Below are 576,716 nucleotides of genomic sequence, written 5' to 3'. Positions count from 1 at the left end.
AAAACACACTCATCGTCAAACATGCATAAAGGCAAGAGAATTAGCAGTTTAAGTTAGCAAAAAATATATCATATTGGACAAAGAACATAAAGCTACTTGCATTTTTGTTTGCTTGCATGAGATAGCATTGTAATTTAATATGTGACCCACCAACAAAAGTAAAAACATTGTATATTTTATAATAGATGATGAAATTACAATTATTTAATTGATATATATTTCTGAAAATGTTGAGTTGTTGCTATCAAGTCTATTTTCCTCATTGGAGAAGTCAATGATGCTAGGAATGGTTTGTTAGAACAGGAAGAAGGGGCAAGCAAAGAACACACTGGCTTGATAACATCAAACCTGATACAAAGATGAACATCCAACAACTGAAAGAAGCTGTTCTTGACAGGGTGGAATGGAGAGATCTTGCCTATAAAGTTGCCAAGAGTCAGGGCACAACTAAATGGTTAAACAACAACATTGCTGAAAATATTAGTGTGGTAGATAGACCTCCAAAATAATTCTATTGTTCAGAGTAACTTACATTGTCCTTTTTGACCACTCTGATATATTCCAGATGGATACTAGAAGATAGTTTGAAAGAGTAGGAACAATAATATTTCTTTCCTTTTTTTTCTAAACGAAATAGCTAAAAAGGGAATGCTTTGAGAAAATTAAGTTATCACTGTTACACTAATTCCTGTATTGAAAAGAAATTTCTGTACTGGTTATGTGATTATAACAGCCTTATTTCATACTTTTAAGCCAGCATCTCAGTCTGCTATCAGAGCCTTCCTGTGTACTACCTACCGGTATATACTTTCCTCAGTATATTAAGAGAGGGGATGAAAAGTAGTGTCCATTTCTGCCCATCCAATAAGATCTGTCAGGATTGGTGTGCTCTGGATCCTTTCTTCTTAAGCAAGATAATCTTATGGAATCCAAAAGACATGCTTTCTATTTTGCTACACCTGCCTCTGGAATCCCATTCCCCCCAAGAGTCCTGACTTTGCAGGTCTTTTGTAAGATCTCAAAGATTTAGCTTTTTCTTTGGCATTGGGCTAGGACATGTAGTGCTCCTATAAAATTGATTGTTTGGATTTTTAAACTGACTTGGTGGAATTTGTTGTGTATGTTTTATTATATTTTATGATGGCTTGCTATTTTGTTTATTTAATTGTGCTGAGTTGTTTTTGAGCTCAAAACAAAATACTAATAACGATCTTGAGGTACAAGATACAATATTCCTTTTGTCTGTAATCCTATAATGAGGGAAGGATGCTGCATAAATGTAAGAACAAAAAGCAAAACCACAAGATCATTCAGTTACATGAACCCAAATAAATGGACCCATTAAGATTTATTATGATCTGGGAAACTGAGAGATGAAAGCAGAAATAGTGAGTAGGCAGCCTTCCCATACATTTTTGATCTCAAGATTTGGTAAGACTGCAATTTACAGAGTTTTCAACCAGCGTGGCTAATTTATATGCACTTCTCAAGAACATCCGTTTGGGAAAAGCTGAATTACAATATGGAATAACAAGAAGACAGACGGATAATGTAGCAAATACTTTGGTGTGATTAGGAATAGTCTCTAGAAACGGATACTCCCTCCTATTTAATAAAATCCAGGAAAAAGAAAATATCTCTCATGATTGAGGCCAATTTCACTTTGCACAATAATCTACTTGTCTCCCTTTTTGTATGTGGCTGTTTTTGAAGATCACCAAAAGAGCAAAAATAGATAATTGATGACACCTAGACTTCTGCCAGATTAGGAAACTTCTATTTTCTTTCAGATAACTTTCACCAAGAACCCAAGTGTTCATTCTGAGACAGAATGAACTTTCGTCATGGCCCATTACCAGTATGGGCCACTCACTGCTTCACAAGTACAGGAATGGATGATGCCATCTTCTTTGCATCCCAAGTTCTCTGCAAATGCATTTGTCCCTTTGTCTCCCAGGTTTTAATTTACAACTGCTGTTTTTCTGATCTGAGTTGTTTGAAGCCCTTCAAAATAGTCTCCAGGACTTTGCTCCATTCTGTGAACAACCCTAATCCCATTTGGCTGCAATGCTGGCATGCCCCTTTCTCTCCTGCAATTGGGGGCAGCCATCTTATCTTGGGCTGCTTGTCTTCGGTAGTTGTTGTTTTGGTTTTTTCTTTGTGGGTTCGTTTTGAATAATCTTGCAATTGACCAGGGATGATCTATTCATTCAAATAATTACTTCAATCCTGTTGTAGTTGATGTTTTAGTAAACCTATTTCTAATTCAACAAGTAATTTTGTTGCCTTATTCTTTTGTTTCCTTTTATAAATCTTTTAAATAAAGCAAGTGCATTGTGCAACTTATCAGGAGCTTACTCTAACAAATAACTCCTTCCTCTCAACACAGCTTACAAGGAAAAGGTTTTTAAATATTTAGTATCTTTTCCTAGCCTGCGTGAATAAGGTAAATAAGGCAGCAGCAGGATTACTGAAACAGAATGAATATTCTATTTTGAATCAACAGGGAGGTCTTCCTATTAAATAAGGTTTAGTAGGTTTCAATATAAAAGAAATCAGAAAAAGAGTTGTCATTTAAATGATGTCCCACTGTCCTGTCCCACTTACACTTATACACATCACATGGATTAAGATCTTCACTGAATAATATTCCATAGGATTCACCCCGCACAGGAACCAGTGTAAAACCCAAAGAATCAGATTCTCAAGTCCGGGAACACAGAACCAAAACAAAGTCCATAAAGTCACCCCCAGCTTAAAAATCAAAAGACAAGTCCATGATCCGAACACAAAGATCAAAACCAAAATCCAAGTCCAAGGTTCAAGAGGCAAAATCCAAAGTCTGAAGAACAAAGTCCAAGTCCAGGAGCAGAGGATTCAGTCTACAGCAAGAATCATGATGGCATGGCAAGAATCATGATGCCTGAGCAAGAAACAGATGAGTTGTTTCCAGCATCATTTTGTTCCATGTGTTGAGCAAAATAGCCACCAACCGGAGCAACTCATTAGGAGGGGCAAGGCTGCCTCCTTGCAAGTAGCCTTGGCAACCTCCATTGCACTTCCCTCCTCTTGACATTGCATGACCTGGGATCCGATAAAGGAGGCAATTCCTCCTCTTTCTGGCTGGCTTTCCAAGCCTCCTGGCTGCAGCTGTGTTTCATCCCTCCCTTTCTCACCCAGTCGCTCCTCCAGCTGTTCTGAGGTTCCTGGCCATTCTTTCTCCTCTTGCCTGTCCCAGGTTCAGAGTCCCCCACATCTTCCAAGTGTGCCTCTGTTCCACCCTCCATGTTTCTGAAGGCGGCTCTTCCTCATCATCCAAGCCAACTTCTGGGGCATCCATTTAGATACCCATTTTATATGTAAGGATGTAAGGATAAATTTAAGGATAAATATAAAATTGGATGTAAGGATAAATTTGTATTAGTAATCTGAGGTTGTGGGATTTATTAACATCTAATTAAATATATGTTTAAATCTATTTAAACACACTACTTATAAATCAAAGCAGAAGGAACTGAAGACCTTTTACACAAAGAGGAAATCAGATAATTGGTTGGCTAGCCATATATTTTTTTGAGTTAAGAAGCAACACATTAATATTCATTTCTTAAAGAATTTTATTTATTTATTTAGAAAACTTATATTGCCCCCTACTCTCATATGGCAACTCAAGGCTGCTTACAGGACATGAAAACACAATATAAAAGAAATAAAAATAATTAACCATTAAAATAATAAAACAACAACCCACACCCACCTTGGCAACAACATATATTAATACCAGCCTATAATAAATGAATCATAGATTGGTTTAACTCTGTGTGTGTGTGTGTGTGTGTGTGTGTGTGTGTGTGTGCGTGCATGCGTGTGTGTGTGTGTGTGTGTGATTTAATGCTGAAAGTCTTGTTAAAAGCCTGTAGGATCCTGTTTTGATTCTGTATCTATTGCAATTTAATATAATGCCTGTACATCATGATTTTTAGATATTTCATGCTTTCTTAAAGCTAAGCTTCTGATTCTAAGAGAGGCTGACTTGAAAATATTTGTCCCTGGTTGGTCCAGCAATCATGACATCTTCCCTTCCTCCCATTTTTTTCTCTTTCTTTTTGTTTTGCTCATGAATTGGCAGTCAGTCCTGCCTAGTTATCCTTGGTAAGGAAACTCTTGGCATATTTCTAACTATCACATGAATACTGAAATATACATCTCTGTCCCACACTGTTCATTTATGTTACTGAGAAGTTAGCTGTGCTACCAGTGTTGGTTGCACAGCCAAAGAATACCATGTGGCTTCTGCAAAGGAGGCCATTGTGGGTTCTACTCTTCAACTGAATTTCTCAGAGATAAGTTATCGTGGTAATTCAACAAAATGATTGCTGTTATCAAGTGCTCGGTCCAGACTCAAGCTAGCAGGTCGATAGAAGGGATGGTGAGTAGGTCCATGGTAAGGAGCTTCAGTCTCAAAGCATCTTGAAAGCTAAATATTGCTGTATCATGATAAGTATATCATAATAGCATGTATAGATTATCCTATAGTGGAAGACAAGTGAACCAACTGCAAACCAAGTTTCATTTCTGGGACCAAACTGTCAGTAAAAAGTAATCAACAAACTGTTCAGTTCATGAACAGAATATTAATGAAAAGAAAATGATATCCACCAGTAAAGTGTTATAGTTTTGCACCCTGTCATTCTTTTCTGAACTAGCCAGAAAGCCTAAATTCTAACTTCAAAATTTTAAAAGCTATAATTGCTCCACTATATGCAGTAGATTATCTACAATGTTAATAAAAAGTCAATATTTGCTTTCAGCGCTATCAATACATTTATGTTTCAAAAGGTATATTTTCAAAACAAAGGAATCAATGATCTTTTTCTCTGAATTGAGTTCAGATTTCTGCCAGTGCTAAGGCTATAGTTTTACAGGAAAATAATGGAAGAATTCTAAAATTTGGCTCAGCTGAACAATCTTAGTAGGACCACAATTGTACCTACTACCTTTAATGTTAATTGTTGAATAAAAATGTTTTGCTTTTTAAATTATATTTAAATTTGAAACATTTAACCTACTCTAAATGAGTTGTATTTAAAACAAACAATACAATAGCAAAGTAAACATGTTCATATACTGTTCACATGAAGCCACAGTTTATTCAGCTGTTTCTTGAATAGATCCCAATTTTCTGATTTCACATATGTAACTAATGGATAAACATGCTTTAGAGACTATAGTGGTTGAGTACACAAACCAGATAGTCAGAAATAAAAAGTGGCTTAATGTATTGCATGAGCCAGTCCTTCTCTCCTCCATCACTATTACCATCTCCAAATAGAGGAGGTTAATGTCAGTACAACTATAAGCATATACTATTCAGAATATTTATTATCTCATTGTTTTTGCCAAGACCTTTGATCACGTCTGATAAAAGCTATTTCACTAAAACTAGCAGTAAGTATGTCACTCACGGATGCAGTATCTTTAGCTGATTCATGTATTACCACAATTGTATAGGCATCATTTCCTTGGTTCTTCCCATATTGCTTTTGGGAAAGTCTGAATCTAGGACCACACTTACAGTACAGAGCAAGGGCTTGGTTTCTCTCCACAGTCTCCTAAAAACACTGCATTTTCAGTAGTGAGAACAAGACCCAAAAGGAAAGGAATCATGATGTTGTTACATATGGATCCTGCATCAAGAATCACTTCAACAGCTTGAAAAGAATCAACGTAAAGTAATTTACAGACTATGGTGCCAAAATGGGATTGATTCTCTATGATCCTGAGACATAAAATAAAAAATAATTCTTTTATAGGAGCATAGTAAATAGTTGAATGATCTTTATCCTTTATAGTTATACAATGAAACATTTGGTAATATGGAATCTTCGACTGTAGTTCTGGAATGTATCAACAAACATATTGCAGTTTAAGCAAAGCAATGCTTAATATGCATGGAAACTGTAACTCCATCTAAATATAATTCCCAGACTTTCAATATGTAAATAAATGCACATCAAATAATACATGTCCATTTAGTGCAACAATGGCAAAAGAATCTTGAATAACACAAAAAGATTCATAAAAGAAGAAATCTGCACTGGTCACTGTATGTCTACCAGAAATTCCTTTCTGTATTTTTAAAACTGACATATTCAGTATTGGCTTTTGGAAAAATAAAGTTTTGTGTCCATTATCCAGATACCTATCATAAAGGTGAACCCAACAGTCCTTGAGTTAGTATAACATTTGCTGACCTGATATCTTTTTCTGTCACAGTAATACAGCAGCTGGTGCTGTTTTAACTGTTTTAACGCATGGCAAATTAAGGAAAGCAATCAGTAGATTCCCTTGACTTCATTTCCCCTCCCACCAATTTCCTCCAGATCTCTTTTATCCTTTTCCCAGGCTCTCTTGTATTTGCTTGAGGGCATGGCCTTTTCTAGTTCTACTACTTCCTTAGCCTTGATGCTCAGTGAACTGTCTTTGGAACTTAGCTGCTGCAATTTATATTAAAGTTTGGGGTTCAGTGACTGGTTCCTCAGTTCAGCTTGGAATTTTCTTCATGGTTATAATAGTATATTGCTGTGCAACATAATCACCAATAAGGTATTTTGGTAGCCAATTACTCTGGAATACTGCGAAGTGTCTAGTAGTCACTGAGGGCATCTAACTGGAGGTACTTTGTTTTTCTCCTAATGGTAGCAAAGGCTTTGAAATTACTGAGATGATTTAAGCTAGCATTTTTGAACAGTAAGCCATCCAGAGTCACTGACTGAGATGGGCGGCTATAGAAATTGAAAATCAAACAATCAATCTTCAGATTCCTATCCAAAAATTTGAGACTTGCTACCTTCAGGGCATACATTTCTATGAGACAGAAAGGGAACCATTTGTGGGATTCGCATTTGTGAAGATATGACTAGTTAGACAAGGATTTACCTTGGGAGAACATTGTGGTTTCAGGGTTGTTGCTTAACTGTGATTCAGACAAGCATTCTCAAGATTCTTCACAGTCATACAATATGTTTAAATGAGAATACCATGGTCTTGATGGCACATATATTTATCTCTGTAATGTCTGTGCATAATATTTGATCTAGCTCTGTCACAGTCTTTCTCCAAATTAATGCCTCTTTATTTTGAAACTACAGTCACCATCCCTATGAATTCTTGAGCCACGTCTGTTGCTTTCAGATCATCATACAAATTCTTCATAGTAAGATGAGATGGGCCAGTACATCCACATTTTTAAGAATTATTTACGATTTCTTATGGTATGCAAAAGCCTCTGCATAGTTAATAAAACATCTCCTTGGAATTCCATTGGTTCTTGTATTATCTGTCAGGTGTAAGCAATGTAATTTGGGAATGAAAGGGAACTGCCTGTTCTAAATCCAGTTTGTCCATTTGAATATCCTCATTCCATGTAAAGTTGGGTTGCACAATCTTGAATATTATCTTACTAACACAGGAGAGAAGTTCAATTTTTTGATAATTTGAGTATTCGTTAGCACTGTTCTTTTTTATATTGAAATATAATATTTTCCCAGCCTTTGACTACTGCTGGCTTTTTTGGCAACTGCTTAAAAACTACAAGTAGCAGGTTATTGGAATTAACTTGTAAGACTTCAGACCGCTGGTATTTCATAAACTCCTGAACTTTTGTTGTTAGTGGTATTTTCTACAACCCATTTACCTGTACTTCACTTTCCAGTATAACTTGCTCTCAAACAACAGAATTTTGTGTAATTAATCTGAGGATCTTTGTTCTTCCATATAGTTATGTCATCTCTAATCTTTCTCTAATAGATTTTAATTGACATCCTTCAATTACATGGGAGGTAGTATATGAACATTATTTTGGCAATTTTATTAATGAGAGTGCTTCATTTTAAGTAATTTTCTTGTCTATAGTAGAAGATTTGATGTTCTTCTGATGTGAAATGTTCCATTCCAGTTCATTCCAAACATATCAATATCAAACATATCTTGAACTTCTATTCTGATGTCAAGTTTGCCTCCATGTACCAATGATAACCATATATTAGAAGCACCAAACTATCCTTTTCATTCTGTCAACAACAGCAAAACTTTCCTATGTTCTTCCTGAGTATGTTTTTGAATTTCTTCTGAGTGGATTGAGATTAACATCTTCCAGTTTCATGCCAACATTATCCTGACTGTGGATGCCATTTGATTTTCTTTCTGGTTTCTATGGTGTTTGGCTGACCCTGTTTTTAAGATCTGCCTGTCTTAATGATCCTTTGGGGAGTGTGGAGTCCCTAAGATATAGTTCATACCAACATTAGGATGTGGAATCTCATTTACCATTACAAAGTGAATCCCTGTATGGACAGATTATTACAGATAGGTTAAAAAAAAGGAATAGAGGAAGATCCTAACAATGGATCTAACATTTACAGAATCAACTTTCTTTTTTCATTGTTGCAATATAGACTATAAACTGATTAACACATAATCTTATTCTAATTTTATACCTGTCTTAATGACTTTTTAAAAATCCACTTAATTATCCTCTTTATATAACACAAAATAGATTGATCTTCAGAAATCTTTAACATTTTCTGTTTAGCGCTACCCCTTTTTTGGTTGCTTCAATCCATATCTTTTTAAAAAGCTGCTCAAAATTATCTGTATTAGAATTAATATAAAATGTTAATTCAATACTTCATCTGTGATTGTGTATCTTGTGACAGAGATTCTTGTAGACAAAGAGGTGAGAACAGACTTATGAGTAACAAAACCATTGGGCTCTTCAAAGATATCGAGAACCTGCTGAAGTTCCCTGAGGATTCAGGCAGGGACAGGATTTCAAACCAAAAACAGGCTTTTTGGAGCCTCAAAAGGCAACACCAAGAATTCAAAGTAAGAGTCAAAATAAAATGCCAAACAAAAGAGGCAAACTATTTGGAGAGTAGTAGTCTGAGGCTTGTTCTCCTGCTCTTTCACTAACAGCTTCAGCAAGCCTTCAAGCTCAACTATGGACATATAAGCCGTTCCTAACTAGTATAGTCTCTGACCTCTTTTATCCCTCCAAAGAAGGCATTCTAGCTTGAGAAAGCAGCTGTCTTCTCTGTCTGGGAAATGAATTTAGTCAAACTCAGAGTAGAACAGTCGGAGAGTTTGTACAGGTCTGAGAAGAATAATCCAGGAAGTGCTTTCTAGGTAAGTTTTTATTTGTTGTTGTCTGGTAACTGGTGTCTTTCTCAATGTTCTCCAACCCATACATCTCCTCCATCAGGACAGCCTTTATGTTCAGTAATCACTGAGTCTTCAGACACTCAAAATCAGCTGTAGCAGTTTACTCACAAAAAAAAAATGGTGTTTTCCCTTCACTGTAAATTTTAATTCTGGATTGTCTTGATTTTTTAAAAAGGTAACCATTTATTCATCTGCTATTCCTATTTAACTCTGTCACGGAGTGAAAGTGAAGAACAAATTGAAGGATACACTTTGTTGAAGCAAAGACTGTTGAGTTTCAATATGGAAAACAAAAAGAGAGCACCATGGAAAGGTAGGAGCTTTTATAAGAATTTTAAACTGTGCAATGGGTAACTCTAGGGCTCTGATCAGTTGTAGAGATTTGGGAACTCAAGGGAGCCAAATTATTCTGTAGAAGGCTTAGAAAATGGCCAAAAAAAGGGAAGGAAGAGAGGCAACGAAGACTTTCTAAAAAACTAATTTGAAAAAACTTCTCAGATAAGCCCCTCCCTAATTCAGACAAAGATAAAGTGAGGAAGAAAGGAAGTATATTCAAGTGTTCAAGATTCTGTCACTACAGCTATTCCAATAAAAATAGTTGTGTGGGATTTATTTTGGCATGTTCTTCCAGATAGGGCTGGCACATTCTTTATCTGAGAGCCAGTTAGGTCTACCGTTAAGGCCTTAGGCTACAAAACAGGAGACTGTGAGTTCTAGTCTCATCTTAGGCACAAAATCCACTCAGTTACCTTGGGCTAGTCATTTTCTCTCAGCCCTAGAAACCACTTCTGAAAAAACTATTTATATAAAAGGAATCACTGTATAGGTTGGGAGAAACCGTGGTTTACCAAAACAGAAGTGGCACATGTCTCTTTGTTAATGAGTAGCAGAACATTGATGGAAGTAGACACACGTCCTTAATTGGTATGGAATGTCCGTGGTTTCTTGCTTCTTCCCTGATTAGGTCTGCCTCTGGCTATTTCATGGGATGAGTCAGATTCATTCCCTTGTAACCAATTGTTTAATGTTCCTTTCTTTTCAGCCAACAAGGATTAAACGGGCTTTGTTAGGGTCAAGAGAAGTTCTTTTAGGCCTGATAAGATTGTTTAAAGTGGGAAATGGTCTTCATTGTTGTCACATTTACGGGGTCAAGGGGAAATGTCCTAGAATTAGACTTTCATTTTATTTTAACACCACAAATCATTTCCTTGGTAAATGTATCTAAATTATCTAAGTAATATATTATTTGGGCAATTAAATGTGGTTTAAGTAATGTAGTTAATAGGCCTTGTATTTTGAAAGTCAGGAAAGTCTAGCAGTTGCTAGTTCGTTCACACTGTCATTTAGTTCACGCTACCCAGGGTGCACCATGAGGAGTTAATAGGCAGTTTGATGTCATTTAGAGAATATGCTTTTACTTTTTAAAAGAAATTACCAAGCATCTTCTTCCTTTGATTTATTTATATGAGTGAAAAACATTAAGGTTTCTTACAGAGCCAACATTCCTTAGTTATATCTATCGTGAAATGTTTTTAAATGGTGCATAGCAGGAATTTCTATAGAACAAAGCACCAATGGTTTCAAAAAGAAATATTTGTGGAACAGTTGGTTGTTTTGCCACACTTCCACATGCAAGGAAGTTACCCATCCATATATTTAGATAAAATCCTTGGCCACTGTCAGCAGCCAAGTGTTCTGTTCTACTAGTGCAACTGCTGGCCTAATGTACATGAATCCTTTCCTTTGCAGAATCCAACTCAGGTGAATAAACAGAACAAATTACCGATTTGTCAAAGTAGAACAACAAAATATGATTAGAAACCCGGAAAGCCTTTTAACTCGCAGAATAAGGCAGAATCAGTTCCTCTCTCATCTTTATACACAATTATTATCACTGTATGCATCTAGTTGGTTTTAGGATAGGATCTAGAGACAGGGATTCTGCCATTTTCTGAAATCTATTTTTATATTTTCTCAGTTAAAGACGCTGAGCTTGTTTACTGGAAAGCTGACAGCCCAGGTTCAAGACCCAAGCATCATGCAACAGGATGCACTGGCTCCTGCCCACCTAGCAGTTCAAAAGCATGCAAATGTGAGTAGATAAATAGGTATCATTTCATTGGGAAGGTAGCAGCATTCCATGCACTTCGGCGTATAGTCATGCTGGCCACATGACCATGGAAATGTCTTTGGGCAACACTGGCTCCCTCTGCTCAGAAACGTAGATGACAACCTCCCCCTAAAGTCGGGTACGAATGGATAGGGGACAGCGTTACCTTTACTTAGTGTTTTCTTCACATTTCCTAGGGCCTAGGCCATGGAGTCCTGGTGTAATGCATATCCCAATTTGATATTTTTGTTTGTCATTTCCAAGTGAAATGTCATGGCCAAACATATTGATTGCAATTACCTAAAGCTGTGTTCCATTTGGAGAATGCTTTTATGAATGCATACAGTGTGTTCTATCTCTGTGTGAACATTTCAGCTATCAGAATTGGCAGGATGAATCCATAATGTCTAATGATTTAAAACTGGAACTAAAGAACAAGAACCTAAAACGGAGGTCTCTAAACAATAGATTTTTTTTAAACAAGATGGTTATGTATTTTACTTGACAGTATAATCTTTAAGATCACTTACGGAACCAGATCTATGCACTTCAAGGCTACATTTATAAAGGGTTCACCTCGCAGCTTCTTTGTTTACCACAGACAAATTCTTTTGTTGACTTGGAAATACATGATCACATTACAGTACTTTCTGAATAAAATATCATGTACAAATAATGATGTTCACGTAGGCCTCCTCTTCTAACTAAGGGAATTATAGTCATTCCTGTAATGAATCCACCAGAGATATAATAAATTATTAAGAAATTTGAATCAGTGCATCAATTTCCACTTTCAGTTCTCCTGCTCAGTTATAATTATACTATTTGTTACAGACAGAGAGGGATTTTTCTCTTTAGCCAACTATAGACTGAGTTTTATTTACATTTAAACACGTTTTCATGTTTTTTTATTAGGTTTCCTTTATTGCTTCAGAGGGTTTGTTTCATAAAAGAGATTTGTGGAACCTGTGGCCTTCCAGGCATCCTTCACTATTGGCCACACCGTCTAAAGCAGTGCTCTCAAACTCAGCAACTTTAAGCTATGTGGACTTCAATTCTCAGAATTCCCCAGCCAGATTAAAGTTGCTGGGATTGAGAAATACTGTGGTCTAAGGGATTCCATTCATCAACATCTGCAGCACTGCAAGTTCTCTATTCTTACCTTAAAAATGGATTCATCGATGAAAAAAAGCTCACTATTAAGGTAAGAGAAAATGGATGTTTAATGAGGTTGTTGTAAATAGAATCCATCGAAGAATGACTATTTTATAGGTCAATATTTCACATGAATCATGGAAATCTAACTTAACTTTTCACATTCAGATACCATAAGAATCAAAATTCCAATTCTTGAGAAAAACTCTGCTCAAGGCATACTATAAATCCCCTAAATTGCTCTTATCAGTATTTCATATTTTCCACATTATCCCATACAAATATTATTTTTGAAATATTTCTCTAAAGAAAACAATGAACTCTAGCTTATCCTGCTCCATTTAGATCATATTGCTTCCTGCATTCATGTATGCCCAGAATTCCATTGGTAGAGTGGCTATATACGTTTAATAAATAAGTATTGTTAAATGTATGTATCTCAAATTGTACTTGTTTTAAATTGGAAGTTTTATAAAATAACATTTGACACCATGTCCCTGGATTCTTTTCTATGAAATGACCTTTTTTAACTTCTTATTTAACAGTTAAATAATATTCTTCATTCTGAAATCTATTCTGTCTAATCATCAAAATCATAAATCACAAATGCATTTTTATGCAAAAAGTCCATAAGAGGCTTCCACTCAACAATATAAAGAATGTCTTTCATCTAATGAAAGAAATTGAAATATTCAATTTTCTTCATTTATTAGGGAGGTGGAAAATTAAAAAGAAAAAGACCATGAAAGGTTGGATTTACATCATACTCTGAGCAATAAAACATTGATTTACAAATTGAAATGACTGTAATCACACAAGTTATGCCAAAAATTAAACTAACTATATGGCACAGCTGGCATAATGTGGGGAAGCAATTCACATAGAAAAGAAGAAATTAGAAATACTCTATCAGATAATTGTGAATAAACGCAAAAGATATCTGAGTGGGGGAGGAAGATGACAAGGTGAAAATCACATATCATTGATGCATATGATGTGATCTGTTTCAATTGAAGGAAATGATATAATAATTCATGTTATTTGCATTATGATATCATACGTTTGATATCATTTTCTCTTTTATTCTGTGCTTGTGTAGAAATATTGGGGATGTGGGATAATATTCTAGAAAATTGCCTGCCTCGAAACTTGTTTTCCATTTCTGTGGCACTGTACTTATCCAAATAATAGGAAATAATGCCAAATACTAGAAATAATTACTACCAAAAATAATGCCACCAGAATTCCAATAGCAGATCACCCTATACATTTGCTCATGTTTGTCCTTTCTTTTATCTCATTAAAAAGAAACAAATCATGTTATTTTATTTATTTCTTTATCAAATTTCTACACTGCCCTTATCACCTGACTCTTCCAATTTTACAGAATATGGAATTTGAAATTGTTGACCTGTTAATTAAAGCTACCATTTCAATTCTATCTGAACCAAACCCAGACAGACATATGTGTTGCTGATGTTGGTTAGGTTTTAAAAATGCAGAAACAAACAAATCCTAGAGAGATGCCCATTGTTCATCCTCAGAATATGGATAGATAGATAGATTGATAGATAGATGATAGATAGATAGATGATAGATAGATAGATAGATAGATAGATAGATAGATAGATAGATAGATAGATAGATAGATAGATAGATAGAATTATTTATTGGCCAAACAGGATTGAACACACAAGGAATTTGTCTTGGTGCATATGCTCTCAGTGTACATAAAAGAAAAGATACATTCATCAAGAGTCAAGAATCATAAGGTACAACACTTAATAATAGTCATAGGGTACCAATAAGCGATATGAAATGACCATACCAACTGATGGACTGTTCCCAATTAATGTTGTAATTCCCCTTTCTCATTTTTTTCAAGTCTGAAGACAACATAACCTTTGGTGAATCTTTTACATGGAAAGTCTCTCCCGCCCTGCTATTTATTTTCAAAACACCAAGTTCCTTGTACAACACAGTTAGGTTAATAGTACTAGTACAACGATGAGTGCCAGTACTTCAAAGCTGACTGCAATAAGCAAAAACTACCAAGTCAAATTCAATCAACCCGACTCTGCTAAGTGAAAACCATTCCTGTGTGCTAACCAATTTGCTCTTGCTTATGAGTGAAATGTTTGTTTTGCCCTTGACTCATTTCTCTAGACTACAGCCTGAGTCACTCATTCTCTGTTATGATTCCAAAATGGGCGAGAGGAGCAGCAACTTCTCACAGGACATTTGAGCTTTCTACTTCATGTCCTGTTGCTGTCTGAGAAAGACCAGAGCATTCAGACAGCATACCCCGTGGGAATGCCTGTAGAACTTGTGAGACATTTTAATCTTGTCTGCCTGATAAAAGGAGAAACAAAGAAAGATTTGATCACATGTAGTGATATTTCATAAATTAGGATAGATAAGGAGAAAGAGATCATTGCTTTCTGGGGTTGCAAAGAATTTTTTTAATGGTTCACTGATTTTGCACCCTACGAATATTTCAGCAGTTATAACTGCATCTACTTTCTTAGTTTCATGCAATGTACAGTATGCTTTCAATTAAAAAAAATCAAAATGCAGTAGAATAAAAAACCTTCAGGTGAATCTAGTGGTTTAGTACGATTAAACAACCAAAAGTATATAGATGTCTTATATCTATTTCTAGTATCTATTTCTCATTTTATATTACAAAGTAACCAGTTCACTGAAATGTTGAAGAAGACCAAGCAACATTAAAAGCAATTATTTGGAATTAACAGTCAGGAAAAGCAAAGCTTTTGAAAGTCATGATTCATACATGAGTATGCCAAACTCACACATACATACCAGCAAAATATGTCAGTCTGCTATAGATAGGGAATGTCAATTTCTTTTCTCCTTCAACTCCTCAGAATGGTACCTGAAAAAAATAATTAATCAATGGGTGAGGGGTAATCGTGGTTGTCTATTGTATACAAGTAGTTTTCAATTTACAACCATTTATTTAGCAATCAAGGTTACAATGGCATTGAAAAAGGTGACTTATAACCAACCAGTCCTCACACTTACAACTAATGCAACATCCCCCCAGTCACATGATCAGAATTTGGGCGCTTGGCTTACTGATATGTATTTATGATGGTTGCAGTATCCTGGAGTCACATGACCACCATTTGCAACCTTCTCAGCCAGCTTCCGAAAAGTGAAGTCAATGAGAGAAAGCGATTCACTTAACAACTATGACAAAAAGGGTAAATAAAATCAGGCGTGACTCGCTTAACAACCACCTTGCTTAGCAATGGCAATTCTGTTTCCAATTGTAGCTGAAAGTGGAGAACTTCCTGTATTAGGAAGTTGGAAAGAAAGCAAAACAAGAGCAGATGCACCAGCGCACTCAGCACATGAACACCAGGGGTGGGATTCTACAGGTTCGCACCTATTCACTAGAACCGGTTGTTAACATTCTAAGCAGTTAGGAGAACCAGTTGTTAGAAGAAATTACTGGCCTATTCCTGTAAGGAAGGCAGGAAGGAAACATTCTGGTGTTGCTTACAGAAACTGCCTCTCCATTAACCCTTATTACATTCTTGGCAGGACTAGATTTCCTGTCTCCGGAGCTTCTCTGGAGTTTTTTTTTTTTCCTCCTTTGCTGGTACTTTGCTTGTGTGGAGTGACCATTCAAAGTTACAATGGCACTGAAAAAAGTGACTTATGACCATTTTTCACACTTACGACTTGCAGCATCCCCACAGTCATGAGAGGCCAGGCAAGGAGATGTGTGCCTTGATGTGAGTGATATTGAGTTGGCCACACCCAGCCAATAACATGACCACCAAGCCAATAACATGACCACCAAGCCATGTCCACCCAGTCACATGACCAACAAGCCACGGCCACCACCTAAGCCACGCCCACAGAACTGGTTGTTAAAAATTTGAATCCCACCCCTGATGAACACCCCCATTCCAACTGAAGATTAGAGCTAGAGATATATTTCCAGCTCTTCCCATTTGTTTGGGAAATTGAAATATTAGCAGAGAAGACTGGGAACAATCTTTGTGGCTGATGTTCTCAGGAAAAAAAAGGCTTGGAAATACTCACATTGTTTTATTTGTTTTCTCTCTGATAAGTGTCCAAGAAAGTTGGGAGGGGGGAGAATATAAATTATGAGTGAGTTGGAAGCAACTTGTTTAGTGCTAACTCAAATTCAAGCTATGCTTTTGAAGAAATTATAAACATAGCGCTGCTATTTTCAAGGCAAATGCCCCAAGCATGGAATTTGCTCCCTACTCAGTCCAGCAGTATGAATTTTTGGGCATAGCTGAGATCCATCTGTTCATCCAGGGTTTTGCCTGAATTTGTTCTGGAGTGTACGAAAGTATTGCAATTACTACTACTATTATTACTAATCTGTGAAAAGATCTGTTTACCTTGTGACGTAATTTTAATGATACGTTCCTGATTTCTTCTGCGAGGTATATGTATATACTATATACGTGAATGTGTGGAAACACTTGGCTGACTCTACCTCAGCTGGGAAAATAAGCAGGGTTGGGTCAACTTAGTACTTGCATGACAGGCTCCCTAAGAATTTCAGCATTGTAGATTAAAAAAAAAAAGAATCCTAGAAGAAGATAGTGGTAAATCACTTTTACACTGGAGTCAAAAAACCTGAATGGCTGCGTCTATGGTGTCCACAGGAGTCAAGCTTGACTCAGAGGAGAGTTTACTTTTTAATCCCTACTCTGGATTTGTTTAATAATTATGAAAAAAAGAGTTGTTAACATTAACAACCTATTCTACATTTATAGGCTGGAGCAATTAAAAAAGAAGTACTCTATGCCGAGAAGCAACATACTCATCCAGGAAGGCACAAATCTAGAATGAAGTATTATTTATCAAGCATCTTGTATATCAGAGACACTTAATGGCCTTTACAGATTTGTAATGTAGGGATTACTTCCTTCACAAAGAAAAAGTAAAGTAAGTAAAGAAAAAAAAGGGTTATAATACGATATGTGAATATAGTCTACTCAATTTGTCTTTGAGGTTCAAGATGCTTTTACAATCCGTAAACTTACATCTGTTCTCTCAGTAGTAATTAGATCCTTTAGATATTTTCTAAAGTAATGTATTCAGTTGTATCTGCAAACTTGAGTGTGACTTTCCACTTGCACGTCACAATGAGTTACTATTTCACAAGTATTTTCATACTCTTAAAAGTAAAACTTCAGCTCTAAAATAAATCATCCTGTGTACTTTGAATTATATTAAATATTTGGAAAATACAGTTTCCTAGTGGCTATGCCATTTTTGGTGCAATTATGTCTGAATCTGTGTCAACTGATTTGTTGAATAAAATGCTACAAAGTACACACACTGCACGTTTCCATTTAATGCATCATAATTTTAGGAAAAGAAAAGATAAAAAAAAGAATGTTCATTCTGACTAGAATTCAGATTCTTATATTCTATTATTCAAATGAGCAGGTCCAATCATATGCCAACAGACAGTATCTTCACCAGAATGTGCTAAAAGTTTTAAATGTTTTAAACTTATTTGATTAGTTTCTTGACTGCTCTAAATTAATTAATATAAAAGCTCTATTTGAAGTAGGCTTTTTCCAGAGAAAAATCATAGTGTAGTTCTGGTTTATCATCAACACCATTTGACCTCTCAGTTAAGAAACAAGACTATTTATAGGCATAAACCAGCACAGTTAATGAAGTATGGAGGAAATATCTTGGAGCTTTTATTTCATAGGATGAAATGTTACAGCAGTTACGGTATTAGGGGCAACTTCATAGTTAACTTCTTTTCATGTAAGAAAATAATTTATTTCTAAAAAGAGTCAAATCTGCTTTTTTTTAAATAATGTGCAGCATGCCAACAAAGCATAAATAAAAATTAAGCAGAGTTTGCTTTTTTCCTCTCCACAGTTGTTTCATTTTTTAATGTTGTCAATAGGAGAGAATTAATCTTCACCAAATCCATCATTTGGAAGTATAGCAGCATTAAAGTTTCAATAGCAGAAAAATCAGAAATTAGTATTGTCTTTTCTATGACTGAGAATGTTGAATATTGTATTCAATATGGTTCTAATCTTCTGTGTCTTACTTGACTGGCTTTCTTTCCATACACTGTAGAGACTTCTATTAGATAGGTGAGTCTGCAATGTTACAATTGCTCTCCTTTTTAAAACAATTTCTGAATGGATACTGGTTAATGTTCCCAATTTGTCTCCTTTCAAATATATAGTAGAACATAGATTTTTAGAATCACAGGATTGGAGGGCACTTTAGGGATCTTCTAGTTCAACCCTCTGCCCAAGGAAGGAATCCTCATAACATCTCAGCGAAATGATTGTTTTCTTGAAAATCTCCAGCAATGGAAAAATCAAATTTCCAGGAGGCCAGTTGTTCCACTGTTTAATAGTTCTCACCATCAGGGAATATCTCCTTATTTCTAGGCTGGGTCTTCCTTTGATGAGTTTCCCACCCATTGCTTTTTGTCCTGTCCTTGGGCGCTTTGGAAAATAAATCAATGCCTAGTTCCTTGTGACAGTCTTCCAAGTATTGGAGGACTGCTATCGTATCTTTCCTCAGGCTGCTCTTCATTAAGCTACTTGGTAGGGCAAGTATCTTGAGCTTACTGGAGCCCAAGTCTAAATGGCCTTGGGGTGGGGGGGTGGGCAAGATGATGTAACAGCCAAAAGTAGCCAACAGGGCCTCGACAGATCCTGTTTGCATTAGCAACCAAATGGTCAGTGAAAAATGAAGTGTATCCATACGAAGTATATCAGCATAAGGAAGAAACTACTACTTTTAAACTGAAACAATTAAGTATTACTTTTCAATGTCTCAGGGGTGGCCTGGGGATGAAATGAGAACTTTACAAGGAAATGGTAGCAAAAACAATTTGTTGGGACATGTTCATGCCTTGGTTAGAGGCACATGAGGAAGGCTCTCAACACATGAAAAAATGAGGGACAGTCTTCCCTGAAAAGTACAATTCTGCAAAGTTGATGGCCTGAGATGTTTTGTAATGTGTTTCTGCAACTGTTAGGGTATGTGAACTGGAATGCCATGAATGAATTTATTTTGAATGTATACATTGTTTATGAACAAGAAAGGAAAATTATCAGATATTTGCAAAAGATGTTTTACATTGTTAAACATTAAAATGGACATTGAACAATGCATTCACAATATAATTCTGGTTTAATCCATCAAAGGACAGCTGTCAAAGATTAATAATGAAAAACAAATGCTAACGCTAAAGTAAAGATATTTGTGAAAATGTTTCACAATGATAGCTTAGAGAAAAGCAGAAAGTAGTTCTGTTTTAAAATGCTGTCAATTTAAAAGAAAAAAAATTCTCATGGAGTAGTTCCTGCACACAGAAATCTTAATTGCTTCACTGCCTAAAGTAAACACCACTAAATAGGCCTTCTGTTACACACTCTTCATCTAAGAAGCCTTTATATGCCATAGCAATTAAAATTCTTGTGGTCTGGGAACCTTGAATTCATACATCCAGCAATCTTCCTACCTTTTTCCCCCCATAAGTTAGGTTTTTCTTTCTTTTGTCACTAACTAAAAGTTTCATTTTACTAGAACAAGCACTTCCGCAAATGTTAAATACAAACCAGATGTTAACATTTTATTCTCTTGAGAAGTTTAAGGCCAAGTAGCAATGTGGCTTCCAATTCATTCACTTTATTGTGGAGGCATAAGTACATAATGATAGTAAAAGAGATTTATGAATAAATATTTTCAAAAGAATGCTTTATTATGGAAACCAGTTTCATGAAAACTTATTCTGTATTGTTTGATCTATGTTGAGAATATACAGTAAGAAAATTGGGGCATCTGGGCCTCTTGATGCCTACCATAAGAAATGAAAGAAAGAGAGGGTAATCTGAATTTGGACTTTATGGACTTGGTTTGGGGGCCCTCCTGTAAGGATAGGCAGTGGTCTTTCCTCAGCATCTACATAATAGCCCCTCTGTATGGATATTTCAAAAGGATGGAAAGAATCATTTAAGTGCTAGATTGATTTATTTTTTCTATTTCTCCTGAAGAAAACCCATTTACAGTGAAATTTTGCAGAGGGGGAAGAGACATAACTCCACACTGCTGTTCCATCTATGCTAGTTGCTGTCAGAACAAGCAACTAGTTCTGAGCTGTCTTTGCTCTTTTCTTACTCTCCATGTTGTCTTTCTCCTCCATTTAGCCTCTGACCAATACTATTCCCCATCTTTGCTTTGATTGAAAGAACTTTTGCCCTTGCATTTCTGACCTACAAAGCAGGGGTGGGCTGCTGGGGGTTTGCAGGGGTCCAGGAGAGCCTCTAGCTAAGATTCTGTGCAGTTCTGAGAACCCCCAAATCCCACCCCTGGCTGGCCCTGCTCACCCCTCCCCTCCCAGCCTGTTTTGGATGCAGGTAAATGCAGGGTGTGCGTGGAGGCTCAGGGAGGGTGGAAAATGGGCCTCCCGGAAGTTTGGGAGGGCCAGAAATGGCCCCTTTTCCAGCTTCCAGAGAGCCTCCGGAGCCCAGGGAGGCCATTTTTGCCTTCCCAGAAGCTTGAAAAAAGCCTCCAGAGCCCAGGGACAGCAAAAACGCTCACTCCCCACCGTGGTGCAGGAGGCTGACTAGGCATGCCCACTATGGCCATGCCCATCCAGCAACTGGGCAGATAACTCTTTGCTAAAAATTTTGAGGCCCATCCCTGCTACAAAGCAACTGCTTTGATGTAGTGCAGGAAGCCTGACAGGACCTAGAAACAGAAGAACACTTCAGTTTGCAGAACACATTAAAGAGATGTTTCATGAAAGTCCTGATCAAAATGGAGCACTCCTTCAAGGCTTTGTACAGTCTTAGTAGCCATATCAGAAATTCCTATGACAAATCCTAACAGGCAGTGTTATTTATATAGATGGAATGTGACAAGTTCAGGGCCTTGATAAGAAAGAAATTCTGTGAAATGTGTTCAGTTTCACAATGATTTATTGAATTAGTCACAGTTGGCTTGGTTCTGAGAGCATATCTTGCCATAAATTTAGTAAATGCCTCATTACAATGTGTGAAATCATCTTTTTCAAAGTGGATTGCATTCTGCCATGTCTTGGTGAATTAGCGGTTCCTATATCAGCAATGATACATTCTGGCAAGAGAAACATGCAAACACCCCAACAGTGGAGATCTGGACAAATTGGCCCAGAAATTCTTGACTTGAATTCAGAACCACTGCAAGTAACCCCTGTATCTAAAGTAACATCTCTGCACTATCTTCTAAATCTAAGTGCTAGATCTAAGTGCTAGAGCCCACTGCAACTACATAGCCAAAAAGGCATTAAGAGTTGTTAACCTAATCCTACGTAGTTTTTTCTCTGGTAATATCACACTACTAACCAGAGCATACAAAACATTTGCTAGACCAATACTCGAATACAGTTCATCAGTCTGGAACCCACATTACGTATCTGATATTAGCACAATTGAGAAAGTCCAGAAATATTTCACAAGAAGAGTTCTCCACTCCTCTACTCGTTGTAGAATACCTTATGCCACCAGACTTGAAATTCTAGAACTAGAAAACCTTGAATTACGCCGTCTTCGATCTGATTTAAGCATGGTATATAAAATCATACATTGCAATGTCCTACCTGTCAATGAATACTTCAGCTTCAACCATAACAACACAAGAGCACACAATAGATACAAACTCAAAGTTAACCGCACCAAACTTGATTGCAGGAAATACGACTTCAGCAATAGAGTGGTCAATGTCTGGAATACTCTACCCGACTCTGTAGTTTCTTCCCCAAACCCCAAAAACTTTAACCTTAGACTGTCTACTATTGACCTCACCCCTTTCCTAAGAGGTCTGTAGGGGGCGTGCATAAGCGCACCAACGTGCCTACCGTCCCTGTCCTATTGTTTCTCTTATTCTTCTTTTATTTTTCTTATATGTACCCATTTCATGTATTCACAACTATGTATACACTTATACTTATTATCTTGTAAACAATTGGCAAATCAAATAAATAAAAATTCTGAATCTTTAGCTCTATTAAAAGGGCAGAGTCTTTTTCAGTAGAAGTTGGCTTTTCCTGTAAGGTGAATCCCCAAAATAATGAGGAGCTACCTGGGGGGATACCATAGAGCAGTGATCCCCAACCTTTTTTACGCTGCAGCCCGGTATCCCCAACCTTTTTTATGGTGCGGCCCAGTACCGACATCAGCTGGGCGCCGCCATCTTGTTTTGATGAAAAAGTGCTTCCGGTGAGCTCACCGGAAGCACTTTTTCATCAAACAAGATGGCGGCGCCAAGTTTCAGTGAGCTTTCCGGGTAGAAATGGCTTTCTACCCGGAAAAGCTCACGAAGCATGGCGCCGCCATCTTGTTTTGATGAAAAGTGCTTCCGGTGAGCTTTCCACCCGGAAAAGCTCACTGGAAGCACTTTTCATCAAAACAAGATGGCGGCGCCCAGCAAGCCAGCGGTCCGGTAGGACTTGTTCCACGGACCGGTACCAGTCCGCGGACCGGTGGTTGGGGACCCCTGCCATAGAGCATGGGTGTCAAACTTGCTGTGTCATGTTGCTGTCACATGACATTTTGCAACTTTTTCCCATTTGCAGAGCTGGGGTGGGCATGGCCTGTGCATGACACATACAGGCCACGGACCACCAGTTTGACACCCCTGCTTTAGAGTATGCTCAGAAATTAAATACGGCTGCCTCTTGTTCATAATTAATTCAGGAGAATCCTTCACATCCAAATTTTCTTAAGTTCATAACCCCCACATTTATTTTTTCCCCAAAATCCTGGTAGATTGTTTCATCATGCTAGAACATTTCACAAAGATATGAGGGGGAAACAGCATACAGTACAAATATCCTTTCATAGCTTGAATTATATTTATTCCAGGCTTTCTGGAGAAATGTGTGTAATGAGTTTTGATACCTGCCTACAAATATAAAAACAGAAAGGGTGTTTGGCCTTCCTGTTTTACTCTGAATCCCAAATACCCCAACGGACAATTCTATGTTCTAGATGGTACTTATAATGATGAAAGGAACAAAACCAATTTCATTCACACACACACACACACACTTCAGTCATGTGTAGTACATGTGTATAAAATTACATATAGTGTGTGTGTGTGTGTGTGTGTGTATACACAAAACCACAGCATGACCATAAGGATGAGTAATGAACTGAATAACTACAGAGCAGCAGATGAAGGACTGAATAATAGGAACCAATATGCAAGCAGAATCTTTTGGCTAAAGAGTATTTTAGAGGATAGGAACCTAAAAACTGACCACAGAAACCTCAAAGACAGCATAGTAAAAACATGGAAAAAAGAAAGCCACAAATGAGAAAGTAGCAATCATTGTAGAAATAGCCTTAAAGCAATAACTGATGTTAGGGGAATAGCAAAACAAACATCAGAAATATTCATGAAACTCTCAATGAGGAAGAAACAGTCAGTGGGAAAGAACAGTATATAGCAGTATCTGGGGAATTAATATTCAATAGAAGAACAGCATTTAAGCAGTACTAAGGGAAAAGCAACGGACAATCCAGCAAGCTTACTGTTTTTCTAGGGAAAAGAGCATAGGCCGTTTTCTTTGAGTTCCAGAGAGAAAACTTGGAATAAGCAGGATGACAGATACTATCACACATCTTAGTCTGGGAAGGTAAAGCTAACAGGTAGTTCCAGAAGAAAGAAGAAAAAAGGGGGAGGGGAGAACAAGATGGGAAAAGCCAGACTGTGTGTAGAGGCAGATAACTGACAGATTGGAGAAGGAAATGGGAAAGGCATGGAGATCGCCATAGCTTTCTGTTGCAAGAAATTGGTCTTCCAGACATTTGCATACTGAAGAAAAGGGAAGAACCGGTCCAGATCAACAGCTGTTCACCAGTGCTTTTCGGCTACGTCAGTTAAGCATTCTCCTTGTTGCCAGAATCCACCATTCACCTGGAGACCAATTAAGGAGGGTGGCTGCTCCAGTCTGGAAGAGACGGATCTGATCTGTGCTTCTGAGGTCTATAGAAGTAATGTACTGGAGGGACCAAGTTTAACTCCTGGAAGGCCCAGCAGCCTCTGTGGAGCTATAAAAGTAACTCCATCTCAGTGGAGGTCTCTGACAAGCCTCTGCCTGTTTCATGGTCATACTGAATGGGCTCAATTCCAGTCTGCTAAGGAGGGTGGGCCTCAAATCTCTGTGGGATAAACAAAGGCTTGCAAGTAGAGAATGAGCTCAGAGCTAGAAACAGACAATTTTTTTTTTAAATGAGGGTTTTTTCCCCCTTTCCTTTCTCCTGGCTGGCCAAAAAGTCAATATTTTTATGCTACGTCTGCCCAATGTCAGTTATGAGGAGGGGGCTGTTAATTCAGCTTCTCTGATTACCTCACAAATGTGCTATCCTATTTGCTTTACATTCAAGATCAGTACTGAGGAGATTTGCATCCAATCAACTCTGCAACAGGATGCTGTGTGCTGGTTTATATGCCAGTGAACTTACTCCACAATGGAAGTTTTATCCCTGTGTAGGCAGCGTAGGCATTAAATCTCAGCCAAATGTTTCACATGCACACAGGAGGAAAAAGAACAGGAGGAAGATTCCTAATAAGCACTGAAGTAAATCACCCCCCACCACCCCACACTTGCCATGAGATAAAGGCATCTATTCTTGCATAAGCCTAAAACAGTGTAGTTTTGGGATTTCAAAGCTGAGAGACTCCCAAAACAAGCTGAAAGTTCATTTTCAAGTGCATCAATTTCAGTAATACATCTGGATGCAAATCTGTAAATTTCCACCTTTTCAATCTAGCCTGCTGCTATTTCTTAAATTTCATTTTTGGGATGGAATAATAAATATTCCATTTATTATGACATCAAATGTTATGCATTGTAATTATATTTTAAAGGGTTAGCAGCATAACTTCCAAAGATAAAAATAAGAACATTAGCAAGAGGGGAAAATCATTTAGCCAAATGGCTGGAATTGTTTTTCCTATTACTTTTGAAATCTAGACAGAAGTTTTGGAATAAGCTATGCCAAGGCATGATGTAACTGACTCATATCAACCTCTTTATCTTCATCTCCATGGCACTTGATTCGGTTTTTTTTTTTTTAATCCAAAAAAAGAACCAGTTGCTGATCATAACTCAAAACATAGATACAAGCAGGCCAAATCTTTACTTAGGAAACTGTTACAAAAGATATACTTCCAAACTTGCCTTTTAATCAATTTGGAAATTGTACTTATGGTTTGAGAAGTTGAGATTCATGATTTGATAAAATAAAGAACCCAGACAATTTAGTAACACATATCCAACTTTTTTTTTAATTGAATCTTATTTTTTCTCTTAAAACGTGGCTAAATCTTTTCTCATCTTATGAGAATATAAAAATATATGGTGATGAAGGCTATATAACATGCCAACAAGAATTTAAGGCTGTGGCGTGTGAAGATATGCAGTCATGACTGTACAAGTTTGTCAAAACATTTTAGGTTTCAATTTTAAGGTAGTAAATAATTTTATATTCCATGTCCTTTAGAGTATACATTTTATCTTCTCAGAAAGGATATATAAATAAAAAAGAAATATTTCTTCTGTGTTGTCTCTGTTCATTTCAAATGATTTATAAAACTAGAACAGAGTGTTACGTTTGTACCATATCACTACAGAAGTGCTGCTAGTGATTTAGTATTAGTAGCTCAGTTCTACGGTGAGACACATTCCATTTTCTCCATATTTTTCTCCCTTTATTCTAAATCTTATTGTCATACCCAAGAGAAAGATAATTTATCGATTATTATGAAATAGATCACAGTGTGTTCTTCTAAATATACATCTTCAGATTCTAAAATGGAAAGTGATTATACTGTCATGGGATTGTAACTTAATGCAAGATGTACAATTGTTTGTATATTTTTAATAAAAACTACTTGCTGTTTCAGTTTATACAGGTAATCCTTGACTTACGACCACAATTGAGCCCAAAATTTATGTTGCTAAATGAAACATTTGTTAAATGAATTTTGCCCTATTTTACCTTTCTTGCCACAGTTGTTTAAGCTAATTATTGTGGAGGTTAAGTTAATAACACGCCTGTTAAGAGAAGCTGGCTTCATCATTGACTTTGCTTATAAGAAGGTCGCAAAAGGTGATCTTATGACCCCGGGATACTGCAACTGTCATAAATATGAGTCAGTTGCCAAACGTCTGAATTTTGATCATGGGATCATGGGATGCTTCAACAGTTACGTGAAAAACAGTCATAAGTCACTTTTTTCAGTGTCCTTGCAACTTTGAATGGTAACTAAATGAACTGTTGTAAGTTAAAGACTACCTGTACTTCTGTATCTTTCACTTCAGAAGGCCACAGACCCATTGTTTTTTTGATGAAATACTTGGGATTGTCAATCATCCAATTGATTCATTTTAAATTATTTTTAACAGGCATTGCTAAGTGCATCAGAATATAATTCAAAGTCATTTACAACTCTCTAATTTTTGCCTAAATTATTGGATGAGGTAATGTTTCAGTTGAAGAAGACAGCTGGGAAACTGGAAATCTACTGAGATTCCTCCAGGTGGAAAAATGCTGTCTTTGCCACAGCACTGGCTGCTGATCTGGAGAAACCAAACTCTTTCAAACATGCTGGTTTTCGTTGTGGAACTGCAAGGCAAGGACTATAGGGAACCTAATCTAGATTATGCTGTAACTGCTGCATACCACTAGAACTCATTTACCCTAAAGATGGACTGTCATTCTTAATGCTTTACAAAACAAAACTAACAACTAAAATCTGCAGCCTCAAGATCAAGGAAAAATAATGCTTTTTTTAAATAAAACTTTCTCATATCTTAGGATATTTAGATATCCAAAAAATAGTAATACATTATTACCTTTAATAGCAGTGTACTTTATTGTCCTTTGTTTTTTATTTCTTTTTAAAAGGTTTCATAGCTGCTCATGTTGTAACAACAATAATTCTGGATGGTGTACACAAAGCAGTAAAAACAACAAAACTACCAAGCCATAAAATAAAAAATAAATAAAAATGATTCATTAAGATAAATTAAACCCATTCCAGTTACAGCATCTACAAATATGTCTCAAAAGTCTGTATTTTTCTGAATATCTTGTTATGTCCAACTCAAAATATGCACAAAAATTGACATATTGTGGTGAAGCACACGCAAAATGCATTACTCAAGACATTCAGCATATTTTACGGAAAGCCATTATAGGTTTGCCTTCAAAGTAATAATATGGAATCAATAATTCTTTTAGTACACTTCAACAAATTTATATTTAACCAGAAAAGAAAAACATTGGGAAAGCTTTAACCAAATTGAAATAGTTTTACTGAACTGTTACAGAGCTACTCTACCCTTAAGGATTGCTTGTTTCACATTTATTACCGTTGACAATATAAAAGCTATAAATAGAAAGCCTTGAATGTAGTCACCAAAACATTCTAAAGTTTGTAGCCATTTTGATTTTTTATTTCATTTGATTTTTAATTCACTTTAAATGAAAATTCAAAACACAGTGTGTTGAGCATTTTCTGTTGATTAAACAAAATACATTAAAGTACTGTAGTATTTTTTTGCTGTTCGCTATACTGAATCTTCTAAAAAAATCAACTACCGTGACTATGTCAGTATTACACAATGCTTTGCCATTGCTAGAATGATTTCAGCTATTTGCCCTGAACACTTTTTTTTATATTACATTTTATCTCAGAACAATATTGTTGGCATTTGATGTGTTGTTGCATACACCGAATTGCAATATGCAAATAGAAAAATTACATCCTTTTTATGCAAAGTCATTTTTTCTCTGAACATTGATCTTGATTCTTCAACCCTTGAACAACTATTTTACCCAATCCATTGTAGCTGGGTGACATGGTGTTGGTATTATATATCTGATTTCACTTTTTTCTAGGAAAAATCTAAAAATTCTCAGCTGCAAATCATGGTCACTGCTCTTTACTAACTATTCCAGAGTACCTGTACTCAAACACAGATGTCTCAACAGATCTATGGTATGCATAGTTATTATTACACTTCTTGGGAAAACTTCTGGCCATTTTGAATATGTATCTAGCACAGCTAAAAGATTATCCCTAAAAAGGAGGATTTGGCAATCCGAGCAACTCACTGAAAATTGTTTTGTTGGTCTATATCAGCCAACAAACAAACCATCTCTATCACAGTCACCAAGCAAAACAATGAGCTATGGCCTTCATCTCTACTATTGCTAGGTGTCCAATGTGTAGCTCTTCCAATGCTCTTGATTAGACAATGTAAAACAAAGTATGTCAGATAAATCCCAATCCAATGTGGATTTTTCAGCCTGTTTACACTATGGTGCATGACTGTGTAAAATTATGAATTCTATTTTGCATACATGTCCTTCAAGATATAAATCTCAGAGGTGTATTTGAAGGATTCGCAATAGTGACTGATCATTAGGAATAAGGATAATATTCCTTCTTATAAATAGTTCTTTAAATTTTATGCTCTCAAACCAAGCTCAGCACTTGTGCATTATTCTATTCTGAAGCTTTGAGTGATAATGAAGCAAAAGATATTGGACATTCTACCATTTTTGTGACATGATTAACTACATAGTTATTGTTGTGCCTGAAAATAAGCTCACTTAAATAAAGCAAATCAGTTGAAAATACAACATAATTTTTTTACACATGCAAGCAAGTACAATGTAAAACAAGCTTCCTGAGCAGCCCCAACAAAAGCAGAACCACAACTTGGAGACTTTAATACACTACATTACAAATACGAGACAAAGGCAGGTGCAATGCAAATTGTAGAATGGAAATAGAATGTCTTTGATAAACTCACCCTGGGTGATTTTTATTTATCAAGTGCACAAAATAATAGTTTCAGGTGGAATGAAGCTGCTGAGCTTAGTGTTGGGCCAGGAGGACAAGTGAGCTTTTGGCTCCAGTTCTGTATCTGAAGTATCTCCTTTATTAAAGTGCATGGCAATTGGCTCTTTTTAATAGTATTTTAAAAATAGTATTTTTTAAAATTAACAACTACAGTATTTCAAATAGTATTTTGTAAAATGTAATCAAGCAATAATTTGATTAAATTATTAGACTTCTTACAAGACAAAGAGAAAAACTTTGACTTCGAGTTTTGAGGATTAGATTTGATTTGACTGAAGAAATATTGTAGATTTATAACATGGTTATTTATACGTGACAATATACTACATGTTAGATTAAAATTAAGAGACAAATACAGGGGTGGGATTCAAATTTTTTAACAACTGGTTCTGTGGGCGTGGCTTGGTTGGTGGGTGTGGCTTGGTTGGGCGTGGCCAACTCAATATCATTCACATCGAGGCGCGCATTTCCTCGCCTGGCCTCTCATGACTGTGGGGATACTGCAACAGTCGTAAGTGTGAAAAATGGTCATAAGTCACTTTTTTCAGTGCCAAGCAAAGTACCAGCAAAGGAGGGGGAAAAAACTCCAGAGAAGTTCCTGAGACAGGAAGTCTAGTCCTGCCAAGAATGTAATAAGGGTTAACAGAGAGGCAGTTTCTGTAAGCAACACCAAAATGTTTCCTTCCTGCCTTCCTTACAGGATTAGGCCAGTAATTTATTCTAATAACCGATTCTCTGAACTGCTTAGAATGTTAACAACCAGTTCTAGTGAATAGGTGCGAACTGGTAGAATCCCACCCCTGGACAAATATATTATGAATGTATGTTGCGAATGCTGAATATTTGTATAATGGTATTTTAAGTGTTTTAAGTATTAAATAGGCTATGTGTTTAACCTGAGAGAGAGACTGCTGTTTCCTATTCCTATCTTTGTATTGAAAAGATGGAGATTATCATTGCTATATTTGTTTATTTATTTATTTATTCAATTTTATAGCCACCCATCTCAATCAAGTGACTCTGAGCAGCTTACAATTCTAATACTACGTACAGTTAAAACAACCACAATAATAAAATGGTAAAAACACCCCAAATATAAATACAACAGCCAAGATAGTTAACCAGCTAACAATAAAACCAAGAAACAAAATCCTTAAGACAAGGGTCCTCAAACCCCAGGACACAGATTGGCTTGATAGGAATCATGCCTCACAGTTCAAAGTTTGTGGTGGGCAAGTGAGTGAAACCAAAACCATCTCCCTCATTTCATTTCCCTGAAACTGATTCCTGATGCCCAAAAGGTTGAGGGCTGTTTCACAAAAATATCTAATTAAAAACAAGAAGCCAAAATATATCTGGTTCCCATGCTAACTTGTTAAACTATTAATGTTTGCTTGGAGGAAACAAAAACACCCAATTGTTATTTTAGCTTAATATTATTACGGATTTAGTTTCCCCAGTTTCTCAGGCTATTATCCAGAGAATTCAAAGTTGAGTCAATCTGATCTAACCATCTCCCTATATGAAACATTCTCAAAAATGTCCATTATTAGAATATATTCAGCTACTTTTTGAACAATGCAGAGCTTTGATTTCACTGTTGAGTAGTCACAAGACAACCCAGATGATCCATAACTCTTATAAATAGATCATTTGATCATTTCCTGGATCAGTTTAACTAAGAAATGGATTTCTGAAATGCTTTGTTTTTGTTACGTCACCTTTCCCTCCATAAAGAGATCCATTTCTCTTCTAGCATCCATATTAATTTTAAAGATTGTAGATGCAAATATGCTTGGCCTTGTGTTGCAGAAGCTGAGGCTGGAAGCCAACTATGACTTCTAAAAACATGGAGGTCATAGGCTAAATAAGGATTTAGTCTTTCACAAGAATCATATGACAGGAAAAGAAAAACTTAGATATCTTATTTGCTGTACACATTTTCTAATATCTTTCAACATTTTTCCAGAACTTTTATCATTGTTATGGAATACTTAAATACTGGCAGAAAACTGTACTGAAGACTTATTAGAAACTGTATTTTTCTTATTAAAGTAATCCTTGATAACGACCATATTTTTAGCATTGAACATACAGAAACAGATTTCTACTTAGATAATGCTTGTCCCTTCCTTTACCAACAATTTATTATCCTGAAGATCTTTGCTGAAAAAAATCCCAATCTTTTGGTATATATTACCAGTTATAAAGCTGCAAAATAATTATTTGTGATACCAGTCAACCAGCACATGGTCTCAAGTGCAAATTACCTTCTTCATTAAAACTGACAAATTTCACTATTCACAAAAGCAGTGAAAAAGGAAAGGTTGGAATCATACTAATGATCAATTTAATCAATGGCAGTACAAAGCCTTAAAATCCAGTGTTTTGGTGATTATTACTGATTTGTAATATTTGATTATATTCTCCTTTTTAATAAAAAGGCTAAGACCAAAATCTTATGTCAAATTACTTGATAAAAAGGCTGTTGGATCTGAGCTATAAAATATAGATAACTATTAAAAAGTAGCAAAGAGTTAAAAGTATTATTAAAACTCTTTATAATAATTTGTTTTTTAATTTATGAGGAGGGAGGGAGGAAAGGAAGAAAGTTATAGAAAATGTTTAAATAAAAAAAATTAAAGGAAATAAAAATATATGAACAAACTCTAAAAAAAGAAAAGACAAAAATGAAAGGAGAATATTTTAAAAACATTTAATACGATCGTACACAGTAATATTAATCAGGTCTTCCTCATCAACATTGATAAAAGACATAAGAAAATAGAGCTTTAAAATAGAGCTTTAAAAAGAACTTTTAAAGTTCTTTCTAGCAAAGTGAAACAATTTTATAAGCTGCAGCCCATGCATGATAAATCCAAAAAGTTTCAAATTTTCATAACATAATGTAATATCATTTGCAACTCTTTAATCATTTATTTTTCCAACACTTTCCTAATAATACATGTCACTATAGAACAGGTAATCTTTCCCTCCCAAATATCTCTGATTCCACCTGCAGAGATTGGAACCCAACTATTACATATCACCTAGGGTATTTAATAAATGCATAAAATAATCTTTTGTTGAATTAATGGCTTCTTGAGATATTATAACATTCTCTAAAACTCTAACCCTTTAGCTTGTTGAAACATGATATCCCGATTCTTTCTCCCAAATTGCTTGCATGTTTAGTGTGTCTATCCTGATACATTTTTTCCATCGCAGATTAAAAAATAATTGTAGAATTGGAAACATCCAAACTTTTCAAACTAATTTAATAGCTTAGAAGTTTCAGGTGCTACTAATGCATTACTCCAAATTGTAAATGCAAGTTGTTTTAATTGATTAAATTAATATATTTAATTCTAATATATTGATACTCAGCTGCTTCAGGAAATCTAAATTCTTTTTCTAAAAATTAACTGTTTGATGACTGGTTAACAATAAGCTGATCCAAAGCACTGATGCCATATTTGCCCATTAATTCCAGAATTAAAATGTATTAGAAGTCTCAAGCTAGATTCAGCCCCATAATATCAGTTTCTCAAGAGAGTTAGGATCAAATTTAAGTGCTCTTGTCATCATTATCCATTATCCAAGTATGTCTTACAGACCTGAATAAAAATATTTATAACTAAACCAGGAAACAAATTCCTACTAGGATATTAAGGTGGTAAGATAATGACTTCCTAGCTGTGCCCTTTTTATTTTTTATATAAATAGATTGCTAGAAATCAGGAAAATCCTGATTTCAATCAAATGTTGACAAATGTAGAAGAAATAAACCTAACTTAACCTAACAGAACAAAAGATTGGAAAAGCACCAGGCCCAGTATGGAGTAACTGCAGTAACTCCTTCCTTGAAAGTCTGTGCTGATCATGTGGCCCCCATCTTCACCCGCATCTTTAATAAATCACTGGAGATGTGTTATGTTCCTTCTTGCTTCAAACACCCAAAAAGTCTACAAAAAGAACCCTTGCATAAATTCTTGGGGGTTCAAGATGTTGCAAAATGTAGTGCAGTGCCATATGAATAGCATCATCAGCCAATCTATTTTATTTATTTTTATTTATTTGTCAATTGCTTACAAAATAATAGGTATAAGTATAAACATAGCTTTGAATACATGAAATGGATACATATAAGAAAAATAAAAAGAAACAAGAGGATAGGGACAGTAGGCACATTGGCGCACTTATGCACTACCCCTACAGACCTCTTAGGAAAGGGTGAGGTCAATAGTAGACAGTCTAAGGTTAAAGTTTTTGGGGTTTGGGGAAAAAACCACAGAGCCACTTAGAGTATTCCAGACATTGACCACTCTGTTGCTGAACTCTGTTGCTGAAGTCGTATTTCCTGCAATCAAGTTTGGTGCGGTTAACCTTGAGTTTGTATCTATTGTGTGCTCTTATATTGTTATGGTTGAAGCTGAAGTATTCATTGACAGGTAGGACATTACAATGTATGATTTTATATACTATACTTAGATTGGACCGAAGGCGATGTAGTTCTAGGTTTTCTAGGTCTAGAATTTCAAGTCTGGTGGCATAAGGTATTCTGCAATGTGTCAAGCAGTGGATTTGTGATGATTTTTGGGCGGGCCAGCACTAACTTGTCAAAGGTTTTCATAACTACAGATATCAGAGCAAATGGTCTGTAGTCAATCTGCTTCTTGATGGAAGGTTTCTTGGGCATTCTGCAATGTGTCAAGCAGTGGATTTGTGATGATTTTTGGGCGGGCCAGCACTAACTTGTCAAAGGTTTTCATAACTACAGATATCAGAGCAAATGGTCTGTAGTCAATCTGCTTCTTGATGGAAGGTTTCTTGGGCACTGGGATGATAGCAATCATTGCAAACAATTGCAACCAATCTGCCTTATTGAAGACCTGTATACTGCATGGGCCAGAAAGAGAGCTGAGAAAATATCTACAGATCCCTCATCCTGGACATAAACTGTTTCAACTCCTCAACTCGGGATGCTATTACAGGGCATTGCGTGCCAAAACAACTAGACAGAGAGATAGTTTTTTCCTTTCACTCTGCTGAACAAATAATTCCCATAGCACTGTCTTATGTCTAAGGATACTTACCCATGTAGTATTGCTGTATTACTATTATTCTTCTCTCATCTTTTCTTCTATCTTCTCTTATTGCTATCATTATTATATTACTTTGTATGTACTTTAAGGGTTTATGCACGTGACAAATTCCTTATGTGTCCAATCATACTTGGCCAATAAAGTGTTGTATGCCATGCTATGCTATGCCATGTCATGCCATGCCATGCCATGCCATGCCACGCCACACCACACCACACCACACAACACCATACCATTCTTTCTCAATATCAAACTGATCTGTTTATACATATAAAAGCAGGGGTCCTTTTTATTAGAAAATTTTAACATAAGAAAATATACAATACAAAAAGAGCAAACATAGAAAATCAGAGATAAACAAGAAATTTTAAAAAACAACTATTCCTTTTACCCTTTTACCTATCAAGTAATTGTTATCTTAAACTTTACCCCAATCTCTTCATCTAATATTTAATCCCAATTTACATAAAAGGTAAAGGTTCCCCTTGCTCATATGTGCTAGTTATTTTCGGCTCTAGGGGGCAGTGCTCATCTTCATTACAAAGCCAAAGAGCCAGCACTGTCCGAAGACATCTCCATGGTCATGTGGCCAGCATGACTAAATGCCAAAGATGCATGGAACGCTGTTACTTTCCCACCATTTTTACATGCTTTCGAACTGCTAGATTGGCAGAAGCTGGGACAAGTAACAAGAGCTCACTCCGTTATGTGGTGCTAGGGATTCAAACCACCGAACTGCCAACCTTTCTGATCAACAAGCTCAGCGTCTTAGACACTGATCCACTGCATCCCCATTTATATAGCGATCCTTGAAAGAATAAGAGTTACTGTTCCCCAAAGATTCATGAAGATTTCTAACCATCTATTTACAATGCTATTAATTGAGACAGAATTAGAGATACGAATCACAAACAACAGCCTTTCTGGTAATAATTAATTATTCTAAGATGTTCTAAGTTGCTTAAATGTCCAGTAAAACATCAGATCTCATTTCTTACAAACATTCAATTAATGGTTGTTGTTAGTTGCGAAGTCGTGTCCAACCCATCGTGACCCCATGGACAACGTTCCTCCAGACCTTCCTGTACTCTACCATTCTCCAGAGTCCATTTAAGTTGAATTAATGGAATAACCTGAAAAAATGACCAAAGTTTAGAAAAATCAGCTATAAAGGAAGAACACAACTAAAGTATGAAAATACAAGAAAAAATAATCATTTATGAAATAATTATAACTTTACATCACAATATAAATTAAGCTATTTTTCTTAATTATGTTATGGCAATATGAATTATTTTGTTTCCTGTGCAAAACTGGTGGAATAGAACAGCAGTTGCCAACCGGTGAGCCACGGTCCACTGGTGGGCCATGAGAAAATTTTGGTGGGCCACAGAGAAATCTCATGCCCAGAGCACCCCCCCAAAACAATTAATCCAGGCTGCGCAAAAACACAAGGCTGCTCAGCCCACATGGCCCGCAAGAACCCTCCCCACCCACTCACTCCTTACCCGGCAAACTTGTCTGCTAAGTTGCTATTTTTCCTTTTTCAGACCATCATCTGCTCTGCTGTGTTGGGAGATTTAGATTAACTAGGAATCAGGAAATGGTTGGATTTCTTGCTTTCTAGCTAAGCACAGCTGAACCTCCCTTAGGACTGAAAGTTTGCTTGCAAGCAAATTCAGTGCAGACTCATGGCAAGCAAATTTGGGAGACTGAGCTAGCCGATGGCAGATAGATAGATCACTGAATGATTCTGTGAGCAATTCAATCTGCCTGCTTTGCCTGATTTTGGATAAAAGTTACTTTTTTTATATAAACAAATCAATATTTACATACATGGTATGTTGTGAGTTAACTTTGTGAGTTTGCTTGCTAGCAAATTTTATGAGTTTGCTTGCAAGCAAGTTTTATGTGACAGACTGAGCTACCCAATGGCAGATAGATAGATTTCTGAATGAACCTGTGATTCTGTGAGCATCTCAATCTGCCTGCCTGCTTTGCCTGATTTTGGATAAAAGTTGCTCTTTTTTATAAAAAAATTCAATATTTATATAAATATTTATTTACAAACAAACCATGCCCAGCCAGTCACATGACCACCAAGCCACACCCACAAATTAGGCCACACCCACAGAACCAGTTATTGGTCCCTGGGATCTAAAATTATGAGTTTGGTGGTCCCTGAGGTCCAAAAGGTTGGCGACTCCTGGAATAGAATATACAAGAATATAATCAAACTTTGATTTCATGGATCTTTAGATCATTTTTCCTATTATGTGTGTAAATAAATAAAGCTGTTTTTCTCCCCTCAGAGTCCAATTTCAGCTCTTAGTTCAATCAGAGCAATCAGCAGCCTGATTAAGCAAAAAATACAATTCTATTGGATATTTTATTACTTATTCCTTGTTAAGCATTGCAAATAGCCTCTTAGGATACTTGTTGATTCGGCTGTTGCTCCAAGCTGAAGTGCTTTGGTACAGAACTCATAAAGTGAAATTACACAGTTTTAAATCTCACAAGAGATTCCATTTCATATTTAATTTAAAATATAGCTCTGCAAAGCACTAAATTCTGTCTTGTGGGAAGTTTTCAAACTGTTACATAATAGTGAAGCATATCTGAGTAAATACAAACAGAAAAATGGTTTAAACTAGAAGAAAAAATAGGTTTAAAAAGCACATTTTTGAAGCCTGATTTTGTATGCACCTTTTAACCACACAAATATCAAATATGGATTCATTTTGTTCAACATTAATGTGGTAGGCTCAATTTTCTCCCCCTGAGGTTTATAGTTAATGCAGTCAATGTAGAAGATGTCATTGGAAATAATGGAAAATATAGACAAATTTCTCATCCATTCCACTACTAAATTCTTTGTCAACATTTTTTTTTCCTTTCTGAAAAGGATTTTTTTAATAACATCCAAATATTTATTGCACAGATAACATAAATACAGTATATCTGGGTTATATTATATGGTACAAATCTAAAAACTGAAAATACAAATAGCAAATTCAGATGCCCCCCATCTGTCTTGGACTTTAATAATTTTCAATCAACATGAATATACATCTATAATTGTTCAATTTAACTATTCAATACACCAAGAACATAAAAGTATATCTTGCAGTACATACTTCTGAGGAATTCATTACTAAAAGGATTAGATTTAGGAATGGTGATTATCAATTAGTCCAAGAAGTGAATGGATTTTTGTGAATATGGAAGAAAGGTTATTTGGTGAAACTGAATTTTAAAGAAACAGCTAATATGTCAGATATGTTGTCCTTTTGTAGAAATTTGATAAGTAAAGGGGATCTATTGGAGCAATATTGCTATAAACTTATATAGCCCATATAAATAGAAGTTTAATAAACCACTGCATCATAGCAGTGCTGTGTTATCTTGTAACATCCTTCTAATGATTCTGGATACTGGCTAAAGAAATTTCTTGCCACCCAGGGATGTAGTACTTGCATATAGTTTCTTCTGAGTGTGAGAAACTGTAGAAATCCTGGGGTTCAGGTTTCTTAGGAGAGTACTGGACATTGGACTTTTCTCATATTTTTAGATAAACTGGTCTCAAGTCTGTCTGTCTGAATCCAACCCATTTAAATGGACTCCATTTCAGAAAGAAGTATGTGCTCCAGATGCACCCTCCCTTGACTCTGCAATTAGGACCAAAATAGACAAGACCTGAAAAATCTATCACCAGATTAACAGTGACTCACAATATCTCTCAGCATTCATTTTCCTAGTAAGCTTATAGTGAATTATAACTAAGAAAGTCGCCCCACAGTATTTGAAAGTGGCATAACTCAAATCACACCATCATAGGTTACAAGGGAGTTTGTGCCAATTCACAGATGTTTTCAAAACATGCACTTCACTAAGATGCCCATTAACTCTACTTAAAATTGGCATTGATCCAACAGAAAATTACTTGAGCAGATAAGCTTCAATCATTAAAAACAGCTGTTAAAGATTTCAAAGCTGCAGCTATCTGGAGTAAGCATTTTAAGACATTCGCAGCAATAGTAACACTGCCATAACCAACCAACCCATTTTGACAAGAAGATATTTTACCAAGCTTTTTTTTCTTTAGAAGGTTTGAGAGCCAGTTTGGAATAGTGGTTAAGGGATCAGGCTAAACCATGGGTGTCAAACTTGATTTCATCAGGGTTCTGTTTCACCTTGCGGGGTGGGGAGGCGTGCCTAGTGGGGGCATGGCCAGCTTGACATAACTCGTCGAGGCTCTATTTTTGGCTGCAACGGCTTCCTGCAGCCCTCTGGTAGCGAAAACAAGCTCAGAGGACGGGAAGGGTTGTTGTAAAAGGGGCCCCCAAGCTCCATTTTGGCAGAAGACTGAAGGCTTGGCAAAATGGAGGCCTCCCAAATTACATTTTCACTGGTAAAGGCACGCGAGCCAATCCTTCGCTGTTAGGGTGGCCCCATGGGCCAGATCTAAGCGCCCTGGGGGCCGCATCTGGCCCCTAGGCCTTGATTTTGACACCCCTAGGCTACACATTGGGAGATCATGAGTCTGAATCCCACCTTAGGTACCAAGCTAGCTGTGTTACCTTGGGCCAGTCACTTTCTCTAAGCCCTATGAAGAAGGCAATGGCAAACCACTTCTGAAAAACCTTGCCAAGAAAGCTGCAGGGATTTGTCTAGGCAATCGCCAAAAATTGGACAAGACTCAATAAAAAAGCAAAAAGCAAGAATAACAATGCCATAATTAACCACACCATTTTGATAAGATATTTTACCAAGTTTGTTTTGTTTAGAAGGTTTGGCAATTTATGGACACTTAAGAGTTAAACCAAATAATCAGTTATTTAGTTGTTAAACTGATATGAATAAGGCCTTCTTTTGTGTCAATATTGTAACAGCTAATTTTAGTAAATATGTTAATTATTTTTGGAGCTCTAAAACTACACATTTGTTCAGCTTTTGTAATTTTAGAAAATTACAAAAAAAAAAAATCAGATGTTCTGGGTCTGACCACATTTAGAGTAGTTTCCTTGGTATTATCCTAGAGAAATATAAAAAAACTATCTTTGTCCCTCAGGCAACATCCCTAATCAGTTTGGCAAATAGGCATGATGGAAAATACAATTCTAAAACAGTGAGCACTTCACTACATACTGCCAGGTCTTGAAGAAAAGGCATTACTTTCATGTGAAGAGATGCAGTTTGGCTTCTGGAGAAATTAAATTCCCCTTTAAATGAATGAAACTAAATTAATTAAATAAAGGATTGGGAAAAGAGTACAAGAGTAAAGGATAGGAAATCAGAGAAGACTACATTTACATTTAGGATTTTAAATACTGTATAATCATCCTAACTAAACTAATTATTTCCTACCTACTGCCTAAAACTTGGTTTAGTATGTGCTCAAAATTCAAAGTTGAGAGTATAATTGGAGATAGGGAGGAGAATACCTGGGATTCCCACTTGGGCATTGTTATAAAAGTTTTAGCTGCTGCTTTTTAGCAGTATTTTCAGTAGAAATCCAGCCTCTTCGGGGAGTCTGTCCGATCAAGTCAAATGCTCTGTCTTTGACATCATGTATCTGATTAGCAATATTTTTTTAAAAAAAATTGAAGCCACTTTTCTAAGAACCTTTGGTTAAATAGAGCTGAAGAAGCTTCTTGGACAAGAAGAGAAACATCTTCAAAGAAAAAACAGAAAGTCCAGTTGCCTCTTGAAAAAAGTGCCTTTGGGACAACCATGACCTGGATGACTGAGAATCTCTATAAAACTTCAGTTAAATAATAAACAGTCTGGGCCAGGGGTGGGATTCAAAAATTTTAACAACCGGTTCTGTGGGCATGGCTTAGGTAGTGGGCGTGGCTTGGTGGTCATGTGACTGGGTGGACATGGCTTGGTGGTCATGTTATTGGCTGGGTGTGGCCAACTCAATATCACTCACATCAAGGCAAGACATCTCCTCACCTGGCCTCTCATGACTCTGGGGATGCTGCAACAGTCGTAAGTGTGAAAAATGGTCATAAGTCACTTTTTTCAGTGCCATTGTAACTTTAAATGGTCACTCCACACAAGCAAAGTAGTTGCAAAGGAGAGGGAAAAAAAACTCCAGAATGTTTCCTTCCTGCCTTCCTGACAGGATTAAGCCAGTAATTTCTTCTAACAACCGGTTCTCTGAACTGCTTAGAATGTTAACAACCGGTTTTAGAGAATAGGTGCGAACTGGTAGAATCCCACCTCTGAGTCTGGCTAGTTTTCACTAGATATGTAGTATATATTTTTAAAAAGAAAAGTGGGGAGGGGGTTGGTGTCTTGTTTTCTTTTGGAAAACAGCAGGTGAATGACATCTATTTGCACCTTTTCTTATGGGACTAACTTATTAGACGCCATACCAAAAGCTAGTAGTCTGTCACAGAACCCGGGACCCCTGGTAAAACGATATGGATGCTTAAAAGACCTCCAAAGAGTCTTATAGCAGCAGTGCTGAGTCTTCCCATGGCTATGGCAGTTTCACAGCTTCAAATAATGGATCCAAAAATAGAGTAACACTTTATGAAGTATATAGCCTAGAAACGTATTTCTTGGAGAATTTCTTTCTAATATAAATAACAGATGAAATTCAGTAGGTATCTCTTCTAAACTCATTAGCAGAGGATGCAAAAAATAATTACAATAACATTCACTTCTTCTTCCTAGCAGTTCCTCAAGGTTTTTAGCATGGCTAAAATGAATCAAAATAGAGATTCTGAGCCAGGACATCTTGATACTATCCAAGAGAAATGTAAGAAACAGACTATATAAGTTACAGAAAGCTAGTGCATTGCTCCTCCTCCATGAAGTGGTGAAAGGCTAAGTTCAAAAGCAAATGGTATAAATTATTGATCATCATTTCAAACTACTCTGCAGCCAAGTTTCTGTTGATTTTGAATTTTCAAGTATAGAGCTGCAAATAACTTTTCAAAGTTCAAAATCAAGATTGGTTTCTGGTTTTAGACAGTGGCCTCCAACGACGATTGATGGGTGCTTTCATTTGTTTACTGGCCTATCATCTCTACTAATGTATATCTTCAAAGATGAGATATAAAATTGGAGGGGGGAAGGTTAAGGAGTTTAGGACAAAAAAAAAATCAACTGCAGTAATAAATCACTGATGAATCATGCTTTCAGAAGAGCAAGAGTTAATTGTGCTTGTATGATATTCCATGTGACAGTTCATACACTAAGGATTCTATCAACAATATATTTCACTTAATATCCTTGAATAAACTGCTAAAGCAAATCTATCAGCAACATTGTTCAGAACTATACACTTGAAAACATGTTGATTCTTGTGCAATTTTTCAAAGAATGTGATCTCAGCATAAAAGGCGGGTTGAGGCATCCTGAAAAGCATAAGCGCACCAACGTGCCTACCGTCCCTGTCCTATTGTTTCTCTTATTCTTTTATTTTTCTTATATGTACCCATTTCATGTATTCACAACTATGTATACACTTATACTTATTATCTTGTAAACAATTGGCAAATCAAATAAATAAATAAATAAAAATAAATAAATAAAACAGTTACACAAGAACTGAGGATAAATTTATATTGATGGGAAAAAAAGACCCCCAAAAATCAAAACTACAACAAACTGTCAATTTTGGACTTTCTACTATTCAATTACTTTTAGCAAAAAAAAAAATAGTTTAGTCTCCATGTTGTCTGTATATCTAATCCATAGTCTTCTTTAGACCAGGCCAAAGCTCCAGGTTTCTTTCTTTTCTTCTTCCAGCCAAATATGCTCCCATGGTGAGTGGTAGATCAAGGCTCTGGTCTTGGGAGCGTAATGCCAAATAAGTCTGCTGGGAGAACTAAAAAAGAAAACTTGAAGGCACTACCTACAAGATTCAGACACAGTGGCCTCTCACTAACGCAACTACTTCCAACCAGACTATTTGGGGCCTGTTGGCTGGAGAGTGGTCTCTTCCCTCCTGCCTCCCTCCTTGCTCCTAGAATAGATCTTGGAGTAAGAAGCATAGCTACCTGCTGACTTTCAAAAACTGTTGTTTTAGTCAATGCAATAATCTTTGCTGTTTCTTCTTCTTCTTTTTATATGAATTGTTCAACTGTTATGGGGGCAGGTGTGTTCTGTAGCAAAAAGGCTCTGTGGGAGACTGCTCTGTTTTTGGCAATCTGATTCCAGACAGCAGATCTAACTTAAGCCTCCTCACTGCTCTAGAGGCAAAACAGAAGGGAACAAAGATGAACAGATTAAAAGGGGAATTTTGGGAACAAATACTAAGTGAAAAGAGGAATGTGGAAAAGAACAGTCTAGGCACAAGAATGTTTGAAAAAGTGAATAGAACGTTGGGGGGTTGTTAAAATGGAGGAAGGCAGGATGAAAAAAAAACCTTTAAGCACTGGCTTGTGAGCTCCATTTGAACTTTATGATTGCAAGAAATAACAGCTTTCAAATGAAAATATGCTGGTGCCTCTATTTTAAAGTTGAAATAAAATATGGTGTCTGAGACAAAGACAGAACACAATCTCCTCTTATGCATCTTTTTCAGGTGCAGCTTTTAAAACTTTCTATTTGCCATGCAAGCATGAATATATTATCAGTGTCTGAAACAAGAAGCACCTTTTAAATTCTAACAGACAGATGACTCTTTGCTTTATATTGGTTAGGCTTCTAATAAGCAGCCAATATTTTGGAGGAAATGATAAATGGATCTTGGATCCATAAAAGAGTACAAGTTAGATCAGATCAGATGTAGGCTTCTGTTCAGATATTTGCAATTTAAAAAGTCTTTGCCAGATGGTTTTTCAGGTGTATTTTAATCTTTACCAGATGTCTTGCATCTTCCTCCATCAACAGAGCAGGAGTACAAAAAGTGGATAGATTTAGAGTTTAGAGACATATGGAAAATAGCAATTTTTATTTTTATTCTATCTTTGTCCTGTTGAATGGCAGCTTGTTTGCTTTTGCACTGCATTCACCTTCTTTCAGCAAAGCTCATCAATGTGGAATGGGCCAATAGTTTTGTTTTTCAGCTATCTTGTTAGAGTAGGGTTGTTGGGGTGGGGTGACAAAAAAAGTCAAGATGGCACTCAAGAAGCCTCACACCTTTTTACCTGCATTATGACTTATGCAAAAAAAGTAATAAGACTTTCATTTAAATCAGAGGTGTCAAACCCATGGCCCACAGGCTGGATGTGCCATGTGCTGGCCACGCCTACCCCCTGTTTAGCGAAGGGGGGAAAGTCATGATACATCACGTGATGACGTAATGCCACGAGTTTGATACCCCTGATTTACATGATTGTGGTTACCACATTAACTTTTTTTGATACACTCCTATTGCAGTATATAATGCTGATTAAGGCTGAAGGCCTGGCTTCACTGCCTGAGCAATGAACATAAGTGCAATATCCCTGCTTCTAGATTAGAAACTTGTCCATGACACCACACTGGCTCTCATGGTCACAGCAACTGCAGTAGAACAAATAAAATTTGCTTTATTGTTGGATTTACTTACAGATTTCTAGTATATGGTCACCACTTCACAAGCCTAAACTTATTCTGCTGTATTCCTTTAAATTCCACATTCCAAATTATGATCTTTCAATAACAAATTTGCCTTGATTTTCAACCACTTGACTCGTTTGAGAGGTAGCCAGTGGTGGGATTAAAAATTCTTTTACTACCGGTTCTGTGAGCGTGGCTTGGTGGCCGTGGCAGGGGAAGAATACTGTAAAATCTCCAGGCAGAAGTGGTATTTGTCAGTTCTCCAAACTACTCAAAATTTCCACTACCGGTTCTCCAGAACTGGTCAGAACCTGCTGAATACCACCTCTGGAGATAGCTGTAACCCAGATATTTCCATGTTTAATATAGCTTAGGTATATTAAAGGTGAGTAAAGCAGCAATTAAAAACAAAAAGAGAGAGAAAGAGCAAACATGAGCAACTGTAATATAATTTCTATATTTGTAATATCAAAAATATGAGGTCTAGAATTAAGTTTCGGGGTTTATTTTGATTAAATATCATATCTCTTTTTCTTAAGAATGCAAAACATTATAGCTATATTGTTGCAGAAAATGAGAGGAAGGGAAATAGGATAGATTTATCATAACTGGGGAAATGAGATACGGCCATGTTCATATTAATATCCATAGCCTGAACCAAAAATATTTGCTTTTCAGAACCTCAGCATTATAAATCTAAGAAAAATGGTAGCTGAATCAGCAACAAACCCATACAGGCCTTCAATGATATCTACAGAATAGCATTCATTACAATTATTTGCAGCCTTTTTACAACCACCGGACATTCAGTCTTTGCATTGAAGTAACAATAATGAAATTTAATTGACTTTTTACAGGGCAATAATGCTTTTCTCTTACAGAACCACATCCTTTTGAAGATTTAGCAATCTATGCATAGGACTGATGATGCAGTGATATTCCATTTATCATTAAGTTTTGTTAACTATAGTACAACATGCCATATTGTTGCTCCTTAGGATGATGCCAGAGCTAAGTTAGAAATCTTTCCAAAAGTTTTTTATTGCTTAACAATTATAGAAAATGGAGATGATTAAATATTTCATATTTCATATGACCATTTGTTCAACATTAAAAGTCATAATACAAAACATAGGAAACTGCTTTATGCTTAAATATTTCGGTCATTGTAGAGTAACTTGGAGTTGTACATATAAATTTAATAAATTATTATGGTTTGATGTTCAGTCATTCAGATGTTTAGAGTGGATTTTGCATTTTTATCCACCTATCAAGTCCTTCCCAGGGACATGGGGTAGGCAGATAGTGCTTAGATAATATTAAACCTACTATTGCAGGATGTAAACAATTCGAAATAAAGCTGACTTTTATAATTGACTGGTGGTGATTTTTGTCAATGCCAATGGTATTCATGTAATGCTCCAGATATTTGGGATTGCACCCAAGGTGCCTATTACTATTGGTACTATCTTTGCTTTCTATTGCCACAGTTGTTCTAGTTCTATTTGCATGTCTTTGTATCTTGTGATTTTCTCCAGTTCTATTCAGCCATCATATAGTGCCATATGCACTATCAGATTTTTTACTTTTTATTATTTGTAGCAACAAGTAACACAGTGTTTTAGACAAGAAGCTTTCCCAGACCTATTTGAATGCAGAGATTGAATCTGGCTATTAAAAATGATTTTAAAAAAAACATTTGCTTTTCAGTAATCTGTATGTCATTCAAACAAGTTAAGTATGTTTTAGATGAGAAACACAATTAAAGGAGAATATTTGTAGCTCAGGCTTGAAATGAAGGGTCTAGGAGCTTGGCTGTTTTCTTGCTGACGTTTCATTACTCAAACTAGGTAATAAAATCAGCACACTGATGATGTTACCTGGTTTAGGTAATGAAACATCTGCAAGAAAACAATCCAATTCAGACAGCACCAAAGAACCCTCAGAAATACAATTATTCAATGTTAAGTAAGAATTCATTTCCAAATAAATTTAATAATGTATCTGCTTTTAATTTGTTGAGAGTCCGGATTTCCTCATTAAGTTAAGCTTTGGAGTTCTTTTTTTTAAAGACTATTTCAATATTATATCAGACATGACATGAAAAAAATCACTTTTGCTCAAATCTATTGTTAGCCATGAAGCTGCAGCTAACTATAGAGTACCTACTTAGCAACTAAACCAGGATTACTACTGTGGAATCAATGAAGTAGTTCTGAAAGTTTTTGCACTATTTATTCTTTACATGAACCTTGCACACCAACTTATACCAACAGACAGGGATGGGATTCAAATTTTTTAACAACTGGGTCTGTGGACGTGGCTTAGTTGATGGGTGTGGACAACTCGACATCACTCACATCAAGGGGCACTTCTCCTGGCCTGGTTTCTCATGACAGTGGGGATGCTGCAAAGTGTGAAAAATGGTCATAAGTCACTTTTTTCAGTGCCACTGTAACTTTGAATGGTCATTAAATGAACTGTTGTAAGCCAAGGATTACCTCTACAAAAATACAAAAAGCTTTTTTGCTTGCAAAAAGCTGCCCTAAATACCAATCATTAGATTAAAAATACCTGCAAGCCAAAGTTACAAATCAGACAGGATGCCAGAGAACCTTGAGGAATTAAAATTGTTAAAATGCAATGATAACTATCAGCAGCCAACTCTTGCTCATAAAGTGAAACCCTTTAGCAGAGAGGTCATTTAAGCTCTCCAGAAAGAGCACACCCAGGAGAAGCAATCCTTAGATCCATTTGCACCACTTAAAGATACCAGCTGGTCTCACTCACCTCACAAGATATCCTAAGAAAATGATCCCGATTTAAGGAAAGGTCACATGCCCCACAGAAAGGCAGTCAAAAATTAGTGCCAAGCTTGCATCCTGCCTCTTGGAAGTACACCCCCAAAAGGACAGTACCAGATAACACTAAAGCAGTGAAGGAAGACCCCAGTTAGAAAAAGAAACCATGAGGCAGGAAAAAATTCAAACACAATACAAATAATTAAATCACAACAGTAGTTGTTGCTTGTTAAACCAATTACCAGAACAAATAGACACAGGAACTAGCAGATTTCTCAAACTAGTTTCTTTTCAGGAACAGAGATTAATCTTTTTCCTTCCAAACAAAGCTGAATAGGGAAAATTATCCCATCAATAAACACAGGATTAAACGTCACCAAGCACAGAATTAAACTTCACCAAAAACCACTTTTAGACCAAAACTCAGAAAGGGTATGTAAACTCATGTTTGAATGTCAATCTTTCTAGCTAGCCAAGAAGTATTTGCAGGGGAGTATTTCCTCCCAACAGCAGTGTAAAAAGCTTAAAACAACCCTTCCCCTTTAAGAAAAAAAAACCCTCCTTCGGAGACAGTAAGTCTAGGCTGTCTGCCAAGAATGTGTAATAAGGGTGGAAAAAAACAAAAGGAGATTTCTTCTAACTGCCGGTTCTCCGAACTGCTTAGAAAGTTAACAAGGGATTCTATAGAACCAGTCAGAACCAGTAGAATCTCATCCCTGCCAACAGAGATGGCACAGTCCTAATTCTTCCAACTAAGAAAAACAGTTCAGAAAACTGTGCTTTGCACAAACTACTCTGTACAAACTTACAAAGCTGAATTAAAGCAAATTTCTCAATGTGATTTGTGTAACCATTTTTTAATTACAAAGGTCACCTCCAATTTGTTTTTTAATTATTTATTTATATATTGCATTTCTAAACCACCCATCTCCCACAAGCTTCCTCACACCTGTGATAGATCATTTAAATCCATTGTAGAGAGCTATAATAGAGAGAGAATATCAGTTCATTAATAATGTGTTCTGGAATTATGTCAGTGGGAAGTGTGAAGAGATGCGAAATATAGCATGTTTGTCATTGCTTTCCTGAAGATATAGACTCTTTGGAGCCTGTACTCTTTTGCACTCAGAGAACAACGTTTACATTTATGAACATTAATAAAATTGGCATTATTCTCATAAGAGTATTCTCATGAGAGTATTGGGAGAACAGTAATTTCCCTGATGTATTCTGCTCTCAAATGATTGTACAGATATGAAATGAAGTAATACATAAGCAGTTTGTTCACCCTTTTCTCAAAACACATCTAGTCGTTTCCGATTTTAACCACTGATTATTTCATACTCTTCAGATTTCTATAGACTAGACAAAAATATTCTATGTTATAGAGGAGCCAAATAGGTGTAAAATTAAATAATAATTAGGAAGCCTACAGAGATTTCTGTCAGGAGTTCAAGTCATCATGATTTCCCCATTATGAGTCCTATGAAAAATATCCTGCATTCACAAGAAATGCCAAAGATTTATTAAGCTTTAGGTCTTATATGGAATAAAGCAGTCTTCCATAACCCAACCCTTTCTCATAAATTCTGGGAGTTGCAGTCCTACTTTAAGGAGTAGGGAAGAGTGCCCAGATTGGGGAAGCCATGAAAAAAATATAGCCAAGTAGCTAGAATTATCTATTGTTGTTTATGTAATCTTCTGAGTGCTTTTTATTCATCTCAGGCCAGCCAACAATTGCCTCTGGCAGAAAAAGTCAGTTTCATCCCCAACAATTGATAGCTCAGCCTATCAAACATGATTAAATTACATTATTTTCTGTTTATTGTAGATCAGAAATAGTACAGCTGAAATACATTGGTCAAGTTCTGCTTAAACATTGATGAAATAGAGTCCTCTAATATATGGGACTTGAATGTAGCCAAACATTCTGGTCATTACTCTGTGGCTGGCAGAGAAAACCATTTTTCTTTCCTCATCTATTCCTATTTCCTCAGATTTGGGAGGACCCACATTATTTGGAGATCAGCTTTCTGGTATGCATTGGCTTCGGTTTTTATACCTGATTGTCATACGAACAAATGAGATGCATTCCTGTTGGGAAACACTAATTTAAAAACCTCTTAGGCGCATTCCTTGAAAAGATTGTAATGACAGGAATAGTCTGCAGTGTGTTTCTTGACAGATGAAACAATATGGCAGAGATTTTGTGGAGGGAAGAATATACGTATGTCTGTGATAGTCGGGGCGGGGGGGAAACAATTAAAAGGATGACAAGGTGAACATTGGGAATTGATTTTTCAATTCATTCTAAAAATGGCTGTCAGTGGAAATAGAGCAGGGATCTGTTCACTTTGCAATTTGTAATTTAAAAATATGTACAAAAATACACATATGAAGTTATGGAATGAATTGGGAGGGATGACTGGATTAAGAGATTGGAAAAGACCCGTGGAAAAAAACAAAAGCAAAAAAGTACAATATTGACAAATTACATGAAAAAGGTATGTTTATATATATGTTCTTCTTTTCCCCTTTGAACTCAAAGGTGTTAGATAGTGGAGGAGTTTACCAATAGATTTTAATTAGGGAGCTGAAGAACTTTATAGATTTCCCTATCTGATTTCCAAGAACAAATTGATGAGAAAACAGAACTGGTTATGAACAATGTTTTCTCACTGTCTCCAACACTGTACTTTGTGCAAATTTATTTGATCAGTTATTCCTCTTTATTAGCAAAATAGCAAATGTACATAACAAAGAAAGCACTAGACTTGTCTTTTTTTAAAGACGAACTTATTATTTTCTCAAATGAACAGTAAATATGGTTCTATAAGGAACCTATAAGACACCCAACAAGTGCTTCAAAAGTGCCTCCTTTTGTGAAGGCTCTATGTGGGCAGATGCCTCCAAAACATACAGGAATACAGACACTCTGGGAATCTCAGTCAAAATGGCCACAGAAGGCAATGCCCAGGAACTAGAGGGTAGGAGATGCTCACAATGTCCAAAAGAAGTTGAGCAGATCCCAGCCGATAAATGTATCATCACGAGCACTTTGGGGAAGCAACATAGATCATGTTCACAGCAAGAAAAGATGGCAAGAGAAAAGACAAATATCACTGTAAAATGTGTGTTGCATTTTTGGTACGCTGAGGATTAGATAAAAACATGTTCTGTAAAATGGTTTGTGAGGCATCTTCATACCACAGTTAGAGGGAACATGAGGATTAGCCCCAAGAGACTAGAATACAGTTGATGAGCTAGGAAAGTATACATAAAAAGCAATGATGCTATGGGAAATTCTAGAACAGATACTTCTGGATTATCTAGGATTACTGTAAACATAAATCAATATAAGAATAGCCATCTTGGATTCTGATTGAACCTTTAATGCATTCTCAGTTAATGACACCACCATATTATATTGTACTTTTAAAAACTAATATTTATTTATCCATGCAAGGAGATTTACAGCTCTTAAGTATGGTACATTGTACTTTGGCACTGTACCTGAGTCAAAATAATATTTAAAGGGTGCATTAACATTGGTTTTTCGAAGACAGTTTTTCATAATCTGGCGACCTTCAGAAAAATATAACTTCAGCAACCGTACTGTAATTTCCAGCTAATATGAGAGAAGTTTTTCAACTACCGTGTTTCTCCAACAATACGGCCTCCACCAATAGGAAGCCCCACCATGTTTTATTGGCATAAAATCAAATTAAGCCCCTCCCCCAAATTAAGCCCCATATTAAACATGCGAAATGGGGGAAGCGGGGGGCTTGCCGTTAGGAAGTACTTTTGTTGCATGCCCGGATATGGTGCTACCTGCGTTGGTGGGGCACTTCATATCGGGAGATCTCCCACCGTTGCTTCTCCCTTTCTCCCTTGCTTTCTTCTCTCCTTGCTGCAGCTGGGTTTCGCACACGTGCGGCCAGTCAGGCTCCTCCTGCAACCGGAGCCCTGAGGAGACACTTGCTCAGGCGCCCCGTCTTCCCTTTGCTGAAGGTAAAGCGAATTATTTTACAAAGCCTCCCCTGCCCGAGAGGGCAGCCCAACCCCACGTGGGAGGCTAATTTCGGGCCTCTTCCGTTCCTCCCGACCTCCCTACACTGCGCGCTCTGACGCGCCGTCCCTTCAGCCCAGCGAGCTCTTCCACCTCAAAGAAAGGCCAGGCGGGCGGCTGCAGAGACAGCAGCAGCGGGTCTGAGCTCCGCAGCGGAAACAGCCACCACCCTTAGCCCGACGCCGGGAGAACGAGCGAGGTTAGCGCCCGCCAGCCCGTCCTTCCTGCCTTTGGAGGCACCTGCACCGAAGCGCCTCCGCGGCTCGGGTTTCCCCTACTGGCGGGTCCTCCTTTCGTGCGGAGGGCTGCGGGAATGCACTCGCCCGAGAGGATCTCTCCTCTCTCTCCCGCAAGGTCAACGTCTGCGCTGCGGAGGAGAGGGCTGCAGCCGGTTCCTCCTGCTTGCTGAGAAGTGAGGAAGCCGCGGCTCGCCCGGTGAGATTTGGGAACGAGGGGCAGGAAGAGGCACACACACACACCCGTGGCTCGCTTCCCAGCTCTGCCCAGCATTTACGGCTCTGGCGCAGCTGTGGCGGGCAGCAAGCGCCTCCCGCCGGACCCTCCGCTCATCCTGCCAGGGCCGCGCCAGAGCCGTAAATGCTGGGCAGAGCTGGGAAAGCGAGATGCGGGTGTGTGTGTGCCTCTTCCTGCCCCTCGCTCCCAAATCTCACCCGGGCGAGCCGCGGCTTCCTCACTTCTCAGCAAGCAGGAGGAACTGCTGCAGCCCTCTCCTCCGCAGCGCAGACGTTGACCTTGCGGGGGAGAGAGAGGGAGAGATCCTCTCGGGCGAGTGCATTCCCGCGCAGCCCTCCGCACGAAAGGAGGACCCGCCAGTAGGGAAACCGAGCCGCGGAGGCGCTCGGTGCAGGTGCCTCCAAAGGCAGGAAGGACGGGCTGGCGGGTGCTAACCTCGCTCGTTCTCCCGCCGGGCTAAGGGTGGTGGCTGTTTCCGCTGCGAGCGGCTCAGACCCGCTGCTGCTGCCTGCAGCCGCCCGCCTGGCCTTTCTTTGAGGTGGAAGAGCTCGCTGGGCTGAGGGACCGGCGCGTCAGAGGCGCGCAGTGTAGGAGGTCGGGAGGAACGGAAGAGGCCCCGGAAATTAACCTCCCCACGTGGCTGGGCTGCCCTCCGGGCAGGGGAGGCTTTGTAAAATAATTCGCTTACCTTCAAAGCAAAGGGAAGACGGGAGCGCCTGAAGCCAAGTGTCTCCTCAGGGCTCCGGTTGCAGGGAGGAGCCCTGACTGGCCGCACGTGGCTGCGCCAAACGCCGCGGCAGCAAGGGAGAAGGGAAAGCAACGTGGCCCGAACCCGAAGGTCTCCCGAATATCCAAGCTGTCGCCGCCCGCCACCCACCCGAGGATGCAAGGGGGGAAATTAAGTCACCCCGAAAAGACGTCCTAGCCATTTTTTCGGGGGTCAAAAAAAAATAAGGCCCGGCCTTATTATGTGAGAAACACGGTATTTTATCTCTTTCTTTTTGCTTCTTTTTTTCCTTTTATGTTTTGCTTTATTAAAGCAAAAAAAGACTAAAAGTTGACAAAGGAGTTACAGAAATGGAAGTCTTGAAAGGTCTGGATTGATCAGGATAAATTGTACCAAGACCATAAAACTGCAATATGATCAATACAAATCTCCATCTTTTTCTCTTACGTACCTGCCAGATGTGAGCTGCAAAAATCTGACATTTTGATTGCAACAAAGACAACAGAGAAATTCAGAGTCATGTTTAATATTTAAAATAAATTGGTGAAGTAAATTTAACTTGATTTTCTGAAAGCAACTGGGTTGGAACTTCACCTCTAATTACAGGCCTTTTGTGCAGTCTGCTTCAGTTGAAATGCTGGTTGAAGATAATGGGAGTTGTAGTCCAACATTTCTAGGTACCAGGCTGGAGAAGACTATTCCAAAAAAATGAACTTACAATGAATTGTGATCTGGTACAAAAGTGGAAATGTTTGGACTACTGAATTTCCTTTTGTTTTTATCACCATTTTCAGAAACATCTATTGATTCAAATATGAATTGAATAGAAATTTAATAATGTTGCTTGGAATTTCCAATTAAAACCAGCCAGTCTTCGCATAATTATATTTTGCTCTGGTGAAGGTAGTGAAAAGAATCCATAAAAGTGAATGTTTAAAAGAAGAATGATGCATCACATGGGAATGCATAATCTTTCTGCGTTTGCGGGCACATCTATTATATTTTAAAAAGCATCACCTGCAAAAAAAACGTTAAGCATGAAGCATTTCTAGCAGTAAAATAATCTTATGATATAGAGACATGTTAGTTACAAAAAGTTGGTAACAAGACTTCCCTTTTCTATTGCTAGTTTTATTCATTTATCTACTTATCCATTTGTCTATTTATCTATCTGTATCCTGTCTTTATTATTTTTTTACAAATAACTCAAACATATCTAACACACTTTCCTCCTCCTATCTTTCCCACCTTTGAGGTGAGCTGAGCTGAGAGAGAAGGCCCAAGGTCACCCAGCCAGCTTTCATGGCTAAGGTAGGACTAGAACTCACAAACCTCCTGCTTTCTAGCCTGGTGCCTTTAATCACTAGGCAAACTGGCTCTGTCTCTTATACATGGATCCATAACGGAGGTGGCATTCAACCAGTTCTGACAAGTTCTGGAGAACTGGTAGTACAATTTTTGAGTAGTTCGGAGAACCAGTAAATGCCACCACTGGTTGGTCCCGCCCCCATCTATTCTCTGCCTCCCATCCCAACTGATCGGCTGGGTCTTCTTTTGTTGGCTTGCACAGGAGAATGGAGCTGGAAAGCAGGTTAGTAGGGTGGGAAGGGAATGGGGATTTTACAGTATCCTTTCCCTAGAGTGGGGAGGAAATGGAGATTTTACAGTATCCTTCCCCTGCCACACCACCAAGCCACACCACGCCCACCAAGCCACACCCACAGAACCAGTAGTAAAAAAAACTTGAATACAACCACTGATCCATAACACATGAAGAAAGAGGAAGAGAAGAAAAAAGTGGATGAGAGATAAAAAGAGATATAAAAATACAGTAAATGGAACTGAAGAAGAATGAGATAGCCATTTGTAATTGTAAGCCTATACATGTAAGCATTCACCAGTAAACATGCCACATTTGTTACTAATATAAGTACTTTTCTATCCCTTTGAAAAACATATGCTAATCTTTCTCTGTGAGGTTTTAATATTACAATTTTGTTCCCTTATGAGGGAGATGGAAATATGAAATATAAATAAACAAAAATAAATATTATAAATGGTTCCATGAAGCCAGGAACATTTTAATCTGCTAGAACTACTACATGTAAAATCTCATTTTGTGTACTTAAGATTTAAATATTAATCAATTCTGCAGTTTACGTGTAAAATAATCCTCAGACATTCAGCGCAATGTGATACTTTAACAGCAGAGCAAGAAAAGTCAAACGCATTAAACTAATAATTTGTGGAATACCCGGGGGGGGGATTCAAATTTTTTAACAACCAGTTCTGTGGGCATGGCTTAGGTGGTGGGCCTGGCTTGGTGGTCATGTAACTGGGTGGACATGGCTTGGTGGTCATGTTATTGGCTGGGTGTGGCCAACTCAATATCACTCACATCGAGGCACGCATCTCCTCGCCTGGCCTCTCATGACTTTGGGGATGCTGCAACAGTCGTAAGTGTGAAAAATGGTCATAAGTCACTTTTTTCAGTGCCATTGTAACTTTAAATGGTCACTCCACACAAGCAAAGTACCAGCAGGGGAAAGGAGGGGAAAAAACTCCAGAGAAGTTCCTGAGACAGGAAGTCTAGTCCTACCAAGAATGTAATAAGGGTTAATGGAGAGGCAATTTCTGTAAGCAGCACCAGAATGTTTCCTTCCTGCCTTCCTTACAGGATTAGGCCAGTAATTTCTTCTAACAACCGGTTCTCCAAACTGCTTAGAATGTTAACAATCGGTTCTAGCGAATAGGTGTGAACTGGTAGAATCCCACCCCTGGGAATACCCCACAATCCTGGGGTCTTCGCTTATCCAACTTTGATTTCTATTGCACTTCACACAACCAATAATAAGACAAATCTATTCAGGACTTGATGGCATTTTGTTTTGCGATTTTCTTAAAGGCAGTAAATGCTCGTTTATATTATTTATTAAAGTCTAATATTTTCAGGAAGATAAAAGTATCACATATAGGCAGTCCTCTAGTTACAATCATAGCTTAGCCCAGAATTTTGGCACTAAATTGTTGTATTCGTTTAGTGAGGCTTCCACGTTTCTGCCTTGCTCAACTACCACAATCCCAGTTCTTCCCATTGTAGTCATTGGTGCCTCAAGAGGTGGGAGGCCTTGGAAGGCTGGTACCCACTGGCATATGGAAACCTGCCACAGGTTAGAAAGCTTTGGCCAACTAGGCCCAGTAGTGCTCTGGTCTCCTCCCTCCTGTCTCACTACTCCTGAGACACCTGTTACACTACAATTGGAAAGCCTCAACTGGCTAGGTCCAACAGCATGTGGGCCTCCTCCTTCCCTTCTACTCCTGAGAGCCCTCACCTTCTCTACATCTCGTAGATAAACCTATTCCACGATCTTGACCATCTACGTTCTGTCAATGTAGCTTTGTAAAGAACTGTAGAATTAGCTCATCTGCTTATGATTCTTATCTCGTTTATCCCACAAGGCTAACATCAATCTTGCAAATCTAAAGTACAATTCTTCCTCCATTCCTGTCTCATTTACAGCCTGAGAAACTAGGGAAGGTCACTTCTGAGCTTCTGACCCCACCTACTATCCAGCTGCTAGCTAGGCTGTCTCTTATCTGACCATTCCCTTAGTGGTGTCTCTCCCAAGGTCTTTCCCATATATCATTACAGAAACTAAACGATTGCATTTCAACTTTAGAGAGGCTGGTGGGAGGAGCTGCTGGCTGCTTGTGAGGGAGGCAGAGAGTGAGTACAAAGGAGAAAGGTAGCGGCCTGAATCATATAACTATAAACCAAAAATACCACTAATATATTCAGAGTTAGTGCACTTGAGATTGTGATTTTATTTTATTTCAAAATGACCAGTTTAGTTCAGTGTAATACTTGTTTTGCAGCTGTCTTCTCAGTATTCTTTTCAAATTTGAATACCGTCCTCTTTGTAAACAAATTACTAGTCTACATGAACAGATTACCTATCTAGAATCTCTAATCTGTGCTCTCCGAGCAGAAATTAGGTCCCCAATCCAGCCATCTATTGAGTTGCCATGCTACCAGCTTCTACTACCACAAAGATCCTACAGGAAAAGGGCAGTATGGACAACCGTGGAATCTGGCAGGGTAAGAGCTATGGACACAAAGCTTTTGCTGTGTCCCAGCATAACAGATACAGTGCCCTTGCTGACCTTAATAGGGATACTAAAGTGACAGGACTAGGTAGTTGTGATAGTGATAACTCAAAAAAGCTGGGGATCATGGTCCTAGAAGAAGAACTTACTTTGGAAAGGAGAAAGTGTGAATCAGGTATTACACATCAGTCACACAAGAAGAGCAAGGTATCCAAAAAGAGAAGCCACCTTCTGGTTGGGGACTCAATTGTAAGGGATGAAAATTTAGGAAATGATATGGAGGTTTTGAAAGAGGTCAGGTGTCTGCCAGGTGCTATTGCCAGCAGAGACAAGAGGCGTATTCTTAAGATAGTCAAGAATGCCAGTAAGGACTGTGATGTTGATGCTATTATACATCTTGGAACAAATGATCTGTCCCAGAAGGATGCGGAATGACTTCCAGAGCTTGGGGTATGAACTTAGTAGTATGGGCTGTAGGCTTATCTTTTCAGAGCTTCTACCAGTATACAAGGAACAGAAAGAGAAGGGCCAGCGTGTAGCGGAGTTTAATGTGTGGCTAAAAGAGTGGTGTAAAAGGGAAGGCTTTGGTTTTATTAGGCATAATGTCTGCAGCTGGTCCAATAAAAAACTGTACAAAAGAGATGGTTTGCATCCATCAAAGAAAGGGACTGAGTTACTTGGCATTAAATTCACAGATTTTCTGGATGAACATTTATACTTAGCAGTGGGAACAGAGAATTAATGGATACAGAACATTTCTGTCCCCAGCAACCTAAAATTAATAAGGATACCAGTGCATGAAACATAGATGGTTGTGCAGGTAAGATTATCAACCCTGCTGTCAAGCAAAACCAAGCATTTAATAGTGAGTGCCATACCATATGCATTAATCAAACAGGTGGCAAGAAAGTAGGGGCAGGCAGGCACCACACAGGTTATGTAGACAGTAAACACAATGTCAGACATAAAGATCTCAAGTGCCTATATACAAATGCACAAAGTCTGGGGAACAACAGGGTAAACTTGAACTACGAATACATGAAGGTAGATATGATATAGTTAGAATAACAGAAACTTGGTGGGATAAAACCCATGATTGGAACATACTGGTAGAAGGATACAAACTGTTCAAAAAAAAACAGACTCCATAAAAGAGGAGGTGGAGTTGCACTGTATATAAAGGATCACTATATTGCTACAGAAATGCATGAAACCAAAGATGAAAACTTCCTAGAGTGCATATGGGTCAATATAAAAGAAAAAAGGAATGACATGGCCATAGGTATATATTATAGGCCACCCAATCAAGCAGAAAAAATAGATGTTCTTTTTGCCAACCAACTAACAAACATATGCAGAAAACACACAACAATAGTAATGGGGGACTTCAAATATCCTGATATCAATTGGAAAACGAACTCTGCATCAAGTGAGAAATCAAATAAGTTCCTAACCAACCTAGCTGACAACTTTGTTGTCCAAAAGGTAGAGGATGGAACTAGAGGGACAGCCATACTGGACCTAATTCTTACAAACAGAGAAGAAGTGATAGAGGGAATTGAAACTGCAGGAACCTTGGGTGAGAGTGACCATGTCATACTAGAATTCAACATAAGACAAACACAAGCAATAGAACATAATGACACCAGAGTCTTGGATTTTAAAAGAGCTGATTTTAATAAACTCAGAGAGAACTTGGGAAAGATTCCATGGATGAAAATCCTAAAGGGGAAAACAACTCAAGAATCTTGGGAAACTCTGAAAAGTACGATCATAGAAGCCCAGACAAGCACAATACCACTGAGAAAGAAAAACAAGAAATCCAAGAAGAAACCAGCATGGTTGCACAAAGATCTCTCTGGCAAATTGAAAGAAAAAAAGGACAAATACAAAAAATGAAAAGAAGGACATACAACTAAGGCAGAATATCAGCAAATAGCCAGAATCTGCAAAGACGAAGTCAGGAAAGGAAAGGCTCAGAACGAAGAAAAATTTACAACAAAAGTCAAACATAATAAAAAAAGTTTCTTCAAACATATAAATAACAAGAAAAAAATCAAGGAAACAGTCGGTCCACTAAAGAGAAAAGACGGCAAAGAAGTAACAGGAAACAGAGAGAAAGCAGAACTGCTTAACTCATTCTTTGCATCGGTCTTCACACAAAAAGAAACTATAGCTCAACCCACCAAAAACATAACTGTAAAATACAGACCAGAAATAAAAGTTAAAATAAGCAAAAAATTAGTAAGAGAACACCTGTCTGATCTTGATGAACACAAATCACCAGGGCCTGATGGATTACATCCCAGACTTTTAAAGGAGCTGGCAGAGGTCATCTCAGAACCACTGCACCATATCTTTCAAAAATCATGGAGCACCGGGGAACTACCAGAGGACTGGAAAAGAGCTGATGCGGTTCCCATCTTCAAAAAGGAAAAAAAACAGACCCAGGAAACTATAGACTAATCAGCCTAACATCAATACCCGGGAAGATACTGGAAAAGATAATAATAAAAAAAAACAGATCTGCCAACATCTAGAAACAAGTAAAGTAATAACTAGCAGTCAGCACAGGTTTGTTAAAAACAGATCATTCCAAACCAATCTTATTTCATTCTTCAACATAGTGACTACATTAGTAGACCAGCGAAATACTGTGGACATAATATATTTAGATTTCAGCAAGGCATTTGACAAACTATACCACAACCTACTTCTTAGTAAGCTAGAAAAAAGTGGAATAGATAGCGCCACCACTAGATGGACTCACAACTGGCTGACAACTAACTTAACTACTCAACTACTAAACGAGTAGTCCTTAATGGGTCTAAGTCTACATGGAGAGAAGCAAGCAGTGGGGTGCCATAAGGTTCTGTCTTAGGCCCAGTACTCTTCAATATCTTCATTAACTACTTAGATGAGGGAATAGCAGGGGAACTTACCAAATTTGCAGATGATACTAAGCTGGCAGAAATAGCTAACTCCCAAGAAGATAGGCTCAAGATCCAGATGGATCTTGACAGACTAGAACACTGGGCCGTATCTAACAAAATGAAATTCAGTGTAGAGAAAACTAAAGTCCTACACTTAGGCAAGAAAAAACAAAAGTACACATATAGACTGGGTGAGACCAGGCTCAATAGCAGTAACTGTGAGAGGGATCTTGGAGTCTTAGTGGACAACCAGCTAAATATGAGCCAGCAGTGTGCAGCAGCAGCCAAAAAAGCTAATGCTAATAAGTTACATTAACAGAGGGATACAATCGAGATCAAATGAGGTACTAATACCACTCTATAAAGCCTTAGTAAGACCACACCTAGAGTACTGCATCCAGTTTTGGTCACCACACTATAAAAAAGATGTTGAGACTCTAGAAAAAGAACAGAGAAGAGCAACCAGGATGATTAGGGGACAGGAGACTAAAACATATGAAGAACGGTTACAGGAACTGGGCATGGCTAGTCTAGTGAAGAGAAGGACCAGGGGAGACATAATAGCAGTCTTCCAATATTTGAGGGGCTGCCACAGGGAGGAAGGGGTCAAGCTATTTTCTAAAGCGCCTGTAGGCCAGACAAGGAATAATGGATGGAAACTGAACAAGGAGAGATTTAACCTGGAAATAAGGAGAAACTTTCTGACAATTAGAACAATCAACCAATGGAACAGCTTGCCCTCAGAAGTTGTGGGAGTGCCATCGCTTGAAACTTTCAAGAAGAGATTGGAGTGCCATTTGTCAGAAATGGTGTAGTGTCTCCCACTTGGGTGAGGGGTTGGACTAGATGGTCTATAAGGTCCCTTCCAACTCTGATTATTTGTTAATCTGATTGTAATGTGCTCTACATGGAGCTATCTCTAAAATCCACTAAGCAACTAATCCAGAATGCGGGAGACAAGCTGTTGTTTAGAGTCTGTTGCCATGAGCATGTTAATCCTAAAGTAAAAGTTTTTACAACTGGATTTATGAAGATGCAATTCAACAATTGCTTGTATGTATGTTTAAATCTCTGGCTCAAATTCTCAGATAAACACAGCTGTGTTTATTCCAGTATTTTGGTTTCCAGATGTGTGTGATCACATGTTCAAAAAGAGCTCTCTACCTTATAATGTTATAAATTTCCCTTTATATTCTTAAACAAAATTATAATGTCACAGAAATCTGCTCATAAACCTCAAATGCAACATTGCGTACCTGAATTAAGAGAAGGGCAGTTATTTCTGCATCTCTAATATATTGGATACTTTGTACTCCATTTAACATTAGCATGAGATATAGGATACTATACAGCAGGGGTCCCCAACCGCCGGTCCGCGACCGGCACCGGGCGCTGAACAAGCCTTACCGGGCCGCTGGTTGCTGGGCGCCGCCATCTTTTTGGTAAAAAAGCAATTTTTCGTCAAAAAGATGGCGGCGCCAGCGCTTGGTGAGCTTTTCCGGTAGAAAGCCATTTCTACCCGAAAAGCTCACCAGAAGCGCTGGCGCCGCCATTTTTGATTGAAAAATCACTTCCGTGACGCCACCGGAAGTGATTTTTCGTCAAAAAGATGGCGCGCGCCAGCTGACGCCGAACCGGGCCGCGGCGCCAGCTGACGCCGGAACCGGGCAGCGGCGTCGAAAAGGTTGGGGATCCCTGCTATACAGTACTGATACTGAAGAAATTTGAAGAAATTCATTCATTGCTTTCCAAATCTGAAATGTGTATATAGTATAAATCTTAACCAAACTTTGCACTAAATGACTGTACTGCAGATACAGTATATTTGGTATACTTTTAATTCTAACACCCAAGTCAGTACTTTTTACCTGTCACATTGACACAGGTAAAAAGAGGTGGGGCTTGGACCTTAAAACTACAGTCTCCATCTTGCTGATTTTTAACCCTTCCTCCATCCCTCAACAGATACTGCTGAGACTATGATATTTATGTAATTATGCTGAGTGAATTTATGAAAAAGAATTTTTAAAATTCATTTTAGTTAAATCTAATCAGGATTATGCTAAAGGAACTATTTTGACTTCAAGCATGCATTTTCATTCACCTTCAGTGTGAAGTAGTTCCTGATTCAAGACATTGTTTTGCTAATAAAACTTCATGTTCAGAGATCGTGTGACTTTTTCCTAAGTAAAACCCTTATCTCCCCAAAATATCCTATAGTGTAGCAAAACTTCCCCAATCTTGCTGCAATCTAGATATGTGGAATTCCAATGCAAGTATTTTCAGCAATATACATGGGTTTTAGGGAATTAGGCAGGGAAGGTTGGTATCGTAGTTTGATTTATTGACTGCAGTGACTTATACAGGAACTACAAATTAGATCAAACATATATATCAGGGCAGACTATTCATTGTAGCTCTCTCCTATTTTTGGGTTGATATTTTAGTAATTCAATAACAATTTTATTAGAATAAATGACAATGCCATGGGTTGAAAGTATTAACTACTGGAAGATATTTGTAAATAAATCAGTTTTTATAATAAAATATTCCACTATATCATGCAAATGAACATTTTAGTAGAATCCTGAAGCTTATATTTTGGAATAAATTAAATGTTAAAAAGTACTTTTATAAAAGTCAATTATAATAACTAAAAAAAGACACCTTGGAAAAATATTTAGAGTATATGTTTTTGCATTTTGTTTCCTTTTCCAGGTCGTTGCAAGCTTTAGAAAAGTTTTTACCTTATAGCTTGTTACAGCAAATTTACATTAACTACTTTTGCTGGAACTATTGAGCCCATATCATATGGAATTGTACTTAAAGAAAAACAAATCATGCTCCTAAGATGTATTATATTTTTTGGAATGCATATTTGACACAAATATACTTTTCTTTTCTCCATTTAAAAGATTTTAGATACAGTATATACTTTTCCAGCGAAAACCTGCATTTGAGAAATAATAACTTATGTCATTTCTCTCCCAAAGAAACGATTGTGGAGATGAATCATTGCAAATGTCAACGACTCTGCCCTGGTATCCTGAAACTAAAATATTTTTATATCTTGGTTCCTTTAATTGTACACTGTTTCTGACATTTTAAACTACATTAAAGGCATCATCTACAAATGTATCAGATCACTCCTACTAACAGTCTTCGATTTGATAGTCCACTGAGAGAAAACTTGAGAGCATTCAATAGTGCCTCAAAATTTAAGTGCATAATGGACCCTTAGAAGAACTTGATTTTTATCATATCGATATGGAATCTAGCATGCTCATTAATCAAGCAAATCAAATAATAAATTATATGAAAGCCTCTTAGTCTAATTCAATATGATGCAAGATTCTTTAATGACTTTGTTTTAAAGATGGACCAGTTAAGAAACTACCAACTTTCAAGACTACTGTCTAAATGGCAAACTACTTGTTGAAATACTATATACTATTGATTTTAACACTAAAGTATCAATAAAATTAAAAATTCTAATAACATTATGGTGTCATATCATTTATAGGGTAATGTTGATACTTTATAATGGATCCAATGCTTTTGGAAAGCGCTGGTTTCAGTCATCCAAAGGGAATGCGAATAGTCGCTTCGTAACTTTTTTATAGTATCTCCAAGCCATAAAGAAAGCTGGGACTGAAAAGCCATTTTAGCCTTTTCAGCTTCTGTAGATGTCTAAGAGATTACAACCCTACTGTGACATTTTCATTTTCCAGCTGGCAGCCAAAAGTTTAACAAGAATCATTGTTGAACTTGTGAACCTCAATTCTTATGTATCTAGGAAACCCATGCTAATGCTTGACCAGTGACCAAAAAAATTCTGGGACAGATTTTAAATTAAGCTCTACATGCAACTCAATTCTCAATTAGCAGAAAATCAGTAGTGCAAAAACCTAATAGGATGGGAAAAATTTTCCCACTGGAGCTGTTCTGTCACATAAGTTTATTTATTTATTTTTATTTATTTATTTATTTGATTTGCCAATTGTTTACAAGATAATAAGTATAAGTGTATACATAGTTGTGAATACATGAAATGGGTACATATAAGAAAAATAAAAGAATAAGAGAAACAATAGGACAGGGACGGTAGGCACGTTGGTGCGCTTATGCACGCCCCCTACAGACCTCTTAGGAAAGGGGTGAGGTCAATAGTAGACAGTCTAAGGTTAAAGTTTTTGGGGTTTGGGGAAGAGACTACAGAGTCGGGTAGAGTATTCCAGACATTGACCACTCTATTACTGAAGTCGTATTTCCTGCAATCAAGTTTGGTGCGGTTTACTTTGACTTAGTATCTATTGTGTGCTCTTGTGTTGTTATGGTTGAAGTTGAAGTATTCATTGACAGGTAGGACATTGCAATGTATGATTTTATATACCATGCTTAAGTCAGACCGAAGGCGGTGTAATTCAAGGTTTTCTAGTTCTAGAATTTCAAGTCTGGTGGCATAAGGTATTCTAAACGAGTAGAAGAGTGGAGAACTCTTCTTGTGAAATATTTCTGGACTTTCTCAATTGTGCTAATATCAGATACATAATGAGGGTTCCAGACTGATGAACTGTATTCGAGTATTGGTCTAGCAAATGTTTTGTATGCTCTGGTTAGTAGTGTGATATTACCAGAGAAAAAGCTACGTAGGATTAGGTTAACAACTCTTAATGCCTTTTTGGCTATGTAGTTGCAGTGGGCTCTAGCACTTAGATCATTAGAGGTGAGTATTCCAAGGTCCTTTACAGAGCTTGGGTCATCAACAAGATCTTGACTATTCAGCTTGTATTTTATTTTCTGATTTTTTTTGCCAGTATGTAAGACAGAGCATTTATTTGTTGAGATTTGAAGTTGCCATTTGTTTGACCATTCAGATACATAGTCAAGATCTTTTTGTAGGGTAGCAGTATTGTCTGTGGTATTGAACAGCTTTACATCATCAGCGAAGAGAACGCAATTGCTCTTAATATGATCACAGAGGTCATTTATGTAGAGTATGAAGAGAGTTGGTCCTAGAACACTGCCCTGGGGGACACCACTATTGACAGGTACTGGATTTGTTAGGACGCTCCCGATTTTGACCATTTGTTGTCTGTTTGCCAGGAATGCTTCTATCCAGTTATTCAGTTGTCCAGAGATACCATAGGATTTTATTTTTAACAATGAATCATAGCCAGTTTCTTGCTCCCTCTGCATTGGGAACTGCTGGGCAAACAATGTAGTGGAAAACCGTATGAGTGAGTTGGTTCCACAAAGTAGGAATTCCCTGCTCCTGTTTTATCATTATTCAAACAAACCTGTTCAGACATTAAAGATCTTTTCCTCCTCTCTCAAGTGTATTTCTAGCACATAGCAGGTGATAACCATCATCTGCTCCCATGTATAAGCTTACCATTAATTTTTGTTATGTCTGATAAGGATCCTGGCTTATTTCAGTGTTAATCATAATTCTTGGTTTAGACAAAACAAACTGCAAAAACTAAGAAGCAAATGTTTTCAGAAGGGGTTTGCCACTGCTTCCTTAAGGCTGAAAGAGAATGACTGGTCCAAAGTTACCCAACTGGCTTTGTGCCCAAGATGGGACTCCATGATAATCTTCCTTTTCTCACCGGTATTAGGACTGGAGTGCTGGCTGTATTTTTAGAAATAAGGGTAGTTTGTGAGATATCTCAGCACTTGTATTTATTATGTTTGTTTTGCTTTACTATTTAAAGTAAATAAAACATTTTACTGTTAGAATAATGAAATAATATAAAAACCAAAATTCTGCATTGGATATTAATAGCTGAACAACATGAAAAGAAGCAACTGATAACCATAAGTTAAAATATGATAGGAAAACTTTCTAGTGACACATTCTTCTCTTCCATTTATTTCTCCAACTGCTAGGTAATATTTAGATATATATGCTTTATATTAAAAATGAAATATTATTGCCAGTATCTATTTAAATCCTTTCATGATTTATTTTTGATCAGGGTCATAATTTTCTTCAGATAATCTATATTATCTTCAGATATTCTACAGATAATCAGAGTTGGAAGGGACCTTGTAGGTCATCTAGTTCAACCCCTCACCCAAGCGGGAGACCCTACACCATTTCTGACAAATGGCAGTCCAAACCCTTCTTGAAAGTCTCAAGTGATGGCGCTCCCACAACTTCTGAGGGCAAGCTGTTCCATTGGTTGATTGTTCTCACTGTCAGAAAGTTTCTCCTTATTTCCAGGTTGAATCTCTCCTTGTTCAGTTTCCATCCATTATTCCTTGTCTGGCCTACAGGCGCTTTAGAAAGTAGCTTGACCCCTTCCTCCCTGTGGCAGCCCCTCAAATATTGGAAGACTGCTATTATGTCTCTCCTGGTCCTTCTCTTCACTAGACTAGCCATGCCCAGTTCCTGTAACCGTTCTTCATATGTTTTAGTCTCCAGCCCCCTAATCATCCTGGTTGCTCTTCTCTGTTCTTTTTCTAGAGTCTCAACATCTTTTTTATAGTGTGGTGACCAAAACTCGATGCAGTACTCTAGGTGTGGTCTTACTAAGGCTTTATAGAGTGGTATTAGTACCTCACTTGATCTCGATTGTATCCCTCTGTTAATGTAACTTATTAGCATTAGCTTTTTTGGCGGCTGCTGCACACTGCTGGCTCATATTTAGCTGGTTGTCCACTAAGACTCCAAGATCCCTCTCACAGTTACTGCTATTGAGCCTGGTTTCACCCAGTCTATATGTGTCCTTTTGGTTTTTCTTGCCTAAGTGTAGGATTTTAGTTTCTCTACATTGAATTTCATTTTATTAGATACGGCCCAGTGTTCTAGTCTGTCAAGATCCATACTTCAAAGGTCTTGCTCTGTACATGCCATTTAACAGGAGATATTTTGCTTAAATAGATTAGACTTCTATTATTAATATATACTGACAATTTTGTCAATATTCTCCAATTTTGGTTTCCTAGTTGTATGTCCTACAATGTGTTCTTGATTTGACCAAGTGATTTAAATTCTGTCATCATTTATTCTTCCAGCAATTTATAAATACATCAACTGTGATAAATTCGTACTTTTATTTATTTTATTTGCTTTTCACTATATTTTTCATTTGGTTTTATATTTTTATTCATGCAGAGTTGTTTAAGATGAGCTTCTTATACATTTCTAAATAAGTAAATAAAACAAAAGAGTATATTTTACTATGTAGCTGTTATTGTTGTCCTTTAATGTTAAGAACAACAGATAAATTATCCTGAATGCTTTTGCCCTATCAAGATCCATCAATTCCTACACACATTATGTAGTACTATTCAACGGACAGAAGGGAATTAGTTAATGAGACCAGTCATTCAATGTTTCATTATGTTGCAATATATGGATTAATGGATGGACTGAGATTCAACTGTCTAGTAAGCCTGACAAGTAGCTTCAGTCCGTAAAAAAAGAAGTTGCCTCAGAGAAAAGCATTGGGGTTGGGAGCAAGGGAGCAGGCCAAGTCTTCATTTTTTTCATGTATTCTGTGCACCCAGATTCGAGGGAGGGAGGGAAGATTCGAGGGACGGACGGAAGGAAGGAAGGAAAGAAGGAAGGAAGAAAGGAAGGAAGGGAATGCATCACTGTGGAGCAGAAATATCTTAAAAGTTTAGTCTCCAAGATAATGACTCTTATAATTGCCTCTTTTGCTACCCAGCAGATAGGCCAAATGATCCATTACTGAAGTTGAAACAAACACAGGTACTCAAATCTGTTACATTCAAAAACTGAAGTGTTCATAATGTAATTCAAAAGGGCGTGTTTATAAATGAAACTACTTTGAGGTTGTCCGTTTTTTCCAGGGATGACACATCTATTCTATGCCAAAAGTTTCTTTGAAAATTTTTGTTGAAAAAACATGTTAATGTTTTTATATATGTCAATGAAAGAAGATCTAATGGTCTGTTTTGAGATTAATAGTGTTTTATTCTGGATTTTCTATCATTTCTCATTTTTTGAGAGAGACTGAGAGTTTCAAACCAGAAAGAGTTTCAAATTTGAATTTCAAGAGAGTTTAGTGCAATTTCAATGAAAAGGAAACTATTCTGTACATCCTAATCAGATTATCATAATATTCAGATTCTGTAATATTAGAAACATTCAAAATGTGAAATGCCCTCCATTTCAATAATAATTTACAATTTCCAAATACTTCTTTTCAAATTTTTGAAATGAGTATTGAAATATGACTCTAAATATAGCATAAATCCTTGGCATTTAAAGTATTCCTTAAAGCATTATTTCATTTGTGATTTGCCCTACCAGAAAATGGGCTGAGCAAATTTATACAGAGGTAGCCATATCATTAAAAACAAGCAAAACCTGACCCTTTTTGTCTGCAGAACTTTCCCATCATGTCACACAAATGGCCTTTAAAGTTGCTTCTCATATTATTTTGGAAAGGCATGGACCAACTCTGTAAAATTATACATACAAAAGAAAAGTCCATTGTGTGTCTCAATTGCTACAACAGAGAGCAGCCACGTAAAATTCCTGTCAAGTGCTTCTTGCAGTTAGGGACACTTGGAGATGCAGTCTTACCCCCTCTGAATTGCTCAACTCTGAAAATAATTTAGGTTGGAATTACCAGAATGTAATAAGGGTTAACAGAGAGGCAGTTTCTGTAAGCAACACCAGAATGTTTCCTTCCTGCCTTCCTTACAGGGTTAGGCCAATAATTTCTTCTAACAACCGGATCTCTGAACTACTTAGAATGTTAACAACCGGTTCTAGCAAATAGGTGCGAACTGGTAGAAACCCACCCCTGGTTCTTCCTAACAATAAATTCCAGGCCAAGCATACATATTTCTCAAAACCTGTTAATAAGCACCTTACAATAAGATATTACCTGGAGATAATAACAGAAAGTTTTCCAGACTGACTTTACTGAAAATTATGAAAGACCATTGTAAGAATATTTTTATATAAAACAAGACTATATTGGAAACAAAAACCACAAACACATGATTGATAAAATCCTAAGAACAATGAATAAGCACAATAAAGATTTATTTTTGACTATTAAATGGATTGCATTGTGAATCTCCTTACATTTCATTGAACTCAATAGGACTTAAATGAAAATGGTAACAATGCAATGGCTAAGGATCTGAACTACAATTATTTTGTCAGTCCTATTGACATTAATGAAACATGCATTGATTTTAAAGTTTTTAATATTTAGTTGCACTGACTCAAATATAAGTTTGTATAAGGGAAGGTGATGTGTACATATATTAAATTTAATTATTATCAAATTTAGTTTCAATAGAATATTAAATCATCCCTATCAGAATATATATAAAAGGTATGAGAACTTATATATGCAAACAGAAAATAGAAAACTTTATTTCTGCATTTAATCTGCATATTTTTTTATCTTAAATTAAATGCAGGAAGTTTAAAAAGCTAAGATTTTACCACTGTTTTTTTTTCATGAGTATGCTTTGAACGTGCTGGTAAAAATAAATTGCATTTAATGTAATGCAGTGTTTAACTTGATTAATATTAAACCCAGGTGTATAAAAAGCCAAGTATAAGAGAAAATAATTCATTGATTTATTCAAATAATGTGGGAATTTCAAAGAAAACTTAATGGAAGAGCTTTTGTGTTTGTTTTGTATTCAAAGCAGGAAAATCTACTACTAATGCTGTTGCCATGAGCCTAAGCATTAAAGCTTCATCTTCCATCAACACACTACGTAATTAACTTATGGAATTCATGGCCATGAAATGTGGCAATCAGCCCTAAGTTGAATGCCTCTATAAATTATTCATCAAAATTATGTATTATTAATCATAATGTAATGGCTTTAAAAACGCATGACAAATTTGTGGAGAATAGACATATCAGTGGCTGTTAGCAATCAAACCAAACACAAAGGATAACCCCCTGGCCACTAAATTACCAGCTGCTAAGAACAAAGAGAGGGGCAAGATTCCCCAATAGAGGCTGCATGTATTGAAAATTTCTAGTGTACGTAACTCTGGATGAAATATCTGAGAGCCTGACTTCCATGTACTGTTTCAGTTACCAGCATTTCTCAGCATTCAACAGCCTGGCCAATACTCCAATACTTCTGGAATTTACAATTTGGCAATATATATGATGATAGCCTGCTGCGTGGTTTTGTCCAATTTCTCTTACTCAACCCACCTCACAGGGTTGTTGTTGTGGGGAAAATGGAAGGAAGGGAGTGTTTTGGATATGTTTGCCACCTTGAGTTATCTCTACGAATAATAAAGGTGGGGTACAAATAAATAAATAAATGATTAGAGAAAAGAAATATAACAAAAATATAAGCAATGCTATAACCATAAAGTTCAAGAGGTTTGTAGTTCTTATAAAAGAAAATGTTTTATACATTTTTTTTCTTTCTTTTCTGCATTTTTAGCTTTGTTCTTTTCTTTGTTCTTTTTTCCTCTCTAAATGCTAAATTGTTCTTGTTTTATCTTTATTTTTAAATTTTTGATAGAGTTATATTCATCAATTTGCTTATAAGATAGTGGATGGGTTTGGGGAAATAGAGATATCTATTTGAAATAGGAGAGTGAACTGCTATTGAGCTTGGTTATACTTGTGAGAAAGTTTGCAAGTCACTTCTTTATATATTTCTTTTGCTTTCTTTTTATTTGTTGTTTCCTTTTTCCTTTTCTTTTTTCTTTTTTCTTTTTTCCTTCTTTGCACTTTTTAATACTTTTTTAAAAAAAATTCTCTGACTTTACTTTGTATTAGTTTTTATTACTGTGATTAAAAATTACTAATAAAAATTATATATTAAAAATGACTTACAAAATTATTTCAGTTCCCACAAAAAATTTAAAGTTCATTCCGAAATCCTTTAATAAACCTTACAATGTTTCAAATTTATCTGAACCCTTAAATCATTTCATATTTTCTTACTCAAAATCCTATTTTAAAACCTATAGGGTTTTAAACTTACAGTTAATATTTCTTTTGATCAGAAATGAAGCACCAGGTGACTTTTCAAACTTGTCATTCAGAAGATTCCTAATAGCTTTTAGATGTTTAGATTAACAGTTTCCAAAAATCATTAGGAGTGAAGTTAGTATCCTTTAAAAGACTGTGCCTTGGTTTTGAGCTTGATGACTGATCCTTTTGTGCTCCGATCCATGGGAAACCACTGTCCGCAGTCTCCTTGTGAGGAGCAGCCACCCAGAGCACATATGGGCAAGCTCCCACTTTCTCCTTGTCCAGAATGGTCCTGATGAAGCAGGCTGCTAAATGTCACAGTCACTGTTTTCTGTTCCCTTGGAGACATGTTTAGCTCACAATGCCTCCATCAGAAATCCAAGAACTGTATTACTTTCATGCTCAGAAGCCATTTTATTTCCCAGCCTATTGAGGCAGGAAGTTTCTCAATTTTTGGGAAGCTGTCCTTTTAACTGATATGAGAGAACCGCTCAGGTATCTAAAATGGGACTGTTTCTTAGGCTCTGAACACATCATTTCTGATCATTTTATGGCATGTTCAAATTACTGAAGAATCTATGATGGCCATATTGGTTGGCAGTTGGCATCACAATGGCCATTTGTGTTACTCCCAAGTCCCAATCCTGTTCCGTCTGTTATGCAAAAAGTACTGATTGTTCATAAAAAGTGAGGATAAATGGTAATAATATGTAGAATAACAACTTTGTGAGACAATTTTAAACAATGATGACCTTAATTTGCCCAGAGAAAATTATTTTTAAAAACTGGTTACATATTCTAAAACTCTACTAGTTTGCATAATAAAGATGCAATTGTATAAAAAGAATTACCTTCAGATTTCTACAGAGAAGATTGATGTTATGTTTTCAAACCACTTGGGATTCTTTTTATGAGATATGAACAATTGGCAAGCTAAAAGTTGAGTTTTATCATTAACTCTTAGCCAATAATAAGTTATCCCTTAGAGCTTCCCAAGCATTGTGGGATTGTACATTTAAATCCTATTAAAACAGATTTCTTACAGCTACTTGTTTTAGATGAGCATCTGAAAAATTATCATTTTTCTAGCAAAAAAGTTTTTTACAGCAAGGTCATCTTCCTTATGGTTTTTTCGTGGTCAACCTCAGCAATGGAAAATTATAAAATGATATAAAATGATATGGTATATATTATGGAAATTGCTGAGGATACAAAGTTACTTTCAGATAACATTATTAGCTGAAGCCCAACCCTGAAATATAAACATCAAAATTCTCTAAATTTTGCTCTAGCACTAGTAAATTCATACTGGAGACCTATGATACAGGTCTATATGATCGGTCATCACTCTTTTATTTCCAACTGTTATGCCTGATACAGTCAAAAAATATGCCCAATTCTCCCTAAGTAAAAAAGAAATGCTCTGTTTATATTTGGCTGCTAACTCTTAAATTAAATCTTTTTTGTGTACAAGGAAATACCTTAGAAAGTGATATATTTTCTTCAAAATCATTCTAAGTTGGATCATTACATTAGGGGGCATTTTTAAAATTCTCAAATATATTATTGTAATTTGTTTTTTTTAATCTATAATTTTATTTTCAATATATGTTATTTGTGGAAAACATTTTAAATAGGAGAAGTAAGAGAATTATATGTATAGTTGAATTTTATAAAGGTAATTTAAAAAACCTTCAAATAAATAAAACAAAAACCTACCACTTACTCTTCACTACTAGAAAGCACTTTTTAAGTGGCATAGTTCCTTCTAGTAATGAAAAAAAGCTGCAGAATTTGTTGTCTTTTCCTCAGGAAAGCTGCAGCAACTGAACTCCTGACCAGGTAGGCCTGGCAGTGTCTTCTGTACCTCTATGATTAGTCATTTGACTAAAGTGTTGTCATCCCAGTCATTGTAGTGTGTCAAGCATGGTTTATGTCTTATGCAGGGGTGGGATTCTACCAGTTCTCACCTATTCGCTAGAAGCAGTTGTTAACATTCTAAGCAGTTCGGAGAACTGGTTGTTAGAAGAAATTACTGGCCTAATCCTGTAAAGAAGGCAGAAAGGAAACATTCTGGTGTTGCTTACAGAAACTGCCTCTTCGTTAACCCTTATTACATTCTTGGCAGGACTAGACTTCTTGTCTCAGGAACGATTCTGGAGTTTTTTCCCCTCCTTTGCTGGTATTTTGCTTGTGTAGAGTGACCATTATAATGTTACAATGGCACTGAAAAAAGTGACTTATGACCATTTTTCACACTTATGACTGTTGCAGCATCCCCACAGTCATGAGAAGCCAGGCGAGGAGATACGTGCCTCGATGTGAGTGATATTGAGTTGGCCACACCCAGCCAATAACATGACCAGCAAGGCATGTACACTCAGTCACATGACCACCAAGCCATGCCCACCACCTAAGCCACGCCCACAGAACCGGTTGTTAAAAAATTTGAATCCCACCCCTGGTCTTATGTAATGCATAAACCAAGACAGTATTGATTTGTTCAAAAAATAGTTGTAAAACAAATATGGATTAGTGTGGTGTGTGATATCTTGAAGTACAGATTGCTTCTGGTCCATATCCCAGCAAGCCACGTATGTCCTATTCCAATCAAACTCCCTCCATTCCCCTTCAGGATTTTCAATCCTTCTAACTGCAGCAGACAGCCAGACTTTAAAATGGAGAGAAAAGAGTAACACATTAAATTTCCCAAGAGTGATGCCATTTTTCTCTATTGCCTGCACCCCACTTCTAAGTGGCTATTAGCCATCATGATATTTACTGTTCATCCTCAGAAAACTACATTAAACAAGATGTCCATAGCAAACATGTTAAATAAATGTCTTTGTGGCTATCAAAAAATGGTACTTACTAGAATACCGAAACATATTTTTGTTGCTCTCCATTTCCATCAGGCTCTGTTTGCATGTCACTTCGCAGTGCAATGGGATTGTTACAGCTGCCTCTTCTTATTTATATCTGTAGTAGTGGTGTTTTCCACAAGTATTTTTGGATCCAGCTGTAGACAAGGTGATAAGTGGAGAGTAGGAGTTATATTGTTCCTGTATGGTAAGGACTGGTTGTTGCTACAGGCCAAAATTTAAAGGTATCCACTTTTATTCATCAAGATTAATTTGCCAAAAAGTAAAAATAAATAGATTTAATTAAGACTATATGATCCAAAGCCAAATCACTTATATATTAACTCTTATTATTTTATTCAAAGGAAGTTTTCCTCAATGAATGCTTTTTATACAGACAATTATTTGCCAAGAGAAAATAAGACATTTTTACACAAGATTATAGTTCCCACCAGAAACATTCTGAAGTGTCATTAACTAATTTGATTTGAAGGGCTTTTGATGATTGATTTTCAATAGTATTATTAGAGTTGTTTTATTGGGGAGATGGATGGTATGTAAATGTAATAAATAAATACATTATTACATTGGTACTATATATCTTTTTGGTATATGGCCAGATGATAAATAGATGATAGATAGATGATAGACATAATAAATAAATATCCATTCACTAATACATATTTTCCATACAAGTACAAATCAGTATCTATCCAAATGAGAACATATGTGCAATGATATCATGACATAATGACATCAACACACAAATGCTACTACTGTATGTATTTAAAATATATAGTACATTTGCATAAAAATATCACATATATGTCATTTCCTCCCTGTATTGCCATCCCTTGCCTTCCTTTGCAAATGTTGTTAATACTCAGGATTGAGAGATTAGTTGGTGCATTTTTCAAACTGAGCTCCATACACATTTTTAAAATAAATAAAAAAGAAGGAATGCAAAAAATATAGTTAACGTAATACAACTTAATAAGCATTTCAAATTCTGAGAAAATACATTTATAAACATATATAGCTAGCAACCACCTATTGGTGTATGTGTAAGTGCGTGTGCGTGTGTTTATGTGTTTATGTGTGTAGATTGTTTTTATGCACCTTAAAAGTCTTAATGACTGAAGTAGCATATAATCATTCATTTTATATAGGTATATAACTCATACGCACAAAAATACGCAAGCTATTACAAGCTATTACATATCTTGCTCCTGTTAAAGGATGTCAACTTCCCCATGTATTTCCTTTACATAATCTCTATTCAAGATGGTTAAATAAGTCAAGATGCCAGTCACAATTATGCATGTAAAAAGGGCAAGCATCATATGGTTGTGACCCTCTTCTTCACTTTTTTGGCACCTCTGCTAGGATACGACACACGTAAAAGTGCTGCTTGAATCACACGGGCTAATCTTAAAGGCCTATGTATGCATCAGTCTGAAAGGAGCTGTCTCTAATGAGTTAACCAAAGTTTCCTGTCTACATAGAAGGAGCTAGATGCACATATACAGGAATAGTTGACTGTTTTGATGGCAATGTTCTGGTTCGCCGGCAGCCGCAGGGGTGGGATTCTATAGGTTCGCACCTATTTGCTAGAACCGGTTGTTAACATTCTAAGTAGTTCGGAGAACCGGTTGTTAGAAGAAATTACTGGCCTAATCCTGTAAGGAAGGCAGGAAGGAAACATTCTGGTGTTCCTTACAGAAGCTGCCTCTCTGTTGACCCTTATTACATTCTTCGCAGGACTCGACTTCCTATCTCAGGAACTTTATTTATTTATTTATTTATTTTATTTATTTGATTTGCCAATTGTTTACAAGATAATAAGTATAAATGTATACATAGTTGTGAATACATGAAATGGGTACATATAAGAAAAATAAAAGAATAAGAGAAACAATAGGACAGGGACGGTAGGCACGTTGGTGCGCTTATGCACACCCCTACAGGCCTCTTAGGAAAGGGGTGAGGTCAATAGTAGACAGTCTAAGGTTAAAGTTTTTGGAGTTTGGGGAAGAAACTACAGAGTCGGGTAGAGTATTCCAGACATTGACCACTCTATTGCTGAAGTCGTATTTCCTGCAATCAAGTTTGGTGCGGTTTACTTTGAGTTTGTATCTATTGTGTGCTCTTGTGTTGTTATGGTTGAAGCTGAAGTATTCATTGACAGGTAGGACATTGCAATGTATGATTTTATATACCATGCTTAAGTCAGACCGAAGACGGCGTAATTCAAGGTTTTCTAGTTCTAGAAAACTACTTCTACTTCTACTTCTACTAGTTCTAGTTCTACTTCTCTGGAGTTTTTTTCCCTCCTTTGCTGGTACTTTGCTTGTGTGGAATGACCATTCAAAGTTACAATGGCACTGAAAAAAGTGATGTATGACCATTTTTCACACTTACAACTGTTGCAGCATCCCCACAGTCATGAGAGGCCTTGATGTGAGTGATGTTGAGGAGATATGTGCCTCGATGTGAGAGATGTTGCGTTGGCCACACCCAGCCAGTCACATGACCACCAAGCCACACCCACCAACTAAGCCACGCCCACAGAACCGGTTGTTAAAAATTTTGAATCCAACCCCTGGGCAGCCGGTACAGACGGCAGCAGAATCGGACAGTGGGGAAGAATGGGGATCAATCAGGGAGTCTGCAGAGGACTTGGACGAGGGTCCTGGATCCGGTGCAGAGATGGGGCCTGGACCATCTGGGAGTGGGGTGCTGCCTTCGGAGCCTTCAGAGTCTAGCAGCAGTGAGGCAGAGGACCCAAGGGAGCCTGTTCCCAGTGCGTGTGTGTGCAGAGCTGCTAGAAGATGAGAGCAGCTGAAACAAAAGGGGCAACTCAGGAGTAAGGCTGGGAGGTGATTGCCCCTCCCATAAGGGATAAAAGTCAGACCAAGATGATGAAACCTTTTCAGGAAGCAAAGTACTTCAATCGGTTCCAAGTCATCCTGGAAGCTTTTTATACTTGGTTTTTCTTGTATTTCGGATGGGTTCTTTTCCAATTAATTTGATACTTCTGTTTTGGCAGCACTTCACAGAACTGAAAGGTGTATGCTTATCTTGGGGGACTGTTTGAGCTTAATTCCGGATGGGAATGAAAACAATTCCCAGCATTGTAATAAAATAGGTTTTGCTTTTAAAACAAGTTTGTGAATAATTATGCTTTACGAAGCCTGGGTCAGAAGAGGCAACATAAGGCTTTTCTGCTTCGCATATTCAATCTCCAAAGTGATTAAATATCTGAGCAGCGATTAAGACTTGTCGTTGTTTAACTAAGAGACTTGAACAAAGCTATTGATCTGTTTTACTATCTCACTCTTGTGATACTTTGCATCACATGGACAATTCTTAAGACGAAAGAGCCTACATATCTGAAAGTTAAGCTCAAGATTTACCCACATGTAAGCAGAGCTTTTAAAGGTTGCCACTGAAATTGCTCACCATTGCTTTTTACTTATCCTCCTGTTAATTTATCAATGCTATTTTGTACCAGGCTAACAACTTCACTACCCAAGATATCTACCCAAGAGCAGTTTCCTTTCTATGTGAAATTTATACAAGCCATATACATGCCGACTGAAACAGGAACCCATTCTGCAGATGTGTCTTTTGAATGTCTTACTGGCAGTGTAACTTTTTTTTAACTTCTGGTAATTGCTTTAGAAGAACAAAGCTCTTTGTTTAAGGAGAGCTCAGGGAGATCATAATTGCCATAAGGTACAATTCTGTTTCCAAGTATTTCTGAATTGCTTTTCTTTCTACATTAAATATTTAACATCTAATCTTGGGCCAAACTGTAGAAACCCACTAAGGTCCATGGGTGATGACATCAGGAAAAGAATGGAGACATGCCAGTGAAATGCTCTCTGAGATTTTTCACAATATAATCATGACTGAAAAGTATCTGTCTTAGTTCAAAATAATATCCAACATCAAGAATATGCAAGGTTGCTGAAATTGAAAAGTATGCCATTTTCTATTTGTTCCATATGTCTGCGAATAATTGAGTGTTCAGAAATGGATATTAAAATATATCCAATCCCGTTTTTTCTTGCTGAATACTGTACAACAAATATTTATTGTTCCCTCCCTCTATACTGTTTTCACTTCTTGTGGGCTTTCATGTGAAAGACATCATTCTTAGCATTTTCTTGCCAAGACTGGCTCTATCTAGAAATATCCAGCAGTGAAACTATAATTGGTATTGTATTTTTTTTTTAAAGCAAACATTGACCAAAAAATTTGCTAGGTCAGCTAAAGGGCACCTGTTTTCTCAACTGAAATCTTAGTGATTCCAGATGCTCTGCTTAATCCAGACAGAATAAACTATTGTGTTTTCCAAATGATAGCACAGTGTGAATTTAAATGGTACAATGTAAATCCTCATGGATTGCCCTATTTAACACAGTTAAAACTGTGAGGTTGGATAATTTAAAACTTTGCCGGCAAACCCTTTCTTCAAGGATCCCAAACAAAAGATACCTATGGTAGATTGCCACTTTTTGGTGTTACTTGTCTAGATGGGGAATTTTACTACTTTAAATGAAGGAATTGTCCATTCAGCCAGTTCTAGAAAAAACAGGAAATAAGTTCTGGATTTTCTGGTCCAAATATTGAAATCCAAAAGATGCCTGTACTACCATGCAATCTTTGAATTGGGAAGATTTAATGAAAAATATCTCATTTAGATCAATGTAATCATGATAATAAAAGCATTATGTTGGGAAAAGTGGAATATAGAAAAAACAATGGATGGCAACAATCGTCCAATCAGAATTCTAAAAAGCATGTAGTGAAACTACTTAGTTACAACTGCTTTCCTCATACCTTAGGTTTCAGGCCATGTTCAGAGTTCATTGCAGAGAGGATGGCTGAAGTTACATTATTTATTTATTTCTACATTATGTATACATTATATATACATTATACATTATATATTCACTTTTATACACCACCTATCTCACCTAAATGACCTGGGTGGTTTACAAAAAAAAACATATTGTTCTGATCTTCACAAGCAATGAGAAACTACTTACTCATGAGTAAAACAACCCCCTTTTTTTGTAAAACCGGGCATGAACAGTCTTTATTCACGTTGGATAAACAAAATCAAAAATAATTAGTCACAAATGGAAGTCTTTTCTCCCTATGAAAGGGCACGAACAGTCTCTGTTCACATAAGAACTCAGGATCAAAAAGTCCTTCTATGATTAAGCCAACAGAAACAGTCCCTGTTTACACTGGCTGAGGCAAATGTACTACCTATTGTTTCCCGAGAGGGAGACTCAGTTGGCACCTCAAATACATAGCAATTACTCCCGACAAAGCTTGTTCTGGCAAAAGAATCTGACTTGAGTGATGTACACTGGAAAACAAATGATTGTCTGTGACAACAGGCCGCTCCCAAACCCCTACTATTTATTTCCCAGCCAGGGAGGGGCTGCCTAGCATCTATGACTTCTTTTCCCCGAGAGCCAGCTTATTGCTTTCTGTTGCTCTCCTCTCCTCTCTAAGCATACATGTATTGGGGATCTGTTCCTTCCCCTCACACAGCTCAGGTCCCAAAGATAGCTGCCTCTCAACCTGGGGGCGGACAGAAGGCCCTGGTTCTGTATCTGCCTTTGCTTCTTCATCAGAGCCTGGCCCAGGCTCCCACTCCTCCTCACCTGACTCTGCTGCTAGCTTCTGTTGGCAGCTGACAGGCCCTAACAACCATAGTATAAAAAGCATAAATAAAAACAGAGTTAAAATAGAATTAACAACAAAACTAAAAATTGGATTATTAAAAAGTTAAAGCACAGGGAGCACACTTACATCATCAACCCTCCTGGAGTTGCATATTCCTCTTAGACCACCATGTCAATTGACAGAGTCTGGTTTTAACACTCTTTTGAATAGCCAAAAGAGTTGGGGGGTCTGCCCCACCTCTGGGGGGGGGGGGGTAAGATATTCCAAAGGGCAGAAGCAATGGCAGAAAAAGCTCTTTTCCTAGATCATATCACTCAAAATTCTTTAGCCAATCCACAATACCTCTTTACCTGATCAGCTAGGATGGCTGGATGTGATTGGGATGAGATGGTTCCACAGGTAACTTGATCTTATGCCATGAATGGTTTTAAAGGTGATAATCATTATCTTGAATTGGACCCAGAATGCAACTCATGAAACAGACCTCATGAAACAAACCTAGGGCTGCCTAAGACTGCTCACGGTGCTGCATTCTGCATCATCTGCACTCTCCAAATACTCTTCAAGGATAGCCATATATAGAGTACATTCAGTACTCAATACAGGGGATGACCAAGGCATGGTGACTTTGGAAAGGGCCTCTTGATTCAGGAAAGGGTCCAACTGCTGCACAATACAAAATAGAGTGAATGCCCTCCTAGCCAAGATTGCCACTTATTCCTCAAGCAGGAGTCATAAGTCCAGGAGGACCTCCAGATTATACACCCCCATATGGGGCAATACAATTCCATACAGGACTCAAGATACAGAGGAACCTCCTACCCAGAGCCACCCCATCTTACCAAGATTCAGTTGAAGCCTCTTGTTCCCCATCCAGATCCCCAAAACCTCCAAACATCCATAGCATCACTTCTTCATCTGGAACAGAGGCATAAACCTAGATGTCATCAGCTTACTGATGATTCCTTATCCCATGGCAATGGATAATATCATCCAGTGGCTTTAAATAGATATTAAAAAGAAGCAGAACCAAACCTTACAGCACCCTACAAAGCAGAAGCTTCAGGCTGAACCTCTTATTCCCTATCAAGAACAATTGAAACTGGTCCTGGAGGAAGGAGGGGAAACAGCAGAAAATAGTATTCCTACCTCTAATTCTCAATTCCAAAGGATACCATGGTTGATAGTGTCAAAGGATACTGAGAGGTCAAGAAGAGCCAAATGGGTGCAATACTCCCACCCCACTCCTGCCAGAAGTTATCCAAAACTGCAACCAATGCTGTTTCTGTCCCATATCCAAGTCCGAAACCTGACTGGAAGGGGTCCAGATAATCCATCTCATCTAGAATTCTCTGGAGCTGTAGCACTCCACCTTCTCAACCAGCTTCCCTAAAAGAGGGAGATGAGAAATGAGAAGAAAATTATCCAGAAAAATTGAGAAGGTGTACAGGAAGTTTTTAAATGGTGTCAGGGACTACCCCTGCCTTATGGATGAATTAACCATTGCTAGAGGCAACCAACGTCTCACTTCTAGGTGACCTTGACCAACCAGAAGGAGCATAGATTTAAACCACAGGTAGCTGCACTTACAGTCCCAAAGACCATGTCTATTTCCTCAGGCTCAAGAGGATCAAAGATAACTGAGTAAGAACATTCCCCAGATATCTGCAACAGATCTGCATTACACTTAATCTCCAACTGAGAACAGACCTGAGCGATTTTATTTGCCAGGAAGATGAAAATTCCTCAATGCATCTCTGAAGATGAACCTCAGAGTCCCCTCTATCCAAAAGGGATTGGGCTAAACAGGGCCATTGTCGTGTCCGTCGCAGGGAAGGAGACTCGGAAGCCAGTGACTTAGTTCAGCTCTTTATTAAGTCCCGAGATCGGCTCCGACTACAGCAGAAAAGCGGCGGCTTTTTATTCTCTGGCTGCGGCGGCCGCGGCCAATGGCACCGCTTTGAATCTCCCGCGATTAGTTTCCACCAATCGCGGGGGATTCGTGGCGGGCCAATCAGTGCGGCTCGCTCAGCCAATCAGGTTGCCGTGCGTTCTGACCAATCACAACGCGGCGCTTGCAAGTATGTTAATGGATCGTACAGAACACCCCTCCCCTCTTGGTATGGTCCTACATAACGTAGTCCCGTAAGTAGGCGGGGCTCCGTACTTGCCTACTTGACCTGCGCAGGTTAGTTGCTGGTTGGCCTTCGGCCGGTTCGGTCGGGTTCTGTGTCGCTCTCTGCCTCGTCGATGGAACCGCCTGGAAGTGTGAGCCGGGCCTTTTGTTGCAGCTCCCTCCCGGTCTACCTGGGTTGGTCGAGCTGCTGTTGTCGCTGCTCCCGCTCGGTCTTTCCGGGCTGGTTGAGCTGGCCTGGCTGCTTCTCCCTGGTGAGGCTTCGAGCTGGGTGTCTGTTTCTGTCTCGGTTGGTAAGTATTCCTGGTTTCTTTCTGGTTGGGGTTGGTTCCCGGGGCCTCCCCTCCCTTCTTGGTTTGTGCTGGGGAGGTTCCCTTCTCTTTCTGTGTGTCTGTTTGTGCTTGTTTGCGTGTCGGTTGTGTTTCCCGTGGTTGTTCTTGATCTTATTTGATCAATGTGTCATTTCCATTCTTGTCCGTCGGTTGTTTGTAGCCGGTACGAGCGGGGACCTGTTGCCTGGGTTATCATCGCCGGTATCCAGAGGGGGTCCCCTCTCAGGTTTTTTGCGTATACTGCGTCGCCTGGTGTAAATGTTCGGTACCTGCTTGATGAATCGGTGGGTTTTTTGGGGTTGTATGTGGGGTGCAACCTATCCAGGGGGGACCTTAGTTTCCTCCCCATTAGGAGTTCTGCGGGGCTTTTGTTGGTCGTTGTGTTTGGGGTTATGTGCTGGATAAAAAGAAGTTTATTTATTTTTTCCTGCATGTTTCCAGTCTCGATTTTTTGAATTGTTTTTTTCGTGAATTGGACCATTCGTTCCGCCCTACCATTCGCTGCCGGATGAGCCGGCGCTGTCAGGGCGTGCCGTATTCCCCGTTCCGCTAGGAATTTCTCGAATTCCAGAGCGGTGAACTGTGGTCCGTTATCTGACACGATCACGTCTGGGAGGCCGTGGGTTGAGAATAGTCTGTTGAGTTCTCAGATGACGGCCTCGGTGGTGGTAGTTTTCATGTCGCTTACCTCCAGCCAATTGGAGTAAGCGTCTCACCGTTATGAGGAATGTGTGTCCTTTTGTGGGTCCGGCGAAATCTATGTGTATCCTGGACCATGGTCCCCTGGGGGTTTCCCACTCCCGGATTGGGGCGGCGGGTGGGCATGGTCTGGATTCCTGGCATTGCTTGCAGCTAGCCACCCAGGCTTCAATTTGCTTGCCCATCCCTGGCCACCAAGCGTAGCTTCTGGCCAGGGCTTTTGACCTGACGATTCCCGGGTCCCCCTCATGTAACAAGTCCAAGAACCTTTTTTGTAATTTTTCTGGGATTACCACCCTGTCCCCCCATAATATACAACCCTTCTGCATGGAAAGTTCCAATTGTTTGTTTTTAAAAGTCCTGAATGTCTCGTCGACGTCCTTTTCGGGCCAGCCCTTCTCCGCCCATTGTAATACCCGCGCCAGACGTTTGTCTTTATTGGTTTCGTGGGCAATGTCTGACGTGGTTAGGGGGAGGTTGGGTATGGCCTCGATGCTCAAGGTAGATGTTGTGGGTGCTGGGTCGGTGTCCAGGTCGGGTAGCGCTGTGCGGCTCAAGGCGTCTGCGTGTGTGATCGTTTTGCCGGGTCGGTGGATCAGCCGGTAGCTGTAGGCGGCGAGGAACTCAGACCACCTTGTCATTCTTGGGGATAGAATGTTCGGGGTGGCCTTGTTCCCTGCCAGGATGCCCAACAACAGCTTGTGGTCCGTGATGATGGTGAATGTCCTGCCGTAGAGGTACTCGTGGAATCTTTTGATGGCGGTGATGATTGCCAGGGCTTCCTTGTCGAGTTGGCTATAGTTCCTTTCCGGCTTCGACAAGGTTCTTGAGTAAAAGGCGATGGGTGCTTCGTTTCCGTTTGGGAGTGTGTGGCTGAGGATCGCCCCGATCCCGAACGGTGATGCGTCGCACGTGACTGTCAGCGGGAGGGTCTCGTTGTATTGGATGAGGACGGCATCCGATGTGAGTAGGTCCTTGGTGTGGTTGAAAGCAGTTTCCTCTCATTTCCCCCAGGTCCAGGTGGCTGTTTTATCGAGCAGCCTATGCAACGGTTCCGCCGTGGTTGCCTTTTGGGGTAGGAAAACATTGTAGAAATTAATCAGCCCAAGAAATGCCTGCAATTTTGTTTTGTTCCTTGGTCTGGGGGCTTCTTTGATGGCTCTGATTTTTTTCTCAGTTGGGTGGATGCCGTGCCGGTCTAGGAGATATCCTAGGAACTCGACCCTCTCTGTATGCAGCTGGCATTTTTCTTTTTGGACTTTAAGCCCGGCCTCTTTGAATTTTGTTAGTACCTCCCTCAGGCGACCCTCCAGTTCTCTTTGGTTGGCTGCTGACACCAGTACGTCGTCGAAGTAGGGCACCACCCCCTTGATTCCTTGTAGGAGTCTTTCCATGAGGCTCTGGAAAATTCCTGGGGCTACGCTGACTCCAAACTGGAGTCTCTTACAGCGAAAACCCCCCGGTGGGTTACTATGGTCTGCGCCTCGGCGGTTTCTGCGTCGACCGGTAACTGTTGGTAAGCTTGTGCCAGGTCGAGCTTCGCAAAAACCTTGCCTCCCCCCAGTGAGTGTAGGAGGTGCTGCACTACTGGGACGGGGTAGGCGCTTTGTTGTAAGGCGCAATTTAGGGTGGCCTTATAGTCCCCACAGATTCTCACCGACCCATCGGGCTTGACTGGGGTGACTATGGGGGTCTCCCACCGGGTGTGATCAGTTGGCTCTAGGACCCCCTGTTTGATGAGCTTGTCTATCTGCTCATTGATCTTAGGCTGGAGTGCGAAAGGTACCCGCCATGGTTTTAAGCGTATCGGGGGAACGCTGGGGTCTAGACTGAAGGAAATAGGGGCCCTCGGTGCCTAGGGTGCCGTCGAACACTTCCTGGAAGTCCCTTGCAGTTGCTCTTCCCAGTCTGCCTCTGCGATGTGGTCGATGCCGGTTACTTCGATCCCGAGCGGCGCGAACCACTGTAGTCCCAAAAGGCTGGGTCTGTCTCTATCCACGACCGTCAAGGGAAGCCTTGCTGTGCCCTTTGAAGGTTACTTCGAAGAGTCCTGTTCCGACTACGGGGATGCGGTTCCCTTGGTAGTCTTTAAGGATTAACTTCTGGCTTTCCAGCCCCCTCTTGTGGATTTCGGGCACCAGGCGCTTGATTTCCCGCCATGCAACCATGGAGAGGTAGGACCCGGAGTCCACCTCCATTTTGCATGGCTTGCCCTCGATGCCCACTTCCACGTATACCTTTCGGGTGTCTCTGCTTGATGAGTGGCCGATGACGACCGTCTGGTGGGTCTCCTCTCTCCGCCGGTTTTCACCGTCCCGTCGGGCCCGTCCGTCCCGGTTCCAACGACCCTCGGCTTGTCGGTCCCTGGGCCTGGGGGGGGTGCCGTCTGGTCTCCGGCCACTGTTGTCTCGTCGTCGGGGGCTGTAGGCTTTCTTGAGGCGGCAGACTCGGGCGATGTGGCCTCTCTTATCGCAGTGTCGGCAGATCGCGTCGAAAAACCGGCACTCCGATCGAGGGTGGTCGCCTCCGCACCTGACACATTGGGACCCTGACTTACGACTCCGTCGATCGCGCCGGTCCCGTTCTGTTTGGAGTCGATGGATGTCCTCCTCCTCATCCGTGGTGTCGGAGGCGGAGTCGAGGTCGCCATGGTGGGTGGTGGTTTCCCGGTGGCTTGCTTCTGGACACGTCTCGGTTGTCGTGCTCGCCTCGGAGGTCGTGGCTCGGTCCCGGTGTCCTGTCTCCGCATTCGAGCCGCTGATTTCCGGGTTGCCTCGGCAGCGTGGCTTCCGGCAAGGGCGTCGACGAGGAGATGTCTCCTCTTGCCATCAGCCTGCTTTGTAGGGCCGGGTCTTTGAGCCTGAGGACGACGCGGTCTCGTAGAGCCTCGTCCATGTCCGTGAAACCGCACAGGCCTCCTAGATTCCGTAGGTCTGCCACGAAGTCACTGATGCTCTCACCCGACTTCTGGTCCCTCCGGTAGAAGTCGTGCCGCCTGATGAGGGTGGGCACGGCGGGGAGCATAGTGGCCTCGAGCAACAGTTCGAGGTCAGCCCAGTCCATCGCCTTCACGTCCTCGGGTCTCGCAAGGGCTTTCGCCATTTTAAACACTGCGGGCCCGCAGTGTGTCAGGAAAACAGCCCTTTTTTTCTGCCCGCTTTGCGTCCTTGAGGTTGCTACTCTCGAGGAACATCAGGAACCGATCAATGTACGATTCCCAGTCGTCAGTAGCTTGGTTAAAGGGTGCGGGCGGTGCGAGGCTGGCCATCTCGTCGGTCTCGTTCCTCAGGACCACGTGCTCGGTGGGGGGATCAGTTGCGGAATCCCATCCTGCGTCGCCAGTGTCATGTCCGTCGAGGAAGGAGACTCGGAAGCCAGTGACTTAGTTCAGCTCTTTATTAAGTCCCGAGATCGGCTCCGGCTACAGCAGAAAAGCGGCGGCTTTTTATTCTCTGGCTGCGGCGCAAGCGTAATGGCACCGCTTTGAATCTCCGCGATTAGTTTCCACCAATCGCGGGGATTTCGCGGGCCAATCAGTGCGGCTCACTCAGCCAATCAGGTTGCCGTGCGTTCTGACCAATCACAACGCGGCGCTTGCAAGTATGTTAATGGATCGTACAGAACAGCCATCAAGAGACACTCTGCAAATGTTTTATACAGACACCTCCATATTATCATTTGTGTAAATTTTGTTACCATTTATTAAAATTGCTTGGAAGTAAAAAATAATAATTCAATAGGAAAGTTGCTCTTACATTGGCACAGTTAAGAGGCAGTTAGATGAAAATTTAAGATACTTTGACTAAGAAAATGAAGTATTCTAGGTGGAATTGCTTGGAATGCTACTGTGATGACCCGAGGCATGACATAAAGGCAATAGTCACATAAGTAAGAAGAGCTCCTTTAGTACCTCCAATTTTGCTCCCAATGTCCAGGTTACCTTTGGCTGGAGAAAAAACTCTCCCAAGAACAGTCTTTAAGTGGAGGAAATTCAGACCGAAAACAAAGTTCATACAAACTGTAAATAAAAATCCACACAAACCACGCTGTAGTAATTAACTTGACAGGTCAGGAGAAGGAATTGCAGACTTGAAAGGCCAGCAAAACACACACAGTTGGGAAGACGCCAGGAACCCAGATAAGCCTCGACAATACCAGATAATTCATGATTTGCTTCCAACAGTTGGCTGTGTGCAAGTCCCCTTTTTAAACACTGTGTTTCCAGCTGCAGCTAATGAAGGGAATCAGAGCCCTTTCCTTCCCCATAAGCCACGCAACTCATTTTGCTCCCTTCTCCATTCCTCCCTGCGTGCCCTAGGATGAAGAGGGGGTGGGCCTGGGTCTTCCTCCGAATTCCCTCTGCCTTCTTCTACCTCTCCCTTGCTCTTCCCAGCCGGACTTTGCCCTTCTCCAGTTTCTTCCATAGCCAACAGAGCCACACTCCCACTCCCTGTCAGCTGCTCAGTCTTCCCCTGGGAATCAGATTCTGACAGGAGCATGACAGCTACATATCCTAAGCATCATATGCAGGCCATTGTTTATTGATCTCTGAAATAATCGAAAAGAAAATGTTGGGCAGGACGATCAGCAATAGATGAAAGCTAGAATAGTTATGTAAGCTAGAGTGATAAGCCTCTTCCCTTTCTACTTGAATGTCGAGTGGAAAGTGAAGTGGCTTTCACTTTTCTACTCAACATTCATCACAAATCAAGATCAGATAAGCTTTAGGGTAGATTAATATTATAGGCATCTTGTTCCTTTTAGCTATTCATTTCAGTATATGACTATTCTACAATCCCCAGAATATATTTTGTTAGCACATCTCAGTTATTGCTAGCATATATATGGGTGGCTTTTTTTCCTAAAGAAAACTGAATCCAGAATAGACTACAATTGTTCAAATTAACCTACAAGGAAGAGAATTTGGATGCTAAGAGTAAAAATGGTGTAGAAGGTTTTGTTTTGTTTTTCTAACTGCTGAATTCAAGATAATGCATTGACAAGCATAGGGCATATTTATAATTAGTTTTTAATGCTCTGTATTTTAAACTGATCTTTCATTTTGTCGGAAAGTTTAAAATGTGTGCTGTGTTTCACTGAATTAATTGTCTGGCCTTGGGAAAGGCATGTCAGAAACATAAGTAAAATTTGAAAATGCTTTTAAAATATTCTATATAATGCTGGTAAAGTCTTAATGTAATGAAAACTGCTATTTCTTAAAAAGATCATTATATCTTTAAATTTCTTAGCCAACAGACAGTGTTTCTTATGAATTTAATTTTATTCTCAATTTTGGTGTCCAGTTTTAACAATTTTTTACAGTTTCAAATTTGAAAGCTAATGTTATCTTTGCTATCATCTTTAAGTAAAGAGTCAAGAAAACTAGTATAATAATGTATGTTCTTAAAATAACTAATATAATATAATAATGTAAGTTCTTAAAATAAAAAAGGACTAATTTTGCTACAGTCAAAAATAAGTTATTTTTTATTTTAAGTTCTGCCAAAAGTTCAGTCAAGACTATCAAAATCAAATTGAGCTGCCAAGCAAATGTAGTTCTATATGGACAAAAGTTTGCCTTAAGCCCCAGAGCAAATATATGTGTCAAGGAGAGAGGAGATATTGGATTGTGGCTCAAATAGTTTGTAGGTTTTAGTGAAATAAAATGAGAGAAGTGGCTGCCAGAAACAGTAACCAGGAATCTACAGTATGCTCTGTGGGTTCTTGCCTAGACCTTGACTTTCATCCAGGACTATCACATTTGCTCCTGCCAGATGTTCAGGCTGGAGCCAAAAATCCCATATAGACTCACAGGAAAAACAAACCTGTATCCTGATGCGTAACTATGAGATTCTGGCTCAGTTTACTATATAGCTTAAAGTTATCCTATGACTGCAGCTGGATCTGCAGTTTTGTTTGGCTTTTAAATCCTTTCTTAAATTTTAGCCTCATATCCCTTTATGATAAAGAAGGAAATTTCTGTTTTTCAAGTTGAGGTTCTAAATGGCACTGTAAAATTCTGCTTCAATAGAAGAGACAGGACTCTGCCAATAGCTTAAAAGGGAATAAATTTGTGTTTTATATCAACCCAACCCCCAAGTTCTTAGGTAGACAGGAAATTCTGCTGAACCCCTGAAGTTTCTTCTTTTTCTGGTTTCAGTAATTGCACACTAAAATAGCTGCTTTGTCTATAAGGCATAGGGGCAGAGGACAATGCAACAATATATATTTTATTTAAAAGATTATTCAGTACCACTGTTAAGGCATCACAATTACAATTCAGCATTAATTAATACCAGGAGTGGGATCTGAAAGGGTTAACTTCCGGTTCGGTGATTTACGAGGTTCGGTGATTTACGATGTGCTTCCCTGCATGCTGTGCGCGTGCCTGTAAATCATCATCACCCTGGTGCCTGGACAGCTGAGCAGCGCTGCGTGCTGAGAAGCAGCCTTTGAAAAAGTACTTTTTTCCTGCTTTTTTAACTGCAGCTGTGCCTCGCAAGACAGCTGAAGTTGAAAAAGCAGGAAATAAAGGTCAGGTAAAATCCCAGGCAGGCGGGTGGGCAAAAACATCAGCAGACATAGATCCGGTTCTATGTCGGCTGCTCTTCAGAGCTACCAGTTCTACAGAGGTGGACAGAACCGGTAGAAACGCACCCCTGATTAATACATCAAAACCACTAAAAAATATTTCATAGGAGAAAAATAAGTAGAGTTGAAATGTCAGCAACTTACATTAAGTGATGGAAGTATTGGGGCAAATAAACTTGCTTTCTCTCAGAATATGAGTAACTTCACAGTTGGCTCCTGGAGAAGATGGTAAACTCTTGACAACATGGGTGGCATACAAATCAATCAACCATCAATCAATCAGTCAACTAAATAAATAAATAATGCCATTGCTGAGGACTAACTCTTTGGTCAATAACAACCTAGAAAGATGGCATATTCCACTGGAGGATCTAAGGCAATTGCCAGCCCCACCAGGTACAGCAGACCAGAAAATCAGCTTCACAAGAAGACCACAATTACACTGTACTGAAATTGACCATAATGAATCTTGCATTCCAATAATGAGCTTCCCAGAACTTAAATAATGTTTCAGCCCTCTTTGCCGAGGACACAATTCTTGCATATTTCTCTCAAGCTCACCTCCATTACTCTCTTCCGTAATGGACAATGTTCAGACAGGTTTATGTGTCAGTAATCAACCAAGATTGTTTAGAACTTCAACAGCAGCACATTTCCCAGAAATGGCCAAATGGTTTGCCTTTTATATGACTGATTGGTTATATTATGAAAAAGATATTATTTTCATATTTTACACAAATCAAGTGACTAGGCAGACATGATCCCCATATTCACATTCTTGCCTGCAGCTTTCTTGGCAAGATTTTGGAGTGGTTAGCCATTGCCTCCTTCCAAAGGCTGAAATAGAGTGATTAGCCCAAAGTAGCCCAGCTGACCATTTCCCAATTTCTAGCCTGGTTCATTGACCATTAAACCGAATTGCCTCTCTTCAAACCTATACACCTACTCAAAAAAGAATGACTGACTTCAGTAGAACATGGTCAATATGCACATGCGATTGTAAATATTTTGAACTTTTTAAAAAGATAATTCATAATTTACTAAATTTATTTTCTGTCCAATTTCTAACAATGTGAATAATTTCATCTTTCAAGTTTGTTTTTTTAAACAAAAGATTACCATTTCTACTATGAACAATGGAATTCTAAAAAGACATGTAAGATTCAGTGAGATGTCACTGGAGGCAAGGAAGAGCAAGTTATGAGAAGAAAGAAATTGTTTCATTAAGACTGAGAAAACACAAGACTAACATTCAAATCATGCCAGGAATTTGGTTTCAGTATACCATGGTACCTCCATGAAGCAAGAAAGTTTAAGGAATTTCACAGAAACTTCTTTAGGCATTTCTTTTAAACATATGTGATAATTTTCTCCATACTATTCATTCCTAAATATGTCTCTGTATCTTCAAGGTTTTTTTTTTCTTCATCCTTCATTCATACATATGCAAACGTATTCATATATGTTAACGATAGCATCAGCAATATTTCAAAATGGTGGTATAATTTAGCATTTTTGGATGCTGCTGTTAGTATTATCATAGTTATTTATTATTATTATTATTATTATTATTATTATTATTATTATTATTGTTGTTGTTGTTGTTGTTGTTGTTGTTGTTGTTGTTGTGATGGTGAGGGTGGGTTTTCAAGAATGGTGCATTTAAATTTCATTTTAATGTATGCCATTATGTTTACAGGAAAATGACAATAAAGGCTATCTTATTTTATCAATGAAATTTTTGCCAAGTAACTCAGGGTTCATTACTGCATCTATTCAGGATCCATTGCTTCCCAAAGCACATTGTCAGAAGAACTTATGAAATATAGGCTCCTCCATTGCATATGTCTCCTTGGCTACAAATGGCTGCAATTTCAAGTCACTCATTTGAGACTAGGATTGATCTCTACTGAACTGAGAGGAACTATTTGGTAAACATACTGTAGTTAAAAGTATGTGGTATTTCAGTCTTTTTGGATGAATGATTTTTTCTCCCTTGAAAAACCGAGGGAAATTATCAATCCCTTAATGGAATCAGGAAACAGAATTAAACAAAGTAAAGACTTAAAGTGAGTCTATTAATAATATAGAAATGACGTGTGTGTAGAGCCATTTATCAACTTGCAATCTCATTCTGAAAGATTGCTCACATTTGTGTGATTGGCTGAAAGATTGTTCACATATGTGTGATATATTTTAGGGCTAAAGTACATAATATATGGTATAATTGACATGTAGTTGTAAGTGTGCTTTTTCTTAAATCTCAGGAGCAGTAGTTCACTTGATATGGATCAAGGTCACCATAGTTAGGTGAGGAAAGAAACTTAATCCTTCTTTCAGGCTGCTTGTTTTGCAAAATGCAGTAGCCATCACACAAACCTAGGTTTCTTTTCTTTTTTAACTTAACAGAATAACAAAGTTATTCTGTTAAGGGTTAGGGTTAACCCTAACCCTTTGCTGGTACTTTGCTTGTGTGGAGTGACCATTCAAAGTTACAATGGCACTGAAAAAAGTGACTTATGACCATTTTTTCACACTTACGACTGTTGCAGCATCCCCACAGTCATGAGGCCAGGCGAGGAGATGCGTGCCTCGATGTGAGTGATATTGAGTTGGCCACACCCAGCCAATAACATGACCACCAAGCCATGTCCACCCAGTCACATGACCACCAAGCCACACCCACCACCTAAGCCACACCCACAGAACCGGTTGTTAAAAATTTGAATCCCACCCCTGGGGAGGAATACTGTATCTTCAAGGTAAGTTTTCCAGTATCGTAATGGTTAAGGTTATGGTTATGGTTAAGGTGCTGGCCTAGGAGCCAGAAGCTTGTGAGTTCTAGGCCCATTTTAGGCATAGAAGCTGGTTGGATAAACTTGAATCAATCCCTCTTTCTCAGCCCAACTCACCTCTCAGGGTGAGTGTGCAAAAATAAAAGGTATGTTTGCTTTCTTGAGTTATATATTAAAGAAGGTGGAATAAAAATACAATAATGATAATGGTGAAAAAAAGTCAAGAAGCAGGCAGAACTCTAATTGAACTGTCACAACTACCATCCACCACTATAGGTTTTTTTTTTTTAACACACTGTGTGTATACTCCATTTTGATGCAAAGAAAATTTTTTAAGAGAAGCTACATGCTATATATTGAATCTAATGACTAAATTCACCCAGCTTGCTATGACTTTGTTTGCTTAATTATAGTTCAAAGAATAAACAATATTTGGATAAATGCACCCAGCATGCTAAAACAAAATGGTTTGCTTGATTGTGATTCCTACTTTATGTATAAACCCAGTTAGTTTGACTTAGCAGCTGCCTGTTATTCCATGTTTCAGCCTTACTAGATCCTTCCCTTTCAGTATACGAAGAGTTATATAAATATGAATAGTATCATGAAACTGAAGTTAATTGTATGTCAAATTCTAGGTTCATAGTTGAAAAGAAGGTTAAGCTCATTTATAATCCCTTGTTTTCTGGTTGTTCTGACCCAAGCCTTGTTCAAATCAAACAAACACAAAGTATTTATAAAAGCAAACCTTTTTAATGCCACGCTGTGAATTCTGTTCATTCACAGTCAAGAGTCATTCAAAACTAATTGTCCCAGATAAGAGCAAATCCTTTGAAAGTTGCAAAAGGCTGCCAAGAACAAAAGACTAATTGCAGATAAATATCTAAAACCAGAAGTTTCAAAAAACAAACCCGGAGCAAGCGGACTTCAACGAGGACTCTGAGTAGAAAGAAAGGTAGAAAGTAGAAAGAAGGCTGGCTTTTATCCCTTATGGAAGGGGCCATCACCTTCCAGGCTTACTCCCGAGTCGCCCGTGCTGCTTCAGCTGCTCTTTCCTTTGAGCAGCCCTGTGCGCATGCAGACTGAGTGCAGGCTCTCCGGGTCCCTCTTCGTCACTGCTGCCAGACTCCACAACTTCTGAAGTACCCCACTCTCCGATAGTCCTCTGCATCACACGCAGGCCCCTCGTCGAAGTCCTCATTGTCAGAGACCTCAGCCGTCCATACCTGCTGCCGGCGCACCACAACACTCGTTCATTTAACCTCAAAACAAAAGGCTGGTCCTCACATATCATCTATATCAGGAGTTTCAAACTCGCGGAATCACGGCGGCGTCATATGATGTATCGCAATTTTTTTCCCTTTTGCTAAACTGGGCGTGGGCATGGCCAGCACGTGATGCATCCAGCCTGCAGGCCACAAGTTTGACAACCCTGATCTATATCATATCTTTTATTATATCTTTTATTTTTCAGGATACAATAAGCCTATTAGATTCAAATTGCATAAAGTTGAACTTTCTTATGTTTCTTGGCTATTTTCTAGTCATCTGATAGCCCTCTAAAATGCTGAAAATGAACTGTAGCTTCACATGTCAAAATAATCCTGAGTCAGGCGTTCTTATTCTGCTAGACTGGGCATGGTTTTAGCAGAATCTACTACAGTGAGTATAGCAGCATACATACTGTCTGACCTTGTGTCTTCAGAAGCAAAGTTGAATCAGGCCTGCTTAATACTTGGTTGAGAGACTACAAGGGCTATAAACTACTATGAGAAGATTAAAAATATCCTGGAAGATGCCAAAGAGGAATCATCTCCATATGTTGCCAATAAAATTGTGTGCCTGTTTTTTAATTCTCATGAGGAGTTGAGTGCAATTCAAGGACATATTTAGCTTTATAAATGTCAGTAGGTTCTGACATTTATTGTATTATGAAAGTTAACTTTAAATCTATGATTTTGCAAGATAGTACTTGCATAGTACTTTATATTTTAAACAACACGTTTTTTTAAATAAAAAATCTGCATCATTCAGGCAATTGTTCATTTTAAATCAGTATTACTGCTCCCTCACCATAGATGAAGGGATAGATACAGCTAGCTTTCATCAGCATGTTAACACTCAATTTCAAATTCCAAGGGAACATGCCGTAGTAGCTAAATGCAGAAGTTTAAAAGCTTTAGGGACAATACAGAATTCTGCCAGTTTTTATACCACACCAGCAGTCCTGGAGCACCATCTTCTGGAACAGATTCTTCCAGAAGGAGTATCAAAGTTTATAACAAGAACTGATAAATGAATCAAAATAAGAATCACAGAAAAATTCTAAATGTCTGTAAATAGTTTATATTAATCAAACAAAGGGGAAGTTAGAAGCTAATATTGATCTGTTCTGCTTCTGCTTCTTCAAGAAATAATGGAGATGTTGGCACTTATCTCAGAGATTCAAATCCTTACTCACCTGTTTAATATAATTTAATGTATCTTTAATATCTCATCAACAATATACTGAGTAATAATTGTACATGTAATTGTAACTCCTTTGTCCCCCTATAGATACTATATTTCTTTTCTCTTCCTTACTCGTTCAGTCTTCTTTTTAAAACTATGATTAATACATACTTTAAAAAAAATACTATAAGTACAATGTTTTTCATGCACCATTTGTACCATGTTATTAATGGAATTAAGTAACTATATAAATAATTGCTGATATTAGCAAAGTGATAATAAGTGCCAAAAAGGTCTGATTCAAAGTCTAGAAATTGCTGTTTTCTAGCCAACCAAGAAAACATTTGTAATGTGATAGCAATGTTTGGGGGAAACCAGTGGTGGGATTCAAATATTTTTACTACCGGTTCTGTGGACGTGGTTTGGTGGGAGTAGCAGGGGAAGGATACTGTAAAAGCTCCAGTCAGAGGTGGTATTTGCTGGTTCTCCGAACTACTCAAAATTACTGCTACTGGTTCTCCAGAACTGGTCAGAACCTGCTGAACCTGCGGAAACCCAGACTCAAACTCTTTTTACAAATCAAAGGTCAGATTCCCAGATGAACTGTGGAGAAAGTGGAGGCATAATATAAAGCTAGAATCTAGGACAGGCAGCAAAATTGAATGAAGACAGAAAAGAAAGAACTGTTTTATAAATCATTGTTAAACTGCAACTCAATATCACAAGAAGTAATCAAGCCCTTTTTCCTGGCAATTCTTAAAAAATGTTAGAGAAAATTCATAGAGTTCACGGCTAAGATATTTCTTGTGCTTTTTCAATTAGCAACCACAAGGAAACACATGTGCAGTTGCTTTGTCCTGCTTGTGGACTTCCTAAAAACATCTGGTTGTCTAGGAAAAGAATGCTGATAGTCTTCTTATCTGACCAGCAAGGAACTTCTCTTATTTTTAACATCTCAATATAACATTTTTAGCACATCTGAATGTCCAACTATTGAATTTTTGGTCTAATGTGCTCCTTAGTAAATTCCTTGGAATTTTGAAAGGAAAGAAAGTTTGACTTTAATGCTGTGGGGAATGCTTTTAATCCTGGGTTTATTTTCATATTCATGATTTGGCATAGCATGGCAGCACCCTCCAGTGATGCTTTGGAATAATACACATTGAGGCCCAGAAGTGCACAGTTCTAAGTAGGTTCTGTCATGTACAAATCAGCCAACTCAGATGACATGCGATGGGGAGGAGTGGTTATGTTTTGTTCTTTACATATCACCATGTAAAGAAAAAGAAGAAGTTTCTCTTAAACATTTTAGAGGGGTGGGGAAAAGTAACTTCAAAGAGATAAATTGTTTTAAAAATTGACCAATCATAATTTAGAATGTCTTTATCAGATATTTCTTCAGATGATTCCTACTTGCATGGCATAAAGCTGAATTTTATCAGCTTGAGATAAGAGCTTAGGTAGCCCTCAAACCAACAGGTTCTTCGTTGACTGACGTGACTTAGCATAAGAAAGGGGAAGACTAGGTATGACAAAGCATGCTTTGAATGCCCAATCCCTGTTTCAATCCCTTGTATCTCAGAATTATACAATATCTTAGAGAGGTAGTCCTCAGCTTACAACAGCAATCCTTGTTAGGGATATACACCCTAGCAGAATATGCACGGCAGTCAGGCAGGCAGGCAAATATGTGAGACAAACGTTTTTGTAGCTTACACTCAGTAAAACAGATACACTGTGCTAGTTAAATAGTTTATTCCAGTAAGAGATTTTTAGCATAGTCAAAACAGTCCATATATCATACACTAGTTCAGTCCGTCCGGGGATTATTCAGTTGCAAAGTCCAGTGTCGAAAAAGAGGTCAGTAAACTTACAAATATCAGTCCAGTAATATATCTCCTCGCAGTAGAGATATGAAGAAGTCAAACCTCCTTTCTTCCTTCAGCAACAGCAGAGAACACGCAGTTATCAAACCATCAATCCATCATCGTCAGCAAGCAATCCAGTAAGCCAGCAATCAATCCAGTTCTCTTGCTCCCTCTTATGGCGATTTTACAACCGCACCCAAAATTACATGCTTTGCAGTTTAAAGTGACACACACTTAAATTCACTATCATAGTTTGTATATATTATTTTACCCAAACTACGTTAGGTAACTATGTTATTCCTAACAATCCTGATTCCTGTTGTTCAGCAAGAACTGCACAGGTCATAAGTGAGATTCATTATGACCATGCTTTTGATTTTCTCCAGGCTTTTTTATTTTGTTGTTGTTGTGGGAAGCCAGCAGGGAACATTGGAAATTATAATTTTATGACTGTGGGGGCACAGCAACAGTTGAAACTCTGAGAACCAGCTTGTAAGTCCCCTATTGTAATTTTGATTGGTGGCTGAACAAAGGGACATAACTAGAGGAGAACCTGTAAAAGTGTAATGAAAGTCTGTAGAAATATACACTACCAGTCAGAGGACTCCACACTATATACATGTAGTCCTCAACTTACAACAGTTCATTTAGTGACCATTTGAACTTACAACAACATTGAAAAAATGGACTTATTACCATTTGCAACACAACATAACCTTGCAGCATCCCCATGGTCACATTTTAATCACATTTTGGTCATGTGATCAAAATTCCGATGCTTGGCAACTGATTCATATTTATGATAGTTGCAGTGTCCTGCATGATATGAACCCCTTTTGCGGCCTTCTGACAAGCAAAGTCAATGAAGAAATCAGATTCACTTAACAACTGCATTCCTAACTGAACTGCAATGATTCACTTAGCAACTGTGGCAAGAAAAATCTTAAAATGGGGCAAAACCCACTTAACTTTTTAACTACCGTGTTTCTCCAACAATACGGCTTCCACCAATAGGAAGGCCCAGCATGATTTCTAGGCATGAGGTGAAATTAAGCCCCACCCCCAAAATTTAGGCCTATTTAAACCATGCATTTCCCCGCCATTTCTCACATCGTTCGTTAGAACTTCACGAGGTGAAGAGAAATGGGGGGGAAGGGTGGGGGTGGGAAGAAAACTTGCCTTTAGGAGTGCCCTGCAGGAAGCCTAGGCTAGAATACCGCGATCTATCGATAGAACATCAGCTGATAGAAGCTCCCCGAAGGCAGAGTCCCCAGCCGCTTCAGGGCATGGCGTGGCTGCTCGTGTCCCCTCGCTTTTAGGCAGTCTCTTTCAGGCGATGGAAGCTCCCCAAGTGCAGCCACCAGCCACTTCGATCGGCCGGTAGAAGCAGTCTTGGGGCGAGCGCACACACACACACTCCCCTCGCCCTGAGGCCGCTTCTACTAGCTGATCGAAGTGGCTGCTGACTGCACTTGGGGAGCTTCCATCGCCCGAAAGAGACTGCCTAAAGGCGAGGGGACACAGGCAGCCACGCCACGCCCTGAAGCAGCTGGGGACTCTGCCTTTGGGGAGCTTTGTTGGCCGATAGAAGCGGCCTCGCGGCGAGTACGTGAATATGGGCCGCTCTAGGTGGGGAGGAAATTAAGTCACCCCCGAAAAGATGGCCTAGCCATTTTTGGGGTCAAAAAAAGGCCCAGCCTTATTTTGTGAGAAACACGATATTAACCAAATCTTGGAACAATGTCATCTTAGCAGATCTCAAAATGCTCTCCATCCTGGAATAGCTGCCTTGATTTACCCTATTATTGTACTGTGATCACAAAAGCAGGAACTCTTTTACATGTTGCCTGAAACATGAATACTACAATTGAGACAAATCCTTCCTTCTAGTCTCCAATAGTAGACACTCCAACCAAGTGTATAAATTTGTCTTGTTTTCCCTAGAACAGTACTCTATCAGCTCACGAATACCTTATGAAATGTTTTCTGATGCTTTTATAGATGAATCACTTATAGAATATCTATAGTACTTTGGGGGTGGGGGCGGAGCTTAAGTTAACTTTTAACTGAAAGCACAGATTCAGTGATTATCTGGACAAGTGCCTGAAGAAAATATTTTACCATATTCTATATACAGTACTTACAACACAGACTACATGTTTCAAATTTTCAAGTAATTTACCTTTCCAATATTTATGATGTTCTTTTTGTCTAATGACAGAACACACCAGTAAAGTATCTGCTGTTGTTTTAGAATTGCTGTGACCTTGAGTTTTGGTGATTGAAAGCAACATTTAAGATCAATAAAAGAGTGGATAGCCAGTTATTATAACTTAGAGAAGGTAATCAATATATCTTAAGTGAGGTCTCCATTTATCTGCTTTATTTAAAATACTAGTAAGAATACAAGCCTATAAAAAAACTCGAATAGAAATATGCCTTGATGCATTGCATTAAACAAGATGTTACGCAGAAAAAGAAGAAGGGTTTGTAACAAAACACAGTTTCTAATTAATGCAACAAAATACTGTACTATAATGACAGAATCATCCAGTCAATAAAAGGAAATTCCTTGCTGGCTACATACGATCCTCTCATCCTAGACTTTTCCCCTTTGTTTTCTAAATTAATAAGCGATACTTTTATAAAGAGAAAAGATACACCTTGTATTTTACACTATGTCCTCTTTTTGTAGCTACTACAGGTAACTGTAGCATTCATTTAACAACCATTCAAAGTTACAATAGCACTGAAAAATGCAATCTACAACCAGTCCTCATACTTACAATTGTTACAGCATCCCTATGATCAAGTGACCAACATTTGGGCACTTGGCTACCAGTATGTATTTATAATTATTGCAGCATCCTGGGGTCATGTGATCTTCCTAGATGGCCTCCAATTAGCAAAGTCAGTGGGGAAGCTGGATTTGCATAATGACTGCATGATTCGCTTAACAACTGATGTGAGACACTTAACAACCATGGCAAAAAGTTGTAAATTCAGGTGCAACTCACTTAACACTGCCTTACTTGGTAACCGACATTCTGGTACCAATGTTGGCCATAAGTTGAGGACCACCTATATGGAAGAGATTGTTTCATTTATTGAAGTTCTTATTTGCCACCTTCTGGCATGAGAGAGAGTGAGAAAGAGAGCAGGGAGGTTCTATGCAAGCTGTGAGGGCTATAATTCTTCACTTTGGTTATTATCTTTAATAATGCTGAAATAAGGGTAAGAATAGTAATACATAACCACCAGTATAAAATAATGTGGTTAAGCCTGGATTCACAACTTCTGTTGCTGACGTCAATCTTTCTCTGCTCAGATTTCAATGAGGACTGGAGGTTAAGTATCAATTTTATTCAAAAATATCTTTGGAGCCAGACTTTTTCAGAACTAATCATACACATTATGTAAATGGGAGGATTTGTCATTTAATTGTTGCTTGGTCAGCCTTTTTCAAAAACTCAGGTCCTAATTGTTACATTCAACATTTCAAGACTCACCACACTAATATTAAACAAGTATCTCAGCTTGTGAAAATTATTTCTTTGTACCACACGTACAGCCAGTTTTCATGAAAGTTTACCATATTTGAACTGCAGCATGTTTATAAATTTCTAATATGTACACTACATCTTACTATATAGGAAAATGTAAAAGAATGAGTTTACAACCTTCATATAGTAGCTCAAATAAATAATGCATTATAGGCTGTCTCAAATACCTGGAAAGCAATTTGTCTTACTTGAATGTTGAATGTCTATAGAAGCTTTTAGATCCGTTAATGCATTAATCTTTAATTAGCTGAAAAATGTTATGTTGAGAGAGTTACAGATGTATAATTCACATGCAACAGCATGATGGCATAACCATGATATATTGATTTGGGTCCTGGATTGAACTTGCAGAGAAGTAGAATATAAAAGTTAACCACAATAAGGACAATTCAGCAAATATAGGCCTGAACACTCAAGTGATCTAACTCAAAGTACGACCCTAATGGAGCTTGCCCATTAGGGTCAAAGGTCGAAACAAAGTTAAATGGATTGCCTCAAGTAACAACCAACCCTCCCTGTTCTCCCTAGTGCATTCATTAAATGTGCATTGGTCATTATGAGGGGATGGGGGGACATTCTGGGAGGCTTAATGCAAACACTAACCCACCTGCCTCAGGCCTCCCTCACCCCTAGATAGGTGGCCGTGGCACAGCTTGCCAGCAAGAAACAATGGGGAAGGAAAACACTGGGCACACCTGCCTTTCCCAATTTTGCCTCTGTCCTTCCTCCTGCCAAAGTGCCCTGCCTTTCTGGGAGAAAAAAAAAAGAACCAGTTTTTTTAGGAGCCTTTTGAAGCTTTCTCTGCTAATCAGCTGTCCACCCATCAGTTGTCTATGGGGAGGCTGCAAAGCTCTCCTGCCTCTCTAGGCTTTGCATAAAAGGCAGCTTCAGGATGAAGTTCCCAAACCTTTCCCTTCCTTAACGCCCCGCTCCTTCCCTTAGAAAGTCAAATTTCTTCAGTTGAAAAAACAAACACAAAAAAAGCTAGGAGGGATGGGCTTCTTGATTTTCCCATCCCACCACAATTAGATGCTAAAACTAAATTCTCCCTCTCCCCTCCAAATTATATCCCTTTTAAAAACCTTTCATTGACTGCAGGCTGAAGAGCAGAGGAACCAAACAAGCAAGGAAAGAACATCTTTCTGCAACTGTTTTACCCTGAAATACAAAAAAAAGTCATCTCTAAAAGTTGTGCCACAAAACGGAGGATGCTAAGTCTTTGCAAGCTTTAGCTGTCCATTTGACTGCCTGTAAAGTGCAGCTAGGATTTAAAGGCTAAACTGTATATTTTCCTCTACAGACCATTCATTTAAATGGATGAAAGTTTAAAACTATGAGCTTTACCTATTGGATTTCAAAATGGAATAGAATGGAATTTTACTGTAGTGAAGTATGCATTCTAATTCATTCTAACTATTTAGAATAAGTTATTATGGCAAAGAATATATCTTTTTCATTTCTCTTTTATATTTCCACTACTTGTTTGTACAATGCAATACATAATGTCACAATGTCAGAATCCATTACCTATATTTATAGAAAGTAATAGTGGGTGGGTTGTAAAATTGATATCCCCACCCTAAACATTTACTATAATCCTTAGAATTTGGGAAAAGTTCTTCAATTAATAGAGTTGAATAAGGTATAAATTAATCTCTATTAAGTTATTATGGAGCTAAATGTATTGATTTTTTTCTCAGGGCACATTGCTCCCCATCTAATATTAAATTATAATCCCTTAACAACAGGGGTGGGATACGACAGGGTTAACTACCGGTTCGGGATTTACGAGGTTCCCTGCCTGCTGTGAGCCGCGCACTTGTAAATCGTCATTAGCACGCTGAGTGCTGAGAAGCAGCCTTTGAAACAGCCCTCTTTTCTTGGTTTTTTTTTACTGCAGCTGTGCCTCTTTCGGCAGCTGAAGTTGAAAAATCAGGAAATAAAGATCAGGTAAGAGCCCGGGTGGCGGGGGGGCAAAAACATCTGGTTCTATGTCTGCTGCTCTTCAGAGCTACCGGTTCTACAGAGGTGGACAGAACCGGTAGAAACCCACTCCTGCTTAACAAACTGGATACATGAATGTCAAAGTTCTCAGCATATATGAGATTGAACATTTTTACAGATAAAATGTTATGAGTGTTCAGATTACAGCCTTAAGGTTTTTTATCCTACCTTTATTATTGTTCATAAATAACTTAAGGTAGTGAACATACTTCATTCCTTCTCTTCTTTTCCTTACAGACTCACTGTGAAGTGAGTTTGACTGAGAGAAAGTGACCGGCCCAAAATCACCCAGGGGTTTCATGTATAAAAGGGATTTAAAACTCAAGTTTACTTCTCTCTAGCCTGGTGCCTTATGCATTAGAACAGACTTCACTAGAAAATTTGTAGTTTCTATGTTTTTAGAGCATAAATAAACAGTGTATGCATCAACTGTAATCTTGAACAAAATTTATTGAGTATACGATTATATAAATCATTTGCATGAATAATACAAACTTGGAGCTATTAACATATCTGCATTTTGGTATAATCTGTTTGGAAGTGAATGTTAACCAGTACTAATTAAATTCTTAATATTGAACCCAGTGTGCTTTCTTTTATGTCAACCCATTTGAAAAATATGTTTTTCTTGTGCACAAACTTTGGTGCAGAATGTTTTACAAGGTCTTTCTCAAGACCTTTGAATGACCTACTGAAGTTAATATGCTACAGCCGGTTTCTATGCTCTCATATTTTAACATGAGACACTGCTATCACATGCATTGAAATTAGCAGAACAATACTGCTCCCAAACGGAGAAGAATATTTTAAGCTCTATTTTATTACTTAAAATTTGGATACAAAACAACCCTGTGTTTTATCTTCTATTAGGCTCACTAGCCCTTGGTTCTGCTACAAATGGGACAGGGCCTTTTTGTTCAATCTAGTAAGCAAATAAGACTGTTTTAGTCACTATGGAGCCAGTTTTTTGAAAAAAACTACACACTAGAGAAACTTTTTCCTACCTCCAAAGAGATTGACTAGAACATTTTTTGATATTTCCTTTTAGCTGACCAAGATTCTTTGCACTGAGAAGAATATTTTTAATAAGCTGAGTACAGTAAAAGTATCTCACTTTTGATAGGATTTTCTTAAGCCAATTAGATTAAAGTTGCCATAAAACCATGACCAGCTTAAATATGAGCAGTAAATGCAGTTGTAGCCTTAAACATGATAAGTTGTTTAAGGAAAAATCTTAACCTAAATACTTAAAAATAAAACCAACTGTAAAGCATTATTTCTTTTAATGATTGTATCAGTGGTGGGTTTCAATTTTTTTTACTACCAGTTCTGTGGGCATGGCTTCGTGGGCGTGGCAGGGGAAGGATACTGTAAAATCTCCATTCCCTTCCCATTCCTGAGGGAAGGTTACTGCAAAATCCCATTCTCTCCCCACCCCACTAACCTGCTTTCTAGCTCCGTTCTCCTGTGCAGGGCAACAAAAGAAGACCCAGCTGATCAGCTGGGACTTGGGAAGCAGATAATAGATGCGAGTGGGGCCAGTCAGAGGTGGTATTTGCCGGTTCTCCAAACTACACAAAATTTCTGCTACTGGTTCTCCAGAACTGGTCAGAACCTGCTGAATACCACCTCTGGATTGTATGGGCTTGAACATTACAGAGCAATGTATAATACTTTAAATTGTGCATATGTATTTGCAATCAAAAAGTTTTCTACAAATACTACTTTTAATATTTCAAATATTTAGACAGCTAAATAGGTAAATCTGTAGATTTCGGTTCATTTCAGTGCATAGTTTTGTCTCATTTGGAATAAAAGATTTTGCAAATGTCTGAAACCTGGAAGTCTCTATATATTGTACTGTAGAAAGATGCAGTTCTGGATTTATTGGGAATAACTTTTTTTCTCTGGAGCTCTATTGGCATTGGGACAAGATAAGCCAGTATAATATTAAAAAGAAAAAGATCCTTTATGTAAAAACAGGGAATAGCAAAGTGCCCCCAACAACAACAGTATATCTAACAAGATTTCTAGATGAGCTAACAATTGCCAAATATTGAAGAGCTTCTCATTTCTCCAATTTAATATTTTTTTCATCAGCAATTCTCAAAGTATGTATAGAAAGATCTATTACTGAGAAATATTCTGCCCATGGGGCTCTGGAGCCATTAAATCTTTTGAACTACTCCCGGTAATATTGCAATTTCACTAGAGATCTTTATTGGAATCTGTTATATTCCAATATTCTGTCCACATAGGATTAATCCTATGTTTCTCCTATTAGATAAAATCCCAAAATAACATAAACAGATTAATAAATTTGCATTAGTAACATTCAAAACATGGCTCTACTGTAGTTAGTAAAAGCACAGATAAAGAAAGAAAAACACATTACAATTTCTTTTTGTTCTACTTCTCACTCTCAATTACATAAAATCTGACCTATTAAGTCAAACTAGATAAAGACTATACCCATGTATCTATATATCTTTTTAACAACCTTTTCTCATTGAAGTTAGACTATATAAAACTTATATAAAACTTATATAAAACTTATATAAGTTATATAAAACTTATAAAACTTATATAAAACTATATAAAACTATATTAGACTATATAAAACTTAATCAAATGCTTGTGTTAGAAGTGGATTTACACAACACTATTATGTATGATCCCAAAATTTGTAGAATTTATAGAATTAGTAATTAATTTTAATCTTATAGTTTTTTAACTTGGATTTCAGTACGATATTACTGATTTTTATATTTCTGTTGAAACCTCGAATTCGTCAAAGATCATAATAAATATTTGAGATTGAAGCAGTCTAACTCAGTTGAAAAACTTCCCTGGGGGGAAAAAAGAGGAGGTTTTTACAGTTTTACAGAAGTTGGAATCATAACTTATTGGATTATAAAAGCTCAGGTTTGAGTGACAAATGAAGTGCTGTAATAATATTTTTATGGAAGGTCAAACATTTACATAAACAACTGTAACTAAAGTCCCAGAAATTTTCAGAGGCAGAAATACAGAAGAAATGAAAAAAAGAGAAGCTGTTTATTTGATAAAGAATCAATCCTTTATGCCACTAGCCACAGCAGATGGAAATTCAAGAAGTTGCAATCCACTACATCTGGAGGTCAGCAAGTTTCCCTCAATTTATTTTAATACAGGATTTATTTTATGTTACGTTATTATTTAAGGCTGCCCAAATCCAAATGCTTGGGATTCATGAAACACAGTTGAAATAAAAGGAGTTCATTCATTGTAAACCATTTGTGCAGATAATGAAAAACAGCTATTGCAAACCTGAAACAATGCTTCAAATGCAGTGATAGGAATGCTTCTGGGGCATTGTGTTTCTGCTATATAATCCTGTTGCTTCAGGTACTTCATTGGTTGCTATTTTATTTTCAAGGACAATTCAAGGTGCTGGCTATCAGCTGTAAAGCCCATAAAGTTTGCAGATAGGATATCTGCAAGACTGCCTTTCTGAGATAGGCCAAATGAACAGAAAACCATCCTAAGGGAGGGAGAAGTGGACATCCTATCTGGGTGCTCTTCTCCTTTGGGACAGCTCCTTTCTTCCCACTCAGCAAAACTAATCCTCATTTCTCTGCCTTCCTATCATCTTCTGAAGACCTATTTCAGAAGGTTTCTGGAGACAATTTGATGTCAGTGCCACACATTACCGTTAGTGAATTGTTCCTAATTTTGTTGATTGACTGCATGTTGTTGCTATATAACAAAATTGTATTCTTATAAAAATACAGGTTAATTATTGACTCCTGTAAATAAACAGAAATCGGAATTAGAGTCAGCAGAATTAGCCTGCAATATTGCATTCTAACCACTGCTCCCTCATGGCTCTAAGTAGCAGCCCGAATGAGAAGAGGAAATGCCAGCCAGTGCTAAAACTCAAATCTAAGCTGGACAGCCATTTATCTGAAATGGTATAGGGTCTCTTGCTCAAGGAGTGGTTTGGACTAGAAGATCTCCAAGGTCCCTTCCAATTCTATTATCCTATGTTCTATGGTCTAAACTGCTAAATAGCAGACTGAAACCTAAACTGCCAGTGTTTTCAGAAATGCTACTTCTTCAACACAGAGGGACAATTAGCTCAGCAGTTTCAAGGCATCACTGACATGATTATGCCAAAAAGAGGAATATAGACTTGTTAGGTGCTGAGGGACAAGAGTTGACCTGCCACATAGTCTTGACCCATCCCACAGACAGGGGCACCACTTGAATTGAAATGGAAGCACACTGCTGAGGGAAGAACAGTTAGCCAAGACTGCACTGAAATCTGAGCATTGTGAAGCCAATCAGGGCAAAAATCCTGGGGTCACAGTAAATGTTGACTTTCTGGTAGCTATGAAAAAGGCAAATTCTACACGCATATCTTTAGGAACAGGGCTTAAAAAATAAAATTGCAAACACTGTAATGCCCTTATAAAAATATCCAGTATGTCTTTGTTCTTTGTACAATTTTAGACACACATATTTGCAGAACAGATAAAACAGAGCTGGAAAAATTGCAAAAAAGAGATGATGGACTTAACAAACCATTCAAATATCTGTTATAAGAAAGACCTCAAATATTTGGGAATCTTTAACTTAGAAAAACCATAACCAAGAGGAAACATAACTGAGATAAAGGCATGGATAGAATGTATACATATTTCTTAAAACACCAGGTTCTTGATTGAGGGATTGAGGGGACTTTGCAGTATTTTAAGATACTGGAGCACCAAGGCTACAGTACAAAATTTGTTTTTCCAAAGGAATTATATAGTCAGTAAATCTCAATAAGCAAGTATTGTTATTATTCCCATTTAACAATTTTTCTAATAACTGTTTCCAACATGAATAAACTGCAAAAGAAAGGTATATGCGCATTTGAGGGAGAGACACTCTGCAGTGGTTTACAGTATGCAGCAAGAATTAATTCTGGTGATTGAAAGGCCAACAGCTCCACCTTAAGGTCCAAATAATTATAGTTTGCTTTTAATAATGTTCAGGGATGTTTATGGAGATTCTCAGTCATCCAGATCATGGTTGTCCCAAAGGTGCTTTTTCAAGAAGCAACTGGACTTTCTTGTTTTTCTTTGAAGATGCTTCTCTTCCCATCCAGAAGCTTCTTTAGCTCTGACTGGATAGTAAGGAATTCAAGGATCTATATTTCTTCAGACAGCTGGTCATTTGCATTCTTTTAGAGGGTCGCTGAGGCCCTTTGAAGGTTTATCTGTGTCTTCGGGATTACTGAGTAGTGCAAATGGGTGTGGAGTCTTTTTGGAATTGCTGAAAGGACTGTGTTATAGATGGAGATAGATTATGTCATATCTCTCCCACTCTGTTGAGAGAGGGCTGTTCAGTTTTGACATAGATGGGCTCTTTGACCCCTCTTTCAAACCAGCAGTCCTTTCTGTCCAAAATGGGGACGTTGCGGTCTTCAAAAGAATGGCCTTTGTCTTTTAAATGCAGGTGGACTGCTGAATCTTGTCCTGATGAGTTTGTTCTCCTATGTTGTGTCATGCATTTATGAAATAGCTATATATGTCTCACTGCATTGTATTGCACATAGAGTGCTCAGTTTGTGTCTGGGTGTTTTATCCTTCGGTTGGACAAGCTTCTGCCTTGGTGTATTCTTGGGTTTAAAGTGTGCACATAAGTTGTGTGGCTGAAGGTCCTCCTGAGCTTTTCATGTTCAGAGATCTTAAAACTGTTTTAATCTTTGCCTGATGTTACTTACCTCCTTTTCTCTCAAATTACTGGTAAAAACAAACAAATAAATAGCAGACCCATGATGTGAATAATGCTTTGATAGCTGATAATTTGATGGATACAGATATTACAGTTATATAGAGATTCAGATATAAAGGCAATGCATAATCCATGTGAAATATCAGTCAGAGATGCCTCAAAGTAGATAATGTCTTTTCCTGTACTACTGCAGCTGCCCTTTTGGACCCCAAGAAAATAGATTTTGGTTTAGGTGTTCCTGATAGGTGCTACATGTACACTCACATATACTGTACTATGAATCATATTCTGTCCTATGAATCTAAATTGTGCAACCAGAAAAGATATCACTTTGCTTTTCAGTCAGCACAAACCAGTCAAAACCATTAAGACAGCCCTTCTTCAACCAAAGATAGTATAACCTATCTTTCTGGCTGCCGTTGCAAGCCTTTTCACTCTAGCCAACATCAGAAATTGTTAAATATCTTCAACTGGGTTCTGGAAAAGGCAATGAATCCATGTCAGATCCTATAACACATGTCTTACTGATGTTCCAGTGAACATTAGGCCATAATTATCAGAGATTATGGCTTGAATGATAATAGTGGAAAGGTCTAATCAAATATAGAAGCTGATAGATTTGCTCATCAAACATTTTTATGCTTTTATTACTTCCACAAAATCTTTTACTGATGGTTGTTTTCCAAGCAGTTTTAGACATTTTTATCCAGGTCAAAAGATAAACTTCAGTTAAGTCTTGGTAGTACAGAATTACACTTCTCAAGGCACTTGTAGATAAAAATGACCACTAACTCATAAACCACTTTCATTTATTAAAAGCGTCAGGGCCATTATTGTTCCATTCACTTAGAAAAACTTCAGTTGTGATGATAGTTCAATCTCTCCCCAAAGTTGGTACTCTGTAATTGTGGAACTTGTAAAATTTGCAGCCTCTTTTGATTCAAGAAATTGTATGGGTAGGTCCCATTTACTGACTATTCATTCAGCTATCGTTTGAATTTATGATGTGTGATGACCCATAGTCTCTCAAAATAACCCAAAACCCAAAACATATATTAAAGTCCAATAAAGCCTTCAACTTAAGTTCACTGTTTTATTAGGCACAGTTTAAAGTCACAAAAGTAAATAATGAGACAAACAGAAAACCAAAACAAACCGCATTGATGAGAGTTCTGAAGCAAGCCGAGATAACTAATCATAAACTCCAGAAAAATAACTGAGAAAAGTCCATGGGAAGAACGCCAGCAAAGACAAACCTCTTTCAAGGTAAACACTAATTGACTCCAGCAATTCTAACTACGTAGTTGAAAACGTATATACATAGCTCCCACCTGCAAGCCATGAGGAGGATCATGGTAATCTCCTCTTGAGTAGACCTCGCTTTTCCCTGATCCTCTTCTCCCTGTGTGACCTAGGATGGATAGGGGATGGGCCTGGATCCTCCTCTGACTGCTCAGTTGGCCTCTGCCCTTCCCCAGCCTCTTCCACCACCTCTGGAGCCACACTCCCACTCCCTGTTGGCTGTTCCTCCTCTTCCTCAGAGTCAGTCTCCACCAGGGGCATGACACTATGATGCTGAAAATAGAGACTTATAGCCAGTCCTCAAAACTTCAGCCATTATAGTACATGTTCACATGATCACAATTTGGTGCTTGGCAAACTGGCATGCCTTTTACAAAGCTTACCTGATTGCCATTTGCAACTTTCACAGCTGACTTCCAACAAGCAAAATCAGTAGGGAAGCTGGCAGGAAGTCACAAGTCACATGACATCATGCTTCACCACCATGGAACTTAGCAACAGAGTTGCTGGTCCTTAATACAGTCATTAAGAGAGGACTACCTGCACCTAAGAAATATTTCTTATAATCAAGCACAAATGATTTACTTTCAGAAGGGAGCAAGACTTAGATCAGCGGTCGCCAACTGGTGGGCCGCAAGAAAATTTTGGTGGGCCGCAGAGAAATCTTACCCCCAGCACACCCCCACAAAGCAATTAATCCAGGCTGCCAGAAACACAAGGTTGCTCAACCCACATGGCCCGCGGGAACCCTCCCTGCCCACTCACTCCTTACCCGGCAAACTTGTCTGTTAAGTTGCTATTTTTCCTTTTTCCAACCATCATCTGTTCTGCTGTGCCAGGACATTTAGATTAGGTAGGAAGCAAGAAAAGGTTGGATTTCTTGCTTTCTACCTAAGCACAGCTGAACCTCCCTTAGGACTGAAGGTTTGCTTACAAGCAAATTCAGTGCAGACTCACGGCAAGCAAATTTGAGAGACTGAGCTAGCCGATGGCAGATAGATAGATTACTGAATGATTCTGTGAGCAACTCAATCTGCCTGCTTTGCCTGATTTGGGGTAAAAGTTGCTCTTTTTTATAAAAAAAAATCAATATTTACATGCATGGTGTGTTGTGAGTTAATTTTATGAGTTTGCTTGCAAGCAAATTTTATGTGACAGACTGAGCTAGCCAATGGCAGATAGATAGATCTCTGAATGAATCTGTGATTCTGTGAGCAACTCAATCTGCCTGCCTGCTTTGCCTGATTTTGGGTAAAAGTTGCTCTTTTTTTAATAAAAAAATTCAAAATTCAGAACTGGTTAGTGGTCCCTGGGATCTAAAATTATGAGTTTGGTGGTCCCTGAGGTCCAAAAGGTTGGCAATCCCTGGCTTAGAACATGCTGCTACAACTTCCATTTGGACTTTTTGCTGTCCCTGCAGATTCCCTTGTTTAGGATTTTCATTTCCAAAACAGCCAAAACATTTGTATGTCATCATTCTTTTTGTTTTTGATGTTAAAAGATGAGTATTGATTGAGGCTTGTACATGAACAGAAAAACAAACATATCCCAAACATCTCAGTTGCCCTAGAATGCTCATTAAATATAACTGGGAATGAAAGCAGAATGTATTATATTGAAAGGTATCATGACTTATTGAAACATTACTTAAGTGTATACTGCCTAGCAGTACCACGTGGCAGATCCAATTTCTTCTCCCTTGTTCTATAGCTGAAAACTGGGTCCAGTCATTCCATAACAATAAAATGTGAGGAAAGCAGTGGCTGAAACCAAACCCACCTCCCCGACAAAGTAAATCTCAACATGCTCCACAAATACATAGTACCAACTTGGGGGGGAAATAAGTAGAAAAGTAGCGGCTTCCTCACTCTAGCAGCAGGAGACCTCTCTGGTGCAATATTTTGTTGCAAGCCTCACTGTAATGATATATCTATTATGCAAGCTTGATAGTTGTATAGCAAAGGCCATTATATACCTGCCACTAAATATCTGAATGGAAAATATGAGATGATGCAGACAAACTATAAATATTAAAAGCACTATTGTCAAGTTCATCTGTTATTAGGCAAAATATGGTGCCTGTCTCTAGTAACTAGATATGACTATCCTGGAAAAGTAGCAGAATTAATCATGTCATGTTAATTATTGCATTTTCATTGTCAGGAGGAGTTCTTGTAAGATTTTCTGACTCAAGTGCCAGAATAACTGTACTAGCTTTTGGTTGTGCCTTCATCTGGTGGCAAGTCAGTAAAAATATCAACCCAGTGTGCAGCTACTAGAGAAGGGAAGGCAAATTCTGTGCTAAGACTTAATGGATAATAATACAACCAAGACAGTAATATTCCACAATAAATTTATGATGTGTCTTTAAATATTATATAGACTTCTAGTCATATTTCAGAAGGCTGTTGTTTATCTGGAATTATACAGAAAGGGGCAAGCAAATGGGGGTGGGGAACGGTAGGGAGAAATCTGAATCACTAGTACCCACTTTTAATTTTAAAGCAACACTCATCTTTTTTTCAATGAGGTTTCAATTTTATATATCTATCTCTATATCTATACACATACACACACACACATATTCAGCATTCAGGTTAAATAAATATGAGGGGAGAATTAACAGCATTATCTCATCGCTTTGCCAACTTGGAAAGTCTGTTTCACCATTTTCTGTCTATAGTGGGGATACCTGCCCTGCATATATAGGTTTTGCATGAGGACAGTGAGATTTTCTGGGATTCGTGTTTTTCTAAGCACATCCCATGCTTGACCTAATCCACATCACTGAAGGTCTTTCTATTATCAATGAAGCATATATGGACTTCAGTTTCTATATTCTTTTGGCCAATACCTAGTGTGCTGCAACAATAATATCTCGTGCACCTTGGCCCTTTTCAAAAGCCAGTTTGAACATTTGCCATCTCTTTTGCCATACATGGCTCCAATTTGCATCGGAGGATCCTAAATATTATTTTGCTAGCATGTGAAATTAAGGATGTTGTACAATACTTGGCACACTGTCTTAAGTATCCTTGTTTGTTAATATAGATTGACCTCTTCCAATTGATTGGGCATTGGTTGTGATCCAGATTGGGAGAATGTGATTGTATTGTAGCTTAGTACTGTTGATGCTATATCCTTATATGGTACTTATTATAAAAGCAATGCCATTCTTTGTTTTTCGTGTCCTGAGTAAGAATCAGTGTGACCTTATGACTGAAAGCTATTACCATATAATAAATCAAAAGATTACATTGAGGCAGCTTCACATATAACTTTCAGTAGAAGTATCTATAAACAATAGCTGTAGAAACCTAAATCAATGCAGTGACACTGACATAATCAATATATAAAAGACTTAGAGGAAGACAAATGAAATGTTCAACTCTTTTATAGGACAAATAAACATACTAATATCAAATGATATAACCAATCAAATAGAATGGTGCAAGGACTAACATTTGGTCAGATAATTGTTTTGACTAATCATATTAAGGGTTTATTTAATATGGCTTATTATGTCCAGTAGCTTTCCATCCATCTAATCATACTTTCCATACATTTTCAAGAATTCCCCAATTAAACCTAAGTATCAATCTTTCATCCCTTGAAAACCAACCCCCAAATTCTTCATTATGCTTGCTTGTGCTTCCCAACAGCAAGGCTTTGTAGATCGGATGGAGTACTTTAATGGAAAGATACTCCTTCAGTCCAAATACCAGAGCCACATAGCAGTTTGATGTTGGCTATGTCAAGCGTGACCTAGCTTAAATAGCAAAAATGTCCATTATTGAAGATCAAGCAATTCTCCCAGACAAAATAAGTTTAGCAATCTTTTTGTATCTGAGACATCTAAACGGCAAAGCATGAAGATAATGGACACACATTTCTTTTTCATTACAATACTCTGCTACAGTCTTCTTGAACTGTGGTGATACAGAGACACTGGGGGCCTAATCCCTGTTGTAACTGCTGATGTTTTATAAAGCACAATGCTAAGGAATAGATTGGTCTCTGTATGTTGGAGAATTGCCACATTGTTTGTAGAAAAAAATAAAAGTAATGGCAAGTGTAATAAGTACAGAACTAAAATCAACTCCCACATCTATATTTGGAACTCATTAAGGAGAGTTGTAATAGAATAATGTTCACTAATCCATAAACGGAATTCCCATGAAATGTTTCCTGTTTTTGTTGGCTCTATTCCCTGGGCCCTGGTTCTGATCTCAAAAAGAATGAGCCATGTGACAAATGTAACTAAACTTTTACCAGTAAATACCGGAAGCCAGCCTTCATTTGAGAAAGATGGCCTTTCTGAAACCCAAATAATTTACTTCCACATCCTATAAAGTAACAGATACAATAAATCCTCTAAATTGCATTCCCCAATTACAGAAATAGGAACAGAAAAGATGCTAACTGCTAAACAAAGTTATGGGGATATCATTCCTTCCTTGGCTTTGCACAGTACCTTGGTTTTGTGGGCAGTGAGGCCGACATTCGCATACAACTGGTTTCCTGAGACAATTACACAGATGGTAGCAGTTTTATTCCAACTATTAATATGAACGGGGATTTTGCATAAGTGCCCTTTTCCCAATTACCCATCATCAAATTCTTATTGGTTTGCTCTAAATGCTACAGAGAATTCTCACATTTTGGGGTTGATGGCCACTCATTGTAAGCACTGTCGCAAAAAGTCTTTATATGTAAACATATCCATAAGAGTTGGAACCACAGTGCTTAGAGAGCTCAAACTCACATTAAGGCCTTGATGTGTATGCAAAGGCTCCCTACCACGTTTATATTGTATCCATGGAAACTAGCTCTTCGGTGATATGCATGATTTGGAGAAGAGGATGTCTGCTCATTGTTCTTTCCATGTTGAATACTTCTCCACCATAACATTATACTGTGAGAAGACACGAAGAAGACCTGACTGTGCATAGATATTTTCTACTTTCTGTCACTGTGTCACACTTCACCACTGCTGGGAAACAAATTTCACTTTTCCTAAAATTCTAATTTTCTATGTACATGTGCATAGAAAATCAGTTTTCCGATGAATGGAACCATTTAAGACAAAACAAAAATATGGCCTTGCAGTGTCTAGCTGACATAGCAGAAGGGAAGGAAGTAACCTCAGATTTACTGTATTACAGTATGTGATTACCTAATGAATATGTATGCATGCATCATTTCCCCCTCCTTTCTGAAATGTATAAATGACCACAATTCAGCCCATAATTTCTGCTGCTAAGCAAGGCAGTTGTTAAGAGAGTTGTGCTTCATTTTACAACCTATTTGCCACAGTTGTTAAGTGAATCACTGCAGTTGTTAAATGAATAATGCAGTTGTTAAGCAAATCTGGCTTCCCCATTGACTTTGCTTGTTGGGGGCCAGGTGAGGTGGTTACAAGAAATGATCACATGACCCCAGGACAGTATGTTTGTTATGAATGCATGTCACTTGCCAAGCACCCTAATTTGGATCATGTGACCATGGGGAAGCTGCAGCACTTGTAAATGTGAGAACTGGTCATAGTCTCCTCCAAATCAAACCTGATTCCAGATGAGTTCATTAACACTTCCAAACAGTTCCTATGGCCGCAATGTCCTGTGATTACTGCTGCCTTCTTCCAGATGGTTTTCCAATATTTCAGCCTAGCCTAGAACCCGTTATTAGCCAGACCCAACTCTGGTTAACTTTTCAAACTCTTGTTACAATGGGTTAAGTACTGACATGGCTGCAAATAGGCTTCATATGTTTTGCCTCAAAACTCATTTTTAATATCTGACCTAAGATATAAACTTTATAAGAATAAGCCTACAGAGGTGTTTTTTTTAAATATTATTTCTGGTCAAGGATAATTTGAAGAAAATGAAGAACCTGTAAAAGGCATGAGACTTTAACCAGAAAATGATTTTTATTTTACTGATTTACCAAGATAGATTTCTAATTTTCAGAGCCCACTAGGTGACAAAGGGCTCATCATACTCCCTTTATCAATCCAACCTACTTAATATATAGTGATAAATTGAAAAGATATATATACAGTATATATACTATGTAACTTCCAGTTCAGTGAAGGAAGATATAAATCAAATGAATAAATTAAATATATGATGTTCAATCTGCTAATTTCCTCTGAATTATATTTCTGATTTGTTTGAACAGATCATGTGTTTCATAATTTTAAAAAGATCTGTCCAAAATACCTTTATTTGGAGTGAAACCTCATACATTTATGTACATTTTATAGGGAGTGTGTTTAAAATGGCAGTCTAAAAAATTAGGAATGTTAGTGTACATTGTTAACATTAATCAATAGTAACTTATTTTTTAAAAAATGGGATTATTTTGTAAAAATATATTCTGATTTTAAGAAGAATGGGCAAAAATTTCCAGGAAGTCAAACAAAGATATGGTTAGTGCAGAACAGGCATTTTTTTAGCTATAAAATAAGTTGGGCAGTAAAGGGAATCATGAAAAAACACATCACCAAACATTCAAGTAACTGCAAAAATATATAGGTTTTGCAGGTAGTCCTTGACTTACAACCATTCTTTTAGTGACCAAAGTTACAATGGCACTGAAAAAAATGACTTGTGACCTGTTTTCACACTTACGACCATTGCAGCATCCCCAATGGTCACATGATCAAAATTCGCTTGGCAATTGACATATATTTATAACAATTGCACTCTTCTGGGATTGTGTGATCACTGTCTGTAACCTTCCCAGTCGTCCTTTGATAACCAATGTCAATGAGGGAAACTATTGTAAGATTCACTTAACAACAGCAGTGATTCACTTAACAACTGTAGCTAAAAATCATAAAATGGGCAAAATACACTTAACAATTGCCTTGCTTAGCAATGGGAAAAAATTGAAAAAATAATAAAAAATAAAGTTGACAGAAGCAGTATTTTTACTAACCTGCTTTAACAAATGAACAAGCTCAAGTTTTAATTAAACCTTTTATAGTTGGACTGTAAAGAATTTATAGGAAACATGTAGTTATAAAATAGCAATTAAAACAAGTCAACTGAGTAAAATCACTGTTATGTACTGTTAGTCTTTGAGGATTGCAGAATTTTTCTTTCAATCAAGCGTGCATGATATAAATTTCCACTTTAGCACAAATTCAATATTAGTGTACAGTTTATCCTCTTTTAATTTAAGTAATTCATCTGAAAAAACAATCTAGACCTGAAACTTTTGAGGGAAGTTTTGCACTAGTCTTTATTTTTACTGGAGCACACAGCAATAATTCACAATTAAGTAAAAAAATTGTGCATTGAAATATATTGCTTTACTGGGTCAGAGTAAATAAATCTGATTCTTCCGAGAAAAATATGGGAGGAAATATGTCTTCTCCAGAAAAAATAATCAAATATAAAATCTGGGTGGGCTTAATGGTAGGTTGATACATTCATACGTTATGCATGCATACCTACAATTCACACAACAAATGAGTGTATTTCATGTATATGATAAAAACTTCCATAAATATCCCTTAAATCTGAGATGCCCAAACATGCCAGGAGATATATGCCTGGATCCCTGCCTCACCTCTTTAAGGCGCCGTGGGGAAGGGGGGTGTTTGGCGGGGGGAAACGGTAGTCCTGCCTCACCTCTTTAAGAAAAGTAGTTGGTCTGCTACATAGCAAAGTAATAGTGCCAACATGGTTTCTTTATTTCCGAGACCATCCAAATAGCCCAGGTGAATTCTGTTAGAAATTATAAATATTGATGGATTTGGAAGTATGTGCATTTGTACAAAGGGCAAAAACAAACAAAAAAAATTTATAGAGTGAGCTGGCCTGCTGGGTGACTTTTAGTGCAGTGTTTCTCAGCTTTGACAATTTTAAGATGGGAGGACTCCAATTACAGAACACCCACCCACACACCCACACACCACCAGCCAATTTAAAATGGCTAAAGTTGAGTAACAATGTTCTAGTATATCAGTGCTTCATAACTGGTTGTGTCTCAAGAGAAACATTTGCTGAGAAATGTCCCATGGGTTGAAGGAGATATTATGGATGAAAAGGAAACTAAATGCTGGATCTGAACCACTGAAAATCTTTCCGGAGAAAAACAGATCTTGAGATCACCCATACATACACCTGACAGCTGTTTTTTGTCTGAGTATATGGCAGAAACTGATGTTTTTGCCGTCTCTTGCAAATAGCTGGGAATCACAAGTTTCACCAAGCTCGTAGTCAGTAATGGAGCCTTTAATGGACTTAAAGGTTTGACCAAATCTCATATTTTAATCAATATGGAGTTTACCTGTTTGTTTGTTTTTTTGAGTGGGGGAGGTGTTACTGCTTGTTTAAAACCTTCAGTCTGTTCTGGTCCTATTTGCTGGGTTAGTTTTTCTTCAATTTTCTAAGAAAGATGGTTTTAAATTTTAATATTTTCTTTAATATATGCAAAAGAAAGATTACAATGTTGATTTTAGACAGTTTTTAAACAGTTAAAGGGTTTAGATGGACTTTTCTATAGTTAAATAAGGACTTTGGAGTTGTTTAAAAGAATTTAATTTTTAATTTAAATTAAGAATCTAATTAAAGAATACGTTCCTGTGGAAAATGTCTATGAAAACAACTGATAAGACGACTTTGAAGGTTAGATACTAGAGGGCAATAGAAGACAAGAATATCAATGGCTACCTTAAGGGAGATCTAAGATGAAAGGGGCAAAGATATAATCATAAAGTTACCTGTTATTATAGAATTGGAAGTCATTGTTATATAAAATTTCAACTGAAAAAATTAAAATTGATTTGAATGTGGATTTTTAAATGATTGTCAATAAGAAAGAGATGGAAGTAATATGAAACTGGATCATGATTTAAATATTACAAAATACATGCAAATATTAAACGAGAAGAACGATGTAATTTCTCTACATGAGGTTTAGCAAAAGACTTGCTTATGTTTCAAATATTTCATAAGAACGAGCAAGAATATGAACTGATGTGGATGACTTTCTTTTATTGGAATTACAAACAGTGCTTGTCAAAAATATCAATGATTCTGAGAAGAGACAAAGGCAATAGAAGAAAGCAGATGTTAGGTTTTTTTGGGAACGAAATATTATTGGGAGGAAAAAATACAAAACCCTATTTTTGGCAACATTTCATGGATTTTTGTTGATTAGGATTGCATGAGGAAGTGTTCAAGATTTTGCTTATTTGAAGAGAGGAAACAGAAAAGATAGGAAATGGAGAAGTTTGAATAGAAAGGCAGATATAAATTAATAGGAGGGATTCAAATTGGGTTAGTAGATATAATTTGTAAAAGTTACATTGTTATTTCTGACAACCCTTAATGAATATTTGCTAATTAAGATGGAGAGATGAGGCTTTACAGGTTGGTTTATAGAGAATGGAGTGAGGATATGGGTTGAAGATATGCTTGGCTTTAGTTTTAGAGATAGCAATAATTTTTTTTTTCACTTTGATCCATGTTGAGATGGAAGGGGAGGTTTCTTTTCTTTTTTCTCCTTTTTCTGGATGTTTTTATTTCTAAGCTTTTTATTTTTATTTTTTTTAATATATTTTTATTTTATGTAGATATTATTTGTATAATGTACTCTTCAATAACATTAATAAAAAATATTGGTTACATCTCCTTTATTAATTGGTGAATCAGTGAGTCCTATCTGAATTTCCTAAGTGACCAATCAAACCCAAACTATCAGTCCATGGTCTTAAAATCTGTCAGTGTTCGCATCTGACTTTGATTGACACTTGATTATTTAACATTACTTGAATAAGCACTATTAGAAGAGAAAACATAAACTGAGAATGACTTATTTGTTTATACACAGTACTGTTGATCAAAGCTAGAACAGTACCTGGGGTTCATCAGTATTTCTACCACTAAAAGATCTTTACTGAAAATATTTAAAAGCTGGCAGCACTTGCAAAAATTCCCACCAAATATCATTTTTTACGTTCCTGGAATCTATGAAAGAAGTATAATATTAGCAGTTCTAAATCAGTATTAGAATATCTATAAAATGATTGAGAATTCTGGGCGTGCTAATTGTATATACATGAAAGACAACGGGTGAGAAAATCATGGGGGGGGAACCTTAGGAAATACTTTGTTGGGGGGGGGGGGATAAGATTAAGCAATTCACAGGTCTCATTTGATAATAGGAAGTAAAGGGAGAACATTGTAAATCTGTTTATTCTTCCTATGATTTGTTGGCTGGGAAGGGCCACAGAGTGGAATAATTGCCTATGAAAGGGGCAGCCCTTAAGCGTGGAAGAAAGGCAAGGTTGTCCGCCTCTGCGACTATCTCAAGGAGCCAACTGCTTTCTATATAGATAACAGCTCCGTCTCTGCGGGATAACACCATTTGGCCTACTAGTTTCGCGTGCCCGCGCGTTTTGTGTGTGTGTGCGTGTGTGCGTACACGCGTGAAGGACCACCCCTCCTTGAACGAGAGCTCTGCGCGCGAGTTAACTACGCACATGTGTACACATCAGGTCTCCCCTCCAATTCTACCGTAGCTTTTAGCTACGCGGTGGATACGCACCGGCGTATTTACGGTAAGGTGGAGTGGACCCGACGGTGGCTTCGTGTCAGGTGATCTGAGGCGAGGAACTACCACTGCCGCCGCCCAACGAAGACCGCCGCAGCTGCTCCTGCTCTTGTCCGGAGGAGAGGAGAGGAAAATGCAAAATGGCCCAGCAGAAGCTGCAGCGGGCTTATGAGGAGGGGCTGCCAGGCGCACCCCCACCCCCCCGGCCCTGACGCGCGGGGACAACGCTAACCGTTGAGTCCCTCCTTTCCCGCCGCCAGCCCAGACGTGCGCCCACTTCCTTCGCTCCCCGAAGGGCCATCCAGACATGGGGCTCTGCTACAGCCTGCGTCCGCGGCTCTTTGGCGAACCCGGCACAGCAGCAGCAGCAGGCGGCGGCTCCATCTCCAGCGCTGCCGCCACGACCACCTCGGAGACAGAACAACAGCCATCGCCCACGGCAGAACCCTCGGCCCGGCCGCCGCCGCCGCTCCTGCCCGGAGCCCAGGCCGGGAGAGCCAAAGGCAGAAGCGCAGCGAAAGGAAGCGGCAGCAACAGCATCAGCGGCGAGAGTGAAGGAGCCGCTGGAAAGCCGCGCGCCGGGGAGGCGGACGGGCCGCTCCTGCTCCTGCAGAACGGAGAAGGGAACGGGGCGGCTCCCCGGGAGAAAGAACGGGAATCGCCGCAGGGGCCGCCGGCATTTCAGGCCAAGCCCGCCGCTGGCAAACAGCCTCTGGCGCTGCAGAAGCCCTGGGAGAAGGGGCGCTTGGAGGAGCGGGAGGCGGAGAAGGAAGCGAGGCGAGTTAGCAAGAGCATTGACCGGGCGCTCAAGGAACAGAAGCGGGAATACAAGCAAACGCACCGCCTGCTGCTGTTGGGTACGTACTACCCCCGCCTTGCCTCGCTTAGCGCACAGGTGGCGCTGGCTGCTTCCAAAGATGACACATGACAGTGTAAAAAATAAAAAATAAAATCAGCGGGTGGCTGAATTTGGGGGGGGGGTGATTTGCTTTGTGATAGGATGGTATTTAAACCCAAATTGCCTGCTCTGGCGCGGTCCACGCTTTGAACAAAGCACGTTGCTTGCCATGCCTCGCCGAGTCGAAACTGCAATCTCGGGATTCATGCAGTTCTTCAATCATGTAATCTTCCAGCCTTGTCCCCCCACTTATTGTGTATTATTTCCGGGTCTCCAGTTTCTTTCCCCTCCAAATGACCTGATGCTTTTATTTCTGTCCGGCTAGAAAAATGGTATTATAGGATGAAACTGTAGGTGTCCTAACCCAGTAGCACAAGAGAAAAGATGTTCCAGTATAAAGGTCACCATAGCTCATATACTTTTATGTTAACAATCCAAGATTGTAAGCATAAAGGTATATGAGCTATGACGACCTTTTTCATCAGAAATGTAAAGAATCCCTGTGTTGTCATTTTGAGAATATGAACAGATCTGATTGTTAATAAGAACAGGGTTGTTTTTAAGCGTAATATCTTAAATATATTTTTCATCACAATTGGTGATGCCCTTTTGAGAAAAGGTGTTATGCGTTTATCAGGATAAGTGAACCATGGAAATTTTAAGATATTAATGGAATAAATAAGAAAAATAATACTCATATTTATTGTGGAAATGTGAGGAATTGATGAGCCTAAAAGAACTCAAACTAAGATTTAAACCAAATCTGTCCAGTGTTTTGGACCTCATCCCCAAAAAGGACTTTGTACTACAGGGGGATGAAAATGTAGCCCTTGTCTACAACTAATTAAGGCAGCCATATTTTTCCTTCAGGTTCACTTAACAGCTGTCACAACCTAAAAAGAGAGATACTGGTAAAGGCAATTCAGTATTCTTTGTTAATTGGTTCTGGGAGGCACAATGAAATACCAAAAACTGAGTACTAAACAAAATTTTCCCATAAAGAATAATGAGTCACAAGGAAGCCGACACTTACAAGTTCTAACTTGTGCATCAAGTACCAAACAAACAATGAGTGCTGGGACGGAGCATTTTTGCATCAAAATGCTCTGAGTACTAAATTTGATGAGTTTCAAAGTAGTTGACTACCAAGATACCACTGTGGTTGCTTAAAGAGCACCCTACTAAAGGTACAATGCTTGCAGTGCTGTGCATTCCAAAGCATTTTTTCCAAATTAAGTCCAAAGAACTAAGCAGCCCTTATTATAGCAGATTTTTTACATAATATATTTAAAGTGTTTTATATAAAGCATTTAAAAGCATTATAGAGGACTGGAGAATCCATGTATGTCCAATTGTTTTAATAATCCTCAGGTTAAAACAGGGGTGTCAAATTCACGACCCTCAGGCTGGATGCATCATCTGCTGGCCCTGCCCCCGCCTGTTTTAGCGAAGAGGAAAAAAAGTACTGATACGTCACGTGACGATGCCATGATGCTGTGAGTTTGACACCCCTGGGTTAAACTATGTAATCAATCAGTTCAAATTATTTGGATACTTAGCAGTTGAAAATAGTTTTCTAGTACTGTTTTTGAGAGGAATCGTTCCTTTCAGGGCATCAAATAGCTATCATTGGTTTGCTTCCTACAAGCAATTTGCAACTCCCACAAAATTGACAAGAAACCTGACCTACTTGGAGATGCCTCCTCCTTCTCCTCCTAGTCCTCCTTTTATGTAATTACATAATAGGCAAAGACTTTTTTTTAATGAGGACTTTCATCAAAGTAGTAAGGGTAAAAGAGACTTAATTTTCTGAGTATAGAAATCATCCAGTATTTTAAAGTTATAAAAGTAAGCTATTTTTCTATAATTAGCTTGCTGATACATTTTAATTAATAATTAAACTCTCTAGGAAGCTCATTATGCATGCTGCTTTTACAGCATGAATGCTACAGGGACAGTTAAATGAAGCATCTGATTTCCCTGAAGAAATAATCTGCAATCACATGTGTTTGATTTGTTCATTTTAAGTATAGTGAATCAATGGCTGTGCATTCCAAAATAAGATCAGATCAGACATCTTTCACACTCATTACTCTAATGAAAAAAATTACATATCATTTTTTGTTCTCCAAAATTCCATCATATGTCTAAAAGAAAGAAACGAATTAAAATACTTTTAATTTATTATGGTGCAGAACCATAATTGTTTCTAAATAACAGTCTCTGTGACTGGCTGGCCATAATCCTGCATTATTGGGGGCAGTAAGGGAGCAAATAGAATCGTTACAGCAGATTTTGGAGTGAGTGACAATTTCAAATGCAATTTTCAATGCAAGTGAAAGATATTAAAAATGGAGACAGTAGCTGCTTTGGATAAATAGTGAAGTATGTGACAGAGCCAGGAGTGTCAAACACGTGGCATCACAGTGGCATCATGTGACTTATCGGGACTTTCTTCCTCTTTGCTAAACTGGGCAGGGGCGGAGCCAACATGTGATGCATAAGTCCCATGGGCCGCAAGTTTGACACCCCTGTGATAGAGCTAGCAAGGAGAAATTGAACTGAAGTAAATAGTTGGAGAAGTAAAGAGCTGTTTGCTTGTGTAATTAAGAGTTGCCCCAAGTTAACTAACCAAATCTAATTCTAAAAGCTAATGACTCCTTAAGATTGTGGGGGGAGAACACTTCCTAAGTGAGTATTGAAACAAGACTGCAGTCGGTCATCAGTAATATACATCTCATAAGCTGGAGCAAAAGTATGTGTTAAATTGTCTCTTCAGAACTCATGTGTTTATCTGAAGTGTGGGTCCTCTTCCACACAGGGATTCTGCTATGAAGGCCATCTAAGACAATTAATAAATGCTATTGTACTATGCTGTCATCTGCTGCTCTTTATTCCTTGTACTCTGTCATGAGATTTGTGTGGCTATGGTCAGAAGGACCAGTCATTTTAAAAATGGAAGATTTAGAGGCAAGAATTGGGAAATAGTGGGGAGGTTCACTGAGGAATGGATTCAGTTCAGAGGTGGTATTCAGCAGGTTCTGACCAGTTCTGGAGTAGAGGAAATTTTGGGTAGTTCAGAGAGCCAGCAAATACTGACTCTGACTGGAGTTTTTACAGTATCCTTCCCCTGCCACACCCACAGAACTGGTAGTAAAAAAATTTGAATCCCACCACTGATTCAGTTGAATATGGTAATCCTTAGGTGTGAAATGCAATACTGTAAAATAGATGTTGACATCTACTCATGCTCCAAGACTCCTACTAACTCTCCATTCTGGATTCAAATCCTCCAAATCTGTGTCAAAGGATTGAGGGGGACCTCTGGAGGAGGCTTTGAGGGTATGGAAACTTACATGGAGAAAGGTAGATTGTTTTTCTTCTTTTCTGGGTACATAGTTGGCTTCCATTCTCATAAGTATGCCATTGGATTCTACCCTAGTTGATGTTACTTTAAGATTGCTCTGGAATGTGATTGTGCTCATTGCTTTATTGCTCTGGATTGTGTGTCTGGGTGGAGCCATTTTAATTTCTTAAGGTAGATATTTGGGGAACGGAATTCACTATTAGCTTAGTTGATGATCTGAAAGAATAGCAGTACATATAGTGTGAAGAATGTTTTACATTTTTAAATGTCTATGGTCATGGTTGTCCCAAAGATGTTTTTTCAACTGGACTTTCTGGTATTTCTTCTTTTCTTTGAAGACGTTTCTCTTCTCTACCAAGAATCTTGTTCAGCTCTGACTAGATAGTGGGGAATGATTTTTAGATAGCAGAATAAGGATTATTTTATACTTTGTCTGATAAATTATCCAATGAAGAAAAATTGAGGGAGAACAGTATGAGGTATTTAAATCCTCACAGCATAAAGTGCATTGCCTTTGGATCATATCTATAGTTAGCCATTCATTTACTCTGGGAATAATCCTCTCCCTCCACTGGGTGCCTCTGTAAACACTCCTGCCAAAGTTGAATCTTGTAAATTTTAATTAAACTTTTCCAGGAAAGGAGCTACCTTCTAAAGCCTACCTACAGTTTGCTTACATTATTTCATGAATTTTATTTCCATGGATAGATACATATTTTAACTAACAATTTAAATAAATATAAAACAAACATATTTATCTGTTCACTTGTTGCCTTAAACACATTATTTTGCACAAAATATGTACAGATTCAACTAATTTCTAAAAAAAATCAGTTCTGAGAAAATAATTAAACTACATGCTAATCCTGCATTGTTTTTCTGTTGTTTACAAAGAAATGTATTTTGCTTAGAGTATGACATAGATTATTCTTAAAAACTGTTGTGAATTAAAGTATGCAAACTATTCTTACAGGTGTTAACGATATCGTGGGATAGTACATATCTCATTGACTTCCTCATGTTCACATAGTAAAAAAGGAAAATGCTCAGTGAACATAATTAACTTGAAAAAAATGTAATCTCTCAAGTACATTTTATTCTAAAAAGAAACCAAACTGTACATTTTTGCAAGCAATTTTTGCATGTGTGTTTTATGATAGTTTGCTGGAATTCCAATTTCATATGCTAGGACTTATTATTTAGGCCAGATCTAATTTCTGCTCTCAGTGTACTCGTTTCTTCTACCTGGTAATACAATATTTGAAATTTTCTTGATTCCCAACTGGCAGACCTTATTTCTGCCATGCTCCTTGGCTGGAGGATGCTTAGCTACAATAAAGCCTCAAACTTAGCAAATCCTGACATAAGTTTCGTTGTAGGAACAGGATGAATTCAAAAACACACAACCCACACTACAGTTTAGTGCAACGATCACCAACCGGTGGGCTGCAGCCCACTGGTGGGCCATGAGCAAATTTTGGTGGGCCATAGAGAAATCTCACACCCAGAGCACCCCCCCAAAACAATTAATCCAGGCTGTGCAGAAACACAAGGCTGCACCACCCATATGGCCCACGGGAACCCTCCCCACTGGCTCACTCCTTACCCGGTAAACTTGCCTGCTAAATTGCTATTTTTCCTTTTTCTGACCATCTTCTGTTCTGCTGTGCCGGGAGATTTACATTAGCTAGGAAGCAGGAAATGGTTGGATTTCTTGCTTTCTAGTTAGTTTTTAGATCTTCGGCTCAGTACCTCCCTTAGGACTGAAGGTTTTTCTTGCAAGCAAATTCAGTGCAGACTCACGGCAAGCAAATTTGAGAGACTGAGCTAGCCGATGGCAGATAGATAGATTACTGAATGATTCTGTGAGCAACTCAATCTGCTTGCTTTGCCTGATTTTGGGTAAAAGTTGCTCTTTTTTAAAAATAAAAAATTCAGTATTTACATGCATGGTGTATTGTGAGTTAATTTTGTGAGTTTGCTTGCAAGCAAATTTTATGTGACAGACTGAGCTAGCCAATGGCAGATAGATAGATCTCTGAATGAATCTGTGATTCTGTGAGGAACTCAATCTGCCTGCTTGATTTGCCTGATTTTGGGTAAAAGTTGCTCTTTTTTTAAATAAAAAAACTCAGTATTTACATGCATGGTGTGTTGTGAGTTAATTTTATGAATTTGCTTTCAAGCAAATTTTATGTGACAGACTGAGCTAGCCAGTGGCAGATAGATCTCTGAATGAATCTGTGATTCTGTGAGCAACTCAATCTGCCTGCCTGCTTTGCCTGATTTTGAGTAAAAGTTGCTCTTTTTTAATAAAAAATTCAATATTTATATACATATTTATAATATTTACATACAAGCCATGCCCAGCCAGTCACATGACCACTAAGCCACACCCACAAATTAGGCCACACCCACAGAACCGGTTAGTGGTCCCTGAGATCTAAAAATGAGTTTGGTGGTCCTTGAGGTCCAAAAGGTTGGCGACCCCTGGTTTAGTGTGACATGACTAAACCAATCAAAATTGCCTTATTTTTGAGGACATAATCTAAACTTCATCTTATAATTGTTTGTTATATTCTGAGAAATCTGGGAGTCATGGGGCTTTGGCAGAAGTAAATTGCATTACACATAAAATAATAGAGTGGGATCTTCAATTTTCTGCCCTGAGATGTATTTATAACTTTAGAAATATATTGCAGAAAGGCTACTCGTAGCCATTTCATCTATAAAATACATACAGGACACATAACTAATAAAATAGTATCATTTAGCTGAATCTTATCTGCCATCACTTATAGTACCCATCCTGAAAGGTTATTTCAGTTACTCCTTTTTATCATTTCATTCTCCTTTTTTCTAGGCAAGTGTGTAGACATTAAAAGTAAGTTATATTAGCCTTTTTTAAAAAAAAATAATTAAGAATTCTTATGTGGCCATTTGGGAGTAAAGATGATGCTGAAGGTTGGCCAATTTTGTTCTAATGTAGAAGGTTATGTGGTGTCAAAAACCTGACAAACATGAGGGGAAATGGGCACTTATAAATCCATTCTTCATATTGTACTGGTAGCACAATAATATTTTGACAATAATATTTTAAAAGGAACTTAGCAGTCATGTGACAACTTTATCCATAAGTATGCAATAAATACTAGTCAAAATGCCAGATAACACTTATTTAAAGTACCTGAAGATATCACGTAATTTTACATAGCCTTCTTGCTCTAGAACATGGGTGTCCAATTCACCACATCACGTTGCTGTCACATTTTTCCATTAGCAGAGCTGGGATGGGCATGGCCTGCGCATGACACATCAAGCCTGCGGGCCACCAGTTTGACACCCCTGCTCTAGAATGAAGATGGCCTTCTAAGCTTTTTCAGAGGACATGTCAAGGTGCCGCTGCCTGTATTCTCCCTCGAGCCGCTCGGAGCATCCAGAGACTGGGATGTGCTTCTGAGTCCTCTTCTTGCAGGCTGAGCTTTAGATGAGGAAACGCTCCGCCCTCACGTGGTATTGCGCAGCGCTCCCCAGTCTTTTGCTCAGCCTCAAGAGTCAGGCTGTGTTTTCAGAGAGCTCCTTGGCTGATCGTACATATTATCCTCTTGATTTGTAGCAGCTTGTTTAGTGACTGTTCAAAGTTACAATGACATTGAAAAAAAAAAAAAAAAATGATATTTTTAAAACCAGGGGCTGTATAGCTCCTGAAGCTAATGTATTGCATATTGTCACCTAATGTGAAATACAAATACAAAAAAAAAAAAAAAATTCTTTTGTACATCAATATTTCTCATAGATATATAGAGGTATACTGGAGAACCTGTATATTCACCTGGTATAAAACATAAAAATAAATAAAGGGAGAAGAAAAATTACAAATTAGAGTATATATATTTCTGTTATCTCTGTACATAACAAATTCCAAAAGGGGAGCGGGCCAGCTTCATCGTCACCCGGCCTCATCCAGGCCTGATCTGGGCGAGCCAACCGCCTCTTGCTAGTATTTATTATCTAACATGGCAGACGACAATCCTCTAAACGTCCTTCCTTGAAGGCTAAGGCAAAGTCCCACTACTTGCGCAGGCAGGACAAGGAACCTAAGGGCTCTAGACAGGACAAGGAACCTTCCAAGGCCTTCCCAACGTGACGCCTCAAGGCGCCACAAAGCGTTGGAAAAAGAGTCTGACAGGCGTTCAGGGAGTCCCGCCCGGAGCCGTCAATACTTCCTCCTCCAACCACTTTTATACCCACTGCTGCTGGTCTGCGCCAGGACGAACCCTCTACCTCCGAGGTTCCGCCTCACATCAGGGCTTGGATGGAATCAGCCATCCGCCAGAGCATTGCAGAGGGACTACAACACATGACCAGATCAGGCTTCTCTCCATGAGCCTCCGAGCCCGACTCTTTATCCATCAGATCCCTTCCACAACCGGTCCCCCGGTTGATCAGGTACTCTCTCAGAGGGACAGCCCTCCTCCGGTTGGGGCCCAGGTGGAGGAGGAAGGGGACTTTGGGGATTTCAGGAAGAGGAAGAGGACTCCCAGATGGGATCCTCCCGCTACAGTGAAACCCTCTTAGAGGCTGACATCATGGAGGGGAGATGTCGGAGGACGAGGGCACTTCCCCGACCAACCCACTTTTGGGGGCTGTTCAAGCCGCACATGTTCAAGTCCCTCCTCCTTAAGGCCAAGTATGTCTCTGGCCTTCTTCCCCAGTCCCCTGCAAACCTTCCCCGTCCCAGAGGGCCCGGAGGACTCCATTTTCACCCAACCAGTGGTGGAAGCTGAGGTCATCCTTCCCCTTCCATCTTCGTGGATTTGGTAGCGAAGCAACTCACCTCCACAGGGACCCCTCCTACACCCTCTAGCCAAGACAAGACATTCTTTAATCTCGAATCGGCACTATCTAGCCTTCTGAACATTCCGGAAGTTGATGACCCCATTGTGGGTCTGGTTTCTCCTCTACCCCTTGTGAGGCCCTAGAGGCCTTGAAACCTGATGACATGCGGGCGGAGTTGGCGCTGCGCAGGGCCCACCTATATGACGCCTGGGCCATTAAATCAGCTATGGCCGCTTCCTTTTCACAAGGTCCTCTATCCGCTGGCTACGTCAGCTCAAGGAACACGTCCCCGCTTCCAATCTCAGAGCACACCAGGACATAGCGAAGTTAGTGGCTCCAGCCGAGTTCTCGGCTGACGCTACTTACCAGTCGGTAAAATTCTCTTCCAGGGCCATCACATCGCACGTCACGGCTCGCCGCATGCTGGCTCAATCACTGGCAGACGGACGTAAAGAATAAGGTCAAGCTGGCCACTGCTCCCATTAAGGGAGATAAACTGTTTGGCCCAGCTTGGAACCACTGTTGGTCGAGGCCGCAGTAAGAGAAGTATCTACCCCCTTCCCGCCCAGATACCCTAGACCCCCTTCCTTCCGATCCCAGAACCGCACGGTCCCGGGCGACAGGACCAGACGCGGTGGCAGCTACAAGAGACCCTTTCGGGATCGGGAGGAAGGCCCTACCGCAGAAGGTGGAGCCTCTTCCTCCCTCCCCATTGGCGGCCGCCTCAGCCACTTCGCTGCCCAATGGGACATATCCACATCCGATGCATGGGTTAGGGACACAATCAGGTTTGGTCTCGCCCTGGAGTTCAGGTCCGCCCCCTGATTATTTCATCCCATCCCTCCTCCTCAAGGGATCCCTCCAACGTGCACCAATGGATGCAGCCATCCATCATCTTCTTGACATCCAGGCCATTCAACCTGTCCCTCCGAATCAGAGAGAAAAGGGCTTTTACTCCCATCTCTTTGGGGTGCCCAAACACTCTGGGGTTGGAGAGTCATCCTGGACTTGAAACGGCTCTACCGTCACCTTATCCAGCGTAGGTTCAACATGCACTCCTTGCAATCAATTCTGTTAGGCACCAGGCGGGAGACTGGTTATCTTCCATAGATCTTTCGGAGTCATTCCTCCATATTCCAATCAGGCCCTCCCATTACAAATTCCCCAGGTTCTGTCATAATAGCCTTCACTATCAATACGTGGCCCTACCCTTTGACTGGCCTCGCCCCCGGACCTTCACCAAGGTCCCGGCGGTCCTGGCGGCTCATCTCAGGAGCGTTCCCGTCCGCCTCCACTGCTACTTGGACGTTATCCTTATTCTATCCCCGTCCAAATCCCAGGCAGTCAGGGATACCAGGGTCACCCTCTCCGCCTTACGGGCACACGGTTTTCTAGTCAATTGGCAAAGAGCCAACTTACCCCTCCACCCGATTCAACCTCTTGGGTGCCATAATTTATTCTGTTTCTCAAAGAGTTTTCCTCTCTCCGGAGAGGTTCCTTAGCATTCAAGCCCTGGTCAAACAGAGCAGGCGTTCAAGGAGGGTGGCCTTGCTGGACCTCTCTGAATTGTTGGGAAAAATGGTGTCACCCATCTCTATTATTCCTGGGCCCGTCTACACAGTAGATCCCTCCAGTGGTTCCTGCTCCCGTCCAACGATCCGGAAGAAGCAACTTGAAGGCCAGAATCAGGGTCCCTCCAAGGGTCCTCACGTTTCTTCTCTGGTGGACCAATCCCACCATCAACAGAGACCACCTCTTCGCGGAACCTCAATAACTCTCCGTCACTACGGACGCAAGCCTGTCCGGTTGGGCGCTCATCTCGACTCGCTCTCGGCACAGGGCAAATGGTCGCCGACCGAGCAGAGGTGCAGCATCAATTGGCTAGAGCTTCACGCTGTCCATCTGGCCCTGTGCAGTTTTTCCTCAGATCCGCAAACATCACGTTCTCGCTCACGGACAACGTCACGGCCAAGGCCCATATCAACAGGCAAGGGGGCACCCAGTCCATCCAGCTAATGAGGGAAGCCGAGCGCCTTAGCCGCTGGGCAGAATCCAACCTCCTATCTCTAAAAGCCGAACACATCTCCGGAGTAGACAATACTCAGGCGGACTGGCTGAGCAGGGCCACGGTGGACCAGGCAGAATGGCGTCTCCATCCATCCCTATTCGAGGAAGCGTCCAGAATATTCGGCCTTCCGGTGGTGGACCCTTTCGCCTCCCCGTCCAACTCTCAGCTTCCACGGTTCTTCTCCGGTATCCGTCTCACCGGTCGGAGAATCACAACGCCATGCGTTGCCCATGGCCTCCAGGGCTCCTATATGCCTCCCCTCCGCTCCCGTTAGTTCCCAGAGTAATTCAGAAACTCATTCAGGAGAGGGCAGACCTTCTCCTGGTGGCTCCCTATTGGCCCAGGCGACCGTGGTTTGCGGACCTCCGCTTTTATCGGTAACGCCCCATGGAGGATCCCCTGGACTGGGTCTCCCTCTCTCAGGGGCCCCTTCTGCATCCGGAGCCTCAATGGCTCCAGTTAGCCGTCTGGAGGTTGAGCGGATCCGCCTGACTAGTGAGAAGCCCTCAGTCAAGTCATCGACACTATTTTACGCCAGGCGACCTTCCACTACACGAATTTATGATGCCACTTGGAAGGGGTTCTGCAAGTGGTGTAGCGGGTCTCAGATTGATCCCCTCTCTCCTCTGTGGCTCAGATCCTAGAATTCTTCAGGAAGGCCTTCGCAAGGGGCTCGCACCTAACACCCTGAGACTACAATTTTCTGCCCTCTCAACCGTGGTCTCCTGTGATAACTACGGTTCCCTTTCTCATCACCCCGAATTAGATCTTTCCTTGGGCGCCACCAACCTGTGCCCTCCCACTGTTCACAGGTTCCCACATGGGACCTCAACAAGGTCCTCGTTTCTCTTATTCGTTCCCCGTTCGAGTCTTTGAGGGATTCATCCCTTCAGTTTCTCACCTTTAAGGTAGTTTTTCTAGTAGCTATTACTTCTGCTCGTCGAGTTTCGGAATTAGCAGCTCTGTCAGTCAGGAGCGATCTATGCGTGTTCCATGCAGACCGAGTGGTCCTTCGTCCCGACCCCACCTTCCTCCCAAAGTCAACTCTCCCTTCCATAGGTCACAGGAACTGGTTCTACAAAATTTTTGCCCTAGGCCCTCCAGGGCAGGGGGTCCTCTGGCACTCCCTAGATGTTAGAAGGGCCTTGCGTATATATATTAAGCGCACTCAATCCATGAGAAAGTCGGAATCCCTCTTCCTATCCTTTCAACCCAGGTCACTGGGGCTTAAGGTTTCTCCTTCCACCATCAGTTGCTGGATCAGGGCCACCATTGCGAGGTGCTACCTTTCCCATTCCCTGCCCGCTCCGGTGGAAGAACCGCCCATTCCACCAGAAGTGCAGCCACCTCGGCGGCCTGGGCCACGCAAGCCCCCATCACTGACATTTGTCGGGCAGCCACCTGGACCTCTCCGTCCCCGTTTATCAGACATTATAAAATAGATACGTACGCCTCAGCGGAGGCCTCTTTTGGCCGACGGGTCTTACAGGGGGTCATCAGTGATCCGGAGGGCCTTCGGGCCAGACGGAGTCCCACCCGTAGGACAGCCCAGCTTTGGTATGTCCCAGTCTCTGGATGCTCCGAGCGGCTCGAGGAGAATGGGCGTTGGTTCTTACCTGATACGCCCCTTCTCGGCGAGCCGCGAGGAGCATCCAGCCCCACCCTAATTTCTCCGTCTGGTGGGGACTCTTGCTTCAGCCAAGGAGCCAATAGTAGATTAGAAAGAATTACTAACCTCTCTTCTCGTTATCGCAAAAAACTGGGGAGACGCTGCGCAATACCACGTGAGGGGCGGAGCGTTTCCTCATCTAAAGCTCAGCCTGCAAGAAGAGGACTCAGAAGCACATCCCAGTCTCTGGATGCTCCTCGCGGCTCGCCGAGAAGGGGCGTATCAGGTAAGAACCAACGCCCATTTCATCATTTCCTGGCAGCGGAGAAAGTCTGAGGCTGGCTTTAGGCGCCTGTTCTAGATGTTGTGGTTTTGGTCTTATCCTTTCTACAGATGTTAAATGTAGACATTGCAAGGTCCACTGGTGCAAAAAATATGATTTGAAACAATACATATGTCAATTCATAAAATATTTCTATGGTCTTTTAGAGTTGCCAACAGAAAGGGAGAGGGGAGCAATGTGGCAGCTTGCAAACCAAAACTATATTCTATAAATGTTTTCAAAGATAGTAACTAGGTGACCGAAGTTTCTGCCATGCAAAATTCTAACTGGAGACATGATTGATGATTCTTGGCTATGGATGTGTCCCATTGGAGAATATGAATTACGATATACCCAAGGGGTGGGGGAAAACCAGGGTTAAGGGGACTGGAGGCTAAAACGTATGATGAACAGTTATAGGAATTGGGCATGGCCTAATTTGTGGGTGTGGCTTGGTAGTCATGTGACTGGCTGGGCATGGCTTGTATGTAAATATTATAAATATTTATATAAATATTGAATTTTTTATTTAAAAAAGAGCAACTTTTACCCAAAATCAGGCAAAGCAGGCAGGCAGATTGAGTTGCTCACAGAATCACAGATTCATTCAGAAATCTATCTATCTGCCATTGGCTAGCTCAGTCTGTCACATAAAATTTGCTTGCAAGAAAACTCACAAAATTAACTCACAACACACCATGTATGTAAATGTTGAACTTTTTATTAAAAAAAAATCAACTTTTACCCAAAATCAGGCAAAGCAGACAGGCAGATTGAGTTGCTCACAGAATCATTCAATGATCTATCTATCTGCCATTGGCTAGCTCAGTCTCTCAAATTTGCTTGCTGTGAGTCGGCACTAAATAACAGAACCTTCAGTCCTAAGGGAGGTTCGGCTGTGCTTAAAAGCAGAGCTGAAGATCTAAAGACTGGTTAGAAAGCAAGAAATCCAACCATTTCCTGCTTCTTAGCTAATCTAAATCTCCCGGCACAACAGAACAGATGATGGTTGAAAAAGGAAAAATAGCAATTTAGCAGGCAAGTTTGCTGGGTAAGGAGTGAGTGGGCGGAGAGGATTCCCACGGGCCATGTGGGCTGCGCAGCCTTGTGTTTTTGCGCACTTGGATTAATTGCTTTGGGGGGTGCTCTGGGTGTGAGATTTCTCTGCGGCCCACCAAAATTTTCTCATGGCCCACCAGTGCGCCATGGCCCACCGGTTGGCGACCGCTGTTCTAGTCCAATCCTCTACTCCAGTGGTTCTCAATCTGTGGGTCGCGATCCCTTTGGGGGTTGAACAACCCTTTCACAGGGGTCGCCTAAGACCATCGGAAAACACATATTTTCAATGGTCTTAGGAACCGAGCCATAATTTTATTGTTGGGGGTCACCACAACATGAGGAACTGTATTAAAGGGTCATGGCATTAGGAAGGTTGAGAACCACTGGTCTACTCAAGCATGAGACCCTATATCATCTGGTCAAATGGTTATCTAGTCTATTTTTTTAAATTTCCAGGGATGGAGTAGCCATAATTCCAGGAGGCTAGCTATTCTATTAGTTAATTGTTCTCACTGTCAGAAAATTTCTCCTTAGTTCTGGGTTGAATCTCTGTTTAACAAGCTATTACTACTTGTCCTACCTTCTGGTGCTTTGAAGAGTAAGTCAATCCCCTCTTCTCTGTGACAGCCCCTCAAATACTAGAAGACAGTTATCATGTTCTTCCTAATCCTTCTCTTCGATAGGCCAGACATACCTTTCTCCCTCAGCTGTTCATTGTATGATATAGCCTTCAGACCCTTTATCATCTTTGCTGCTCTGTTCAGCACACTTTCTGCAGTCTCAGCATCTTTTTTGTATCACGGTGACCCGAACAATACATAGTATTGCAAGTGTGCCCTCACTAGTGTATTATAAAGCAGCATTAATCACTTCTTCTGATCTTGATGCTATCTCACTGTTGATGTAGCAGAGGACTGCATTGGCTTTTTTTGGGGTGGGGGGGCAGCTGCAGCACACTGTTGGCTAATACTTAAATGGTAAACCATTAGGACACCTGGATCCCTCTTGTAGTTACTACTGTTGAGCCAACTACCACCAATTCTCGTTTTTCCTGCCTAAGTGCAAGACCTTATTTTTCTTACCATTGAGCTATATATCTTGTTGGATAAGACCCATGGTCAAGTCTGTCAAGATCCTTCTGAAGCTTGAGTCTATCTTCCATGATAGCAATCCCCCCCAGCTTGGTGTCATCTGCAGAGTTCCCCTTCTAGATCATTTTTGAATGTGTTGAAGAGTACTAGGACTAAAACAGAATCTGGAGAACCTAATTGCATGCTTCCCCTCCCCCATGTAGGTATAGTTCCATTAAGGAATAAACCCTGGATATGGGTTGGTCAGACAGATATATTAGCATCCAAGATAAATTTCATGTAAGGAAATGATATAGATTGTGACAATGTTAAAAAATAGTCATTATCAATGTATTCATTTTATGCTGCAAAACAACATGTCTAATATTAATTACATTAATATCCTGCCTTTCCCACAGGAAATCAAGGCAAATTACATTGGGCTCTCCTTCCATTTTATCCCCGCCAAAACACCAAGGTGGAAGACTGGTTTAAGATAGAGTGATTAGCTCAAAATCATATCAGTAACCTAGTCTAACAGCTTAACTTTAAGCTTTAAAGTAGCCTTGAAAAACCTCCTAAGTTTTTTCATATTGGTTAGGGGGTAGATTGTAATAATTTGTTATATCTACTCAAAGTCCTGCATGAAATTTATTAGTTGTCTAGAGCTATAAGCCACATTTTAATTAACATTCCTTTAAATGTTTTTGTGCCTTTAAACTGTTAACATTTTAAAATTTATTAGGAAGCAATAAAATGGGCTGAACACACTTTTTGAAATGACTAAAATCAGTTTCTGTACCCATGGTGATAAAGCTTGAATAGTTATCCCCAGTTACTTCTTTTCATTTTTAACAACAACCCCCAGCCATTTCATTATAAAAATGGAAAGAACAAAATTAGAGTGCAGTGCAATCATCTACATGCCAACGCAGAAATAAGCCACACCAAACTCAGTGTTTTTTACTCCCACAAAAATAAAAATAGGGTTAAAAGAAAATAAATTAATTTAAGTCTCCCCTTGCTGGAACAGAATATTATTTTTAGGATTATTCAAAAGAGGTAATCATCTGAAATTAATTTTTACTTTCATTGTGTTGCTTCACACTTTGTTTTTCAGAAACAATAAAATGATGTAAGGACCCTGCCATTAACATTTCTGACAGCTTTTGCTAAACATGATATACTTATAATGAAACCTATCCAAAGATAGGGATGGGGGGTGGAATTATTTATTTACAGATTAACAATGTTGGAAGGGACCTTGTAGGTCATCTAACCCAACCTCCCGCCCAAGCAGGAGACCCTACACCATTTCTGACAGATTGCAGTCCAGTCTCTTCTTGAAAGTCTCAAGTAATGGTGCTCCCACAACTTCTGAGCTGTTCCATTGGTTGATTGTTCTCACTGTCAAAAAAATTATCCTTATTTCCAGGTTGAATCTCTCCTTGTTCAGTTTCCATCCATTATTCTTTGTCTGGCCTTCAGTTGCTTTGGAGATTGACCCCCTCCTCTCTGTGGCAGCCCCTCAAATATTGGGACACTGCTATTATTTCTCCCCTGGTCCTTCTCTTCATTAAATTAGCCATGCCCAATTCCTATAACTGTTCATCATACGTTTTAGCCTCCAGTCCTCTAATCCAGTGGTCCCCAACCTTTTTTGTGCCAGGGACCAGTTTCAAGCACAAACACTTTTTCAAGGACCGGGGGAAGAATCCGAGTTTGGTGGTTTGCTTGCAGACGTTTCATTACCTGACTAGGTAACATCTGATGTTGTTACCTAGTCGGGTAATAAAACGTCTGCCAGCAAACCACCAAGTTCAGGGAGCGCCTCGGCCCTGCCTCCCTCAGCCCCATCCCTCAGGTGTCTCCCTCCCTCCCTCAGGTGTCTGCCTCGTTCCTCTCTCAGTCACTCTCTCGCTGCTCCACCAGCCCAGGAAGAAACTGCTTCAAAGAAGCGGGGGGCTTTTCCTGTAGTCGCAGCGCCTCCGAAGCGCCCATTTACGCCCACCCCGCCCGCCCGCGCGCGGTTCAATCCACAGTGCTCCGTTCTGCCTGCCTGCCTGCCTTCTTCGTTTCGGAGCAGCTTCGGCTGATAAAAAGAGGCGAATAGTTATTATTCTCAGCCGAAGCTGCTCCCAAACAACCAAACAGGCAGGCAGGCAGAACAGAGCACTGAATTGAAGCGCACGCGGGCGGGCGGGGTGGGGGTAAACGGGCGCTTCGGAGGTGCTGCGGCGACAGGAAAAGCCACCCCCCGGCTCCTTTGAAGCAGTTTCTTCCTGGGCTGGTGGAGCAGCGAGAGAGCGACTCAGAGAGGAACGAGGCGGGAGGAAACCGAAGCCGCTGAGCCAGAGAGCAGGACAGGCTTCGGTTGCTTCCTCCCTCCCCTTCTTTCATTTGTGTCCTTGATCCCCGATCCCAGCAGCATTCACCAAAGGCAAAGAAAGCCGCCATTTTTTTAAAAAAAAATTTCTTTGCGGCCCGGTACAGAGTGCTCCACGGACCGGGACCGGTCCGCGGCCCGGTGGTTGAGGACCCCTGCTCTAATCATCCTGGGTGCTCTTTTCTGCACTCTTTCTAGAGTCTTGACTCTCAATATCTTTTTTATAGTGTAGTGACCAAAACTGGATGCAGTACTCTAGGTGTGGTCTTATTAAGGTTTTATAGAGTGGTATTAGTACCTCACTTGATCTTGACTGTATCCATCTGTTAATACAACTTAGGATTGCGTTGGCTTTTTTGGCTGACACCGCACATTTATTTAATGTTTTCCTGTCCTCCTGCAATCAACGCCACCTCAGTGGTTTATATAGAATACAAAATCAATTAAACTATCCAGGGTGCAAACTTCCATCAAAACAATAAAATAACAACACTAAAAATAAGAATACAAACAAAAGAAATGACATGATCAGGGGAAGTCTCTCTGAAACAGTTCCATCTTTATTATTTTCCAAAATATTAACAAAGAGGATTATCGTAGTTTGATCTCTGCTCAGCACTCCTATTTGAAGGGAGTACTTTCTCACTTCAATCCCCAGAATCTGCTGAAAATGTGGAAAATTATGTTCACATGTTCAGGTTCCACTTTATTTCTGCTTGTAGCTAATTATGAATTCCAGCACCACTGAAAGTCATCTCTTTCGTGTGCATACGCAGAAACGTGTGGCACGCAGGGGAATGGTGTGCGCATGCACAGAGACCCATGGCACATGGGGATCGCACGTGCATGTGAAGAGACATGCAGCACGGGGTCACGCGCGCATGTGCAGGGGGCATGGGGGGCTGCCGCACGCATTGCCTTCTGGGTGCTCGCATGCGAGCACAATTTTTGGCACGGGATCCCAAAAGGGTTAGCCACCACTGGTATATAGGGAGATGAGAAGTGGAGAAAGCACAAAGCCTTGGGGGGGGGGGCTGTGCTAATTGTACAGGTATCAGATGTGATTCTGCCTAGCTTCATCTGCTGCTTCCTGTCTGTTAGAAAGCTTATGATCCACTTATAAGTGTGTTCAGGTACTGCTAGCTAGTTTGGTTAAGTTAGAAGAATGTCTGGAATGATGGTATTGAATGCTGAACTGAAGTCTACAAAGAGGACCCTTCTGTAGGTATTTGGAGTTTCAAGGTGTTGTACGATGTAGTGCAGAGCTATATTAACAGCAGCATCTATCGATCAACTTGCTCAGTATGCAAACTGCATGGGATCTAACAGAGGATCGGTGATGGTTTTCATGTGGGATAGCACTAGCCTTTCAAAGGTTTTCATAACTACAGATGTTAGAGCAACTGGTCTGTAGTCATTCAGTTCCCTGATGGAGGGCTTCTTTGGCACTGGGATGATAGTATAGCATTTGAAGCAAGAAGGAACATAGCACATCACTAGTGATTTATTGAAGATTTGGGTGAAGATGGTGGGCCAATTGGTCAGCACAGACTTTTAAGCAAGAAGGAATTATCTTGTCTGGCCCTGGTGTTTTTCCTGGCTTTTGTCTGTAAAATAGATCTTGCACTTCTTTTTCTGTGATCACCAGCAAAATAATTTTATTATATCTAATTAGATATACTCCGAAGAATTCTCCCCTCCCACTTTCCCAGGCTCACTTGTGGCAGCGTGGGAGCATCGGATCTCAATATGGCTTCCAAACCTTACACAGAGGTTGTGAACCCAATGGATTGGGGCCAGTTGTAGGAGGCTTGGCTGTTGTTGGTGTGTTTGAGATGGGGGTTGTGGAGATAGGTGGCTGTAGTTTCCTTTCAAACCTGCAGTAAAACACATTCAGGTCATGTTTTCAGTACCATAGTATGCATTAATATATCTGTAAGATGCATAGGCAGTTTACCATTTATATGTATTGCATGAAGCATGAAAAGCATTTTTGAAAGCTACCAAATAAAACAGTTTAATCTATGATATTAAGCTAGTTTGCTTATATTGTATGCATTTAGTTTGCTTCATTAATTAGATCCTGATGGTGGCAGCATTTGTTAAGATACTTATATTCCCACTTGGATAAATGCTAATGTAATGTTCTATTACTCAGAAATGTAGATAAACTAAAAATCCTCCAAGTGTGAATAAGGGCACTTTTCTTTTCTTTTTTGAACCATTACTGTCACCCTGAAGATTTAATTAGAATTTCTAGCTAAGGAGGTATAATGTGAGCACTAAAATATGTTATGCAATATTACCATAACCTTGGAGTTTTGATCCATAAAACCACATTCATTTTTGTGGTTGTTTTTTTTAAGAATTGTAGTTGCGAAGTTAAGAAACAATATTTTTGAATGCAGACTATTTGATGAACTAAATAAACATAAGATTAGCTATGAAAACCGCCATGAGCCCTATTTTTTACCAAACGTTTGTCCAGGAAAGCTTAAGATACCTTGATAGAGAAAGTGCAGGACAGATACATATGTCCTGCATGCTGGACAAGTAAGCCAGTTGGGCATCTTCAAAATGGTATTTCCTTTAATACTCTTTCAGTTTAAGAAGAAGAAAAAGAGGCAGTCCGTCATGGAATTAGATCCCAACCTGTTAGGAATTTTAAAATTTAATTAAATTGTATTCATATAATATAATTTATTGCCAAGTAATACAGATCATTTATTATAGGTATCAAATGTCATCCTTTGTACTACTTAGTAACTTATCTGCAATTTTGTGTTAACTACACTTGCTGGACACTTTTCAAAGGGAACCTCCATATAAAACATGTCACAGCAGTGAAGACAAGATGTGACCAAAACACAGGTACCGTATTTGCCAGCGTATAAGACGACCCGGCGTATAAGACGACCCCCCACCACCACCGGAAACGCCCTCCAGAAATCCCCGGGGCTGCAGCGGCAGGGCAGAGTGCCAGGGGCCGTGGGAAGAGCAGGAAGGCTGCAGCCTCGGGCAGAGCGAGGCGAGCGGGATGAAGCGGAAGCGACGCAGGGGATCCAGGAAGCCAGAGGCGCCTTCGCTGCGTCCAACAAGCATCCGAAAGCCGGCAGTGGATATACCGGCGTATAAGACGACCCCCCCACTTGGAGGCATGTTTTTCGGGGCAAAAAAGTCGTCTTATACGCCGGCAAATACGGTAATTATTGCCAAATCCATGCAGCTGAGGAACAGTCACTGCCTGCCCATTAATTGCATTTGTGAAAATACACCCTTTGCCACAGCCACCACCTATAAATCAAATAAAGAATAAACAGACAGCACTCCCAAACTGTTTCTTTGCTCTTTTATGAGGAGTGCAACCATTCCAGAACAGAATCTCAGTTCCCAAGTCTAGTTTCTTATTGTTGAAGAGCATTTCCATTTTACTTGGATTTGATTTCAGGCTGTTCTCCGTCATCCAAGAAGGATCAAACCTAGGTAAATTTTACAGGTGCTGATTGCTTCCTTAGAAATGAATATACGGAGCAGAAGAACTTGGTGTCATATTAATAGGATCCTATTCTAAGGTTCTAATTAACCTTTATGTTTCTGTAAATTTTGATCAATCTTGAGTGGCAAGATAGAACTATCAAAGGTTGCTTTGCTGTGCGTTCATCAATAGATTGGGATTACTGCAAAATAGAACTGTGCTGTGCTATTCTATTTTAAATTTGGTTTGTATTCAAAACAATAAGCACACCAGTAGGGAAAAGTTAAGAGGGATTTTATTAAACAAAATTAAAAATAATAGGCACAGCAAAACTCATCTTGCACCCAATCTGCCTGCCACAAATCTGCAATGATGCTAGTGGATAGAGCCTTGAAGCTGGCATGTTATTCCCAGCATTCCTGGGAATTCCCAGGATTCATGTCTTCACTGAGGTTTATCCTTGGAGAGATACTGAGAACTTGTAGAGTTGCATCAAATCTATGTCTAAGTGCTTTTTGCTACTCTTATTTGTATTATAATCATATTAAAATAGCAATAAAATACAGGTTATAACTAATTAACTAACACATTATATTAGCATAATATGAGGCAAACAGCATTTCTGTATTTTGTCATCATAACTTTTCTAAGTAACCATAACCTTTTGAGAAAGAATTTACTATGAATGATAAATCAATCTTAAAACTAAGGAACATATTAGAAACCAATGATATACCTACTTAATATACTGTGATGTACTGCATAAGCTTGAGGAAAGGGGATGTGCCAGACTAATCAGCAGTTATTGAAATATTTACTTGCAATTATTGTTGCCCAGGGCGAAACACCAAATATTGAAAGCATCTTACCCCCAACAATCTCGGTCATTCTTTTACTGACCTCTGAAGGATGGAAGGCTGAGTCAACCTTGAGCCTGTCAAGACTGAATTCCTGGCAGTGGGCAGAGTCAACCTGCAGTACTGCAATCTAACCACTGTGCCACCACAGCTCTTATAGGTTTATCCTTCTTCAGTTCTCTAATTTAATGTTTTACATTTTAATATAATTTTTGTTTTACTCCATAATGTAGTCCTATTTTCCTGAAGGTACATGTAGCAAAGCACTTTTCCCCTTATATCATGTAATACTGTTGCTGTAAAAGTCGAGGTAATTCAGGTAGTATTTAACATATTTAACAGATAATCAGAGTTGGAAGGGACCTTGTAGGTCATCTAGTCCAACCCCCTGCCCAAGCGGGAGACCCTACACCATTTTTACCAGTTGCTCCAGTGGTTGCAGTCTCAGGTTCAGTTCATCTCGTCTGGAGCTAGAGATGATTGATTTGGAAATAATTTGGAGCTTCACCTCTTTTTCATGAGCTATAAATAAGGTTAACTACCTTTGTTTTAATAATTTCCCTTTGGATACATTATTAAAATTGTTTCTTTATTCAACAATACTGTGCAAACACCAGTGTAGTGCTTAACAGTCTGTTACAATACACATTCATTTGGTTTTTCAAGAATGCAGCCGATATTTAAACAGAGATGTTGCATGATAGTTGCATTTATTTTATTAAAATAATATTTGTACTGATGTGATTTTGTATAGTCTTCAATATAAATAGATTATTTTTACTATCAAGGTTTCTTATAGATAGATATTATTAATAAAAAGTGGCAAGAATTGGGCTGTATAAAAAGAGCACCTAGAGTTTTTCAGTATATTTTAAGTCCTTGTAAACAAATTTCTGGCAGTTGATTTCTAAAAAAGATTAATAGTTTAATACGGCTTTTTGATCTGACTTCCCTTATCAACACCATTTTCTCTCATCTAAGTTTGTCTATCCACATGTAAAATTTCAGAATCCAGTCCAAAGTTCTACATTTGGAATCTACTCAGCTGTAGATAAACATCTCTTCATAGCATCACAATATTGTCATAAGACCAAAATTGTACAAACACCAATAATATAGGAGTTATTTTGAGAAAACTTATCAATTCTTTCAGAATTGGTACAGTGTTGTGATTCACATTCACAATTTATTTATTTGAAATTCTCCTTTTTCTTTCTAGAGGAGCTGAAAACCATTTAAAATTGGATAATGAAAACAATTCTGAATAAAAATTTAAAAAACATAAAAATATCAAAATTTAAAGAAAATTCACTTTAAAAAAAGCAGAAATGCAAAATAAAACCAATCTAAAACATAGCTACAAATGACTGTGTGGACAAGCCGATATTCAGTTGTTCTCTGAGGAAAGACAGTATTGAGCCAAGTTTCCCTAGAAAGAGAAAGATTCATGTTTGATGTGCTGCCAAAAAAAAAAAAAATCTACTCGCCACTGCACTGCGATCTAAATCCAACAATGGAAACATAAGCTGGGCTTCCCTAGATGATCTGAGTGCGTGAGTTGTATGACGTCGGGCAAAAACATTTTTTAGATATAGTAATTGAGACATACAATATTAAACAGATGGATGTGAATCTTAAATTGGGTTATAAGCAACCAGTACAATACTTTCAGGATTCATTGTTAAAATATACCACTTCCAATCAGAACTGTACCCTTCTAGCACCTTGTACAAAGTTTGGCAATATTTTTAAGAGCTGCACACCTTCCTATAAATAAATAATTCATCCAAAAGGTAAGATCATCAGCACATGCTGAAATCTTTTAAAATTGCTATATATTATTCTAATGAAAAGCCTATGAGAGAATGCCCAGGTACCTGTGAATCTCATTTATTGAAAGGTATCTCAACTTTTTAAAAACGTCTTCCTTAGTTTTGGAAATTCCAAAGCTATTGTACATGTCCTGATTCTCTCCTTAACCCTAGACTAAAGGCATGCTAAATGATAACACTATTTAACACAATGTTTTATTTAAAAACAGATATATGTATTGTGCACTGTATTGACTTTTCATGATCTGTATCATGTTAATTTCCAGCACACTCTGTTGATATTCCTATCAATTACAGTAGTTTTAGGTTCTTTTTCTCTTTTGTGTATTTGTTTCCAGAGTTATTTTTCCCAATACTGAATCAGGTATTTTGTAGTCAGCGCAGTATAATGCCATCTTTTCTTTAGAGGACTTTCTAATTTCAGATTAAACAGTGTACTCCATTGTAAAGCAAAGATCTCAAAGTAATGGAAGTGCATTGTTGTGCAAGACAGATGCTGCTGATATTCCGTTGCTGGGTAACAGGTGCTTGGTTACATAGTTGATGATAGTCATACATTCTCTCTCTCTTTCTCTCTCTCTCTCCCTGTCTCTTTCACCATTTCATTTCTAGTATGTAAGATTTATGAATATAATTGACATGATCTCAGTGGCAATTTGCAGGCCTATAATCATTTTAAAACTCAGACTTTGCTCAGGTTAAATGTAGCTAGCTGTAAGTGATAATGGTCTGGGAGCTTTTGCTATTGCACTGTTGACACTATGTTGGTATAAATTTAAAGCAAGTAAAAGCAAGAAAGAGAACAATCCTTTTTTCTCCTATCCCCTATGTTTCAAATTGCAGTAAGGAGAAAAATAAGATAGTTCAAATAAAATTTCATTCATTTTTATTATAGAATATAGACAAGATATATTTTATTATAGAATATAGACAACATATTTATTATAGAATATGTTCAAGCAAAAATATGCATGCATTCATTAATTTAACTTTTACTTTCACTCAATTGTATTTTAAGACTTTTCAGAGTATAGCTTAAGATGTAGTCAGAATTAGAGATGATAGTATGTTTGATAATTAGGAAGCACATGCCAAGTAGAGTTCCCAAAATAGAACAAGTGTGATTGTTTTCATTTACTTCGGTTACATTAGTACATACTCTAAATATTGATATATTAAATATTTACTGTTACAACAATACTTCCACGTTTCACTGCTTGATCAGCTGGCCAAGAATGTTGGCACATTCCTTTGCTTGGGTGTTCATTTTTTGTTATATGAAATCAGAATAAACATGTATTTGTTTATAATTTTGATGATTAGTTTGACTACTTTTAATGACTTTTATAGCTACATCTAGTGTATGTGCAGTTTTATGCTTGTGCAGTGACATTTTCCTGTCAATCCTCACCTCCTTGGTACTCTTCAGTTAATAGATAGTTACAATTTGGAGTCAGCACACACACACACACACACATATTTTTGTGTTCTTAACCACTCTTTTTTATTCTTTCCTTATTGTATTAATTGATAAACTGATATTCATTGATAAATGTATTTCCATTAATTACACGTAGAATATTTTTTTCCAATTATGCATTGATTTGTTAGAGATTCATAAAAAAGGATCATAGTTCAGACCACAGTGTACAGTAAGTAGGAATAAAGCTAAGTAATTGTAGCATCATACACATGGGATAAATATTGAAGATAAAATAACATCTAATTAAGAAAATAAAATGGTTTTTCTGATGTACAAAAATATAGCCTATGAGTCTGCCTCTCTATATGTTGCTTTAGCTTTAACTAACCAATAGACAAACTTTAGGGTCATTTTTTCCCCTACACATAATATAGGCTTGTGCCATTTAGTGTCTCCTCACAACTCTTGGAGGACCCCAATGAAGTTGTCACCTCTTCTCCATCCACACTGCGACGAGAGTCCAGGAATGGGTATGACTCCTCCCTCTGATGTCGTTGAGCTCAGTCTGCCACTATATAAAAAGCCAGCCCCTAGCTGGCTCCCCAGCTTTTGGATTAGCTTCTTGTCACAAGATCTAGTGTCTCTGGATAGGAAAAAGAAAAAAAAAGCTAAAATAACAGCTAAATCAGCAGAAAGAAGAGATAAAAGCTTCGACACAGCTCCCGGGGCTCTGGTTGAGCTGTGGAGAGCGGGGATCTGTTCCACGAAGAGAGTGGGGATCTGTTTTCCTGCAGCGTCGAGACTTCAGTGCTGCCCTTCTTTGAAGCTGCAAGCTCAGGGAGTGCTCTGCGAGCTTCCCACGCAATTTCCCCAGCGCTTTTCAAACAACCGCTCCACAGCTGATTTTTAGAGCTCAGTTTCACTGCCTCAGCTGACAGCAAGATAAGTGGTTTTTGATCGCTCAGGGCCTGTAGAGAGCCTAAGGAGCAAGTGAAGCAGCAAAGCCTTTTTGGGGCCAGCGCATGTGGTGGTCGGCCATTTTGAGTGGCAATTGGCCATTTTGTTTGCAGGAGTGACCATTACTGGGGCCTCACAGCTGCACCTGCTCACCTGGCCCTCGCAACAGGCGACACTCTCACAGGGGAAGCTCCCAGCACCTCTTGTGTTAGTCCTGTTGGTGACTATGGAGAGCGAAAGGGCCCAGTCAGACCTCACTGGCCTGGAAGAAACACAGGGTTCTCAGGCTCCAATGAGGAAAAGGAAAAGACGAAGAGGCCAGTCAGCTAACAGAGAGGCTTCAGCAAAGATCAGGGCCAAAGCCTTGGCCCCCCAAAAGATATCCAAATCCAAATTCAGGGCTGAGAAACGAAGGCATGCTGCTTTGGAAAAACAGTTTGCCAAGACCCTGGAGCAGATGAGAAGCCGGATTCAACAACCTTCCCTGGCAGGGGAATTGCAGGTTTGCCCAGAGGTCATGGCCAGGGCGGGGGAGCCTGAAACTGGCTCCACCAGCCACTTTCTGGCTTGGTCCCAGAGAGGGTAGAGGAAAAGTTTTTGTCCCAGGATTTAAGCAGATCTGGGCCCAACTTCAGACAGGCTGCCTGGGGTCCAGGTTCTTCTCATCCCCTAGGTCAGATGATCCAAGGGGGTCATAGGCCTAGGCCCGAGGCAACCTTCACTCCCACTGCTGCAGGCCTGTGGCCAATGGACCCGCCCACAGGTGGCAGACCTGATGACATTAGGGACATGGTCTCAGTGGCCATCAGGCAGGGCCTAGCTGAGGGGTTCCAACAACTTGTTCCCTGCTTACTATCAAGGGGTCACATCCTGGCCCAGACACCAACAGTTCAAGTTGCCCATCCACCCAATCGGATTGAGGGGAGTATGAAGAAGGAGATTATACAAATCCTTCAGAACACAGTCACTTCTCCATGTCGGAGGAGGAGGAAGGTGAAATTAGGGATCTTAATTTATCGGAGGAGGAGGGGCTTAGGTCTGATCAAACCTCCCTTAGCAGCGGTTTTTAAACCATCTTTGTTTAAACTGCTCCTGCTCCAAGTAGCCTCTTCTAGCCATGGTGGCTCCCTTTTCTCGAAACCAGTGGTCCACACAGAAGTCCTTCCCCTCTGTTATTTCTGGATTTAGTAAAAGAGCAGTGTGCCTCCCCTGGGGCGGGGCCTCGGCCTCGGCCTTGATCCCATGAAAGGTGTTTTTACAACATGGGCCCTTCCTTGGCCAACACCCTCCTAGTGCCTTCTGTGGGTGCTCTGGTGGTAGCCTCATTCTCCACATCAGGCACCTCCACTGAGCCAAAAGATGTCCTCAAGGTGGAGGAAAAGTGGTCGGAACAAACTCTCAAATGCACCCACCAGGCAGCAGCATGGACTGTCCGAGCCTCGACAGCGGCCTCGTTCTTTACAAGGTCCTCACTGTGCTGGCTCCACCAGCTACAAGGCAAACTACTTACCACCGATTTCAGATCTCATCAGGAGATACAAGATCATTGCAGCAGCAGAATTTATGGCAGATGCCACACTAAATTCAGCCAAGTTTGCCTCAAGAGCCATGGCCTCTTCGGTGGCAGTGTGGAGGCTCCTCTGGCTGTGAACTTGGAAGTCTGACTCCTGCCATAAATGGAAGTTGGCATTGGCTCCATGCGCTGGAGAAAAGCTGTTCAGCGACACCCTGGAGCCATACTTGGTGAAAACCAAGGATAAGAAAAAGGTTCTCTCTTCTACGGGGAAGAGGTCAGAGTATCTTCCTTCACCATACTACCAACCCTCCTCTTTCCGAGCCAAGTCTAGCACTCGTTTCTTGTGGGGCCAGAGAGCGTTCCCTCCTTGTCAGGAGCAACGGCCAGAGGCTGCAAACAGACAACAGCAAACTTCCAGTAAACGGCTCTTTCGAGGCGGAGTAGGTCGTTCATTCCAACGCTCTAAGTGAATGCCCTTTCTCCCCCCCATCGGAGGTTGTTTGGCCTTCTTCGCCTTCAGATGGGAGGAGTTGACATCAGATGCCTGGGTGCTCAGAATGGTGAGGTCAGGTCTCTGACTTGAGTTCCTCTCCCCAACCCCACAATTTTTTGTTTGCTGCCCATTATCTCAGGACAATTCCAAGCGGGCTCTTATGGAATCGACCATCCAACACCTTGTGGATATAAGGGCCATACAGCCAGTTCCAGAAGATCAACGAGGGGTAGGCTTCTACTCTTGGCTCTTTGTGATCCCAAAAGCCTCGGGGGTGGTGAGCCATTCTCGACTTCAAGTTTTTGAACAGATTTATCCCATACAGGTGTTTTAAGATGCAGACCTGGCATTCAATTCTAGAGAGTGTTCGGGAGGGCAACCTCCTCTCTTCCACTGACCTCACGGAGGCATACCTCCATGTTCCTATCTGGCCTCATCACTGCCAGTTTCTTTGTTTCTGTTACCAGACTATGCATTTCCAGTACAGGGCACTGCCATTTGGGCTTTCATCGGTCCCCAGGGTCTTTACCAAGATCTTGGCAGCTTTGAGCAATTCTGTGAGGGTCCAGTGTTACCTGGCTGACATCCTGATTTAGTCGACATTGATTCGCTCCGCCCATCGTGACCTCCACACGTTGCAGTTCCTGCAGGACCATGGTTTTTCTATCAACTTCAAGAAGAGCCATCTCTTTCCAATGACAAGGCTTCATCTCGGTGCAATCATCGATACATCTCTTTGAGGTTTTTCTCTCCCCGGATCGCGGAGAGAGCCTCAATGATTTAATCCTCCAGATTCAATTGCAGCCTGGCAGGGAGGGGAGGGAGAGGGGAACCAGGCTGCACGAGTGGCAGGCCAGCGCACACACACACACATGCAGCTCAACTTGTGCAAGCTTTGGGCTGGTTTACATGCACATGCGGCCGCAGCTCAAATTGCACAAATTGACCTGCATGTGCACTGGCCTGCAACTTGCATGGCCAAATGTGAATAGGCCACGGCCCGATTGTGGGCTACAGTCTGGGGGTTGGGGACCTCTGAGCTAAAAGGCCAGGTCATAGGATGTAAAGTACATTTCCTTGAGAGTTCTGTTTGGTCTGCACTCTGTCCTTAGATCTGACAGACAAGATGCTAGGCATTATTAAGTTTCTCCCATCAGAGCATCCAGAAGTGGGAAGGTGCTTCAGTCTCTTCTGGAAAGGCTGGGCTTAAAACTCCGGGACGCTCCTCCTCCTCCACGGGACACCTCCTCAGCGTCCCCCAGTTTTAGCTCAGCCTTCGTGGTAAGAGGTTGTGCACTCCCTGACTGGAACGGTTTCTGATTCAGCTAGTCAAGATTCAGGTTTGCTCTTGGGTTAATTCAGCTTGCAAATTTTTCCCCCTATTAATCTGGCGATTTCAAGGCTTGTGACTCTATTAGGTTATCCCCCCGATCAGTTGAGAGCAGCTCTTTGTGACTGACGGAGCCTGCCACTTCGCAGGCAGTCTGAGACGGCCACTTCAGGCAATTAGCCTATCTAATTCCCAATCGTCTTATCTTTGCGAACTTGCTGGAACGCTCACAGCCACGGCTCACTTCTCCTTAGAGGATCATTTGTCTGACATTTTAGAGAGTCAGCAGCAACGGCTCGTTAAACTGCTCAGGCATTTAACATTGGAGATTCTCCCTTCCCGCCATTTTAAACGGCTGGCTTCAAGTTCGCGCTTAAATATTACAGGCGCCATTCCCCGCTGGTTTCCCTTCTTGGGGACCGGGGCAAGTACTTTCCCACTCCACTTTCCTGGGATTATTTCTCTCTTAGCCTGCTGGCGTTGGATAAGCAGGCTAGTCCTTAAACAGGAATTTTTTTTTCCCCTCTCGCAATTGCTTTTGGATTGTTACATTGGAGCGAAGCCTCAAGTGCCATTTCAAACAGCGGGACGTTTTTGACAGGAAAGGATCCATCCAGGACCTGTATAGCTGGTTTCCCTTGTTGGGGACCAGGGATCCTGAATATTTCTTGCTTGGAGCGCTTGGGGGGGTTTCCCTTGCTGGGGACCCTTAGTTACTGTTTCCCATATATACGGGCTTACATATAGATATAGGCATAGATAGATAGATAGATAGATAGATAGATAGATAGATAGATAGATAGATAGATAGATAGACTTACACTCCTGGAGAACCGCTCTACTTTCAACCACATGGGTAGGCATCACTCCTAAGTACAAATAATAATAATTATAATAATCATAATAATCATAATCATAATAATTTTTTTTAAAAAAATTAAGTTAGAGACACGAGATTCAGTCCTCCACAATGGAAGGTGACAACGTCTTCCACTCCAAGCCAAATAAGTCCCGATATAAGTCAGTGGGCCCCAAAAAGGCCTCTAAGGCGGTGGATAAGGATGCCCATAGATGGCACCAAGCCTTGGAAAGGCAGTTGCAGAAACGGGCCAGGGAGGCGGACAAGATGGCTATGACACAACAATCGGATCAGGGCCCAAGTACATTGTTGGGGCCCTAGGACTTATCCACCCAGCCCAGACAGGCTATTTCTGGACAGCCTCCCATAGGCATATCTCCTCCAATGAGCACTGCCCGGCGAATCCCAGAGGCAACCTTCACCCCTACGGCCGCCGGTTTAAGACAGGAGGAGGGATTACCTGAGACTATTCCCATCGAAATGAGGCAATGATGGAGATGGCCATACAAAGGGGCATTGCGGCTGGAGTTCAGCAATCCATCCAGACCAGACACTTTTTGGCTACTTCGGAAGCGGGATCCCTGTCTGCTCGATCCTTTGCGCATATGGGACATCATCAAACTCAGGTATTCCCCAATATCCCTGACATACCAGTCCAGGGTCTTCGGGAGGAGGTGGAATTAGATGACCAGGATGTTCCCATGGAGGTGGGGTCGATCCATCAGATGGACTTGGGGTTGTCAGAGGCTGACCCACTAGAACGAGGAATGTCAGATGATGAAGGCCTCATTCCGGACCAACCTACCTTTTCTGGCCTTTTTCGTCCGCACCGCTTTAAATCTTTACTGTTCAAAGCAAAGAACACCGCTAAACTAGGCACATCAAGCCCTCATCCATTGTCAACAGGGTCTCAGGACGAATCCGAGGATCTAATATTCTCACAACCGGCTAATGAGGCAGAAACTATTCCTGTCCCTCGTATGTTTGCTGAATTAGTACAAAATCAATGGGCATCAGCAGCATCCTACCCGGCCCCAGCAGGGTACGATAAACGATATTATAATTTGGCACCAGAGTTTTCAAATTTTCTCAAAACGCCAGAGGTGGATGAGCCCATTGTGGCACTGCCCTCTTCAACCTTTCCCAACGAGGCCAAGGAAGCCCTGAGACCGGAGGAAAAGAGGGCAGAGTTGGCACTCCATAGGGCGCATGTTTCTGACGCCTGGGCCATTAGGGCAGCTACAGCTGCATCCTTTTTTTTTTACACGGTCCTCCCTACAATGGCTCTTCCACTTGAGGGTTATATTGCCAGCGTCAAATGTCAGAGCCCACCAGGACATTGCTAAGATTATTGCAGCGGCAGAATTCTCCGCCGATGCCACATTTAATGCAGTCAAATTCTCGTCTAGAGCCATAGCATCTCACGTATCAGCACGGACACTGCTATGGCTCAGACATTGGCAGGCGGATACCAAGCATAAATGCAAGCTGGCATCAGCCCCAATATCGGGGGATAAATTATTTGGCAGTGTCTTGAAGCCCCTGCTTATTGAGAATAGAAACAAGAAAAAAGTGCTTCCCCCTCTTTTTCGGAGGTCTGAAAACAGAACGCCCCAGTTGTTTCGAAGGGGTCCCTTTCGGCCCTACTATCAAGGCCCATACGTTCCCAGATCGCACAGAACATCAGGCTACAGACCCAGTTTTAGACAGGATAGGTCGGAATCTTCTGACAGAGGTCAGCGGGGAGGCCAAAACAGAAGAAACCCCAGAGGTACTGGAGGCCGATTTTTTCGTTGCCTCAAGTGAGTCCTTGACAGCAGTTCCGATTGGAGGGCGGCTAAAATTGTTTGCTGATCAATGGGACAGATCCACCTCTGATGCGTGGGTCAGGGACTCTGTTAGGTTTGGTTTGGCGCTAGAGTTTCAATCCTCCCCTCTGAACTTTTTCATTAGGAGCCCTAGGTCCACGGACCCCATTAAGAGAGCGTTGATGCAGGAGGCTATCAATCATCTTCTGCATATTCGGACCATTAGAGAAGTCCCATCTGAACAATGGGGTCAAGGCTGTTACTCTCTATTGTTTGTGGTCCCAAAGAGTTCGGGAGGCTGGAGGGCAATTCTGGACCTCAAACGTCTGAACAGATAATTGGTTTATCGAAAATTCAAAATGACTCCTCTCCAGTCCATTCTGCTCAGCATCAGATCATCCAGCCCCACCCATTTATTTCCGTCTGGTGGGGTTCCGTTCCAGTCAGGGATCTAGATTAGGTGATGAGTTCCGGACTTTGGCACTCAGTCTTCGCAAAACTGGGGGACACTGAGGAGGTGTCCCATGGAGGAGGAGGAGCGTCCCGGAGTTTTAAACCCAGCCTCTCCAGAAGAGACTGAAGCACCTTCCCACTTCTGGATGCTCTTCACAGCTCACAGAGAACGGGCGTATCAGGTAAGTACCAACGCCCTTTTTAATTTCATTGAAATCATTTTCCAATTTTCATTTTGCAGTGTATATTTTAATTATTAGCTATTTTGAATACTTGATTGAATAGAAAAACAATGAAAATAAAATCTAGTAATGTGAAGAATAGACTATTATGTGCTCCATGTGAACAGATGTTACATCTTCTCTGTGTTTAGTATTACCTAAATACTTGTTTTTCTAGCTTATGACAGCTGTGACAGGGTTTTTTATTTTTCAATCAGGTGGGCACATTTGGAATTTTGAGACAGCTACGATGGATATAGTCAGTCACAAGACGTTCATTTCTCAGAAAAGCAAATCTAATGAGGCTAAGTGTCAAGCAGCTTATCTAATTAGTTGAATATAAAGCACCATTTGAATCTAAATTCTCTCCATTTATCCCAATACCCTCCCAAACACATGCTGTAACAAACAATATTTCCACTAAACAATGTCCACTTCTCTTATTTCTTCATCTTTTCTAGGTTGTTTTTTTCCCTCATTTTCACTGTCATTTCTCTTTTCCTAACCATTTCTGTCTTTAACTTTGTCCATGTCATCTTGCTCTCCTCATCCTAGTCTTGGTCTCCCTACTTCCTGTTCCCATTTCTTCAAGCCTGTCCAAACCCTCAAAATTGGCAGCAATAATCAACTCCAGGTATCCCATTTGTTCCTATTGTTGATTGAGCCATCTCTTTGTCAAGCAATTGGGAACAGTTCAAAGCAAAATATTGTCAGCAATTATTTTGCATTATCTGAATGCCTGTTGATCCATCTGGGGACCAAGACAATCCCAAGAACAGAAAGAATGTTTGAGACATGGACTTTACTTCTAAAGCTCATTTTAGAATACTTTTTTTAAAAAATAAAACCCACAGAGATTAGCAGGGTGCTTCTCAGAAGCAAGGGGGAAATGTTTTTGCAGCTGCAGCACCATATAGCTCTTAATTATTTAAAGTTGTTATCATTACATTCTTCTATATTTGTTCCTCATGCTGGAATCACAAGATGAACAAATAATTATATATTTTTTAAATTTTTTTATTTATTGTATTACTGTTAACAGCAGTGGTATACAAGGAACATTTATATGGTGCAAGTTTATTAATCACTGGATTAGTGGTTGTTTTTTCTGCCACCAATTTTGTAGTACTAATTAATAAGAAAGTTGCTAAATAGTTCATAAAGAGGTGATTGTGCATCCAATTCTTAATCTCAGAAATCTTTCAATTAGAGAAAGAAAAGCAGCACCTTTTAATAAAATCATAACATCTGGGAGGGAGGAAGAACTGTATGTGCAATGCTGAGCTGTGTTGTAAGAAAAGTGAAGTCCTGGTACTAAAAGCCAAAAAAACAACAAAAAACCCCCCACTACCCATGCTTTCACTACTTACAGTTTGCGGAGCATGTTGACTCAGAGAAAGTCTTCAGACAATTTGTTTGTTGTGCTTCCATCATCACGGGTCTATTAGATCATTTTAATTGAAAAAAACCTACTTTGTTATGCTGGCATCTTTCCAGTAATTGTTAATGCTAGTGCCAAAAACCCCTCTTTTCCTGTAACAGAAATGTCTACTGGATTCTATTGTTGGAATGGATCAGATATAACAGGTTATATCTGTTAACCTTAGACCTGTATACTTCCAGGGTTTGATTCTGGAATCAGATCCTTTGCAAGTCAGGAGTAAAGCATACTTTTATATTAAATGAAATCACTTTATCAGGTTTTTTTTAGAACTTATACAGGAAATTTAAATAGTTTCTTCAGAATTGAGGGTAGTTGTTAAAAGTCTTGCAGTTCAGTTCCTTTCCATTTACTGTAGTCAGAGAATTAGGAAATTCTGTTTTGTTAGGAAGTTTTTTAAAACAAATTCAGGCAGTATTTTTTTTCTTGTATTCATATTGTTTAGTTTGCATTTATCCTTTGTTAAAGACTTCTCTAACAGAAAATGATCTTTACGGGGGGGTGTGTGTGTGGAACCCAGGAAGTTTAATTGCCCTAGCAAGAAGAAACAAATCCCTTAAATGATCAGATTTCTCTCAAGTTCAGTTTTGCCATTTTGACTACTGTTAGCACTCTATGTTTTTATGTCGTTCTGAAAAATTACCCCTTTGTTAGTGATTATTTTTTAATTCAAGTTTTATTTAATCCCAAAAGATTAAATAAAGTTTTGATTTTAATGGGTAAAAATATTTCAGAAATATTATTTTTGTATAAATTTTATTTAGTCCCATCCTGACATGAGGGGAAATGATTTTAAGTTAACATTTGCAAATGTATCAGAAACATAACCATGTAATACAATCTGGAAATCAAATAATTGAATTACTACCTAAGATAGGATTTATTGTATGAATTTCAGTTTGTTCTCTTTCTTTCCCTTCTCTTTCTTCCCTATACAATTAAAAAGTTCTGTGGACAACTACTTGCTCTGTGCAGGAGTCCAAATTATAACATTCCCAACATATGCTTATGTGCCCAACATCTCTGTGGGTAATTGGCCTGCCAAAATTCTCCCCCACAAGATTTTGTCAATTAGATTTACCGTATATGCCGGCGTATAAGACGACCCAGCGTATAAGACGACCCCCCAACATTTCCACTCAAAATATAGTTTGTTATATACTCGCCCCTCTTCCCCGCCTTCCACTTTTGCACTTTTTTTTGAGGCACTTTTGTGCACCGTGGAAATGCGTGAGCGAAGCAGCCAGCCTCTCCCAGCTCCCAAGGAAGCGAGGCTCGCCGCGGCTCCGCTGAGGTATCCGGCTGGGGCTGTCAGGAGTGTTACCTGCGCTCCGCGCGCTCCAGTTCCGCGTTGCCTCGGAAGGGAAAGGCAAAAGGAAGAGCCGCGCGGCGCTTTGCAATGGCAGCAGCGGCTCCTGGTTTGGAGGCAACGCGGACTGAGCGCGGAGCCGCGCCAGCGGTAACAACTCCTGACAGCCCCAGCCGGATACCTCAGCGGAGCTCGGGCGGTGCGAGCCTCGTTTCCTTGGGAGCTGGGAGAAGGCTGGCTGCTCCTTTCGGCTTCACGGGATTCGTTTCCACGGTGCGCAAAAGTGCCTCAGCCGCGGGCAGCCGCAGTGCTTCCCAATTACTATTTGCCGGCGTATAAGACGACCCGGCATATAAGACGACCCCCCCAATTGGAGGCATGTTTTTCAGGGCAAAAAAGTCGTCTTATACACCGGCAAATACGGTACCCGTTGCTTTCATTTGAGAGTCTCTTCGACAGAAAGTGCTATGTAAAGGCTTATAGCCAGCCTCGACTTAACAACCATTAGTTTAGTGACTAAAGTTGCAATGGCACTGAAGGAAGTAACTTATGATTGGTTTTCACCCTTACGACCTTTGCAGCATCCCTGTTGAGGTAATTCCCCATTAGGAGAATGAGCGCATACAGGGAGACGTATTGAGAGTAGTGTTTGAATAACACACACACAGCACGCAGATACACTGTACAGTAAATGTAGGTTCTTACTTTCAATAGCAAAGTTCAAACACAGTCCAAAGTCATTCACAGGTAAGGCAGTCAGTGTTCAATTCAGGAATAATCCAATAACAAAGTCCAGTATCAAAAAACAGTTCAGTAACAGACTTACATCAAATCCAGGAATAACAGTTAATTAGAAGGAACATCAATGCTCTCCAACAGAAGGAAAAAGAGACTCAGACTAAGACAACCCAGGTTTCTGGCTCCATCTTATGGCTGTTTGAGAAACCACACCCAATTACACTTTTAACATTCCCTTAAAGAGTCGGTATTAAAATGTCTATCCTGGTTTATATATTTCCAACCCAAATAACTGTTCGGTGACTTATATTCCTAACAATGCCCATGGTTCATGATCAAAATTTGGGTGCTTAGCAACCTGACTGTATATATGATAGTTGCAGTGTTCTAAAGTCATGTGATCACTATTTGTAATCTTCTCAGTTGGCTTCCAACAAGAAAAAATCAATGGGGCAAAACCAGATTCACGTAACAACCACAGTAATTTGCTTAACAACTGGCAAAAAAGGTCATAAATATGGATGACAGGACTCCGACATGCACCCCATTCAAGTCATAAGTCTCTAGCCACATCTAAAAAATATTGATTTATTGGGAGTTAACATGTCGGTGTTTCCTGTTTGCAGCAGACTCTGACACATCATTCACTTCACCCTTGACCCTGGTCTTCCCCCATGTATATTTTCCAATGAGACATATCCATATCCAAGAATCATGCTCTCCAGTAATAATTTTGCATGCCAGAAGCTTCAGTTGCCAAAGCGATTATCTCAAGCATTTAAGGAATGCACTGCTTTCCCCCCTCCCTTTCTGCTGACAACTAAAAAGACCAAAGAAGTATTTTTTTAGTTGACACTGGGCACAACTCACTTAACTGACTTGCTTAGCAACGGAAATTTTGGGCCAATTGTGGTTGTAAGTCAAGGACTACCTGTGCCATAACAATCACCTGCCTAGGAGGGATTCCACACAAAATTGTTATTTTCTATGATGGAAGACGTATTGGATGAAGGCTATTGGGCAAGTATGGTGCCCTGTTTCCTGACATTATTGGTATGCCACATGAATAGTGCTGATCTCCTCTGATCAATTGCACATATGATAGAAGAGCTTATCTAACAATTCCTGAATTAAGCGTAGTAAATAGCAGATATGCCTCTAAAATGGCAAAAACTTGTACAAAATGAGGAAGTGGTGACTAATCATTCTTCCGTGAGAACATGGAAAATGGAAATGAATCGGGAGCAAAGTTAATAATTGTTCCTACTTCCTTGCTTTTTAAAGAAAAGCCTGCATTTCTATAAACAGAGACCTCTGTCTCAAGTTGTATGAATTAAAGAATAAAGTTAAGTAGATAAAACGTTAAAAAAATTCTGCTGGATTAAAAAAAATAGTTACAAAAGTTAAAATGCTGTAATTTGTCATAATGTATACACAAAGCTGTATGCAAGTATAGAATGTTTGCATATTTACACAGTTTACAACCAGCTGCAATACAGTGTAATATAGTCCTTTATACAACTCTATTGTTTGGTATTCAAATAGGAAAATAAGCATATTGTATTTAAGCTATTTGTAATGTACTTTTTTCATTGTATATAATTCCTAGGGCCTAGAATATAGAAATACACATGAAGTAGTGGTAGGGAATCATTGGAGCATAATGAAAATGCATATAGATAATGAATCACTTGAACACTATCATCAAACGTGTCTTTAAAAAATTAAAAATATAAAAAAAAGTGTAGGCACTTGTTTAAGAAAAAAATAATGCTTTAAAATTAGCTACTCTGTAGAGGGATGATATCCTTTTTTGTTTTGAATTCTAGAGATTAGAATATAAAATAGTTGCATTGCTTTTAAAGATGAATATTTTATACATAAGTTTAGCAATGTATTCCAGAAAAAAAGAATATGTATTGGAGAAGTTTTAAAACATGTATCATAGTTTTCTTATAATGAGAACAATACTATACAAATACTTGCTTTTGGGCATTTGAAACAAAACATTATGAAAGGAATGGGAAATATTAGAAGAGGAGGTTTGGGACTCAAAAAACAGTAAGAATGATAAATTATAGATTTGATTTCCATATTCCAGAAAAATGATTGGAAAAATTCTTAAGAAGTAACCTAGGATAAAGTTATATTTAAGTGTATTAACTATATTACATCTGAACAATTGTTATGGTTTCCTTTTTTTTTTTTTTACAAATTAAATAGTTTTCTCCATGGCCACATAAAATGTTGACATTTGAGAATACATTTTTGAGGTGGTCTAATGGTTAACCTGAAACTTTGGATGGTTTCTTTCTATCTGGGGGCCTTAGTTCATGCTTCCCTGGTATTTGGTGAGCTAAATCTATATAGTAATAGGATTGTCACAAGAATGTATAGATTTTTCTCCCCTTTACATTACTGTATATTCAGATTGGTTATTATAAATGGGAAAAGTCAAAAGTGCCTCAATAAAAATTATAACAGTTACACATACATGCACTTACAGTTAAATTTAAGACTAAATTAAAATCTTTCCCAGCTTGAATTTTTTTTTAATTCATAAATTTTTTTAAATGTAATACGTTGAAATTTAAGACTGGGAAAAATACCTGTTATCCATGAAATTGTCTGGATGCCTTTGGGGCAATATTTTCATCAAAGGCCAAAGAGTTATTTTAATTTGAACACTAAATATAAAATCAATTTAGCCAAATTTTGTAGGATTATTCAGGTACATTACATTCTTTGGTTTTTGCCACAAAGCAAAAGTTAAACTATAGATTTTGATTGTCATATTTTTACAGCTAGGGAGAGCAGTCATTTTCAGCATCCCTGGCACAACAAACACTTAAAATGTCCCTCTGTTCAATCCATAGGTGTATCTTGGGATTGATTTCAAGCTGTTCCAGATATCATAATCTCATAGTTAGAGTAATGTATACTGCCCTGAGTTGCTCTGTGAGCGAGATGGGCAGTCTCCAGATTTGATAAATAAATAAATGAAAGAAAGAAAGAATGAGAAGAACTATGCTGGTGTTTCATTTTTGTAGCGTTTAATTGCAATTGGCCAAAAGCATGTTCTCAGGTAATGATACCAACGCCCATTTCTTTGGAGGGCTGAAAGGGACCCCTCTTGTGGAGTACTGTGAAGTCGTTACCATGGCAAGTTCACTGTACTGTACAGTAGAAGCCATTTTAAGGCACACACATATCCCGAGGGGTGTTAGGGATGTCTTATCCCCACAGTATTTTTTTCCAGAAGGTAAGTCATCTGTTTGCCACATTTGGTTGAAATTGCTCGAGGCGTTCCAGAGTTATGTTGGAACATACATACACACACACACACACACACATCCATTTTTATATATAGATTGTTTATAATGATGACATTTGAATTAGTGGAAGGGCTTGAAAAAGAATATTTTAGAGTTAAGTCAATAGGTCACAGAATAGCAAATGCAATAGCATTGAGGCATGTTGATTCGAATCATGCATACTCTACATTACCAGGCTCAAAGCTCATGTAGTAAATATCTCAGCAAGAATATCATACACAGATTTGTCACCTATTCATAAGGAATGACACAGTTGGAAAAGAGGAAGAAAGGGATAACTAAAAAGTGAACAATGGACTTCTTTCCCTGTAATTGCAGGTAAAAAAGTACCATTATTACAAGTCGGGACAGTTTACTGAAAGGGTAAAGAAAATTTTCTCCTGGTAAAAGAACAATTCAAGAAGCTAATAAGAAAATAGAAATCAGTAACTGTACATGTGATTTTAGAAGAAGTGAGGTTTTTTTAAATTCCTTTTAGTTAGGATTCAAGGTGGGATATGGGTCAAAAAAGCAATGATTATTCTGGTGGATGATTATAATCAGAATTTTAATCGAGATGTCACGCCTGTGTTCTAGATCATACCTGTGTTCTAGATGTCTGCCATCTGCCATGGCATCTTTCTGGATCTCCTGCAGAGGTTGGAGGTATCATTTTGTGGAGGTTTTACTCGTCTGACAGGCAGCTCCATTCAGTAATTGTGGGGGGAAGCGATTCAGTCTGCGTTTACTCCAATGTGCTTACATCATGTTACTCAGCATCTATATGAAATCATTAGGAGACGTCCTCTTACAGGTTGGGGTAAGGTATCATCACTATTTGGATGCTACTCCATTATATATTGCCAGTCTGCATCAGGCTGGAGATGTACATGAAGACTTAAGTCAATGCCTGAAGACCATGAGAGACCAGTATAACCACTCCAAAGAAAGAATTACAAAAAATTTTATGTTCGTTTTCTTAATAATTAGGGTCAGATTGTTTTTGTATTTTTATCCTTATGACAATAAATATTTTATACCAAAGCAAGGAGAATAAATCTGGATTAACTTTTCTTCTGTGTTTATCCCATACTTACGATGAATTCACCTCTTATAGGTTGTGCATAGCAGTTTTTTTTTTATTAAACCAAAGTTATTTATGCAAACCATCTGCAAGTCTTCCTCCTCCTTCTATAGAAATAAACTAGCCATTGAAATGGTATCATCCAGCCAATAATTCAAGTTAGATATCTGTCTTGATAATATACTTTGAAATTTGGTATTGCCGGTCTACTTTGTTCTTGCAGGTCTTGTGAAATTTTAAACTTAATCCTCTGGTTTTTATTTGATAATATAAAGTTAGATATTTGTCTCTGCTGCTCAGTTAATATCTTATTTTCTGTTCTTACTTGAATTTTTGAAAGAGGAAGTTAAAATTGGTAAAAATAGTCATTTTTACCACTACTGTTTTGTGGATAGTTTTAGTTATTTCCCTTTTGAAATCTGCCATTATTTTTTCCAGTCTATATTTTTAGTTAAATAAATGCCCTAAACCAGGGGTGTCAAACTCAAATTCATCGGGGGCCGCATCAGCAGTTTGGTCCCCATCAAAGGGCCGTTGTATCTGTAGGTCTATGTGTCCACTCTTTATTATCATAAATTAATGTCACTGCATTCAATTATTACTGTTTTTGTAATAATGTAAGTAATAACTAGCTCTGAAAGCAGAAACATAGTCAGAATAATGACAAGTAGATATTCAAATGTACAATTATTGTACAATGTATTGAAAAAATGTTTTTGGTAACAAACATTAATTTTTTTTTAAACATACAAATATTGCCAAACACTGTTTATTAAACATATGGAAAACACAAGGCATTACCTTTTATTAACTTTACTGACCAGATGGCTGACATCGTTTTCTAAGGTCAGTCCATCGATGTTTGGCGTTAGGTCTTGTGCTGTAGCAATCCGCAAAACAGCATGGAGGTTATCATCAGTGATGCGTGATCTGAGCTTGGTCTTGTTCAGATTCATGACTGAAAACATCTGTTCACATAGATAAGTGCTCCCAAACATGGACAGAACACGTGCAGCTTGAAGTCAGAGCTATGGCATCAAAGCAGGGGGAGGAGACGGTAAAAGTCGTCGACTGTCGCATCCTGGAACTTCGCTTTCAGGCTGCTGTTGGACTGCCCCCTTTTATAGTGCCCAGCCATCTGCCCCCTCCATTTACTTTACTTACCTTTTACTTCTTTCTTTCTTTTACTTCTTTCTTCTTGCTCCTCTCCGCGGCGTCCGCTGCCTCCTCTGATCCCTGGAGATGTCGGGCGGACGTCATGTGATGACGTCACGTCCGACACCCAGGGAGCAGTGCGGGGCAGGAAGAAGTCGGGCCAGGTCCCGGAAGGTAAGTAAATTTTTTTTTTTTTAACTTGAGCCATTTTAAAATGAATTTACTCCGTGCAGGCACGGAGTAAATTCATTGAAAAAAAAAGGGGAGGCTGCAAGGCTGGCGGCGGCACCGCGGGCCATCAGACGAGGTCTGGCGGGCGGATTTGCGGGCCTTGTGTTTACACCCCTGCCCTAAACTTTTTAATAGTAGAGTTAAACCCTCTCATTTGTTTTTCTTCTTCAGATCCATTCCATGTAACTATTTGTGTCTTTTCTTATTAATACAGTATACATACTTGTTTTATTACTACAGTGTCCTGATTTTTTGGTTGTTGAAATAAAATATGAAACATTGAAAAAAGAAACTTCTTCACATAATATATAAACTTGATAAATGTTTTGTGGAAAATGTGGAATGTTTTGTATATCCTTATGATTCATGCATTCCAATAGGGAATCTATTTTGAAAATTATATGATTCTTTTTGTGTGTATGTGTGTGTTTGTGTGTGTATGTAGCAACGTTTCGGCAGAATTTCATCTGCCATCAGGCTTTTGTATAGTGTTACATTTACTCGGAGCCAAGCCGCACTAAAAGCATCCAATACAGGAAACACAATGCTGCCAGCCAATCAAGACAAAAAAGCTACAAAACAGACAGAAGATATTAGAAATACCAATCAAGCAGAACACAGCAAACTCCAAGACCAATAAACACAGACCAAGACCCCCAACCAATCAGGATGGAAAAAAAAAACCATTCTGGCACAGCAGTAGGCTAGCCCCAAATTTAAAACAGAAATGGCTGTGAAAGTCTGACTCACAGACGAACACTATACAGAAGCCTGATGATGGCAGGTGAGATTCTGCCAAAACGTTGCTACAACTTTAAAAGCACAACTATAATGAACAAAGCTGAATACCACACACACACACACACACACACACACACACACACATATGTATGTTATTCAGCTTTGTTCGGGTATTTTCCCACGTCATTATAGTTGTAACATACATGTAAGTACCTGCGAAAACTTAAGAAAACACACACACACACACACACACACACACACATATATATATATATATACATACATACATACATATACATATACATACATACATACATACATACTTACATATGGATCTTTGGTTATTCAGGTTTTCTCCCACGTAAAATTGGAAGTATCTAGGCAACGTTTCGATGAAGTCTCATTCATTATCTTCAGGCTTGTGTCTTGGCTCTGTGCTTCTCAGAGTAATGTGAGCTTGCAGCTGCTTCTTCCTTTTACCTGCTAGTGGGGTGTGACTTGATCGGGTGGGGCTTGGCTGTGTTCTGATTGGGTGGAGGTGTGTTCTCATTGGTTGGGGTTGGCTGTGTTCTGATTGGGGGTTGGCTGTGTTCTGATTGGCTGGGGGTGTGTTCTGTTCAGGTGGGGGCTTGGTTGTGCTCAGGTTAGTCTTAGTTGCTGGGGGATTTGAGCTGGTGAGCTGTGATCCTGCTGTTTGGCTTGCGTTCGTGGTCGTGCCGCATCTTCATGGTGGGCGTCAGTTTGCTTCATGTATGGGTCGGAGGGGTTTGAAGTGGGTAGTGATGCAGCTGCGGTGTGGCTTCTGGTCCGTGGTCGTGTCTCATCTTCTGTGTGGGTGTGAGTCTGCTTTCTACATGGAAGTGTGGTGGTAGCATCTTGTGTGGCCCTCGTGGGTGTGGGTCTGGTGTCATTCTTCATGTTAGGTACTGCCCCACCACATACATCGGACAAACTAACAGAAGAATAAGTGCACGCATTGAAGAACACAAGAACTCAATCAAAAAAGAAGAACCGACCTCTTCCCTGGTCCAACACCTCAAAGCCACAGGACATGAGATTGACTTTAAAAATACCAGAACTATCGCCAAAACTGAACACTTCAACAACAGAATAATCAGAGAAGCCATAGAGATAGAAAAACGCCCACACAGCATGAATAAACGAGATGACACCTCCCGCCTACCAGCCATTTGGAAACCTGCCCTCATGAACAGACGAGTACCTAACATGAAGAATGACACTAGACCCACACATACAAATACCCACGAGAACCTCAGAATACATACATACATACATACATACATACATACATACATACATACATACATATATATTCGTAGATTTTCATGGGTACAGGTATGCAGGTCTTGGCGTGTTCAGATCTTTTCCCGTGTAAGATTAGCATCTTGGCAACGTTTTGATGAGGTCCCACTCGCCATCTTCATGCTGGTGCTTTGGGCCGAAAGCACCAGCCTGAAGATGGCAAGTGGGACCTCGTAGAAACGTTGCCAAAATGCTCTCAATCTTGCATGGGAAAAGACCCAAACACGCCAAGACCTGTGTGTGTGTGTGTGTTTCAGTTGATTCTAACATTCTGTGACCTAATAGAAATAATTTTGCTGGGATTATATTTCAATACAGGTAGTCCTCGATTTATGACCACAATTGACCCCAACATTTTTGTGTTAAGTGAGACTTTTGTTTGCCCCATTTTATAACATTTCTTGGCACAGTTGATAAGTGAATCACTGCAGTTGATGTTAGTAACCAAGTTAAGTGAATCTGGCTTCTTCATTGTCAGAAAGTCTCAAAAGGTGATCACATGACCTTGGGACACAGAAGCAGTCATAAATATGAACCAGTTGCTAAGCATCTGAATTTGATCACATGATGATGGGGATGATGCAAAGGTCATAACTCTGAAAAAGGGTCAGAAGTCACATTTTTCAATGACTTTGAATAGTCACTAAATAAACTGATATAAGTCGAGGACTACCTGTACTGCTTTGAATTTGTGCTTATGTTATCTAGCTACCTTATATTTTATAAGATTCTTTTTCACTTTTCTAAGTATTGAGGACTTCTCCAGTAACTTTTTTCTTTGTTTTATATGTCCAGAATATTTAAGCTTTAGTCTAATTATTAGTGTTTCCAGTAGTATTAATTTTTTTGTTCTTCTTACAATCCAGATGAGTTTCTACTATATTCTTTACCCCAACTCAGATACATTTTTCCTTCATCCAGCCTTGCAGACGACACCAAGCTAGGGGGGAATAGCCAACATTTAGAAAATAGGCTCAGGATCCAGAGACTGCAACTTCATCCAAAGCAGGTTGAAGTTCAAGATCCATGTCCAGTTGTTTTGTGCCTTTTGTTTATATATAAACTTGATAAATGTTTTGTAGAAAACTGTGGAATGTTTTGTGGATATCCTTAAGGGATTCACATTCCAATAGGGAATCTATTTTGAAAATTATATGATTCTTTTGTGTGTATGTGTGTGTTTGTGTGTGTGTGTGTGTGTGTGTGTGTGTGTGTGTGTGTGTGTGTGTAAAATGTCTGCTGGAAGGCATTCTGAAGCTGCTGACAAACATCTACATGTCAGAAATATGTTTTTAGCAAGATACTACTGTTCTGCACTTTGAGGTAAGTAGCAGTTATTCAGATAAGAAAATTGAATATTCCTATTACCAATCACAAAAGTATTTCCTTGCATTTTTCACATTTAGAGTCGTCATATAAAAACAATGGCAGATGGAAGCCAAAAAAGTAAAGATGGTGTGTCTGTGTGATCAAAGGTCCACTTCTTTTAAAAATACATATGATACGTGTATTTGGGTAATTGCTGGACTTTGAATGGAGAAACTTACTCTTCAGAACTCTCCCCTCCCAAACACCACCACCACCACCCCTGCCTTTATGTTTTAGAAGGATTGAAGTGATATGAGCATGTTATTATGTACTATGAATGCCCAATAGCTAATAGGAAGGGAAATGTTATCCTTTCCAAGGCAGGTGGATTCTAGCACCCTGTAATTTATGAGGTGTTCCTGTGTGCTAATTCCAAAATGGTCCTTGAGGACAGTAAATAAGGTTTGCCGCTCATTAACAGGACAAATAGATTTGCCTTATGATGCAAACATAAATCACTGGACTTCATAATAATAGCTGCCTGTGGGTGGGGGAACCTTTAGCTCTGACACACTCCTCTTACCAAGGTTAAGCATTGGTTTTGTTCTAGACAGTAATGAGTGTAAATCTAGTGCTTTGCTTACTCATTAGGTCAACCTGAATGCTAGCTTGTTTGGTCTTGCTTTTGCTTTGCCTCTTTATTTGTCCTTTGACATCGGTTCTTCTTTTGTTTTGATCTCTGGTCCACCTATCTTCCAATTTGTCTTGTGAAACTATTTTTCACCCAATTCCTATCAGGGTGAATTCCCACATCTAGTTTTGACGCCATCTTAAGTCATATTTGATGCTGTGAATGCCAAATCTATGAGAGTAATATTTTGAAAAACATTTGAAAAAAATTTATCAGTGGCAAGGAGAATGACTACTTCTCCCAGTTGTCCTGGGTCAGGAAACAATTGGTTGTTAGTTTGCTTATCTTAGATGGAGTTTGTTCACCTATTTTAATTTCCTTGTGAGACTGATTGCACTTTCATTGTGATGACTGGTTGACAGGAAACAAATCCAGAATCATCAATATTACAATTTTGATTCTACCTTCCTGGCTCTGTTTTAAGATCTCCCAGAGAGTGTATCAAGCAAAAGCCAAATGTATAAATGAACTGAATCCAGTTAAATCCAGGATAATCAGGTTCAGTGAGGAAGACTTGGAGTTGTTTGGCAACCACCTGTTCAAGTCTCTTGCCCACAAAGGGAATATTAACAATCTGATAGTCGTTTAGTCTTCTGGGTCCATAAAATGATTCTTCAAAATCATAGATGAAAAGAAAGAATAGTTATGCATTCATATTATGCAGGGAACTAATATGCATTTTGTATTACATGTATTAGTTACTTAATTTAATAAATTTTAAATTAATTACATATCCTCATCATTTCTTGATTAGATTCCTAGAGTGTGTTCTACATTGGGTTGATTTTTGAACATCTGGAAATTTTGAATGTGCAAATACAGCAGCCTTATTACTGGTGGGCATTATCAGAAAAGAGCACCCATTTGTGCCTCAGACCTTACATTGGTTACCAGTAGATTAATAAGCATAATTCAGAGTCTGGGTTTTGACATATAAAGTTGAATATAACTTGGTATTTAAGAACCTTCATGATTGCCTTCTACTTGAATCAGCCCATTCAATAAATTGGCAGAAGCGTTTGATCTAAACCTACACTTGTGAAGTAATAAATTGGAAGCCAGGAGGTAATATTTTTAGTTGCTGCTTCAGTCCTGTGGAAAATACTCCTTTTAGAATTATGATTTCCTCCATCATTTCTAATGTTCAGGATTTTCTTACTGAAAATTGGAACATTTCTGAAGAGGGTTGGATTGAATGGTTTGGTCTCATCTTTATTTTACCTCAAAAGGTTTTTTTAATTGATTTGTTTGTTTGATATTAGTTTATTTGGTTGTACTGTAATGTTTTAATTATTTTTCGTTATCATGAAAAATGACAATGTCCAATTTCAGGGTGAGCAAACATACCAGCTTAATTTATAAGTGGTTTACTGATGAATAATACTGCAGTCAATTACAAAGGGAGTAGAGAGCCTGCTGTGCAAATGCATACATATGAACTTCAGAAAATACAGGGAAGTGGAGTCTTGTCTGATAAAAGGGCACAACATTGGTAATGTAGACATTCAGTCCAGAAGCATGCAATACGCAGGGGTCGGTAAACTTTTGGACCTCAGGGACCACCTAACTCATAATTTTAAATCCCGTGGACCACTAATATGAATTTTGACTGATGGTGGCTTGCTGACATTGGTGGGGGAGGGAGGGAGGGAGGGGGGGAGAGAGAGAGATCTGATCTAACCTTGGATGACTGGTGGTGATGTTCTCTGTCTGTCTCTGTCAGTCGGTCTGTCTCTCTGTCTGTCTCTCTGTCTGTCTGTCTCTCTCTCTCTCTCACACACACACACACACACACACTCCAAGGCAACCTCATTCCTAATCTGCTTTTCAGCTCTGTTCTCAGGGGGAGAGAGAGAGAGAGAGAGAGATGGTATTTTGTGATCGGTAGGAAAACGGGGTGGGGGATTTTCCTGCAGACTTTTTGGTGATTTTCCCAGGGTCTGTGTCTGCAGAGACCCTGGGAAAATCCCCAAAAAAGTCTGCAGGAAAATTCCCTATCCTGTTTTCCTACCAATCAATCGTTCTTCATTTGGGTTTGCAGGATACCATTTCCAGCTCCATTTTCAGAGGGAGAGAAAGAGATTTTTGGCTTCATGCAAGGGAAGCAGCGGAAGTCTTTCTTTCTCTCCCCCCAAACTCCACCAGAAATGAGTCTTTGCTGGCACAGCCTCTTGGAGCAGGATGCCTTACAGGGTCCCAAAGACTCATTTCTGGCGGAGTTTGGGAGAGAGAAAGATTTTTGCTGCTTTCTTTGTGTGCAGCCAAAAGAAGAAGAAAAAAGAAGCAGCCTGGTGGCCAGGCAAGTTCCCCCCCCCGCCCTTTCCCCCTCCCCTCATTATTGCATTGTTCCGACGCAAGTCTTGTGTTCCTGCGGGCCATGTGGGTGGCACAGCTTTGTGTTCCCGTGCAGCCTGGATTAATTGCTTTGGGGGTGCTCTAGGGGTGACATTTCTCTGCGGATCACCAAAAATTTTCCGCAGATCACCACTGGGGCACCACTGGGCCCACTGGTTGGAGACCACTGTGCTATAAGGACAGGGGTCCCCAACCTTGACACGTTTTAAGACTTGTGGACTTCAACTCCCAGAATTCCTCAGCCAGATTTGCTGGCTGAGGAATTCTGAGAATTGAAGTCCACTAGTCTTAAAGTTGCCAAGGTTGGAGACCCCTGCCGTAGGAGGCAAATGGGGTATAAGTTCAGAGAAACAGGCATTGCAGCAGCAGAGAGGTATAGCTCACAAAAATACAGTAGTCAAACACCAAAGAAGTTAATCAGCCTGTTGAAGTTGAAAGGATGAGAATTAAGGAACAGTGCATTGCATACTTTCACTCCATGTAGACATAATTCCATCGAGGACTACCCAGTGAGTGCAGTTGATCAGCCAATAGAGAATCCATCAAGTGGTACTACTGAATATCTCATATTGCTCTGTCTAACCAAGAAGGAGGTTTCAGTCAACTTTGTCAAGTGTCTTGCTGAAGTCCAATGTATTATGTCCACAGCAATTCACTGGTTCACTAATTTAGTTACTTTATCAAAAAAGGCAATAAGGTTTGTCTGGCATGACCTATTTATAACAAAGCCATGATTGTGTCTATTAATCACCGTATTTGTTTCTAGGTGCTCACAAATGCTCGTTTTTCCCATGATTTCCCCAGATATTGATATCAAGCTGATTGGCTTATAATTTCCTCAAGGTTCTGTCTTGGTCCCAGTAATCTTCAACATCTTCATAAATGATCTAGACAAGAGAATAGAAGGGGAACTCCTCAAATTTGCAGTCACCAAGCTGCGGGGAATAGCTAATACTTTGGAAGCATAAGTGCACCATCGCGCCTCCTGTCCCTGTCCTATTGTCCCCATTTATTCATACCTATTTCCTGTATTCTTACTCATGTTTATACTTATACCTATTATCTTGTAAGCGATTGACAAATCAAATAAATGAATATAAAATAAAAATAAATAAATAAAGTTAGGCTCAAGATCCAGAAGGCTCTATCCAATAAGATGCAAATCCTGTAGTGAGAAGAATAAGGTCCTGCACTTAAGCAAGAAAAACCAAATGCATAGGTATAGAATAGGTGATACTTGGCTCATCAGTAGTAACTGTGACAGGGATCTAGGTATCCTAGTGGACCACCATTTAAGTATGGGCCAGCAGTGTGCTGCAATAGCCAAAAAAGCCAGTGCAGTCCTAAACTGCATCAACAGAGGGATAGCATCAAGACAACCACAAGTAGTAGCATCACTTTACATTGCCCTGGTAAGACCACACTTGGAATACTGCATCCAGTTCTAGTCGTCATGATACAAAAAATATGTTGAGATCCATAAAATGTGCACAGAAGAGCAAAAAAATTAATGATAAGGGGCCTGGGAGCTACGGTAAATCATGACAAATGGTTGACCTAAGTATGTCTAGCCTATCGAAAAGAAGGATCAGGGGAGACCCAATAACTCTCTTCTAGTTGTTGAGGGGCTGTTGCAAAGAAGAGGGGATTGATTTATTATCTAGGGCACCAGAAGTGAGGACAAAAGGTAACAAGTGGAAGCTTGTCAAAGAGAGATCCAACCTAGAAGTAAGGAGACATTTTCTGACAGAGCAATTAATCCAGGAAATAGCTTTCCTCCTGGAGTTGTGGGTACTCCATCATTGGAGGTTTTCAAAAAACAGACGGACAACCATTTGGTATAAGACTCCTGCCTTGAGCAGCGTCTTGGACTAGAAGATCTTCAAGGTCCCTTCCAGCCATATGCTTCTATGATTTCTATGAACATGTGCACAAGAATCCAAGGTTGTCAAGACATTTCCAGTGGAGAGGCAATTACTGGCAGATGTTCTTATTCAGTTATGGGCATTGCATGTTTGCTTCTTGAGGAGCCAAGTAGTTTGTCTTTGTATGATTCTCCAAAGTTGCCAATGTATCCTGTACCGTGCACCCTCTTCACTTGACTGCTGCTCCTGATCTGCTGAGTCAACTTCCATTGGTGCATTGACAACCAGTTCCTAAGAGTGGCAACTCCTCTGAGATTCAGAGGCTGAGGAGCCTGATCGAGCGAGGTGCCAGTCTTAGAATCCTTATGGGTGAGAGGAATTTGTAATTTATTAATACAAATTATAATAATGGTGGTTGTTATGGAGTCCATAAAAGTCAACTTTGTTATAGGTTATATTTATAATATAACCTAAGGTTGTAAAGAGCAGTTAAGATCTATAGTATATCTTTGTCTTTATGTGAATTTGTTGTCATATTCTGGAAGATCTTACTATTTGATATTATCACAATCAACACCCATATTCTCATTCCCTCCCTCCCTCCCAATAGTAAAGATACAATTACAGTTTTCATTCTGACATTACTACAGTAGTAATGAGCATAAAAATGAAATTATTTTACGTTTTTTAATCTGAGAATTTACATCCACTGCAGCACATTAACATTTGTCAGTAATCTCTTTGACTTGGGTGCTTAGAAATCTCATGCAGTCACATATCAGCTTTTAACATCATATATCATCTCCTGAAACATGAGAAGACAGAGGAAGCAACTATAAAAGTGTTGCTGTTTCTAGAAAGACCAACATCTAAAGATTGTAAATGTATAATCTGTAGTTATAGCTGGGTTCACCTTTTGCACGATGGACTTTAATATTTGGAGAGCATGAATCTTAACTAGAACCACATGCCAGCAGAAGCACATTTTAAAATAACCACAATATGTATGATTCAGTATGGATTTTTAAAACAGTAATTCAGCTACCCTCAGTTGTTTTTCCAATTCCCACTATCCCTTTTAAGGATTTGTTGTAAAGTCCAACCAACAGATCATGCAACCCAGCTCATGCAATCAAAACAGATCATGCAACCCAGCTCTCTTCCCTCCTCCTTTCCTTTCTGTCTTCATTTTGCAGTATTGTATTTCCACTATTTCCTGGTCTCACAGAAAGAGGCAGTGCTGAGTTAGAAAGACAAAAATAGACCTTTACAGAGAAATATAGGGATCGTAAGAGAGAGAGAGAGAGAGAGAGAGAGAGTGTATGCGCGTATCCGAGTCTTTATATGTGTGTGTGTGTGTGTGTGTGTGTGTGTGTGTGTGTCTGCGTGTACGCGCATGCTGGTGAGAGGAAGACAGCATTAGGCTGATTTCCAGGAGGAGCCTTCTCTCTTTTCACTGTGTGTTAGGCATTTTGTACAGATTTTCGTTCTGTTAAAAAACACTTACCTCTTCCGGAAGTTTTTTATATCTCTTTGGGGGAGGAAAAAGAAACCAACTGTGATCAGAAAACGGCCAGAAACCATTTTATTTGAACAACTGGTGGGAAGAAAAAGGAGAGATACCATCACAGGGATATAAATATCTTCTGATAAAAAATATATTTGTTTGAATAGAATTATATATCGGTAGTGCAGTCTGACTTTCCACCCTGAGGGAGAGCGATGGGGTGTTTGGGCAACAGCAAAACAGAAGATCAGCGTATTGATGAGAAAGCGCAGCGAGAAGCCAACAAAAAAATAGAGAAGCAGTTGCAGAAAGAGCGACTAGCTTATAAAGCCACACACCGTTTGCTTCTGCTGGGTAAGAAGAATGGTTTTTGCAGGCGGTGGGCGGGTGGGGGGGGGGAGAAGAGGGTGCAATAGTGCAGTTAGTTTTACCGGGGAGACAGATATAGAAAAACTGCTATTTATGTATAAGAGAAGGTGAGATGGAAATAATGCAGTCCTGTTTTATTAACCAGAGTGGGTGTAAAATGGAGAGATTGACTAAAGTATATGTAACAATATTTTGGGAGGAGAGAGAGATGCTTTCAACCTGTGTTTTCCCATTTTCTCCTCTCCCCAATGTTATTTACATCATGCATTTTTCTCATCTTTTTCAGGGGCTGGTGAATCAGGAAAAAGCACTATTGTCAAGCAGATGAGGATCTTGCATGTAAATGGATTTAATTCAGAGTAAGAATTATTAATATGTATTGGAAGGGAAATTTTAAAAAAATCCAAATAGGCCATTTGGAACTCATTAGCCCAAAGAGAAGAACTGGTATTTGTACACATTTTGTCGGTGTTTCCATTAGATGATAAGCATGGACTTTACAATGACGCATATATATTCCAAGAATCATGAATTTGTATTCCTCCTCTCCCCCCACACACACTCAAAATCTGGTCTTTCTACCGTATTTTACATTGTTGTTACTGCAGTGCTTAATAGGCCCTTGTGTAACAACAACATGGTGACTACTTACAACAAATACTAATTATTGACTATATGCATAATTAAAGATATATCATTTGTTCATCTGAAATAACTATTACAGAAAAAATGTAAATGTTTATCTTAAAATAAACATGGTTTATTGTCAGTAATATTTATCTCAGAATTTTTTAGAATTTAATAATAATTTAGATATGATTTAACTTCTAGAACTGAAGTCATAGAACAAGATGAAGTATTTGTGTCTTACAAAAATTCTTTCATATTTGATTATTTGACTTGCAAACATATCATGTGCCATTAATCATTTATTTTAGCTAACTCATATGCCAAATTGTCTGCCAGGATATGAGTATAGTGATTAGGGAAAATAGTTTTTTGCATGGCAAATTATTACTTGGTGAACATTTCAGAAATAACTGGAGTAACCAATTGATTTTTGCTATTATACACAGAGAAAAGAAACAAAAAATTCTGGATATTCGGAAAAATGTAAAAGATGCAATTGTGGTAAGAATATTTATTTTTATTTTTATATACATATTTAGCAATTGGATAAAACAAATTGCCAGTTAAGGCTAAATGAACTTCTATCAGTATTTAATATGTCCTGTTATTTTTTTCCTAGACTATAGTTTCAGCAATGAGCACTTTAATACCTCCAGTTCCATTAGCTAATCAAGAAAACCAATTTCGAGCGGATTACATCAAAAGCATAGCTCCACTTTCTGACTTTGACTACACCCAGGTAACATTTATTTTTCTTTCTCCTTCTCAGTTCTCAAAAAGAATAGGGGTGCCTTATTTTCCATTTGTGAGGCTTGGACTTTGTGATAAAATTATAATTAAATTATTTGGCATTGCAATAAGGAAAAAGAAGCTATTCTGATATAATGCTGCATTTTACTTTCCCAAAATATTTAAAATGAGTATAATGTAAATAACAGGTATACAAAACTGTATCAGTTTTCAGTTTTGTGGTTTGTAAAATTTGAGACTGGTTTTAACTTAGTGTACAGTGTAGGTGAAAATTGGTAATGCTTTTTTATCAGAAAGATTATACTGCTTGTAGAAACTCCATTTCATCCTTATGAAAACTTTGATCCAATATTTTGATTTAGTTTGTTCTAGCCATTCATATAAACCATTGTACAGCTTGTAATAATTTATTTAGACCAGAGGTTACTTGCATATATTATTCTGATATACACAAATGTTAAGGTTAAAAATTTTCATCTCACTCCTTTCTTTTAGTCACCTCCATCTATCGGTCTCCATGGGGAAGTCTGCTATATAATTATAGATAATGCATAAGGCAAGAGGAATTGATGATAAAAAGAATACCATATGGAATTCAGAGTATACCAGATTTTACCCTTAGAAATCAGAGGGAGATCATAGACTCTTAGTAGGAATATGTCTTCAAATATTTTTTAGAGTATAGGAAAAGGCATTATACAGAAGGTGAAACAGGGCATAAGAATGAAGATTTGCTGGTTCCTATGCCCTGTTCCCACTTCTGTTGTGTACTGTAATACCATGTACATGATTGTTTCCTTTTTATTTTGCATAATGAAAGGGAATAGAAAGGAACAGCTACTTCCTATTTCTTCATTGATGTCCTGCAGCCAATAAAATTATTGAATGATTGACAGAAATTTAAGATTGTTTGATTGTGCTCACAGCTGACAAATAGCAGTAAAATGTTCTTTTCTTTGTTGCGCTCATTATGTTCCAAATATAATCTGGAAAAAAAATACATCCAGGATTACTACTAGTATTGATCAAAATTAATTATGAGGATTCATTTATAATAATGGATAATTTTATGTGTTTCCTTTCTTCTAATATAAATAACTATGTCATTATGTTGTCACTAACTATGAAACCTGAATTTTTTAAGTCTATTTCTTCTGTTTTTTGGGGGGGATATTATTGGGTTTATTACTAGTTTTATTAAGAATCACAATATGTTTGTATGATTTCTGTGAGACAAATTTGGTAAAGGACTATTCTGGTTTAGGTTTGTGATGTGGCAGAGCTAGTCTGTTTTTAAATAAATATAGTTTAGAGTTTAAATAAATATAGTTTTATGTATTTGCATTAAATGCAACTATTCAGAAAACACTCATATAGCTTGATTGTTACTTTAAATAATTTATTAAGAATAATAAACTTTTGTTTTAAGATAGCTAATATTTAACTACATAACTTTTAAAGCTTCAGTGTTGTACCAACTTGGGAAAAGCTATCACTGAATTCAGTGTGATTTTTTTTTTAGTACTAGTAATATAGAATTGTCTTTCGTGGTATGCACAGCTCCCTTACAAATGTAAATCTGTTAGTTGTATCTATTTGATTGAACAATGTTTTTCTCCTGTCCTTTTATTTATTAAAGTTGGTAAATGATATGTGGACTTCACCATGTCATTCTTGTAAAAAGGCAGATTGGGAATGTCCCTGTCAAATATATTGAGCATTCAAATACTGCTACATCAGAAAACGATAGATTTGGTTTAGATCTAATAATAGGAAAGTTGCTATAAAGTGAACTTGTTGGTTTTCTAACTTGGAAAAATCAACTATACAGATTTAGTGGACCTCTTTTGGATTGAAGAAACATGGAAGTCCTTCTCAAAGTGTAATATGGCAAAGCATTTCTAAAAATACTCAAGCATAATAATATAGTAGCCTGCTATTAAAAGCAGAGGCATCCACAGGTGGTGGCTCAAAAAAATCAAGATATGACTACATCATTAAAGCCCCACCTTTTTTTCTTGTGTGTTATACTCATTGCATACATATGAAAAGAGAGAGAGCTTTGATTGCACAGTTATATCTGCCATCTTGACTTTTTTGACCCATACTGAGGGTGCCCTGAGCCCCCTTGACTCAACTAACAATCTTAGATTCTTAGCCAATATACATTACATATAAACATGGGCTAATATGTTTGGGAAGGAATTCCAGAATATCTTAACTGCTTCTAATGCAGAATAACTTTTGTTTGATGCTAACCTAGAATGTAGACAGTTGCAATTTAAATGGGATAAATACATCCATTCTGTTGAACAACATCCTCAGCTTAGGTTTGAAGCAGTGGTATCATTGATACAATGAACTTCCATTTTGAATCCTTCATTTTAGATTTGTAGATCTAAAAGATTGTTTCAGATTAGTAGTGGAGGTGTGGAGGTAGTAAATTACATTAATAAACTGGTTCTCCTTAGGGACCAAACATCTTTCATGATGGAGTCCCTTCATTTTATTCTTACAACAGGTTTATAAGGTAGACTACCTCAAAGCCAATCTGGCTACACCAAAGTCAAATGCACGTTGAAACCTGTCCCATTACTGAACCTTAATCATGATTCAACATTAGTATTGTGCATAGGTACAACCTTTTTGTATTTTAAGTGAAATGTGTTTGTATAGGCACAAATATATATACACTATGAGGAATCAGATTTGAATTTCTATACCAGGAAGGAATATATATATTTCCTTTGGTTATATAATTGTGCTGTCTGAATGCATGTCCAATGGGAGAAGAGAAAAATCTGTATCTTTGTTTACGGAACCTCTGAATGCAATTAGATTTTTCCCCTACTAACTTTTTATATAAGTCTGCCATTACATAAATACAGATAATATTTCAATCATAATTGAAATTATATCTCATTTAAATCAGTTAAATTTAATTTAGAGTAAAATATGGTAAGCATCAGGCTGTAGGAATAATTATTTGAAAATGAAGCTCTCCTAAATCATCAAAATGTATTGGATATAGATTCAGATTGTGTTACTAAGAAAACATTCATATTAACATAGAGAATTTCTATTCTAATATAAACAGTAGTTTATAATAGTAAACTGCAGTAATTCTGACATCAGCAATGGAGTTAGCATTTCTTTATTGCTGCTGTGCGTTCACTTTATCAGATTATTATTCTGTACTTTGATGCTCATTGCTTCTTATTTTGAAATTGTTAGTGAAGATGTCTGAATGTATTGAAAGGATGTTCTAATATGTTTTGATACAGTAATTATAATTTCAAATTTCATTATGTATGCATGTGTACGTGTGTGTTTTCTGTGGTATAAATCTTTAATTTTGCAAGTAAGTAGTTTTTATGCTATACACAGATCAGAGTCACATTGCTTAACTTGGGTGCCTTATCAATTTTATCAATAATTCAGTGTGTTATGATATACAAAAATTAACAAAGAAAATTGTATGAGCTATAGATTACAATACATGAGTCATGGTAGACTTGGATGGAGGCTGCCATTATTGAAGTCTTAGATTTTTTTTTTTTGGAAGCTTTCGATATTGTTGGCAGCATACCTTCTGGCCTGCTTGCAGAAATCAGGAATTGAAGACATAGTATTGTAGTGGTTCCACTTCTACCTAAGTGGGTAGGTCCAGGTGGTGGTATGGTTTAGGAAGGTTAAACCAAAGGTACTTTATTATAGGATGCCTATTTTATTCAGTATCTACATGAGAGCACTGAGTCATCTGTTGGTTACAGGTGAGGTATGATAATTATACAATATGCAACACCTCATTTGCATATCTCCATGCTTAGCCTATTGGGAGATATGATGGAAGTCATGACCCAATGTTTGAAGGCTATCAAGCTCTGAATGGAGAAAAACAGACTCCAAACTAGCAAAGTGTTATTGATTCCAAGGCTGACTGATTCCAATATTAATCAACCTTGGATCTTCATAAGATTGTGCTTCCTCAGAAAGAGCAGGCTCACAAACTGAGAGTCTACCTGGACTCGGCTCCCACTCAGAGAGTTTGTAGAGGCTGTGACTAGGAAGACCTTTAGACAGGTTTTGCTGGTGTGGCTGTTTTAGTCTTACAATAGGAACAGATTGATTTGAGATAGTCATTCATACCCTTGTCATTTAGATATTAAATTACTGTAACTTATTCTATGTAGGCTGTCCTTGAAGACCACTTGGAAACTAGTCTAGAACAGGGGTGTCAAACTCACGGCGGCACAATGTTGTCACGTGATGTATCGGGACTTTTCTCCCCTACGCTAAACTGGGTGTGGGCAGCAAGTGACATATCCGGCCCATGGGCTGTGGGTTTGACAGCCCTGGTCTAGAACATGGCAGCATGTACACCTCATCTGCAAGACCTACAGTGATTACCAGTAACTTTCCAAGTGCAATTCAGGGTTCAGGTCACTCAGGGCTGGTTATCTTAGAGATTACCTTTCTCCAAGTGTTTCTGTCTACCATAAAACACCATACAACATACTGAAAAACTAGGATAGCATGTTAAGGGTCCAAACCTATCAGGAGATATGGCATAAGGAGTGTGTGTGATTATGAGCATTCCTTTCTAGCTATTCCCCTGATTTGGAATAGCTTCTCCTCTTGGATGAGTATGGCTCCCACCCTCATGGCTTCCAGAAGTAGATGAAAACGTGGCTTTTCTGGAATGGTTAATTAAAATTAATACTTACATGTTAAGCATATATATTTAAAATAATGGTAATCATTTTAATGTAGCAATCATTTGAAAATAATTAGAAAGGGTTTACAGTTTCAGTTAATTATATTGATTTGTACGGTGTTTTATATGTAAGTTCTGTTAAGTCAACTAGAGTCCAATTGGTTATACTCTGATCTCAAACACAGATTGGAGAAGAGTGCCTCAGCCATAATTAAGCACCTAATTAAAACTATGAATATAGTGCTTGATTTCAAATATAAAAAATCACTATAGGAAATTCAAATTACAAGTCTTCTAGTGTCTACATTACAGAAAGGAAATAGAGGAAGTATATATAAGCCCAACGTTTCAACAATATAATGTTGAACATTGGGTAGTATATCTGCTAATAGACCTGCAACTCTCCTGTGTGAATATTCCATCAAGCAAATTCAATTGGGATAAGTTTGTATTACATCATATTGAGTCACACTTTTAGTAGTATTAAATTTCTATCCCTATGACTCTACATAGCTTTGATTTGCAGATTTACCCACCACATTTTTCATTTCTTTCATCTTCCTTTTCCCCTCCAAATTTTTCTATTCTTACATTCTAAAATCTCTGTTTCTGCAAAGAGAGCTGAAGCTGTCAACATGTGGAGCACATCTATAATCTTTTGATTTTTGGATAGCCTGAAAGCAGTAAAAGTGCACTGGTTTGTTGCCTAGCAGCAACTATGCATATCCATACTCAGGTGCTTCTGAAAGTGGGAGAGGAGTGGGAAGAAGAGGAGGAAAAAGAACTGCAAGATCAGGAGGGGCTTCCTCTGTTTCTTGTTTCATAATACCAGTCTCTTTCCTAAGTGTGCTGCCTTGAATATTTACTTTTGAAAAGTGGGAAAAGTAGAAACATGAACCTTTCTCTGAGGAATCTCTTAGCAATGACATTTATGGATCAGGTTTACTTTCTTAATCTCCGCTCTCCATCTCTGGAGTCTAATTCGTCCAGGAGGATGACAGTGCCCCAATCTATTATTTGAAACTAGCTAGGGATAATGTTAATTTTTTTTTCCAGATGGTAACATTTGGCTCATAAAAATGGATTCTGGGTCAGTTCCTGGTGGGGCCTAGATCTGATTCCTATTCATAAGGTTACCATATCTAGACTTCAGAAATTCAGACAACCAGTAGATGATACCTTACAGAAAAATCAAAGTTTTGCTGCCATATAGTAGTGGAAATTTTTGTAGCCTTAATTTGATAGTCCTTTCTAAAAAATTAATGACTTGTTGTGTTATGCATATAGAGGTACCTTTCAACTTCTTATGTCTGTAAACCACATTTCCAATTTCTTTGGGCTGAGTTGTTGCCTCAAGAACAAAGAACACTGCTCAAAAAGCACTGAGAGTCACCTAAAAATTATGCCCATCCTCAATGGTTGTTTCCCTAAAAATTTCCTTTTTTATAGCAATAGTAAGTAGATCAAAGTTAATGAATATGTTAGTGCAGGCAAAGAGTATTTAAAGATAATTCTTCTGAAGAGAGTCAAATGCTCTGGAAGATTGAATCCAGTACACCTGTATTATCTGGTTTACCTCCTTCGAAAGCATTCTTCAGCTTCAGATAACAAATTAAATCATTTGCTCTCTAGAGCAATTAACTCATCCCACCATTTTCTAAGTCTTACAGGCTGTCACAAAGAAAGCATTCATATCTGGCTCTTGGAGATAGAGAGCAGGGCAATGAAAAAATGAAGAACAAAGCTGGGGTGTGTGTGTGTGTGTATGTGTAAATCTAATGCCAACTATGGTAATATAAAATAAGAAAAAGAAATTGAACAAAGCTAAAAATGCAAGAAAGAAAAAAGGAAAGAAAAAAGACACAAATAGCTCTCAATCTCCTTTACGGTAGTACAATTATAAATTCTTAGTCTATGGTTACAACGTAATTGTCTTCTGTATAATCATCAAAACCATATTTTTTAAAAGTTCTTTTTTGTTTGCTTGCTTGTTTGTCTTACACAAAAAATACATGTGGTTTCCAGTCAGTAACAAATGTAAATTATCTTTGATCAAAGAAGTTCATTTAGCCATCTCAGCAATTTCCATCATATTCACCAACCATTCCTCCATTGTGGGTAGCGCCAAATTTTCCCATCTTTGTGCATATAGTAATCACAATAACAAGAGCCAGTTTGCTCTAGTGATTAAGACACCAGGCTAGAAACAGGCTGTGAGCCCTAGTCCTGTGTTAGGCATAGAAACCAATTGGTTGACTGTGGGTCAGTCACTCTCTTTCGGCCCAACTCACACCACAAAGTTGTGGTTGTGGGAAAATAGGAGGAGCAAGTAGTACTAGGTATGTTTGCCACTTTGAATTATTATAAAAAAATAAAAGTGGGATAAAATTATAATTAATAAATTGTATATTCATTTTTAAAAGCCTCTGAATCTGTAAATGTTTGTGCATCCAGAATTTTCTACTTTTTTACACTTTCATCAAACTTGTTATACACATTAGCAACAAAAATGTGAAGCTTCTTTATACTGTATATTCTAGGCAATTTATCTGTGACATATACCAGTGATGGCTAACCTTTTCAGCACCAAGTTCCCAAAGCACGCACATGCGCATCTCCAAAATGCAATACGCATGCGTCCCCTGCACATGCACCCCACCCCCGCCTATGCAGGCACATCCCCTGCATGTGCCCTGCTACTGCACATGCGCGGCAGAGACCCGAAGACCATCTGGCCGGCGGGAGGCACGGCACATAAGCAGTGGAGCTGAGGTGCGGTGATGGCTCAGGTGCCCACAGAGTTCTGTGTGCCACCTCTGGCACACGTGCCATAGGTTCGCCATCACAGACATATACCAATAGTACATTATTTTATACAAGTTCTCTTTTATAAGAAATGGATGGTCTAGTGCAGGGGTCCCCAACCACCGGGCCGCGGACCGGTACCGGGCCGTGGAGCACTCTCTACCGGGCCGCAAAGAATTTTTTTTTAAAAAAATGGCGGCTTTCTTCACCTTCGGTGAATGCTGCTGGGATCGGGGATCAAGGACACAAATGAAAGAAGGGGAGGGAGGAAGCAACTGAAGCCTGTCCTTCTCTCTGGGTCAGCTCTCTCAGTCACTCTCTCGCTCCTCCACCAGCCCAGGAAGAAACTGCTTCAAAGAAGCGGGGGGGCTTTTCCTGTCGCCGCAGCGCCTCCGGCGCCCGTTTCTCCCCACCCCACCCGCCCGCCCGCGCGCATGTGCGCGCTGGGTTCAACCCAGTGCTCCGTTCTGCCTGCCTGCCTGCCTGCCTTCGTTAATGGTTGAATCGGAACAGCTTCGGCTGAGTAAAAGAGGCGAATAGTTATTATTCTCAGCGAAGCTGCTCCCCAACAACCAGAAACTAAGGCAGGCAGGCAGGCAGGCAGAACGGGACACTGTGGATTGAAGCGCGCGCGGGCGGGCGGGGTGGGGGTGAAACGGGCGCTTCGGAATAGCTGCGGCGACAGGAAAAGCTCCCCCGCTTCTTTGAAGCAGTTTCTTCCTGGGCTGGCTTCTCTTCTCCTCCTCCCCCGGTCCTTGCAAAAATTTTCTGCTTGAAACCGGTCCCTGGTACAAAAAAGGTTGGGGACCACTGGTCTAGTGGACAATAGATTTTTTAAAAATGGACAATAATTATTTCAAATATGAAGTTAATTTTATAAGCAGGAAGAAAGATACTGAAGATTTAAGAGGTGACAGAGTTATGGCACAGTGAAACATTGGTGGCCCTAAAAGCAGTTGAGGGAAGAGAAGAAAAGGAAGGTGATGGGGAGCAGAAGTGACATATATATTGTACAGATTTTGTTTTATCAAAAGCCAGGAATAGCCATATGTTCCCAGTTTCTGTTCTGTGGTTTTAAAGATTTTTATGTATATGGAATGCTTAATGTCTAAAAGTGCTGTATAAAGTTAGTTTAGAATACTGGTTCCTGACTTCCAAACTCAAAGGACAATATATGGGGTCTACATCAAGAGGGGAATAGTGTCTAAATCATAGGAAGTACAAGTAGTGTTCAACATGCAACCACAATTGAGCCTAAAAATTTCTATTGCGAAGTGAGACTGTTGTTAAGCAAACCCTGCCCCATTTTATGACTTTTCTTGCCACAGTTGTTAAGTGAATCTGGCTTCCCCATTGATTTCACTTGTCAAAAGGTTGCAAAAGGTGATTGCATGACCCCAGTACACTGCAACCATCATAATTATGAGTCAGTTGCCAAGCGTCTGAATTTTGATTACATGACAATGAGAATGCTGCAACGGTCATAAGTGTGGAAAAAAGTTGTAAGTCACTTTTTTCAGTGCCGTTGAAACTTCTAACGGTCACTAAATTAACTGTTGTAAATCAAGGGCTACCTGTAATTGTTCCATTTTATTTTGCACAGGTTAGACCTATGCTCCAGTATGGTATTCAGTTGTGGGTACCATTCAGATAAATTAGAACAAGAGGAGTGTGCCAAGGGTGATCTGGGTAGAAGTTAATTTCTAGGGAGTCATAAGCAAAGAAAATTAGAAATGTCTGCCTTCCACAAGAGAAAATGCAAGATAGCTGAACTATATTACCCAAAAGAAAATCAGAAACGGGTCTTTTCCATACTGATGTGCTGAACATGAAGCAGTGAATAGGAAGCCTGGTCGCAGCTGACTGACAGAGGGAAAAATAACAGTAAGAGCAGTTCAGTGGTTAAAAAAAATATTCAGAGTAGTTATAGGTGTGTTAATTGCTTATATTCAGGCAGAATAGCTATATCTCAGGACTGCTTTAATTTGGATTCATGCACTTAGCAGTTGATTGAACTCGATGGTATCCCTGATCTCTTCTACTTTATATCATATCTCATCACTTCTCCATTGGCCAGGAAGGCAAATATTGCTATATCCAATCGGTGTTTGAGATGTACTGTATGTTGACAGTTTCTCTGCAGCTTCTTGGAAGACTAGGTAGGCAATAAAGATCTAGTTGGCTGGACTTAGTGTTCCAAAAACATGATTGTGTGTAATGAATGTAATCTGTATGATTATGAATCTATTTGGGTTAAATTTAACTATTGAACATTTAGTTGACTGAGTCAATTAATCCCTTTTTTGGGTGTTTCCATAACCCTTTCCCTAATGAAACATACTCCAGAAATAAACTTAACCTGGAATTTCTTTGGCTGGTTATTTTAACTTTTGGTCCATTGTTAGAGCTGTTAGAAAAATAATCACAACTGATGCACAATATTGAAAAACATACAACTTTCAAATTCTTTTTTTAAAGGATAAACATTCACTGTAAAGTAAACAATTCAAAACTAGCAATATTTTGCTGATTCAGTATTGACCATGAACAATATAAAGAAAAAAATCAGGAGGAATATATCAAAATAAAACTATGACATATACTCCCTCTAGTTTTTAATGTTTTTTTAATGTCGGATTTTTATATGAAAACTTCTTCGTTCAGCTAGAAGATAACTGCATAGCAAAATGCTAGCTTTTGTTGCTAACTGTGGCATAGTGGAGGAAAAATAGTTAGAAATCAGTAAGACTTTTTTATTGCTCAAATTTTTTTTACAAAAGCGCAGTATGTTACTGGATACACAATTAATATTGCTTTGTTAAAATTTCTGTAATGTAAAATTATCTTCCCAATGTTGCTATGAACCACCTTTTCCTTTTTTGCAGTAAGTACTTTTCTGTGATTTTGTGTGTTGCTGGGTAAAGCCTGTTTCTCCATTGGTAGTTGTTGCAAAGCAACTGTTCATGTCAACAACTTGTTCTGGATTTCTTCCTCATGTGCCCTCGGTTCTCTACCATGGTAACATTGTTAGGGCTCTTCCACTTGAATCCTAGTGTAGCAGCTGGGGAGCACTATTGTTTAATAAATGGTGTTCACTAGAGAAACAGTGACGATATCAGCTGCTAATACATTTACATGGGAATTTTCAAGTACACAGTGCTCTTTTATTTTAAGGCTAAACAGGTCTCATTATTCCCCAGGCAGAAGATTGCCTGTCATCAACATGTAGAGTTTCCAGAAGGGTAAGAAGGGTAAGATAGAAGTGAAATATATATCACAGGTTGTTGTTTTTTTCTACTTAAGCTCAAACTGGATTTATTTATTTATACCATTTATAGCATATTATAACTATTCTAAGCAGCTTCCAATCTTTTTAGAACATAAACATAAGAACATAAAAACCATATAGAATAGAATTCTTTATTGGCCAAGTGTGGTTGGACAAACAAGGAATTTGTATACTCTCAGTATACATAAAAGAAAAGATACATTCATCAAGAATCATAAGGTACAATACTTAATGATAGTCATAGGGTACAATAAGCAATCAAATCATACTAGGAAACAGTCAATATAAATTGTAAGGATACAAGCGACAAAGTTACAGTCATACAGTCACAAGTGGGAGGGGATGGGTGATAAGGATGAGAAGATGAACAGTAATAGTAGTGCAGACTTTGTAATAGTTGAACAGTGTTGAGGGAATTATTTGTTTATTAAACTATATTAAAACTATAAAACTAAGTGCATCAAAAACATCAAAGGGACAATCATCTACAGAGATTCTCAATCATCCAGGACATGGTTGGCCCAAAGGTTCTTTTAAAAAGGCAACTAGACTTCCTTGGTTTTTTTCTTTGAAAATGTTTTGTTTCTCATCCAAGAAGCTTCTTCAATTCAAAAAGCACATTTGGGACAAAGGGATGATCAGGAACTGAAAGCAAGAAATCTTGATACAATTAAACCTTGATTTGATTCAAATGTTGTATGATACTGGCTAATTCAAAAGTTTTGGAGGTCATAAAAAAGGTTTCTAGGTTGTCTTTGAAACCCTAACAGTTGGAATATATAAAACCATTTCTATACAAGTAGACTTCAACTTATGACCATTCGTTTAACAACCAAACAAAGTTAACAACCGTGCTGAAGAAAGTGACTTGTGACCTGTCTTCAAACTTATGACTATCACAGTGCCCTCCAGTCACTTGATACAAATCAGATGCTTGGCAACCGGCATGTATTTATGATGGTTTCAACATCTTGGTTTCGCGTGATCACCAGAGGCTTCTGACAAAGTCAACAGGGGAAGCTAATTTTGCTTAACAGTTGTGTGATTCGCCTGACAGCTATAGTGATTCCTTTAATGACCTTGGCAAAAGAGGTCATAAAGTTGGGTGTGATTCACTTAATGACCACATCCCTTAGTGAAGTTCAAGTCCCAAATGTGGTTGTAAGTTGAGGACTACCTGTATTTGCCAGTAATCTTCCTAGCAAAGGTTCTCTTTAAAATCCAACAAGTTTCCAAAGAGATTAATTAAAGGGCATCCTACAGCAAGATAGCGCTTTAGACTTCTGTGAATTATAACTGTCAACAATTCCAATCAGCCAGAAAACGGCTTAGTAGGGGTCAGCAAACGGATCCAGCCTGCTGCCTGTTTTTGTATAGCCCACAAGCTAGAAATGGAAGGGCATGCAAGCAAAAGGCAGAACACTAGGCCTCATCTGAGTTCCTGAATGAAGAGTGGGACCAGGATGTCCTGGATGGTAGCCTATCAGCAGACTTCATCTTGGCAGCCCAATATAGTCCAATGGCTGCCATGTCCCTTGGCAATGCTTGCAAGCTCTCCCCATGGAAGTAAAGGAACAGTAGGATCTGGCCCATTATAGAAATAGTTTGCTTATGAAACCACAGGCAATTCTCACCTGGTAGTCATTGAGAATTGAACGTGGAAAACGGGATTTTCTTGATCATGCTTGCCTTGCTGTGGATTTATTTCTATAAGAGAGTCACTCTTCTTCTTGGTGTATGAATGTGCCTTAGTGACCTGGTTGACCAAAGCTATCCAAATAAAAGTAACAATTGAGGAGCTCCAAACTTCAAATTTAGTGCCATGCTAGTAGTTTAAGATGGATTACAGACAGTGAAGCCACTCTCTGTGGAAGGAACAGGATTTCCAGATGATGTGCACAGATATCTTGAATTGATGCAAATAAAAACAAGTAATATATAAAAGATCACACAGTAACAAACTGTACATGTAGTCCTTGACAACTGAGCCCAAAATTTATGTTGCCAAGTAAGGCAGTTGTTAAGTGAATTGCTCCCCACTTTATGACCTTTTTTGCCACATTTATTAAGTGAATCACTACAGTTGTTAAGTGAATCATGCCAAAACTGGCTTTCCCCATTAGCTTTACTTGTTGGAAGTTGGCTGGGGAGATTGTAAATGGTACTCACGTGATATCACAAATAGACCCCAGTTGCGAAGCACCCAAATTTTGGTCAAGTCACCATGGGGATGCTGCAACGGTCGTAAATGTGAAAACTAGCCATTGTTTTCAGTATCATTGTAACTTCGTCACTAAACAAATGGTTGTAAGTCGACTTCTTGTATTGCTTAGTGAGAGATAGGTCATATAGTTTGTGAGATTTAATATATTAATGAAACAAAAAATATTTTGAGACTTTTACTTCACAATGACTCAGTCCATTTGATTGGTTTGAGCATCTTCACATAGTCTATATTAAAAGAACGGCAGAAACAAGGATATTTCAAGATTTAGTTGAATTTGAAAAATCTTACAACATTCAGAAGGTTTTCTGGAGCTTATTTGTGATTAGAGATGAAACAAGACTCAGAAACTGTACAAGTTAGATTGTATGATTAAATGGTTGCAGAATTTATATCCTGTAGTGCAGTGATCCCCAACCTTTTTTACGCCGCGGCCCGGTATCCCCAACCTTTTTTATGGCGCGGCCCGGTACCGACATCAGCTGGGCGCCGCCATCTTGTTTTGATGAAAAAGTGCTTCCGGTGAGCTTTCTACCCGGAAAAGCTCACCAGAAGCACTTTTTCATCAAAACAAGATGGCGGCACCCAGCAAGCCAGCGGCCCGGTAGGACTTGTTCCACGGACTGGTACCGGTCCGCGGACCGGTGGTTGGGGACCCCTGCTGTAGTGGATTTGCAACTATGAGAATTTCAATGGAAGAAAAATATTAAATTCACACTGTATGTTTTACTAAGAAAAAATGACATAAAATGTTCTGTCATTAGTATATTATCCCAATCCTAATCACTAAAATGGATAAGTCATTTTCTAAAAATGACTAGAAGTGTAAGGATAAGGTCAGATCACTTTTTTCAAGTATGGTGGCTATGCTGTGAAGCTTAACAAATTTGGAAAGTGATTCATCTCAGAATGAAACAAATCTTGAAAGTAGAATTTACTTTTCAACCTTTAATATTCCTGCTAAATTTTACTGAACAGTATATTCCCACAGTACCACCGAATTAGCTCTGTGTATCATAAATGCTGTGATGATATTTTCTGCCTCCTAATTGCAAATGAAGTTTGATCTCTTCAATGGAAGAATGACTATTGTTGGAATGTGATTCTATGACCAGAATAGTTTCATATTTTAATATAAATCTGATTTAATTTAATTGAAATAGGAAATGATTTCTAAATTACAATTTAATACAGATTCATTTTATAATTAACATTTTGACATTTATATTGGGTCTAGTTTACAATAATTATGAATTTTCAGATTTTTAGAATGATGTAATCAGTTATTTACAATTAATGATATATAGAAAAATTATAGTTTCTATAATACGTGTAAACCCCTTGATTTCTAACTTTGTTCTTTTTCTTTGTTTATATTTTTCCCTTAAAATTGTCAATAAAAATATGTTTGAAACAAATATTTTCTAAGGATATGCATAATAGATAGTATTTGGTTCATAACTTTGTTTTATCCAAAACCAGCCGACTACCATAAGTAATCAACTTATAATCATAATTGGGACCAGAACTGCTGTTATTAAGCAAGGTGAATGTTGAGTCACCTGATTTTATGACCTTGTTTCTTTGCTATAGTGGTTAAGCAAATTATTGAAGTTGTTAAGTGAAGCATGAAGCCATTAAATGAATCTGGCTTTTCCCATCAACTTTGTCAGAAGCCAGCTGGTAAGGGTGGAAATAGCAATCACATGACCCTGGGACACTGCAACCATCATAAACATACACTGGTTGCTAAGTGCTTAAATCTTGATCATGTGACCAGTGGGATATTGCAACAACTGTAAATGTGAGGACAACTGTATTTCTTTTCTATTTGAATCATTGGATAATTTCAATAGAGTATACAAAATTTACAAAAATAATAATAATGGGAATCTAATATTTTTGTGAAAATTGAAAACAAGTATCACTTGTGTCATCATGGCACACCCTAGACCCTTTGTTATAGTGTAGTGTCACAGTGCACAAGAAGGGTGGAGTTTGTACTGTGATGGTACAATGCTCATTTTTTCATATGGCATAGTCCTCCAATGTCTCCAATATAACAGAAAAAAAAACCTCCACAAAAATCCCTTCTTATAATTAGAACTAGTTTGATAAATTGGGGGGGGGGAATGTACATTTCCACTGCTTCCTCGTTCATTTTTGTTTACAAAAGATTTATCATACACTTGTAGCTAAATTTAGTTTTTGCTATTTATATTTTTATAAAGTAATGAATGGATTTTTGTTCCTTATTAAAAAAGAAGGGATACAATATTATCAATCTTACACGAAACTGAAATGGGATTTTATGAATAGTAATTCCCACAAACAGAAACCTTTGTCCAATGTGATATCATCAGCTCCCAGTCAAGGAGTGATCAGGTGATGGCAAAACTTTCCATCCATGAGGTTATTGGATGCAGTTATTGCAACTTTGATGAAAGAAATGTAAAAAGGACAACTCTATTGACTTAGGATATAAAATTGACTCCGTATAATTTACCTGTTTTCAATATTTAGAGTATTGTTACCCACTGATGGAATAATATGAACATGTTATCGATAATATGCACAGAGAAGAACAAATGTCAGAGTTATAATTGTAAGCCCCCTTCCTTATTTAGTTAAAAACTGTCTGTCGTCAAGAATTATAATAAACTTTGTGAATTTGCATGCATGCAGTTTCGGTTTGCACATTTGTTTTTATGGTTTAGAAAAGGTCAGTGTCACATATCTGCATTAGGTTGCAAGATCCTGAAAAATAATAAGCTTCATTTTAACATTTCATTAGATGTGACAATAATTTTCCCCATAGAATAGTTTGTTTTTCAAAACAAGCTCTTCAGGGAAGGAAGTTTAAAGCAGTTGGTAATTGTTCCTGTGGATACTAATGAACTTTGCCCAACACATAATATATTGTACTACTACTTGTTTAGAAACTTTTATTGTACCAGGCTTTCATGAAGCTTGAACAGAATCTGTGGCAGACTGACCATCGCTACTGTGGTGCTAGCAAACATGAATTGAATTTGATAAGCTACTTAATATGAGCCTTAAATTATTAACCTAAGTTTGGGCAAAGTGGGAGAATGGAATACAATTTATATATGACTTTAAGGGCCTTGAAACATGTTATGATAAAATAGATTATATAAATATGAATGTTATCTGGAACCTAAATCGTAAAATTTCTATATATTCATAACTAGTTGATACCAGTAAACTCAGTAATTTGAGTTATGAACTAAGTAACCATCAATAAACCAACAAGTTTAAGTGTGAAAAAACTGTCAGCACATTCACTACAAAAGTCTGAAGATGGGGAGCTTTCAGGTCTAAGGCCAAACATGCAGAAAACTCCACTCAGTTCATGATTGAATGGAGGATTCCATGGCTACAACCCAAGATAAGAGGTTCACCCATCCCTTTCAGGCATCTGTATGACTGCTGCCAGCAGCACCTATATGACATGCTCAAAGGGGGATGCTTTAAAGAATCACAAGTTAAACATGAATGTGATGCCACTGTTAAAAAGGCATTTGTTATCTTAGGACATTAACAAAAGAGTTAATAGAATGCAGCTCATGGGAAGTAATTGTTCCACTCTATTCTGCTGTGATTAGACCCCGCCTGAAATAGTATGTCCAGTTCTAATCACCATAACTGGAAAGGGAGAGTGACACATTAGAGTGAGTTCAAAGGAGGACTACCAGAATGATGGAGGACTAAAAATCAAGCCTTGTAAGGAAAGCTTGAAGGATATGGATAAATGGTAGCAGTCTCCAAACATCTGAAGAACTTGTCAGCTGGAGAAGCACAAGATCTGAACCAGTGGGCTAAAAGTACAAGATGATTCAGGTTAGATGTGGGGAAGAACTTCCTCATTGTTAGAGATATCAGGCAGTGGAACATGAAGTGCTGAGTTTGTCCTTTGCTGAAGATCTTTAAGCAAAGTCTGGACGGCCATCTGTCAGAATGATCCAGTGTATCTTGCGCTGAATAAGGGATTGGACTAGAATGATATGTAAAGCCCTTTGCAACTCTCTGACATTATTATTCTGTTAAGTTCCCAACTTTTTTATTGAATTTACTCATTTCCATAATACCATACTTGAGTTGCAATGGTTGTATATTCCAGAGTACTATGTGAGAACTTTGAATTTAATCCTCTAAAATAATAGATTTTAACCCAGACGTCTTCAGTTATGCTAGCAATGACTGTCTTGTGCAACATTTAATCTTTGGACTCTGCTGTTCTCTCTGAATTTATAGCTTTGTAATTAAATGTGTAAGAGAAGTGAAAAAAATACTCTCTGGAAAATGTCTCACATTTTAGGGGAAAGTAGTAGGAATGATTGAAGCTACTTGTTCTATTGCCTTAGATTCTTATTAGGTGGACAAACAGTGCTAAAAAAGTGAATAAGATTTAGTCCATCTATTAAAACATTAACAGACTAACTAAAGCAGATAAAACAAAGAATAATTTTCCTGGATTATAGGAAGCATAGCAACTGGTTGTCAGTATATCACCAATTCAGAGTTATGTCCCCCACAGGCCTGGAAACTACATAAAAGTACCTCTGATTTAGAGATTCATCTAAACTGAGATTTTTCTAATACTGAAACTACAATTAGCATATTTTCAGTCAACAACTCCTGTAATAAAATAAAATCTTCCATATTCTGAGATTACTACCCTGTTTCTCCACATCGCCCCCCCCAATAGGAAAGCATGTTTTATAAGCTGGTGTCCTCCCCAAATTAAGGCCTATTTAAAACATGCTGAATGGGGGATGGGGTGGGGGGGCTGTGGGGGGTAGGGGGGTGCTTCTTTGCGACAAGAGGGGGGGGTGCCTCGCCAACGCATTCAGCCGTGCCGCCCTGGGGGGAGGGGGGGGGGGGGTTATAGAATTTGTTGGGAAGTGGCCTGCCTTTTGGGGGTCGAAAAAATAAGCCGGCCTTTTATGAGAAACATTGGTATCTTCTTGAAAAGCATTTTATGATAGGAAAAGGAGTTACAATTTGAAATTCAACCAGATAAACGTTATGAACGACATTGGTATAAGAATGGTATAAAAAACAAGCATTATAACATCAGATAATATAATTTCTTAACTTAGGCTGAATTTTGCACAATATTTTAGACAGCAATATCCGGGAAAGATTTGAAAACATGTAAACCACTACACCCAAAATGTTATTAAAATTTGCCTTACTGTATCTTGAACTTTGTAATGAGTAGTATGAAAACAAGTAGAATGTAATTGTAAATGATTAGTTAAATAACTGTCCTGGCATCAGCCTCAGTCAAGTATGCACAAGTTTGTAGCTGGTTTGTGATATAAATGTTATGTCTAAAAACAAGGAGGCACATGTTCAGATTTTATTCAGTAAGACGATAGACTAATTAGGCCTACATCCTGATAAACTATCTTTGTGGTAATTTTTTGTTAAGCGTTGGGATTTTTCAATGTGCGGTTTTTAATAAACTAACTGATTGGGTTATCTGGGATTCTCTTTAGCTAATGGACTCCAATTAAGTGGATGGGATGTTCTCTAGTAGGACTCCTGCCATTTATAGGTATAATTCATGTCCTTCCTTGCTCTAATATGGGGTCCAGGTATGTGTGATAACATGGATTGGGACGAAGCCATTGTCTCATTGTTTTTCAAAAGGCAACTGAACTTTCTTCGTTTTTTTTTTTCTCCTTGAAAATGTTTAACTTTTTATCCAAGAAGCTTCTTTGCTTCTTTCATCGTTTCTCTTTAAGATGGAGTGACGCTGTCAGCTTTGAAAGATATTGTGGTATGTCGCCTCCTTAAAGGCTTCTCTTAAGTGTTTAATAATGATTGCGCAGTCTCTACGCTGTGTCTTACAGTCTCTGCTCAATCCATCAAGGAAGACATAGACTAAGTCCATTTTGTAAAACAATGTCATCTAATAGGATCCAGTAGACTACTAAGATCCCTGATCTGGGGAACAGTACTCCTTTGAAATCCGAAAGGTTTCAACCCTATCTGCCTTCTGGAAAGCAGTGAAGCCCTGGCTTTTTCCCAGGTGTTAAGGTTGCTAGTGGAACCTTATGTGTGTATTAGTGTTATGAGTTGGTTCTTAAGGCCTCCTGAAGTTATCTTTTAATTGCATTTTTTGGCCTTGTTTCATATTTATTTTATAATATAATTAGTGTGAGTACTGTTAACCACCCAAAGCAACTTGTTTAAGATGCATAGCTATATCATTTTATAAATAAATAAGATCTTCCCTAGTGGGGATTCAGCTGAAGAACACTCTAAAGTCAGGTTTCAGGTTTGTGCATGGATGGAGGCAGCTGGCTGGTCTTATGAATTACTTTTGCAGGACCTTGTGAAAGGTAGAACACAAGTCTTGGTCCTGTTCAATCCTATCCAATAGGTCCATTGCAGATTCCTCCTGTTGAGGGGCTGTTGGAATTTGGATTAGATGAAGCAAGCTGAAAATAAACACCAAGAAGATGGAGTTACTATTGGTTCACTGTGGTTTTCTTTCAGTCTCCAGTTTTGCTCTTAAGTGAATGGCATAGCCCCTGAAGGAGCAGACCAGGTAACTACTCCCTAACTATTGCTAGAAGGCAACTGGATGTCCAGGAAGGCCTTCATCCAGTTTTGACTGGTGCCATATTTGCAAGCATTCTTGGAACTATAAGCTACAACGACTCACAGTTATTACCCCATGATTTAACTTCTGCAGTGTGCTGTACATGAGACTGGCTTTGAAAACCACTCAGAAATTACATTGGTAGTGGTCTTTATATTGATTGGTTACTATGATCAAATTACATCTGTTGTGTAGGCCCTACATTGATGGATTTGGGGTAACATTTAAAGTGCTAGTTTTTACTAAAAAGCACCTAGGCATATTTAGGACTGCTGCTCCAATAAAGTTGACCTCTCTTGAGATCTTTCAAGAGAAACTGATGCTTGTGGTATAAAAATTTTGGGAAGGTGGAGGAGCATAGGAGATTGAAGCCAGGAAATTCTGTTTTTCCATAATGGCACTTGTATTCTGGAATAGCCTCCCTTCACAAGCTAAGCTGATATCCTTGATGATGGCTTCCTGAGAAATATTGAAAATTGAACTCTTCCATCAAGGAATGATTATGTATCATCTGAAATTAGATTTTATTAGTGTATTGGCATTGTGTATTATCTATATACTACTGTTATGTCTGTAATCTTTAACTAAGCAAAACAGTGGCAACAGTTTTTGAACCAACGTACTCAAGTGAGTCTCCTGTGGAACTGACATTTGGCAAATCATTATGACCCAAAAATTATCATAAAGCATTTATGCTAGCATACAAAATGTCATAAACATTTCCTATAATCAACTTCTGATGTTTGACTGCTATACAGCTCATAGGCTACTTTAAAGGCAGTATCTTCCTAAATGTTTAAGAACTTTTCATTAGAAGCTCTGCCATGGTTGAAGGCATTGAAGAATCTGATCAGGAACTATCTCCTCAACAATGGCCCAAGAAGTCATGGGCCATCAAGTTTATTATAGTTCTTTCTTTAATTCTGAAATTGTATATAGCACAGTATAGTGAAATGTAGGGTGGTGTAGTGTTTTGTATTATTTATATTGTAAATTAATACCTGTCTTTGCTTCCATTTTTCATTCAATAGACTGTCATAGCTCTTTACAGTTTTCCAGAATGCTGAGGGTAGATTGCTGATCTCCTTGATACATCATTCATTGTGAACAAAGCTAATCCTATCTATCTCAACTTGGACTGTAAAGTTAGAGCAGGGTATGGTGATGTATCTTTGGTAACCAGTTGTTTTGTTATTTGGACTTGTGAATCTTGAAAATAATTATAGGATGTCTGGAAAGTGAGGAGTACTAGCTGTTTGTTTGATATTTCCCCCTCCTGGCTTATCCAATATTGACTGGTCTTTCTCCTTGTGAAAGGGTTGCTTTTTATTTCTGCTTAAGTCCATTGTTAAAGAAACCTGCTTCCAACTCAAAAAGGTTGGGAAATTACCAGTGTGTCAAAATATATAACTTCTGGATACGATAATCAAGAAAGCAGCAATTTTATATTTTTTTCCTGAATCTGAATTGTGTAAGAAAAGCACCAGCTTTTTACTTCTTTGTGGTGCCCTCCAATTTCCAGTGAGAATTTTCAGTGCCTTGAAATTCTGGGAGTAGAGTTCAACTTATACAGAGGACACCAAGTTAATGTAGACATATTCCAACAGAGTTTTCAGTCAGGAAATGGGGCTGCTGGAATTGAATAGAGGATCCATGCTGCAGTTTACATACTTCTGTCAGATATCAGGATGCAGGTACATGTAATGAAATATCTAACCATCTGTGGAATAGCAAAAGAGGAAAAATAATTGTTACCAAAGAGAGGTGTTTGATTATGTGACCATAGAAGTGCTGGGACAACAGTTGTAAGTCATTTGTTTCAGTCCTGTTGTAATTTGAATGATCTTAAATGAATGATTGTAAATCAAGAACTGCTTGTATATGACATGAGACAATTAAACGCATATTTCTGCTCATTTAAATGCCTACTTACTATTTATGTGTAGATGTTTCCAGATTCAAAATAAGGAAACAGATGCTGTGGTTTAGACATCCTTTCTTAAGTCACTATTAACACTTCCTGTGGCAGAAATAAATAATAATGAACTAGCAAATGTTTCTTGTAATCAGCTAAGGGCTTTTCTATTCTTGGACATTTTTTGTCACTCGCCTTGAATAACTTTTTACTTCAGAAATATTTTTGGGTGAATTGGCATGCCCTGCATGTTTGAAATGTCCTAATGGATTTTTAATAATATTCATAACTGGCGACCCTGAAAACCATTCCAAAATATCTTGTTGGTCTTGGTTGATTTCAGAGATTGTTTCAGATTGCCTTACTCAACTATTCAACTTCTTTTCATCTTCAATTTTGTCACTGTCTGCAGGATATTATTTTCTAGAATAGGTTAATTAATTAAAGCTATTATTCCTTCTACTCAGATCATATTTCATATGTCACTGGCTGTTACACACCAATCATCATAGAGCAATCCTCATATTTAACAATTGGGAAATGTTCTTTTCTTCAAATGTTGCACTCTTTTTTATCCAAAAGTAACTTGTGTGCTTGCCCAGTTTTTGTTTCATCAGCTCAAAGCTTCAAAAACACAGCTTATTGTGGTTTTCTTTTGCATACATTAGATGATGGATTTTGTGATAAGATCAGATAAAAGACTTCTTTCTGACTAGTTCCCCATACAGGTTTTTGTTGTATAAGCAATATTATACTGTGAATATGTGGAAAAATGTCAGTTAAACTTTTCAGCTAGTTGTTTGCAATGATCCATGGTTCTTTTTTGCCATTCTGAGAAGTTTTCAGGCAATTCTAGGAGAGATGTTTTTATTTTGGACTTGTGTCCCTCTCCTCTCTCTCTCTCCCACACACACACACACACTTTTTTCCCCCAGATATTGCCTTGACTTCAGCAGTCGCACATAACTTTCTCAGTTGAAATTGCAGTCTGGAAGCATTTTGAGATTTGTTTATAGCCTTTTCACGATTTGTTAGAGTGAGTTGTTTTCATTTTTATATGCTCAAATGGCTTCTTAAGGAGTCCTTGTTTGTTAAAAGTAAACAAAACAACACTCAAAGCCAGAGAACTCAAGGGGTCAGAGTATATGATCACCTGTGAAATTATCTTCTAGCTAAGGGTAGTGAATCACCTTTTTGAGTATTATTAATATTTTTAAAAGTGGCTAACTATCACTGGGATAGTATTGTCTTATTTTGAATCTGTACATAATTGCATACAAATATTAAATATAACTTCAAATTTGCAGAATGATGGTATGTTGTTGGTGTTTAGAGTTCTGCATGCAAATGCCTTTTGAATGTTTAGGGATGAAAAGAAAAAATACGTATTGAAATGAAATATAAAAAATCTGGCTTGGATATAAAGCCAGCATTTGCGTGGCTGGGGGACAGCCTTTTCATGGTTAGTGTTCCTGAGACATATCAGAAAGTACACAGTTGACCTTTTTGAACTGTATTTTGGGAGGAATTTTTGGTTTAAAAGTGAAAAAATGGAAAATTACACTGTTGAATTGCTTTTCGTAAACTGTGACAGTGCAAACATAGGGGTTCAGGGGATAAAAAGATGAATAAGCAGTAATGCAACAATATCACTGATTTCAAATCACACAGCAGACCATCTTCGAACCAACTATAATTCAAGTATGAAAAAGACAGTAGCACTAATTTGTTGAGGTAGGTAGGAGTGTGTTGTGTGCATTTATTAAAATATAAACCAATGCATAGAAAAATGCTTTCTTAGATAGGGTGATACAAAGTCCTTAACTGCTATTCATAGATTTTGATCTCCAAGCACTTTACACTCCTTGTTTTTTCTTCTATGCCATCATTCCAGGTTTTCAGGGCCCTTTTTTTATTATGGCGACCAAAACTGGACACAGTGTTCCAGATGTGGTATGGCAGTGCATCATGAAACAGTCCTATCACTTTTAGTAATCTTGACACTATATCTGTTGATGCACACCAAAACTGCATTGATTCTCTTGGCAGCTATGATACATTGCTGGCTCATGTTTAATCTGACAGTCTTTTCAATCTTTTCACAAATACTACTGTGAAGCAGATACTGTCTTTTTTGAACTCGTGCATTTTACATTTCTCACAACTGAACAACGTTTTGTTGGATAAGAGCCAGTGTTCTAAATTATCATGATCATTTTGAGCCTATCTTTGGGGTGTTAGCTGTCCCCACCTCCGAGTCTGTATTATCTTATGATTATTATTTTATGAACATCCCTCATTTATGAAGGTGATGAAGAATAGTGGACCCAAGATAGAATCCTAAGGCACTGCATACCTCCGCTCCATGTGGACGCAGACCTGTTAAGGTCCACATACTAGCTATATTTATTCAGCCAGGTGTGATGATGGGACTATCTATCCCACACTGTTCTAGTTTATCAAAAAGGCGGCTGTAGTCTGCTTTATCAAATAACTCATTAAAGTTTGAGTCTACTATATGTATAGCATTCCTTGGTCCAGTAAGCTAGTAATTTTGTCAACGAAAAGAATAAGATCTTAACAAAATCATGCTGGTTCCTGACATACCCATGTTTGTTTTTTAAGTGCTAACAAGACTTGATTGTCTTTTGCAAGATTTCCCAAGAAATTGATGTGAAGCTCAATGGTCTGTAGTTCCCTGTGTCCACTTTTTTCCTTTTTTAAAATACTGACACAGGCTCTTCTCCACTCTTCTGGCATGTCTCCTATTCTCTAGGATTTCTCAAAGACTTCAGGAAATTTCTCTGACACCTGCTGGTTCATTTAACACCCTGAGATGTAATCCATCCCATCCAGGATATCTTTATATAATGATGGAAACATTTTGGGTTACTTTGCTGTGTATTTTTGCCAATTTTTTTGGAAAGGTACACACATTGTTGTGCTGCTGGTTCCTTAGAAGGTCGTTAATCACAATAAAGACCTACTGATAAGCTGGGTCAATTTCAAATCACTTTCTGATTCTGTGGAAGCCCAACTTAATTATTTTCACTTATAATCTTTCTTGTCTGAGTGTCTCTGAATTTACAGGATGATCTAAATCTCGGATGTCAAACTCACGGCATCATATTGCCATCACATGATGTTTCACAGCGTTTTTCTCTTTGCGGAGCTGGGATGAGTGTGGCCTGCACGTGATGCATCCAGCTCACGGGCCACCAGTTTGACACCCCTTCTCTAAATTTTCCAGCATGCTTTTGCAATCATGTGGAAACATATTGCTATTATTTCTAAAAGAACAGTGTGAAAATAAATAATTTATAATGATGAAGAACATGATTGATTATACAGAATTATATAAACCAAACATATAAAAGTGTAGATAATTCATCATCTACATTAGGTAAATGAAGCATGATCAATACTGTTTCCCTGTTTCCCATTTTGTAGTTCATTTACTACCCTGTTTCTCCAACAATACGGCCTCCCCAATAGGAAGTCCCAGTGCATGTTTTATAGGCATGAAATGAAATTGAAGCCCCTCCCCAAATTAAGGCCTATGTTAAAAAATGCAAAATGGGGGGGAAGTAGCAAAATTCCTTAGAAACTTTTGTTACATCCATAGGTGGCCTGACCTGATGAAGTTCGATCTAGGTTAATTCCCGCCCCGCCCGGCGGGGGGTTTTATTGAACTATTATGCACCTGAGCCATTGTTGGAAAAAAAGTAAGCCGGCCTTATTTTGAGCCACGGTGCCTAGTTGGTTTGACTTTTGATTTAAGTGGGTTCATAAGGGGGCAGAAGTGGGAGGGAGAAAAATTGTGTATCTGCTGTGACCGAGAGACTATATTCTTTTTGACTATTATGCATGAACTATTGTTGAAAATGTATATAAAGTTGTTATTAAATATTACTAAGCAAATATTAAATGGCTTGTATCAGTATCTTCACCAATGTAAATAATTTTATGTGAATGCTAGCTGTATTTTATCTAAAAAATAAAATGAAGTTCCAATCAAATTTGCTTATTGGAAAAAGAATGTAAAAGGTCTTAAAGTGAGTCTAATAAATTACCAAAAATGTTCTGAGTATTGTTTCTGAAAAAGCATTTAGTATACAGAATATTGTTTTATTGAGCACTTGGTATCATGGTGTAGAAAAATATTCTGTTAACTTTATAAAAGATTACATCATACAATTCTTTAGGAGCTGTGGAATATATCTGAAAGAAGATGAAATGGCTTACCAATTTTCTATATTAAACAATGTTTTCTGCTAATAAAAAGTGCAATTAGATCCTCCAAAATCAATGCTGGATAATCAAATGAAATTAGAAAAATATTTATCTTTGTTTCTGAAAATAAGAAAAAATGTTTCTATGAAAGAAAATAACCCTTAGTAATTAGCAAAGTAATTGGATGATTATTGCATACCTAGAAATTATAGTAGAAAAAATATATTGCCGGTGACCAAGATTATTTTCTCCCAAGGGTCACTGTCTTAATTAAGTGTACACTAAAGCAGATGTACAGTGAGACTTTGAACATAATACTAAGCATGTCCCAAGGCTGCTAAGTTGGCTATTCCTAAATGGATTTTAATGACTGTTATGCCTTAGGCTTTGTGCTAATGAAGCTTTTGTTGTAAGTTGAAAAGAGAGAGAGAAGAGAGAGAGAGGGAGGGAGAGAGACTCTACCCTTGTGAGAGATTTATTTGTGTATTAGAGTCCTCTTTGTTTATCTTTGTTGCTAGTTTAGCACAACAAGCTGCTGTGTCCCTATTGCAAAATAATTTCCTTCTTTGAACAAATCCATGTACACAGCATGGCGAGATGCAAGTGTTAGAGCCATAAGGGTATATTCAGTCTCCTCAACAAAATGTGATTATCATGGGACTAAGGTTGTTTATTTGAGCTCTCGGTGTACAGATTTTTATTTTACATTATGTTTAATGTTGTGTTAAGCAAATAATCTTGAGAGATAGCATTAACATTTAGAATGATTATTTATTTTTCTGATGAGAATGCCTAAACTGATGCCTGTATTATCTTATATCCTGTTTTAATGTTCATTCCATTCTGTTCATATTACCATATAATTTAGTCAAATTCCTATCCACATTAATACTGCAGATGTTTGAAACAATTGGATAAAGTTGAAAAGTTAAAGCAGTTTTTATTTTATTTTAAGCTATTCTCAGCTAAATAACTACCAAAGAAAAAATTGAAGAAATAACACAAAATACTTGTATGATTCCACTTTCCTTAAAACTGTCAGTGATAGTTACCTTTGAAATTATTTCATAATTATTAAAATAAATTCTACTGTTTATAAGAGTAAGTTTCTACATTCTCCATTAATGCCAAGCAAGAGAAACTCCTACACGAATAACAACAATCTGTTTGTTTTGGATTATGGCACTTTTAAATAAAAAACAAAAAGTTAATTCCTGTGAATTGCATGTAATGCTGTTTTTTTAGAAAGCTGGTGTAAACAGTCATACAAAGATACTAGCTTAATCAATTTTCCAGTCAGAGAGTAGAATATGATACTGTATAGCCAAAAATAGACTGCTAAAGAAAACCCTAAAGAGGATTAGAAAGACAGGTTCAAAACACAAATTTGACAAAGTGCATTCAAAAATTCTGCAAAATTGAACTTTAGGATAATTTTTTAAATTATTGAAGATAGAATATATTTCATGTGCCATTTTTTTAAAAATTTTGAACCAACTTGCTCCTAGTTATGAGAAGGAACTGTACTAGAGATATTTATAACTGCATCACTTCTTACAAAATTCCTGACTATATTCATTACTCAAGGATTCAACTTGAGACTGAAAAAGTTTAGTGGCAGTACTAAAATATATTTTCCAGCAAGTCTATATTAGGAAAATTCATGGCTCCATTTCCTTCACTATATTTATCAAACCTCTTAGTCCAGAGTTAAATAGTAGTTGGTTGCCATTGTCTACATGATTTGAGATAGTTTGTTGCATGAACTTAAGCTTATGAGAATCAATTAAAGAGCTGTTTCCAAACATTTGAATAGTTATCTTATAAATGATGGAACAAATGACTTTATGTTATAAGAAAAAAAAGATGTAAGACTAATCACTAGGTTAATCACTGAGGTTATGAGCTGTTCAATAGTGGAACAGAGATTTTTTTAAAGGAAGTAAACCGTGATTAGAGGTTTTTAAGTAGAACCTATCAATTCTTGCCCAGTAATGGATTTCCTGTACTGGCAAGGTGTTGGATTAAGTGATTTTCCAGCCTGATCATAAAATGTAATCCTGTGACTTCAGAAGTGTACATTTCTGAATAAAAAATAGACAGCATGCATCTTTCCTGGCAAAACTTCATGGGTTTTAAAAGTAAAAAAAAATAAAAGCATTTCTAGAATTGCATTCCTTTATTCTAATACCAGTTTTTTTTGTTGCACTGATCATATTGTATTGATTTTCAAATATTGAAGTTTTCCCCATCTGTCCCTATAAACCTGTGTGATCAGTTCCACCTCTTTATATAGTTTTTGTTGGGACATTCTTCTTCTGAATATTTTTACCTGCATTAAGTATTGATATCCTTCCTAAAACTAAAAGCTTTCTGTTCAAGCCTACTTCTGAACATATTATTTTCAGGTTTTCATACAGTATTGTGCTTTCAAGTATATGTTTCCATCCATTCCAGTGAATTTTTTTTTTCCTTTTGGACACATTAAAAGTGATAATTTTGTGATAAATTGGGAATAGTTCCACCCCAAGACTTTTGACACCAGTGTTTAGGAAATCTCATGTTATGTTTCCTTATTTTACCCATTCTTCTCACATCGACAAGAGACACAGTAGCTTGGTGGTTAGGATACTGAGTATTAGACCATTAAAAGTTTACAGCTTGGCAGTTTGAGACCCAAGTTCCAAGAGATGTAATGAGCTCCTATCAGTTGTCAGTCTCAACTAGTGGGGTAAAACCAGCAGGTACACCTCTTTTTTTACCTTTTCTCACATCAACTGCTAGAATATGTGGTAGAATCAATGCATTTTTATGTTCTTCATTTAACATATTTATTTAATTCTCATAACCAGTTTTAAAGCAATTGCTGTCTCTGTTTCCTCAATCAATCAATCAAATGTTTATTGTCAATGCACAACATGTGTACAATGAAATTGAAATGAGTCTCCTTGGTGCTGGCCCTGCAAGTCTATCATATTAAACCTAATTGTGGTGTTTATGTTGCCTTCAGAAGTCTGACAGGCCACAGATAAAAGCTATTTTTCAGCCTATTTGTTCGGCTGGCTATGCTTCTATATCTCCTGCCCGATGGTAGGAGAGTAAAGAGGTGCTGACCAGGCTGTAAATCATCCCTGAGGATTTTCCTCACTGCTGAGGCAGTGGGTCCTGGCTATCTCGTCCAGTGGTGTCAATAAGCTATGTTTCTTATTTTCGTGTATAGGCCTTTTAACTTTCAACTTTTGCTATTTTTCTCAATAATTTTTCTTCTGTGCTTAGATTTACACTTCAAAAAAACACACAAAGTGCATTTCATGTAGTTAGTTTACATAATTTATCATCATCATCAAACTTTATTTGGTCAAAAACCAGCTTGTTATGTAACTTATAACTTTGTGATTTCATTCTAGTTCATTTTCACAATTGCATAATTGACATTTATAGGTCGGTCTCAATTTACATAATTTACATAAATAGATTTACATAGATGGCATAAAATGTAAATTATGTAATTATACAAATTACACCTGTGTAAATTCAAATCTAAAAGATATTTGTTTTGAATGTATAAACATTTCCCTATTGTCTATTAAATCAAGATTGAGGACAAATGTATACAGCCTTGTCCCATTGATCAGAAAGTAAAATAGGCTGGTGGAAAAAGTTATATCTTCAAGCTAAATTATGGGGAAGAGACCTTTGTAGTCGCTATGAAGACCTAAAATTGGTAAAATGTCGTGGAAGATCTCAAAACCATGCTTCTAGCATTCTACTATAAACAAAGGATGCATTTTACTTTCTTTGCATCCTTATTGCCTAGCAGCTAAACTGATTGAAGGTTTATTGTTTTAGATATTCTACAAATTCAGGAAAATATAATTAGTGGACTTGTCCACCTGTGTGATACATCCTTATCCACCTTGTATTATAATCCTGTTCCTGAGAATGTTGCCCTTCATAAATGCTAAATGTGACCTCAGAGAACAAAATATTGCCCATCCTTCTATTAATTTTCAAGTCTACCTTTATTTTTTGTTTCATTTCTTGTTTGTGCTTTATAGATTTTCATTTGCAAACATTCTAGGTAGTTTTTGTTTCATTTCTTGTTGTGCTTTGTAGATTTTCATTTGCAAACATTCTAGGTAGTTTAACGAAATTTAATTTCCCAGGCAGTTTAGTTATTGTTGTTTTATTTTGTGACAAGTCTTTTGTGATGTTGGCTCTATTCTGGTGTCATTTTTTATATATTGTATTTTTCAATATTTTTTTACCTTTAAAGTGCATATATCTCTTTTTATGATTGTCATATTACATAAGAATTCAAAATTAAATTTAAGGGAATTAAACTTAACCCAAAGGTGCTTTTCAAAACACAATTAAACTGAATCAGAGTGCAAATGGGTGTGGAACCTTTTTGGGACTGCTGAAAGGACTGTATTGTAGACAGAGGATAGGTGATGTCACATCCCTCCCCCTTTGTTGAGAGAGGGCTGTTCAACTTTAATAGATTGCCTCTTTGACCCCTCTTTCAAACCACCGATCCTGTCTATCCAGAATGTGGACTTTGCTGTCTTCAAAAGAGTGGCCTTTGTCTTTCAGATGCAGATGGATTACTGAATCTTGTTCTGATGGGTTTTTTCTCCTATGTTGTGCCATGCATTTGTGAAGTTGTTCTTTTGTTTCACAATGGACAGATCTGCACATGTCTCACTGCACTGCACAGCATATATCACATTGCTCAGTTTGTGTTTTATCCTTGGAGTGGATAAGCTTCTGCCTTATTCTTGGGTTTAAAGTGTGTAAATATTTTGTGTTGAAAAGCCTCCTGAGCTTTTCAGATATTCCTGCAACGTATAGAATGACAACGTTGCTTCGTTTGTTGTTTTCTTCTTTCCTTTCATTCCCCACCATTCAGCCAGAACTGAAGAAGCTTCTTGGATGAGAAGCGAAACGTCTTCAAAGAAAAAACCAAGAAAGTCCAATTGCCTTTTGAAAAGCACCTTTGGGACAACCATGACCTGGATGATTGAGAATCTCCATAGGCAGAATTAAACTTAAGTTAGTAAGAATTTGGGATTAAAGTTTCAAAGCAAATATATCATGGCATGTGGCAAACATTTAGAACTTTTTTAAAAAAAATCTGATACTGGAAATAAATAATTCCCTGAAATGTAACTGCGGTGATAAAGGTTTTAAAAACAAGGATCTAAAATTGTCACTTCATGCTGTTGGGATGAGCACTATATAAATAAAATAAATAAAGAAATAAATAAAATTCCATTAAATTAAGAAAACTTTATCGTCATTAACAATTTAAATTGTAAACTAATTAAGTACTTTATATTTCCCTTAGAGTATTTTTTAAATTCAGTTTTAAATGTAATACTCTGATTTTAAATACTTATGAACAAATCATTAGTGAAACTTTTACTTCAATTAAGGCTTATTTGAAAATAGAACTGTAACTTACATTAAGACACAGCTATCATTGTAATTAAAATTAATGTACAATAAACTAACATTTGTAGCAGAATTTTGTGCTGGAAAAAGGCAGATTGTATTTTTACACAAAACTTTATAATATTTGTAAAAAAAATAAACCATCATCCAAATATTCTTTCATTATTATGCTCTTTTGAATAAAATGTTTCACTATTTTCATTTTCTGTACATTTTTAAAAATATATGTCATATATGCTTTGAGGCAAGCAAAGTAATTTTGGAAGTGATAATATAATAACATTCTTGGAGCCCCCTGAGCCAATGAATAATACGAAATATGAAAATAACATTCTTTTTTTTTTTTAACGGGCATTTATTTTCTCCCCTTTCCACTTCCTTTTCCAACAACATTACATTTAAAATAGCATCTTACATTCTAATACCCATTCATGACTCAGGGAAAAGTTAAATTCTAACTGGGAATTGTGATACATCAAATCTATAATTAAAACAGTCTTTATCCAAATTGAACTAGTAAAATCATCACCAAGTACATTACATTCTAAAGATTATACATGAAATTCATAAAGTAATATTGCAGCAATTTAAAGTATCTCTCTATTTAAAACATAGATATACCTAATATAACTTTTAATAGAAATTTTAATAAAAAACTTTTCTTTTTTGAAATAAAAGTTAAAATAACATTTGAGAGGCAATATCCTAGAAGGCTCCTTTTAAAAGTGCTACATGATTGTTTGCATAGAGTCTCGAAGTGCAAGTCCTGCTTAAATGTTTTAACAATAGTGGAATGATTATTTAAATACTTTATAAAATATATTATTAAATTTCCAATTTTCAGGAATTCTTTGAACATGCAAAACACCTCTGGGATGATGAAGGAGTAAAGGCATGCTTTGAGAGATCAAATGAATATCAACTGATCGACTGTGCACAATAGTAAGTACCACTTCTAGGAAAATCCTTTTAAAATTGTGTTCTGTGTTTTATTACCGGAAGCCAGTGGAAATATGCATGAAGTGTTCCTGTGTCTGGGGTTCTGTCTTCAAAGACAAAAGAAAATATTTTCCATTGTAATTTTGTCTGGATCATTCATTGGACTAAAAAGTCTATTAACCTCCTTTGTTAATAATTAACATTACTGATACTAGCAGTAAATAAATTGTAATGTGTTTTTTTTTACATAATATAGTTTCAATTTTCAGTTATAACACTCTTCAAAGTCCTTGCATTTAAATAAGATTGTATATGATTTGGTTTCTTTTCTTTCAGCTGATTTGAAATTTTAATTTGTATAGGAAGGCATGTTAGTTTATAAAAGAGGATTCATGATGGATAGAAAAATCTGCAGTCCATCAAGATACTTTACTTTATCACATGTACTTTACACATCTAATAAAAACATGGATGGAAAAACATTTCCTTCTAAATAAGAAAATTAGGCAGTTTCATTTTATTGAACACTGGAAAATATCTAATACAACATATAATTCATATAATATAGTGCAACATCCAATCCTTCATCCTTCATCCCCATCACCCAAAACTAGGCACACATGCCCAGGGGTGGGTTTCTACTTTTAGAGGGGAAAATAACAAAAAACGTACAATAATGTGATTGCATAAAGATGTACTTTCTTAAACTAATACTTTGTTGAAGTTTTAGTTTCTCTTGTCTCAGAGATGAAAAACAAATATAAAAATCTCATTAAAAAAGTAAATTTTCCATGATATTATTGTCGTCACTTTTGTTGTTGCTAATTACTGCCAGAACTAGCTGATGTGGTTTAAACTAAAATAAGCATAAACTAGTGATTTATGCTTGTTTAAGTCTCATTGTTATGACTAAAATAATGGATTGTTTGCATAGCTCTATGAATACTTTTTAAGATACAGTATATTATCCCCTACTATTAATATTACTGTAAGGTAGTATACTTTCTTAAAATCTTAGGTTCATTAGGATTACGCTGTTTTGTAGCTATTGTGAATACCAGAGATTTAAAATTGCTCACAGTTTCTAGGAGTGTTGGCTATTCTCACTTGTTGCTCAACTATTTAGTTAACAATCTATAGATGTACTGTAGGGATTAAAAAGATATAAGCATTTTAACACTTTCCATTTCCCTACGTAATGGTGAAAAACATTGTTTTGCCTTGGTTCTACCAATTTTCTGGAACTGTCTTTTTAATTTTTTATATTTAATATAACCAACCGGGGAGAGCTATTCTATGCCCAGGATTCATAAACTGCTCTAAAATCAGGATAATAAGAATACATCCTAATGCAGCTATGCATATGCCTCTAAAAATGGCCCATCTTTTCTTTTTCCTTTTATCTCTTATTTAGATTAATCGATACAGATGATCTCTTATTCTGAGAATTTACATTCACCATTGGGAAAGTGATCCATGGTCTTGTATCTTCTTCCTCTTTGGAAAGAGAACAAAAGATTCACTCATTTTTCCTTATCTCTTGGTTAGCAACATCTATGGAAATTTTAAGCATGGTACAAATGCTAAGAGGCCGGAAGTCTCTTAAATTATTTTTAAAACTATTGATCCAAAAATCTTGAAGCCTGGCTTTTTCTAAATTGTTTTGTTGTGTTTCAAGAAAATGTGCCTGTAACTTTGTGTTTGAAAAGATTGTATGACATTTGCAAGCAAAGTGTAAGATCCAATGTTTTATCATTAAAAGGCAGAGCTGTGAGAAACATTAATAAGCATTCTCTTTTTGTATGTAACTGACAGTGTAGAACTCTAAAATAGCAAGGTGTACACCAAACAATTGGATTTGTAGAGGTAGTTGCTAGGCTCTTGTCTATCAAGGTTTTTTGACTAAAGAGAGTTTGAATGAGAGTTTAACTAAAGATGATTGAATTTTAAAGAGGAGTCATCTTTTATTTATCCAATGCTGTTGGCTGGATTACTTTCACAATCTGAAAGTAATTTGCATAAAACAGTAAGGTGTAACAGTAAGTTTCTACCTACAAAACCGATATTTAGTGCTGGATTGGATACCCAGAAATGGAATAATAACAGTTGAACTACAGTTAGAGGTACTTTTTAAGAAAGCCACACATGCTGCTATTGGAGCTGTCTTATTTTTCTTCTTAAGCAACATGTACTCATGCAAAAAGCAACAAAAAATGTGTCAGCTCTCCCAGATAAACTAGAGCCAGGAAACCCAACTAAATCTACTTTATTATACTACATTAATAAAGCCTTTGAAGTTGAAGGTACAAATTTTCCACCTTCACTTTTAACTAGCTGATCAATTAGGGTAGTTGGTTAGTTTGTTTCTCTGACTGTTAAACGACTGCAGGCTCCTGCCTCTCTTATCTGAGAGTTCCTTAAGCAGCATCTCATTCCCTCATTACTCAAGGTCTCCATACATTACACCAGGGATCCCCAACCTTTTCGACGCCGCGCCCGGTTCCGCGTCACCGGTTCGCGTCAGCTGGGCGCCGCCATCTTTTTGACGAAAAATCACTTCCGGTGACGTCACGGAGTGATTTTCGTCAAAAATGCAGCGCCAGCGCTTCTGGTGAGCTTTTTCGGGTAGAAATGGCTTTCTACCCGAAAAGCTCACCAGCGCTGGCGCCGCCATCTTTTTGACGAAAAATTGCTTTTTTACCAAAAAGATGGCGGGCGCCAGCAACCAGCGGCCCGGTAAGGCTTGTTCCGCGGCCCGGTACCGGTCCGCGGACCGGCGGTTGGGGACCCCTGCATTACACCACAGAATGATACATCTAACAAAAAGAGATTGTGTTTTTTTCCTGTATCCCAATTTCTATCTCATAACTTTTCTGGCTTGACCCTTCCTCTGCAGATCCCTTGAGGGTCAGGGGCCCTTGAGAACAGATTGGTTTTCTTGGAGCCAGAGGGAGGAATTGCTGGAATTATATTTCCTCTTGCGCAAAAAGAAGATTGTTCTCAACTGTATAGAAAGCTTTACTTCTCCTTTATGGCCTCTGTGATTCACACTGTTGGGAATCTGCACCTGAGTAAAACTTATGAAAGAAAAAACTCAGCTGAATATTTTGGTTGGAACCCAGACCTATTTCTCCCAACAACAACCCTGTAAAATGGGCTGGGCTGACAAAGAATGACTGATCCAACCAGTCATGATTACGGCAGGACTAGAACTCATGGTTTCCTGATTTCTAGACTGGTGACTTAACTGTTAGACCAAACTGGTTCTTTGTGCTTATTGGATTCTCCCCCTCTCCAAAAAACTCTTGACTAGGATTAAGGATCTACTTTTGGAAGGAACATTTCTTTTTACTCTAGTCAGATGATAGAGCAATATGCAAAAACTCAATTGTACAAATTTATTATACTGAGGCTAGATCTTGATCCCCACACCAGGGATATGGTCTTTATATTTGCCCCTTGAAGATATGCCAGCTCACAGCAAGTAAATTAAAGAAATTATTTCCCTGCACACCTTCCAGATCTTGCCTATCTTTAATTATAAAAATGGATTTATTCTATTGGAAACAAAATTCTCTGGTTTGAAGACATAATTATCCATTTCTTAGCCCATTTGGTCCAATCATTGTTTAGATCTATTGCAATCTCAGCAAGTGCTTTCCTAATGTATCCTTACCCAGTTTGACATCAGCTTCAGACAGGATATTCTGCAAGGCACCTACCTATCTGAGTGTGCCAATGCAGTAGGATCTCTGCTGTGGTGAAAGAGAATTTTCCATTGTTCCCAAAAGGCTTTGGAATATTTCCTATGTTTGAATGACTAGAGAGGCAGCCAGAAATGTCCCTGCTCTTTCTGTCAAACTTTCCTAAAATGTTTATTCTCTATATTTAATATGATATACTACGCATACTGTATCGCTTCAAGGATAACTCCTTAAAAGGCAACTTTCAACAATGTAATAGAAAGCATCACACAACCTGTAAAAAACAACAAAATTATATAAGCAACAGTTCAGCTAAAAGATAATCTCATAAATCATATCAGTACATCCACATTAATATTGATCATAAAAGGCCTGCTAAATAAATATTTTCTAAACAAAGTTGAATACCGACTGAGACAGAGATAAATTCTGGATCTCCTAAGGAGGGGGGATTCTGTTATTTTTAACAGCTGTTGCAGAAAATACCTCCTTAATACTTTGCACATCTATATTTCAATCTTATTCAAAGAATATTGGGACAAATGTACCAAAGTGAAATGAAGAGAAAGCCTTTATAGTATCTAGTTTTCAGATACTGGAAATATTATCTAGCTGTTTAAGGATGGAACTGGAACAAATTCAAAAGTGGAAGGTAAATTTTATATTCCCAGCTCTGAGATAAATAAAGTGAGATCTAGTAAGTGGTGTGTATGATTTTGAACATAGCATTCACCTTGCATAGCGCCCTTAAATATTTAATTTAAATTGAACAACAAAAAATAGCAAAATGAATGTATGGACTGAATTAAAACTCATTATACATATAAATTCATAAATTGCTTGATTGTTTAACTATTAAATGGTTGGTTGTTTCCTTGCTTGCTTGGTTGAGTGCCATCCTGCAATTGAATCACCTTGCTGCTGTCCATCCTCTTAATCTTTTACCTTCCACTTTTGAATTTGTTCCAGTTCCATCCTTAAACAGCTAGATAATATTTCCAGTATCTGAAAACTAGATGCTATAAAGGCTTTCTCTTCATTTCACTTTGAGACTATTCATTATAATGTCCATGCCAGGATCTTTGGACACATTAGCATGGTACACATTTAAGAACTTTATCTTGTACATCTGTATTTGCAAGTTACTAATGAAGACCAGATTCCATCATCATGACAGGTGCATTGTATTCTTGCATTGAATACTCCGTAAGCATATTTTAGAAAGCAATCACACGGCCACTCCTTTGATAATGGAAAGAAGGAGAAAGATAACCAGGCTGCATGCCTTCTGCCATGAGAGCTAAAATCCAGTTGATTGATAAACTGAACAGCAACCTAATTTTGTCTGAAAAATTGCCAATTTAGATTTTGGATGACAAAACTTTTGCAGGTTTTTTTTTTTGTATGGGCTATCTATTTATTAACTTTTGAACTTCTGCTTTAGAAAAAGGTTTGTTTTTTAAATTTCTAATAACTGTCTATATAATTTGTATTATTTTAGTTAGCAATAAAGTATAACAGTTACAGGAAATGTTGTTGTGATAAGTGCATGTTGTGTTTTAATACGAGTTTGCTGTGATATGATTTGCAATATATGTGACTGGTTTTGTTTTCACAGTGTAGACTTCTACCAACTTTAATATCCTATATCCTCCCCATTTCTATTCATTTCAAGCCGCAGAAGAGGGCATTGCAGGAAAAGGGTTTATGTGTCCCACTTTCTTTTTTATTGCTCACTTTCAGTACGGTATAAGTTACTTCTACTTCTGAATTGTGCAGAAACAAGGTAGAAGAAAAGTTGTGAGACATCAGAGATCTCCTAATCCTTGCAATGCTCCTTCCTGCTGTTGCAATGCTGTTGGGATGGGAAGTAAAGAAAGCCAGTCCTTAAGCCCTGCAGCAGAAGGGCTAGTCTGCATAGCCACTGCATTAAAACCCTCAAGCAGTTTAATTTATAGCATTCAGTGTATTACAACAATACAATGTTGGTCCTATTTTTATATGCATTCTGAATAATGTATAGCAAATAAGAATCAAACAATTTAAGAATCATTTCAGAAGAGACAGAGAAAATGTGTTTAAATATATATTAGAGATATCTTTAATGATTCCTGCTTTTGTGCCATAATCAGCTGCATTGCATCAACTAGCAGGAACTAATGTTTACCTTCTAGTATTACAAACTGGGGTTTTTTTTTCTTTCCCTGCATATGAACATATGCCAAAAATTTTTGCAGTAGGAACATCAGAAAACCAGAATATTCCATGTGAACAGATATTTATTTTAATCTTAATACTGTGGGAGTCTGCTAAATTTGTTTTTTATGTGGCAGTACCACAGATATAAATCTTCATATTGTTTGCACAAGGACAAAGGTTAATGATTTGACTTAGAAACCAAAAATATCTCTTCGACTAAAATATGGTTCATATACTACTGCGTTTACCTGGCAGAAAGACAACCCTGAATGAAGACTGTTCCTACCAAAACAAATCTATATTACCTTGTCCTTAATACATCCACAATTTTCCCATTTCTAAGTTAAAGAATTTGAAAAACAAACCCTTATCTTCCTTCCATACAAATACAGTAAATACAGTTAAGAAAACTAACTTTCCTCAAAATCTAGACTGCTTATCAATACACACTTCATCTTTTAAGAGCATAATTTGGGCTTCTGGATGAGGTCAATTATATTTCTTCAAAACTATATTTTTATCAGAAAACTCCATAAATATCATCTATTTGTTATACTCCCGTAATTCCATTCCCCCCCCCCCCTTTTTTACTTCTAACTATATGTCAAGGAATAAAATTCAGGTCAGCTATCCAGTTCCTTACATTAATGCTAAGAATTACATCTTGAAAAAAAATTATGCAAGGTTTTGAAATCTGTATTTACCCAACCCTGTGTGAAATTTATAGCTTGGGGCACATATTATCTCTTCGGTCTTGTGTCTATAAATATTTTGTACATTATCTAATACTTAAAGAATGTCAAGCAACTGATAAATATGTATAAAAATATACGTCTGGTTACCATTTATATTCTCATGATTTCTAACCCTTTAAAACAAGCTGAACATGGTAATCATTTTGGTGCAAAGTATGTTCATTGCTTAAATAGCTTTAAAATCAGAATACTTTTGACTAGTAACTGCTGATATTACCAAAGGACAGGAAACATTGCTATTGTTGTAACAGTTTCTACACAGGTGGGCCATTTAAGGATTGGAAGTACAGGTATGAAGTATTCAACTGTGAAGTGGACAAAGATGCTTCAGAGCTGGAGTGAGCACCAGCTTCTTAAAAGGAGCCACCCATTTTCCTGGGCTTATATGGTTGTTGTGAGGATTTGGAGAACATACACAATTGAGTTAAGGAGGTAGAAACAGAGTGCAATCTTGGGTCACCAAGTCCTTAAACTCCCAACATATATTTCCTAAGCCTGTGCAGCAACTATGGTAGGCCAGAAAAAAACATGGCTCCAATAAAACCTTTTCTTGTTTTAGATCTAAATACTGCACACCACTTGTATGAATTTGGGGATCTCCTGGACTTGCAGATACTGCTCAGAGAACAGAAGGTTGCCATGGCCTGAAGGGCCTTTTCACAATTGTGCATTTTTCTCAACAAGAGAGAGCCCCTTTCTCATGCCCTAGTCATCTCATAATAAACTCTACATGGGGCTGCCTCCTAAGACATCTAGATTCACTTAACAACCATGGTAATTAGCTGAACAAGTGCTGTAAAAAAAGGACGTAAAATCAAGTCAGTGATACCCCACTTTATGGTTGTCATGACTTACAACCGTAATGGGCATAAGTCAGAGATCACCTGTAATTGAATTCAATTGCCTACAAAATAAGGTACTGATTTAATAAAAATTGTCTCCCATTTGCATATATTAACATTTTCTCTCTCGTATATATGCCCCTTTCTGGGGGGGGGGTGTCTGGTGGAGCTCACAGGGACTTGGGAGAGCCCCTAACTAAGACTCTGTGGGGCTTGGAGAGCCCCCAATAACCTCAGAAAGACAAGCAGCAAGGGAAAGTTCTTAATAGGCTTAATTGAACTTCTGGACATTCAGCCAAGAGCATTTCACACCTTGTAAAAATGTTGCAAGCTAGATAAACAATCCAGTCAGCGCTTGCAAGGGAGAGTCATTGAGAAAATCAGATAACATAGCCACTAGCCTCTGAGGGGATTAATTCCCAAATAATAAGAATCACATAACTCACCAGAAACTCCACTAAGACTCCAACATCCCTCTCACAGTCACTGCTATTAAGCCTGTTTCACCCAATATTTTATTTAAGTTCTAAATGCACAAATAATAGACAACTTTTTGGTATATATCTTTTTTTAGATAATTAGGGCAAAAAAGCAACATCGAGTTGGCCACACTCACTTAGTCACATGACCACCTAGCCACACCCACCTGGTCACATGAATACCTGATTACAGGACCACTTAGCCATGACCACCCAGCCACATGACCACCCAGCCAATCATTAGGGCAGAGAGCCCATTACTAAAAAATTTGAAGCCCGCCCCTGCCCCTTTCCCCTTAGAAATGCACACCATTGAATACTCCTTTGAGCAGAAACAGCCAGAATAAGAAGAAAAAAATAAGCTAAGGATGGGGTTTAAAGTAATATGAAAAGGGTAGTAAATAAGGGGGGGAAAAGCTTGGAAAAAATTAGGGGAAGGGAAGAAAAGAGACAAAAGTTATGTTAAGATATTACAAAATAGTTGAATTTAACCATGGAAGCAATAGGGATTAGTCACCCCATAAATTGGATGACAACAGCTAATAGCATTCTTAGATGCTTATTTTCAAAAGCATTTGTGCTATAGTTGTTTGTAGCCATTTGTTCCTTTTCAACAGTAATTATTTGAAGAAAATCCTCATCTTTCTAGCAAGTAAATAGAATAATGTCAACCAACTGGCATTTCTAAGTCTGATGTTTATATCTGTGAATAAAAATTTATGACTGCTTTCATACTGATCTTTCAGATGTCTTAGTACTATCTCCCTACATGATCCAAGCACATGGATCATGTTCCTATTTTGTTTAAATTACAAGCAAGAAAAATACACAGGAGAAGCTTCCTAGAACACTTTCCCCAAATTTAGTAGCCACACTATTGACTGGGAATTATACAATTTGTAGTCCCAACACATTGAACGCTCATTTCCTCTGGTTGTGGGAAGACTACAAGCTGTCTTCATTTCACAGTGATAATTGGAACTGGAAACTCTGTCACTAAGCGATGTGGTTGCAAACTGTAACACTATGTGATTGCGCCCTAGTACAACATCATTTGCAGCAGTTCCGGTGCCATCCATTTCCCGTTGACCTTGTTTCTCAGAAACCAGCAGTGAAGTCAAAAACGCTAATCATGTCATCACAGGACATTGCAACCATCAGAATTGCAAGCTGGTCACCAGGCGTCCAAATCGTGATCACGTGTCTCCAAAGATGCTGCAATGCCACTACTACAAGGATCCATCATAAGTTCCCTTCATTCAGTATGATCCTAACTTCAAACAGTTGCTGAATGAGTAGTCATTTATCCAGGACTACCTGTACTTTAGTACCTCTGTAGTCAGTCCAAAAAAAAAAACAGGCTTTCCTTGTTGCCAAATTGGGGACATGTCCTTATAGATGTGGCCATATATCAAGAGGAAAATGAGAGGGGGGGGAGAAGGAGAGAGAGTGAGTTTCAAAGCATTCAAATTATGATTTAACAGGCTGGGAATTTTGGTGCAGTAAGTAACACCAACAGAAACTGAGAAAAGGCTCTGAAAATCAGGCATATTGTAGTGGGAATATCATGCCTGGGTATGATGATCGACAGCATATTTCTGATAGGGTGGGGGGCACTTTTACATGAAACAAATAATGGGCAGATTTAATAGAAATTCATGTGAGGAGGTTGATGTCTTCTAAAATAAAAATAAAAACTTGTGAAGGAATATAATAGTTTCCTTAAATAGCTTTTCCTTGAGTCCTTTGCATAGTCCATCTTTTCCCTTTTTTCAACCATTGAAATTTGTTTTTGATAAAGAATTTCTTTCCACAAGGTTCTAGGTCTCTCCATATTTCTAAATGAGTAACTACATAGGTTTCTGGTTAGTACCTGCCAGTTAATGTAATCAAGTGATACAATTTCAAAGTGAAGGCTATATACCCTGAAATTTCTCTCTCTAGGCTATTTAAATATTAAATTTTAATGTCTGCGTTTCAAAATGATGGTATTTTCTCAATTCATGGAACAAAATTAATGAAATATATAAACTTTGGGTCGCTTTCATACATTGGTTTGAAACAAAAAAAAAAGTTTCAATAAAAACGGATCAATTTTTAAGTGGTTCTTGGGAAGCAAAATCCCTTTAAGGCCTCTGTTAACCTTGCCACTTCATGTGAACTGTTTGGAATACTGAATGATTCTAATCATTTGCCCACAGATTATGTCATCTATTATAGTTCATGTAGTGTTCTCTGCCCTCTGCAGGCTGTTTCAGTCATAATCAAAAGGCGGTTAACAAAAGACTCACAGTATTTTAAACAGGTATTTTCTGAGTTTTTCTAGAGGCAAGTTAAGTTTTAAAAAAAGATCTGCCACTTAAAACAGGGTGTTGCTTATAAAAATTACTGTTGAGCTGTCAGCTGTCATCTATGATTTATATATTTAAAAAAAATCTACAGTTCCAAGCTTCAAGCTAATTGAGTAAAAATTGTCATTAATATAGCATGTTTAAAAGTGCTGGAAATTGATGGATTTATCTCCATTTTTGGAAGATTGTCACATTTCTCTGAGATATTGAAGAAACTACTGGTGTACTTCATTCTAATTTGTCAAGAAAGATGGTCCAGCTTTAGCTATGTGATGTTCTATCTAGACAGTAGCTCAGAAACTTCCGTTTTCCTGCCATTGAGGCCTGTTTTGTCCTAGCTGGTGGCAGAAAAACTGCTCTTGGATTTGCCTTTTGGTTTATACAACATTATTCTTCAAAAGCAATCAAGCAGTTAACATTTTGCAATCAATTTGCACTCAGTCCAAGAAAATAGAACAAGGAAGAGGGAAAACATAGAAAACTAAGAAACATCTAGCCTTTACCAAATCCTTCATATTATTATGTAATGAGTTTCATAACAAAGGATATAGTCACTGCGAGACATAGTTCTGCTGTGAACTTCCTTTTAAAAATAATATTAAGAAAGCACTAACAATCTGAAGATATGTTTACTAGCGTTTGAATGTTGTGGTGTATATAACAACAGCTCCCAAAGAAGTAGTTGTTTAATAGTTCTTTTTAAAATTTCTTGAATGTAAAAAAGTTGCTAAGATACATATAATTTCAGAATCCAGAGTATTCATGTTGAATGCAGTGTGATCATTTTAGAAGAACAAAATAATTGACTACTCTACTCCTTCATTTCACAGAATGTAACCATTTATTTTATTTTTAAATGAGTGGATCAAAATCAATATTCTGAGTTGTCTGCCTACATAAGACAACATTTAGAGATAGCTTGTCAAAAAAAGTGTCTGCTGTATTTCCTAGGCAACTTGGTTAAAGATACTTATAAATCTAAAGATAGATTATAATATCAGTAACCAAGAATACATTTCATTCTAGTTTTTAAATAATTAACGGTACTTAAGCCTTGTTTGGTTATTTGTTAAATTTGTTTGCCACCAATTTTGGTGCAAGACAACTCTACCTGGCTTACAACACTTGAATAAAACACTCTCTCTCTCTCTCTCTCTCACACACACACACACACACACACACACACACACTCTATCACATTAAAATTGCAATAAAGTGCAAGGGATAACTAAAGATGGGGAGAAAAGGGGTAGAATATATGGGGGGGAGGTGGCAACTGCTATTAGTCTATCAACCACCTCCAGTGTGATATTACTGTTTTGGGGCCCCAGATCTTCAGGATGTTGCAAAAAGCAGAAGGGTGGGAGCCAATCTCATCTCGGGGCAAGATGTCCCTTTTCTGATTGTTATTTAGTATTTTGGAAATTACTTGAAGTTTTATTTTTTTACGTTAGTTTTAATACTTATGTTTTTATTTCTGATAATCCGTACTGAAAATTTGCTGTTTAATAGGGAGAAATAAGATTTTAGAGATGAGTTTATACAACTGGGATGAAATATGGAATGAAGAGATGCTTGCTTTTATTTTACGATATAGTGGTAAATTCTTAGTGTTGATTATACTTTCTGGGGATAAAAAGGGAGGTTTTCTTTTTCTTTTTCTGCACTTTTTAATTTTGAATGTATTCTTCATTTGTATAATTTTACTAGTATAATATAATCTTTAAAAAAATATAGGAGAGTTTTTCTTGTTAGCACAAAATACAAAGGAATTACAATATCTGAGGGGCTGCCACAAAGAAGAGAGGGTCAACCTATTCTCCAAAGCACTTGAAGGCAGGACTAGAAGCAATAGATGGAAAGTAATCAAGAAGAGAGCCAACCTTAGAACTATAGGAGAAATTTCCTGACAGTCAATTGGAACAACTTGCCTCCTAAAGTTGCAAGCGCTCCAACACAGGAAGTTTTTAAGGAGAGATTGGACAATCATTTGTCTGAAATGGCACAGGGTCTCCCGTTTGAGCAGGGGGTTGGACTAAGAGACCTCCAGTTCTCTGGTCCCTTCCAACTCTTTTTTTTTTGTTTTGTTTTTTTAAGGAAAACACCAGAGGTACATGTGAAGAAGAGTTTCCCCTTTGGTAGAGAGGATTAATTCGTATATATCTACCATGAAAATTGTTTCAGAATAATGTTTTTCTAGATTTTATTCAACCCAGAAGCACCCCAGTGCTTCTGACTCAAGTGCAAAAACAAAAACAAAAAATTGTGTTGACTACGAATCCACTTTCTTTCCTTTTTTTTTTTCTTTCCTGATGTCTTTTTAAAAATAACAGGTTGTAGAGATGGTATATCTGCATGAGATTATAAAAATAAAGATTGCCGTGCTTGTAAGGGGGAGGGTCGTCTAACAGTTATAGTGAGCAACAGAATTTCTGTGAACCCCCCCAAGAAAAAAAAAATGGCACAAAGACGTCAAAGAATATTCAGAACCTGCCTGGCTTCTAGTGAAAAAGTGTATTTCATAGCAGAGCTTCAGATTGCTGGGCTTTACAAAATGGTGTCAGAAAGAGCAGTTTGAGTAGTTCGACATTTTCATTGCTATTGAGTCTCAATGTGGCATGAAGGATGGTGTTTCTTCATTAGTGAATTTTTTTCCCTAACATTTACCCCACAAGTGCACTAATTGCTTTGTTTTTAATCAAGTGACTATTGGTCCATTGGTTGCAATAGAAATTAACTAATCAGCTTATCCAAACCTGAGATCATAGGCTAAGAAAGAATGACTGACCCAAGTTCACCCAGCTTTCATATGAAAGGCAGGACTAGAATTTACAATCAATCTCTTTTTTCTAGCCTGATGTTTTAACCACTAGACCAGAGTAGACATGTTATTATCTAACAAGTGCCCCCTACATACTGTCTAGGCAGTGTTCCAAATGTCTCTAAGAAACTGACATCTATTCCCAATTGTAATTGATTTTCATTTATTCTTCAAATACCTGGATGCTAAAATCCCCCCCCCCCCCGCACCTTGTGACACGCTGTTAAACTGTTAATTTGATAAAATACTAGAACATTCTTTCCTGCTCAGTGCTGTACTGTTCATTAAGTCTTATTATCCATCTTATTGCCATGGTAATAGTTTTTGCATACTTAGGTAAATCAGATTCACAGCTGATCCTACTAGTTCTTACATCTCCTCTAAGAAATTTATCACAGTACCACTTCCCTGATGGACCTATATCTTTTGTGAGAATAATATATTTCTCTAGAATCCCTAGATTAGAAAGTAAGAGTCATTCGTAAAAATTTATCTGAATAGTATTTAAAAAAAAACATCAGCACCCAGGAAGATATTGATTGGTTGCATCAACATAGATACATAATCTGTCAGTGTAAAAAAAAACTCCTTAGTATAACATATGTCAAGTAAAACTGTTTTTATTATTTATTATGTTTGTCCATTTTGGCTGCAACCTTATTGCTCTTAATCTATAAAAGTATGAATGGAGATGGAACTGCAGTTTTTGACCGTTTTCAATGTTGGGTTTTTATGGTTAAAAATGTATGTTTTCTTTCAGCTTCCTAGAAAGACTAGACAGTGTCAGTCTGCCTGATTACACGCCCACAGATCAGGTGAGTAAAATGGAGTAACAAATGTGAACTAGTGTGAGAGCCAGCTTTAATAAATTATATGAATTCAAGCAGGCTTAAATTGGGAAATATGTTGAATTCAATGATCTTTTTATTCATTTATCCCAGCCATAGTTTAACAAGTCATATGTTGTTCCCTTATTGTGTGTCAAGTTGTTTTTGATATTGAGGAAAGGTTTAAGAGGTTTGTGGAGTGGAATTTTGGGATGAAAAGAAAACCAGGTATTCTATGAACAAAGAGTGAAATAATTCTGCAGGTGCCTATCACATTACAATTCTGTGTAATATTTAAATAATTGTCCAGAATTATGTTTGATTTGAATTCATACAGTAATATGTGCTCACTGTGTTAGTTATATGAAATTGTTGATATATCACGTTTCTTCGCAGGCCAAATATGCTGCATTAAAATGGAAAATTTCACAGACCCAATTGTTTTTCATTTCCAGGATCTCTTAAGATGCAGGGTTTTGACTTCTGGGATTTTTGAGACAAGATTCCAAGTAGACAAAGTAAATTTTCAGTAAGTAATAATGATCTTTAATTTGTGTCATGTTTTATAAAACAGTGGAAACAATTAAATGCAGACATAGTTAACTTTTTTTAATTCCAAGGTTTTCTTTTAAGAAATTGCTCATTTATGGCATTCAGGGTAATAGATCAAGACAAGATGTCCAGGATGTTTCTAACATAGGACATTATTTAACATTTGCTAAGTATTTTTATTTGATGTATTAGTCTGTGGACCTTAAATTTAGTATAGAAGATTAGTATAGTACAGAAAATTAATATAAAAACTAATGTTTCTATTAGTTCATATATAATGAGTTAAAGAACAGGAATGTATTAATTGATAGAGCCAATTTAATGGACAACTTTAAAATTTCACTAAATAAGAAAGCTCTTTCATAAATAATATAGTGCACACAGAATATTGTTACTATTATTCCTATTCTTTTGGCTGTAATAAGCTTTTTCTTACCTAATAATTTTAATATCAAAGCTGCCAGTTCATTTTTATGTAGAATATTCTCAAGGATAGTTACTTCTAAGGATTATATTATTATATATTAATAATTGTTGCTCATATCATTCTTTTTTTTTTTTTATAAATAAATTTTATTAAATTTACAATTAAAAACATATCGACATTACATACACAAAAGGGAAAAAAACAAAAAAAAAGAACACTCGGTCTTACAAACTGGAAAGAAAAGAGAAGAAGAGATGTAAAAGAAAGAAAGAAACAAAGGAAGAGAAAGAGAAAAAAGAAAAAAAAAGATGCGTTTAAAAACAGACAATATAAGGATATTGCTCATATCATTCTAATAAGATTGAATACATTGCAAAGTTTCTGAAATTGTTCCTTACACATGGAAACCCCTCTCTATAAGTTGGTTTGCCCAATTCTTTTTATTTAACTTTGAATATTGCTTTAGAATTGCTGTTACATTTGTACTCAGCCACACTAATCCCCTCTATTTTCAGCTGAGCAAATCAACACTAAATGGACACCTATTATTTAGTCTGCCCTTTCCTAAATTTGACCAAAACGTAGCCTTACCTATATTTTGGTCAAATGAGAATTAACTAAAATTTGACAGCAGATATTACAAAAGAATGTTCCATTTTGCTTTCATGCAGTATTTATTGCATTTTCATTTCCATTTGCAAAAGTAAGTGTACATTAAGCAGATGTGATTTTCTTTGTACATTCACAAAGAATAATAGCCTCTGGCTTTCCAACAGCATGTTTGATGTAGGTGGTCAGAGAGATGAAAGAAGAAAATGGATCCAATGCTTTAATGGTAAGAAATGTTTTCACATTCTGTATTTGGTCTGAATGCTTGTTGTTTATTTCTTAAAGTAAATATGTATTATTTTTTATTTATCGGGGCTTATTGTGTCATCCTTTATAAAATCTCATAATTTTGTTTATATGTATAGTTACATTGCATTTATCATCATACATGGGAAGCATAGGTGTTTCTGATTAAGTGTTACTCTTTATGTTCTATCTATGGTATGTTTTTCCTTAGATGTCACAGCTATTATCTTCGTTGTGGCCTGTAGCAGCTACAATATGGTCATAAGAGAAGACAACAACACAAACAGATTGCGCGAGTCCTTAGATCTCTTCAAAAGCATCTGGAACAATAGGCAAGATACCTGCATAAATGAGCTGCATTGGTTTGGTAAAAATGTATCTAGGATGGGTGGAGGATTTTTGTAAAAAATATGTTAGAACAAATCAAGATGCCTATTCTGATTTTAATAATTATTGCAATCTTCAGATAAGTACCTGGTTTTCGTAGCATCATTATAAACAGAGGCTGATGAGATGAGACTTAATGGGCTTCCCACTCTAAAGCAGTTTGGACAATTGACTCAATGTACAGTGATTGCATCAATTTATATTGTTTTTTATGCCAATGATGTTGTCTCAAAGAACCTCAGTTACATCAATTCAGATTTAATAGATATTTGGTTCCAATGTATATCCCATAACTCCCAGTTGGTCCGAAAAAAGATTTTCCTTCTCAGATGACTGTTTTCTCTTAGAAAATATAAAAAGCAGGTATATAGATGTTTAACTGTGTTGGATTCTGAATTAATTTTTGGCTCTTCACAGGTGGTTACGGACAATTTCTATCATTTTGTTTCTGAACAAACAAGACATGCTTGCTGAAAAAGTCTTGGCAGGGAAGTCTAAAATTGAAGATTATTTTCCCGAATTTACAAATTACACTGTACCTGAAGATGGTAAGTTTCTTAACTAAAGTCTTGTATGATTCAATGATTGTTTATGAGATTGATTAGTGATTAGATAATTTTTTCTGCATTACATTCTGTCCCTAAGCTGGTTTTCCAGTCGTATAAATCATTGACTCTACTCACCTTGTTGCTGGTCATTCTCCTCTCTTTGCTTCCATTTTCTTAGCATTAGAATCTTCTCCAGAGAGCTACATCTTCCCATAATTTATGCCTTATATTTCAATGATTAATGATTTGTTTATTCACAATATTCTCAGGAGTGTAGTCCAACATCACACTTCAAAAGTATCAAGACTCTGTCTGACCTGCTTCTTCAAAGCCCAACTTTTGTTTCCATTCACACACTGATTGTTCCTTTGCACTTTTGCATATCAGAGTAGTACCATCACCCTAGCATGGATTATTGATCTTTCTTTCTCTAATATTATAATCACACTCATCTACTTTGAATGTAGCTTTCCTTAATATAGATGGCAGCAAATAGGTTGAATAAATAAGGGGAGGGTATTGTCCCTCTTCTTTGCCAACCTGTCCTAGACCCAGTCTGCTTCACTATATTGTGGCTTCCTGATATATGTATTGGTTTTGCGTGAAAATAAAGACACTATGCACACATTTTTAAAATTTATATTGCATACATTTGAATAGATCTATGTTCATTACAGCAACACCAGATGCAGGAGAAGATCCCAAAGTTACAAGAGCAAAGTTTTTTATTCGGGATGAATTTTTAGTAAGTATTGGTGATTTTTTTAGACATTGTGTTAACTTATAAATTTGTTTGAATACGATGTTTTATTTTTCTATAATTTTTCTTTAATTGTTATAAAAGCAATTCTATCTTGAAACCAGTCATCATTGAATTACAAACCATTATAGTCCATTTTTAACTCATCACATCTCTATAAGCTATGCAAAGCATGCCAAAAAAAAGCAGCATGCTACCATAAAATCCTACTTTACTTACCCTCAACATCTTGATTGTGACCATTCATGAAACATTAGCTGCTCATATATTTTTCTGTGTATTTTTTAGTTGTGAGTTGTAATAATACTGTCTGGTTAAGTTTTAGGCAAGTTGGGGAACATCTTTTTTTGGGGGGGGGGGGGAATCTTTGGAACATCCAGGCATTCCTTAAATAAATAGGTTTAATGCATAAATTTTTGACATATTAGCTTGAGATGGTGCTACACTGACCAGTCTTCCCGCATCTTGTTGTCATTTCCCAGAAGTGCTTTTATCCAACTTTGTTTTCACCGACTTTTTCCTTATCTCTTACAGCGAATAAGTACAGCAACTGGAGATGGAAAGCATTATTGCTATCCACATTTCACATGTGCAGTTGACACAGAAAATATTCGAAGAGTGTTCAATGATTGTAGAGACATCATTCAGAGAATGCATCTTCGCCAGTATGAACTATTGTAATTAAGGACACCTTGGAGTCGGTGGTTTTAAGCATCTTTCTTTCTTGGCTTCCTCAGATGAAGTAGAGGAAGAGATATTAGATCCATCTGCCTCCTCAGTTCGTTTACTTTTATTAGACTTTCTAGCCAGCCCATGCTTTAGGGACAATATGTGTGTTTTATTTTTATATGCCACTTCTTTGTCATTCCACTGAAGTCTTTGGCTACCTCTGTTTCCTTTGGTTTTGTTTGTAAATTTTTGTTTATGTTTAATTAATTGGACATAGTCTGCTAATTTTTTTTCAGCAGACTTGTTAGTTCAAGCTGGTATCTGCTAGTTAGATGACACTGTGTCATACCTAGAATGTTTTTGGAGGGTTCCTTTTGTGTCATGACACTGAAGAGTACTTGAGAGAAAGAAAGGGAATAATGCACTTTGCTTCAGAATTAGAAAATACTGTTGGGGATGTATACATGCATGATGTAGCAGCACTATGATATTTATTACACTAAGTTTTTAACGAACTGAGTTGCAGGTCAACTGATGAAGTGACCTCCTCTTCTAAGCCATTGCTGGCCCAGGAATAGAGTAGGTAAGCAATTTTGGGAGGTTTGGAGCTATGAGTCTCTCTACACCTCAGGCTTTTGAATTTAGAGCTACTTTTTCAGCCTATTGCATTTAGGCAGAAAATTCACCTTCACATACCATATTTCTTCTGTCCACAAATGATTCAATTAATTTAGATCATTTTTGGACATCAGTCTTCTATGAAAATATAAATATATATATAATATATATATAATATATAATATATTTTTTTTGTTTTACTGCTGGTTTATTATATTGTACAGACTGTAAAGTGTAATATTATTTTGTACAATTTTATTGAAGAAAATACTTGTAGAAGATCTTTGTGCCTTGATTATGGCTGTACCTGTAAAATGAGCTAAGATGTAAGTATGTTTTTGATTGCGCTGTACAGCTTGATGTCAATTCTACCTACAGCAGTGACTGGAGGTTTGAAAAAAACTCTGTAGAGTTTAGGGTTTTTTTCTGATTTATATAAAATGTTCTTTAGTATAAAAATTATAAATTATGCAAATTTTAGTCATATTAACTTTCCAAGTAAGTAATTGCTGCTACTGTGGCAGCAATAGCCTTTCAGACTCAGCTTTAAAAATTGATTTAAGTGTCCAAATTGCAACCTGGTGTTAGTTTCATGGGAATATCTTGTTTTACCTTTAAAACTATGTTCAGTAATTCTTTGGTCATTCATAAACCGTTCACAATTACAGATTGTGAATGTGTAAAGGCACCATTAGATAAGTTTTTTTTTTCAATCTTTGTTGCAACAGCTGCTTTTATTGTGCAAATTGCAAGAAAGAAAAAGGTGTAATCCTTGTGTTTGGCCTAAGAGAATTACAAAATGACGTATTTATTTCTCTTAATAAACAGATCATAGAAAATGGTTTTATTTTAAATATTGTAGAATCATAATGTTTTTTTCAAACTTGAATAATTTATGCAAATGACATTCACAAAATAAGTTGTGGTACAGTTCAGCATAAAAGCAAGAATTGGTGTAGCAATAAGGCATGCCTTTCTCAGTAACTATGAGATTGTTTTATATTTTATACATAGGCATTATGTCAGAGTACAGTTTCCAGTGCCTGAGAAAATCTGTACGAATATTTAAAATTTGTAGATGCAATAACAAATTCAAAACTTCATAGATTATAACACTTAGCTTTATCTTTGCCTTTTGCTATGAAGATAAATTACTCTTAAAATATTTTGATGGCATAATGTGAAACTATTTTTAAATTAGGAAGGCATGTTTATTGCATATATAACCCCAGATCACTTTTAGAAACTGAGAAACAATTGTATCTCTGCAAAAGAATCAGGCTAGTAATCTGTCAAAATACTCTGATTTTAAAGCATTTTAGATCCACTCTGAAACTGGTACTTTGACATACTGTATTCAGTCATAACCTTGTTCTGTTTCCAAGATGATTGAAAGACATTTATTTTGATATGATGAAGACATACCAGTCTAAAGATTCATATTTCCTCTACAAACAAAGCAGTGAAAATGTAAACTACTGCCTGTTTAAAAAAGTGGATGGTTATGTTATTGAAAGGAATGGGGTAGTTATTATAATTCTATCCCTTCTTCTTTGTTTGCTGCAAATGTCACAGATTATATTCTATTGTTCGGACAATTTTAATCGAATGCCCTCCAAATGGATTCTGTTTACAACTTCCAGAACTCTTTCCAGCATGCCTGGAAATTTTGGGATCTGTTGTCTCAATTCTTAGATGGGCAACATAGCTGAGGAAGGCTAACCTAAACTCTTCTTTACAGAATAAAATTCTATTTAAAGTTTATATAAGTAGATGAAAAAAACCAAGTCTATAAATTTCTGCAGCTTAATTTATAATGCTTCTTTAAGTTGCATACTTAAGCACTTTTTTAATGCTATTAATCAGATAGGATTTAAACATTTAGGAATGGAATGCAAAGTTTCTGGTAAGGTTTATTTTTCTTGGGGTAAAATAGTCAGTCATGCAAACTGAGTCATACCATAAAAATTCTGTGTGAATCTTAACAGTAGTTGTTTACATCTTATTCCAGGAGAAATGTTCAACCAAGCTTCAGTCCATGTGTTCATGGATACAGAGTGCACACCCTTATTCTGAATGTGCAAGGGACTTCTCAGTTTTCTACCTGGTTTGCCAATACTCTGCAAACTCATTAGCAAAGGGTTTTTGTTGTTGTTGATGCTGTCACATGACTACCATCTAAAACTATTTACATCTAATTTAAAAGTGACTCACAAGGGTAGAAAATTATGTCAGCTATTATAATTATGTTTTGCTTCTGTTTTTGGTAATACCTTGCTGTAAAATAACTACATCTTGTATTGCTGATATCAAGGAAATGAAGTACCACTTCAGATGGTCATGCAGCAATAACACTTTAAAATTCTTTTTCTATGACAAAGACTGAGCCTCTAACAGCATAGGGCACTAGTGCAGACACAAAAGGAGGCTTGTAGAGCTTAGTGTACAGTTACAAACTTTTAATATACATATTTGATACAAAAAAAACTTTAGCAAGAAAACCATTCGTTTGATTGTAGATTACAATATTTTTGTACAGCATGAAGCAGTTACTTTATCCTGTAGTAAAAAAAAAAGTCCTATCAACTGTCTAGAGCTTTCTGTCTGTAAGAGCAGTTTGCCTTTGGGCTAGCAATTCAAGTACACATTTGCTGGCATGAATGTAGTCTGATGGATTGTTCTTTAGCTTTGGTGTGTCAGTGACTGATTCCAAGTGTCTGACTTTTCATAGTGCTTTATATTTAGTGATTAAACGCTGAACAAAATGGTAAGGGGAAAGAAGGGGCTGAAAGTGAGCCAGAATGAGGACTACCAGCACGCATCCTGCTGTACAGTAAATGGCTATTACTGTGCTCTCATATGGAAGAAAGCACTTGTAGAGGGAGACCTCTGTTGATGTTATGCTGCCCTGGAAAATGGAAGCAAGAGTTTAGAAAGTCTGAGGCAAATGGCTGTAGATATTGAAGATTCTATTAAGGAAGAGGGAAGTTGAGTTCTTCTTAAAGTAGCAGTACTTTCAATTGTTCATGGTCCAAGTGATGCAGACAACTCTGAAACTTCTAATGGTAGTTGTTTTTGCAAATTAAGCACTGAACTGCCCTGTGTGAACATTTTGTGCCATGTAAAAAAGGACCTTCCAGAATACAACAGGTGTTGTTTGACCGGACAAGGGAAGACTTATATAGTTAACAGCTTAAAACCCTTAATTATACTAATGGTTGCTATATAATTGGGGGAACCAAGCATTTGAAATTGCATGAAATAAAATACAGCGTAGCTCTATTCTTATAGAATTGGGAAGGGAGTGGGATTATGGATAATCTAGCCCCATAGATAAGCATCCACATGTCAAGAATGCTCGAAACATGATCTGCTAGATTATTTGTTAAATAAGGACTTTAAGGAAAATATAGGTGAAAGTATTGCTTCTCAAGGAGAACAATTTAAAGTCACATTACCTAAAATGAGACAAATTTTCATCTATGAAGTAAAAATTACAATAGAGCTATAATTGCTTTGCCTTTCCTGAAGCTCAAGGAACTGAAAAAGTAAAGTTAGCATAGAACCAGGTCTGAAGATAGCAACATTTAAAACAAAGCTTAGAACCAAGAATATTTTTTTTGTGCTCCGGGTTTATTAAGAATTGTAAACTAGTATACCCAAAGCAAACTGTGAATTAAGTTTCTCTGAATAGAATTTTGCTGCCCTATGATATAATTTGCACTTTTGAAAAACAAAGAATCCCAGAGGGAAAAGATGGTCTTGTGAATAAATCAGTCAAGCAAAAACAAGTCTCGATACTGTTTGTTGCAGACTACTGACGATTGTTGTAGTCAGATTGTTTACATTGCATCCTCTTTATAGAAACGTACTAAATATGCTTGTGTTTAGAATTGTAGACCATAAACCTTACTTTGCACTCTACAAGCTTGATGGCTCTCCATGTGTATGTGCTTTATAAAGCGGGTGCTTTGTATTCAACTTAAGTGTACTTTTGGAGAGGATGGAAGGAGCTGTTCTGTTTTGCTTTTTTTTTTTTTTACAGGTAGCATCAGTCTGAGAAAATAGCTGATTGCTATGTTGATTTATATTATGGAAAAATATCTGATAAAATAAACATTATTTAAATTTACCATTATGAAACTAGGATTGTTTCTGTTCCTCCAACTGAATGATGGAACACTGATTTCATGAATGTTACCATTATGAAGCACTTCACAGGCACTATGGGTATGGCCACTCAGTATCAATCGAGGACGAAACCACCACAATAGCTATAAAGTAGAATAAAACAGCACTGTTACCATTTCTACTTTAAGAAATAACCCCGCCACACAGCACACCTTGCTTTCAGCTTCCCCTCGGTCATTTTAATCATTCTAATTTATTAATAATAAATACTAACTTATTTGAGTTGTTATCCATCCATCCATAAAATACTATCAGATCGCCTCAGAAATACCAGAAGTAACTCAATGTTGACACATAGCTGATTCCAAAACACTTGTCCACATCCTTGGGAGAAGAATGGTTCAGCATTACCCAGGAATATTTGGACTTGGTAGGACTCAGGGAACATAATGGTTGAATTCACTTTGGCATATCATGAAGAAATAAGCATGATAGGAATAATATGCTTGATGATTTCCACCGCCAAGTTAAAATACTTTTTGCTTCATAGCGGTCCTCAAATATGTTGGATCTCAGATTTCAAACTTTCCCACCCAGCAGAGCTTTGAGCCACAAAGACTGAGAATTGCAAAAAATGTTTTGCATGGTTTCTTGGTTCAAATTGGAGGCTCTGGCAAATTCTAACAACCAGAGCATAGTTTATTCTTAGCTATTTAGGTTGTTTGGGAGAATGAAGCTAGGGATGATAGTTTCCACATCATAAGTGGTTTATTTAGTCACTGCTTTCATGACATATGAGGAAGCAGTTGAACAGTATACCCAAGCTCAACTGTTCATTTACACTCAATTACCATGAATGACTCTACTTAGCCTGTTCCCTACCCTTTGTCTATTTGTAGGCAGTGAAACATACAAGCGCTATATTTAAAGATATAATATTTATTTTCCTGAGGATATCCCTCAATAGATTCTTCATTATCAAGATTCTTCATTGGAACTCATTAGTAATGTGATGGCCTAGACCAGGGGTTTCAAACTCAAGGCCCGGAGATCAGATCCTGGAAACAACAAAGAACTGACCCACAGTGCTTCTGCCAATGAAAATGGAGCGCGGGAGGGCCACACCGTTTTCACTGGCAGAGGGTTGCAGGAAGCCGTGGCAGCTGAAAATGGAGCTTGGGAGCCTGTTTTCTCTGGCAGAGTGCTCGGGCCACAGTACCCCCAACACAAGTGATGTCAAGCTGGCCATGCCCACCCTGCACCCTGGTGCAGCCCTCAATGAAATTGAGTTTGACACCCCTGACTTAAGACAGATGGAGTTACAGGGATTTTTTCAGGAAGCTAAAGCAGAATTCCTAACCTACATCACCTGCAATCCAACTCAGAACAAAGGTGTACAGTTTTGACTCCTAGTACACTTGATTGCAAAGTAAGCTCTACACTTTGCACAACCTAGGTCTTCTTTAAATAGATTGGTATCACTGAAAACTGGTGAATGTTTTGTAAGCAAATACAGTAAAAAAGAAAACTTCCCACATATGGTATGGCATCTTTCTTTAACAATGCAACAATATGCTGTCATCTTTCATAAGAGAGGAAGAATGTCACCCAAATTTCAGACGTCTTGAAGACAAAGGAAAGCCCCTCTTGCATTGGTCATTTTGTGACTATACTTATAGCACTGTGTCCCATAAACATTGCATGTAAATATTTGCTAAAAGTGCAACTTCGAAAGAGGGAAAATTCAGTTTTTCTTTCTTAACACAACTCAACAGTTAAAACTTAAGTATTGCAAAGCCTCTGATCAAAACAAAAATACCTTCTGGGAAGCTTCCTGAGAAAGCACATCATATTTCTCCCGAAAGAGGTCATTCTTTTTCTCCAGGGGAGCAGCATCTTCTCCTGTACATTCTGAGTCACTTCTTCTATAAAGAGGATAATGCTGAGAAGAATTAAAAGTACAAAATAGTTTCTCAATATATCCATGCAAAATAAAGTGCAGAGATCTCGTTCTATCAGTCCTCCAACTTACCTGCAATAGAATTGGAGCCGAAGTTGGGAGCTTATCCACATTCGTACAGCTTTTTTTATATTGATTTTGTTCCTGCCAACAAAAACCAGAAATTATTTAATAGGTATCTTCACAATAAAGTCATCATGGTTTTTAAGGAAAACTCTAGTATTTCATTAGAATTGAGGGGATGATACAGCTATATAAAATGATGTTCTAAAAGAAGATACCTCTCACATTCAAAGAACGGGTGAGTCAGTTTTAGGCATCACTTGAGTTACATACAAACAGGCAGAAAATGTCTGCAAGATGTATAAGCATATTTTAGCAGAATCTCCCAGGATGTTTTAGAACAATGTCTTAGGCACACAATACACTAAAAAAAGAAAACAGTCACAAGTACTGATGGTGCCAACCCTTTAAGATTGATCAGACTAGGAAACCAAATTTTTGAGTACTACTACTTTTATTATGAGGTTATAGTAATAGAATCTGTAAGTGTGAATATGCTGCCCCCTCCCTTTATCTTCAAGGGAACTGGGGAAGGGGGATCAAGCCTGAGATGCTTTCTTAAATTACAATTCTGTCTCTAATTCAAATTTCTTTTATCTGACAGTAGTCTTGGTTACTGCTTTTCCTTCTGCTCAAAGTTATTCTCTCAGCCCATTACAGAAGGAGGAGCACTAAGTATGCCACCTTCAGTTCTTTATAAATTTAACAAACATCAAACTTATCAGATTTAATTTAAAGAGTATATATCAAGAGTTTATTTTACTACAATTTAAAAAGGACTCTCCATCTACTAAATTCAGACGCAAAGGGACTTCTGAAGATGATTACACTACTCAACAACAGATATGATAGCGCTAGTGCTTTATTCATATCCACAATTTCATCCTGATTTTCCCAATGCCCAAGGATAGAAACCTTCACCCATAAGGGCTTTCTCATTTATTTCAGTGAAGAGAACACATCATTTTTAAAGGAAAAGATACGTTTGCTAAAAGCACTGGAATAATAATTTGGGAAGGGTTTAGTTTAAAATAATTCTGGAGAGGAGTTCTTTACCTTGATAAGCTTTCCCAAAAATCACTATATGCCTACCTTCAATGAGCAATTCAGTTGGTGGGAAAGTTCAATGAGTTTGGCTTCTGCTGTTCTGCAAATTATACACCTGTCACCTTCAAGAGCAACACTGTTCACTATAAGAAAACTGAATATAAGAAGGAAATATGCAAGTTGCAAGTTACTGCTAATAAATCCTTAACTTGGAAAGTAAACCCACACAGCATAAGAAGACTTCCCACTGAATATACTTCTAATGCACTCAAGTAAATTCTCATCCTCCAAATAGGCCTGGGAAGATGCAGAAGAAAATTCCTTCCATCAGGTACTTCTTTGTACTATATATAATATCTTTGGATTACAATAGACTGGGGGTGGGGGGCATGTTACAAATAAGAGGAGAATTCTCCCTGGGTTTGCTCAGAACCTGCTCAAAGTAGTGAATGATCAAGAAAGAAAAATAATCCTCACAAAAAGCCAAGTACCACTCACTCATCACGAAATCTCCAGAACAGTAAAGCTTACAAACTTGAAATTTGGCACGTATGTTCCTCTTGGCTTCTAGGTGCTCACTAAGAAATTATTTTTCGAAATGACCATCAGATCATTAGTATTCTTATACAGTAATTAACACGCTCTGATGCTAAGGAGTTAGACGTACTCCCCCCTCCCAACCTGAAAAGAACTCTTCCAACTGCCAGTTGCCTCACATTCTGTTACCTCAGTTCAAACTGGCAGACGTTCCACTCCTTCACTCAGGAGCAGTCTGAGGCTCCGCTCCTTACAGTACTAAATGTCGGTACCTCACCAAAATGTCTATGCCTTCCACCTATGGAACCGCTTCTAGACTCAAGGTGGTGGGAGCGATATTCCCTTACGTGTTTCAATCACCGATCACCACTGAGCCAACAGATTGTGAACCGAATTTCTCCTGCATAGCCCAATCACAAAGTTTTGTCATGAAGCACTAGTATCCAGCTAGTCATAAATATTTATCTTAACACTGAGACTGTCATCTGATTCTCTGTCTTAAATGTGAACTTGGCAAAACCCAATCAATGTATCATTGGTTACTAGGCATTAACACTGATATAAAAATGGAGTTTCAACAATGTAGAATCTTAAAATACTGTTATCTATAATAACAGGAAATGAACACATATTTCTACATAAAGGGCTGCAGTTCAATTAAAACCCAAATGTTAAAAGCAGAATGTTATAAATATAATTTTATATGGCTAAGAAATTAATATCAGATAGAAAAAACAGATCACAAGCAACAGTTCTTATTTCAGCAGAAATATATTTAAAAGTATTTTCTGGATAGCCTAAAATTAACCTTAAAAATATGTTTATAATTTACTTTTAAATAAAATGTAATGAATCATGAAACTAATGCTTTGCTGTAAATGCCAAGGTACAAACACCAAGCACAATAATAAAAATCCCAGTAAATAAAAAAAAAGTTAACTCACTTTATCCCTTTCCGAGTTACTATGTTTCCGGAAGAAAAGTTGAAAACTTTAGAGAAACGTTCCAACTTGAATGATGTCATTCTAGGAACATATAATAAAAGACATAGTTTCATTATACCATAATAAACACCATAATCCTAGCATGGAAAAAACATGACTAAATTAGAGCAAAATTTCCCTCTTCAATTTGGTCTGTAAAAAGTGGACCCTCTTCACTACAAACCAATATTTTAATCTATATCCCATGATTTGAAAACAATGCTCACTCATAATGAAAGCCAATGTCGTGATTGCCTACAATACCAAATACTTCTGTGTGGTCTGGATGCCAAAATATTTTTTGATAGCGTCTTACATCATCTGACCAGGCCTGCAAAAAAATTAAAAATGTAAATACTAGAATATTGTTTAAATAAAAATACTGATTATTTTTAGGCTTTTGTTTTTATTATTCCTGAATTTGCTAAGAATAAAGGGTCAGTAGACAATTCCATAATATTTATATTGAAATTTATTTTATATATTAAAAATGAAAACAAACTATTTCCTACATTTTATTCAGAAAAAAAATTCTCAAAAGATAAAGAGCACCAGTCAATGTATTTAAATACAGCAGCTTGCATTAAGTTATTTTTTCCCACATAGGGCTGTTGAATGTTTAGATCAGTGATCGCCAACCGTTTGGACCTCACGGACCACCAAACGCATAATTTTAAATCCCACGGACCACTAATACAAATTTTGACTGATGGTGGCTTGCTGATTTGAGGGGGGGAAGAGAGAGAGAGAGAGAGCTCTAACCTCGGAGGGCTGGCGGTGATCTCTCCCTCTCTCTCCCTCTCTCTCTCTCTCTCACACACACACACACACACACACACAAAGCAGAAATCTTTCTCTCCCCAAACTCCGCCAGAAATTAGATTTTGCTGGCGCAGCCTCTTGGAGCAAGATGCCTTGCAGGGTCCCAAAGATTCATTTCTGAAGGAGTTTGGGGGAGAGAAAGAAAGACTTGTTGCTTTCCTTGTGTGCAACCAAAAGCAGAAGAAGAAAGAAGTGCAAAGAAGCAGCCCGGTGGCCAGACAAGGCGCGTGGGGCAAGTTCCTCCCCTTTGCCCTTTCCCTCTCCCCTCACTATCGTGTTGTTTGTAATGCAAGCAAGGCAAGCCTTGTGTTCCCACAGGCCATGTGGGCAGCACAGCCTTGTGTTCTCACGCAGCCTGGATTAATTGCTTTGGGGGTGCTTTGGGGGTGACATTTCTCTGTGGACCACCAAAATTTTCTCATGGGCCATGGACCACCAGTTGGCGACCACTGGTTTAGATACTAGTATATTAGAGTAATCCTTAGAACCATAAAAAATCCTTTTCAACTCAACATGGATTTCTGCATATTTTATTTTTATTTATCAGCCCTATTTGTCCATAATGTGTCCAATTTACCCCAAACTACAGTTCATTTTCTTTAAAATGTTCCAAATATAAATTTGGCTTCAGTGCCATAAAAATAATTTACCCAAAATATCTACTGAATTTTACACTGATCATTGGGGGAAAATGCAGAGTGTTTCACTTTAGAAGACACACTTGGTCTATAACTTACGGGTATCCTCGTGCTAGCTGATGAATTTAATCACTACAAGGAACTGGAAATCTGTCAAATTCTATTTTATACAGTTGCTCTTTTTCTTCATTTTTCATTTTGTTCTATTTCTTCATTAATTTGTTTTTTTTTCCTTCTCACAAACCTACACAAACTTCATCTACACTTTTCTTTGTCCACATTTTCCTAACACGTATTTGTATATGTACATGAATTTTCTGAATATTTTAGTAAATTGGTTAATTAAGAAAAGAAAATATTTCATCTTCATTTGAGTTGGTACATAGGACTGGAAAATGGGAACTGTTAAGGTTCATTTTAAAATGCAACTTACAGGAACTTGCAATAATACACAAACGTTATCTGTGCTAAAAAGTCTGCTGCCAACACTGCCAACATTCTCTCAGTTGACTTATCTATTGTGCAAAGTACCGTCCATAAATACAAACTTAAATACTGACAATCATAAACCGCTTTCATTTAATAATTAAGATTCTAATTAAGAACTGTAATTATTCTTGGCCTTGGGCTTTTATTCACTTATTAAAAGCATCTATTTTGCTAGGAGACCAATTCAGGAACACAAACCTGGGAAGAGCTCCATTTTCCTTCATCAAAGATATCACCCAGGATAAAAACTATTTCTGGCTGCAGAAGCCAGAGGGCAGTTTGGAAGGCCCTCTCCATTTGCCATTCCCTAGCAAGGGAAAAAGTACAAAACCACCATATTTTAATTAACCTTACAAATATGAAACAAATATAAAATCTGGATTAAAAGTAGCTGGGTACGGAGTGGCCTTCTCTTTTAACATTGCATGGAATATCATTTTTAATCATCTGGAACAAACACCTACTTTTTAGGGTTTTGCTTACATTGCAGGAGAACAACAAAGATTACTCAAAAAAATGCTATTTTGAATGTTCTAACAGAAGATTGGGGAAATCACATTTGCCAAATAAGAAATGGGAGAAGGTACTATGGAAATGGCCTGGTATGCCCAAAGACCAGTTAAACTGCTAAGCTGTAAGGGTGGAATACGGACACACATTCAAAAGGGAGCAAACATTCTCAAATTACTTGTGAATCCCTGACCTTATCCAAAAAAGCAGGCCGCCCACCTAGACTCAGTGACTTGCAGCAAGAAAAGGAAGACTGCGGAAACCTCACCATATAAATTGGGAAACCTTTTTCACCTTGAAGACTCCAGAGAAATTAAGAGTGTAATAAAGAGATCAGGAAGGACAGTCATCAAAATTCTTACAGGTTTGTAACATTTGTTCTTCAGGAAAATATATAACAGCATGAATGATGACAACATGCTGATAAATATAGTGCTTGATATACAACAATCAGGACTGGAAATTTAGTCATTAACTGAAGTAGTCATTAAGGTGTGATTGCTTGTTAAGCCCATGTGATACAACAACCACAATTTGAAACTAGTGTCTCTAGGCTCCGATTATGAGGCTGAGCACAAGGAATGAACAGCTGCCCTCTGCCTCTTGCATAACTCCCTCTTATCTCCTTCCTTTCAACTTTTATAAAACAAGAAAAAATCTGTATATATGAAATTAAGATAAATAATAGTATTTTATTATGCAACACATGTATATTAAGTATTTTCTTGGCTGTGCTGAGGGCTCTCTTATGAGGCTGCTATGTGTTTCATGTGTATAAATCTTTGTTTTAATGTGAGCTTAGAGCTATGTACTGAGATAGATGATTATATAAATCAATTAAATAATTTTTAAATCACAGTATTAAGCTGATTCAAACATTGCAGAAGACTTGCACTCTTGAACACTATTTTGGTTTTAATGTGTTAAAGCAACATGGAGTGAATAAAAAGATATTAAAAATGATTGTTCCTTCAAATAATGAGTGGGAAATTTTGCTCAATGAATTATAAGATTCATTTTTCCCTTCATATGAGAGGCAACTACACTGAGATTTTAGCAATATTACACTGAAAACATTCAATAAGTTAGAAAGTAGATGCTCAGATTATAAATTTTTAGCTTTTTAATTTTATTCAGCATGTAACAAATGCTTCTACAAACCAAGAACAAAAAATTATATTTTGGCTCCTACCTCCTTAGCTTGTCCAACCAATGTCCATTGATTCTACCAAGCAAATGAGGATCTGAGAAAAAGATGGTTTTCAAGACAGAATGTGAATTCGGTTTGTTAATCCCCAGAGTCTGATTTTTCAATTCCGGCCAATGACATTGAATTATAACTACATAATAAATTAAAAATTCACAGAAAATGAACACTGTCAGAGTAAAACAAGTAAGTTTCAGCATAAAAATGCATCTTTTTTTCAAAGAATAATGGTGCATGGATCTTAAGCCTACAATCGCCATCTCAGCCTGCTGCAGCTCTTTTTCCATAGAAATATCACCAATGTCCCTTTTTCATGCCCTAAATCCAATCTACATTACTGCGTATTTCATGTGGTTCTTCTTATCAGCAAAAAGACCTGTAAGAGACAGAGAAATACATTATCAGCCTCATTCATTTACATATCCCAATTCAACAATGCAATAAGAACATATAGCAATTGCTTAAAAGTGATTTGGTTATGAGCCCCACTGAACTCAATACTCTATAGCTTCATTCTTCTAACCAAAGTGCATGGTGTTGCTCTATAACATTTTATAGTGACAGATTTTAAGCCATTTACCAAATTAAAGTAACTGAATTATAATAAGACATATCTATCACAAATGTGTGTATTTTTAAAAAAATACTGAGAAATAGTAATAATTGTGATACATTTTAACTGACATTTTTGGCTTCAAAATAACTATTCTGAATGAATCAGAAGCTGATCAACTTTAAACCAGGCTATTCTGATCTCAAAACTGTTGACCATAAATAGCTTTACATACCAGACATTTTCTGATTCTTATTATAGTTCTGTGCCCATTTCTCTACGCAAAAGAGCCATCATTCATTTCACATTTAAAGAGATTTTCACTAAAACCCTGAACGGCTTTTCAATGCTTTATCTACTCACTCAATGTCTGTGGAGATTCTCAGTCATCCAGGTCATGGTTGTCCCAAAAGTGCTTTTTCAAGGGGCAACTGGACTTTCTGGTTTTTCTTTGAAGGTGTTTTGTTTCAGCTCTGAAGAAGCTTCTTGGATGAGAAGTGAAAGGTCTTCAAAGAAAAACCAGAAAGTCCAGTTCCCTCTTGAAAAAGCACCTCCTCATTCATCAATTTACTATTTCTGTAACTATCAAAGGAACAGTTGCAAATCATTTAATATTTAAATTAATAGAACACTGCAACTAACCATTTAATTTCTATTCATTACTATAGCTGTGGCCCATTCCATTTCATTTTATTTCATTTTGTGCTTTTTGTGTAAGTTGCAAGGATTTCAAAGGAGTCCAGCCAAGTTGATAGTTATTTTCAGCTCTGGTTATTTCCAGAGTCCATCAAAAAAAACTCTCACCTTATTTTCTAAGGCCATTCTTGCCCCGTAACAATTAGCCAAGATTAATAATGTAGGTTGGATGGAGGGCCAACAGAAAATGCCTTCCTCCTTTCTGAGCAGACTCACCTCCTTGATGCAAAACCCCTTTGCTTTAAACATTTGTGTGTGTGTGTGTGTGCGCACGCGTGCCTTTAATATAGTGCTTTCCCTTTTCAGATAGCAGCAGTCGTGCCTGGAAGCCAGCTCTGCAGAGGGAATTGCAACAGAGGGGAAAGGGACTGATAAGCAGCAAGCCAGACTGGCAGGAAATTGGCTGTTACTGTCACCCTCAGTGCAACTACGCTGAGAATACTCCAAAAGCAACTCAGATCCTGCCAAAGTGCATAACTAAATGTCTGTGGAAATTCTCAGCCATCGAATTTATGGTTACCCCAAAGACGCTTTTTCAAGACGCAAGTGGACTTTGTTTTTCTTTAAAGGTGTGTCGCTTCTCATCCAAGCTTTGTGAGTTCCAGAAGAAAAACAAAGTTCAAAGAAAGACAAAGTTCAGTTGCCTCTTGGAAAAGCACCTTTGGGATAGTTAGATCCTGCCAGTGTTTTGCAAGCTGTAGCAGTTTAAGAGAACTGCTGATTCAAAGCAAACGCCATTTGCATGACCTTTGGTGAATGAGAAGGGCTGTCTTGAAGGGGGGAAACCGAACAAAGCAAAATGAGATTTCAGGGAATTTTAATTTTTGTTGGAAATTGTTTTGTTTTCTAAAGTTGTACCATTATAGTATATACATATTAAGACGCAATTATTAAAAATAAACAGCATTCTTTTTTCCCCAAGTAATGGGAGGGGAGGTGTCATTTTATCAGGCCACTATCGCACATTCTGAGATCCTCTGGGTTAACTTAGTTCAGCATTACCATAATTTTCATTAGGACCAGCTAAACCAGGGTTGTCCAACCTTGGCAACCTGAAGAAGACTTATGGACTTCAACTCCCGGAATTCCCAAAGTCCACAGGACTTAAAGTTGGCAAGATTGGACAGCCCTCAACTAAACCCTCATAAAGTAGAGAGCCCCTTTTGGGGGCTAAACATAGAAAGGAGCACAAAGCTGATTGCTGTGCACAATTTCAAATACTTCAACAGCTCCACATTTCTCCTCCTCCGCCTCACTTTGGGCCGACGAAACCTCCCACCGAAAGCGTTAATGCTAAACTCCAAAGGTTTTCTCGTTACTTTGCGACCTTCCAGATGGCCTAAATGAAACGTGACAAAGAACACCCGTCTGCAACGCCTGAAGCCCAAGAGTGATTTCTTTAGCTCCGCCGTGATGAATGGCGGCAAACGGCTGGGCAATGCAAAATGCGTGACAGACACCCACGCCAATCTCGCCTCAGCGCCCCTGCATGAACCCGACCCGTTTCTCGCTTGGAGGAACAGCAGCAACAGCACTTCCTTCAGTTCTGCCGGCGCAGGAAGCTCGGAAGACAAAACAGAAATCACGACGCATCGTAAAACGTGGTCGAAAAGGCGAATCTATTTCAGCCAACAAGGATTCCTCGTGTTTCTTTCCTTCCGAGCCCGCAAACAAGGCAACCTTTCAGCGCTATTATTATGGGTATGATGGCGCCCATCTCGCTGTTGGAGGCGATTCTGAGCTTTGCTGCAACTCACCGAGGAAGGATGGGGGTTTGGGGGGGTTGGGAGGCAGCGGATCTTCCGCTCCAAGAACGAAACCCGCCCCGTGGCAAAGCTTCGCCTCCGCTTCGTGAGGCCGTCGGGAGCAGCTGAGGCAGGAGCCGCACCACCAAACCCCGGAAGAAAAGCGAGGCGGCGATGAATGAAGGCAGGCTCGCCCGCCAGGCACGTGTGTGAGCCCCGGCCGCCTCTACGGAGAAGTCTTCCGTTTTGCGGCAGTTTATGCAACACCGGCCAGGGGTGGAATGGAAAGAAAGCTGCTTTCCGTCTCTCTCAGTCGCCCGCTTGACTACATCGTGGTCTGAGCCGGGCGTCCCTACCTGGGTCGCGCTGGCCTCGCGGGATGTTCGGATGAGTCATTCTTCCTGGCTCTTCACATCCGCGTTGGGCGAAGGTGCTGCCCTGCAGGTTCCTAGGCGTTTCCAGGGCGATCGTGGCATTCGGATGCAGTCGATGCAGCAGTGTCGCCTTGGTCCAAAGAAACCGTCCCAAAATCAGGAAATACCGAGCACAGAAACGGTGCTGTTTAAAATTAGCCTAAGGTACCGGAGGAGGCGGACCATACCCTTATTCAGGGTAGGAGAAAACCAGAGGTCGAGAGGCTTGCTTTCGGAGCAAAATCCTGTTTATTAAAGCAGGTCATGCAGAACCTTCACGTTTTAAGTGCAGTCCGTAGTGGACATCCCAAAGGTTTTTTTTTTTTTTTGTCAATTGCTTATAATAGGTATAAGTAAAAACATAGTTATTAATACATGGATACATATAAGAAATATATATATATATTTCTTATATGTATCCATGTATTAATAACTATGTTTTTACTTATACCTATTATATATATATATAAGAAACAATAGGACAGTGACGGTATGCACTTATGCACTCCCCCTACAGACCTCTTAGGAAAGGGGTGAGGTCATTAGAAGACAGTCTAAGGTTAAAGTTTTTGGGGTTTGGGGAAGAAACCACAGAGTCAGGTAGAGTATTCCAGACATTGACCACCAAACTGTCATTTGTAATTTGTAATATAATACACAGGATAAACTGTTTTAAATGTGTTTAAAAAACAAGCAGAGCTTCGATTTGCAGATCTCTGCATATTTGCAGTGAGCTTTCCTGGAGCAGGCATAGTTACTCCTAAATATTTAAAACAGGTTGCCTGTTCTTTCTTGTGACCATTTATGTTCTATGGGTGAGCCTCAGCTTCTTAAATAAGGGCAGGAGTCATACACCCTTATCTAGGACTTAACCTAGTCATCGGCTAAAGTGACATATATGGTTTCTGTCCTGTGCTTAGACCTGAACTCCAAAAGAAAGCAATCTATTTCCTCTAGAACAGTCTGCAACTGAAATGGAATAACTGTCTTCAATAATTTAGGTCAGCAATTCTTATATTTAAAAATATATTTTTAAGAAGATATATCTACAGAATATATAAAGTATAAAATCATTTACATATTATAATAAAATCATATTTATATTTTAAAAAGTTCTTAGCATCTTGTTTAAACCCAAATCCTAGATAACATCAGATGTTGGCAGTCATCTCATTGAGATCTGCCCCTTTGGTTTCCAAACCTAAACAAATATGAGCTATTTTATAGGCAAATTATTTAGCAAGTATATTATAGGCTTACAGATAAATAATCTTGCTTATCTATCCCCAGCAAGACATAAATAATCTTAGTAGTTTAAGACAGGGGTCCCCAACGCCCCAGGCCCCACAGACCACTACTGGGCTGTGACCCATTTGGAACCAGGCCGCATGAGCGGCTGGCCAGTGCACATGCTCAGCTCAGCTTGCACAAGCGGCGGGCCAGCTGCATTTGTACAAATGATGGCTGGCACACACACGCACATGGCAGCCCACTGCTTGCACAGGCTGGTTCCCTCTCCCCCACCCCACTGGGCTGCCAAACCATAAAGTTTGGGGACCATTGGTTTAAGACCTATTACATAATTTCCCCCCTAATGTTATTCTCTCAATAACTTTGTAAGGAAAAATGGGCTGAGAATATAGCCCAAAGTTATAGCCCAAACAATGACTTCCTGGAAGCCGTATCACACACATTCATTTTTTTAAAAAAGTTCCACACATCTAAGTTATAAAATAACCTTGAAAATACCTTCAGATTGAACAAGCCATAGTTTGAGCTAAACATAGGTCCCCAAGTTCAAACATAAGGAAGCACTACAATTAGTTTAAAATCAGAATCAATTACTTCTATTTTCCTCTTTAGACATATGCCTCCAGAAGACAGAGAAAACGGATGAACTTAAGTACCTCATTCACATTCACTTACTGAAGGCTAAACCAGAGTTAAACATTGCATTAAAGCCAGTCCTAAATTTATTAAAAATAAAAGAATAAAAAATATACAAATTATGCAAAATGAAAAATGGGTGTCATGATTCTACTGCACAAATTAAGAAATTACTCTGTTGAGAGTTTATTTTTCTGTGTACACTCAGTATACTTTAATAATAGTCTTGATTATTATTTCCATAAAGTTGTACGAGGATTGCCAGCTCTCAACACTGTAAGAGTGATTCCATAAGTGGAACTTAACTGTTTTAAATACTTTTCATAGTGGGTATTCAGCTTTACGGCTTCTTGTAGAGCATATTTTAAATCTTCTATTTCATCAAAGAAATCCTGAAAAGTTATAACACAAAATATTTTACTTAAATTCTACTTCTGAATTAGATACTTTGTCTCAAATTTTTTTCCTTGCTACAAAGAACATAATTACAATCCAAATATTTGAATATTTGCTAATTGAAGAAATTGTTATCAGATCCTACAGCTGTAATGAATCCTACATTTGTAATAATGAATTATAACTCCTACCCTGGCACTAAATCCTTAATCATAGAATTCTGTTTTGCTTTTTATAAATTGTACTTATGTGTATAAAATCAGTTAAAATAATGAATTCAAATGACCATATTTCTAAGGTTCCAAATTTTATACAAAGACATAAAAGCAATTTCCTGTCTATAGATAAACATAGTGTCCAAATCAAATGCTGTATACAGTATCTCTTAACAGATACATTACAATCTTAAAATAAGAAAATTTATTTGAAAATAGAATCAACTGTATATAGAAGAAAGGATTCTATATTTAGGACTTTTTATTATCCATCTTCATATTATAATCTACAGGATGAGTTCATCCTATACAATATAATACCCTGTACTTAGAAGTTTTCAAAGAACTGTCTTAAATACACAGAATAATGTATTTTACAGACGACTGTTATCTTCAATCCAAAGATACATACAAACAGGCAAAGAGCATTATACATTCTTAAATAAGTCCCTGCTTGGAAGGGGGAGCATTACTTAACCTATCCCTATCCCTATCCCAGTGATGGCTAACCTTTTCAGCTTGGTGTGTCGAAAATCGGGAAAAAGTGTAGCCTTCCTCGGGTCGTGTGTCACTTCAATAAATATCAATAATTTGGTTTATGACGGACTGGGCTGGGGTGATCACACAGGGCTGTGAAACTCGTCTCCTTGGTCTCAGGGCTGCAGGTGCAGGATGTGGGGATCAGAAGGCCACCTTACAGGGCTGTGAACCTGATGGATCTCCTTTCCTCCTGTAGCATTCCTGAGGTAATGAAACTGACAAACCTCAGTTTATGGCGGTTAAAACTGGTTCTCTGCTGCAAAGATCTTGCGGCAGCGGTGACACCACGCCTCCACGCAACAAGCAGGGAGCAGGGATTGGAGCAGAGCACAGGTAGCTTCTAAATGTGCAGGTTTTCCCCACACCAACAGGCGTGTCAGTCAAAGTGCCTCGGCGTGTCATGAGTGACACGCGTGTCATAGGTTAGCCATCACTGCCCTATCCACTGACCAGCAAAGCTAAAGCTTCTAGAACGCAATCACAATGTAACAATGCATAAAACTTTATCTCCCATAGCAGACATTTTCCATTTGCAAATGGGAGATTTCTCTACATTGCCTCAAGATTTTAAAAAAGAACCCACCTTATCTAATGCAGCAAGCTCATTTTTTAACATTCTTCTTTCTTTGGAGAGCGTTTCATTTTCCATCTTCAGTCTCTGTGTCTCAAAAAGCAGCTGGTCTAAAGTACAATAAATAATCTCTTTAAAGTCACTAAAAGGTAAAAATTATGTTCTTATTCTGTTTTAACTGTATCTTAGAATTGTTTTCACTTCTGAAAATCAGCTTTTCCTCTTAAAAACTGTGTCAGTTTTAAGACCTAAGAATACAGTATTTCAATTTCAGTTTTATGATCTTATCATCATCGGATTTTATTTGCTGAAGAGTCAAGGTATCTTATAGAGAATTCAGAATAATGACAAAGTCAAAGGAAAAGAGAAAATCTCAAGGTTCTGGAAACCCTAGATCTGCAAGCATTGATATAAAGCAGTTGTCAGTCTAAAAGTCTTGGGGGGAAATGTTAACAGTATGAAGTTTAATGGTGTGGTTAAGCCACCACACTATAAACCAAGACACTCTGAGTTCTAGTCCTGTCTTAGGCCAAAAACTAAGTCCCTCCCTTTGTTTTATGGGGTTCTGTCCAAGCACAGAAAAACATTTTGGCAAGGAATTCTCTTCAGCAGCAAAGACCAGTTTCTATAATACAGGGGCCAGAGAAATAGTACAGATAAAATGCAGTAAAAAAAAAATTATGTCGTTCAGTGACAACAGTCACAATATACTCAAATTAGCACAAAGGATATGTACCAGGTTATATTTTAAAAATCTATTCAGAATTGCACATTATTGATTTATTGACAGCAGTTTCTATAAGGCTATAAGAATAACACTTCTATAGTGATACACATCTCCTCTATCCACTCTCATGATAATATAGGTTACACTAACAGAAATAAAGCCAGTAAACTTTATGACAAATGATTCCTGGTCCTAGTCTGAAAATAAACAGTACATATCATCAACTTTCCTTAACAACAGCAAGCCTTCATATCATTCTAAATTTAAAGTTTCTAAATCGGGTGGGGAAATATGGCCCTTTTATGACTTGCTGCTGGCTCAGGAATTCTAGGAGTTGACCATATGTCTTAAAAAGGGGCCACTGTTCCCCACTTCTGCTCTAAATAAAGGTGACTACACAAATATAATTATGGTACCACTTCATTAAGCCATGTTTGCATCTTAATATAAAGTGTTTTTAATTGCTGTCTTTTTGGAGTGAGAGGGTGTTAATTATATTTTCTTTTTTTCTTTTTTTTTAAACAAATTTTATTAATTTCAAAAACAAACAAATCATCATCAACCATTACATACTTGAACCTTTTTCCATTATAAGTTTTACAAGTAAGATAAAACCTTATTTTATACAATATAATTCTATTTTAAGCCATTTCCATATGAGCATAAAAATACCTCTTATCCAATTTCTCTTTACTTCTCTTTACTCTTATTCAATTTCACTATTATTATTTCATCTATTTCTTTCTGACTTGGTTACCATTATTCTCATTCTGTATTTTTACAAGGTTTTATTAATTCTTCCAACAACATAAACACACAACAAACAAACATATAAAAAATCTTTTAGGAAAGTAACTTGGCTCCAGGTGCCTCTCTTTACATGGGCTTCAATTATATTCATGCTCATCTTACATATCATTACCTATTTTATTTACCATTCTACATCTTCTATAAAAACTTCTCCACACATTTCACTCTTCTTAATTCTATCTTATTTAATCCATCTTAATTTAAATCATTATATTTGTATCTTTTGCCCATTCTTTATTATCCCTCTATCTCATTCCTTATAATAAAAAGAAAAAGAATTTCTCCTGAAATCACTACTCAGAGTATGATGCCTTTCTATCCTCCCCCTAAATTAATTAGATTAACCTTTAAAATAACACCTAATACTCAATCTGATTCTGCTTGGTACATTCTATCTACTAATTTTTTTTTAATAATAATAAAAACAGAGTAATAAATCCAAAATGATTGAATACATAGTTAAATAATAAGTCTAAATATTAAATCTTATAGCTTTCCCATTGCCTTTTCAAAAAACAAATGCTACTATAATAGTTTTATAATAACATCAATACCATAGTCATATTAAACTCTTTAATTAAAACTCAATATTCTAAACATTCCCTTTAATATTTTATTAAATTTTAAAATCAATCATTATTAAACATTTCAACATTTTAATTTCTTATTAACTCTTAAGCCATTCTAATTTTCTATTTCTAATACAAGTATTACAATACCATCTTATGTACCTTGCAAAATCTTTTTTAAAGAAATTGTACTTTACCCTTTGTCCCTAAAAAAAATTCCTCTTTTCCCATCTAATTTCAAAACTTTGTGGCTTTTCTCCGCCTTTCCCCTTTCTTTCTTCCCCCACCAAATCTTCCTACCCTCCCTTCTTCTAGCCTCTGCCTTGCTAGCATCCCTTCTCTGTTGTGTTCCCTTTTTCTTTTGATTACTATCATTATATTTATTTTGCATCTTATTTTTCTCTTTCTTGAATGTTTTTTTAAATCTTAAGTCCTTCATTTCCCTCGCTTTCTTCCTTCCTTCTTTCTTAGTTAAATTTTGAAATTCATTAAAGATGGCTTCTTCGTCTTCTTCTTCTTCTTGTTCTTCTGCCTCGATCTGTTGTATTGTCTGTTGATAGTTAACCAGCGCCATTTCTAAAAAAAGGAAGGCTTTTTCCATACCATCTTTACCGTCTGTTTTTGTTTGCTCATATTCTTCCCTCAAATCCTCTAAAGGAAAAGCCATTATAAATCTTTTCTTTTCTTTTCTTTTTTCCCTCTTTCTTCTTACACCAACCAAGATATTTCAAGAAAAAGATAGAACAATCCCAAAGTCCTCAATCAATCCAAGCCAAGACAAATTTCTCCCTTTCTCTTCCAGGGGTAGTATCAGACAAAAGAAAAAAGAAAGTCCAAATCTGTATTTTAAAGCCTTATTGAAATTATATTTCTGTCTTCAAATCCTTAAGGCATCTCCTCCAACAACATCAGACCAAATGAATATCTTTTTTGTCCTCTCCCTTCCGACTTATCACATAAAGCTAGTTTTACCTGAAAAAAAAAACAGGTTTCTCAATATCCACTTATTAATTCCGTCGGGAGGAAGAATAAACTTTCCTTTCAGCACCTCAAAATTGCCGCTTATTTTCTCTTGTGGAAAGAATCATCCAAAAAGCCATAATTTCCAGAAATTATATTAAATGTATCTTAGAGTCCTGGATCAACCAAGAAAACTTTCACTCTCAAAGGCTTTCTCCTCTTCCTCCTGCGCATTCTTACCCAGCTGCCGGCTTCTTTGTGGCGGCCATTGCGGACCGCCGCTGCACCGTCTTGGGAAAAGGGGGTTCTGCCGGCCGGGGAGGGGGTCTGCAACACCCCCAAACCCCTCTCCGGATCCCCCCTATCTTCAGCTATCCCTGCAGGGTAGCCTAGCTCCGAACCCGTCCGGATCGGAGCACCAAAAACGGCTAGCGCGGCAGGGATCGCAGAGTCGCAAATCCCTGCCGCTTGCGAAGCCGACAAACCGGAAGTCGTTAATTATATTTTCAATGCAAGAGCAATCAAGTATTCAAACTATTGGATTTCAATTTATAGACATAGAGGCATTACCTTTGGCTCAGGAGCTAAACGTGAACTAGATGAATCAAATGCAGCTCCTTAAATCCTGTGGGTCCTGCTGCCTTGCCCCTTTCTATGAATGTACATTACATTTCTCACTGTATAATGTACATGCAGATGTAGAGGTGAAATGTTTGTGAAATATGACCACAGTACATGTCCATGCATCCTAAGGCTCACATGCTATCTCTACCATCTCATGAATAAGATTATAAGTTTTCCATTTCCTTTTTTGAAGGAAACCATACTTTAAAATCTCAGTACAGCACAGCAAAAATGTCTGTAATCTTTGCTTGTTTTTCCCCCTCTTATCACTGAGCTGGTATAAATCTCCACCCCACCCCACCAGCTTTGTAGCAGAGAAGAGAATTGGGAAGGTTCTTGAATCAATTCCTGCTCACCCAGCCCCAACAATCTGAACTGAGAAAGCATCAGTCTGTTTCTGGGACTCTGGGATTGTGCCCATTATAAGCAAATTCGTTCTATTTTGAATATGTGTGTAAACAAACAATGATTTTTGTAAAGCAAAATTTTTCACATTCAGGGAAAAGACAAAACTGCCCCATGTGGCAAACATTTAGAAACTTCTCATCTTCTCTTACTCATAGATGAGAATATGTCAAAAGGTAACACGAGATCAAGAGCCAACGAAGCAGATATATGAGGAAAAAAAGTATTACCTAAATATTTGCAGGAACAGCTTCCTTTCTTTTTGCACATACATTTGTCAGATGACAGTCTTCGTTGAATTGAAGCAAATTTGTCCTTTTTTTTATATTCCAAGGCATTTATCTTTTGGTTTGCTAAATGAAGTTGGTGTTCCAAGTCATTAATTTTACCCTGTTTAAATAGTTGAACAACTTTAACGAACAAGAAAATTAACACATTCTTAAACATACTAGGGAAGGGCAATCGGGGTATCCATTCAGAATTACGTTTTTAAATACCTGCACCAGAAGTTAGAAATAAATATGTGATTTAAAGAGTCATTGTCCTATTTAAACAAAGCTTGGAAATGATAAATGCCACTAACATATTTTTGCAAAATGGCGTGCATTGTAAGGTTGCCTCACTCATGGGCTGAATATGTGATTAAAGCAACAGCATGGCAAGAAGGTAGGTGTGTGTGTACACATGCGCACACATACACACATATACTTAAAAATAAGACATGTATTAAAAACAAAAGGGCAAATTAAATTATCCTACATCATTTCAATCTAAATGATTATCATGTTAACTTAAAAAGGGAAGTTTATCATTATTCTTTCAGTATATAAAAGAATTATAATTCAAGAACAGAATGCCATAAACATTGTCTGTACAGATACTCCATAACATTGTCATTTAATTTTAATAGCAGTGATAGCAGAGATACATGACAATTTCTTATTAGAATGAAACCACAACTGAATGAAAAACAGACCAGTAAATGTATCTTGCAATATGCTTATGAAACATACAAAAATGCAGTACTGATATTCTATATATACCAAACACATTTCTTTCTTTTTTTAGTTTATGTCAAAGTGATCAAATGATTAAAGCTTACAGACAGCATTGCAACTGTTTCATTTTGTCTTTGATTTGTTTTGACTTCTTTATTGTACCTTTTCTTCAGTTCATTATACATCTGTAATACTCTGGAAGCAAAAATAGAAGAATCATTATTCTTCCAAAAATGAATATCTATACAAATGCTCACTGAAAAAGAATGGAAGCTATTTATCTGTTTTAGCCACAGCGGTGGCTTGATCTGTCTAGAGTCTAATGTGCTCACCAAAGCCTCCAACTGGTAAAAGTTCCCTGCTTCAGCACCTCTGTCATGTAATGCAAGAATTGCAAGCACCAATCACTTTCTTATACATGGCTGAGTCTCTGAATACCTGGGATCACCTTCCTTCAATATCAGTAATCCATACTGGACAATTCACTACACTTTGGCTGCTTACAATTAATGGAGGTTCTGTGTAGGATCCCCATTGTGGACTCCCTTGTGCTTGACATGTGCTGTGTCCTTCAACACTAGGGTTTGTGCTCCTATGAGAATCTCATGCCTGATGAGCTGAGATGGAGATGAGGTAGTGATGCTAGCACTGGGGAGCAGCTGCAAATACAGATGAAGCTTTGCTTGCTCACCCACCTGTCAACTCCAGCTTTGCATCCCAGTTCCTAAGAAATCACAGACTGGGTTGAGGACCATTGGACTGTTGCATATCCATATGTTTCTTTTCCTCTCATGTTTACTGCACAAGCAATGGAATGGGAGTATAATGAGCCCACTGGTGTCCCGTTGGGAGAAAGAAAAAATACATGCATCTGCTGTAGTCCACTGGTCCAGCAATGGACCAATCAAATATCAAGGCTTTTTTTTTAAAAATGAGCATTTTACCAGTAATACGGTAATGTTTTACTATAAAACTTTATTTTTATAACTGTAGATTACTCTTCTTTAGAAGCTTTCTATTTGGCAATATGTAATTAAAAACATACAGCAGATATAACTTTTGTTATACCATCTGTAATAGAAGGGAGAACACTAGCACAACATTTTTATACAGTCAAATAAAATATCATGTACGTTAAGAAATGGTTCAATACTGAACAGGAAATAACTCAAAGATGGATCCATATATTTATGGATAAATGTATAAGGAGTGGTTGTAGTGTCATTAAAGGCTTTTGTTTGCAGACAATGTTGTATGGTTGACTAAAAACCCAAATTATTTGCTAAGATGTATGTTTGACTAACTCACCTGGCATATTCCTTTACTACATCATGTTCCTTGTGATGAACCCCATCACCTTTATGGTATAAGTGAAATTCTGTTTGAATCTGCACACTAAAATAAACAGCCAATTAAATAAAAGCACTTTCTTCAGATTGAATAAGTATTACTAATATGATGGGGGTTTTATCTAACCTTTCTAAAAATCCAATAAAGTTATGAATACTAAAAGTATTTTTTTAATCTCAAAGAAATAAATACCATCTACATAAAAAACACATAATCAGAGGAAAGACATGGATAATTATGTGATCATAAACTGAAGTATATGGTAGTCTCTAACTTGATAAGCTGCGACTACATTCTCATTATGCCTGGGCATCTTAGGCTAATGGCTATTCTACATTAAGGTGATTGGAGTTGTAAAGCAAGATATTTAGGAAGACTAGTTTAAATATGAAGAATTTAAGAACCTCTCAAGAGTTTCTCAAACTAATTTCAATTCTCATATATATTTCCATGTAACTCTACAAACCCAAGTTCATCTTTCTGTAAGTAAATTCTTAAATCCAATAAAATCTATTTATTGGACATAAAGGACATCCTACCAAGTCAGGCAGAGACCCCAGTTCCATTTGCCTATATTCCACAGAAACCAAGAATCCTTTCATCCTTTAAGAGCCTTTCATTAAAATAACAAAAGTACTAATCTGGTCTTGCAAATGTCATACTATGTCCTAATTACAACAAGCCAAAACCTTTCAAGAATCGGGGCTACAGCCTGTATAAATATTATTTAGAAGACCAATTGAAAAGTTATGCTAAAATATTGTGTTGGGTAATGATATAGATATTTAGCTTAATGTTTAATCATTATATTTCTATGTGAATTCTTAAAAAAATCTTTAGGAAAGAATGTCTAAAAGCGTGTTGTGTGGTCCTCAATTTAAACTCATTCATCAATGATTCTATGTAAGCTTGAATCAAATATTTCTTTAATCAAGAAACCAACAGATGAGAAGCTAAATTTTATACATATTAGACTACTGAAACCTTAAGATTCTTAAGAGGCATGTGCTTAGAGTATAGCTATTCTTACTCTTTCCTTGTGACACAGGCAGGCAAGCACTTCTTTTTCTCATGTAGTTTATCATGCAGCTGCACTACATCATATTCCAGCTGCTTGTTTTTTAGGCGTACCTGCCTCAGCTTTTTAAGGAGCAGCTGATTTTCTTGATTGAGCTAGAAAAATGAGATAATTTTTCTTGTGTTTAAAGACAAAAAGTTGCCCAGAGTTGAGTTATTGGAGAGATAGGTGAGATATACATTTAATTAATAAATATACAAGCAAATGCAGCCTAGTTTTTTAATATAATGTAGTAACCTTCATAGTATGAAATAACCTACGAAGGCTTACCTTGTTTTAATCAAACACTTTAAAGAACAGACCAACACATTCTTTCAAAACTCAAAAAACCCAAATGTCCCTACTTAGTAAAATAATCAATTGTATCCTATAATTGAAAGTTTTCCCCCAACAGGTATCTTTTATTATTAACTCTGACTTTAATACATCAATTTGATTAAGGTGAGAAGCATGTTGCAAGTCATCTGTTTATGTCTGCCAAGTATCATATAAAACTTCCAGTTTTGTTTTTCACTTTATTTCCACTTTTCAATCAGTACATCATCTGCCGGCCATCTTTTCTAAACTTTGTTAATTTTAAATTCATTCCACTTTCATTCTCTATTCACATCATAAAGTATAAACTCTGCAGGTCTAGTTTATATGGACATGCTGAGCTTCCCAAAGCCTATATGCATTATATTTAGTGCTTTTCAGACTAGCAGTGAAAAAAACCAGCCCCCTCAAGCTCTAACCTTTTACTATACACATCTACCTGTTTCTTATATACCATTTTTACTACTGGTTTCCTATTAAGAAATATTCCTGTACCCTAAATAAAATATACTGTATATATCCAGGAGTAGCATTATTCCTGAGAATCTTTGATGGAATCAGCTGTGCAGCCATTTAATTTGAGCATGTATAAATTTTGGGAGATATAGGTCCCTCAAAATCTCTCCCTATTGCAAGAACTGAAAGAAAAATGTCATTTTAGAACATTTTCTCGACTGATTTGCATTGGAAGTCATTTTTACCAGGAGTACAAATTTAAAAGAATAGAGACATTTTTAATAGCTATAAAATTTACCATGGGGGGCGGGCAGGGAGAAGAATGCTGGAGAAGACTAAAGTTACCTTCCTACTATCTAAAGGCACAAATATTCCTGATATGGGGGGAAAAAGGAAAGCTGCATTGCTTTGGTGAATTAATATATACCCCCAACATGACATTCCTTGCCCGATTTATCCTTAAAAAAAATAATAAAACCCTACATCAGACTTGTTTCTCAAACTTGGCAACTTTGGGACAGGTGGACTCCGACCCTGGCAATTTCCCACTTGAGGTCTCGCTTGCCTCAAAGTGGCCCAGATTGAGAAATCCTGCCCTGCCTACAGCGTCTGTCTTTAAAACGGTTGCGGATTAGGGGAACTGTAATCCAACCCTCTCTGGGCGGCGCAGGTGGAGGGAAACTCGGTTGTTCCAAGCTGCCCCGGCCAGATGCTCTTCCTCACTCACTTGGACGCATCTATGAACTGAGGGCAGCGCCATCCGCTTCCCTGTCACGGCCTCCCACATCGGGTAGAGGCCAAACACGCGGGAGCAGGGTCAAGGCCTCCGGAAAGAGACGCGCCCAACAAAGGAGAGCGGGCGGGATCGGATCGGGCCCAGCCGCGGGGTTTCCCAGCGGTCCGATAAAATGCCCAGGCAACAGTCGAAAAGCCCCCGCAAGAGCGGCGCCCGCTACCCCGAATTCACTAGCTCCAGTGTTTCTTCTTCAAAGCTGGGGGGGGGGTCTTAACTGGAAGCAGGGAAAGATTCACCACTCGGGTTAAAACGGCTTCCCACGCACGCGCGCGCCTTCAGGGTTGAAAAAGTAAGCCCGCGTTTGTTTACGGAAAGAATTTAGTGACGCCATAATAACGCGACTATAGGATCAGGTCCCTTTCCAGGACTTCCGCTCCATGGTTCCCATGGTGACGGGATCCCGAATCGGCTGCATCTCTTCTCCTCTGAGTTAAATGGGTGGTGCAAGAAACATTTCCTTTTAAAGAGTCAGATTCGAAGTTATGTTTTTCTACTCAGTTAGCTGAAGTCGTGTGATGGTAAACTTTATGGAATGTGTATGTGTACATTTTATATAACTTTATGCTACAATATCTATCTTTAAATCTAAACTTGTCTAGAAAAATGTAAAAACCTAACGTTGATTTTGGTTAAAAAGGCCAATTCCATAAAGAATTCCGATTGCCATCACTCTAGCTGGCATTTTTTAAAAACTGAAACTGCGTTTGGGAGCCTGATACATTTGTAATTCCCACGAACTGCTTGGTTAAGCTCTGAAAAGATGGAATCAGTCAAGGGGAATTCCGATAAGAAAAGTTTGTTCTATTAGAAGCTAAGTAGTAACATCTTGAATAATATGTTCTTATCAACTTATATAAGGCAAGATTTAGCTGCAAAAGAATATATAATTCTTGATCTTTGTCCTATACTATTTAAGTTTTGGAACTGGCAACATTCATCATGGCATACATTTTGTGATTGCACAAAACTAAATATTCTGTGAATATTCTTATCCCATCGGTGGTGGGATTCAAATTTTTTTACTACTGGTTCTGTGGTTGAGGCTTGGTGGGTGTGTCTTGCTGGGTGTGGCAGGGGAAGGATACTGCAAAATCTCCATTCCCACCCCATTCCAGGGGAAGAATACTGCAACATTTCTGTTCCCTCCCCACTCCAGTGGGAAGGTTACCACACCAGTTCTCCAAACTACTCAAAATTTCAGCTACCAGTTCTCCAGAGCTGGTCAGAACCTGCTGAATACCACCTCTGTATCCTGTCCTGTCAAAGTTCTGATCACGTCTGCTGGTGCCTCCAAAAGCTGGCCATTCTTGTTGGAGGGGTTCCAACTCCAATGTCATGTATCACTCTGTAATGTGGAATATTATTTGATCCTTTTTCTGAATTTAAAGTGGGTCAGATATAAGCTATCTTTCAAGGCAGAGTTACCAGTCTGGGCTGCCAAAAACCAGAGGATCACTAGATGGCAGCAAAAGACTAAAATCTGTTTCTTTGTTCAAGACAGAAGAGCTCATTTGGAGGTTGCAGCACAATCATTTTAGTTATTTAAACTCCTTCCATACAAGAGACTGCTGATCTGGATTGGCATCAAGCCCAATTTACAACACAATTGGTCTTGAGGGAACCTTCTTAGTTGAGTTAATTAAATTCATTTCATTGGGTCTTCCAGAGAAAACATTGCAAACATAAGCACTGAAACATTTTCATTGGTGCTGTAGGGTGGCAGTCAAGATCACTTTGTCCTAGCAAGTTGAATTCCCTACCCCCCTTTCTTGAATTAAAAATACTTGAGGGTGAATTTTGCCAATCACCCTGCTTTAGGGGCAAGATTTTTCTACTCTATCTTAAAAAACAAAGAGGTATGGTAATAAGGTACAGGCTAAAACACTTTTTTGTGCTGCTTCATTGGCTAGTTGAAGGAAGAACTTAATTGATGAGATTTTCTTGGAAATTAGCAATGAAAACAGTCCCAGTATTGCATTTTTTTACCATTTCACAGTGAAACTACGTAGAAGTGCCACCAGAGGGGTTATTGCAGTAGAAGAGCATGAAGCTCTTTACAATAGTCACTCACTACAAATATGGAGACCTCTTGCACATTTTATTGAAATAGGTCATAGGCTGATTTTATTTATATCTTGTCTTTCTGCCCAACATTCTGCATTGATAGCAGCAACAGTATAACTCATGAAAATTAGTTAATACAAAACAATTTAATGAAAACATTTGCAGCTGGCCTATATGGCACACTTGTTAATCACTATTTTAGAGAGAGGGTTAGGATTGAAAAGGAATAAGTTATCTGCTTAGGATTGTTGTATTGCTATTAGCAAGATAAAATCAATTATTTTAAAATGATTTGCAAGGAAAAGAAAGGAACTTCCAAAATCTGAAAATTGTTGGGTAGCGGTCAAGATTGCTTATGTACATGTGTGGCCCTCACCCCTAAATATACCAAAACCCTTGTTCATCATTTTAAACATTTTATGTGGGAGGACCATATAAATACCCTGAATAATTATATTTGCTGGTCAAAGTTGTAATTAAACTAAAATTGTGCTAGCTAACAGAATGCAGTTTTTGTTTGCTTCCATTCTAGGTCTGGCGTAATGCTGGAGAGGAGTACAAATAATGTTTTTTAAAACAAGTTTATAGATAGGAACTTCATTGTAGTTCAAAACTGGAATAAAACCCTCATACTAGTCAAACCATAAAATCTAATAGATCTTGAAATGTATCTATAGACTTTAAGTATATATTTAAGGAGAGTAGTGAGAATCCCCAAATTTATAAATCTCAAAGAGATACTGTGGACTGCAGCAGGACAGGCTTAGTATATTAGATTCAAGGCCTTCAGTCATTTTCACTAACATTTATGTTAGCACTATCAAAATGTCTCCCATTGTTTGTACTGGATTTTTTCTTCTTCTCTACAGAAAAAGAGTAGCAGCAAATTCTGATTCCTACTTCTATTCTGCATTTGTGATTAAGCATTTGTTTAGTGATCTGACTTTGGAATACTTTGGCAGGAGTGCTGAAATAGTTTGCATGCCAAGTTATTCTTAATTTAAACACCAGTTGTAAGGATTACAGAGAAGCTAGTACATGATTTAACTTGAACAGATACACTCATTGCCTTCCTTTTTTCCCTCCAGGCAAAATACTGATGCTTACCTCTAAAGTTCTGTGTGAAACAAACTAAAGATTGCAAGCTGTAACTGTTTATATATTAAGATTGTCAACTGCCTTACGTGTGTGTGTGTGTGTGTGTGTGTGTGTGTGTATCCCCTTTCGATGTCAAAAATCAGAGAAGGGAATTCTTTTTCTTACAGCACCTGATGTATACCTTATTCTTCAGCAATCTTTTTTTAGCAAGTCACGATATCAATTCTTATATTCTTTCAATTTATAGTGTAATTATCAAATTCCTATTAACTACCGTGTTTCTCACATAATAAGGCCGGGCCTTATTTTTTTTTGAGCCCCGAAAAAACGGCTAGGCCGTCTTTTCGGGGGGTGATTTAATTCCCCCCCTTGCATCCTCGCCACCAGCCGCTCCTAACGGGCGATCATGGCCAAGCACAGAGAGCTCCCTACTCCCACCTTTGCTGCAGACACCTTTGGCACCCGCCGCTGTTGCTTTCCCTTCTGCCCATTACGCCGCCACGTTTGGAGCTGCCGCTTCCGTGTTTGGAGTGCCGTCGCCATTTGGAGCTCCAAACGCGGAAGTGGCAGCTCCAAACATGACGGCGGGCGATCTTTTATTTTGGTCCGCGCAGTTCAAAGCGAGCAAGAGAGGGAGACTGCGATGCCTCCATCCGAGATGGCAACCTCACTAGTGGATCACTGCGTGGCTGGAAGCCCGAATCGGTGGGATACGATGGCGATCTTTTTGGAGCGAGAGGAAAGGGAGAGAAGAGTTGCGAGGCGTAATTTGCAGGAGGAAGTGGGTGTACCCCACGGCAGGGAGCCCAAAGAAGAAGGGCTGGTAGGCAACGGAGAGCGTCCCGTAGCTCCGGAAGCAGCCTAGAGACGCGCCCGGAAGAAGAGGCGCAGATGCTGCCTTGTAGTCCCCAAGCCAACTGCGTGCGCCGCCTTTTAGTTATGTGCGCTCCGCGCTTTGGGCATCTCCGTGTGATCGCGACCCTGTCCTTTCCACCTGGCGCCCTTGCTGCTTTCTGGCTCTTTAGCAACCAGCTTCGTTTGGAGCACTGCCGCTGTTTGGAGCTCCAAGCGGCGGCGGAAGCTCCAAATGCGGAAGCTCCAAACATGACGGTGGGCGATCTTTTATTTTGGTCCGCGAAGTTCAGAGCGAGCATGAGAGGGAGACCGCGATGACTTGCTTTCCTCTCGCTCCAAAAAGATCGCCATCGTATCCCGCCGATTCGGGCTTCCAGCCACGTTGTGATCCACTAGTGAGGTTGCCATCTCGGATGGAGGCATCGCAGTCTCCCTCTCTTGCTCGCTTTGAACTTCGCGCGGACCAAAATAAAAAGATCGCCCGCCCGTCATGTTTGGAGCTGCCACTTCCGCGTTTGGAGCTCCAAATGGCGACGGCACTCCAAACACGGGCGGCAGCTCCAAACGTGGCGGCGTAATGGGCAGAAGGGAAAGCAACAGCGGCGGGTGCCAAAGGTGTCTGCAGCAAAGGTGGGAGTAGGGAGCTCTCTGTGCTTGGCCATGATCGCCCGTTAGGAGCGGCTGGTGGTGAGGAATTCCGGATCGCGGGCGCTCCTAACGGCAAGTCTCCCGCCTTCCCCTTATTTTGCATATTTTAAAATAGGCCTAAATTTGGGGGAGGGGCTTAATTTGATTTATGCCCAAAAACATGCTGGGCCTTCCTATTGGTGGAGGCCGTATTGTTGGAGAAACACGGTATCTGGAAGGGGAAAACATCTTAGTCCGTTGCAACAACAAAAACATTATTGTTCCATAAAAAATATTATATGGATTATGGCATAAACCAGGCTTGTCCAACCCGCGGCCCACGGGCCGCATGCGGCCCAGGTCGCCTCATAATGCGACCCAACGCCCACCCCAACCTTCATGAAAGATCCAGGAGGAGGAGGAGATGCAGGCGCGAGGCGGGCGAGGCAAGCAACAGAAAAGGCGGGCAGCCGCAGCCCAAAAGTCCCGCCCGCCACCTCCTGCTGTTGCCGCCGCTGCCGCCATCGCTGCGGCTTCTGCCCCGCCGCCGCCACTGCTGCTTCTGCCCCGCCACCGCCGCTGCTGCTTCTGCCCCCTGCCGCCGCTGCTGCTTCTGCCACCGCCGCCGCTGCTGCTTCTGCCCCCGCCGCGCTGCTGCTTCTGCCCCTGCCGCCGCCGCCGCTGCTGCTTCTGCCCCCGCCGCTGCTGCTTCTGCCGCCGCCGCTGCTGTTTCTGCCCCGCTGCCGCCGCCACCACTGCTGCATTTGCAGGAGGAGAGGTAGGCGCGAGGCGGCGAGCTTTCTTCCCCCTTCCCCCCCCCCGCAAAATTTGGCCGGAAAATTATAAAATAAAAAATAAATAATTTTTAATAAATAATTAATAATAAATAATAAATAATTATTTTATTTTATTTTATTAATTATTTAATTTAATTATTTTATTTAATTATTTAATTTAATTTAATTTAATTTAATTATTTGATTAATTAATTTAATTATGTGCGGCCCAAACCAAATTTTCATCTTCTAATGTGGCCCAGGGAAGGTGAAAGGTTGGACACCCCTGGCATAAACTTTCATGGATTGCAGTTTTCTTTCTTTCCTTTGAAAAAAAGAAAATATGAAGAGAAACAAGTATGAAGCCTCCTTCCTATGTGGAGGCTCCAGTGCTCCATACCCTTGTTTGTCAATAAGTGACTTTGGCATATTTATTTGTTTGGGGGAGGAGACTACTATTTTGGGCTCCAAGCAGCCCCTTTAAATCAGCTATGTATTTGAGTTCTACCAATATACAAAAGGACTTTGAGTAGCCAAATAACATACACCTTTGATACTTGTTTCACTTATGTAATGAACCAAGCCATCCATGCAATGTGGTAGTGTGAAACAATAATTGCCCCTTAAGTCTCAAAGTTGGTTCTTCAAAAGCAACTAGATGGTTTTCCCCCCTCAGGAAGAAGACATTTTGCTTCTCATCCAAGAAGCATCATCTGTTCTGGCAGGATGGTTGGGGAGATGGAAGGATGAGGGAGTTGGAAGGATTATATTTCTTTGCAGTCGTCTGGTCTGGTCACTCTGAGAGAGAGCATTAATGACCAGATGACTACAAAAAAGATAGTCTTTCCAAACCCCTCCCATCCTATCAGAATTAATCTGTCGCCCCCACCACTTTGCCAGAACTGATGAAGCTTCTCGGATGAGAAGTGAAACATCTTCTTCCTCAGGAAAACAAACATTGTACCCTATTACTATCATTGTACTTTATGATTCTTGACGAATTTATCTTTTCTTTTATGTATACTGAAAGTATTTGCACCAAGACAAATTATTTGTGTGTCCACCCACACTTGGCCAATAAAGAATTCTATTCTATTCTATTCTATTCTATTCTATTCTATTCTATTCTATTCTATTCTATTCTATTCTATTCTATTCTATTCCAGTTTCTTTATGAAATAGTACTTTTGAGACAACTATGACTTGGATGACTGAAAATCTCCAATTGCCCCTTAAATTCAACAGCTAGTTGCATTTTAGTTACAATAACTGCAACCAATAGTTTCCTGTAATTTGGCACATTCCTCTGTGGTAAACTGTTTCAACTCAGTAATACCCGAGTTTTCTAACAAGAACTGCTTGAAGATTAATGGCTGTCTTCAAAGGAGCATCTCTACTCTTAACTATGGTAGCAATGGTTTCCACCTTGCTATTTTCCTAGGAATCTTATTTTTACCCAGTGCTTTTAATGGAGTATAACTAATGAACACTTTTGCTAAGATAAGAAGGGTCTGCAAATTTCTGGTATAGTTTTGCAATTCTTACAAAACTATGCTATGAATCTTGGGATGTTTTTCAGAACAGCCACTCTTGAGAAGATTTACTATGTCCCATTTTCTCAATTTCATTTCACTAAGAATGGATTGGTGGAGTCTGAGAGCTTTAGAAACAGCTTTGTAATTTTTCCATACTCTTAGGAATCTATTTAGCATTTATATAGCTGCCCAATGTAACTATTTGAATCTGGGAAGGATACTAAAAAACCCTGTCCAAATCATAATACATAATATAATTCATTACAACTCATTAAATAAAATGAACAGAATTGAACACTTCTACACTTCAGCCTAACCCCAAAGCTGGGGCAAGAACAAAGTTTGACTACATTCCCAAGGCCTGCAGAATTGGAGGAGAGATTGTTCCAAAGGGCAGGTGCCACTACACAAGGGGATACTTCCTGAGTTCCATAATAATGGAATTCTTTCAATAAAGAAAGCCAGAATGTTGCCTACTTACTGGAACTTATGGGATAGGCATATACCGCCAGGAGCAGGCAGTTCTGCAAATAACCTGGTCTTATGCCACATGGGAGTTTATGGATGATAACCAGCACCTTGAATTGCACTCAAAAACCTATTTGGAAGATTTCAAAAATGTTTCGCATGGAGCATGAACTGTCTCTAGAAACCTTAGTACTAACCCAGCAGGTTTTTTCTCTCTTCTGTTTGATCATGTCCAATTCTCAGAGTCTTCCTGGACAATTCCCTTCAATTTTCTTGACAAGATTTTTCAGAAATGGTTTGCCATTGCCTAGGGTTGACAAAAAGTGATTGGATCATTTAGCTGGCTTTGTGCCTGAGGCGGAAACTAGAACTTAGAGTCTCCCTGATGCCTTAAGCACTGATTCTCATTAAGTCAGAGTAGAATCCCTTTAAAAATCAGTAGTATGCAAATAAAAGTCTTTCAGTAGCAAAGATGTGCAATAAGTGAGAGTAACCTCGAAAGAATATAATATATGTTAATTGTTTAGATTTTCTGCAGTGGGAAAACAAAAGAGGGTTACACATGACTACATACTGTATGGGACTTTGAAAAATTCTGGAAGTGAGACAGAATGATTGCATGATAAAAGCCCCACTTGGAAGAGTTTCCTATTTGGAAGTACCCAGCTAAGGTTATTTAAATATGGAGTATATAATTGAGAAATCAAATTACTGAGAAGAGCATAATGCTGAGAAAGAAGAAAGGCACAACAGAGAATGATGTGGCACTGAAGCAGTAGGCGTGAGCTTAAATGGACTCCAGAATATAGTAGAGGACAGGAAGGCCTGGATGAACGTTGTCCACGGGGTTGTGATGGGCCGGACACAACTTTGCAACTAACAACAAGTGAAAGATATGAGCAAGTGATAGCATTTAGCACACCTTGGTGTGCTTGGAAAAAAACTAATTAGGGTCAGACCAGTATATTTCAATAAGAAATGATCAGGAAATTCCAGAGTTATAGGCTGGGAAGTCAAAAAGCATATTGGAAGAAATGAGGCACAAACCCCTTGTTATTTATTTTCATTTTTATCCTGTCTTAATTACTTTTATAACTCAAGGGGGTGAACATACCTAATACTTAAGAGATGTGTCCATATAGTCATCAGGAGCATAAGATGTTATAAAGGGCTCTGCCTAGCATTTGAAAAACACAACTCTGAAATAAATAAAAGTACAGCAAAAGGTGGAAAGAATATATAGCTTTGTCTATAATTCATATTCCTATTTTATAAACAATATTTAGTATATTTTTAAAAACTGTACTTAACATTTATAAAAACATTTGATAAAGATCCTGTAATTCTCAGTACAACTTTCAGAATGTGATTTCAAGACCATCTATGGAGATTCTCAATTCCCCAGGTCATGGTTGTCCCAAAGATGCTTTTTCCAAAAGACAACTGGAGTACTTGAAAATACTGGTAGCTCATGAAGAATTATCTAGTGTGAAGGTTCCTAGAGTGGAGTGTAGATGTAAGTGAAATGCTGGTAAAACTTCCACTAGAAATATTTATAAGAGCATACTTAGTTCAGAAACAGTTTTAGTTCTTGTAATCTCAAAATGGATTTTTTATTTAAGTTTGTAACAGATAGAAAATCAGAATAGGAAAAAAAGAACTATTGATAAAGCATGAATAAAAACACACTGTTTAGTCATGCTTTGTCCCCCTTCTTTTCCCCCTATTGCTCTTTTAATCTTACCAGCCTGGAATTGGCATATTTAATTTCCCCCCTCTCCATATTATAGCAATTGTCACCTGCCAACACCAACTCATATGAAATCCTGATCTTAATCCTGAATCCTTAAAGTAGTCGAAACTAAATAGATGCTCTCATGTATGGCCGAACACTGTTATCAGAGTAGGTTAACACTGAGGTTACCTAGCCTAAAGAAACTTCTGCAAGAAAACAGCCAAGCTTCGATATTGTAAACCCAAGAGATGGCCAGATGGATTTAACAAGATCTAGGAAACAGTTTTCACTTTATTTTATAAACAGGTGAACAATTCTGGTTGACACATAAGCTGTAGTAGGCAGACTAATCCAGTATTAGATTATCCAACAGGGCCACTTCCTAGAGATTTGCTTTAGAAAGGAAGGGTGGATTTTCTTTTCCTCCAACTTCACACTACTTCTGCGTGGTCATTGTTTGTAATAAATTCGTTTAATATATGAAAAAGAAGTAAATCAACATTCCAAGTAACATTGACTTACCATTTACTTGCTTACTATTAACTAATTTTAGTCAATTTAACATTAAGATAGTAAAAGTCACTTGCCATGTTTTTCGTTGAACTCAAAATCTTTTCTGCGCGCTGGATAAATGTCCTATAAGGCGATTTTGTCTGGCGGATCTGACCAATCACAGAACGGCGGGAGAGGAGCCTTTAACTTTCTTAGTTCTTTTTTAGAAAGAACATTCTGATAAAAATAAGGTGAATATTTTCATCGAAAGAGATATTATCTTGCCCCTTGGAATAATTCAATTCCATCATAATTTAATCATTTTAGCAAAAAACCTTGGAAAGACTAGGTTTGGAAGAGCCGAACTCGCTTTTTTGCTGTCAGTTGGCCTTACGCAGTTTCCTGAGGCGGGGAATTTGTATTTAAAAGGGTGGGTATTAATTTCTGCAATCATAAACAAATGAAACGAATTGCCTTTCACGACAAGAACGCCAGCCTAACCTGACAATCGGGCAAAATGCGAATTTTCAAGAACTGCATTGCCAGCAGCCAACGATGCCTTGCAAAAAATAAATGACCTGCAAAGCAGCACAAGCCCTGCTTTCCCGGAGGGTGAAAAAGCGAAAGACTGAATTCAAATTTTAAAGGGGGGAGGGGGAAAGGGAGTTTAAAATAACAAGATACGAGGAACTTCCTGTGAATCACATCCTACTGCCCTAGAAACGCCCACCCGCGCCCATGATTCGCGAGCTACGTGAGGAACCAGCCTGAGCGCAATGTCCTAAAATTAGGTGTCAGCAAGAGCGCTGGGCGCGGAGAGGGGCGGTTTCTCCTCGAGACGGGCGGCAAGCATGGCCAGTCGGCTGAGAAAGGCGGGCTCTGTGTCAGTGGAGCCTCTCCCGCCTTCCTCTGTACCGGCGACCGAGGCGGCTGAAGAGGGCAGTCAGGGCTAGTGGTTTCGGCGGCGGCGCAGGAAGAGCGGCTGTGGGGAGGGGAAGGCTTCTGCAAGTGGGGAGGAGACGCTCCGCGGGGCTGTGAAGTAAACATTCCCCCCTCCTTAGCCCGAGTGAGGGAAGCCCCCTCAAGCGCCGGAGAAAGTTCAAGGACTTGCTGCACTGACGCCCCCTCCCCGCTTTTCCTATTTCCGCGGAGACCCTCGCAAACGTGGGAGGAGGCGGGGGAATCCTGGGCGCGGAGAAGGAGAAGGAGCGGCGGTAATCATGAACCCCAGCAGGCAGCGAGGATTAGGCAAAGCGGCCGCCGGCGGAGACGACCCCTGGAAAGAGTGCCAGGAGGCGGCGGTGCAGCTCGCGCTCCAGGCGGGACAGGTGAGCGGAAGCTGCTTCGTGGGGGGGCGGGGGGGGAGAGGGTGGCTGTCGCATAAGGGGCTTCGGGGTCAGGCCACACGTGGGGAGCAAGCATATCAAACTTTCTTTGCTCTCTTCTCTTCCTCCCCCTCCATCTCCATTTTGGGGCATCGGTAAACGAAGCAGGCTACCCCCCCCCCCCCGCACTTGTAAGATTTACGTCGAGATTTCTTGCTCAGCTGCAGCTGGGTGCAGATCTTGGGAACCTACCAGTACACAAGCCAGCCTTCACCAACATGGATCCCTTCAAATGCACTGAGCTCGTTTTTCAGAGAATTGTATTTGAAGGGGATCAGGTTGGAGAAAAGAAGTACATGGGTGCACTTTGTGGTAATTCAAATATGCTGATTTGGGTGCAAATCCGTCCAGTTCATTGTGTTTCAGTTACTCCTAAATAAGTGCAGAAATCCACAATCTACATGTTCCTTTAGTTTAGGATAAGATGTAAAAGAATCTGGTGATTGTATATCATGAGAAAAGAAGCACTTTTGCTCTAATAAACTTGGGTGTCGGCATATATTTTATCATTTTGGTGTCATCCTGGTTTGGTACAGATACTCATTTTCATTGGATGATTGAAACTTAGGAAATGCAGCTACCCAAGTAAAGTAAATCACAGAAAGTGAAACCAGCGTATTTAAATTCACCTTTACACAATATTATTTGAAGGGTTAACATATGTTATCTCTATGGATCTATCTTCATGAAGTTTCAGACTGTTCACTGACACACATTTAATTTAATAAATATTAACTAACAGTACTGCATGTACTGCAATGAATAACAACACTGGGTAGTCTTATCAATCCTTGAGTGTTAATATTAACACTCTTCTAGGAGATAGGATGGTGAATTTCTCTGCTTTTCTCATGACAATTCTGTAAAATAAGCTCTCAGTTCAGTATTATCCAGTGAGTTTCCCTGGTTGAAGATGAACCTGAACCTTGATATTTCAGGTTTCAATTGCTTTTAAAACTGAGCTCTTCACATTGAATGTCAAGAGCTGTTAATTATGCCTTAAAAAGGAAAAATAAGGATCACTGAGAAATTCTGTGCCACAAATAAGTACCAGTAACAATCATTGGATAATAAATTTTTACAAGTGTTTTCTTCCTATATCAGATTTTTATACTGGCATGCTAAGAGGACATAGTATTTCTATTCTCCCAAGTAAGAATGAGCACAACATTTTTTATTTTAGTTTTTCTTCAGTTTAAACTGTCCAGTAAACATTAACCTCTTAGGAGAGGAAAAATCAACCAATCATTTTGTTAATTACATAGCGATAGCATCTACTGCAAAAGAGAGGGGGCCTATAAAGTGGAGTACAATATTATATTTATACCCTTGCATCCATACCCTTGCTCTGTATACAATCCATATTTAATCTTGCAAGTAGTTAGCTATTTTTTGGGTTGGGTTAGCCAACACCAACACAGTGTTGTTTTTATCTGTTAAGTGCACTCTTCCCTTTCTATTTCTTTTATTCCTTTCAAACAAATTGTGTTCTTCTACTGCTCTGTTTCAGGAATACAGTCATCGTACCATGTCTCCATTATACTTAATAAACATATTTTACTGTACAGGTGATAAAGTCATCATACCAGTTCTCTGTTATGTTTATTATAGTCATATATGCCTTTTTATGCTGAGAGCCCAAACTTGTCTTATTTTCCACGCTCTTAGCATTAATGTATAGACAATAATGACCATGACGTTTATTCCTCATTCTGTTTTCTTTTAATGATTTAAAAGCCCCATTTCAGCAACATTGCTTCTTCTTACAATGTACAAGCCTTTATGTGAGAGGCCCTTCAGGATTTTTGTTTCCATCTATCATCCTTTAGTGAAACACAATTTTACTAGTCCTAGTGAAATGTGACCCATCTTCTTCCAACAATCTCGCACCTAGATGATTCAGACAAGGGTCCTAGAAATAAAATGCCCCTGATTCACTGATTTACAACATTCTTTCCCCTTTTCATGAACTAAAAGGCTGGATATCACTGAGCCTGGGGATCTTGGCTTCTTTCCAAGATTTTCAAAATCGTCATGCAATATACCCTGTTTCTCCAACAATACGGCCTCCCCCAATAGGAAGTCCCAGCATGTTTTATAGGCATGAAATGAAATTAAGCCCCTCCCCCCAAATTAAGGCCTATATTAAAACATGAGAAATGGGGGAAATGGTGGGAGGGCTTGCCGTTAGGAAGTACTTTTGTTGCACACCTGGATATGGTGCTGCCTGCGTTGACCCGATACAAAGTGCCCCACCAGCGCCGAGGTCAACATCCAAGCTGTCGCCACCCGCCTGCCCAAAGATGCAAGGGGGGAATTAAGTCACCCCAAAAGATGACCTAGCCATTTTTTCGGGGCTCAAAAAAAAATAAGACCCGGCCTTATTATATGAGAAACACGGTAGTTGTAGCTGTTTTTTTGCAGAATACTTTGTACTCACATGTATTAGCAAGAAAAGATAATTATCAGTGGATTTGATAAATCTTGTTTTGTCATGTCTTTGATCTTTGGGCCTGTTAGATGAAACACTTCATGAGCCAAAGAGTCTGGTCAGTATCATTTTTTTTTAGTTTCTCAAAGTGGTGAGTTGCCAACTACTGCAACTCCTTTTTTGTTACTTTATAGGGCAAAGTTTACATGCTATTAATAGTATATGCTTAGAGTAGTTGCTTATGGCTTAGTTGCTTAAGGTACATTGCTATCTTTTTCTAGCAATAGTAGGGAGGAAAGGAAATGTGGTTTGCATATCCTGTATATTTCTGACAAGTTCTTTTACCTCTTGAAACACAATAACAATAAAAATGATTTTTAATTGTGATGATGACTGTCTATGAACTGGATTTTACTTGTGGCCTTCCAAATAGCAGTTGGATAACCTGAATATTCTATTTCGCACGTGTTCCTGTATGCCCTATTGAGTTTATTAATGTGTTCCTAAAAAGAGGCCAGCTTTTTCAGCCCAGGAACTTTTTTGCTGATTAATGCCAAATTTATACAGGATAAAATCATATGTCTCCACAATTTGGTTATGGATGAGCATACAAACCTGATATGCTCACCTGGCATATATTTACAGTATTGGGATCTGCATTGTGATATTGGCCTCTCGGAAATCTTCTCCGTCATGTCCAGGTCCTGCATTAGCAAGTGATCAATAGTAGGTGATTTTGGGTAGAAATGATTGTCTGGAATTAATAGTGACCAGAGGGTCTGGTCTGGAAGTGACAAGTTGTGCATGCCTATTTGTGATTTTGGACAACAGGGCAAATTAGAAACTTTTCTTGTGTACTGTATACCTTGCTGCACAGCAGAGTGTTTTTGTGATCTCTTGGAGCTTATTGGAGAGCAAGAGGTAGAAAGCTCATCGCTTTTCATTTGGAAAACTTCTGCCTCCGAGGGAAGATTCCATGAGACTTCATGACAACTCCAGGCAGTTTTGGTGCCATACTAGATACAGTGTTCATCTACAAGCAGTTGACATATCATCTGATAATGGAAGATAAAGATTAAATCTTTGCTGTAGTTAGCTTGATCCCTGTTTGTTATAAATCTCTTCATTGCCAAGATGCTCTGCAGGATGGTAGGACCTACAGTGTTTGGCAGTCTGGTCCAGAGCCTAATGAATCTAAATGGATTCCAGAGAGCACTTAGGGATATCCTCAGTAAGCTGGTAGGTGGTTCTTTTGAGTGCCTGAGCAATTTTTGGAATATTGAAGTAACCAGAACACTTAATGAAATAACCTCCAACCAGTCGCTAATTCCATATTTTATGTATGAAATCCTGCCCATCCTGGATTATTCCTGTGTGCTAGTTCTGAGGGATGAGGTGGCAGAAAGACACACCTAGAGTAGTAGTGGACAAAAACCAAGAGCAGATTAGACTAGATACAAGTAATTGTTCATATTTGGGGTTACACTGTATGAGTAAGTATGGCAAAATAATGCTTCTTATTGCAATTACAGATTGTGCCTCTGCAGCCCTTGTGTGGGTGCTTGCATTCTTTTGAGGGGCACAAAGCAGAATGCTCTCTTCGAAAGCCATGTGAGATTCTGGGGGGGGTTCATATATAAAATTGCTTAAATTTTCTGCAGCCTGGACTTTGCACAGGATGGTCATGATTGGATTAGCTCTTTGAGGGTAACTGAGATTCACTTCAGCTTCTAATTCTGAACAGGATAATTTGTGGAAAATGCTCTACCACATGGTTGTCCAATATTTTGACTTACCTGGGCTACATTGAGTTTAGAGGAATTGTCTTGGGCCACATATAAAATATATAATCTATTGTATATAAATAACAAACTTAGAAGTGATCTAGGCTTTTGTTTCCTTATCCTTCTGTGAATTTAACAACTACATGAATCTTCTGGAAAAAGTAATCCATTGGTACAGGATGCAGGATCACCAGAGGGCTAATTATATCAAATTATACACATAACGTTGGTTGGGCTGAGGATGCAGGTCCTGACTCCTTGTTTGGAGGCTGTTAGAATTTGGACAGGGGGAAAAAAACAAACCAAGAATGAATCACTGTAAGACAAACATGCTAGTTGTCCAGAAACCATTAATGATTAGTATACCCCAGTAATGACTCAAGATAGGGAGGCACTCAATCTAAAGGAGCCGTTCAGTGACTTGGGGCCTCCTACACTCACAGTTATAGCTGTATAAGCAAGAAGAGGAGGAGGGTTACTTAGATTTGGCTGGTACATCAATTATGGACTTACCTGGAGTATGATGCCCTGGCAATGATCATTTATGCCTTCATCACTTCTTAGGTAGAGCATTACAATGGGTTTTCAAGTGCTTGTCTTAGAAAGCTACCCCAACTGTAGTTGATACAGAATGCAAACGCCTGTCTCCAAGTGGATGAGAGCTTCTAGTAATCTTCTAGTAGTTTTCTAAATACAATTCAAGGTGCTGTTTTTAATCTGTAAATGCTTGTATTGCATCGTTTCAAGACCAGCCACAGGACCACCTATTTAAGGTAGTACCGACTTTATTCATCTTGATGGGGAATATTGAGAATTTCCCCTTCACGTGTGAGTTTAAAGGAGGGGATAGACAAGAGTATGATGCTTCTTTGAGTGTGTTCCAGTGTTAGCTCAGGAGTTCCCAACCATAACTTCCCTGACCGCCTTTAAGACTATCCTATTTCACAGTTCTCTAAATCTCAAATTGGGACTGGGTGAATTTTGAAACCATATTTATGCTTTTTATGTAGCTTTGTAAATGGCCATGAATCCAGAATGTCATAACTAAATATGCCTTGTTTGAAATCCATGGGAATGTGTCAAGTAAATATATGTAAGTTCACAGGATTTCTTTTAAATAAGGATTTAAAATAAAGATTACAGCCCAAGCACTTATTTTACATTCCTGTGAAATAACAGATGCTTTCAGTCATGCTTAGCTTCTCCTTGCTCTTTTAAAGACATTCCTTTTTCCTTGAGTTTACTTTAAAAATATTTCTACTTACATGCCTTTAGAACAGAATTTATAATGGAAGTCAGTTCTGGATATTCTACTATGGTCATTTTAGCCTGAATTAATGCTCTACTCCAAAAGAAAGTGCAAAGGATTAAAAGATAACATTTGGCAGTATAAAGAGAATCAAAAAATGAAGAAATTATAGGGCTTGTATTTTTGTATCATGTATGTTTTATTTGGCCCATTTTTCTAGGCCTCTAGAAAATTGTCTATATAAAAGCTTTAGCAGAAACCAAAATTATTCTTATAGTAACAATGTTCACGGTACAGACTGTATAAAATTACAGAATGTCACTTATACACTCATTAAGGACCAAGTTCTGGACTCAGTTCAATCTTAATTTAACCCATTTAACTTATTTTAACTCAATTTAAATAAGTCCAAAGCAGTCCATTTTATGTAGTTGTGATAGTATGCAAAATATTTACTTCTGATTTTGTTAAAAATAATGTGCGATTGAAACACTAATATAGCAGTTACTGAATTCACAATATGTACATTTATACAGTGATGAAGTGTTAATTGTGAGGCAAAAATGTGGCATCTAAATAGCAGCCATTAATGAAGAAAATTTAACAGAAAAATAAGGTAGTTATGTTAATCAACACCAGAATCTTCTTGAATAAAATACTGTACTTTACACATGGTATCATTTTAGAAGTTACTGTGGGCATTTTATCACTTATTTCTATTGAGAACTTAATGCAGTTTTTAAGAAATAATGGGAAAAATCTGTAAAACAGTATGTAATATTTTCTTTCTAGATTATTAGAAAAGCTCTTACTGAGGAAAAGCAAGTCTCTACCAAAACATCTGCAGTAGATCTTGTAACTGAAACTGATCACTTGGTGGAAAATTTAATTGTTTCTGCATTGAAAGAAAAGTTTCCCTCTCACAGGTAGGTCTGGCCATGGCATTATCGTACTGCTGATGTTTTAAATGAATGAAAATCATAATTACGTGAACAGATGTGCTTCATAAGTAATATATTTGAATGAAACAAGCATATTTCACATGCAGGAACATTTTCTGGAGAGTATAAATTGGCAATAGCCACCTATCAAATATAGCTCTGGATGTGTTATGTTGTCACATAAATGTTCTGGTACTTAAACACCCTGAGCCCCAGTAGAATTGGATTTCATGTGCTCTCTGAACCTGGATCATAACTTGTGGTTAAGGTGGTTTGTACAAATGGTTTGTTTTGTTTTGTTTTAGTACTTTTAAGCTGCTTTAGTTATATGAGCAAGTTTGCTAATTTTAGCCAGGATTCTAATCCATGTGATTAATTTTGCTTCAAATTTTCAAACATAAATTAAGAAGCAAGAATGAAATGCTTGATAAATGTGGCTCTTCCAACAGCTATATCTCTACTACTCTTAGCTCTGCTTTCATCTGAGCATGCTGGTTGGAGAATTCTGGGAGTGGAAGTCCACACATCTTAAAGTTGCCAAATTTGAAAAATATTGCCATAGATCAGGAGTGTCAAACTCGCAGCCTGCAGGCCGGATGCATCACATGATGGCCACATCCACACCTGGTTTAGTAAAGGGAGAAAAAGTCACGATCTATCACATGACAATGCCGTGATGACGTGAGTTTGATACCCCTGCTATAGATGAAACAATTCTCCAGGATATGGTAGAAGATTTGCAAAGCTACATGTAGAAATGATTTTCAAGCTACCATACTTGCCAGCAATTGACTTTTTCTGCTACAAACATCTATTGAGTGTACCAGTATGCTAGGAAATTCGTAGAGACCAAATTCATTGTCCATGCATCAGATGAAAGCAAAGCCAGGAGTAGTGGAGATAAACAGTTGGAAGAGTTACATTTTCCAACAGTTTCATTTTGCCTTTTTAAGTTTGAAAATTTAAAGGAGAGTTATTAACAGGGTTAGAATTCCACACACGTTAAAGTTGTGAAGTTTGAAACACACTGATCTATATTTATAGTAACTAACTTTATAAATATGTGCTCAATAAATACACAGAACATCATTTTAAAGTCACTTGGTACAAATTCTCCACTGCATGAGCTTAATAGGTAAAGGGGGGACTTGCTGTATTTCTTTGGTCTTAGTCCTTGCATGATGCTTAAAATATAAATATAATAGATGTATATGGTTAACCTTACAACACTATTTGAGAACATTTAGAGGAAATAATGCAAGAATACTATTTTCCAAAGCATAACAAATTTCATAATGCTTTTCATACACTTCCAGAATATAATAAAAGTATATCTCTTTATAAGAATATTCACTGATTTTAGTTTGAACTAGGGGCGCAGAGACATTTTCAGACTATTCTAAAATGGATGTATGCCAATCTCAGTTGTGGCGTTCTTGTTTTATTTTTTTGTCTTTTTTGTTGTAAATCCAGATTTAAGGTTTCCTTTAAGGTTCCAGTTCTAAATGATTACAGTCTAGACTTTTTTTGGCAATTATTCAGGTTTTGTTTTTGTTTTTTTAATTATTGTTTACAACGGGTGGGCTGGGACTACAATCTTATAAATTTCTGAAGAGCTGCAAGAAGCTGCTTTCTATTCCTAACCTGAAAGCCTCCTCTCCCTCCAGCATATTCTTTGAGAGGAAATAAAAGCTGATTTTGCTTTAATTTGTAAAAATAAATGAACTGTACATTGTTCAAAGAAAAAGCCTGTGATTCATAGACCCTGGAAATGTTCTTCCAGCTGTCAACCAAAGGAAGAATGTTGCAGAGTAAGATGAAGAAGCAATCACTGCATTTTTGCATGAAACATGTAGATTTGTCATTCATTAAGATCTTGGCATGTGTATAAGAACTTTTAGTCTCTAAAGCCTTCTTGAGATCATTTGGTTACAATGTTTTAAATTTCTTTCATTTAAATATATATGTAACAGAGAAAGTTTTAATGCCAATTCCTAGTATGCTGTTCAGGTTGGAACCTATTTTATTTAACAGTACATCGGCAACTGCTTCAAATGCACCTTTAATTCAAAGTTTTTTAATTTGAGTCTTGTCTATATCAATGTTAGGTTTATTGCAGAAGAAGCTACTGCTGCTGGTTCAAAGTGCATACTCAATGACAGTCCAACCTGGATTATTGATCCTATTGATGGCACCTGCAATTTCGTACATAGGTAAAGATAAGGTGAAAACCTTGCATCAAACAACACAAGCCAGATTGTCAAGCATCTTTAAATGCCTGAAGTATCAGTGGAATTTCTGTGTGTGTTGAATCCCTTCTAGCTTCACAAAGTGTGATAAAATGTAGAAGGAGATTGAGTCCCAGGAGGAAAGGGCTACATTCCGGAGAAGCAAGAGGCAACTACTGTATACATGGGGGAAAGAGGCTGAAGACAGCCACTCCATAATAGCTATAGAGTATATTGTGCACGCAAACAGTAAAATGCTCAGTCTGGCAAGATTTTGTCTGCAGGTGGGAAACAATAAAGAACTCACTTTAGAAAAGAATCACTATGTATTATTCTTGGGCCTGACATGGAGCTTATAACTCATCTTATGCATATTTTGCACCAAGCAAATTTCTGCACAGGATTACATCAAATTTACTTGTAAAGTCTATGCATATTAAAAAATATTGTAATAGGGTTTAATATTTATACTACTTTAATATTTAATACGTTAATATTTAATACTTTAATATTTATACTACTACTGAACAACAAAAATCATATTTGAACTCTAACATTTATTTTAGAAAAGCAGCTGCCGTTCTCTCTTAGTCTATTCCTGGTGCAAAAATGTCCTATGAAGGCAGCAGGGAATACGAACAGCAGCTAATTGGTTGCATAGATTCCTAAGATTTAAAGAATGGAGAATCAGATAATTAATCATTGGAAAAGTCACAAAACTGTCTTTAGGATCAGGATGCAAATCAGTTTTCCGACAATTAAAATTATATAAAAAATTAGAATTTAATATCTAAATACAAAAAAGTAAGATTTCTTGCCTGAGAACCAATGAACAAATACTATCGCAGTGTTGATATGGTAAAAGTCATTGTTCAGAAAATTTATTAACAAATATAATGTATTTATTTACACAGGTTTCCAACTGTAGCTGTTAGCATTGGATTTGCTGTCAAGCAAGAGGTATAAAATAATGTTCTGTAAGTTGGATAGGCTTTAGTGGCAGCTGTTAAAAAAACGGGGGAAACCAGATTTAGTAAATACACCTGAATAATTCTTAGGCAACACTTTTCCAATTTATCTTGTGATAGTTGTGGAAATATATATTTCAATGCATAAACTTACTTATCATATTCAAACCATTTTGATGCTTTTACATAAAAATTATAAATGATTTTTCTCTTAACTAAGACTGTTTTGGATATCTGTTCTAGCCATACAGAACACTGTGTTGCAAAAAACAGTTACAGAAGCACCCCTTAACCTAAACCTTTTTCCTTACATTAAATTGCAATCAGTGGGCTATACTTACAAAGTATACGCATTTAGGAAAGGGCATAGTATTTAAGCAAATGACCAATCAATCAATCAAATTGGTTGATTGCTATCATAGACCAGCAGTGCTGTCTATCCATCAAATCACAGGATTAATAGTTCTCTGTGTTCTCTATCTTCTCATGTTATTGTAGAGCAGGGGTGTAAACTCAATTTCATTGAGGGCCGCATCAGGGTTGTGTTTGACCTTGGGGGAGGCGTGGCCAGGGGACATGGTCAGCTCCACATTACACATGTTGGGGGTGCCTGTGATAGCCTGAGCACTGTCAGAAAAATCGCACTCCCAAGCTCCATGTTTACCTGTGGCAGCCTCCTGCAACCCTCTGCCAGCAAAAATGGAGCTCGGGAGGGTAGCCCTCCCGAGCTCCATTTTCACTGACAGAGACACTGCGGCCCTGTCTTTGACTGTTTCCAGGGTGGTCCCACGAGCCAGGTTTGGCCCCCCCTTGAGTTTGACACCCACACTGTAGAGCAGTGGTTGCCAACCAGTGGAACGGGACCACTGGTGGTCCGTGAGAAAATTTTGGTGGTCCACAGAGAAATGTCACCCCCCAAAGCAATTAATCCAGGCTGCATGGGGATACAAGGCTGCTCCATCCACATGGCCCACGGGAACACAAGTCTTGCATCGCTTGCATTGCAAACAACATGAAGTAGTGAGGTGAGGGGGGAAGGGCAGAGGGGGGGAAGCTTGCCCCACTCACCCACATGTCTCACCTGGCCACCGGGCTGCTTCTTTCCGCTTCTTCTGCTTTTGGCTGCACACAAGGAAAGCAGCAAAAGTCTTTCTTTCTCTCCCCCAAACTCCGCCAGAAATGAGTCTTTGGGACCCTGAAAGGCATCCTGCTCCAAGAGGCTGCGTCATTCTGGCGAAGTTTGGGGGAGAGAAAAAAAGACTGCTTGCTGCTTCTGCTGCTTTCCTTGCATGAAGCCAAAAGTCTCTCTCTCTCTCTCCCCCTGAGAACGGAGCTGGAAACGGTATCCTGCGATCCAAAATAAAGAATAATCAATCGATAGGAAAACGGGGAGGGGAATTTTCCTGCAGACTTTTTTGGGGGATTTTCCCAGGGTCTCTGGTCCGTGGGATTTAAAATTTTTGAGTTTGGTGGTCCCTGAAGTCCAAAAGGTTGGTGACCCCTGCTGTAGAGTATTTGTCTGGATTTCTATAAACAATGTTGGTAGGATGTATATGGTTTTTATACCCTTCCTTTAGAACAGGTGATCTATTGAACTGGGTTTCCCTACAAAAAAATAACAAGAGCTCTTTCTCCTTACTTCAATTTAACAATTTTGCTTGGCTGACATCCACTTTAACTGCTAGACAATGATGAAAGCCATAAAAATGTTGCGGTAGCAAAAATGTTGCATCATGCAAACTTTGGAAGCATAATTACCTTTCATGTTATTTCTGTAAACTGATAATTGCTTTGGGGTAAATTACATATGATCTGTCTTGATAGAACATGATAGGCACATCTGATAAGTGTTTATGCTTGCAGTGAGTATTCTGCAGAAGACGCTTCTTGTATTTCTCATTTAGTAACTGTGGTGTAAAAATTAGCCATTATATAAGGGGATGGTATTTTTAATTTCCTGTAGCTTTTATCATAAGGAATATTTGGGGTAATCAAAATAGTGTAAACTGCAATCTTATGCAGTTAAAAGAGATTTGTTTATAATGATATAATGCAAATTGCATTCATGTTCCTTTTCTTTTCTTAAAACCTAAAGCTTGAATTTGGTGTAATTTATCACTGCATTGAAGAACGATTATACACTGGTAGAAGAGGTCAAGGGTCATATTGTAATGGCAAAAGGCTTCAGGTGTCAAAAGTGACAGGTTGGTTTAGATTTTGTAAACACTATAAAATTTATGTATATAGATGTATAATATTATAGAGTTGTCACTAATTGTAGATAAAATAAATGATTTAGGTTAATAATATTTTTGCTGCATCACTATAAATTCAGCTCCCCTGAAATTAAATTCTGTTTAATCCTATTGCTGGCTGTCTGGGCATCCAGAGTAGATGGAGGGCAAATGACAAATCATGTGTTGTGACCTCATACAGAAACTGCAGCTTATACTTTTGCATCAGGCACTGGGACACAAGTCCATAAGGAGGATTCTCTCTTATTGATCACCATGCATTGTTGTAGTCTCAGTTTGCTATGGATGCCTTCAGTTGGGCCTGTCTTCAGTGGCAGACAAGCGAGCCAAAAGTAGCTCAAATATGACAGAGTGGAAAAGGACTGCCTACAGTTGGATTGAACTGGTTGAAACCCTCCTATCAGATGCTAAAGTTGCCGCAAGGACATTATGAAAAGCAGGCTGTATTGTTCTGGAGATAATAGTATAAAATCACCTTTTAGCAGTTTGCCCTGGCAGTTCAAAGAGTTCAGACAATTTCTTTAATATTTATAATCTCAATTGTCTTATTAATGTAGAACTTTAAGAGCATAATTAACTAATTCATGGTGGTCTTGTAAGGATGAATTAGAAGACATTCTTGTTCTCCCAGGCATTTATGCATTAATTTGTTCTACATTTTGCATTTCACTGGAGTATACACATTTGTAAATAGAGATAGTCCTCAACTTACAACCGTTTATTTAGTAATTGTTCAAAGTTACAACAGCACTGAAAAGAATGACATAAGACCATTTTTCACACAGTTGTTGCAGTATCACATGATCAAAATTCAGATGTTTGGCAAGTGTTTCATATTTATGATGATTGCAGTGTCCCAGGATCATGTGATACCCTTTTGCCACCTTCTTGACAAGCAAAGTCAATTGTGAATCCAGATTTACTTAACAACCATGTTACTAGCTTAACAAATGCAATGATTCACATAATGACTGGCAAGACTGTGGCCACAAGCTCACTTAAATGTTTCACTTAGCAACATAAATTTTGGGCTCAATTGTGGTCGTAACTCGAGGACTACCTGTACATTCACACAAATTGGTTTTGTTTTGTTTGAATTGCTTAAATCACTTTGTAATCTGTCTAGAAGCCTCCTGTTATTGAGTGCAATAATATCTAATATTGTAAATTGTATGTGCATGCTAGTAAAAAATATTTCAAAACTTTCAATACAGTGATTCACCCTAAAAAGTTTTGCATCTATTTCGAGAATAGCACTGGATGTTGTACAAAAGTTTATTAAGCTGTTATGTTGTTTCAAAAATACATACCATTTGCATCTGAGATTCCCACTCTTTTATCATCTTTATTGCAAGATCTAAAATTTTAAATCACATGGCCTTTGAATCTCAGAACTTCAAGTCCAAGTAAAAACCAAGGGTTAGACTTGAGTGGTCAAATACCGGTAACTTTTGGGTTTAGTGTGGATTTTTTGTAATATATAAAGTGATAAAAAATTTATTTTTCAATCAGTTCTAGAATGGCAATGAAAGGTTAGATAGTCCTTGTTTAGCAATCATAACTGGGATTAGCTATGGTTGATAAATCAAACAGTCACTAAGTGAAATTGCAACTGCTTACTATTTTCTTCAGTTTTCCTTTGCTTTACAGATCTGCAAATGTCATAAATGTGGGGATTGGTCATAAAGTTACTTTTTCAATACAATTGTAATTGTGAACAGTTATTAAATGAGGCAGTCACTAACCAAGTACCTGTAATGTTGAGCATTACATTTTTTTTTTTTTTAGTTTTCTTTAGCAGAATTTATTTGGATTTTTGGATAGGAGACCACTATGAAATCCTATGCTATAGATTAGATTATGAAGTTTAAAAAAAACACCTCATAACAAAACAAAACAATGGAAAGCTATTTCCAAATTGCAACCAAGAAAACAATGTAGACATGTCCATTTAATCAGCAGGCATGTGAACTTTGCCTCTAAAAAGTCTACTTGAAAATGATTTGTGCATCCAAAGATGTAGAACTTTATAAAAGAAATTAGAGTAAGCTGTTCATTAATACACATCTATCATTTTTTGCAGATATCACAAAAGCCTTGATTTTAACTGAGATTGGCCCAAAGCGAGACCCTGACACTCTGAAAGTGTTTCTTAGTAACATGGAACGACTGCTAGCTGCACAGGCACATGGGTAATTCTGTTTCCTGTAAAATTAATAATAACAAGAAAATTGTTGATATAATACTTAGGTTAAGTACTGCAGTCAGAAATCCAGTCAACCAAATCAACAGTTTCATCCCTATTGAAATACATATATGGACTGTGCCATCAATAGTGTCCTTCGTATGTCAAGAGAATTCTATTCTAATGCAGTAGCGCCATCACAGCCTTCTTTTTTGCACTGAATTCTTGAATGCCATATGAGCCTCGGTGGTGCAGTGGTTAGAGTGCAGTACTGCAGGCTACTTCTGCTGATTGTCGGCTGCCTGCAATTTGGCAGTTCAAATCCCACCAGGCTCAAGGTTGACTCAGCTTTCCATCCTTCTGAGGTCAGTAAAATGAGGACCCAGATTGTTGGGGGCAATATACTGACTCTGTAAAATGCTTAGAGAGGACTGTAAAAGTACTGTAAAGTGGTATATAAGTCTAAGTGCTATTGGTATTGCTATCACAAAAATAAGCTATGTTAATCTATAAAATACTTTCATCTTCATTGCATTTGGCTCTTTAAGGAAAGTGTTTTCTGTGTAGAATATCATGTTCATACTGGGCATCAAGGATAAAATCTGTAAAACAAGTAAAAACATTGAGTCCAATATTTGGAAATGTATGTCACTGCACAATCACTTGCTTATGAACAAAGCTAAGGTTTAATGTTATTTGCAATTTTTTCAACATTTATTGCAGGGTTCGTGTTATTGGAAGTGCTACTTTGGCACTCTGTCATTTAGCATCTGGGGCTGCAGATGCATATTACCAGTTTGGCTTGCATTGTTGGGATTTGGCAGCAGCTACTGTTATTATCAGGGAGGCAGGTGGAGTTGTGATAGATACATCAGGTAAGCAAATATATTTAAAAAAAGATAAAGTATCAATTGCACATGATACCGCTCCTTCAAATTCAAAAGTGTTTATTTTTTTTGCCACAATCTCATTCTAGACTTTCTTGGAATGCCAATCTTTAGGAAAGAAAGTTCAGAAAAGTGTGAGGCCATATGGCAAGTAGTTGCCTTAAAAATGGGGAAGGAAGGAAGCTAACTTAGGTATGAAAGCCATTCTGTATTTCCAAGGGTTTAATGTACAATTTTAAAAGTTTGCAAATTCTGTGCTTATTGTACAGTTGAAGCCCCTAGGCCTTATTGTATTATTATGATGGGAAATTCATAATAAGGTAGAGAACTAGTATGAATAGAACACGGGTTGGCTCAAAGCAAAACTTCCCACGTGTATTCCACAAGTGTTTTCGGTGATATCAAGATGACTTTAGGTTAGGAAATAGAATGTCTGCCTTACCTTTGAGCCAATCTCTGTTCTATTCATACTAGTTCTCCACCTTTTTCTCCTTCCAGGAGAAAAAAAAAAAGACCAGTCAACATTCAAAAGAAAAATTTGGTATTTCCAAGCACTTGGGATCAATTAAATGAAACAGTTGACAAGAAACTTTACATATCAGAATAAAATTTAGTAATGTTCTTCCTATATATATGTCCCAGTTAAATGCACGTAATGGAATACACAAGAAATAATTTGTGTCTTCATCACAAAAGAACATATTTTTCAATAAAATTTTCTCCTAGGTGGACCTCTAGATCTGATGTCATGTCGAGTAATAGCAGCAGGTACCCAGGAGATGGCTTCATTCATCGCTCAGGAAATACAGACTATTCACTATGGACGTGATGATGAGAATTGACCAGACATCAACTTAAAACAATATGAAATCTGGCCTTTTGGAAAAAATGTACTTCTTTTAAGATGGCTTTTAGAAACTGTTACTTCTTTGTTGTACAGTTTGTAAATCAAACATAAGTTGCATATTAGGAAGGTGAAAGAGGTGTATTTGGGCATCTGCGCGTGGGTGTGCATATGTGTGTGTGTGTGTGTTTGGGACCTTTCCCTCTTTTTAATGAGAATATTTTTCAGTTATGTTTTTTTAATGTTAAAAGCTCTTTGAGGCTATAATAAAAGTGGAGATGTTTTTGGTTTTACATAGAATGAGAAATAAACTTTGTTTCAGATCTCAGGTATTTTTTGTTGTTCCACGGCAAGGAACAAGTAGTGCCTCAAGTGCCCTCATCCAAAAATACTTCAGTAAAATTACTATTTTTTTCTAAATTTAAAGCAGACCTACTGAGCAGCTCTTGAGTTAGATACATTTATTTATATGGTGCACACAAGCATGATAATGATACATATTCTTAGAAATCTATATTATCCTTGGATAAATAAACAGATACTAAAAGAGCTGACTAAGGAATGAAAAAAAAAATCTTTTTGAAACATTCAAATCTTCTTTAGCTTGATTCAAACCCTAGACTATAATAACATGTTTTTAAAAATAACATGTAAGTTTCACTAAAATGCTACTATTCTCAAATTTCTTACTAAGCACATAGGTAGTCTGATACCTAGTGTATAATCAGTGGTAATTATATGAATGGAGTAATATATATTTTGACCTCTGCTGGATATCAAATGTCCAAGTTACATCTCTTGGTGACTTCATAGATCTATCCATGTAGTTTTCTTGATAACAATACAGAAGTTATTTTTGTTGCCTTCTTCCAGGATAGTATGCTGACTCTGTAAACCGCTTAGAGAGGGCTGTAAAGCACTGTGAAGCGGTATATAAGTCTAAGTGCTATTGCTATAGTGTTACATTTGTTTTTGTTTTTTACTTTTCAGTCTAATCTAAAACCCTGAATATTTTCAGGAGTTTTCTTCTGTAATCTTAATTAGGCCCACCTCCACTTAGCTTTCAAACCCAGGCAGGTGCTATTATGTGCTGAGATGGCCATTGTGTATCCTTGAATGATTATTGTGGAGAAAAATAATCTATCAAAGCAAATTCAAAACTATCAGAGAAATTCCTGAAATGCTGAGTTAGTACTCTTTGAAAAGTGCTTTGTAGCTTATCCTGTGTAACAGAACTGAAAAGAAACATCTCACTGTTATACAAAAATTGTGGCTGAACATGTCACAAGAACTACCGTTTCCTTGGATGGAAATGGGCATGACTTGGGCTGAGTTTTCATAAGCAGCATATAAGGTGGCAAAGTTTTAGAACTTTGGTTGACATAATGAAATGTTACATGATAAATGCCTAAGAAACAGAAATTACAATGAAAGGGATCCTACCCTAATCTTTTCACTGAATGCTTGTTTTCTATGCTTGAGTATTATAAATTGTTGTGACAAGTTCCTATGAGCCCCCCGTGGCATTCCAATTAGTACAATTTAGGAATAGTTTACTATTTTCCCTCATTGTCAAAATTAGGCTTTAGATTTATGTGAACTAGAGTTATTGACAACGACTGTATGGATTAAGTGCTGAAACTGATAATCTATGTTCTGTCAAATGCTAGAATATTACATTGGCCATAGTGTACCTTGTTTTCTCAATATCTTTCAGTTCTAAACGCAGTGGAGATAAATAGCATTTATGATACTTCTAAATAAATATCTTTTTATTAATTTAATTTAAACCTGAGCCAGTTATCCCTGTATGTATGAAGCTAAGAATTTGGCCCAGTCTCTTAAATATTGAAGATATATTTTCTGAGAGATTTTAAAAATTAGATAGATTCTCCAGTTTAAAAAAAACATGTATAGTGGATTGGAACCAAATTTAATTCTAAGAATAGACCTATTAGAGCAATAGTACCTCATTTAAATACATGTTTGCAATAAAGAATTTGCACCTGCTAGTTTTTGCAGCTGCTGTAGAATATGTTGATAATTATTAAAGTCACTGAACCACTGAACAAGAAATTCTTCCTCTATTCAACTCTATTACTGAAAATTTGCCTCCCTGGAATTAATCTTTGTATGTGTGCAAAAGTTCATCAAAGATTTCACTGTGTGATGAGAACTTTGTTACCCATTGTTAATTGTGTTACAATAGCAGTTGCCAATGAATCATTTCTTCCCTTCTGTGCCATTAATGTGCTATCTGTATCAATTGTCTCATTTTTCCATATTAAGGAGCTTTATGGTTTGAGTACTTAGGAAATTTGGCATATCTTAAAAAATGAAATTTTGAAGATAATGTATATAATAGAGCATGTATTGTGCAGTTAAACCAGAAGGGCCTAAGAATACAGGTGAAAAACCACTAAAAACAAAAGCCATCAGAGATCATTCTACTTCAGTAAATGTCTGTCAACTTCTTTGGTGACAGATGCCTTTCTTCACTTACCAACTACATAATAATGAAGAAAACATGAGCATTTCCCTTCCATCTCCCCTTATGAACAGAAAATTCCTGCCACTTAATTTCTTTCTGTCTGCAGTCATCAAGATACAATTAAAAATCAGACAAACTTAATAACTGGAACATTAAATGAACTGAAACATGAAGTAATATATTAATAAGAGATTAGGACAGGATCATAAAATATGATAAACTGCTGTCACATAAATGTTTAAAAATGATAGTGCATGCACTTTTATGCACTTTTGATTTTACAATAGCACTTCTATAGCACTTCAGAATGTTCAAAAGCACTTCCTCAATATCACTTGCAAACCTTATACAAAGACATTCCTCCAATATTCCCCTTATGTAACAAAACATAAGTGGATTAATTTAATGAGTAAATTAGTGGCGGGTACAAGATTCAAACAGAATTTGCTCTTAGTAACATAGGACTAAACTGTATGTTATGCTATATCTGAACTTTTGTGTATGTTGCTTGAGTTAAGAAGATGCAAAATGTGATCTGAAGCTACATGCCCATTTTTTCTTTAGTTACAAATGTGATGAGGAAAATACTTTAAATGTGAAAAAAGATAGAATTAGAATTCTTTTATTGGCCAAGTGTGATTGGACACACAAGGTTTTGGACACAAGTCTTGGTGCAAATGCTCTCAGTATACATAAAAGAAAAGATACATTTGTCAAGAGTCAAAAATCATAAGGTACAACACTTAATAATAGTTATAGGGTACAATAATACATGCCTTTGTTGTATCAGTAATTATTGAAGACTAATTCACTAAACTTTATGCATTGCTAGAATATAGGCACCAGATTTAGACTTGACTATGATCCATATTAACTGTCCCATTAATCCCTTTAAAAAGTGATCTTGTAGGTAGCAATCTGAATAGAAATCATGGAAACTAGGTTTTCGTTCCCATTCTGTAAATCAAAAGGAACATACCTGGTTGTGAATTGTTCTTCACGGAAGATAATATTAAAGTCCATAACAATCTGAAGGAGTAATTTGTCTGAAGCAAATTCGGGTGAAAAATATTAATTTACCAATGTACCAGAGATGCATTTTTTAAAAAACTATATATGAAGGCATCAAATAAGAATTTCACATTTAGTCTTCTTAATTTTCCTACCCTTCATTTTCCATTTTTCATTAGTTTCTAGGAAGTTAATCTCTTAGTCATTATTTTCCTATATATGCTTTATAACAGAGCAGATAACCTAAGGCTCGTAGGCTAATTTCCATTTTTTGTGCAATGAATCAGATCAGATGTCTGGGAAGAAAAACCTCCAAAAAAGGTTACAGTATGTGAAAAAAGTGGATATCCTTACCCACTTTGAGTTCTTGTCACAGCCTCCTACTGTTTATCCCTGAGTAAATGTATAATTCTTGAAAAAAAGTATGCCTACCTATACTTTACAGAAAAGCTTTTAGGTGGAAAAATACAACATAAATTATTTGGCTATCAAGTTGGTACGGTGACCTATTGAATATTTTGCATGTATAAGGTAATCAAGAGCTGTACAGTCATGAGTTCTTATGCATCTTTATTGCAAGCACTCTGAAACATATATATATATATATATACCTTATGAGCAATTTGATGTTATGTTCTTGTTCAAATTCTGTATTACTGGTTGTCTGCTATTAATCTGGACATTTCTACCTCATAGGGGGCTATGAGGAATAATGTGTAATTATTCAGTAGATTAAAAGTTGTTTCCAATGGATAAAGAACTACATGATACCTAGAATTTTTATTAATGTATGTTTGTCAAAACAGCTTCGTTTTCCAATAAAACCAAGAGGCAAATGTGTATTATCCAACTCTTTTTCTGTTTTTTTTTTAACTTGAGAGGAATTATATAGATGTCTGATCTAGATGTATGTAGGAACTTACCCATTTTCCTCAGAACCTTTGTTCAGAAGAATCTTGCCTCACAAAAATGTAATAGAAAAAAAACTCAACAGCATACAGTACATTAATTTTTCTAAAGAAAGAAGTAAGAGTAGAAAGAGCATTAGAAATTAAGATAAGGATATGGCCAACATGTATTTCATTCTAAAGAAGAAAGGGCAGCTATAAGATATGTATTGTATAGCTTAGCCACGATTAGCCAAATTGTCATCTTTGGAAAACACTAGCCTAGGTTGAGGCAAACCTATATTCTATAACACAAGTAGAACTACTAAGCTTCTATAGCAGTGGTTCCCAACCTTTTTTTCGCCCCGCACCCCTAAAGAAATTTCACTCAAACCTCGCACCCCCTGAAATAAATAATAAATAAAAATGCCAACATATAGCCAATATCCTATTATTTACCTGGACTTTTCTTGCACCCCCTGGAATATCGTCTCGCACCCCCAGGAGGTGCGAGCACCCCAGGTTGGGAACCCCTGTTCTATCGCACCATCATTTTCTTCCCAGTAGAACTGCAAGTGGCGGGAAAATAGAAACAATAAAAATATTAAATATTTTACAATCATGTCTGAGATTATCTGGATGTCTCCAGATAATATATTTGTCTCCTGCAGAATTTTTTTTTACCATTATGTTTACTATCACAATGTCAATTGCTTATATTTGTTTCTAATTCTTGTACACCACCCAAAATCACATGGAAGTGGGCATCCATACAAATTGAAAAAATAGATTACAATCCTTTTCTGTCTATCTGAAATAGATCAGGAGAAATTTAGATAACCCTTTATTTATTTATCAAGGCTAACTTCTGTGATACTTTATCAGAATTCTTATACAATGAATGAGGTATTGGAAACTTGGCATATTTTTAAAATGCATTAATAAATAAGAACTACATGGATTTATCAAAAATAAGTCTTGCAAAATCAACTTTTATAGTTTAGTTTGGTAAATCATAGTGTGTTCAGGAAATAGCATTACTTCACTTTCCCCTAGTTCTGACTGATTCCATGCCTCTATTTTGGCTTTACTAAAACTTGCCTTAAACTGTCCAGCATGCTAGGACTTCTAACATCCTAAACTTCATGGAAAGCTATAGTGATATACAAGTGAAATTGAGTATCTTCTCTCCAGACCTTCTCAGAGGTTGGAAAGAAAAATAAGCAAAGTCGAAGGGTCAAAAGGATGTAAGGATAGTGTAGGTACATAGGTACTTTCCTCAAATTTTTATTCCCCTGCATTAGTCAAGAATGTCTGAAGGGTGGGGATTTATGAATATAGTATATATAATTTTCAGCAAAGCATTTGACAGTCTCAAAATTTTGTTTGCTCTTGTGGAGCAAATGTGACTCAGTTGATCCTGTTCTTTGACAGATCCAGATTGATGGAATAACTATTAACAGCTCTGGGTAAATGTGGAAGAAAGTAACACAGGAAGTACAATGTCCTCTAGATGTTTGAGCTTATCATAAACTAAGTTTGCAGTGCAATGCTACTGTGAAACAGTTCGTGCAATTTTATACAGCAAAAACAATAGTATAAGAGCATGAGAACAATTCTAAATGCTACTCAGGTCATATATGAATATTGTGTCTGCTCTGTGTATCATAGTTCAAGAAACTCATTAATATGTTAAATGTGCAGCCTGAGGAAGGGGAGCTATAATTCACTTAACAGTACAAAACCTGGCATATCCAACTAGGTGGAAGGCAGTAACTTTTGCCTGAATATTTGGACAACTGTTGCCATTATGTGTCAGTAATAATTGGAACAGATGTCTATATAAGGATCTCTTATGGACTCAGAGTAGCGAGTGACAGAACAAACCAAATTCTTCCAAACCTGGTTTGAAAGAGTTGGTTATGTGTAAAAGGCAGAGGGAAAGGGCGAGGGAATGATAGATTAGATTACAGATTATCAGAGTTGGAAGGGACCTTGTAGGTCATCTAGTCTAACACCAATGTGACCCACCCAAGCAGGAGACCCTACATTCTGACAGTTGGCAGTCCAGTCTCTTCTTGAAAGCCTCCAATGATGAAGCTCCCACAATTTCTGAAGGCAATCTGTTCCATTGGTTGATTGCTTTGTCAGAAAAAATCTCCTTATTTCCAGGTTGAAACTCTCCTTGTTCAGTTTCCATTTTTAAGTATCTAAGAATATGAATAGTGGTCAAGATTTTTGTTTTCTAGAATCAAGAATCAGATACAACGCCTTCCCTGGAGAAGTAAATACGGAATTGTGAAAAATGGATTAGAGTAAAGCCATGCCTTTTCTTGTAGTATTATACAGCTATAAAAGGTGAACAGAAACGAGAAGGGAAATGCCTTCACATTATAAATTTATAGATCATGGACTGCAAAAAGACCCAATCGGCCTTGTGCCAAAAAAAAAAAAAAAAAAGCATCGGGCGCCACCCAAACGAAGATAAGCACACTCTGAAATCATTTCCTTCTTGCGTGCTGGGTTTCTCTCCCCTCTTTCGTCTCCGATCAATGGGCGGTTCTGCTGCTTAAAGGACAAGGAGGGCGGGGCGCCCTTGCTCATAAGGAGTAGCGGAGGGGCCCATAGGTGAGGAGGAAGAGTAGCCGACGATGGCTGTGGAAAGCGCTCGTGACTACGCGGCGGTTTTGTTGCGGTAAGTACGCTACAACGTAAACCGGCAACCATCCCGTTTGCGGAACGTGTGAGAGAGCGCGGTATTTTAGTTACCAAGGCAACCTGTCGGGTTTTGTTTCACCGCCCGGTGAACTCGCCCCCCTGGTCGCCTTCCCACAGCGTTGAATTTTCTAGGCAGGGAAGCGCCTTTTTCTCGCATTCCTCTGTTGCCTCTCCTGACTCAGCCATGAGTGCACATTTGGTCCTCAGTCCGGGCTCGGCGTCGACCACCAACTGTTGGTCCTCTTAACTAGGTGCTTTCCGGTTCCCGTTCCTCTTGTAGCTTCGCCGCCGCCTCCTTAGCTAGTTAATAGAGAAGCGAACGGTGGGGAGCCTCCGGGTGCCGTCGCCCTAAGAGGAGCTCAACTCCCGGGAGGAAAGGGAAGCTGCCTTACTCCCTCCCTGTGCCTCTCTTTTGCCTACTTTTTACATTGTGAAAAAGAGGAGTAGGCTGCTTGTAGCGCTTCGCTTCCTTATAGTGACTTATAAGGCACTGCTAAAGTAAAATGGCTTGTTGCAGTGGCATCGTAAAATTGCAGTTTCATCTGTATTCCAAAAAAAACCTGCCCAGTTCTTGGCGTAAGCTAGAAAGCATGGTATATTTAGGAAGCCTTTTTTTCTTTATTGGAATGGGATTCTGAGCCAAATATTTTTACAGTTTTTAACTATTAAGCCGTTTAGTATAAACCAAAGCGGTGGACAAAGTTAGGGTACAAGCCAATTTGTTGTAGGAACCCAGGTACTTTTGTTAATCCAACAAACTAGGTCAAGTGTTAATCAACCATTTTCGATTAAAAGACTAAAAACACAAGGAAAAAATGCATCTGAGAAAAGGTGTGGGGGGGTAGAAGGGTAAGAAAAATAAGACTGGTGTGTTGGACAAGCATACATTTGACTAGACTTGCTGAAAACAATGAAAGCACTATAGGTAGTCCTCTATTTACAACCAGTTGTTAGCAACCATTTAAGTTATGACACCACCATCCCAACAGGTATTTACCACTCTGTTCCTAACTTATGTCCAGGCTCCCCCCTTGTGGTCATGTGACTACATTTTGGGCACTTGGCAACCAGCCATTTGCAGTGCCCCGTAGTCATGTGACTTCAATTTACCAATGTTTTTCCCTTGGAAACAAGTATATTTCTAGTTGTGGGGAATGCCCATAACAAACTGGGCTTGTTTAATGACCACTGCAAAAAAGATTAATGACCCACTTTATGACTATCAAGGCTCAATTATGGTCATAAGGGCTCTGTACTATACCAAGCAAGCATCACTAGTGTTGACTTCTAAAAACTTTTTAAAAGCTTAAAGTTGATCCATTCAGTTGAAGATTGGATATCGTGTTGTAAGCTTTAATCAAATACGATTTTATACCTATTTAACATTTTTTCCATTGAAAACCTTTGCTACAGTTAATCTGGTCCATGAATTACAGTTTTTACATAAGGCCTTCAGGGACTTAAAGCCTTTCTGAAGACATATGTCACATAACTCAAATAGACAGCCTTTGTACTTAGAACGACAGTGAAATTTGCGCAAACTACTATTTTGTAAGCTAGTAATGCAATTTGGTGCCATTTTACTCCAATAAACTGTGACTGAGTTTTGAACCTATGGTATTGGGTCAACTGGTGATGAGGTTCTTTTTTTTTTCTTATTACAGAACAGAAATGTTAAAAGCAACAGCAGCTAGAACTCAAAGGAAATTTGGGCAAATAGGTTGTTGATAACATTGCTTTAACAGGGATGCAATTGTAGTGATATACGGTAGCTTGCTTCTTAGTAATTACCCACATTGCTGCAGATTTGCTTTGGACTAACAAATAGACATGGTGTTATTAAGAGGCTTAAGAAATATGGGGCAATATACGGAAGAATGTTTAAATCTATATTTCATCATTGATAAAGTCACGAGTGAGCTATCAAAAGATATATTCCTCTGACTTGATTTTTTTTTTTTTTTTTTTGCTGTAATTGGCATCAGGTTTGTCTGAAGAAACACCTGTACCTAGTGAAATTTTGGCTAGGTCACCACTGGCAATCAAGTGAAGATTAAAACCAACCCTCTCTAACCAAGATCTTTCCAAATATGTTGGGCTAAATTCTAAATTAACCAGATCCAAATTAAGTGGATAACTTAAGCTGTATCTTACTGTAGGAATTATATTAGTTAATGTAACCAGTTGGTCAACTTCCTACGTATAATAACTCAACTCTCCTCTGACAGTCCTCTAACGATTGACAGACATTTTAGGTGGATGGGAGGTAGTTTCCTGAAAATGGAAGCAGTGTTCTTTTGGGATTCTTTTTAAGATATCTGAACTTTGTTTTTGTTACCCCTTTTAGAGTGTTAGGGTTTCCTGTAAACTTGAAATAGTAGAACATTTTTTTTCTTTAAGTGTCCTAGTAAAAACTCCTGCAAAAGTTACCAGTTTTGGCAATCTGCCACTGGATTTAATATCATTGTTGCTATGCCCTTCAAATCTACTAAGAATTGAGGGTGTGTGCATTTGGTATGTTAATTCCCTGCCCCTGCATTAGAAAATAAAACTATTGCTGGTGGTACTTAATGTTAGCTTCATCCATTAAACTATTTTACAGGTTGCTGATAAAAAATAGGTGAATTTTCTAATTTTAGCTCAAGTTATATATATTTTGTAGAGAGATCCTGCTGAAGTTTTATGCCCAAAATAAAAATCCTATAATGTACAGGTATTAGTTATAGTTACAGTCCACTTGTTTTAACTGGACACTAAAGCTAGGTTGGAGAAATATAGTATGGCCTCAGATCTTTGGTTTCTCAGCTGCTGGGTCATCATAACTAAGTTAGCAAGGCTTCCAGATATTACTATTCCAAAGATGTAATTCTAACATAGAAACTCCCCCCAAATTAGATTTATCTTTAAGGAATCTGAAAAAAAATTATTAGTTAGAATAAAATGAATAAACTTGTTAGCTGAATCGAGTTGCCTTCATTTCCTCTATAAAAAGTGGAATAGGAATTCAGGTTAGGACTTTCAGACAATGATTGTCCTTGGCTTTTCTGGCTCCTTGAAGGGTGGGCCTAAAATAAAAATTAAATTTTGAAATATATCCTTGAAAACTAAAAAGCATATGCCACATGCTTCTGGTCTTTTAATTCATCAAGCAGTTTGAGGAATGAGCCATACTTTTAGCAATAGATTTAGCAGTAATTTTGGAAATCTACAGCCTGTTTTTCTTCAAACATTTCTGGAATATAAGGAAGTATTTTCTGGAGTACAACTCCCAGGATTCCCAGTTAGCCTGGCCGGTTCTTGCTGGCTAAGAACTCCATTACTACGAATTACAATATATCATTGGTTCAAGATTGGTATAGGCTGCTACTTGAAACTTTTTAAATTGAAATTTCCACAGTCAGTGGAAATTGTTTACATTGAGTAAAAAAAGTACTGTATTTCTGTTTCAGATCCCTAGTATCAGTGGGAGCATCGGTGGGATCAGTAACCAGACAAGCCCTGCTTCCATGTGCATCTCGGCCTTTTCGTATTTGTAACCATGACAGAAGCAGCCGGAGAGGAGTTGTGGCAAGCAGTTTACAGGATCTTATCAACAAGGTTGGACTCTCTAAACATAAGCCTGCCAATCATCCCTATTAAGTATTCTTATTCCAGCTCCATTAAAAGTTTGTTATATGTGTACAAATGTATATAAGATCTATATTCTGTTATATTTCACTAGAATTATGACCAAAAGTTATCTCAAAACAACTCCACTACATTCAATTTTTTTTAATTGTTATGTTTAATAATTTTTTTTAAAAAAGTTTATGTTAATGATCCAAATGTGTGCAATAGTTTCTGTTTATATTCTCTAGATAGCCTACAGTACCTATACTACATGTTCCTGAATATACTGTCAGGAAGAATTAAGATATTTATTTTAACTTTCTGGTAGATGGCGAAGTGCGTCTTCTACTTTACAGGAAAGATTCACTTGCAGTAAATCAGAAATGATTCCCACCTGACATGATAATTTTCATAAAAGGGCATTTAAAATTAAGCTTTCTTGTAATTCCTTCATCTGTAGACCTTGGATGCTTTAGTGATAACTGCTGGATTGATAACACTGGTTCTAGAGGAAGATGGAACGGTGGTGGATACTGAAGACTTCTTCCAGTCACTAGGAGATAATACACAACTCATGCTTTTGGTGAAGGGACAGAAATGGAAGCCAGTAAGTGTCTGTGTTCTAAGGTGGTGCATTCCACCCACCAACTAGCATGGTTATATTTATCTTCTCCTGCATGAGTCTCTGAAGCTGTACTGCAAATTTCATTGAGTGAGGAGAATGGGGAGAATTGCCTGGATGTACACTTGTAAATGTTTGCATATATTTGCTATAGTTTAGTCTGTTGATATCAGAGATTTTAATATATTAAAACATGCCTTAACAAATACATCTATTCTAAACATAATAGTGTATTATTACAGAAATGGTAGCTAATTCATGAGGTTTCAGTCTTGTTTTTAGTAGAAGAAAAAAATTAGTAATGTAAACTTAACCCTTGTTCTTATGATGGTGTTGACACTGGGTCTGCCATTGTCTAATATTATAACCTCATTCACTGGGTTATTGTAGTTAGGGGATAAATAATTATGAATCTGTCTTCTGTTTTTGAAGGAAAGGTGAAATCCACATCCATATCTCCAAGTTAAAAGAAGGAAAAAAACACAGACTTGTCCCATACTTTCAGTATAGTCTAATGGGTATTGCAAATGTTTGGGTAAGTAGTCTAGTATTTAATGCATATTTTTCTGCATCTTGATGCAGGGATTAAATTATGGTATTGCAACAATACAGCAACCAAAGAAAATGGGAGTAGCAAATTTCACTTTGGATTTGTACAAACTAAATCCGAAGGACTTCATTGGTTGTTTGAATGTTAAAGCTACCTTCTACGAAATCTATTCTGTGTCCTATGACATCAAGTGTACAGGAGCAAAAAGTATTCTAAGGTAAGTATTTATTAAATTTGTTCGCCACCTTTCTCATCACAAAGCAACGCTAGTATACATTTATACATTTACAAGTATACATTTCTAGTGTTGTATATGGAACAAAATGATCATAGATGTTCTAACAAAACTTCTAATAGCTTATGTAATCAGAAATATAGCATATTCTACTTTTCGCTTTTAAGAAGAGCTTATCTTAAGGCATTGAGTTCTTACAACTAAACTAGGGCAAAGTGTAGCCTTGTATTTTTATTACTTAGGCAGGTCAAAGTTCATAAGAGCAGCCCTCCTGGATTAGAAGCCTATCAGGCATACGTGCCTATGAAAGACCACAAATAAAAATGAGCACATTTCACTGAATTGGAGGGATCAAGGTAGATGCTCACCCCCATAAACCATGAAGGCCGTTCTATGACTTATCTCTCAGTCTAACCTATTTCAAGGGTTGATTATAAGGTGACAGTGATTTATGAATTTAGATAGGGTGTTTTTAACTTTTTAGAGGAAGTGTAGAATGTAAGGTATGAAATGGAATGAGATCTCAAGAAGAATCACTGAAACCTCAGAAGAAATGTAACCTCAAGAAGAATCACTGGCTTATTTATTTCCATACTTTAGTTGAGCAATATTAGACATTTATAATGAAACAGGAAGAATAAAAATTGAAGATAGAAATAATTCTATCTGATAATGTTCAGTTTATTGAAAAGTAATCCCATACTTGCCTTTGTTTAAAGTAAGTATTGAAAACATAATTTATTAAATTTATACCTGCCTAATTCTATATAATATCAAAAATTAGTTCCAGCCTATTCTCCCTTAATTCTTTCTATACAAATAATAAAATTATCTGCTGTGTGGATAAGTTTTGGATATTGAGGCACTAGATCAGGGGTGGGCAAACTACGGCCCGCGGGCCACATCCGGCCCGTTGGTCTGTCCAATCCGGCCCGCCCCTGAAAAAAAATTGCTGGGCGTGGCGTATTGCCCTGTGCCGCGTGGCCCCCAAAGCTGCAAAACAGTGCGGAGCACTCTCGGGGTAGGAAAGAGAAGAAGAAGTTTGCAAAGGCCTCGGCTGGGAGTTCGAAATCACCTTCGAGTGCGACCTCTCCGAAGGTGAGTCCCCACCGATCCCCCTTTTTTTTCCGGGGCTTCCAGGCTTAAACTTTGCAAAGGCAAAGTTTGCAGGCTGGAGCGTCTTCCCGCCGAGGAGTGGGAAGGGTTCCACCTGGCGGGCGGGCGGGCTGCTTGGAGCGGGCTGCTTGGAGCCACCTAAAGCTAGGCCGCTGCTGGTGGAGCCTTGCCCTGCCTTGGTGCCCTGTTTCCCGGCTCGGCGGTCCTGCTCGGGCGGCACTTTAAAAGCCTGCTCCCAGCACCCGAGCAACTTCCCAGCAACTTGCGGCTTCCTTTTTCCTCGCGGGCGCTCGTGCCTGGCCCCAAGCCGCGCGGCGGAGGGGAAGCCCGGCGGGCGGGCGGGCTGCTTGGAGGAGGCGACCCGGCGGCGCTCCGGGTTTCCCCTTCTCCTTCTCTGCCTCCTTCTCTGCCTCTCCCCTCTTGCTCCTCACAGTTGCCCTGAGCTGGTGCGGTTCTTTACTTGGGCAGCCAGACGCCCGCAGCAGCGCCCGCAGCAGCAACAGGCAGTTCCGCCCGGGCTCCGCTCAGGTGTCCGGCTGGGGCTGTCAGGAGTTGCTACCGCCGGCGCGGCTCAGCGCGCTCAGTCCCGCGTTGCCTTGGGAAGGGAAAGGCAAAACCAGGAGCCGCTGAGCCTGAGCCCCGGTGCCACTGCTGCCGTTGCAAAGCACCACCGCGGCTCTTCCTTTTTGCCTTTCCCTTCCCGAGGCAACGCGGGACTGGAGCCACACGGAGCCGCGCCGGCGGTAGCAACTCCTGACTCAGGGGGCCTCCGAGGGGAGGGGAAGGAGGAGAAGAAAGGGGGGGGCGATTCCCAAAAAATCTTGTGCTGACCCGGCCCGTCTGTCAAATTTTAAAAGTCAATGCGGCCCCCGAGCCAAAAAGTTTGCCCACCCCTGCACTAGATGGTAATAGTACCTACAGTTTCTCATATAAGAACTTAATATGTAACTGTTATTTAATGGGAACAGGAATACATTTCACTAAATAAAATGGAAGTTGTAGCTTACATATTAATATTTTTACATCTAAAAATATTACTGTAGATCTAGTACAGATGTATTTCAATTGTGAAAATAAGACAAAGTCTTTTAAAGGTGAAAAGAAAAAGTTGTTTTGGAATTATTAAAGATGGGTTCCTGGCCTTATTTATAGAATATTAATAATTCAAGGAGCAATCTAATTTTGAAATAATATATTTTACTAGGGTCTATCAGTAATAATACCTTGATTGCCAAAAAATGCCAGGATTTTTTTTGTTAAAATATTAAATATTCAAATGTAATAGAAACTTGGTATTAAAAAAAAACAACCGATCTTGTGACTATTTTATGCATTGTACTAAATGAGTTTAATCATTGTTTATTGTAGCCGCAATTGATTATTAACTTTGTACAATACATGTATCCAAATCAGGCAAAAATCAGATTTGAGAGTTAAGCCATTATTAATATATCAATTTCCCTTAATATCTAAATTATTGTGTGTGTGTGTGTGTGTGTGTGTGTGTATGTGTGTATGTATATATATATATATATATATATATATATATATATATATATATATATATATATATATATATATATATATATATATATATAACTATAGTGCTACATTCAGTTAACAAATGAACAGAAAAATTATTACAGCAAGATTGAAGATGCAGCATTAATCAAGCCTTTGTTAAAAGGATATTGCTAGTTTCGTGTACCAAATAGCCATGACAAAAACAGACCGCCTTACATTTTTGATGTAGGTCGGTTGACATAGTCGGTTACAGATGACTTAAGAGGGCAGTCTTAGAAAAGGAAGTGCTTCCATTATGAGCTTTTACCAAGCTCTCTGGCAATTGAGGGCAATAGCATTTTGAAATTGACTATAACTGAAAAGGACAGTAAAAAATGCTAATTACAATAGTATTACTTTGTATAAACTGAACCATCTTTATCAGATAATGCATTGCTGTAATCCATGCTCTGATTATCATTCATTTGGTCAAGTGGACTAAGCCAAATGTTATCTTCTTCATAGGAGGATGCTTCGTTTTTTGTCACAGATTGCCCAAGTAACAGGGCAACTTCTTCTCCATACCGGAACATACATGCTACAAGTAATGGGTGATTATGAAGATGGTCTGCTTACGGAGGCCAAACACTAAAGCAAATATAAGAGCCTTTTTAACTGCTTGCCTGTCCAGCTAACACTGTAAATCGGGTTTTGGGAAGGAGAGATTGAGTTACACCTTAATATATTAAATATCTCAAGTTTAGCTGAGTACATTAATATACTTTAATGTTTAAGCTTTTATTTAAGATAATGATGTCATAATTGTAAATATGGTCGGAATCTTTTTAATGTACTAAATTATTTAAGTTGAAGAACTCTTCCGCTGTCAACTTGTAGTAGAAAGTTCTTCACACAGCAAAACATGACACGTACTAAGAACTTTCTTTGATTACTATGTGAACAGTCGTATTAAACCTCAGAAAAATTCAACATTAATCTCATGTCTATTTAAAACTTCTTCATTGTTGCTAATCTATAAATAAATGTCACATCTCAGTATTAAAAATGTCTTATTTTTCAGGAATCGCCTCTTAGTTTTTAATCTTAGTTGTTCAAACTCTGGTCACTATTACTGAAGAAAGCTGATTTTGCCAACAAAAAAAAGTTGTCTATGTGGATTTGACTTAATGGTTAAAGCTGAGTCTAACATTTGTGCTGAGACATAGCCTCTCTTTCATCCTTATGCAGTCTTCCCAGACTGCTTATCAGCATCAGGACAAGCCTTGGCCTCAAAACTGCTAGACTAACAATGGACTGATATTATTTCACTTGACAGAAAATATCAAATGTTTTCCCTTTCTCCCCCTTACTGAGTTGCATGGTAAAGCACAGAGTGAGAACATTCCATTTTCTTCCTATTTCCCTTCTTAAACAAAAGTACAATTACTATCCTGGTTCAAGGAGCATGGGAAGCTCCAAAATATCTATACAAAATAATTATTTCAATTGATAGGAAGTTGCTGTACCTGAATGAATGTAAGGTACCTGAAGCAAGTTTTTTTTTTTAAAGAAACAGCTAGAAAAACCTGAGTCAAGAGATTTGGATGTAATGATCCTATGGGGGTAAAAGCTTAATGGTGAGCACATCATACCAACAGGACTTTCTCAAACCTGCATATCCAGAGTTAATCCAGATTTCCAAGAATAGGATTGAATTGCAAAAGTAGTGACTTCCATAAATTAAAAAAGCACCCAGTGATTTGTCACTTTCTACTGATAATATAACAAAAGGAAGAAGGTCCCTTAGTCCTGCAAAGAAAAATAAAAGCTTTGTGGCTGCTATGAGATGGGGATTGAGTGTTCATATTGACTAGACTAGACTTGCTCAAGTGGGATTATATGAGAGGTCATGACTTGGGGCAAAACATGTTTGAATATCATATACCGTACAATGCTAGCTTGGTGTATAATAAATTTTATGCAGGGTTCCCCGAGACCTGAACATTATTTGAAGTGTTCCTCCAGAGTAAAAAAAATTAGAAAGGTTGAAGAGCGGTGGTGGCACGGTGGTTAGAAAGGAGTATTGCAGGCTAATTTTGCTGACTTCCAGTAGTTTGATTCTTCCCGGGTCAAGGCTGACTCAGCCCTCCATCCTTCCAAGGTCGGTAAAATGAGAACCCAGATTGTTGGGAGCTATATGCTGACTCTGTAAGCAGCTTAGAAAGGGCTGTGAAGTTATATATAAGTCTAAGTATTAAGTGATCGCTATTATGCTTTGCTTCACAACATAGATGACTAGTTCTAAACAACATATTAAGCCTAAATCACACAGGACTGCCTAAACCAAACTGTTTCAGTGGCTTACATTGTATCCTATGTAAGACCTATTGGTGTGGTTTGCTTATTTGGGGCTTCAGGCAATGTATGAACTCAGTCTTTGTGGTTTGTAAATCACTGTTAGCAACTGATGTGTTGAGCAGCTTGGACAAACTATGGGTTAGCTTAAATTAATCAAGTTTAATAATGGTCCAGTTCTTCATCTTGCAGTGACTTAAATCCTTCCCAACATAACTCAAATGAACAAAGTTTTTTGAAAAAAATTCACTTCATCTAAAATGACAGTTTGAGTGTAAGGGGATGGTTTACTGAGGTTTTCAATTGATATAGATACAGGTATGATTACTATTATTTCTTTGTAAAATATATTTATTTGAAAAGACAATGCAAAGTGAAATCTGTAAATATCTTACATGCTGTTGACAGCTAATAGAAATAGAATAATGGAAAATAGAAGTATGCTGAAACAACGAAATTTATCAGCTGTCTGCCTTTTGTATTTGCAGTCTTCAGCCCAGTTTCCTTATCCAGTAAAAAAAGCATGTGAAATTAAATTGAAACAATTTTAATATTCAATCTCTGCATTGTCATGCATTAATCTGTTCATGAGAACATGCATTTATTTGAAACTACACAGTTTTAGATAACAAATGGGCACTACATATAATTATAATAATTCTTCTGTAGTTCGTCTGCTCCATGAAACGAAGTAACAGTTACACAACTTCAACAGAATTTACTTCATTCCACAACCACCACCCCCAACTGAACTGAAGGCGTGTTCTGTAGTTCCAACACAAATATTGTAATAACAAATTAAGGCAATAATTCTGCACAATACATCATTTCTGGCACATCTTAAATAAGCTTCCTCCCTTGGTTGGATAACCTGAGCCCCAACACTGTACTGCAATCCCAAGCCTCTTCTTTTTGTAGCCTCTGAATTTCTCTATGACTATGGCTGATGACTATGAGTAATGCAATTTCTTGATTTTTGACAACATCAAACAACATGAAACTAGTATAAATCCTGATGCAGGGTAAGTAAATGCAGAAAAACCCCACACTTCTCAAAATCATGTCCGGCCAACATGTATGACGTACATCATGGTTCAAACCAAATGTTTATTTACCTTCCAAAAAACAAGGGTCATTTCCCACCTCTAGTCAGTTGTTCAATCATTCAGTCACTTTCAATATGGGGCTTCCTCTGAATTCAGCATTCAGAAGCTAAGGCTAATCCATATCTGGTGGCTTGAATATTTATGGGTGAACCTTGACACATCCATGTATGTTTTTACCCAGGCTTCATCAAACTTAATGAAACACAAACTTATTTTAAAAGGAAAACCTATTTTAATGCAACGCTGGGAATTACTTGAATTCCCAGCCAAAAACTAATTATACACAGTTCCTCCAGATAAGAGCACACTTTTCAGTGCTGTAGAATGCTGCCAAAAAACAGAAGTCCAATAATTATAACATAAACCAACCCAAAAACCCAGAAAAAAACAACCAGAGTACAGAGCTTCAAGAAGGACTTGGAAATTACTGAACTGCTTTGCTTCCTGCAAAGCTTTTTGTCATTGAGGTCTGACTTTTAACCCTTATGGGAGGGGCAATCACCTCCCAGCCTTACTCCCGATATATCACCCCCTCTGTTTCAGCTGCTCTCACCTTCTAGCAGCTCTGCATACACGCACACTGGGAACAGGCTCCTTGGGGTTCTCTGCTTCACTTCTGCCAGACTCTGAAGGCTCCAAAAGCAGCACCCCACTCCCAGATGGTCCTGGCCCCATCCCTGCATTGGATGCAGGACCCTCGTCCAAGTCCCCTCCAGAGTCCCTGACTGGTTCCCTTTTGTCCACACTGTCTGATACCTCTGCTGTCTGCACTGGCTGCCAGCAACCACAACAATGTAGACATACCCATACACTCCATTTAGATAGGTGTACTAATTCCCAGTTGGCTTCTGGATGCCATTCAAGATGTTGATTGTCACTTCTACAGTCCTTTATGGTACTTGATATCTATGGGACTGCCTTCTCTCAGTAATATGATTGACTGTTAATAACTACTATTTTCAGTTTTTTAAGCTTATAGTTGTGTCATGGTGGTAATATAAGCCACCATATAAGTCTTCTAGTTGCCTCCTTTTCGTTACCTTCAATTTTCCTAAGCCTTGGAAAAATTTATTTTCCCTTCTAATCCTGTTCTTTCTCGTAACATGCTACTTTTTTTTTTATTTGATTGCTTAAGATTACAAAAAAGTAAGATGATTTTAAGAACAAATACACTCCTATTCATCATGGCTCACCTAATATTAGGTAGACAAGTGCATTAAAGATTTTCTGCCTTTCTGAGAATGAAACCATAGCCTAATTAAAACTTTTAACATCAGTTTCAGTTTTCCAAGAACTGCTATTTTTTATGGCAAGTATTTATAAAGTTATTTTAAAGATGGCATATAAGTGAAGGTTAACTGTGCATTCTGACTTTTCTGGGATAATTAACTGATTCCTGTTAATGATAGAAAGGTTTCAAATAAGTGTTGGAATCTTAATTATATAAATCACATCTCCCCATTTAGCTGTTTCAAGTAAGTTTTTTTTTAATTTTATAATTATTTTCTAATCTAATTATTTTCTAATTATCTAATATTCTTCATTTTATATGTTTAGTGCATATTGCAATGTTGTCCTTTATATAGATATAATTCCAATCATTTTGCATGACTTTGAAATATATTTCTGTATGCACTATTCCTGATACAGTTCTCCAAATATTATATTACTAAAGGAAAGGAGGACATAAGAACCCATACAAAATATTGTTTTGACAACTGTGCATTCTCTTAACTTCAGATACTGCACATTTGTTTAAAGGAATATAGGATTTGGTCTTGGGCATGTAATATGAATGAATATGCAATTACTGGGGAGTTCACAGAAACAATCCCATGGTCTTGAGAAAGAGGGAAGTATGAGAAAGAAGCTAAAAAATACCCTATGTTGATTTTGTTTAGTATGCACGGGACAGAGAAAACTTGAACAGGCTTTCAAGATTGATGGCAGGTCTTCAAGATAGCTAAAATCAAGAAGCAAGCACAATGGGAATTTCAGGAATCGAATAATAAAATATTGAACAATAGAAATAAATCAAAATAATAAAAAATATAAGTAACTGTAAATAAACTCTCCTTCACCAATTCAATGCAGCTACAATTGCCATGGCTACAAGACACAGGATCAAAGGATAACTATTGAAAGATGCTGGTAGCTAATTGCAAACCAGGCAGATTTTAAGTTGTTGTTATTTCCCCAAAAGCTCCCTTACAGTTTAGTTGTCTGAATATTTAAAGGATTGCCTTTCATATTACAGAACTGTCCAGTTGTTGAAATCTGCAGAGAAGCCCTTTTGAAAACCATCCCTCTGTCAAAGTATACTTAATGTCACACCTGAAAGGGGGGCCCTTCTACTCTCCTTCTAAGTCACAGGTATCAAACTTGCGGCATCATGTTGCCATCATGGAGCTAGGGTAGGCATGGCTTGTGCATGACGCATCCAGCCCGCAGGCTACCAGTTTGACACCCCTGTAAATCTAAGCTGTGGAATGCAGTTCCCCATTAGTTAAATTTGGCTCCCTCTCCCTCTGTGTTTAGGAAATCTGTATAATCATTTCTCTTTTACCAGATTTGTCATTATTAGATTATTTTAGCATTTTACTTTATAGTTCATTTTAATCAGTATTTTAATTCTTTCTATTATGTTTTTGTTTTAACTTTTGTTAACCACCTTGAGTTAAACTATAGAGCATAATCTAATAAAACCTAGTCAGTTGCCATGTGACTTGCATCTATCCATCCACTCATGTGCCTTACAATCCTTCAAGATCTAGACGTTTAATAGACTATTTGGATTCACAATAATTGCTGGGTGTGCCTGAATATAAGGGAAGCCATAACTAATAGTAAATCAGATGTTCAGAGTCTAGCATCTTTAGGGCGAGATGGAAGAAATTTATCTGAAACTCAGCTATTGCAAGTTAATAGCTGAGTTCACATATTGCACTCAGGCATGACTTATTTAATCTTATAGAAGGAGTCACAGTGGACAGCGTGACATGGGATGATAAGCCACAAAGCATGTTATAAATCACAATGACTAGCTTCACCATCATGCTAAGACAGAACCCAAAGAACCACACTTCAGTAGGGTTCACACATTAATTAACTCATTGTGTAGTTTCTTTTGTTTTCACTTAGCATTCATCAATCTCATTAATATTAAATTAGATGAATTAATTAGTTGACTCAAGATGGCAAGATCCTGACACCAGCATGAATTCCCAGCAAATAATTGGACCAGTTCCACCAAACCCCCAGAAAAAAAATGGAAAATAACCAATGCCAATGTTGGATTTAAAAATGTGTAATCTCCCATCAGAAAGATTCTATTTCTGTATAGAAATGTAGCCTTAAATCCAGATACAAACCTATGAACAGCAAGGGATATGTATGGCAAACAACTTCACATAGGAAAATTCTAGGCGTTTTCCCCTTCTTCAGTATCAAAATGTTATATTTCACTCTGCTTAATTCTGCAGAAGAACAAGTGGCATAAAGAAGAATTCATTTATTTTAAAGAACATGGTAATGTTTTGCCAAAACATGTCATCAACACAGTGAGTACAATTGTGCATTTGCTTTCTTTCCTCAAAGTTCTTAATTCTGTGGTGCACTAGCCATATAATGCAATCCCAAATTCTGGGCACATTGTTTAATAAATGGACTTTGACACAGATTTTTTTAATTTGTGGGTGGGCTGTTAGGGTGGGATAAAGAAAGGCTGTCCTGACCTCTCTGCATTCTTGGCATTCATATGCCTTTAAATCACAGGGCGTATGGTATTACAGCACACACAGTTTTCATTTGTGCATTAACAATTAGCTTCATCTCTGAAAAAAACATTTTTGAATAAATAAGATGCAAGAATATAACAATTCATCCTTTGGGACTTTTTAACAGGCTCTTTTAGTTTGCTGCTGAAAGACACAGCTTTTTGTCTTTTTGTCAGAATGGAGCAGTCTTGTTTGAGTCAGGAGATGCTTATTAGGGTGTGATTGCCACTTATTTTTATATGGCCACCTAATTGGAACTGTAAGGAATTATATTGCCCCACTACAGACATAATTTGACTTAAAGATTATGTCTCTCCAGTTTGGGGTTGAAATTATGACAAAATTTTTGTGGGAATTATGGGACTTGATGTCGTGTATCATACCAGTGAAAAGTTTCTTAAGTTACATAAGGTGTTGCAACAGAGGGAGATGATTATGAGAAATAATTTTATTATTAATAAACATGCCTGACTGAAAGCCAAATCGGAAAAAAATCAAACAATATGTGGACTCAGTCTCTTTTTCTGATTATAAATATATACTTCAAAATAAAGTCCTTCAATTCAACTTTGACTTTTTTCATCACAGTAGAAAGCAGACAGTACAGTAGAAATTGTGTCCTTGGTTGATTTAAAACAAAACAAAACAGCTAAGCAGAGATTCAAGTTATATGTATGCTTAAAAGTTATGTAGTGCTTTTCTGTGCCCTATTTTGTGGCAACTTTGCCATCCTCTGAATGCATAATAGCTAGTTTTAAAAAGGCAGAGCAGTTGTCTCAGCATATTTCATTTGGTAACAAATTCATGTTGTAATTTCCTTGGCTCCTGTCTATTTATCTGACAATGAAAGGATTTATCCCTTTCAAAATTAATATCTGTTTTGTCATCAAGCCTTTTGATTCCATCCTCCAGTTAAAACAATAATGATAGATTGTAAACAGTAGATTTTTCCTCAATAAGGTTGGTAGGAATACTCCACATTGCCTCTTGTTGATACCAGGGAACTATGTTTTCCACTCTTTTCTTTTCTTTTCTTTTCTTTTCTTTTCTTTTCTTTTCTTGGCAATGTAGCAATCAAAAAGAGGAACAGAAGTAAGTTTAATTTAGCTGCAATACCAGTAGCAGTTACACAGACATCAATCATTGGAGGTACAAAACTGCTTCAAAAGTTGTATGTGGCCCCTTTTAGTACTAATAAAGTCAATTGGCAAAATTGAATGTTCAAAAGATTTTAAAAAAGGAAAAAAATTAAATATGAAAAAAAACCTTCCTGGAAGTATGGAAAAGATTCTGCAAAACAGATTGAACAGCAAAAAGCACCCCATTAGTTTTCCATGACTTTCTATTGTTTCTTTGCTCATTTCTTATGTACTATAGGTAGCACATACAAACCATTTCAACTAAGGGGGTTGTGTCTTTGGTAGTATACTAATGTACTGGTTTCAATTCTTTTCCCTGGTTAGCTGTACTCAGTAATACTTCAAATACAGTTTCAGTATTGGTTTTTCTGTCTCAGGACTATGTGCATTTTTCTATGGTTTTCCTTTCCTTAGCATGGAAAAGACTCAAATAGCCCTGCCTTCCCAATATCTATCACTAGAGATGTGCTATGTGCATCAGAGGAGCTGCTGATACAGTTCTACAGAGGAATTCTTGAGTCTGTCATCTGCACCTCTATAACTGTCTGGTTTGGTTCTGAAACCCAACAGGACAGGCACAGACTCCAGAGAGTAATTAGGACTGCAGAAAAAACAATTGCTACCAACCTGCCTTCCATTGAGGACCTGTATACTGCATGAGTCAAAAAGAGGACTGTGAAAATATTTACAGACCCCTCATATCCCAGACATAAACTGTTTCAACTCCTTCCCTCAAAATGACGCTATAGAGCACTGCACATAGAACAACTAGACACAAGAACAGTTTTTTCCCGAACGCCATCACTCTGCTAAACAATTCCCTCAACACTGTTCAACTATTTACAAAGTTTGTACTACTGTTAATCTTCTCATCACTCCTTATTGCCCATCCCCTCCCACTTGTGACTGTATGACTGTAACTTTGTCGCTTGTATCCTTACGATCATATTGACTGTTTCCTAGTATGATTTGATTGCTTATTGTATCCTATGACTATTATTAAGTATTGTACCTTATGATTCTTGACTCTTGAGGAATGTATCTTTTCTGTTATGTACACTGAGAGCATTTGCACCAAGACAAATTCCTTGTGTGTCCAACCGCACTTGGCCAATAAAGAATTCTATTCTATTCTATTCTATTCTATTCTATTCTATTCTATTCTATTCTATTCTATTCTATTCTATTCTATTCTATTCTATTCTATTCTATCTATTGAAAGAACAAGGGGAAGGGATTATATAGACACAGCCCTATACACTGCTTGACTGCAGGAAACCCATCCCAGCCATGCAGATGACCAATATGGAAAAAATAACTCCAGACACACAGATCCTTTCTCACAATGATTAAAGGCACGGAGGTTGAGGGGAGGGCCATGCCCTTATCCTAAGCAGGAAATAGGAGTAGCCTACAAAACCTAGTAGAGGTAGTCCTTGACTTACAGCCACAATTGAGACCAGAATTTCTGTTGTTAAGCAAGGCAGTAAAATGAATCATACCCAATTTTACAATATTTTTGTTGTGGGTGTTAAGCAAATTTGGGGTCCCCCATTGACTTTGCTTGTTGGAAGCTGCTTGGAAAGGTCGCAAGTGACGATAGCATGACCGCAAGATGCTAAAACTGTCAAATGTATGCCAATTGCCTGAATTTTAATCAGATGACAGTTTTAAGTGTGAGTACTGTTGCATTGTGGGAAAAGAGACTCGAGACCCAGTTGACTTTTTCCTTTTTATTTTCTTTCTAGTAATCGCATGCGGAGAAACTGCGGCAGCCTTTTTTATAGCCGGCTGCTCGCGGCTCATGGCCAATGACGGCTCTTCAAATCTCCCGCCACCACGGACCAACCTATCATAGGTAAGTCTGCAAATATATAATACCCCTCCCCATGTGGTCCAGTCTAACCAATCCGGGCCTCACCTATCTTACGTAGTCACGTAAGTAGGTGGGGCTCTTATGGTTCCAACTGGACCTGCACAATTCAGTTGTGAGTTCGCCTCTGGACTGTTCGGACGGGGTTGCTGTTTTTCCCGTTCTTTTCCATGGAGCCTCCTGGAAGGTAGAGTCAGCCATGCTTCTCCTGCCAGGCCTTCCTGGCTGGTTGAGTCGGCTCGGCCAATCCCACCATGAGTGGCTTCCTGATGGTTCTTCGAAGTCTGCTCCAGCGTCCCCAAGTTGTTTTCTTCTTCTATAGTTTCAGGTACATGTTTGCGATTTCCGATTGGGACTAATGTTAGTATTGGTTGTTGTGTCATGGTTAGGGTTTGTTTTGTCACTTCTTTTACTTATGGAGGGTCTCCCCCTCCCCTTTTGTTTGTGTTTGAGGGGTCTCCCCCTCTCTGGTTTGGCTATTTTTGTTTAATGTTTGCGGCAATTCCTTTATTTGTGTAGGTTCTCCCCCCTCCTCATCCTGATTGTTAGTGTTTCTCAGTGTGGTCCTCGATCTGATTTGGTCTATGTGTCTCCTCCAGATCTTTCTGTCCTCTGTGTCTACCCTGTATGACCGGGGTCCTGTTATTTGGGTTATTGTTGCCGGTATCCGCAATGGTTCCCCCGTGAGGTTTTTTGCATAGACTAGGTCCCCTGTTTTGAATGTGCGGCACTTACTGGAGGAGTCTGCTGGCTTTTCTGGGCTATATGTGGGGTGTAGCCTGTCTAGGTTTGATCTTAGTTTCCTTCCCATTAATAATTCTGCTGGGCTTTTATTTGTTGTGGTGTTTGGTGTAATGTGTTGTATACTTAGTAGTTTGTCTATTTTTTCCTGTATATCCCCCAGTCCCAATTTGTGTAGTGCTTCCTTAGTGTAATGGACCATGCGTTCCACCCGTCCGTTCATAGCCGGACGTCCTGGCGCTGTTAGTGCATGCCTTATTCCTGTTCTGCCAGGAACCTTTCGAATGTTATTGCCATGAATTGTGGTCCGTTGTCGGATACAACTAAATCCGGCAATCCATGTGTCATAAAAAGTTTCCTTAGTTGTCTAATAACAGCTTCTGTTGTGGTTGAGTGCATGATGCTTACCTCTAGCCAATTTGAGTAAGCGTCTACCACTATTAAGAATGTGTGTCCTTTAATTGGTCCTGCGAAATCAATGTGTACTCTAGACCATGGTCCCCTAGGTGTTTCCCATTCGTGTATAGGTGCAGAAGGGGGTGTAGGTCTAGATTCCTGGCATCGTTTGCAAGCTGCTACCCATTCTCCTATGTCTTTATCCATCCCTGGCCACCATGCATAACTCCTAGCCGGGGACTTCATTCTGACAATACCCGGGTGACCCTCATGCAATAATTCAAGTATTTGTTTCCTTAATATGTTCGGTATGACCACCCTATCCCCCCATAGTATACATCCCTTTAAGATTGATAGTTCCGTTTGTCTATTCCGAAACGGTTTAACAGTCTCGTCACTTGCAGTCTCTGGCCACCCTTTACCTACCCAGTTTAAAATCTGTGCCAAGTTTCTGTCTCTTGTGGTTTCCATAGCTATGTCTGTTGCTGTTATGGGTAGGTTTGCCAATGTCTCGATTTGAAGGGTTGATGTGGTTGGTGCAGGATCATTGTCTAAATCAGGTAGGGGGGAACAGCTCAGGGCGTCAGCATGTGTTATGTTCTTTCCGGGTCGGTAGATCAAGTTGTAGTTATAGGCAGCTAGGAATTCAGACCACCTCATCATCTGCGGTGACAGTATGTTAGGTGTAGCTTTGTTTCCTGCGAGGATTCCTAGAAGAGGTTTATGGTCTGTGACAAGTGAAAAGGGTCTGCCATATATATACTCGTGGAAATGTTTTATTCCTGTTATTGCGGCCAATGCCTCTCTGTCTAGTTGGCTGTAATTCCGCTCTGGTTTAGATAGAGTTTTTGAATAGAATGCGATAGGTGCTTCTCTTCCATCGGGTAATACTTGGCTGAGTATGGCACCTATGCCGAATGATGATGCATCGCATGTTAATGTTATTGGAAGGGTCTCGCTGTATTGTATTAGCACACAGTCTGTAAGTAAGTTTTTTATTTCCTGGAATGCTGTTTCTTCTTGTTGCCCCCAGGTCCAGGTAGCTTTCTTATCAAGCAACCTTTGTAATGGTTCCGCTATCGTTGCTTTCTGTGGTAAGAATACATTGTAAAAATTAATAAGTCCCAAGAAGGCTTGCAAGTCTGTTTTATTTTTGGGTCTGGGAGCTTTCTTTATTGCTCTGATTTTGTTTTCAGTGGGGTGGATACCTTCTTTGTCTATGAGGTATCCCAGGAATTCGACTTTGTCGGTGGCTAATTGGCACTTCTCTTTTTTTACTTTAAGTCCCGCCTCTTTAAATTTTTTAAAGACGTCTCTTAGGCAGTCTTTCAGTTGTTCTTTGTCCTTGGCTGATACTAATACATCGTCAAAGTATGGTACCACCCCCTTTATTTCTTGCAATAGGCGTTCCATTAAACTCTGGAATACCCCTGGGGCCACGCTAACTCCGAATTGCAGTCTGTTGCATTTGAATGCCCCCCTGTGTGTCACAATTGTTTGTGCTTCCGCTGTTTCTGGGTCAACTGGTAATTGTTGGTAGGCTTGCGCAAGGTCCAATTTCACAAAGATTTTACCTCCCCCTAAAGAATGTAATAGGTGCTGTACCACCGGAACTGGGTATGCGCTTTGCTGTAGTGCGTGGTTAAGGGTTGCTTGGTAGTCCCTGCAGATACATATGGACCCATCTGGTTTAATAGGGGTAACAATTGGGGTTTCCCACCTTGCGTGGTCTATTGGTTCTAATACCCCCTGTGCGATAAGTTTATCTAATTCTTCATCAATTTTTGGTTTTAACACGAAAGGAACTCGCCTCGCCTTTAGTCTTATAGGGGCTATATTTGGATTTAAATTAAATGAGATAGGGGACCCTTGGTACTTGCCCAGTTCTCCGTTGAAGACGTCCTGGAATTCTTTCATCAGGTTCTCTTCCCAGTCTGTCTCAGTAATGCTGTTTATTCCAGTTACTCCGATTCCTAATGGTGCAAACCATTCGAATCCCAGTAGGCTGGGTCGATCCCGGTCGACTATTGTTAATGGAAGGACTTTAGTGTGTTTTTTGAATTCAACTTTGAAATGTCCGGTACCTACTACAGGAATTCTGTTTCCCTTTAGTCCTTTAGTGTGAGTTTTTGTATTTCAAGCTCTCCCTTGTTTATATCAGGTATTAGTCTTTTTAGGGTATTCCACGATACCATTGATAAATACGAGCCTGAGTCCACCTCCATCTCGCATGGCTGGCCTTCTATGGTGACTTGCACATGTACCTTTTTTGCACTGATTGAGTTTGGGTGCCCAATGGTTATTGTTTGATGTGTTTCCTCTTTTCTGTTTGCTTCTTCCCATCGCTTGTTTCTGTTTTCTTGACTCCAATGGCTCCCTATTTGCTTTTCCCTCCCTCTGGGGGGGTATTCCATCTTTGTTTAGGGCCATAGTTATTTCTAGTTCGGCATGCCCTCGCTATGTGTCCCCGCCACTCACAATACCTGCAAATAGCATCGAAGAAATGGCATTCAGAACGTGGATGGTTTCCTCCGCACCCAGCACAACGGAATTCTGACTTTCTTTCATTCCGCTCCCGTCTACCTTTTTCCGACCAGAGTTGATTTACATCTTCTTCTTCCTCTTTGTCTTCTGATAGGGATTCAATGTCCTCGTGGTGTGTTGTGGTGGTGGGTTTTTTTGTTTCGTCTGGTGTCTTATTGCGTGTTTGATTAGTGTCTTCTTGGGTTTCTTTTGGTAATTTATTCATTTGTCGCATGGTGGCTGCCAATTTCTGTGTGGCTTCTGCTGCGGTGGCTTCTTCTATTGCCCCCTTCAATGTTATCTTAGGTCTTGTTAGTAGTCGACCCTGTAGTGTAAGGTCCTTTAATCCGAGGACCACGCGGTCCCTCATGGCCTCATCCATGTTTAGAAATTCGCATGCTCCGCCAATGTCTCTTAGTGCTCCAACAAAATCTCTGATGCTCTCGTCTTCCTTTTGGTCACACCGATAAAATTCGTGTCTTTTGATGAGACATGAAACGGTTGGTGCATAGTGGGCTCGCAAGAATTTCTCTAGGTCCGTCCACGCCATCGTCTTTACATCGTTGGGTGCTGCCAATGCCTTTGCCATTTTGAATACTGTGGGACTGCAGTGGATGAGGAAGACGGCTCTTTTCCTATTTTTGGATACTCCTTGGAGATCGCTCCCTTCTAGAAACATGAGGAATCGGTCGATGTAGGATTCCCAGTCTTCGGTTGTTGGGTTGAATGGTGTGGGGGGCGAGTTGTTCCCAGCCATTTCGTCTCGCTCGGTCCTCATTGCCATGTGCACAACTGGGCTCCTTTGTCTCACTATCCCACCCTTGTCGCCAGTGTTGCGTTGTGGGAAAAGAGACTCGAGACCCAGTTGACTTTTTCCTTTTTGTTTTCTTTCTAGTAATCGCATGCGGAGAAACCGTGGCAGCCTTTTTTATAGCTGGCTGCTCGCGGCTCGTGGCCAATGATGGCTCTTCAAATCTCCCGCCACCACGAACCAACCTATCATAGGTAAGTGTTATGACTCCCCTTCAAATTCAAGAGAGCAAAACAAAAAGCAGCCGTTTCAGAAGTAATTCAAACCAAAACAAAGTCCCACAAGATAACGGCTGGCATAAATCCCAATCCACAGCATAAATCTTTACTCTGTCCGGCAAACCTGTCGTGGCAATAAATCTCAAGCCTCAAAGCTTCTGCTGTAACGTCTTCACTCTCAATTAGTCACTTTGCTTCTGGTGAATTCTACCAGCCCAGCTGTGTTCTTTTATTCACTTAGGCAACGTGCTAATTTCCCTAATTATTGGCTCGCTCTCCTCCTTCTTTCTAACTGGGTTTGTCTCCTTAGTCTCCTTCTGTTCCTTACGTTTAACCACAAGTTTTCCAAATTCTCATCTCCACTAGAAGACTCTCTCATGCCTTCCCTGTCAGCCATTCCCGGCTGCTGATCAGATAAAGAACCAAAGGAGGTCAAAGGTCCTGACAATTCTAATACTTCAGGTCTGTCTTCCTTTGTTACATCCATCTCCTCATCCTGGTTACTATTCCAATCACTGAGCCATGCCGGCTCATATTTTTCTGCCATGTCCTCCTCACTTGAACTCATATCAGCCACAGGAGCAGAATCCAGACCCGGAGCCACAACAGGTAAGTATGCAAATATATAACAAGTACTGGTTGTAAGTCACTTTTTCCAGGGCTGTTGTAGCTTTGAAGAGTTGCTAAATGAATGGTTGTAAGTCAAGGACTACCTGTGCCACAGTGCTCCTCCCAATAAGAGAATAATGGCCTTGCTTGCTCTCTTGCTCCAAAGTAACTGGGACTTGGAAAATGTTGACCTTGGCTCAGTTGTGAATGCAATGATAATCTCTTCCTTTTCAAACCACACCACAGGGGGTGGAAGCACAAGCCTACTCACTTTGGTGTTCCCAGAGAAACATTATTCCACCTGTTCCTTCCAGCTCTGAGTCACAACCTTGCCAGGCAAATACAAAATTATTCCTTCTGGCTCCTCTCTCAGCTCTGCGCTGGAAGACTCCTCCCTAGCAGGTGGCCATGACTGAGATTCCAGATGCTTGGAATAATCCATTTCCCCAAAGTGTTCATTGCATTTAAAACCAAGCCACAGTAAAGGAAGAATCTCTTTTTGGGTGGCTGCAGTGCATTCGTTAACCAGTTTACAAAGGCAAACCAAGGTTGAACCATCTTTCCCCCTCACATTCCTGTAGGAGTGATCTGCTGGAAGCAATGAATTCATGGGTTGATAAAGTTGGCATGGCCCCTAATTTTCTGGCACTCACTTCCCTCCTGTTTACTTTGTAGCCGGCTGTTCCAAATTGGTCAGATTTTTCTGTCAAAAAAGTTAAGGGATCATTTGCAAAGTGTCTGCAAAATAAGTATGGCAACAAGACTCCAGTGACAGATCAGCACTGGCACAAACTTTACAAAGTACAAACTTCTTGGGCACTTTCTCCATTTCTCAATCCACTGGAAGCAACACTTACTGTGGGGTTTTGTTTTGTTTTTTTGAGGCATCTGGTTGGCTGCTGGACAAAGCAGGAAAGTCGCTTGCCTAATTCAGTTCAGCTCCTATTCAAATGGCTAATTTTCCTTGACATCTATCTACCATCCATGTAGTTTTTGTTTCAGTTGGTAGGTTCAAAAGAACAAAGAAGCAACCACAATACAATAATGGGAAGAAATGTGGGGGGAGGGGGGGTCAATAAATTTTAAGGGAGAATTGGTATAAAATGTTTTTACAGGTGATATATAACTCCATCTATAATTACCAATGCAGACAAATTATATAACAATGTTTTGGAAATGCCACAAAAAGGAACATTTTATCATATATGATGGTCATATTTAAAAATGCCTCAAAAATACTGAAAAGAAATTCCAAAATTCTAAAAATAAAATTTGCATTGAAACCATTAAGAAAATATAAACAACAACATAATTTATTAAGATACATGCTGACATCTACAATTAGTTACATTAGAAACTGACGTATCTGTATTATAGAAATCTACTCAAATTTAAGTAGGAGCACATCACACAGGAAAGGAAATTTAGACATTTGGAATATGGTTTTTAGGAAAACAATTATGAGACCAATAAAAAATAACCAATTAAATGACCTAAACAGATAATAGCAATATCCTTCAAAATTTAATGCTAAATTAAGTGGTCATGGAAACAAAAGAAGAGAAAGGTTCCCTAAATAAATCTTTCTATAATGTTTTTTATACTGTACATGCTTTGGGGGGGTTAAATTCCAGTATAGGTAAGTCCTCAACTTACAACCACAGTTGAGCCCCAAATCTCTGTTGCTAAATGGGACAGCTGAATTTTGCCCTATTTTATGTCATTTCTTGCCACAGTTGTGAATCATTGCAGTTGTTAAGTTAGAAACATGGTTGTTATGTGAATTTGGCTTCCCCATTGACTTTGCCTGTCAGATGGTTGTCAAAGGTGATCCCATGACCCCAGGACACCACAGCCGTCATAAATATGAATCACTTGCCAAGCAATCATGTGATTATGGAGATGCTGTCATGTGAAAAACGGTCATAAGTCACTTTTTTCAGTGCCACTGTAACTCCGAACATTCATTAAATGGATGGTTGTAAGTGGAGGATGTCCTGTATTCTGTTTTAAATCCTCATCTTTCTAAAAATCTGTTAAAAGCTTAAACGAAAAAAGGGAGGTGGGATGGAAAGCAGAGGTGGTATTCAGCAAGTTCTGATCAGTTCTAGAGAACCGGTAGCAGAAATTTTGAGTAGTTTGGAGAACCGGCAAATACTACCTCTGACTGGCCCTGCCCCCATCTATTCTCTGCCTCTCAAGTCCCAGCTGATTGGCTGGGTCTTCTTTGGTTGCCTTGCACAGGAGAACGGAGCTGGAAAGCAGATTAGTGGGGTGGGGAGGGAATGGAGATTTTTGCAGGAACCTTCCCCTGCCACATCAACCAAGTAACCCCCACCATGCCATGCCCACAGAACTGGTAGTAAAAATTTTTGAATCCCACCACTGATGGGAAGCATGTACTATAGTGCAAATAGTTCATTACATTCTGTCCCTACTTTGTCTAGGTTTGCACTAAGCCTAGAGCAACAAACGAATTATCCTTTTCGTCAACTTTGACTTCAGATGAATGCAATGGATAGGCTTGTGCAGGTGGTACCATTTTTGAAAATGTTTTATTGCATCTTCTTCTGGGATATTTTTTTGACCTCCTAGTCTAGGACTAAGAGAAAGTGATTGGCCCAATCGCCCAACTAACTTTCATGCCTAAGGGAGCACTGAAACTCGGGTCTTCAGTGCCTTTAACCACTCACTACATTAGATTGCCCCTCTAGGGCTGAACCACCCCAATGTTTAGAAGGAGTATGTGGCCACCTACAACTATTTATTTATTGATTGATTTGATTTGATTTTTCAATCGCTTACAAGATAATAGGTACAAGGATAAACATAGTTATGAATACAAGAAATGAGTACATATCAGAAAAATAAAAGAAACAATAGGACAGGGATGGTAGGCACTTTGGTGCGCTTATGCACGCCCCCTACAGACCTCTTAGGAAAGGGATGAGGTCAATAGTAGAAAATCTAAGATTAAAGTTTTTGGGGTTTGGGGAAGAAACCACAGAGTCAGGAAGAGTATTCCAGACATTGACCACTCTGTTGCTGAAGTCGTATTTCCTGCAATCAAGTTTGGTGCAGTTAACCTTGAGCTTGTATCTATTGTGTGCTCTTGTATTGTTATGGTTGAAGCTGAAGTATTCATTGACCAGTGGGACATTGAAATGTATAATTTTATATACTATACTTAGATCGGACTGAAGGCGGCGTAGTTGTAGGTTTTCTAGGTCTAGAATTTCGAGTCTGGTGGCATAAAGTATTCTGCAACGAGTAGAGGAGTGGAGAACTCTTTTTTTTTTAAACAAATTTTATTAATTTTAAAGACAAACAAATCATCATTAACCATTACATACTTAAACCTTTTTCCATTGTAAATTTTACAAGTCAAATAAAACCTTATTTTATACAATATAATTCTATTTTAAACCATTTCCATATGAGCATACAAATACCTCTTATCCAATTTCTCTTTACTTCTCTTTACTCTTATTCAATTTCACTATTATTATTTCATCTATTTCTTTCTGACTTGATTACCATTATTCTCATTCTATATTTCTGCAAGGTTTTATTAATTCTCCCAGAAACATAAACACACAACACACAAACATATAAAAAATCTTTTAGGAAAGTAACTTGGCCCCAGGTACCTCTCTCTACATGGACTTCAATTACATTCATGCTCATCTTACATGTCATTACCTATTTTATTTACCATTCTATGTCTTCTATATTAGCTTCTCCACACATTTCACTCTTCTTAATTCTATCTTATTTAATCCATCTTAATTTGAGTCATTATATTTGTATCTTTTGTCCATTCTTTATTATCCCTCTATCTCATTCCTTATAATAAAAAAAAGAATTTCTCCTGAAATCACTAATCAGAGTATGATGCCTTTCTATCTTCCCCCTAAATTAATTAGATTAACATTTAAAATAACACCTAATACCCAATCTGATTCTGCTTGGTACATTCTATCTACTATTTTTTTATTTTAAATAAAAGAAAAATAACAAATCCAAAATGATTAAATACATAGTTAAATAATAGATCTAAATATTGAATCTTATAACATTCCCATTGCCTTTTCCAAAAACAAATGCTACAATAATAATTTTATAATAACATCAATACCATAGTCATATTAAACTCTTTAATTAAAACTCAATATTCTAACCATTCCCTTTAATATTTTATTAAATTTTAAAATCAATCATTACTAAACATTTCAACATTTTAATCTCTTATTAACTCTTAAACCATTCTAATTTTCTATTTCTGATACAAATGCTACAATACCATCTTATGTACCTTGCAAAATCTTTTTTAAAGAAATTGTACTTTACCCTTTGTCCCTAAAAAAAGATTCCTCTTTTCCCATCTAATTTCAAAACTTTGTGGCTTTTCTCCATCTTTTCCCTTTCTTTCTTCCCCCAGCAGACCTTTCTACCCCCCCTTCTCCTAGCCTCTGCCTTACTGGCTTCCCTTCTCTGTTGTGCTCCTTTTTTCTTTTGTTTACCATCATTATATTGATTTTGCACCTTATTTTTCTCTTTCTTGAGTGTTTTTTTAAATCTTAAGTCCTTCATTTTTCTTCCTTTCTTTCTTCCTTCTTTCTTAGTTAAATTTTGAAATTCATTAAAGATGGCTTCTTCTTCTTCTTCTTCTTCTTCTTCTTCTTCTTCTTCTTCTTCTTCTTCTTCTTCTTCTTCTTCTTCTTCTTCTTCTTCTTCTTCTTCTTCTTCTACTGCCTCCATCTGTTGTAGTGTTTGTTGATAGTTAGCAAGCGCCATTTCTAAAAAAAGGAAGGCTTCTTTCACACCATCCCCGCCATCTGTTTTTGTTTGCTCATATTCTTTTCTCAGTTCCTCAGCAAAAAAAGCCATTATAAATCTTTTCTTTTCTTTTTTTTCCCCCTCTTTCTTCTTGCACCAACCAAGATATTTCAAAAAAATAGAACAATCCCAAAGTCCTCAATCAATCCAAGCCAAAACAAAGTTCTCACTTTCTCTTCCTGGGGTAGTATCAATCAAAAAAAAGAAAGTCCAAATCTGTATCTTAAAGCCTTATTAGAATATATTTCAGTCTTCAAATCCTTAAGGCATCTCCTCCAACAAAATCTTAACATATAAATATATTTTTTGTCCTCTCCCTTCCCACTTATCACATAAAGCTGGTTTTTACCTGAAAAAGACAGGTTTCTCAGTACACTTGTTGATTCCGTAGGGAAGGAGAGTAAACTTTCCTTTCAGCACCTCAAAATTGCCGCTTTTTTTCTCTTCTGGAAAGAATCATTCAAAAAGCCATAATTTCCAGGAATTGTGTTAAATATGTCTTAGAGTCCTGGGTCAACCAAGAAAACTTTCACTCTCAAAAGGCTTTCTCCTCTTCCTCCTGCGCATTCTTACCCAGCTGCCGGCTTCTTTGTGGCGGCCATTACAGACCGCCGCTGCACCGTCTTGGGAAAAGGGGGTTCTGCCAGCTGGGGAGGGGGTCTGCAACACCCCCAAACCCCTCTCCGGATCTCCCATATCTTCAGCCGTCCCTGCAGGGCAGCCTTAGCTCCGAACCCATCCGGATCGGAGCACCAAAAACGGCTAGCGCAGCAAGGATCGCGCAGTATCGCGAATCCCTGCCGCTCGCGAAGCCGACAAACCGGAAGAACTCTGGAGAACTCTTCTTGTGAAATATTTCTGGACTTTCTCAACTATGTTAATATCAGATACGTAATGTGGGTTCCAGACTGATGAGCTGTATTCGGGTATTGGTCTAGCAAATGTTTTGTATGCTCTAGTTAGTAGTGTAATATTACCAGAGAAAAAGCTATGTAAGATTAGGTTAACAACTCTTAATGCCTTTTTGGCCATGTAGTTACAGTAGGCTCTAGCACTTAGATCATTAGAGATGAGTACTCCAAGATCCTTGACAGAGTTTGGATCATCAACAAGGTCTTGACTATTCCGCCTGTATTTTATTTTCTGATTTTTTTTTGCCAATATGTAAGACAGAGCATTTATTTGTTGACATTTGAAGTTGCCATTTGTTTGACCATTCTGATACATAGCAGAGGTCTTTTTGAAGGATAGCAGTATTGTCTGTGGTGTTGAACAGCTTTACATCATCAGCGAAGAGAATGCAGCTGCTCTTAATATGATCACAGAGCTCATTTATGTAGAGTATGAAGAGAGTTGGTCCTAGAACACTGCCCTGGGGGACACCACTGTTGACAGGTACAGAATTTGATAGGACGCTCCCAATTTTGACCATTTGTTGTCTGTTTGACAGGAATGCTTCTATCCAGTTATGCAGGTGTCCAGAGATACCATCAGATTTTAGGTTTTTTTTGAGTCTGGTGGCATAAGGTATTCTGCAACGAGTAGAGGAGTGGAGAACTCTTCTTGTGAAATACTTCTGGACTTTCTCAACTGTGTTAATATCAGATACATAATGTGGGTTCCAGACTGATGAATACTAGATTCTGGCATGGCTGAAGAAGGGCTGGGCAAGCACCAGGGACTCTGAACGTGTAGAAAGCTCTGAGCCCCTAGTGCAGAGGTCTCCAAATTTGGCAACTTTAAGACTTGTGGACTTCAACTCCCAGAATTCTCCAGCCAGCAGGCTGCTGGCTGGAGAATTCTGGGAGTTGAAGTCCACAAGTCTTAAAGTTGGCAAGTTTGGGGACCCCTGCGCCTAGTGTGAAACGGCTCTTCCCAAGAGAGAGAAAGTGAGAGAGAGGGACGGTTCACACGCCCACAGGCGCGTCCGGAGCAAAGGCTGAACAAGGGGCAGCGCCAGTTGCTGCCGCCGCTGCTGCTGCTCCCTCCCTTCCCTCCCAACTTCTGTGAAAGTTGCCGAGTGAGCAAAGCCCGGAGGCTGAATCACGACCCGGGGAGCCAATAAAAAACGTTCCTCGGAGCCAGCCGCTCCGCATTCATCCGCCCGAGGGGCTTGAAATACGCCAGGAAAAGGGGGAAAAGCAGCGGAGGCCACGCCAAAGCAGCACCACCACCACCACGACCCACCACCATGAGGGAGATCGTGCACATCCAGGCGGGTCAGTGTGGAAACCAAATTGGAACCAAGGTATATGTGTGTGTGTGTGTGTTGGGGGGGTGGGGCGGGGGGAAGGGAGAGGGGGAAGAATCCTCTCCTATTAGGAAAGCCAAGCGATTCCTTATCGGCAGCCGGTCGCGCGTGGACCAGGTCCAGCAACCCCCCTAAGGACGACCGCGCCTTCCCGTCTCTCCCTTTCACCTGGACGCCGGGCCTTTGAACCAGGGCGAGGAGAAAGCCGCTCTTTTCCTTCCTTCGTCTTTTAATACCAACTTATCCTCCCCCCCCCCCAAAAAAAAAAATGGGGTGGGGAGGGAAAGCAAAATTCTTCCTTGCGAGTTTCGCTTCGCGGGGGGAAGAGAAGAGTATTTCAAACCGCCGGGCCGCCTCCTGGGCGCGGAGAGCGCTGGAAAGAAACCACACAAAGCACACACACCAAACGGGAACTAAATTAGAGCCGCTTCTTTCATGTTGACCATACAAGGCTTCGGAAAAAAACTGAAACCCCGTGTGTGTGTGTGAGAGAGGAAATGCTGAAGCGGCGGGGAAAAGGCGGTGTGAGGGGGGAAGAGGATGGAGAAGGCTGGAGCTATGAAAAGCGGGGAGAAGAGGGAAAAGGTTCGACTAGGAAGCGGGCTGAGGCGCTTAAAACCGATTTCTTTTCCTTTGCAATTCCTCGGTGCCCCCCCCTCTCTCTCTCACACACACAGAGCCCCCTCCCCAGCCCGCCCCCCGTTTCCCCTGCTGGGTTGTTGCAGGCAACGGCGGGGCGGGGCTGGCTGGAGCCTCCCTCAAGCACGCCTGGCATTCGGCAGCTGCTGCATCCGACACATGCCTTCCAAGGCCGCCTCTGCCCCGGCCGGCCGCGATGGGTGTGGCCGCGCAACGGACCCTGCGGGCTGCTGAGAACAGCGCCGCCCTAAACCGTCCCTGACTCCTTTTTCTGCTCCTCGCAGTTTTGGGAAGTGATCAGCGACGAGCACGGGATTGACCCGGCCGGAGGCTACGCGGGTGACTCAGCTTTGCAGCTGGAGAGGATCAGCGTCTATTACAATGAATCATCCTGTGAGTTTGTACAGTGTTTCATGCCTCCCCCCAATCTCTTTTGGAAAGGGAGCGACCAGGTTGCTCAGGCGTTTCTTTTAGAAAAATACTCCCCGAGCTGGCAGACAAAGAGCAGCTCATTCCCCTGGCCTTAGGGTGCCCATTCCCAGAATTCCCAAGCATGGTGAGAAGTTCTGGAAACGTCCCAATAGGCCTTCCTGTTTTAGAAGCTGCTCTGTGAACTTTAGCATAGTTATTATCAAGCTGGCTTTGAAAAAAAATTATATAGCAAAGAAATCTGTCTTATTAGTATGATATCTATAATAGTAATAGGAAGCAGCCTTTAAGTGTGGCGCTGTCATGAGTGAACTGTGATTTTAGTTATACCATTTCAGAATGGTATAAGTGAGGCATTGCAAATTTATAATCAATTATGAAATTGCATTTTTGTCTTTTAAGCCGTTGCCCATGTGTTTTTTAATTCATAAGTGTAACAAACTTGTATAAATAAATTTTAAAATACCTACTGTCTCCTGCTGAAATAGGGTTACTGAGGGAGACAAAAATGAAACACAAATACATTACACTTTTAATAATATGTGCTTTATTTGGTTCTCAGTAAGATAGCCCAGACTAATACCTGTCAGAGATGTCAGATTTCACCATAATTTCCAATATAAAAACCACATCTACCACTTGTGATGCTCCTTCGCATTGTTGAGTCATTCTTTTAAGAATATTCCTCATTTGTAGTGAAAAATCTGCTCCTTCGTCAATCCTTGAACTTCATTACATATGACCCGAGAGACATTCTTCATGGTCACATCGTTGGACAAATGGCTGCTAATACTGCTGCCTCAAATTTTTCTCCTGCCACAGTTACTCAACTTACTTCTCAACTGTTGCTGAATGCAAGTGTGGAGTGCAAGTCTGATGTGGAAGCAACATGCATTGCTAGGAGTCACCTCTCCTTGGCTTAAATGGGGAAATCATTTTTAATGAGCTTTCTAGTTCTCAGGAACGGAAAATTACAGTTCCTTTTCCACTGAGTGAAAGACATTTGCGAATGTGGGTGCATGCATATTTACGAGTACAATATGTGTAGCTGACTTCTGACATACCCTCTTTTGCCTCCTACAGCATTGGGGGTGGTGGTGTAGAAGAGTTGCCTGAAAGCTCTTTCTTGATTAAAGAAATATCATGAGCGTGAAGTTTGCAAAACCTCAGGAACTTGCAGTGATTTACTAACATCGAGCCCTAATGTTTTGAGCTATTGTCCCATTCCAAAAGCACGAAATCCTGCCATTCTTTAGAAGTGTGAACATGTTAAGATTTGTCCTGGATTAATTTCAGATGAGGTGGTAGTCCATTCTCCCCTCCCCTTCCCTCCCTCCCTAGGGCTCCTGACATTTCTGGTTGAATGGAACCTCCCACTAACTTTCCCTTTCTATTAATGAAGTATACAAGTTCCATTTGCTTATCCTTGCTTTAGCTGATAGCATGATGGGTAAACAAAAGAGGCTCTAATCACTGTGGGCCATGTTTATAACCTATGATAACCGGTTATTCTAATCCGCTGTACTAGCATGACATACTAACCTGAGGCTAACAACAAGAGCTATCATTCTCATCCAAACATGGCCAAGGACATGCCTTTGGGAAACCAAAAGATGAATGCAATGATTGTAATGGTATGTGATAAGCTGATGAGCTGAAACCAAGAATCTCACTCACCCACCAAGAACACTCCTGCAGGTGTCGGCCAAGACAGAGACTGTTCTTAAAACAAAAGAACATTATTGGCCAATGTGACTTGTTCCGTAGGGGGGAGGGGAAGATATCTTTAACTATGCGGGGTTGCACGGGAAACAGAGTTGGTTGGCATTCTTCAGTGCTGAAATCATCTACTCAAAAGTTTTGCTTTTGGGATTTTTGAAGTTCCTGGAAGTGTCTGCTTTTGTTCGGTTTGTTAATTGGACCTTTGACATTGGGGCTGTAAGGGTGTTTAGGGGTTGAAATTCTGGTTTTAAAAACCTCACCAGCTTGGCATATGGCACCTCTAAAGAATGGATATGGGAGTGAGCTTTACAGATTTTTAAAAATGGGATGGCATACAATACATTGGCTGAACTTAAGCAAAAGTCTTGGGTTAAGATTTCAGTAAGGGACAATGACATTTTTCCAAAGAATGGTAAAGAAATTGGTCCCTCTTTTTGAGATCAAATAAAAATTAGATGGTGTAGCAAATATTCAGAAATTCATATGATAAGATGGGTAAGTCAGTTTTAATATAATATACATATTATTTCTTTTAGCCCAAACGTATGTACCCAGAGCAATTTTGGTGGACTTGGAACCTGGAACTATGGATAGTGTTCGATCTGGCCCTTTTGGACAACTCTTTCGGCCTGATAATTTTATCTTTGGTATGTTGACGATATTCTGTTACAAAAAGAAAACTTCTCAAGGACAATGACTGGTGGTCTGGAGGTGGAGCTCTCACCTCACAATCAGGAGGCTGTGAGTTCGATCCTAGGTAGAGGCTAATATTTGGAATAGAGTCTCCTGCTCAAGCAGAGAGTTGGACTAGATCAGTGGCCCCCAACCTTTTTCAAACCAGGGACCGGTTTCACGATTATTTATTCTTCCACGGACCGGTACCTGAGTAACGTGAGACTCCACCGCCATCGGGACGGCTCTTCGTTCGAAGCCGCCCCCCCCTTCGACGAAACTAAGGCGCAAGCACCCAAATGCCGCTTTCCAACTGAAAACCCGGAAGCACTTTCCAACCAAAAACCCGGAAGCAACCGAAAACCCGGAAGTGCTATCGAAACAAGATGGCGGCGCCCAAGCTTTGCGGCCCGGTAAAAAATGATCCACGGACCGGTACCGGTCCAGGGACCGGTGGTTGGGGACCCCTGGACTAGATGACCTCAAAGATCCCTTCCAACTCTGTTATTTTATGAAATACGTTCAGTAGACAATGCTCATGTATCCCTGCACATTGAAAGCTTTGGTGGGTTCCTCTTGTTTCACATTAACTCCAAATGTAATAAAACTTCATACAGGCAGCCAATGCATTTTTCCATAGCACTGGCGGATGAATCTTGAATTTTTAATAAAAGATAAAAAAAGTGAACTGGAAAACCTATCCATCTTGGCCCTAATGGGTGTGAATGGAATTCCTGTGTTATACTGTCAGTATACCACAATGTACCTGCATGTAAAATTATATGAAGCATTTCTAAGAATGTTTTGGCCATTACTTGGCAGCTAGAGTTCCCAATATATGATAACACTTGAAAATGTTTAAATTTATAAACATTCTGGATTGGTGAAGATTCAGAAGTTCCAGATATTTTGAGTTTGTTTCATGACTTGGTAAATCTGACCTTTTTCTATCATTTCAGGACAAACGGGTGCTGGAAATAACTGGGCCAAAGGACATTATACTGAAGGAGCAGAACTTGTAGATTCAGTGCTTGACATTGTGAGGAAAGAATGTGAACACTGTGATTGTTTGCAAGGATTTCAGCTCACTCATTCTCTTGGAGGAGGAACAGGTTCTGGGATGGGAACTCTTCTCATCAGCAAAATTCGAGAGGAATATCCTGATAGGATAATGAATACATTTAGTGTCATGCCATCTCCCAAAGTGTCTGACACTGTGGTAGAACCATATAATGCCACTCTCTCAGTCCATCAGCTGGTTGAAAATACAGATGAAACCTACTGTATTGATAATGAAGCCCTGTATGATATTTGCTTCCGCACTTTGAAGCTTACCACTCCAACATATGGAGATCTCAACCATTTGGTGTCTGCTACAATGAGTGGGGTGACAACATCACTGCGTTTTCCTGGCCAACTAAATGCAGATTTACGCAAGTTGGCAGTAAATATGGTTCCATTCCCACGCTTACATTTCTTTATGCCTGGATTTGCTCCTTTGACTGCCCGAGGCAGCCAGCAGTACCGAGCACTTACAGTCCCAGAGCTCACTCAGCAAATGTTTGATGCCAAAAACATGATGGCAGCCTGTGATCCAAGACATGGACGATATCTGACAGTGGCCACAGTCTTCCGAGGTCCCATGTCCATGAAAGAAGTTGACGAACAGATGCTGGCCATCCAGAACAAGAACAGTAGCTACTTTGTAGAATGGATCCCAAATAATGTCAAAGTGGCTGTTTGTGATATAGCACCTCGTGGCCTCAAGATGGCCTCTACCTTTATCGGAAACAGTACCGCCATTCAAGAGCTCTTCAAAAGAATTTCGGAGCAGTTCTCTGCCATGTTTAGGAGAAAGGCTTTTCTTCACTGGTTTACTGGTGAAGGTATGGATGAGATGGAATTTACAGAAGCAGAAAGCAACATGAATGATCTTGTTTCTGAGTACCAACAGTACCAAGAAGCAACAACAAATGATGGAGAGGAAGCATTTGAAGATGATGAGGAAGAAGTTAATGAATAAAGTTAATACAATTCTCAGGTCTGAAGTGTTTGCTTTAATGCTAACCATTTGCATAACATTAAGAATACCATAGAGCTTAATTTTCAAAGGATTAATTTAGTCATTTTCTTTAGAATGGATTGTGAATGCTTTGCATCAAAAGTAAAGCTAAGGCTTCCCCTGATGTATTTACTTGCTCAAGGGGGCTGCGAGAACAAGTCTCTCTCTCTCTCTCTCTCACACACACACTCCCTCTCACTCACGGCCCAATTTCTATAAAATAAGCATTATCCCTTCCATATTCACTGGGTAGAATCTTGACCATTTAAAAGTAGTCATAAACCTATTAAGTGTAATTTATAAATTACATAGGCACCCCAGTTATATAATGGGTTCATGAGCGCTCTTCATTTGACTTGGTGTTAATGCACACAAAATTTATATTGAAATAAGTAATTGTATCCAGCTTCTTGAAAGAAATTGAGATTTTTTTTTTCCTTTTAAGGTATATATATAGTATATTCCCCTCCCACATCCAACTGAAACAATTCACACCACAATCCTATGCACGGTTATTTGAAAGTAAATATTTCTTACTCTAAATGAGATTTATATCCAAGTAAAATGTGTTTCAGAATTGCAGTGTTACTATGTCTTTGTTGTTTTGTACCATGTATTGTTTTGTTGGGAACAAACTCCATTAATTAAAAACAATTTCAAAATATAATTTAGTCTTCTGCATATTCCATATTTATAAATTAATACTTCAATAGTGATGTTTTGGAATCTTTTAAAAAAGTAACCTCCGAGGAAGTGGATGATTCTTTTGGAAGCTGAAGCCTTAAAAGTTCATGACACAAAGGAGGCATATTCTGAGGCTGCAGGTCCCCACGTGCCCTACCTAATTCCCATAATTCTTCCAAACATTGTTAATAATTTTCCACTTGACATGTGATAGAAATCATTAAAAACATTCCATGTGGTTCAACAACAGTAAATGTAATTTTGTTACATTGAAATGTAAATTCACACGTTCTCTGTCTCCAGCAACATTGCCTTTAGCCCCCACCTACCTCTTTTGTAATGCTAGCAAGCATGGCATCAGTCATTCTCTTGGGTAATCCCCATCACGTGGATGGACCAGACATGTTGTCTGAATAGATGTCAGCACATTCCATAAGAATTCCAGTCTTCTTCACCATCTGCCACATTAGATTTTTCCTAAATGCTATGCCTGACCTATGCTGACTTAGGACATTTTGGATTAGACAGACAACCAGCATTGTGAAACAGCACTTTCCAGCTGAACTCCATTTCCAGGCTGCAAAGATGTATCTCCAAGTGTGTGTATATGAAATAGCTACTACAGCAGGGGTGTCAAAACTCGCAGCCCATGGGCCGGATGCATCATGTGCTGGCCACATCCACACCTGGTTTAGCAAAGTTGCGATACATCACATGACTTCATCATGACACCACAAGTTTGACAACCCTGCACTACAGGAACCTAATGATTCAGGGTGAAAGCTGGGGTTCTCTCAGATCTTTTATTAGCTACCTAGCCTTTTCAATCCTTGATGCTTGTGCTAGCTCTTGTCACAATCCAGATAACGTGCCATTAGGAGTTGAATTTTTAATATCTTCTTTGAAGATCTCCCAACATGATTTTTTTTTAAATACAGCCACAAAGTGGACTGGATTTTTCATGCGTCTGTTTTCCACAATCTTATTATCCTTGTTTTGTCACAGGAAGTTCATAATGTCCCGATGAAGCTACAGATTTTGCCCCCGTGTTCGTCCTTTGATAGTTGCTTCTATTATCTATTATTCGTTGCTTTTTAGTTTGATATTTTGGGAACACTTTTCTCTTTTTACTGAGCTTGATACTTTTGCAGGAGTAGCAATCATACCGTCTTTCTGCTCAATACCAGTTAATTTATGAGCAAGTTAAAGGATCTGTGTTAGCAGAGAACCCCATTTGCTTGTCATTGTCAACTGTTCAGTTTGCATTCTGTTCTTATGTAATTACTAATCTATAATAGGAACTCCAGCTTCTTAGTCTGACAGGCTCTTTGCTAATAATGACTGCTCCATCCATCCATCCATCCTTTCTTGCTTGTGCAATCTATCTCTGGTTCTGAACAGGAAGATCAGTATTATGTGTATGAGCTCATATCATGATTTTACTTAATATCTAGATAACAGAACGCAGCAGACAACTTGATGTTATTTTTCATGTTAATTCAGTAGATGGCACATAGTGAATTCTTATTTTTCTCATCTCACTGCTGCACTTTATGAACATGTCTATGGGGCTATTAGTGTCCTTCAAAAAGTTACCATGTAATCTTTTGTGTCTATATTTTTCTAATTAGAAATCTAACAACTGGTTGTATGGTCTCATTACTGACCAAAGGATCCAAGAGAATCTGCCTGTTTGCACAGTCCAGTGTGCTGATTTTATTTGATGTTTCTAAACTGTATTTACAAAATACATTCGTATGCTCAATATTTTACAATCTCATGTAGAAAAAAATCCACACTTTATTAAAATTGCAGTAATATAATTTAGATTTTACACTTCATTGCAGCCACAGACCCATATCTCTAATGAATAAGCTCTTTAGCAGGTTCCCAGTTTGATCACTAATACCCACAGGGTCTTTTTATTGGACAACAAGGTAAAGAAATGAATTTAAACCGGTGGTTGAAAACTATGTGCTTTCACTAAACAAACGTATTTAAGCGATGTGGGGTCCCAGGAAATACTCTATGATCAAAACCAACAGTTTCAGGATATTAACAACTCACATTTGGTAGAGGTGATCAGAAGATAGAAGAATTTTTCCGGTGTTCTGGGAAGTTGTACATTCTAGGGCAGTTTAAATATATCAGGTTACACAATTGTGATACAGATCTGAAAAGCTGCAAATCTAGAAGAGATTCAGTGTAGACCCATTAGTTCTACGAACTATATTTTTTAAATCAGGAATTCTGGGAAACAAGCTTCCTGTGGATTCTGAATCCTCTGTAGACGGAAAAACCCACCTTTTTGGTTCATCAACCATGGCAGTCTTCTTCCATAAAGCAGAGGATACTTGGGCACCAGATTTTTGAAGTGTTTCCCCTTTACTTTTCAGTGCGCAACATAATACTGTGTCACTTTTATGTACAACACCATCATACTGCAACACTAAAAAGGCACATGTCCTCTGATCTGCCTGGCAGTTCCCTCATCCGTTGCCTCTTCTTTCTCCTCACGTTCTTTGTTCCAGTCTTTAAGACCTTCTGGAAGTGAAGTATCTTCATCTAAGCTGCCCGTGCCTTCAACAAATTCTTCATAGGTTGATTTTTCAGCAAAGGGTCGGGGGCCAAGCATTTCAACCATATCACTCTTATCCAAAACCTCTTTCTCTAAGAGCCTTAAAGCCACCTGAAACAATAGGCACACATGTATTACAAGGAAGTTCAGCCTCTAATTTTTCATGCTACAATCTTAATATAGTGCTTAGGGATAAAAAGAAATTCCAGATTTTAAAACCATTAACCTCTGCTGAACATGTTCGGAGCAGATTACAGTATTACTTATTACAAGGTCTTCCAGGTAAAGAATATGCAGGATGAACTCTTGAATCACCGTATCCCTGTATTTCAAGTTTTCCAAAAACGAAATGTATAACTTTTCTTCTGTTATGACTAAAACATCATTTATAGTAATGAGATATCTGGAAATAACATTTCTGCTACTCTCAAAGTTTTTGGTCAGTGTTTATGGCTATTATTTTTGTATTACTTTTGAACAAATAACATGATAAATTCAATAGATATGGATTTTTCTGATACACAAAGCTTAGTAAACTACTACTACCTTAATTTCATATCGGGGGTAAGCAATTTTCATTTGTTTCTGTTCTGATACCTATATCCTTGGTAACCAGGTAATACTGGAATTTGAAAGGAAAAAGGAACTGGAAGAAACGGTTGTCCCCTTTTCTTTGATCAACTAGAAGGAATCCTTAAGTTCTCAGAAAATCAGGTTTGGACCCAAATTAGCAACAGTCTTTTAACCTATTTAGGACAAGAATCCATACCTTTTCTACCTCCTCCTTCTTTCCAGTAAGTAGAGATACTGTCCTTTCGTAAGCTACGTTAATAAGTGTTCGCACTTCATCATCTATCAATCTTGCAGTTGCTTCGCTGTAGGGTTTTTCTAACACCATGTCTCCTTGCCGTGGAAGATCGAATGAAATTTGGCCAACTTTTTCATTCATTCCAAACTGAACAATCTGAGGATTGAACAGCAGAGTGGTTAAGCAATTTCTATAACATTTAATCAAGAATCTAAAATTAGTGGGTAGTGTTTTCGGAGATAACAAGCTGATGAACATTAGCTGACAAGCTGATGAACATTAACTGTTGATATGTTAATATGAAGATGGCTTCTGAGCAAGAACAGATTAAAAGTCCCAGTGAGAACCTTTGCCAGGGAATTGCTGGCCAAGATCCAGGTTCTAACTTTTGAAAATCTCTCAGGAAGAAGGATTGCCCATTTGCACTCTGGAAAAGCTACTCCCCACAAGGAGGCCACAGGAATTGAATTTCTTGATCTGTGATCCATTGAGAATTGAGCAGTTTTGGAGTGAAGGGATTTAAAACACACCCTTAAGTGCAGAATTAATATTCATTTAATCATCAAAAGCCTCACTTTCTTAATCATGTTACACCCTAAAAGAGACATTCCAAATGGCATTAAAGATAGAAGACTCCCTGGATCAGGATTAACATCAGATAATCAAGCAGAATAATCTCCTAATCAAGGAACTACCAACTCAAACAAACAAACAAATAATAAATAACAACTTCATCAAGGAAAAAACAACACCTCCACCAACACTGACAGGGCAAGCTATTATAATACAAACAAACAGCAAACCTCACCCTCATATAGCACTGGAGATATTATCTAGTTGGGTAATAAAATGTTTGCAAGCAAACAACCAAACTCAGAGAACACCAAAGATATCACAGTTCAACCCTGAGCTACATATAGTTTCTTCTAGAGGTGAGGCTGCCTAGATGTGAGGAGGGCCAACAGTTAAATGCCAGTAGATCTTAAGTCTTGCACTTGTATGGCACCGTCTGCCAAATGCTTCTTTCTTAGGCTATCCAATGCTTCACCCCTTTTGTATTTCTTCTGCTGTAGTAACTGCAAACTCCCAAGAATTAATGGACTGGGATATGGCCTTTCAAAACAGTTCTTGGCTCTTTGTTGAGTTATCGCATCTTCCTGGCTTCAGAGAGGAGGAAAACAGAAACAAAGACCACCATTTGCCACTTCACAGAAAAAAGTATCCAGCTTTCAAGGCTGATATTCATTATTCCCACCTTGAATTGATATATGCAGTTAGCTCCATTGGCCCACCATGTGAGTTGGGCTTACTGTTCTAATTAAGAGTTCCTCAGTTCTGGCACAAAAATATTCTATGCCTGCTACATCGTCCCACCTATTATTGTTCCTTTTATTCTTCTCTTCTTTTCTTCTCTTCAGCCTGATGCAAAACCCTGAGGGAGAATAGCCCTTCTTTTTCTGTCCTAGGCAGAGTTAGGCCTGAGGACAGGTATCCTTCACTAGATGGAACAAAACCTAGGCCATATATAACTAATCCTTGACCTATGGCTCTTACAGACCTTGCCCACTGTGGTCATATGTCGGATGGTTGTAAAATGAGTCGGTCACATGGCCAATCCAACTTTATGACTTTTTTGCATCATTGTTAAGCAAACACCATGATCATAAAATGAACACCATGGTTGCCACTCAATGGTTCACTATGGGCATGATTTTGCCAAAAACCAGAAGTGCTGGTTTTTGGCAAAACTATCCTAAAAGACAGACACATGATCCTTGTGGCTGCAAATGGCCACAAATCTAGCTGTGTTGCCAAGCACACAAAATTCCATAACGTGACCCTAGAGGAAGTTCACTGTTGAATCTGAGTCAAAAGTCCTCTTTTTGGGGGTCTGTCAGAACTTTGACTGGTTGCCAGCCAGTTAAACTAGTCGTAAATTGAGGACTATCTGTATAAAGTTTTGAATGTGGATTTTTCTTTCTATTTCACAATATTACTACCAATGAACATTCCCTGGCACTATATATCAGAAGATTCAAGATCAGTTAAAATACTGCTTCGCAAAAAATATGTGAATTAATGAATTTACTCCCATTAGATAGTATGACAGCCACCAATTTAAACAGCTTGAAAAATTACTAGAGAAATTAATGGATTACATCACTTATCAACAGACCTGATAATTTTCCTGTACCTGCTGAAACAATTGGCAGGACTTTAAATATAAGTTGTCAGAAAGTAACAGTTGGAGAGCTCTTACTCACTTGCCCTTTGCATCTATAATGTACTGTATGAACCACTTGTGATGTGGAACACCAGATTAGATAATCTTCACCTGATCCATAATGGCTTTTCTTATATTCCAAACGAAAGTGGCTTTTTAAATATGGATACCAGTCATTCTATTGAAATATTACTATTAAATAATTGAATTTAATAGTTAGAACGGAACTTCTACATATCTATTAAAATAAAATATTTTAACTAATTACATCAAATTTTGTAACAGAAGTATTCAGTAGAAATTGGGGATTCCATAATAATTTAGTTATTAACTCAATAATACAGGCAGTAGAGAGTATAATACTACATCAGCATCACTGAAATGTATGGAACCTGCTCAAGAATGCAATACACACACCTGTGCAGCAGTTCCCATTCATTCCTGTGTTCTCAGAGGGCTGCTTTGGAAGAGGCACTTCCGGGATTTCACCCAATAGAGCCTGTAAAAGGGGATGAGGCACATGCTTAATAGCTATCCAGGAAAGTTCTGTTTAGCAATAAGACAGGCCCAACCTAAGCTGTTATGAGGAGACCCAACATTTCAGCATAAGTCTCCAATTCCTCTGATTGCAGTTAAGGTCATAGCCTAAAAGCCATTTAATTGGGAGATGCTAATCAAAATTATATAGTACTTTGGACACGGCTAGATGATAAAATTTAAACGACCAAATAGGAGTTTTCATTTTTGCATGAAGAAACAGAATTTTGGGAAGAAAGCAAACTCCTTTCCTAGCCTGCATCTAGCAGATTGCGGATGAATCTTTGAGAGAAACTGTAGTATTGTCAGAAGATATTAAGAGGAAATAGCATCTACAAGCAATATTCTTGCCAGGCAAGATTTCTACAAAGGTGGTAAAAACACCAAGTAAAAATACAGACCTGAGCATATGCACTCTGAGTAACTTTCTTTAGGTCGTCTTGGGCTCCTGTTGTAATTCTTCCAAAGAAGATTTGTTCTGACACGCGTCCTCCCAAAGTCATACACATTCTGTCCAGAAGCTGTTCTTTTGTGTACAGATACTGTTCTTTTGGCAAATACTGAGCATAGCCCAGTCCTTTCCCACGAGGAATAATAGATACCTTGTGTCAGAAGAGAAATACAAGTATTTTTATAACAAACAAACCAACAAATAAACAAGAAAGAATTAGCCTATAACAAGTCCGTATTTCATATGATGACTATCTCTGCAAAGACACTTTTAAGTAAGAAATATGTACGGCATGACTTTTGGATTCAAAGATAGTTAAATATTTTCTACATTAAATAGACAATGATTAATTCAAGGCATCCTAGTTTGAAAGCCTGCACTGCAAGTGGAGATGCCAAGGAGACATATAAAAGGCTCACCTATAATTTATCTCAACTGAGAAGCAATCCTTTCGAAAGAAAGAATATGCCAGAAGTCAACATACCTTCAGAAGTGGATCAGCGTGTTCCAGAAACCACCCAGCAACTGCATGGCCAGCTTCATGATATGCAACTATTTTCTTTTCTTCTGGTTGCAACACTTGCGTTTTCTTTTCCAGGCCTTTGATTGGTTAAATAAATAAGTATTCAATCAGTGTATCAATTTCTATGAAACATACTTCTCAGCTGCTCTGCCAAAAAGTGGCTAACAAGAAAACATGAAACTAGTAGATAATTTTTCTGTTCTCCCTCTGCATGAGTGATGAATTACCACAAGAGAGGAAGAAGAAAAAAATGTTTTAGGCAGAAGCCACATTGGCTCCTACATACTATTTTCAAGTCAGAAGCAGAATATCATTGTTGTTTCATAGCAGGGGTGCCAAAATACAAAGTGACAGCCAAAGCAAAGTTTTGTAGGTGCCAAAGCCCCCCAAGTGAGTAGAGTTAAATAAATAAGACTCTGTTTTTTGTGGTTTTTTTTTTTTTTTTTTGGAGTTTAATGATTTACAGATGAATGGGCAAAACAGGTGTCTTAAACAGGTGCACCTGTCTCATCTGTTTAAAACTCCAGCCCCCTATCCCTGGGGCAGTTAATGAAAAAGGGGCTCTTACTGCATTAGAGGAACAAAATGCCATTTGACAATCAAAATTTTGGCTGTCATGTTTTTGTCATTCCTTCTAAATTTTTCATTCCTCTTCCATCCCTGTAAATTATTCTATGGACACTGCACAGATGCTCATGGCATCTGTGTGTCGCATAAAACCTAGCGTTGTCCATATGCTAATATAAATATTTGCCAAACAAGCAACATTAGATCATGAATAAAAGAACCAATTGATAACAGCACTGATAACGTAATCCAAAATGTGTGAGCTCTCACCTCCTATCACTCTTTCAATAGCTTGCTCAAAGTGCTTTTGAATGATGGCATCTGCAAGATGTCTTGCAGCAATTAAGGCAGCCTCATTGCATACATTAGCTATATCTGCACCTAAAGGAAAGAAGGGATAAGAGGCATGTAACTCCAGGCTATTTCCAATTTTGTTTTATCATTTACCACAAGGAGGATATTTTGAAATTTTATTTCTCAATGGCTAATGTTCTGCCAAAATAAATGCTACTCCTGGAAAAATCAAACTCCAAATTAAATTTTGAGTCAATTAAAGATTATCTGTTCAGAATCAGGGTAAATAGTTAATATGCTCATAAAGAATCCATTCAGTATACCTAAATAATTGGGACAAAAAAAAAAATATTTACCAAGTTCCAGAAAATGATGTTCAGTATGCTCAAGGCAAACCTTATTTTATTATTCACTTTTTTCCTTTGAGAGGCACTATGCCAATATGCCATCTTCAAACTCTAGGCATGTGACATCAGGAAGACTAAAAGCAAAGTCTTCTTAATATAAATACAAAGTCAGTAAATGATATTTGTTATGCAATGTATTAATAGTGCATTAGTTATTACATAGGATTACCTACCTGAAAATCCAGGGGTTAGTGATGCAAGTTTCCGTGCTAAATTATCTTTATTCAAGGCAGTATCCAACTTAAGAGGTCTAAGGTGAACTTTGAAAATAGATGCTCTTCCCTTTATATCTGGTGGCCCTTGGAAAATTATAAAAAATACTTTTAAAATACACTTTTTACAAATATTTCAAACGTGTATACTTTTTATAAAAGCCAACAGTAACCTCTAATTACTCCATTTCTCTCGCCTTCCACGTACAAAGAGTATCCAATTTGAGAATCTTTTAGATAATAAGCAATTTCACATATTAAGTCTGCTAAGATGCTCCAGGAAAATAAGAATTCCACCTGATTTCCTCTCTACATATTATTATTTAATATCTTTACAAAGCCAATATGAGGAACAGCTTACCAATGAAGATCTGTCTATCAAAACGTCCTGGCCTCAGAAGCGCAGGATCCAGGATATCTGGTCTGTTGGTGCCTGCCAAGACGACGACGTTTGTTGTGGTGTTAAAACCTGGGAATAGAAAGTAATATTGAGTAATTATTGATTATTACAATTACATTATTTTCCAAAATAGACCAATAAATTATGTTTTGAGTCTTGATTATTCAGAAAATCCATAAAGAGGTGAAAATGCATTTGAGCTATATTAAAATGAAATTGTTAAGAACTGTGCTTCAGCAAACATTGCTGAAAAAAGCTGTTTCAGTTAATTTTTAAAATAATTTTCCTTATTCCATAGTTCTTTACTGTATTTGCTTTCTAATTCTCAAAGTTAGTTACATGGAAACAACAGAATTTATTTCCATTTTATCTCTGTAATACTGTAGTTTTATTTTAATACCTAAATAATAAGATGTACCAGAATTACTACAAAATTTAACAGTTACCATCCATTTCTACTAGAAGTTGATTGAGTGTATTTTCTTGTTCACTTTGCCCTCCAAAGTTACTCCTTCCTCTCTTTCTTCCCACTGCATCTATTTCATCAATGAAGAGAATGCAAGGTGCATTTTTACGAGCCAGAACAAATAAATCACGAACCTTTGTAAGAGAACAGAAAGTATTTTCAATGATTTAGAATTCCACCTCTTGTTTTTTATTCAACAGAAAGTTACAGCAAAGTAATGAAATCAGGAAGATTGTATTGTACCAATAAACAAAATGTAAAATGCATTTTGTGTAAATTGTAAACTGTTTTAAAATGCATCAAACATACATTTTATAATTAATTTAAACATAAAAGTATGTTGTTGTTTGAGAGCCAAATATATAGAAATGCTGGATCTAAAATGAATATAGGTTGATCCAAATTCTATCTGCTAGAGCCAGATCCTTTCAATTTTAAGTATGATCTAAATAATATGAAAGGCTATATTACAGTGCTTATAAACAATGAAACTTCAGCAAACATAGAAAACACTATGTTTCCATCTTAGAAAAACAATTCATGCTCCGTTGCTAGACTTTAACATGCAATAAAATGTAACTTTAATCAGAACTGGAGGGAAAATATTGCCTAAATCTGAACAAAATTTTTGTATTAAATTGCTTTTTCCACATTTCTTATTGATTATGCAACTCTGCATTCATGATCCAGTTAGTACATTTCCAACATTGATAACCAAATACATGAATCAAGACTATCCTGTAATCAGTTTATTTCACAAGAAACAGAATGTACATATACGATTCCATTATTTAAGAAAACTATGAAATAATAATACATTCAGATAGTTACTCCATAGCCTTACTCACTTTTATTACAATCAATTGCCTTTAACTTATCCATACAGGTAAACATAATGTATTTCACTGGCTATAGAGTCTGATTTGAACCTAACTGTGCTTTATCTGATCCTTGTCCAGTATAGCATATTTTGAAGTGAGATTTCAAAATCTATATGTTAATGGAACAATGGATTCAAAGTGCCACGATAGTCACATGACTGTTAACAAGAATGTAAAGAAGACTAAATTGACATGAAGTGAAAAAAAATGACAGTAAAAAGGACTACACGTAGTCCTCAACTTACGACCACAATTAAGCCCAATATTTCTGTTGTTAAATGAGACATTTGTTAAGTGAGTTTTGCCCCCGTTTACAACCTTTCTTGCCACAACTGTTAAGCGAATCATTGTAGTTGAAAGTTAGTAACTCGGTTGTTCAGTGAATTGGCTTTTCCATTGACTTTGCTTGTCAGAAGGTCGCAAAAGGACACAGCAAATGGTCATAAATATGAACCAGTTGCCAAGCATCTGAAGCTTGGATCATGTTTTGGGAAAGGTCGTAACTTTGAAAAATGGTCATAAATCATATTTTTCAGTGCCATTATAACTTTGAACGGTCACTAAACAAACTGTTTTAAGTCAAGGACTACCTATATTAATGCAAGAATGAAGCAGAAATGGAAGGACAGTTTGATATACAGGTAGTCCTTGTTTTACGACCACAATGTGGACTGACAACTTGGTTAAGAGAAGCAGTTGCCAAGTGAAACTGCAACTATGCTTACAATCTTTAACTTTTCTATGCTTTACAGACCTAGGAAGGTTGGAAATGTGAGGATTGGCCATTAAGTTATTCTTTCATCACTGTCATAAATGAGAAATGTCAGCAAACAGGGCAGTAATTACCCCATGGAATATGAAAATGTTACCCTGTGTTATGTGAAAAACTGTTTAACAGAGATGGATAAAACTGTGAGTCTAAATAATAAATGATGAACTGGAATGTAAGCAAACAAATGAAAACTCACTTATATTATTCCTGCTTCTGTAATATTCTACATTGGAACCAAATCCTAGTAAATTTCCTCTATTTATGTTCAAATCTGGATTCACTCTCAACAAGTTGCATTAAATCTGTGCTCTTATTTGTATCTTATTTTTACATCCGACTCCTTATTAGAAATAAAATAAGTAAAAAAGGTAACAATACCTAATGAGGATATGCAAACTTGTGCACAAACTTTTTTAGGTATAGAACACTTGGCATTTCAAGTCTGTTTTGTTCTGAATATGGATTGAAACATTCAGGCAGAAGGTGGAGGAGTGGGGGAGAAATCCAATCTAATCCCTCTGCCAAGGAGCTGTTTTGTTCTCAGAGAGGCTGCCTGAAACAGGTCTCTCCGGAAATCCAAGGTTTTCAATCAGTCCTCAGGAATTAGCCAGCTTGAATCCTTTCCCTGCTGATCATGTAGGCACCTAATGAAGACATGTCTCTTTTCTCAGGCTCCCTGAGAAACATCAGAGGAACAGTTCTTCTTATCAGTCTTATTTCTGATCCCTATCTTTTTATGGTATCTGATTTTATATTACCTTTAATTTATTATTTTATATGTGTATTTTATTTTATGAATTGCATTGAGATGGTTTTCTATAAGGTATCAACATAACTTTCCCTAAGTGCTGTTTTAGATATCTCAACCAGCCAAATGCTGTTCTTCCAGGCATCAGTCACTCCCTTTGCACCTAACCCTTATGCATCTCTAGCCTTCTTGTTCAGCGTATACAGTATATCAACAATCTTGTTCTAATTACTAATTAAAAGACCTGATATGACCTAATTAAAAGAAACAGACAGGAAACTGCATATCCAAAATAAGGTTTCTTAGAATCTAAGTGGGATACCATCGAATGATAAACTTTGACAGCTATAATTTGAAAAAGAACGGTAATCTGGATAATAACTAAAGTACAGGGTATTATCAGGTTTTTAGGCTTTCCGTGTTAACTATATCCTTTTAATTAATGACACCACAATAAAAGAGTAAAGTCATAGACTTACTCTAGCAGGACCCACACCAACAAACATCTCTAAGAATTCAGACCCATTGACTGTAATAAAGGGAACATTGGCTTCCCCAGCTGTTGCTTTTGCTAGAAGAGTTTTTCCAGTGCCTGGGGGTCCGGTCAGAATAGCACCCTAAGAAAAGATAGGAAATAAAAATTAAGCATGATTAAACACACACACAAAGAGAGCGTTATCATCATTCGCTTTTGTCATAGTACTAGCAAAATTCAGCAAAGAGTTTAGATCAGAGAAAATGTGAAATATTTAAGAAGCACAATCTAAATTATAAGATCTTATGTCAATACAGGGTACATACTTCCTACTGGTGAGATGAAGCCAACCTATATTAGTTTACAAGGCAGTTTTTAGATCGGGGTATCAATCTCATGCTGTCACGTTGTCATGTGACATATCGCGACTTTCCCCCTTCACTAAACAGGGGTGGGTGTGGCCAGTACATGACGCATCTGCCCCACGGGCTGTGAGTTTGACACCCCTGCTTTAGATTATAGCTCCCAACATGCACAGAGCAGTATGAACATGTTTATTGTTTTTTTAAAAAAATGCAGCCATCATTTGTTGAGGTAAATCATATTTAGTGAAAAGTTTTTTTTTATCTTATCTAAAAGGAATAGGATTGAGTTAATTCAGCAACATCATCAGTGAGTTCTTTACAGTGCATAAATTAATAAACACATTTTTCTTATTCATGCAGATAATTAAAATAAACTAACATAAATAGAATGTAGGAAGATAATTGTGATTAAGTTTGAAATTACTATTCCATACCAAAGAAATGTCTAGATATTTCTAGCTCTAAGTTAATGAATGCCCTTAAGAATTAGTACCTTTGGGATCTTTGCTCCAAGATCTTGATACTGCTTTGGGTTTTTCAGAAAGTTAACAAACTCCATTATCTCTAATTTAGCCTCCTCACAGCCAGCTACGTCTTTGAACTTCACATCTATTTCATCTTTTAAGACTTTAGCAGTTGTTTCACCAACACTGAAGAGTCCACCCATTCCTCGGCCTCCTCGGCCTAATCCAGCTGCTCCTCTTCTTATTGAATACAGCAAAAAGCCAATTATAAGGACTGTTGGCAACATATTTAGCAGAAATGAACTAAAAAAAGGATAAAAACTGAAAGTTGGTATAAAGCATGGCTTAGTCAAGATATTCAAGCAACTTGTCAAACTCAATGCATGGAAAATACATTGCAATGTGTATATTTACTGTGTTAGGAATCTTCTAAACTTAATAGAAAGGCTAATATTTACATTAGCAGAATATCTGTTCTCTTCTTTAAAATGTTTAGAAACACACCATCTTATTATGTCCTAAAGAGAAGAATAATGGATTTATTTATTTTTCTGACACTTAGCACTCTTATACTTTATTGCAAACAGCTCTATGTGTCAGAACTGCCACCTAACATTCTGCTATCGCTTGGTGCCAATCAGCAATGAACTCCAGGAGACTGGATGAAAAAGGGGAGTACCAAGGGGTAATGAAAAGTTCATTGTATTGGCTAGATATGTAAATTCAAGGTCAGACAGCTAAGAATGGACTGCAGCTGCTTTCCAACCCACACTTGAGTGACTGTTCTGAAAACATTCTTTTCGGATTTGATTAGACATTTGAGGGCCATTATGGAAATAATTCTAGGAGACACGGTGTTAGACCTGGGGATTTTGGAGGCGAATTTCAATTCTGGCTTAATGTCAGACCTGCCTCAACTTGAACTTTTAAGTAAAACGATCCTTGACTCTTTGTTGAGAAAGGTATAGTTTACTAAAGGTCAAGCAAAATAAAGTAGAGGAAAGCTAGAACTGAAATTTCCGCACCAAAATACCCAAGTCTAATATCCCGTCCCCTAGGATAGTTCCCATGCTGGTTCCTAAATGTCCAATCAAATTTGAAAATGTTTTCAGAACGATCCCTTGAAGTATGGGTTAGAATGCAGCTGCGGTCCATTCTAAGCCGTCTGACCTTGAAGTTGTATCTCTAGCTGATATATTGAACTCTTTGTTACCCCTGGGCAGGGATGGGATCCGACCGGTATAACTACCGGTTCTGTTGCTCTGCGTTATGCGCGCATGCGGCAAGTCGTGCGAGTGCAATTTACAACGTGCTGAGCTGCCCGGACAGCTGAGTAGTGCTGCGTGCGGGTGCGCAGTGGTTGGAAAAGCCCTTTTTTCCTGCTTTTTCAACTGCAGCTGTGCTACACAAAGCAGCTGAAATTGAAAAAGCAGGAAATAAAGGACAGGTAAGAGCCCAGGCGGGCGGGCGGGTCAAAACAGCAGCAGACATAGAACCAGTTCTGTCTGCTGCTCTTTAGAACAACTGGTTCTACAGAGGTGGACAGAACCGGTAGAAACCCACCCCTGCCCCTGGGTACTCCCCACTCCCATCCAGTCTCCCCAAAGTTCATGGTAGACTGGCACCAAGCGATAGCAGAGCATGAGGTGGCAGTTCTGACACTCAGGCTACTTTTAATGAGGTAACTGCAAACATAACTAAAGAGAACTTTGGATCCCAACCATTATTTAAAATGATGAAAAATGAAATTCAGATTAAAAACAAGGAAGCAATGGTCACACACTGAAATAGCTAAAACATTCATTTCCCAAAATACAGAAAAAAGTAAGCAGCAACTGCTCAAAAACCCATATTTGAAGGTCATCTTTGCTTTTAGTTCTGAGAAGCCAATGAAGGCTTAAATGACATAATTATTCAATAACTTTTAAAAACAGCTGCTCTTGTAAAAGTTAATCTTTATTTACAGTTTTCTTCAAAAATTTCAGCCTTAGTCTCAATAACCCTTTAGAAGAATTGTTTAATACTGCCTTCTAGCTTTTTTTAAAGGAAAATTATAATGCAAAAATTAAAATCTCTATCATTTAAAATGCTTACCCATCACTTTCTGCAGTATATACTACTGGTAATTTGTTCTCTCCTTCTATGCCCATCTCCTGTTGGGCAGTTTCCAAGTTCCGCTCAAATGTATCCACACTCCCAATATTAAACCAAAGAAATTGCTGTAAACAGACCAAAATAATAGCAATTTAGTTTTACTACTTACAGTAATTTTAGACAAACAATAACACTTAAAATTTCAGAGAAAATGATTCCATTATGCATTAAGTGAATCAGAAAAATTACTTATTGAATTACTATTCAGCCTTTCATTCAGTTCAAATTGCCACATATAGTACTTTGTTCAAATCCCCCACCCCCAAAAGTAACATGTTTAGTAAATATGTAACAAAATTAGAAAATTCTGGATTCAAATGCACACACAGATTCAGAAGATTCTAAAGATTAATATACAATTGAGACTAACAGATTTTCTTTAGGGGTTTGAAGAACAAGTAGTTGGAAAAAAATCATGGAAATAATTTATTTTGTGAATGAGAAACCCAAGTGAGATTGCTATATGCACAAAAAATGAAAAGATTCGGCATTAACCCCAATGGAGAAACCATTGGTGAAGATGATGGAACTTACTGAGGTGCATAAATTGACTTCTTTGATCAGAGAAATGACAGTATCTGTTTAATTGCTAACCAGAAACCTATGTGGATTTTTTTGCATAAAACAGAAAAAAAATGAACTTGTATGATGTATGGTTTTGATGATTAGAAAGAACATATTACTACTGAGATGCTTAACAGATTAAAATTAAAAACATAAATTTCTTAAAGTGAGGCAAAAAAGCCCAACATTTCTGCTCTATGAGCCAAACTTTTTGTCAATTGTATATGAAGGCATAGACTTTTGCCGTAATGCTATGTAATAGTGGGGGATCAGTCATTATTTAACTTATAGGAATGCATATAAGTATAAACGTTGCAGCCCTTGATGTTTGCAAGCTACTATAAATTCAACTTACCCCATCAATAGGAGATTTCCCTGGAATAAAGATGACTCTAACAAAGCGTTTGTTCACTACTTCTAGTTTGTCCACCTATCAAAAAGAAAAAGAAACATGTTATTACCAGTTTTCCTTGTTCATATAATACCGTGCCTTCTATTTGTATAAAGGCAGCAAAGTATTAGTACCAGATTTATTAACTTCTCCAAATTGCTCTCCTTGTTAATTAAATTACAGGCTTTAAATCTGAATCAGTGACACACTCATATTTTAAAAAATGTGTTCAATTTAAAATAACAAAGAAGATGGGTGAGGTTGATAAATTCTCCCTGTGAACAGACTGCTATTGCTTCCTGTGATTCATAAAACTGTGCCCCTGATCACTGGTCCAAAATATGTTGTGCAATGGGAGGAAGAACTACAGAAAGTAAATAAGAATCCACTAGTTCCTGCTTTGTGGTACTTTATGTGTCTTGAATTGCGTTGTGTGCCCATTCTTCAAACAAATAGAATAGTACCTGAAGCCATGGATTGATTAACATTACTTAAACCTATGTAATGCTATCATTTGGTAAAATGTGCATTTTTTGGCACTTGCAATAGAGCTTTTTCTGAATTTCAGCTTTCCTATTTAACTTCTGAGGTACAATAAATAGTTAAATGTGTTTTACACACTGAATTATGTAAATTGCTCCATTAGCTCTTCATCTCCGACTAATGTTGTCTAACAAAGACATATTCTTTATATGTCCTACATTTGTATATTAAACAGTCCCATTCAAGTCAAAAATTGATTCCCCCCACAACTGAAAAACCAGTAGGCCAGGGATGGGGAACCTTTTATGGCTCACTCAGGAATTCTGGGAATTGAAGTCCATAAGTGATAAAAGAGCCAAGTTTCCCTACCCCTGTTCTAGGATTTTAGTTATGAGTCATTTTGTATCAGGGATATAAGGGACTGAGTCTTCTGCATGCAAAACACTAGCTCTGGTTACTGCACTTGATATTATATAGCTATTTTATTTATTTGTAAAATGTTAACCCAATCCAGACTAAATGTTCTTTGATATGTTAGGCTAATCTGTGGTTAGGTGAGTTTAATCACATTGATTATAAATTATATACCAATGGTATCTTTCATAAGATTACTTCCTATGGCTACTTACGACTCCTTTGGAAAGATAATTGTTGACAAAGTCTTTCCATGTGATTTCTTTTCCAGAATTCCTGAACATAACATAATAGATTACCAGAGACCAGAAAAGAGAAGTTGAGATGAAATAATATCGGAACTCTTTATCATCCCAGGGAAAATCACCCTAAAAAGAAAGAAAAGGCATTACTACTTCCAGAGGACAATTCTATATAAAAATTTCTTACTTTTCACTGACAAAAACAAGCATGTAGCTTTTTAAATATCCTACTAATCACAATCTTTCACATATCTTTTATATTGTTCTAAAAATATCTGAATTCTGTACATCACCCTAAAATGCATTAAATGACGGGCACTGTAAATTATAAAAATAAGCAAAGATTATAGTTGAGATAAATACAGCTGCTTACCAGAAATAGTGAGCTTAGGCCAGAGAAGTATAAATTTAAAATATAAGAGTGGCATAATTTGTATTGGCTTCTACACTAATATCAAATTTTATTTAATATTTCCTTAAATTAACAGCGTTGCAAATGGAATATCATGTATTAATGTATTTATTTACTAAGGCTTATATATGCTGCTCCAGTCCATAAGGACTTTGAGAGGCTTACATTCCCTTATCTCCAGATATTAGGTAGCAGCTTTACCACATGGCCGGTTTGGGCTAGGGTTAAGAAATAAAACAGATATCAGCACACTCTGTGCTAAAGAATAATCTCTTCCAGTAACCTTATACAAATGTGTATAAAAGGGATACAAGTGACAAGCTCGGCAGCATTTCATAACAGAGTATTCCCCCCCCTCCCCCAAGCTACTTTTCCTGTCTTCACTAACACTGACTGGAACGTCTTTTTCAGAAACCATTGTAAAACAGTGCCTGTCACTCTTAATCCTTGGGGGGGGGGGGGGCATCAGGACAGTCACACTACTGTACCCAATCCCACCACAGATCTTCCATATGGTCAGCCAATAAAATTTCAGTACCATACTTAGTCTGGAACTCAGCTAAAAAGGATAGTAAAAGTCCACCATATTATCAACAACCTTCCTAAAAAGGGAGACTAGATTATTGTTATGGTTGTTGGGTTGAGTATTCTTCAGGAGGGAATGTATCATCATTTCCTTCAAAGCAGACAAGGCCATTGTCTCTCTCATGGATCCATTATCTATACCTCCAACCCATCTTTCTGCTACCTCTTGGAAAAAGAATTGGAACCTTTTGTAATCTTGACCACCAGTTAGAATCTTCTTTCTTGCCACCTTTTTTGCCTCCACTACTACCTCCTCCACTGCCGGTTTTGGAAGGTTGCTGGGACTCAGCATCCTTTGCATCTATAACAAACATACATGTGTTTCAATGGAAATGATAAAAGATTTATTAAAATTATCAATCTGACATTCTCAGATATGGACAGTTCTGTATACACAATATTTATACAACATTAATCGCTATAATAGTCAAACTAGGGCTTCAAGTAATTACACCATCAAATAATATTTTGCACATTTAACCTAGATGATGGGTATCAAGAAAGCTTACAAATTTGATTAAGAAACACTATTACATCCAATTGTCCTCTATTTCCCACCTAATTGAATACAGATACCATCATACAGAATAGTGCTACTGCAATATGTGATAAGAAAGCTCCAGTCATTTTGGTGTGCTTATAATCTCAAAGCCAGAAGGTACACAATCTGAGGTCTTGGAAAACCTAGAATGTAATCCTGGAGTCTTTCAAAAATTATCAAATGCCAATTTTTAATGTGAGAAAAAGGGGGAAATAATTAACTACACCATCATAAAAGAATTGTACTATTTTAATTAGATTCTAACATTAACAAAATTTTATTTGGGACCCATTTGACATTTTTTTTGCAGGATGGTACTTCATTGAAAGTAGTAGTGTAGTTTCAGCTTTGCAAGCACTGACTTCCTTGTATCAGGAGTCACATGGCTTCTTTCCCACAAAGTACATAAAACGGTAAACATCTGATTGTGGAGTTTTTGCAGTTTTACAAAGTTTGCGTCTACCCAGTCACTTCAAGATAATAACCTAATATTCACATTATGTGATTATGCTATCATTAGAACATGTAAATACTGAGCAAGACAGTTTTGTAACCAATTTACAAATTACAGAGCCCCTCAGGAAGATATCAAGAAATAAACTGGTATGAATGGAATGTTTCAAAGACTGCTTGCAATTTTCCGGTACAGTATTGGGTTTCAATAAGACAAGAAGCAATGGGTGGAAGCTTATCATACATTTCCAGATGTATTTATTAAAATATCTGTACTAATGTTATGGCTTGCAAAATAGAAGGCTGAAAATTCAGTTTCATCTCCCAGATGCCCTGTGGATCCCAAGGGAACTAAGGTAAGTTTAGCCCAGGGGTCTTCAAACTTGACAGCTTTAAGACTTGTGGACTCCAACTCCCAGAATTCCTCCTCCAGTCAGGTTAGCTCAGGAATTCTGGGAGTTGAAGTCCACAAGTCTCAAAATTACCCGGTTTGAAGACCCTTGGTTTAACCTAACAAAAAGAAGGCTTAGGAATGATATGATAGTTGTCTTCCTATACTTGAAAGACTGTCATTGTGAAAAGATGATTGATTTATTATCCAAAATAACTGAAGACAAGAGAAGAAGCAATGGGTGAAAGTTTATCAGAGGAAGATTCAACCTGGAACTAAGGAGAAATTTCCTCACAGTGAAAACAGTCAATGGAACAGCATGCCTAGTGGAATTTTGGGTGCTCGCTCATTGGAGGTTTTCAAGAAAGGATTGGACAACCATTTGTCCATGATGGAATAAGGACTCCTCCCTTGGGCGGTGGGTTGGACTACATGACCCCCAAGATCCCTTCCAACTCTATGATTCTATGATTCCTTGCATCCTGATCCTACTTCTTGCTCTGAAGTAGCTGCTTAGTCATTCCTGCTGCAACCACTACCCTTCAGGGGGATTCATTTGGCATATTAATGTGCAAGATGCAATATATTAAAATCCCTTTGTAGCTGTATGATTTAAAAATTAGATATTCAAGTGGAAGTAGAAATTAGAATTGTTCTATGGGCATTTTCACTGCAATTTTCATATTAGCTAAGAAATAAAAAATCCAATATAAAATGCAGTATTCCAAGATGAACACAAAGTGATGCTTCAAATGAAAGGCCTTCAGTCCCAAATCTTGAAAGGGGCTAGAAAGAAATTTACAGATCATCGTAGCAGTGTCTTCCCCCTTCCAATGAATATAGTTTGAAGTATCAATGAAGGCTAAATGTCTAATTGTTAACTTATACAAAGATAAACAAAGATTTTCTGGTATCATGCAGGAAACAGATATAATTTTTTTTAGCACAAATTTATGACTATCTATTATCTATTTCTTTACAAACAGCTGATGGGGAAGGTGAAAATGTCTTTTGATAGATCTCTGTCCAGAAACAAGAGAAAGAGACAGACTCTGATTCTGAAGGAGATCTCTCATTCATGACAATACGACTGTTTGCAGACTAGGTTTCCAACTAAATAATTTGCTGTGATTGCCCAGCTAATTCTGTTTAAGCTACTCCATCGGCAATGTCTTCAAGATAAAAAGGTCAAAATTAGCAAGATGGCAGATGGACTATTACAATACAGGCCTCATTTCTCTAAATAGCATACAATGTTGGTGGATGTACAAAAGAAGTGGAACTTCCATCAACGTTTTTCTTCTACGCTCTTGCTGATTTTGACACCCTCTCCTATGAGCACTATTGCCCTCCATATTACCCTTTTTCTTTGCCCTTATTATTTATGACAATTGAGCCTAAAATTTCCATTAATTAAGCAAGAGTTAAGTTAATTTTGCCCCATTTACAACCTTTCTTAAGTGAATCACTGCAACTGTTAAGTTAATAACGTTGTTAAGTGAATCTGGCTTCCCAGTTGACTTTGCTTGTCAGAAGGTTGCAAAAGGTGATCACATGATCACCATGATAAATACATGCCAGTTGCTAAGTGTTTGAATTTTGATCATGAGGATGCGGCAATGGTTGTTAAGTGTGAAAAACGCTCATAAGTCACTTTTTTCAGTGCTGTTGTTAACTTTGAGTGGTCACTAAACAAATGATTATAAGTCAAGGACTACTTGTGAAATACACAACAGCTATCAAATAATCAGCTCTTTGCTTTCGAGCAACACCTAATATATAACAAATCTCTGACAATGAACTACAATTTAATATGATGAAATCAATCTGAAATGTGCGTAAACGCAATAGATTTTTCTTCTAGCTAAAAGATGCTCACAGAAAGTAAAATAACAGAAGTGAAGAACAGGAAGATTGTCTTTAGAGGGAGTCATTTGAACCAGTTTAAGCCCTGAATTATACAACAATAAATATGCATACTAATGCAAGTGATCATTTGAATTAATGAGTACTAAAATGGAAGTAACCAAGTTAATATTCATTCTACATACAGGCCTTTAATGAAAGAGCATCTTGGTACCTTTGGGTTCTTCACTGGGATCTTTTGCATCATTAGGTTTCTTTCCCCCAGGAAAATATTTTTCAAATCCTATTAAAATAAAGCAGTGGAAATAAAAATCACCTTGACGCCTAAGACAGTAAAGCTTCATTATATCAGGTGGTTTCCGGGTGCAATTCAAGGTGCTGGTTATCACCTTTAAAGCCCTTCAGGGCAAACACCATCACTACTGGTGGGACCGTTTATCATTAGCTGCTTCTGCCCATTGGGTGTTATCAAGCAGGATGGGTATACTCTAGATTCTGTCTATCAAACAGCGTCATTTTGCAGATCCAGGAGGCACATCAATCTGGTTGCAACACCTATCTTCTGAAATGATACCTCTCAAAGATTTGTGCAATCCCCACCTCATAATGTTCCAGAAAAGCGGGGGAGGAACCCAGTTATTCTCCCAGGCCATGGAAAAGGGTAGTTGTGGAGCTCCTTTTAGTTTAGATTAAAATTTCTAGTTTAAGACTCTATTCCCTTTTTTTTTACATTTTTTTCTTTTATCTGTAAGCTACCCAGTCAGGTAGCCTTGACTAAGATTGATTAAACAAATGAATAAATAAAATAAAAATCCCATTAATCAAAAATAAAGACACATAATTGTAACATAGTTCTTCCATATCTTTATATTCCTAGATCCTTAATTCCACCAAGTGGCTAATTCAGTTAGGCTACACTTATTAAGCAAAGGAAAATACTTATTCATGCCCCGAAACACTTTCCTTTTAATAACAAGAGAAGAAGAAAAATATTTTCCCTGGTATAAAGAAGCAATGGACAAGATTTTTTTTTATTTGTGCCTTAGAATAATTTTTCACATTCCAAATTTGTATATATGTGCACATTTATTTCTTAAAAAAACAAAGCCACATTTAAGAGTACTGTATTTGATATAGTTGGCATAAAGAAAAGGGACATCAAAAATCAGATGTTTACCTATATTATAGGAATGTTTTCAAACTTTTATAAATAATAATAGACATTTTGACATTGAGCTAAAAATATTTCTTTTCTATATCATAAAGGCAAATCAGTGTACTTTCTTTGGTTTCTTTTATTAATATTAAATTGGTCATTAATTGTTCAATTTCAGTATAAAATATCCATTTGTAGATATCTCCTTTGAATTTTTTTATTTTAAACTAAAAGAAAAGATATTTTGATTTGAAAGAATCTGGAGCTAGAGAAAGTTTTCAAAAATGATGAAAATACATGCACAATTATATTGATAGAATTTTAAGATGTTGAAACTTATAGAAAAGTAGAAGCATGCATATTATGAGTTTAAAATCTCATTGCACATCACTAGCTTCCAGTAAGTATTATAGACATTATAGTATTTGAGGAAGATGTAGCTGCTGTATATTTTTTTAAGATGGTATAAAGAATTTTCCAAATGGAAATGGAAATTTCATTGAATACAATTGATTACATATTAATCTTTGCTACTTTTTAATAAAATACACATTTTGCAGAAAATGACAATATGTACAATAAATATATGAAACATTGATTGGTTTCAGAAATAATCATACTCTGAACAATCTTTTGAAATTAATGAGAGTTAGATTCCTTTTATCTCAGTGGATTTATTTAAAGTGACTGAATTTGAGTATTTTAAAACCACAATATAATCTGCAAATCATTTTCATATGTATCTCTTACAATTCAGAATAAGTCTTGTTACCTGTATACATACTTTTACATACAGGAGATAACAGTATGTAAGCTATATGGCATCATTATTATATAACAATAATTACCTTTTGGAGGTTGGGAAAAGAGTTTTTGGTAAGCAGCAATTACATTTACAAGGAGACTGCTTCTGTTTGTAGGAACCTGGGAGATCACTTTATCATGAAGCTGAAAAAAATGAGAATAATTGTTAAGAATGAAAATCTTTTCAGATTTTTTTAGTACAATTGTATGCACATAAAGTAACTTAAGATGCTTACAGTAAGGATTACTGGTAAACTGCATCCAATATTCTCTTAGATTTGAATTTACATAAACCTATCTAGGATTATATCTCACTGATGTCACACTTCCACTATACTGTACATTCCCTAACTTCTTCTGAATTCATATGAGAGCCCCAGGAAAGCAGTACTTGGAAATGTCTTTTAACATGCAACAATATCACAGACATACAGAGATCACATTTGGAATTTCTTAAAAGTTACAAAAGCCTCATATCAAACAATACACTGATCACCAGAAACGATCAGAAAGTCCATGCAAGGAGTAGGAGATGAAGAATAAACAATCCATGTTAGAAATAAAATTGTCTGGTAAAGGGGAAATAGAATGTTGTACCAAATGTATATGGAGATTCTCACTGAATCTCATGCTTGTCTTAAAGATACTTTTTCAAAAGGCCATCAGGCTGTTTTTTATCTTAAAGAAAAAAGATAGTCCAGTTGCCTTTTGAAAAAGCATCTTTGAGACTGAATGCTGTAAATTTCTGGCAACAAATTTAACAGAAGTCTTATTTTTCTGTTTAACAATTTTAAAGTTAGGTAAGGTTGTGCTAAGCTGGGATTCACTGAGTAATATGAATATGAAGGACTGGATTACATAAGCAACAAACCTACCATGTTATGGTTTAGCATGGTAAGTGGTCCACCCGTCCACTATATATTTTGGGGGCTGGTTTTGAAAATCTTGAGGGGAGCTGCTTTTCCGCAACTTATAATGGAACAAAACTTCTTTAAGTTAATCTCTTTCCCAAATAATATTTTTTTCTACAATTACTTACCAGATAACTAAAGCATAATTAATATGTGCTAAAAATCATGCGGAATAAAATTCTTGCTTCCTTATGGGATCAAGATTTAGTCAAGCATTTTACGAGAATCCCAGCACATGACAGAGAGCAGGGGATTTTGTTGCACTGTAAAGTGTTTTTTAAAAGCTTTCTGACGATGTTGAAGTCCACTCTTAAGTCTACTGCAGAGTATGCTCCGTTTTAGAAGATTATAGGATATTCATTAGTATTCAGGTTACCCTAAAGTGAGCGGTCCTGATCTGAACAGGCATCTGTTGTGTTCTTGCCGCGAGCCAAACCGCAAGCTACGCACATTTGCTTCGTCCCAGCCGCTGGCTCAGTCCATTCGGGTGATTAGGGGCTCAAGCAGAGCTTATGGGGGTGGGGAGGGCAGCAGTGGAGGCATAGGAAAGAAGACACCCATCTGCCCTTGCCCTGCGTATGTGACTCACTCACCTGTCTCAAGGAGCGGGAAGGGCCAGTTCGACCTCGGGACCAAAACTGCAGCTGAGCTCCGGGGACCCCGGTAGGAGTGCGCCGGCAACAACCGCGCGACAGCCAGAGGCAGCGGTGAGCCATGGCCCCCCCAAACAGGCCTAAAGGCCCCACAAGCATAACTCTCTCACGCCTCTTGAAGGGGCTGGACCACGCTCCTGGCGCTTCGTCTGCGTCATCACGTCGACGTCTTCCTCCTCCTCCTCCTCCTCCCCATGCGCGCGCAGAGTGTCACCGCGGCTGCCCTTTGCCAGCGAGCGTTCCGTTTCTTTTTGCAGCCCTGGGGGTCGTTTCTTGTGGAAGCGCCGCTACTCCCCAAGGCAGCAGTTTTCGGGCAAACTGCGCTTCCGTGCTTTTCCAGAAGGATCTTTACAAACATGAAAAAGATCAGCTAAAGTACCCCAAAATCCGGACCAAAGTTGCACAAGCAGAGATAATAAGTTTGAAAAGTTGTAAGTTTTGAATTATATTTGCAGACTTTCTTCATACATAAAGAGTTTCGCAGAGGAGGATAAAGATGACTTTCTTTTGTATGCTTTTGCTTCAAGACCATATCATAATAATTTGGCTTGCGCAGAGCAAATCAAATATAACTGGCTTGTTTTTTTTTTTTCCAGAATTCTTAAAAACATCTGATGTTGGAAACTGGACTGCTAGATTCTTGTTGGTGAGGAATACAATAGGGATTTATGTTCAAATAATTGAATTGCAGCAATTATACTCAATGAACACAAACTGTTTTCTAATTAAATGGTAATTATCCAGGAAATATAGGGCCCTGGTGGCTCAGTGGCTAAAATGCTGAGCTTGTCAATCAGAGAGGTCGGTAGTTTGGCGGTTCGAATCCCTAGCGCCGAGTAATGGAATGAGCTCCTGTTACTAGTCCCAGCTTCTGCCAACCTAGCAGTTCGAAAGCATGTAAAAATGCAAGTAGAAAAATAGGGACCACCTTTGGTGGGAAGGTAACAGCGTTTCACGTGCCTTTGGCGTTTAGTCATGTCGGCCACATGACCACAGAGACGTCTCTCTGGACAGCGCTGGCTCTTCGGCTTTGTAACGGAGATGAGCACCACCCCCTAGAGTCAGGAACGACTAGCACGTATGTGCAGGGGAACCTTTACCTTTTTATCCAGGAAATAAAAAGCATGGTTTCAAGTCTGCTCCAAATCTGAAAAACTGTTTTTTTCTATATGTCTATGGAGATTCTCAGTTATCCAGGTCATGGTTGTCCCAAAGGTTTTTTTTTTCAAGAGGCAACTTGACTTCCTGATTTTCTTGAAGATGTTTTGCTTCTCATCTAAGAAGCTTCTTCAGCTGTGACTGCGGTGGTGGGATTCTAATTTTTTTACTACCAGTTCTGTTGGCATGGCTTGGTGGACACGGCAGGGGAAGGATCTTGTAAAATCTCAATACCCACCTCACTCTAGGGGAAGGTTACTGCAAAATCGCCATTCCTTACCCACCCTACTAACCTGCTTTCCAGTTCCATTCTCCTGTGCAGGGCAACAAAAGAAGATCCAGCCAACCAGCTAGGACTCAGGAGCAGAGAATAAATGGGGGTGGGGCTAGTCAGAGGTGGTTTTTGCCGGTTATCTGAACTACTCAAAATTTCCTCTACCGGTTCTCCAGAACTGGTCAGAACCTGCTGAATACCACCTCTGTCTGACTGGATGGTGGGGAATGGAAGGATTTATACTCTTTGCAGACAGCTGGAGATTTGCATTCTTTTAGCGAGTTAAGGTCACTTTTTTTTCCATACTTCAATTTTACAATGGCATGGTAGGTGCAACTGATGCCCTTGCTGAATCAGCTTGAACTGGAATATATAAATGTGATACTCTGAGTTCTAGGGCATTCTGACAAGCAGCAAGGGCATCAATAGCAAAAAAAAGTTTTATCTTGATCTTTGTTCACACTACTATTGCATCAATGCATGACCGGTCTACCCTTTCTCCAGGTTAAAAAAATGGTTTAGAAGGGACCTAAAAGTGTGTATCACTGCTAAGAGTTTAAATTACAAGGAAGTAAATTTGTACTGGGCATCTAGAAAAATTTTTTTGACATTAAATCTAATCCAGTTGGCTGAACCATCTAATCCAGTTGGCTGAACTACAGATGTCTGGGGTTGTAGTACACATAGTAGTGATACTGTACATTAGGTAACAGCTGAAATTGCACAATGCTGTCAATTCTGTTGAACCCAAATACCTACGGTATTATGTGAACATGCCCATCTGATAGGGCTACGTTATACCTGAGTTTCTTTTTGTTTTAATTAAAATTAATGATCCAACACAATAGATTATTAAATTCAGTGGATTTAGCCAAGCGTATATTAAAACAAGAAGGTTCTTCTTTAAAGTAAAATGCTGTCCATTCTGAAGTTCTACTGCAATGTTTCTCAACTTTAGCAATTTCAAGAGGTTTGGACTTCTACTCCCAGAATTCCCCTTCTAGGAGTTGAAGTCCAGACCTAAAAATTGCCAAGGTTGAGAAATGAAACACTGTTCCGGTAAGATAAAGGAGTACCGGATTGCATCTTTCATCAAATAAAAATCCAGCAAACCCGAAATATATTATTCTGCTTTCGGCACGGACTCGACTGGGCCGAGGCCACCTTTACTAAAACTTCCCGCGCGCGGCCACTCGCTCAACGAAAAGCCGCTTTAGGGAAGAGTGGGGGTAGGGAAGGCCGGCCGCTCACAGAGGCGGGCGCGTGGCCTAGCCGCGTAGCAATGACGACGCCCACCGACAAGGTGAACTCGGCGTCTCCGGCTTCAAGGGCGTTGCCGTCTCTCCTTACGCGCTCGGCCCGCCTTTTCCAGCCTGCGAGAGCCGAGAGTGGTTGACCCAGGAGATGGTCTCTGCCTTTGCCTTGGTGACGCAGAGCTTGACGTCTCCGGCCACATTCCTATCCGGGAAGCTGCGTCTTTTCCTTCTGAGCCCAGAAAGCCGGTGCCTTCCGCCGCACAGCCCCAGTCGCCGCCGCCGCCGCCGCTCTTTGTAGGATGAAGATCTGGAGTTCAGAACACGAATTCGGGTAAGGGAGGGCGGAAGGAAGGGACGCTTCGCCTCGGCGGGGACGTAGCGAGAGATCCAACACGGGTTCCTCTCTAGCCCGCTCTCTCTTGAAGACCTCCAGCTTTTCCTAGCTTGCTATCTTTCCCGTCCCTTTAATGGGAAAAGGCTGAAGTGATCCACTCTGCTGGAGCTAATGAAATCGTGGTTTATTTCTTGGGCAGTTTGCGCAGTGGGCTAACCTATAACCCACGATTGACAAACCACCCCTCCTGGATCCCCGGAACGGCCTCGTTCGAAGATACAAAGAGGCAGCCTCGTTTGGACTGGAGGCTTTTTAAGAAGAGAGTGGACGTCTGAAATGGTATATGTTCTCCTGCTTGAGCAGAGGGGCTGGACTAGAAGACCTCCAAGGTCTCTTCCAGCTCAATTTTGATTCTAGATGTTGTGTGAACGCAGCCCGTAACCCCCAACTTTTTGGGTAGCGCCAGGGAAACCCGTCTCCTACAACGTCTCTGCCTAATTGTTGTAGCTTTGCCGACCTCACAGTCCTGATGTTGAAGACTCAGGTGAAAAGTGGGAAGAGCTTCAAAAGTTGGCCGGTATTGGTGGGTGGATTTAGATAGAGTCGCACTCATTTTGATACCTTTAAAGCATTAATTCAGTATTTATACTAACTAGGTCTTTCCCCCCTAGTGTTTCCTTCCTGTTCTTATTGCAGGGCAAAATAGTTCTTGACTTGCCCTCTAACGGAAACTGGTAAGATGACACTTCTGCTAGGATGCTGGAAGGTCATAAAGTTGGGTGTTTTCTTCCTCTATGAATGTTTTTGATCCAGGCTGGGTAGCCCTTTGTGGTTTATCTTAAAACCCTTACTTGTTCTGAGGTTTTTAGAAGTAGTTTTCTGGTAACTATGCAATTTGAAATAAACAGTTTGATTAAGTGACAAGTAAAACTAGTCCTAAATCTTGCTCTCTGGCCTCCACTGTTTTGACATATTGAGTGTTTTGGTTATGAAAAATCCGGAGTTTTTTTTTCCTGGTTTATGTTTTTCTGTATGTATACATAAGAAACATTTTGCTTTCTAAATCCATTTTTTCTTTGTCAACTTTTTTGAGTTAGTAACATGCTGGTAAATAGCTATGTTATTATGAAATAATCCTATGAAATTTCATGATAAACCATAGGTCTTTTCTATTCACTGATCTTTTCCCAGAACCTCATACAGTTCTTCCAGCTGATACTGAATGTGTTTCTGTATAATTAATAGAATGAATTTGAAAGAGCCCAACATAGCATCATTCAGCTATTCTAATTTTCAGGCTTCTGGGTGATTCTGAAAAGGTGCTGCTGCTTTAAGCAACACATTGAAGGCAATGAATTGATGCCTTTAAACAGTCACACCTTTTTTAGACTTCCATGAAAGCCTAAAGAAAAGAGGGTATTTTAATAAATGGCAGAGTGGCTCTGAAGCATTTAATTTTTTTTAAGCATGAGGAGTACAGTTAAGTATGGAACTCTAATCCTTGCGAGGTTTTTTTTCCTGAATGTTTCAGGACATCTCGATGTGAACTTATCACCTTTCTGTACAGTGTCTGGTTAGATTGCATAAGCCTTAAGATTGCACATATTGGTGTGATGAAAAGCTTGTAATCTCGTTACTGACATTTCAGCTATTTTAAATCTGCATTTTTATTCTGCAATAGATATAAAAATGAGAATATAAACCTGTGGCTGCAGTTTCCTACCAAAATTTATAGGACCCTCTTCTAATTACATCAATAATATTCTGCTAAGGGAAAACTTTTTAATTAATATGTGAAATAATTTCTTGGTGGAGGATCATTTTTTAAAGAATGAAAATAGAAGATAGTGCTACTTATACTTAATATTTGTCAGTGCTCCTTCCACTAGAAATGGAAACAGCAGGTGGATATGTTTTTAAGACATGCAAAATGTGATGCAAAGGTAGCAGGTGGAATGTGTACAGTGGTTAAAAAAAAATTGTCCCAATAATTTAATATGGCTGGCTGTGTGAATGTGCTTTTGCCTAATTTATTGTATAGAAATGAGTGTTGAATATATCAAAAGAAATATAAAAGCAAAAAGAGGTAAACTCAAGGGGAGGGGGATAGCTTATAAATTTATGAAATAAGAATGCATGCTGTTGAATGAGCATTGAATACAAAAATGAGCAAGCAGTATAAAAGAAGAATGCTAATGGCTTGGTCACAGGGAAAGATTGAGGATCAAATTGCGAAACAAGTATGTGAAGGGGAAGACAAAGATCATTAGGGTTGTTTGAAATGGCATATAGAAAAGGTAAAAACCGAAACTGGGACATGTATTGAAGGTGTCTTTTCCTGATCTTATTTTTTTGTCTTTTAAATCTTTTGTTTAAGTGTTACTCTTTTTCTAAGATTTGCATAACATTGCTTAACTAGACAAAGAACTGCATGATTGGTATGATGTATATCAGTGGACCAACACCCCAGAATATCTGTCATCTTGCCAAAGTTTATCTAAGATTAAATCCCGAAACTTGAGATAGTCAATTTGAGTGGTGTAATATAACATATATTATATTTACCTTTAGTTTTAAAAATTCACATTATTATTTGTCTGACATTTAGTATCAAACATTTAACTGTCAGCAAAAGCTTCAATCGTAAAGACTGCAACGACGACACCATTAAAGCCAACATCTTTAACACATTCTTCGGCTCAGTATTTGTAAACAGCAATGGATCATGCCCAATATTTCCTAGCCGTACCACAGATAACAACAATGATCTAATACATATAGATTTCACAGAAGACAATGTTGAAAAAGCAATACGCAACCTAAAACCATCTCTATCTATTGGACCGGACGGAATATGTGCCTACTTCTTAAGAAAGCTATCCTCTGCCATAGCCAAACCTCTAAGCATAATCTTTGAAAAATCTTTCAGAACCAGCTCCTTGCCTAACCTATGGTCACAAGCCACAGTCATCCCCATCTTCAAAAAGGGAGACCCAAGCCTAGTTGAAAACTACAGGCCAATCTCCTTATGCTGCGTCACCTGTAAAGTCATGGAATCAATTATTAACCAATCCATCATCCTTCACTTAGAGACAAATAACCTACTCTCCAATAAACAATTTGGTTTCAGGAAAAACTATCCTGTAATCTGCAACTCTTACACTGCAAAAACATATGGACGACACAACTCGACCAGGGCAAAACAATAGACGCAATCTACATAGACTTCTGTAAAGCCTTTGATTCAGTGGTACACGACAAACTACTCCTAAAAATAAAATCCTATGGTATCTCTGGACAACTGAATAACTGGATAGAAGCATTCCTGTCAAACAGACAACAAATGGTCAAAATCGGGAGCGTCCTATCAAATCCAGTACCTGTCAATAGTGGTGTTCCCCAAGGCAGTGTTCTAGGACCAACTCTCTTCATACTCTACATAAACGACCTCTGTGATCATATTAAGAGCAATTGCGTTCTCTTCGCTGATGATGTAAAGCTGTTCAATACCACAGACAATACTGCTACCCTACAAAAGATCTTGACTATGTATCCGAATGGTCAAACAAATGGCAACTTCAAATCTCAACAAATAAATGCTCTGTCTTACATATTGGCAAAAAAATCAGAAAATAAAATACAAGCTGAATAGTCAAGATCTTGTTGATGACCCAAGCTCTGTAAAGGACCTTGGAATACTCACCTCTAATGATCTAAGTGCTAGAGCTCACTGCAACTACATAGCCAAAAAGGCATTAAGAGTTGTTAACCTAATCCTACGTAGCTTTTTCTCTGGTAATATCACACTACTAACCAGAGCATACAAAACATTTGCTAGACCAATACTCGAATACAGTTCATCAGTCTGGAATCCACACTACGTATCTGATATTAGCACAATTGAGAAAGTCCAGAAATATTTCACAAGAAGAGTTCTCCACTCCTCTACTCGCTGTAGAATACCTTATGCCACCAGACTTGAAATTCTAGAACTAGAAAACCTTGAATTACGCCGTCTTCGGTCTGACTTAAGCATGGTATACAAAATCATACATTGCAATGTCCTACCTGTCAATGAATACTTCAGCTTCAACCATAACAACACAAGAGCACACAATAGATACAAACTCAAAGTAAACCGCACCAAACTTGATTGCAGGAAATACGACTTCAGCAATAGAGTGGTCAATGTCTGGAATACTCTACCCGACTCTGTAGTTTCTTCCCCAAACCCCAAAAACTTTAACCTTAGACTGTCTACTATTGACCTCACCCCTTTCCTAAGAGGTCTGTAGGGGGCGTGCATAAGCGCACCAACGTGCCTACCGTCCCTGTCCTATTGTTTCTCCTATTCTTTTATTTTTCCTATATGTAACCATTTCATGTATTCACAACTATGTATACATTTATACTTATTATCTTGTAAACAATTGGCAAATCAAATAAATAAAATAAAATAAATAAAATAAATAAATAAATAAATAAAATCTTATCTGGAAGTGCCAGAAGATAAACTGTATAGGTAGAGCTCACTTAAAGACAATAATTCGGACTGGAATTTCTATCACTAAGCAAGTGTGATGTCACATAACCAGTTCTTAACAACCCCAGCAGATCCTGTTGCTGTTATTAAGTGAGGATCATAGTTGTTAAGTGAGGACCTCATGTGATTGTGACTTGTGAATACTTATCAGCTTCCAGCAAGTAAAGACAATGGGGAAGCTGGCAGGAAGTTGCAAGTCTCCTTCGGTGGCTTTACAAGCAGGGCAGCAGGTGTTTGAGGACCTGGGATGCAGAAGTGTGTATGTGGGTAATTTGTTGTGTGAGCCCAGCAAAGCCAGCATATGTGTGCTCAGTACAAGAGCAAACAGATAGGTGGCTGCCTACCTGCCTGGGCCCATGGTTTGGGATTTCTTTGAGAGAAAGAAGAGTGGGAATTATTTACTATAGTAACTTGCAACCTTCCATACTGGCTTCCCATTGACTTTCTTATAGAAAGCCAGCAGAGAAGGTCACAAATGGTGATCATAGGATGCTGTAAGTTGCCAAGCTCCTGAATTGTGGTCATGTGATTGATTGCAGGAATGTTGAGATGGGCACAAATATGAATACTGGTCGTAAGTATCACTTGTCAACCCTGTCCTAACTTTGAATAGTTGCTGAACAAGTGGTTGTTAACCGATAACTACCAATATGCATTGCCTAAGAAAAAGTTCCTGTCAGCTTTTCAGATTTGGAAAGAAAGAATGGAATGTTCTGGCACACTGAATGAGATTGTACTACTGATATGAATTGGTGAAGTTCTTGTTGCAATTATTTTTCCTTTGTTAAGACTCATGCTAAAAGATACATTTAATGTGATTTGAAATTGACAGGGCACATCAAAAAAGACCATTTTGAGCATTTTATTTTATTTTTATATAATGTGTTGTTATTTGTAAATAACTTAAGGTGGCAAACATACCTAATACTCCTCCTTGCTCCTTCTATTTTCCCCACAACAACAATCCTGTGAAATGAACTGGGCTGAGAGAATGATTGACCCAAAGTCCTCCAGCCAGTTTTTCATGTCTAAGACAGGTCTAGGATTCATGGTCTTCTGGTTCCTAGGCCAGCACCTTAACTACTAGACTATACTGGCTTTTTCCCTGTGTTGGAGGAAATATTGTTGCTCCTATTAAATTAAGAACCAAAGTGATTGAAAATAGATCCAACAAAGTATATTTTATTGGCAGGCCCAGATTATAGAAATCACAGGCCTCCTCACCAAGGATATGCAGAAGAACCCTGAACAAAAGCATGGTTATAGATGTTAGACATTTGGTTTGTTACTCTATGTAAGAAAGATTCAGAAAATATTGTAAATTTCAGTGAGACATTTGCATAAGAATGCCTTTGAATATGGTGGTGAGTAACCTTGCCCTGGTGCTCTGGTATCCCTTCACACAATTAAGATTCCCTTTTGTATACAGTCAGCACAGTTTTTAAACAGTAGTATTTAATGTATCTGCATCCTTTCTCCTTTCATCTTATTCTGTTAACAATTGTTCTGTGGTTTCTGTTATCTGTTACTCTAGGGACACTGTACTAGCCATTTCAAATTCTACTGTACAGTTCAATTTTAAATTATGGAAGAGCTGTTAACTAAAAGAATAAATGATGTATAAATGAATTAAACCTCCAGGCAAGTATTAATTATCGAAGCTCAAGCTGTGTAAATTTTAGCATATGGGAATTGCAACAGAGCCATAAAAGAGGGATGTGGAAAAGTTGATCCTATAGAAGGATCAGGTTCTACTCTTCTCCTTTCAATTCCAGTGATCTAATTCTAAAGCTACTTCTAAAAATCAAAGTCCAGCTTACATGTTCAGAATATACCCATGTTAAGTGCTGACTTATTATATTCAGCAGCCTGAGGCAAGTAGGGAACAAAGGTTGTTTGGTTTATGTTGGATACTTCTAGATTTACCACCAATAGTTTTCAAACTGACCTAGTTTCTTGAATAGGCATGCATTGAATCCTGATGCCTTTGTCAAATATTTCATTTGCATAGTCAGTTTTCTGGAGCCATCAGAATTCAGCATAAATGGAAAATATAAATAGATTTTAAAAGTGACAGATGAAAGCTATCTAGAAATCTAAAACTTCCAGAAATGTGGTAGGGATAAAGAGACAAACGAATAGAAATGAGAGAATATTTCCAGGTCAAGTGGATGTGACACAAGACTGAAAACTACTTTAAAAACTCATAACCACAATTGAAACAATTTCTAAATACATTGTTGGCACTGGTGATTAAAAGAGCTCTGTTTTAAGAAAATCTTAAATACAGGATTGAATTGATAACCTGAAAGATTTTCCTTTGACCGTTCCTAGATAGGAACTTTCTACTGAGAAAGTTTGTCTTGTTGGTTTTTAAAATGAATAATATTTGCATTGGTGTTGTAATGACGAGGCAGTCGAGTTGTTTGATCATGAACAACTGAATCATGATGATCTTTATTTAATCATGATGATCTTTATTTAGTCTAGTCTTGCATTTATACACATTTTTAGTTATCCTCCATCACTGGTTAACTTTGGTTACTGCTTAACTTTTGTTATTGTTTAGCACAGTAATCCATACAATTAATTATCTCTAGTTAAAGTCTAACGTATGTTTACTTCCTCTCTCTAATCCTCCTTTAGATTAGTGACTTTGTTTACCCGAGTTGTATTTGCTTGGAAACATTCTTTATCTGAGGTTTGCCATCCGAGATTGGAACATTCCTGCAATTACAACTCTACACATTGGTATTGTAATAGTATGATGTTCTTGTAATGCTGCTCATGCTAAAACAAATTCTGATATAATTCTTCCAATTGAAGAATATAAAGTAGAATCAACATTAAAAGTTCATTACACATGAAGATTTTATTCTTTAGAACATTAGCAAATCATTTTATTGTACATTAATTTTATGTTAGGCTACACTTAACGTCCTTTGGATTGTGGGTGTGGACGGATGTTCATTTTAAAAAATGCGTACATTTACTTTCTCTTAACTAACATAATATGGATAGGAAAAGTTGGGAGAAGAATTAAAATGTAAGGAGATTCAGGAGATACCGATTCCTTTGGGTGGGCATTCTTTAATACAAATTAAAATAATTGCTACTTGCATTGAACCTTCTTAAAGATGTACGTTGATTAATTCTGTTCTATTTCATTTTTCTCAGGCATCCATGGGATACTGTAATAAAAGCTGCAATGAGAAAATACCCCAATCCTATGAACCCATCAGTGGTAGGAGTTGATGTCCTGGACCGAAGCCTTGATAATCAAGGAAGGTTACATAGTCATCGATTACTTAGCACAGAATGGGGTCTACCAAATATTGTAAAAGCTGTAAGTTACAATTAACTTCCTAAATTATTACCCTTTTGGCTTCTTAATACAATTATCATTTTTGACCTTGCATGATTCTAGTGATAAATATTTAATATCGTTTTGTTAGGAGAAAGAATTACAGTGTCTGTGGGGAACCATACTTTTAAAGATTTGTGTTTATTGCATAATTTCTGATCATGTGACTTTGGATTAATTTTCATTTTTTTTTCTTTTTTTTCTTCAAGATTTTGGGAACAAATAGAACTGTTACATACATTAAAGAACATTCAGTAGTTGATCCTGTGGAAAAGAAAATGGTATTGAGCTCCACAAATGTAAGTAATGAAGTCTGTTGGGTGTTTTGCTTGCAGGACAAGAGACTTGCTGAATGCTTTCTCTATAGATGTTTTTAATACAAGGTTTGAAGATTTTTTGAAAATATGTAAGACCAAGGTGGTAAACAAGGACAGAACGCTAGATAATATTCAGTATCTCCAAAGTAAACCTTAGGAAAGTCATGCTGAGGATTATAGGTTTGAGAGTAGAATGGGCATCCTAAAAGAATCACAGTCAGTTATTCTGCTTATATTGATACTTAAACTATGAGCCTTGAAACTCTTATGGCTACAGTCCACAACAATAGGTTTAAGATTTCACCATTTTTAAAATGGTCCTTTTATTTAAGATTTTTTTCATTTAATATGAAAGAGTAAGTCAGAAATTATAAAATAACTAATTTTGGTCTTTATTTTTCTAAGATAACGCTTACAAATCTTGTATCAGTGGACGAACGATTAGTTTACACACCTCATCCTGAAAATCCTGAAAAGTAAGTTTAGCTCTTCTGCTTAAACAAAAGTGTGAAAATTAAGAATCCTTTGTAGTCTAACTTTTTAATTTTTTTCCTTCTCTAGGACTCTTCTAACTCAAGAAGCAATTATTACAGTAAAAGGTGTTAGTCTCAGTAGTTATTTGGAAACTTTAATGGCCAACACAATATCGTCTAATGCTAGAAAGGTAGGCATATAAAATCTTTTTATTGTGTTACTGTTGCTGCTATGAGGACTTTTTAAGACTTAATAAGTATATGTTGTCAATCCATTGGCTTTTGAGATAGATGAGTAGTATGTAATACTACTTAGGGGAAATCCAAGATGCCCTCAATTAAAAATCTTTTAACAGAAATAAAAGAGTAATCAAAATGCAATAGTATTTAGTAGTTTTTTTTTTCCAGTATGATGCTATCTAGACATTTTGGATTATAATCCAATTTCTCAATTGTCTTGGGAGTGATGAGAATTAAATTGAACAAAAGTCACTTATTCAATATTTTGAAAATGTGGTGAATACATGATGACTGGGTGATGGATTGCCCATTCACAAACCACCTGTGCTTTTGCCAACCCCTGTACTTCCTAAAAATATTCAGTCTTTTTTTTTATTGCAGGGAGCATATTTATCACAGCAGCTTTGACCTGCAGCTATATCCCATTTTATAAAGAAGTCCTGGTATCCATACATCTCTCTGTGTGTATGTCCTGGTTAAAATGGGTATTTATAGCTCAAAAGAGTAGAACATGTGTGACTAAGATACAATCACATATTCAGTTTGAACTTGAATTGGAAATATGGCAGCTGGCCTCCTGAACATAGATCAAAGTATAGTATTTCTTACTGCTAATTAGCTTCCCCAGTGGGTTTCTGAAAGTACATAGGATTTCAGAGGAAGCAATCACCGGCTTGCCATTTTTAGCCTCGAACATAGGAGAGAGGAAAAAGAAAGGCGTTTATGTATTATGTTTAAGGCAGCAGTTACTACTGCATGATATGATGTGATGTGGGCACCTTCCTGAGGGAAATCTGGGAACAGGAACTATTTACAAGTTATTTAAAATTAAAATTGCCCAAATGTCATGGAATGTAATGTAAGAAAAGTGTGCAAAAACTTGTTTTTCTCAAGGTTACAGGCTTGTAGGGACCACCCAGTAGTGCTTTGTTCCCAGACCCTGGTTTCTTTGCAAATGTAATCTGGCAGCTACAATGTGGAACTGGTTCCAACTGTTCCATAGATGGTATCATTAGGCAATTCCCATCCAGTGTATCTGAAATAGCCAGTGCTATTGCTTTCTAAGTTCAGTAAGGTATGAAAAACATGGCATACTTTCTGTTATGGCTGCATTCCATTGAGAATAGTCTGCTACTTCAGGGAAAGCTGAAGTCAAGAGCTGGCCTGCCTCATTTTTACTCTGTCCCTCACTTTACAGATTAGTCCAGATTGCAAATACCTGTTCTATTTAGTAACAAACGAAAAAAAAATTGAGGTTGCAAAATGGTTACTTTAGATGATTGATGTTGCTTTAAAATAAGGTGTAATACACACAGTCCATATGTTTGAGACATTGGTGGTAAACCTGTCTCTTCCAGCTATTGCTGATGGTTTAAGTTTCTGGAAGGTTTTTCAGTATATGAAAAAGTAAAAATTTCCCATTCCGTGTTAGTGGGTAAGAGAAAGCTAGCTTCATAAATAAGTGTATATCTTTTTCAATAATTTCTGGTGCAATTAATTTCAAATAATAAATATGAAGTTTAGTCAGTGGTATTTGAATGTACATGAACAAGTCTGACAATCTGCTGCTCTCCTTTTCCCCTGTGACTTTTGGTTTGTCCTAATTGCAGCACTTAATGTTTGCTATGAAATGTAACTTTTGGTTCTCTGAGGTGTAATTCTTAGAATTTAATTAGAAATGAATGGCAAAATGCCAACTAAGTAGCTCACTCCTATAAAGATTATTTTTTGGAAAAGATCCATATGTTGAGATGCTATTCACAGATTTTTTTGGGAATGTGATAAACAATCATCTTTACATTTACCTGGCTGTTTATAAAATTGTCAGTGCATTGCTTGATCTAGTCATTTGCCTGCAGTTTTTCTGCAGTTTCTTCTCTTCTGTCCTAATGCTGAGACCACTAAACAGTCGAAGTGCCTCTGTATTTTTCACCCATTCAGCTGAGGTCACTTTAATTTTGTAACCAAGTGTCTAGATGACAGTTATTTTTTAAGAATGGGTAATATATAATCTCAAGTAGATACTAAAAACAAACAAGCAACAACACATTGTACTTAGTTGACTTTTCAGTATTAGTATGATGGGATGCATGTTTATATGCTGTCAAAATCCCAATTTGCTATATGTATAAACTTTTAAGGGTACTCTTGCTTGCTATAGCTATGCAATTAAAAATGTTTAATTTTGTGAGAGGCTATTACATTGTAGGGTTGATGATGGAAAAACTGTTTGCTGCAAGTTGTACATTTTTTCTGTGTTGCTCCAGGGGTGGGATGCTCTTGAATGGACAATTCAACATTCTGAAAATGTTCTAAGCTAGCAGTCTCTTTCTACAGCTGCATTTTGTACTAACTAGTGGTAATGTCAGCATTTGTTATCTTGGTATAGCATTTCAGCTTCTACCAAGTACATGCATGTTGTCGTGATGTACCTTTAAAAAGTTGCATGCTTTTATATGTATATACACACATTACATATAGAGGAACTGTGCCCTTAATTCATTAATTATGGAATCAGGGCTCCTTTGGTATCTAAATACTTTGTCATAGGAAGATTCTTAATCCAAGAGGATCAATTTAAAGTTATTTTTATATTCTTTGTTGTTGCTTTTTGTGTAAAAAGAATATTATTAGAACACTGGAGGAAATTTCTTTTCTGGCATTTCTATGTTGAATTGGTTGAAAAGCTCTATTGTAGCAGTACCTGTCTGTTGTAATGACGAGGCAGTCGAGGTGTTTGATCATGATCACATGAATCATGATGACTTTATTGGAGTCTAGTCTTGTATTTATACACATTTTTAGTAATCCTCTAACATTGGTTAACTTTGGTTGTTGCTCAACCTTTGTTACTGTCTAGCATAGTAATTAACACAATTAATTATCTCTAGTTAAAGTCTAACACATGTTTACTTCCTCTCTCTAATCCTTCTTTGCATTAGTGATTTTATTTGCCTGAGTTGTATTTGCTTTGTCCTTATCTGAGGTTTGCCATCAAGATAATGACTTTCCTGCAATTACAACTCTACACCTGTCAAATCAGATGGATTATATTTCAGGTCTGGGCATTGCAAGACTAGATGGGAAATAACTATTCATTGAAGAGTTACATTCAAATTCTTGGTTGCTTAACATGTACTATTTGAGGTCAATATTGGTTTCAGACTCTGTAGTATATTTCTGTAGAACCGGGGTGTCAAACATTGTCATCACATGACGTATTGCAACTTTTCCCCCCTTCGCTAAACTGGGGGTAGGTAAGGGGTGGGATGCTACCAGTTTGGCCCAGTTTTATAGAACCAGTAGCTCCAAAGAGCAGCTGACACCGAACCTGTTCGCTGCGATGATCTTCTGGTTGTCTGTTTGGTCCACCCGCCCGCCTGGGCTCTAGGATGTCCTTTATTCTCTGCTTTTTCCTCCTCAGCTGCTTTGCGTGGCACAGCTGGAGCAGGTGAATGGTTGCTGGACCTAGTAATTTGTAAATAATGCACACGCATGCACATGAAGCGAACCGGTTGTTATGCCGGTAGGATCCCACCCCTGGGGTAGGTGTGGCCAGTGCGTGATGCATCTGGCCTGCGGGCTGCAAGTTTGACGTGCCTGCTGTAGAAATATGATGCTAACTGTATTTAGTTGATTATGTGCCAAGAAGTCATTATCAACTTGTAACAACCCCACAGATTTTTCTGCATGGTGATCTCTTAACAGAACATTGTTAATACAGCTTGTGCTAAAAGCTGTACAAATACAATCAGTGTACTCTGATTGTCAGGCTAAGTATATGGATTCCAGCTGCTAGAATTTGACAGAGATAGATGGATGCTATCCAAAACTTCCTCATGAGGAGGCAGCCAATTCTCAGGTGTTTACATCTCGTGCCTTGCCTTTCTTGACAGTGCAGTGGGAAAGAAGTGGGGAAGGTAGCAGACTGCATGCATGTCATGATATATCTAAGTCAGACCATATGTACTATATTTACCTCATAGAAAGGTAAGATTGCTTCCTCCAAATAATTAGGAGGTTGGAATTAAAGTTATCATTTTGAAGATTAGGCCTTATTTGGAAAGGGCTACTTGCCTGATGAATGTAACTCTTTTGGGACATCTAAATGATCCTTCTCTCTTTTCTTCCCTTCACAAACAGTTGCTTCCTTCCTTGACCTCATCTCCGCCTCCTTCCTTCCTTCCATTCAATATGATTCTTCATCTGGACAGTGGTTTAAGTGACAGAATGTTTGGAATATGCTGATGAATTAATGGATTTATTTGCATTATAGTCTTATTAATTTTAGAAAGTTACTCATTCAGTAGTCTGTTTTGTCTATTTCTGGAGTGTGGGTTTTTTTTTGTCCATCGCATATTCAAGCCTGTAAAACACTCATATTTATTGGCAATGTTCAAAATTTCCAGCTGGTGAGTTAAATGTAAATCCTGGGCACAAAATGTTGTTCAGAATTATATTTTCCTATCTACTTATTTTGAAAATTGGTAGCCTTGGGAAACCTTGTCTTCAATTCAGCACTGTCTTCCTTTGGATAAATGCAGTAGATATCTTCATAGTTTATAGATACATGATTGCTTTTGTGCTTTTTAAGTGAGCAGTCATATAGAACCTTTTGACTCCACTTGCATCTAATTCAAGCTAAAATGATTAACATATTTTTGAGATTAAAACAGCTTTCTCTTTTTCATTCTCCTTTGCATATAAGGAGAAACTAGAACTTTCTAGTTATAATTTATAATTATGCTTGTATCTAGATTGACTACAGAGAATGGCATAAAAAACCAGTTGCTGTTCATTGGAATGCAATGAATTGCAGCTCATTGACTGAGATGTTACTTGAATTCATACTAATAAAGTAACATTTTCCATAATAAAAGTATTGATTTTGTATTTCTACAATTAAATAACTTCTTTTTTTAGCTTCTGATAAAATTGTTAGTTATCTATAGAAATAAATTTAGATAGGGCTCTCTTTATATTTTTCTATCAATCTTGGAATAGAATAGTTTAATTTCTTTGCTTAATATCCTAATTTACAGTTAATTAAAATTTATACAAAGATGGTGCAATATTGTAATTCTTTAAACACTGATTTTTGGAGTGTGTGTATATAGTATGAATATGGTACATGCTCATCATATCTTTTTAGTTGCCCTTAAATTAAAAACCATTAACATTGTGTCAATTTTGTAGTATCATATGCATAAACATATTAAAGTTGCATGTCTATTGGCAAATCTGCTTGCTTACAGTGTATATTAATACACTATTTGAAATACATTGCAAACTAATTCTTTGTCAGGATTATTCTACCCATAATTAAGTTTATTAAAAGTAATTTATGTGTCTCCTTCAACTGCTATAAATGAAAGAGTAGCTGTTCATTGCAACATAAACTTGGGAATTCAGACATTCGCTTATCAGTATAATTGGAATTCGCTGAAATCAAATTATTTCACTACCTAGAATTTATTTAAATATACACCCCCAAATTTTATTTCACCTGGAATTTTGTTGACATAGGTGAGGGATTTTAAGTAATGTTTAAGATTTCTGAAAATTGATATATTGCAAGTATCTTACACTGTAAGAATGCAATGGTTCACACTGTTTTGTAATCAACCAATGAATGTCTTCTTTCAGCATGTTATTTTTCTGTGTTGAAGATTACTTTTCATCATTTTTAAAAAAGATTTTTATCTAGAAAATTTTAAAGTAGATCTAAACTGTGTAATTTGCAATACTGAAGCATGTTCAGATATCAGATAGATAGTAGTTTAAAGATGGTTGATTTAGAATGAAAAATGTTGAAATGTTTGCTGGCTTCAAAAAATATGGAAATGTTAACAATGAATATAGTTTGCAAAAATGTGAAACTACCTGAGAAAAGATATAATTGATCTGGATGCTCTTTAATAATTATGCAATTTGTGTCATATCTCTACCACAAAGCCTTTTATTAAGAGATACTGCAGTACTGACCTCACCCTAGATTCTTTTGGGAAAAGTCATGGTAGCTAAGTTATCATATATTCAGGATCAGTTATGCTGTTGCAGGCCTAAAGTTGAATTATGGATATTATTAATGTTAAGCCTTGCATCTGCTATATTTACTTGGTGCATTTTTCCTCACATTATAATTAAACTTTTATTAAGAATTCACATTTTTGCAATTTAAGGACAATGCATGCAACTAGTACAATATTCTAGCAGATGAAGGCAAAGTAGTAAGCACCATCTGATTTTTTTCTTTAATAAAAGCAAAATTCCTGATTTGAGTCATAGGTTTTGCCGTCATCATAGTAAGTGGGGCATAGGTGGTAAGCAGTTCTAATCAAGTTTCCTATTCCTATCTCACATATTTTTACAGAACTATAGTAAACTTGATAGCTGGAATATGTGCAGGTAGAACATAGTTGATCTTGATTACATTCAAAAAAGGAGTAGGTAAGTTTGGATATGGTTACTGCTTGATGAGAAATTGTTGCCAGCTAATTCACTGTGTGTACTTGTGACATGGCTGTTACTTCATGTTGATGAGATTAGATGTAGGTTTAGCTCTCTAAGGTGATTTAATTCTAAGTATTTATGATACTTTAAAAAGTTTGAAATTTTATTGAACATAATCCTCTGTATTCGCTTTCCGTAAGTTTATCTAAGTAGCAATGAATAATTAGTTGTAAGTCATTTCGAGCTGGAAGTAACACTTCAATTGAGCTCTTTATAATTATCTAAGTGCCTTTAAAACAGGTTGTTGTACAAGTTTTTGTATTAACTTCAGAGATCAAAATATTAGTAAAACAAGACTATATGAGTATTCAATAGTCATAAATTAGGTAGGGTTTTGTATTAGTTTTAAAACAATTTCTTCAATTAAAATTTTTAGACAAAATTGATTTCAGCAACATGTTGAAAGGTTTTGGATTCATAGCCCATTGTGTTCCTCACCATGATTTGTAATGTCTTCTTTTAATCTTTGGTATTAGGGAATTTCTCAAAGTTGGAAATAGCTAGCAATTTTTCCTGAGCTCTGTGGGATGACATACTGGCTTTTGAGTTAACCTCAAGGACTGTAGAATTCTTATGTAGCATTATTTTCTAGGACTAGCCCTTAAAGTACTGTATTATTTCAATTGCAGAAGGGAGAAAAAGAAATCAAGCAAGGAATTTTCTCATTAAAAAGGAAAAAGATACTCTAATGTATTTCCTTTGTTGAGATGCAGTATGGTAATGGCGAGTACAATAATTCCAGTATTCTCTTAGTATTGTGGCGTGTGAAAAAGTTTCACAACTTTTTGATTAGAATTTGGGTCATTGATACATTTTATTCTGGAAATATTTGTAAATCCAATCTCTCTTTAGCAGTCATCTCGAAATGGTTGAAACTTCGTATTTGATTTGCTGGATTGAGAAAGTAATATATTGCCATTATTAAGCATGCAATCTTGTAATTTAGTTGGCAAGGGCATTGTTTACAGAAAAATTGTGTCATTAGGTTAAATATTAAAGATTTTCAAAATAAGTTAAAATTAATGCTGTTTCTTAAGAGGTCCAAGAAATAACCCTATAGTTTCAGTAGGACTAATAATACAGCAGCTTTTTCATAATCTAGGCAGAAATAAATTATTTTGCTTTTGAAACTTTTTAGGTTCTGCCAGAGGAAAGTTTTACATGCTTAGCATTGTTTCCAGTCATTCAAATAACATTCTCTTTTTCCATTACAGGGACGTGAAGCTTTAGAATGGGTGATTGGTGAACTAACTTCAACACGAGACAGTATAAAATCAACAATGGCAGCTGCTTCGATGGAAAACTGATGAACTGTCACAATCTTTATTTTTCCATTTAATTTTTTGTTATTGTTGTTGCTGAGGCAAATACTCCTTACTTTTTGATATACATAAATAGGCAGGCAGGCAGAGAGACTGAGAGAGTCTGTTAATTTATAATGAGATTTACAGGACACTTTTTTTTCTTTAACACTGAAGAATTTTGGGGACCTACTGCATTATAATTAACCTTTTTTTTAAAAAATATGGATTCAAGATATAGTTACCTAATTCCCCGCAGGACAATGACCTCAAATTCAAGCTATTTACATGGATTGCAAACTGAAAGAAAGATTGAAGATTAGTCTACATAAATACCAAGCTGTGTTTTGATAAAGAGCTATGTGAATATACTTTTGAACGTGCTGCTCTTTTTACTGCTTAAATCTTAGCATTTATTTTTTAAAAGTACAGTTGTAGTTCTTTGTTGAAGTACACAGGTACCAAAAATATGGAGAGTCAAGCTGTAGTGGCTATTTATTTGGGGTGGGTGGGGTTGGAATGCCAGTCCAAAATTGTGTTTTTTAAACTTGAACAATTTCAAGATGTATAAGATTTCAACTCCCAGAATTCTGGGAGTTGAAGTCCACATATCTTAAAGTTACCAAGTTTGAAAAACATTGATCCAGAAGAGATATAAAGGCATGCTCTGATTAATTTCCTTAATTTTGCAGCATGGCCTATTGTTTTAAAGAAGCCTGTTTGGAGAATATACCAAGCAGTGCTTCTTGGCGAGTTACATTGTTTGTTTCAAGTTTCTGTGGTATTATTTTTTTGCATTGTTTGTAGAGGGCTGAACAAGAAATGCCAACATTTTACCTCTTTATTTATATTAAAAGGACTGCTAAACATAGGGGAGCAGATATTTTGCTACAAGATAGTAATCTAAATATTTTCTTGCCAGCTGATATTTAGTGCATTATTTATTTTGAAATGGATTTATTCTATTCATCTATGAAAAGCCAGTTAATACCTCAGAGGGAAATACTAGAAATAACAAATGGGTAGAGATATTTTCATACCCTTAGGATAACTTGCTTGTTTAAGTCATTATTTCACCTCATGGATTAGAAAGTTGAAAAAAGGTTTTCTGTTCCAGTCTGCATTTCACATCCTACTGTGAGAATTGGGCTTATCCTGTCCATAGAACTGTATCTTTCACATGTTATGAAACTCAAAATTATTGCTCTTTGGAACAAACACCCTTCATAAAGTTAGTTCAAATAGTGGTTCCAAATTTCAAAATTCAGTGGAATGTTCTAATAAAAATTAGAAATAGTTTTGATAATGAAGACAAATTGGACAATAGCTGTTTTAAGTTATGACAGGAATCTGTAACTTGTATGTCAGAGAGGATGCAGTAAAAATTGGCTTGAATATTACAAAGAAGCTTTCATGAAATAGAACTAGTTTTCAGTCATTTTTAAAGGTAGGTTTTGTTTGCATATCATATTTCATATAAATTAAGTTTCATTTTTCTACAAGTAATTCACTGAGGAATAAAAACCTGCTTTGTGATATTTCTTTAGAAATTGGAAGCAGGAAACATTTTAATTCATTAGTATATCCGAGTAATTTCAAACCTTTAAAAGGAGAAGATGTAAGGTACATAATTGCTTTATTTCCAGCGAGTTGTTTCAGAGAAACACAAACTGAAAAATACCTTTACTATAGGAAAACTACAATCCTATTCCCTATCCGTAACCCTGCTAAATTCTTTGTTTCCAAGGCTTTTCCAGTCTATAGATTTATCTACACCACCATTTTGCATTTACTGATTCATTTGTTGGCATTACAATATAATTAGCAACACTAATCACAGGAATAATTCCTTATGCATGAATGAGACCAATAGGGTCTGTAGTTTCAAAATGTGCAAGATGGTGGATGCAGCATTGCTGTCTTACTGATTAGGACATTTCCTATGAACCCTGCTGAACAAAGCCCTTCACTAAGAGAAAAGCAAAGCAAAATGTTGATATCCAACTTACTCCACCTCACGTTCTAATAGGAGAATTGGCAAGGAAAATAATAGTCTTTAAGATTATATTTTCAGGTTTAATTGAAAAAGTGTAGCCATTACGCTCTATACCACTCCCAGCAACTAATAGTGACTAAATACAGGTGTCTTTTCAGGTTCATTGTCTGGCAACGTTACTTGCATGTTCAAATGTTTGATTCATACTGTCCATGAATCCATCTGGTCCTTAATTGGTCATGTAACCTTTTCCTTATTTGCATGTGCTTTTTGTTTGCATTTAAAAATTCCTCAGTGTAAATGAAGACAAAGCTATGTATCTTCAAAAGATGGAGAAGATGTATTTGGGATAGATGAAACTGTTTATGCCATGAGCAGAAATATCTGTGCAAATTTTATTTTCTACCTGATTGGCTATTAAAATAGAAAAATACTATCTTCCCTGACAATGGGGTCCAGTTTCTAGAATAAAGAAATCTTGATTTTAATGGAGATGAGCAGACTGATTATTAGAAAACATTTAGTTCATTTTCTGTTTTGGACAGTCACATCAAAATCTCTGGTTTACATTCTTTTAGTTAATGTAGAAAACTGCCATGATTGATGAAAGGCAGGAACTACTTTTCAAATAACATAACTAGTGAGAGGAGACATTGAGGCACTCTGTTCAAGATCTTCAATATTTTGTGATTTGATTGTAAATTCTACAAAGTGGCAAAACATTTGATCTCAAGTGTTAAATACCATAATTTCTGAAAATATGACTCACCTAGGGATGGCAAAAAAAGTCTTGTTTTTCTTTAAGAAAGCAGTCTGCTTTTACATCAGTTGTTGAACAGGATACCGTGTAATGCTGAGTCATAAAAACTAAAAAAGCACTAGCAAGGATAGCAAATATTCTAGAAAGAATCACTAAACTCAAGAGTAATTAGGAGTACATATTTTTTAGTTTTGTGTGACCCATGGTATGAAATACTTAAATTAAACAAAGGGGAGTATATAAAATTGTGTTTATATTTAATTTAAAACTCTAATAAAAAGAAAACAAAACATTATCTTGGCTTTTTTCCTAAAAGCTAGAAACCATACATTCAGACCAACAATGGTAATTCTTATTTCCCTTGAGTTTTATCTTATCCAGGCCAATCCACTCCCAGAAATATAATTTATAAAAATGGTCTTAGAAATTATAACATTTTTCAATGTTATTTTTGTGTATGTGCATGTAATAGATAATTGTGTTCAGGTGATGAGAGACAACAAAAACAATATTACAACTTTTTTATGAGTTTAATAATTCATAAACTGCAGGTGAATATTATGTAACAGGAAAACAAGCAGAAAAATAATTATTGCCTTTTTCATTTACAAATCTTTATCCATCAGGGTATACAGCATGGTGACATAAGAAGGTAGATCTTAAGACAGTTGTGCTTCCTATTCAAATCATTGCCAGGTACCATTGCAGGTTCAGGAACAGTAAAGAAAACTAAATGGTGTGCAATTTTTTTCCTTGTAAGCATCCTGACTTTTGGTGATGTTTTAAAAAACATCTATGTAGAAGATAGTAGAAAAAAATGATTTTGACTTGTTTCCCAAAACATATTGTCTACTGGCAGAGACGCATATATAACTCCTTTTTATTACCACCGTTTTCTCATAGTGCAAGATAAAAGTCATCATTGCAGCAATAAGTACTTTCTGAACATAATCAAGGGACGAAAACTTACCCTTTTTAAAAATATCACTTTAGCATACAATGGCTTTGTTCTATATTCTAAATCCAGCTCTAGTAAACTCAGCTTTCTCTAATAATCGTTCATGCATTTGATTTTCATTTGTTCCTCCTATTTTTTATCATATTATGATTTTCTTGGCCTAGATGAGTTTCCAGGTGAGCACAGCCCTCTCAGAAAGCAAGATTTAAAACATAGAAGAAAGTCAATGAAGAAAAAAAGGATAACAAATTTCCTACAAATATACGTCTACAAAGTTTTGTTTTTGCATATCTTCATTTATGGAATGCAAAAAAATAAGTCTTAGGTTAGGAATAAAATTAAAAAGTGAATGTCATTATCTTAATTTGAATATAGAGTCATCTCCATACAAGTGAAGAATTATTGTTTTTGACAGCAGCAGCTTCCAGCAAAGGGTTCTGGCTGGTGGAAAGCTTGAGTACCTAATTTCTATACCAGCTCTCTCTGTCATCTCATTTCTCCAGTCCTCCAGATCAGATTTTGAGAAATGGGCATTGGCAAAAAGAATTGTGCTGGATATATGTGGCTTTTCCCTATGGATTCAGCCAAATCAAGGTCTTCTGTATTCAGTCATTAAAGAGACCTTGTATTTTAATTCTTATTTCTCATATCTTCATGCATATAAAAAGTGTACAGTTCTATACATGCCAATGGGTTTTGAAGCTTAGTGCAGATCACAGCATTGTGATACGAGGTCAGTCTGCAATGTCTTAAGATTTCCTATGTCTTGCTTGTGAATAGCATGGAACTGCAAAAAGACATTTGCTTGATGTCCCTTCCTAGTGAGTGGTAGGATAGGATTCTGACCCACCCAAGAGTTCATCTAATTCTCTTACTGGTTGGAAAGAGTGGTGGCTGCCAGATCTAAGTTTAGTGATGGTCTTTTTAAAGTTTCCCACTTTTGGCAAGAACTTATCTTGGAGCAGGAAAGGGAAATCATTGTAAATCATAGGATTGCAAATAAATATATAACTTGCAAATGACTTTTAGCAAGTTCATTTAACTTTGACACGTTACATGATGATCAGATGTGCTTTCAGAATCAGTACAGTAAGCCAAGTCTTCTATTTGATTTTTCCCTCCTGGGGTGTACTTTTCTTTTGAAAGCGTGTAATCATGGAACATTTGGCTTGTGGGACAGCTTTGTCATATTCTCAAACCAATTAGGCACACAACATTATGCAAAGCGTTAAAAAACAATCACTTCACAAAATGGACCAGTACCCTTCTGCATTGACACTGCCATGTTCTCTGTAAGGCTCAGGACAGATATTCTGAAAACCTTTTCTTTTTGCAGAGACACACTGTGAAAGCCTTGAAAGCAGCCAGATTGCTGGAAGGGTCTGTGCTTTGGCAAAGAATTAACTTGGGTTTCAATTACAAAACAATTTGAGGTAGAGAAAGACAGCCTCAGTTTAATAAAATTTCAGTCAGATGACAACGTTCCTACGAATGGATTTGTTTTTTAATTGATGGGACCTTGCACTGGAGCCGATTTTTGAATTACACGGCATATATTGATAAGCAATCACGGGGTGTTAATTTATAGATATAAGCCCAGAGATAAAAATGGAAAAGGGAAGTACTTGATCTTAATTTATACAATTTCTTCTTCAGTAGGCTTTGCCTTCACAGAAATAAGCTATTGAAATCAGTTCTGACATTTATATTGTGAATGTAAGCATAACGTAATTATGACGGGTAGTCATGGATCAGAAAAATGGAAAATATTACAACCGTCTATTCATTTTTCAGCTTGAAGTATGGAATTTTGGGGTAAACATTTTTTTTAGTACAAATTGGTAAAATATTGTCTATATACGACTGCTGACTACAGATAGAACTCAACTTATAACCATTAATTTTAGGACTATTCAAAGGCACTGAAAAAAGTGACTTATGATGATCCTCATACTTTTGACTGCTGCAGCCTCCCCATGGTCATGTGATCAAAATAAAATTCAGACACTTGGCAGCCAGCATGTATTTGAACAAGGGTTGCAATGTCCTGGGATCACGTGATCACCGTTTGCGACCTGCCCAGCTGGCTTCCAACAACCAAAGTCAATGGGGGAAACTGGATTTTCTTAACAGCTGCATGATTCCCTTAACTGCAGTGGTTCATTTAACAACTGTGGCAAAAAAGATTGTAAAATTTTGTCTCATTTAACTTGCTTAGCAATAGAAATTCCAATCCGAAAGTTAAAGATTACCTATATTTCTCCTGTGAAGCTCAATACAAAATCTTTTAATTCATTCATTTCATTAGTATATCAAATATATGTAGGCAACTATCCAACTATTGTCCTAATAATTTCAGGTTAATCTCACATACCAGAATTTTGTAAATACTTTGCTAGGAAATAAATTGATATATTTATATAATACTTAATTTTTGTGTTTTCCTTGGCCCCACATAAAAAACACAAAAAATGTGAAAACTATGGAAAATCTTTGCCGATAAAGGGGATTTAATAAAACCCTGTAGTATTTTATTAAATTTTATTAAAGTATTCTAGCCTACATTTCGAAAGATGGTTTCTGTAGAAAAAAAACACCTCATTTTTATTTTGTAAAGAGAACTACGTGATACAGCTAGAAGATCAGCTGCATTGGAAGTGAATATACAGTATGGAAAGATTCTGGGTAGCTCAGGGTAATAAGAACTACCAGCTTGATGATAAAACAATATTTTGCTTTCTTGATATATGTGGGTGTAGATTTTAAGTTAAAGAGAGCAAAGTACCTAAGATAAATTATTTGCTGATTAACAGAAATGATTACTAATTACGTTGGAGCTTGTCAGTAATCACTCATGTTGCCACGACTCCTAACATAGTTTTCAATAAATTTCAAATATCTATGATCTTGTAGGATCATCAAATCTTTCAAGATTTCTTGTATTATGTGTTGAGTTTTTAGCTATTTAATTTTCAAAAATTATGCCTAATATATTTAATATTTGAGTATTTGGGATATAATCATGTGTCTTTCCTGGAAAGATTGCTGACATATTAAATTTAACATTCATAATTTCAGTTAGGTTATGTAACAATAAACTGGGGTATTCAAGGAATAATCAAATCAAAGGATTAAGGTGACAGAATAAATTTTGATAGTATATTTAATAAATAAATGTCTGGTTGGTAATTGATATAAGAAAATTTTGCCTCTTTCGGAAGTGAACTGAAATGTTCCTTTTACAATATAAAAATGAAAATGCAACCTTTTTTCCATCATATATTGTAATTTGATTCTAAACATAAGTTAGGTCATTAAAACATAGCAGAGTAATTGTCCCTATCCACAGATGATCTGCAAACAATTTAAATGGACAATTTAAATATATATAAAAATAACCCAATTCCATACTAAGCGCCAGTTTTGTTTAAAAATCTGACTATAAAACAGTGCAAAAATGTGATATTCAGTAGTATTTTAACTTGAAAACATTCAGTGTTTCTCCAACCTTTTGAAAACAAGGAAACAAAAACACTTCTTAATCTGAGACACATTGTCCCAAATTTTTCCAAGAAAAAAATCTTTACAGCCAAGATACATACCCCTGTAAAAATGGGGTTAATAATAGACATGCTTCCATATTCTTAGTTACAGCAATACTTAAGTATTGCTCTATAAAACAAATATACATATTTATTTTAACTTTCTCAGGATTATTACCCAGAGAACCCTAGTTTACAAAAGTTCATTCATATTAAAAACTAAACTTATATTGCATTCTGCCTCTATAAAGGGCTTTGTTTTGTTTATTTATAAAAGCTACAGGTAACACTACCACTAATATTCAGAGTACATTCCAAATAGGAAAAAATATTATTTTGAACACACTAATTTTATTATAATATAGCAGAAGCTCCAGGAAAATAATTACTCCTTCAGGCTTCCAGCTTATTCAGTATTTTATACTAAGAGTGAGATGGCATGGATTGATCAACCATTTCCAGCATATTAGCAAATCCTTCTTAATCTTGTGCTATAAGATATCAAGTTCTGTACAATAGGAGACTAGGTACATCAAATAACAAAATATGATTAATATTTAATTGGTAGCAAATGCCATTATGGTTTACAAATGTACTAACACCATAATCTAGTTTTTCTTTAGATCTATCTACATATATATATACATACATAGACACTCATCTTAAAAATAATTAAAGGATAAATAGGGAAAAATACAAGTAAAGACTTCATTTGTACATTGAACATATACAATTAGACAACAATCTAGAGTAGTTGCATTCTTCCAGTAAAACAAGCTTATTCGCTGGCCTGGTGGGTAGGACAATTTCTGATTCTTTTTATGAATTATATAGAACAGGGAAACCAATAAGCTAATGAAAATGTAAATGATCATGTAGAACAAAGGAAAGACGGATGCTCTGGTTTTGAAGAGTTTTCTTAGGATCTCATGAAGAGTAAATAAAGAGAAAGGCACAAGACTCAGATTTCATTGATAGTCCTCTCAGAAGGACAGTATTCTGAAGTGCCTGGAGATGACATGTAGAATGACTGTGTTTTCCTTTTTAACCTGGCTCGTTTGTTAGCCAGAGAGAGGCTGCGGCGGCTTGAATTAATGATTTCCGAAATGAACTTCTTGCAGTCCACACACACCTCCATGGTGCTCCAGTCCTCCATGAGTTCTTTTGGAAAAAATGGTTCTTCACTTGACTTATCTACAGATTTTGACTTTGAGGACAACCTAAAATAAAGGAACAATTCTTAACTTAGTAGTACCATTCATTCTAAATAATTTCAGAAACCTTTTCAAGTTTTCCAGTTCTTAACATTTGGTGTAAAGCGAAAGAAGCAACTTAATTAGTCACCTGAATTTCTTTTGGTCATTTTATTAATTTGTTTGTTTCTGCTTTCGAGTCACTGTTGACTCCCAGGGACTGCCTGGACAAGTCCCTGCAGTTTTCTTGGCACGTTTTTTGGGAAGTTTGTCACTGCCTCCTCCTCAGGACAGAGAGAGTGACTGGCCCAAGGTCACCCAACAACACAAAAATAACCAGTTTTATACAATTGGTTATACGATTGTATAAACCAGTTTTATACAATCACAACATTTAATTATCAGGGGAAAAATGCTTATAAGAAAAGAAGGACTTAACACATGAATTATAAAAGAAGGCAAGAATGGCTAAGGTATTTCAGTGAATATATTCAAGAAAGGAAAATGCATATTTAATGAAAATAGGATGTAGCTGTAGAATATAAATTAAGCAATTGCTCTATATCTTGTTATGCTACTAGCTACTACAGTTTACCAGACACATTGGGAGTTTTTAAAATTATTGTGGAGTCTTAAATATACAGTATTTTATCTTAAATCATGCTATGCAGGAAAAGTATATTTTCTTTCATTTTACTACAACATGAAATTACATTTAAAACTGGCTGAAAGAGATACAAAAGATTACATTCTTCATTTAAATCTGAGATTCTCACAGCTTCATCACACTCACCTATAAGGAAGGTAGAAAGCCAATTAAGGAAGGGTTTTTTCCGAATTTATTACACAGTGACAAATGTATGGCTATCTGCTTGGTAAAAAGTTTACACTCAATGCAATGAGCTCATGGCACCCAGGAAGCAAGCCTGTTCCAAGACCAAGATAGTTGAAGTGGAGATGCTTGAAGTGGAGAAGCCACAACAAGGGTAGACAAATTATTCTGGGATGTGGTAGCATTTCCCCACTCCTAGAAAAATCCTCTTGCTACCTGGAAGACTGAGGATCTTAGGGAAGGGCGACCTCATTTCAAAAGTAATGCAGATATTTCCACGGTAGAGAACAATCCTTGAGAGACCCATTTCCTCACTAAGAAGGGGATGTCTTATAGAATGTCAGACAAATGGTTTCTGCCAGACATGTAGTATGACAGATTGGAGAGGAAGGAATATTAGATGTAATCAAGAGATAAGAGCTTATTAGTAGCTCATAAACAGCATGGTGTTTAGATGACAAGAAACAATTCAAAATATTCCTACACTGTCCTAATGAACTCACTAATGACGTTTGGAAACTCCTGAAATTTCCAAAATTGTGTATTTACTCCTTTTATTAATATTAAAGACACTTCATTTAAGTTTCCCCAAGCTTGCCCCGTTGTGTGAGCTTGACATATAGATCATATCATGACTTGCCTATTTGGTACAAAGGCACCTAGGCATCATGAGTCAGCTAGATGTAAATTACTAGATAGTGCGGGGAGGGAAAAATGGTTTCATTTTGTTGGCACCAATAATATAAGGAAATATAGTGTGACAGTCTTAAATTTAGATTGCTAATGACAGACTGTAATCTAGACTATCATACTAGTGTTTTCAGAAATGTTACGTGTTCCAAATACAGGACTGACAGTGCAGGTGTCTTAATGTATGTGAGATGATGGTATCAGGCACAGGGGTTTATACAAGTCAAGATTCAAAAAGGTTTATATAGGCACAAAAACTTTCCAAGAAGGATGCTTTGGTTATCTGCCTTCTTCACAGAATGTTATGCTGTACTTCACAGAAAGTTAGTCTGAAAGGTGTTAACGAGAATGGGAAGGGGAGGTGTCCTTTTGAGATCTGCCTAGAAGTTTGTTAAAATATTAATTATTTTAAGATAGGGAAAACATTTAGATAACTTCTATAATTCTTTTTCAGCCTTTAGAAATAGCTATACTCGTCCCTTCTGGGTTGTTTGACTGGGGAGGAGATAGTGGGGGGGTTGTGGTGGGAGGGCTTAGAATCAAAATGTCAGGAACATTTCAAGTGACTGACCAATTGCCTCTTCTATACTGGGAGGAGAAATTCCAAGGTATGAATTTATCTGGAATCTTTCTCCATATCTCTGATTAAACCCAGCCATTTTGAACTCCGTATTTCTAGCTTCTTCACCTCTAATTTGAGTTAGTTGCATTCATATCCATTAATTTGGAAAGATGAATGGGGAGGAAGAAGTAAAAATGAATGTCTATCTGTCTGTCCCTCTTCCCTATTAATTAAGCATAACGTACCTTGATATGCCCTTCAGTGACCTGTGATGGCTGATGGGAGTTTTATCAGGCTTCATAAAGCTTTCTCCTTTCTGTAAAGCAGAAGGTCCCAAGGAAAAAATTGGAAGGGTCGAATATGGTTTTGATGGTAGGCGCATCTGTCATGAAAGCAAGGGAACAATGGTGAGATATAATTGCCCTGAGATTGTAAACGCCATACCATTTATAGTGCCCCACTCCAATATATTCTCAGTAATATTGTATTGACTTTATGAATCTTAGTAAAATGCTATAACAAAGCCTTCAACTATCTTGTAAGTGTAATATTCCGAGAGCAAGTGTAGACTCTCATATTCACAACTCATCATTAAAGTTCATTGCATGACATTAGACCACTAACAATATCTCATTCAAAAAAACCCTCTTTATGTTTCTTTAGGGATAAAATTGGAGAAGGATAAAAGTAGAGATGAATACTATAATGTATATACTATCTTGAATTCCAAAAGAAAAAGCAGAGTTTAAAACTAACAGATAAAAATGAAATATTTAAACAAATAGAAACAATTTAATAAACAGATTTTAGATTGTTGTTTTTAAACTTACTTTTTTACAGCACTGTGAACATACAGGCCTACAACATAAAAAAAAAATTGGCTTTCTTAATTCCAAGTAAAATTGTCTCTGAGGTCTATATTGCATTTTTCTTATAAAAATATTTTAAGAGGTATACACTATTTTTGAATTTTACTGGTTGTTTTATTTTTCAGCATAAATAAAAAACACAGAAAAAGCCAACAAAACTAGAACTGGATACAAAAGATTGTGTGCCCTATCTGTATTCATCCCAGCTTCCCATGTGGGCTATTAGTTCTCCTGTTCAAACCTAGTCTGCTCCATTAAGGTGATTTAACTTGTAGAAACTCTTTGGAAATAAAGAGGAGAAACTCCAAAATGATCATCTTTCAAATAGTATGCTTACAGATTTTGGGTTATATTTCACAATCTAAAACCAAAAATGAACAAAAAATTGCTGCAATTCTTTTCTCCTAAGAAAATTTAGAAATTGGCCAAAGATTTAACTTGAGATAACAGCAGACTCTTATTTCAGAAATGCAGAAAGCAAAATTTAAATGTGTCCTATGAAAAATTCAGAGGAGTGTTATTTTTCAGAACAATAGAACAATCCGTCTACAGTATACAGGCTTTGTATACAGGCTTATAAGACTGTTAATCTATTTTCTGAGTAAAGACGTCTTTTGCTATTTACTCATTTTATATTAGCTGCCATGAACATCATATGCCATAATTAGCACTGTTAGCTGTAAAGATTTTCAATTTATATCACTAAACATGCAAATCTTTAATCTGTTCAAATCCTTCTTTACACTCCCAAAATTATCCTTCCTCCTTCCTTTCATATGGAACACCAATAATAACAAATTCTTTAAAAATGGGTTAATGAGTACTTCATTTCTATCATTGTATTATTCAGCAATTTTTAATGACGGCCATGTGTGCTTACCTTTTACAAAATTGACAAGTATAGGACCAAGTGAAGAAAGAAAATCTTCTTGTGCGACAACAAAAACAAAGCTACGAAAAGTGGGAATAAGAGACTATTATGTCTGTAAACAAACATCAGCAAAGATACATTACATAATCAAGTAGTTGTACAATTAATCATTTTAATTACATTTATTAAAATAAGTAGTTTTTCCCACTCTTTATAAAATACTCATGAAATGTTTTTATAATCCTTTGCTAACTGACATAGCATCTTCTATATTAAGCATTTTGGCAGCATAATAGAGAAGCGTGCTGACAAAGAAGAACTACCATTGAGTTCAGGAAGTGGATTCAGACTTATACTCTGCTGAATTCCACTGGTGTTTGAGAAGGTGAAGATGGTGATTTATGTACTGATTTGTGTTCCTTTCCTCTGTAAATCTTGCCCAGTGCTTTATATATACAGCTACTCCAGAAGGCTGAACGATATTTAGAACAACATAGGATAAAATCTGCAAAAATCACTGTTGCGCCCCCTACTGTACATATGTTTAAAAAAGGTGCTTTTCTATTTTCAGAAGAATAGAGTCTCAATTTACAGATCTAGTCTTTTCCTTTTGCGCAAAAATTTGAACCCCTCTGCAAATTTTAACTTCCTGTGAATGTGAAACTTCCTGTGATAATTTGTTTCCATGTTCCATTGTCCATATCAGTGGAAAATCAACACAATTAGATGTACCTTTCCCTTCTTTAGGGCAGTATACACTTCTTTGTATTGTTGATACTTCTCTAGTTCTGCCTTTACCAGCACTTGACGGATATGCATTACTTCTTCCACTGTGAGAGCCAGGCATTCCACTGGATAGCAAAACTCCTCCTGAAAGCAAAAAAAAAAAAAAAATGTTGTTCAACTGTCTTTCTCAGAGCATTTCCCAGCTATCCAAAAGAGCCAGCCACCTGGTTAGTAATTTCAAAAGAAATAGATTTTACCACCAACATTGGAGAACATTTATATGATTACAGGCATCAAAATAGCAAAGACTTCAGATATGCAGGCTAAAGATGTTGTCCCTGAAAAACCCTTTGATGGTTATTAAGCCAATAATTATGATGATGTCTTTGATACTTTAAGATGCCTAGAGAAGCCAAAGAAACAGTTAGTAATCTAATCCGGAATAATTTTTTATTCTGTGGTATTTTTAAACTTACAGTAAAATTATATATTTTACTGCATATAATTATATTATTTTCTTCATAGAATATTTAAACAATTAAAGTTGCAAATTTGTATACCTTATGCTCCTGCTTCTAGCAGGAATATCAATCTATTACAATTTGTTATAAGTAGTATATAGAGCATTTTTTCAACACTAAAACACCATAACAGGTTAATATTGGGCTGAGTAAATCATCAGAATTGCTGATACCACAGAATAAAAATGCACATCCCAAATTCACCTCTTTCATAGATTCTTGCCATAGATTTGGTTGAAAGACAGGATTCTTGCCCTAGCTAAATTATTTTTTGAACATAATTTGGTTTCTAAGTTATATAAAATGATATGCTAACCTTATTTTACTCTGTGAAAGAAAGACTACAAGCTTGGGAGCACGAGGAAAATAATAAATAAATAGTAGTCTGTAGATAAATTAGGACATTCATTCATAAGCAATGTTGCTTATAGTTTTTAAGAAAAATTCCTATTATACAAATTCATATTATAAATGCAGCATAATGCTGTAAAATCCAACTAATTAGACCAATAGATACAATGCTATTTTAAGTAGCTTATAATTCTGTCTTTCAGGTCAGAAAAAAATTACAATGCAGAATTGGTAAAGAGAGTATATACCAGAGCCACCATATTTTAAAGAACAGCTGTCTTACCTATCTGGACCTCAAATACAAACTTCATCTTGCTCAAGATGCTTACAATTGTGCCTTTTCTATCATTAACTTATTTATACTAGGACAACGTGACGTCAGAGTCAAAATTTATTGTGGTTTACTATATTATATTAACCTTAGTATTACACCTGAAAATGCTATTTTTCCTCACCACATGCTAAAAGTCTTCATGTTTTATAGGCATTCATAACTTTTCATCCTTTGCTTTCAGATTTATTTATCTACTGCTTTTACAGAATTATTTAGCTTATTTTAAAATAGCAATTGCTTTAGTATTTTAAATTTCCATCACAAATGTCTAGTCATTGGCTCCAAGATTCAATACATAAAAGTTGATGTATGATATGATTTATATGATTACCCAGAAAAAACCCACCAAGGAATATGATGGTAGGATTCTTTATATTAAATGTTAATACTCCAAAATGGTTTGCCAGCAACATATTTGAAGGACTGTTGCCTTTGAATGAAGCAATGCACATCTGAATGCCTTGCTCAATCACTGATACTAAACTACATATGGTATTGCAGTGCAGATCTATGAAACTCCCTCTCCAAAAAAAATGTCATTGTTCTTCCTCCTTACTGATAATTATGAAATAATGTAGCTATATTCAACTATTTAAATGATTAGTTTAAAGTATTAAACAGCTTGTCTTTTGCTGCTTGTTTCATAACTTTGTTTAAAACACCATTGCCCTTTAAGGACTGATTAATTAGAAAAGGTGTGGGAGGAGGAACAAGTCCCTTATCTATTTTCCAACAGTGTTTCCCCCAAGTTACAATATGGTCCAATAACTTCCATGACTATGAAGGTATTTCATCAAATAAATAATACATTATTGTATTAATGTAAATAATGGTAACACTGAGAAATTACTAGCTTTTTAATTTATTCATTCATAAAATTTCATCAAATTATAAATACATGTGCTTCTTTAAGTGAACATCTATAACAGGGGTGTCAAACTTGATTTCATTGAGGACCGCATCAGCGGCGGCGGGGTTGCCAGGGTGGGCGTGGCCATCTTAACGTCACTCCCGTTGGGGCGCCTGTGGCGGCCCAAGCACTCTGCCAGCAAAAACAGGTTCCCAAGCTCCATTTTTGGCTGTGACGGCCTCCTAAAACCCTCTGCCAGTGAAAAAGGCTCTGTTTTCAGTTGCGATGGCCTACTGCAACCCTCTGCCAGAGAAAACAGCCCTTCTGCAACCCTCTGCCAGTGAAAAAGGAGCAAAATGGCCTGGAAAATGGCCTCACTAGTTCAATTTTCAGCTGTGACGGCCTCCTGCAACCTGCGGTCCTCTTGAGCTCTCTTTTTGGTGGTAGAGGCACCGTAGGCCAACCCTTCGCTGTTTCCAGGGAGGCCCCATGGGCCATATCTAAGCACCCTGAAGGTTGGATCCGTCCTGTGGGCCTTGAGTTTGACACCCCTGATCTATAACATCAGTGTGAAAATTAGAAGTCATGTTTGGAAATGTTTAGTAGAGAGAGAATATGTAAGAGTAAAGCTAAATTGCTGCTCTCTAGCAAACTGGTCAACTCAGCTCTTTCTCCTGGCCTTATTATATGTAATAAACTATTAAAGTATCAATTAGTACTTTTTGCTAATACTTATTACATATTACACTGGACATTTGAAAAGTTATTCATGTTATAATGGTAAAGTATGAAGTATGAAATAATATTTTCTAACTAATTTTCAGCTCTTTAAATCTTAAAGAAAATGTTTCATCAGGTCTTCTCAGTATAGCCTCACTGATGCATTATTTGAATAGCATGTTACCAGAGTGTTTGTTCTCTTACTGAAAGCCCAGCTGTACTTCAAACTCTTCACATGTACATACTGATCCCAACATTCATTCAAAAACAATTATGCTTTTTGTGTGGATACTAGAGAAAGGAGACATGTGATAAAGAAACTCTTGTTTCAAAACAGGAATGACCTATATGCCTGGGTGGCTTCATGTACATGTGTCTACTAAATCCTTCCTATAGGAATAATCCATATTTAAACTTTCAATTATCCAGCACTCTGGCTATAGTACATTTTGAAGTACTATTTACATTTGACATTTTACAATGAAAACTAAGAGAGCAATTCATTAAAAAGTTCTCCAACTGTAGGATAGCATTATTGCTAAGCCTTTTCTTCTAAATAAGTATTGTATTATAGATAAATAGACTATGATCATTCCTGATGCAGCTGAACTGATGTTTCTTTTTCATTAGAGGCAATTCAAGTAGCTGCTAGCAGGATGGATACAATAGTTTACCAAGCTAAAATCCTCAGATAGCTCTGAAGTATTTTATTATTATACTGTCAAGTGCAGAAGACTAATATAGGAATAATTTTTATTAAATAACACATAATAAATTTATTCATAGTTTGCAAGTGAAGACTATAGTCAAATAAACAACTTTATAATGATAACACCCAACATATTTGTTTATTTTTGGTCCAATCCACTGAGAAAAATGCAGTAATTTGTCTAAAAATGTTCAGCAATGTTCAACTATGTTGACACGAACTCATAAATGTTCTTAATTGTAAATGCTAATTTTATAATCTCTAAATCTTAATTTAGTTAAGTTTTCATTTTAATTTTATATACGTTTGGCATATAGATTTATCTGTATGTAAATACACATTCAAAGATTAATTTATAATGTGAAAACTTGGCCAAAATTGACATATATTTATGAGTTTGAATACATTATTAATTTTTCTAAACTATTTCTCTGCTCTTGATATTTGTTCTTTCACTTCTAAAAAGTTAAGGTTGTAAAAAGCTCTTCTTTAATAAACTTCTGATGTTACATTCTAGTTTGATTACCTTTCAAAGATAATTTCAGATTCCAGACAAATTGATCAGTGAATCTATGCATGCACAAAAGAGTTCTTCAGGCACCAAAATCAATTTTAATCAGAATCCAGTAAAATCCTAAACTGTTAATGTCTTGCCACAGCTTAGGAATCTTTTCCCATTTGATGGAAAGGAAAGACTTCTATGACAGATTTACAAAGCTCACAGTAGGAGGCAAACCTTTGAGGCTTTCCACTGGTTAAAAACTCTTTCGCATAGATAATACACAGTTCTGGCCATTCCAAACAAAGCTGCTTCAAAAGGATGAGAACTAAGGTGAGAAGTTGTATGTATGGTTGAAAAAAGGGTCTTCCTTGGAACCTGAGCATTAGATAGGAAGTAGAAAAAGGAAGGCTAAACATAAATAAAACATTTGTCTACCATTTTAGATACTGTAATATAACCCCAGCATTGATATTTCTTTCTTTCTTATTGGGAAGTCAGCTCAATACAACCAGAATTACTGCACAACATAAAACAAGCCCTCTGCTAATTCTGCTGGAAGAACCTATTCAATTTTCTTTTCAGTGGAAATGAGGATTATTTAAAGGTGGGATTTCTTTCACCAGAAGATAAGCAGTGACAATCCATCAATCCTAAGGAAAGGAATGAAGAAGGAGGATGTTAAATTTAACATAGGGTAATGTGACCTTATCTATCCCATTTTCTTTATACTTTGAGAAAACTGTAGGTGTAAAATTTTAATGAATATGATAATGAAACAGTTATTCAATGACAATTAATAAACTGTTATAAAATTATATTTATGTCTTTTCCTAAAAACAAAAAATACATGTGATATCAGTTCATTTCCTGAGAAGAAAGCAGAACCTCAATAGGTATATATTTATTTTTGAACAACGTAGTATTTTTTTTAATCGCCATTTTGCATAGCAGGATTCATACTCATGAACAAACACAACAATTACTGGCATGGACTATATTCATTATGTCTATTTCAATTAAATATGCTATTTAATCTTTAAAACTTTAAACAGATTTTATTCTGTGTATGTAGATTTTGGTCCCAACTCTTATTGACTTCTGGAAACTATTTTAAGTTGGAACTTTTTTATTGGATGTTTGGCTCCAGCACCAGGTTTGCCTATTTTTGAATGTTGGGTTTTTTATATTTTCAACTTTATCAATATTATTGTTTTTCAATGTTGTGATTTGCTATGAATCTTTATAGAATTGTGACAGAATATAAATGTGCTTAACTGGGAGTTCAGTTTTTTCCATATTTGTAACTCTTATATACATTCAAATGGAAATCTGCAGGGAATTACTAAGAGCTGATAAAAAAAATAAAGTTACAGAATATCACAATATTACAATAACATGTTTAATGTGTAGGTGAGAAGCCTATCAAGTCAAAAACTATTGTAAGTTCAGATACTAAAAAAATATCATACTTTCAGAAAGTGTTGATGTATGCTGAAATTTCAATCATTTCAGTCATTGCCTCATGGCAATGTGAGAATTTTGGCAAATCACTACAGGGTTGAATAGATTCTGCTGCTTTGTGATCATTCATTCTATTTTAAATTTGTTAACATATTATAACTGCTTTGTTTTTAAGGAAACCAATATATAAAATGTTTAAAATAAATAAATACTTACAAAAAGTCTCCTCATTTTCATAAGACCAAACAACAACAGAAATATGGGGTTTTCCTTTCAGTACAAGATATAAAATATGAAATTATTTCTTAGTCAGGAACTTCTGTAGTTTTAATTTTTTAATTAACATGATTCCCCCCCCCCCCGCCATTTGTGTGCCATTCCAAGAAACTGATTTAGCAAAGCAAATACCATGTGTGACACTGATGGTGCTCTGATTGCTCTTAGGGGCTTAACTTGATCTCCAGTGAGTTCTGGTAAATGGCAGTGCCATCCTTTGTTATCTGAATGAAGAACTTTTCTAGCTTGTTCCTCTCAGAACAGACAAAAAGTCCAAAATAAATTGTTTCTGAGATCATGCTGTACAAACCCTGGGAAAAAGCATCCATAATTTCTTAGTCTGAACTACTTTTTGAGATAAGACACCAGGAATAATTAATTTATATTATCACGTGGCTTACTTTCTAATCCACAATTATGAAAAAAATTATGTTTTATAAAAACACGGGTAGTTTAAGTTTTTATTTTATTTATTTTATTTTTTTAAGTTTTTAATATTCAGTTTTTGCTCTACTTTTAATATCAAAGGCTAAAATAAGAATATAATTGTAAAATAGTATTATTTCTGCTAAAGCAAACCAAGTTATAATCTGACTTTTTTTGGTGATAATATTTTTAGGATCATTTAAGAAAAAAAGCATGATGGGCCTTATACATCCATAGACAACTTCTAAAACTATATGATTTCTTTAAAGTAAGATGAGACTGGACTTTTCACAGCATTATCTAGTTAGAAATGCCAGAAATATGAGAAATGATACAGAAAAGACTTTTCTGTAATTGGGTCTCCATTAAAAGCAACTTTTATGTAGTACATAAGAAATAACTGCTACACAAGTTTTTTTATATTTCTGAATGCCTGCATAGCTATACTTCAAAGAATTTTCACATGTACAAAGCCATTATTCGCATAAAGCTATTTCTTAGAAAATAATTGCTTTTGTTCTGCATATGGAACTGACAAATGAGTTTAAGATTATCTAGGATCAGAAAGTGAATTCAAGCTAGAGTCATAGATTTATAGAAGAACAGAAATTAATAGAAATTAATACATTTAATTTCTTGAGAAAGCAGCTCTGCTCTATGAATTAGTGGTGGAATGCAAGTTAACTTCAGCATGCTAAAAAATAGCATCCAAATCAGATCCTCTTGAGCCAATGCAGAACAAGAAGGCTTTTTATTAAGACCAAACACATCTTTCTTCCTAAACCTGAAATCTTTCACTCTTTTATCAATTTTAAGAATTCTTTTTACAAAAAAATTGATCTTACTTATAAAAATACCAGGCTTTGGTATTCTGCTAGCTCCTAAAATAGGCACTTCATTCTCTTATAACAGCTGTATTTTATTGGAATCTACTTTCAGATAAAGTCACCTCATTGAATGTGCTGTATTTTCTTTTGATCCTTAAATAGATCCAATAATACTATATGATTACATGGCATTCTAGGATCTTTAAACATAATATGAAACATTTTTCCATCTTTCAATAACGGATTAAAAATACGCAAAAAACAGCAGCCAAAAAATTAATATTCATGTACGATATAGAAGGCATTTTACCTGGAAATATGTTAATTTTATTAGCAAGTTTATATAAGAACATCAGCAATTAGGCACAGCATTCAAATCCTGAATTTAAAAGTTCAGAGTTATTTCATGCTAGATCTTCCTTTCAACTTACAGGAAATAAAATTAAAGAGCTGTTCCAAGGTCTCACAATTCTGAGCTAAGGATTCATCGCATCATATGTAAAACATGGATTTTCTTCCCTCAGTGCTGGAACCACTATGTTCAACCAATGCTGAATTTGATCTACTACAATACTTACGAGGGATCTGGAGCTCTGTTTTGTGGGAGGTAAGAACTGCCGTACGTTAGTTGGCGTTTCCTTCTCAATAGAATGTCGTCTCTGGGGTGGTTGTCTCCTTTCTGGCTGTGGTGTAGATGATATTGGCAAGAATTTTGGAGGCACTATAAATTTGATAAGGAAGAGTTATGTTCAGATTTTGTGAATTAATATTTTAACAGTACCTGTAATGATGTCATACAACTAGAATGAAAGTACCATCGTATCATATATATCTCATCTCATCTCATAATACATACACACACATACACAACAAATCTCTTTTAATCCATCCAGGTTCAAAATGTTTCTACTGTTGCAGGAAACCTTATTTGTTTTGAGCATTTTTACTCACCCTTTTTTCCAGATGTGGTCTCCAGAAACACATCTTCCATCTGGGAAGGAGAAACACTACCACTACTGGCTGATTTGGGTATAGATTCCTCCTGGTAATAATAAAATACGGCAATAAGATGTCTCCCTTCTCTTTAATTGGGAAACAGTATAAATAATATGCAGAAAAATATAATATAGCACAATCATTAATGATGCACCATATGGAACTATACATGATCACCTGGTCATACTAATGAAAATGCTTCTAGAAAACAACATATCACTATTTCTTCAAACAGCAGAAAATATTATAGAGGCCATATAATAGGCTGATAGCTATAAGCTTCTTGTCCATATGTGCAAGCCTCATAAACTAAAAGCAATTCAAGTGGTGTACTGTAGATATAAATAGTACTTATGTTAAAGGAGCATTCATATTGGGATGCTGTACAACCAAGGGTAAAGTGATGGCAAAATAGACCAACTGAATGTAAAATGCTACCAACATCAGGAACATGACCTAATTAAAGGTTATTTATTTCATATAGATTGTTTTTCTAACATCTAGCCAGAACTGGATAGTGACACACAGACTAAATTTGCATTTGCCATCACAAAGACCCATGAGTTTTAAGCCTTGCAAAAACATGCAGCTTTTGACCTTCATTTTATAATTTGGTTTTAATCTTAACAGTGGTCATTAGGATGAATTGTTCAAAATGATTTGAAAAGTATTTTTTACCAAATGTACTATATCATATTTTAAGCAAAACAAGTCACAATGTGACCAATAAAAGCAGTAAATGAAATGAACCAATTACAGGTAGTCCTCGACTTATGACTGTAATTTAGCTTGGATTTATGCTCTGATTTTATGCTCATTTTTGCAGTGACCATTAAGCAAATGCGGCAATTATTAAGTGAATGCATTGATCATTAAGTGAATATTGTGGTGGTTAAGTAAGTCTATTGTCCACAATGGGTGTTTTTGTGCCAGAAACCAGAAGTAAACATTATTTTCCAGCAAAATAAAAATAAAAATTGAGGTCATAAATTGAAATCATATGAGTGCAGGATATGGTAATTGTAAATGCAGGCTGGAACCCAAAATATGATCACTTGACCATAGGAGGATGACAAATCTGGGTTGTAAGTAGTTTTTGGGGAGGTTCGTCATAACTTGAAGTGTTACTAAGCGACCAATTATAAGTCAAGGATTACTTGTAAAAATCTAAACTGAAGGGCTGTATTGTTACTATCCATCTTACCTCTGAATCTGAGCTACCCAGTTCAGCCAAAGTCGGAGCTTTCAAAAGTCTCTTCCGCTGCACTGTTAATTTCGTACCTAGGCCATTTACCTTTGCTTTGGATTCCAAGCTGCCATTCGCTATACAGCTTTCTAATAATTTTTGGGAGGTTGCTGATGTGGGTACATCTAAGAAAAATAGAAAAACAGCATGAATAAGCACCACTACTGTGGTATTTATCGTTTCTCCTAAAAATTACAATTATGTAAAGAATTGTGATGTGACAGAAAATCAGTTGCGAGAACTAAAGTTTGGGGATTTATTTTTTTTCAAATGTGAAAAAAAATGTGCTTAGAAAGTGAGACAGCTTTATACATGGAGAGAGGCCCCATTTGCAAAGAGAAAAGGTAGTAAGTAAAGAATATTGCCAAGAGGAAGAATTTTCTTATTATCTTATTCGCATGTCAAACTTCTGACAATTAGTTCTTAAAATCAAACTGATAAAAGCTATACCAGTGCTGCATATATATTTTTATATTAAAATTATATGGGAAAACATACATGTAGTCTATGACGATTGGGACCGGAATTTCCATCACTAACTGTTGTGGTCATAAAGTGTGATGTCACATGACTATATTGCTTAACAATGACAATCCTGGCATCATTGCCATCATTAAGTGAGGTCTGCAGGTCAATAAGCAAGGACCTCCTTGCAATTTCCTGCCAGCATCCAGAAAAACCAAGTCAGTGGGGAAGCCAGCAGGAAGCTGAAAATCCCAGGCAGTTTGAAAGCAGGTCAACAGGCAGGCTGCTGATAGGCAGGGGAGGCTGTGCGAACAGCTATCAAGATGTGGTGAGAAGGCAAATGGGGCTTCAGGTGCTTGCTGCCAGGCAGGGGAGAGGTTGTACAAGGTGGCTGGTAAGGTACAACATGAGGATGGCAGGTGGCTGATGCTGGGTGGGATAGACTTACTAGAATGAATTGCAGCCTTCTTTGCTGGCTTCCTCATTAACATTGCTTGTGGGAAGCTGACCGGAAGTTGCAAATGGTGATCATATAACTGCAGGATGCTGCAACTGTTGTGTGATCCTGTTGCCAAGCATCCAGATTGCAATAGCCAGATAGCCAGAATTTTAAAGACTGGTCATAATTTCCACCCATTTAATACTGTCATAACTTTGAATGATTGCACTACCAGTAGTTATTAACCAAGGGCTATCAAATTTGAATACATATCAACATTGAGTTAGGACAGTGCATTTTCTACTACAAATTGATACTAAAATAATACATTTGATGTTTGAAATAGCCTTGCTCATATTTTTGAATAATGGTTTATTTAAAACAAATTGAATCCAATAACCTCTGTTAAGTAATAGTATATACCAAATATCCAGCCAGCTATTCTATGGCTCAGGTTGTCTTTAATTCCCATATAAATGCTAGCATTTATATGGGAATTAAAGATAACTTGAACCATAGAATATGTCAGTAGCTTCATCTTGTTGCTTGCTGAAAGTTATAATCTTATTTTTACCTGATTTCTGATAAATCAGGCAAAAAGAACACTGAAGTATATTGTCTTTTCCTTAGAAATTCGATTACAAACTATCAGCAATTCTGCCTTATTGCTTTTCTGCTTGTGGAACTGAAAAGATTATAAACAAGGATAGCCATATGATTTCTGTAGGTATCTATGCTAACTCTTATTGGGCAGAAAGCTCTTAACCCCAGAGGTTCCATAAAGAGGTAACAGAACAGGCATGAAGGCTTCACTTATCCATTGACAATTCCCTCTTTCAAAATGAGATATAAGCTTAAAGTCTGCACATGAATTAATTTTTAATTTTTAAATTAGCTGCCTTTGTTTATTTCAGTAGACAATAAAAGTCCCTTTAAAGTTTCATATTTTACTTTTATCCATTTCATTATATTTTTCTTTGTAAGCAACGGAGATTAATCATTCAGGCATTTGACATGGATAACATATTTTAGAAATGAACTTGGTTAACACATCTTGGAAAAGTTTTCTTCAAGTTGATTTTGATTCCTAGAGGTTTCATCGCATATCTTCTTCTTCTTCTTCCTAGTGCATTTCTGCAGATGCAGGGTCCACTGAATGCCACTTTGCGTGGTCAGCTGCGTCTCCGGGGTGCAGGCCCACAGCTTGCATGTCTTTGTTGATGGTGTCTCACCATCTCTATTTTGGACGCCTGTGAGGTCACTGGCCACTGATTTCTAGTTGGTAGGCGGTCTTGGCAACGCTGGAAGGTGCTGCTCTCTGGACATGTTGACCTTCTCTCATCTTCTCTGTAATTGGTGCCACACAAATTGGTGCTATTTGTGATGTGATCAAGAAGGGAGATGCCTGATATCTAATGGAGCATTCGCATTTCCATGGCATAGAGATAGTTTTCGGTCCCTATTGTTTCCACCCAGCATTCAGTGCCATACAGTACAACAGGGCAGATGGTTTTCTTGTTTCATCATATATGCACCACAATTTTCTTGATAACTTAATTATCTTCTTTGGGAGGGTATGTTTCATCTTCTCAGTCTAGCCTAGACCTGCTGGTATTCTGGGGAGGTTTATCATCCAAGGACAAATCACACACATTCTACCCAATTCCTGAGCACAGAGAGATGAACCAGATTTCATTAAAATCAAAGTACTCACCTAGCCTGCTACGTCTGATCTCATCAGGTGAAACAGGTCTTAGCTTTCTTTCAGATTTTATTTCTTCCAGAATTCTTTCATGGAGGCTACGAGGCCGTGGTGGAGTTGGTTTCAGTTTTCTTGCAGATGCCTGGAAAGAATAACGTATCTCAAAGAAAAATACTGACCATACTTAAGAGATGTTCATCAATATATATGGATTTACCTAAATTAAGTGTCCATTGAAATAAGGTAAATTTCTAAGCTACAATTTAAAAATAATAGATTGCTTGCCAACATTATAACTGTGGTTTTTCAAGCGACCTTTGCATATTCACTGAAATATATTCTAACTCTTCTTCCGTCTAAGAAATGTCTTAAAAATATTATGTTTTAAATGGGAAAAGCACCCCTTGTCTGGCCACTGCGTGCCACTGGAATACTTTTCTAGCTTTCTGATTAACACCTTGAATTGATGTCAAAAAGGAATTCTTTCTTGTAGACCAAAGAAGAGACATAAGTGGGATGGAGGGAAGGTTATATCAATGCACAGATGACCACTCAAAGAACTACAGTTATAAATAAGTAGCTTGTTCATCTTTGTAGCGGAAGTTTTAAGAAGAGATTGGACAACCATTTGTCAGAAATTATATAGGGTTTCCTGCTTGAACAGGAGGTTGGACTAGAAGACCTACAAGTTCCCTTTCAATTCTGTTCTGTCATGCCCTTGGTAGAGTCAGACTCTGAAGGAGAGGAGGAACAGCTGACAGGGAGTGGAGGTGTGGCTCCGGAGGTTGTGGTGGAGGCTGGGGAAGGGCAGAGGCCGGCTGGGTAGTCAGAGGAAGAACCAGGCCCATCCCTTCTGCATCCTAGGACATGCAGGGAGGAACGGAGAAGGCAACAACTTGGCTTACGAGAGAGGAAGCGGCCATGATCCTCCTCATTGGTTGCAGCTGGGGAGACTAAGTATATAAGAGAGACGATTACAAAACAGCATTGCCAGAAGCAAAGCGTGTGTTATTTTGGGCTGAAGTTATCTTGGTTGGCATCCTTCTAACAGACTGTGCCTTGTTATCTCCTTTAATTTGGTAATTACTTATCCTGGTCTGTTGTGTAGTTTGTTTGGTTTTCTATTTCACCTCTATCTGCTCATTAAGTTCGGACTGTATTGCTTTCTTTTGAAGACTATTTTTGAGTACGTTTTACCTCCAACTGAGAATTATTGAACAGTGGGGCCAAGTTGGAGGCATTAAAGGACATTTATTTACGTTTTGGATTTTGTTAAGTTTGTGCTACACTCTGGGTCATCACAGTTATTCTGTTATATGTGTATCTGATACACCCTAATGGGAACACTCACAAACACAAAGTCACATTTCAGATAAGGGACAGATCTCATGTCAGAATATATGACAAAACCAACAGGCTAAAAGAAATAGCTCTAGCAGAGACGTCAAGTGCATAAGACAGTTTCATAAAGGATGCTGAGATGACTGGTATGAAACAGCAAAAATACATGAGATTTTATTTCAAAATAATTCCTCTAATGTATATTAATTTTATATAAATGCATCTTGAGGATGCTAATGCTACAAAACATATGAAAAATCTGTGTTTCCTATATTTTAGAGAAGACTGGGAAAAGAAATAGAAGAAACCTGAATATGGTTAAGGCAAAAAGGTATAGAAAATCTCTTATTTTCATTAACTCCCCTCTCCCCATTTTATTACATACAGGATTTAATGGAGGTCGAGACCGGATAAAGTCCAAGATAATTTCATGGGCACTCTTTTTTAATCGTGGAGGAATATTCCCATTGACCTAAAAGAGAGAAAGAAAAATATCTATTATTTTGCTTGCACATCAGTATCATGCAATCCAAAAGGGCAATGAATTCTAAAACAAACATAATTGCAGTGGTTACTGAAATGCAGCCCATTGACCACCGGAAGGCGGGCATTATGTAACCAGTTTATCTGAAACCTGTAAAATATAGCTACCCAGATATTTAAAAGGTCTTCGGAAATTGAATTCATGGATCTTTGCACTTTAGATTACTCTATATAAAGCATTAGCTTTAGAAGTTATCCTGTGCTCAATGGTCACAGGAAGGGATACCTAGAAGCTATCCAAATTTCTTGTTAAAGGGTTTATAGATTTCATATATACAATAAAATAAAATGAACTTCAATTTTATAAACTAGTGTTCCTGCTGAACAGCAATTTTTGTTAAATCTATGTGATACAATACAAAATTCTACGCAGCTAGTTTTTTATGTGCCTAAATAAATACGGTCCTTTTTCTTCCAAATAGCAGATCCTATAACATACTAACTTTTATTGAAGTCGAAGTGATTTTCAAAATAGCTTGTTAAATTAACTAAGATTCTAATATTTTAAGGGAAAAAAATTAAACAAAACAATATAATACCACTCCAGAAGGCATTAGGTTTTCAAGTTAACTAAAATAGTTCTCTTTTTTGGTCCTTTTTGGCGGTCCTAATTTAAGACTATACAAAGAATAATAAAATTGATTTTGACAGAGCTTACCATAACCTTTCTTAAAGTATAGCGCTTGGATCGAATATCATCCATCAACATTTCATATGGAGTGAGCTGATATTCTATGGGCAGAGGGTTGTACTGACGTTCTTGAACTTTTTTAAGTTTTACACCATTTCGCAAATCTCTCATAACTTGAACCCAAAACTGTGCCTGAAATAGTTAAGAATAAAGGGTTAATATGTAACAAAGTTTGTATTATTGTTATTTTAAACTCTACTAAACTTAAACACTTATACTTAAATACTCATTATAACATCTACACGTATCATAAAGCAAAATGATGCCTCAGTTTTTATAAGCTAGAATTTATTATATTCAATATTGTGACAATTATATTTTTCCAACTAATTTCCATTTTAGCTAACTTAGAGCCACATATTTATTTGTAAGCATGTAAGCAGGATAGGAAAGATTATAAACAAGCAAGCAGTTAATTACACTGTCACATAATCACATAACCAGTTGCATGTCTTGAAATTAACAGAGCGCCTAGAATCATGTTTCTTCACTTCAATGACAATAAATTCTTTATTTACTTTATAGAGAAAGAACAGATATAATATTAGCCATGGTTTTATGGATTTTAGATATGTGCATCTTTGTATACATTCGATATAAATATTTGGTATAAATTGTGTTGTCTGTCTCTAAGGTTGTAATATAAAGCCATTACTTTATTAAAAAAAGTAATCTTACCCAATCAGCAGTTTTTAATTCATCAAGGTCAGTGCTAGAGTCCTCATTTCCTTTTTTGTCCATTTCCTGCATTTTCTTTAAATTCTATCAATTAAAAGAAAAAAATATTTGTTTACAATAACATTGGTGCCCTACAGATATTGCTGAACTATATATTAATACTATCATGTATGATCAGTGATAAAGGATATTATGCATTATAATTTAGCATCACCTGAAACAACATCAGCACTGTCACTGTTTAAAACTCACATTTAAAAAGATTATAATTATCACACATTTGTTTTGGCAATTGTCACTTCCAAACAATGTTTTTAACAGACACAATAAAGAAGATATATTAACACACTGATATGAAAGGTATAGTAAGAATGTTAAAGGAATAAGAAGGTGAGAAGTGAAAAGCTTGAATCTACTTTCAAATCACAAAATCAATTTATATTAAATATATCCATTTAAAAACTAAAATCCAAATAAATATGACAGTAGTGAAACAGCCCAGTACCAATATTGACAGATTTAAGTTATAATTATCTGGTGCCACTGAAATAAAAATAATTATGACAAACATAATTCACCAAAATAGAAGTACAATATTTATAATTACGAAAACAATTGTTTCAGAGTATTAATACTAGAGGACAGAAATGTATGACATTTTCAAAAGGCAAATAAGCCAAAGGACTAAGATATTTGTACATTACCTCTCTGGCACTTTTAATTTTGGCCAAGAATGTGTACAACTCCATTGTTTCAGCAAATAGTGCGCGACATACTGCTTGATAGTGATTTGGTGCATCTGACTGGGTTGGCAGATGGGCAGCGCAAAGCTGTGCAAACATGTTACAATAGCATAATGAGTTTTGTTTTACAAGAGAAAATACAAATGCCTGATTTATAGTTTTAATATGTAATTTCATTTTTCAATATCACAAAATATTTTAAACCATACTTGAATTATTCTTCATCCAAGAAAATAAAAAACAAATGTTGTTTAACTATATATACATTATTTAGCAATATCTAGAGCTATTTGCCCATGAATACATGTATTAATAAAACCAGATTTGTTTTTGACTGAACATTGTTTGCAATTAGTTCCAGATCTTCACTTGGTTTAAAGCAGGGGTGGGCAATTAATTTTCCCAATGGGCCGCATGAGAAATTGGGACTTTTGTGGAGGGCTGCCGCTATTCCCTCCTCACTCTCACCTTTGCCACCAACCCAACTCCTCACCCTCGCTCCCAGCCCCACCTCTGCCAAGGGCTGGATAGGGAAGCCAAAGGGCCAGATGTGACCAGCAGGCCGTAAAATGCCTAGGTCTGGTAAACAACCTTTAAGTTTTTTTTTTAATTAATATGTAAACAAGACAGCTTTCTCTTGCAAGAAGTTCTTTCTATTCATTAAAAAAAAGAAATTCTTTGTTTATAAATCCAATCAATCAGTGGCTAGGTAGATTTAAAAGAAATGGAGCAATACCAGTCTGAAGCTTTCAGGCTATAATCCCACAACCCAAATTCATTAAAAAATAAGTTTTCAATGTTCAGTGTTTCAAAAATAAAATTATTTTCTATATGAATATTTTAGCCTCTTTAATTTCCAACTTTTTGAAAGTCAAGCAAGTATTGGTATAAATTTCCAATGTTTCAATTTAAATGCAGCTCCAAAAATAAAATTGCCAGAGAAGCGATTATCTTTTCCAAAGTCTCTAACTATGAAGATGATAAAATCCAAAAAGTGATTTAGAAATGAGGAAGATTAGTTCTAATGTCCATAAATTTGGCAATATCACAGTTGTGAACTCAAGGGAAATCTTGTCAGAAGGTTTCAAAAGTGTATCATATGACCCCAGGACACTGCAACCGTCATAAATGTGAGTCAGTGTCAAGTATCCGAATGTAAATAATGTGATATGCTGGAATGGTCATAAGTATGAAAAATTCACTTTTTTCAATGCCGTTGTAACTTTGAAGGGTCAGTAAGTGAACTGTTCTAAGCAGGAATGGGATTCTACCAGTTCTCACCTATTCGCTAGAACCGGTTGTTAACATTCTAAGCAGTTCAGAGAACCGGTTGTTAGAAGAAATTACTGGCCTAATCCTGTAAGGAAGGCAGGAAGGAAACATTCTGGTGTTGCTTATAGAAACTGCCTCTGTTAACCCTTATTACATTCTTGGCAGGACTAGACTTCCTGTCTCAGGAACTTCTCTGGAATTTTTTTCCCGTCCTTTGCTGGTACTTTACTTGTGTGGAATGACCATTTAAAGTTACAATGGCACTGAAAAAAGTGACTTATGACCATTTTTCACACTTACAACTGTTGCAGCATTCCCACAGTCATGAGAGGCCAGGCGAGGAGATGCGTGCCTCAATGTGATATTGAGTTGGCCACACCCAGCCAATAACATGACCACCAAACCATGTCCACCCAGTCATATGACCACCACACCATGCCTACCACCTAAGCCACGCCCACAGAACCAGTTGCTAAAAATTTTGAATCTCACCCCTGGTTGTAAGTCAAGGACTACCTGTACAGCTTAGCACAGCTTTCTTCAATAAGTCAAAAAACAAAAAACAACCCTGAATTTAAAACGGCATTCAAGAAAGATTAGCCTGGTACTGTGGTAGTATTTATGCGTGCAGCACTTCAGAATAAAAAAAATTGAAAGTGCTTTAGTTCATATGAGGGGCGAACATAGCGCCTATCTGCAAACACGTTCTTATTACTGCAAGATGGGGAAAAAAGTGGCTTTTCAAACAAGCTTTGAGAATTTTTTATTTTTTAGGAATTTTATCATTACTTTATCTGAATATAATTTTGTAAACCATCAAAGCTATCCAAACTCACTACACATATATATACAGAAATCTTCTACCACAAGTAATACAATAATGGTTTAAAAACACCTGTAATTCTCTTACGGAGAAAATAGGCATGATTTGAGCAAACAACGAAGCAAATTATAATTGTTTTTAAAGTTAACATTTCACAAGTGCATTTGTGTCATTGTGCTAGGGAGAAGTTTGCAATCCAGATTTTTGTATAAATATGGAACTGATGGTTGTTTGCGGAACATAGTAGGTGCAGCATATGATGAAGATAAACCATCTGTCAGAAAGGAATGCTTAGTGAATGGTTGAAAATTGGGTAGGGATGGGGGAGAGTGCTCTTGGTTATTTAATATATTTGTGGATAAAAGCCTAACGAACATTTGAGGTATGCGTAAGGAATGTTTCCAGATGGTGCTGTGTTATTGGTTAAGACAATGCTTCACCATTTTTTTCCTACATTATCCAAAACTACAGCAATGCAACTTTCCCATAAATGCACATATTTGTTTTTTTTCTAATTGTGGCACAGCCATATAGACAGCAAGTATATTACACAAACCCAAATTCTATATGCTGTAACCTATGGTATAGTATTGTAGAAGGTTTTTTTTGATCAGGTGAAATTGGACATTTCTTTACCCAAATCTTCTCCTACATCGTATATAATAGGCATCCATTGGATGGCATATAACCAGGTAGATCTCAACAAGCTAAGCAGGATTGTATCTGTTTGATATTGGTCTACTGAATAACCTTTAAAGTTGAAAGAAATGTCAAAGGAGAAAGCAATAGAAAACCATGCCTACAATATAGGCAGGTTTGACTTATGACCATAATGGAGCCTGGACTTTCTGTCATGATGTCCGTTAGTTGAGGTACCCTTGTGATTGGATCAGATTTTATTACTTTTTTTGCAGCAGTTGTTAGTTGAACACTGTGGTCATTAAACAATTGCCAATAATTAAATGAATCATATTCTTGTTGGCTATTTTTTGTGGACCCCAGACAAAGAAGTCAGAAATTGGCAAACAACGTCAAAAATTGTGGTCATGGGTTCAAGGAATGCTGCAATTGGCCACAAAATTGAGCTGATTGTCAGGTGCCTAAAATGCAGTCATTGACTGCAGCTGTCTGACTGTGATGAGGTGTGCAGCTGTCAGAACTCTGGAACCAAGGTGTAAGTAGCTTGGGGGTGTATGTGGTTGTAACTTCAAACAGTTGCCAAGCAACTGGTCATTAAGTATGGAAGAAAGTCACCAGGAATCACTCAAAGGCTCTGTTAATAACTATCTAGAGATAGTAACTACTTAAGATGTGAATATTGTATTTTGACAAAAAAACTTTCATGCTGAATTAAAAGGTAACTTTACAATGCTAAATAAATAAGGTTAAATAAAGGACTATTTACAGAAAAATAGTTTTTATGTACCCAACTTTGCATATTGCAAAAAAAAAAATCATTTGGATTTTAATCTGACTGAGATAAACAGTTCTCTCTGGTATGTGTTTATATGAAAATGGAATGTGCTAAGAATGTGTGGGGTGTAGAAGAATATTACATTAATGCAGTGATGAAATTCCCAAGAAGGCTTGCATTGGAATGACTAGTAGAAAACAATAGACTCTTGGAAAGTGAAATGCATTAAAAACAAAAACAAAAACCAGGTTTGTGCCAAGACATATATAAGATGAAAATAATATTTTAAATTAGAATATACTATTAGGATGAACAGGGTTAATGCTATAATATCTAGGTAAACTCTTACTTTATTAGACAACCACAATGTCAGTGCTCTACCTAAACATAAAAGGTGTCATTTACTTTAACTGTTCCTTAAATATCAACATTGGATAGATTAAAACTATGGTATACCTTCATGACATCTCTATAAGACTGTATAACTTCAATATTGTCTTTATGTTCATCATCTGCAGCTTCATCCAGAGCTTCATAACCTTCATCTTTGGTTGCATCTGCTTCCACTGTATTAGTCATATGATCAATCAGTTGCTCCAAGGGAGGGCTTAGCTCTCGCTCTTCATTCTCTTTCAAGCCATAATCCAATGCTTTATAAATGATAATTCCTAGTGATTCTATAACCTGAAAAGGGATTATATCAGGTGTTAGGTAAACAGTCATTTTGCATCTTGCATCTTATTTAAGTTATAGTCCAAAATATTTGAAAAGCAGCAAATTGCAAAAGACTAGCTTATATTAAATCAGTAGTTAAACAAGAAAAAAAACTCTTACCAAATCAATATTATATAAGGAAAACATATTACAATATAATCCAGTCATTAACTAATGAATTTCTAATATGCAGCTTGCCCTCTACCCAACAATCTTGCTGATTGTACTTTTCAAAGTACTGAAATTGGATAATGTGGATGTGTTTAATTTTTGTTTGTTGCTTTGAATAACCAGGCTGTAACCAGATTACTTTCAATGTTATTCAATCATTCTTCCTTTGAAGTCTACATGTGGAACTGTGCTTTTTCTATGTTTCAGCTGTCTTCTGCTGAGAAGACATAATAAAGCTCAGTTGAGTAGAACACAGCAAGGTTACTCCACATAACACAGGAAGAGTCTACTGTTAGAGATTTAGGTTCAGAGAGGAAAAGTGGGAATGAAAGGGAAAGTTCCAAGAAGAGAATGTAGGATGGAAATTAGAACTAATTGAAGGGAAATGGGACAAACATCCCTCTCATTCTCTCTTTCATAGCTGCCCGTCCTATTTCTTTGATGTTTTAAAGGGACTGAAATTTAAATGATAGATTTAAGTTAGTTTAATAAAGATAATTGACTTTAATGCAGATAATTAGAAAACTAATATAAGGAAGGGCTCTGTCTCTTTGTTATATCTTTAATAAACAAGTATTAGAAAACAGACCTTTTAATTATATTATGGTCTTTTATTTTCACGTTTCATGCTGTAATACAAAATCATGCATACCATTCTCCCACACGTAAACAATATAATACAGCATTGTCCATAGGCTTGTTCTTTCTCTGAAGTTCTCATATTCATAAATAAAATAACAAAGCCTCAACGCATGTTTTTCCTTGTAAACAATAAAAAAGCTGTTTTGGGCCAAAATTCTTGCTTCTCTAATTTTTCCTCAGGGCTATTTATTCCTTCAGCTTGTTTTTTTAAAAAAGTTCAAATATCATCTGTCATAGCAAATTATGTTTACCCTGCCATGTTAGAAATTTTGGTGCCACTTAATATTCTGCTTTGCAAACTTCTGAAACATCAATCCAAACTGAATGGATTACTGTATGAAATACAATATCAATATTAATTAATTCATAGCATAAATTACACTACAAACATGCTAAGGAATTAGACCAATTGAAATTCAGTGCAAATTATTTCTAAGTTGGCAAATAGATGACTAAACCATCCATTTTATTCAGGTTCTATTCAACATTAAATTATCATAATATTCCATATTAAAATATTACATTCCTGTAATAATAGTTTAGACCACTCTAAACTAAATAATGAAAGCAATTATTTAACTACATACATTGTTCTCTTTACTAGCACATGACTTTCCTTCAACATTATTGAGAACATTATGTACAGGTCAGAGAAAACTGTTTCACTCTTCAAACAGAAGGTTTGTTATTTTTCCTATTTGGATATGTGAACTCCCTCAACAAATAAAGAAACCAAATATTATTTAAAATTGTAGCTTCACAATTAACCTTTCATGAATTGCACACTGAAAGTCTATTGCTGATACAATTATAACAGAAACAGTGTTTTTTAATATTACATTGTAGCTTTATAAATGTTAACAAATTGGAGAACATGCAGGTAGATGTTTTAAAGTGTCTCATCTTGTATCAAGTTCATTGTACCTTGTATTGTTCAATGTCTACAACTACAGAGAAAGAACATTTTGGTTCTTTGATTACACTGGTAATCTTTTAGATGACTGAATTAGTTCACTGTGATATGAATTAGTCAGTATTGGATAATGCAATTAATACAGGTATTTAGATTGCTGATTGCTCCATATTTCAAAACTACAACAAATATCTTGTTAGGCCAGCTGTACTGATTCCACAGTTACAGGTAAATGTATGAATAAAGCATTACATCTGCATGGTTGCAAACTATTGTGAAATTTAAAAAATAATGTCAGATTCTGAACAGGTCAAATATTAATATGGATGTTTTAACTAATTGGAGCATAACTTTTTTTCAACTAATTTCATTAAGATCCAATTAAATGACATCAGTGAGAGTAGTTCCACTGGTTGAATTGATAAGTTGTAGAGAAGTGAGCTCAGGAAAAATGCAGTATCCTTTATTTGTGTATCTGTCTAATGTTATCAATCTGGGAGACTTACAAAAAACCAATTTGTTCTTGTACCTTATGTCATAATATTTCTAGTGAACCCAACTGAAATCTAATTTTCAGTATTAAGCACAAATCTATTGAATCTACTTTTGATATATTTTGGGATACACATGCACTATTTACCTAATTGCATATTATAGGCATGTATGTAGCCAAAGAGAAGTATATTCCAAACCTAAATCCTAAATTAAAGAGTATCTGAACAAATTAACATAGGGAGCTAGCAGCAATGAAACAATCTCACCCCAATGGGATTAACCTGCCCCACTCACTCCGGAAGGGCATGCTGCAGATCCCATTGGTCAATAAATTTCAACTGGCAGGATCCCAGGTAAGAGCCTTTTGTGGTATGGTTCCTGCCCTTTAGAATGTGGTGCCATTAGAGATGAGATCTGCCCCCACTTTCCCGGCCTCTGGAAGAGCCTAAAAACCTGACAGTGCCAACTGGCTCGGGGCCGTGATGGGGGCATTCCACACTGGAGTTGGCTACAGGATTAAGAACGTCCCACCTCGTCCCTTTCATGTACTAGTTTAGCAAATTTTTTGTTAATTGTAATGTTTTAACATGTTTGCATATTTTTTTAATTGTATGCTAAGTCACCCTACTTGCTCGTTAGTGAGATGGCAGCATATAGAATTAATTAATAATAAATAAATAAATTACAGCTACTGCAATAGTAGAAGAAAACACCTCCCTTCCCTTAAAGCAGGGATGTCAAACTGAATTTCTTCGATGGCTAGATCACCACTGTAGTTCTTCTCCACAGGCCAGCGGGGGGGAGTGAATAGGGGTTGAGACTGGACGGACGCCTCCTGCAGCATCCTCCCCGGCGGGGGAGGCCAAAAAAAGGATGCGGGGTGGGTGGGTGCCCTCGGCCTTCCCATAGCCCATTTTGGCTGGCAGAGGTACTGCAGGCCAGTCCTTTGATATTTCCAGGCTGGTATTGTGGGCCAGATTTAAGCACTCTGCAAGCCAGATGTGGCCCATGGCCTTATGACACATCTGCTTAAAGACTTTAGGACAAAAATATGGGAATTACTTTAATTAAGATGCACACATACATACACCCAATATTTAAAGTCTTAACAGAACACCTGTGCTGACTATATTGCATGTAGTCCATATTTGATCATATTCTTATATTTTAAAATATTAACATTCATTTTAAAATGTTTTAATTCTAAGCATATACTACTCATTCAGGGGCTGTTCAAAGTTATGACAGCATTGAATACAAATTCTGTAAGTTTTATTGTTTTATCAACCTATAAAAATACAAAGAAAAAGAAAAATAGGTAACAGCACTAAATGAGATGTAGGACTGGTCCTCATAATAGTGAACATCATATTGTACTGCAGTTATATAATTGTGATTTGGGCGTTTGGCAACTGTTTATCAATTATGATTGTTGCAGAGTTTGGCAGTCATGTGATTGCTATTTGTGACTTTCACTTCCAATAAGCAAAGGCTTTAGGAAAGTCAACAGGCTATCATGTGACATTGCGCTTAATGACTACCTGGGATTTGCCTAACAATGGCAGCAGCAACTGCCTTTGTAAGTTAAACAGTCATGTAACTGTCATGCTTTATTACTGCAACACTTAGTAGTTGTTAGTCTCAATTGCTGTCGTTAAGCAAAGACTCCTTGTATGACTTCCTGACTTCAGCTGTATTTATTGCAGCTAATCACATTTGGTCAGATTGAAATTGTAAATCAATGTTATTAAAAATGTCCCTGAAGGACAACAATCGGAGCTATAAGAATAATCATTATTAATGTTTCTATCTGCTCTCCAGAATTTTAACTGCTGTATGTAGTATCCATGTAGTATTTTTTTTGCATTAAGAAAGAGGGAAAGAGAGAGGAAAGAAGGAAGGAAGGAAGGAAGGAAGGAAGGAAGGAAGGAAGGAAGGAAGGAAGGAAGGAAGGAAGGAAGGAAGGAAGGAAGGAAGGAAGGAAGAACTCTCTGCTTCATATTGTGTTTCATATAAATTCTTACCTTTGTTTCAGAAAAATGTGAATGTTCAGATTTACCTAAAAATATAAAAAGAAACGTTACTGTCACATTTAAAGTGGAAAAAAAAAGAAGTCAATTTAAAAACAAAATTAGAAAGTCTCAGTTGCATTCTGTCTATGAACCCGATAAAGGCAGTGATGGGATTCAAATAATGTAACAGGTTTTCTGCCCTAATGATTTCTTCCAACAACTAGTTCACCAAACTGCTCAAAAAGTTAACAACTGGTTCTCCCAAACTAGTGCGAACTGGCTGAATCCCACTACTAGATAAAGGCAAGATTGAAAATCCTTTCATAATCAAAGTCATGTTAAAATAATCAGTTCTGAATGCATACATACACACCCTCTTTTACTTTGCAATCACATACATAACAAATAATACATGAACAGAAACCATTTAAGTGCCATCTGCTTTTTTCTTTTCTTTTTGTTTTTAAGGCCCCATGTCCATTTCCATGTCTACTTCTTTAAAAGTAAGGCCCATTAAACTCAGAGCACACATTCTGCTGGTTTGGTTATTCAAAGTCAAGGGTTCTATGACTTTGTCTCCATCTTATCTTCAGCACACATCAAAGAGATGCTAGGGTCATTTTTAACTGCTTGTTTTAAAGTAGTGTTTTTCCTCTTTTATTAATATATATTTGGCCACATTAACAATATACTTAGTGACATGGGCAATAGTTGAGACCTATCTACTTATACTGGCCTCTCTAGGCTTTGGCAGCTGTGCCCCATCACCTCTGACCCTGCATCTGTTTTCCATTCTGCTTTTGGATTAGCAGTTGGGTTCTTTCCAGCTTTGCTCTTCCCATATTCTTCCCAGGTTTCTGAAATTGAAACCCCAAACAGACACCTGGAACAGCCTGATCCGAAGCTGACTACAACAGGAGAAATAAATCTGCACACTGTACATCTGCACAGTGAAGCAGGGCACAGAAAGCCGTCTCTCTCACACCAATTCAGGGTACAGCCCTCCCATCTCTGCTACTTATTAATTAATAGTAAATTTACTAGCTGACTGGAAAATATGGTTCTTTACCTGTCAGGCTCCAAACACATTGATCAGCTTTATGGGAATAGAAATGTATTGGGTAAAGAGCCACCTATCTCAATTTGCAAGCATCCTTCAGCAAAAGATGAGGGGGTCAAACTATTTTCCAAAGTACCAAAAGACAAGACAAGAAACAATGGATGGAAACCAAAGAAAGAAGCAACCTAGTATTAAGAAGTTTCCTAACAGTGAGAGCAATCAACCAATAGAACAGCTTGCCTTCAGAAGTTGTGAGTGCTGCATCACTGGAGGCTTTCAAAAAGAGACTGGACAACCATTTACCTGAAATGGTATAAGGTCTCCTTATACCATTTGATATAAAAGTGTTGAAATAGGGTTGGATTAGAAGGCATTCAAGGTCTTCCAACTCTATTATTTTATGCCCCTCCCCCCCCCCCCAAAAAAAACACCAAAAAACTTCAGGGAACAGTGATTTGAAGCCAGAGAATCCTGTTTTACCATATAGCTTTCTCAGGAAATGGCAGCGTTTTTCAGGCCTACTTTTAAATTCAGAAGTTCTCCCTCACTTCACCAGACTATTTCTATGGTACTCATTTGCTATTTTAGGGACTGGCTCACAATGATTGGTGGTGGGTTGATTTGTTTCTTCTACCTCCTGCTGGGAGTCTATCTTCAATTTGTGGCTGACTGAAAGGGTGGAGCAGGACTGCAGGGAAAAGGGTGGAGAAACCCAGCTCCTGATTTAAGCAGTAAGGAAAAAATACCCAATAAAACAGAAGAGCCTCTGTTGTTTTTCCAGGTAGCTTTAGGATGTCCTGAAAACCAAGAGCCTGTTCTGCAGAGGTGGAGGAAGACTGTTGAGTAAGGCAGAAAATATTCTACATTTCTGGGCAGGTCTACTCCAGTGGTGGGATTCAATTTTTTTTACTACTGGTTCTGTGGACATGGCTTGGTGGGCGTGGCAAGGGAAGGATACTGTAAAATTTCCAGTCAGAGGTGGTATTTGCCAGTTCTCTGAACTACTCAAAATTTTCACTACTGGTTCTCCAGAACTGGTCAGAACCTGCTGAATATCACCTCTGGTCTACTCACCCTGCAGATCAATTCTCTTTGTACCAAGTTTTGATAGATGGCTAAGCCTATGGGTCTAGCCATGTGTTAAAACTTGGTTCCTTCCAATGATAGCCCTTGCCCAAATGCTGAAAACAGTTGGTGGGTGTTTTTTCTCCCTGTGGTTGACACTTGACATGAAAGGAAACTAAGCTAGGGAAATCCACCAATAGCTTTGACAGACTTTAAACCTTTCTGGCAGAATGTAAACTCATCCCTTGTTCCTTCAGAAACATAGATAGCTAATAGGGAATACAGGTCATCCTTGATTTGTAATCAGCGACACAGTTCAAAGTTACAATGGACTCTACCCCGAAAGATTCTTATGACCTGGTTCCAAAGTTTTATTTTGGGCATTCAGGCTTGCAGAATCCTGTGGTCGCATCTCGTGTGGACCACAATTTTTGCTGAAAACAGGTGGTTACTTCTGGCTTTCAGTAAAAATGCTTCAAAGCAAAGAATAGATTCACTTAACAATTGCAGCGTTTGCTTAACAATTGCCACAAAGAACGGTTTTTAAATCGGGTCATGTGATGGCTCAGTTTATGACTATCATGACTGAAATTGGCAGGTTTCATTATAGTTGTAAGTTGAAGACTTCCTGTATATTTGTTGCCCGCAAACTATTTATTGTATGAATAACTTTTGAGAGAATGATTTTGGAAAGCTAATTTAGTTTAGTGATTAAACACCAAGTTAGAACCTAGGGAACTATTAATTCTAGTTCTGTTTTAGGTATAAACTCTCTCTCAGCTCAGCCCATCTCACAAGGTTGATGTGGAAAAATAGGAGAAGGAAGAAGTATTACATATGCTGCCTTGAGTTATCTATAAAAATAAAAAAGGTAGGATAAAAATACATAAATGTGTATACTAACCCTAATCCTATCTATAGCTTGCAATAAATTATTCTATTTTACTTTCAAACACAACTACCTTGATATTTGATAATTCATCCTTTCAGATGCACTTGGGCCTTTCTTCTAGTTACATCTAGTAGGAAGGTGTCCAATGGAAGCACTGGTAAAAAAAAATTGATCCAGAAGTTTTAAATAATTATAGAACAGTGGTCAATATAGACTTCCAGACCAAGATGTTTGAATATGGTAGGGGACCTGATAGGTGATCAGATTTGACTTTATTTGGGGGGAAATGGATTTCCTTCCGAGTTTATGCCTGATTTTGGCAACAAAACTGTGCTAGACAAGTATAACCCTAGATTTCAGCAGTTTTGACATAATTCTTCCACAGAGGTTATCTCATCTAGATGCCTTATACCAGAGTTCCCCAATCTTTCTGGCTTTGCAGAACAGCCAGGGGGGAGGGGATAGTTCTGTAGTGGGGAAGCATGTGTGCACTCAGCTCCATTTGCACACCCGCCACTCATGCAAATGGGATGCACACTTGCTTGCCCGCTGCTTATGCAAGTGGGGATGCATGCTCGCTTGTGTGGGCTTGCCCGCCACTTCCAAGGCCTGGTTCCAAAGGGCTCAAGGTTGGGGACCCCTGCCTTTAAACCAAGACAATGACATGTAAACAGAATAATACTTTTTACTCCTCCCATACATAACCCTGCAGAAATAAGTAAGTGGTGTGTCAAATGAAAAGCTGCATGTTATATATACTAGACAACCCATGATCTGCTGGCTTAGCATTTCAGATATATTTTTTATCACATTCCTTAATGCCTTTAACAATGGTACAGCCTCTAATGTACTAGAAAAGTTCATAAAAATTCAGGGGGATATTCAGAGATGTATCTGCCTTGAGATTAGCCCATGTTGAACTGTTCGGCATAGTCAAGTAGCAGGAATTGAGCCAAAAACATTTTATAACATTTTGCAATATGTCATAAAATACTTTATGATAATTTCTATGTCATAAAATATTTATAAAATTTGCTGTATTTCAATTCCATAGGAGTCATGGGTCTCAGGTTTTGGACATATTCTGTAAGTTAACCCATTTAGTTTAGTTTAGTTTATTGTCATTGCACCTGGTACAATGAAATCAAACACCATCTTCAGTGCACATCATGACCATGACCATGAAAATAAACACAAACACACATCCTTCACCCTTCACACATTGAACTGAAAACCCCCGACACCACACCAACACTGCACTATACAGCAGAATTCAAAAGAGCTACTGCCCTGGGATAGAAGCTGTTTTTCAGCCTATTTGTCCTTGTTTTTATTATTCTGTACCGTCTGCCAGATGGTAATATTTCAAAAAAGAGTTCCCAAGATGAGATGGATCTTTGAGAATGTTTTGACTTTTCTTAAGGCAGCGGGAGCTATAAAGCTCTTCCAAAGAGGAGAGAGGGCAACCAATGATCTTCTGGGCAATGACATTAACCCTCTGGAGTGCTTTCCTATCTGCCACTGTGCAATTGGCAAACCATACAGAGGTGCAGTATGTTAAAATGCTGTCTATGGTGCAGCGGTAGAGGGTCACCAGCAATTTTTCATTCAGTTGTTGTTTTCTGAGAAGTCTCAGGTAGTATAATATCTGCTGGGCCCTTTTGACCAGGGCTGCAATGTGGGCACCCCAGGTCAGGTCCTCTTTTAGGGTAACAACCAGAAACTTAAAACTGGCCACTTGCTCCACTCGGCCTCCATTGATAAGCAATGATCTGTTCCTTCTATAATCTACTATAAGCTCCTTGGTCTTATTGGTGTTGAGGACCAAGTAATTGTCTCCACACCATGAAAGCAACCGGTCCACCTCATCTCTGTAGGCAGACTCATCCCGCCCCCCAGAGATAAGTCCCACCACTGTTGTGTTTGAGGTACCTTTGTTAAAAAGATTTTGCCCTATGATAGGCAATGTTGCTCAGTTAAAGTTATAAACACAAGAATTTTAGTAGTAAATAGATAAATTACTTTTAAAAGGCCTATCAATTTGTTTGTCCTAGGAAGAAAGGGGAGGGGGATTGGGCTAGCCTCACCTTTATCTCTGAGGGATAAGGTGTTGTGATCTGACAACATTCCAAAATCCTGAGGTAAGCATTTCCAAAACTCACTGTAATTTGTGGATAATCCCTCAATTCCTTCCCAAAACAAAGATAGAAAAGTATGTTACAACTGTGCTTATTTTATAATGAGATATTCCATTGTTTTTTGATGTTATCTCCTCTTTCTCCATCCAAAGTGGGCCTACTTTGCCATCATTACAGAACTTTTTCCTTTTTGTATACATATTTGGTAAATTATTTTATTCAGTTTGTCCAACATGATGTTTGCAAATAGGTATATTCAGTTCTTTTAATTATTCCTTATAAAGATTTGTTTCTAGACACCTTGCATTCTGGTATTTCCCATAGTCTTTTTAAGGTGGGAAGCCTACTATAGTTTGACTAGTGCCGAGTACAATAGAACTATTACAAATAAAAGAAAGCAACACTTTGATATTTGAATATGTATTAAAAATGAAAACTACAAGTGCATGTGACTTTTGTAAGTCACTCAGAATGACATTTTTGGCTAAAAGCATGAAATTCTTCAGCTAAGTAAAACTGAAAACTGAAAGAAGATTGATGATCATTGGTTACTACGTCAACCATGTATATTCTTTGCATGTTCAGATCAATATATAGGAGTTATGGATTCTTACAAAATGTTTCTGTGTACACATAGGGAGAGCATATTAGTGCCTAATGTTTCCTTTTGGCAGTTCTTTTTCATGTTTTTTTCATAATAAGATGTTGTTCAGAATAGGTTATTTAGTTATATATCACTTCCTCTGTGGATCATGAGTGTAATTTGGATCTCAGATTATTGTGGTCTTTTCTTTGAAAGGTAAGTGACTGTATTGATAACACTTCAAAGAAATGTACATGTAATGCAAAAATTAAGTTGGTCCTTAGGAAGACTATAAATTCAATATCTATCATTTAGCTAGAAGTCACAGTCTCCTGTCTCTAGCCTGGTGCCTTAATCATTAGACCAGTGGTTCCCAACCTTTTTTTCGCCCCGCACCCCTAAAGAAATTTCACTTGAACCTCGCACCCCCTGAAATTTAGACTTTAGGAACTACTGAACGCGTTAAATATATGGTAGGATTGAATCTTTTCAGCTATGTATGTGACGGCCACTAAATAACGATACTTAACTCTAAAATGAAAACAATCCATTGCATAATAAATAAAAATGCCAACATATAGCCAATATCCTATTATTTACCTGGACTTTTCTCGCACCCCCTGGAATATCGTCTCGCACCCCAGGTTGGGAACCCCTGCACTAGACTAAACTGTCTCTCACATTATTTAATGTGCAATTCCATATGTTTCCTATTCCATTAATAAAATCAAAAGGTCTACCTGAGAAAGGGGAAGATGTAAAATCGGGGTTTTATAAAATTATGTTGTCTCTGAAGAAAGTAATAAAACCCTGCTATTTGCAGATGGCCTTTTGTCAGAGTCAAAGAAAAGAGCCTTTTTCCAAGTTGTTTCCAAGCAGTTCTCTTTAGAACAGGAATGGGCACTTTCCCAGAAACTTCTGCTCCACCCCCTCCTGTTTACAGAGAAGCACAGAAGAGCCACCTCTCCTGACACAGACATGAATGAATGCTCCATGGGATGGACTTTAGAGAGGGAAGTTCCTTTGCCTTCCAAAGTCTTTTCTTCTGGCAACGATCAGTGGAACAGGATTTTCTTGGGGAAAGAAACTAATACTTAGCTGAATTAGTTCCCCAAGTCTGACTCTAAATTATTGACTCTATTTATTTCTTTAAACAAAAGATGCCAAAATATATGTTTGAATTGAGGTTTTAAATTCTAGATCGTGAAATCTTAATGACCTTGTGTATTCCCATTATATCTGCACAGTAGGGAGATACAGTGAATGAATTTAACTTTGACAGTCTCTTATTTTCACTGTATGTACAAATTCAGAATCATGACTTAAATGACTAGTCAAATATTATAAAACTGAAAAGCAAACCCTAGATTGATTAATTAGTTCAGTTATCAGGACAACAAAAAAACAAACCCCATCAGATTCTGCCATATTTCCAGTGTTTTTGCAAGAGATAACCATATTCTGGCTGTCTCAGTTGAGACTGGTGAAATATTGTGAGATATGGCTGTTTAAGGTTTGGTTGCAGGGGTGGGTGGGTTGTTTGCATCCACAGTCTGAAAAATAGTGTAAAACCTGCCTGTCCAACCTGCTTTATTATTTCTACAGAAACCGAAGCTATAAAAAACAGTCTGAGCTTTGGAACCATTGCTTAGGGTTTATATAATAATATTCTATTTCAAAATTCAGCACTATAATGTTGTGCAGAGAGTTTACATTCTCTTAAGAAAAATGCCTAATCTATTAATGTTTAGTTTTTATACTTAAAGCTAATTCACACTGAGTTTGCATCTGAGCCATTCCATTTTGCATTATGAATGGAAATTGTTTTCAACGGTTATAGTAAATTGTAAAATATATCTGAGGCTTTAATAAAGAAAATGAATCATATTTAACCAAAACTATAACATACTCCTCCAGAGCACAAAAGAGTACAAAATATTTCATTTATTTTCCTAACATATATTTTGTATTGTTCAACTTTTATCGTGCATCATTAAAATAAAATGATCCAACTTCAAAAAATGTTAACTCCTAGATTGGCTTCCATTTTTAACTATATAATAAACAAACCATTCCACACAAAGTCTTTCTCCACCACATTATTAATGCATATTACAACTGATGAACTTTTTCTGAAAAAAACTGAGCTGAAATAATTGGATTTCTGCCATGAAGAAAAAGTACCTTTTGGAAATTTTGTACCAACTGAAGTAATTTGTTATAAAATATGGCAACTGTTCTTCAGCAATACTGTAAATTTGCTGTCATAAATGCATAATTAGTTTTTCCTACTATGTTTACTGATATGGTACAGTCCATTATAGCTTGTGTAGCCATCATATTCAATACCTAAATAAGCTTTGGAAGTTAAATGAACATATTTTATATGCTATATTTTACAAATTCAACTTGAACTATGCTTCCTTACCCACTGGCTTTGTGATTAAGACTACATCTGGCCTAATCAGTCTTAGTCTTCCTTTTATTAAAAAATATATATTTTTATTACTTTAGTCCAAATTTTGCCCCATGCATCCTACATGTTTTCATTTCTGTGGTGTTCTGCATTTTTATATACAATTGTAGAAAAAAAAGTCTCTAAATATTTTTCTTTTTTGACATCCTATTTACACATTTAGAAGATATTATTAAAGAATGTGTCTATATGAACAATAATGGGATTTGGCTTTTACTTTGTTGTACGTGGTTCACAATTAGTGGTTTATGGCTTACTCAGTCAACTGTGACTGATACTCATGACTGAACAAACTCTGTCTCATGTGATATCAAATTGAGATCCAAGAAATAATCAGAACTTTTTTTTATCTTGACTCATAAATGTAAATATCATACAAAATGTATTATTTACATAAAATGGAATATATTATGTATGCATTCATCTGTATTTATATCTGCCTCAATCCCAAGTGGCTCTGTGGCAGACAATTAGGGAAATAAACATAAAAAGCAACAAAATAATAAACTTCACTAATCAAAATATCACTCAATAAAATCAACTGAAGTCAAAAGACCTCAAAAGTTAAAATGTTTGCTATTTTTATCACAGTAAGTTTAGAGACTGCACTTCTGTCATGATTTAAATAGTCAATTCCTATGATCACTGTAATACTTAATAATCCTAAAAGTGGAGCAATGGTAGAACAAAATCAGATTCTCCATTATGTCCAAGGTCTAGTTTATGTCAAACAGGGGAAGATGTAGAAATAAAAGAGCATGGAAATTTTCAGAGAATACCACCTCTTCCCCAATTCATTTGTGGCATATATCCAGGGATAAGTTCAGAGTATAGGTATTTTTCAATTTATGACAGCAAATGAGATAGGAATTTCCATCACACACAGTGATGGCAGTCCCTGCAGTTCTGGTTACTGTTGTACTGGTTACATCATTAAGTGAAGCAATTCTTACTGGCTCCCCACAGCCAAGTCAACGGGGAAACGGGCAAGAAGCTGCAAATACCAAACAGCTTGCAACTAGGTAAAGTGGCTGCTGCCAGGTGAGGAAGAATGCAAGTAGGTGTGTGAGGTGCGTGTGAGGAAGGTGCAGCGAGGCTTGGGGAAGGTGCACAAAGATTCAAGAGGTTACACAAGGGTGCAAGGGAGAAACAGCAAGGGTGGGGAGGGTTCTTAAGAGTGCAAGTGCAATTGGTAAGGTTAAGTCAGCCGTCAAGCACCCAGATCATAATCACATGTCCACGGGGTACTTGGATAGCCAGGCTTCTAGAGGGTTGGTTGTAATGGGATGTTGGTACTTACCTAACATGCCCTTTTTCTGTGAGCTGTGAAGAGCATCCATTGTTTGGGATGATGATGCTGTTGCTCATTTGATAGGCTGGGCTTTAATTGAGAGGACGCTCCTCCTCCTCCACCGGACTCCTCCCTAGAGTCCCCAGTTTTGGCGAAGTCGAAGTGATGAAATATTTCTTCTCCTTCACCCTTTCTAATACTTGCCTGGAATAGCATCCCACCAGACGAATAAGGGTGGGATGGATGCTCTTCACAGCTCACAGAGAAAGGGCATGTCAGGTAAGTACCAATACCCCTTCTCCAGATGAGCTGTTCAGAGCATCCATTGTTTGGGACATACCAAAGCTTGGCGTGTCCTACGGGAGGGCTTCCGTCTGGTTTGGATTCCCCTTTTCTTGGTCCCTGTGGACCCTATGTAACACTTTCCTGTCAAAGGCAGCCTCCATAGAGGCGAAGACATCATTCTAATATTTTCTCAATAAAAGGCGATGGTGAGGCCCATGTTGTCGCCTTGTAAATTTTCGCTATTGGCGCTTGTGGCCCATGTTGTCAACATCGCAGCGCTCCAGATCAAATGAGCAGTGATGCCCCTGGGTACAGGAAGAGATTGTGTCTCATAGGACTTGGGAATTGTGCTCTCAGCCACTTACTGGTCATTGAGGAAGGGGTCTTGCACCCAATGGTGGGTGGTTGAAAAGAAACAAAGAGAACCTCTGTTTCCTAACACACATCGTGCAGTTGAAACATATGCAGAAAGCTCGCCTTACATCTAGATTGTGGCATTGTCGTGCCAGATTTTATGTCGGTTTCAGACAAATGTACGGGAGTATCAGTTCCTATGGTCTGTGGAAACCCAAAATTATCTATGGGTGAAAGATGGATCTGGACTAAGGACCACTTTGTCTGTGTGAAAAATACAGAGCTCCTGTCTAACTGCCAAGACTACTAGATCCAAGATGTAACTGGCCGATGTAATGGCAACCAAGAGAAGCACCTTGTACGTTAGGAATGGAGACGCATGGTCTACATGGGCTCAAAGGGAGTTTTCTTGAGTGCGGTAAGGACCTTGTTGAGGTCCCATGTGTGATATCAATGCACTACAGGAGGCTGCAAGATTGTAGCCCCGTGCAAGAAAATGGCATATGCGTGGGTGATGAGAGATGGATTGCAAGTCTCTCCTAGTGATGACCGATGCTAAGGCCTCACCTTTGCCTGTTTATATGAACAAGATAATAATGAAATGTCATATAAATAACACTGCTGTCTAACAGGTGTTCCCCTGAGATGAACAGCCAGAGCCATCAGAACCTTCGTAAGAACCTTGGGCAGATGACAACCCAAAGGACAGTGCAATGTATTCAAAACATTGAGTATTATAACAAAAACTAAGAGTTTTGCTATGTGAGGATCTAATTGGAATGTGGGGATGGGCCTCCATTAAGTCAATGGAGGGTAGAAAATCTCCCCTTCTGAAGCTCAGAAGTATGGAGTTCAGTATACTCATCTTAAGCCTCCTATGAACTATGGATCAATTAAGTCATTTTAAAACTAAAATTGCCCCTGCTGATCTGGTGCCACAGGTTGGTTGCCTGGATCTCCAATAAATGAACAATAGCTGTCTCCATCATGCTCCCTTTAACAGGATCCCCAGAGAGAAGGCAAGTAATGCAAAGGTTCTGGGGAGAGGATGGAAATTCTATAGCCAGGCCTAATCTTCTGATACCTCTAACCCAGGAAACAGAGGTAGAGGCATCCCATCTGTCCATGAAAGGCTTGAGCCTTCCACCAATAGGGGCACAGTTGTGAGGCCTATGTTGTGCCCCGGAGACCTCTATTTCATGTTCCTCAAGAGATTCTTTTGCTCTGCCCTCCCCTACAGTATCTATCTCCAGATCCGAAACTATCTGACTGTTGGTGATTCATGTGTCCAGATGGTCCCTGGAGTCTGGAGAGAAAAAGTCCCTGGTAGAGGGAACGAAGGAACCCTCCAAAAAAGCTGGGAAGGACTATTTTGGGGTCTATGAAAAGAGAGGAACTTATTTTCTGCTTCTAGTCTCTATCAGAGATAGGTCGGGGCACCACCAATCAAATTATCTCCCTATATTGGGGAGGAAGCAAGCTTCCATTAGTTGTGTGATATCTGCTTGCCAATGTCTGAGCCATAGCAGTAGGCGAGGAGTAACCTGAGATGCCCTGGCTTGAGCAGATAATTTAATAGAGTTTTGAGGCGTCCTTGTATGCCCTGATATTGGAATTTGAGACCTGTATTGCAATTGGGTGATCCTGTAGTCACTGGCGCTCAACAGCTTCCTGCCCAGATGGACACAGGCCTTGGTGCTCGCTGTTACTGTGCTGCTAGAATTCTGTGAGGGCTGCCAACTGAAAAAGGAAGCCCAATAGTCAACCTCAGAAAGAGGTCCGTAATCGGCATAAATGTCCCCTGGACCCTCATGGAGATCCTTGTGAGGGGAAGTGGCTTCTCAACAGATAATGCCATGGAATTCTTATAAACAAAATGATGCCGGCGTTATTTTAGTCGTCAAGATGTAGCATCAACCATCACCTTTTAATGTGAGCCGATGCGAATCTAACTAGAATTTGAGAATTTGAGCAGGAGAACCCAGAATCCTCTGGCTCCACCCAATCAATAGCCCTTGCTTCTTCTATATACTTTGCAGGAGTATATCTGAAACTACAGAATCTCCTGTGGAGAGATACCTGAGGGTAAGGATGCTCTGTCCTGCTTAGTGACCGGAGTTATAGGGAATTCCAGTCAGAAGGAGTGCTCTGTTGTTCAGAGCAGTATGCTGCACCTCCGCAGAGATACATTGGCGTATTGCTAATTCCATCCACAGTCACATCTTTGTGGGGATCTTTTCTGGTAAGTCATCATCTTGACAGAATCTGGCTGCTGTTGGAGCAATGTGGCCACAGAGTCACTTAGAGTCACTTGTACTGATCCAGATGGGCTACCTGATCTTGTGCAGCTGCGCTGCATCTGGATTACACAGACAAATTCAGGGGTGGTTGCAGAGGGGGATTGGAGCTGAAATAGGCCTGGAGGAGATGAGGTTTGAAAATTTTCTTCATCCTCCCACATGAACTTCTTCATGTGTTTTTCTAGTACTTTATGGCGCTTGTTAGTGTCTTTTTCTGCTGCTTAGGAGATACAGCCAGAATGCTTCAATTTGTTTTGAGAATTTGACATGGCTCTTGAGCTACTGCTGCTTGCCATTGTGACCGCTTATTAAATTTAATGAGGCTGAAATGTTGGGCGGTTGGCACGCCCAGGGGCCTGAACCAGCAATGCTCCCCAGTTTTGTATAATCTTATGTAAGAATACTGAATTCTTATTCTTGTTCCTATTATTATTGTTATTATTTTGTTATTAATATTATTATTTCCAAATTAGCCGAATTAGGAACACCTCATAGGCCTAGAAAGGAGGCATTGTTGAAATAAGATGTAGGCCTGCCACAGCTTCCTGCACAGGCAGACACAGGCCTTGGTGCTCGCTGTGGTGCTGCTGTTTAATTCTGTGAGGGCATAAGCCAACAGTTTCCTCCTTAATGAATAAGGGTCCAAAGGAGAATAATTATATCTGAATATCTATCTATCTATCTATCTATCTATCTATCTATCTATCTATCTATCTATCTACATACACATATGTATTAGGGTGATTTCTCTCGGGTTCCAGGAAGGAGACCCCTGCTTGGGGAAAGAAAAGCCTCTCACAGTTCCAGAAATAAAATGCAGATCACTACCGCATGGTTAGTGAGTCTGCAATGGCACAAGCCATTATCTCTTTAGGCGTGTAATGAGTTAAATCGGCTCAGCAGCACTTCCACGCCTTGTGGGGAGTCGATACTGAAGAGTTTCCCCTTGAATAAAAAGGCGTGGTGGGGCAGATAGGCGCTGATGCCCCCACCCCAGGCGGTGTTCTCAGGGGACAGAAAAAAGCCTCGGACCTTTTAAAATGGAGCCTCCCCTGTCGGGCGCGGGTGGTGGCAATCGTAGTGGCGGCAGTGATCGTAGCGGCTCGGCTTGAAAACATCGTAATGTGAGTTGTTAGCCATGCAGCTGAGGTGTTATCACCTCCTATAGTCCTGGGGGCAAGAGATCATTATCTGAAGCTACGGTGAGCTCCTGTAGAGTTATATATCGTAGTAAGCTGCTCGACTCATTGAAACTAAAAGCCTTAAAGGAGTTGTTTAGAGTTTAAAAGCAAACCTTTTTGTTGACTCCTTTTGAAGCCTTTGCTATTCCGGCCAAGGGAAAGGAAATTAAGCTGCCTATATCCACGAAGTCTGAGCAAAAACTGGGGACGCTAGGGAGGAGTCCCGTGGAGGAGGAGGAGTGTCCTCTCAATTAAAGCCTAGCCTATCAAACGAGCGACAGAAGCATCATCCCAAACAATGGATGCTCTGAACAGCTCATCTGGAGAACATCATGCTTTCAGCTCTGTCCTAAGTTTGAATGATCATTGAACACACAGTTATACGTTGAGAACAACTGTACCTATAATTTTACCTAGCTGACACTGCATCAAATACAACTTTGACAGCTCTTCAAAATATTTGATTTGAGAATCACAGGGTAGAAGGCTAGGGATTCCAATTCCTTTTTCCAGAAGGACCTAGGACCGTGATGGCAAACCTATGGCACGCATGTCGGAAGTAGCACGCGAGAGGTCTCCCGAAAGAGCCCCACTGTGCATGCGTGTGCATCTCCTGCCCACCAGTTTATTGTCAGGTATCTGGCACGCATGCATGGGGGGGCAGGAGACATGAGGCGTGCACAGGGATCACACAGACATGCGCAGAGACACATGGCACATGGGGGGATCGTGCGCGCATGCGCAGAGGGCCCTCCGTGCGCATTGCCTTCTGGGTGCTGGCACAGGAGCCCAAAAACGTTAGCCACTACTGACCTAGGATGTTTAGACACCGTTCATTTTGGGCTAGCAGATTAGTAGTTTCTGCTGTCAACATGTATCTTCCAGGAGGTATTCAATTCATCTCCTAATTTCAATGTGAAAGAAACAAGCTTGGATGCTTTTTTTAGTAATGTTTCTTTTTTTATCTTATTTAGCCTGCCTTTATTACTTTATAAATAACTCAAGATGGTAAACATACATAATCCTCTTTCTCTCTCCTCTTTTCTTGACAACAATGACTTTGTGGAGTGGGTTGGACAGAGAGAGTATAACCGGCCCAAGGTCACCCAGCCAAATTTCATGCATAAGGACTGGAACTCATAGTGTCCTGGTTTCTCGCCTGGTGTCTTAAAATTACATTGCCTGAAAACAACTGGTGATGTAATTAGTAAAGAGAAATGCAAAACAAATAGATTTCAGATAGTCCACATTTGCTACAAATGAAAAGTTGTCTATCAGAAACTCCAACAACCTATTGGAGCGGTTTCAAATTATTTTTAAAGATCAGAAAAAGAATCTAAAGAAAATGCGTACCTCTGTAAGAATGAATGAAGGCTTACATTAAACCATTTTTAACATGTACAGAGAAATAAAAACGTAGGACTTAGCACAGCGAGCAAACAATAATAAATTCCCAATACAAATTCCTAGTTACATATTTTATTATTGCAGAAGTAATATAGAAAACAGAAATACTGTAAATCATGGTTGTTCACTCTTTTGGTTGTCTAGGCTGCATTGAGTTGTCTTGGGCTACATATAAAATATACAGGTGAAACTCGAAAAATTAGAATATCGTGCAAAAGTTCATTTATTTCAGTAATGCAACTTAAATGGTGAAACTAATATATGAGATAGACTCATTACATGCAAAGCAAGATAGTTCAAGCCGTGATTTCCCATAATTGTGATGATTATGGCTTACAGCTCATGAAAACCCCAAATCCACAATCTCAGAAAATTAGAATATTACATGCAATCAATAAAACAAGGATTGTACATAGAACAATATCAGACCTCTGAAAAGTATAAGCATGCATATGTACTCAGTACTTTGTTTGGGCCCCTTTTGCAGCAATTACTGCCTCAATGCGGCATGGCATGGAAGCTATCAGCTTGTGGCACTGCTGAGGTGTTGTGGAAGACCAGGATGCTTCAATAGCGGCCTTCAGATCTTCTGCATTGTTTGGTCTCATGTCTCATCTTTCTCTTGGCAATGCCCCATAGATTCTCTATGGGGTTCAGGTCAGGTGAGTTTGCTGGCCAATCAAGCACAGTAATCCCACAGTCATTGAACCAGGGTTTGGTCCTTTTGGCAGTGTGGGCAGGTGCCAAGTCCTGCTGGAAAATGAAGTCAGCATCCCCATAAAGCTCGTCTGCGGAAGGAAGCATGAAATGCTCCAAAATCTCCTGGTAGATGGCTGCATTGACCCTGGACTTAATGGAGCACAGTGGACCAACACCAGCAGATGACATGGCTCCCCAAATCAACACAGACTGTGGAAACTTTACACTGGATTTCAAGCATGTTGCAGTGTGTGCCTCTTCATTCTTCCTCCAGACTCTGGGTCCTTGGTTTCCAAATGAGATGCAAAACTTGCTCTCGTCAGAAAAGAGGACTTTGGACCACTGAGCAACAGACCAGGTCTGTTTTTCTTTAGCCCAGGTAAGACGCTTCTGACATTGTTTGTTGTTCAGGAGTGGCTTGACAAGAGGAATACGACATTTGAAGCCCATGTCCAGGATCCATCTGTGTGTGGTGGCTCTTGTTGCACAGACTCCAGCCTCAGTTCACTCCTTGTGAAAGTCCCCAACACTTTTGAATGGCCTTTTCCTGACAATCCTCTTCAGGTTGCGGTCATCCCTGATGCTTGTGCACCTTTTTCTTCCACACTTTTCCCTTCCACATAACTTTCTATTAATGTGCTTTGATACAGCACTTTGGGAACATCCAACTTCGTTTGCAATTAACTTTTGAGGCTTTCCCTCCTTATGGAGGGTGTCAATGATGGTTTTCTGCACAACTGTCAGGTCAGCAGTCTTTCCCACGGTTGTGATTCCTACTGAACTAGACTGAGAGACTATTTAAAGGCTCAAGAACCCTTTGCGGGTGTTATGGCTTAATTAGCTGATTAGAGTGGGACACTTTGAGCCTAGAATATTGAACCTTTTCACAATATTCTAATTTTCTGAGATTGTGGATTTGGGGTTTTCATGAGCTGTAAGCCATAATCATCACAATTATGACACATCATGGCTTGAACTATCTTGCTTTGCATGTAATGAGTCTATCTCATATATTAGGTTCACCTTTTAAGTTGCATTACTGAAATAAATGAACTTTTGCACAATATTCTAATTTTTCGAGTTTCACCTGTATACTATAGTTAATGTATATAAATCACACAATAATTTTAAAAGCTTAGGACCTTGTGGGGCTACACTGCTAGCTGTCCAGGGCTGCATGTTTTGGAAGAAGAGGAAGCAATTGGGTAAATTAATTCTGTATGTAACCAAGAGTCACATTTCATTTATGGGGATTTATACTGTTTCAGCCTGCAATCTAATGTGGCTACATTTAAAATTGTCAGTTTTCATGTTTCTATATATTGTACTAAGTACAGGAAATAGGAGTTTTAAGAAAATGGACAGACTATACTAAAGGATAAATATAAATTTCCCCATAAAGAAAAAATGGAGGTGTGGCAGAGTTTATTTTACAGAACTACTGATCAGTAAAATTAAGTCAGAACGCAGCCATATATATTAAACATTATGACATTTTTCCCAACCTGGTGCCGTTCCAGTTGTACTATATTTCATTATTCATAGATTGAATGATTATCTCATTTAGCAATGATAGATAAGATCCAGGTTGAAGGCTGTATTCACATGACACACTGTGCTAAAATGTGATCATTAATCTGTACAGTGTGAATCCAAGGAGTATTATAAATTTATGATTCAAGCAGTGGTGGGATTCAATTTTTTTTACTACCGGTTCTGTGGGCATGGCTTGGTGGGCGTGGCAGGGTAAGGATCCTGTAAAATCTCCAGTCAGAGGTGGCATTTGCTGGTTCTCTGAACTACTCAAAATTTCCACTACCGGTTCTCCAGAACTGGTCAGAACCTGCTGAATATCACCTCTGGTTCAATGGGTTATGCATTCCCATGGAATTGAGTTATTTCATAAGTTAGCATATTGTATGAATATAGGTGCAATCTATTTGACATGCTGCAGCTTTACATCAAATATTTTATTTAAAAAACATATTTAGTATTTAATGCAAAACAGTGATTTAAGACAAGATTAACCCTGAAATTACTGGACTACAGTAATTTGTTCTTCAGGCACATTTCTGCAGTGCATCTTTCCTGTTATACAAGTTCTCTGCTTATAGCCTGGACAGCAATATTTTAATGAGAGAAGATATAACGTTAGAAGTTTGGGTTTTATATTATATTAAAAGAAACTGGATTTGCAAGAAAATGTGGCTCTGAATGCTACTTTGCTGATCCTAGACAGTCATCATATTCTCTTCTATGAGTTAATAAACTGTCAAGGATACAAAATGAAAAATCCATTTTTCCCATTCCCCCTCCCCGCCACAGCTTGCCCTTAATTATTGCAAAGACTCTATAAAACTATCTGTATGTAGCTTATGTTTTAAAAACATCTTCTACCTCTTGTTTTTCAATTTCCCTACGTTTTCTTTCAGCATTCACCTGAGGAAATGATGCAGAAAAGATAAGAATTTTATTTTCCTCAAATGAAAGTTTTTCTTTCAGCTCAGCACTTTCTAATAACTTACAGAAATATGAAGGATAGGACAAGATAGTGGAATTCTTTCTCTAAAAAGCACCCGGAAAAGGAATTACTCCCAGCAGAATGGTTATACTAAAGTCAGATTTATTGGCTGTGTTTTATATTACTCAGTTAATATTATCTTCTCTAAAATATATTACCGTATTTGCCGGCGTATAAGATGACTTTTTTGCCCCGAAAAACATGCCTCCAAGTGGGGGGGTCGTCTTATACGCCGGTATATCCACTCCCGGCTTTCGGATGCTTGTTGGACGCAGCGAAGGCGCCTCTGGCTTCCTGGATCCCCTGCGTCGCTTCCGCTTCATCCCGCTCGCCTCGCTCTGCCCGAGGCTGCAGCCTTCCTGCTCTTCCCACGGCCCCTAGCACTCTGCCCTGCCGCCCCGGGGATTTCTGGAGGGCGTTTCCGGTGGTGGTGGGGGGTCGTCTTATACGCCGGGTCGTCTTATACGCCGGCAAATACGGTATTCCAGAAACTCAACTTTCCTAACAATTTTCTTTCTCTTGAAGTTTGTAAGATGACATGACTTGCTTTATATGAACTATTTGAATTTCTTTAATCCAGCACTCAACTTGTTTGTGGAATTTTATGACATATATAATCTTCAAAGAAAAGATTGAAGTATTTGATTTATTACATTCCTATCATCAATATAAATGAACCTAAATATTTGTATTTTCTTCCCTTTTTTCAGATTAAGAAAAAGAACCAATACAGACATTGCTATCAGAGCAATTCGATATAAGTTTATTCCAAAGCCTTTGTATTTAACAACTCAAAAATAATTCTACTCATGTGGTAACTTAAAACTTACTGCAAGTGTTATTTATCTGATAACATTCTTTATGTTAATTTTTCACCACATAGTTTTCATTACAATTGCTATATTTTAATTTTATTTATAAATATTTATTTTATATTAGAAGTTTTAAGACTAAGTTAACCCACTTGTGGTATCTTTTGTCTGATTATGTATGTTATGTGAATTGACCATTTGTAAACAATAATATCCCAACCAATTGTGGGTTATTTAACAATCCATTAAACAACCTGTGAGTTAAAGTTATTTTAGTGGACCTGGATTAATAATGGTATACGAATGTTGAGATCTTTCTGCAATGATCAGATACATTTTTAAAGCTTTCTAAATTAAAGCACTGAATAAATTGGTAATCCACAACTTACAACCACAACTGAGCCCAAAACTTTTCTTGCTAAGCAAGACAGTTAAGTGAGCTTTGTCCCATTTTATGACCTCTTTTGCCATAGTTGTTAAATGAATCATTGCAGTTGTTAAATTAGTAACACAGTTATTAAGTGAATCTGGTTCCCCATTGATTTTGCTTGCCAGGTCACAAAATGTTATCATATAACTCTGGGATAATACTGCAATCCTCATAAATACGAATCAGCTGCCAAGTGTCTGAATTTTGATCACGTGACCAGGGGGTGCTGTAATAAATAAATGTGAAAAATGGTCACAATTCACTTTTTTCAGTGCTGTTGTCATTTTGAACAGTCACTAAATGAAGACTACCTGTAATATATCTTATTCATCAATGTCTGGCAATCTTTCTAATACAGAGCATAATATAGTTGATGTTGCAGTGTCTCATTATAAATTTTATACAGTAGAATGCTTTGTAAGTTCAACATTAAAATAGTAATATTACTGAATCAATTTAATGGGGATTGTCAATACTGTTTACCTCTGACAGTAACACTGACATGTTTGAAAGTATTAAGAATATAAACAACAACATGCTGTTAAATGCAAACATAAATATCCCACGTGGTTACATTTTTTTAAAAAGGAGAATTTTCTTTGATCATTACAGAAATGCTGGCTATAAACTGAAACCCACAACATAAATTCAGCCTAACTAGAATGCCTGCAGTGTTCTTCCATATTTAATTTTAAGAGTCTGTCGATGCAAAAATAATCACTTGCACAGGTTCAGACTTTTTTCACCCTACTTGTTTGCACGGGGATCTCCAGGGTTTCCATATTTTTTAAAATCTTAGTTAGCCCAATAAAGATATTCTAATATGGAAGTTTATAATATAATACCTAAAAGAAGGAAGACATAAGGAATACAGTAACTATTACAAATATTATAAACCAGTACTGAGGAATTATTTTTGTTATTCATTGCATTGTACAAAAACCTGAACAGAAGGGACAGTCCCTCATCTGAAAAGTCTGTGCTCTAATCCCAGACATGGAAATGCATCATAAATACAGTTACTGTATTAGAGCTGCATATGTTCTCTAACCAGTTAATATAAGAATGTTCATCTAACATGTAATTTTAGAATTTAAGAATTCATTAATTCATTTGAAAAAGATTGGGGGGGCAATATTAAGCAGATATTAAGCAGTAAATTACCCTATTATTCTCCATACAATAGAGCATAAAAATCATATATTGAATTCTGTTTACTCCCCAATTTGAAGTCTTATTAGTTCTTGCTCTGTTTTGTTCAATAGTTGTCCATTTTAAAATTAGGATCTTTATGATATGCAGCAGGTATCACATTTCTTATGTAATGTTTGAGTGACAAAAAAAAGGACATAATCTGTTTACTGACAGAATGATTTTATGTTGAGTTGGCATTGGTTTAGGATGTTGACATGACTTCTAAAAGTATGTTTATAATGACTACTATAGACAGATGCTAACCCAACCACGACTAAGTAAATATGGTATTTTATTACTCACATACATGAAAAGAAAATTATACATAATTTGCTGAACCTGTCTGGCATTATCGTCCATAAGTACACTCTTGGTAGAGGAATTTAACAAGTCATATTTTATTTCCTGTATTCATTCTTAGCCTACTTTCTATATTCTAATTTCAATATACAATACCGATTAGAATATGGTATTGTAGATATTAGAACATGAATGTATTTCTCACATGAAAGACTGCACATAACTATAAGATCAGGATGTAGTGTGCTGCATTCATAGAATGTGCATTCAAATTATCAGCAACTTGATTTGTCTGGATGTAATACACAACACACACACACACACAGAGAGAGCCAGTAGTCATTAAAACCTCTGCTAACAGCATGCTGGGACTCTGACAGCTGCTCTCTTTGTTTTGCTTTGCATTGCCCTCCCCCACCATCATGCTGACCTATATGAGCAGCTTTCTTTTCCAGGCTTTCAAGTAGGAGCAGAGAAAATTCTAGCTTGAGCAAGAAGCAAAAGCAATGCTGGTAAACAGGCAGATACAGCCTTATCTGACTGAAATCAACTATCGTCATCCATATTGTGGTCCAGAAAATAACATTGCAATTGCACGATTTTTTTTTTAGATCCTTTATTCCAAAATGAAATCTATACAAATCATTTCCTCAGGCCATCCTGCAGACTCAAAAGTGTTTGCTTATATATCAGCCATAATGCAGCATGGGGAGGGGGAGGGGGAATGTCAAAATGGTGACATCTTCATATATATATAAAATTCTATATATACCGGTGTATAGAAAAAAGGCGCGTTATCGTAGCGAAGAGGAAGGGATGAAGAAGCAATGCTAAGCGGAACAGTTTTAGTACAAACTGAATAACCAGAAGCGATTTTGTACTGTAGGAAAAGAGGGAGGGGAGGGAAATTTCACAAACGGAGGCAATTCATATTCCTTTTAAAAAAAAATAAAAAAAATAAAACCAGAAACAAGAGTTTAAAGAAATGCCGATGGAGGGCGGGCTGAAGGGAGGGTGAGATTTTCCCTTAGACACCACTGACTAACCAGATCCAGCAGCAAGATCAAGAGACGCGAGCAAATGGGGCAAAGTGGGCGAGATGCAGGGAAAACGGGTCCTCGCCGAAAGCAAACCCCTTCAAAGCCGAGCAGGGAAGTGGACGGGCTCGGAGCTTCTGAGTCTAAGATCGTCCCACCGTCTTACCTGCTCCGGGCGAGCTTCGAGTGGCGCCGCTTCCATTCAAAGTGACGGTCCCATCTCTCCAGATGCGGATGTCGCCAGGGCTCTCCACTCGGCAGCTCAGGCTCTCTCCGCGGCGACCCCCGGAGCGGAGGGAACGGCAGCACTGGTAGCAAACGGCCCACGCCTGCTCCTCGTTGATGGGCTGGTTGTAGAGCTTGAGGATCTCTTCCAGCGAGAGGGCTTCCCGCAGCATCGCAGCCGCCTCGCCTCCGCCGTAGCCTTCGTCCTCTCTGCGGCTGGAGGTGCCGGGCGAAGGCTCCTCGTCCCCCGCCGCCCCGGCGTAAGCCATTCCCTTTGCTGGAGAAGAAACCCCGGCCGCGAGCTGCTCTATCCGTCGCCCCTCGCCTTCGCCTCGCCCTGCCTCGCCTCAGCTGCTGCCCGCTGCCTTCATCTTCTCCCCAAACTCCTCCTTCCCCGTCAAAGCAGCCACCGCAGCCGAGCGCGTGAGCGGTGCAGGACAGCCAATCCCGCGGGGAGGGGATCCAGCCGGGAAGAATTGCGGACCGCCGGCCGAGTCACCCGCTTCGAGGGCGGAGACTGTGGAAGGCGGGATTCACTTCATAGCAACCCAATGGCGTCCGCTGCCACCGACCGTTCTTTCTGGTTCGGCTGCCTCCTGTCTGTGGGAAAGCGGCGCGGCAAGACGGGGCAAAAAAAAGGCCCTGTATTATCCTCCGCGCGGGAGGATGGTACGGTACAGGCCGTCTTCGACTTAACCGTTCTTTTACTGATCCTTCAAAGTTACAACGGCACTAAAAATGTGACTTATGACCGTTTTTCACCCTTACGACTTTTGCAGCGTTCCCCATGATCGTGTGATCAAAATTCAGATGCTTGGCAACTGGTTCATGTTTATAAATAGAATAGAATAGAATAGAATAGAATAGAATAGAATAGAATAGAATTAGAATAGAATAGAATTCTTTATTGGACAAGTGTGATTGGACACAAAAGGAATTTGCCTTGGTGCAAATGCTCTCAGTTGTACATAAAAGAAAAGATACATTTGTCAAGAGTCAAGAATCATAAGGTAGTCATAGGATACAATAAGCAATCAAATGATCTTTGCTGTGTCCCAAGGTCATGTGATCCCTTTTGCCACCTTCTGGCAAACAAAGTCAATGGGGAAGCTGGATTCACTTAACAATTGAGTTAGTAACATATCAACTGCAGTGATTCACTTACAACTGTGGCAAGAAAAGTCGCAAAATGGAGCAAAAAATCTCATTTGTCAAATTTCTCACATAGCAACATACATTTTGAGTTCAGTTGTGGTTGTAAGTTGAGGACTAACTGTATTACAGTCCACACATCAAAGCCTTCCCCACTGAGATTGTCTGCCTTATTTTCACTTAGACTTCATTCCTCATTTAAGAAGAGTCTGCAATTCTTTTCCCACCAAATGCACATATGCTTTGCTCTACTGTACAGTACTGCATTCAAAGTTACATTCTGCCTTCTGATATCTACTTATGGCTTTTCCAATGCAACTGTTGAAAGGTGTCAAAATGCCTTTCTTTCGAGGATTCGATTTTCCCGCTGGGAGAGTCCGGCACAAGGATACGGACAACTGCTTGAAAGCTGGATCTGCGTTCCTGGGCTAGCTAACTTCTTATGGTAAGTCCCTGTTTTTTTATACCCTTTTCTCCCTTTGTAAGTTGATTTTGTGTGAATGTTTGTATTTGTGCTTAATGTTTCAAATCCTGTTTGAGTTTGTCTTTATTCCCGCCGGAGGGCAAACTCCTCGGGGTGCGGAAGGCAAACTCCTCGGGGTGGCTAGATTGTATTATTGGTTTTCTCTAATCTCTTTGAGCTTTAAGATAGTTTTTCATATTTGTTCTGTGGAAATCTCCTGTCTATCCCTTTTGTAATTTATATTTTGTGTCTTTTGTCTGTTTGTTTTGCTTATTTGGTATGTCCTGTGTTTGTAAGGGTTTTCTAAATTATCTTTTTGTTTCCTTTTCTTATTTGTCTAGTTTTCTTAATTACTTAGGCTTTTGTCTGTAGGGATTCTTTAATAGTTTTTATTTGATTCCTTTTCCTATGTAAGTTTGTTTTCTGGCTGGCCTGATGTTCCTCTTGGGCTTTTCTTGTTTGTTTGTTTTTTGTGACACTACTGTCTTCGTGAAGTTCCCTTTCCACACAACTTTGTGGGTTTGTATGAGACACTGAATCACAAAATAACTGGAATTCTATTGGCACAATTCCCAATTCACATCAATTTACATCAAATGTGGTTTAGCTTTTGTCTAAGCACAGCAGACCCTGACAATTACCCAAAGCCTTTGAACTAGCATCAGTGTGAGTAAACAATAATATACACTACTCACGATGAGTACCATAAAAACAGATGCATAAGGAAACAGATAAACAATGTCACTCATGACTGGAGTTCTATTGCTTAGGGTTAGGGATGCATTGGTTCAAGTAATATTGTATAATTCTTATCAAGAACTAGGATAGAAAAGGTGTAAACTGAGAAATGGGTGAATTTTAATAAATATGTATGCTATGCTTAGCCTCCTCCATACATGTATGTTAAGCTACAGTCTACCCAAGAGCCAAACTAATAAAGTGGAACTTCACCTAATATTAGGCATAAATGAATTTAATTCAACCTGGATTCACTATGTTACCCAGTTCAGATAGAAAAGTTTACTCTGCACAGATTTAGACACATTTTCCTCATCATGTACATGCTCTGCTCAGGCAAAATGTGGTTGAGTGATATACCGTTATGTTGGTATTTATTCTAAAAGTAATAGTATGTGGAAGTGACCTTGGGAGATAGGAGAAAGATCATTACCTAGGCTGAGGGTCCTTTTCCTGTCTCCTCAAGATTATTCCCATATATCGTCACAGTTAATGATCACATGGATTTTTTCTATGACCATTTGTAACCTATTCCTTCAAATCCTCAAGTGGTGTACTATCACCATCTTTCTGCTGTTGGTCCTCTTGTCTTTTTTCAGCATGACAGATTTCTCCAGAGTTTGTCTTCAAATTATGTATCCAAAGTACAGAAATGACTTATGACCACAATTTGGCCAAAATTTCTGTTGCTAAGCATAAAAGTTAAGTAGGTTTTGCCCCATTTTACAATTTTTCTTGCCAAAGTTGTGAAATAAGTAATACGGCTGTTAAGTGAATCTGGCTTCTCTGAAGGTAGCAAAAGGGATCACATGACCTTGGGACACTGCAACTATCATAAATATGAACCAGTTGCCAAGTGTTTGAATTTTGATCATGTGACCATGGGGATGCTACAATGGTTGTAAGTGTGAAAAATGGTCATGAGTCACTTTTTTCCAGAGCCGTTGTAACTTTGACAGTCATTAAATAGTGTTATAAGTTGAAGACTACCTGTATAATTTGAGCCTGGTAATTTGTGGCTTGAGTGAGAACTCCAGGTTGATTTATTTGATGATCCTTTATTTCAGTTTCATAGCATGATCTTTATAGGTATAGATACATCATGGCACCTGAATATCTGAGTATCTTTTGCAAGCTGTCTCATTGTACTCTAGCAGGTGCTATAATCTGTGGCATATTTCTTGACTGCTAGTTCCTTTGCACTGGTAATTGATCCTAAAGGACAGAAGTTAACCCATTCTTTCAATATCTTCAGTGTCAATTCTAAAACTGGTTATTATACCTGTTGTCATTAATTTGTCCTGTTTAGCGTTAATCTTACTCCCATATTTTTTCACTGTATTAATTGACTTTCATTACTAGAGCTTGCAAATAGTTTCCACTTTCATCAGCATGGTGCTGTTATTGATGATTCCTCCTCCAATTTAAAAAAAAATGTTCTCCCACTCCAGCTTCCCTCAATATATATTCTGCATAGATAAGTAAGGTGAAATACACTGCTCAAAAAAATAAAGGGAACACTTAAACCAGGGGTCCCCAACCTTGGCAACTTTAAGACTTGTGGACTTCAACTCCCATGCTGGCTGGAGAATTCTGGGAGTTGAAGTCCACAAGTCTTAAAGTTGCCAAGGTTGGGGACCCCTGACTTAAAGAACACAATGTAACTCCAAGTCTGTGTCTGTCAGCATAGTGTCCAGAGCATGGAGGCGCTACCAGGAGACAGGCCAGTACATCAGGAGATGTGGAGGAGGCCGTAGGAGGGCAACAACCCAGCATCAGGACTGCTACCTCCGCCTTTGTGCAAGGAGGGACAGGAGGAGCACTGCCAGAGCCCTGCAAAATGACCTCCAGCGGGCCACAAATGTGCATGTGGCTGCTCAAACGGTCAGAAACAGACTCCATGAGGGTGGTGTGAGGGTCCAACATCCACAGGTGGGGGTTGTGCTTACAGCCCAATACCATGCAGGACGTTTGGCATTTGCCAGAGAACACCAAGATTGGCAAATTCACCACTGGTGCCCTGTGTTCTTCACAGATGAAAGCAGGTTCACACTGAGCACATGTGAGAGACGCGACAGGGTCTGGAGACACCGTGGAGAACATTCTGCTGCCTGCAACATCCTCCAGCATGACCGGTTTGGCAGTGGGTCAGTAATGGTGTGGGGTGGCATTTCTTTAGGGAGCCACACAGCCCTCCATGTGCTTGCCAGAGGTAGCCTGACTGCCATTAGGTACCGAGATGAGATCCTCAGACCCCTTGTGAGACCATATCCTCCTAATGCAAGACAATGCTAGACCTCATGTGGGTGGAGTGTGTCAGCAGTTCCTGCAAGACGAAGGCATTGATGCTATGGACTGGCCTGCCCGTTCCCCAGACCTGAGTCCAATTGAGCACATCTGGGACATCATGTCTTGCTCCATCCACCAACGCCACATTGCACCACAGACTGTCCAGGAGTTGGGGGATGCTTTAATCCAGGTGTGGGAGGAGATCCCTCAGGAGACCATCCGCCACCTCATCAGGAGCATGTCCAGGCATTGTAGGGAGGTCATACAGGCACGTGGAGGCCACACACACTAACTACTGAGCCTCATTTTGACTTATTTTAAGGACATTACATCAAAGTTGGATCAGCCTGTAGTGTTTTTTTCTACTTTAATTTTGAGTGTAACTCCAAATCCAGACCTCCATGGGTTGCTAAATTTGATTTCCATTGATAATTTTTGTGTGATTTTGTTGTCAGCACATTCAACTATGTAATGAACGAAGTATTTAATAAGAATATTTCATTCATTCAGATCTAGGATGTCTTATTTTTGTGTTCCCTTTATTTTTTTGAGCAGTGTATATGCCTTGTTTCACCCTAGGAGCCAGTCTTTTTGCCATGTTCTGTCAATACAGCAGCTTTCTGACCAAGGTCTAGGACTAGGTTTTGCATGAAGACAATGAGTTGTTCTGGGATTCTTATTTTTTCAAGCACGTTCTACAGCTTGACATTATTGTGCAATCAATAATGAAGCACATACTATTTTCTTTTCGGCATTCTATGGTTTTAGTATTCATTGTGGTGTGGCATTTCTTTTTTGTGTATATTGGTATGTAAAGTAACTTCTTACAGTCTGTTGGCCACTGCACTGTTCTCCAGAATTGCTGGCATAGCTTGATGAGACCTTTACTGATTCTCCTTCTGGTGCTTGCCATTCTTCTGTAAATATTAATTCCCATAGCTTTCTGACTTGGTAATAACTGAAGTGCTAATTTAATTTCATCTTCTTGTGCTAGAGGTTTTGTAAGCAGGGATATCTTCTAATATATATTGGATATTAACATCTCCATTAAACAGAATTTCAGTATACTCCTTTCATCTTTGATTTTTTTGGAATCAGTTACTATCTGTCCATTGGTGTCCTTTAGTATACCAGTTTGAAGTGAAATGCCCTTCCAAGTTTAGAGATCTTTTAAAATTCTTGTTTCTTTGATGTCTTTGCAGATGTTGCTGTACTACTGCTTCTTGTCCCTTCTAAAAGCTCTCTGAAATAGTTAAGATCTTTCTTGAGATCTTTTGTCTTTCTGGGGTTTGGCTTCACTTTCTTGGTTAATTTCCATGGTTTGTTCTGACATCCAGATTGCTTTCTTCTGTTTCTTTTTACATGAATCTGTAATGATTTATTTAAGTTTATTCTACAGTTCCTCTGGTGAAGTTCCAGATTTGAAAGTGATTTCTGATATTCTTCTTGAAAACGGTGGATATATGCTCAAGATGATATTGTGGTAACTGCTTAGCATGTCTTCTGCTTCAGCTTAATGGAGAACTTGGACATAAGCAATTTGTGATCTCTTCCACAGTCAGCTCCAGCCACCTCTTTGCTGTCATAGCTCTTGTCTTCCAACTCTTTTTATCAGTAATATATCAGTATGCAAGATATCACATGGGGGGGGGGATATCATGGGAAGATAAAAGTCTTCCTTTAATTCCAACCCCAGTCAAATAGGTAACTACATATTTTAATAAATGATTTTTAAATGATTTCTTTTAGAATAGAATGTGTTAGCAGCATCTCAAGAATAGCCAATATCCCAGCAAAATCCATCTGGCTTTGAATAAGATTACATATAAACATATTAAGACATAATTTATCTATGGTTTTTGAATAAGCTACAATTGGCTAAATGTGTGCATTTTGATAAGGCATAATTTGTGAATTGCAAAGTGCAGGAGTTTGATTCACATATTTAAGGCAAAACCAAACCATCTTGTAGCTTTTTTACATTGTGTAACCTTCAGGACAGAAGGATGTAGCATCACAGGGACCTCCCACATGGTGCCCCTCCCCAAAACCATAACAGCTAATGGGAAAGAAATGGACTTTCTGTTGCAAATCATCTTTGTACCAGTAAATGAATTTGGAAACCTACAAATTCCTGAAGTTTTGTTTAAACTTGTTATCCTTGAGGAAAAACTTACTCCATGATGTGCAAACTTAGATTTTTTTCTTCTTGTTATTATATAAACTAGGATCTAATGAGCCGCAGTGGCGCAAGTTAGAGCAGGGATGTCAAACTCAAGGCCTGGGGGCAGATCCGGCCCATGGGCTGCTTAGATGTGGCCCACGGGGCTGCTCTGGAAACATTGAAGGACTAGCCCATGGTGCCTCTGCCAGTGAAAGTGGAGCTCAGGAGGGCCACATGCAGAGGGTTGCAGGCCATCGCAGCTGAAAATGGAGCCCGGGAGCCCATTTTCTCTGGCAGAGTGCTTGGGCCACCACAGGAGCCCCCAACACAAGTGATGTTGAGCTGGCTACATCCACCCCATCCCCCTGCGTTTAAACACAATCCTGATGCAGCCCTCAATGAGAGTTTGACATCTCTGGGTTAGAGGATGAACCATGGTGGCACAGTGATTAGAGTGCAGTACTGCAGGCTGCATCTGCTGACTGCTGGCCACCTGCAATTTGGCAGTTCAAATCTCACCAGGCTCAAGGTTGGCTCAGCCTTCCAGCCTTCCAAAGTTGGTAAAACGAGGACCTAAAATTGTTGGGGGGCAGTATGCTGACTCTGTAAACCGCTTAGAAAGGGCTGTAAAGCACTGTAAAGCAGTATATAAGTCTAAGTGCTATTTCTATTGCTATGTGAATTCAACCATTACAGTTTATTTAATCAAATAATTATCTCAATATGAAGGCCAAATTAAAATCAGAATTAAAATACTTAAGTATGATGCTAATAGTTTATTTAGTTATCGACATTTTATTTACTCCATAGAATATATATGGACAATAGGTATTTTATTGCTAATCCTTTGCTGTGCAATACAAGAAAAGGTGTTTGTGTTCTGCTGACAAAGAGATTTTATTAATATTTTTTTCTGCTTTTCTTTTGCTTTTTCTTATTGGTTTACATGTTTTATTCATTTTAAAAAGTCTAATTTATTCATGCTGATATGTGTGAAAGCTGCAATCTAATAGTAGCTGAACTTTGATTTAAAAAAATGTTGACTTCTGCTGACTATCCTGACACACCCAAGTTATTTTCTGGGCAACAGTACAGAAGTGGTTTGCCGCTGTCTTTTAGGATGTTTTTTTCCCTTCCCAATTTAGCCTACAGCCTTGGTTAATTCCTGGCATGGGCAGTTAAGCAAGATTTCTACAAACCCAACAGGAAATCATATTGGGCCAAGAGCCTTGGCATGAATTTAATGAGGCTGCTTCAGACAGATGGATACAGTTCATGTATGCTTGTGTTGAGCTTCAAAGATTTAGTGAGCCTTGGAAGTGGAATTTGTGCTCTAAACAACAGAGTTCCTGAGGTTTCACCGGCAGCTGTGGCTGGCATATTTAGAGGCAAGAAGGTCTGCTATGCAGATAATAGGCAACTGAACAGGAACTAGCATTTGACTGACAAATAAAATAAATAAAATAAACATAAACGATATATTTAGTTTCAATATAGAATCAAATTCTGAATTTTAGATTAGCTGATCTTGAGTTTTGATGCAAGTATGCATATTCATATCACTAATCATTGTCCATAACACCTATAGACAGAATGAATCTCTTTTCTCTATTTGATTAGTATTTATATTTTGTGTAAACTATCATAGTATGATTCTACAGGATGTTCCAACTTATCATTTTAGTGGATTTTCAAAAGAAAAACTGTGTATATTTTAATTACTTTGAGTGTTTTTTATTAGAAAGCTGATTTAGATTTTTACCAATTTAAACTTCTGCAAATCATTAACACAGATTTTATTCCAATAAAATATATAAAATACATTATACAGTTTCTGTCATGATATACAGTATAAAATTACATAGATCAATACTAACAGTATAGCAGTATCCTTTATTAGGGATCCACCATATTGCATTCAAATATTCGTTTTTAAAATCTCCTGAAATCAGGAGTGATAAGATTGTGCTGCCAAAATCTGGAGGCAATATACTTGAGTTTAAGTGGCATGATTTTTGTTACTGATGCTGCTTTTATTCAGAATTAAGAGAGTGAGCTGAAATGGGGAACCTCCAAAGAGGTTAACTCTGAAAAGTAAAAAATCAGCATTTTTAGCTGAATTGTGGCCTGTTTGGCTTTTTTTCAGGATTTTAAGGATGGGAACAGTTAGCATATAGAAGACAATCATTTCCAATTCCTCCTTTCATTTAAAATGGACCCAAAATAGTGATTCCAGGTTTTTTTTTAAAGGCTCTTTCTTAAAATGTCAGATATCACAGACTGCCTCCTGTAACTCTTTGAAAGTTGAGGAAGCTGAATGGCAATCCTCCATAGCCTTAAATAGCTCCTTTAATGTATACATCTAAGTAGACATAGAAACTAAGTCCATTAAAATCAATCCAAATGAATTCTATTCAACCAGGTTTGAGACCAGGACAGTTTGCATCCATAACACACACAAATATTTGACTTTCTTTAAGGTTTGCATGTAATAGCACACAATTTCACTCATATACGCAAACAATTTCTTAAAGTACACAACGGTATTTGCAAGCAAGCATGATCCAAACAGCACACGCAGATTCAGGATATGTGAACACTCTGACACGAACTGCAAGTCTCACTTGGTCCCCTCTACAGCACAGAATTTCTTCACAGAAAGGAGATCTATTTAAAGAAACAGAAACATTAAGCATTACTGTAATTTGATTGAAATAAATAACACATATACATGTTGAGAATTCTAATTATTATACAAAAAGGTTAACTTATTCAAGTTAGTTTAGAATCACATTATATCATAAAATATTTGAAAGGGGTCATTTAGGCTATCAAATCCAACCTCCTGATCGGGGTAGGAATTCAAATGGATTGGCTATCAAACTTCTGCTTGAACAAAGCAATGAAAAAGAGCCTTCTGCACTTCTGGATAATTGGTTCTTCTCTCTATTAGGAAGTTTCTTCTAATTGTCATTCAAAAATACCTTCATATATCTGAAATCCATTAAATCTCCAGAAAGAATAGAACTTAATCTTCTATGTGACATACTTTTAGATATTTGAAGAATGCTCTCATATCCCACTCTCAGTTGTCTTTTCTCAAAGCTAAATATACATTCAACTCCTTCAATCCCTTCTCAAAAGACACATTTTCTAATCTTTTGGCTGAGTGTGATTTTCAAGCCAGGAAAAAAAATCATTAACCCACCCACCATACTGAACTAGTTTGCTAATCTATACATCATAGTATACATAGTATACATTATTATGCCTCCTAACATATTATTTAAAGTCTTACAACCAGGCTCACTGTGCTTTGACTGAACACATTTATCGGTTTTATGAGCTATGATCCATCTTGTGCCAGCAGATCTGTATAATTTAAACCAGGTCCCCAGAAACCAAATTGCAGCTATTGACACAATTTACATAGCCAATCAGGGTTTTTTAGTTAAATAAATTAATATTCAATGCAATAGCAAGAATGATAGTTGTTTAGATTCTGGATTTATCCATTGGCCAGGTAATAAAAGTGCAAATAATTACAGGTAAACTTAGGTGACAAGCAGTAGTCTCTCATACCTTCTCCTGAACTCAGACAGTGCATAGAAGAATGGAAGCAAATACCCTCAATCTTGTCAAAGCATACTATGGCAATAATACCAAAAGCTAATGATAGGGTCAGGAGAACTGGCAGGCTTACTTTCCAGGGTCAGGCCATACACCAAGGCAATCAAAGCTATTAATAAAAAAGTCTAATTAAAATGGATCTAGAAACTCATTCTGAAATCCTTCTCAATAACCTCAGCAAGTAATGAAACAAATTTTCCATATCAGTGGTGGCGGTATTCTCCCATAAAAGTCTTGTTACTAATGGGGAGGAACATTCAAACTGACTTTGTTTCTGCTAGCTATGGATATTGTATTACTCTGTCAACTCGTAAAGCATTCATAATGTTGTTATTAGATTTTTATCCTGCCTCTTTTATACATAACTCAAGGCAGCAAACATACCTCATATTTCTGCTTCCTATTTCCCCCAGAACCACCACCTTGGAAATGTGTTTAGTGTGTGGCGCAAAGTCACCCAACCAGCTTTCATGCCTAAGGGTTGCATAAAAATCAAGTCTCCTGGTTTGTAGGCCAGCATCTTAACCACTACACTGAACTGGCTGTCATAATTTCCACATGATCTGTCCATTCTGTTTCATCAGATATTGATCTTATACAGAATTATAGTATTAGACCAGTATCTTAGAGAAAAATTATATTGAAAAAAGGAAACAAATTTTACCGAAGACATGCAGCAAATGCTCTCCTAGCATTTCTATATACAAAGTGGATGGGGAATCCTTTGAATGTATGACCGTCTGGTACAGCCCTCCTGATAATATCTTGAAATTCTTCATTTCCTGAAGAAATTCCTGTTGTGCGTTCAAGTTCATAGGCTGCCAAAGCTGGTGACAAGAAATAAGATAACTGGTCGTCCCAAACTGTTGCAAGGCCAAGATCCTGTACATTGACAAAACAAAAAACATAAAAGGAGTTGATAATTGTCATTAATTATAAGAGATGGAATAACAACTAATTTTGCTGGTTTGTCTTTAGAAAAAGCAACTCACAATTTAGCTAATTTTTAAAAAAAACCTTAACCCTATTTTTTTTTCTGATAGAAGGTGGCACTTTCAAAAAATGTAAGTTACATTACAGAGATGGCCAAATTCTCTTGAAAATTGAAGAACACAACAATATTATGTTATTTGACTTTTTTGTAAGGTTTAGCTGGAAATGTGCAGGACAAAATGGGTCTACACCACATTACAAAATGCAAACACCATAAACTATTTTTTTTTTATCCTAACAATATTTTTTTGGGGGTAGAGAGAGTTCTAGAAACAAGCTATATATCATTTGCACAGGGTCTTTACCGTCCGTGGAGCACTCTGTACGAGCCGCAAAGAAAAAAAATTAAAAAATGGCGGCTTTCTTCGCCTCGTGAATGCTGCTGGGATCGGGATCAAGGACACAAATGAGAGAAGGGAGGAGGAAGCAAAGCCTGTCCTGCTCTCTGGCTCAGCGGCTCGGTTTCTCCGCCTGTCCCTCCAGTCGCTCTCTGCTTCCACCAGCCAGGAAGAAACTGCTTCAAGAGCTCCCGCAGCGCTCCGAGGCTTATATCAGTGCTCGTTGCCTGCCTGCCTTCGTTCGGAGCAGCTTCGCTGAGAATAATAACTATTAGCCTCTTTTTATCAGCGAAGCTGCTCCGAAACGAAGAAGGCAGGCAGGCAGGCAGAACGGAGCACTGTGGATTGAACTGCGTGCGTGCGGGCGGGTGGGGGGTAAACGGGCGCTTCAGAGGCGCTGCGACAACAGGAAAAGCCACCACCACCACCCCCGCTTCTTTGAAGCAGTTTCTTCCTGGGCTGGTGGAGCAGCGAGAGAGCGACTGAGAGAGGAACGAGTGCAGACACCTGAGGGAGGGAGGGAGACACCTGAGGGATGGGGCTGAGGGAGGCAGGGCCGAGGCGCTCCTGAACTTGGTGGTTTGCTGGCAGGCGTTTTTTATTACCCGACTAGGTAACAACATCAGATGTTACCTAGTCAGGTAATGAAACGTCTGCAAGCAAAAACCACCAAACTCGGATTCTCCCCCCCCCATCCTTGAAAAAGTGTTTGTGCTTGAAACTGGTCCCTGGTACAAAAAGATTGGGGACCACTGATTTAGCCACATAAGTAATTTGAGCATTGTAATTTTTTAAATGTACAGTAAGAAAAAAAATAAAAATATTAACTGCCTTGATCTGCCACTCAGTGGTATAATGAATGACATAGAATCTCTGGGCTTTAAGCAGGGGTGGGATTCTACCAGTTCGCACCTATTTGCTAGAACCGGTTGTTAACATTCTAAACAGTTTGGAGAACTGGTTGTTAGAAGAAATTACTGGCCTAATCCTGTAAGGAAGGCAGGAAGGAAACATTCTGGTGTTGCTTACAGAAACTGTCTCTCTGTTAACCCTTATTACATTCTTGGCAGGACTAGTCTTCCTGTCTCAGGAATGTCTCTGGAGTTTTTTCCCCCTCCTTTGCTGGTACTTTGCTTGTGTGAAGTGACCATTGAAAGTTACAATGGCACTGAAAAAAGTGACATATGACCATTTTTCACACTTACGACTGTTGCAGCATCCCCAGTCATGAGAGGCCAGGTGAAGAGATGCGTGCCTTGATGTGAGTGATATTGAGTTGGCCACATCCAGCCAATAACAGGACCACCAAGCCATGTCCACCCAGTCACATGACCACCAAACCACGCCTACCACCTAAGCCACACCCATAGAACCGGTTGTTAAAAATTTGAATCCCACTCCTGGCTTTAAGTCTCTGAGCTTCTTCAGAGACCTTGCCCAGCAAAGAGTAATATAAAATCTTCAGGCTTTACCATTCTATCCAGGGATTATGTACAAATGAAACTTTTTCATCTTTTCAACTTTATTATTTAAGATACTCAGAAAAAAAAAATCCAGGATTATGCAAAAATCCTATATTTATCCAGATTAAAAGGTTAATAACTACACAAAGCAATGCTCACTACTGTAAACAAACTTATGGATGTCATAATCAAGAAAAAATCACCATGTGCTCTTTTTAATTTTTTAGAAAAATAATGAATTCATTCCAAAGGGTGAAGAGGTGGGTAAAGGAAAGCAGTCACTTTAACCTGATTTCTCACTTAATAACCACTTCACTTAGCCAAAAAGTTGCCAGTCACAATTGTGGTCGCTAAACAAGGGGTATCTGTACTTCTACTCAGAATTTATTAGAATATAGGTATACATTCTCATTTTTATTTTAACAATAATGAACTGTTATCAGATTTACTTAAGCAACTATAATTCATTAGCCCTTGCCAGAATTAGTTCCAATCCTACTTGACTCTGGCTGTTCTAATCAGCCACACTCTTTTAACATAAACCTTTATGAAAAAGATTTGAGTTGAAAGCAGTTACTGAGTCTGATAGAAATTAGGTCATATGATAGGAATACTGCCAGTACTGTTGTAGAAGAACCAAGGACAGAAGCTGAAATAGGAGCAATTTAAAAAACAGAAGAAACATTTAAGATACCTAGATGCAGCATTTAAGAATAACAAAAGAAATATGAGGTAAATTTTAAAGAAGCATACACTTAAATTTTAAGTAATTTTTTTTAAAAAGTTATTATGGTATCTACATCAAATGTTCACCAGAAAGTTGTTCTGGATTTATTAAAAATATTACCAGTTTAAAACCAGCAATTATTTGATCATGAGCTTTTAAAAAGCTATACAAAGTGGTAACTAAGATGCCCAACCAGTGTTCAAAGAATCTGTTTTTTGTTTACAAGGGATGGAGTAACGTAAAAATAATTTGGCTTTATTTATTTTTAAAGTAAATGTATGTATTTCATAGCACCTACCAAGTAAAGATACCTACCTTCCTATGTTCTACGACTAACATTCTAAATTGCAATTCTAGTTCATTGCTTGCTGATGCAGCATCAGTTGTGGAATTACAGAGAGGAGGAAAAGATGGAAGTGCAGTTGTGGCCCCTGGAGAACACACAGATTTAATTGCTTCTCCACTCATTGGTTTCCATTTGGATTCATCATGCAAATCAAAGATACAAATTTCTACAGCATCAGAAGGCTGGCAGTTTGCCAAAAACTTCTGATGATTGAAGATACATCCTATTGTTCTGTAAGGATATAGTGCCTTGGGTTGCTTAACAGTGGGAGGATCATCGGGTTTGACAGGGTTGTGGAGGTACCTAAAGAACAAAGACATACCTTAATATAGCAAAAACTAAGTTAAATTTTAAAGTAATTTAATGGATTAGCTTTTTAGTCGACATTGTTGTCATAGATGAGTTGCTGGTTGCTCAACTATGATTAAAAATACAGGGATGGGTTCCAGAATACACACTTTTATTCAACAATACACATCAATATTTATGCAAACTCAAGAGCTAATCCTGAATCTATGTTCTTCATTTCATAATGCAGCATTTCACCAGGACAGTTAGTTATCCTATCTTCACCCTTGTACTTTATAGTCACTTTTCATTCTTGTGCCACCAGTTTTTCACCACAAAACAGGCATTTCCATTGTGAAATTTCCCTGAAAAGATGACAGTTATATTGAAATATTGGTTGCCTTAAGTTCTTGGCAAATATATACAATCAAGCCACCTAACCAGAATTTTGCCACTTATATAGACTGAGAAATTAACTTTTGGGCTATACATTTATTCTCATGGATTGTACATGAGTGCAGAATAGTAATTATTTTGCATGCCATTTTAATGAGGTAGTATGTTACATTTTTGTTAAATAATAATTTGATGTAATGAATGATTAAACAAAACTAATTGCTTTCCAATAGAGTTTGTATTTTGATGTTTGAATTGTCATAGCTAGACATACTTTTACTATTTTTCTTACCTATGTCCTGTTAAACTCTCCCAAAAAGTAGTTACTCCATCAGTCCCATAAGTCATCACCCATGTGTGAGGAGTGCCTTTAGCTTTTGTTCCTACGCAAACAAACGCTTCCATCCCAAATCCCAACAGAAGACTACACAAAAGGTTAGCATGATCTTCACAATCACCCTGAAGAGGAGATATATTAAATGTAAAACACACACTCATAAGAACTATTTTTTTAAAACAAAGTAAAACTTAGTATCTAATTAAGATGTCAGTGGCATATTGTAACTAATGTAGCAACTGTCTTAGAATTATATGAGTTCTTGGGTCAAACAAATTACATTATTTATTGTTATAAGTATATTGGAATATGCAAAATATTCTCTTCCTCTACAGATGAATCATTTCCTAGCCTGGACATTTGATGTTTGTAAATGTCTGGATTGGTGTGATTGACAGGAAAAATGAAAGGTTGCAAAATACTCTCTAGATCTCTCAATAGAACAGAACATATACGCATATCTACCATTAGTCTAGATTCATAGATTACCAACAATTTTATTACCATCCTGTCCCATTCCCATTCTTAAATAATTCAGCATCTTATAGAAATAATTTTTATACTATTTCCAGAATACCTTAAACTACTTCCACTTTGTAGAATTCATTTCTGAAATTTACTTTCCCTTCCCCAAATGTCAGAATCTGAATAGTTTCAACATGATCCAAAGGAAAAACGAAGGTAGTCCTTGAGTTATACCCATAATTAAGCCTGCCTATCACAGTCATAACTTGTGATGGTTGTAAAGTAGATCAGTCATGCGACCAACCCGATTTTACAACCTTTTTTGTGGCAGTTGTTAAGCAAACCAATGGTTTCCTATGAATGCAGCTTTGCTAAAAATCAGAAGTAAGTGTTGGTTTGGGGCAAAATGTCTTAAAATGTAGTCATGTAACTGCAGGGTGCTGCAAATGTGGTCTGGTTGCCAAGTGCCCAAAATGTGGTGATGCAATTGTGGGAGGAATGGGGCAGGGGGAAGAGCCCAACTGACAGAACTTTGAATCTGCATCATAATATCCCAAGTAGATTGGTTGGAACTTCAATGGACTACCTGTAATGCTCTTCAGGTTTTCTTTTTAAATGGTTGGATTTTGCATATCCCTAGGTTAACAAGATATTACTGATTATATGCTATTGGAAAATGACATCATGCACACATTTATTGGAGAAGGAAAACTCAGAACATATTACTATAAGGCAAATACCTCATTATTTTATATAGGAAATATATGCTAGGATTTGTTCCTTATTTAATAATACCAGGAAAAAGGCACACATTGAACTCTGCTGCTTAACCATTGTTTTCTTTATGTCTATACTACAACATGTAAAATCATCTAAACTGCATTGTTTCATTAGTTCAGAGTCATGATAAAAGCACAGGGCTTCTGGATGAAAGCCATTGGCAGCCCTAAATCTGAATCATATTCAAAATTGCTTTAACTATGTTAATAATATAGAAGAATTAAGATTTAAATTATACCTTGTTTCTACAGAGAAAGGCCAGAAGAGAACACCATTGTTCTTGTTTGCTGTTTCCTCCCCCAATAATAGGGGCTTTTTCATAACCGATCACGTTGACAAATCTGGCAGCTTGCCGAGGTGTGTCCAGAAGTCGACCTGCTCGAAGTGGCCTAATATATGAACATACTGGCCTGTTTATCCCATTTTCATCCTGAATATAAAAGGCGTACGGAAAAGTGCATTCAATCAAGTAAACTTCTGTATGCTTCAAAAATTATTATGAAGAATAAAGATGAAAAATAGTTGCCACTGTTTTACGGAACTCGTTTTATTTGCTACTGTCTTTTTTCAGGATGTTTCTCAAACTATATCTCCTTGTTTAGCTTCTAAATCCAGATAAAGTCATATGGGAGTGCTACATCTTAAGATCTTAATGTTAATTCTTTTAAAAAACATATATATTCGTCTTCTCTTTTCTCTCTCTCTCTCTCTCTAGCCCCTTGCTTGCTTTCTGCCTCAACTCCATCTCTGATATAATTGAAGCACAGGCTTCAACTTCAACAATTGTTCATCCCTCCTTTCTTCCCCCTCCTTTTTTTGCTGTTTCTGCTGGAAATTGAGGGCTATTTTGTGGTTTTGTATAAGAGAATAATTGATTATATAGATAGGAAAACAATATGTTGCCTTATTTTATTCCATTTTTAGTGTACTAGAGTGCAGGCAATTATACACAAATGTGACACATGCACACATTTATTGGAGAAGGAGAAAGCTTCAGGACTAACGTCAGTAGTTAACCTGGTTAAATTGAAAAGGCAGGGAACCTAGTCATTGTACAGGATGTTAGCCCGCCTTTATACCCCTTTTTCTGTCTAGTCTTTTTTGCAGGCGGGAACTTAGAAGTGTCCTGCTTTCATATAAATACAGTAGCTAGCTCAAGGTTTTCTAAGAAGCTCCATTGTATTCAACCTTTGAATCTTGGTGTCTCTACTCCTAGATCATCACTCTACTCCTTATATGACATTGGTTTTGGTAACCAGAAATGAAAGGAATTTCATTCATTTTTAAATTATCTGAATTTATATTCGACTCTACATCTATAGATTATATCAAGAGGATCGTTATTACAGTGAATGGATTGTAGAATGACCATATCTGGTAGTATTTTGTTTCCAGTTATGTAACAAATTGGAAAAATTATATAACCACTCAGTATTTAATTGTAATGCAACTTTACTGTCGATTTTTTCAACACTTATACTATGTGCAATATAAGGAATGAATTCAATTGTTGCTGAAAGCGGCTAGATTCATTATAGCAAAATACTAAAAAGATAAATTCTTCTTTGGATCAATGGTTTTTAAAAGTATAGTAGGGATCGTTAAGAAAACCAGGCCAAGTTTTTTTCTAGAATCAATATGCATATTAAATGGAAATTAAAATACAACTACATACACGCACACAGAAATAATTCATCAATATTCTATCTAGCAATGCTACCCTTGAATTTAAATGGCTATACTTGTTCTTTTGTTCTCTCTACGGTCCTGAGCACCATCTTCCCACACTATTGATAATCCTCTTATCTACAGATCATCTTTTGAAAGAGCACCAAGCAATCATCAAAAAATTATCACTGGATTCTCTTATACTGGTCTGAATAAAACACAGTGATTACCGTATTTATCGGCGTATAACACGCACTTTTTTCCCCCTGAAAATAGGGGGCAAATGATGTATGCGTGTTATACGCCAATATAATGTTAAGAAGCCTTCGGTGAATGCTGCTGGGATCGGGGATCAAGGACACAAATGAAAGAAGGGGAGGGAGGAAGCAACCAAGCCTGTCCTTCTCTCTGGGTCAGCTCTGTCAGTCGCTCTCTCGCTCCTCCACCAGCACAGGAAGAAACTGCTTCAAAGAAGCGGGGCTTCCCTGAAGCGCCCGTTTCTCCCCCACCCCCACCCCACCTGCCCGCCCGCCCGCCCGCCCGCAGTGCTCCGTTCTGCCTGCCTGCCTGCCTTCGTTAATGGTTGAATCGGAACAGCTTCGGCTGAGTAAAAGAGGCGAATAGTTATTATTCTCAGCCGAAGCTGCTCCCAAACAACCAGAAACTAAGGCAGGCAGGCAGGCAGGCAGAATGGGACACTGTGGATTGAAGCGCGCGGGGGTGGGAGTGGGGGGTGAAACGGGCGCTTTCCTGAAATTTCCCTCTTAAAATGAAGATGCGTGTTATACGCCTGTGCGTGTTATACGCCGATAAATACGGTACTTTAAAAAAAAAACAAGTCTGTTGAGATAAAAAGTTGGAACCAAGGCATTTAAATTTTTTACAACTGAAGTCTTAGATCCCAAGTAGTTTTTCCTTCCAATGCATTGCTTAATACGCAAATCATAGAGTCTATTTTATAATCATCAGATTTCTTGCAGTTTTTCATGTGTAAATTATGTAAGTTAAATTTGGGGGCGGGTGATATTGCTGGTGTTTTGAAAGAGTTTATTAGGCATGATGATGAAAGTGTTTGCTTATTTGTAAATCAGCTAAGTGGGTAGATTCTCAAACTCATTTACTAAAAAGCAAACCAGTGAGGATGTTTTCTTTGACTCTAATTAGAGGAGGGGGAGGAGGAATTATTTCCAATTTTCCCGCTAGCTTCCTACAAACATCTATGGGGAAGCCGGCAGGAAGTTGAAAGTTGCTCCTAATCCCATGGCTTTTTTGCCTACACGTGGTCATTTTGTTTATCTGTTTAGGCAAGAAATATCTCTGAAAGGATGACCCAGCTGGCATGGGTTACCTAGTAAATAACTAAAGTTCCTAAGATTTTGTGGTGTCTGTTTCCTCACTGGCCTAACTTGAAAGGTTAACATATACTGAGTTCAGGGTAAATTTGTTTCTATAGCCTTTTAGTCACATATTATATGAACTGTAAAGTCTAGAATATGGAATGGCATATTCCATACCTGGGCAAATATTTTCACTAGTCTTGAACTGTGCGAAGTCCTGATCTGTAAGTATTCTCGCCACCATTGCTTTGCATACACAAGAAACAAACGTTCCTTTTCTGCTGTTTTCTGCCGTTCTAAAGAAATCTGTAATTGAAAAAACAATGACCAAGTGCTTTACTGTATGTTACATAATTCTTTTCTGAATTCAGAAAGTTTTATTATAAATCAGAAAGCATATGCCCTGCTAGTGTAAATTGAACTAATGGCTAGTGTAAACATCCTGCTAACAAAATACAGTAAATATTTATATAATTCAAGGTATAAATAACATGCCCTAATGTACTACTGTAACTAAGCTCTAATCTTAAATCTGAATGTCCTTGGTTAATAAAGTGTAAGACACATTATTATATAGTGTATTTCAGAGGTAGTATTCAGTAGGTTCTGATCAGTTTTGGAGAACCGGTAGCGGAAATTTTGAGTAGTTCAGAGAACCAGCCAATCCCACCTCTGATTGGAGATTTTACAGTATCCTTCCCCTGCCATGCCCACCAAGCCATGCCCACAGAACCGGTAGCAAAAAATAATTGAATCCCACCACTGGTGTACTTGTGGCTGAGTAACACATTTCAAGAATGATTAAAGCTTGATCCAGACTTGTTGTGGCGTAGCAAAACAGAATATTTTGCCAGTAGTACATTTTTAAGGATATTGACTAATTTTTAGAAAAATTTCAAAGATAAATTTTCCTTCCCATGAAACTCCACGCCCTGGCTTCTTTTACTGCAAGATTAGGCAAGAATTATCAAATACATACAAAATTAGAAACAGCTTTATTGTTTAGGACAGATTGGACAGTACTATCTCCCACATAAATTGGCCATTTGCCACAGAAAATGTGAACTAGAATGCATATGTGATAATATTTTGAAAAACATTGAGAGTTACTCATTCCATGTTTCATATTGATTTTAATCTTACATTAACTTTGATTACAGGTGGTCCTCGACTTATAGTTAATTTAGTGACCATTTGAAATTACAATGGCACTGAAAAAAATGGCATGATCATTTTTCACACAACTGTTGGCCCATCCCCATGGTCATGTGATCAAAATGCAGACATTTGGCAACTGACTCATTATGATGGTTGCAGTGTCCTGGGGTCACCTTTTGTGAACTTCTGACAAGCAAATTCAATGAGGAAGCCAAATTCACTTAAAAACCATATTAGACTGCAGTAATTCACTTAACCACTGTGGCAAGGAAGGTCGTAAAATGGGGCAAAATTCACTTAGCAACTCTGTCACTTACATTCAAAATTTTGGGCTTGATTGTGGTCGTAAGTCAAGGACTACCTGTACTTAGGAGGGAGACCAGAATGTTTCAAGAAAACTACACGCTTGATAAAACACAAATTTTAACTTGTGAAATAAATATTAAAATTTGCTTAACATTAAATCAATCTGAATTATAGTAATATTACTGTCAATTAGAACATACCTGAGTATTAACTATTTCCTGAGAAAGAGTCTTGTTAAGTTTTGGATAGATTTCAAGTTTGATATTAAGTACTCCAACAGAAACCTTTGATTCTGAACCTTTGAACCAAAAGTTATAGAAGAACTTTTGAACTTAAGAAAATAGACCTTTTACTAGATCAAGCATTCAAAATATACACAGTCCATATACAGTATTATTTAAATTTATAACTAGATTTATCATTATTAAATGTATTTGTAGCCTGGGAGACAGTTTTCCCAAAGCAGTAATTTAAATTTAAATATGATCAGTTTGGACTATTAACAACTAGCAAAACAAAGGAAAAAATAGAAAAAGATCCAGCTACTCTGATTGAAGAATGAAGAGAAGATCAACAGAGAAACTAGACTTTCTGAAGTTGTACCCTAAGATGCCATTCTGTTTCCTCCTACATGTATAAATGATATTGCTAAAATTCAGAAAAAGTACTTTTGAGAATTTCTATGAAATGCATTTTCATCACTTTTAATTCCACCTTTTTTTTCAAAGTTGCACCCAACATCATTTCCCCCACTCTTAAAACAGGTTTTAAACTTACCTACACCAAGAAGTTCAACTGCCACACTTGTTGTCCTGTTTTCTGCACTAAGGACAGACCGCCATTCTAAGAAATAGGATGCTACTAATGTGGTCTCACCCGAGGTGTCTGTTTTGATCAAGACAATGTGCACTGGATCACATATGGACAGCATAGTGGTAGCATCAACCATTTTACTTCCTTCACCTGTCAACATCACAACCAACTAGGGTTAACTAAAAACTCCAATTAAAAGCACTTCCCATTCATATTGCTATTTGTTATCTATGTAAGTTCACTTAAAATTAATAAAGAATATTCTGCATATACATGACATACTATTACATGAAAGTTTTTAACATGACATTTCAGGAACTATTTATAACCAGTTTAAATCCTATACAAAAAACTGCTGGAATTGGAAGTAAGGGAAGGAAATATTGGTTTTGATTGGAAAAAAAAGTTAGTAGGGAAAGTGTTAAGCACCTTATTCCCATTTGCTTTTCTATAAAAAAAAATCACTGAATTAAAAGAAGAAGACACAAAATTCACTATAATGAAGTAGCTGGTTGGCTTGCTATTTCATTGCAAGGTAATCCACAATGGGAAAACAGTATTTCCAAATAGGCTACCAAGTTTTTAAAACTGGTGAGATACCAAATATGCTAGAAACTCTTTCAAAAAGGAGGAGCACATTTAAATTCAGATTACATTATATGAGAAGCCAAGCAGTTCTATTTATAGAACAAATTTCTAGCTCTATTTATTAAAATGTTTACAACTTTATGTAAAAAATAATTCCCTGAAAATGCCGTGTTGTACAGCTCAGAAATAAACCCCACCAATTTCTCTGAGATTTATTTCAGGTTAAACAACTTTCTGAGTTTCCACATCTAATAATCTTTTCAGATATATAATTTTCAGTACAGTAAGAGTATACAAGTAAAAAAGATAGAAAGAAAAAAGAAATGAAAAGATAAAAACATAGCTATGCTTTCCACCCTTCTGTCAAAAAGTCATCAATTCAATATTTTCTTTGTTTCAACAAAAGTCCATATACAGTTTTCAGTCTTTCAAATTAAAAAAAAAATGTCACTTTTTTACAATGTTTAGATTCTGATCAATGCACAAATTTACTTACCTAAAGTATCCTTGTGTACTTCAAGCAAAAATCCATCATTGAAATCTGGTTCACAGGCACACGGAACAGGTTTAGAGTGGAAACGCTGGTTCCGGAAATGTAAGTAAAGAGTGAAGGTAGAACAGGTTTGACCAGGCAAAGGTTCGGGTTCCTGAAGATGCTCTAGGAAAGCTTTCCCCCCCAAAACCTGAAGGTAAAGATACCTTCGTGTTGGATCAATATTTGCTGTAAAGTATTAGAAAAATATAAGGTAGTAGAAATGGTATATAAAAATACAGATACAATGTTTTTTTTAAATGAATAAGATCTTCAGAAGCCTTAAAAGACTCCTTTTAAAGTAAGAATGTGCTTAAAAGACTCCTTTTAAAATAAGAATTGTTCACCTAATATTTATTTTAAATGTTTAAGTTATTTTCCTATCAAATCTGTAATAAGGTTTGCTTTGGACTAAATTGTGACTTATTTCAGGCATGATATTCCCCTCTGAAAAAAAAATCGGGCCGGCCAAAAGAGACCCCCACCGCGTGCCAAGAAATCGCCCGCCCGCCCGCGCCGCTTGCCCGCCGCGCCCGCCCGCCCCACCCGCCGCTCGCCGGGCTCCGCCGCACCGCCCGAGCGATTCCCAAAAATCGGAATTCGATTTTAATCGGAAAAATATCATGCCTGTTATTTTAAAGGGTATTACAGAATTATATTATTTAAGATCTAACAATCATATTATGGTATATTTTTATAGGTATACATATATTTTATCTATTAGGCAAAAGATTAAGATTACAGACCAGATTTTCAGTTGCTAAGTGGTTATAAAGAATGTTGCCTGACTATGCTCCTTAGCAATGGCAGTTCTTGCTTGCTGTCATTAAATGAATTCTACATTAAATGTAACATCATGTGATTACCCTTTGTGACCTCCTGCCAGCTTCTCCATTATTGAGTCATCATTAAAGAAAGATTACCTGAAACAGAGTTCTGTTGAATTTATATTTTACCGACAAAGAAATAAAGGGACTAGTGTCAGTTAGCCATACCTTTTCTGGGATTTGAACCTGGACTACTTGCATATTAGGTAGGTGTATTAACCTCTAAGCCAGTGGTCGCCAACCAGTGGGCCGGGGACCACTGGTGGTCTGCGAGAAAATTTTGGTGGTCCACAGAGGAATGCCCCCCAAAGCACTCCCCCAAAGTAATTAATCCAGGCTGCGCATGAACACCCGCTGGCCCCCACCCTTCGGCCAAGCACAAACCTTGAGTAGAGCCACGCGAGCTGGAACTGGAAGGTAAGACCAACGGCGGGGGAGGGAAATCCACCCCAGGGTAGCTTGCTGACGTTGGTGGGAAAGTCGGTCCCATATTCCAGAGCTACACTAGTCACAAGACTGGCCCTTTGGTCATCCCGAAACAACTCCTCCAGTCCACGGCAGGCCAGTGCACCCAGGTGAAGCAGCTGCTCTGGGATGACCAAAGGGTCGGTCCTGTGACTACTGCAGCTCTGGAATATGGGACTGACTTTCCCACCAATGTCAGCAAGCCACCGTCAGTCAAAATTCATATTAGTGGTCCGCAGGACTTAGAATTATGAGTTTGGTGGTCCCTGAGATCCAAAAGGTTGGCGACCCCTGCTCTAGGCTCTCCTTGCTTTGTCAGCTATACCAGGGGAAAGATTAAGTGGATTGGGGCTGAAAGGCAAAAGCAGAAGCAGTATACTCCATCCCATATTTGAGTAGACCAGGTTACCCTGATAGATCGATTTAACTGGAAAAAACACTGAAACAGGGTTGTTTCGATATGAGATGGTTAGCAAATAAATTTTATAAACTAACAAACAAATTTTCAAAAGGATGCCCAAAATATAGAGGGGAAAGAAAATGAAAGAAGTGTAAATAGAAATGAATTTCACAGAATGAAAATAATCTTATCATTAAAGTTTTATTAAGATAATATGTAACATACTTTTTTTCAATACTGCTGCTGGTTGCCTGTCAACAAAGTGTGTAGCTGGTTTTGGAGTGGAAATTCTTTCCCTGTCATTTATTTCCTACAGATATAATTAAAAGAAAAGTAAGATCATTTTCAAATCAGATTTTCTTACAATTCTGTAAATCTTTCTTTTTATTCTTTCTTTTATTCTATCAAAATATTCAGCCTAAGGATGTAGCTTTATGATTCAACAAGCAGGTTATTCCAACACCCATAAGCAAATAAACTCTTTGGTATGCCGTTTTTGAAATGTGCATTAAAGAAGAACATTCTAATAATTACACTTCAGCACACCCAGATATGTTCTCTTATTTGTTAATATGAAAACTAGTATATTTGTCAATATTTTGGACAAGGTTGTAATTGAGGGAGAAATAGGATGCTTATTTATCTTTTACTGTTTGGTGAGAGCAAACTAAGTAGTAATGGTGGTAGAACTTTCTCACTCCTATTAAATTCAGGGATGGAGAAATTTGTTATGCTTATTCTCAACTTTAAGTATTCAGTGAGGCAAAAGTTGTCATCTCCTTTTTGTTCCTTTTTTGAACTTTGGTTCAAAACAAAGAAGCCTATCAGAAATAGTTTGTTCAAGGAGAGCAATAATTTTATTATGCTCATTAATATTGCTCCAGAATGGGTTTTTTTAAATGCCAAACTGTACTCACAGACACAAAGTTGAGTTCTTTCATAACATCATCAATGATTCCTCGTTGTGTTAAGGCTTTTATTAGATCTTCTTCTGATAACTGTTGATGTTGAGGTGCCAATTCTTCTCTTATGGTCTCAGCAAGAACTGCTCGAATCCTGCTATGAACATCCATCTAAAAGGAAACATCTGTTAACTATTCCTAAAATATATTCTATCCAACCTTTCAAATAGGTCATTCCAAAATAAGAGCAGGATAATTCCTAGATGAAATTAAGTTCAGATTAGCTCTTCCATCACTAGAAGGGCTTATTCCAATGTACAAGGGACATAGGCATCCATCGTCAGAAGAATATTTTTGGCCATTCACCTTTCCTTCAGCATCACCTTTCCTGCTGCTCGGCAAGATCTTTTTATCAGAACTTTTCAGCATAAGGGCAAGTGCAGAGCTCCATTGGAGCCAACCTACACCAGCTTGCAGGACCCAACTGGTAAATTTTCTGGAAGGGACTGTAAACCTACCATCCCCAACTCTAATATCCATTATTGGATATAAAATCCATTATTGTGATATTCATGATCCAATCAACATCTAAACAATTATAAAGTTGTAGTAACTGTCTCTTTTTAGCTACTGACTTTAAATGCAATATTAATGTTCCTCTTACAAACTACTCAACAGCAGAAGAATACATTTTTATATCCAAGCTTCATAAATGTTGGCATTAAATCTGGATGTTCTCAGTGTTTCTGTCTCTTTCTTATAACTGACTCTTTTCAAAATGTGTAAGTGTGATGATCTGGGGTGTGACACAAAGGCAATACAGTCAAATAATAAGTAGGAATCCCTTTATTTGCTCCAACTTTGCCCCTAATGTCCTGGTTACCTTGTGGGCTGGAGAAAAACTCTCCCCAGAACAGCCTTTGGCTGCAGAGATTCAAGTCCAAAACGTTGTCAACAAAAACTGTAACTATAAGTCCAATCAAGGCAAGATGATGTAATTAGTTCGGCAGGGCAAGAGAAGGAATTCCAGACATGAAGGTTCGGCAGTAATTCAACCCAGTTGGGAGGATGCACAGATAACCAAAGTCAACACCAAGATAAACTCACGTTTGTTCCCAGCAGACGCTGCACTCAGTTTGCATCTCTTTTAAACTCTCTTCCCAGGTGTGCCTAATGAAGAGAATCAGGGCCCTTTCCTCCCCTGTAAGCCATGCAACACACGTTGCTCTCTTCTCCATTCCTCCATGCATGCCCTAGGATGGAAAGAGGGTGGGCCTGGGTCTTCCTCTGAACGCCCCCTCTCTTGTTCTACCTCTTCCCTGCTCTGCCCAGCCAGACTTTGCTCTTCCCCAGTTTCCTTCACAGCCAACGGAGCCACACTCCTGCTCCTTGTCATGTTTGCCTTCTTCCTCGGATTCAGACTCCGACAGGGGCATGACAATAAGTATTTCTGAAACTAAAGCCTACATTCAGCTAGGTAAGTTAAATTTTGGATAGTTTACAATTTATAGCCCTCTATACAATTACACGTCCACTGATTATTTTATTGATTTGTGTTTAAACACATATTTTTTTACAATTGAAAATGAGCTTTTAGCACCAGGTTTACAATTTTATTTTCATTTTATATGTAGTGAAATTGGGCTCAAACAAGTTTTTGGCCAGCTTATTTATTCTATTAACATTCTTCCTTTTAACTATGATTACAGGTAGTCAATAACAATTTAGCCCAAAATTTCTGTTGTTAAGTGAGACATTTGTTAAGTGAGTTTTGTCCCATTTTACAATCTTTTTCACCACAGTCAAGTGAATCACTGCAGTTGTTAAGTTAGGAACACGGTTAAGCGAATCTGACTTCCCCATTGACTTTGCTTGTCAGAAGGTCACAAAGGGTGATCACATGACACTGGAACACTCCAACTGTTATAAATATGAATCAATTGCCAACCATCTGATTTTGATCACGTGACCATGAGGATATTGTAATGGTTCTAAGTGTGAAAATCAATCATAAGCCAGTTTTTTCAGTGCTGTTGTAATTTCAAATGGTCACTAAATGAAATGTTGTAAGTCAAGGACTACCTGTACTAGATCAACAACAACCAGCTGCATTCTAAATTTTCTTTCGTACGTTTAGAGCTGGCATTTTTCCATAAGTGAGGTTTTAATTTTAATTTTCGCCATCCTGTATCAGTGTACTCACAACTGTGCATTGCCTCTTAACTCAATCTTTCTAACAGGCCACTTTTTTTCCCCTGTCATTTCTTTTCAAATTCATCAAAACAGATCAATGACCAAGTTTAAGCATGGGGTTTATGCCAAAAAAAATGGTATTATGTAGCCTGAGAGCAATATGCAGCTAAGCTATCCTATTTATGATTTTTGGAACTATTTCTAATCATAACTGCCAGTCACAAAGTTTCCTTCCATCTTTATTTAGGAAAAGTCGCAATGTAAGCCTTAAAGCACACACAGACCATCATTAAAAAACAATGGCCACAAGCTTTCCTGCAAAAGCCAAATTCCCTGTTTTCCTACCTCTTCCACACAAGGCGAAAGGTTCACACAACAATCAAAAATAGACTTACTTCTGGCAACACAAACGATGGTTTATAATCCACCGTAGCCAACTTGTCACAACATCCTAAGCCACAAACATCACATTTTGACTTGGCATGTGAAAGCAAGCCTGAACATCGCCTTGGTTTGATGAATCAGAATGATGCCCTGGAATAGCTAAAGAGCATTTAAAGACTTTAAATGAACAAATAAAAATAGGCTAGAATCGCCTTCCCTAGAATTCCCATCATCACTGATGAGTTCCCATCATCATTAGCTAATATATTTCTGTCTGGTGTGCTACGTGAATAAAATTCCCGAACTTAGTTTTATCGTTTTCTGGGTCAGGAGAAACCGGACAAGAGCTTGGGGGGGGGGGGGGGGGGCAACTATGACTAAATTAAGCCCGGGCAAGTTGAATACCACCAGTGAGATCAAACCAAGGCTAGAACGGGAGTGGTTAAAAGGAAAGAGCCCAGCAGCGAAATAAAGACCCTCACTTTCGTCAGCTGCTGGTGAATGATTTCCTTCAGTTCCGAGGCTTTTTCTGGCGGCAAAGCCATCTCTCCCAACTGCCGTTATACAGGCAGCAGAAACCGCGTCAGTTGCCGAGAGTAAAACTCTTCGCCATCTCCGGCAACGCGGCCCCAAACCGACCAGCCTTCCCGCTCGCTTGGCCCGCTCGCGCTCTGCTCTGCGAGCACCCATTGGCTCAATCGTCAGCCAATCGGGGCCTCCTGACGCTCCACCCTCAACTGAGCAGCGGTCTTTCACCTCAACCATCTTTCCAAAGGTCTGTCCAAAACAATCGCCTGAGAAAAATCGCGGCCTTTTCTGTTCCCACCCTTCTTCTTAATTCCACTCTGGCAAGCAACTCGGTCAAAGCGATGTTTCGAAGTTGTTCTTTCGGCTCCGTTAATCCGTTTTTAGGAAAGCTGTTGCTACAAAGGAGAAAGGCCGACAGGCACCGACCGAACACCTATGTCAAGGGCAGTAAGAGAACCTAGGACGTAGAAAGCGGCACGCTTTTCTCCCTGGTTTGGATCGCTACGAGGTGTTTATTTCCTGGCTGCTTTTGTTGTTCGGTCCTTGCCGGGATGTTCGTTTCCTGTGATGGCTGTGCGTGCTCCGATTTCAAAGGCTTTACTCTCCTTATGGTAAAATAAGCATTCATTTTCCTGAGTTTTATAGCCAAGTATCTGTTTGATCCGCGCACAAAAACGCGAGTAGCGCGTTTTTGAACTCTGACCTCTTTAAGGGTCTGTTTGGTGAGGTTTCAGAGCAGCGCTGGGGAATTATACCCCTTTTACGACTTGTGGACTTCAACTCCCAGAATTTCTGAGTCAGCCATGCTGGCTCAGGAATTCTGGGAGTTGAAGTCCACCAGTCCTAAAGGGGCCACGTAGTTCCCCAACTGTTTTCGAGGGATGTTGAAATCTAAGTCAACCTTTCTTGTCTCATTGTGTACAATGAGATTGGCTGAACCTCCCTTCGGGTAACCTTTCCCCTCAACACAACTCAAGGTGAAGAAATCCTTGGGCCATGCATGGAATTCATGGTTCGTTCTTTCTTCAAGTTTTTCTTTTTCTTTTCTACTCATTGTGATCAAAAAGACTCTATGGCTCAGGACATGATCATTCCAGTTTTATAAAATAAATAAATCTTTATCATTTGAAAACAATTCTACTTTGAGTCTTTTTTTAAAGGGAGTAGAAGCATTCTTTCAAACAAGCAGAGATTTAGGACAATCATTGGGATGTTTGCAGTCCAGATCTAGTACTGCCCAGAATTTTGTAGTCCATAAGTAGTCCTTGATTTATGACCGATCCCTTCCTATACCTTATTGACTGTTTAAAGTTATGACAGATCCACAAAAAGGTACTTAAGATCTGGATTTGAAGTTCTGATGACTAGGCCCTTTCATATGATTGCCTTTAGGATGCTCAGCTACTGGCCTGCATTTATGGCTGTTTGCAGCATCCTGCAGTCACATGACTATAATTTATGGGTTGTTGTTTTTTGCCCCAAACTAGTGTTTAGTTCTGGTTTCACCAAAACACAAGTTGTTGGTAGTATGCATGCCTTGACATGTCATGACAGACAATGGGAATTTCAGATTCCATTACAGTTCTAAGTGGAGTCACCTGTACTGGTACCCGAGGCTTCTGGTCTTAAGGAAACTAAATGTACTAATGGATTATTCATATGGTCCAGCAATGTTCTTGTATTGGGATTTTTTTTATCGATTAACAATTGTACTGTGTTAAAAACCCATTGTGTTAATAAGACCTTCTGAAATTGCCTGAAACTTTTTGATGTATATGAATTCAACAGTTCCTTGCTCAGTGGTGCTCTTAAAATCCCCTTTCCCCCAAAATCACTTTAAGGTCTGCCAGAAGGGTCCCAGATTGGAGTTCGTTGAAAATTTCTCTTGTTTTGACATTATTTCTTTATTGTAATTATGTAAATTTTGGCAGATTTACATATAATCCACTTAATTAAGCACATTTTGGTCACCCCCCCAATATAAAATTAAATAGAAGTACAATATAATGGACATATTCAAAAGTACTATTAAATTATTTATAATGTAACTGAGCTTTGTTTTAATGCAGTAGGTAAGGACAAAAGTATATAATCAATGTTTGCAATTGATTAAGACATCAAGTGAATATATAAATATAGAATGTCTTTCAATTAATTTGCAACAATACTGTAATTTAGTGTTATGGTTTTACAATACAGAATAGATGCATAGCTAATTTGATATGTCTTTCCAACAAATTACGAATAGAATTAGTATTTGAGATGATATAACTTAAATTTATCTTTTATCTAATTTCAGCCAGCTGTATCAGTGGGCAATGTGGGCCAGCTGGCTGTAGATTTAGTCATTTCTACACTTCATATGCCCAGAGTTGGTTACTTTTATACTGATTGTCTTGTGCCAATGGTTGGAAATAATCCATATGCAATAACTGAAGAGGATGCAACAGAACTATGCATAAATGCTGAAGGTAGGTAGTGTAAATATAGTCTTGCATCCATTAAATTGGGAATAGATTGGGTGCTTCAGATGTGTGTGTGTGTGTGAGTGAGATATAATTTATTTAAAGATGCTTTTGCAGAGCAGTTGGATCCCCCCAAAAGCTACTTACGAGTCAGTTTCGAAGTTCTGTTATTGCCCACTCCCTGTGTCATATGATTGCATTTTTAGCACTTGGCAGCTGGTCCACATTTATGGCCATTTCCTGCACCCTGCAGTCAGATGACTGCTACTTATGACAGTTTTGCCAGAAACCAGGATTTACTTTCAGTTTCTGCAAAAAATGGGCCATTGAGAACAATGGGTTTGCTTAACACTGGGTGTTAACAATGGGTTTGCTTTACAACTGCTGCAAAAAAAAAGCAGAGTCAGTCTTATGATGACCCACTTCATGACTTACCACCGTAACATGACTTAACGGTCATAACTTTAGGACTACCTTTTATTTTCATTACAGATGAAGCCCTAATCAGTTAGTAACCAAAATGATTGATGCCAATGATCCTGAAGTTTAAAATCATTATGAGATTTCAGAAAGATTGAAAACTGGAAACAGATCACTATTTATACAATGTTTTTTTTCTCTCTCTTTTTTCTTCTCTCTCTTTTTTTCTCTTGTTCTAAATCTTTTGTGTTAGGCTTTGTCAAAATTTAACAGAGGCATGATTGCAGAGCTCCTCTTAAATTTACTGGCATCAACTGTAATATGATTGGGTAAAGGTAATTTAATGTTAGTGCTGATATGTTGCTTATGCTATTTTTTTTTCAGTGTATGCAGCAACATCAAAAGAATTGGTGGTTCTGCAGATCAGATCACCATTCATAAAGGTATGTGTGCCCATGTGGGATTATTGAAGGTTGTCATGTAACGTGGCATGTGTATGGCATAAGCATAAAGAAAGGCACAGAAATACAGACAATCCAAAGTCACCTGATCACCTTGGAGAGAGAGGAGATAGATAACAGAAACCAGAATGTTGTCTTTCTTTTGTTAAGAACAGAGGTAGTATATGGGCACAATAAATGCCATTGTTTATAGTACATGATGTTACTTTTTCTAATTTCGGCAGATTAGAGTCCCATCAGTAGAGAAGAATATAGAAGTGCTGGGATAGTTAAAATAAAGTCATCCTGTAGTGTTATCGGAAGTAACATTTTACTTGTAAAGGTCACTGTATGATTTACATTGGTTTGTTTATGATTCCTGTGCAACTATTCTGGGAATGTATCATTCACAACTTTACTTAGTTTGGGGCTCTTTTGCATTCATTTGGCTGGGAATCAAGCAGTCTCTGTACTTGGGCACACCAACAAAAAGACACTTTGTGCATTCTTCAATTGGACAATTTCCCCACAACAGAGACACGAATTAAAAGATCATGTCAAAGTTCAATCATGATTAACTTACAAATAATTTTGTCAGAGATTTTGATAATGCAACTTTATGAAAAGCATCAATATGATTCATTCAGTGGTTTTAACTCTAATTTTTTTGGTAAGACTGAAAAATAACTGGATCAGTCAAATCATTTTTATTTTTCATTGGCAATAATTAAGACTTTTTTTTTTTGCATAACTATACAAATTCCAGAGTGTTAAAACTACAGATGAATTGACAAGATTCAAAAATGCAAAGTTCTAACCTATTGCCTTGCTTTGCCTCCTGGTGTAATGAAAGAATAAATATAGATTGTTTTGTCAAATATTGCTGTCGTGGATGAAAAACTCTGGATTTTCCAAAATTGTTCTCTTGTCAAGCAGTCATGCTTATCAGCGTAATGACCAACAGCTTCATGGGTAAGTCTTACAGATAATGTAATTATATGCAGAAGGCCAATTGAACATTATACCAAGAGACATGTACTTACCCAATAGAAGTTTCCTTCCTCATCTCTTTCTGGCAATTCTCATTCCTTCCAAATCTGCCTTGTGAGTTCCTCACATTTCCATAATGAATCTGGTGGTGTAAGGAGGAAGGTAGAAAGAAGTAGAACTATGCATAGTAAAGTATATTCTGCTAGATGAAAAGTATCATTTAATAACTTTCAAATTTGTGGAGTCAAGCCACAGTTGTAATCTGCAATTACTTTTCTGGGCAGATATTATCCAAATTGATGAATTACTAGGACAGTCTGGATTTTTTTCAGCTCATATCTCTATAGATTGGGTAGTATACATGTATATTTTAATTTTTAATTATTGGTTGAGTCTACAACGCCTAGTTTATTAACTAGGATCTTAAGATTCAGCAACAAAATAGTTATTTGGAGTGTATGTCATAGCTGCCTGCATCTGTTTGAAGTATCTGTGTGTTTTCATGAGATTAAATAGCTATCCTTTGCAGCTGTAGTATGATCGAGGAAAACATGTTTAGTTTATGGAGTTGTTAATTTCAGTATATGTTGGTTGTTATGCAAGCTCAGGACAGTCTCTGGGCACTAATGAAACAGATGAGAGTTATTAAGGACCATAAAATGGAAGCACTGTGAATAAATGTTTTTCTTGTCCAATAATTATTGCTTTGAATAAAAGAGACAATGTACAAGGCCACAATTGCATTTTTCTAGTTTTCTAGCTGAAACCATTTTTGGACAGGGTAACCTGGTCACAGTGATCCATTCATTAGCAATCTCAAGGACTTAACTGCAGTATGCTGTATGTGGTGCTATTCATAAGGTTGACCTGAATATTGTAGGTAGTTTAAGTGACTTTAACTAGATTGCTGAATAGGGCAAGCTATCATTAGCAGAAAACTGCCATTCTGCTATTGATCTAAGTTTGATACGTGCAGTGATGACATGCCATATGTCCTGTCCACCAAGACATATAATAGGAATGCTGAGGATATTGCATTTGTGAAGGATTTGGTGTGCTGCCAATCAGGAGGGGCATTTTCAATCTATGCAGCCTGCTTGTGGAATTTCCTATACAGAGGGCATTTAGCCTTGTAAGCTGAACCAGTTATGGGTTAAGATTGACGCTTTTGAGTAAATAGATAGTACCTTGTCTTCAAGTTTGGTTTGATATTGTTGTCCTATATAAAATAATTTAACTGTTTATGCATTTGAATGCATGGTTTTAGAAATATATTTAATGAATTATATTTTAACTTATATTTTAACTTTCTATAAACTGTTTTTAACAGATGCTTTTCCCATTTGGGTTTTTTAAAAGGGAACTGAAGATAGCGAATTAAAAGAAATTGTTAACCATTTATTAGAGCTATTTCCATTAGATTTTAACTGGTTCTTTTGAAAGATCAGTTTTGATTTTTGCAGCTAACTTTAAATTTTATGATTTGTTGACAGCACTTCATTACGATACTTGATTTCACCTGCCATGGACAAAACTGTGAGAGATATTTTGGAAAGATTGAGTGGCAGTGAAATGGAGCAAATATCAGCATTTCCTGGAGTAAATGATGATAAAATATTCCATATTCCAGGAGGTGGAATTACAAAACTATTATTCACAGAGAGGTTGGTGAGACAGTAAAGTTTTAATATTGAAAAGTAACATTATATTCAAAATCTTTTTTTGTAATAGGAGGTAGTCAATGGATCATTGCTTGGATCAAAAAAATAACAATCGTAAAATTAAGCCTGAATGATTAATCATGTATTAGAGTGTTATTTCTCAGTGATATTTTTCCCATTCGTGTCCAATTCTTGGACACTGCCTGGAAAACTCCCTGCAGTTTTCTTGGCAAGGTTTTTCAGAAGTGGTTTGCCATTGCCTCCTTCCTAGGGCTGGGATAATGTGATAGGCCCAAGGTCACACAGCTGGCTTTGTGCCCAAGGCAGGATTAGAATACCTGGTCTCTTTCTATTGTGATGCTTTAACTAGGGTAGTATACCCAATTTGCTTTCAGTTCTTCAATAATGGTGTTCTAATTGCATACAATTGTTTTCTGAAATACAGCAAAATTCCTGACCCAATTTATGAAATGGAAGTAACACAGCAAGTGGGATTTGAATTCCCACTGGTCCCTGCTAAACTTTTAGCCATAATTAAAGTAGTTCTTTAGATTTTAGTCTTAGATTAAAAAGTAATTGTTTTGGTGTGTTTCTAATCTGTTAGTTTTCTTTAAAATGTCAGTTTTGTACACAATAGCAGTTGGTTTCTTTCTGATTTTGATAAATGCTTCTTCTAAGACAATTATTATGTCTTATGAGTTATTAGATCTTTGATATCAAGCCTCTGTTACAACTTCATAAAATGGGCATTTATAAAACTAATGTTCAATTTTTGAGTGGTTGAGTGCTTGAAAAGAAATAACTGACTTTTCTCAGCCTTCATACAAAACATGAATGATAATACTTCCCTTTCTTCTTTGCAGTAAATCAAAAGTGTAGGAAGCAATAGGATAAAATATAAGAATATATTTTTATAATTAATGTCACCAATTAAAATGGAAATGTGACTAAAATGTGAACAGAACACCAACAGATGTGTCTTTCAGTTCTTTAAACTTACTGAAACAGTATGTATGCGCGTGACAATATCACTGTTAGAAAGCCCAGGAAAATTAATTAATACTTTGTTGAATTATCACATAATTTTCTGAAGGATAAAGAGGCTTGCTTTGCTTTGTTAATGTCACTACTTGTATATAAAACTTACACAAGGTGTGACATGCCAGTTGGTTCTAAGAAAAGCAAAGATGGATTAATTTAACAGTCTTGTTTTCTTTTTGGGATAAAACAATTCTTTAAATATATAATGTATTGTCTTCCTCTTGTATTCACAATTTACAGCATAATTTGCACCTGAGATGAAGAGAGTTTGTTAAATTTCTCACTCCCTTCTTCATTTTATTTTTATTCCAGTTGTTCAAAAGGAATTCCACTGGTGGTTTTGCTGAAATTCTGCTCTGAAGGAGATAATATTCCTGATGCTTTTGCCCTTGCTGATTACCTTAATGAAACGTTTACACTAATTGCACCTCAGGTAAGTATGTGTTCCACTACGTTGTTTTGGGGAGTTAAGAAAGATTATTAAAAAAGAATTACATAACATTGATTATGGGCCCAGAATTTAATAACTAACATTTCAATGGTTCTGTGTCCATTTATTAGTTATAATATCTTTAAGAAAGCTTTATTTTAACCTGTATCTGGAAAACCAGCAGGATTATAGCAAGCTGAACTTCCTATAGAAAGCTATTCTATGAGAGTATTGCAGTAGAAAAGTATTTCTTTCTAGTCTTGCCTGCACCTCCCTCTCCCAGTTTTACAGTAATGAAGGATTATCGTAATTTTTCTGTAGTTCCTGCAGATGGGTCAACTTTGAATGAAGGATGGAATTACGAATGCGTATAATATTAGTATTATATAGTATACTGTAGAATAAACTGCAACTGTGGATTAACAGAGGGGATCTTAGTAGAAAAGCTCAAAATTATAGTTGTGTCATGATGATGTCAAATTTTGCAAGTTTTTTCAGAATAATTCAAAACTGATTTGGTGATAATAGACTACAGATAGGCCTCATGTAAAGACTATAATTTGGGACAGGCAACTCTGATCCTAAGTGAAAGTTCACTAAGTGGGAAATCACATGAACACAACTGTATTTTCTGCCTGTCAAGAGACAAGACAACTCCATTTCATATCTTTGGCTTTTGCTTGCCTCCTAGCTAACCAGTTACATGGCTGAGGGACACCTGAAGGTAGTTATTTTTTCAACTGTTTACTGTAAGTTTGAACATTCACTGATCAAATTGTCGGTAGATGAGGACTATCTGTAGTCAATACCTTTTGATCCATTAGGCCATCTAACAGTTACCAAGTGCTGAGTTTTAAATATGTTAGGCCCAAAACCAAAAATGACATGTGGCAGTTTTTCCAAGGTGACTTCTGTATTGCTTCAGAGCTATAGACAAAATCTTACCAGATGGAAAACACTATTTGTAATCTACAATCTACTTTGTGAGCTATTAGGGAGGTCCTATGTTCACTTGTTTTCTCTCACACGCTTTATGGGCTGAGTTGCCTCTTAGTCCCCTGGGATGCACTCTCTCCCTCCTGGGGATCCATCTCCTCACTACATTTCATCACAAATATTCAGGTTAATGGAATTATACTGCTGGAAATAATTTGCTTTTTTTTTTTTTAAAGAATCAACAGAGTAGCACTTCTCAAGCAAAATCTTCACGATGGAAAATACCAAGTTCCTGGAAATTACTTTTTGGCAGTGGACTCCCATCTTCATTGTTTTAAATCATACATTGTTTTGCACATAGTCCATTTGTGTACAATCCAAGTTGTGTTTTGTATCTATAGGCCTATGTAATCTTGTATGTAATTAATGATCACTTTTCATGGATACTTTAATTTACCGGAGCAAACTTATTATATCAAAACTGGATGAAGTTGACATAAAATATATTCTTGGCATACTTTTGGTTGAAATATCGAAATGTTCCATGCTTCTCATTATTCATATTTAATTTCTTCTTAGAGTAATAAAGGAAAACAGATGTTCAACATGTTTATCACTCTCATTTCTGTCACATTTAGATACATGTAACATTTGGACAAGAGGCGTTATAGGTTATGTGGTGATCTTATATATTCAGAAAATTTTGGACAAAATGAAGATTTTAGAAAACCATGGGTATATTTGACTCAAATCAAAACTTAGCTTTATTAAAACAGGAATTTGAGGCATATAAAAGTCTGTGTTATATGTCTTCATATTACAGGTACAGGGATGGTTTCACTGTAAAATGGGAAAACGTGGTTTAGTTTTATAAGGTTGTTTTACTTTGTAGCTTTAACACTTGAAATTTGAGTACCCAAAATTGCTGCTCTTACATAAAGCAGCTGTAAGTACTTAAACAGAGAGCAATGTTTTCAAATGAGGTATGTTAGTATTTGGCAAATGTATTTATTTCTAAGCTGGTTAAAACAATTATGTCACTAAAGAAGAAACTGATATTGGAGTGTCCCAAATGCAAATATATCCCTTTGACTTGTACCTTGAGATAATTATTTTCTTTTAAATACAAACTGAAGAGAAAATGAACTTTTGAAAATGCTCTGGATAGATCCACTTTCCCCATTGAATCTTCTAATCTAAAATGTGTGTGTCCAATGCTACCAAGACAGATTTTGTTATTTAAATATTATTCTCTATTTGTAATAAATTTAATCTGTTAAGTTCTCACTGAAAATAGAATGGAATAAAACACAAGGAATCATGTAGAAATATTGTAGCTTAAACCAAGCGTAATAATAAAGTAGCATTTCTCAGAGCATTGCCAATAATCTTTCTGGAACTAAATAAAAATATACACACAACAGCATATAAATTAAAAAAAATATTTAATGCTGCCAAAAATATAAAAAAAATACAAGAATGGCAGTACAAAGTATTTTGTGAATGTGATCTTACAACTCTCTACAGTTAATACAAGCATAAAACTCGTAAGACAAATTCTCTTTTGCAAAGTCTCTTGCTGGTGATATACTTCATTCCCTGTTTGTTTACGCTGTAAACAGATATTTATGAGGCCGCTTGTATATTGCTCAGACCTCATTTTTCATTTTTGTTTCCTGAAGAACAGTGATGTCCTGTTTTTGCATGTCAATAGTGTGTTATTATAGCTGAAGAACATTCTCAAGTCTTGGCAATTTAGGCGTCAGTCACTCTCGGCCTATAAACACACAATGTAAAAGAGTCACAAGTTCAGTACAGTCAGGAATATAATTTTAGGGTTTTATAACTGCAATGCAAATATATCAGTTGTCTAAAATCAAAATGATTTATTATTTATTAATAAATATGTATCAATGGATACTGCAGCTTGGATATATACATACATTTGTGGGTATCTTGCTATATAACAAAGTGTCCTTGAACTAATAGGTATAAAATGACAGAAAATCCATATTGCTATTGAATTGGAATAAGAAACAGTTCACCATCTGTTCCCTTTGAAATGAGCCACAAGTAAACTTTTTAAAAAGTAGGCTTTCAGTGGAAGGGTAGCAAGTAGCTTAGCATTAGCTATCACATTTTAGAAAGAAAATCTAAACAAAAATGTGCTAAATGTTATATAACATTGAAAGGCAAGAAGCAATACAAGGAATCAATATAAGGATTACTGTTATAGATAGAACTGAAAGAAACTGAAAATAGGAAGTTATTTCTTAAATGTTTAATAACTGCAATTAATTGACTCAATATATTCACAAGAATATATATTGATCAAGCATGTTTTCAAAAATGTATGTATTTATATTCATGAAAATAATGCAACAACTATTTTTTGGAAACTACTAAAGTATCCAGTTGCCTTATATATTTTGTGCTTATGATTAGTATGATGTGGATTAATGAACTTGGACAAAAATAGACAATTTTATTCACTCTATAAAATGTAGCCAAATGCTTACCGGAGGGAGCTAAAACGTTAAAGCTGAACAGAAAAATGCAGGGTTATAGTGCAGTAGAAGAATTCTTGTTTCTATCTTTGTAAACCCCAGGTATGAAAGGGAAAGACTTCCAAAAGAAAGTTGCTGCCAATCACACAGTACACAATGTAAAGTAAGTCTATATTATTTATTTGGATTAGAAATAGAGCAGAATGCCTCAGCTGATTATCTTTGTGTATACATGTACACCTAAAACAAAGCCTAGAAACTGGTTAATCTCAGAGGGAACATTTCCTTTAACTGCTTTCATGTTTCCTATATAATAGAGAAGTATGTGTATATGTATAGAACAACAGTTTTGGATCAATGCATGAAAATATTTTTTAACAATTCTACCATACTTTGGTTTCAGCATCCACAATTTTTACAAATGGCAGCATGATTCATACTACAGCATAAAAAGAGTTGAGGCCAGGTGTGAATGAGTGCTTTTCAGTTGAAATACATTTTTTATTATCTTTCAAATTATAAATTGTAGGCAGTTTTGTTTTCTAGTATTTCTTTTATGTAATAAAGGGCATGAGGAACTTTGCATTAAACATTTCAGTGTTTTTCAAAACATGGGATGCTATTTTTTTCAAGAGCAGAATTTATAAGAAACTTAAGAGCATATATACCAACACTAGAGACTGTACATTGTATTGTTTAACCATAAATAAATTATTGTTGATTAAACCTAGAAGGTATTCTCACTGGCAACATGGTGTTTTCTTCTTTGGGGAAAATTCTCCAGCAACTCTGAAGAGCTTGCAGGATACAAGAACAAAAGAACATCCAGTTGCCCAAATCTATCAGCTACCTAACACATGCTGTGGTCCAGAAGTCTGCATTTTCATAGGGATCATGTTGATCATCCACTTTACAAAGTGATCTTTTGGAACATTTAAAGATGGTTAAAACTATTTTTATCAGGTCAGTTTTAAGTAAGAGAATCTGAATGAGGTTCATAAGATACTTAAATGTGGGTGCTATAAATGATGGATACCTGATGCTATGGTAATATTGTGTAGGATATATGTGAGTTGTTTGCCAGAAACACAAATGGTTACTCTTATTCAAATGTAATGATGAAATTGAGAAGATTCTTCCTAATATAGTTTGTACTATAGCTCAGTGCCAACAGCTTCAGAAATCTTCATTTGCATCCTCCCTTCCCTGTTAAATCTGCATTATGGCTATTTGCTTCCATTTGTAATGCTTCTGATGTGCCCTATATAAATTATTTTCTGAAATTACTATCAAATTGGTAATGTGCTACCTATTCCAATTATAATAGACAAAGAAGATATAGAAGAATAGGACTCAAACCCAGTAAGACCCACAAAAATGTTTCACATTTAATGGAATGTGTAAGCTTTAAATACAAGCTATGGCTTCCAACAGTAGCTGCAGTTTTAACAAAACATTTCTTCCAAAGAGGCAGCTTGAGACACAAGATCTAATCTACCAGTAGCCTTATAAAACTAAATATTTTCAAATAAAATAGCTAACATAAATACATATATGCATCTTACAAGTAAAAACTGAGGAATAATTATTTGCTAACATTTAATTTCTGAAACAACAATTTATTAATCATTGCATTGGGAATGGTCCAGAAAGTGAATTTCCAAGTCAATCTTGAAAAGTTGGTGATAGATGCACCAATCGTTCATACAAATGTAGCTTTTAAAAATACAATTATTTACAAAATGATTATATAGTTATCAAATTTGCTTTACGTCTGCATAGTATAAATGGTTCATGGTACATTAATAAAGAAATGTAACTTTTTGCATTCAGAATAACACCACAGTTTATTGCTTCTATCATGTATGTAAGTCATCCTTCTGGTGACTTGGCCATTCAGGCTATTATCTATTGAACTACCAATTTAGATACCATATATATAGCTGCTGAAAATGCGCATTAATTTATGTAACAAATGCATAATTTGAATCCACGTGGCAATTTGGTTTCAGAAGTACCAGTATTGAAAAATCCTGAGACCAATTTATAATCACATTAATCACCAATGACAAGACTTCAATGCTGCAAGTTAAATTGTCACTGGCCAAGTAAAAACACATTTGTTTTGTCAGATGTGACAGCAACCTTGGATCCATTTATTATATTCACTTTAAATCCCACTAAATCATGGGATATAAGATTCATTGTAGATGCAACATTGCTCACTTACTTACATGAGCATGTATTGGGAATACAATTTCCAGGAAGAATAAACTATAACAAATATGACTGAACCAAATCCAATCTTAGTAACAACAGGCTTCCAATATAACCACCTTTTTCTTTTTCTTTCAGATTCACTCAGCCTATGTTTCATCTGTTGCACCATCTGTGCTGTGTTAGCTTTTTTGTCTTCTCTCAGCCTTTTTCGTAAAGCCCTTAAAAAAAATAAAAACTTTATAGTCAGCTTTCAATTATTCCATGCATTCCTTAATCACCAAGATGTATTGACAACACTTGAAAAGCAATAGTGAAATAGCGAAACATTTTAATACTCTATTTTAAAAGATTAAATTGAAGGATGCCATTATGGGTATAAATGATGATAACTACTGAGATACCTTCAGCTTAACAACCTTCATCCCTGCTCTCCCTGGTGCCACTGTTAATATGCAGGTCGTTAAGTGAGCATGGAGTACCTCCTGGGTGGGGGAAGCCCTGGAAGATCCAGCAGGGTCCAAGGAAGCAGATAAGCATCAAAAAAACTTTGCAAGCTCCATAATAGTTGTAGGTCAAGAACAAATTGTAATTAATGTTAATCCATCAATTATGAAACCACTAGTCCTTACCTCCTAAGTATGTTTTTTTGATATGACATCTCTAGTATTTAATGAGATGCTTAAAATCAAACAAAAACAAATGAAAATTAAAGGCAATTTTCTTCTGCTAACAGAACTTGTCAGTGGATGTTATTCTCTCCATCCTTTTCCATATCCTGGAAGTACAGTCAGATGTCTGAAGATAAATTATCCATAGCAGAATGTGTATTGGAAGGAACTGGTTCTTTGTTTCCCTTCTGTGGCAAATAGATTCTCATACAAAGTGGGTATATATATATATATATATACTGCTTTTCAATGCTCAGTACTACTGATAAAAATAATAAAATGTAATTGTTTCAAAATAGTTGGGACTATAAAGTACAGAATTATTAGCTGTCAGGCATCCCAGGAGCCTGGGAAGAAAAATAATAATACCATGCTCTGATTCAGCTAAAAAGTCTACAGAATTCCAGGATGAATTATTTTATCAATTTAAAGACTACTTTCTATAAAACTGACAAACCCTTGTCATTCGATATACTAGATAAAATTGTTTTTTTGTCCACCAGTCAGTTTTAATGTTATTATAAAACCATTACTTACTTGTCATCATTTGTATCTGAATCATTTTGTACAGGAGAGATCGGATCAACATCTCCTGGTTCCTGTTCTTCAAAAACCATGCTATTCCCATTGTATTTTTCTGCAGTAAGTTTAGTTGGGTGAGGAGGCGAACATTCAGAACTTGGTGCTTGGTCTTCTTTTGAGAGTTCCTTCCAGCGATACTGAATGGGAAAAAAATGTCTTCACTAGTTGAATCTTAAAAGAACAATATACACGTAGTGCTTGCTAAATTAGTCCAACTGGGACCAGATTTCTGTTACTAAGCAAAGTGGCTGTTAGGGGAAACATTACGTGACTGCAGCAGTTAGTGGTGACAGTTCTGGTAGTTTTGGTGCTGTCATTAGCAGCAGGAGAAAGACGGTCAAGTTAGGGTGGTGGAATAGAGGGCAGCCAAATGGGCAGAAATAGGAGGGATAGGGATGGGAGTCAAAGCACACACTGCAGTTCTGATAGTGGCTGAGCTACCAAGCATCGGAATTTTGATTACATCGCTGCAAGGATGTTGCACTGGCTGTAACTTTGAGGACTGTCAGTAACTACCATGAGTTCAGTGCAATTATAACTTTGAATAGTAACTGAACAAATGTTCAATAAGGGAGGACTACCTGTTTGGTGAAATTCACTATGACCCATCCGGCATGACTTAAAAAGCAGACAATGTATTTACCTGCATAGTGGAATCCCCCATTATATATTTTGCTCCTTCTATTACAGCCATATATGAAAATCTTAGTTGATCAGGAGTCTGAATCAGTCCCATCCGATATTTTCTCATATTTAATAATATTTGCTTGATATCTACATGAAATGGGTCATTTCTTTTTTCCATCTGGAAATGAAAACAACAAAAAGTTGTGGTGGCAAATTAACAGACTAGTTCTCTTTTCAATTTTCATTTGATCTGTTTTAACCTGTCTCAAGATACTTGAAATCTTTAAAAATTAATAATTTTAATTTCTGTGACTACCCATTTGTACAATATCTGGGTAGCCAGCAAATCAAATCTTTATTGCCAATGCACAACATGTGTACAATGAAATTGAATGAGCCTTCCTTGGTACAGCCCCCACCGAAACACAAAATACATCTCAATGACTCAGTAAATGAAAGAAATAAGAATCCCTAAACCCAAATAAGTAATAACTAACACACATTCCCATTAGCACTGGTTAAAAGTAACAAGGCAAGAATGAAATGACCATTCCAAGGAAAGAGATCACAATGTACAAACTACTCAACCTCAATGGTGCATTTATCTAACATTCCAGTCCAATGTCTATGGAAGGAACGTGAGTTTTCAAGACTCTGTAGAGAGCAGATCAGGACTGACTCAGTTTCCTAGACTAAGGGAGGCCTAGACCCCAAGTCTCCTGATTTTAAAGCCAACACTTTTATTACTACATCAAACTGCCTCTTTATTATGACAATAAAAATGGAAACAACATCCTTTTCTTGGAGATGAGTACACTGTTTTATAAATAGAAATACAGAGCTATAAGAGTTTTGCTATAATATGCTATTTTCAAATCAGTGAAGAGTATAATGTGCAGATAGCTTACAGTTTAATCCTCAAGATGATAGGGACTTATAAGATAAAATGAAGATTACTATAGCTCTTTTTACTTTTCCTGGTAAAAATATGACTGTATTCCTGATTCAGTAACCTATACTTTGTTACAGTGATAATAAGCTAGTTTGAAAGGCCTTCTGTTTCTTCATTTTCAGGAAAGACATCGTTTGTGAACTGTCCAGCTATATCTCAACCTGGAAATGGTTTGAGCAATCTCATTTAGAGCACACCTCAGAATGAAATATAACCTAATTCCATTTGCTATTTCAAATATGTGAAATGAGTAAATATTCCTGAGACTGGACACACTAAAATAGACTAATTTGTGGTCCTGATCTGGCAATTTTTTGCTTTTTAGCAAGGAATCTGAACTAGTTCATTCCTACTACAATTCATAGATAAATGGTATTTCTTTCACATTATCTCAGAATAATCTGTTGTAGTGTTCAGATAAGTTAACCTACCACAATAAGACATGTGTCTACCAATGAAAATGTACCAGAGCGTCCAATTCCAGCACTACAATGAATGACTGCAGGTCCATGTTCAGAACTCAGAGATCCAGATTCTCTGACTTTAAACAAGAAGTTGAGGAATGAAGCTGGAGATTCAGGAACTCCAAAATCTGGCCATGTAGTATAGTGAAAATGCAGTATTACCCTGGATTCACCAGTCTAAAGAAAGAAAGAGCAATTTAGCAGGACACACTTAATATGCTAATAAAGTCAACTAAAAGAACATGCACTAGTTCAAATATGGTAGGGGAAAAGAATGAATTTCATAAAAAGTCTAGCTGGCCTAGAAAGTAAAATTCTGTGAATTCCTCATCTTGAAAAACCTTCTGAAAAAATAAGTAAAAAAAACAAGACAATTGGAGAAAAATTGATTGATCCAAGTGATTAATACTAATATTCAATTACAAGGCACGACAAGAAATGAATTTATTTAGTAAAACAAAAATTCAGTCAAGTATTTTCAATATTTCTTTTTCAGATACTTCAGAAATCTGATTTCCTTTTGCCACACTCTAGACTTTATGGTATGAGACTTCCTCCCAGCAGTCCCATAAAATATCAGATTATTTAAATGAAGCATTTGAATAAGAAACACTGAAAGAATGTCAATAGCATCTAGTCCTTTCTCTACCTGCTTTTTATCAGCTATTTCTCTTGAACCAAGATGTAGGCGAAGGACTGGCAGAGCCAGGGGAATTGGTAAAAGAAGAATCAGCCTAAAATCAGTACATAGTCACAAATAAAACTAAGTTCAACCCATACCCCACCTCCTTTGATTGTCATTTATTCTTATCTAACTGTAATCTGGTGCTGACCATTGTCTTTTAGCAATACAACAGTTAAATTGAATATTCAAATGGGGATCTGGTCATTTACACTTGACATAAGCAATGTTCGCATTCCAACTGATATTGAAAAGCTATACAATTATGAATATTAAAAATATTCTACTGCACTGAAATTTGTCAAAATTAAATTAGTGGTAACATAATATTAATACTAACTTACATCAATACATTCTAGCTGGAGTTGTCGCACTGTATAGTACGATTTGACATCTTCAGATTTTAGCCTCACACAAAATCCTGTTTCTCTGAATAGCATGGGTTCCTCTTGTTTTGTTGGCCAGTATTGCGCACACTTCACCTACATTACAAAATAAGAATACTGCAATTTGACATACACATTTGACATGGATATATTCATTTGTAGATTATGTAACCTATTTTGTATACTGAAAACAAATTTAGCATTATCCAGGCTCATTCAGGTTCACAAAAATAATTTTCTAATCTCTATTAGATTCTAGATACTGAAATAAATAGTCCTGCATTTTAATTAAAAGTTAAGTTTAGAGTTCTTGATGAGCAGCCATATACACATAGTAACTTGGAACTATTTTATTGTAATGTAACTGGATTGAGTTGTAGTCAGATTTTATAGCTGTATTTGATTATGTCTATCAGCAGAGTGTATCCCACTGGTACATTAAATTCTTATTCCCTGTTCTATAAATTAATTCCAAAGGATTGGGAACCCTATCAAATACAATTAACTAATTTAAACTTTAAAAAAGAACAACTTACCGAATCTTTCTCAACAATTCTATTAAGCATGACAACTGCTTTGGTCTTCTGTTGCCATATCATTAGCCAGAAATGGCAACATGTATTAGGAAGTGGACCCTATACAAGAAAAAGCAATACCACATAAACTTAGAACTAAACCTTTCCTGAAGTCAGATTATGGAAAAAAAACTTTATTTATTAAATTTATTTCCTACCTTTATTGTTTTAGGTGAACATGTCCAACATACCTTCCTCCTACTACTTTCTTTACAACAACAATCCCGTAAAGTGGGTTGGGCTGAGAAAAAGTGACTAGCAGCTAGCCCAAAGTCACCTACCTAGTTTTCATGGCAAAGGTGGAACTTGAACTCAGTCTCGTGCTTTCTAGCCTGGTGCCTTAACTACTAGGCCAAATTGGTTCTCTAGTTCTTAATATGATATTGATCATAAAGTATTTGGAGCACACTACATATTGAAATATGGCTTATGAGTGAACATTCTAAGCAGAAAAAAATCCTGGACTTTTTTCTGTCTTCAGTGAAAGGTAAACAATCTTGCAGAGTTTTGACTTCTGTTAAACACAAGAAGTGTATAACATTGATCAAAACTGCATATACTAACAGTACAAAATATTTATAAATATGTAGAATGCTTTTGTTAGATTATCAGGTTTTGATAGTGGATTGTATCAAAGTGCTACTGCCATTAAAAAAGAGATAGGCAATGATTAACAAAGATACTAGCAACTTCAGAATGAAAAACTAGCAAAAATATTGTTTTACCTATCTCTATTAGCAGGTAATATTTATGAAACCAGAAAGTTAAATTTGGATCCAAATAGATTATAAATAAGTACATTTAAATCACAGCATTTCTCAGAATTGTTCATTCTAGTTTCTGGGAATTGCACTTGAACTTTAGATGGAAGATTTGCGCATTCATTTTATTTTTAATAATATTTTTTATCTTTCTACTTGTAACAAATATTCAACTAACCAACCGGTATTTTCCTTTTATCTGGATTCCCCTCTCCCCCCTTTTTCAATGGCCTGTGTTATATATTTATCTAGTGTAATGACTGACATAGTACATATAGTTTCACATTTGAGTTAAGAACAAACATCTACCAGTCCTAGGCATTTTACAGTACCTGGGACACATTTGGTCCTTTGACTGTCCTTATCCAATCTACATGAGGTCAATCAGAACTTAGAAATCAAATATAATTAAGTGTATGCCATGCATGCAATACAGTACAGCTGCGTTGCTTTTATTTTGAGGGTGCCTTTTTTTGTAATTTACATGTGTGTGCGCGTGTGTGAGCTTATGTACTTTCACAGCCTTATTGGTTATATCCTCTACAATAGCACCAGTTTCTCATGTGGCCCCTTGGGAAAATTAATTGATCTAGATTTAGTAACTTTTAGTTATCAGCTCCTCTGTATTCTATTGACCATGATTTAAACCATCCCAGAAAGCTTTATTTCTTCATAAATTCGATCTTCAGAGAATTATTTCACTGTTCATCCATTATTGTTTATAAAAAACAGATCAAGTTATTACACTTGTTCCTTTTCTTTTAATTCCAAAACTGCACTAAGATGAGAACAAAACCCTAAATAATATTACCTCAAACATTACCACTATACTCAAATTAGGGAAATCTACATTAAAGTTGAGAGCAAGTTTGGTATAATGATTAATAGCTTTAAACTGGAAACAAGGCTACTATGATTTCTAGTTTTGCCTTGGGAGAATGCACCAGTGTGGTGACCTTGGGCCAGAAATTCTCTCTTAGCCTTAGGAAGGCAGTGGCAAGGCACTTCCAAAAATGTTGCCAGGAAAACTACCTGGACTCACCATGTAGGCACCAACAGAAAAAAAAAGAGTTAATTAAGAAACAGAAAAAGTAAATCAGAGCAAGATTGGAAAAACAGAGAAGTCAAAGGAACCAACACTAGCCCCTGACAATAGAACAGACTATAACATAATATGATCAAACTTTGTGTTACTTAAAAGTCTAATAATTACCTGTGTTAATATATAAGTTCTTTGAGCTTCTTCATTAACCACCAAGCTGGCATTGATGTAATCATTGTCAGAATTCTGTAATATTACACGACTGTGATCATCTTGAAAAAATATCAGAAAAACATTAAATTTCACATTATTAGCAATGCTATCAGTTAAGAAAGTGTACTTCGAGATTGACCAATTGGCCAACAAATTGCTTCTATCTAGTGAATATTTTATTCTCTTTTAAGTCTATCTGAAAAGGGGAAAAAAAGACAACACTTCCTAGAGCATAATACTGTAGGGGCAATAGGGAGAATGGAGCAGATCCCAATTTATTTTATAACACATAATTTGCAGCATTCATTTAATAAAATTAAATATTCTAATGTGAAAATTGAAATGATTGTACATTAAATATCATCTCCCTTTCATAGTAGTTCTGGAAAGAAATGAAAGCAATGTTAAAGCAACAAAATACTATAATACAGAAACTCTAGAGCAGGGCTGTTAAACTCCCAGTCCACGGGCTGGATGAGTTATGCGCTGGCCACGGCCACACCTGGTTTAGCAAAGGGAAAAATGTCCTGATAGGTCATATGATGTCTCCATGACGTGAGTTTGACACCCGTGCTCTAGAGTAATCTCCAAATGAAGAAGCAGCACAATGCCTCTGTTGCGGTTCTCAGAAGCAAGCAAAATTTTAAGTGGCATGATTATTAAATTGCTTAAAATTTCTCTAAGGGCTATCAATAAGTATGCTTCACTGTCTCCAATAAACACAAATTTGTCTCTAGATCTTTAGATATATCTAAATAAAGCATCACATTCTGTGTTACTTTTATAAATCCCCAGGCCTCCAGAAACTCAAGATAAAATACTTTCTTCCTGATACATAGTTACTGTGTGGATACAACATACCACAACCTTGGGTTAACTAGCCATATTTTAGTCCATTGTTTGACTATTGTGAACTTAATGTTTCACATATACCCAGAAAATCTGACCGAGTATCCTATTGTTAAGTTATTCAAGGATAGCATGACATGAGAATACTGCCTACATAATTTTTAACCTACCCGTTATGATAGGTTAACACATAATTACAAAATTAATTGAGTGAACTGAGTGAAAATCTGGATTTCACCTTTTTAAATTTTACTCCACTTGGTAAATTTAAAAGGCAGAATCCATTAACATTTATATTACCCTTCCAGTAAATATTTCAATTTATAATTTGATTAATTTCAGTAATTATTTAAGCTGTCCAGCTTATAACTTTCATTAACGTTTAAAGAGGTTTTGGTTTGTATAAAGCTGCCCTGTGATTTTGGCATATGTATATTCTGAAACAGGAAATTTTAAGCTCACAAATCACATTTATAGTAATAGCATAATCTCAGGTCTTCTTTCTCGTTAACTGATCATGTTTATGCTTCTCACAAATGTCAGAAGAAAATGTCATGCTGATAAACATTTTTATCTACCTATATACAAAGTTATTTTTTTAATCAGTTCAGAGTGATAAATTTGGCATTCCAGTGACATGAAAAAGCAAATTCCAGTAACTGATGAATTAGGTCCAAGTTCCAAAGAATTATTTGCAAGTCTAGAATAACTATAGCATAAATTATTATTTTTTCTTTGTTTCTTAATCTGTGACAGAGACAAAATCTGCCTTAAAATATACTATGACTTAGCTTATAACATGTTCAAAATGAATCAAGAAATATTAAGTTCTATGCTCAGACTGTGCATAGTTCTTTTAAAAGTAAAATCATTTCACTTGGATTTCAAGCTCAGAACCATGAACTGACACTATGATTACAAATTATAAGAGTTAAGAGGATGTATAAATATAAAATAAATATGATATATAGTTCAAAATAGAGAACCAAGAACATAACCCTAGTATTCATATCACTGGTTTAGGTCTTAATCTGATTTTATATAGTTTTGTGTCAGCATTTATACTTCACAATATAGAAATATGCTTAAAAGGTCACTTTTGAGTGTTTTAGATAACTACTTTATCAAGTATGTCAAAGACACTGCCTTTTCCTTCACTGCAGACAGTAGACATAAACAGAAATTTTAGCACTATGTTAAAAATATATGCACAGAAACTATTGAAAACATGTTATGTCTAGTTAGTGAAATCAATAAAGAATCTATTACAGTGAGGTTATATCTTCAGAATACATTAAAATAATATTCAAACTTTAAATAGTACTTCCTTCAACTTCAACTTTTTCAAACTGAATGATTAAGTTTCTTGTTTAGTATCTCAATTTATTGGAACTCAGTTCAATGTTTCCACTGAATAGAAACCAAAGCTTTTGTAAATACTAGATAACATTTGCCAACAGGAAAAACTTAAGACCTTGTTATAGTAAATCACAGATACTGGTACTAATGTTCTCGGAAATATGATGTCAGCAAGTATAGTTTTAACCAATGAATCACCAAGAAGTTCCTGTTTGATTCCATATAATACAGAATTGCTTCATTTCTATGTTTTGTTCTACCAATGCCAATGAACAAGATTTCTCTATATCTTGTCAGTCTTCAGTTCTACATGCACAAAACCCCATATAGATAATGAAGAGATACCAACACAACTACCCAGTGAAAGAGAAAGGGCCCTTTCTCTTTAAAAGAGTGTTTTTTTTTTCAACAGTTCCTTTCAAACATTCAAGAATTTCTGTCTCTCTCATACAGAAAACTGATCTTTTTCAGAAGGTGTATTCCTGTTAAAGTTTGGAACCCCTTTTGTTTAGGAAATGATTGAACAAAAAAAAAACCCTGATTCAGGAACTCCTTAATGTTCTGACCAATAGCTAACACTTCAGCCAGGTGATTATGGGAAATTTGATGTACTGATCAGTGTACTACTGATCCATAACATTTTGTGTGTGTGTGTGTGTGTGTGATGACTTTATCCAACTTTTAAATAATCAAATGCAGAAAGAGTTATGCTTTCAGGAGTTATCTCAAAGAGAATAGATCCAATCCTTTGTCTCAGTGGAATCACTTCAAATTTTTGTCACCTACAATCCTCATTTAGAAACTAAATAATATAACAGAAAATGTCTACAGTATTAAAGTATATATATATCTCGTGAGAATCCAAAAAGGGACATAGTAACATGGAATAGAAAAATGGTCAGATCACCAAAGAAAAATATTTGCAAGTAACTTCGAATTGTTAGAAATTGTGTCAAGAATGCTAAAACTGACTTTGTCCTTGTCTTCAAACTGAGAAATGAGTGACTCAGGGGAACTACAGATCAGTCAGCCTGATACTGATACCAGAAAAGATTTTAGAGCATTTCATAAAAGAATCAACCCATAAGCAGCTATAAAGCAATACAATAATTACCAGAAGTCATCATGGTGAGACTTATTTTACAGCCACAGTTGGGCCCAAAATTACTGTTAAGTGAGACATTTGTTAAGTGTGTTCTGCCCCATTTTATGACCTTTCTTGCCTCAGTTATTAAGTGAATCACTGCAGTTGTTAAGTTAGTAACCTGGTTGTTAAGTGAATCTGGCTTCCCGATTGATTTTGCTTGTCAGAAGGTGGCAAAAGGGGATCATATCATTTTGGGACAAAGCAATGGTCAGAAATACGAACCAGCTGCTAAGCATCTGAATTTTGACCACATAATCATGGGGATGCTGCAATGGTTGCAACTGTGAAAAATGGTCATAAGTCATTTTTTTCAGTGCCACTGTAGCTTTGAACAGTCCCTAAATGAACTGTTATAAGTTGAGGACTACCTGTATTCCAAAGCAATCTAAAAAGCAAGCCTGTTGTGTGTGGGCTGGGAATAAAATATATTGCTGGCTCAAAAATCATCTTCCAGTTTTTTCTTCAAAATAGAAAGAGATATTAAGTGGTTAGAGGTAAATCCTGAATCCTGTTATTCTTCAACATTTTGTGAGTAAATATTCCTTAAATTTGCAGATAAAAATGCAGATAAATTTGAGAAGAACAGAATTCAAAATTAATGTATTAAGGGAAAAGGACTGACAACACACAAATGGACTGAAATGTAGGAGAGACAAATAACAGGAAAGAGTAAGAGCAGTTCATAAGTGAAACCAAATACCTGGAGACCTGGCCTCCTGCTGAATGCATTTAAATAGAGACTGAACAATTATCTGTTGGGGATTGCATGGAACAAGAAGTTGGACTCAGGGGCCCAAATAACTCCTTCTGTCTTTTGATTCTATGTAAACATTTGCATTTATCTCTTCTAATACCTCTATATCACTCAGAGTGGCCAATAGTTTAAAAAGGTAAGACAGTAATTCAAAATGAAATTGAAAATACATCAAAATGAGAGTGATAAAGCCCAGGTAATATATTGGAAAAGTCTTGCACTTCCCAAGCTTCTACTTGTTCAATTCTTTAAAATTGGTTAATTTGATTCTATTCAAACATCACTACGTTAATAAATACAAAACACACAGAAAATAGAATCAAACATACTTATCCCAACACAGTTCTGACAGTTTGCTCCAAAGAAGATGCTAAGAAACGAAGGAGACAGAGAATGTACCCCATCTCTTATTTCAACACTCTTTAGGCAAGTTTAGGTACTGTTAATTGTATATAAAAGATATACACAAAAAGTTACAAAGATATGGTAAAATCACTCAAATAACTGGAGGAATAATCTTGGAATTATTTGAAAAATTTATAAAATTATCTTAGATTCCATGATATGATCACAGACTGCTGCTAAAGCCTCTTTGTTGAGCCTGGTCAGTTTCAGGACAGAATACTGCTTAGAAATCTTATGTACAGTTCCACACTTGAGTTCCACAGAGATAAAATGAAAATCTGTAAGGGGGGAAAAATCCCACAAGTCTTTATTTTTTATTATTTACTGGGGCCGCATTACTAGCTGTCCAGGGCCATATGTGGCCCACGGACTTCAGGTGACATGCATGGATTATAAATGAAATCTTACTTACATGGGCTAACATCTCTGTATCTGTTCCGATTCCGGTTTTCTGCATACTTTGCCACTTTATGAGGATGATCACTGGATTGATGCCGTATATCCTTGAAAAAATAGCAATAGTTAACAAATTTTAATTGTGTTAAAAACAAATTTTTTTGTAAAAACAAAATTAAACAGACCAGTCATTCTTTAAAAAATACACCCACACACAGATATATTTGATGAGGTTGTTTCATCTTTCATAGATTGAAAACTCAAGAACAAGAGTGGAGAACTGATCATGTGTGACATTAATGAGCTCTAAAGCTTCCCTAGATACGAAACTTTTATACTTTCCTGCATGTATTCATTAGAATTGTGACTTTTTGGGGGGAGTTTACAGTTGCTGATTCATGGTATCATATCAAAAACCTCACCAATATAAGCTTTTGTAGAAGACACATTTGTACCTTAGAAATGAACATAAGTTTTGAACAAGTTATTAAAAATTTTTAAAAAAATCAGAATATCACAGTACTTAATATTTCTGTTAAGCTACCACCAAAGGCAGATTAAAAAATTAGCTCAATTTATTAATAACTGAAACATAGAAGTATGAAATAGAAAAATCCTTGTGAAGAACAAAATGACATTAAAATTGCCCATTACAGGATAAGAAAAAGGCCTTGAATTTATGAGTTCATACCTACTCCTTTTTATACTACACAGAAATTCAGTCTTTTGGTCTATGTTTAAAAAAAAACCTTCTATCCCATTCACCTGAATATGACAGAAGTTAAAAGACATGGATAAAATTAAGGTAACACTAGTAACTCAACCTGAGATCATACACTGACTACTCCTGTAGATCACAGGGGCTCTTGTCAGTATAGGTAGTCCTCAACTTATTATCACAATTGAGCCCAACATTTCTATTGCTAAGTGAATCATTTATTACATGAATTTTGCTCCATTTATAACCTTTCTTGCCACAGTTGTTAAGTGAATCACTGCAGTGATTGTTAGTAACACAGTTAAGTGAATCTGACTTCTCCATTGACTTTGCTTGTTAAGAATGTCACAAAAGCGGATCATAGGGCCCCAGGACATTGCAACTGTCATAAATACAAGTCATTTATAAAGGACCTGAATTATGGTCACATGACCATGGGGATGCTGCAACGGTGTTAAGTGTGAAAAAATGATCATAAGTTACTTTTTTCAATGCCATTGTAACGTTGAATGGTCTCTAAATGAACTGTTGTAAGTTGAGGACGATCTGTATAATGATACTTTGGTTAATCAATTCATTAGCTTTACATAGAAGATCCGTAAATTAAGCATGCTGAGAGCCACAACACACGCATCCAAAACTAATCAATCATATTTCAACTGAGTAAATTTTGGGCAAATGTATATTTTCTTATAACTATCACTTATAACTATCACTATCACACATCAACCATCCATATGTAGAAACATAAGTGTTTAATATAGTTATATTCTGAATGGGAGAAACAAATGTTAATTTCCTTCTACAGACTAGAGTTGTTCTGTTTTTTCAAATCCAAGAATTGGACAAATCCCTACAGTTACACAAATTTTTGTTTAAGTGGTTTGCTATTGCCTCATTCTTAGGGTTCCAACTTCAAAACCATGCTTAGCTTCTAAGAAGGTGATTAATTCAAATAGCTATAATACACATTATTAAAATGGAATAAAATCATTTTATGTCTAATTATAATCTACCTCAAGTCCCCAATCTAATTGTTAACTCAGTTATACACATTCAGTTTAACTGAATTATTTAACTCAGTTATACACATTCAGTTTAACTAATTATTGACCATTATAACTACTATTTTGCCAGGGAGGGATTTTCCTGCATAAGAAATTGTTTTCATCACTTCTTCTACTCATATGCTAAATTTCTTAACATAACATTCAATAATCTAGTTAAGTAAAATTCCTAACACAAGATTTCATGAAACCCAACTAAAAAGCACTTTGCTTATTTACCAATGAAAAATAGCTAATTTCAAATAAGACTGCTAAATTACTTAAAATCATATTATATTGAGTATACAAACAGGCAGGATTGCATGCATGGCAGTCACATTTTTATTATGCTTGCACAATTGTGGTATTTCACAAATTGCAAAATGCAGCCATTTTATGAACATTTTTTTTACCAACTCAGCTGCTGTAAGACATTTGGTTATAACAGACATATAAAGCTTAAAAAATGGTACTAGCACTGAGGTTTATCTACAAAACTGAATCAAATTTCAGTTTGAAGTTTCAGTTCCTATCAGTCTGTGGCTCAGCACCGGGTGAGGTAAAGCCTTGGGGAGGAGCAAAGCACAGCAGTAAAAGTTTATCACATTAATTGAGAAACTAGAAAGTTACACAATGGAAGGGTAAACTATATTTTTACTGTATTAAAAAGGTGCCAGTAACCTTCAGCATAAAAAGTTTACTGTATGCCCAAGTCAATTAAAAATTTCTTGATTAGGGCATTAAATAATTCAAATGACATCCACTTGATTCTCCTAATGGTTAGTTGAAACAGAGTATTTCCTAGAAACTTTTGCTATTTTATATAAAAAACTCAGATTGAATTATGATAAGTCACCATTAGTACTATTTCTGCTGGTGTTCACTTTAATATTACCATCGAACAAGTTACCTATCACAGTTCAGACTGGAAGATACCAATTAATCTTTTCTGATTTGTATTTGCAATCTCCCAACAGAGATAGGTAATACTCAATTGTCATTTAGATTTATAACTTCACAACTTCCACCTAGCATACCCATCTGCCACAAACTATAATCCAGAGTAACTAGTACCTAACACATTGTCAATTCTACTCCTACAAGACTCTTAAAGAACATTGAAAATTTTTCTACTTGACGAAAGCGTACCTTCAATACTAGTACTTTTTTCCTCCAATTATGTGTGCAATATAAGCAATGAGATTAAAAAGTGGTTATTCAACCAAAACTTGAATACTTACAAAATATGGATAATTATCATATGTAAGAGCAACCACAATGAATACTCTTTAAGATACCAAGAAACATATTTATAGATATAAATACAGTACAGATGTCTCTCTGGAAATGTTTAGGCAACTACCGTGTTTCTCCAACAATACGGCCTCCACCAATAAGAAGGCCCAGCATGATTTCTAGGCATCAGGTGAAATTAAGCCCCGCCCCCAAAATTTAGGCCTATTCAAACCATGCTTTTCCCCGCCATTTCTCACATCTTTTGTTAGAACTACACGAGGTGAAGAGAAATGGGCGGGGGGGGGGATGGGGAGAAAACTTGCCTTTAGGAGCGCCCTGCAGGTAGCCTAGGCTAGAATACCCCGATAGCCAATAGAAGCTCCCTGAAGGCAGAGTCCCCAACTGCTTCAGGGCGTGGCGTGGCTACCCGTGTCCCCTCGCCTTTAGGGCAGTCTCTTTTGGGCGATGGAAGCTCCCCAAATGCAGTCACCAGCTACTTCAAGCGGCCGGTAGAAGCGGCCTCGCAGCGAGGGGAGTTTGTGTGTGCCACGCCTTGCCCCGAAGCGGCTGGGGACTCTGCCTTCAAGGGAGCTTCAATCGGCCGGTAGAGGCGGCCTGCTTCTATCGGCAGACGAAAGCTCCCTTGAAGGCAGAGTCCCCAGCCGCTTCAGGGCGAAGCGTGGCTGCCCATGTCCCCTCGCCTTTAGGCAGTCTTTTCGGGCGATGGAAGCTCCTCAAATGCAGTCACCAGCCACTTCGAGGGGAGTGTGTGTGTGTGCGTGCTCGCCCCGAGACCGCTTCTACCGGCCAATCGAAGTGGCTGGTGACTGCACTTGGGGAACTTCCATCTCCTGAAAGAGACTGCCTAAAGGAGAGGGGACACGGGCAGCCACGCCACACCCTGAAGCAGCTGGGGACTCTGCCTTTGGGGACCTTTCGTCGGCCGATAGAAGCGGCCTCGCGGCAAGGTACATGCGTATGGGCCGCTCTAGGTGGGGGAGGAAATTAAGTCACCCCCGAAAAGACGGCCTAGCCATTTTTTCGGGGGTCAAAAAATAAATAAATAAGGCCCGGCCTTATTTTTTGAGAAACACGGTATTCAATTGTAAATATATTCTTTTTTTAATACTATTTCACCAGTTCTTTCCTATTCAGCTTTTGGGGGATATCCTTGTCCTTAGCCTTGTACAGACATGAAGATTCAATGTTTGTATGCTTAACATTCAGGGGCATGGCATTCTGCACAACCTCTTTCCCAAAGTTCTATGGAAAGAGGAAGTTCTTTATTCCTTTTTTAAAAAAACGACTTTAGTGCAGTTAAATCTATTTAACTGTTAAATCTAACAACTCTAGTATCAACCAATTATTCTTGTGGGGACATAAAGCCTATTATTAGTATTAAATAGGCATCAATATTGACTACATGACCCTAAGAAGATACTGTAATGCCTGGTTTCATAATCATAATCCTACTTCGGTGATAAGTCTGTCTGTCATACAAGTTTAGGAAAGTTATTTCGACATTTAGCTACTCTTGTTTCCATTCAATAGGATCTAATTGAAATCTACAAGGAAATACATACATATGCTGTTTTTGAACACCCTAATGTTATAAGAAGCAACTTTACAGCAAGGTGTTTCCCGTTTTAAACATTCCATGCTAACTCTAACAATCCTTTCCCATAAACCAGAATTAAGGCTGACCAAAGCATCTGGAAAGCTATCAAGAGACTTTTGTTCTAATCTAGGTATCTCAACACTGAGCACAAAACACTTATGACAATCACATCACACTGCAATCATTTGCAGCTGCCCTCAAGGGCAATAATAACCTTTTCTTAAGATGGTCCATTCCCTGTTAAAATACAGGCAGTCCTCGGCTTGCAATTCATTTAGTGACCCATTCAAAGTTACAACAGCACTGAAAAAAGTAACTTATGACCAATTTTCACATCTATGACCATTGCCTCATCCCCCTGGTCACATGATTTACATTCAGATGCTTGACAACTGGTTCATATTTATGATGGTTGCAGTGTCCTGGGGTCAGTCACTCGATCATCTTTTGAGACCTTAACGACCACGTGCCTAATTTTTAACAATTGCAGCGATTCACTTAACAAATGTGGCAAGAGAAGTCGTAAAACGGGAGGGGGGAAAACAAATTTGTCGCTTAGCAACAAATTCTGGGCTCCGTTGTGGTCGTAAGTCGAGGACTACCTGTATTCGGTTCAGGAGCCCAAGAAGCTGGTATCCAGGGAGTCCAGCAAGACAACCACGTGGGAACAAACCAGCGGGAGCAGCTCAGTCACGGGCTTTGCCAAACTTCCTCGCCGCCTGAAGCCTTTGCCTCTCTCTCCCCGCCCTTGCCCGCCGCTTAAACGGGCGACGGAAGGCGCGTCGTTTAGAAGCCTGTCGCCCGCTTTCCCTTTCGGCCCCCAGCGCTTCTCGCTTCTCCTCGCGGCCCCCTCCTGAAATTCACGACATGCGCACTCCTCTCCCCGAGCCTCTGCAGGTTGCCTGAGAATGCCCGGCGGGGCCCGGCGGTTTCTTCTCCTCTTCCGCTTGAAGCGGCCTCGGGGGGCTCCTAAACTTTCCCACCCCCGCCCGCGGCCCCACCCTCACTCACCAAGTAGCGGGGCTGCCAGTCGTTAGCATCGTCGACCTCCTGGAACTCCTGCTCTATCGTGGCGATGACGGACATAATGGCGGCGGTAGCCAGGAGGTTGGAGGAGAGCCGCTGGCAAACGGCAACTTCATCACCTACCTCCCGCTGCTGACAGGGCGAGGACGGCGAGCCCGCCCCCTCCGCCGCTCGCGTTACCTTCAACCAGCTTCCGCACCGCGCACGCACTCAGCGGGGCTCCTCTGGAGCGGACGCATGCGCGTGGCCCACCTAATAGATTAGCGCTAAATCCCGCCCGCTGCCGGAGAGGAGGGGAAGAGGGAATGCGTACCTGGGATTGGGTCATTGGTCGCTTTGTTTGGGGAAGTTCCCGGAGTGGGTGGACTTCGGGGGCTGGGTTTTTTTTGTGTGTGTGTTGAGCTACGATTAAATTGTGGTTTATTGAAGTACAGCTAAGCTAAGTTCAAACTACGAAACGGAGTATATACCATTCGCATTACAATGACCAGAGTTTGTGAATTATGAATAATTTGGTTATTTGGGGATGAATGGAATTGTGTGAAGGCAAATATAGTGGCTTGTAAATGTTGATTTATGGCTTAAAATGTTGCACGAGCCGCATGACTTATTTGGTAAACTATAAGCAACATATAGCTTAACCAATTATGTTGGATCATTATCAGGTTGGGGTTTTTTTGCTGCCTTTTCTAGACACCAACAGTCCGAATTGAATCTTTGATAGTATATTTAAAACTTAAATCTGATGGTGGGTGAATAATTTTTTGCTTCTGCTTTGCAAACTCTATAGTTTTACATGGTTTGCACACTGTTTTGGGTGCCAGTCACTTCTGAAGCTTGATGACATGAAACAATTTTGCCAGGCTTATCTGTCATATCTGTATTCATATTTGTTCATATTTGTTTCCTTAACTGTCTTTTTTGACTCCCTTTCATTTTTCTAAATACCAAGGTCTTGTGCACTGACGTTTTCCTTTGCATTACGTGTCCAAAATACTTAAATGTTAGCTTCCTCAATAGTGCTTCTAGTGAGTAGTCTGGCTTTACTTCGTGTAAGACTGCACCGTTTGTTCTCGAATCCTAGCATTTTTCCAGCAATTTCTCCAGCACCACATTCAAAGGCATATTTTCTTCTGCCTTTCTGAAGGGTCAGCTTTCACAGGCATATGTTAAATGAGAAAACCATAACCTTGGTTGTCATTGTAATGCCTCTTTCAGGTCTCCCAAAATGCCAATGTTTAGTCATATTTCCCCTCTGACGACATCCAATTTTTGTGGATTCAAAGTTGACATTCCGTGTACCAATCATATATTCATGTAATGTCAAGGGTTTTTTTTTGGTCCCCCAGGCATATCCATAGCTGGACATCGTTTCAGTTTCAATTCAGCCACATAATAAAAATCAGAGCTTTTGGTATGCAAAAGCCTCCAAAGTCTTCATTCCCTATCGTCCCATATTTCACACGCTTTGTCGGCTCGACCAGAACTTCGACTTCTGCTAAATTTCTCTCGTAAACTTTCGGGGCTGTGTCTCCGTTTGAGGCAGTATTTCTTAGCCTCAACAACTTTAAGACGCCTGGACTTCAACTCCCAAGATTCCGAGAATGGGATGAGGGAATTCTGGGGATAGAAGTCCACGCCTTCGAAGTTCTCCTTAGTCGAGCGCACGAAGGACACGCTGGCGTAAGCGCTAGTGACGAAAGCGACTCGTCGCTTTCTTTTGGCGAAAGCTCGACGCTTAACGTAATTCTTGGAGGCCGGGCGCGCCTGTTTGAGCTGCGCGAAAGAGCATTCATTTTCGCGGAGAGTGGCGGGGGTCCACTGCTTTTGCTGAGGAAAGAAACGTTTTTTGAGCCGGCGAGGCCGCCGGGATGTTCGTGGCGCGGAGCATCGCAGCTGATCACCGCGACCTCATCCACGATGTTTCTTTTGACTTCCATGGACGGCGCATGGCGACTTGCTCTAGTGACCAGAGTGTTAAGGTGTGGGAAAGGCTCGGGGCGATACTCTGTATTCTTTTTTTTTTACAAAAATTAATGTAGGAAGATGAGTCAGTCAACAAGGTCGTTCAGGCCAGTCGCAGTTTTCCTATAGGGTCCTTTCGCCCCAACTGGGTTTGGTAGAAAATGCAATTTATGTGAGTAGGATAATGTTGACAACACGAGTCAGGTCAGCATTTTAATAAGTAGAGGAGAGACCACTTTGGCTGGGTTTGCGCAACATGCTTAACTGGTGGCATTTAGGTTTGGTACGTTGCACGACGCCAACCTTTACCGTTTTAATTGGCAGCCACTGTTCTTGGTTTAGTAGGTTTGAAGCTTCTCACCTGTGGTTTACTACAGTTAAGCAAACCACAGCTTAGCATAATGTAATCACCTACTATTGCACTGAAAGCAAAGGGAACTATTATTAAGAATTGCATATTGACATTTTATCCCCTTGCACTAACCACACTCTCCCTTGCAGTTCCATTGTATTTATAATCATTGGCATTTGAAATTGTAGTGCATTTTTATTTCAAAGTTTGTTTTTGCAAATTCAGGTGGAATGGTAAACCTCAAATCTTACATAGAAATCAGAAGTTGGGTAGTCTTATTCTTTCCTTAATGTAATATGTTACAGTAACAAACCCTAATGATATCCTTTATGTTCTTAGTTCATAGAGATTTTTGAGGTAACAAAGCAAAGGTAAGTCACAAAATGTTTCTGTGACAGAAGCCCAAATTCATTTTTGTAATTGGAGAGGTTTAAATAGCCACAAGTTTGCTGTATTAAATAGTTGAATTATTATGAAGCCGAATATGGTTAGATATTGTTTTGATTTACTTCTTAGTCGCAAGATTGTTTGCTTAGAAGGAAAAACTTAAGAACTTGATTATGTTTTTTTGTACCTATTAAGAATATGTGCAGCTTCTTATTTGTCTTATATGTGACCTGGAATCTAGTTGGAGAGTTTAAGAAGTCTCTTTCTGATAAAATTTTCTACAAGAACTGTTATGAAGAATGTCTTCATTTTAAATGAAACATGTTTGCCTTACTAGGTTTGGGACAAAGGTGAAAATGGAGAATGGCATTGTACTGCCAGTTGGAAGGTAAGAATTTGAATCTAAAATAATTTGGTGTTATATAGAATATTATTTGACATATAAAACCTTAACAAAAGGAAACCGTGAGTTCTAAAATCATGTGATGCCTACCTAAAGATAATTTTCTTTGTTCTCAGTGGGACTAGGACTGCTAGATCTGATTTGCAAAAATCTGAAGTGTCAGAAGAAGGAAACAAAGACATACAGAAACTCTTAACTCTTTGCTGTCATCTCATACATCCAAGTTTTTGAAACTGCAGTACTCACATAGAACTCATGTCTTTCTAAATGTGTTTAGGATTGTAGTTTTTTGGGATAATTTTAAACAGATGCAAAATTTTTGGACTTATTAATTTATCATATGGTGTCTACAGAAGTCATTCAATCACTGATATAGAAATATAGCTTAAATAAAGCATCAGCAAATATATACAGGGATACCTCTACTTATAACTATAATTGAGCCCAACATTTCTGTTGTGAGACGTTTGTTAAGTGAGTTTTGCCACAGTTGTTAAGTGAATCATTGCAGTTAGTAACATGGTTAAGTGAAGCTGGCTTCCCCATTGACTTTGCTTTCAGGGGGTCATAAAAGGTGATGGTATGACCCTGGGACTCTGTCATAAATATGAGTCAGTTGCCAAGCTTCTGAATTTTTATCATGGGGATGCTGTAACTACTGTAAATTTGAAAAATGGTCATAAGTCATTTTTTCCAATGCCTTTGTAACTTTGAACAGTCACAAAATGAACTGTTGTAAGTCGAAGACTACATATATAAGATATGTGAACAATATAGGAGATAAAATATTATATTAAGATAAAACCATAATAAAATCACCATAATATGGAGCCATAGGATTGCAATGGGACAGATGTTAAAATTCAATATCTAAGAAAAATATCTGACTGCTTCTGGTGTGGGTGTGATGAGATCATCCCAAGTGCCTTGAAATTTCCTGAGAATTATATGTGTTCCAGTTTTTTTCCGGTGACCCACAGTTACATTGTGGGCTCTCAGCCATTCCCCACTTAAACAGTTTTGCCTTTGTTCTGGCATGTCCTATCCTGTCCTGTCCTGATTCTATTCAGGTGACACTATATTTTGGGAGACAAATGCATTCCTGAAAATGGTTTTGTTGGATCTGGATGATCTGTTTGGCTGTGGTCATTGAAAATTGCCCATCTTAATTTTGGGACTAGTGGGTACAAACAGAATTTTGAGAATATGTTTTAGGAGCTTTTACATAATAGCTGCCATTATTAGAGCTTGCATTTTCACAATGTTGCCTGCATGAGAGATATGGTCATTTACCAATAGGGCAATTGGTATTCCTTGCTTTCTCTCTAGTGCTGTAGATACTACAGCAGGCAAGGTAAGGGGCCTGCCTTGTGGGTTGTGTGTAGGTTTGCTAGTGTCCACAGGCATTATATTACTTATTCCCGCTAAAGATTGTTTTATTTTAAATGCTGGGCCAACCTCCCATGTTTCACTTCACCAAAGTCATGGTGCTGAATTTCTACCTTGAAACCTTATATTTTCTTAGATTTGCCATACAAGATCACATTTCTCATATTTTGAACAGAAGCTTCCATTGATTTGGCTGATAGAAAATTGGCCATTGCTAGAATTTCTAGTTCCATCAAGATTCTACCCTTGCTTACTTGCATACATAAACAACTAAGTATTCAGATATTAGTAGATCTCTTGTATGCCGCAGCTTAGGGAAGGCAAAAGCCTTTACCATTAGAGCCATGTTCTTCCCTAATACAACTTCCTTCTGTCTCCTCTAATGTCTTTTAATAAAATGTGTAGCCTATTTTTCATTGGTTATGTATAGCCTAGATCAGGGATATCAAACTGGCGGCCTGCGGGCCAGATGTGTCATGTGCAAACCACGCCTACCCCAGGTCCACAAAGGGGAAAAACGTCACGTGACGGCAATGTAACACAGTGAGTTTGTCACCGGTGGCCTAGATGCATAGTCTATTATTACTGTCTTTTTGTTTTCTTTTTTGCTCATCACTTTGCTTAACTATTGCTATAAAGGTTCTAAGGTTATGGTTCCAATTTTTCCTTCTGCAGTTATGCTTATTTGTAACATAGAGGAATAGTGGCTACTAAATTAACATGGTTAGATCAAAGCACTAACTAACTCACTGTACATTTTAATTTATCTTCATTCTGCAGACACATAGTGGATCTGTGTGGCGTGTGACATGGGCTCATCCGGAATTTGGACAGGTCTTGGCTTCTTGCTCTTTTGACAGAACGGCTGCTGTTTGGGAAGAAATAGTAGGAGAATCAAATGATAAACTTCGGGGTCAAAGTCACTGGGTAAGTTTTGAAAAATAGATATTTTGGAACGTTTAGAATATATGATATTCTTGATGCCAGTGAAATTTAGCAAATAAAATATTCAGATTAACAGATGTATTTTATATTTGTAATTTTCTTTCATATTTCTCTCTGCAAAATCCCATTATGAGTCTGATCTATATATCTGTTTCATTTATGGAAGAAGTTAGAATTGAAGCCAAAATCCTAGCAGAATGTTGTTTTTACACAGTTGGTTGTTACTTAACAACCATTTGTTCAGCAATCATTCACAGTGATGCTGAATGAATTGAGTTTATGACCAGTTCTCAAAGTTATGGCTGTAACAGTGCTCCTGCATTTAATGTGGTAAAATTTTTATTCACGTTTATGACAGCAGCATGCAGTCCATATCTCCCCCATCTGCCTATCTCCCTCATCTCTGTCCTTTTGGCATTCCTTATTCCACCGCTTCCAGTTGGTCTGCTGGTGGTGGTATGGGATCCAGTTTGTGTGCCAAAGGGAATTGTCTGCTGGCTTCCCAATTAACTTCTAAAAATGGATCAGAATTTTATTTTTCAAGAGATCCCTTAATATTATTCATGTTCGTTTCTAGCACTCCGGATTTTTTTTCCTCTTCTGGGAATACCGTGTTTCTCATATAATAAGGCCGGGTCTTATTTTTTTTGAGCCCTGAAAAAATGGCTAGGCTGTCTTTTCGGGGTGACTTAATTCATCTTTGGGTGGGCGGGCAACGGCTTGGATGTTGACCTCGGCATTGGTGGGGCACTTCGTATCGGGGTCAACGCAGGCAGCACCATATCCGGGTGTGCAACAAAAGTACTTCCTAATGGCAAGCCCCCACCATTCCCCCATTTCACATGTTTTAATATAGGCCTTAATTTGGGGAGGGGCTTAATTTCATTTCATGCCTATAAAACATGCTGGGACTTCCTATTGGGGGAGGCCATATTGTTGGAGAAACAGGGTAGTATAGTTCCATTAATCATTTTAAAATATGAAGCAATCTTATTTTTTGTAACTTTGTAGTTTTAAAGATTTCTAATACAAAATCCCCGTTTTTCAACAATACATATGTGCAATTATAACCATACTTCTAATGATCTATTAATAATTTTCTTCCTTCTTACAACTGTTGTATTTTTAGGTAAAGAGGACTACTTTGGTTGATAGTAGGACATCAGTTACAGATGTCAAATTTGCTCCCAAACATATGGGTCTCATGTTAGCAACATGTTCAGCAGATGGAGTTGTTAGAATATATGAAGCTCCAGATGTTATGAATCTTAGTCAGTGGTCACTTCAGCATGAAATTTCATGTAAATTAAGCTGCAGTTGTATTTCTTGGAATCCTTCAAGGTAAGATTAATTCTTTAGAAACGAACTACTGAATCATGAAAAAAACTCTTAATGTGAAACTGTTTGTTTGTCAAACATGTACAAGATAGCTGGTATAGGTATAAACAACATAAACAAAGGAAACAAGTACAGATAAATGGGGACAGTAAGACAGGGATGGTAGGCACACTGGTGCACTTAATGCACGCCCCCTTTACGGACCTCTTAGGAATGGGGTGAGGTCCACAGTAGACAGTTTGAGGTTGAAGCTGTGAGGGTTTGAGGCTGAAACAATGGAGTTGGGTAGAACATTCCAGGCGTTGACCATTCTGTTCTGAAATAGTATTTTCTGCAATTGAGTTGAAAACAGTTTACCATGAGTTTGTATCGATTGTTTGCCCATCTATTATTGTGGTCGAAGCTGAAGAAGTCATTGAAACGCTGTAGCAGACCATTTTACGTCACTTTAACTAATATGCATCTTTTTTCTGCAATTGGCATATAAAATTATAGTTTCTAGTATTGAAATGTTAGAACTGGAAGAAAATTTGGATTTATAATTGAAGAATCAGTCAGCAGAGATGTAAAGACTTTGTCTGAGGCTCTGCAAAGTTATTTTTAATCAAAAGTATCTCAGAATGTACTACCGTACTAAGAAAAAAACCAGGAATTTCATTCCTGTATGTGAATTAAGCTATGAATGACACAAGGAGAATTTTGGATTTATTATCCATAGTTGTTTTAAACTAATTCTTTTGTAGTTCTAATTGTTAAAAATGTTATCTAAGAATATTTCATTTTTAATTATAGTTCTCGTGCCCATGCTCCTATGATAGCTGTAGGAAGTGATGATGGTAGTCCTAATATACTGGCTAAAGTACAAATATATGAATACAATGAAAATACCAGGTGAGAGAAAAAAACAACAACTATTATACCGTAGCTAAATGTGTGGTGATATTGCTGAAACATTGAGATATGAATAAAAATTACTAAAATGGCATTTTGGAAATGAAATATATTAAATGGTTAATTCTTGATATGTTTTTGGTTTTACAGTATAGCTATAGTGAGAATCCAAATAAAAAATTTCTACGAATACAATTATATGAGTGCTCATTCATTCCATTCCATTCCTATAGTCGCCCATGTCAGTCAATGACTCTGGGCAGCTTACAATTAAAAAAAATAATAATACTAAAAATATTTTAAAGCCAGAAAAACAATAGAAACATCCAAAATAAATATACATGGCAGTGAAGATGCTTGGCTAGTTAACAGTACAGTCAAGAAATGCCCTTTCATAAATAGTGGTCCTCCATCATAGTTCCCAAAATTAGTTAAAATTTGCTCATTATTCTATTGAAACTAGTTGGAATCAGCTAAAAAAAAATCAAATCTGGCATAAAGTCTTAAGTAGAATTAAAAATTAAGCTTACATGAAAGAATTTGGTTAATATTTTTTTTTCAAAAGGAAACTGGACTGTAATGTATGTTATATAAGAGAATAAATACTGTACTCTGTTTATATGTTACTCAGGAAGTATGCAAAAGCAGAAACTCTTATGACAGTCACAGATCCTGTGCATGACATTGCCTTTGCTCCAAACCTTGGAAGATCATTCCATATATTGGCAGTAGCTACCAAAGATGTACGAATATTCACATTAAAACCCCTAAGGTAAGTTTTGCAAACAAGTCCTTTAATATAAAACATTTGTGCATAACTTGGTTCTCAAGGATGAGATAACTTAGTAATCTACTGTTAATAATTTTATTTAGCAATTAGTTAATAATTGCTAAATAATATTAATAATTATTTTGTTGCACATAAAGGGAAAATTAAGTTCTATTCAATGTTTAACTCTGATTTTTTTTCAAATGATTTCTTTATTAATATATTAAAATGAAACAATATAATTTTTTAAAGTAGCATGTATCAAGTAGACTAAAGTACAATTTAGATGTGTACTTTTTTTAATAGAAAAGAGCTGAGTACTTCCTCTGGATTGACCAAATTTGAAGTTCAGTTAGCGGCACAATTTGATCATCACAATTCACAAGTCTGGCGTGTAAGCTGGAATATAACTGGCACAGTACTTGCATCTTCAGGTGATGATGGATGTGTAAGGCTTTGGAAGGGTAAGCATCTTTCCCTCCTTCCTTCCCTCCCTCCTTCCTTCCTTCCTTCCACACTCATTTCATAGAAATGACACTGAAGCATACAGTAAAACCATAAAATATTTAAACACACTACAATTAAAACACTGATTATTTTAAAAAGGCTAAGTAAGAGCATTGGATACGCCAAACATACCTCAGCAGATCATCATTCCCTTGAGACTACCAGGCCTGTTGATATAGCCAATTTTTGAGAGATTCCTGGAAGGATGGCAGAGAAAGGTCCATTCTCATTTCAGGCGGGGGAGGGGGGAGATAATGTTAAGTAGAACAGGTCCCATGGCAGAAATGCCATCTTCTGTATCCTGCTAGATATAACTCCTTAGCAGACGGAATCCACGACATGTTTCTTCTGCTGTGATGGGATGTGCTGATATAATTGGGAAGAGGTAGCTCCTCAACCTAGTCCATGCCATGAAGGTCAAAATCAGCACCTTGAATTGTAACCAGAAGCTAATTGACAACCATTGCAGCTCATGGAACAGAGAGGCAATATGTACCATTCCACATGTACTGCCACATTCTGCAGTATGTTTCCTGGTGAAGATGCTGGTGATTACCTATAAAGCCCTACATGGCTTGGGACCAGGGTACCTGAGGGATTACTTTTTTTCCAGAGTTTCTACATGTAACAAGATCAAATAGGGTGGGCATGCTGCAGATCCCTTTAACCAAAGAATTTTGTCTGACAGGGACTAGAAGATTAGCTTTTTCTGCAGCAGCCTCTGCTCTGTGGAATATTTTTGTGGAATATTTTTGCTTTGGAGGTTAGAAATAATGGAATTGGATAATATAGTAAGGCAACCTAAGGCATTTATTAATGAGTTGTGGTCCATCCAAAGATAAATAAGATGTGAAAGGCGATGACCATGGAGAAATTACCAAAAAAATATTAAGATAACAAAATGTGCAAAATCATACTTTGAGGATGAAGGGATTCAGATTGATTCCCTCACAACTTTCTGCGATGTAAAGGAGGGAAGGAAATCAGTCAGACTTGCAAGTTTCTGTTAGCAATAATGCTGTATCTTTGGGAGCAGGAACAGTGAAGTTACTGATTTTAAAAAATACCGGCAGGCCAATTGTGTGGGCCTGGTTGCGATGATGGCCAGTTCATGCTAAGACCAATGATGGCAAAAGCATCCCTTTTCCAACAGCAGTAATGCTTTCTCAATGCCTTGAACTTCTATTTGTTGGTTTTGGTATACGAACATTCTCTTAAATTTTATTTTAATTTTAAGAGTTATCTAATTGATAACTCAATTGGTAAATTGATAAATTCAGTAATTATTGGGCTGAGATTTTTTCCATGGCAAATTTAATTCTTTTATTTCTACTCTATTGGATAATTACAATCTGAATATTTTACATAGCAGTATTCAACTGCCAACATTTCCCAGATAGCTTGTATATTAACTGTAACTATGTAAGTAGAACTTTTTGGTAAAAATTCAAATGGGATTTGTATATTTCCATTTAGCTAATTATATGGATAACTGGAAGTGCACTGGAATACTGAAAGGCAATGGAAGTCCAGTCAATGCAAGTTCCACACAGCAAGGAGTTTTTAATGCTCCTGCTGGCACAGCAACTTCAACTCTCCAGAATTCAGTCAATGGAACATCTGTTGGCAGGTAGGTTTCTTTTTATGAGAGCTTTACATTCTTAGTTTTTAATTCTCAAAATATCTGACTTGATCATCACAAAAAATTTGACCATGTCTATCATTTTTATATGTATTTTTGTTTAATTACAAAAATCACTTCAATTGTTTAATTATGCTTGTTCTATTAGTACTGCACCAGAGCTATTTTAATACACATAATGGACAAAATATGAACAAGCTTGCTTTCATTTATCATTCATCTTCTATTTCAAATGTTGATATGCAGTAATCTGGAATAGGTGGGATAGGAAGCACTATTCACTCTATTTTTTCCTGTTTAAAATAATCACCTCATTTTCCTATAATTGGCCACTAATTATCTTGCTATCTTTCAACCAAAATCCATATTAGACATCTTGAAGGGAGAGAAATGAAATTTGCCAGGCTTTTAATACCTAGCTTCAAATCTATGGTCCAGCTGCATTCGGGCCATGAGGCTTGAAATGAAATGTCAGGGCTGTAGAAAGTGATGAAAAATGATCAAGCAATTCAAACAGGTACTGTACAAGGAAAGGAGGTCTAGGATTATTTAGCTTGAAAAAAGGCAACTTAGAAAGGGATAGGATCAAGGTGGGTTTTAAAATTATACAAGATACAGAGGAAATGGGCAGAGAGAGATGTTTCTGTTCCTCCTAAAGAATTAAGATGGGTTATTCAGTAACACTGGCTAGATAACTGAAAGGTGATTTAGTGCAGTTGGAAGAATTAATTCTTCACACAACATATAATTAAATGTGGAATTCATTAGATGATGTAATAGCCAGTAGCTTGGGTGGTTTCAAGGGACCATTGAATACATTTGGAGAAGAAGGTTTACTAAAGCTAATTGATCTTGAAGACTCTACATTACAATATCTCAAGTGGGTAACTTCACTTGCAGGAGTGCCTTGATCCTTTGGCTTCAAAGTTTCCATATTCCTACATCTTGAAATGTTTGGGAATAGGATCTGTTCTTTACCTGAGAATCAATTTGTTTAAATACTTTCAATACATAAATTGTCATTGGCTTACTAACTTTTTAGGACTGCCATTGGAATGGGATATAGCTATAATAGCTACGTTGATAGTTACAGTACAAATAACGTGATAGATTCATTGCAATTTTTATACAAATACAAGGAGGAGATATTTTATAAAATCAAAGTCTTGTTAAATATAGCATATATCTTTGTATGAAGCCAAGGGACTGGGCAGTTTTCTATGTCATTCAGAAAATATAGCTGCATTTGTTTAGATAAATACATCCTTATTTCATAATTTTTTGTTCTAATATATATAATTTTCCTTATATTTGCTTTCTCAACTGGATTATGGAAAAAGACAGGTGACAAACACATGATATAAGAAACAATTGGTATATGGTAACATTTCTATACTTTAGCTATAAGATTCTTTGCAGTATATTATATCACAATGATGGCGATTGATCAAACATAAGGAAAGAGAAAAATTACCTAACAACTGCTTATGAGCCTGAAGAAGTTCTAGGGCTGCAGTTATTCAGCATAGCTAGCAAATATATTTTGCATATATTTCTATTAGAAAAATAAGAAAATAAGAAAAAATAAAAACTTAGTAATGGAACAAGCTCTTAAACATTTTCACCTTTTGCCCTTGGGCTTATTAAACTTACCAGCCTTATTACCAGCGTAAATTAAGCAAGATACTTGCTTATATTTCCCCTGAAGATTGTGCAAAGGTCTCATTTCATATCATGATTTCAGGTTCAGGAATAAGATGGAAAAAAAATATCTGAAAATAATCTTATTTTTTGATAGCAGTTTGAAAGTAGAACAAAACCAGCTACATGTAATTTATTTCCTAAAGATTTTATGAGGACAAGAATGTAAATTCTAGCTTTTAGAAACAAGTAGATGGGTGCTTTATTGGTTTTATGGCACAGGTTTTGGTACTTGGTTAATCAGTTCAAGTAACACTACTAACGTGAGAAGATCAAAGTAATTATTTTATACTTAACATAAAAGTGATGTTTGAAAAGTGATTGGAGAATTAATCAACCTACCAACTACTTCTTTACAGTATTCTTATTGTGCTTATAACCACTTGTGTCTAAAATTGTTATGCATTTTCCTTCTCCATTTGTATTATATCCTTTTTAACAGAAAGCACAGCTGATACCAAGCTAACTGGAGTAACTTTGCTGTTTTACTGCTTGTTGCATGCACACAGGAATGGAAAGCGATATTTTCCCCCTCCCCATCGGCATCTGACCTCTTCCAAAGACACCAGCAATCTGTCTACTACTAAATGCAAATCAAATCACTTCTTAAAAAAATGCTACTTATGTACTTTACTAGCCAGCACAGTATGATCTTGTTGAGTCTGTAACAAAAAAAAGTAGCAGGATTCTCTTATGGATTCCATTTCTTCCCCTCAAAAGACATGTTGCCCCTCAAAAGACTAATGTAAAAAGGATTATTGTCCTTGCATTCTAAGCTTGTTAGGAGATAAATCCTTAATGTAAAACAATTGGAGTAACTGTTTTTCATTAAAATTGTTTTGAATATTTTAACTTTGTTTGGCTATTTGAAGTGTTCACATAGATTCTTAATTAGTTTTGCTAATGGATTGTACTATACAATTAGTTATAAACAATGTGGGCACATTGTAATTTGACAACTGGAGCTGATATCAAATTATTTTGATATTTCAGAACTACTTCAGATGAAAATCACAAAACTTAGTAACTAGTAATTATTAGTAACATTTTTGTTGTCTTGATAAGAATGATCTGAACATACATGATAATTGCATGTTATAGTAGCATGAATCCATGCAATAATTAGTAAGATTTTATCTTATTGGTTTTGTGATGGAAATCCAGTCCAAATGAATGTTTGTTCTATGATAGAATTAATTTGGTATGGGAATTATCATCTTGTGACCCCAACCAGTTCCTGCATTGCCAAGTATTTACACCTTGTTCTGTGCAGTGCAGTTGTTGCTTTGAAATAAACCAACGTGGTGTCCGAAGGCAAACATTCAATTAATGCCTTGTTTTATATAGTGGCATGTCAGTGTGGCTTTAAATATGTCTTGTCTCAAAATTTACTAACTTTTCTGTTCTGTAAATTTATGTACATTTCCAAAGATTGTAAAGATTACAAAGTTTTCTTCTATTACGGGTAAGTCATAGGAAGTGGTATGGAATGATCTTTTAAGCCATTAATTCATAAGTTTTTGATTATCTTGTGTTTTTTCCAGAGAGATGTATATAAGCACACAGACTTATTGCAATGAAAAAAACAAACAACTCTGTATATTGTGAAAATCTAACATTGTAAAACTATGTTTTTATCTTTAAGTTTGATGTATTCATCTGAGTAGAGTTGACATAAATTGGATGCAAACAAGCAGACCAGTCGATATCTAATTTGGGTCTGTTTTTCTGTAATTGCATTAAAACAGCATGACTTGTAGAAATAAATGAGAAGGCATGCAATAGTTCAGAATCAACTTACATGTAGTATATTCATTTTACAATGAATATAAGGCATATTTTCTATTATCTCCTATGATAATTTTCCTTCAGAATAGTTTCTAGACTTTAAAAACTGATAATTTGAGCTGAAAAGTTGATTTTGTTTCTTTCATTTTGTCCCAGCATGAATCTTTCCTCTCTGGTTCTTTTATTGACCACTATTCTTTCTGTTTTTCCCTTCTGTGTGGTGTTCCTGTCTGAATTGTTTTCAGGTATTTTTTCCCCCCTCTGGATTCCCCATGGGCTGGATCAAGATGGTCCAGTTATGCCCAGCTCTTACCACCACCACCACCTCCTCCTCCTCTTCCTCCTCTGATAGAGCACCCTTGCGATGCTGACACTGCCAATATCCAGTATACTCACCCTCGCAGACGATATATTTCTCAACCTCTTAAGTTCTTACGTGAACATGAGGGGGTTTGATGCATATTTAAAGTGGTATTAAAGCCTAACTCACATGCTTTAAAAAATCTATTTTGGGGGGCTGTTCATTTTTTTTACATTTTTTTCCAACCATAATTCAGAATGGGTTTTTAAAGGCATGATCTGTAATGCAAACTATAGTGTTTCAAATTTACTATGTTTAGTTCTGTAGATAATAAAAACTAGTTCTCTGTTAACTCTCAACACTCTAATGCAGCATTCAGGATAAATTATGTGAAACAGTATTTTATCATTTAAAAATATTCAACTTGTCATAATCTGTTAGTAATTCACTTTGTAATATTTGGGAATAATTTCTTAAATACAGATTGGAAAAAAACCTGCCCTATACTATAAAAGTAAATTAAAAACTTTTCATATTTTTAGCATAAGAATCTTTTAGGTCATTAGATTCCTTAGCTTTTTTCTATCTGTAGCAATTTCCTGAAAGTCTTCAGAAATAAAGTACACATCCTTACAACAAAATAAGAATATTTGTTGTTTGTGTAAATGTTCTCATTGTATAGTGATGTCCACTACAGCTATATGAAAATAAGCCAATAAAGCATTGAGAAAGTATGTAGTCTGTTTGCTTCATTTACTTCAAAAAGTATAAGTAAAAATTTGGGAAATGGTGGTGTACCTTACTATTTTTTTTGTTTATTTTTATTTATTTGTCTTTCTTAAGGGCCAGTGACACGTTTGAAAAAAGAAATTGCCAGATGATAGAAAGCTTTGATGTTGAGAGGGGTGACAGGTGAGAGTAATGGGACTGCTATATTAGACAGGAAAAATCTAGATCAGGGGTGTCAAATGTCATGGCAGCATCATATTGTGTATCAGGACATTTTTTCCCCTTTGCTAAACCAGGCATGGGCATGGCCAGCGCATGATGCATCCAGCTCATGGGCTGGGAGTTTGACAGCCCTGATCTAGATAATTGGTAAATAGCAAAGATATATAAAAGCCTTTCTTTGCTGTGATATAGTAATTGTTCAGATACTTACATTCCTGAGAGAAATATATGTGGCGTCTCTATATTTCAAATGAAGTGGTATTTTTTAAGTCCGACTGGGACATCTAGTAAACCATAATGGAACTTGTTTTGCTTTGATTCAATGTATAGTATGAATCCTACCAGTGTCCCATACTATACTATACAATGAATCAAACATTACATCGAAAAGGCAACTTGGTCTTTCCTTTGAAAACATTTCACTTTTCTTCCAAAAAGTTTCATCAGTTCCATTTTTTCAGAAGTTTTTTTTCCTGAATGAGAAGTGAAATGCTTTCAAAGGAAAAAAAAAAAAAAACCAAGGAAAAGTACAGTTGCCTGTACTTCTGGAGAAAGCACCTTTGGGACAAGCATGACCTGGATGCTTAAGAATCTCCATAGATCTCCCGCCAGTGTATATACTTGGGAGGAAAAATCCAAAGAATAATATTCCCAGAAGCTGAGAAACATAGATTATCTTCAAAACACAAGTGTGCCACGCTGTTTTCTTTATAAGGTAAGCTGAAAGAGGAATTCTCAACAGCTCAGGAACTGGGACCTCATTACATTACTGGAAGCCTGTAGAAGGGTGCTACAGAAGGGAAAGCGGTATGTAGCACTGGCACTTATTTTTCCCGCTTCACTGTGCTTTCACAGCCCTCTAAGCCAGGGATCTCCAACCTTGGGCCCTTGAAGCCTGGCGGACTTCGACTCCCAGAATTCCCCAGCCAGCCTTGCTGGCTGGTGAATTCTGGGGTCAATCGCCAGGCTCAAGGCAGGTTGAGACCCCTGCTCTAAGCGGTTTACATAGCCAGCTTATTGCCCTCAACAATGTGGGTCCTCATTTTACCGACCTCGGAAGGGTGGAAGGCTGAGTCAACCTTGAGCCTGGTGAGGCTCGACTTAATGCGAGGCTCCTGCAGAGTAATAAAGTACTTTATTTGAAGCCTTTTGCATCTTGCTCCAGATTAGTATCAAAACCAATTAGCGAGACCATTAACAGTACTTCTGTCACATGGTAAATAGCGTTAAGGCCGATTCCATGCAACGTATAACTTCCATTATCTCCACGGTGTCCGTGGGCAAGTTCCCCTGAATCGGGATGAAGGCGCAGGATGCCTTCGTAATTTGAACAAAACATCCACTTCCTCGGGATTGAACTTTATTGAATCTCCCAGGCCATTTGAAAGCAAGCGCGTCACTTCCTCTCGCCCAATCCAAAGGCCGCAGCCCTTCCCTTCTGGGTGATGTCACAATCCAATCGCGTTCGCCTCTCTGCGCTTCTAATCTCCGCCTTTTTTTTTCTTGAACGAAAGCCTTGAGCGGGTTTGCTGAGGCGCCCGAAAGAGAAGGTGCGCGTGCGCATCGTCTCGCGAAGAAACGGGGGGCGGGGGGGGGGGGGAAAAGAGGGACGGGGGTGGGGTGGGGAGAATTTCCCCCCCCTTTTCTTGAGTTCTGGGGTGGGTGGGATTTGAGGACTTCCGAGACGCCTTGGAGCGGTTTCTCACGTGCCTCGAGGCGCTCGCGCGCCCTGCCTGATTGTTGCGCTTCGCCTGCGATTAGGTGAGAGCTTTGTTTTCTGCGCTCGCCGAAGGCGGCTAAATGCGAAAGGGGGGCGGGGGGAGGGGGCGGCGAAGAAGAAGTTAAGTCAGTTCCCGCTCTTCGTCGCGAGGCGATCGGAACTTCTTAGCGCTCCCCCCCCTTTTTTTTCCTACTCCCGCTGCGTTGGTGCCGTCGGTTCGAGGAGCCAGTTTCGCGTGCGAGCGACGCGCTGAGGTAGCGGGACGCGAATCCGGACCCCTCGCTCCATTTGATAGGGACGCGCTCTTGGCCAGGAGACGGAGATGAAATTGCGGTTCTCGTCCGAATGTTTTCGGCCGACGGGATTTTGAACACCTTATACGCATCCCAGGTGTTAGTTGCTTCCCTTACCTGAAGGGAGCCAGTGCCGAACAAAATTGGGTAAACTTTCGCTAGCACTGATCCCCGCAATTTACCGAAGGACCCAAACTGTTGTTTTCCGGATGTGTTGGGCTATGTGAGCCTATGAGAAATAGAGTTAAGATCTATCGCATCTGGTGGGCACCAGGTGGAGGGAAGGCTTATCCTTCTAAGGCTTAGAACAGGGGTGTCCAACCTTGGCAACTTTAAGACTTGTGGACTTCAACTCCCAGAATTCCTCAGCCAGCAAAGCTGGCTGAGGAATTCTGGGAGTTGAAGTCCACAAGTCTTAAAGTTGCCAAGGTTGGACACCCCTGGCTTAGAATGTCTTTAACCACTTGCAGACAAAGTGATGCCTACTGGGGCAGAAGAACCTAAATTTGTCAAGATTAAAATTAGAATAAGTTATGATACGATCCGATTAATGTGAATAACTGGGTGTTCCTCATGCATCTCCTTGTCTGCTTCAGATAGAGTTTTTCAACAAAGCTGAGTACAAATAACTCATTAAACAAGGGAGTTTTTAGGGCAGGCATATGAAGACATAGATCACAAAGGCTTTTAAGGAGCTTTTCTCCTTATTTCTTCATGTGCCTGCCATAAAAGGGACCCTTGTTTAATGAATTATTAGAAGTCTAACAGACTAGTTGGTTTTACAGAAATGTGAGACACAGGTAGACCTTGACTTACAACCACAAATGAGCCCAGAATTTAAGTTGCTAAGTGAGAAATTTGCTAAGTGAGTTTTGTCCCATTTTACGACTTTTCTTGTCATATTTGTTAACTAAAGCCATTAAATTAGTTATTAATGCAGCTATTCAATTAATAACACGGTTGTTAAGTGCATCTGGTTTCCCCATTGACTGTTTGTCAGAAGGTTGCAAAAGGGATCACATGACCACACGGCATTGCAGCCACCATAAATGTGAGTAAGTTGTGAAATCACAAAATATATATCGTGACCGTGGGAATGCTGCAATGGTCATAAGTGTGAAAAATGGTCATGTCTCTTTTCCATGTTGTAACTTCAAACGGACACTAAATGAACTGTTCTAAGTCGAGGACTACCTGTATTATGCAATTAAAATTGTTGAAATTTTTAGCTGAATGTTTTATTGGTAGAAGACAAGTGTGTAGAGTTTAGTTTGTTCCCTTGGTTTTGGACCACAATTCCGTTGTGTTTGGAGGTGTTGGCTGGGTCTGGTGGCAATTAAAGTCTAAATGTTAGGGAGGCAATAAGTTGTTTAACAGGATATAAAATGCACAGTATGAATGTCACATTCAGGTTTTGTTCTGTACCCAAGTCATTGATGGTAATTTCACTATACCATTTGTACAAGCTAGGATTCGTTTAAAAATCTTAATAAAAACATATTTCCCCCTTCATTTTTAGTATCTTTCAGATGCTGAACTCTCTGAAACAAAACATAATAAACATTTTAGCATTAAAAGCTAAAATTAAATCAATGCATGTGGTGATTAAACAGACTGATAATGTTGTAGGAAAGAATTCACCATGCTTTTTTATAGTGTAACAATTAAACAAGGCTACCTTTTTGGTAAAGTATTTAATACCAGTAAATTGTAATTGTAATTTTCAGAATTATACTTGATTATTGAGCTACTTTAGTTTTATGAAAGATAACTTTTATGTATTCAACATTTAGGAGTACGGTTATATAGTACAGTAGAAAAGTAATACATAGCAATGTTAGAATTATAAATTTAAAATTTATAAAATTATACATTTCCTTGTTGCTTATGTTTGCATTAAAACTTTCAGATACTATGAGACAAGAGTAATATGGAAGATTTCAAACCTATTGGGGATGAGATATTTCCAAGTGTTTTGATCAACTCTATAGATAACCATACCAATGAAACTTTAGACAACATCACACTTTCATCAAATCTTGGTCTTCCAGTTGCTGCTTCAACAGAAACCAGACAAAAAACTGGTTCTCAAAGCAGGTAATGCACTTAATAGAATGTGACTGAAAGATTTTTCATGGCTACTAATTGCTGAATCTTAAATTGTTTCCAGAACTAGTTTTTCATTTTGCAATGTTGAACTATATTTGTACAATATGCATAGCCACTGTTAACTTGACCAGGGTTTATCTTATTAATATATTGTAGTTCTTTTCATTTGCACGACATAGCCACAAATTTGCCTACTGCATTCTAGCATAATGTGCTTTTTAGATAAGGGCCTCATTATTTATTTTGATTTGACTTTTTAGAAAAATGGTTCAAATAAAATGTTAACAGCTGCTAAATACTTAAAATATAATTCATAATAACATGCCTTAGTGATCTAGTTAAATGGTGCAAGTGAACTGGCAAGAACTATTTGAAAATTCCATTGGTGCATTTGGGTCTTGCCCAATATGCTTATTCAGAGTTGATTTGTCCATGGTCTGTTTAAATAACTCCATTAAGGCAGTAAATTAGATACTTATAGATTGAATTTCTAAAATGTAGTAAATTAAAATGGGCTGGCAAGTTTGTGTCTCTTGCTGAGTGACAAGCACAATTTCTGTGCTTGGACTGGGGAAGACTAAGAAGAGATTTCATAGGAAGCCATACAGAGAAAGGGCTGTCATGAAAAAAAAAAGGAATAGAATTAAAGTATTTCTCTTTTTCCAGTAGGAAATTGTGAATGAAATTTGAATTGTGAATGCCATTTTGAATGAAAATTTCAGAAAAAAAACTAGATGAAAGAGCAAGAGCAGTTTGCTAGTGGATCAAAAGGTGTCAGTGGGTATCTATTTAAACAACTTGTTAGCCCATTGAGTAATATTGAATTCCTAAATTTGCACAAGCCAAACCATGAACTAATCACATACACTGGTTTGCTCAACTAAAAGTCACTAGCCTGCTATACTTTTTTCTAGTGTGTAGTACTATCCCATGAGTTGTGGCATGAACTAGATAATCCCTAGATTTCTTAAAATTCTGTAGTGAAACTCTCAGACTGCATATTTTTGGATACATAAATAATTTGGTCTAGTTGCTGGCATCCTTTAATACAGATACCTTGTCAAATTTGTGGCTGGAAAAAAATGAAAATTGTTTTTATCCTCCTTTATACTATAACTGTTTTTAATATAATCTTATTCTTCTGTTAAAAATCCCTGTACTTTTTTTCCAAGTTGAGAACATGAAGGACAAGTAACTATTTTATTTGTTTTCATGCAGACTTTCTGATCATGCTTCTTACATTGAAAGAAAACTTTTGGCCACATTAGCATCTTCCTGTGGTGGTGAACTTGATTCAGATCCAAGAAAAAATCTTATGTCTAACTTTCACGATACTGTGTAAGATTTATATTAACTTTTTGTACATTATTTGATGCAAAACTCTATAATTTTGGCATAATTAATAAGAATAGGTTATACTTCAATATTTCCTATTGTTTCCTAAAAGGACCATGTCTGTTTATGGATTAGAATTTTAGGAATAAATTAACACTATTCCTAATTCTCAAAATGCATTTGATAAGTTTCACAAAAATACTACAGATAATCCTTGACTCATGACCATAACTGAACTCAAAATTTCCATTGCTAAAGGAGTGTTATTTTGTTTTTTGTATTTTGTTCAGTGAATTTTGTCCCACTTTAAGTCCTTTTTTGCCACAGTTGTTAAGTTAATCACTGCAATTGTTAAATTAGTAACACAGTTATTAAATGAATCTGGCTTCCTCATTGACTTTTCTTGTAAGAAAGTTGCAAAAGGTGATCACATCACCCCAGGACACTGCAACCGTCATAAACCTGAGTCAGTTGCCAGGCATCTGAATTTTGGTCATGTGACCAGGAAGCTGCTGCAGTGGTCGTAAGTGTGAAAAATGATTGTCACTTTTTCAGTGCTATTGTAACATTGAAAGATTACTAAATGAATGGTTGTAAATCAAGGACTACCTATCGTCAAAATTTCTTATTAAATATTCTTATTCAAATAAATAAGCTAATATTTTAATACATATTTCTAACATTTTAATGACAGTTAGTCTGATTTTGACCACAGTATGGTCACCAAATTTATTTTTTTCTGTAAGGAAGAGTCTTATATGATCTTTTGATTTTGTTCCTCATGTATCTCTGTGATGACCTGGGGTGTGGCACAAAGGCAACCCAGCCAGATAATAAGTAGGGGTCCCTTTATTAGCTCCAACTTTGCCTCCAATATCCTGATTACCTTCCGGTCTGGAGAAAAAACTCTCCCAGGAACCTGCAACAGCCTTTGGCTGCAGATATTCCAATCCAAAACAGTGTAAACAGAAAACTTTAAACTATAAATCCAACAAAGCAAGATAAGGTAATAAATCCGGCAGGGCAAAATAAGGAGTTCCAGAAGTGAAGTAACATAGCAGTAAATCAAACCAGTTGGGAAGGTGCCAGGAACTCAGATAACAGCAGCCAACATCCTGACAAATGCCCCTCCCAACTGCCTCTCCTTTAAATTCCCTCCCCAGGTGTGCCTTGTGAAGGGAATCAGGGCCCTTTCTTCCCTCGTAAGCCACGCAACCCACTTTGTTCTCTTCTCCGTTCTTCCCTGCATGCCCTAAGATGAGGGGGTGGGCCTTGGTCTTCCTCTGAACCCCCTCTCTCTTGTTCTACCTCTTCCCTGCTCTGCCCAGCCTGACTTTGCCCTTCTGTGTTTCCTCCACAGCCAACGGAGCCACTCTTCTGCTCCCTGACAGCTGTTCGTCTTCCTCCTCAGATTCAGACTCCGAAGGGGGCATGATAATCTTGGCCTTCCCTAGATTATATAGTAATTCCTAAGCAAAGTGGCTTTTTAATTGTATATTTATCATCCGGTTTTATGGTGTACTGATAGAGAAATGACTTTACAGTTGAAAAACAATTCTGTGACAAATTAACTTTAAATTTTCTTTTTGAAACTCTGAAATTAGATGAACAACTGATTGGTTACATATTTTAAAAAGACAGAAGTACACTTGTATATATTTACAATCTGTTTTTTAAATATTTGCCTTTAAATAGAAACAGATTTATTATTACAAAAAAGAAATGATATTTAGCTAAAAAGTACTTTTTGAGTTTTTTAAAATCTAAATTCATGATTAAAAACCTAATTCTAACTTTCCCAGGGAAAATTTTGATAATGCTGCTGAGATTATACTGGAGCCACCCCAAAAATTTTTTCAAAGAAGACAAAGCGAAAATTCTACTGATGATTGCTTAGACAAAAATCCAAATAGCTTCCATGAAAAACATTTAGAAGGTATGCAGTTTTAGCTTTGTCTGTTGAGTTTTAGCATTATCAAGAAATCCACAACAAATCAAATTTCTGGAGTTGTGTTCAATATGGTGTTTTATTCTAATATGTAAAAATATTGGTGTAATGAATATATGCTGTATTAATTGTAACTGTAATCTTATTTGTCAGTTAAGTAACATCAAATAATATCTGTTTCTAAAATAAAAACCCCAACATCTGCATACAGGTAGTTCTCAACTAATGACTTGTTGTTTAATGACTATTAAGACAGAATTCAGAAAAGCTATTAACGACCTGTTCTCAAAGTTATGATTATCTCCTCCTTGGTTACATGATTGCATTTTGGTCTCTTGGCAACTGGCTTAAATTTAAAGCCAGTTGTGGTGTCTTGCAGTCATGTGACTGCAATTTATAGCTGCTTTTCTGGTTTTCTGGTTTTTGCCATTTTCTGGCAAAAAAAATACCCATTCATAAAAATTGACTTGGTTATGACTCGTTTTACTGCCATAGTAAAAATGATTGTAAAATTGAGTCCAGTCACAGGTTGGTTTGACTTACAAATCATTATGATTGTAAGTTGAGGTGTGCTTGTAATGGAAGCATACACACATTTCCATTAATGTAACTGTTTGAAAAAGGGCTTCAGAGCAGAATCTATTGGCAAATCTGAGATTACTAGGGAAGTCTGTAGAAATGTAACGTAATGATAATTCATCATTATTGATTCCCAGATTCTCAGCAAATAGCTAAGGTATTTCAAAACAAAGTCTATGAATCTTAAGGGAGCTCTAGGTAATGTTATAGGACACGCATGTCATGTGCAAAGATGGCGGCACCCAGTTGATGCCGGTACCGGGCCGCGGCGTCAAAAAGGTTGGGGATCACTGTTATAGGACACGCATGCCATGTGCCGGATTGTGACGTATCATGACTTTTGCCTTTGCAGAGTCAGGGTGGGTGTGGCCTGCGTATGACAAGCCTGCTATAGGAAGTAAGGATAATAAATAAGAGCAGAATGGGAGTAAAACCTATTACATCTTTTTGGTTCTGAAATCTAAAATTTTTTCCCAAAGGTAGAAATTGTGGTTGTAAATTGCGGTCTACCTGTAGTTTATTATCTTACTTTACATAATAATAGTAAATCTGTTCATTGACAGAATCTTCATATAATCGGAAGTGCAGTCAGCTCAAAAGAGAGTAATATCACATCTTTGGATAAAAAAGTGCTAATAAGGGAGGGGGTTGAGAAGGAGCATAAACTTTTAAGAAATAAAACATTTTTACCTAGACTGCCAAATATTTTCAGATACAATTCAATTGTAAACTTCCCCAATAATATACTTGTAACACTTAGATTTTAATTTTTGTGCATATTTAATTGATCAGTTTTATTTTGTTAATTGCCTGGATCATCTTGTAAGACAGAAATGGGGGGTAGAATTATAAATTAATTCACGAACAAGGTAAAATCCATTATTATTATTTGAATGATTGACGATTCATATATGTTATAAGTTCTAATTAAAAAAATAACATTCATGTCTGATGTTAATAGGAAGACTTGGTTATGTTATCTACTTGCAATGCAAGAGAAACTTGATTTTTTAAAAATATGATTGTCATTTATCATTTTTATGGATCTGTTTGTTACATTCTTTCACTTTCAGATTTGACAACTAAAGAATATATTTCCTTGGAAAAAGAAAATGAAAAGCGGGTAACTTTTTTTTACAATCTGTTAAAGTACATATATGCATCCTATAATTTCATTTTCCATTTCTGAACAATTACACTATTTAAACAAATATTTGTAATCAACCTAAGGACTTTTGCACTGTTCAGATTATTTCTTACTCCAGTTTGTACTTTATGAGATATCAAGCATGCTATGTACTTTTTTTGTAAAACTTATATGGTAAGCACACTAAACCAAAATTTCACATGTGAATGGAGTGCTTTCTTTTTTAATCTGTAAGAACCCTTATGTTAGATTTTTCATTAATAGTTTAGGAGAAAGGCTATCAGAACAGGTCAACATTTTTTTTGCTGAGACAAAATATCTGGAAAGTTAATGCTCAAAATGTATAATCTGTATTGATATTTAGTTTTAAAACTGCAAATTTTTGCCAAGTGATCATAAAATGTGAATAGTAATAATCTATGTTGGCTTTCTGAATGAACTAAACAGGTAATATATAGAATTTGTAAGAAGATACTTTGATACCATTACATTAAATGAAGCCAGGACATTCATATACAATATTATTGATGGGAGAAAAATTAGGCCTTTTTTGTCTTTCCTGTCATTTCAACAATCCTGATAAATGCTGCTGCTTGTTATTTCCCTGATATCCAATCAGACATCAGGAGATGAGGGAATTAACATTTTTATCCATCCGATAGCACAAAGACAAGTAAGAACCTGTAGATTGATGTCCTCTAATATAAAACCCCTTCAGCCAGTCATCTATTTTTAACTGGGAAGTTATTCTTAGCTGTGGTTGACTGGGTTTGTACATTATGCTCAGCTCAATCTCTTCTTGTCCATGATTTGAGAAATTACGAAATGGAACACATTTTGACAAAACTGAAAAAATCATGAATTAATATAGGATCGAACAAGCCATTATTTTTCTTGCCTTCTTTTATATAGTTGTGATGATCCAAAACGATTTTATCCTACAATTTTATAGAACAATCCAAAAGTTGATCTCCACTGTTTATCTTCTATAACAATGCCTTTATGGTATTAGCCCAATGTTTCAATCTTTATCTTAATAAATCTGAGCACAGCTGGTGCTCCTAAATTGATAATTGGATAGTTACTAAACATTCCCAAATATTTTCGTAATTACTCATTTCTGGGTTAGTGCTTTATATTTAGGTAGTCTCCATTTAATTGTCCATTTTTTATTAATGAAATGTATTTGTCGCCCAATTATAAGCCATTTATCAGCCTGAATAGGTGCTCATAATTCTCTGCAACACTTGTTTATCCTGGTTCATTCATAAAACAATTAAACAGAACTAGTCCTAGATCAAACATTTAGAAGATCCCATTGCAATACTCATCTGTACTCAGTTTCTTTAATCAGTTGCTAATCTATAAGGTTATAATTCTTTTATAATTTAGGATCTTCTGGTGTGAAGTTTTGTTGAAATTTTTTGGAAGTTCGGGTATCTAAAATACCTGCATAGTTATGTAAAGCTCTATGGAGTGGCATATAAGCCTAAGTGCTATTGCTATATAAAATATCCATATAAACCATGTATTTGTTGACACTTTAAAAATTCCAAATATTTGATAAATCAGAATTTCCATCTTGGTTATTGAAATGGTAAGATTCATTTTTTTAATTTAATATTTTCTACTAATCTATGTTGTATACAGTTAAGAGATTTTAATTTTCTTGGATCTACTTTTAACCATTCATGTGGGACTTAAATGGAATAATTTTTATATAAGTTCATTGTATCCATCCGGTGAGTTTTTCTTGGGACCTTATGTCAGTAGATTAACTTATGAATTTTTCAGATTATCAAACAAGTAATTTATTAAAATTAATGTTTGCAGTTTGCTTCATTAGATCCTGATCAGAATGAGATAGCAAGTGAAACAGTCAGCAATTCTGTGGCTGGCTTTTCCAGATTTATAGAAAATGAGAAATTGCTGAGCTTTGAGAGCCTGGAAGAATGTTCTGCAGGTATGAGATTAAAAAGATAAAATCTGGGGAATTTCTTCTGCTTCTACTAATGGTGATATACCATATCAACAAACAGATCATTGCATGTATTGAGTTCATGCAACTAAATGCTAATTTTAAATAACATCTCTATTAAAAACAATAAACAACCTTCTAGAGATCACTGATGATGATGTGAAACATTAGTGTTAATAGCAAACCTTTCTTTTCTATATTAGATGATGATATTGGAGATGAAGAGTTCTGTGATGATCAGTTGGAAGCGTATTTTGAACAGCTTGTACTGCCAGAAGTTGAAGATGCAGAGGAACACGGGGACTATATTAAAAGCATGGAATTACCTCCAGAACAGGTATCCCTAAATGAAAAATCTGTCACTGTAATATTGAACATTTCATATTGACAGTTTCACTTTCTGAAACAATGCAATAAAGTTGGTAGCTTAAAGAAGAAGCTAAAATGAAGGTTTATAAAAGGATGTAAATCTGTTGCTTGAGGTATGGAAATATGTAAGCTAAGCATTCTGTTTAAAAACATATTCCCATCTAGGCATGTGTAGCGCATACTGTTTGGGAGAACTCTATTCAGGTAGTCCTTGACTTACAACAGTTCATTTAGTAACTGTTCAAAATTAAAATGGCACTGAAAAAGTGACTTATGACCATTTTTCACACTTATGACCATTGCAGCATTCCCATGCTCATGTGATCCAAAAGCAGGTGCTTGGCAATTGACTCATATTTACAACGGATTCAGTGTCCTGGGATCATGTGATCCTCTATTGTGATTTTCCCACAAGCAAGATCGATGGGGAAGTCAAATTCACTTGACAACCATGATACTAACTTATCAACTGCAGTGGTTTTCTTAACTGTGGCAAGAAAGGTTGTAAAATGCTTCAAAACTCACTTTACAAATGTCTCACTTAAGAACAGAAATTTTGGATGCAATTATGGTTGTGAGTCAAGGTCTACCTGTATGATTTTTCCTTCAGAGAATGCTGAATAACCCAGCCCATGCTGTTATATGGGCCTCTTCACCTTCCAAACAGGGAAACCACTGCTTAGAGAAGGCTATAAAGCACTGTGGAACAGTATATAAATCTAAGTGCTATTGCTGTTGCTATCTCTTGTTGAACAGGATAAACCAGCCAGAGTCAATTTTGAGGAAACCTATAGGGATCTTAGGACCTTGCCTGCATGATTACAATATATGACACATTGAGTTGTGCTCTGAAATCTACAGAAAACCTACAGAAATGCAATGACTACAAAATTGGTATTATTCAGATGAATCAGCTGTACTTGTTGGAATGCAGGCGGATTTTGTATTAGTTGCAGTTTCCTGGTACTCTAAAGGGAGCACAGGTACAGTGCATTGCAGCAATACAATCTTGAAACAAGGAAGACCTGAGGGGCTACTGCCAGAGTTTCTGCTCAAAAAAGTTCGTTAATGGTACAAATTTTGAAGCTAGACCAAAGCCACACTGGCTGCAGATTCTACCTGTTGATTTAGATTTAGAGTCACAATTCAGAAGAATTCCCAAATTGTGAATGTATTTCTTTGAGCTAGGAAACCTCTTGTCAAATTCGTTGCTGTTCCTTTGGAAGCAAAAAATTTTCCGCACATATTTTTACCAAGAATAAGTAAAAGAGGATAGGATATGATTCCTGAAATATCAGCAAATGTCTGTGTTTCTTTGGAATTCAGTTTATCTTCCAGTTTCCTAAGCGGAAGGCTTGTTTATGGCTTTTGATGATCTAATAAGCAGCTATCTCTTAAATAATAATGGAGGATTTTTCAGATACTATAGGGTGAATCTCACTCCAGCTGTAAATGTACTATCAGACTATCAACTTCTCATGGATGCTGGGCAAATAGCCACTATTTCCTAGTATTTAACTTAACTTTGCTTTGTCCCATCCAGTTATTTACAGCATCTAAACACAAAGTAAGGATCTCCAAAGCATCTCCTATTTGGCTCTGAGTGGATCAGTATAATAGTGATTGGTAATTCATCTTGAAGCAACAGATTACCTTCAGCAGCACCTTCATGTAGATGATAAATAATGTAATGTGGATGAGAAAACCAAGCTCTTCATATCTCATATGAAATAGGTATTCATCCTATATCATTATTAATAGTCCCGCTGGACTAGGAAAGAAGATATCCACTGTTCTACGAGTCAGTCCTTTCAAGAGCTCTGGAAAGATACTGCAGTCAGTAGTATCAAAAGTACCTGGGAGAGAGGTCCCTACAAAGTCATTCACGATAACAAACAAAATTTGTTTCTATCCCATATCAGTCTGAATTTAGATTGAAAAGACCCAGACAGCTACCTTTATCAGGAACTTTTGCAGTTGAAGCCCCATAGCTTTTTCCAAAAAGAGAAGATTATAGAGTTTGAGTGGAAATTGTCTAATGTGTCTAAGAGTTGTCTTGGATGAGATAGATGAGTGGCTATATAAATTTGATTATAAATATAACCTGCTTGCACATGTATGTTTACACATACTTACATGCATGCAAATATTCAAGTATGTTATGGGCACACATTTATTGGAATGGAGAGGATTGGTTTATGCTTAAGAATTACAAAGTGAATTGATTCTTTAATTATAAGAAATAATACCTGGTTGTTTTAATTGAAATATTTTCTGCACTGGCTTCAATTTTGGTCAAGTAAATTTATTTTTATTAGTGTAAAGTGGAACTAAAATAAACATGATTAACATTAAGTAGATAATATCAGAGATTAAATTAGACATTTTGGTTAAAAATTTGAAATTTAAACGTTTAACTTCTTCAGGAAAAATTTCAGATTCCAACAGTTTATCAAGCAGCAGTAAGAAATCATTCTCCTATTGCAAGTTATGAAGAATCATATGATGTTAAGGAAACACATTACAGTATGCAAGAACAATTCAAGTTGCCCACAATTACAAGGCAAGAGGTACAGGATAATTAAACTTAGTTACATTTTTAGTGGAAATCAGTCTTAATATTACTAGAACTTTTTAGTTATGAACTTCAACAGATTGTAAATATATTTATTAAGTCTACATACATTGTAAGTTGTCTTTTATTTCCTTCCTATGGAAGAACAATGAAAACTCTAAATCTAATCCTAAATCAGAGTACCATAAGAGTTCTGATAAACTTCCTGTGGGAACAGCAGCAAATCTTTCTGAAATCAAAAGCAGAAAAACAGATTCTCAACATACTTGTTCAGAGATAGAAGGTAAGATAACTTTGTAACTTATTTTCATTAATGCTTTTTTTGAATGTGTTAATCTTATCTAATTACCTAGATAACACCTTTACGTGTAAAAATAAATTGAGTAAGTAAAAATGTTACATGTATGAAGTTTAAAAAGAAAACCTAAAATGTTTTAAGGCCACAACGTTGTTGGAATATTTTGCCTTCTAAATACTGGCTACTTTTAATTAAGAAATTTGAGATGAGCATTTATGTATTAACTGATAACCGATGGTATCAAATAATAATATGTAATGGAAAAGCAATACTCTTGTAATATAGTTTTATTCCAAAAAATAGCTTACATTTATTTTAAAATATTAAAATATTGGTACATTGGAGCTTATGCTTCTAAAAACACAAGAGTGGTGAAGCCAAAGATACGGCAAGGTGCATCATTGCCTTCTAGTTTAGAGCAACTCTACCCTGAAAAGCAATAGCACTTAGACTTATATATCGCTTTATAGTGCTTTACAGCCCTCCCTAAGCAGTTTACAGAGTCAGTATATTGTGCTCAACAATCTGGATCTTCATTTTACCCACCTCAGAAGGATGGAAGGCTGAGTCAACCTTGAGCCTGGTGGGATTTGAACTGCCAAATTGCAGCAACCAGCAGTCAGCTGAAGTAACCTGCTGTCAACTAAAAAATATTTCTTTGGTCTTTTTAGTTATCAGCAGAAAGGGAGGGGGGGAAAGCAGTGCATTCCTTAAATGCTTGAGATAATTGCTTTGGCAACCCTGGCATGCAAAATTATTACTGGAGAGCATGATTTATGACTCTTGGCTATGGATGTGCCTCATTGGAGAATATACATCCAGGGGTGGCGGGAAAACCAGGGTCGAGGGTGAAATGAATGATGTGTCAAGAGTCAACTGCAACCAGGAAACGCCAACCTATCAACTTCCAATAAATCAATCTTTTTTACTCTGAGAGATGCGGTTAGAGACTTATGATTTGAATGGGGGTGCATGTTGGAGTCCCGACACCTGCAGTACTGCACTCTAACAACTGTGCCACTGTGGCTCAGGGATTACAGAATAGGGACTACAGGGTTGTAAAAAGGGAGTTTAGAGGCTGAGGTTAAAAACCCCAATATGTACAAACCAGATTGGAAAATGTACATGAAAAAATAATGTATACCATAAAGAAATAATCATACATCACTGATATGTACCTATTTAGCTACAGATCTTTCTGTGAATTAATATATTAAAATTGGAAAGACAAATAAATGAGCAAATGGTATCTTAAGCTCTAATTTAGCATTGTTTTAGTTATATATCACACTTTGTCAGCCCAAACAATTTAATAGGATTATTGTAGGAAAACAGGACACACATATATAATAAAATGAAAATTGTATTTTTATAATTGCAGACTATCATGGATATGATAGGGAAGATGGAATATTCAAATTTACTACAGATGGCAGAAATGTAAGTTCAGGATGTAAGTCCTAATAATTTGTTGTAATAGACTATTTTTTAAATCTTGTATAAAATATTTTGAGTGTTTATTAGATGCAATTTTTTTGCTTTTGAAAAAAAATCTCACTTATCAATCTTCTTTTGACTGTCTATTAGGGATGTTTCATTGTTGTTTTGCATTTGCAAAAAAAATTCCTCTATTTCAAATGCAAGTTCAATACAAATTCTTGCTCTTATGGTTTTAAAACTAATAGTTTGTATTTCATTTTGTTACCTAAGACTGTGCATTTAAATGTTGTCCTGAAACATATCTGCATAATTGTCATATATATAAATATTTAGTTATGACATTTGCACACAAGAAAGAAAAGGGAGAAATAGTTACATCTTGACCACTTTTCTAACTTAACAATGTCCCTTAAAAAGACATAACCATTAAAGTTTTAGTCATAAAAATATTTTAAAAAACAAAATAAAATTATATTCAGAACTAGGAAGATTAAAATTTTATTTAGTTTTCTGTGATAGGAATCTAGTTATTTAACAAGTCATAAAGGAAACTAGTAAACCTACTGTGGAGATCATTTAACTGGATGAATACTATTATTTTAAAGGTTGTCTCAAGCCTTGGAATATATAAATCTCATTAGGATTGCTAAGAAAAGCCAACCGTCTTGAGAGAGAAGCATTTGGAACAGGAACTCCATAAGACAATTTACAGTGAAAAGACTTTGGAAATAGTAATTAATACATCTAATCAGTAAACAGTTAATATCTCAAAATCAATAAGCACACAATATTTTATAATATATATTGTACAGAACCACTGAAACTTTTGCAACATCTCCAAAAATAGTTCTATATGAAATACAGATGCTTCTTGACTTATAACCCAACTGTGCAAAGTTATAGCAAATCTTTCAAAAGCAACTTACAGCCCGGTTTCAAAGTTATAGCATCTATAGCACCCATGCAGCTAATTCTTAAGACCAACCACAGGGATCCTGCAGCGGGGCTCTCCACCTATCTCCCCTCATCCCTCTAGTGGTTCCCTGCAGGCCATGGGCCAGGCATTAGGCCTGTTTCCCACTTCAATCATCCCAATGACATCCATTGCGCACTTATCTTTTGAAGCTCTCCAGAGCTTGGGTTGGGGAAGGAGGGTGATCACTCCATTCCCAGGCCATGTGGTATGATCCTGCAGGCAGCCACCATTTTTGCGACAGCTTTATTGAATTGTAACTGCTCCAGAAATGGCAGCCAATTCCCAGGAACAAAGAGACCTGTTTTGTTTCACTAACCCAAGCTCTGGAAACCTCCACAGCAGTCCAGAATTCTTTACTTGACCATGTGGCGTGATCTTGAACGCAGCCATTTTGGGGCGGCTGCATTGAATTGTGGCTTCTCCAAAATGCTAACTATTTCCAGGATTGTATCTTGTACCTCCTTCCCTAGCTCAGTTTCTGGAGAGCTTTGAATGGTAAATGTGCAATGGGTGATATGGAGTGAGGGTGTGGGACCCTGTGGATTGGGAAGTGGGGCCAAGGCCTTTCGGTGTAGGAGAATGCCTTGAGAGACCCAGGACAGGACTTGCATTTGGCCTCCCAGGACCTCAGTGAGGCACCCTATACTCAGGCTAATGACCCATCTGCAATTGCAACAACTCCAGCAGGAAAAGCAGGGATGGGGGATCGTAAGTGAGGCAATCATGGGTGCTTCACTTAATGGCCATCATGACTTCTGACTGAAATGGGCCAGTTCCATTATAGTCACCAGTTGTGGACTATCTTTATATTGTAAAACTCAGTAAGAATCACGAGGGTATCATGCAGCATGCTATAGTTTAATCAGAATATGTTCACATCTAATTGTCAGTCGAGCAATGAAAAGCTGGTGTACTGTATCACCTAAGCAAAAAGAAGATCTCACTTCATTATTTTAAGGGTAGTGTGATGCCTTTGTATTACTTATCTTGTTTGTATCACTAGAATGTAAAAGTTGTTCAATAGGTTTATTGTGTGACTGGTTTAATAATATATAACTATTAATAGCACTACATCTTTTTCTTGATAGCTTGAGAGATTCAGCTTTGGTTGGTCTCTTGCTCCTTTATTTAGCAGCGGATGGAATCTCTTTATAGATAAAAGTAACCAATGAAGCAGAATTGTTTCTGGTGATCATGAATTTGAACCGAAGAATCTGAGCATTGATAAAGTATTGCAACATTAATAAAATTCTTCTATATAGGTAGTCCTCTACTTACAGCCACAACTGAGCCCAAAAGTTTTGTTGTTAATTGAAACATTTGTTAAGTGAGTTTTGCCTCATTTTACGATCGATCTTTCCACAGTTGTTAAGTGAATCACTGCAGTTGATAGTAATCTGATTGTTAAGTGAATCTGGATTCCCCATTAACTTCACCTGTCAGGAGGTTTGAAAAGGTGATTATGTAACCTTGGGATGCAGCAACAGTCATAAGTATGAACCAGTTGCCAAGCAAGATTTTGATCAAATGATCATGCGGATGCTTCAAAGGTTGTAACTGAAAAATGGTCATAAGTCACTTTTTTCAGTGCCGTTATAATTTTGTATGGTCACTAAAAGAACTGTTGTAAATCAAGGACTACCTGTATAAGTGTGTGAATTTTTCTGTTTTGTTTTGGTGTTAGAAAATAACCTGGAAATATATCAGTTACTTGATAATGAAAAGAAAGAGCATTTTAAAAACATAAAGCAAATTTCCTCTTTTTGTATATTCTTGCTTTTTCCTAAAAGAATGCCACAAATGAAATCAACTCTGAGCTAAATCTTGATTCACTCTACTTTAAATGTATTGAGGATAATGCTGCTTCTGAGATCTGGAATACAGAACAACAAATCAAATTTCCCAACCAGTGTCAAATGGCTAATGAAAACCACATTTCTTTGGCTGATGTTTATCTGTCCCCCACTATTTGCAAAGAATCTGAACATGATCAACATACAATGAAAGGTTAGTAAAAATGTTAGGTCATTCAAAAGTTCTGGCACCCATTCATCTTGTCATGCCAACTAGAGTAACTTAGACTTTCTTAGTTTTGCTTTGGCTCTTAATCTGAGAAACTCTTTGTAAGCGGTTGCTGCTGTTTTGTGCTACATGAATCTGTAATTTAAATAACAAGTAATTTCAGATGATACATTTCACTTAGTGTAAATAAATTTGTTAATAGCTAATGAACAGAAATACAATTGAACAATAAACTTAATATTTGGTATTATACAGTAGTTTAGACAAAGTAACAGAATTTAGTTATATCAAGTCATGTTAATTGCTTTCTTAATTTATCTTGCTTTTCTCCAATAGCAATAGCAATAGCACTTAGACTTATATACCACCCCATATTGCTTTACAGCACTCTCTTAGCAATTGAGAACCTCAGCATATTGCCCCAAACAATCTGGGTCCCCAGTGACCTTGGAAGGATAGAAAGCTCACTTAACCTTGAGCCTGTCAGGATCGAACTCTTGACTGTGGGCAGAGTTAGCCTACAATACTGCATTCTAACCACTGCACCACCAGGGTTCTTAATACAAACTTTGCTTATGTTAATTGTAATATTCTTATGATATAAACTCTTTAACATAAAAATTTAAAGACAACATAAAATTCATTTTTCAGAAGACCAGTCACATAATGTTGTATACCAAAATGAAGAGGGTAAATGGGTGACAGATCTTGCATATTATACCTCATTTGATAAAGAACAAAAATCCAATGTTTCAGACATAAGTGGAGACTTTATAACTGGAGGTAAGTCTGATTATACTTTTATTTTTTTACAATTTCCTACTAGTAAATTTTTAATTCTAAAATAGCATCCATTTGCTGGCTCACAATTGAAAGAATTAACTTCTCAATATCAAGAATTACTATGTTATAAAAATAGTAATGAAAAGTATATAAATTATGCATGGGGTAATTTTTCTTTGAACTAATAGTTAAAAAGTTTTATTACTGGAGACAACGTATTGAGTTCAGTGGTGGGATTCAAATTTTTTTACCATGGCTTGGTAGGCGCGCTTTGTGCATGCTTCGCGCACACACGCAGAGTGTTTGCTACTGACTTTCTCCTATAATCCTGCACTCTCCCTGTGTCTTCCACTGTGCCGCACAAAGCAGCTGAGCTTCAAAACCAGGTAATAAAGGTCAGAATAGAGCCCGGGTGGGCGGGCCCAGCAACTGGAGCGAACCGGTTTGCTCACAGATGATTCGGACCTACTGGTTTGGCCGAACTGGGCCAAACCAGTAGAATACCACCACTGATTGAGTTGCTATATATAGTATGCTTGGCAGAAAATATAATTCAGATGTCAGTAAGATATAGTGGACAAAGTATGCTTTTAGAATAATTAAACTTAAAGCAAGAAATACCGTATTTATCGGCGTATAACACGCACAGGCGTATAACACGCATCTTCATTTTAAGAGGGAAATTTCAGGAAAAAAAATTAAATTTCTAAATAAAAACTTTGAAGCAAAATAAGGGTAGCTCAGAACTTTTTTTTATTAATATTATTACCACTTATAAGGTAAATCAGTGGTCCCCAACCTTTTTGTACCAGGGACCGGTTTCAAGCAGAAAATTTTTGCAAGGACCGGGGGGGGAGAGAAGAGAAGGAGGCTTCGCTCTCTCGCTGCTCCACCATCAAGGAAGAAACTGCTTCAAAGAAGCGGGGGCTTTTCCTGTCGCCGCAGCTATTCCGAAGCGCCCGTTTCACCCCCACTCCCACCGCGCGGCGCTTCAATCCACAGTGTCCCGTTCTGCCTGCCTGCCTGCCTGCCTTAGTTTCTGGTTGTTTGGGAGCAGCTTCGGCTGAGAATAATAACTATTCGCCTCTTTTACTCAGCCGAAGCTGTTCCGATTCAACTATTAACGAAGGCAGGCAGGCAGGCAGAACGGAGCACTGCGGGCGGGCGGGCGGACGGGGTGGGGTGGGGAGAAACGGGCGCTTCAGGAAGCTGCGGCGACAGGAGCCCCCCGCTCTTTGAAGCAGTTTCTTCCTGTGCTGGTGGAGGAGCGAGAGAGCGACTGAGAGAGCTGACCCAGAGAGAAGGACAGGCTTCGGTTGCTTCCTCCCTCCCCTTCTTTCATTTGTGTCCTTGATCCCCGATCCCAGCAGCATTCACCGAAGGCTTCTTAACATTATATCGGCGTATAACACGCATACATCATTTGCCCCCTATTTTCAGGGGGGGAAAAGTGCGTGTTATACGCCGATAAATACGGTAATTAAAACCACAAAATTACAAAGCTGTTGCTTACTAATATGACTTGGTGTATTTGTTTCTAAAAATAAAGAATGATTTTTAAAATAGCTTCTTCAACAAGGAAACTTGGTTCACATGGGAGACTACTTTGCTTTAGATTTTCAGAATGCGCACAGTATTTGTTATGAGGCCAATGATACATATAGAGTATTCCAAATGGCTTAAATATTAAATATAATAGTTAAATATTTAAGTATTATTCAATAGATATATTCTAGTAGAAATGAATATATCTAGTATAGATATTTTAGTATAGAATATCTAGTATATTCTAGTAGAAATGAAAGAAAACACCTTTTCATAAAGCTTATATAAGAGATTATAAGAAATTAGAGTGTAGAGTGAGCTCTTGGACTTGTTATAATTTGACTTTAGTTTTACATTAAGTATTCTCTTTTTCTCCCTCTCTTATTCCTCCCCCAACCCTTCCGAAAAGCTGAAGCAATAGCTATGATTGCCCAAGATCAGGACATATTTGAAAGGGAACACAGGTTTATGCAGGTAGGTAACATCAATATTAGATACATTCAAAAATATTTATATTAAAAACTTAAAGATAATTCTTGATATTTTTGTGTTTTGTATAATTTCAGGAAGAGAAAATGGACCTGCAAAATATATCTCGATTAGAAGATACATCTTGGAAATCGATTAATAACCACAATATATTAAGAGAGTCTCAAAATGACTTTAATAGAGATGCAAGTTATTTAAGACTTTCTCTGGGAGAATTCTTTGGTCAGAAATCTGAGGCTCTTGGTTGCCTTGGTGGAAGTGGTGATGTGAAACGGGTACATATATACCTGCTTTTATATGCAGGAGACACATTATGTTTTAGCATTGTTTTCAGTTAAAATTATTATAGTTTGTTGGCAGATTATTAAAAATAAAGAAGATTCATTGAAGGGTCATGGGCAAGACAGAATACTTCATTTATATAAACAATGTGGCTTTAAAAACTTAATTCTAAAATCCCTGATAGTTCTGTATCTGCAAACTACTGCAGAGAAGATTGGACATTGATCTATAGAAACTACCGTTGTTTACACAGGATAATATTCATTTGGGATACTTGGTTCAATTGATTAGCAATTATTAGACAAACCTATTAGCAACTATTAGACAAATGTTCAAGAGACATTTGATATTGCTAGATTTAGTCCATACATTTCCCAAGTACTGTTTAGCTTATCAAAAAATTTATTGTTTTCATTGTGTCTTTTTATAGCCATCTTTTGGTTATCATATCACTTCTCCAAAGAAGAGACAGCCCATACCTTTGTTGAGGCAATCTGATATATATACAACAAACTCTGGTGAACAGGATTTGAATATTTCTAGTAATTTTCAAGGTAATTTCTACTTTATATGCAGTAATATTTATTGTATGTTAGGATGCACTGATTGTATTTCACTTCTGAATAGCTGTTTATTTTCCAGTATTGGATATCTCCTTTCAACAACCCTGGAGGAAAAAGTTTAGATTCCTTCTAATGTTACTTATTGTGTGGCAAAGGGAATAGTATCTTTCTCCAGTTCTAGCCTTATCTTTCTCTAGGAAACAGACACATTCAATAGTTGGGACAATCATCCTCATAACCATACTAATTAGAGTAGCTGGCCAATTCTTAATTTTGCTTTATATTTTATTATTTTATTTTAGTGTTTTATAGGTTCTCATGGCCAGTAACGACATGGATAATAACTTAATATCCATGGACACAGATTTCTCTGATAGCTGAAGTCAATCATTGATACTAGGTCCCAGTGGCATAGGGTTATTTCCCATTAGTACTCGACTTCAATCCTTTCAGGGAAACATAATTAGCACTGTAACTGCTGATTTACTGGGCACGACCTGGGTTCTGTTCCTGGTGTGCAGTAAGCTTGTCAGTGCTCCTTTGGGAAGCTGGATGGCTCAGACATTGGAATAAATGGAGGCTAGCAGTGCCAGTCAATCTTCTCTGTCTCCTGATTCTGGAGCCCAGAGGTGGACGATCCACTTCTCCTAAGCATCGCTTTCCCACCGTCCGCCTTGCAGAGCCTGCGGGGTATGAGAGAGGCTCCCCCTCCAGCCAAGCTGTTGAGCGCTCCTTGAGAGAGATGACAGAAGCAGCTGGAGTCACTCTCATCTCGAGAGCCTGGCTGAAGTTTCTCGCGCCACTTCAGTGAGAGAGACAACAGTTTGCAGGGGGCCAATTTGACTCCGACTGCTTCTCTCTGCACTACAGATGCGGCAGGACATTCCAGCCACCACGGGCCGGTCCCATATTCCACAGCTGTAGTGATCCCGGTGGAGGAGCTGCTCCAGGATGACCAAAGGGCCAGTCCTGTGACTACTACAGCTCTGGAATATGGGACCAACTTTCCTACCGTCAGCAAGCCACCCTGGGGTGGATTTCCCTCCCCCGCCATTTTGGTCTTACCTTCCAGTTCCAGCTCGCATGGCTCTCTACTCAGTCTCAAGGTAAGTTTTGTGCTTGGCCGAAGGGTGGGGGCCAGCGGGTGGGCGGGCCATGTGTGCAGAGCAGCCTTGTTTTCCCGCGTAGCCCAGATCAATTTCTTTTGGGGGCCATTTCTTCTACGGACCACCAAAAATTTTCCATGGCCCACAGTTGGCGGCCACTGATTTAGAAGATAGTATATTTGTTAGATAATCTTGGATTGTTGCTAAAACTTTTCCTAAAGAATACTAATCTGACCTCAAAGAGAGACTAGTTTCAGGACTCTTTCAATTGCAGGCAGTGCTGCAGATTTTCTCACATATATCCCTTTCTGAAGACATTGGAATTCTTTTTCATATTTGTCATTCCAAAAATTGGGAAATAACTATCTTTTCTTACAGAAATTAGCATTAAATGATATCTAGGTCAATAGTAATTGGAAAGAGATACATACTCTATGATATGCAGTAGAAAATAGTACTTCACAATATATCTACTGACTACTTACTACCAAATATGGAGATATTTGCTTTATTTTTTATTGAGTTTTTTTGTTTGGGTGAAGCTAGATGATTAAAATCTGGCATCTGTGAAAGTCTGCAGTAAGAAAAATGATTCTACCGGATTTGAGATCCATTTCTAAAGTGCACCAAGAGACAACTGCAACTGGGAGAGCCAGGATTGCGGTCATTAAGCAAAGTGGTCATGTGGTGTCTCATTCAACAACTAAGATTTCAGGCCCAATAGTGGTCATAAGTGGAGGACTATTTGACTACTTGTAGCATTGGTGTTCATAAAGCATTCTTTGTGATCATAAATCATAGTTTATGAAATTATGTTTGGAGAATCCTCAACAATTACTATTTGCAAAGTTTGCTTTCAAATCTGTATGAAAAGCTAAAGACCAGCTCTTGCTCCTTAAAATGCTGGGCCTCTCTCATTGTTAATAGTTTAAATAATATCCTAACCTATTTCAATTACCTGGGATTGACTGTCTTATCTGTTTTGTTCATTTCTTTAGGAGATGTAAAAGAAAGCATTAAAAAGGAAGTTGCATTTACTGCTTCTGCTGTTGGTGAATCAGATATGCAGTCCAGAGAAAATAGAACTGTAAGTATGCAAATAGGTTCCAAAATCAAAGCAATTGTATTGATAAAAAAGGTTTCATTTTATAAAACTACTAAAACAAGTCTGCCGTTTGTTTCAAAATACAGTTATTCATGTTGAGATTAGAATATAAAACATAACTTCTCTGAGAGGATTTAATGTGGCAAAGGTAGCATTTGTGGTTCATAATGTCCAGTTATAATTGGGTCACTTTTTCTAGACAAGTGGGTTGAGTAAGATTTTGATGAGTTTTCACATCAGTTGAATTAAACATTTTAATGTAATGTTAAACATTCAAATCACTTATTTTTCCATTCAGAATCAATCTAGAGACAGAGAACTTGAAAGAAAGCACCTTCATCTTGAGCCCTCTGTCCTGAGTGTGAGCACAATTGCATCTGCGATTGCAAATGCTTCTGTTAGTGCTGAACCATCACAGCTAGCTGCTTTGATGATGGCACTTTCCAACAAAAATAAAGAAGGAATAAATGTTCCAAAAGGTGACAAGCTCACAGACTTCTCAGTTGTGAATCAGTTATTATCGAGCAATATAGAAAATAGTACATTTGATATAGAAAAATATCTCAGAAGAGCTGAAGAAGTTGAAAGTAACAATGAACAAGAAAACCTGATTAAACATGGAGAAGCCATTATAGATGGGCACAAATTTTTGTCCATGCATGAATCCAAAACTTCTCTTTTGGGAGATTCGTCTAAAAGCAATTTCAATACCAGCCATGGAAAAGAGAAGCAGCATCTGGAAAAAATATATGAGGGAAACTGTGTTGGAGGATTGCACCGTAGCATTTCTTCTGAGCAGAAAACAGAAGTGGAATATGTGCAGACATCATCTAATACAGCTGAATATTTTCCATCAAAAGAGCAGACTTCATTACAAAATTCAAAAGAGCAGCCACCTGAATATGCTGGAGTATCTTCAGAGACCAACTTGCCATCAATCCCAAGTGAGTTTTAATATTTTTTTTCCTAACCTGACTTGAATTCAAAAGGCACTTTTATGACAGACAAGGAAAACAATATTTAAATGAAAGTCTTGATGTGCCAGTTTGATTGATATTGGTTAATAAAAAGATAACTAAAGAAATTGAAATATGAATAGGGATTTTTTCCTTAAGTGAAACAGCAAGCAGTATTGTGTGTTTCCCATTATACTTTTCTGGTTTATTTGGCATGAAATGTAAAATTATGCATAAATATAGAAATAAAATGTAAATATAAAATTGTGCATAAATATAGGAATAAAATATTAAGGTGCAAACCTATCTCTGGTTCATAAGAAGTAATGAAGTAAATGTAGCAGAATATTAATTGCTCTACATTTATTTTTGGACTTACTTTGGAAAATAGGCATACATGGTAAATATGTGTAGTATTTATTTGAGGATCATACAAGCTAAGTCATTATGTAACTTGTTTACTTTTGTTTAGCATAAAATTTCGATCAAGTACTTATGGTTTTGAAATCATGGTTTGTGGCTTGGTTTTACAGGTAAAAATAATTATCGCAAACTTTACGTATTAAAAGGAATAATGTCATAGTATAGCCATGTAAACCCAACCCAAAATGCAGTACTTTGGATTTTAAGTTCAATTAAATAAATATATTACTGTAACAAAAAATAATGTTTTTTATTTTATCTTTATTCCCATACTTCCCCATGTAGCCCATCTAAAAGAAATAGAAAAGTCACATTCTGGAAAACATGAGTTAAAAGGGGGGAACTTGAGAGAAGTACCTAACATTTCTAATTTATTTATTTTTCTTATGTGTCCTTCAGTCATAATTATTACAAATTGATGCATTAACTTTGTATTTTTGCATGTTTGTTTAAAAAAAAAATTAAGTCATGATAATTGTACATGCTTTAGAAATAATCTGAAAAGTTTTTTTTTAATTATCAGAATTAGTTGATTTGAAATGTGAAATAATTGGATTTTTATTCACAATGAATAGTGTGGTTTTTTTTTTTACATTCAAGTGTATTCAGAGTTTTACTTAAGAATACAATATAATAGAATATTCAATTATACTTGTATGATTAAAAATGCATTAACATTGAACTTCCGGTTTGCAAGCTTTCGGCGGCGGCTGGGATTCGCGACCGCGCGATCCCTGCTGCGTTCGCCGCCAAGGTTCCCCCAATCCATTTGGATCTGGGGGATATAGCTGCCCCGTAGAGGCAGCTGAAGACGGGGGATCCGGCAAGGGGTTTGGGGGTGTCGCAAACCCCCTCCCCAGCCGGCTAAACCCCCTTTTCCCGAGGCGGAGGAACGGCGGTCAGCAATGGCCGCCACGAAGAAAGCTGCAGCCGGATAAGCAGGTGCAGGAGGGAGAAAGCTGGAAGAAAAGTGAAAGTTGCTTCTAACTGGGACAAGACGGGAGAAAGTGACCTGGAACCTTGAAGGCTGCTAAGTAGATATTGTTCCTTGTGAGAGTTACAAGCTGCGAATACTCTAAAGGGGAATGTTTTTTCTTTGTTCTACTCTCCTTCCTAAAGTGACAGCGGGGAAAAAAACAAAACCTTTTTGGCTGTGAGTGGGAAGGGAGAGTGAAAAAAATTAGAGCAAAATTTGAAAATAAGGAGAAGATTGCCTAGAATTGCAAAGAGTTGTTAAACATTAAAAAACTTCCAAAAATATATTTGAAAAGGATTTGTGATTACTTTAACCCCAGAAAGAGAAAGTGAAGAAGAAGAAGGTATCTAAAAGAAATAGTCTGTTTGGATTGTTTGGTGATTTTGGAACCTTTGGAAATTACTTCTGATTAAATCATCTGGGTGGTTGTTTGGAAAAACTTTTTCTCTACACAATGGCATCATCTATGGATGGATTGAAACTTATATATCAGAAATATGAAAGAGAAAAACAAGGAGGGGAAGATGGACTTGGCACTATTTTTCAATACTTAGAAATGGTGGTTTATACTTATGTGAAGCAGAATGAGGATGATGGGGACGAAGAAGAAGAAGCCATCTTTGATGAACAAATGACTTTGATTGGAGAAGGGAAAAAGCAAGAGAAAAAGGAAAAAAAGGTCTTTAAGATCTGGAAAAACAGCCCAAAAAGAGAAGAATAAGGTGAAAAGGGGACTATGTTAAGAAACAACAGAAAGGGGGAAAGCAGAATAAAAGGGAGGTGGAGAGACAAGGGGTTAAAGAGGACAAGGAGAAGAAGAAGCAAGAGAGAAAGGAAGGGATGAGAAGTCCTAATGGTGGGGAGCAAGATGTTAAGAAGCAAAAGTTTTTTAGAGATAATGGATAAATCTTATTGTTAAAGGGATTCTAGAAAGGTACATAAGACTGCATTTTTATACTTGTATTTAAAAGTAATCATAGAAAATTAGAAATAATATGTAACTTAAAATGTGATAAAATATTTAACATAAATTAGTGAAATTTTTGGTTAAGAAAAAGGGAGTACTATAATGAAACATGATTCAAGATTGTGATGTGGGGGGGGTAATAATCTTTGGAAAGCATAAGTGTTCCCACAAAGGTATGATATTTAATTGAAATGGATAAAATGCTTAAGATATAAATGATTGTTAATATTAATGATTAGAATATGGTATACTAGTGAAATCTTTTGTGAAATGAGATTTGAAGTAGAAGAAGGAGGAACATTTTAATGAAATATTGAGCTATAATATGTGATGGGGGGGGGAATAATTATGGAAAATAGGGCTCCCATAAAAGTATGTGATTTAATTGAAAAGCAATGAGTTAAACGTTTAAGATATGAATGAATATCAATACTAATGAATAGATTTGTATTATTTTTTGATAATATAGTATAATTTTAGAATGTACCAGACAGAATCCCAATGTATGTCATGTGTTTTATATTAAGTATTATAAATATAGGGGAAAGAGATAAAGGCATCATACTCCATACAGTGTACAGGAAAAGTCTTTCTTCTTTTTTTAAAGAAGAAAAATAAATGGTTGGCTGGAATAGAACAGACAAAGAATAATAAATATTATGATACGAATTGAGAGGAGATAAATAAAATAAAATAAAATTGAGAAAATTTAAAGGAGAGGAGATAGAAAATTGAAAATGTTAATAAGATATGAAATGGTATGTAAAATGAATATGAATTTGAATTTGTGTCTGTACCAAGAGTTTTAACTTTAACTTTCAGAAAAGAGATTTTTTTATGCTTTTATGTTTTGTGTTTATGTGTATTTATGTATTGTTTGTCTTGAAAATAAAACTTGTTTTTTTTAAAAAAAAATGCATTAACATTGAAAGAAAGCTATGCCAACGCCATGTTAATGTACTGCTAAATGCATAATGTAATTGCTAGGGCGGGGTTTCAAACTCGACCGAATGGACTGAATCCGGCCTGCGGGATGTTTAAATATGGCCCATGGGGCCAGCCTGGAAATAGCAAAGGACCGGCCAATGGTGCCTCTGCTAGTGAAAATGGGGTGCAGGGGACCACATGTGTCTTGTTTTCAGCATGGCTGGCCTCCTGCACCATCCTGCCGCCCAAAATGTGGCGGGGGGCTGCATGTGCCCCCCATGCCCCGTTTTGGCAAGCAGGATGCTGCAGGAAGCATCTGTCCCATCTCCCTCCCTCGCCCCCCCCACCCCCCACTCCCTGGCCCTCGGAGGACAACTACAGTGCTGATCCAGCAGTCAAAGAAATCTAATTTGTCCTTGGGTATGTTACTGGAAAAAATAGTTATGCCCCAGATTTAATTATTGTGTTCAGTGAAAATTTTTCTACTGTTGTACCCATTCTTATTACCCAGTTTTCAATCATTATTACTATTGATAATTATTTTTATGAGATGGTGCATTAGTATGTGAAAAAAATCAACCACAAATAATTGATCAAGTTGTTAACCTTTTTTTCTGTTTTATCCAGCCAATTCTAAATCAGAAGAAAGAGCTAACATGAGCACCCTTCCCTTCAATTTAAAGGTTATTCCAGTATTGGTTCCCCCTATTTCTAACAATGAAAAAGCTACAAATAAAGAGAATAGTACATGCTATAATGAAAAACATGTGACTTTTGAAAACATACATGTTGATAATCAGACTATTGTGGGTAAGTTAAAAATCTTGTACATGAATTTATGCAGGTCTGAGAACAGTTTAAGAGGACAATGACCTGCTATGATAGTGATGTGTGATTCTTCCACTTCATTTCTGGGGGAGTTTTATTAATCTTTATTGAATTTTTACTACTGTTTTTCAGAGTCTTCTCTCTTATTCTGTGTTTGTAGTTTAACGTTATGTATATCATTAGCTGTACGTAGATTATTTACTTTTGTTGTTCCTTAATTTGTTACTTGTTAGAAAGACCCTAATTAAAAAACAAAAATAACAGTGAGAAAGCCATACTATTTTATCAAATTTAAACATGAATAAAAAGTAAATAACCAAAGAAAGAAAGAAAAAGCATCAGTTAAAAAGCATGATAAACGTACAAAGAAATAAAAAAGAAAAAGAATGGCTTCTGATTTTCTTTGGTACAGATATGGATAAAAAACCACCATCCAATTCTTACTTAAAATTAACAATAGTCTACATTTCTTATTATCCCATATGGGGTTTCCAAGTAGAACCAGTTAGGAGTTTTCCTAGCAATAAGCAATAACTATTTCTAAGGTAATTACTAGATCATTAATATTATGAGTTCTGCGGAAGATTCACTAATCTACCTGCCATCTTCTTCTGATGTTCTGTTTATATTTGTATAATGCTATTAGGAATAAGAATAAATTTTAGTTGAAGAATGCAACCTTTCATGGGGAAGTGTTACAGTTTATGCACTGGAGGGTTTTAAAGATAAATGCTACATTTCATGAACAAATAGCTATACTTTATAATGGACAGTTATATTGTAATCTATAATATATATAAAATTTATAATATCATTCATTGTTTATCTTTACCAACATCCTTTTTCTCTGATATAGAAAAATTGATGTTCATGTTTTCTTCTATATATCAGTAAGACAGGTATCAGAAGTAAATGTTTTACCAAATAATACCTGTGGTATCTCTGTATCAGTTGGCCTTCTTCTGGATATTATATCTTATGTGAGCTTCTCTTAGAATTAGATACATAGTGGGTTATATATTTCCTTTTGGGAATTTCTTTTTATATAAGTTCACATACCTTACATATTTCTATTATTACATTTCGAATACTGTATTATAACTATTTGGTGGGCAGATATTGGAACGCAATCTGTCTATTTTATTTATTCAGTTTATTCAGCCCCATTTATTCAAGCTTATAATTGACTACATTTGTTCAGCCAATTGATTGATTTTTACTTAGTATGTTGGATTATGAACTATAGTCATGAATGAGCTTTAAGTGAGAATTTAGCCAACTATACCAGTAGTTTATAAAATTGCCCTCCCCCCTCAGTTTGGTACATTACAAATACTTGCCTGATCTGAAAGGCATAAGACACGTTTGTACATTCTGGAAGAAAATCACAGTATTTAGGGAACTAGCAATACTATTTAAACATCACTAAGAAGAATCCAAATTATTTTTTCTAATGTTCAGGTGAAGCTGTTGGAAGAATTGAACCAAAGCTTATGATGTCAACACCTGGTGTACAAATTTCAGATGAACAGTATAGCTTCAGACCTTCAACTTCCCCATTGACTCATTCATCTCCAAGTGAAGCTTCAGGAGCTACCTTTACAGGGTAACATTCTATGTATCTAAGAGATAGGCTATGCTTATGTATGAGGGACAGGTTGTTACGATGCTTTATCCTGTAGCACTGCTTTCATGTTCTGTATCACCAGTTTGGTGTCTCAGGCAAAGATGGTCCCCTTCTTTTTTTAAAAAAAACAACCTAGGGATACAAATGATTTAACCGTGGGTTTTCCACAAAGGAAGTACTTCAGTTGAATTTATTCATTAACCTATCTGAAAAGGTTATTTTTGTTTGTTAGGGGATACCAATTTTTACCTTTCTTTCCTTTGTTAAGAATTCTTTAAAGATAAACTTTTCAGAAAGTTATTGAAGATATTTTAATTAACATTAGATTTTGCAGTTGTATAAGTCATAGATATGTAGATATTTTTCTTAAAGTCTCTGCTTTGTTTCTTAGGTCTGTCTGTCCTTCTACATCACCCAACTTTAAGGAATCAACTTGCAATGACAATACATTACCACAATCAATATACTCTGATCTTAGCTTAGAACATTTGACTTTTGTTTCTGCCACTGAAAACACCTGTAAAAGTTTATTGAGTCCAACAAGTTACAAAGTAAGTACTTTGTTAAATGCTAATGTTTATTTATATATTGACTTTAAGGTTTTACTTACCTTTCAGATTACACTTCATGGAATTGCAATAAAATGTTAGAAAGGAACCCTGTAGTTTTATGTAGCATTTCACAAGCTCTGATTTCTGCCATGAAGGTTAATTATTTCTATTTTAACTATAAACGGACTTCCTCAGTTCAGAAGTTTTCAAATCTCAAATTTACAATGTAGTAAAATTAGTAATGGTATCAATTAAAGATATTGCACCTAAAATTCAAGATCCATTTTATCTCACAAAATCTGCAAATAGTCCTTGCTTAACAATGGCAAGCAATACAGTTGTAAGTGCAATCTCATGATGACTGCATTATTTAATGACAATCCTAGCAGTCCCGTTTGCCATCTAAGCAAGGACCAGGACTTGTAACTTCCTGCTTGTTTCTAACAACCAAAACGAGTGGTGAAGCTGGCAGGAAGTTTCAGGTCCTGGTCCTTGCTTACAATAAGCCTTTCTTCTGGTAGTTCACAAGCAGACTAGTGGAGATGGATTCTAGTGAGTACAGATGGATCTATTTGCATTCTGGAGTTCAAAAAGATCGTGTTATATTTGTCAAATATTTTTTTATGTCAGTAAATATATAGCAAAAATTAGCGCAGGTTAATGACCAGTTGCTTAACTACTGTTTAAAGTTATGTTGGCCTCAAGAAGGGTGTTTTACAGTATGTAAAGCATTTATGAAATTTATGAAATCAAAAAATATCATATACACATCACAAGATCGTGATTTGGGTTCTTGGCAACTTATTCGTGCATATGACTAATTGCAAAGCATCCCACAATCACATGCCAATTTGTGATCTTCTCTGCTGGCTTCCCCAGAAAGTCTGAGACGGGAAGCTGACAGGGAATGTTGCAAGCTGTTGCCATCTGCTGAGAGGGCTCTTTTTTGTTGCAGGGTTTTTCTGAAAGAGTTCCCCACGTTCCATGCCTACTTAGATATCAACAACCAAAATCCAAGAGGGCATGGAGCTCAAAATCTTCTCACTTCTATGAGCTTTCCACAGAGCAGGGAGACAAGGACCACAAGCTCTGTATGCTTGGACCCCACCTGCTAAAATTTAAGCAGGCACAGAACTCAAATCTCTCCCCACCTCTGCAGAGCCCTCAACTCTCAAAGGGCTACCTAACTGCCCTATTGCTCTGTTTGCTTAACTACCCAGGAGATCACCTAATGATTGCAACCAGAAACACCAGGATTGTGGTCATTAGTGAAGTGGACACCTGGGCATCTTGCTTCACTCAGTGTCTGAGATTCCAGTCTCAATTGTGGTTATAAGTTGAGGACTACCTATATAAAATATTGTTATTAACTATTTTTAAAAACGGACATTGATGATTTGAACTTATATGTTTTCAGTAAAATATTTCATTGTATATAATAAAATATGTATTTCATCTAAGAATGCATGCTATAAATCTTAATCAGAATTTTAATGTTTTCTGTTTAGAGTAATCATACCAGTGATTTGAGTACCACAATAGTTTGGAATAGTCCAAGTTCATTAATGGAGACTCAAACAGGAAAAAATATTGCTTTGCAAAGTAACAAATCTCTATCATTAAACAAAAATGCAAGAGATAAGAGTCTAGTTATAAATGAAAATGTAGATCATAATAATCAATGTGATAAGAAAAAATCAACTGGAGAACTTCCAACAACAAGCAAAGATCATCCCACACAGAACTGTAAAAAAAAGAATGAACTGGATCAGGTTGATATGCCTGCAGTACAGCAATACTATACAAGTGCCATACATGGACCAGGCTTACAGTCTCCCCCAAAACTGTCTACTTACAATGATTTAGGCAACTGTATTTCATTAAATCAAAATAACGAGCATTTCAAATCCCAGAGTGCAGCTTCAAAGCTTTCATCTATGTCTTCTGGACTTCCAGCACTATTAACAGGATGTTCTCTGAAATCAACTCCATTTGCCCAGCAATATTTGGGAAGCTTGCCATCCCATGCAAACGTTTTGCCTCGGTACTGTCCACCAGTTCTTAGTGTTCCAGCAGGTCTGATTTATTCTACAATTCCTGTTGGTCACATTCAAAGCTCAGTAACTCCTGGAATAGCAGTAGGTTCAGGCATTGGGTCTGGAATGACAGGAACAACTCAGCATTGCAACCTTACATCCAACCAAAATATCTTTAGTGGTACCTTACATACTGGGCAAGCACCTGATGCTGGGGGACTCAGGCAGAGGGAAGAATCAATGTCATTTGGATTTGGTAAGTCAGTATATCATAGTCATGTAAAGTGGATTTAGCTACATTTCATTTCTTTTTTTTTCTTAACTCATATTTTAATTCCTTTGGTTTACTATTACTGTACCTTATATAGTGTTGATTAATTTGAAGAAGAACAGTATAATGAGTATAGGTCATAATGAGATTCTTCCCCATACCAGAATCATCTTGTCAACTGGAAATAATTAAATGGATCTTTTAGCTTTCTTTAGCAGTGTGCTATGTGCTGTACTGCAATGATTCCATAGCAATAATTTTCTCAACGATGTAACAAATTTGCTTGTACCAGTTGATCTGGTTCCAGAGTTTACATGGTGAAACTCAAAGATTCTGATTCTAAAAGCTTTTCAAATAATTCTAATGTAGCCCTCTATTTTTCTATATTTGGTTAAATCATCTAAAACAGGTAACCATAAAATGATAGAAAGGAAGCCCTTTTCTCATCACCTATAGTTCTGTAATATGAAAAACATATTTTCTAACTTGTTGAAATTATTTCTAAGTATTACTTTATAGAATGAAAACCTTGGTGGAAGTTGTGGTTTATTTGTTTTTACAAATAGAGTATATCATAATATTTGATATTAAATGCTGTTTTAAATCAAATTAGCAAATCATAGCTATGGCTTTTAAAATTATATGAGCTTTTATTTTAATCTTATATTTAAAAATATACTTACAAGGATCTAATAAAGTATAAGTATTAACTGTTTTTATTACTATTAAGAGGCTACTCAAATATAAAATGCCTTAACATGTAGCCATATTGTATTTTTTTTTTACATTAGAACGTGTCAAAGTCCCAGAAGAAGTAAAATTCCCTAATTCTTGTTGTGTGGGTCTGACATCCCATGCTGTCCTTAACATTTTTAATCCATCTGAACGGTGGCTACAAGTCAATATTGGCCTCCTTAGTATTATGCTTGATGGTGAAAAGGTATGTAATAAAATTTGCATATTCTTAAATAGTATTTAAAAAGGTGTGTATTTTAATGTGTTCAGGAATTGAGCAAAAATACCGTTAGAAATGGAACTACAGCTTCTATGGCAGCCTCAGGAAGATTTCTTAATTGAAATCTCAGCATGTCATTGTGAAATTATATCAGTCTTGTCTACATATCCTATTCCCAACTATTGGTTATGACTCTTTGTCAAACATCTGTATGATATTTATAATGAAGCTTTTATATTCCTGTTCAAAATATAGGCCAATATAACACTTAAGCCAAAAAGCAGAGAAGATGTTAGTGTGATCAGCACACTCATACAACTTGGAGATTTTAGCTTCTATTTATGTCTCTATAATATATATGACTCATAATTATATTGAAAATTGTTTGTCATCCTGTGTACTTTTTTTGGTTATAGATGGATCCTTTGAAACCCAGATGCCTGCTATTTAAGAGCAAAACTGTCATAGGACCTTGTGCTACAGAAGAACTAAAAATGCTCTTTTTACCCAGTCAAGCTGGAGTATTCCAGTGTGTACTGAATATTGCCTCTTGGCCATTTTCTGCAGATCCAGATCTCATTATTCAGGCAGAGGCTTTAGGATCTAGGGTAGTTGTGAATGCAGTTGCTGAAAATCCTGATATAGAGGTAAAAATTAGCATATAGAGATTGAATATCTAGCTTGTATTATTTAGAATAATTTATGGCATACTTAAAAATAAAAAACAGTATTAATATTGGTCTACGGATTGAAGTTAGTAAAGCAATTAATTTTTTTGTGTGCACAACTAGATGTATAAAAACAGCTCTTTTGGCTTAGGTTAGCATATCATATTTTTTGACCCATATGCTAGTTTGAAAGGTTGATTTCTGGTAATGAAGATGTGTGGTAACAATCATTCTGCAAAAGTGGTAAGTCCTTTTTCTGTCCCCACTCCCGATTCATTTTTTTTTTTTTTTTTTAGGTGGAAGCAGGAAGAACAAATTCTCTTGATTTTGATGATTTGCCATATGGCAGCTGGAAAGCACTGCCATTGAAATTAACTAATAAAACTCGTGCTAGAATGCCAATCAGGCTTGTTATTCATGCAGTAAGTACACTCTACATATGCACACTAGTTTGTCCCTTCATGGGGATTCTGAACTTAAATGACTGCTAGGCTAGGTTCACTGTTGTCTTTATAGAAAATTATGTGGCAAATAATGCATGAAATTACAAACAATGTCCACTTTGTTGCAAAATGAGCAAAGCCCAATTGGTATTAACTGGATTATCTTTCCAAAGTTTTATTGTTATTCTACCAAAGTGCTAGTCTGCACTGTACAAACTGCTCATTCCTTTACTGTTAATAATCTGAAAAGACAAAAGCTATCTAACCATTTCATGATCTTCATTGTCAATTCTAAGACTGGTTGTTGTATTGTCATTGATTTAATCTTTATATTTAATCAGTTTCCTCTTTTTTCATTATGCTTCTTTCATTACTAGTGCTTACAGATCATTTGTATTTTCAAGTATCGTCTGCATAGTACTGATGTTTCTTCCTCCAATTTTAAAGCCATGTTCATCTTCCAATCTAGGCTTTCAAAATACATATATAGATTAAACTGAAGCTTTTTTTAGAAAGTTAGTGCTAATAATCATAATTAGCCTCCTTTTAAAAGGGCTAATATAGGTTTCAAAATTTCCAATGATAAAAAATAGGCATTTGGTAACACAGATTATCACAAAAAGATTTCCATTGATAAAACTTATGGACTGAAAAAGAATTAATAGTGAGCATGAATAAAACCTTGTGTTTAATACAGTGTGTATTAAAATATTTATTTCAGAATGCCATAGCATGGCGCTGTTTCACATTTTCCAAGGAACCAGTAAATCCATCTCAAAGTGCAGTTCCCTCTTACAACATTTCTCAGCTAGCAGCTCCATCTGTTATATCTCATGTAATGAATGCAAGCTGTGATACACAAGTAAGTAGCTTGAGACTAGAATACTGTTATACATTTATATAAAAGAGTATAATTCTTTTGGTCTTCAAACTTGACAGCTTTCCTCCTCCAGTCGTGTTAGCTCAGGAATTCTGGGAGTTGAAGTCCACAAGTTTTAAACTTGCCAAGTTTGAAGACCCTTGGTATAATTGTTAGCTACAGAGAAAATATGTTAAACTTTGGCAACATTATTTCATTGACCACATGCCAAAATTGTTCTATTCGGAGATATCAATTTGATTTAGTAGTATACCTAATAAAGTATGCCTGGTTGTGTTTTGAGAGGTTGTATATTAAAAAAAAGAATATGTGTACTTTCTATATCCTCACTGTATATATATCTTAAGATTATAAAGATTTCTTATATCATCACTTAGCTTTTATGTAGCTCACTGAGGTCTTGCCTTTTTTCAAATACTTTTAAAAGTTGTACTTTCTATGTAATGCTTGATTCTACATCAGTATCTTTCTTTCCAGGATCCTGATGTTTTAGTAGTATGGGTCCAATTTCGTGCACCGAGCAAGTGCACACATTCAGGTACAGATTTGCTATATTCTAAAATAAATTATGCTAAAAATCCTATGGCTAGTTTGAACTTAACATAAATCTGTTTTTTTTAATGTTAGACCAGCCTAGTATGAAAATTCCAACACATTCATATAATGCGCCATTTATGGGGAAGGAGTGTCATTTATGTAACTGGTATAGTTACTGCTTTTTGGGGGGAGGGGTTTGAATGCTGTTTTAATCTTATGAAGAAGAAAGCAGAGACTGATTGCTCCCTGTGTTCTTGTACAGAGAAAAAAGTACTTTGTCCTTATGCACAAAAGGACTTGGAACTAATACATGTAGTCCTTGACTTAAAACAGTTTGTTTAGTGACCATTCAAAGTTACCACAGCACTGAAAAAAGTGACTAACCACCATTTTTCACACATACAACCATTGTAGCATCCCCATGGTCATGTGATCAAAATTCATTGCTAGGCAACTGGCTCATATTTATGATGGTTACAGTATCGTGGGGTCATGTGATCAGCTTTTACAAGCAAAGTGAATGGGGGAGCCAGATTCATTTAACAGCCGGGTTACTAATCTAACAACTGCAATTGTTCACTTAATAAAAAAATCACTGTAAAACAATGATATGATAATATATTCTATTATAGTATATATATATTTTTAAAAGTCCATAATTGTAAACAGCTGAAAAGTAACTTTAAAAAACTTATGCCAGTGATAAATTAAAGCAAGGGTAATAAGCAAAGATCCTAAATCATAAATGAATGAAGCAAACATATCTCTAGGAATAATGAAAGATAGCCAAATATACCTCTTTAATGAACAAGTTCCACAAAAGGGGAACTCCATGGAAAAACTGTATCTGCTCTGTGGCAGTCTGGTCATATCTCTGGATGGATCTGTAAACAATATACATGAGAGCATCTCAGGAATTTGCGGGAATGGACTACACAGATTTCATAATTCTTTCTATGGCCTATTATACCTACGGTATATATCAGAGAGGCATGGTTGAAACTAAGCACATGCACATACCCAGTACTTTTATTCAGAGTTTCAGTGTGTTAATTATTATTGGGATTTCTATGCCACTCCATTCCATGTTGGTGCTAAGCTGATTAGAAAAAGGATGATATATTAAATGCAAGGGGGGGGAGATACAAAAATAGTGCTGTCAGAATAGCCAGGTTTTTACAGTCCTGCAAAACCCAGGAAGAGAGTGGTAGTCCAGATGTGTGAGGCAAGGGGTTTCATAGAAGGGAACCACTAGAACATATTCATTTAGATATTAAGGGGGGAGGGAGAAAATGAGTATCCCATAACCTTGTCTTTTGTTGTCAGTTTAATGCTATCCTTTTTGAAAGCAATACCATATAAACAAATGTTTTGGGTATTCTAAATGATATTCTAAATAGCGTCATTTTAGTAATTGTATTTTAATTGGTATCATTTTGATATATGATTACATGATGAACTATTTGAGGACAAAGCTGACTCTAGAATGAGAAATTAGATTTTATGCTTGAACTGTTTCAGATACTTTGGGAGCAGCTGATGAGTACTTTGCAAGAATTGACGTGGAAATTGATTGTCCAGAGCCTGGTAATGTTTTAAAAAGTATACCTTTGACGGCAAGGTCTGGAACCCCTAGGATATATGCTCCTAAGGGCCTACAGGTATTCTGTAAAATCATTTTACAAAATGTGGACTATTTCTGTATTTGTTTTCTAAAAGTAATGTATAAACTTCCCCCCCCAGACATTATATATGTGTGCAAAAATAGGATCATCAACAAAACAGCAGTTGCCATTAAAGAATGCTGGGAATATAAAAGTTAATTTGAAGATCATGGTAGGTTTCTTAATTTTTATTCCTTGGAACTAACTTAAAATTATCAGCTAGGTGGTGAATGAGATTAATATAATTGTTTATTATATTAAATAGACTCTTTATTATAAGAATTTATTTGGTTCCATGATATTTTGAAGATAAAGTATGACAAAGCAATAATCAAAACTTGTGGTTAATTTGATGAAACTAAAACAATTGTAAACCTATATTAATAGTATTGTGCCACTTTTTTCAATTTTTATTGAACATTTTAACAACAATTATAAGAACTAATGCAAAAACATAGAGCAGATAAAATGAAAAGGGGGGATACAAAAGAAAAATCTAAAAGTACAGTCAGAAAAAAAAGATAAAGTAGAAAAAAAGACAGAAATAAAAAGAAATAAAGAAATAGCTTCCAATATTCTTCACAGCAGTTATAAGTACAATTATATTTTAATATTTCTCTCTAAATTCTCTCTGCTTTTTTCTAGACAGTTGAGCCAGATAACTGTATATCTATCAATCCTGAGGACCTAATTCTTATACCTGGAGAAGAACAAGAAGTAACTATTGAATTTTCTCCAAAGAACTGTAAAAATTCAGATAGGTAATATAGCATATTTTTAAAAATAATGATATTAAATAACTCCTATTTTTCTAGCCTATCTAACAATAATTTTGTTTCAATAGTATTGTGAAAATAATGGTTTTGCCATCTGGGCCAGAATATAAAGTAACAGTGAAAGGTGATGTGTCAATGGAAGAGAACAAACCACTGGTACAAAAATGCTCCAATTCAGAAGTTCCTCCGATTCTTGCCAACAAGCAGCTTTTGATATGGGGAGGTGTGCAGGTTGGCAGAACAGTGTAAGTGTCAAGAACAATGTAAGCAATGTATGCTTCTTCATTGATTTATAAAGCTTGAGCCACATTTTTAAGCAGTTTATTTAACTGAGTGATGATAAATGAAACCTTAAAGCAAGATTTTTCTAACATACTCATGGTTTAAAGATCTATATTCCTCTGAGAAAATGCCTTGACATTGCATAGAAAATGTTACTACCAAACATACAACTAACTCCTGTTACCAGGAGATTCTTACATGCTGTTATTGTATTTGTGACAATATTGAAGGAAGTCTCATTAGTGCCCACCTACCATAGAATGTGGTAGTCCGAGTGCTTAGTCTTTGAATTGTAATTGCATATGTAGCAAGGCTTTGATTGAAAAATAGTACATTGACCAAACTAGCTCAAAATATGCCATGTTTCAATATGTCATATAAAATTCCAATTTACACTCAGAAAAATACAGTTCACACACAAACTAGCTTGTTGCCTGCTGTTGCCCTCTCTTCTAGCAATCTCCTTTCTCCCTACTTCATAAACAATACCTGTCTTGTTGATCTCTGTTCAGCAAAATTTACACCTCCAAATACCTTCAAAAAGCAGAAAGCAAAATGTAGAAAGAGCATTGAAAAACTGCTCATGTCTTCTGAATCATTCTGACAGTTAGGCAGGATCCCAAAAATTCACTCATGAGGGAAAAATATATTCATGATCTTTGCAAATTAAGAACCATATTAGCTTTTAACGAGAAAACAAAACAACAACAAATTAGTTCTGTAATTGTGATACTGTCTTTTCTAACTTCAACACTTTGTCTTGCGGAACTGATCTTTGTACATACCAATTGACCAGGGAGGACACTTTAACCCAACAGTTTTGCTCCACAATTACACTATTGATTAGGTTTGGCTGTTCTCATGACATAGTACATATAGTCCTCATTTAACTATTGCCTTGACTAGCAATCATCTGACAGTGATGAACAGCAACAGTGATGAAAAAGTAACTTTATCACCAATCCTTGCATTTACAATCTTTGCAGGTCTGTAAAGCAAAGGAAAGCTGAAGTAAGAACACAAGAACAGTTGCAGTTTTATTTAGCAACTGCTTTGCTAAATGTCCAAGTTGCTAGTCACAATTGTGGTCACTAAACTAGGACTACCTATAACCCCATCTGTGACCTAGTTAAGCATATCATAAAAACCTACTCTGTGGAATTGAAGAGTTCAAAAATCTTTGGAAATATTAACACCACTAAAATTGTTTTGCTCAGTAAAATGAAGAAAATAGTAAAGTTTGAGTAATTGTACAACTTTCTCCTCTATGTTTTAACACGGGGGTGTCAAACTCATGTTGTCACGGCAGCATCATGTGACATATCGGGACTATTTTCCCCTTCGCTAAACTGGGCATGGACATGGCCAGTGTATGATGCATCCGGCCCGTGGCCCAGGAGTTTGACAGCCCTGTTTAACATATTTTTAACTGTGAGTCTTTATTAAATTGTACCTTGAGATGGTCTGCAAGCAGGTGTAGATCAATAAATTACTCAATTACTTAATAGTGAAATACTTGTTTAACAAAGTGATCTGTTAATTGCATCCAAAATGCTTAGCCTTAGAAAGCCCAACAATATCTCATTGCAGATGCTATATTTGAAATATTCAATCTTTGAAAAGTTAAGTAATTTAGTACTTCATATATTAAAATACAACCTGACACTTTATTAACAGTTAAATTAGTGATTGCTTTGGCTTCTAAGTAATACAGTTCTTTCTTGGCAGATTTAATATCTTTCTTTAAAAATGCATTTCCTGAGTATAAATAAACTGCCATCAAATGTTATAATTTTTAGGCAACAGAAACTAATTCTGAGAAATGACTCTTCATCAACTTCTCAGCAGTTAAGATTGCTAATAAGGGGTGAGGATCAAGATTGCTTCCAGGTAAGACAAGAAAATGGTAAATAAACCTGATTGAGAATGAGGCTATTTTTGTTTGTGATAACAAAATAACACTAGAATAATGCTTTGTTTTGTTTTTCAAGCTGAAGCCTTCTGTATAGGATGATAATTCCCAAGGTTTATGGTCATTGAATTCAGCAGAATTTGTCAATAAATATGAATAAATTAAAAATCTTATATGATTCAAGACTTTAAATTTTTGAAAAAGATGTTTGTTTTATTTAATGTTAACCAACATTAAAATACCGTATTTATCGGCGTATAACACGCACAGGCGTATAACACGCATCTTCATTTTAAGAGGGAAATTTCAGGAAAGCGCCCGTTTCACCCCCACTCCCACCCCCGCGCGCTTCAATCCACAGTGTCCCATTCTGCCTGCCTGCCTGCCTGCCTTAGTTTCTGGTTGTTTGGGAGCAGCTTCGGCTGAGAATAATAACTATTCGCCTCTTTTACTCAGCCGAAGCTGTTCCGATTCAACGAAGGCAGGCAGGCAGGCAGAACGGAGCACTGCGGGCGGGCGGGTGGGCGGGTGGGGTGGGGGGAGAAACGGGCGCTTCAGGGAAGCTGCGGCAACAGGAAAAGCCCCCGCTTCTTTGAAGCAGTTTCTTCCTGTGCTGGTGGAGGAGCGAGAGAGCGACTGAGAGAGCTGACCCAGAGAGAAGGACAGGCTTCGGTTGCTTCCTCCCTCCCCTTCTTTCATTTGTGTCCTTGATCCCGATCCCAGCAGCATTCACCGAAGGCTTTTAACATATATCGGCGTATAACACGCATACATCATTTGCCCCCTATTTTCAGGGGGAAAAAGTGCGTGTTATACGCCGATAAAACGGTATTTAGTGCTAATTTTGTTAGCGTAAACCAGTGTTCCTGAATATAGTAATTGCCAGTTCTGAAGCCTATCTTTTGGGGAAGTGTTGTCATTTTCTAACTTACAGCTTTGTGAACAAAGCCTCTCTTCAGAAAGTTAATGCATGTAGATTGCTTTGACTCTATTGAGCCTGCACATGGAAAATGTTACAAAGTAGAACTGGGTGTGAATGAAAAATGTTTTCATCAATTAAGATTTTTTGAATTGATGCTAATAAGATTTTAGAGATTTTTTGGTCTTAATTTTGTCTTAATTTGTAGAACAAATTATTTCAAACTAAAAATATTTATTGACAACTTAACTCAGGTAAACTTAGTATGTTTCTTTCCTTCTACATTTGTAGTTGAAAATTGGAGAATATGTATACAATAACTGTGAAATCAAGATCCGCCCAAAGCACGATTACAATATCTGTCTAACATTTACACCGTATCGTTTAGCTTGCATGTCTGCAAAGCTGGAAATGAAACAGCTTGGTGTTCTACCTCAGCTAGGAGTCAAATTCACTGTAAGTTGTCTACTCTACTTATAATGTGATGCTTAAGTTTTTTTACTACATTGTTTTCCTTCATTTCTGAAATAAATTTAGATAATACATATATACTTTTAAATTGGGAAAAATTAGAACATGATCAGAATAAGCTTATACATTACCACAGTTTCTCATTCCTAAGAGAATAAAATATCCTTGAACTTCTGATAATACTTGTCATTTTGGACTTTTCAGTGTACTTTTCAGTTTAGATTTATTATTTGTGAAATTTTAAAATTTATTTTTAACATAATCTATTTAGCCTGTCTGAATTAAATCTCTGACCATGTTGCACTATTGTAATACATTGTAGCTGCTGTTTCCTGACATAGAGGGAGTGTATATTTTTGTTCTGATTAATATGGAGGAATGAGAACTCAAGAAATTATAATCCCCATCTATGTTAAAATATGTATTACTTCACATTACAAGATTTGTATCAGTGGTAAAACTATGTTTATTTGAATGGCACAATTATAAACTTTCTTAAGAAAAGCAGAAAAAAGTGCAGATAAAATAAAATATATTATGGCTTCAGAGATAAAAGAGCTTTAAATGCCATTTCATGACTTTTTTTTGTAAGAAAGATCAGATTGCTGATTTGATTGTGTTGTTGCTGACCTGGGAGATGGGCTGGAGTTCTTTATGGGTTTTTATAATGTGATGGATTTTTTAAAATGTTGTAAGCCACCTAGAATCACCTAGAGTTGGGCAGCTATGTTTGTTTAATAAATAAAAAATAACAAAGAACCTATTCAGTTAGTATTACATATTTAATTAATCTGGTTTTAAAAATAATGCTTGCTGATTAACCATTGTGCTATTTGTGTTCTATATTCAGTGTCATAAGCATGGACCTTGTTCATACAGTATTAATTTTCTTATGTTCTGATAACCCCTCCAATATAAAGTATATACAGTGTGTAGGAGCAAATAGCTGAGTACATAGAGAAGGCAATCTTTCAGACATGGTGCCTTTATGTAGTTTAAAGCTATAGTGTTGACTTGGTAAGCGGGTGTACCTGAAGATCTTTATGCACTTTCATAATTTAGGATCCCCCTTTTTCTTGAACTAAGCAAATGAAAAGCAATATGAAGGGACTCTTTCAATTAATGTAGTTTCTGTTTGTGTTTTTTTCTCTTTGTCTTTTAGATACCATTGTATGGTTATGGAGGAATAAGCAACGTGAGACTAGAAGATGTTAAAAAACATGCTAACAAATATATATTAGGACTGCCTGATTTAGCACCTGGTAAAACAAGTCATACTACTTTCTCTGTACAAAATACGGGCTACCGGGCTGCCTATGTAACAGCATTGTGTTTTAAAAACATTTGTGAAAAAAATATCATGGATCCAAATACAATGAGAATTCTTCCAGAAAAGTTCATCCTTAAGGAAGGTTTGAAGCAGGTAATCAGCCAGCCATGTAATTGCTTGGATAAATACGTATGACCTTTGTAAATTCTTATGCATTTTAAGGTATCAATTCAATTATAATTTTGTTTTGTATCCATACATATTTTTAATCAAATATTATGCACTTACAGAAATATGTGAAATTTAATACAATAATAACTGTCTCTCTCAGAGAATTGCAATTACATATATTCCCTCTGAAGAAATCAAGAATTCATCAGTGTTGTCTACAATTTGCTTGTTTTATGGTGATGAAATTTTGAGACAACAATGTTGCAGGTAAAATCTGTTTCTTTGAAAGCCAAAATAACTTTAAAAACTCATAGCTATTCCCTTAACACTCCTGTTCAGCATCTAAGATAATTGGTTCAAAGGAAGGGAATGAATTCAAATATCAGAAAATTAATTCCATATACTGAAATTTATGCAGTTTTTAATCTATATTATATAAGGTTTTTGTCTGTTTTTGAAATTTAATAATTCAATTTATTGAACCTGTAATTTGGTAAAATGTACTGCAGCAGAGGACTTCCTATATTGCCTTTCAGTTAACTTCATTTTTTGTTTATGGTACTAACATTCCTAATCAAATGCCAATAGTACAATGTCAATTGTACTATTCGCATCAAAGGGCAATTTAACAAGTATCAGATAGATTTATAAATTATTCATTAATGTAAGAGTTCTGAGGTTGTCTTGAACAGTGCTGATAATTGTTAAATTGTCGAACAGTGAATAACAGCATCGTTTTTCCATGTGTTTAAAGTTTTAATTTGAAACTTAGTTGGAACTGTTTTATATTCAGATGACTCCAGTGGGAAGCCTCTAGACTAAAGTGATTCCAGTTGGCTATGTTCCACCTGCATTTTTCAGAACTGTATTTAATAATCTGAAAGATTCTGATTTTTTTTACAGTTCATGTATATTGGAGGCCTGCCAGATCATGATTTTAAAAAAATGTATTCTAAATGGCAGGTTATTATTATGAATCTCTTTAACAGATCAAAACGAATATTAACTTTGGTTGCAGAAAAACCCATGTTCATGCGTTTTATTATAGTCTCTAAAATCTTTACTTTTTGAGTCCCATCATCATGCAGAGGATAGATGAAATTATTGCTGCTCAGAATTTTTTGTAGATGGGTAAAGGAACAAATGGAGTGTTTTATTCCATGGAAGGCATTTAAAGCAAATAATTGTCAGTAAGATTCTTAGGTTAACCATGAATGCTTAAAGTATTGGAAAATGTCTTTTTCTTTATAGAATCAAAATTACATTGATTTTAAATTTCATCCATTGCAGAGGTGGTATTCAGCAGGTTCTGACCAGTTCTAGAGAACTGATACAACTGGAACCACTATTTTTACATACTATTTTTATTTTATCAACTACTTCATGAAGCTAATAGTATCTTTAAAATCATGTTAAAATTTTCTACTTAGAACGATACAACATAAATCTGAAAAATTGCAAAAAATACTTACTCCTGATAATCCGGTAGTAAATATTAACTTTGATGAAGAATTTCTCGGAGAAGACCTGGTGGAAGAAGGTATTCTGAAATTCTATGTAGTTTATATTATATGTATACACTTAAAATGTATTGCTTTCTTTGCATTCCTCTCTCACTTTCTTTGAAGGGGATACCAGGACTCCCGCTTTATTGTCAATAAAGGAACTGAATCTGAAAGTCTGATTCTTCTTCTTGATTCATCTTGTACTAAAATTGAGTTATTTTGAGTTTGTCTCTCATATTTGCTTCATTTTAGGACTATGTAATCTGTTCTACAAATCATTCAGTGGTTCTTTTCTTCCTTCTCTGAGGTTAGCTCTTAACTCTTTTATAGTCACTCATTGAGATTTTGTGACTGAAGTAAAGCCTATGTCTTCTGGTTGCTCCAATACTTTAACACATCACACCACATTGCTGTATGTCTACTTCACTTACCATGTACAAGAGAACCAATTATTTTAGGAATTGGTACAGATATTTAATGGCACTAGCTGATTTTTCCATTGTCATTACTTGGACAAAATTTTAAGAAAAATCTGTTCAGATGATGCAATCCCTCTCCAAAAAGTCCAGAACAAATAGAAGATTCCTGCAACCCTGTATGTAGAGTTTATTTGTTATTGTTTTCATTAGCATTCACTTTATCTGTGAAATTATTTGAGAACACGTTCCACATATGCTGAAACTATAAAGATTATTAATAGGATGCAAAACTATAATAGCAATAGCACTTAGACTTATATACCACTTTATGGTAGTTTACAGCCCTCTCTAAGCGGTTTACAGAGTCAGCATATTGGGTCCTCATTTTATCCACCTCAGAAGGATGGAAGGCTGAGTCAACCTTGAGCCTGGTGGGATTTGAACTGCCAAATTGTAGGCAGCTGGCTGCAGAAGTGGTTTGCAGTACTGCACTCTTACCACTGAGCCAGAGGCTCGTACCATGTTGTTGGTTGTTATTATTATATAATATTGGAATGGCGGAGCTTTTCTTTCATTAATTCAATTTGCCTAATTAATTATTTTCTAGTATATGACCTTCCACAACAGCTAAATGATCTTCAGTATTTTTTGGCAAACATGCGAAAGATTACACTCTCTGTTGTTAATGATTCTGCAAGCACCGTATCTGATATTAGGCCATCTTCAGTACGTCAAGTAGCATTGGAGAGGTAATGGCATTTACTTTTTTAAAAGAATGCTTTAAATTGCTAATAAACAATTCCTTATTAAATACGGGAATTACAGATAAAATTTAAAAAATAGATCTTAGTGGTCAATTAATATGCACCAGTAAATTTTAACACAGTGTATCTGAATAAAATGTATTTTTAACTCGTGTGTTAATGATATCTTTTCTCTTTGTTTCATTTTGTTTAGAGTAAAATTGTAAAATTTAAAAAATGTAGCCCAAGAATAAGAGTAAAATTACTCTCACATGACACCCTATCATGGATTTGGTCCTAAAGTCCCTTTCTTTCTCAGGAATTCCAGGGAAAGAACAGTTTTTGGGTCTAGAATTGTTTTGAAAATTTTTACCTAGGAGCTGGAAAACATCAATATTTCTTGGTTTCTCCCTTGGAAAATGTGTGAAGTTGAGAAATTTGAAGGGAGGGGGAAAGGAAGCATACTGGGTTTCAAGGAACGGAGGACCTGTCTTCTTTTCTTTGAGATTTATGTGGCTGTCTATCTTAAGCAATAGCTCTGGATGACTCATTATACACAATATTAAGAAAGAAAAATCTAAATACAAACAGACAATAAATACACATAAAAAAGGCAAGGCATTTTACCCTTTAGCTTCTGTTACAAGCTCATTGATATTGAGCTCTGTTACATTTAGCCCTAAATGTTTTGTAGATAGTATTTGGCTTATGACCCTAGTGGAGCTTGCCCATGGTCACCATCTGTTGTAACAGTCATAAAACTTGGTAATTGTCTTTAAATTACACTTTTCCCTCTTTATTCTCCTAATAATTAGTGATTAATTAGTTTTTAACTGTTTAAAGACCAGGTATTCCTGAGAAATCTGCTATGACTCTGGATGTACTACCTGTAAAAGGACCTCATGGCTGTGCCCTATCTTCAAAAAATGATGGCCTAAATGAAAATACCCTTGTTTCTCATGACACTTGGACTCTTCAACCAGAATTCATGATTCTCACAGCTCCTTTTCAAAGTGAGTAACTTAGCAAGTTTTAGTACATAATAAAAATATTGTTGCGACTTTTTCCCTGTTGATGTAGTCTTATATTTGAAAATTATTAATCATACAATATAATGGGATCTTGGAATCTGATAATTCTCCAGCTTGAATAATCAGTTACCAATTCAGAAAAAATGGATATCATTTTTGTCAAAATTTACAAGTTTGTTTAAGTTAACAGTAAGTATATAAAATGTTTGTAAATTCAAATATTTGTGGAAGATATCTGAAAATTCATGCAATTCTTATTTCAAAAGGTGGTGCAACAGTTACTAAATATACACAAATAACGAATAACTCAAACCGATCATTGAAATTTGAACTATCATGGCCTGCTCATTGTCTTACAGTAACTCCTCAACATGGAACTATTGAACCAGGGTACGTACTTCTGTTGTTTCTGAATATTTAATGAGAACAGATAGATAATGCCTTTTGATTCTGTATTCATTTACCTGAAAATGTCATTGAATTCAGAATATATACATAGAATTATACTGTGAGTCAAATGAATTTCATTTTGTTACACACTGAATCTGTGTGGCGGTGATGGCGAACCTATGGCACGCATGCTGGAAGTGGCGTGCAGAGCCATTTCCCCCAGCACACGAGAGCTCGCCTGGAAGAGCCCCACTGTGCATGCGCACACGCTGCCGTCGCCCGACACCTGATTGTCGGGTATCTGGTGTGCATACGTGGGGGGCTGGGGGTGTGCAGAAATGGGCAGTGCGTGCGCTGGGGGGGTCATGCATGCATGTGCAGATGGATGGCACGGGGGGTGATCGCATGCGCAGACGCACTGCGTGCTGCAAGGGGATCACTCACACAGGCGCAGGCACAGGCGTGCAGCGTCCAGCAAGGGGAACACATGCGCAGCCACACAGTGTGCTGCAGGGGGATCGCGCAGTATCCGGCAAGGGGATTGCATGCACATGCACAGATGCGCTGCACGCTGCAAGGATATTTTTGAGCTATTTTATATACGATATAATAAAATTAATCTGTGGTGTTCTAGTGCTTTATGGACGTTTTGCTAAATGATTCATCAGCATATGAACTTTTTCATTATACTGTAACTCCTTAACCAAGAAAGTTTATGATTCTTCTATACAAATCAAAGTATTATAATTTCTTATATTAAGTTTTCTCGTTTCACTTAAGTTCAGAACTAAGCACTGAATTCATTTTCTAGGAGCAATATTTCAATTCATGTGAGTCCAAATCCATCACTCGCAGATAATAAATCAATATTTCCATGGAGTGGCCTTATATACATACTTTGTGATGGTGGACAAAAAGTAAGTGCTTCAAAAAATGTGCCAAAGTTCTAAAATAAAATGTTACTCATGTTATCATACCTAGTTTTAATATTGTAAGCATCCATATTTTCTGAAAGATTTGGGAAGGGACTGCAGAGAAAATTGCAATGGAATAACAAATATGAATCTTTGAACTCTGTTTGGAAGGGCCCAGAGCTTTGTACCTGTTACGGAAAAAATAAGTACATACGTACTCAGGCACTTTTGATTTATTCCAACATGAGACTTAACTGATTATCAAACCCCATCAATCTCATCAGTTTATTGAACTTTATTCCAGTGAATATGGCAACATTATAGGAACAACAATGATAATCTGAAAAATGGTGAACATGCTTTGCAAATTGAAAATAAATTGAGACTATTTTAAATAGTTACAAAAAACATGCAAATTTAAATGAAAATCTTCATCAGTATCAACAAGGCATAGCATATCTTCTTCATATCAATCTTTATTCTACATTGCCCCTTTATATTCAAAATATTAATTGATTGCCTGACAAATAGGGTACTGTCTCCAAAACCAGATGATATATAAGATAAGACAAAGGACATCATTTCACATGAATGGGATATCATTTCACATGATTCACATTTTAATTCAGCTAATAAAAACTGGAATAAAACTTTTAGCATTTACCGGTAGTTCTTGCTTAGTGACTATTTTGCTTAGTGACCATTTGAAGTTACAATGGTGTAAAACAAGACAGCTTTGTGACCAGAACACCATTTAGGCACTTCATAACCAGCACAAACATACAATCATCACAGCATCCTGTGGTCATGTGATCACAATTTGCATGTTTTCCCACCATTTTGCTATAAGATTTAATGGAGAATATGGAAATAAAGTCATATGTTGCAGTCATGTGATGTTTCACTTAATTACTTGCTATTTAATGACTAACGGAGAAGTGATGTAAAGCCACTGTGATCACATGATTTTACATTTAGTGATTCTTGCATTAGCAATGGGGTTGCTAGTCCTGATTGTGGTTGCTAAAAAAGAGCTAACTATATTTTACAAGAACATTGAATCATATCTTGTAATCTTTGCGTCTTTACTTGGCTTAGTATTATTGTTTTATACTCCCATAAAAATAAGGAAGAAAAATCTGTTTATGAAAATTTCAGATATATCTTGATTAGAACAGGAGCAAGAAACTCATGCATTATATCATCTGATAAAAAAATTCATCTGGATCACAGGAATTCCTTTGCATGATTTAAATAATAACTCTTGTAATAATAGCAATGTAGCCAAATCATTCTTAGATTTTTAGATTTATTGGGTTTTTTTTTATAAAAAAAAATCATTTGCTCATTTGAAACCAATGAATCAGGTCTATTAGGTCAAATATAATTGTTGGAGAGACTGTTGATTAAGTTCTATTTGTACAATTAGGAACCTACGACTGTAGGAAAAACGACTGTTTCTTTTGTTCTTCGGTGTAGAAATTAAATGTCAGCATTTCAGCAAACCTCCACTCCAACTAATAACTCCGAGACAGACATCTTCTCAAAAGTTCCTTTTATTTTGGAATGTAACTGGCACAACAAGGCTTCCTTGCAATAAATAAAAACTACAAATCCATCTCCTGCACCCATCATCACATCACATGCCCCAATCACCATCCGTCCTAACTTAAAACTTCCCTCACTTATGCACAAAATAACATGACCTTGAATTAGAAAAAAAATGTTATGTCTAACTACATACACTCCAAGAAATTCTCCTGTCCCACTTTCCCAGACTCAAAATGTGGCAGTGTGAGAGCATCTGGTCTTAATATGGCTTCCAAAGCTAACACTAATGATTTTTTATCATTATGCCCAATAATTCTGATTTATAGCATTTAAGGAACATTCAACATACAACATAGAGATGAAATTAGTAATTCCAAAAGAGGAGTTATTTTTCCAGATTGAGATTCATTTTTTCTTGCTGTATAAAGTAATAATTCATTTTTCTTGCTGTAATAATCCAACCCTATATATCAGTGTTGCCAACCTTTTGGATCCCAGGGCCCACCAAATTCATACTTTTAAATCCTGAGGATCATTAATACAATTTTTTTTAAAAGCTAATATATTTTTATATATATATATATATATATAGTATTCAGCTTTGTTCGGGTATTTTCCCACGTCATTATAGTTGTGCTTTTAAAGTTGTAGCAACGTTTCGGCAGAATCTCATCTGCCATCATCAGGCTTCTGAACAACTTTAAAAGCACAACTATAATGACGGGAAAATACCCGAACAAAGCTGAATACCATACATGTAAGTACCCGGAAAACTTGTGTGTGTGTGTATGTATATATATATATATGCAGGTCTTGGCGTGTTCGGGTCTTTTCTGGTGTAAGATTGAGAGCATCTTGCCAAGATGCTCTCAATCTTACACCTAAAGACCCGAACACGCCAAGACCTGCATACCTGTACCCATGAAAATCTATGATAGATAGATAGATAGATAGATAGATAGATGATAGATAGATAGATAGATAGATAGATAGATAGATAGATAGATAGATAGATAGATAGATAGATAGATTAGATATAGATATAGATATAGATATGGCATTCAGCTTTGTTCGGGTATTTTCCCACGTCATTGTAGTTGTACTTTTAAAGTTGTAGCAACGTTTCGGCAGAATCTCATCTGCCATCATCAGGCTTCTGTATAGTGTTCATCTGGATGAACACTATACAGAAGCCTGATGCCACTATACAGAAGCCCCTATACAGAGGCCCAGATGAACACTATACAGAAGCCTGATGATGGCAGATGAGATTCTGCCGAAACGCGTTGCTACAACTTTAAAAGCACAACTACAATGACGTGGGGAAATACCCGAACAAAGCTGAATGCCATACATGTAAGTACCAGCGAAAACTTAAGAAAACAAATATATATATATGTTTTCTGAGGTTCTCATGGTATTTGTATGTGGATCTTTGGTTATTCGGGTTTTCTCCCGCGTAAGATTGGAAGTATCTGAGCAGCGTTTCGATGAAGTCTCATTCATCATCTTCAGGCTTCTGTCTTCAGCTCTGTGCTTCTCAGAGTGATGTGAGCTTGCAGCTGCTTCTTCCTTTTAACTGCTAGTGGGGGGTGTGACTTGATTGGGTGGGGGCTTGGCTGTGTTCTGATTGGGTGGGGTGTGTTCTCATTGGTTGGGGGTTTGGCTGTGTTCTGATTGGTTGGGGTTGGCCATGTTCTGATTGGCTGGAGGTGTGTTCTGTTCAGGTGGGGGCTTGGTTGTGCTCAGGTTGGTCTTAGTTACTGGGGGATTTGAGCTGGTGAGCTGTGATCTTGCTGTTTGGCTTCGGAGTTCGTGGTCGTGCTGCATCTTCATGGTGGGGTCAGTTCGCTTCATGTATGGCTCAGAGTGGTTTGAAGTGGGTAGTGATGCAGCTGCAGTGCGGCTTCTGGTCTGTGGTCGTGTCTCATCTTCTGTGTGGGTGTGAGTCTGCTTTTTACGTGAAAGTGTGGTGGTGGCATCTTGTGTGGCCCTCGTGGGTGTGGGTCTGGTGTCATTCATCATGTTAGGCACTCGTCTGTTCATGAGGGCGGGTTTCCAAATGGCTGGTAAGCGGGAGGTGTCATCTCTTTTATTCATGCTGTGTGGGCGTTTTTCTATCTCTATGGCTTCTCTGATTATTCTGTTGTTGAAGTGTTCAGTTTTGGCGATAGTTCTGGTATTTTTAAAGTCAATCTCATGTCCTGTGGCTTTGAGGTGTTGGACCAGGGAAGAGGTCGGTTCTTCTTTTTTGATTGAGTTCTTATGTTCTTCAATGCGTGCACTTATTCTTCTGTTAGTTTGTCCAATGTATGTGGTGGGGCAGGTGGTGCAAGGGATTTCGTATACTCCTTGGTTTTCTAACTCGATTTTGTCTTTAGGGTTTCTTAGGATGGTGGACATTTTTCTGTTTGTGCAGAATGCTGTTTTAATGTTGTGTTTTTGGAGGATCTTGCTGATTTTGTCTGTAGTGCCTTTTTATATATGGGAGGAGGGCTTTGTCGTTTCTCTTGTTCTCTGTCTTGGATTTTGGTTGGGGTTTTTCTTTTTGGATTAGGTGGGTAATCTTCTTTCTTTGGAATCCATTGGCTGTTAGTACGTTGGTGAGAGTGTTTAGTTCGGTTTTTAGGTGTTGTTCATCAGCTAAGCATTTTGTTCTGGAGATGAGTGTCTCAGCTACGGAATTGATCTGTGCTGGGTGGTGGTGTGAGAGTGCATGTAGATAGCGGTTTGTATGTGTTTTCTTCTGGTAGATGGTGTGTCCTAGGGAGCCATTGGGTTTTTGTATACCAAGACATCTAGGAAGGGAAGTTGATTGTTAGCTTCTGTTTCCATGGTGAATTGTATTTTGGGGTGTAGGCTGTTGAGGTGTGTGAGGAAGTTGTTCAGTTTTTTTTCTTTCCCGTGTGGCCAGATTATGAAGGTGTCATCTACGTATCTGAGCCAGAGTTTGGGTTTGTGATCATATTTTCTAGAGCTTGTGTTTCAAAGTGTTCCATGTAGAGGTTTGCGATGACAGGTGAGAGGGGTGATCCCATGGGTGCTCCTTCTATTTGTTTGTATTTTTGTCCATTGTAGGTGAAGTATGTATTGGATAGACAGTGGTTGGTCAGATCTAGGATGTGGTGGGGGGTTGTATTTGTTTTGGATGGCTGTCAAGGCTTCTTTTATTGGCACTTGGGTGAAGAGGGATATGACATCGAAGCTCACTAGTAGGTCGCTGGGTTGTAAGTTTTGTTTCTTTATGATCTTGATGAACTGGAATGAGTTTCTTACATGTCAGTTGATGGATTCTGCATAGGGCTGTAGTTGTTTGGCGAGAAATTTGGCTAGGTTTTTGTAGAGGTGAGCCTATGGAGCTGACTATTGGTCTAAGTGGAGTTCCTTCTTTGTGTATCTTGGGGAGACCATAAAGCTTAGGGCATCTGGATGATTTCTCTCTGGGTATGATTCTTTGCTGGATTTCTTCACTGATGGGGAGGCTTTTATTTTGGATCTGGTGGTTTTTCTAGGTAGGTAGTGGGGTCTGTCTTTAGGGGTTTGTATGTGGGGTCTAGGAGTAGGTTGGTTAACTTGGTTTGGTAGTCAGATGTGTTCATAACCACTGTCGCATTGCCCTTGTCTGCTGGTAGGATTATTATGCTGGTGTCTTCTTTCAGGTTACGTAGTGCAGTTTGTTCTTCTTTGGATAAATTGCTTTGGATAAGTTGCAATCTTACGCGGGAGAAAACCCGAATAACCAAAGATACACACACACACACACACACACACACACACATATATATATATATATATATATATATATATATATATATATATATATATATATATATATATATATATAATTTATATTTATATTTATATTTATTTATTTATATTTATATTTATATATTTAATATAAAAATTATACACACACACACTTATAACAAAAACGTAAAAGCTTAATGATAACACATATAACATTTTGGGTGGAAGCCTCCCCCCACCTGCACCTTCCAAAGAGACAGAAGAGCCTTTCAGATGCCAGGTGGAAGATTGAGAGAGCTCAGATCTGCAGCTGAGGAAAAGCTGGGGGGGAGGTGGCTCTTCCAACCTCTCCTGGAGACAGGCAAGGAAAGGTGTCCCTCGGGGCACTTTGCTCGCTTTAGCACTTTGCTGCCAAACCCAGCCACAGCCAGTGATTATTTGGGGGAGGGGGGAGAGAGAGAGAGAGAGCATCTCTCGCATTACCAGGGGAGGAAAGGAGATGAAACAAACTCACTCTTTCACTGAGACCTACAACACACCAATCTACCACGTTCCAGGAGATCTTAAAAACCACTAAATGCTCCCACTTGCCATTCCCGCATCTCCTGGCTCAGGTCCTTGAGATGCACACTCCCACACATGGCGGCAACAACAGTTCCCTCCCCCAGCACCCACTGTCAGCTCTCCCCATTAGTTCTCTGGCTTTGAATTGCTCCTGACTCTCTCTCTTTCCACCATCCCCCTTCCCCCACGCCCACGTACAGGCAGGAAAGGAAAGGGAGACAGAGCCATGCGCAACTCTCTGCTTTTCCAGCCCTTGCTGCCTCTCCCAACATTGAAGCCTTAGAAACGCGGGCAAAGCCACCACAGCAGTAGCGCCCTGAGTTGCTTGCTTCTCCACTATTGCCCCCTCCTCCAGCAACACCTTCTTTGGGTAGGGCGATTCTTAACTAACCGAGCATGCTACAGCAACTCAGGGCGGTACCACTGCGGTGGCTTTGCCTGCATCTCCAAGGCTTCAATGTTGGGAGAGGCAGCGAGGGCTGGAAGAGCAGAGAGCTGCGCACGGCTCCGTCTCCCTTTCCTTTCCTGCCTGCACGTGGTCACGGGGGGGGGGGGAGGAAAGAGGCGGGAGCAATTCAAAGTTAGAAAACTAATGGGGAGAACTAATAGTGGGTGCTGAGGTTGTTGCTGCCGCTGCCATGTGTGGGAGCTGGTTGGTGCGTGCATCTCAGGGACCTGACTCCGGGGTCCCTCGAAGAGCTGGGAGGCGAGAGAACTGCGTAGCACAAATTAATTGCTTTCAGGGCCATTTCTTCTGCGGCCCACCAAAATTTTTGCGTGGCCCACCAGTGGTCTGCGGCCCACCAGTTGGTGATCACTGCTATATATAATTCATAAAAATATCCAAAACAGTAATTAAATCAGCTGATTGTTAAAAGCATATTTTAAATTATGAAATATATATATTTTTAATAATTGCACTTTTTAAAACCATATTGAATTAATAAAACAGACTTCCCAAAAAACAATGTTATGGGAGCTTAATTAGATATAACAATAGAACTTATATTACTGTGATCTAATTAATCAAAGATTAAAATCAGGAGCAACTCTTTTAAAAGACTGAAGAAAAATATAATCCTTTAGTAATGGATTCAAATGTTATATAGATTTAAAATGTGTTCCATATATGTAATATAAATGAACTTGAAATAGTATCATGATCCATTAAAAAACAAAAAAAATGATTAAAACTATTCTTTATAATTATCTGGTAAAAAGTATATTTTAAAATAAAAAATATTAATAGGTCTAAATATATAATCACCAAAAATAAAAATACATCAGATATATCTTGGTTCTACAAGTAAATTTTAAAAAACTAATCAAAATTATTATTTTGACATCAGCATTCTGGAGCTGCACTTAAACACTAGCAATTGCCTAAGTGAACAAGAGTGCACAAAACTTTACATCTTTTAATAAAACTTGTTGGAAAATATGCTATCTGACTTCTGATTTGCCTCATAGATTGAAACTACTCTCTTCTAATAGTGTCTAGCAAAGCTTAAATTACCATAATGTCAAACAGACTGGTCCATCTCTCCAGTAAAAAATCCTTATCAGGAAAAATGGAAATGAAGATATTATTTATTATTTTCACATTGTACTTGAATTGTAGTAATCCATTCCTAAATGTTAGGGTATGTGTCTTAGATGGCAGTTCTAAATAGGTATCCCATATATAAACTTGAGACAAATCATAGAAAAATGTATGAATTTTATGTCTTTCTATTATGTACAGCTTGTTAAGGTTCAAATTCAGGAAAATATGACTGAGAAGTCATCTAAAAAGAGCTCACTAACGGCTAAAATGGGTGCTCATCAGCAACAGTCTGAACCAGCTGTTACTCACAAAGAACCATGCCAGAAAAAACAGCTGACCAAACTTGAAGTTAAAAATCGGACCATATTTTTTCCTGAGACAAAATCTGGGGAATATTCAGGTAAATTCTAACTTAGGTATATTGGTATCCTTGGGGCACATGTTTTTAGTGCTAACAGGGAGAGAGACACATATATACAGAGAGAATAAAATAAAAAATCAATTCTAGCATTAACATTAAGAGCCTCAGTGTTGCAGTGGTTAAGAGTGCAGTCCTGCAAGCTACTCCTACTGCAATTTGGCTAGATTGAATCCCACCAGTCTCAAGGTTTACTCAGCCTTCCATCCTTCCAAGATGGATAAAACGAGGACCCAAATTGTTGGGGGCAATATGCTGACTCTGTAAACCGCTTAGAGAGGGCTTTAAAGCACTATAAAGCGGTATGTAAGTCTAAGAGCTATTGCAAAATCTTTTCACTGTCTTTGCTGTGTCTTTCTTAGATTTAGCTTTTCTCAGGAACATTTCCTACATATGGTTAAAGTTTTTGAGGGAGAAGCTAGGTTTGAAAAGGAGGCACCAAAGGCAGCAAAGTGCTTCTGCTTTGGCCATGGCGGCTTGGTGCAAAAGATGAAAGAATGGTGCAGGGTACTGGGAGAGAAAGCAGTTGACAAATGAATGCTTGCCGGGGGCAGCTGAAGCTTCCCGGGATGTAGAAAACAGGCCCAGAATCATGCAAGCCTGGGGTTTCTTGTCATCCCTCAAGGCAGAGTGCAGGATGGCCCAAAAGGCAGAGATAAGGGGGAGGGGGAGGTAGTTGAAGACAGTCCCTTAGCTTACTGCGGTTCGGGGCTGGGAGAAACCATATCTGGAATGGCTTGGCTTGGGATGGGTAGTCACTTAATTACCTGCAACTCTCGGTTAACAATCACAATGCTGAGTGTTGGGATTGTCATTAGTTGGGAAGTTGGGAAGTCAGTTGGGAAGTCATTGTGGTCAAATTATATCTCACTTTATAACTGTACCCGACTTAACAATGGAAATTCTAATCCCATTGTGATAAAAAACAACAACCGAGGAGTACTTGCATGAACTGCTGTGCGACTCTTCAGATTCAGCCTTCAGAAAATGCTGGAGGAATATTTGTCTTCTGTAGGAAAGCAACAATACTATAGCTACAACTTCTTACCACTCCTGACCAAATAAGCAGTTTAGATGTTCAACAAACTGCTTGTTTCTATGGACTGCTGTGAAATTTACCATTAGCATTTTATTGTTTGGCCATTTTATTTTACAGAAAAATACCTAGAAATTGAAAATAATGGAGATGAAAATTTGAAGTGGTTTTTGACTTCTTTTGCACCACCATATGTCAAGGTTAGTAAAAAAAAAATCTGGTTTTCAAAGATTGGGACAAAAAAAATTATAGAAGAAAAATTTCTACAGAAGTTCTAGTAAAGAAACAATCTGCTCATTTAAGCAGTTTGTGTTGTGTTTTTATTGATTTTTGCAGTCATTCTCTGCAACTATTTATTAAACATGGTTTATTCAAAGCACTATGTAGGTTAACATGCTTTTCTTCAATTAAAAAACTAGTTAACCAGGACATATGAGCTACTGTAATTACAGCTATTGCTAACTTACATATCGCTGATATAAAAGCTTGGATCAAATTGGAAAGTGAAATCATTTATATTAAATGTTATTTTCACATTATTACAGAAAACAACTTCATATTTCATTCAGTAATATTGATTGCTTTAATAAGAAAGTATTTTCTTACATACAAGAAAAGTTTGCTACATACCATATGTAGAAAAGGAGTTACATCACCAGAACAGCAGGTGTGGATAGAATGTTTTGTAAAACTCTGTTTAATAAAAACCTCCTTTTTGTTTTAAGAAAACACTTTAGAATTGTCTAGAAAACCCACGATTCACCATGTCATTGTTTTAGAGATAAACAGAATGACCATGGGTGGACAAAAAAGCACTGGCAGAAGGAGTGAGTTCTGACTTCCAGACAGTTTCCAACTTGATTTTGCTTGTGGGAAGCTGGCAGAGACCGTCAGAAATCACATCACTGGATTGCGGTGGTGTGGCACTGCTGCACAGCTATTTTGCCAACACAATCCTTGAGATTTCATTCCTATGGGAGTAGTGGGTTCTGGATTTTGGATGCATTCTTTAAAACAGCTCATTTGAGGTACTTTGATTAAACAAATGTTGCCCTATGACTGTTTCACCCTGTTGAAGGTTACAGACAGACAAACATATAGTAATATATAGATTTAATGCTTTCGAAAATGTGTTAATTAAAGACAGTATCTATCAGATTTAAAACCATCAACCTTAGTTTGTTCACATACATATGAAATTCATTTGTTGAATCAAGAAATGATAGATAGATGAAAGTTGAAATAATTTTAAGTATTTCATAATAACAATATTGATCAGAAAAACAATTTTCACATAATGGTTACATCATGAAATCAATATATTACTGAAACTCATCTCTAGTCAATCAAAAGTAATGCAATGAAAGATGATTTAAACACTGCTTTATATAACTAATAGTTTTTATTAATAATTGTTTTATTTTAGGATATTGATGAAAGTGGAGATGTTTACAGAGCTACATATGCTGCTTTCCAATGTTCCCATCTTTCGGGTACTCTTGAAATTTGTGGAAAAGAAAAAGTAAGTCACTATTTGATCATGTTCATATTAATTAATTGCCTTTTTAACTAATTTTACTTTAAAGGAAGAGAAGATGTCCCAAACTCCTAGGTTATAGTTGATAAAACTGTTCCTCAAGACAGGTTGTTGTAGAAACTTCTATTTTGAAAATAAATCAAGCATATCAGTAAGATTTTATTAGTTAGCCATAAATGTACGAAAGCAGGGTGTGATGGCTCAGTGGTTAAAGACCTTGAACTTGTCAGCCCAGGTTCAAGATGAAAGTGCCATAGAAGAGCTAAACTCCTGTTAACAGAGATGAGCACTGCCCCCTAGAGTCAGAAACGACTGGACAGTGGAAACCTTTATCTTTAGATGAAAGCATTGTTCTTCGAGTACATTGTATAAAATGAATGCTGTACATTTCCAATTATTCTGAAGTAGTTACTATTCCATTATCTTTGCCCCTTATGCATTCAGGAATCATAGTTTACTTGCCTTCACATTCTGTATGAATCATGTTACTAGGGGATATTGAGAGCCAGACTTTCAAGGCCAAAATATGATTAGGTACAAACAGGAATTAAGATTAGATACAGACCTTAAAGCAACTATGTCTTTATGTTGACATGACTAAGTTCTGCAGCTAATGTGCAAACCATGGACAAGATGTGCTTAGTTTAAGGTATTTCCAATAGATGCTCTTTGGGTGCTCTGAATCACACTTTGCCTTAGGGGGTCATCTGCCATCCATTATTAGCAAGATTAATTTTAACTTTGTTACCTTTGCCATATATTATGGCAGTTCTGGCAGTTGAGCAGAAAAGAATGGTGAAATACATGCCTAAAATACAAGATTTTTTTCTTTTTCAAAAATTTATCAAAAGTTCATTTTCATTCTGTTGTTTTCAGAGGATATTGATATTCTAAAGTCCTTGGTCCATTAAAAAAAAATCTTCCTTTTTCTCTATGGCATATTTTCCTTTTCTTGATTCAAACAGTGAAGAGTGTTTTCTACACAAATTTATAAGTAAGGAAGTGGAACAGGTCAGAGGCATAAGACAAGGCAGTAGGACAGCTCCTTCTGGGAAATTAGGCTGTTGCCATCTGTATTACCTACAATTAGTTTCATCCCCCGCTCCCCCTCCTACCGCCATCCCAACCTAACCATTTATGGATAATATATATTTTAATAGCGACCACTAGGTGATAGTAAAGAACAACAGATGCAGCTTTTATATTCCCAAATGGCTGGCGGGAAATTCCTGAGTAAATAGAAAGGCGACATTATGATCATGGACCACTTGCCAATTAGCTCTCTGCCAATTTTGTGAATACAGTCTAGTTCACATGTTCTCCCTTGCCATAATGAGCCAGTGTGGGATTAGTAATTAATATGTTGTTCTGGCATAGAGGCAGCCCAGATTGAAGTCCATCCTTAGCCACAGAAACTTACTGAGGAATTCATTGTCTCTCAGCCCAAACTACCTTATATGGTTGTTGTCAGGAAGAGTGAAGGAAGTGTTAATTTCCTCTGACATCCTAAAAAGAAAAGGCGAGATAAACTCAACATTAAATTACTTCTGGTTTAATGTTAGCTATATGATGCAGGCATTATTTATTTGTTAAATATATATGCCTCCTGATTCTCCAATCCATAGTTGATAGTTTAGTATGTCTAAACTCACCCAGTTGCTGCTATGTCAGCAAACTGCTTAAACAAATTAGTTTAGAGTGTCAGCAGAGCAGAGCAACTCTGCTAGTAAGGACTGTGTTTTCCTTCATATATGAGACTTGTACTAAAGTCTGTATTCAGTAATGCCTGTGTATCTTATTGCATGATAGAAAAGAGAATAGCAATACTGTACTAAAGACCAGAATATTTTTTGCAAATATTATTGACACATGTCACTACTGCTGTACAAACTTCGTTGGCTGCCTGTTGGCTTCGACATGGAGTCAAGGTGCTGGTTATTACCTTTAAAGCCCTTTTATAGCATAAAACCTGTTACTGAAGTTTCTGCTTACCCATTGTGTTTGAACCGAGTTGATGAATTCCAGATCCCTTCATTAAATGTTGTCATTTTATGAGACCTATTCAGTGTACCTTCTCTTCTCCCACCTTCTGGAATAACATCCCTCCAGAGATACAGACAACATGTTGTCTCCTGAGGGTCCAAAAAGCCTTTAAAACCTGGCTTTGTTTCAGGCCTGGGGTTAATATGTTGTTTGGGGGAGTGCAGATGTGGTTGGTTTTAATGTTTGTTTTAGTCCAGACAGTCTTGTTTCATTTTCTTTTTGTTTTTAATTGTTTTAATTATTAATTATATTTTCTAAGCCACCCATAGTTCATTGGGTGAACTTACTTAAACAAGTTTTGCAATTTTTAAAAAAATAAAATTATGTAATGTTCAAATTCTATTAATTCAATTAAGTTTGGTAAAATAGTCGTACATTCATGATTTTCTAATTTTTTTGATAGATTATAGTGTCATTTCTACCTAGAGACAAAGGACATTATTCTCAGTTTTGGGATCTTGAGTGTCATCCATTGCATGAGCCTCATTTGACAGACAAATATAGACTTCAGTTTTGTGGAATGGTAAGAATATGAATGAGGTATTTAACTTTTGTTTGAAGTAGAGTCATAATTATAAGATTCCTTTTACATAGAATGGAAGAAGAAGAAAACACCCCTATGGTAAAACAATTTGTGTGTTTATGTCTAATTGCTTTCTGATTAAAGCCTTAAAATGAACTATTTAAATAGAATATTTCTGTGAAATCTAATGTTACATACTTTGTAAAATAAAATAGCAGCATTTGATAAAATACTAGCACCTACCTCTTACATCTTTTCCTACGCTCTAATAAGTATGATACTAACCTTAGTATGAAAGTATCAGTTTTAAGAAGTAGTTCTGGTTTTCTTAATTTCTGTAGAATAAAATTAGTTGGTTGATTCTATTTTTGAACAATTAATGGGTACAAAAAAGCATAACACTTCTCTAATTATATTTTGTAATTTATGTATTGTAACAGAGTATTCTAAGCAGTAAACAGTTAAAAAACAAAGTATCCACATCATCATTGGTAAAAATCAATATTCGAGATGTATCACAAAGAAGAGAATACCTCAGTATATTTGATCACAACATATGGTATGTAAATTGGATGATTTATAAAATACATTTCTGCATATTCATTCTTTCTAAAGAAAGTAAATTCTCAATGTTTTAAATGTAAATTCTAGTTAGTAGCATTTTGTAAGATCTACAAACTGCTATGTAATAAAATCAAGGCCATAGATTTGCCTTGTACAAGGATTTGATTTTTAGTGTGATGTGTGATCTACTATTTTGATTCATGAATCCTGATTTATGGTATATAACATTATGTACAAGCCAAACCACTACATGGTTATTTTACAACCATGGTTAAATATGGCTTAGCATGATGATAAAATATAAATGGTGCTTTTCAGTCATACATCTCTAAAAATCAAAGTTTATTAAGTGTAATCCCAAACAGAAAATGCAGTTTTATTTTGCGAGCATGAAAAATAATTCAGATGTTCCTTAAGACTTAAACAGTGACATGGATTGGTCTTATAGAAGACATTTTGTAGCTTTAAGTAACTTCCCAATTACAAATACCAATTAAAACAAAGGATTATTTTTAGTAGCGTTTTTCTTTTTTTTAAATCAGGAAAGGGGTATATGCCCAAGAAGATGTCTATACATTTCCTCCAACTAAGGTTGGCGAATCAAGTACATTGAAAATCAGCATGAAGAATTATTCTATGTCTTCCTGCCAGGTATATTGACTTCTAAGCATTGTTTAAAGTTGCATTTGATAAATCTTCACACTAGCCTACCTAACGCTTAATATTTGTTCTCATGTTAAAATTATTTGGATCATTTTCTTTTACTAATTTACTTTCCAGTAGAAAGTAATAATTATTAAAATTGGAAACCATATGAAATGTAAATCCTAATATTAAAATATGTATCATAATTTGTAGGCCAAGCTTAGCTATTATATTTTTTTCTCCCTGGGACCTGCATATGACTGTTTTAATTGAAATGTATGTCTCCTGAGGGATTATATACTTGCTGGGTAATAAATAAAATAACTCAAAATATTTTAAATAATTATTAAATTACAGCTCAATTTTAGAAGTCCTGGAGAGCCTTTTTATATCAAGCATTCCCATTATAACTTGAGGTGAGTGAAAATGTATTTTTTTTTCTTAAGACAGTTGGTAGAAGGCATACAGATACTCCTTTATTTACAATTTGTCATTTTATGACTGTTTGAAGTTAGGATGGCCGTGGAACAGTTATTTTATGGCCCATGAAACAGATAGGATGGTTGTGCCTACAGAGGGGGAGGTGGTGTGATAAACTACATTGAAACAGCAGTTTTGAAGGAAGGGAACATATATCCAAGGAGAGGGACAAGACAAAAACAACACAGCTTGTATCTGGATCAAAGACAGAGAGTTAGGATAGCCACTTCCTATAATCTCTCAGGGTAAATCCATGATGGTGAGGGACAAATATAGGGTAATCTGGCAAGATTCTGTGTGAACAAATAAAGAACTGAACTTTGGCTGCATTTTTCTATGTGGTTCTTGAGCTGGGTTGACAATATCCCCAGCCTTCATAAATGGATACACTGCCCCCACTCCCCAATCATATGACTGCATGCCTGGCAGGTTAGCTTTATGACTAGTTGTCGTGTTCTGTGGGTACTTCACTAATGTACATCTACCGGATTCACAATATTTATTCATATCTCACCTATTTTTATAATAACTCAAGGTGATGAATGTATACAACCCACCTTTTTCCTCCTATTTTCCACACAACAACTTGTGAGGTGAGTTGGGCTGAGAGAGAGTGGCTGGCCCAAGATCACCCAGTTGCCTTTCATAGGTAAGGTGGGACCTGTGAAAAGGCCAAAAAAATAACGGTCATATTATTATTAAATAACAGTCTAGTCATATGGGTGCTTTAACTTACAAACACAATAACCATAATTGACCATAATTGCAAGTTCAGTTGCAGTTATAAACTGAGATATATCTGATGTTTGCTGTAGCTTTGGCTTGCTTTAATTACTTCCAAAATTCCAGTGATTTTAGATTTTATAATAAAGAACATTATTAGTTTCATTTATTGTTAAACATTTTAATATTAGTAATAATCTGGAATAGATTTTGCACCAACAGAATGAAAGTCATAAGAGAGATGGGTATCTGAAAAGTTTATATACTTGTAAAAATGAAAGTTTACAAAATATTTTACTGTTTTAGCCTTTTTTTATATGTAGAAGATTCAAAGTGAGCCACAATATTCTTCCATAAATTAATCAGTGAGAAAATCACTGTTTATAATATGGGTGTACAACCTGCAGCTTTAGTCACTAGAGACTGACCTACAAATTTTTCCTGCTGATTAACTTTATCACTTGGTTAGCATGACTTAGATTATTGATTCTGTAATCAAATTCCATCAAATAAATTGACCCCTGTTTCATTCTTCATTTTTGTGCTCCTACTTGAGTCACTGGGAGATAGAAACACAGAGGGCTAGTTATATGTACATTAGTGAGTGTGAATGCATTTAAATGTTTCTATATTAAACTTTGGAGTGAAAATGCTGGTTATCTATGGACTACGGCAGCAGCAAGCAATCTTTTTCCATTCATAGATTCACATTTTTAAAATAATTATTTGGGCCACTGAAAACAGCAGAGGAATATACCTGGTGTATAACAATATCAGAGTAAATAGAACTGAAGCATTGATAAATGAAAAAGTTTGCTGCCAAAATTTAGCACGACAGTCTGGGAATATACTGTATTTGGTACTACTTGTGACCCACAGTTTGCCTACTCTGTATTGGATTTTACAGCTTCTTTTTATTTGATTTCCCTAAGCACCCTTAGTTAGCAATAGCACTTAGACTTATATACTACTTTATAGCCCTTTCTAAGCGGTTTACAGAATCAGCATATTACCCTCAACAATCTGGGTCCTCATTTTACTGACCTTGGAAGGATGGAAGGCTGAGTCAACTTTGAGCCAATGACAATCAAACGCCTGGCAGTCAGCAGAATTAGCCTGCAATACTGCATTCTGACCACTGCACCACCACGGTTAAGTTCTTATCAGACATGTAGGGGTGTCTTGAATAGTGTTGATGTTTTTGAAGAAATTGTTATCATCATGAACTAAAAATAGTCCTTGCTTAAAAATCATTTGTTCATCATAGTTCTAAATTGTGACAGCATTGAATGAGTGGTACTTACAACTAATCCTAAAAATTCAAGCCATTGCACCACTCCTGTGGTCATATAACTGCGATAATGGTGCTTCACAACTAGCTTGTACTTTCGAAAGTTGCAACATTCTTGCCATTTGTGCCTTTCCTGCTGTCTGACCCGCAAACAAAATCAATGCAGAAGCCAGTAGGGAAGGTCGCAACTCACTCCAGTAGGTGCCCCTGGCCTCCCTCCATACAGTGAGGTGTCCTGCTTCCCCCATCTTCCCTGTATTTGCTTGGGTCCCTCCTTCCTCTGGCCTCCTTTCATGTGGCATAATGGCCTCCTACCCTGGCCCCACATCATTCCTGTGCCCGTTTTATTCAGCCTCCTTTTGCCTATCCACAGCCGACAATCCCCCCGGCAGCAATCCCACAGTCTTTACCTCAGGCTCCCACTGCTTCCCACACAACAGTTTGTGTGTCCTGGAGTTAACAACAGCAGTTGGGTCTGCCGGGATTGTTATCACTAAGAATTAATGATCACATGACAACATTCTTTACAACCATATTGTTAATGATGGCAATCCTGGTTCCAACTGCCTCATACCCCAAAGACTACTTGTGTACAACTAAGAATGTAACCCATATAGACAGTTTCTGTTTCCTCTCCAGAATAGCACAATCAGCTGACAAGCTGTAATATACTATTATGATAAGAAAATATTCTGCTGGTAATAGACCTCCAGAACTTTGTTTTTCTCAATCTAAATAAGTTGAAGAAGTCTGTTAAATGCTCATCTAATTCTTACACATTTTCTCTCACAGATGTCACCACTACTGCAATTTACCAGTCCAATTCAAACCAAGGTCCCCAGGCGTTTTCAAATGCTTATTGGTGGTTGAGACAGATAAAAGTGGAACTCTTACTATTCAACTAATTGGTGAGGGTCTGGCAGAAAAATAGTTAAATACTTTGTTAACCATGCACACTATGACTAAATTATTAAATTTCCATTTTTGTATACAAAATAAATTTATAGGTAACTTAAGTGTTTGTAAATTTTAATAAAGTAAATTTATTAATGTATGCTATCATGGAACCAGTGCACTTTTGCTGTTGAAAGCAGCAGTGTAAGTAACTTTTGTTTTGATTATGTCTTCTCAAATGACAATGAATGCATTTTTTAAAAAAAATAAAGCTTTCTTTAAATATTTTACCTTTTATTGTGTTTATTGCTAACTCCTCTTTATATCTTCTACATGAATATTTTGTATCTAATAAAATCAAACTGTATAACTTTCAACTGTATTGTTGAAAGATGCTACCAAAGTTATGTGTCCACACCTGATTTGCTCATTACTGCAGTACAAGTTCCCATAATATGGTCTTAGGCCAGATAGCAATGGTGTTATTAAATCTCATCTAGGAATGTTAAAAGATTGAACTAAAATTTGTATGTTTAAAAGTGGCAAAGGTTCTGTGAATGTTTTCGATTAAATCATTTCAGATGGACTAAAAATGATAACATTGTTACAAAGCATTTTTTTTAATACAGTAATTTTCTCAAGGGCAGTTCTGGATACTTTCACAAGTAACCGTTAAATCTGTCCAGAAGTTGAGTAATATATAATGGTTCCAAGTAGACCACTTGATTCCAGCTGATTTGAGAACAGTAAAGTAATTGTATGACCTGTGTTGAAACTCTTGGCAGTCAATACTGTATAACAGATCATTGACTATTGTAATGAGCATTGGTGCTACAGACTCTACTACAGATATACAGATTATAAGAAATCTCTGTTTGATTGTTCTGTTTGGAACTAGCTGCAGTTTATGTGTATTATGTTTCCTAGAAGTGTTACTAGAATTTTATTAAATAAGCTATAGATGTATCAGCAGGTTTCCCACAATCTTCCTGCCCAAATACTATTTTCAGCAGCACCCACTCTGCTATTTATGGAGTTAACAGTAGTTTTCATGTTCACCCCCCATCTCTGTGAGAACAGACATTATATTCTTCTCAGTCTCTCTCTGTTGTCTTGGAGGAGACGATGAAGGCAGGACTTTCTTGGGTGCCATCCAAGCAATTAAAAACAGACCTTCTCGGATATCAAACCAGAAGATAAACAACTATTTCTGCTTTGAGTAGTAGCACTAAATAGTCTGTTGGGATAATAACATATCAGAGAGTGAGAGAATATTCCAATATCTGTCTGACTGCAACATCTCAGCTAGGTGTCCCCTAAGTAAACCTGAAGGATTTAGGTGCAGTGGAGAATGCTGGCTTCAATATGGGGAACAGAGAGGAGAGCATTAAGCCATCCTGCCAAGGACTGCTATCTCTATGCAGCTGTTTGAGAATCTGCTTCTTTACATGACAGAAAAACTAAGAGCCATAAAAAAGAGCCATTGTAAGTGTGTTCAGGTTTTCACTCTGGTAGAAACCATAATCTTATTTTTAGATGGTTTTTAAAAGCAGTGAAATGTGGGCAAGGATTTTAAATTTTCAGATGTAAAGCTAAACTTTTATAACAGATATGTTAAGCCCTGTTGAATTTTGTAAATTTTATTTCTGAGAGGTTTGCAAAAGATTGCGCTGGAGACAATTTTTTATCCTTGGGTAGGCAACTTTGGAGTACCTCTAGATGCTTGGGGCTCATGCCTTCATAATACCAATCTCTACATTGTGTTATAAGAGATCAACCAGTAATATAAACACCAAAAAGTAGTACACAGCTGTGACCCCTTTTTTCCCCTTCTTTCCCAATCCATAATATGAGTATGAGGTAGTTATATAACTCTGATTTTTTCCCCACTCTTCAGCTTGTGCGGATTTTAGCTGCACTAATAGCACTGGAAATGTCCTTTGTTCCTTGAGGAAACTTGAAAGTTCTCTGGCAAATACACTATGAAGTTGGAAGGAGCTCTCCGGAACACACTTGGGAATCAAGCCTTCAAACTCTTTGTGTTAATTTGTATGATTTCCAAATTGGAATGCTGAGGGCCATATTGAATCTTTAATAAACAGTAGGTTCATTAGGTAAGTAATTGTAAGAAAATAGTCCTCTGTAATGAAATAAAATCAGCAGGAGGGTTACTAGTCTACTTCCTTTCTTACCTTTCTTTCACATATCCTATAGGGTAGCGGTAGGTAATACTCATCCTGCATAGAATTCTCTCTTTGTGAACATTCTGTCACCAGTCAAAGCTGTCCAGTATGTCATGGAGTATTGTGGTTGTGTCAGAGAAATAAAAAGAGATTAGAAGGCTACAAAGAACTGAGAACAGGGGAGTAAATAGTGTTTAGGAGGAGAAAAAAGTTAAAGAAACTTTTATCAAAAGGTCTGTTACAGCTGGAACAAGATGTTTGTGAGAAAGATCGTTGGGTGTTCTCTGTAACTTGCTTGATACTACAAATATTCAAATGCTTATTTTGTAGCTACTAGATAGTACATTCATGAGATAATACAATTCTTTCAGAACATGTAAAATCTATGCCAGGAAATGTTAGGGACAGTTTTATAACACCCACAAGGAATATTGTACTAAATGAAGTCACTAAATTGCATTTTCACAAAAGTTTCCTTGGAAAATCCATCCAAGCCTTTAATGAGAAGCATCGATTTCTTTTTGGTTCAGATTTTTTCTTCTGAACATTTTTCTCTTGTTTGTGGGCTATGGACATTGCATAGACCGAATAGAATGATTAGAGCCTCATCACTGGGCACAGAGTACCTGTTCTTTTGTAATTCAGCAGTTATCATTTACCAGAAGGAAATTTCTGTTTGCTTATATGCATTTAAAGAATGCAATCTCTCATTTTACATATTTGAATGAAAGGCAACTTAAATAAAGTTTTCAATGAAAAATTCACACAGACATAATTAATAAAGCATTACAAAGTACTTATGCATCATTCAGATAAATTTAAACTATTTTGTCTAGATGTGTCAATAAGAGAAACAGATTACATATTTGTCCCATATTTGCAGCAAATAATTTCCTCAGTACTCTTACTGATCTTGAAGTGCATTTGAAAGTTTATTTTCCACTAAGTGGGAGCCACCTGTACCTGAATGGAGCCCAGTTGTGGAATACTTCTAAATATTGAAGTGGAGGATGTTGCCATAACAATATACAAACCAGCAGTGCATAGCAAAACTCATAAATAGTAGGATCATCTTGATGCATGTACTGTACAGGTAGTCCTCAACTTATGATCACAATTGTGCCCAAAATTCATGTTGTTAAGTGAGAAATTTGTTAAGTGAATTTTGCACCATTTTACGACCTTTTTTTTGACACATTTCTTTAGGGAATCATTACTGTTCAATTAATAACATGGTTCTTAAGTGAATCTGGTTTCCCCATTGACTTTGCTTGTCAGAAGATAAAAAGGGCTCACACGACTTTGGGATACTGTAACCATCATAAACGTGAGTCAGTTGTCAAGCATCCAAATTAAATAATGTGACCATAGGGATGCTACAATGGTCGTAAGTGTGAGAAATGTTTATAACTCACTTGTTTCCAGTGCTGTTGTAACTTCAAACAGTAACGAATGAACTGTTGTAAGCAGTGGTGCGTTTCAAAAATTTTTACCACCGGTTCGGTGGGCATGGCTTGGTGGGAGCACTTTGTGCTTTGCGTGCGAGAGCGCACTAAATGTGCACTTTGGCAGGTGCAGAGGCTTTCCGACTCACCACCTGCAATCCTGTACTCTCCCTATTGCTTCAGCAGCTGCTGCGCAACAATCTGCTGTGCCACGTAAAGCAGCTGTGCCTCAAAAGCAGGGAATGAAGGTTAGTATGGGAGCATAGGTGGGCCCAACAGCAGAGCATCGGAGAGAACTGGTTCAGTCTCTGCTGCTCATCGGCGCTACTGGCTTGGCAGAACTGGGCCAAACTGGTAGAATACCACCACTGGTTGTAAGTCGAGGACTATCTGTTGTTATCTAGACCGCTGAAATCATTGGGAATGCACATTCCACTTTAAACAAGAGTGCCAGCCATTTTAAATACCATGTCAATACCATTTTAAATACCATGTTTTTTTCTCATGTGGTCCATGTTCACCACTGGACCTCATAGAGTAGATAGTTGGGTCTAAATGTTTTCAAGTTTGATTGTTTATCATATGGGTCTATCAGTGGTTATTGGATTATTTAGGTATGTATCTCCCTCCACATCTATGGGATATACTTACATCCAAGCAGTTCTCATACTGCTAGGATAATAAGATGAATCTATCTATCTATCTCTCTATCTACCATGTTTCTCATATAATAAGGCCAGGTCTTATTTTTTTTTGAGCCCCGAAAAAATGGCTAGGCCGTCGTTTCGGGGGTGACTTAATTGCCCCCCCCTTGCATCTTCGGGTGGGCGGGCAGCGACGGCTTGGATGTTGACCTCGGTGTTGGTGGGGCACTTCGTATTGGGGTCAACGCAGGCAGCACCATATCCGGGTGTGCAACAAAAGTACTTCCTAACGGCAAGCCACCCCACCATTCCCCCCCATTTCGCATGTTTTAATATAGGCCTTAATATGGGGGGAGGGGCTTAATTTCATTTCATGCCTATAAAAACATGCTGGGACTTCCTATTGGGGGAGGCCGTATTGTTGGAGAAACGGTAAGTGTACATATCTTAAAAGTTGTCAAGTTTGAAAAACACTGATATAGTCCTTTGCTGCAATTTAATGTTAATTAATCTTCAATTATTTTCTCAGTAGATTATACCTACTTTTTGAAAGCTTTGCAAAATATGGAAGTTCAGCAGATAGACAGACTACAGGCATTTCTCATATATAATACTATATTTGCTATATTCTGTCCAAATTATCTCCATTCTGAGCCAAACGTTTCCACAAATGGCATTTGCCAGGTTTCAATTTCATATATTTTCAGTGCAAAAGCTGCCTTTTAAAAAATGCCTCTGTTGTTATTTTAAATTGTTTTTTTAATTATTATTACTTTTTTTAGCTCCTGGTGACAAGTGCCATTTGAACTTCAGTACCACCCACACTTTCAATGCAATAGTGTGAATAGGCTTCAAAATTCCTTTGGGTTTTCCAAGCTTTTGTACTCTGATATGGTTCACACAGACAAAAGACTACAAGAGTTCCATTTATCCACCTAATAGTTAAAAGACAAAGGGGGGAGAGTTGGGTGGGAGAGAAAGAGAGAGACTTAAACTGAAGTGCCCTCTTACAAGTGTATTAAAACCCATTTTATTTACTCTCAACTTCCAACATGCCTCAGGCAGCTTATCATGCCATCTTAGCAAATTAACTCATGTTGGGCACAAGCCCTGCTCCTAACAGTCACACAATACTCAACACAAAATCTGACATTTTAATCACTTGAATCACATGTAGATAAATTATCTGTACTCCTTAGTATGTATAATGGCCTGTCAAAGTATAGCTGGTGAATATTTATTAGTGCTTTGGTGAAAGAATCCCATGATTTGAAAAAATGAACTTACTTGAGAACTAGCTGTTACTGCCTGCAATCTAATTAGAAATTCAGACAGTAATAGAAATGTTGTTGCTACTTCTGTTTTCCAGTTTTCCAATAAGGATAGCACTTTGAATGTTTTTAAAGTATACTATTAAACTATCTTTTTGTAATTTTTTGTAATTATTATCTTACTTCTTTGATTAACATTGCTTTGGTGTTTTTATTGTATTAATATTAAAGTATCAACATTTAACATCACCTTGACTGTGCTCGCTTGTTCACAGAACTTTACACTCTGCTAGACTGAAAAACGACTGAATCTTCCAATTAATTGCCACATGAAGATGAGAATATAACTGCTTTTATTAAACTAAAAGCAGTAAGCACTTGGGACCCATCAGTCTCCCTATGTCATCTGACATGGTGAGAAACTTACTATTAGTGAGGAGCATCTTATAAGTCTGGGGGATGGGTTGGAAATATGTATTATACTTCACCATGTATATCATTTTAATCGAGTACTTAGCCATAGTATGTTAACATTCCAATTTTTTATACCATCTTGTAAATTTGTGTCCTTCATTTAGAATTGCTATACATGTAACCATTGTTTAAGTAATCATTCTGGAAAGAATAAATTACGTATTCAATAAAGATTTTTTTCAAAAACATGTAGTATACATGAAGGATTGTATCAATAACTAACTACAAGATACTTATTTATTCCTGGTAATGAACATTTTTATAAGAGCTCATTGGATGCAGCCAAGCCCCCAAATTCTGAGCTGAAGCAAGGTAATAAAAGGTAGTGGCAAGGTGTTTGATTTGAATCTTTCTGACCAATCCTGAGCATCAATAAAGCTCCAGTTCTGATTATGGAATTCTGGGGCACTATAATGGCTAATATCATCATAGTACAGTACCAGCAAAATACACACTTTGCAACTAATTTCTCCATATTATATTGGGGTAGAATATAGCAGAAATTTTTCCAATTCTTCCTCGGGATCTGAGCATCACTGCAATGGCACCAGTTCAGGCCATTATGACTGGACTTGCAACTAGATCAAATAATCCCTGTATGCTCCTAGCTCTGTTTGTACCTTTCAAAGCTGGAAACAGTAATAACAATTCTTAGCCTGCATTTAATATATTAGGAAGATTTGTAGGATTTTTGTTGTTGTTACAATGTGTTGGTAATCAGTAACCTTTCTAGCATTCATAAAAACAATGACAAGTAGAAATAACTGTTAAGACTTTTTTCTATACTGAAGAAAAGCTTTCTTAGAAAAAATTAATTTTTTTATCACAGGTCAGCAATCCAGCCTAAATAAAGCTTATTAAGAACTTAGTCTACCAAGTTAGTCTTTGAAGTCTGTACATTTCTTTAGTGTAATCTACTAGAAGCTGATTTCGATAGATGGAAGCATCTGGCTGGTCTGAGATTAGCCTAAATCTAGTTAGTAAGTGAATGGATGATTTCCAGGACTTTCTAGTAGTTGACTGGAAAGCTAAATAGCATCCCCGCAGTGACAAACTGTTTCTCTACAGCAGGGCTCTAACTCATGGCCCACGGGCGGGATGTGTCACATGCTGACCACGCCCGGTTTAGCCAAGGGGAAAAAGTCCCAATACATCATGTGATGCTGCCGTGATGGTGTGAGTTTGACACCCCTGCTCTACAGTATTATTGCTATCTTGTCCATGCATCTCATCTCAAAGAATACTTCATTTTACACCAGGTTTGCATCACCAATGTGTTTGCTACTGCAATTCCTACGTTTGAGCAGCATAGCCAAAATTTCCACTAGCCTTAAATTAGGATGCAAGATGGACTGGCTTTGGGTTGGAAATTATGTTGTCCTTCATTTTTTGGCAGTGTGTTTATATATAGTTTGTCTTTTATCTATGTGAAGATGCAAAATTCTGGTCTAGGGCACATGTAATAGATTTTTGCAATTGAGTCCCATAGAAAAGAGAATCAGTGGAAATAAGATTAGTTTTATTTAATAGGTCACAAAGCCCAATAAAGAAGAGCATTCTAAATATAGTTTATTTTC

At 37.4% G+C, this 576,716-nt stretch overlaps 14 protein-coding genes across 34 annotated transcripts; 8 read left to right on the top strand and 6 right to left on the bottom strand.

The window, feature by feature from the left end:
- The first annotated feature begins 118,918 nt into the window (after nt 1-118,918).
- GNAL (G protein subunit alpha L) lies at nt 118,919-224,222 on the top strand. Of its 2 annotated transcripts, none has more exons than XM_087961499.1 (12): nt 118,919-119,589; nt 171,292-171,364; nt 172,082-172,136; nt 172,255-172,374; nt 204,507-204,604; nt 218,513-218,567; nt 219,035-219,108; nt 220,335-220,393; nt 220,625-220,745; nt 221,218-221,348; nt 222,026-222,093; nt 222,643-224,222. In XM_087961499.1, exons 1-12 carry the CDS (start codon nt 119,040-119,042, stop codon nt 222,787-222,789), a joined length of 1,551 nt encoding a protein of 516 aa, XP_087817625.1. In that variant the 5' UTR covers nt 118,919-119,039; the 3' UTR covers nt 222,790-224,222. The 2 variants fall into 2 exon arrangements, with proteins under 2 accessions (XP_087817625.1, XP_026527721.1); XM_026671936.2 differs by lacking the exon at nt 118,919-119,589 and adding an exon at nt 170,514-170,990.
- Nucleotides 224,223-225,838: 1,616 nt separating this feature from the next.
- Nucleotides 225,839-239,278, bottom strand: MPPE1 (metallophosphoesterase 1). 5 transcript variants are annotated; one of them, XM_087961503.1, is made up of 10 exons: nt 239,133-239,278; nt 235,768-236,158; nt 234,264-234,372; nt 232,344-232,447; nt 232,078-232,158; nt 230,642-230,750; nt 229,559-229,630; nt 229,346-229,468; nt 227,529-227,669; nt 225,839-226,303 (listed from the first exon to the last, which is right to left on the bottom strand). In XM_087961503.1, exons 2-10 carry the CDS (start codon nt 236,067-236,069, stop codon nt 226,121-226,123), a joined length of 1,224 nt encoding a protein of 407 aa, XP_087817629.1. In that variant the 5' UTR covers nt 236,070-236,158; nt 239,133-239,278; the 3' UTR covers nt 225,839-226,120. The 5 variants fall into 5 exon arrangements, with proteins under 5 accessions (XP_087817629.1, XP_026527719.2, XP_087817628.1 ...); XM_026671934.2 differs by lacking the exon at nt 239,133-239,278 and adding an exon at nt 238,789-239,130; XM_087961502.1 differs by lacking the exon at nt 239,133-239,278 and adding an exon at nt 238,496-239,016.
- Nucleotides 239,279-241,144: 1,866 nt separating this feature from the next.
- Nucleotides 241,145-252,078, bottom strand: LOC113414846 (uncharacterized). 2 transcript variants are annotated; one of them, XM_026671942.2, is made up of 7 exons: nt 251,818-252,078; nt 251,389-251,464; nt 249,200-249,286; nt 247,996-248,086; nt 247,124-247,283; nt 242,811-242,908; nt 241,145-241,468 (listed from the first exon to the last, which is right to left on the bottom strand). In XM_026671942.2, the coding sequence occupies exons 1-7, from the start codon at nt 251,825-251,827 to the stop codon at nt 241,310-241,312; spliced, it is 681 nt and encodes a 226-aa protein (XP_026527727.1). In that variant the 5' UTR covers nt 251,828-252,078; the 3' UTR covers nt 241,145-241,309. The 2 variants fall into 2 exon arrangements, with proteins under 2 accessions (XP_026527727.1, XP_026527722.1); XM_026671937.2 differs by lacking the exon at nt 251,389-251,464 and adding an exon at nt 250,272-250,414.
- A 10,205-nt stretch (nt 252,079-262,283) lies between these two features.
- Nucleotides 262,284-279,020, top strand: IMPA2 (inositol monophosphatase 2). Its single transcript, XM_026671945.2, has 8 exons — nt 262,284-262,864; nt 269,178-269,311; nt 271,435-271,539; nt 272,469-272,514; nt 274,618-274,726; nt 276,861-276,969; nt 277,686-277,837; nt 278,576-279,020. Exons 1-8 carry the CDS (start codon nt 262,757-262,759, stop codon nt 278,689-278,691), a joined length of 879 nt encoding a protein of 292 aa, XP_026527730.2. The 5' UTR covers nt 262,284-262,756; the 3' UTR covers nt 278,692-279,020.
- A 6,597-nt stretch (nt 279,021-285,617) lies between these two features.
- CIDEA (cell death inducing DFFA like effector a) lies at nt 285,618-294,501 on the top strand. Its single transcript, XM_026671946.2, has 5 exons — nt 285,618-285,777; nt 289,250-289,397; nt 289,870-290,016; nt 290,614-290,798; nt 293,961-294,501. The coding sequence occupies exons 1-5, from the start codon at nt 285,734-285,736 to the stop codon at nt 294,085-294,087; spliced, it is 651 nt and encodes a 216-aa protein (XP_026527731.1). The 5' UTR covers nt 285,618-285,733; the 3' UTR covers nt 294,088-294,501.
- A 20,985-nt stretch (nt 294,502-315,486) lies between these two features.
- On the top strand, nt 315,487-322,263 carry TUBB6 (tubulin beta 6 class V). Its single transcript, XM_026671948.2, has 4 exons — nt 315,487-316,069; nt 316,996-317,104; nt 319,399-319,509; nt 320,494-322,263. The coding sequence occupies exons 1-4, from the start codon at nt 316,013-316,015 to the stop codon at nt 321,555-321,557; spliced, it is 1,341 nt and encodes a 446-aa protein (XP_026527733.1). The 5' UTR covers nt 315,487-316,012; the 3' UTR covers nt 321,558-322,263.
- Nucleotides 322,264-323,966: 1,703 nt separating this feature from the next.
- Nucleotides 323,967-347,658, bottom strand: AFG3L2 (AFG3 like matrix AAA peptidase subunit 2). The gene is made up of 17 exons (XM_026671947.2): nt 347,413-347,658; nt 345,953-346,052; nt 344,163-344,231; nt 340,883-340,998; nt 339,674-339,826; nt 338,526-338,600; nt 337,547-337,671; nt 335,482-335,755; nt 334,628-334,765; nt 331,728-331,881; nt 331,243-331,350; nt 330,843-330,968; nt 330,239-330,349; nt 329,363-329,478; nt 328,829-329,029; nt 325,628-325,822; nt 323,967-324,969 (listed from the first exon to the last, which is right to left on the bottom strand). The coding sequence occupies exons 1-17, from the start codon at nt 347,569-347,571 to the stop codon at nt 324,730-324,732; spliced, it is 2,460 nt and encodes an 819-aa protein (XP_026527732.1). The 5' UTR covers nt 347,572-347,658; the 3' UTR covers nt 323,967-324,729.
- A 2,623-nt stretch (nt 347,659-350,281) lies between these two features.
- Nucleotides 350,282-369,729, top strand: PRELID3A (PRELI domain containing 3A). 2 transcript variants are annotated; one of them, XM_026671949.2, is made up of 6 exons: nt 350,282-350,491; nt 358,215-358,383; nt 358,611-358,700; nt 359,124-359,194; nt 359,280-359,382; nt 367,159-369,729. In XM_026671949.2, exons 1-6 carry the CDS (start codon nt 350,460-350,462, stop codon nt 367,249-367,251), a joined length of 558 nt encoding a protein of 185 aa, XP_026527734.1. In that variant the 5' UTR covers nt 350,282-350,459; the 3' UTR covers nt 367,252-369,729. The 2 variants fall into 2 exon arrangements, with proteins under 2 accessions (XP_026527734.1, XP_087817624.1); XM_087961498.1 differs by lacking the exon at nt 367,159-369,729 and adding an exon at nt 361,699-361,767 and having other exon boundaries at nt 350,335-350,491.
- Nucleotides 369,730-373,451: 3,722 nt separating this feature from the next.
- On the bottom strand, nt 373,452-427,283 carry SPIRE1 (spire type actin nucleation factor 1). Of its 3 annotated transcripts, XM_026671950.2 has the most exons (18): nt 426,713-427,283; nt 404,534-404,568; nt 400,031-400,258; nt 396,027-396,152; nt 395,323-395,406; nt 394,612-394,776; nt 393,796-393,882; nt 392,082-392,211; nt 389,422-389,588; nt 388,173-388,263; nt 387,800-387,942; nt 385,909-385,962; nt 384,466-384,606; nt 380,251-380,388; nt 379,528-379,598; nt 378,609-378,636; nt 378,024-378,160; nt 373,452-375,721 (listed from the first exon to the last, which is right to left on the bottom strand). In XM_026671950.2, the coding sequence occupies exons 1-18, from the start codon at nt 427,038-427,040 to the stop codon at nt 375,463-375,465; spliced, it is 2,412 nt and encodes an 803-aa protein (XP_026527735.2). In that variant the 5' UTR covers nt 427,041-427,283; the 3' UTR covers nt 373,452-375,462. The 3 variants fall into 3 exon arrangements, with proteins under 3 accessions (XP_026527735.2, XP_087817623.1, XP_026527736.2); XM_087961497.1 differs by lacking the exon at nt 385,909-385,962 and having other exon boundaries at nt 375,336-375,721; XM_026671951.2 differs by lacking the exons at nt 384,466-384,606; nt 385,909-385,962 and having other exon boundaries at nt 375,336-375,721.
- Nucleotides 427,284-435,353: 8,070 nt separating this feature from the next.
- On the bottom strand, nt 435,354-455,684 carry CEP76 (centrosomal protein 76). 4 transcript variants are annotated; one of them, XM_087961483.1, is made up of 13 exons: nt 455,396-455,591; nt 454,925-455,072; nt 452,352-452,507; nt 451,660-451,744; nt 449,707-449,931; nt 448,587-448,772; nt 448,010-448,107; nt 446,523-446,651; nt 443,579-443,770; nt 442,051-442,217; nt 441,044-441,377; nt 437,872-438,089; nt 435,354-436,244 (listed from the first exon to the last, which is right to left on the bottom strand). In XM_087961483.1, exons 3-13 carry the CDS (start codon nt 452,505-452,507, stop codon nt 436,106-436,108), a joined length of 1,929 nt encoding a protein of 642 aa, XP_087817609.1. In that variant the 5' UTR covers nt 454,925-455,072; nt 455,396-455,591; the 3' UTR covers nt 435,354-436,105. The 4 variants fall into 4 exon arrangements, with proteins under 4 accessions (XP_087817609.1, XP_026527738.2, XP_087817610.1 ...); XM_026671953.2 differs by lacking the exon at nt 454,925-455,072 and having other exon boundaries at nt 455,396-455,624; XM_087961484.1 differs by lacking the exon at nt 454,925-455,072 and having other exon boundaries at nt 452,352-452,521; nt 455,396-455,496.
- Nucleotides 455,685-455,778: 94 nt separating this feature from the next.
- On the top strand, nt 455,779-467,294 carry PSMG2 (proteasome assembly chaperone 2). Of its 3 annotated transcripts, none has more exons than XM_087961496.1 (8): nt 455,871-456,052; nt 457,741-457,912; nt 458,711-458,769; nt 459,620-459,738; nt 461,250-461,420; nt 462,771-462,891; nt 463,580-463,612; nt 466,434-466,454. In XM_087961496.1, the coding sequence occupies exons 1-8, from the start codon at nt 455,993-455,995 to the stop codon at nt 466,437-466,439; spliced, it is 741 nt and encodes a 246-aa protein (XP_087817622.1). In that variant the 5' UTR covers nt 455,871-455,992; the 3' UTR covers nt 466,440-466,454. The 3 variants fall into 3 exon arrangements, 2 of the variants coding, with proteins under 2 accessions (XP_026527745.2, XP_087817622.1); XR_015748865.1 differs by lacking the exon at nt 463,580-463,612 and adding an exon at nt 467,116-467,294 and having other exon boundaries at nt 455,872-456,052; nt 466,434-466,494; XM_026671960.2 differs by lacking the exons at nt 463,580-463,612; nt 466,434-466,454 and adding an exon at nt 464,061-464,429 and having other exon boundaries at nt 455,779-456,052.
- PTPN2 (protein tyrosine phosphatase non-receptor type 2) lies at nt 465,253-486,283 on the bottom strand. Of its 3 annotated transcripts, none has more exons than XM_026671957.2 (10): nt 486,043-486,283; nt 480,430-480,520; nt 475,462-475,562; nt 473,449-473,547; nt 472,871-473,008; nt 471,812-472,021; nt 470,445-470,606; nt 469,757-469,938; nt 468,566-468,769; nt 465,253-465,601 (listed from the first exon to the last, which is right to left on the bottom strand). In XM_026671957.2, exons 1-10 carry the CDS (start codon nt 486,115-486,117, stop codon nt 465,580-465,582), a joined length of 1,284 nt encoding a protein of 427 aa, XP_026527742.1. In that variant the 5' UTR covers nt 486,118-486,283; the 3' UTR covers nt 465,253-465,579. The 3 variants fall into 3 exon arrangements, with proteins under 3 accessions (XP_026527742.1, XP_026527743.1, XP_087817611.1); XM_026671958.2 differs by having other exon boundaries at nt 468,668-468,769; XM_087961485.1 differs by lacking the exon at nt 465,253-465,601 and having other exon boundaries at nt 468,562-468,769.
- Nucleotides 486,284-487,766: 1,483 nt separating this feature from the next.
- Nucleotides 487,767-501,169, top strand: SEH1L (SEH1 like nucleoporin). 4 transcript variants are annotated; one of them, XM_087961486.1, is made up of 9 exons: nt 487,767-488,039; nt 489,099-489,149; nt 491,334-491,480; nt 492,628-492,839; nt 493,629-493,727; nt 494,359-494,499; nt 494,803-494,960; nt 496,480-496,633; nt 500,380-501,169. In XM_087961486.1, exons 1-9 carry the CDS (start codon nt 487,929-487,931, stop codon nt 500,588-500,590), a joined length of 1,284 nt encoding a protein of 427 aa, XP_087817612.1. In that variant the 5' UTR covers nt 487,767-487,928; the 3' UTR covers nt 500,591-501,169. The 4 variants fall into 4 exon arrangements, with proteins under 4 accessions (XP_087817612.1, XP_087817613.1, XP_026527746.1 ...); XM_087961487.1 differs by having other exon boundaries at nt 498,856-501,169; XM_026671961.2 differs by having other exon boundaries at nt 498,789-501,169.
- Nucleotides 501,170-502,922: 1,753 nt separating this feature from the next.
- On the top strand, nt 502,923-569,412 carry CEP192 (centrosomal protein 192). Of its 2 annotated transcripts, none has more exons than XM_026671962.2 (47): nt 502,923-503,147; nt 505,309-505,496; nt 506,727-506,846; nt 508,646-508,779; nt 510,444-510,493; nt 512,351-512,480; nt 512,699-512,832; nt 515,291-515,434; nt 515,584-515,722; nt 517,119-517,177; nt 519,944-520,160; nt 520,827-520,958; nt 522,913-522,977; nt 523,070-523,267; nt 523,705-523,828; nt 525,942-526,030; nt 526,347-526,992; nt 530,925-531,107; nt 532,587-532,731; nt 533,144-533,303; nt 534,812-535,595; nt 536,402-536,550; nt 536,982-537,212; nt 537,530-537,655; nt 538,398-538,538; nt 539,034-539,094; nt 540,615-540,754; nt 540,837-540,929; nt 541,403-541,518; nt 541,602-541,778; nt 543,615-543,705; nt 544,938-545,102; nt 546,280-546,540; nt 546,719-546,825; nt 547,989-548,098; nt 549,090-549,231; nt 550,069-550,238; nt 550,523-550,646; nt 551,458-551,563; nt 559,167-559,368; nt 560,543-560,622; nt 561,849-561,944; nt 564,406-564,525; nt 564,966-565,084; nt 565,632-565,740; nt 566,092-566,150; nt 569,021-569,412. In XM_026671962.2, exons 2-47 carry the CDS (start codon nt 505,330-505,332, stop codon nt 569,157-569,159), a joined length of 7,254 nt encoding a protein of 2,417 aa, XP_026527747.2. In that variant the 5' UTR covers nt 502,923-503,147; nt 505,309-505,329; the 3' UTR covers nt 569,160-569,412. The 2 variants fall into 2 exon arrangements, with proteins under 2 accessions (XP_026527747.2, XP_087817607.1); XM_087961481.1 differs by having other exon boundaries at nt 503,034-503,147; nt 515,303-515,434.
- The last annotated feature ends 7,304 nt before the right edge of the window (nt 569,413-576,716 follow it).

Source organism: Notechis scutatus, chromosome 3 (assembly GCF_049901735.1).
Source record: "Notechis scutatus isolate UNSWTSFEM ecotype Mainland chromosome 3, rNotScu1.2, whole genome shotgun sequence".
NCBI lineage: Eukaryota > Metazoa > Chordata > Lepidosauria > Squamata > Elapidae > Notechis > Notechis scutatus.
The sequence above is the reverse complement of the archived record's forward strand: the minus strand, read 5'-3'. Positions and strand labels throughout refer to the sequence as shown.

What these genes read in the sequence shown, in the direction of transcription:
- GNAL (XM_087961499.1), top strand. Translation starts at nt 119,040, where the DNA reads ATGGGGCTCTGCTACAGCCTGCGTCCGCGGCTCTTTGGCGAACCCGGC. An exon ending in GTAAATGGATTTAATTCAGA is followed by an intron (nt 171,365 to 172,081) that starts GTAAGAATTATT and finishes TATTATACACAG; the next exon opens with AGAAAAGAAACAAAAAATTC. An exon ending in CTGACTTTGACTACACCCAG is followed by an intron (nt 172,375 to 204,506) that starts GTAACATTTATT and finishes TCCAATTTTCAG; the next exon opens with GAATTCTTTGAACATGCAAA.
- MPPE1 (XM_087961503.1), bottom strand. Translation starts at nt 236,069, where the DNA reads ATGGAAAAAGAGCTGCAGCAGGCTGAGATGGCGATTGTAGGCTTAAGA. An exon ending in GTAACTCGGAAAGGGATAAA is followed by an intron (nt 230,751 to 232,077) that starts GTGAGTTAACTT and finishes TCTTATATTCAG; the next exon opens with TTTTCTTATAGTGAACAGTG. An exon ending in ACAATCCTAGTTTCATAATG is followed by an intron (nt 226,304 to 227,528) that starts GTAAATTTAAAT and finishes TCCATTTTCCAG; the next exon opens with GGCAGCATAACATCAACAGA.
- LOC113414846 (XM_026671937.2), bottom strand. Translation starts at nt 251,877, where the DNA reads ATGTGGGAGGCCGTGACAGGGAAGCGGATGGCGCTGCCCTCAGTTCAT. An exon ending in CAGTTCATAGATGCGTCCAA is followed by an intron (nt 250,415 to 251,817) that starts GTGAGTGAGGAA and finishes TCATTTTTCTAG; the next exon opens with CTCAATCAAGAAAATCAGCT. An exon ending in GCCTGTGTCACAAGGAAAGA is followed by an intron (nt 249,287 to 250,271) that starts GTAAGAATAGCT and finishes TGTTTATTTTAG; the next exon opens with TGTGCAGATTCAAACAGAAT.
- IMPA2 (XM_026671945.2), top strand. Translation starts at nt 262,757, where the DNA reads ATGAACCCCAGCAGGCAGCGAGGATTAGGCAAAGCGGCCGCCGGCGGA. An exon ending in GAAAAGTTTCCCTCTCACAG is followed by an intron (nt 269,312 to 271,434) that starts GTAGGTCTGGCC and finishes TATCAATGTTAG; the next exon opens with GTTTATTGCAGAAGAAGCTA. An exon ending in TCAGGTGTCAAAAGTGACAG is followed by an intron (nt 274,727 to 276,860) that starts GTTGGTTTAGAT and finishes CATTTTTTGCAG; the next exon opens with ATATCACAAAAGCCTTGATT.
- CIDEA (XM_026671946.2), top strand. Translation starts at nt 285,734, where the DNA reads ATGGCTGTGGAAAGCGCTCGTGACTACGCGGCGGTTTTGTTGCG. An exon ending in TACGCGGCGGTTTTGTTGCG is followed by an intron (nt 285,778 to 289,249) that starts GTAAGTACGCTA and finishes TTTCTGTTTCAG; the next exon opens with ATCCCTAGTATCAGTGGGAG. An exon ending in GGAGCAAAAAGTATTCTAAG is followed by an intron (nt 290,799 to 293,960) that starts GTAAGTATTTAT and finishes TCTTCTTCATAG; the next exon opens with GAGGATGCTTCGTTTTTTGT.
- TUBB6 (XM_026671948.2), top strand. Translation starts at nt 316,013, where the DNA reads ATGAGGGAGATCGTGCACATCCAGGCGGGTCAGTGTGGAAACCAAATT. An exon ending in CTATTACAATGAATCATCCT is followed by an intron (nt 317,105 to 319,398) that starts GTGAGTTTGTAC and finishes TATTTCTTTTAG; the next exon opens with CCCAAACGTATGTACCCAGA. An exon ending in GCCTGATAATTTTATCTTTG is followed by an intron (nt 319,510 to 320,493) that starts GTATGTTGACGA and finishes CTATCATTTCAG; the next exon opens with GACAAACGGGTGCTGGAAAT.
- AFG3L2 (XM_026671947.2), bottom strand. Translation starts at nt 347,571, where the DNA reads ATGCTTGTGGGGCCTTTAGGCCTGTTTGGGGGGGCCATGGCTCACCGC. An exon ending in TCCCAGTGAAGAACCCAAAG is followed by an intron (nt 340,999 to 344,162) that starts GTACCAAGATGC and finishes TGTTTGTTATAG; the next exon opens with ATGCAAAGGATGCTGAGTCC. An exon ending in ACTAACCCCTGGATTTTCAG is followed by an intron (nt 330,350 to 330,842) that starts GTAGGTAATCCT and finishes TCTTTCCTTTAG; the next exon opens with GTGCAGATATAGCTAATGTA.
- PRELID3A (XM_026671949.2), top strand. Translation starts at nt 350,460, where the DNA reads ATGAAGATCTGGAGTTCAGAACACGAATTCGG. An exon ending in AGTTCAGAACACGAATTCGG is followed by an intron (nt 350,492 to 358,214) that starts GTAAGGGAGGGC and finishes CATTTTTCTCAG; the next exon opens with GCATCCATGGGATACTGTAA. An exon ending in TACCAAATATTGTAAAAGCT is followed by an intron (nt 358,384 to 358,610) that starts GTAAGTTACAAT and finishes TTTTTCTTCAAG; the next exon opens with ATTTTGGGAACAAATAGAAC.
- SPIRE1 (XM_026671950.2), bottom strand. Translation starts at nt 427,040, where the DNA reads ATGGCTTACGCCGGGGCGGCGGGGGACGAGGAGCCTTCGCCCGGCACC. An exon ending in AATTAAAAACTGCTGATTGG is followed by an intron (nt 394,777 to 395,322) that starts GTAAGATTACTT and finishes TAACTATTTCAG; the next exon opens with GCACAGTTTTGGGTTCAAGT. An exon ending in ACTTGTCAATTTTGTAAAAG is followed by an intron (nt 378,637 to 379,527) that starts GTAAGCACACAT and finishes TTTATGTTGTAG; the next exon opens with GCCTGTATGTTCACAGTGCT.
- CEP76 (XM_026671953.2), bottom strand. Translation starts at nt 455,458, where the DNA reads ATGGCTTTGCCGCCAGAAAAAGCCTCGGAACTGAAGGAAATCATTCAC. An exon ending in AAGAACTCAACTTTGTGTCT is followed by an intron (nt 451,745 to 452,351) that starts GTGAGTACAGTT and finishes TTATATCTGTAG; the next exon opens with GAAATAAATGACAGGGAAAG. An exon ending in AGTACACAAGGATACTTTAG is followed by an intron (nt 448,773 to 449,706) that starts GTAAGTAAATTT and finishes TGATGTTGACAG; the next exon opens with GTGAAGGAAGTAAAATGGTT.
- PSMG2 (XM_026671960.2), top strand. Translation starts at nt 455,993, where the DNA reads ATGTTCGTTTCCTGTGATGGCTGTGCGTGCTCCGATTTCAAAGGCTTT. An exon ending in ACTATGCATAAATGCTGAAG is followed by an intron (nt 457,913 to 458,710) that starts GTAGGTAGTGTA and finishes TTTTTTTTTCAG; the next exon opens with TGTATGCAGCAACATCAAAA. An exon ending in AAACTATTATTCACAGAGAG is followed by an intron (nt 461,421 to 462,770) that starts GTTGGTGAGACA and finishes TTTTTATTCCAG; the next exon opens with TTGTTCAAAAGGAATTCCAC.
- PTPN2 (XM_026671957.2), bottom strand. Translation starts at nt 486,117, where the DNA reads ATGTCCGTCATCGCCACGATAGAGCAGGAGTTCCAGGAGGTCGACGAT. An exon ending in GAACTTATATATTAACACAG is followed by an intron (nt 473,548 to 475,461) that starts GTAATTATTAGA and finishes TTTCTTGTATAG; the next exon opens with GGTCCACTTCCTAATACATG. An exon ending in TCCAGCTAGAATGTATTGAT is followed by an intron (nt 472,022 to 472,870) that starts GTAAGTTAGTAT and finishes TTCTTTCTTTAG; the next exon opens with ACTGGTGAATCCAGGGTAAT.
- SEH1L (XM_087961486.1), top strand. Translation starts at nt 487,929, where the DNA reads ATGTTCGTGGCGCGGAGCATCGCAGCTGATCACCGCGACCTCATCCAC. An exon ending in CTAGTGACCAGAGTGTTAAG is followed by an intron (nt 488,040 to 489,098) that starts GTGTGGGAAAGG and finishes TTGCCTTACTAG; the next exon opens with GTTTGGGACAAAGGTGAAAA. An exon ending in TTCACATTAAAACCCCTAAG is followed by an intron (nt 494,500 to 494,802) that starts GTAAGTTTTGCA and finishes TTTTTTTAATAG; the next exon opens with AAAAGAGCTGAGTACTTCCT.
- CEP192 (XM_026671962.2), top strand. Translation starts at nt 505,330, where the DNA reads ATGGAAGATTTCAAACCTATTGGGGATGAGATATTTCCAAGTGTTTTG. An exon ending in TTAAGGAAGGTTTGAAGCAG is followed by an intron (nt 546,541 to 546,718) that starts GTAATCAGCCAG and finishes TGTCTCTCTCAG; the next exon opens with AGAATTGCAATTACATATAT. An exon ending in AAAATCTGGGGAATATTCAG is followed by an intron (nt 559,369 to 560,542) that starts GTAAATTCTAAC and finishes TTTATTTTACAG; the next exon opens with AAAAATACCTAGAAATTGAA.